Below are 576,716 nucleotides of genomic sequence, written 5' to 3'. Positions count from 1 at the left end.
TCCAAAATGGGGTCACTTGTGGGGGAGCTCCAATGTTTAGGCACACAGGGGCTCTCCAAACGCGACATGGTGTCCGCTAACAAATTGAATGGAAAATCGGCTCAAATTGTTAGCGGACACCATGTTTTGTTTGGAGAGCCCCTGTGTGCCTAAACATTGGAGCTCCCCCACAAGTGACCCCATTTTGGAAACTAGACCCCCCAGAGAACTTATCTAGGTGGGTGGTGAGCATTTTGAACCCCCAGGTGACTCGCAAATTAATCCGTAAAAATAAAAAATTTTGTGGATTTTTTTTATTTTTACGGATTAATTTGTGAAGCACCCGGGGGTTCAAAATGCTCACCACCCATCTAGTTAAGTTCCCTGGGGGGGTCTAGTTTCCAAAATGGGGTCACTTGTGGGGGAGCTCCAATGTTTAGGCACACAGGGGCTCTCCAAACATAACATGGTGTCCACTAACAAATTGGAACCATGTCGCGTTTGGAGAGCTCCTGTGTGTCTAAACATTGGAGCTCCCCCACAAGTGACCCCATTGAAGAAACTAGACCCCCCAGGGAACTTATCTAGATGCATAGTGAGCACCCCCAGGTGCTTCACAAATTGTGTAGTGTATGTCAGGTTGGTGTGCGGTGTGGTATAGTGTAGTGTATACACCACACACAAACAACCTCACATACACTACAACACACACACCAACCTGACATAGGTTGGTGTGTGTGTTGTAGTGTACGTGAGGTTGTTGTGTGTGTGTGTGTGATGTTGTGTATGTCATGCTAGTGTGGGTGAGTTCTGTAGGGAAGGTCAGGATGTTTAGTCCGGGGACGTGTGATGAATTTTGAAGCATTCATTCAAACACAGTCCCAGTTTGTCAGGACATGTTTCACATTGGAAACGGGTGACCTTTCTTGTCCCCCTTTTATAGCAGACCCGGCACCTTTTTCTTACTGTGACCTCACCGGGAAAATGTTGCCCTGGTACCACACGGGAGACTCAAGTTCCAGGGGTGCTGGGGCCCGCTTCTTCTTCACCTCTAAAAATCAGGGCCTTTATCACCGCCTCCTGCAAGTGGAGGAAGGTGTTGGTGGTCTGGTCTGCACATCGTGATAGCACGTATGCGTTATACAGTGCCATTTGAACGATGTGCACGGCCAGTTTTTTGTACCAAACCTTCGCCTTCCGAATGGCACTGTAGGGCTGGAGGACTTGATCAGAAAGATCAACTCCCCCCATGTGCTTGTTGTACCCCAGGGCACAGTCCGGTTTGTGGACCGGTGCTGGGGTACCTCTAACGGTGGTGGCCGTGGTGCCGGGACCATGGATTGTGGTCAAGAAAAAGACGTCGCTTTTGTCTTTGAACTTTACCACAACCATGTTGCCGCTACATTGGGCTCGGCTCTCACCCTTTGGGAGAGGCTGCTCAATTAGCGTCAAAGGGAGACCCCTCCGGGCTCTGCGCACAGTACCGCAAGCGGCGGTAGTTCTGGCAGAGAGGGACTGAAATAGTGGAATGCTTGTGTAAAAGTTATCAACGTATAGATGGTAACCTTCATCAAGCAGTGGGCGGATCAAATCCCACACTATTTTCCCACTCACCTTCAGAGCAGGTGGACATTCTGGGGGCTGGATCCTCGAATCCTTTCCTTCATACACTCTAAAGCGGTGAGTGTACCCTGAGGCACTCTCGCACAGCTTGTAGAGTTTTATTCCATACCTGGCCCTCTTACTGGGCAGGTATTGTCGGAATTGAAGCCTCCCTTTGAAGTGGATGAGGGATTCATCCACAGAAATTTCCCAATGGGGAACATACACTTCTGCAAACTTGTTGCTGAAGTGTTCGATGACCGGACGAATTTTGAACAGTCTGTCAAAATTCGGGTCATCACGGGGAAGGCTGTCCGCGTTATCCCGGAAATGTAAGAACTTGTGAATGACCTCAAATCTTTTGCGGGTCATCACCATTCCGAACACTGGAGTTTGATATAAAATATCGGTACTCCAGTATTGGTGGATTTCTGGTTTCTTCACAATCCCCATGTGAAGTACCAGTCCCCAATATTTCAACATTTCTACTGAGTCAACGGGACTCCAAGTAGAAAACATTGAATTTGGGTTTGCAGTCAAAAACTGTTGGGCGTAGATGTTGGTCTGCTCCACCATGAGACTCACAATGGCCTCAGAGAAATAGACTTTGAAAAAGTCTATTTCCCTGAGGTTTGCTGTTTCGAACTGGATTCCTGATGGGGGAAGGAAATCAGGAATCCGTGAAGTGTAATTTTCAGGGACGGGGGTCCACACGGGGGCCCTGGTGCTAGGTTGGGCGTGACTAGCACCAGGTTGAGGGTTACTCACAGATGGCTGTGGGTCTTCTTCCACGGCCTCCGGACGATGTCTTGACATGCGACGTCGTCTTGGTGCCGAGTCGGTGTCACTGGAGGAGGAAGAATGGGAGGAATAGAGGAACGTGGGGTCCTCTCCCTCACTATCAGCTTCAGAGGCAATAATGGAATATGCCTCCTCAGCTGAGTACGCCCTAGACTGGGATGAGCGGGACGGGCGGGACATTTTGTGTGCTGTGTGCGTGTGTAAAAAAATCGAAACTTTATTATAGTGTGAGTGTACGTGTGTGTGAGTGCTTGGTGTAACCTTTTGCAGTCACGTATGGGGGCGGTCAGATGTAGGGGACGGTCAGATGTAGGGGACGGTCAGGAGTAGGGGACGCTCAGGCACACGGGGCGCGCTCAGGCACACGGGGCGCAGGAGGGGGCGCGCTCAGGCACACGGGGCGCAGGAGGGGGCGCACTCAGGCAGAGGGGGCGCGCTCAGGCACACGGGACACGCTCAGGTACACGGGGCGTTCTCAGGCACACGGGGCGCAGGAGGGGGCGCACTCAGGCACACGGGGCACGCTCAGGCACACGGGGCGCAGGAGGGGGCGGTCAGGCGTAGGAGGAGGCTGAGGAGATGGAGGAGCCAGCAGCAGCAAGGGGGGTGATCACTGGGGCAGAAAGGGGGGCAGGAGCCGGCAGCAGCAAGGGGGGTAGGAGGCCGACAGCAGCAGGGGGGGTGATCACTGGGGCAGAAAGGGGAGCAGGAGCCGGCAGCAGCAGGGGGGTGATCACTGGGTTGGGGGGGGGGGATGATCACTGGGACGGGGGGGGTGATCACTAGGATGGGGGGGGATGATCACTGGGAGGGATGGTGGGTGATCACAGGCGCAGGGGATTTACAGTGAGCCTGCCCTGCTGCTGCTGCCTGTGATCACCGTACACCAGCTGGCAGAAGGAGAGCACCAGCCGGTGGATGCAGACGTGGGAGATAGAGCGGAAGCAGCGGAGGTCGGGGTGGAGGTATGAAATTGGACTGGGGTGGAGATGGGGGGTCAGGGGGGAGTGGGGGCTGGAATCGGACAAGGAGGGAGCAGAGAAATATTACCAGCAGCGGCGGATCGGTGGAGCCGGATTGGTGGAGGCGGCGAATCAGTGGCGGCAGCAGATCGGCGGGGTGACCGAGCTCCTCAGCTTCAACAGACGGGATGAAGCTGGGGAGCTTGGTCAGCCATTGTAAACAACCTCCTCCACATCTGATTGGAGGGCTAGCGTCACATGGACACTAGCCCCAATCAGATCTGGGGGGGCGGGGGGGCAGAGCTGACACTCCCCCCAGCCAATGGCTGATGCTATATGCATCAGGCCATGCCCAGATCGTAAATATTTCACCAATTTCCATTGGTGGAATATTTAATTCATTCCGATTGGCAGTTTCACTTTCACTTTAACGAAACTGCCAATCGGAGGGGTCCTAGGCATGGGGGGGGTTAATCCACCCCCCGTGGGGTCAACTACAGGTTGTCCAGTTGCAGCAGCAACTGTGACACCTGAGTGACCCCGCTCGCACGCGCTGCAGACTCTGTGACATGGGTCGGGAACGCACCGGTTTCCATGTCACAGACGCTGTGACATGGGTCGGGAAGGGGTTAAAGATGATCAGATCTTGTGGAATGCGTGGGCAATATTAACCCCGAAAATCATATGGTCATGTTAGAGAAGGTTCTTTTTCCAATGTTGTTAGGTGGGTTGCTTAACAAAACATCCACTGTCTCCATTAACCACTTCGCACCAGAGCCTGTTTTTGCCTTCGTGACCGGGCCAATTTTTTCAATTCTGACCACTGTCACTTTATGAGGTAAGTACTCTGGAACGCTTCAACGGATTCCCCTGATTCTGAGATTCTGTTTTTTGTGACATATTGTACTTCATGATAGTGGTAAAATTTCTTCGATATCACTTGCGTTTATTTGTGAAAAAATCGGAAATTTGGTGAAAATTTTGCAATTTTCAAACTTTGAATTTTCATGCCCTTTAATCAGAGAGATATGTCACACAAAATAGTTAATAAATAACATTTCCCACATGTCTACTTCACATCAGCACAATTTTGGAACCAAAATTTTTTTTTGTTATGAAGCTATAACTGTTAAAAGTTGACCAGCGATTTTTCATTTTTACAACAAAATTTACAAAAACATTTTTTTTAGGGACCACATCTTATTTGAAGTGACTTTGAGGAGCCTTTATGACAGAAAATACCCAAAAGTGATACCATTCTAAAAATTGCACCCCTCAAGGTGCTCAAAACCACATTCAAGAAGTTTATTAACCCTTCAGGTGCTTCACAGGAATTTTTGGAATGTGGAAGAAAACAATGAACATTTAACTTTTTTTCACAAAACTGCTGCTTTAACCTCAAATTTTTAATTGTCACAAGGGCAGCCAGAAAAAATGGACCCCAAAATGTGTTGTGCAATTTCTCCTGAGCACGCTAATACCCCATATGTGGTGCAAAGCCACTGTTTGGGCGCACGGCATGGCTTGGAAGGTAAGGAGCGCCATTTGACATTTGGAATGGAAATTTGACTGGAATCGATAGCGGACGCCATGTTGCATTTGGAGAGCCCCTGAGGTGCCTAAACAGAGGAAACCCCCAACAAGTGACCCCATTTTGGAAACTAGACCCCCCAAGGAACTTATCTAGATGTGTGGTGAGCACCTTGAACCCCCAGGGGCTTCACAGAATTTTATAATGTTGAAGTGTGAAAATAAAAAAACACATTTTTAACACAAAACTGCTACTTTAGCCGCAAATTTTTAATTTTCACAAGGGCAGCCAGAAAAAATGGACCCCAAAATGTGTTGTGCAATTTCTCCTGAGCACGCTGATACCCCATATGTGGTGCAAAGCCACTGTTTGGGCGCACGGCATGGCTCGGAAGGTAAGGAGCGCCATTTGACTTTTGGAATGGAAATTTGACTGGAATGGATAGCGGACGCCATGTTGCATTTGGAGAGCCCCTGAGGTGCCTAAACAGGAAACCCACAACAAGTGACCGAATTTTACAATCTACTCCTCTGTATAAATTAATCTAGTGGTGGGAAAATAAGTAGATAGGTAAATGGTCACTAAACCCATAGATGAATTCCCACAGAGGTGTCATTTCCATAATGGGGTCACTTCAGGGGGGATTATGCTGTTCTGGCACTTTTCAGAGTACCAGAGCTAAAGAATCCCCCCTGAAGTGACCCCATTTTGGAAATGACACCCCTCTGGGAATTCATCTATGGGTTTAGTGACCATTTTAACTCAATGGATGATTTCCAGAAACAAGCACGCAATGGAAGGTTTAGATTCTGGAGAACCCCCCCTGGAAATTAAGTGAGCTCTACTCGAATGTGTCATTCACTAAATGAACCAAATGTTTGAATGACAAATTGGGATACATTTTTACAGTTTAAAAACGTGGTTCTGTGTGGAAGATTTTAAAGCAGTCAGTGACGCATAAGACTGGCAATGATGGGCATTGTGGGCAATAGTAGCGGGTATCACGCCTCATTCCTCTCTTAGTACATACACGACATCTTTTCTGGGGGTTCCTTCTTGTTTCCGTTGCTGGAATAAGTGCAATAAAATGTCGCTCAGTGAGTCTTTTCACATCTTTTTCACACTTTGAAAGACAAGATTTTCAATTACCTTTTCTTGATAATCAAGAAAAGGATCTGAATTTCCTGCTTTTTTGTACAACACAAAAGAATTGTATGTGGCCACGTGAAACAAATAAATAACCAACTTTTTATACCAGGTATAGGACTTTCTTGATACCTGGTATGGCTGTAGAACCTGGTCTGCAAGGTCCACACCCCGCATGTTTTTGTTGTAGTCAATGACTGACACAGGTTTTTGCTTCGGAGTGGTGGATCCTAGTTCTACAGTGGCCCTTGTAGCATCTGTGTGGATCGAGCTGAGGACAAAAATATCCCTCTTATCCCTATATTTCAGGGCAAGCAGCTCTCCGTTGCGTACAGCCCCTGACTGCCCCTTTTGAAACTTTTGGTTGACCAATGGTTGTGGAAACCCCTGACGGTTTTTACGGATGGTCCCACAAGCCCCGATGTTGTGTTCAACCAGACTTTTAAATAGGGGTATGCTGGTGTAATAATTGTCCACATATAGATTGTAGCCTTTTTGAAAAAATGGACTTATCAGCTCCCAAACAATTTTTCCAGATGTCCCCAGATAAGTAGGGCATCCTGGTGGGTTTAGTTGGCTATCTTTCCCCTCATATATGCAAAAAGTGGATGTGTATCCGGTTGAACTTTCGCACATTTTATAGAGCTTTATTCCAAACCTTGCCCTTTTAGATGGGATAAATTGCTTGAGGTGCAGTCTTCCTTTGAATTTTACAAGGGACTCATCTATAGAAATATTTTGTGTTGGGGTGTAGAGGCTTAAGAATTTTTCTGACAAATTTTCAATGATGGGTCTAATTTTATATAACCTGTCATGTTCTGGGGCATTTCTGGGCAGGCATTGACTATTGTTGTTAAAATGCCAAAACCGCATGAGCATTTCATAACGGGTCCTAGGCAGAACGACTGAAAACAGAGGGGTGGCTTGAACAGGGTGGTTGGACCAGTAGGATCGAATGCTCGGTTTTTTAACAAGCCCCATGGCAAATGTAAGTCCTAAAAATTTTTTTATTTCCGGGACATTAGTTGGTGTCCATAAATTTGCCCTAGCATAGTAACATCGGGGATTCTGGCTTATGAATTGGGATGCATATAAATTTGTTTGCACGACAATATGCTCTAGCAAGCTGTCTGTAAAAAACAAATTAAAAAAATGAATTGGTCCAAAATCTTCCACCTCCACATTTATACCAGGAATGGCGTTGAAATCAGGGCTGAATGGAGCAGCCGAATCCGAAGCCTCCCATCTGGGAAATGCTAGATCATGTGGCAAAGCCCCTTGTACACTGGCGTGTGCCAATTCACTAGTAGCAGGGACAGCGCTTGTACTGGGCAGTGTTCCCTGATTTGGAGACGTTTCTCCAGTAGCGCTATTTGCCCCTATTGCTGTACTGGTCCTTGGGCTTGAGGATGGAACAGAATCACTGCTCATTTCTGAGCTCTGTGTCGCCGCTACTAAAGCCCTCAAAATCCATATCTCCATCTGAGATTGCACTGTCATCAGTGTCAGAACATAGCAGGGCATACACCTCTTCTGCGGTATAAGTCTGACAGGCCATTTTATTTTTATATTTTTTGACCGGACTGAACGGACCGGACTGAACGGACCGGACCGGACTGGACTGACTGACCTGACAGGACTGACTGACTGATCTGACAGGACTGACTGACTGATCTGACAGGACTGACTGACTGATCTGACAGGACTGACTGACTGATCTGACAGGACTGACTGATCTGACAGGACTGACTGCCTGACGGGGACTCCCAGTGTTCAATAAGCAGCACAGGGAGACAGACACGCTGTCCTCCTCCCCTATATGAACGGCCATACCTGGGACCACAGCACCAAATGGAGACGCAGGAGCACTGTACCACACCATAAGCGAAGGTATTTACCTTATAGGGGTTTGTCTTACTTCCCTTTGCATAGCACTGATTAACTGGGACTTCCTCTGTTTTCAGTCCCCTATAGGCCGATAAGCACAAGGCATACAAACGAGGTACTGGTCTTCAAAATTCCCCCTCCTACATGGGACCCTGACATGTCTCTAATATACATCCCTTGCCATTACAGTGTTACTCAGGATTTCCCATAATAATCCCTTCTGGCACATATTTGCATCTCAACCTATACAAGGTAACCTTACTGTGTACTCCATGATACTTAGCGATTGTAACCCTTTGTATATATGTATATATGTATATTTGTTATTTTACTTCTTGCTCCCTATCCACCTCCCTTCCCCCCCCCCTTCCCCCCCATTCCCACCCCTATCCCCCACCTCCCCTCCCTCTCCCCCCCCCCCACTTCTCCCCCCCCCCTCCCTTCTTTGGCCTTTTTCTCGTCCGTCAATATCACTTTATATGGAGTTGTATACCACTATTGCTTCCCTCACATGTATGTATCCTAAACATCTTACCTCTCTTTTAAAGTAGCGCGACTTAATGAATAAGGCCTGGATTAGGCCAAAACGTCTACTACTACTGTCGCCATTTATTGTCGCCACTACATGATACTGGTTTGATGTTATGCCTATACTAAAATAAATGAACACTGCAACTAATCTTATGAGTGTGCGATGATATAATTTCTTTGTACGTACTGGGCACCACGCGCCCCTTCATCAGCACCTCTAACTTACCGACAGAGTGCACGCTAATTATCTATTTTAACGATGCCTGACAGGACTGACTGATCTGACAGGACTGACTGACTGACTGATCTGACAGGACTGACTGACTGACTGATCTGACAGGACTGACTGACTGATCTGACAGGACTGACTAACCCTAACTCTTAATTTCTTTTTTATTTTATTTTTTTCACTTTTACTTTGGCAAGGCTGACAGCTCTTGTCACAGTGTTTCTCCTCTGCTCTCTCACTGAGATCGGAGGAGAAACAGTGTATTTATCAGGCAGATCGCCTGGGAAAGTTTGTTGCTAAAACAAACTTCCCTGGTGATCTCTCTGATTGGCTGGTGTGACGCTGACATCATCGAGACCTGCGCCAATCAGGTCTCGATGATGTCAGAGGTCACAGCTCCGGGATCCCCGCCGCTGGCAGGTGTGTGGGGGGTCCCAATCGCCGAACACCGGCTGTCACTATCTTTTAAATGCCGCGATCGCTATGGATCGCGGCATCTAGAAGATAGGAACAGGTTAACATCATGGGGACCTGATCCAATCAGGTCCCCATGATGCCACATGTCAGAGCTATCGCTCTGAACCGGTACCGCAACGCTAGCAGGACCCTGGGGGTCCTGAGCGCTGCGGGACCACCCACCGTTTTTAAACGTCGGCGCTGCACAGAGCCCAGGCAGCGCTGACGTTTATGTACAGTGGGCGGTCGGGAACCGGTTAAACATAGTGCTTCTTGACATACTGCTAAAAAAGATTCAAGATTGTCAGGGATCCGTAAGATTCCAAGGACCATTTAGGTTAAGTTCACACTGTGTGTTTTTTCTGCATTTTCGTGGCTTTTGTTCCGTGCGGAAATGCATTAAAAACGCTATGAAAACCGTCTGGCAGCTAATGCAATGGCAATCCTGATGTGCTGTGCCCATGATGCGGAATTTTCCGCTCAGGATTGTCATTGCGGTAAAAAGTGCAGCATGTCCATTGTTCATAGCGTAAATGCAACGTTTCCCGCCCATTGACTTCAATTGAACTGCCGAAAACCCGCAGGTATAAATATATTTGCGGATTTGCTGCGGTTGTTTGCTGCGTATTCGACTGACTCAATTGAAGTCAATGGGTCAGATACATTGCCAAACGCTGCAAGAATGGTACCCAGGGTGGGTGAAGAACACTACTTCTCCCATCATCCGACCACCGCTCCCGCTGATAACAGCAAGAGCGGCGCGATTGAGGGGAGAAGTAGTCTCCTCAGCCGAGCCAGGGCTGTGCGCGGTGTCAAAAAAAAAGAAGTAAAAATCAATATCAAAATAAAAAACACCTTTTATCCTCACCTGTCTGGCGTCCCACCGTTCTCCCGATATCCCCTGGCGACGCGATCATACTGGCGGTACAATGACGGGAGTGCGCTCGCTCCCGGCAGTGTACATTGCTGCTGCCGGCTGAGGTCAAGTGAGTTCATCAGCTGAAGATCAGCTGACGAGCTTCGGGACCTCAGTTTCTGGCACCGGTGCTCTGTGGGAATATGCTCACGAATGTTGCCATGCAGTACTGATGCAGTATGAGGTCACCGGGGCTGATCTTCAGCTGATGTACTCACATGACCTCAGCCTCCAGCACAGCGATGTGCACTGACAGGAGTTATTACACTCCTGTCAGGGTATAGTGTTGTCTTCTACATCAGTCACATCAGTGATTGATGTGGCTGCTGTAGAAGTGACCCGGATTGCCATGGGACAATCTGGATTACGTCATGACGGCGTACAGAAATACCATCCACTATGCTGTAACATCTGGGCGTTGCGGGTTTGACGCTGCATAAATACGCAGCTTCAAACCCGCAGTGGCTCTTGATCGTGGGCACGTACCCAAACTCACCCGCAGCATGTCAATTTCTATAGCGGAGACACAAGTCTACGCTGCAGATTTTGACAGATTGAAGTATCATTACATGCAGTGGATCAGCAAGTATTGCCAACAAAAGTAAGGCATTAGTACACAGCGTTTTGGAATCAGCTAAAATACACTGCGTCCAAAGCGCTGCTTGTTACTGATCAGGGGGACATAGTGACTAACGAAAAAGCTGTGAGCTATTATTAATAGCCAGGGAACATGTGTGCCTAATGGCACCTTCCTTGGCTAAAAATAGCAGCTCCCAGCTGCCCCATAAATTACTTAAATGGAAATGCTAATGAAGATTGGGTTTATGGGATTAATTGACACCTAGCCCTTTTGTTAGGTGATGACAAGGTGTCAATCAGCCCCTTTCATTACCACACCTAATTAAAGTAAACTAAAGAGTTAAATAAACAAACACACACACACACAGAGTAAACACTTTATTTAAAATACAACAGACACATTCTTTAATCATTTAAATTAACCAATATACTCACCCCAGATCTAACGGTAATCCAAGGGTTAAAGCAATGTCCCACATTTCTTTTTTAAAATATCTTTATGTAGGTTCAAAAAGCATTCATTCATGTTCGAAAACGCATCTAAAAATGCATTAAGAACCGCATTAAAAATGCATCAAAATCACGGCAAAATTCACGTTTTTTCTGCAGCATTTTCTGCAGATGCGGATAGAGTGCACCTAAAAAGAAAGGAGAGTAACAGAGGGTGGTAGTAAATTTGGGTGTAGTAGCAGTTATCTGACAGGAGAAAACCAACTCCTCTATCATGCTTGTTGCTGGGGCAGGGTGTGAGAAAGATAGAATCCACCATAAGAAAGTGAAACTGGAGAGGCTGTGTCAGAGGGGGTGAGCCAGGTTTCAGTGATGCCGAGGAAGGAAAGCTTCTTAGTAATGAAAAGATCATGGATGTATGAGAGTTTATTGCAGACAAAGCAAACATTTCATATAGCTCCAGTTAGAAGGAGTGGGGAAGCGGGGGCTGGGTGAATGGGTATAAGGTTAGAAAGGTTGTGGAAATTTGTGATAGATCGTGGATGGGAGTTAGAAGGACTGTGGGGATGCAGTGAGGAGGGCCAGGCTTTGGCGAGATATCATCGGCAGTGAGGAAGAGCAGGGATAGTGTTAGGAGGTGGAAGCAGAAGAGGACATGAGGTGTCTGTGTTTATAGACAAAGGATTTGTGAAGGAACAGATCTGAGGAGGAGGTGAGATGGATGGGGAGCACAGAGGGAGAGATGACTAGTTCATTACTAGGTGTGGTGATTAGGGGGGTTAGTAGGAAGTGGAGGACTATGAGGGTGATAGTGGAAACAAACAGAAACATTGTTTATAGTGACTATGTGTTGAGTTACCTTCAGTTCCTTTCTGGTTAAAATTTGGTCTAATTCATTGCAGTACACCTACAGGTGTATCTCACTAAATTTGAATATCGTCAAAAAGTTAATTTATTCCAGTTCTTCAATACAAAAAGTGAAACTCCTATATTATATAAAGTCATTACAAACAGAGTGATCTATTTCAAGTGTTTATTTCTGTTAATGTTGATAATTATGGCTTACAGCCAATGAAAACACAAAAGTCTTTATCTCAGTAAATGAGAATAATTAACAAAAAACACCTGCAAAGGCTTCCCATGTGTTTAAAAAGGTCCCTTAGTCTGTTTCAATAGGCTTCATGATCATGGGGAAGACTGCTGACTTGACAGATGCCCAGAAGGCAGTCATTGACACACTAAGTAAATACTAAGTAAATTTTGCATTTTATTTGGAAATCAAGGTCCCAGAGTCTGGAGGAAGAGTGGAGAGGCCAAAATCCAAGCTGCTTGAGGTCTAGTGTTAAGTTTCCACAATCAGTGATGGTTTGGGGAGCCATGTCATCTGCTGGTGTAGGTCCACTGTGTTTTATCAAGACCAAAGTCAGCGCAGCCGTTTACCAGGAAATTTTATAGCACTTCATGCTTCCCTCTGCCGACAAGCTTTTTGGAGATGGAAATGTCATTCTCCAGCAGGACTTGGCACCTGTCCACACTGCCAAAAGTACCAATACCTGGTTTAGAAACATCACTGTGCTTGATTGGCCAGCAAACTCGCCTGACCATAACCCCATAGAGTATCTATGGGGTATTGTCAAGAGGAAGATGAGAGACACCAGACCCAACAATGCAGACGAGCTGAAGGCTACTATCAAAGCAACCTGGGCTTCCATAACACCTCAGCAGTGGAGCAGGCTGATCGCCTCCATGCCACGCCACATTGATGCAGTAATTGATGCAAAAGGAGCCCCGACCAGGTATTGAGGGCATTTACTGAACATACATTTCAGTAGGACATTTCGGATTTTAAAGTCATTTTTCAAGCTGTTGTTATTAAGTATTCTAATTTACTGAGATAATGACTTTTGTGTTTTTATTGGCCATAATCATCAACATTAACAGAAATAAACACTTGTAATAGATCACTCTGTGTGTAATGACTCTATATAATATGAGTTTCACTTTTTGTATTGAAGAACTGAAATAAATTAACTTTTTGATGATATTCTAATTTATTGAGATGCACCTGTATATGGGATGATGCACTGTGAAGACTAAAGTCTCTCAGCTATGATCTGAGCTGCAGTAACCAAGAATGGCCTCATTACAGTATATGGAGATCTGGGGTTCCAGCTCCACCCACTGTGGGCTTCTGGTGGCCGAGGCTCCAGGTATAAGCTGAGCAAAGAGGATGTTGGGTTTGAGACACCTTGTTGCCATTTTTGGAAAACCCCTGTCCCACTGCTGCAATCTTTTTTGTTTTGTTTTTTTTAACTGTCATTTGCTCACCCTTCCCAGATCCAGCACTGAGGTTCCTCCACTGCTCCGATGCATGTTAATGTCTGCAGTGTTAAAATCATGGTGTCAGCGCTGCAGTCAATCAATGAGCTTAGCGGCTCTGAGGGGAAACTCAGGCAGAACCACTGATTTCAGCTATTGGCTTCAACACTATCGATGTTATGTCAGTAGTGCAGACAATGACAGACATCAAGAGCAGCAGCCGAGACTGTGTGAAATCTACCTGCAAAAAATGGATATAATGCACAGCAAAGTCAAAATGACATTGCTGTTCACATGTACAGTCATTTGTTAACGTTTGTTAACCGCATCATGGTTAAAAGAAGTAACTGGTTTATTCTGTGAGCGACTTCGCTTAGAAGCCGCCAGTTCCCTTTAACAGAAGTTAGGGGAGCCACCTCCAATGTGACCACAAAACTGCGGGTGGGGCCTCTGAAAAAATAAAGCCTTCGACTTTTTCCTGAAGCAGCTTTGTAAAAGAAAGCTCCACCATTGGATTAAACACGTTATGTACAAATACCCCTAATGACCTCTCCTAGGGATAGAACAATCAATTACTTAGGGTATATTTACACTGGCTCTATTTTTTCGGTTATCAGCCGGTCTAATCAGGTCGCCGATCACCTTTGTTCTTCGTCAGGTGGAAAATGATTTTTACGTTTACAATGGTATTCTAGGCGCACAGAACAATTGAACTATCAATTGTGTGCATGCAAGTGCAGTCTGCCTGTCTAAATAGGCTTTGAAACAACCTTGAATTGGCTTATATGTAAGTGATCATTCGTTGTTTCACTGCCTCGCTCAGCTAATATAAATGCACACTCCATCCCAGGAAAACCCTTTAGGTGTTTCTGTACGAATTCTGCACCTTTTAAGTATGGTAAGTTAGGTTAATTGCGTTTTTTCATTGCACTTTTGAGTGCAGTTTTTTTACACGCATTTTCATTGCGTTTTTTACTTTTTTGTTGTCTCTTTCTCGTATGTCATGTTTTAAATAAAGGATTCTTGTTTCTGATACTTCTTTTATTGATATAGTCATATGTGGATTACATACATTTTTTATGTGTTTCCGCTGTGGAAACTCACTAAAAAAATGTGCTTTTTTTGCCTTTTTATGCATCTAATGCAAGTCTATGGAGAAAATTTGTACATAAAACTCAGCGTACCCACAAGAGAAATTGACGTCTTGTGGATTTGAAACCTGCACCACAGGTCAGTTTAGGCTGACTAAAAAAAAAAAAAGCTGTGGGCAAGAGATTTCTATAATTCCCATCCACTTTGCTGGAACTGCATGGGCAGCATGGTGGCTCACTTGGGTTCAAATCCCACCAAGGACAACATCTGCAAAAAGTTTGTATGTTCTATCCGTGTTTCTGTGGGCTTCTTCCGGGTTCTCCGGTTTCCTCCCACACTCCAATGACCCACTGATAGGGAATTTAGATTGTGAGCCCCAATGGGAACAGTGCGAAAAATGTCTGTAAAGCGCTGTGGAATTAATGGCGCTATATCAGTGAGTAAAATAATAATAATAACTGTAAGATGCAGCAAAAATATGCAGCATCATTAACTCAACAAAAACTCTTGGGCACACAGCCTCGGGTAAGAAAAAATGCTACAAAATTTGCAGCTGTCAAATTACTGCTTTGTCAGATTATAAAAAAACTAATATTTTTCAGATGCCAAATTATGCTATGTTCACATGTCTATAACCAGGCACCCATCAATTATATTAAAATATGACATTTTATTTATCAAATCTGATTAAAAACATTCCGATATGCAAAAACAACTACAAGAAAATGGTGTACATAAAATAATAATAGTAAATAATTAATCAAATAGCTATCAGTTTTTGTCAGGAGGACAAAAAAGTTGTGTCTGCACAAATTTTTTTGTCAATGGCAGGGCTGTGGTTTTAGAATCGGAGTCGTGGAGTCGGAGCCCATTTTGGAGGAGTCGGAGTCAGTATAAAATGGACTGACTCGGACTCCTAAAATATATTAGGTACAGTAGTTCAATGCAGTTTGTGGGGAATATTTTTTCATAAGAATTTGGGAAAGTTATGAAGTGTCCTATAAATGTCTGTCCTATTCCTGATCTAAGGGTCTAGACTTTTAGCTGAGATGAATCTGTGCTACAGTAAATTTATCACTTAAACATGAGCCATATATGAGGGAATTGGAGTCGGAGTCGTGGAGTTGGAGTCGGTGGCATGGAAATTGAGGAGTCGGAGGTTTGGCTTACCGACTCCACAGCCCTGGTCAACGGATTGCTGCAGGATCAGTTCTACAGAATGACCATTGGACATGTGAAGTTAGTCTTAAAGGAATTTCACTGTAAAGGTTTTATCTACTTGTGTTTTTAATAGTATGTATCACTACAAGATTGAAAAATAGATACTCAATAGTAAAGGTAAAGTTTCAGGTCATGTTTGGATACGGTATATATTAGTTCTGTGCTACAATTCACATGTCTTGGCTTTGCTGACATACACCCAGTCAGGCTCAGGAGGTTGCAAACCTCTAATTTCATACCCATGAAAATGTATAGGTCAGTTTCGTCCTAACAACGAATGAGACTACCACATGCTGCAATTTTATTTTTTTTAACACAGACTGTTGGTTCATTGGAAAAAACGTTCATTTGAACACATTAACATTGGTACCTGTGCTGTCAATATGTGGCCTGTCAGTTTTGTAACCAGTGCAAACAAATCATCCATTCCAGATAGTGAGATCTCAAGGACTGGAACTACATATGAGGGAAAAGGAGCTGGATGCACAATAATCTCTCTGGGAGAAACAGGGAGTAATAGTCATGATACATGAGTTAATTATTCACATGGATACACAAGGTAAGAGCGCAGTAAGATGTTCATATCATTTGTACGGAACGCAATACTCAGACTGGCCGGCTGGTCTCTCAAAGTGTGATGGCATCATATGTTTCTATCCAGCTGTCATGCTCAGGTCGGGAGAGCCGCCGGTCAGTCGGAGCATTGCTTTCAGATCACGGTCCGATTTATTAGACTGTATGAATGCGCCCTTAGGCCACGTTCACATGTTCAGTATTTAGTCAATATTTGACCTCCGTATTTGTTAGCCAAAACTAGGAATGGGTGAAAAATGCAGCAGTGGTGCACGTGTTTCTATGATACTTTCCCTGTGATTGTTCCACTCCTGATTTTGGCTTACAAATATTGATGTAAAATACTGACCAAATACTGAAAGTGTGATTGTGGCCTTAGAGAGTATAACCACAAGGGGACATCCTGCACAGGAGATCATCCTTCTGCGTGATCTAGTCATAAGCACAGCTGTCATGGGGGAATCTTCACCTGTAGCCCTGCCTTCTCCATCACTCAACAAATTCTGGTCAGCAGACTCAGGCTGGATTTCTTACATTAAGATGGTTTCTCCTAGTTAAGGCCCACAACCACTAAAGTCAAAAGGCAGGAAATATCGACTGATGTGTATGGGAGCCTCTAGCCACCAGGGAAGATAAAGATACAGCAAATGAAATTTAAAAACCCAATTGATTTGTTTTTAGTTAAGATAACAGTTTTGTATCCTATGCCCGTTGAAAACACATGGACTATTTGGGGACAGCTAGCTCATGTACAGTATATGGCAACTTAACAGTTTCCTCCTAATAGTTTTAAAGAGCCATCCCATACACATAATGCAGCATGCAGGGGCTCAGAGAAGGTGGCAGTGAAGGTGTGTAAGTGTCTGATGGGGTCACACAGCTCATAAAAGGACAACTTCCCGGCCTCATAATCCAGACATATCCTGAATCTATCACTGGTGATATTGTCAGGTAAATGGAACACTTTTCTGTCATGTATCACTGAACTCTGATTATTAAACCATGTCCTCCTCCTCAAACTCCAGGACTTGTTATTATTTCCAATGTATGACTGACCTCCCGTCCTGTCTATACTGGAATAACACATCCCCACACTCCAACTTCCTGATCTACTGCTCTCCACATCCCAGTAATGGCGCCCTGAGAAAAAGATCTCGCTGCTTATCACCTGATTATAATCCTGGAATCTTTCAGCTGTTTCTGGATAATTTTGGTTCTCTAGTGTCTTAGTTGCAGTCTTTAGGTTGTCAGATAAATGGAGATTATTAGCAGCTGTGTTTACATCCAGTAATATGTCTGCAGGATCCTCCACATTGATCTTGCTCCTTAAACCTATTATTATGTCACATACTGTGTATAATGTGTCTGAGATCACAGCCACATCCAGGTCATCTCCATCACGGAGCTGTTTATCATGTCCCCCTGTGTCCTCATCACCTCCCTCCTCCTCAGGATCACACAAGTCACCGGTGTCTGGTTCCTGTAAGACAGTCAGTGGATCCGTCATGTTACACAACTCCTCAATGAGTCTCATCTTCCTGGACAGCTCGTCCTTCTTTATCTCCAGCTGATGGATCAGAACTGAGAATGAGAGTGACACTTTCTTTTCCTGCCTGGAGATCTCACTCAGGACCTTCTTCTCCAGGTCGTCCACCCGTCTCCTGATGTCTGTACACAGGGCAGTGACTCTCTCGGCTTCTCCAGCTGCTTTTTCTTGAGCTTTTCTCCAGCGCTCCTCCAGACTCCGGACTCTTTCGTCAGTCTCCTCTCTCTTTGTGGTCAGTTTCTGGAGAAGATTTCTCAGTTTCTCCTTCTTCTTCTCAGAGGTCTCATCCAGCAGCTCCACACAGTGTCCCCGATGTTCTCCGGCCAAACTGCAGGACACACAGATACAAGCAGCGTCCTCAGTGCAGTAATATTCCAGGATCTTCTTATGAACAGAACATTTCCTTTTCTCCAGAGAAGTGCTGGGGTCAGATAAGACGTGTTCTGGTGATTTGCTGTGAACTCTCAGGTGGTTTTCACAGAGAGAAGCCTCACACAGCAGACAGGATTTCACAGCAGGTACAGGAGAGTGAATGCAGTAAGTACAGAAGATTCCGGTGATCTCCTCTTGACGTGGCTCAGAATGCAGGAAATTCCTCACAATGCTGCTTAGAGTAAAGTTCCTCATCAGCGCCGGCCGCTCCAGAAACTGTTCCCGACAGTCAGGGCAAAAATAAACCCCAGACTCGTCCTGGGTATCCAGCGCCTGATCTATACACATCCGGCAGAAGTTGTGTCCACATCTCAGCATTACAGGATCTGTATAAGTGCTCAGACAGATGGAGCAGTCCAGCTCCTCTCTGAGATCTGCAGACGCCATTGCTGATGGAGGAAAAGAGAGAAACAAAGCCAGAAGGGAGGGTTTACTGCAAACCAGAGGGCGGGATCACCAGTCTGCAGGGCAGGACTGAACAGCACAAGATCAGTCACAATTAACCTGTTAATGGACACTTGTCATAATCATCTAGTGTGCTGTATAGGTAGCGTCTACAATGTGTAGAGAGTTGGCTTCTTAACTATAGTAACGAATCTTAAAGCAACAAAGATTGTTTAGTACTAAAATAAAAGGTTATCATCACCATAAAAAAATCAACATGATGTACATGATATACACTTCTAAGTCCCATGTAATGTTTTTTTTTTTTTTAATGTAATTTATTCTGATCTATTAAAAATAACACATTTACATTAGAGCTGTATAGCTGTATGTGAATAGATTTGCAGATTTGGCTGGGGAAACCTGACACTTCAAAAGGTTTGGCAGATGATTAGCAAGTTGCAGCTACCATCATAAAAATGTCAATGAAAGTAAGCCCAAACAGCATTTTATATTCATGATCATTGCCTTGTGATTAATGATGCTGGAACACTATGTAAGATGCTTCAGGGAATTCCAGTACTAACTCTCAGGTCCAGGGCCGGCTCCAGGTTTTTGTGAGCCCTGGGTGAAAGAGTCTCAGTGGCCCCTTTAACACATACCACGATTCATGATGCACAAATACCGCAGAAAAATATATATATAGTACAATGCCGAAGATTTCACTTCTTACATTACATGAGCGATATCTATTGTAAATTCTATAAAAGCTCAGAAACCGGCGAATCTTCGCAGCGCACAGTGCAGACGGGACAGTACAGTCCTCCATACAGTATTATGGGCACCACATAGTCCTCCATACAGTATTATGGGCTCCACATAGTCCTCCATACAGTATTATGGCCCCATATATTGCTCCATACAGAATAATGGACCCCATATAACGCTCCATACAGGATACTGGCCCCATATAACACTCAATAGAGGATACTAGCCCCCATATAACGCTCCATAAAAGATACTGGCCCCCTTATAACGCTCCACACAGGATACTGGCCCCCATATAACGCTCCATACAGAATACTGGCCCCCATATAAAGCTCCATACAGAATACTGGCCCCCATATAATGCCCCATGCAAGATGTCACTGCTCCCCACATAAAATGCCCCATGCAGGATGTCAGTTCCCCCCCATATAATGCCCCATGCAGGATGTCACCTCTCCCCCCATATAGTGCCACATGCGGGATGTCACTCCCCCCGGGTCCCCATATAATGCCCCATGCAGGATGTCACCCCCCCCCCCCGTATAATGCCCCATCCAGGATGTCACCTCTCGCCCCCATATAATGCCCCATGCAGGACGTCACACCTCCCCCCCATATAATGCCCCATGCAGGATGTCATCCCCCCCCCATATAATACCCCATGCAGGATGTCACTTGTTCCCCCCCATATAATGCCCCATGCAGGATGTCACCCCCCATATAATGCCCCATGCAGGATGTCACCCCCCTATATAATGCCCCATGCAGGATGTCTCCCCCCCTCCCTTATAATGCCCCATGCATATAAAAAAAAATCAAATACTCACCTCACTTCTCACCTGCTGCCGCTTCTCTGGGCTCCAGCGTCACCGGCGTCTTCCCGCTTTAAGCTGCCAGTGACGGCTCAGGAGAGAGCGTGTTGTAAAGACGTCACCGCGCCCTCTGACCTGGGAAGTCACAGTGCAGCAGCCGCAGAAGAGACCGGAGCTGCTACAGAGGCACGAGGAGAGGTAAGTATTGTGCCGGCTGACAGGGCCCTGAGCAAGCGGGGGGATGGGGGGGGAGTGCAAGCGCTGGCACCGCACCGCTCACGGGTCCCATAGCGCAGCAGGGTTCCCGACGGTGAGTGGGCCCCCCCGCCTGCTCAGGGCCCCGGCACTTGCCCGGGTGTTGACGCCAGCCCTGCTCAGGTCAATTCTGTCTTGAGAACATTTTTTTAAAAGTAGGACTCCAGTGACTTTTTTTTTATTAACTACCCCTAAAGCTAGATTCACACATCTGTGTTTCGCAGTCCGAGTACAGACCGCGTCGCACAGTCAGGCTGCAGGTCTCTTTAACCGAACTTGACAGCCTAATATAAGCCTTCCTCTTTTTCGCAAGCCTCCATGTGTGTGGTGACACCGAATATATGTACTCGTACATGTGTATGGTGGCTGCAGGAGGCCACAGCTTATGTATATATTTTTCACTTTGATCATTGATCTCATACACTGCAGTACTTATGTACTGCATTGCCGGACACTGACACAGCCTGTGAGACCCTGCTTATACAGTAGCTGGATCTTACAGGCTACAATACAATAGGGGACACAGTGGCTTGCAGAGCAGAAGGGACACAGTGGCGCGCATAGCGTGCACGCTCACACGTCATATAGCCACTGACTCACAGCGGCTCTGGAGCATCTGATATGAAGCTTGGGCTGTACACCCAGAGTCAGTGTGCGCATGCCCGGGGAGCGGATGGGCAGTGCGCACATGCGGGATTTACTACGTGGTTGCCGTGACGTCAGGCCAGTCACTGCAAACAATCACATGTGGTGGGCGTGAATAATTTTGAACAGGACCATGAATAACAGTGTCTGAACCAGTAAAAAGCGCCACCCCTATTACAGAAACTAAAAGTCTGTGATGCAACCTGCTAATGATATAAAGTGTTTTTTACACATATCTACTGGGAGATTTTCTTTGAGAAAACATTGATAGTGACTGCACATTGCAGAATATGGCATGCAACACTACTTACATACAAACTTTAGTTACAGTAAAAATCATTGAGGTAGTACTGCATGGAGAACAGGTTTAAAGAGGTTGTCCACGACTTTCACATTGATGGCCTAGCCTTAAGATAGGTGATCAATGTCTGATCTGTGGTGGTACGACACTTGGCACACTCCCTGATCAGATGTTCTCAGTGTTGGCGGTGGCCAGAACTGACCAGTTACAGAGCTGCTACTGTATAGTGGCCGGGTACTGCACATCCGCCTGCTATTCAAATGCAATACCCGGCCAGTGCCACTATACAGTAGACTTAGCAGCTAAGTAAATGAGCCGTTCCGGTGGCGGTCAACACCAAACAGCTGATCAGGGAATGTGCCGGGTGTTGTACCACTACCGATCAGATATTGAAGACCTATCCTAAGGCTAAGCCATCAACATTAAAGTCATGGACAACCATCTAAAGCCAGCAAATGATGTGGACTTGGGTCAGTTTTTATTTTCTTACATATTACTGTAGTCTGAAATCCAAATTAACTTTCATCCTAAATCCCCATCTATTTGATACCATAATCAAAATGATTTTCTAATATACTTTCAAAATTAAAGCACCACTACAGCAGGGGGGGGGGGGTTCACCGCTGGAGTGATGCTTTAAACCCAAGTACCCTGCCCCCTGTCTTATACTCACCTTCCAGCATCTTCCCCGTTTTCCCGGTCCCACAGCTCCATCTTGTGAGCGCTGCTTTTGATTGGTCGGAAGTCAGAAGCTACGTCACAGCCTCTCATAGCGAGACTCCCATAGACTTACATTGAATAATGACCTCCGGCTCCTCCAGCAAACACTGGAGCAGTCTGCAGGTCACAAACTGCAGGAGACGGACTATCAGACAGGTGGCAGGGGAGTGAGGTGTAAAGCACCATTCCAGCGGTGAAATAAAAAAAAAACTGCTGGAGTGGTGCTGTAACTACACTAACAGCTTTTTTTGTGTTCAACTTCCTTTTGAGGACGCTTCATTTGAGAATCCTATTGCCTATAGGGATGCTCAAACGAAGCATCATCAGATAAAAATTGGAATCACTCCCACCTTTACCCTAGGTAACAATAAAGAAGTGTTCAAAAAAATAAAATCACATTTTGTATCAATGTGTCCACAAAAGTATGATCTTTTGAAATCTAAAATTAACCCAATCTGTTAAACCTACAAGGGCTCACTCACACGAGCGAATAAATTGGACAAGTGCAATCCGATAAAAAAATTGGATTGTACTTGGCCCAGTGTAAAGGCCCCGTCACACTTAGCGACGCTGCAATGATCCCGACAACGATACGACCTGTCAGGGATCGTTGCTGCGTCGCTATGTGGTCGCTGGTGAGCTGTCAAACAGGCAGGCTCACCAACGATCAGGGGAGCAGCGACATCGTGGAAAGAATCTTTCCACGATGTCCTGCTCCGGTTACCAGCCTGCTGAAGCAGGAGCAGGCTGGTAACCATGATAAACATCGGGTTACTAGGGGCACACGCGCACCTAGTAACCCGTTGTTTATCATGGTTACCACTCTGCTACGGTGAGCGGGAGGTTACCGCTCACTTTAGCAGGCTCCTAACCATGATAAACAACGGGTTACTAGGTGCGCGTGTGCCCCTAGTAACCCCATGTTTATCATGGTTACCAGCCTGATCGCTGCTCCCGCTGGTCACACACAGGGCAACGACCAAAAAATTGTCCAGGACACTTTGCAGCGATCAGCGACCTCACAGCAGGGGCCTGATCGCTGCAAAGTGTCACACATAGCGACATCGCTGGTGAGGTCGCTGTTGTGTCACCAAAACCGTGACACAGCAGCGATCTCGCTAGTGATCTCGCTATGTGAGACGGGGGCTTAACACTATGGGTCAGTGCACATCTGCCATTATTTTCTCACGCCGATTAGGCATGTGAAAACAATGGCAATGAGAATCGGATCGCACACACCCATATAGGTCTATGGGTGTGTGTGAAACATCGCACTGCACTCAGATATCACCTGATTAGTGTTGAGCATTCCGATACTGTAATATCGGGTATCGGCCGATATTCGCGGTACCGGAGTTCCGATACTGAGTTCCGATATTTTTACAATATCGGATACCGGAATCGGAAGTTCCCATAATGCCTGCGCTCTGCAGTGTCTCTGAAGGATGACAAGCTGGATGGCAGCGCTCAGCTGCGATCCAGCCTGTCATCCGAATGCCATCCCAGCGTGGGAGAATTCTCCTGATTGTTTAAAAGCCGGCGGCTTTTTACCGCCCGCCGGCTTTTAAACAATCACTCAGCCCCATATTCGCTTCCCCGCAGCCTCCCACCCCGATCCTCCGCTCCCCTCGCCACCTCCCATCCCGATCGTAAGTTAGGACGGGGCGGGCAGCACAGCACCAAGCAGCGGGGAGCAAAGGACCTGGGCGGGGAAGCCGGCAATGAAAAGACTTCACAGCCGGCTTTCCCGTACTGTGCTGCGCTTTCCCGCCGGTTATTTCAAATGAACAGCTGAGGTATCAGGTGATGCTGATTGTAGCACCCCGAGGACTCGGCTGCTACAGGGGTATTGCACCTCGATCCAGAGGTGTGGTATTCCACTCCCGGGTAAGGATGGAGCGTGGGACTGAGCTCAGCTAGCTGCATGCACTACACTCATCCCATTTCCGGGGGACAGAACTACGGTACTCCCACCAGATAGATGTGCAGGTACGACAGCGTCTGTCCCTGGCTGGAGTGGGAGGGGGGGAGGAACATCCCAGTAGTGTAGGGGCAGATAGGGGAGGGACTCTGGGCATAGAGGTAGGAGCCCATTGGGTGCTAGTCACCTGGGCTCACACATAGAGGGAGTATATATGGTGGGCACCATCTAGAGACAGGGAGAGCAGAGCTGAGAGAGTCAGAGGGAGAGTTCAGCCAGGAGGGCTGACGGGGAGCTGTGGCTCCGGCTGGGCCCAGCTCCAGGGCCAGGCCTGCAGTGGAGAGGAGGAGGAAGAGAGGCCCAGAGACGCAAGACAAGAGGGAACCCTGAGATCCCAGAAGTAAACCAAAAGGGTGAAGGGTTGGCAGAAAAGGGTACCGGAACCCAAACTGGTGGAGGCTAATGATCCTCAGCCAGGAACCGGAGGTCGTGGTCAAGTTTTGGCGCGACCCTCACCACATCCACCAGTAAGGCACACCACGAGTAGGGTCAGGAAAGCCAGAGAAGGTTTTACCACCAAGAGGCCCGAGGGAGCCGGACAAAGGTGGATCCCTGGTGGGAACGGCCAGTAGGAAGGAAGAGAGGGGAGCTCAGGACCACGCTCTGGACTGCCTGGGAGTTGGCCGAGTCCCACACCTGGTGGACGCAGCACGGCTCGGGTGGTCACTCAAGGCCGGAGTGACCGGAACAACACCTGTGAGTAAAAACCCTGAAACTGCATCGCATGCCTCTGAGCTTCCTTGCTGCACCATCACAACCACCATCTTCCACATCTGCTGCCCTGAGGCCATACCCCTCCCGTTGGGGGTTATACCATCCTTGCTGCTCAATCCTACCACCGGCCTCAGCGGTCTGCTCTGCAGCGGCGGCCTCCTAGCCGCAATCAACGGGTGGCGTAGTCGACACTTAAACAACATCTACAAAAGACTGCCACACACTTAGTTTGACCACCCTGGGCACGGACCGGGTCACCGCCACAAGGACTACTACCACTATCCAGATCCGGCTCCGGGTGTCCCTTGAACATGGCCCAGGGGGCGCGTCACTGATCAGCTGTTCATTTGAAGTCGCCGCGGTGCCCTCAGAGGGTTCATGTGAGTTCATGCTTCACTGCATTGCATAAACTCACATGAACTTTCCCACGGCCGCACAGGTCAGCCTCACCTCCCAGACCATCAGACCGGTCATGATTGGTGTGTGCAGGTGTCTGTGCGATGTCTGCGGGTGTGTGCGGGGTGTCTGTGCGATGTCTGCGGGATGTGTGCGTGCAGGCAGACATAGGCCGATGTGACACTACTACTCCCATCGGCCTATGTCTGTCCCCCGTCCACTCGTGCCAGCAGGATCAGCTCGATGGGAGCAGTAGTTCCCATCAGCCTGATCCTGCTATTTAAATTGCCCTACTGTGTCCCCAATAAATTTTAAATACATTTCATTGGTGGCCAGTGGTTACCTAAAATAAATTAGTTTATACATTACCTGTCCCCGCCGATCGCCACCTAAAATAAAGTAAAAAATAAAAAACTACACCTATACTCACCTAGACACCTAATTCCCCGAAGCCATCGATCTCCTGTAATAAAATATAAAATAATAAACCACAACCTTATCTTTACCCCTCCGTAGTAGTCCACGAGTGTCCCACGAAGATCTCCAGTTTAGAGCAGCCACATAGAATGTGACCGCTCTGAACCGCAGCCGCCGCTAGAATGACGGGGCCGTAAAGCAGCCCCGTCATTGCATAAGCGGGTTCGCCGGAGTTCAGGCAGCGCTGCTCCGGTCAGCTCCTTTACGGCCCTGCTGTACCGTGAGAAATTCCCACGGTACAGCAGTGCCGTAAAGGAGGTCTCCGGAGCTGCGCTGCCTGAATGCACTCCGGTGACCTCAGTCAGGGGCTCATTCTGCCGGGAGCGGACGTGTTCCCGGCAGTGTGAGCTTACAGCAGCCACGCACAGCTGTCACCATCTCCAGATGTGACAGCTGTGCATGGGAGATCAGCGCAGGAATGTGGACAGGTAACTATTTTTTTTTAGTAAACTAAGAATTAAATAAAATGGTGTGTTTTATTTCAAATTAATTTTTTTTTTCTGGGTGTAGTGTGTGTTTTTTCTTTTTAACACTTTGTAGGTTAGTAATGGGGGTGTCTTATAGACGCCCATGTGGCACCCCAGGGGTCTGGTTACCACAGTAATAGAAATATTACGTCTGAGAGCAAGTGGGAGGTTTCTCTGGTCAGGAGCCCTAAGCATGCAACACCGCCCGCCCAGACCTGGGAGGGGAGGAATCTGCCCTTATAAACTGGGTCTGGGGCGGGATTAAGTCAGTCAGAGCCTGAAGACAGTTCCAGACACAGGGAAAGTGTCAGCAAGGAGCTCTGTAGGAGCAGGAGCGAATGCCAGGGGCTGGAAGCTAGATAGCTCGCCCTGGCTGAAGACATTAAGACCGGACATGGAGTCCGAGGCTGTGGGGACATCCAGGTCCAGCAGCAGAATCCAACCGGCAGGGGATTCCATGTCCTCTGGCCAGAGAAGCCCGGAGGCACGGTCACAAGCAAGGGACCAGCACCGCCATCGTGAAGCGGAGGCTAACAGAAGGCCCCAAGTCACCGGCCGTACGGGTGAGCACCACACGGTATACTCAGGGACGTGGGCTACTTCTACCCGCACACAGCAAGGTAGCCAGGAAAGAGTACAGATAGACGGGGAGGCCTACAACTCCACCTGGCCAGGGGAGATCCTGCTAGCTCTCAGACTGACCAGGCCTCTACTGCTAGCCAGTACTCCCGGGAGGGTCTGCTTTATAACATCAGTAAAGACCCTGAACTGCACTGCACGGACTCTGAGTTATTCCTGCTGCGCTCGTGCACCATCACTCCCATCATCCACACTAACTGCCCTGAGGCTATACTCCTCCCGTGGGGAGTCATCCCGTTCTTAGCTGCACACACAACACCGGCCTCAGCGGTCTGCCTTGCAGCGGCGGTCCCCACTGACCACAATCCACGGGTGGCGTAGTCGGACTATTATCTCACTAATAAGACTGCCACTGAATTGACCACCCTGGGCACGGACCGGGTCAGCGCCACGGAGACTACAACCCCCAGCGATCCAGCTCCGGGTATTCCCTGCACAACACAGGCCCAGGGGACGCGTTACCCATCATTACTAACCTGGGCTTCATGGCATCTGGCGCTGACATGAACCCCAACCCTATTACCCCCTGCCACCGCACCAGGGCAGCGTGGAAGAGCGAGGCTAAATGCCAGAATTGGCGCATCCTATGGATGCGCCATTTCTGGAGCGGCTGACGGCTGGTCTTTCTAGCCTGGGAGGGGGCCAATATTCATGGCACCCTTCCTGGGCTATTAATATCAGCCCCCAGCTGTCTGCTTAGCCTTTGCTAGCTATTAAAATAGGGGGGACCCCACGTCATTTTTTTGGGGGGTCTCCCATTTTAATAGCTAGTAAAGGCTAGGTATTCAGCTGGGGGCTGATATTAGTAGCCTGGGAAGCTCCGTGGGTATTACCCCCTTCCCAGGCTTCAAATATCTGCCCCAGCTGTCTGCTTAACCTCCGCTAGAGACTAAAATTATGGGGGATCCCACGCCAATTTTTTTTTTAATAAATCCTTTATTTTAACACTAAATGACACTTGAGGGGTTAATAAAGATGCAGTCCCTAAATTATTATTTATTTTTTAATTAATTTTTACAAAAAATTTTGACGTGGGCTTTGCCATATTTTTGTATGCCAGCCAGGTACAGCATCCAGGAACGGGCTGCCCCCAACTCCCAGCTGCCTATTTGTACCTGGCCGGACACAACAATATAGGGAAGCCCTTTTTTTTTAATTATTTCATGAATTTCATTAAATAAGTTTAAAAAAAAAAAATACGTGGGGCTTCGCCCTATTTTTGTGTCCAGCCAGGTACAACTAAGCTGCTGGGGGCTGGAATCCACAGCGCAGGGTGGCCCAAGCTTTGTGGGCCCCCCCTGCTGCGAACTGCAGTCCGCAGCCACCCTAGAAAATGTTGCGTTCATAGAAGCGCCATCTTCTGGCGCTGTATCCAGCTCATCCAGGGCCCTGGTGCGGTGGCTCACTGGGTAATAAAGGGGTTAGGGCCAACTTTGTATTATCCGCTTGCCCTAAGCCCGAAATTCATGGGGTCACGCCAATATTAGACATGACCGCCATGAATTTCTAGTAAAGTATTTAAAAAAAACACAACGCCCAGAATAAAGTCCTTTAATTGAAATAAACACACAATTCTTTATTGTTCTAAATTAAACTCTACTTACCGTCACGCCCATTCCAGCTGAAGCCAACGATCTCCTGCAATAAAAGTAAAATAATAAAGCAACATCATCCTTACCTTTCCATGGTTCCCAGGATAGCTTCAGCTCTGCTACATTCACATGACAGGCTGGATCGCAGCAGAAAGCTGCCATCCAGCCTGTCATCCCGCAGACACTGAGAAGCGCAGGCATGCTTGCGCTCCTCAGTGTCTGGCTGTGACGGCATCCCGATGAGCCGACAATGAACTCAGCTCACCTCATGCACGTCACTGACAGTTTGGGAGAATTCTCCTGCGCATGCGGTGAGCGTGAGAGACTTGGCTCATCTGGATGCCGTCACAGCCTGACACTGAGGAGCGCAAGCATGCCTGCGCTTCTCAGTGTCTGCGGGATGACAGGCTGGATGGCAGCTTTCTACTGCGATCCAGCCTGTCATGTGAATGTAGCAGAGCTGGAGCTGTCCTGGGAACCATCGAAAGGTAAGGATGATGTTGCTTTATTATTTTTCTTTTATTGCAGGAGATCGTTGGCTTCAGCTGGAATGGGCGTGATGGTAAGTATGGTTTAATTTAGAACAATAAAGAATTGTGTCTTTATTTCAATTAAAGGACTTTATTCTGGGTGTTTGTGTTCTTTTTTTAACTTTGACTATGGGGTTAGTAATGGGGGTGTCTTATAGACGCCTCTCCATTACTAACCTGGGCTTGATGTCAGCTGGCATTATAAGCTGACATCAACCCCAACCCTATTACCCCACTGCCACCGCTACAGGGCAGTGGGAAGAGCGAGGCTAAGTGCCAGAATTGGCACATCCTATGGATGCGCCATTTCTGGGGCGGCTGACGGCTGGTCTTTCTAGCCTGGGAGGGGGCCAATATTCATGGCACCCTTCCTGGACTATTAATATCAGCCCCCAGCTGTCTGCTTAGCCTTTGCTAGCTATTAAAATAGCGGGGACCCCACGTCATTTTTTTGGGGGGGTCCCCCATTTTAATAGCTAGTAAAGGCTAGGTATTCAGCTGGGGGCTGATATTAGTAGCCTGGGGAGCTCCGTGGGTATTACCCCCTTCCCAGGCTTCAAACATCTGCCCCAGCTGTCTGCTTAACCTCCGCTAGAGACTAAAATTACGGGGAACCCCACGCCAATTTTTTTTTAATAAATCCTTTATTTTAACACTAAATGACAAGTACAGTAACCAACACTATCACTTTACTTATTATATATGTGACTGACATGTTTCTATCTATCTAATCTATGTGTGATGCTCTGTTATTTCTGTTGTAAATTGTCGGGTACCGCTGCTGAATTGCCGGCCAGCTTTTTTAAAGAGACGGTGCATGAAAACACTAATATTTTTTTAAATAAATCCTTTACACTAAATGACAAGTACAGTAACCAACACTGTCACTGTACTTATTATATATGTGACTGACATGTTTCTATGTATCTAATCTATGTGTGATGCTCTATCTTTCTGTTATAAATTGTCGGGTACCGCTGCTGAATTGCCGGACGGCTTTTTTAAAGAGACGGTGCATGAAAACACTAATATTTTTTTAAATAAATCCTTTACACTAAATGACAAGTACAGTAAGCAACACTGTCACTGTACTTCATATATATGTGACTGACATGTTTCTATCTATCTAATCTATGTGTGAAGCTCTATTCTTTCTGTTCTAAATTGTCGGGTACCGGTGTATGCCGCTGCTGAATTGCCGGCTTTTCATGTTTCACTGTGAGCACTGTTCCCATCGATTTGGGCAACCACCTCCCCCAATACATTCTACATTATTGTTAGTTGTTTTCCTTCATGTAGAATTATCCTACAAGGAAAGAAAGGGTTTATTTTCATTCCGATATTTGTGTCCCATTGACTTGCATTGGTTTCCGGTATCGGAATCGGCGATATCCGATACTTTTTGGGTATCGCCCCGATCCAATCCGATCCGATATTTCCTGATATCGGAAGGTCTCGCTCAACACTACACCTGATGACACCGGCAATAGAGGAGATGGAGAAATTACGGTATTTTTCGGACTATAAGACGCACTTTTTTCCTCCAAAATTTTGGAGGAAAGTGGGGGGGGTGCGTCTTATAGTCCGAATACTATATTATTGTATGGCCGCATGGTGGTGGGTGTGGGGGAGAGGCAGCGGGGGATCAGCGGGGCACAGGAGGCAGCAGCCGCCTGCTGCAGCCTAGCTGTGCCCGCTACTAAAGAAAATTAATATTCCCTGCTCCCCACGCCCATGGGCGTGGAGAGCAATGAATATTCATTTCTCTTAATAGCCGGCACACTGGAGCCGCAGCGCGGCTCCTGCTGCCACTCTGCGGTCAGTGTGCCCGCTATTAAAGCTCATGAATATTCGCTACAACCCACTCCCATGGGTTGTAGTGAATATCCATGGTCTTTAATAGCAGGCACACTGACCACAGAGCGGCAGCAAGAGCCATGCTGCGGTACAGTGTGACGGCTATTAAACAGACTGAATGGTCACTGCTCCCAACGCTAGAGTCCCGGCGTGGGGAGCAGTGACTATTCCAGCACAGCGTCTCACACTGTGTGAGGGCGCATGGCAGGGACGCCATGCGTTACCTGTTATGCACCGCTCACACAGTGAGAGTGTCAGCAGCAGAGCGGGACTGCGCTGGAGGAGAGAGGAGGTGAGTATGATTGTTCTTTTTCTTTGTAGGCAGCGTGATGGGGGCTCAGAGGGTGCCATATATACCAGGATGGGGCCCAGAGGGTGCCATACATACCAGGATGGGGGCTCAGAGGGGTGCCATGCATACAAGGATGGGGGCTCAGAAGGTGCCATACATACCAGGATGGGGGCTCAGAAGGTGCCATATATACCAGGATGGGGGCTCAGAAGGTGCCATACATACCAGGATAGGGGCTCAGAAGGTGCCATACATACCAGGATGGGGGCTCAGAAGGTGCCATACATACCAGGATGGGGGCTCAGAAGGTGCCATGCATACCAGGATGGGGGCTCAGAGGGGTGCCATGCATACCAGGATGTGGGCTCAGAAGGTGCCATACATACCAGGATGGGGGCTCAGAAGGTGCCATACATACCAGGATGGGGGCTCAGAGGGTGCCATGCATACCAGGATGGGGCCTCAGAATGTGCCATACATACCAGGGGGCCACTTATACCAGGAAGGAGGAGCCATACCAGGATGGAGGATATTAACAGAATTGGGGGACATTACCCCAATACTAGAGTCAGCAGCAGACCCCCTCCCCCATAACAGGGCATCATGACCACATTTTTTGCTTACATTTTTTTTTCCTATTTTCCTCCTTTAAAACCTAGGTGCGTCTTATGGTCCGGTGCGTCTTATAGTCCTAAAAATACGGCACTTTTTCCGTCTACTCTGCAGCTGTGCTGCGATTCTGTCATGCGAGAGGATCGGAGCACAGAGCACTGACACTCGGCTCACACTCGCAGCAGAGCAGGAGCCAAGTGTCAGTAGCATATCGCATCCAATGCCATACACTCTTGTGACTCTGGCCTAAAAGAGAAAAAAAAATCAGAATTGTGGGTTTTTGGTCACCACAATTCCACAAAAAAATGTATTAAGAAGCAATGAAAGCATCGTATGTTCCTAAAATAGTATAAATTTAAACAAAAAAAATTAAAAAATCCCTCACACAGCTCCGTTGACCTAAACTGAAAGATGTTCTGAGTTTTGGAAAAATGCAGCTCAAGTAATTATTTTTGTTATTTCTCAATTTTATTTCCATCACAAAAGATTAAATAAAAGGAAATTTAGTATCATCGTGAGCGTACGACCCTGAACAATCATATTTTCAGGTCATTTTTACTGCAGAATGAATGCTGGAAAAACAATGCCCCAAAAACAATTGTGGAATTGTTTTTTTTTTTCTTATTTTTAATGCACATTTTTTAGTAAACCATATAAAAAAGATGGCCGAGCTTTTAACCCCTTAAGCAGTGTGGAATCATGCAATGTTATTTTTTGTCTTTTTAATTTTTGCGCTTTGATCTTTCCATCCCCTTCTTCCAAGCGCTGTAACTTTATATTTTCCCGCTGACAAAGCCATGTGTGTGTTTGTTTTTCTTTTGTGGAACCAGGTGTAGTTTTGATTGACACCATCTGTACAGTGTCCATTTTAGGACATGATCAGATATCAAAATCAAACATCAGAATGATGTCAATTTGAGGCTAAATACCCTGTCTGACAAGTGATTCTGACAAGTGATCCTGACAAGTGATTTTCACTTGTCAGAATCACTTGTCAGGATTACTTGTCAAAATCACTTGTCAGGATTACTTGTCAGGATCACTTGTCAGAAACAGTTCTCAGACAGGGTATTTAGCCTCAAACTGACATTCTTTTGTTTGATTTTGATATCTGATCATATCCTAAAATGGACACTGTACAGATGGTGTCAATCAAAACTACACCTGGTTCCACAAAAGAAAAACAAACACACACATGGCTTTGTCAGCGGGAAAATATAAAGTTACAGCGCTTGGAAGAAGGGGATGGAAAGATCAAAGCGCAAAAATTAAAAAGACAAAAAATAACATTGCATGATTCCACACTGCTTAAGGGGTTAAAAGCTCGGCCATGTCAGGTAGGGGCCACTTGTGGCACTCAGTGCTGATTTATTATACTCTATTTTAGATAAACCTACTGTATACAGTTGTTGTCGGCCTCACACACTGTAGACAGCAGCAACAACAGAAATTAATAGGAGGTAGAAATCGTCCATTTATTACCCTAATCCGCTGCCTCATCTCCTGCCGCAGCCGCACATCCCCCCGTCCTGTCTGACTGTGAAATAGGACTATAACACTGTGTTGTCAGTGATTCCAGTCTCCTGTACCTTATATATTATGTCAGCAATTTCAGCAAATTTACCTAAGGGCCTTAATAATGTCACTGATCATGTGTGCAGTAAGCAGCCAATCACAATCAATGTAAGCGATCATTTGGGAGGAGCCCAGTCACAAGGCATTGCCAATCATTGCACATGGCCACAGGCTCAGGGAGTATAACACAGGGTTCATTACCTCACAGAACTGGGCAATTTCACTTATCACATCATGTACTAGTGTAGTGTCACCTACATCACATACAAAGGAAAGTTTTACCTCAGACATTGTGCTCCTCCATTATCTACCTCATGTACTAGTGTAATGTCATCTACATCACATACAAAGGGAAGTTTTACCTCAGACATTGTGCTCCTCCATTATCTCCCTCATGTACTAGTGTAGTGTCATCTACATCACATACAAAGGGAAGTTTTACCTCAGACATTGTGCTCCTCCATTATCTCCCTCATGTACTAGTGTAGTGTCATCTACATCACATACAGAGGGAAGTTTTACCTCAGACATTGTGCCCCTCCATTATCTACCTCATGTACTAGTATAGTGTCATCTACCTCACATACAGAGGGAAGTTTTACCTCAGACATTGTGCTCCTCCATTATCTACCTCATGTACTAGTGTAGTGTTATCTACATCACATCCAGAGGGAAGTTTTACCTCAAACATTGTGCTCCTCCATTATCTACCTCATGTACTAGTGTAATGTCATCTACATCACATCCAGAGGGAAGTTTTACCTCAGACATTGTGTTCCTCCATTATCTACCTCATGTACTAGTGTAATGTCATCTACATCACATCCAGAGGGAAGTTTTACCTCAGACATTGTGCTCCTCCATTATCTCCCTCATGTACTAGTGTAATGTCATCTACATCACATCCAGAGGGAAGTTTTACCTCAGACATTGTGCTCCTCCATTATCTCCCTCATGTACTAGTGTAGTGTCATCTACATCACATACAGAGGGAAGTTTTACCTCAGACATTGTGCCCCTCCATTATCTACCTCATGTACTAGTGTAGTGTCATCTACATCACATACAAAGGGAAGTTTTACCTCAGACATTGTGCCCCTCCATTATCTACCTCATGTACTAGTGTAATGTCATCTACATCATATACAGAGGGAAGTTTTACCTCAGACATTGTGCCCCTCCATTATCTACCTCATGTACTAGTATAGTGTCATCTACCTCACATACAGAGGGAAGTTTTACCTCAGACATTGTGCTCCTCCATTATCTACCTCATGTACTAGTGTAGTGTTATCTACATCACATCCAGAGGGAAGTTTTACCTCAGACATTGTGCTCCTCCATTATCTACCTCATGTACTAGTGTAATGTCATCTACATCACATCCAGAGGGAAGTTTTACCTCAGACATTGTGTTCCTCCATTATCTACCTCATGTACTAGTGTAATGTCATCTACATCACATCCAGAGGGAAGTTTTACCTCAGACATTGTGCTCCTCCATTATCTCCCTCATGTACTAGTGTAGTGTCATCTACATCACATACAAAGGGAAGTTTTACCTCAGACATTGTGCTCCTCCATTATCTCCCTCATGTACTAGTGTAATGTCATCTACATCACATACAGAGGGAAGTTTTACCTCAAACATTGTGCTCCTCCATTATCTACCTCATGTACTAGTGTAGTGTCATCTACATCACATACAAAGGGAAGTTTTACCTCAGACATTGTGCCCCTCCATTATCTACCTCATGTACTAGTGTAGTGTTATCTACATCACATCCAGAGGGAAGTTTTACCTCAAACATTGTGCTCCTCCATTATCTACCTCATGTACTAGTGTAGTGTCATCTACATCACATACAAAGGGAAGTTTTACCTCAGACATTGTGCCCCTCCATTATCTACCTCATGTACTAGTGTAATGTCATCTACATCACATCCAGAGGGAAGTTTTACCTCAGACATTGTGTTCCTCCATTATCTACCTCATGTACTAGTGTAATGTCATCTACATCACATCCAGAGGGAAGTTTTACCTCAGACATTGTGCTCCTCCATTATCTCCCTCATGTACTAGTGTAGTGTCATCTACATCACATACAGAGGGAAGTTTTACCTCAGACATTGTGCCCCTCCATTATCTACCTCATGTACTAGTGTAGTGTCATCTACATCACATACAAAGGGAAGTTTTACCTCAGACATTGTGCCCCTCCATTATCTACCTCATGTACTAGTGTAATGTCATCTACATCACATACAAAGGGAAGTTTTACCTCAGACATTGTGCCCCTCCATTATCTACCTCATGTACTAGTGTAATGTCATCTACATCATATACAGAGGGAAGTTTTACCTCAGACATTGTGCCCCTCCATTATCTACCTCATGTACTAGTATAGTGTCATCTACCTCACATACAGAGGGAAGTTTTACCTCAGACATTGTGCTCCTCCATTATCTACCTCATGTACTAGTGTAGTGTTATCTACATCACATCCAGAGGGAAGTTTTACCTCAAACATTGTGCTCCTCCATTATCTACCTCATGTACTAGTGTAATGTCATCTACATCACATCCAGAGGGAAGTTTTACCTCAGACATTGTGTTCCTCCATTATCTACCTCATGTACTAGTGTAATGTCATCTACATCACATCCAGAGGGAAGTTTTACCTCAGACATTGTGCTCCTCCATTATCTCCCTCATGTACTAGTGTAGTGTCATCTACATCACATACAAAGGGAAGTTTTACCTCAGACATTGTGCTCCTCCATTATCTCCCTCATGTACTAGTGTAATGTCATCTACATCACATACAGAGGGAAGTTTTACCTCAGACATTGTGCCCCTCCATTATCTACCTCATGTACTAGTGTAGTGTCATCTACATCACATACAGAGGGAAGTTTTACCTCAGACATTGTGCCCCTCCATTATCTACCTCATGTACTAGTGTAGTGTCATCTACCTCACATACAAAGGGAAGTTTTACCTCAGACATTGTGCTCCTCCATTATCTCCCTCATGTACTAGTGTAATGTCATCTACATCACATACAAAGGGAAGTTTTACCTCAGGCATTCTGCTCCTCCATTATCTACCTCATGTACTAGTGTAATGTCATCTACATCACATACAAAGGGAAGTTTTACCTTAGGCATTGTGCTCCTCCATTATCTCCCTCATGTACTAGTGTAGTGTCATCTACATCACATACAAAGGGAAGTTTTACCTCAGACATTGTGCTCCTCCATTATCTACCTCATGTACTAGTGTAGTGTCATCTACATCACATACAAAGAGAAGTTTTACCTCAGACATTGTGCTCCTCCATTATCTACCTCATGTACTAGTGTAGTGTCATCTACATCACATACAGAGGGAAGTTTTACCTCAGACATTGTGCTCCTCCATTATCTACCTCATGTACTAGTATAGTGTCATCTACCTCACATACAGAGGGAAGTTTTACCTCAGACATTGTGTTCCTCCATTATCTATCTCATGTACTAGTGTAGTGTCATCTACAACACATTCAGAGGGAAGTTTTACCTCAGACATTGTGTTCCTCCATTATCTACCTCATGTACTAGTGTAATGTCATCTACATCACATACAGAGGGAAGTTTTACCTCAGACATTGTGCTCCTCCATTATCTACCTCATGTACTAGTGTAATGTCATCTACATCACATACAAAGGGAAGTTTTACCTCAGGCATTGTGCTCCTCCATTATCTCCCTCATGTACTAGTGTAGTGTCATCTACATCACATACAAAGGGAAGTTTTACCTCAGACATTGTGCTCCTCCATTATCTCCCTCATGTACTAGTGTAATGTCATCTACATCACATACAGAGGGAAGTTTTACCTCAGACATTGTGCTCCTCCATTATCTACCTCATGTATTAGTATAGTGTCATCTACCTCACATACAGAGGGAAGTTTTACCTCAGACATTGTGTTCCTCCATTATCTACCTCATGTACTAGTGTAATGTCATCTACATCACATCCAGAGGGAAGTTTTACCTCAGACATTGTGCTCCTCCATTATCATAGAATCATAGAATGGTAGAGTTGGAAGGGACCTCCTGGGTCATCTGGTCCAACCCCCTGCTCAAAGCAGGATTCACTAGATCATCTCAGACAGATGTCTGTCCAGCCTCTGTTTGAAGACGTCCATTGAAGGGGAACTCACAACCTCTCGTGGCAGCCTGTTCCACTCATTAATCACCCTAACTGTCAAAAAGTTTTTTCTAATATCTAATCTGTGTCTCCTCCCATTTAGTTTCATCCCATTGCTTCTAGTCTTTCCTTGTGCAAATGAGAATAAAGATGATCCTTCTACAATGTGACAGCCCTTGACATATTTGTAGACAGCTATTAAGTCTCCTCTCAGTCTTCTTTTTTGCAAGCTAAACATTCCCAAATCCTGCAACCGTTCCTCATAGGACATGGTTTGCAGACCAGTCACCATTCTGGTCGCTCGTCTCTGAACTTGCTCCAGTTTGTCTATGTCTTTTTTAAAATGTGGTGCCCAAAACTGGACGCAGTATTCCAGATGAGGTCTGACCAAAGAGGAGTAAAGACCGATAATGACTTCACGTGATCTAGACTGTATGCTTCTGTTAATACATCCCAGAATTGTATTTGCCTTTTTTGCTGGTGCATCACACTGTTGACTCATGTTCAGTCTATGATCTATTAGTATACCTAAGTCTTTTTCACATGTACTGTTGCTTAGCTCTATTCCTCCCATCCTGTATATGCTTTTTTCATTTTTATTGCCCAGATGTAGTACTTTGCATTTTTCCCTGTTAAAAACCATTCTGTTGGTTGCTGCCCACTGCTCCAGTTTATTTAGGTCTTTTTGAATCCTCTCTCTCTCTTCTCTAGTATTAGCTATCCCTCCTAGCTTTGTGTCATCAGCAAATTTAATCAGTTTACCCTCAATTCCTTCATCTAAATCATTGATAAAGATCTACCTCATGTACTAGTGTAATGTCATCTACATCACATACAAAGGGAAGTTTTACCTTAGGCATTGTGCTCCTCCATTATCTCCCTCATGTACTAGTGTAGTGTCATCTACATCACATACAAAGGGAAGTTTTACCTCAGAGATTGTGCTCCTCCATTATCTACCTCATGTACTAGTGTAGTGTCATCTACATCACATACAAAGGGAAGTTTTACCTCAGACATTGTGCTCCTCCATTATCTACCTCATGTACTAGTGTAGTGTCATCTACATCACATACAGAGAGAAGTTTTACCTCAGACATTGTGCTCCTCCATTATCTACCTCATGTACTAGTATAGTGTCATCTACCTCACATACAGAGGGAAGTTTTACCTCAGACATTGTGTTCCTCCATTATCTACCTCATGTACTAGTGTAGTGTCATCTACAACACATTCAGAGGGAAGTTTTACCTCAGACATTGTGCTCCTCCATTATCTACCTCATGTACTAGTGTAATGTCATCTACATCACATACAGAGGGAAGTTTTACCTCAGACATTGTGCTCCTCCATTATCTACCTCATGTACTAGTGTAATGTCATCTACATCACATACAAAGGGAAGTTTTACCTTAGGCATTGTGCTCCTCCATTAGCTCCCTCATGTACTAGTGTAGTGTCATCTACATCACATACAAAGGGAAGTTTTACCTCAGACATTGTGCTCCTCCATTATCTCCCTCATGTACCAGTGTAGTGTCATCTACATCACATACAAAGGGAAGTTTTACCTCAGACATTGTGCTCCTCCATTATCTACCTCATGTACTAGTGTAATGTCATCTACATTGTAACGGGTCTGGGAGGCGGAACCTCTGAGCTACTATACAAGGGGGCGGTCCTTGTAAGGGAGCGGGTGGCGACCAGGCATGCAGTCACAGCAGGTGACCGGGACAGTCTCTAGAAGAACGGGCAGGAGGTCCCGGCAAGTGACCGGGGCAGTCTCTGGATGAACGGGCAGATGGTCACGGCAAGTGACCGGGGCAGTCTCTGGGTGAACGGGCAGATGGTCACGGCAAGTGACCGGGGCAGTCTCTGGGTAAAGGGTTGGTACGACCTGTGGCGGCTGATGGTAGACGTGAGCTCCCAGGTGAGCAGGCGAGAGTCTCTGGATAAACGGGTGGTCACAGCATGTGACGGCGGAGCCTCCAGGAAGACCAACAGACAGGCGGCAGATGAGCGCTCCCAGGTGAGCGGGCAGAAGTCTCTGGACAGGCGGGTGGTCACAGCACGTGACGGCAGAGCCTCCAGGTAGGCTAGCAGACAGGCAGCAGATGAGCGCTCCCAGGTGAGCGGGCAGGAGTCACTGGACAGGCAGATGGTCACAGCACGTGACGGCAGAGCCTCCAGGTAGGCTAGCAGGCAGGTAGCAGATGTGCGCTCCCAGGTGAGCGGGCAAGCTGGTCCATAGACAGACTGACAAGAGTTGGAAGGCAGACCGTCGGACCTCAGGCAAGCAGGCAGGTAGTTGATGTGCGCTCCCAGGTGAGCGAGCAAGCTGGTCCTTAGACAGACTGACAGGAGTAGTAAGGCAGACCGTCGGACCTCAGGCTAGCAGGCAGGTAGCAGAATATCAGGCAGGAATAAGACAGCAAGCTGGCAGGAATCTGGCAGGTAACTGGCAACGGGACCTGAGGGCTGAAGCAGAGTAGTGAACAGTGCAACAACATTGCTCGGGCACCTCCATTTTGGAAGAGGTGCCTTATATATGGTGAAGTCCTCCGGCCATTGGCCGGGGACTCCTTAGGACGGCGCGCGCGGCCCCTTTAAGAGGGAGGGAGAGCGTGCGCGCCCTAAGCACAGTGGCCGGGAAGGAGCGCGCGCTGCCAGCAGAGCGGGAGGAGGACGCCGGGCACGGAGCAGAGAGGTGAGGGGAACAGCGTCCCTGCCTAGCAGAGGGCAGGGACGCCGGCGCTACATACATCACATACAAAGGGAAGTTTTACCTCAGACATTGTGCTCCTCCCATTATCTCCCTCATGTACTAGTGTAGTGTCATCTACATCACATACAAAGGGAAGTTTTACCTCAGACATTGTGCCCCTCCATTATCTACCTCATGTACTAGTGTAGTGTCATCTACATCACATACAAAGGGAAGTTTTACCTCAGACATTGTGCTCCTCCATTATCTCCCTCATGTACTAGTGTAATGTCATCTACATCACATACAGAGGGAAGTTTTACCTCAGACATTGTGCCCCTCCATTATCTACCTCATGTACTAGTGTAGTGTCATCTACATCACATACAGAGGGAAGTTTTACCTCAGACATTGTGCCCCTCCATTATCTACCTCATGTACTAGTATAGTGTCATCTACCTCACATACAGAGGGAAGTTTTGCCTCAGACATTGTGCTCCTCCATTATCTACCTCATGTACTAGTGTAGTGTCATCTACATCACATACAGAGGGAAGTTTTACCTCAGACATTGTGCTCCTCCATTATCTCCCTCATGTACTAGTGTAATGCCATGTACTAGTGTAATGCCATCTACATCACATACAGAGGGAAGTTTTACCTCAGACATTGTGCTCCTCCATTATCTACCTCATGTACTAGTGTAGTGTTATCTACATCACATCCAGAGGGAAGTTTTACCTCAAACATTGTGCTCCTCCATTATCTACCTCATGTACTAGTGTAATGTCATCTACATCACATACAAAGGGAAGTTTTATCTCAGGCATTGTGCTCCTCCATTATCTACCTCATGTACTAGTGTAATGTCATCTACATCACATCCAGAGGGAAGTTTTACCTCAGACATTGTGCCCCTCCATTATCTACCTCATGTACTAGTATAGTGTCATCTACCTCACATACAGAGGGAAGTTTTACCTCAGACATTGTGCTCCTCCATTATCTACCTCATGTACTAGTGTAGTGTTATCTACATCACATCCAGAGGGAAGTTTTACCTCAAACATTGTGCTCCTCCATTATCTACCTCATGTACTAGTGTAATGTCATCTACATCACATACAAAGGGAAGTTTTACCTCAGGCATTGTGCTCCTCCATTATCTCCCTCATGTACTAGTGTAGTGTCATCTACATCACATACAGAGGGAAGTTTTACCTCAGACATTGTGCTCCTCCATTATCTCCCTCATGTACTAGTGTAATGTCATCTACATCACATACAAAGGGAAGTTTTACCTCAGACATTGTGCTCCTCCATTATCTACCTCATGTACTAGTGTAATGTCATCTACATCACATACAAAGGGAAGTTTTACCTCAGACATTGTGCTCCTCCATTATCTCCCTCATGTACTAGTGTAGTGTCATCTACATCACATACAGAGGGAAGTTTTACCTCAGACATTGTGCTCCTCCATTATCTACCTCATGTACTAGTGTAGTGTCATCTACATCACATACAGAGGGAAGTTTTACCTCAGACATTGTGCTCCTCCATTATCTACCTCATGTACTAGTGTAGTGTCATCTACATCACATACAGAGGGAAGTTTTACCTCAGACATTGTGCTCCTCCATTATCTACCTCATGTACTAGTGTAGTGTCATCTACATCACATACAGAGGGAAGTTTTACCTCCGACATTGTGCTCCTCCATTCTCTACCTCATGTACTAGTGACTCGTCCCCTGGGCCGCGGGGTACCCGGACCCGGGCTTCTATGCGATGCTCGGGGGGGGGGGGGGGGGGTAGTAGTGGCAACCCGATCCCGTGGCTCAGGGTGGTCAGACCAAATGCTGTGGCAGTCTATTTATCAGTGTTTTGAATGTCCGACTACGCCACCCGTGGATTGCGGTCAGAGATGACCGCCGCTGCAAGGCAGACCGCTGAGGCTGATGTTGGTGTGCAGCACAGGGATAGGATAACTCCCTACGGGAAGAGTGTAGCCTCAGGGCAATGTAGGTGGATGCTGGGGGTGATGGTGCAGGCGCAGCATAAATCACACAGAGTCCAATGGTGCAGTTCAGGCCTTTTACTCACAGTTGTTATCCAAGTCACTTCCGTCGGCAAGGACTGCCTGAGCCGTGCTGCGTCCACCAGGTGCTGCGTCCTTCTCCTCTTTCTCCCTTCTTCTCTCTGGCCCCGGCCTTCTCTCTAGGCCTGCCTCGTGGAGCTGAGCTCAGGCCAAGCCTGTCAGCTCTCTCTCCCTTTCTGCTTTCCCTCTCTGAACTCAACTCCCTCCTAAGATGGCCCCCACCTTTTATCTGCTTCTCTGTGTCTGAGCTCATGTGACCTGCACCCAATGAGCTCCTTCCTATGCTCCAGAAACCGTCCCCTACTGCTCCTACATCACTGGGTTCTCCCCCCCCCCTCCCCACTCCAGCCAGGGACATGGTCAGTTGTGCCTGCATAAATGGGAGCACCGTCGAGCCTAGTCAGTTGTGCCTGCATAAATGGGAGCACCGTCGAGCCGTCCCCCGGAAATGGGGTAAGTGTGTGTATGCAGCTAACTGAGCCCTGGTCCACACTCCATCCTTACCTGGGAGTGAAATATCACACCTCTGGGTGAGGTGCAATACCCCTGTAGCAACCGAGCCCTCGGGGCACTACATTCCCCCCTGGTAAACCACAGCACGTCCTCGGGCTGGAGCAAAGCAAAAGACCATTCAGAAACATGCAAGTTTTTAGAATGCATTCACATATAAGATTACAAACCGTTATAACTCATCCCTTTATGGGAGGCACTTCTTCTCTTTTAACGTTACTGGCACATTTTCTAGCAGTTATTTTAAGACTCTCTTCACATATATAAAACAGTATAAAACTCTTTTCACTTTTACAATCACATCTATCACATATAAAACACTTTTCTTGTAAACATTTTTCATGTAAAACTTTTGTTAACTGGTCACAGTGCGTTTTGCAACCAGGTGTCCATCTTTCTACAAAATGCAAACTTATAAACACAAACATGAGGGACCCGTTCATAAACCCCCAACGTAGGCCCTGGGGTGGCGGCAGGGCGTAGCTGATTCAGCTGCTGGACCTCGTCTTCTGCCACCTCTAACGGGTTTTTGTTCTGAGGTCAGTTGTTGTAGTTTCTCATAAAACCAGTAGGGGGCACTTTAAGAAGTGCAATTATGTACAAGATTGACCGCTCCCAGTCCTCGGCCGGATAGTTCAATAATTTGGCTGCTCCCAGTCCTCAGCCGGTTCTAACTGACCCGATACCGGGTAACTCTCTGTAACAGTTCCTTCACCCTGACGGGCAACTATGTACATTGGTACGCTGCCATTCCTTAGTAGCGGTGTCCTCCCTGCGCACCTTCTTCCTCCTCGCCATATTCTTCAGACCCATCCGGGTCCTCTGGATAACCGGGTTCGGTGAGCTGGCTGTACAGGTCAGTCCCAAGGGGTGGTGGCTTCGGGACCGGGGGCGCACGCAGTTGGGAGGCGCCTGGGGAGATCAGGCCTTGCGACCGGGCCTGGAGAGGGCCGCTGTTGATGACGCCCGGGATCGGCGGCTCCACCAGGGGGCCCGGGAGCAGGCTGACGCTGGCAGCGTCCGGGACAGGGAGACTCCTCTTACCTGCTCCCGCGACCGCTCCTGCATCACGCGTCTTCTCCTGGCGCTGGTCGGGACCCGCGACGGCTGAGGCACCGCCGATGTTGGGCAGTTTAGTCTGCTGCCGGTCCGACATCTTGCCCTCCATTCCTGATGTCTTCCTCCCCCCTAGTTAACCGTGGCCTACCTTCCAGCGATCCTCTTCTGTAGGCCGCGGCTCCGCTGACGATGGTCTGTGTTGAGGACCTGGCGTCGCGCGCTGCTGACGTCAGCGCTCGCTGGGCTCCTTCCCTTGTACATCACATACAAAGGGAAGTTTTACCTCAGACATTGTGCCCCTCCATTATCTACCTCATGTACTAGTGTAGTGTCATCTACATCACATACAGAGGGAAGTTTTACCTCAGATGTTGTGCTCCTCCATTATCTCCCTCATGTACTAGTGTAGTGTCATCTACATCACATCCAGAGGGAAGTTTTACCTCAGACATTGTGCTCTTCCATTATCTACCTCATGTAACAGCCTCGCACATTACCCCAGTATTCACACTGCAGGCATGGCTGACATCTCATATAGTGATGGCATTATACACGCATGTTAGTGATGTGTCGGTCGAGAACGATCCGACACAAAGAGTCGGCTCCATGCTGTGACTGACGGGAGCTGACACCCCAGTGAGAGCCATTAAATTCTCTTAATGGCTCTCACTGGGCGTAAAATCCCGGTGTTTGGGGGCCGTAACTCCACCCACCCGATCCAAACTCCGCCCACTCTTTAATTTAATTGGCTACTTGTGAGTGGGCGGAGTTTCAACCATGGGTGGGTGGAGTTTCACGTTCACCTATGGTGAACACATATTTAATAGGGATATTTAATAGGGATCCATTTAGGATCCAAAAGAGCCGGCTCTTTTTGGTGAGCAGAGCCAGATCACCAAAAAGAGCCTGACTGCCCATCACTACCGCATGTGATGTCTGCAGCTTCTCATAGTCCTGGTGTGATGGTGACTGGGGGGAGTGTGTGACAGGAGGAGCAGACCGAGGACAGTCATTTTATTCTGGTCAAGACTGAGTAGCAGGGAGGAGGACAGACACTGGTGGGAGAGAAGCATAATGTCTAGCGTCCTGCACACAGGTTATTAGTTACCCTACATGTATATAGCCTACATGCTGTATATGGATAAGGCTGTATATTGATAAATGATCCCATGTTATCAGTGCTATATACAGATACTATGTAAGGTGATCCAGTGAGGTAGTCGTGGGTGAGCTGTGGCCCCTGTTTGCCATGGCACCCTACAGACAAGGTGTGTCCTCCCTCTGATGTGCTGCCGTGTATGTGGTGCTTTCCACTTACTTCAGACCAGCCGGTCCCATCTGTCTCCAGGCATTTCTCTTCTGGAACCAGGGCAGCAATAAATTCAGAGGACACGAGATTCATAACCTTAACTGGGACTTTATTTGGGGAAGAAGAATATGTACAATATTTACAGGCAGATATAATGGATAAGGCCCAACGGGTTGTCATCTTTCCCACAGGTACTTGATACAACTTCAGCCCTGGTTCCATCTTTAAGTGAAGCATCTCTGTTGCTCTATTTTCTAGCCCTAGAGAATCTTCCTCACCAGTGACAGTATATCCGGACCTTAGTTCTCCCCATGTCCTAGACTTGAGTCCTAGCTTCTTCTGCAGCCTGCAGACAGAATGTGCCCATGGGTCATCAATAGCTCTCTTGAGTTTCTCTGGCCGGCTAAGGGGACTCTTGTGGAGGGAATCTTCACTCTGGTGATCCTACTGTCTGGGGCTCACGTTTACCCTTGTAGCCAGGGTCCTGTCCCAGGTACTACACACTACTGGCCTGCCCTTCCTACTTCTGGAAACTAAGCAGAGATTTTCCTAAGGAGCCCACCCTCTATGGGCTGTTCTCCCACACAGTTAACTCCTTCACTGTTCTAAATGTCTGCAATACTACCAGCAGACTCAACTTGTCATCTGCACCCGAAACAGTGGCATCTTGTGGCTGGTTACCAATACTACAGCCCACAAGGAAGCATCTTAGCAATAAGGCATTTATTCACATCTTATGCCTAACCAAAGCTCTTGGTTCCCCTTTACTCTACTGGGTTGGATTATCACAGCTAACCCCTTAACTGGACCTAACTGCAACCCAGAGAGATCTAACTATTGGGAACATTCTCTTTTAACTCTTTCAGTGCCAGAGGGAAGCTACGCCCTTCCCCACTACTACAACTGCTGTGTGCAGTTTATTAGTCCCCCTCCATGTGTATAGCCTACATGCTGTATACAGATAATGATCTATGATCTTTCTGGTATCAGATACCATATTATCAGTGCTGTATGCAGATGCTGCTGTGTGCAGGTTATTAGCCCTCCTCCATGTTTACCGCCTACATCATATCTGCCAACGTTTGAAGAACAGAAAGAGGGACAAAGTATGCGGTGCTCGTAGTGCGTCATGGCATATTTTGTCCACACCCTAATCCACGCCCATTTACCATTTATTTCTCCCCTGGCAGGAGGAGATGTCAGAGGGGCGCTGGCAGTGAGTGAAATTCAGCAGACACTCAAGACTGCAGGCTGTAGACCCAAATTCAGGACTGTTCGCTGTATTCGGGACTGTTGAGACTAGAGATGAGCAGATCGATTCACGGGACTCCGGTCCAGGTCAGTGCTACCTGGCAGCTGGATGGGAAGACTCTGAATCTCTATCCATCCGGCATCCCCGGTGCAGCTTTTGATCACCCAGAGCTGGCCAATGTCATCTGTGCGTCCTGCTCATCTGTAGTTGAGACCTGTGGATTTAATTTTTGTTTTTGTTACTTCATTCACAGTCTGAGCCGCCAGAACTTTCTCATCTTTATGTAGCTTCACTATACAACATCTGGCTTCTTTATGTCTGTAAGGCCGTGTTCACACGGAGAATAAATACTGTGGGTTTTTTTTCTGCAGGTGTCCGCACCAAACTATGCAATAACAATCTTCTCTGGTTATTACATATTTTCTGCATTTGTTTTAGGCCTTTTCCCCCTTATTTGATGCAGATGTTAAGCCGCGTTTTTATTGTGTTTTTATAGTACAGAAAAGCTTTGATTCTGCCCTTAAAAAGTAACTGCAGTTTTTTACCACATAGTGTACTGGAAAACGGGGAAAAAATCCAAGTGCGTTAAATTGTAGAAAAAGGGCAATTCCACAATTGTTTTTTGATTTTTTTATTTACCATGTTCCCTATATGGTAAAAATGACCTGGCAATATAATTCCTCAGGTCAGTACGAGTACACAGATACCAAACATGTATAGTTTTTTTTTATTTAACCCCTCCACCCCCGGGCCATTTTCCGCTTTTGAACTTTCATTTTTCGCTCATCTTCCCAGAGCCATAACTTTGCAGATACCAAACATGTATAGGTTCTTTTTTATTTAAGTGGCGAAAAAAAATACAAAGTTTGTGAAAAAAAAAAAATAGTCGCCACTGCCCGAGACCTGTAGCGTTTCCATTTTTCGGGATCTTGGGCCAGTTGAGGGCTTATTTTTTGTGCGCCGAGCTGACATTTTTATTGATACCTTTTTGGGGTAGATACAATGTTTTGATCGCCCGTTATTGCATTTTACTGCAATGTTGCGGCGACCAAAAAAACGTGCTGGCAGTTTGATTTTTTTCTCGTTACGCTGTTTACCGATCCGATTCTTTTTATATATTGATAGATCGGGCGATTCTGAATGCGGTAATACCAAATATGTGAATATTGATTTTTTTTGTATTGTTTTATTTTGAATGGGCGAAAGGAAGGTTCTATTTTTTAATATTTAAAAACATTTTTTTTACTTTTCACATGCTTCAATAGTCTCCATGGGAGAATAGAAACTGTGATTCTCTGTTCAACCGGGGTGTAGCAAAAATGCTCACTTGCTCATAGCATCCCAGCAATGACAATCGCAGGGGTCTCCTGCAGACCCCGGGTTTGTCATGCCAACCCATCGGCGACGCGCGTTCATGTGACACGGGCGCCGATGGACGAGACTTATGACGTCCTTCTGTCAGTGATTGACAGCGGCATTTAACATGTTAACAGTCGCAGGTGGATTGCTGTACAGATCAGCTGTCATGTCCCCGGAAAGGTGCGGGCTCATCGCCAGAGCCCGCGCCAAAGGGGGAGACACAACATGTGCCATACATGTCGGAAAGGGATTAAGTGGTGAAAAAAATATCGTAAATTTTGTAAAAAAAAAAAAACACAAAAAAACATTTTGCTTTTGTGATCATTTTCTGAGACCCTAACATTTTCATTTTTCGGAATCTGGGGCTGGGTGAGGGCTTATTTTTTGCGCCCTAAGCTGATATTTTTATTGATACCATCTTGGGATACATACGATATTTGATCACCTCCTTTTGAATTTTACTGCAATGTTGCAGTGGCCAAAAAAATGTAATTCTGGCTTTCTTATTTTTTTTCTTGTGATGCCCTTTACCGATCAGATTCATTTACTTTATATTTTGATAGATCTGACATTTCTGAACGCAACGATACCAAATATTTCCTATTTTTTTGTTATTGTTTTATTTTTAATGTTGTAAAAGGGGGTGATTTGAACTTTTGTGTTTTTTTTATTGTTTTCATATTTCTAAAAACTTTTTTTTACTTTTTACTGTATTTAATAGTCCCCTAAGGGGACTTGAAGCTGCAATCGTCCGATCGTTTGTGTTATACATAGCAGTGTATCAGGTCACAGGTGCCCCGATGGGTGGGAGGAATAATACGCTCCCTAGTGACGCTTGTTAAATGCCGCTGTCAGAGACACTTGATGGCTGATTACATCAGCAATCATGTGTGGGGAAAGATGAGGGCTCAACGTGCCAGCCCAGATCAAAAGCAGAGACACGACATATGATGTAAGTTTACGTCATAAGTTGTGAATTGGTTACATTTTTTTTTTAAATTAAGCTTATTTCTTATTTTGTTTTTCCTTTTCGTTTTCCTAATCAAGCATGCATGCTGTGGTGGGTTCTTGGTGACAAGAAGGGGTTTAATTACCGTATTTTGCAGATTATAAGACGTACCCCAAATTTTGTGGCAGAAAATCATTTTTTTAACGGTAGCTTACCTGGGGGCGGCGGCAATAGATTGGGATCTCAGGAGGCAACGTCGCTGCTGCGGGAAGCTGGCAGCGGCAGCAAGAGTGGGACGATGCTGCGGGCCCCAGGCTGGGAGAAGGGGGTGTTTGGCGGTGCGAGGATGTGGCGGGCTCCAGGCTTTCACTAAATGTCGCTGGACACCCGATGCCTTCGGTGACCATTTTCCCAGAGTCCACCGCATTGAAAACCATGGAAGTGTGGGGGCTCTGGCGACATTTTGTGAAAGTCTGGGGCCCACCGCATCCTCGCACCACTGAATACCCCCTCCTGGCAATCTGGAGCCCACAGCATCGCCCTACTTCTGCCGTCGCCAGCTTCCAGCAGCAGCGACCCTGCCTTCTGAGACCCCGATCCACCACAGCCGCCCCCTCTGTAAGTTACATTTGAATTATAATATGCACCCCAATTTTGCCCTCAAATTTGGGGGGAAAAAGTCCATTTTATAATCCAAAAAATACTGTACATATAGGTTTCACTTACCATACTGGTTGGTTGATCAACCAATGGTTATCTCCTCTAAGGGACAGACACTGGGGAGTGATGGCTGTTGTTTTTGTGAGAGTTGTTTACACCACTGTAGCTGGTTGGAGGTTTTAGAGGCTGGTGGTGGAGGCTAACGCTACATGTATTTGTGCACACGGGTATATGCGTGTGTGACGCCCAGCTGCGCTTGGTATCACAGATCCTGGAAGAGTGCATTGATGGATTCCTCCACAAGAGGCCCCCATAAACATTCACACATCTCCACCTTCCACCACAGACCAGCAGAGAGAGCCCGTTAGGGATATAAATAGGGAAGGTGGAGCCAGGCAGTTCAGTTCCTCTGGAGAGTTCAGCACGTGTAGGTCTGAATACAGAGTTGAGCTCAGTTGAGTTGTAGCTCAGAATAGTGAGCTTTAGGTGTGCCGGCGCCATAAGATTGGTGAAGCGCGGCAAGCTGCCGTTAGTGTGAGTAGCCTAGTGAGGGCCCGAGTAGGCCGAAGGCGAGTGGAGAGTTAGTACATAGGGGGCAGAGGAGCTTAACTAGCTCAACCCGAAGCATTTACCGGACTCCGGGTTCGAGCTTACCGGGATCTCTATGACCCAGTAAGGGACAACCGGAATCCCTGGAGCACTACAGGTCCCAGGATCGCTAAAGTGCTGATACGTAACAGAGCCAGGAGACACATAGGCCCCGCAAGCTGAGGAGCGTGTACTCCAAGAAAAGGCCCTACTACAAGGTCAGCAAGCGCAGGACAGAGACAAAGTTAGGCCTAGCTCCAGGCAGGTCAGAAACTTACTACGCAGAGGCAAGAAACAGGAGGCCCTACTCCCGCTCATTGGGGAGGATCCTGATATGCACCCTTCACCCTACAGTGCTCCGGGACGTGCCTGAATTTCCACCAGTAAAAGGTACTGAAGTGACTATCGTGTCTGTCCCTGTTCTTGCTCTGACCCGGCTGGGTCTCGCCTGTCCTGCATCCCCCTGCATACGCTGCCCTGTGGGGAGCTATACCATCGAGCTGCCTTATCACCGGCCTAAGTGGACTGCCGCAGCGCTGGTGCTTCTCACCAGATACCACAGGTGGCGTCACGAACTTTCATAAAATTAACAAACCAGGGTACGGGCCCGGGAGCCGACCACCGCGACATCCCCAAGGCCAGGCAAAGGCCCGGGTACCGAGTCATCCCCATCCCCTGGGCTTGTCACGTGGGGACGTATCTCTAATTTTAGCAGTTTAATGATGGAGCCACTGCTGCCAAGGACCCTGAGTAGGTTGAGCTTTGGTGGCCAGCCTGATGGATGTGATAATGGTAACGTCATCCTGGGGGGCTTAGCTGTCAAGCACAGGAATGAGGGTCTTTGGTTGGGTCATTGGAGCCCTTGAAGTGAACTGGCTTTAATACTCTGACAGGTCAGAGCGTGCCGCCCCTGGATTGCTGCCTGCCGATTGATGTATGAAGGCAGCTTGGGGATCTCAGAATATACTTGCCTGGCATTTCACCTGGCTCCTGCTAGACTCATGTGATTTTAAATAAAAGCTGTGGCCTTTTTGACACCAAAATAACATGTTGTGTATTTTATTTGATTGGGCTATGTAGTTTGGGTGCTAATAAATGAGGATCCATCCCATGTCGAAAGTCATCATATGTACTATTGTTCTGATATCTATCTTCCTCTCTGAAAAGACATTTTGCATATTTCATTTCTCAGCTAGGCATGCATGGCTTATAAATCTCCTCACTCTGACATGCCAGGCTTTGCTTGTCACGCTCCACAAGGAGAAACCTTACCCCTTAGACTCTAGTCCAGAGCCTCTCACCTAACCAAGTCAGATCTAATGCTTTGCACTGATGAGGGGCAATACCCAAAAACATCATGTCTGCAAATTGAAATTCTGGTTTGGCTTTTATCCTAAGTTAAATAGTTGATATTGACTTTTCGGATAGCTGCTTCCAATAGGTGGCACTAGAGGTCTAATCCTCTTCCTCTTTTTGCATATCCTCCTCATCAGTATTCATATTAGGTGATGCACTTGTTGTCTCTTGTTGCCCTCGGGTGGCTGATGGGTTTCCCATGTGTTTTTCTGAATCTCTGTGATCTGATGTTTATTCTGATTGATGATTAATTCTTTTTTATCATATATTTATCTGATTTTAGTGTATTAAATGGGTTTTGCACTACTTGACAACCCCTCTTTGATGCCTCTAGTGTGCATTCTTACCTCCCTGACTGGCGCCACTCTGATTGCTCTGTCCCCCAGCGATCTTGAGACATTATCTCAGTGATCACGTGACGTAAACAATGTCATGGGACTGCCGGGGGACAAAGCGATGGAGAAGTGGCGCTAGTCAGCGAGGTAAAATGAAAGCTGCATGGTCAACCAAGACCCATATGTCAAGTCTATGCATATGGTGACCTATGGTGTGGGTGTTGGGAAGTCCTCTTATCAAATTTGTGTTGTTCCGAGTTCCTGGGGGGCTTTGGTCCACCTTCGGGTATATCTATCCTCTTTCTCCCTTGTTGGTGGCCGTGGAGAAGGTTTCGCCACAGTCTGTCAGGCCGCAGTCAAAGGGAGCAGGGGGAAGAGCTAGAGGTAAGGGGATAAAACGTTGGTTTGTGACGCTTTGCTGCCCCTGAGGTGATTTGTGGCAGAAGTGGCATTTTATCCTTATCAGCCGCCATGTTTGTGATACCAGAGTTACAGAACATGGCCTATTTGGTGAGTATTTTCCATCAGTATTTGTAAGTCAAAATCAGGACTGAAACAATTGGAGGAAAAGTTTAATAGAAACACGTCACCACTTGTGCATTGTTCACCCACTCTTGATTTTGGCTTATAAATACTGATGTAAAATACTGACCAAATACTGAACGAGTGAACGTAGCCTAAACCTATGGTAACAGACCATGATGTGCACCCAAGTGTTCCCATAGGAAGCAACGGTGACTGAACAGCCGAGCCGAACTGTTCATTATGCGGCCGCGGGGACTCCAACATGTCACCCGAGCACCCGCGATACTCTGTGTATACCCGAGCACCCTCGGCAAACTTGAATAATGAGCACGTGCGCTCATCACTAGTCGTCACCCATTAAATCTTTGAACCAGTATATTAAACAGGCAGCAATCCCAGTATTATACCGCCGGAGGCTTCAGTCGTGTTTCTGCCATATTTGGTGTTGGAAGCCAACATGGACATGTCTTCACAGCTTGTAACTAGAAGGTTAAATATTAAAGACCCCCATACACGGTAGACAACTGTCGACACAACGATCGCCATCTCCCCCATAGACGCTCTTGTGTTCTATATGAGAGAGACTCTGGCAGCAACTTGTACCCCGGAAAACAAAACAGACTGTCTCTTGTAAATCAAATAGACCCTATCCTTCTCTCTCTAGACATCATCTGTCAGGGAAGAGTCTGAAGATTCCCTATGTATTAGTCCAGATATGGGAAAAGTGAGGCACCTTGTGACTGCTCACCCCGACTCCCCATCATCTTGACTTCACCGGTATCGGCTTTCTTACGATACATATGCCAGTGAATACAACGGGGTAATGGGGAGTAGTTCTATTTATTTTTTTTTTATGCGAGTCAGCAGTTGGGGAAACTATGGGGACCATCACACTTGTGTGGAGGTCTACGGGGGCATTATAATTGTGTGGAGGATTGTGGGGTCCATCATACAGTGTGTAGGGAGCTATGGGGTGTCATACTGTGTGTGAGGGAGATGTAGTCAATCATATTGTTTTATGGTGGCTGTGGAGCTTACCATACTGTTTGTGAGGTCCATCATACTGTGTGGGGAGCTGTGGAATTCATCCTACTGTATGTGTGGAGGGGCTGTGGACTTCATCATACAGTCTGTGAGGTCCATCATGCTGTGTATGTAGGATGATGTGGATTCCATCATACTGCGTGTGTCGGGGTATGTGGACTACATCATACTGTGTGTAGGGTCCAACATACTGTGTGTGGAAGATTGTAGAGTCTACCATACTGTTTGTAGAGTCCATCATACTGTTTGCGGGGGTGACTGGGGACATCATACTGTGCATGAGCTGTGGGTTCATCATACTGTGTGTGTTGGGGGGGGGTTACTGCAGACATCATATTGTGCAAGGGGAGCTGTGGGTTCATCATACTGTGGGGGGTTATTGCAAACATCATACAGTGCATGGGGAGCTGCAGGTTCATTATACTGTGTGTTTGGGGGGATGAAGAGTTTATCATATTGTGTGTTGGGTCCATCGTACTGTTTGTGGGGGTGACTGGGGACATCATACTGTGCGGGGGGAGCTGTGGGTTCATCATACTGTGTGTGTGTGTCTGCAGACATCATACTGTGCGTGGGCAGCTGCGGGTTCATCATAAGGTGTGTGGGGGTGACTGGGATCATAATGTTCATGGTGGAAGCTTTTCATCTAGGTACAAGGTCTGTATAACAGGAGCAGTATGATTTATAAACTTTATAAAAAGCAGTATATGGTATAGGTTTGATAATTTGTTACTGATAATACAGGTTACAATAAGCCCTATGGTAACATATATTGCCAGTAGCAGTGGGTCCTCATACTTACGGTAATTCTGCTCATTTTTAAGTGATACAAATTATTATAAAATAATATTAATAATGAGCAAGAATTAAGTTTGGTCTGTTGGTTCGGCCCTCCACAAAAGTCACCCTCCCTCATGTGGCTCCTTGGAAAAATTAATTGCCCACCCCTGCATTAGACTGTCCTGCTGATACCCTTCCTTTGATGCAAGGGCTGACCTCATTATCTTGGAAGGGCATCTGGATATTTACATATTAAACAACCCTGTGTCTCCTGAGGAACAAAGCTGGTGGTCCTCAGTGTCAACCGATTGTGATTGCTGGACAATTGCAGGGCCTTGGCTGTTTTATGGCCCTTCCAAGGAAGCTATGATATGACCTTCTAAATGACCCTTGAACCTTTAATACATTGTGGATCTAAGAGCGCCAACTTCAGGAGAAGGGTTGTCATCAGCAGCAATGTGCATGTTCCTGGAGAACTTAAAGACAGTATGTGGAGATGCAGCAAGGACTTGCAACCTTACTCCAGATGGGTGGGATTTCGACCTCATCAGAATTTTACCCTACGTGTAAACTGGTATTTAAGAAAGTGCAATTTGGGGTCCAGCTCTTTTCGGTGAGTTGATCCAGATCACCAAAAAATAGTCGTAATGCCCATCACTGTTGTCTAAGCAAGAAGAGTCGCCACCAGCAGATCGATGCGGCCACCGGTTGACTGTATTTACCGAAGAAAATCCATTGTGACTTCCGTAAGAACCTTCTCGCGTGACGTGATGTCAAGATACTGCTCTCTGCTGGGAGAATGAAATATATATATTTTTTCTCATTAGTCGAGCCGATAAAGACCTCACACTATCACGAGGGTCTTCACACCAGCCTCCGTTGTGTGTAGGTGACAGTTCGCCCCTATAAGATTGCACAGGTCCATGCCCATTTATACTATATAATAATGCACCATTTTTTATGCTGCTACTTTTTTATTGAGTTTTTCCATTTTATAAAAAAAATTATGATACCAAAAAAAAAAAAAAGCATAAAACAAAATGAGAAACAGAAATGTACCCCCTGCCTCTTAGTGCCATGTTCTAGATGCCTGTGCCATTTTCTGTACCAAGACTGAATATTAAGAAGCCAAAACGGATCACGGCTGGCCGACGGATCAGGTTTCTCGACTATGGCCCCGCTAACGTAAATCATTGCTCGTTCATTGGATACTGTGGTTTTCGGGGGGAGTCCAGCAACGAGGGATAGACCTGATTGTTATAGGGGGGGCAGAGAAGACCCCAATACCAGATATCACTATTAATAATAATATCAGGCAGTGATTAGAAACTTCATCAATTCCAAGATTTGAGAATATCACGGGAGCTTTAAAGGGTCAGGATTAGGGTTAGCTTCCCGCGACGTCCAGGTCGTGCACCTCACTCATCTGATTGTACACGGGGTTGCTCTATTCACGCCAGGTGGGGATCCTATTGGTTCCCTGCACCATCCGGTCATTTTTAGGAGTCATCTAAGCCGAGGCCAGGGTCACAGCGCACGCACCAGAACTTTCAAAGTCCGGATTGCGCATGCGCCGGCAGAGTACTGAATATAGGGGGTTATTAATGATCACAGGGCAAATAAAACTAATAAATACTATTTACAACAGCAGGAGGGACAGCTTTGTGGCAGTAGGGCGAGCAACACAATCCCGTGTGATAGTTCGGGATACACACCGAGCAGTGGAGAAGACAATGATGGGGATTTTAAGGAATATAAACTCGGTATATAAGGCACTGACTGATACAAGGATGAGGGGCATGGAATTAGGAATATCTTGGGCAGTTTATAGCACGAGAGGAACTATAAATCCCAGCCAGGCTCTTAATGGCAGTGTCCAATTATAACAGTAATTACTGGGGTGGAATGTAATCCTTTCCATCTTGGATTTTTAAGGGTTAACAACCTCATTATATAAATATTAAGTCCAGTCGCAGCGATGGACTGCGGCGGAGGTTTTTTCCATCACATTTCAGATCTGTGAATCATCGTTCTCCCGCGGTCTCGTCAGACGTGTAGGAAGTTGTGCGGGTTGGGGGGGGGGTGTCCCTTAGGGTTTCGCTTTGCTTTTTATCATCCGCCAGTGTCAAGTCTTCAGTCCCGGCCTCCACCGCCTGACAGGAGAGGCGTAAAGTCCGAGGGGCCGGCTCGGTGTGGACCGAACTTGAGGGGTGACTGCGTCAGTTAGAGAAGCAGGAGAGGAGAAGGAGGAGAGGAGAGCGGATATTAGGACGTTGTGTTTACTCTTCTGCCCAGTTCTATTATTTTCGTCATTTTATTTTGGCCAAAATCCGAATGGATCCTGAAAAACAAGAAAAAAAATCATCAGCAAACAAAAGTTATACCAGCCCCCCCTCCATAGCCATACTGCACCCTTACTATTCTGCTGAATATCGTGTCCCCTGCTCCCTCATATCTCAGGCTTCTTCCCAGTATACCCCCATACTCTGCTACCCACTAAATTCCCCCATATTCCGACCCCTCCTGATCTACACCCTGGTGTACCGCCATCCTCTGCGCTCATCTGTGTTGCACTGCTCCCCACTAAATTCTAGCCCTGGCTTCCCCGTTCTCTGCTCTGGTGTACCGCCATCCTCTGATCTCACAATGTTGCACTGCTCCCCACTATATTCTAGCCTTGGTTACCTCGTTCTCTGCTCTGGTGTACCGCCATCCTCTGCTCTCAGAGTGTTGCATTGCCCTCCACTATATTCTAGCCCCGGCTCCCCCGTTCTCCGCTCTGGTGTACTGCCACCCTCTGCCCCCACTATATTCTGGCCCTGGCTTCTATAGTCTCCACTCTGGTGTACCGCTATCCTCTGTTATCACCTGTGTGGCACTGCTCCCCACTATATTCTAGCCCCGGCTCCCCGAATCTCCGCCTCGTATACCGCCATCCTCTGTGCTCACCTGTGTTGCACTGCTCCCCACTATATTCTGGCCCCGGCTCCCCCAATCTTCATGCTGGTGTACCGCCATCCTCTGCCCCCTACTATATTCTGGCCCCGGCTCCCCCGTTCTCTGTTCTGGTGTACCGCCATCCTCTGCCCTCAAAATGTTGCACTGCCCCCACTATATTCTGGCCCCGGCTCCCCCAATCTCCGCTCTGCTGCACTCATCTATGTTGCACTGCTCCTCGCAATATTCTGGTATGGACTCCCCCAATCTCCGCCATGGTGTACCGCCATCCTCTGCCCCCCACTATATTCTGGCCCTGGCTCATACAGTCTCCACTCTGGTCTACCGCTATCCTCTGTGCTCACCTGTGTTGCACCCCCCCCCCCCCCCCACACTATATTCTGGTCCTGGCTCCCCCGTTCTCCGCTCCGGTGTACCGCCATCCTCTGCGCTCACCGGTGTTGCGCTGCTCCCCACTATATTCTGGCATGGGCTCCCCCAATCTCTGCCTGGTGTACCGCCATCCTCTGTGCTCACCTATGCTGCACTACCCCCTACTATATTCTGGCCCTGGCTCCCCCATTCCCCTCTCTGGTGTACCACCATCCTCTGTGCTCACCTGTGTTGCACTGCCCCCCACTATATTCTGGCCCCGGCTCCCCCGTTCTCTGCTCTGGTGTACCGCCATCCTCTGCGCACACCGGTGTTGCACTGCTCCTCACTATATTCTGGCCCCGGTTCCCTCGTTCTCCGCTCTGGTGTACCGCCATCCTCTGCGCTCACCGGTGTTGCACTGCCCCCCACAATATTCTGGCCCTGGCTCCCCCATTCCCCGCTCTGGTGTACCGCCATCCTCTGCGCTCACCGGTGTTGCACTGCTCCCCACTATATTCTGGCCCCGGTTCCCCCGTTCTCCGCTCTGGTGTACCGCCATCCTCTGCGCTCACCTGTGCTGCACGGCCGGCTCCCGGCTGCTGTCATTAGACAGTGTGTATTGAGTCTCCGGTGACAGGCGCAGCTCCTCCAGGGCGGCCGTGTGATGCTGAGAGATAATTTCTTTGCTTCTGTCCCAGGAATTGGGAGAATCCACTGTGACTGCGGAGCTGTATAATTCCTCCCAGCCGTGATGCTCCTCGAAGGAGAGGATGTTCCTAGACCTCACTAGGAGAGAATCATTCATGGTCACCGAGTCCCACAGGAGTAACAGAGACGTCACAAGAGACCGACACACGAAAACAACACTCACCTATCGACGCCGCGTACGACTCCTGTGCTGAATTCACACTGGGTTCTGGTAATGTCTTGGTGGCTGATGGGTAAGGGTCAAAGGTCTGTGTGAAACTGCCGAATATGACTGCAAAGCACAAGACAACCACCTGAGGGCATACAAAATGATAGAAAGGGTAAGGAAAGGGAACTGTGAGTGCAGCTCCGGAGTATAATACAGGATGTAACTCAGGATCAGTAATGTAATGTATGTACACAGTGACTACACCAGCAGAATAGTGAGTACAGCTCTGGAGTATAATACAGGATGTAACTCAGGATCAGTAATGTAATGTATGTACACAGTGACTACACCAGCAGAATAGTGAGTTCAGCTCCGGAGTATAGTACAGGATGTAACTCAGGATCAGTACAGGATCAGTAATGTAATGTATGTACACAGTGACTGCACCAGCAGAATAGTGAGTGCAGCTCTGGAGTATAATACAGGATGTAACTCAGGATCAGTAATGTAATGTATGTACACAGTGACTGCACCAGCTGAATAGCGAGTTCAGCTCTGGAGTACAATACAGCATCAGTACAGCATAGGCCATCAGTATTATAGTCACACACGTTCTCCTCCCTGTTGGCTGCATTTCTCCACAATCCATCGTCGGTTTCCATCGTCTTTACTTGTCAGTAGAACAGCACGGACATGTAAATTATATCTGGAGCCGCGGCCCGGACTGATCAAGTTACGATATAATTAGAACGATGCAGATAAGCAATGTAATGGAAACCGGAGTCCGAAGAGGGAGACTGTCAGCAAATGAAATGTTAGAAAGACGCCCGTGTTCTTCTAGGAATCATCCGCCATTTGCAGGTGAGCAGGAAAGATAACAGCCCGGTGCGGACTCTCTGGCACGGGGCTATCCACACTAAAGGCAATAATGTCGCCCTTTATTGAGACTCAAGAGATGAAAGTAATGTGGTGTAGAAGATCGGGACTCACCATGAGGCAGGTACTGGTTTGGGTGCCGGCGGCTTTATACGAGCGGGACACCTTGCCGGCCACCATTGCCTGTAGACGCTGGAGCTGTTGTAAGAGGGTCCTGAGGGACAAGACACAAGTGAGGGGTGAGTTCAGCAGATCCTCCCTATGGAAGGGGCTGGACCCCCACCCAAAATAACGCAGGAGAATACTGATGCCTGCACTGATCACTGAGGCGATGGTCTCACCTGTTCGTGGTTTCTAAGACCTCCACCTTCTTGCGCAGGTCGCCGTTTTCAGAGGAGCAGTTCTCAACCCTATCGGAAAAAAGTCAAGGGTGAGATTGGGTGGTGGTCTAAGGACCAACTCCCTAAAAATGGATATCAGGAGGACCCCCATTATAGCCCTGGATACATAGACAGCAAATGTATCACTCGTGAGGTCTGACACTCAGGAAAGTTATACATTTACTGATTTCTGACCAAGTGAGACTCCACTGGAATAACGGCCATATTGGTCGTCCATATTTGTTGTCATAAACTGCCGGACTGATGCTATAGTGAAATCTGAGCCTCCGTGTAGTTACCTTTTCTCCAGGCTGTCCATATATTCTTTCTTTTTCCTGCGACTTTCCTGGGCAGAGATCTAAAAAAGACACAATTAATTACATTACTGGCACTGATAACGGGGGCACTCTAGCTGTCATTATGGGGCATGCTACATCCTTTAAAGAGATTTTTCGGTTTTAGACAACCCCTGAGTTCATCGATTGGCTGCAGTGCTGTTGGCTGCAGTAAATCGCAAACACAGTGGCTAAGACTCAACAATAGACCAGGGGAGGATGTGTAAAGCACAGTATGATTTATTAAAAAAAAAATGCAGCCGAAAGACACTGAGGCTCTTTACACCAGGACAAGTTCAGTACCTTGTTTTTTATCTTCCTGCGGATTTTTTTCAGCGCCTTCTCTTCGGCCTTAGTGAGCGGCAGTTTCGTGGGGATGGGGTATCCCTCTGCCACTAGGGTTCTTTTTTCTTCTTCGGTGAGGATGAGGGGTCCGGTGCCCTGCAGCTTCTACAAATCAAACATTAAACTTTAAGGATCGGCCAATTAAAATAACTACTTCACACCAAGTGCAGTGCCTACTCATTACCTGTAGGGGGCACTGCTTGCCTATTTCTACACTGAGGTGTATGGGAACAGTCTGTAGGATGAGTGGCGTTATCTACCCTCACATATCTTCAGAGGAGACTTTGGACTTCATGACCAGACTCAGGAGAGCTGCGTCACGCCTTCACTATCATATACATGTGTGCATCAGTCAACCATAACGAGATGCCTAATTATGTGTAAATCCCCCTAGTGCTGCCAAATTATCTCTGCCCCAACAAGGCATGGACTCCACACCACCTCTGAAGGAGAGTCCTGAGTTATGTAGTAGCAGATCATGTAAGAGTGCGGCCTCCATGGATTGGATTTGTTTTCCCACCACATCCTATAGGCTCCCGATTACCGGGACCCCTCACTATACCTATATTATACCAGAACACCCCACAAGACCCGCTGTCTGCCCGGAGCATCTCCCCCAAGACCCGCCGTCTACCGGGATCACCCCCCCCAAGACCCGCCGTCTACCAGGATCACCCCCCCCCCCCCAAGACGCGCCGTCTACCGGGATCACCCCCCCAAGACCCGCCGTCTACCGGGATCACCCCCCAAGACCCGCCATCCACCGGGAACACCCCCCCCCAGACCCACCGTCTAGCGGGAACACCCCACAAGACTCGCCGTCTACCGGGAACACCCCACAAGACTCGCCGTCTACCGGGAACACCCCACAAGACCCGCCGTATAAAGGGAACAATCCATACGACCTGAGGTTTTGGAGATAATATGAAATAAGTGCTATCCAGTGACAACCTCAGCACTGCTACATCTGTAGTTCTGCCCTTACATTGGACTTACATGGGGAGCAGTCAGGAGAGGAGAATTAGAGAGCGCTGATGGACTGCGAGCTGCGCCTTTGTTTCCGGACTGTGACTGCACAGGGCTGGAGGGAGGAAGGGATCGGCTGGGGCTTTGACCTCCTTCAGAGTCACTTCCATGGCTGCTGGGGGGAGTTGGGGGCAGCTGCAGACTATCAGATGAGGCGGCTGCAGGAAGGAGGAAAATGTCACTAAAGTAAAGAGTCGAACCTGCATCAGCGAGGAGACATGGAGAGGAGCCCACCTTCTTTAGGACACAGGTTCAGGAACTGATCCACCTCATGGGGCTCCAGCTTAATCTGTGGCAAGGACTTCGGGATCAGAGGCTTGTGCTGCAATGATATAATAGGACAGATATTAGGATAGGCTCAAAGCAAAGCTCAGCAGTGAGGTAGGCCATCATGGACACAAGAATCTCTAGACAACTGGAGATTAGATTGCATTTTCTAATGCTGAGGATCTGGATTAGAGGATATCCCAAACATTGCCATTACTTACATACTACCAACACCTAATTTTGGAAAGGTAATTTAGGGCAGATGCATAGTGGCAATGCTTTACAGGGGTAACATATGGCCACAGATTTCCTTTACTGGCAATACAGAGTGTATTGTAACATCCAAGAATATTGTGCTACGTAAACTGTAACCACCAAGCATATTGTGCTACGTGAACTGTAACCACCAAGCATATTGTGCTATGTGAACTGCAACTACCAAGCACTTTAAGTTTTAGAAGTTAACTGTAACCAGCAAGCATATTTTGCTTTCTATGGGACCTATCACCAGCAAGCTTATTGTGTCTATTATCTGTAACCACCAAGTATATTGTGCTACGTGAACTGTATTTACTAAGCATATTGTACTTTATAGGCAAATTATAACCAACAGGCATAATATATTTTTTTATTTGAGCTGTAACCACCAGGCATACAATGTTTGCTATGTGAACTGTAACCACCAAGTGCCTTCGATGTGAACTATAACCACCAAGCATATTATGCCTTGCATGTGAACTGTAACCACAAAGCATATTGGTCTTTTTATGTGAACTGTAACCACCACGCATATTATGCCTTCTCTTTGAACTGCAACCACTAAGCATAGTGATTTTTATGTGAACTGTAATGAACAAGTATATAGTGCTACATGAACTGTAACTACCAAGCACATTGTGTTTTAAAGGTGAACTGTCACCAGCAAGCATATTTTGCTTTCTATGTGATCTATAACCAGCAAGTTTATTGTGTCTACTATGATCTGTAACCGCTAAGCATATTGTGCTATTTGAACTGTATTTACCAAGCATATTGTGCGTTATAGGCAAACTGTAGCCAGCCAGCAAGTTTTTTTATTTGAGCTGTAACCACCAAGCATACAATGTTTGCTATCTGAACTGTAACCACCAAGTATATTGTGCCTTCTATGAACTGTAACCACGAAGCACATTGTGGTGTTTTATCTAGGTCAACTATAACCAGCAACCATATTGTGCTTTTTATGTGAACTGTAACCACGAGGCATACAATGTTTTCTATGTGAACTGTAACCAGCAAGTATATTGTGCTTTCTGTGTGAACTGTAACCAACCATTGTGCTATGTGAACTGCAACTACCAAGCATATTGTGCTTTGTAACCAGGAAGCATATTGTGATTGCTATGTGAACTGTAACTGCCAAGAATATTTTGTTAGGTGAACTGTAGCTACCAAGCGCATTGCGTTTTAGAGGTAAACCGTCACCAGCAAGCATATTTTGCTTTCTATGTGATCTCTAATTAGCAAGCAGATTGTGCCTTCTATGCTCTGTATCCACCAAGCATATTACGACTTCTATGATTAGTAACCACCGAGTATATTGTGCTATGTGTGTTGTAACCATCAAGAATATTGTGCTTTATAGGTGAACCGTAACCAGCAAGCATAGTGTTTTTCTATTTGAGCTGTAAACACCAGGCATTAATTGTTTGCTATGTGAACTGTAACCACGAAGCATATGGTCCCTTTTATGATCTGTAACCACCAAGAATATTGTGCCTTCTATGTGAACGGTAACCACCAAGCATATTGTGCTGTGATTTGTAACTACCAAGCAGAGTGTGCCAAGATCTGTAACCACCAAGTATATTGTGATTTCTAGATGAACTGTAACCACTAAGTGCACCGCACTAGTGTTATGTACAGGAAATGCAATATGTTCTATCAACACTTTCAATTATTGTTACTTTAAAGTGGAACCCTCAAACCCTGATTGGTTGAATGCTCATTCATCTTACAGGTACTTTGGGCAAATTAAGAGATGCCAATCGGTGAGGCATGACAATTACCTGGTCTGGCTCTGGCAGTTGTGGCAGTGCTTCCACCTCCAGAGGTATAGTCACCATTGGGTTGGTGGTAAGGGTAACAGATGGAGCCAAGCCTGGGATTTCTTCCACTGGGACTTCCATCTTAATTTTGGTTGGAGTAATCTGTCCTCCAAAGCACCAGTCCTCACCCGTGAGATCTCCTGCAGAGGGAAAGATGAGAACTTAAAGGGATATTCCCATTTTAGTTAACATGCGAGTTCCCTATTAACCTCGAAACTTCCTTGCTAAGAATTCGAGTAGCAATGTTCCTATGATATTCCTTCGGGAAATATGTGAATACATTTGCAAAGTTCTGTCCAGAGATTGTCCCGAAACAAGAGGATAAGAGTTTGTTTTTTTATACAGGGCATATAGTGTTTATTGATGGTAATACATTTTGCATCCTCATTCAGTGAATAATGGGGCGATAATGTGAAATTCTGGACATTGACACATTTCTAGATGACCCACATACTCTCACAAGCCTCAGGACAAAGCACCGAGGACTGTCAGCCACCCAGCAAGGAAGGAATTAAGACATTTGCTGGGTGCAGATTGACGTCAGCCGGAGAACAGGACACCTCATGGCTTCCGGGTGTCAGACTTTAACCCTTGCCTGGACCTTGAATGCCTACGCCGTCTATAAAGCTGACTGGGACCAGTAACACTATACGCACTGCACAGGAGGAAGCAATGAAAGTGTCAGGTTATCCAAGCAATAAAAGACTGGCTACACCTATAAGTTCCTCCTGTCGCTACCTGACTACCCGGCCGCCTTCACCTCGGGTAAATAAATACTTGACTTTTCTTTTTCACTCGCAAACATCAGGGCGGATTACATTTTCTAGTCACGCTCACTGTAAAAATAATTTTTTTGTTCTACTCGTGAAAAGGGCCCGACTAAGATTTTTGATATTTGGTTGGCTGGCATGAGCCTTTTGGACTCTTTTTATGCCCGAGCCTTGTGCCCATCACAATAATCGCAACTTAGGCCCGTCCGGTTGTTGGAGTAATTGAGCTGCCGAGGCTGGGGCCCGCCAGACCCAAACACAATCGAGGTCGGGGCCCGCCGGACCCAAAACACAATCGAGGTCGGGGCCCGCCGGACCCACACACAGTCGAAGCCGGGGCCCGTCGGACCCACACACAGTCGAAGCCGGGGCCCGTCGGACCCACACACAGTCGAAGCCGGGGCCCGTCGGACCCACACACAGTCGAAGCCGGGGCCCGTCGGACCCACACACAGTCGAAGCCGGGGCCCGTCGGACCCACACACAGTCGAAGCCGGGGCCCGTCGGACCCACACACAGTCGAAGCCGGGGCCCGTCGGACCCACACACAGTCGAAGCCGGGGCCCGTCGGACCCACACACAGTCGAAGCCGGGGCCCGTCGGACCCACACACAGTCGAAGCCGGGGCCCGTCGGACCCACACACAGTCGAAGCCGGGGCCCGTCGGACCCACACACAGTCGAAGCCGGGGCCCGTCGGACCCACACACAGTCGAAGCCGGGGCCCGTCGGACCCACACACAGTCGAAGCCGGGGCCCGTCGGACCCACACACAGTCGAAGCCGGGGCCCGTCGGACCCACACACAGTCGAAGCCGGGGCCCGTCGGACCCACACACAGTCGAAGCCGGGGCCCGTCGGACCCACACACAATCGAAGCCGGGGCCCGTCGGACCCACACACAATCGAAGCCGGGGCCCGTCGGACCCACACACAATCGAAGCCGGGGCCCGTCGGACCCACACACAGTCGAAGCCGGGGCCCGTCGGACCCACACACAATCGAAGCCGGGGCCCGTCGGACCCACACACAATCGAAGCCGGGGCCCGTCGGACCCAAACACAGTTGAGGCCGGGGCCCGCCGGACGCAGACACAATCGAGGCCAGGGCTCGCCGGACGCAAACACAATCAAGGCCAGGGTCCGCCGGACGAAACACTACGCCTGTCCTGTCTGGGTGAGCCCCAGAGGCCTGTCCTGTCTGGGTAAGCCCCAGAGGCCCGTCATGTTGGAGCGATTGAGCCCAGAGACCGCCCGTTGAAATACTAAAGCCCAAGGCCCATCCTGCAGGAATAATCAATCCCAAGGCCCGTCCCGACACACCAGTCCCGCCCTACCAAACTCAGTACTCAAAGGTGCACTCATCAAGAATCTACTTTCCCCCCATACACAAAACCCGTCATTTATACCATCACTGAAGTTGTCATCTGAAGATCCGTGAGTGAAGGGCGACTGCGGGCGTGAATCCCCACACAGGGAGTAACTATGTTCTGCCTTAATCATGGGAGAGGGAGAGCTGGGATTCTCCACTTCCATCATTTCATATTTCTCAGTCAGGAACGGGTCTCCGATGAGCTGTCCGAGGGCGTCCAACAGGGCGGTGTCATCGAGGAGCTCCGAGAAGGGCTGGAAAAGGAAAAAAGATGTCGAGTGAAACCTTATGTTACCACAGAGTAACTAACATAACAGCATAACTACCAATATAACAGCACCATCAGGACAAGGGACACATGTCGATTTCTCCCTTTGTTTTCTTCCCCGGAGTTACCCTCTAACTCCTCTGAATCACATTGAGGAAACTGCTATTTTCAGCAGCCGCCACCGTCCGACTTCCTGAAAGGGTCTGGACAGTTTGTGAAATATTGCGGATGGAAGTGAAGCTGTAGTTTTGATGGCCAAGATGGCCGCCAATACGATCCCCGCCATATTGGTAGTCAGTCAGCTGTCCCAGGATCAGATGTATGATGGCACAGTGATGTTATAGCTATACAGTGGTGGCCGGTCAGGACAGGATACCACCGCCCCTCCTTACAATGTACACACAGCAGCCCCCCCCCGGCCTCTGCCCACATCCCTATACAAACGGCCATTGTGTGTACACAGGAGTGTGAACCCGTCATGGCCGCCCATCAGTGTGAAAAGCCTCAGCAAACACACATGTTCATACTGTACAGGGTACAGACATCTCACAGCGGCCTCTCGGGTGGGAAAAGTTTATTCTGAATGTAACAAGTGTACAATCCAGCTACTACATGGCGGAGAAAAGGGAGAAGGCCGAGGGGGCAACTCCACCGAAATATCCTGGAGACTTCGGTGTGTATTCAGGGGTCGGGTCTGGGATTCATTATGGAGTCTGGTTTTGGGTTTATTTAAATTAGGGGGTCTTTTCTGTATTCCATATTTATATTAAAAGGGTAGTCCCATCTCCAAGATCCTATCCCAATATGTATTAGTGGTAATAATATAAGCAAATACCTCCAACTAGAAATGTAGAATAGTTCTTCTGATTCGCTAGATATCTTATCCCATGTGCAGGGCACTGCAGTAGCTTAGGTATCCATAGTTACGACCTCTCATATAGTGACAGTTAGTTAGCTAGCTGTTAGTGGTCGCAACCATGGATACCTAAGCTACTGCAATGCCCTGCACATGGGGTAAGAAACATGGCAAATCAGAAGAACTATTCTACATTTCTAATTGGAGATATTTGCTGATATTAGTATTATTACTACACCTACTAAATTTTGGGATAGGATCTTGGAGATGGGAATACCCCTTTAAGTCTATTTGTTTGATGAATCTGGTGTGAAGATTGGATTCACTTAGGGGGTCGATATATTCATTTGGTGGGCCTGTAAGGTCTGGGATCTGTATTTATAAACGGAGTTGGTCTGGGATATATATTTATTTAGGGGGTATGGTCTGGGTTCTACATTTGTTTAGGAGGCCTGGCCTGGGGGCTACATTTGCTTTAGGGGTCTGGTCTGGGATTTATCAGGGGTCTTGTGTTGGGTCTACTAAATTAGAGAATCTATTCTAAGTTATATATTTATTTTGGGGTCTCTATTACTTAGATGAGCGTGGCTTGGAGTCTGTTTTTATTCATGGGGTCTATATATTTGTTTAGTGGGGCTTTTGAATACCTGGCCCAGGGGTTGGTATTAGCTATGGGGGTCTGGCCCGGGGGTTCGTATTAGCTATGGGGGCCTGGCCCGGGGGCCCGTATTAGCTATGGGGGCCTGGCCCGGGGGTCCGTATTAGCTACGGGGGCCTGGCCCAGGGGTCCGTATTAGCTATGGGGGGTCTGGCCCGGGGGTCAATATTAGCTATGGGGGCCTGGCCCGGGAGCCCGTATTAGCTAAGGGGGCCTGGCCCGGGGGTCCGTATTAGCTAAGGGGGCCTGGCCCGGGGGTCCGTATTAGCTAAGGGGCGCTGTCTGGTGTTCTTAATAGTTCAGGGGGTTTGGCTTGGGGTCTAAATGCAAGATAGATAGATAGATAGATAGAATAGATAGAGAGAGCTTCCATTATAAGCTGCCAACTTACTGTCTACTATCCCTTTAACTTTTAAAGGTTCCCTTTAAATCCGAGTAGAAGTGGGAGGGGGATGAGTGATCTGGCACCTTGTCAGCCTGACTCTTAACCCCTTGTGAGTCAGCCACCCTGAAGGAAAAGTAATAAAAGCTACAGACATCTGTGGCAGCGACGGCGTTAAGAGGCCAAATCCACAAACGAAAAGTAAAATCCAGACAGTTACGTGGAGGAACCACAAATCCAGACAAACACCCAGAGTCTGAAACCTGATCAGTTTTCCATGAGTCACAGCACATTTTTCGACAAAAAATAAAAAATAAAAAAATTGGAAATGTGGGAAAGGCGGAAAATAATACTGTGAGGATAGATCCTCGGAAGCAGCTGGCGCTATCTTATCACGGGGGGCCGCTAGACGATAAGGGTCCATACGGGATGGGAGCGGGAAGGAAATGGCGATAGGAGCAAAAATTCTGCAAATTTTCATTATATTTTAGTTCGTGTCTTTGACAATTTTTGACATAAATAGTGCAAAAAAAAAAGTTCTACAAATGGGCAACGTGCAGAGGACAGGACGAGGAGGAGAGACTGGGACCAGATGTTTGAGGCTGCACACACTTTCCGCAGCCCCGATTACACAGAGTCCGGCCACATTGCATCATCCATACATAAAGCCCCCCACCCTCTCGACTCAAGCAGAAACAGACCGTGATTTATTTTCCTACTGGGGGTCCCTTGATCACATCCACATTCTCATCCTGGACGTGGACCAAAGGGAGCCCCAGGCTCAATGTTGACTCGAGCAACGGGAATGACGACATGGAAAAGTAAGCGTCCACTGGTGGGAAGCTGTCACTCAAAACACTAAAATCCCATTGTCTTGGAAATCTCTGCAAAAACAATAATTTACTGAGTCCGGGAGTTCAAAACAATTTAGACGAAAGATATTGCACAAGAGATGTTTTTCCTACAAGTATTCTCTTTGTGATTTGTGGACTTGTTCAATTAAGTAACCTTTTATGTCACCTTTAAAAATGGCCGCCTTTTAATTTCTGACCTGTGATATTAAGAATGTCAGATATATATATGACGAGTCTATAAAACGTCAATACTTACTTTAATATAGATATCTAATGTTCTGACATAACAATACTGGACACAAAGCCCCGCCCTCCTGACTTTTTATAAACAGGTCTACATGAAAGTGTCATGTAAACCAACTTTTTTTTCCGTTGCCATCCAGACATTTTTTAAGAAGCGGTTTCAAACCTATCAAGATTAGAATTAATAGGGCAGGTAAAAAAAGAAGTCCCAATACCGACCAGTAGGTGGGTCCCTTTAAGAAAATGTATTCAGCTTACATCATTTTTTTATTACGTTTTTTGCGTTTTTAATATATTAATTTATAGGACGAGAAGGGAGGTAACCACTAAAACCTCTCTGGTCAAATAGCAGTTATAGTCTTCTACAGCACCCCGCTATGGAAGGCTGCAATTTTTTTTAATTTTTCTTTATATCCCAAATTCCAAAAATGTTATTAAATAACAATGTATTGAAATGTAAAAGTTTATGCCCCCTTGTTAACATGTTCAGACAGGCATGAAGGATAGGGGTTAAGCTAGCCCCTGCCTGGTCATATCCCTGAACTACACTTGTATATTCCAAGCCTTAAGGTAAGCCGACAAGTCCCGGCTTTATCCCAACTCGCTGAATGCAGAAATGTGAGCCCAGGTGTTACCTGGAAGAAAAAAAAAAAAGTACAAAGAATCTCTTCATGAGACAGACATCCATCGTCCAGCTGAGGAGAAGACATTCCTGCAGATGACTGCAGATACCTGGAGGCTCAAGCTCTCACTTCTCGGAATGTTGATGGAATTCCCTCTCTCTAGAAATTTCTTGGGACACAAAGCACCTCGAGTCTAAAAATTTTACTGGTGTGTATGCGCCTTCAAACAACTATGACTGACTCCGTTATCTTACCATTTGCAAAGTTGTGCAGGCTGATATTATAATAGGTAATCACCAAATATGTAAGTGTGGGTTCACCATATATTGGTTAATGGCAGCTCCTCATAATGCGAAATATTTGCCTTAATGCCTTTTTAAGCAGGCCGATAATCTTCTGAATAAGCATTTTATAAGAACTCTTGCAGTCCTTTCGGCTGACCGGAAGTCCTTTCGGCCCTTTAAGTAATCTGCAATTAAATTGGCAGTCCTTCAGGTAATCTGCAATGTAATTGGCAATACTTTAAATAACCGGCAGTCCTTCAGGCTACCAGTAGTGCTTTAGGCAACAAGCAATCTCATTGTCAGTCCTTCGGGCGATCAGCAGTCCTTCAGGCGACCTGCAATATAATTTGCAGTCCTTTAGGCTACCAGCAATCCTTTAGGCAACCTGAAATCTAATTTGCAGTCCTTTAGGCTACCAGCAGTCCTTTAGGCAACCTGAAATCTAACTGGCAGTCCTTCAGGCAACCTGAAATCTAACCAGCAGTCCTTTAGGCAACCTGAAATCTAACCAGCAGTCCTTTAGGCAACCGACAGTCCTCTAGGCTACCAGCAGTCCTTTAGGCAACGGACAGTCCTCTAGGCTACCAGCAGTCCTTTAGGCAACATGCAATCTCATCGACAGTCCTTTAAGTGACCGGCAGTCCTTTAGGTATCCTGCAATTTAATCGCTAATCTTCAAGGCGACAGAACAGAGAATTGTCTTTAATGGCCGTTCTAGCAAGGGTTAATATGGCAAGGCGAGTGCAGACATCGCCATATGTGAAAAAAAACATACATCTCCTTATCTGTCATCTAAACAGTAGGTTTCCTGTTAATAAACTTTTCATATGTGAAACCCCCTATCACCAAACCTCAAAACCAAACCTCGCAAATCTATGGCATTTCTTTAAAAGGGGTATTCCAATTTTATGCATCTATTCCATATCCACAAGGATTGAGAGTCTGTTCACCGTTATGTTGCGGTTCTCTGCTCGGAGAGGAGTGCCAGAAATGTGGCAATTATTGGGGCTCTAGGACCGCGCTGGGCACAGATGTGCAGGATTCTATCCGAGGTCCGGAAATCGGTCTCTTGTGTATAGAGGCTGCCAGGTCCAGCCGGCATTAACATCTGGAGTCCATCACAGGAGAACCCCTCCCAGCGAGCAGCAATCACGCCGCTATGGCCAGAGGTGCGACATTCAAATATAACAATCAGTGTACGGACTGCAGACCCGAGGAGCACACCGTCAGTGAAAACCACGTAATTTGCAGGAGTTTCCCTTTAAAGCCGCCCTCTCCATGACCTACTGTATGATATATATATACACATACCGGGTGGTCCAAAAGTAGGCGGACAGAAAGTGTAATAAGGTTATGAAGGGGGAGATTTATCAAACACCAAATGGCAGCCGCCTGTCTGGATCATCCTCCAATAACCCATGACTTAGACGTGGACGATAAGCTTTCCACCCAATAGATTTCAGGATTCGCATGATAGAAGCTCGTGAAATTCCCAATTCCAGAGAGGCTCTTCTGGTAACTTTTTTGGACTCTGAATAAATGTTTCAGCAACAAGTTGTTTATTATCTTCTGTACAGACTGTTTTGGGTCGACCAGTTTTTGGAGCATTAAGGATTGAGCCAGGGGCATTGAATTTGTCACGATTGAGGTAAATGGTTTGTCTCTTTGGGGCTTGAGTACCAAATGTTTCAACCCAATTTGCTCTAACGGTTTCAGCATTTTGAGATTTCCAATACTCTGTTAAAATCCATTTTCTTTGATCGGTATTTAAATTATTTGCCATTATGTGTTATCTGAATTATCTGAAAAGAAAACAGATTTGGGGGAGATCTATCTGTGAAAACTAGATCTGTGAAACTGGCTCAGTTGCTCTTAGCAACCAATCAGATTTCACCTTTCATTTTCCAAAGAGTCTGTGAGGAATGAAAAGTGGAATCTGACTGGTTGCTAAGGGCAACTGAGCCAGTTTCACTTTACACCATGTCTGATAAATCTCCCCCTTCATTACCTTATTACACTTTCTGTCCATCTACTTTTGGACCACCCTGTAATATATATATATATATATATATATATATATATATACATACATACACACACATACATACACATATACACAGTACAGACCAAAAGTTTGGACACACCTTCTCATTTAAAGATTTTTCTGTATTTTCTTGACTATGAAAATTGTACATTCACACTGAAGGCATCAAAACTATGAATTAACACATGTGGAATTATATACTTAACAAAAAAGTGTGAAACAACTGAAAATATGTCTTATATTCTAGGTTCTTCAAAGTAGCCACCTTTTGCTTTGATGACTGCTTTGTACACTCTTGGCATTCTCTTGATGAGCTTCAAGAGGTAGTCACCGGAAATGGTCTTCCAACAATCTTGAAGGAGTTCCCAGAGATGCTTAGCACTTGTTGGCCCTTTTGCCTTCACTCTGCGGTCCAGCTCACCCCAAACCATCTCGATTGGGTTCAGGTCTGGTGACTGTGGAGGCCAGGTCATCTGGCGTAGCCCCCCATCACTCTCCTTCTTGGTCAAATAGCCCTTACACAGCCTGGAGGTGTGTTTGGGGTCATTGTCCTGTTGAAAAATAAATGATGGTCCAACTAAACGCAAACCGGATGGAATAGCATGCCGCTGCAAGATGCTGTGGTAGCCATGCTGGTTCAGTATGCCTTCAATTTTGAATAAATCCCCAACAGTGTCACCAGCAAAGCACCCCCACACCATCACACCTCCTCCTCCATGCTTCACGGTGGGAACCAGGCATGTAGAGTCCATCCGTTCACCATTTCTGCGTCGCACAAAGACATGGTGGTTAGAACCAAAGATCTCAAATTTGGACTCATCAGACCATAGCACAGATTTCCACTGGTCTAATGTCCATTCCTTGTGTTCTTTAGCCCAAACAAGTCTCTTCTGCTTGTTGCCTGTCCTTAGCAGTGGTTTCCTAGCAGCTATTTTACCATGAAGGCCTGCTGCACAAAGTCTCCTCTTAACAGTTGTTGTAGAGATGTGTCTGCTGCTAGAACTCTGTGTGGCATTGACCTGGTCTCTAATCTGAGCTGCTGCTAACCTGCGATTTCTGAGGCTGGTGACTCGGATAAACTTATCCGCAGAAGCAGAGGTGACTCTTGGTCTTCCTTTCCTGGGGCGGTCCTCATGTGAGCCAGTTTCTTTGTAGAGCTTGATGGTTTTTGCAACTGCACTTGGGAACACTTTCAAAGTTTGCCCAATTTTTCGGACTGACTGACCTTCATTTCTTAAAGTAATGATGGCCACTCGTTTTTCTTATTTAGAATTAGTATTATGGCAAGAAAAAAGCAGCTAACAGTCTATTCAGTAGGACTATCAGCTGTGTATCTACCAGACTTCTGCACAACACAACTGATGGTCCCAACCCCATTTATAAGCCAAGAAATCCCACTTATTAAACCTGACAGGGCACACCTGTGAAGTGAAAACTATTTCCCGTGACTACCTCTTGAAGCTCATCAAGAGAATGCCAAGAGTGTGCAAAGCAGTCATCAAAGCAAAAGGTGGCTACTTTGAAGAACCTAGAATATAAGACATATTTCAGGTGTTTCACACTTTTTGTTAAGTATATAATTCCACATGTGTTAATTCATAGTTTTGATGCCTTCAGTGTGAATGTACAATTTTCAAAGTCATGAAAATACAGAAAAATCTTTAAATGGGAAGGTGTGTCTAAACTTTTGGTCTGTACTGATATATATATATGTACACCCATATATGCACACATAGATAAGGAGTCAATGGTGGCATGTTGGGGTTAAAAAGACCACCAATCATAATGGTGACTATATAGCAGTTGTATTTAAACAATGTATTGCACCTTTATGTATGGAACCATTTACGTTGCACGAGAATCTTGTTATCTAACCAGAATGACGATCATCTGATGATAAAGCAAAACGCTCATAGATCGGGTGAAATTATATTTTGCGCTGGACAAAATTTGATCATCGTTCTTGGCAACACATTGTCCTGTGTGTAAACAGGATTTGAGCTGCCAAGAACAATGGTAGCCTATAAGTGATCTGCTACAGATCATTCAGTGCGCATCTAAAGCTGGGTCTTCCTGTGTAACCTGACTATTAAACGTCCACTGACCAGCAAGCAAGTAGCTGATTGGCGGTTGTTTAGTGCCACAAGTTGACCCATGTATGCAGACCCTTCTTTAGTCACTGTATTAGAGTATCACGAGAAGAGCGCCGCAGGGAGGAATCAAAAGGGAGGAGCGCCATAGGGAGAGATCCTGGCAGGAGCACCATAGGGTAGCCTTGCACCGTAGGACGGAATCAAAAGGGAGGCGAGCAGCAGGGAGGAATCAAAAGGGAGGAGCGCCATAGGGAGGGAGCCCGGCAGGAGAGCCATAGGGAGGGAGCCCGGCAGCAGCGCCATAGGGAGGGAGCCCGGCAGCAGCGCCATAGGGAGGGAGCCCGGCAGCAGCGCCATAGGGAGGGAGCCCGGCAGCAGCGCCATAGGGAGGGAGCCCGGCAGCAGCGCCATAGGGAGGGAGCCCGGCAGCAGCGCCATAGGGCAGACTTGCATCGTAAGGAGGAATCAGGGGGTGCATGGTAGAAAGGAATGGGAAAACTGTGTGGCAGTACAATTTGAGCACAGTAACTATTAGTTTAGCACACTATGGTGGTATTTGCCTAGGAATTGTGTGTTCCTGTTACTTCGGTTGTTATTTGGCTACTATATAGTACCTAGACACTACATGTATACTGTACTGACACCTATAATTAGGTACTTTATGGTACGAGTATTTCTACACCAGGGACCAACAGAAGATACCGTGCAGGGTCCATGATGAAGTAGTAAATCCCTTTTTCAGTATAAGGTCATATACTGTATAGATCAGCATTGTCTCGGGGGTTAACGTGCAGATCTGTGGCCAGTATACGAGGTCCATCATTATATGCTCCACCAGTAACAGTAGAGGGAATGTGCTGCTTCACAGGGGAGTAAAATGTTAATTACGCCTGGAATCAATAGACCAACTGAAAGGCTTCTTCCAAGAACTTTACTCATAGATGAGGTATCATCTTCCACAGGCAGAGAAGGATTAATTGACGACATTTGTAATCCCAGGACACGATGTTTTCAGTGCACAGCGGGGGTCCGGAGGTATGAATGGTGGCAGTAATAAGTGAAAATCTGAACTCCGCCATCAATAATTTATTTCATTGTTACATGTAATCACTTCTGAGAAATCTGGGTGACGACCAGTGTGGCCCCTACAGAGACGATGTCGCCCCGCAAGACTGAGCTGCTGAAGGTCACATCTGGTTCGTCACAAACGGGATATAGCATGATCTATTCATCGCTGCCTTTCGTGGGCACTCTATACTGGTACCAGTTGAACACTGGTGGCACTGTGTGAGCACTCTACGGCGGCACCATTTCAGCACTCTACGGCGGCACCATTTCAGCACTCTATGGTGGTAGTATTTGCTGATTGCCACAGAGGTTTTTCCTGCAACAGTAATCTTAAGGAAGAGAATGACTTTTTCTTTAATATTTTTTAGGGAGACTCAGACAGATGTGATATTGGACATATAATTATCCCATTCTTGTGGGACGTCTCTATTAGAATAGGCAATGACCCAGTACACCAGTAACAGGAGACGCTGCCCTGGGTTAAAGTGACCGGTTACATTACACAGTGTTCTTTCTAGGAAACCGCCCTGGATACCATTATTGCCATTTCTGAGCTGTACTTTATATACACACACATACACAACTATATACAGTCATATCTGTAAGTGACGTAAGCAGCTGATTTCACTTTATGTCTTTAATAACGATCTGAACTTTTGGATTCCATGTGGATGCAATTAACAAAGTCCACGTATGGTCAGGGTGCAAAGAAAAACTAACGAGAAGCAGATCTACTCTGAAAAGTGCTACACGGTGAAAAAGGACACAAGCTCTCGGGCCCCGATGCAAATTCTGTGCCAGGAACCCCACCAGCACATCACGGTGCTTTTTACAATACTGGGGTCTCTTTATGAGACAATCTGGCCTAAACGGCCTGGGTATGAATGTAATATCTGTGCAAAAGACTACTAAATCTAATTCTTTCTTCATAAATTTTTTTTTATGATATCATAATGGTGATATCATCAGGCAGATCCTTAAAGGGGGCTGTCCACTTTGAACAACCTCTTTTTAGGTGGGGATCACAGGTGATCAGCAGTAAGGAAGCCTGGCAGCAAGTGTTTAGTTTCCCTGCAGCACCACCGCAGGGGAAAAGTAGTATTACACGATTGCTGCGAAAACCCAAGGGTTGTCTATGTAATGTATGGTCATGCTGGGTCCTCAAAGGGGTAAAACCTTTCTGTGAGGTTAATAGTATAGGATCCTAAACTCGGGTCCTTCATTTTTAGTTTAAAAGTTCTCATAAGTTTCTAAAAAACAGGTTTTCCAAAGACAATTCCTTTAAGAAGTAACAGAGATCAGATATAAAGAGTTTCATCTATAGGGGGTAGTATTGTAATAGATAGCTGACAACTATTCGGATCCAGAGCCGTTGTCACATCCCTTTCCCCATCGCAGTTCATTCACTCAGCAGGGGGCGACAACAACGATCACAAAAGGAATAGCCCCACCCATGCGGAAGAGAATATGAAATTCGGGGCCTATCCTGAGGTATGATGGGAAAAAAAATTTGCTTTCAAAATGTTATTCCTTAAAGTGCCATTTTTCCTGGATCGTAGATGGTTTATACCACCTGTGACCGGGGTTGCCCTTTAAATAAGGATGTCAGGCACACGTTATCTAGTTATTTACTGTTGGAGAGTCTGAGCCAAATCCAACACGGTTCAGGATGACCTGAATATCCGATATCAGAGTCCATAGTGGAGGCGCGGGAGTTACACAATGATCCCTTACCAGGAATTCTAGATCGAAAACAGTTCAGGGCAGGTATAATGGATCATCAGCACTGTAGCATTGGAAGTTTTTAAAGGAGAAATGAAGCAGAGGTCTTAAAAGGAGGACCTGTTACTTGCTTTAAAAAAATAGTGTTAAATACCTTGTAAAAATCCCCGAGCTCCCGATTCAGCACCTCTTTTCCGTTTTGTGCTGCGTTTCTCCTTTGCAGAGATATTCACATTTGTTTATTTGGAAGCGCAATATGTGAAATCTCTGTTTTTCAGTCATTGCGTTTCTTCAAAGTCTTCTCTGGGGCCGTGTGCTTTCACCCCTCCCTCCCAGATGCTGCCAATCACAGCTCAGAGTTGATCTAGCAGTCATAAGCTGCTGAGCTGTGATTGGCAACATCTGGGAGGGAGGAGTGAAAGTGCACGCCCACAGAGACTACTGGAGAAACGCCCAGTTGAACTGCAAGCAGAGACTTCACATACTGCGCTCCAGAAGAAACAAATGTGAATATCCCTGCAATGGAGCGACGCAGCGCAAAACGGAAAAGAGCGCCAGAATCAGAAGAGCTCAGGGATTTTTATAAGGGATCTAACTCAGGTTTTTTGGAGGGAGAAAGTGACAGGTCCTCTTTGAAAAGGTATACAAGATGCCCACAGGTTCATGATTTATGCTTTAAGGGTCTTTATCACTGAACCCATGTTTGTCCCAACAGAAGATCTAATTTTTGTCTTCATGTAGGGCATCTTTGGACCATCTGGTCTTGGACTGCAAGGTTTTGTAATGTTTTCCAAAACTTTTGTAACCAAAAAAAAATAAAATAAATGTACAGCATAATATCAGAGAGAGGACAATAGCGGCAGTGTCTTCAGAAGGGAGTTTTCTTCAGCCACAGCATCATTTTTCTTGGCATCGATCTACCACGGAGCTGTCCAGTTCATAGGCCCTTAGAGACAGACCTCAGGAACTGGCCGAGTTTTGAAAAGGGCTTACAGAACTGGCATTAACTTTGCATATCTCTGGCCGAGTACAGTATGAGGTTTCCAGAAAGTCGAGCGTCCTGTGGGCCAAGCTGAATGACTTAACCAGAAAAATAAACTATGGTGGGGCCTGGATACCATCAAAAAATTTAGCTTTGTAAAGATTTAACTCCTTACGGGCTCAAGAGGATGTGACAGGGGCTTTTTCTTGAGAAGCAATACCAACGAAAGCATTGGGTGATTTCCACACACGATCTATGTATTTGGTGTCCATGTCTTGGTTTTCTCCTGGGGACTCTTTCACTGATGCTTCAAATGCACAGATTCCCAACAGTGTCAACTCTCCCATTCACATTGGGTTTCGAGGGGGATCAGCCGACCACCTGTGGGGGCTGAATATTAATTTGTATGAGGGGGAGATAGCTGCCAGTTGACAGATATATAAGGGGGCGCCTTTCGAAGGCCACCAACAAGAGACATACTGGTTGACTTCTTGATGTACTTATTGTTGCCATCAACAAATATGGCACTTTCGAGTCCCCTATTAGTAGACTTTGGGATGCTGTACGCTCTCCATGGCCAATTTTGATACTACACATCTATACTAGAGCTAGATATCGAGAAATGGAAATTAACATTGAACGTAGAAGGAAACCAGTATGAACAACGTTGGAACATTTACTCTTCTGTGAGGCTGCATTGAGTGGATGTGAACCAATGGGTGTCGGTATTATTCCACCGCCATCTACAGAACCCATAGGAAGAAGTATTTCAATTATTACTATAATGTCACTATTATCTACAGAGCCCATGGGCTACATTATTTTTTATTAGTAAAGGGTCACTGAAATCATGAGCGGCAGTATATATTATTACTATAGTGCTATTACCATCCACAGGATCCAAGGGCAGTAGTATATACTATTTTATACTATTACTATAGTGTCATTACAACCCACAGAGCCTATGGGCAGGAATATTTATTTCTATAGTGTCATTACCTTTCACAGAGCCCATGGGCGGTAGTATTTATTACTATAGTGCTGCCACCATCCACAGAACCCATGGGCGGTAGTATTTATTATTACTATAGTGCCAGTACCATCCACAGAACCCATGGGCGGTAGTATTTATTATTACTATAGTGCCATTACCATCCACAGAACCCAAGGGCGGTAGTGTTCATTATTATTATAGTGTCATTAGCATTCACAGAACCCATAGGCAGTACTATTGATTATTACTAGAGTGCCTCCACCATCCACAGAACCCATGGGCGGTAGTATTTATTATTACTACAATGCCATTACCATCCTGAGAACCCAAGGGCGGTAGTGTTTATTATTACTATATTGTCATTACAACCCACGGAGACCATGGGAGGGAATATGTATTATTACTATAGTGACATTACCATGCACAAAACCCATAGGCCGTAGTATCTATTATTACTAGAGTGCCATTTCCATCCACAGAGCCCAAGGGCAGTAATATTTATTATTACTATAGTGCCATTACAATCTACAGCATACTATGCCATAGTGCCGCCACCATCCACATATAATGCAAGTATAAAAAGTGCATGAATATAACAAGGGGGGTATTCTCAGCCCCGGGCGTCTACAGTACAATGGAGGTAGTAGGCGTTGATGTATAATTTTTACAATATGAGCATTTCTGCAGAAGCGTTATGAAGATGGCTGGCTCACAAGAAAAAGGATTGCATTGCAGACGAAAAGACGACATTCCTCAGGGAGGAGGTAAAGAGACGTTCACATAGCCAATTACACCTCGTCTATTGTATGCCACAAAGCCTGCTGGATTCCACAATGTTATCTTAAAGGCTCCACTTCCCAATTTAAAATAAAAAATATACCATTTATTTACAACTGTTGCAAACCGAAATTTTCAAAAAGTTACATTTCAAAAGTTATGCACAATTTTTTTGACATTTTTGTGTTTTTTTAATGGCCTGCAGTAAGTTTAAATGGCCTGAAGGAGTCACTGTTACTGATCTAGTAGAGAGCAACCTATATACTGCCAGACAATGCGGTGTCGATTTACTGTACAATGCCAAGTCACTAATTAACCCACCAGGTACATCGCTAATCACCCTAGGGGGGGAACTGACATTTCAATTGTCTGTCACTGAATTAATCCCATTCAGTACGCCGGAGTGTCTGTACACATGGATCATGTCAATTAAAGGGAATGCATGTGCAGACTTGCAGGTGAATCTACAGTTAGCGCCAACATGGTGCATGAAATACAAAAGACACCACTTCGTTTTGAATGTCTCTCTGAGCAGAAGCAAAGTTACAATGGAGTCCCCCTTTAAGTCTTCAATAACTTTATTGAAAACCGCAATATTAACAAAAAAAAAATACCATAGACGAGTTATGGAGGTCTAGTGACTTACTGTAAAGCGGGAAACTACAGATTCGATCTATCGATATGTCTTTCACCATCTTATTTCTTCAGTGCTGAGACGTTCTTGAGATGATTCCCTTACTGGGTCGTCTCTGGAAATAATTATAGAGCAGAAAGATGCCACTACCTACTTACAACAGCATCCAAAAGGGAGAAAGTACAGGGTGACAAAACTGAGGCCTCCAGATTTTTGGTATGTAAATGACCAATATTTCGCAAATCCGAATCAGCCGTGGTGTAGAAGATCTACTGGAGGTTGCTAAGTAAAGCCCGCCATAGACACTTGATGGCGGTCGGTCAATTGATACCAGCCATCTCTCCCATAAACAGGAGTGCTCGTTTGGCCGAATTCCCCTGTGCCCGCTTTGAGACAGCCGCCAGCATTCATGCCTCATCTTCTGGAGAACAATGTCCGAATCCTTAATTTGCCCATCAATCAATTGTCCAAGGCCTATATTAGACTGTCAGCCAACCCGTCCATTTTGGTCGACAGTCTAATGTGTATGTGGAGGAGCACTAATATAGAACATGCAGATGGTCTGGAGAATCCTTAAACCTAGAATTGAGCCTTTTGACACACCAAGAGTCAAGGTTGAGCGTTTGTATACAGAAGTCAGGGTCAGGCATTGAGAGATTGTGATGAGACATGAGTGTTTAGTCTTCTATTAAGGAAGATCTATCTTAAGATAGGACATCAATGTTTGATCGGTGGGGGTCTGAACTCCAAGAGACCTCATTGATCATTACTACAAAGGCACCAAGCAGCCCGTCTGTCTGAATAAGTCCTTTAGTCTCTGTAAAACAATGAAGATGCTGATTGGAGAGGGGGGTCTTGAAGGTTGGACCATCACCAACCAAATATCATCATAACCACCAAATATAGACCTAGATAGATTATACTCACGTATAACTAAATTAGAATCTTCTCAAAACTAACAAAAACCCAAGCACTCTAAAAGGAGAAAAAAACTTCCAAGACGATCATTAAAATCCAGATCTGACCCGGAAATACAAAAAATATAAAGAAGTGACAGGTCCTCTTGAGAAGACTGTTCACCACCACGGTTTTGTTTTCTTCAAGGGCCGTCAGTAGCAAAGTGACAACACTCTTCCCCACCCAACCTCCCCCTCCCCTAGTCTGTGGACCTTATGGTCACATCTTGCAGCCATTAGCGATCAGCCCCATCCTATAATTCTTGAACATCTGTATTTGGTTTGGCTGTTCTTCAACGTTCTTCCCATCCTCCACCAGAAACGGAGGCTCAAAAAGAGTGAAAAAGTTTTACGAGAAGGAAAATACAGATGTCTTCAACTAAACTGTCCATCAAGGGGGGCGGTCGAGAAGACGTGAAGAGTAAACACCTAGGTTCACGAGGAGAGAACGCAACATCCGGACAATTTACACTGTAGTCAACCAATGAAATGGCTAAAACAAAAAGTTGCACCAATCTAAAAGAAGAAAAAAAGGGAAAAAAAAATATATTTTTATTATACTTGGATTTATGTAAAATTTGGGCTTTTACGATTATTAGTCGAATCTTACATCTTGGACCATCCGGACATCTTTCGAACTCAAAAAATTGAGACAATTTTTAGGAAACGTTTTCATGAATGCCAATTCCCTCTACCCTGTGCAAATTCGGTTTGATGCAGTCCGTATTTAGCTCCGTCATAACAGGGCTTTCTGTTCTAAGGGAAAGTCTATTTGTCTCACAGGGAGAGCGGATTATTTCTGTACATAGAGTAATATTTGTAGGATTAGATCATAGATCTGATAGGAGTAATGAGCGAATAGCGATCTTTACACTCCGGTACAACAAGACAGACAAGAAAAACATGGAGCAAAATCCAACGGCTGGTTCAAAATAAGCCTTGATATATATATATATATATATATATAAAAAAAAATTCTCTAAAATGTAACACGAACCAGAGAAAAAGAGCACTGTACAGAAATTCTGCAACTCTCAATGACTCTTTGTAATCTGAATTGCCCTTTTACTTTAGCTCAGCCCCAAATATGAGGAAGCTTGCACCCGCAGAACACTGGCCGTGCTGTACGGGGGGACAACAGGGTCTTTGATGGTGGATTAAGGAAAAGTGGAAACCAACTAAGCAGATCTGTTTAAGGGCTGGTGGCTACTTTTACATGCATGTCTTTTAGTCCTACAGAGAATTCCCTGAAATGATCTCCTACACAGCTGAAGGGTGACAGCCACTGATGGCAGCCATGACAGTGCGTATAGAGATCAATGGGGAGTCTGAGCAGGTAAAAGAATGTACATCCCTTTAATGCAACACAGGGGATTTTAGATTGCGATGATGCCGATTCACTGGGCAATTACTTGATTGCAAACTCGACTTTAAACCCTTTAAGAGCGGTCACCCAACTTTACACTGATTCCACGGCGGTTTGTATGCATGTCATATCACTAGTTGACCAAAAAGATTTGTCTTCGTGTAAAGAGATGGACACACTGCCCACGTTCACCCTTGAAGAACACATGTATTGTTGTATTGTGTAAAGTGAACTGTGTTGTATTGTGTTCTGCTCAACAATAGGGAGAATTAAGAGTTAATATTTGGGACTAGCCCATAGTGGGAGGGATAAGGTGAAGGGACAGAGACAGTTTCCCGTCAGGACATCAGATAGGGCCCAGTATGCATGAAAGCAGAATTAAGGTCTGGACAGTAAGCAGTGCCGTATGAAGTGGGTGTCCCAAAGTGAGAGGAGACCAAGACAGTGGTAAGCGTGATCCTGAGTAAAGAGAGAGAGGAAAAGAGACGTTACCGAAGGACAGAGTGATGCAACGGCTGCTGGGACAGAACGCCTTGCAGTATGGCCCCCGAGTTTATAACTCAGAAAGGTAATGGACTAGGATGGGACAGAGAACTTGAGAAATAGAGGGTGCCCCGGGCGTCAGTAGCAGAGAAGGTAAGTACTGGTCATATTAGCAAACTAATTCCCTTAAGGAGAAAGAAGACGTGGAACCGCGGGCTGAGAATAAGACTCTCACTAACTGGACTGTAGTACTAAGTTGAGTTGTGGTGAAGGAAAGTGAAACGGTGGAGATAGAGACCAAGTTAGTTTTAAGAGAAAGGAACGGAGACAGTGTGAAAATGCTCTGTATTGTGAAAGAAACATTTATCAAGCCGTGAACCTGCTATCTCCTGTATATAATCCCCAGCAAGTTATCGTTTAGTAAAGAGTTTATGTTTGACTGGTGGTCTCCTTCATTGAACTGTTCAACATCTGGTCCTGGCCAACCCAAGACATCAGTAACATGCAGCCTGCAAGGGCATAGCACAAGTCCATACACCCAGCTAGGACCCTCACCTTCATGTAACGTGCCGGGGCGTAAGAGACGAGTACCTCACCCATGGCTACAGCCACGAGCCACGTTCTGTTCACTTTTGTGGCCGGCATCTTGAACACGTCTTCTGCTTATTAGGCCCCACAATGTAATGTTGTTGTAACAAAAACATCATGATATTGCGTAAAGCTTAGTCACTAGGCCTCAATTGATGTCATGTCGTATCGGAACCTAGATGCGCCCAGAATGCCGGACACAAAAGTGAAGACTTCTCTGGTCTGATTACTCGGAGGACCGGACTAGATACCATTCCAGGGCAGAGCAAAGCTTTTAATGATGCAAATGGAGGCCTCATCACGACGAGTGCTCCATCATGACATACTGACTTCGCAAGGCCTAGTAAGAACAAGAAGAGCCCAAGATGACTGGGCCGAGAACGATCTGATCCGGCAAAAAAAGGACTAAAAAAGAAAAAAAAAAAAAGAAAAAGATGGTGAAACCATATCATAGAACCATATTGGTTACTATCAGTCATCGAAAAGCACATCGAAAACAGGCAACAGCTGACTCTTCTCCAAGGCTACGAAGAAAGCTGCAGACATTTTTACGCATTCCAGGGAAATTTAAGGCGAAGGAAAGAAATGCAGAAACAAAAAACAGAAAGGAAGGTTCCCATAATGGAAGGAGGGGGGGGGGGCGGGATGTCCAGCCCAACCCATGAGTCAGATGGAAGGATTCTCTGGCAGAGCGAGGTCATGGTTTCCCGTGAACGGAATAATTGTCGGATGCAAACACTTTGGGATCTTCTAAAAGGGACGCGGTTGAATACAAGCTAGTGTTCCCTATTATCAGCCATTTTAGGCCCCAAATGATCTTTAATTTATGTAACGTATCTCCATATGTTACGCAGAGTGCCAAGTCAGATTACTTTCCACTATTTTACTTATATCGGATCCTAGGAAAGATCGGTGACTACCAAAATTGGCCACCACATCCCCTCCCTCACGAAGGATGTTTACATGGCTTTCTAAGAGTCCTGACTCTTATCACCACCATGACCCCGACTGACTCGAAGTGATAAAACAATGATAAAACAAGTCCGGGCCAGACCCATAGCTGGCAAGTAAATACTCGTCATGGCCATAAAATCCTTTTTTTTTTTTTGGCCAGAGGGAAAGCGACCATCATAACAGAAATCCTTCATAACTGCACACTGCTGTAGAAATGCCTTGGATAAGCTGAGATTGCCGGCAGTCTGCAGCTGGAAAGTCACTTGAGGTAAAAGAAGGGGGAGAGGAATGTGCGGCCATATAGAAAGCCAAGCACATCTTAGGCCCGGAGAAGGAGCCACAACAGTCGCACATAGCAACCAATCAGATAACTTGTCTCATTTTCTAACCAGCAGTTGAAAGATGTAAGCCGGAAGACGATTGGTTGCTATTAGCAGCTGATGAAATCTACCCTGGAGCAGCATTTATACATGAGGCCTATGGGCGCACATTTACGGGAGTTACAGTAGTCACCTCCCTATGAAAAAGGGGAGACGAAAAAAATATTCCCACCTCTACATATAACTATAGTTCTTTTCTCTTCTGGGTGCAGTCACAGAATACATCTGGTGTTTGCATTTAGAGGGCCTGGTCTGAGATCTGTATTCATTTAGGGGGTCTGGTCTGGGGGCCTGTATTCATTCAGGTGGCCTGGTATTAGGGAGTCTGGTTTGAAGTCTCAAGTTTCAGGGGGTCTGGTCTGGGGTCTGTTTGTCTAAAGGGTCTGGCTTGAAGTCTGTATTCATTTAGGTGGTCTTCATTACTTTCAGGGGGCTTGGTCTGGGGTCTGTGTTAGTCTAAAGGATCCGGCTTGAAGTCTGTATTCATTTAGGTGGTCTTCATTACTTTCAGGGGGTCTGGTCTGGGGTCTGTGTTTGTCTAAAAGGTCTGGCTTGAAGTCTGTATTCATTTAGGTGGTCTTCATTACTTTCAGGGGGTCTGGTCTGGGGTCTGTGTTTGTCTAAAGGGTCTGGCTTGAAGTCTGTATTCATTCAGGTGGTCTTTATTATTTTCAGGGGGTCTACTCTAGGATCTGAGGTAGGTGTAGTGGACAGCATTCGTTTAGGGGTCTGTATATATTTAGTAAGCCTGGTTTGGGGTCTGCAGTGATTTAGGTGAGGGGTTTGTATTATTTTATTTATTTATTTTTTAGGTGGGGGTGCTGGTCTGGGGTCTGTATTCGTTCAGGGCGTCTGATCTGGGATCTGCAGAGGGTCTATTCTAGGGAATGTATTAGTTTTATGGAGGGTCTGGTCTAAGGTCTATATATATAGTGGGCCCGGTTTGGGGATCTTCATTTACTTATATTAGTTTTTTTGAGGGGGGAAGTGGGGTGTAGAGGGGCCTGGCCTGGGATCTGTATTCATTCAGTGGGTCTCGTCTGTGTTCTCCTAATTTAGGGGCCTGGTCTGGGGATTTTATTATTTTAGAGGTCTGGTCTGGGGGTCTTCATTAATTCAGTCATTTGGTCAATGGACAGTGTTGGTTTCGGAGGTCAGATCTGATCACACATGACGGCCATACTGCCTGGCACCCAGCTTTCCCAGAAACAGAAATCTCTAAAATAACTGATTATAAGAAGAGAATGACTGAAACTCTTGCACCTAGTGAAGGAGGGCACTAACATACGGCACGGCGCACATCTCGTCATATCACTATAACAATACATTCACTAGAGGAACAGTGGCCGGGTGTGAAGGGGCCCTTTGTCCGCTATCCGCCCCCTTCCCCCACACCCCGATTCAGCCTATGCTGATATATATATATTTAGCCGTGTTATTACAGGGCTCTTGTTCCGCCTGGCACCAGCGCTGCAGACACTGTTATACGCACACTGCTCTTTGTGGTGCAAGTAACCCGCAATTAAAAAGGCTGGTATTTGTGTGCATAAAAAAAAAAAAAAATGTGAAAAATATAATATATTTAAAGTGAAAAAAAAAATATAAAACAAAGTGAAAAAAAAAAGTGAAAAATATTAAATATTTAAAGTGAAATAAACAAAAAAAAAGATGAAAAATATAAAATAATTAAAGTGAAAAAAAAAAAGTGAAAAATATAAAATATTTAAAGAGAAACAACCGTTATTTGGCCACTTGTTACGTGCAGGTGGACATTTTTTGCACAAAAAAATAAATAAAAAATCATTACTTTATGCATATTAGCCTTGGGGGTAAAACTGCAAATCCAGGTGTTGGGGTCCTTTTAAGACGTGCCCTCCAACCATCATGTGGCAGGACCATCTGGTCCAGTGATATATTCAGTCATCTGCAAGCGGAACCGTCCGGGATCAGATTTCAAAGGGTCGGCCCATCCATGACTGTGCCCCCATATAGTCAGCCAGACTGCGGGCAGAGGGGTGCGGGGACGTTTATCCTAAAAAGTTGCAACAGCAGATTTAACCACCATTGTTCGGGATAAGCGGCGCCAAATATGCAGGCAGCCGCTTATCCTTTTTTTTATTTTTTTATTTTTATGTAGATTCTGTCAGTTATCAAAACTGTAGAGGGACTACAATTCCCAGCATACCTTGACAGCCAAAGCATGCTGGGAGTTGTAGTTTCATCCTAGCCAATAATTATATGGCGATATACAACGGTATCCAGCGTGTTATAATAACTCATGTGATTACAGGTCTTAGAAAAAAAGTACAATGGTGTCGTTCCTCCGACCCTGGCGGAGGGGCCGGGGGGCTCCTGGTACCAGGATGATCCTTTCCAGACATTCTGTAAGGAGGCCAAGAATTCCGCAAGTCTAGGAGGCGAGCGGCGGGCGAGCCACGGCCTGCAGGGCTAAAAAAAGAAGCAAATATATCATGTATCTGGTAATCCGGAATACCTGGTAAATCTGAAATGAAAAGAAAAAAAAAAAAGATGGAGCCGCTTTGCAAAGTTTTAATTGAAACTGTTTTGCGTATACAGCTCCTATGCAGACCAATGCGTTTCCACGGTAACAGACTACAGTGTGTAGTCAGATCTCGCAGTCTCTTCTAACCACTTTTTTGCTAATCTTTCAGCAGCAGGGGAGAGACGTCACCGGGCCCTTGTGTGCGGAGTGTAAGTCACATAAGTCTGCAGAGGAGCTGCATACACAAAATAATCAGTGCTGTCTGTCCGGCTGCTAACAACAAGTCACGTGTTTCCATATGTAAATGACATAGGGGGCGCTGTTTGCGGTAAGGTCACTGTTTCATCTAGGACCTTCTTTAGCAAACAGTCCTCCGGACTCCAATTGGTTCAATGAATGCGCAAGGTGTTAAATAGTAATGTCCCCTGCCCCTCCAGGTCCAACTAATCATGTAAATAAGCTGATCACATAGCGTCCTGCTGCTGAAACCCCCAGTGATCAGTTCTAATCTGTGGGGGGATCTGGTTATGAAGTGTTGGATTTCCCTGCAGCTCCCCCACAGGAGAAATGAGGTACTGCATAATTCTCATTGAAATCAATGGGTTGTCTGCTAACGCCTGGACATGCCAGGTCCTCCAGACCGAGAGACACTCTTTGTAGCCACTCTCTACTCCAGCTAATAGATGAGGGGTCCCCCCTCCATTAAAGGGGTTGTCCCAGGATAGGAAGGAAATAGGTCTCCTTTCTTCCAAAAAGAGCGCCACACTTGTCTACAGGTTATTTGCAGCTGAACCGCCTCTTTCACATCAATGAAGATCAGCTGCAATACCACACACAACCTGTAGACTAATATGGCGCCATTTTTTTTTAAGAAAGATTTTTTTTCTTTATCTCCTTTAATTACAAATATTCTGATTCGGATTCACAACTTTTTCTGGTTTTCAATCAATAACGCAAACTCATCAGATAAAAAAGGTGAAAAGTTCTGCAACTTTCTTGCCAAGATCTCTGCTTTCATGGAAACACTTCTGAAGCGGAAAAACTGTACAGATCCGAGAGAAGGAAACGACACGGATTTTATGTACAGATTTGAGCGCGGATTTTACGTGCAGATTTGAGCACGGATTTTACATGCAGATTTGAGCGCGGATCTTACCCCTTCTAAAATAAAGAGGTGAATTCTGATGCAATTCTTAAGCTAGAAGACCCCTTTAAATACATATGAACAATGACAGAACTGAATATGTCAGGAGCTAGTCCCGTAAACTGTCATGGTTGCTAGGTTACCTGCTGGCAACAAATTTTAGGACCCCCTTTGTCTTATATTAGTTCACAAATGCTGGAAATTTATATACAATCATTCAGCTCAACTTGTACAGAGTCCGAAACTGACTTTATTACACATCTGTAGAGCTCCCCTTTAATTTCTTAAAGTGACAGCTACATCAGCTGTACCTACACCAAAGCTTCTATATAGCCTCCGGCACATCTGCTCACAAGTGGCTGCAATTTAGGAACGAATATAAAAAGGGACGCCTACAAAATTGATCAGCAAAGCAATAGAAAAAGCGAAGATAACTTTATAGATTTTTTTTTAATTATAATTATATTATAAAATAATGTATTTTTTTATTATTTATTTAAATAATTTTTATAGTAAAAAAAAAAAAAAAAAAAAAAAAATTGAAAAATTTCCAAAAACAGCAACTGAAAAAGTTTTACAGTTTCACATCACCCATATGTTGGCCCCTATCCAGGTGTGGAGCGGAAACACATCTGCATTCAACGCGTCTTCCCCTTTAAATATTGGGATGTGAAAAATACAGACCCTCGAAAGCCCAAAAAAATGGGTTTCATAATTAAAGGTAATAACTGACGGGGAGAATAAAATAAGTTTACGGACAATTTAGCGTTCTTACCGTATTGTAGAGCGAGTCGCTCTCGGCCCCCTCGGACAGCTCGCTCAGCTTACGGTCCCATTGTATGACGGGGTCTCCGCTCTCCAGTATCTCCATAATCAACACAAAGGGTTAATTGCAACTGGATCCTGATAATTCTGCACTGATCAGAGGCGATCAGCTGATCAGAACAGTTTAAAGGGACAGGAGGGGGTAATAAGTCAGGATTTTTTTGGTAATGGAGGAGTCTCCTGTAGGTGAAGGCAGGGGCAGTGTTGCTATGGAGAATAATGGGAGTACAGTGGCTTCAGTCCAGTGTGAGGGTCTGTACGGTCCAGTGGGAGGTCAAGGTAGTAATAGTCAGTGCACAGAAGAGAGACCCTCCCTCTACAAAGTCCAGGCTCAGACTGACAGCCTTACTCAGCCCACGCCCGGCCTCCTGAACACAAAACACGCCCCGTCTCAATCCCGTCCAATCACCGTCCGCTATTCTCCTAACGGCTTTATCTTCAGCCAATCAGCGCACGTTCCATGCCCCGATGTTAGAACCAGCTGTAGTTCCCTGGAATGTGGGCGGGGCTGCTTCTGTTTTGATAACTCCGCCAGCCAATCACGAGGCGCGGCGAGAGTGTCAGGGAGTTGACTGACGTTTCTAAAGACCAATGAGCGGCAGAGAGAAGATGGCGCGACCAATGAGATAAGGACAAGAATATCTGGGCAGCCAAACACAGAGCAGGCTCCGCCCCCGTGTGTACTTTGAGCAGTTTATTCTGAGGATGCTCCTTATAATGTGTTTATTATAGGAGAGAACAAATCTATTATCACCTGCTGCTGATAGAGGCAATCAGACTCCTGCCTGTTAACCCCTTAATGACTTTTTTATTATTATTATTTTTCCTTCGCCATAACTCTTTTATTTTTCCATCACCATATTACGGCTTGATCAGTTGTAGGTTTGAATGACGCCAATTGTTTTACCCTATAATGTACTGAAAAAAAAATTCCAAGTGGGCTAAAATGGTAAAAAAAAACCCGTAATTCCGTCATTGTTGTTCGGGTTTTGTTTTTACTGTGTTTATTGCGCTCTAAAAATGACCAGGAAACTCGATTCTACAAGTCGGTGCTATAACGGCGACACCAAACCTACATTATATAAACTACAGGTTCAAACAATCCAAAAACGTATAAACAAAAAAAATACGTCGCCATTTTATTCTTTCCATTGGTGCAGCTGTGCGAGGGCTTGTTGTTTTTTGCATGCGGAGCTGACAGCTTTATTGTTATCATTTTTTGGTAAATATGATATTGTAATGGCTTTTTATTGTATTTTTAGGGAAAAGTGAGGTGCCTCCCCCCGCAAAAAAAGCAATATATATATATTTTATTTATTTATTTTACTCGCTTATATAACGCCATTAATTCCACAGCACTTTATAGACATTATCAGCAATGTTCCCATTGGGGCTTACAATGTAAATTCCCTATCAGAATGTCTTTGGAATATACAGTACAGACCAAAAGTTTGGACACACCTTCTCATTTAAAGATTTTTCTGTATTTTCATGACTATGAAAATTGTACATTCACACTGAAGGCATCAAAACTATGAATTAACACATGTGGAATTATATACTTAACAAAAAAGAGTGAAACAACTGAAAATATGTCTTATATTCTAGGTTCTTCAAAGTAGCCACCTTTTGCTTTGATGACTGCTTTGCACACTCTTGGCATTCTCTTGTAGGAGAAGATCAGGGAGGTGGTGACATTTTTACACTTCTTAATTCAGGTGTGAAGCACGTATCCAGGTCATGATTAGCATCTGTTCATTTACATCCATATTAAAAGGCGGCCATCTTGTGGCTTACTGATTAGTAACCTGATGAGATTCATCCTGCCCTTTTTAGAGTGGTGGTACACCTTAGATAACTGATGGTTGAATGATCATTCGGCCAACAGCTAGTACACCCCCTCCCAAAAATCCTTCACAAATATGCACTTTCAGTTTAGCTGAGTGTACGTGTGTTCTTCCAGGGCAAGGAAGACCTCCAGTGGCGTAATCTAGTCCTTGACAAAATAGGATCGGGCATGTTGAAACCGAACTACCCAATCCTTTTTGCCCTGACATCTGGGGCAGTCAGGATCGATTAGCCAGCCTCCCCAAATCATAGGGTGCAACGATCAGCGATATAATAAGTTTTGCCCCAACCCGGCTGGACATATGGCCCCCTGATAGAGAAGAGACCCCAATTATATAATAGACAGGTTGTTTAAAGGGGTATTCCATAATTGTCATCTCTCCTGGAATGTCAAGGAAGCTCAAAAAAAGAGGGGAGAGTGGTGTAGATTAATAATCTAATACTGCTTTGTCTACAGCTCAAATTAAAAACTAGGTGTCTCCATGGTAACAGACTACAAACAATCCCTGTGTAGTCAGGTCCTATATTCATGCCCCCTTCACACGTTCTGGTGATTCCGGTACTTGGTCCGTATCTGTGTGCCATCTGTGTGTACGTATGTGACATCCATGTGTCTGTTTGCTGTCCGTACCCGTGTGTCCGTGTGCTGTCAGTGTGACAAGTATGGAATGAAATGCAGCATAGAAATTAAAGAGTGTTATGTATTAAAGAAATTAATTTAGAAATAGATAGCAATGAGGAACATAGATAGAAATATGTCAGTGTGATATATAATCAGTGCTTTGCGAGTGTAGTTTTCTGTACTTGTATTTCTTGAATAAATAAGAAAAAAATGGCGTGGGGCCCCCCTTATTTTTATTAACCAGCTGAGGAAAAGCATACAGCTAGGGGCTGGTGTTATTATTCTGGGAAGGGGTCAATATCCATAAAGGTTCCCAGCCTATTAATAACAGCTCACAACTGTCTGCGTAGCCTTTACTGGTTATTAAAAAGGGAGGACCCCATAAAAAACTGACGTGGCGTCCCCCCTATTTTTAACAACCAGCGAAGGCTAAACAGACAGCTTTGGACTGATCTTAATAGGCTTGGAAGGGGCCCCTTCCCAGAATACTAACACCAGCCCTCTGCTGGTTAGTAAAAATTAGGGGGACCGCATACCAATTTTTTTTTATTTATTAAAGTCTACATGCCCTATAAATCATTAAAGTCAATTAGCCGGGACTCCAAGGTGTGTTGACTCTCTCCGGGAGAATGCAGCAAGGCGTGAACAGCCCAAAATTACATAAACACACTATGTAAAAGCGAGTGATAGTGAAATGAGCAGCACAATAGGAATGTAAATGTCTCTGCCCCATGGGAGCCCAGGATTTGAACAGCTGGGACTGGAGCGCCTGTGATATAATGACCTGAAAGGCAATGAGGCAGCATGCCGCAGCACCCCGAAAACCTGTGTCCCAGGTCAGATGAGAGGGTTGGGTCTATTTTTGGATACACCGTGATGGAATTCTCAGGAATTTGTCCTGGAATTTATAGAGGAAGATAGGAATCAGGTTAATTCAGGTGACATCCCTAGAATTCAGATTTAAAGGGGCTTTCCATAAACATCAGCGGGATCCACCAACAAGTGAATACTTGTCAGTGTCATTATCCTGTACCCCCAGTGTCAGTATCATTATCCTGTACCCCCAGTGTCATTATCCCGTACCCTCAGCATCAGTGTCATTATCCTGTACCCGAGTGTCAGTGTCATTATCCTGTACCCCAAGTGTCATTATCCTGTACCCAGAGTGTCAGTGTCATTATCCTGTACCTTCAGTGTCATTATCCTGTACCCCGAGTGTCATTATCCTGTATCCTCAGTGTCATTATCCTGTACCCCCAGTGTCAGTGTCATTATCCTGTACCCTGAGTGTCATTATCCTGTATCCTCACTGTCATTATCCTGTACCCAAGCGTCAGTGTCATTATCCTGTACCCCGAGTGTCATTATCCTGTATCCTCAGAGTCATTATCCTGTACCCGAGTGTCAGCGCCATTATCCTGTACCCTCAGTGTCATTATCCTGTACCCCAAGTGTCATTAACCTGTAGCCTCAGTGTCATTAGCATGTACCCCAGTGTCAATGTCAGGCTAATCTTGCTACATGTTACCTATAAAAATTAGAGGGGTCAGACCCTTCCAGTATTTGGGTGACTAGAAGGTGTCTCCTGATTATCTCTTCCTCCATAATCAGTTTATGCCCAGCACTGCACACAAACCAATGGCTGATTTACTTTTTACATTGTCTGATAAAACAGAGATCTTATCTCTGGAGAGAATGGAAATAGTCTTGAGGTTACCTATATCACATAGAGGGACAGCCACGGCTTGGGGGCTGTTCTCTGACCTCTGAATATTTACTTTTGGGGTGAGGGTACATCAATTTGTGATAAGCGGTGCCCCACATGACCGGTGGCCACTTATCTCCTGTCTATAGATTACAGATAATCGGCTCATTCCCATCTTCTTGCCTTATTGTTTACAATTTTATGTCAAGATCTCTGCTTGCTGTCAGTGAATGTGTTCACATCTAGGAAGGGGTTAAGAACTGTCATTGATGGCTGGAGGTTCGGTGAGTAAAGTTTTTGCCTCTAATTAAATCTGAAATCACTGTCTGTCGCCATCTCCTACCATTTTATCACCATGTTTCATAAAAAAAATAAAATAATAATCGAAGGTGACAGCCAATCTGATAGCACTTCCTGTTGTCCTTTTTCCAAAATGGCTGCCACAACAAAGCAGAAAAATGCCAATATGTTTGTACGTAAAAGACACAGAATGGCCAAACTTTAGCCGCTTCCCTAACTCCTGATTTACCCCGCTTTGGCTATTTTTTTTTTGTGTGAGTGAAAAATCCCCTTTAAGAAAATTTTTCAGGGACGCTTTTCCCTAATGATATTTGCATTATTTTGATTTGTTCATTATTCGAGGCCACAAAGCACAAACGGGTAAATGTAGTAAAGCTGTAGTCATCACAGACAGGGCCTCCTTGTCAGCGGCCCGGCTGGTATTATTTCATGGATGTGATGGGATCTCACCCCCCCCCGGTGTAGTGCCGAGCGCCTGGTATAAATAGACCCCTGTGCTGCGAAGGTTTCGTACATAATTGTGAATACCTCTGACAACTATGGTCCTCTGTACAGCCGCCCTCCCCGCCGCTCTTCCTGTTAACACCCCACCTCAGACCTTCTTCAGGTGGAGGAGACCTCAGTGACCCCCGATCCTTGAGTACACAAGACACAGAAACACTGACCTCCTATTCTGCTCCCCGCACAGCCGGGGCCTAGCACAATGGCTCCTGTGTTGTTCCTTACCTGCCGTCTGACATTTCCCCCCTCAGTACCAGCAACCAGAAATTCTCTCATTTTCATTATTTTATGGAATTTAAAGGGCCACGCACCTTAAAGGAATTCTCCATCCAAGATTACTCTTTCAGAAAAATCAGATTAATACATAGGGTAGAATGATACGCTGAGGCTGCTGCTCTATCCCTTTAAGAATAATGGCTGATTTTCTTTGTGACTGACTGGTTGCTATGGACAAACAGCCTTAACTAGTGTGGCCTTTTAGAGAGGCTTTGACTCGTTGATATTAATAAACCCTATAAAATGTGTAAAAAAAATTATGGCGGAGACGTAACAGAATCGGCACCGAGGAAAATTGAAGCAGTAACCATAACAACCAGTCATATAACAGCGCCTAATCCCAGCAACCATGTGCTTTACTGGGAGCGGGTCTACACCGGCCTTTAGGTGACAAATGATCAAAGGCGGTCTAACCAAAAAGATCCTCATCGATCTCAAAAACAGTAATGCGCAGGTGTGACACCTCTCCTTTTACTTCTATGGGAGCGGTAATGCGCATGTGTGACATCTTTCAGATTACCTCTATGGGAATAGTAATGCGCATGTGTCACATCTCTCCATTTAATTGTATGGGAATGATAATGCGCATGCATAACACCTCTCCTTTTATATCTATGGGAGCAGTAATGCACATGCGTGACATCTCTCCATTTCCTTCTATTGGAACGGTAATACGCATGTGTGACATCTCTCCATTAACTTTTATGGGAACAGCAATGCACATACGTGACACCTCTCCATTTACGTCTATGGGAATGGTAATGCGCATGCATGACACCTCTCCATTTACATCTACGGGAGCAGTAATACGCATGCGTGACATCTTTCCATTTACTTCTATTGGACCGGTAATGCACATGTATGACATCTCTACATTAACTTCTATGGGAACAGCAATGCGCATGCGTGACACCTCTCAATTTACTTTTATGGGAACGGTAATGTGCATGTGTGACACCTCTCCATTTACATCTATGGGCGCAGTAATATGCATGCGTGACATCTCTCCATTTACTTCTATGGGAGGAGTAATGTGTGACACTTCTATAGTTGCGCATGTCTTTCATCCCTCCATTCACTTCTATGGGAGCAGTAATGCGCATGCGTGACACCTTTCAGTTTCTTTTTACTTCCTATTAATGACCATCCCCTTCCAAAGACAAGAAATGGAATGATGGTCACTTTTGGTCCCCTCACATCGAGGACACAGGACCCCCATTCTCAGAAACACTCGATAAACCCGTTTAACCAGATCATGTTTGCCTAGATTGGATGCAACAGTAGCAAACTCTCAGCTGTGAGAAGAACTAAGTCTGTTCAGGTTACTACAAGTCATAAAGATTTCTTTCATTCAATCTTTCAGTTTGCTCCCCTCCCCGTGTCAGAGCACTGTTTTTGCCCCCCCCATGTTTTGATTCACTGACAAGCAGAGATTTTTTTTAAAATTGATAAATTGAAACATGTAAACCTTTATTCAGGTACGGATTAAAGAGACATTTCCAATCCCTGCCTCCTCTCCCATCCAGCTGTATAATCCCAGTGTAACAGCCGCCATTACATTTTCTTCCCGGCTTTCCAGCAGCAGACTGACACTAGGACTTTCAATTGCAATTAATTGAATATTTCGCCGATGCGTCTGTGCCTAATTGAGGAGGTAATTATGGAGGGTGTAGCGGGCGAGACGTGTGTAATGGCATCACCCTTCATATTAATTTTAGTTTTTTTCCCGCTCTGCATATATTGTGCCACTATTATCATATTTTAGATTAGGACTAATCCGGGCAATGACAAAGAGACAATGTCGTAACTTCCTTGATACGCCCGGGACCGTCCTGGGCAAACATTCTGCAAAAATAAAATTAAAAATCTCTGGAATATATATTCATTTATTTGTAATTTTTCAAATTTTGCTTAAAGGAAACCATCAGCAAGTTTCTGTTGACAGATCCCATAATTATTATGTCTTTAGTTAGGTTTTTTCAAGTACAGTAAAAAGGAGCTTGCTGTGGTGATTTTCAACAAAGACAGAAAATTATGTATCCAAGGAGTGTCCTGTCAATTGGATCTGGTCAACTTGGTTGTACAATCAATTGCAGATCAATACAGACCCATTGAAATCTATGTTCTTTCTACTGTACATCACTCCACCTTCCATTATTTTTGACTCCTAATTAGCTTGTTTCACTCCCCCCCTCGGTTAAAAAATAGTTTAAGTGGAAACCATCAGCAAGCTGCCGTTGATAGTTCTTTTATACTTATTACTAGATGGTGGCACGATTCTAATGCATCGGGTATTCTAGAATAGGTATGCGGCCGACCGGGCGCAATCAGCAGAGCTGTGTTTAAATTTAGCGCCAAAATCGCTGATTGGTCGAGGCCGGCAACCGTGACCAATCAGCAAAGCGGTGTTAAAATTTGGCGCCTATATCGCAGATTGGTCACGGCCGGCGGTCGCGACTAATCAGCAGAGCGGGGTTTAAATTTGGCGCCAATAATGCTGATTGGTCACGCTCACTGGCCGCGAACAATCAGCAGAGCGGTATTTAAATTTGGCGCCAATAATGGCGATTGGTCGCGGCCGTGACCAATCAGCAGAGCGGTGTTTAAATTTGGCACTAATAATGCTGATTATTCGAGACCGGTAACCGCGACCAATCAGCAGAGCGGTGTTTAAATTTGGCGCCAATTTCGCTGCTTGGTCGCGGCCGGCCACCGCGACCAATCAGCAGAGCGGGGTTTAAATTTGGCCCCAAAATCGCAGATTAGTCGCGGCTGATGACCGCGACCAATCAGCAGGGCGTTGTTTAAATTTGGCGCCAATCTCGCTGATTGGTCGCGGCCGACGCCGCGACCAATCAGCAAACCGTGTTAGTGAGGACTGGAGAGCGTGTTTAAATTTGGCACCAAAATCGTTGATTAGTCGCGACCGGGAGGTGTTTAAATTTGGCGACAATACTGCTGATTGGTCGCGGCTGGCGACCGCGACCAATCAGCAGAAAGATGCAGAGCGGGGTTTAAATTTGGCGCCAAAATCGCTGATTAGTCGCGGCTGGCGGCCTCAACCAATCAGCAGAGCGTTGTTTAAATTTGGCACAAAAAACGCAGATTGGTCGCGGCCGGTGGTTGCGACCAATCAGCAGAGTGAGGTTTAAATTTGGCGGCAATACTGCTGATTGGTCACGGCCGACAACCGCGACCAATCAGCAGAGCGGTGTTTAAATTTTGCGCCAATACTGCTGATTGAACGCATCTGCCGTCCGCGACCAATCAGCAGAGCGTTGTTTAAGTTTGGCGCCAAGCTCGCTGATTGGTCGCGGCTGGCGTCCGCGACCAATTAGCACAGCAGTGTTTAAATGTGGCGGTAAGATCGGTGATTGGTCGCGGCCGCTATTTAAATGTGGCGCCCAAATCGGTGATTGGTCGCGGGCAGCGTCCGCGACCAATCAGCAGAGCGATGTTTAACTTTAGTGCCAAGATCACGGATTGGTCGGGTGTGGAGAGCGCGACCAATCAGCGAATCATATTGGTGAGGAGCGGGGAGCGGAATCGTATTAGTGAGGAGCGGGGAGCGCCGCTGCCTGTGCGGGTACTTCCGCTCTGAGAACCCGGGACATGAGCGGGCGGTCGCAGCAGAAGTATCCTGACCTGCAGCGCCGCTCCCCGGTCCTCCCTTGACTCCCTAGCCGCTGATGTCCCCACAGTATCCGCCTGGTGTTACAAAGGTCCGGACATTTGTGTTAAAAATCGCTGATTGGTCGCTGACGCTGCCAGCGACCAATCACCGATTTGGGCGCCAAATTTAAATATCGGCCGCGACCAATCACCGATCTTGGCTCCACCTTTAAACACTGCTGTGCTGATTGGTCGCCGACGCTGTGCGCGACCAATCACCGATTTTGGCGGCACATTTAAATAGCGTTCGCGACCAATCAGCACAGCGGTGTTTAAATGTGGAGCCAAGATCGGTGATTGGTCGCGGTCGATAATTAAATTTGGCGCCCAAATCGGTGATTGGTCGCGGGCAGCGCCTGCGACCAATCAGCGATTTTTAACACAAATGTCCGGACCTTTGTAACACCATGCTGATACTGTGGGGACATCAGCGGCTAGGGTGTGAAGGGGGGACCGGGGAGCGGCGCTGCGGGTCGGGATACTTCTGCTGCGAGCGCCCGCTCATGTCCCGGGTTCTCGGAGCGGAAGTATCCGCACAGGCAGCGCCGCTGACATCCATGCGGCTAGGGCGTGAAGGGAGGACCGGGGAGCGGCGCTGACATCCAATTGGTCGCGGGCGCTATTTAAATGTGCCGCACAAATCAGTGATTGGTCGCGGACTTGGCCCGCGACCAATCACTGATCTTGCGGCGAAAGTTAAACACTACTGTGCTGATTGGTCGCGCCCGCTATTTAAATGTGGCGCCCAAATCGGTGATTGGTCGCGGGCAGCGTCGGCGACCAATCAGCACAGCGGTGTTTAACTTTTGCGCTAAGATCAGTGATGGGTCGGGTCCGAAGACAGCGACCAATCATCGAATCGTCTTGGTGAGGACCGGGGAGCGGCGCTGCCTGTGCGGGTACTTACGCTGTGAGAACCCGGGACATAGCGGGCGCTCGCAGCAGAAGTATCCCGACCCGCAGCGCCGCTCCCCGGTCCTCCTTTCCGCATGGAGGTCAGCGGCGCCGGCGGTCCTTCCGCTGCTACCGGCCGGGAGATGAGCGCCTCGCGCCGCTCATCTCCCGGCTGCATCTCCGTCCCGCAGATGGGTCCGGCGGTCGGGTTCCTTCTGCTGTTGCCGGCCGGGAGATGAGCGCCTCGCGGCGCTCATCTCCCGGCTGCATCGCCGCTCAGCTCCGTCCCACAGATGAGCCGCTAACGGCCACCATCTTTTTTCAGAAATCCCGCGGCGCTGATTGGCCGCTGCCGGACCAATGAGCGACGCGGGATTTCCTGGACAGACAGACAGACGGGACAAGACGATTATATATATATATATAGATGTGTATATAGTCTTTTGCAAGTAGATTGCACCAAAGACACAAGAAAGAAATCTACCCGAGAAGAAATATCACGTCTTACCCACTGGATAATAAAAAGTCTGATTGATCGGGTACGATCGAGGAATTATCAATAGATCTGTGGAAAGGGACGCTTCACTTTTGATATATTTTGGATTTACATTTACCAAATGTAAACTCAAGAAAATCCCAAACTATTATTCATACATTCACTTTTTTTTTTTTCAAGTTTGTTCTTATTTTGACAAATGGAAACCATCAGCAAACTGCTGTTGACAGATCTTTTATCTTTATTATGGGTCTTTAGTTAGTTCATTCCAACCACAGTAAAAGACTGGATTGCAACATAGACGAAAATAATATATCCAGGTCAAACCGGTCTTAGCAGCCATGTCAACATGGTCTGATCAATCAGGTTGTACAATCAATTGCAATTTCACTTATATTGCTCTGGGATCAATTATTTTGGGCTCGAGTGAAAAAACCCCCCAGTAATTTCTAAAATATATCCCTAATTAAATTATATATATATTTTTTTATTATACACACACTTTTATAATATATATACATATATATATATTATACACACATTTATAATAAAATCTCTCTCTCTCTCTCTCTATATATATATATATATAATAAATATAATATATATATTTATGTTTTTCTTATAATTTTGCCCAGTGGAAACCATCAGCAAGATGCCATTGATGAATCTTTTATAATTATTATTTATATATCTTTATTACCGTATATTTGTATATCGTCATTATTTGTATATAGTTGGTTATCTTCGCCAATACAGTAAATTCAGCATCTGATAATCCGAAAAGAATAGAATTGCAATATAATGTGGTATTTCATTTAAAAACAACAACACAAAATGGGGCTAAAGAAAATAAAAAATAAATCAAATAAATCACTTTTATTAAGAGTTTTAAGTGCCTGAAGATTTTCTACTGTTATTACAAGTGAGTTTTATTTACATCTGATAATCTGGAATATCTGATAATCCGGCTCCTGCTCCGTCTCAGATAAAAAAAAAAAAGATTTTTACTGCATTTATCAGGATGTTAATGCGTCACTAAAGCCAATAAAGGTTACAGAGCACAAACAATCATCAAAAAAAGCATACAAATAAAGACTCCGCTATCCTGCATGTTGATGGTTTCCAGATAGTTATCACCATGTGCAGTTAAAAAAAAAAATTAAGTGACAACAATAAAAAAAGATAATGACAGTAAATGACAATGATGTCATAATTGACGTCTCCCAGCTATAAAGCCATGAAGTCAAAGGTCGACCTTCACTGACCTGAAAAAAGGGATTGCAAAAAATAATCACAAATAAAAATATAGTAATTTATTAGTAATAATATTTTACTATTTTATGTATTTTTTTTTTACTATTTTATTTTTTTGTTCTTTTTTTTTTTTACTACCATTGTACTCGTGTATTTATTTTTATTATTTGTATTAATAGAAATAAAAATACGAGTAAAACAGTAAAAACAGAATAAAAAAATTACATAAATGTAAAAAAAATAAAAATAAAAAAGGCAAATAGTAAAAAAAAAAAATAATAATATGAGTAAAATAATAATAGCTGTAAAAAAAGAATAAAAAATAAAAATAACAAAAAATGAGAAAACTAAAAAAATAGTAAAAAAAAAAAAAATACATAAAACAGTAAAATAATAATCGTAAAAAAAGAATTAAAAAAAAAGAGGAAAATAGTAAAAAAATTAAAAAAAAGGAAAATAGTAAAAAAGAATAAAAAATAAAAATAACAAAAAATTTGTAAAATAAAATAGTAAAAAATCTAAAATAAAAACACACAAGAGTATAATTTATGTAAAGCGCTGCAAAATATGTTGGCGCTATATAAAAATATTATTAAGAGTAAAATAATAGTTGTAAAATAATAGTAAAAAAAACAAAAATAAAAGAAAAAATAGTAATAATAAAAAGAATAAAAAATGAATAATAAAAAAAATAAATGAATAAAAAAAAGTAATAAAGAATTGGCGGTCTCTGAACAATGGGGTGTTACAGATATATATGTGTATGTTGAATACCTTTTCTACTATACTCTGTTTCAATTCCTCACCATTTCCAGATCTCGGCTTGCTGTCAGCGAATGGCAAAATTCTTATTTCTATCTTGAAACTTCCATCTGCCACCACAGCTACACTGAAACGAGCACTGCATCTGTGTGAACAGCACCCAATCAGGAATGTTTCCATTCACTGACCTCAAGCTAACATCGCCCCCCCTGTCCACAGGTTGTGTCCAGTACTGCAGCTCTCCATTGACGTGAATGGAGCGGCGTTGCGATGCCACACACAACCTGCGGACAGATGTGAGGCTGGAAGACGGCAGCAGCCGGGGAGGTATTGGGAATATGGAGTTCCCCTTTAAGTCCAGCCCTGGACTAATGCCAGTCTGTGGATCAGCAGCATTTACATAAGGGCGTTTTAATAAAGTGTAATCGTCCTGGTCGAGCGGTGGAGGATGTTTGTCTTGTGTGATCGTCATTAAAGATGATTAAAATGTCAGCGCTGCCTGTTTACACAGGAGAAAGTGCCCAGCCAGCGGGGACTACAACTCCCAGCATGTCCTGACAGCCACAGGCTGGAGAGAAGAAGCTTCCCAGCAGCTATAGATCGAAGACCACTGCCTTACAGAACGCAGCCAAAAGTATGTGCCCCCCTCCAATTACATCTAGTAATGATGGGAGTTGTAGTTTCCCAACAGCTGGAGATCCAGATACAAAAGTATGTGTCCCCCTCTAATCATAGGGTAGCCATATGAGATATCAGGGCATGCTGGGAGTTATAGTGGCCCACCAGTAGGAGAGGCACTGACCGATATATGGTTAAAAGTATGGTTTATATGGTTAAAAGTATGTGCCCCCCCTCCCTCCCTCCAACAAGGGGGTTTTCTCTTATCTGTGCATTCTGGGAGTTGTAGTCCCACAGTCGGCGAGCCACGGACCTGCACTGTACAATGAAAAGTTTATGCCCCCTCTCCCCAATTAGAGGGTCACTGTCAGAGTTTGGAAACCATTGACCTACAATCAAAAGTATGTGACCCCCTTACATTAGAGTCAGGGCATGCTGGGAGTTATAGTTCCCAGGAATTATGTGTATGATCATATCTAGGGACAATTCTCTTATCTGTTCACAGGAAAGTTGGGTGACAGCCCAAGGGGCGGGCACAGACCTTTCCTAGGGTCCTGAATGCCACAATGTGGAAGAGGAGGATTTATCTCCAGACAGTCTGGGAAAGATGGGTGACAGTCAGCGGTAATGGCGGTTCCACGGACTGTCACCCAGCTTTCCCAGAAACAGATAGAACAAAAACATAAAGGGGACTCGCTCCTTTTCAAGTAAGAGTAGGGACAGCAGATACGGAGGGCGAGTGCCGCTTTAAGATCCTCTTCTGCCAGCGCCCGCTCCTCTGCGCCAAAGCAAATGTTTATAGACCGGACTCTGACGTCTCGCTCTGGTGGAAACCTCGCTATAAAAAGGACTGCAAGTGTAATATCCAGTCAGGTCCCCTCCCAAGACGGGCGATCACCCAGCTTTCTACAGACTCTTAGGGGCTTATACAGTTACGTCGTTACATCCCTCCCCCCTCGCTCCTATTCCTCTGTCAGTCTCCACTGTCACTCTAGGATTCCAGAACCAGGAGGCTCAGGATGAAAAGCGCAACAGACCCAGATAAGACGGGGTCGTATTTGAAACTCAGGGCTGCTGGGAGTTGTAGTTTTGCAACCAAACAGCTGTCGATTGCTTACAACGGTCACGTGTCATCCGAGCGGACAGAGAAGGCTCAGACGACATGTGACTGCTGCTGCCAATCAGTGACTGCTGACTGGCAGCAGCGGTCACATGAAGTTCCTACCAGAAGAGAAAGCAAGAAGCTAGTAGGGGACCTAGGAATGTCAGGAATCCGGTATCTTAAGATCACCCACCATAGTTAAAAAATAGTGGACTATCCCTTTAAGGAGGGCTGTCTGGCGAGTGGTGCTGATGATATCACATCTGCTGATTGTGATACTCACTTCTCGGTGTGGAAGTGAACGGAACCAGACAACCCCTTTAAGTCACATGTGCCTGTGTCAGATTTTACTGTTGCTCTTGCATTCTGTTCATGAATCAGGCAGCTCAGGATGTGCAATGTGACTGGTAGCAGACTACAGCGCAGGGAGGATGTAGGATAGCCGCAGCTATATACATTCATTTCTATTTGAACTTCCGAAAACCGCAAAACTCCTATAGAAGTGACTGATGAGGCACGCGGCAAACAAGGAGAGGCGCGCGGCAAACAAGGAGAGGCGCGCGGCAAACAAGGAGAGGCGCGCGGCAAACAAGGAGAGGCGCGCGGCAAACAAGGAGAGGCGCGCGGCAAACAAGGAGAGGCGCGCGGCAAACAAGGAGAGGCGCGCGGCAAACAAGGAGAGGCGCGCGGCAAACAAGGAGAGGCGCGCGGCAAACAAGGAGAGGCGCGCGGCAAACAGGAGAGGCGCGCGGCAAACAGGAGAGGCGCGCGGCAAACAGGAGAGGCACGCGGCAAACAGGAGAGGAATCAGGACTCGTACTTCTTAGAAAATCTTTTATTTCCTTAGGAATTTACAAAGAAAAAGACACCATCCTAATAACTCTATATACACGGCGCCCCCTGGAGGACGAGGCGATATCAAAGCCGGTCACGCATGTCACTGAGGAAAATGATGTTGTCTGCAAGAGAAGAAGGGAGAAGGTAAGATTATGACAGAGATTCAGCTTTCCCAGATCATTGAACGGCCAATTGACCCAGACAAGGATCGATACACCCCGGGTTTTCAGCTATTTGGGAAAGCTGGGTGATAACCAACATGGCCGCCACTACAGATAACACAAGTGTTTCCACTCAGATTTTCAAGACTCCTGAATGGCAAACCAGTTATCTACAGCTTGTGTTACCACTTCTGTGCATGGTACACTGGAGTCTGAGAAAGCTGGGTGATGACCAATATTAAAACTCCCTCGAGGCAGTCACTCAACTTTCCTAGTCTCCTGAATGTCAAATCAACCTAACCAATAAGAAAAGAAACAAAAACTTGTGCTTCTATCCAGTCTGGAGTCAGGAAAAGTTGGATAATTACCAATATGGCTGCCATTGTCGACTTATAAAGAGTTGTTATTCAGCTTACCCAAGCTCCTGAGCGCTTACGTAAGATTTGCTGTTCCGTAGTCTTGGAAAGTTTGGTTATAACAACTATGGAGACTATGACAACTCGAACAGCAGTTTTAACTCCGCTTTCTCAGACTCCTGAATGTCAAAATCAGCTGAAAATCTGTGGAAATGCCCTTTCCATAAAATATTCTGCTATGGAGTCTGGAAAAGCTGGGTGACAACCTAAAAAAACCACAATGAAAATGACCCAGCTTTCCTAGAAACAACCAAGAAAATGCATGTCGCAGTATGCTGGGAGTTGTAGTCTCACTCGGTTCCGAAAAGTTTCACCACTCGTCTCTCTAACTCTTCATCCAGTTTATCTGGCCCGGCTCGTCCTGCTCCCGGCTGCTAATTATCCTGTCAGCATTTGTCACGGCCGGACCCGGAGATTTATCATAAAAGCAAATAATATTCTCCCTGCTGCATTAAGGGTGAACAGAACGTCCTGAGGAGCAGAGCAGGGAGGACGGGGCCCTTGATCCAAATCCTGCAGAACACGTCCGCCCAGTAATACATTAATAATGATCAACCGCTAAAGACAGATTATATATAGATACAATCTACATAAAAAGCAGCACCACATTACTGATCCTGAACTGTCCTCCAGAGCTGCACTCACTATTCTGCTGGTGCAGTCACTGCGTACATACATTATACATACATTACTGATCCTGAGTTACATCCTGTATTATACTCCAGAGCTGCACTCACTATTCTGCTGGTGCAGTCACTGTGTACATACATTACATTACTGATCCTGAGTTACATCCTGTATTATACTCCAGAGCTGCACTCACTATTCTGCTGGTGCAGTCACTGCGTACATACATTACATTACTGATCCTGAGTTACATCCTGTATTATACTCCAGAGCTGCACTCACTATTCTGCTGGTGCAGTCACTGTGTACATACAGTCATGGCCAAAAGTTTTGAGAATGACATCAAAATTATATTTTCACATGATCTGCTGGCCTCTGGTTTTTATTAGTGTTTGTCTGATGTTTATATCACATACAGAAATATAATTGCAATCATATTATGAGTACCAATAGGTTATATTGACAGTTAGAATGAGTTAATGCAGCAAGTCAATATTTGCAGTGTTGCCCCTTCTTCTTCAAGACCTCTGTAATTCTCCCTGGCATGCTCTCAATCAACTTTTGGACCAAATCCTGACTGATAGCAGTCCATTCTTGCATAATCAATGCTTGCATTTTGCCAGAATTTGTTGGTTTTTGTTTGTGCACCCGTCTCTTGATGATTGACCACAAGTTCTCAATGGGATTAAGATCTGGGGAGTTTCCAGGCCATGGACCCAAAATCTCTATGTTTTGTTCCATGAGGCATTTAGTTATCACCTTTGCTTTATGGCAAGGTGCTCCATCATGCTGGAAAAGGCATTGTTGGGCGCCAAACTGCTCTTGGACGGTTGGGAGAAGTCGCTCTTGGAGGACATTCTGGTACCATTCTTTATTCATGGCTGTGTTTTTAGGCAAGACTGTGAGTGAGCCGATTCCCTTGGCTGAGAAGCAACCCCACACATGAATGGTTTCAGGATGCTTTACAGTTGGCATGAGACAAGACTGTGGTAGCGCTCACCTCTTCTTCTCCGAATAAGCTGTTTTCCAGATGTCCCAAACAATCGAAAAGGGGATTCATCAGAGAAAATGACTTTGCCCCAGTCCTCAGCAGTCCACTCCCTGTACCTTTTGCAGAATATCAGTCGGTCCCTGATGTTTTTTCTGGAGAGAAGTGGCTTCTTTGCTGCCCTCCTTGAAACCAGCCCTTGCTCAAAGAGTCTCCGCCTCACAGTGCGTGCAGAAGCACTCACACCAGCCTGCTGCCATTCCTGAGCAAGCTCGGCACTGCTGGTAGTCCGATCCCGCAGCTGAAACAGTTTTAAGATAGGGTCCTGGCGCTTGCTGGTCTTTCTTGGGCGCCCTGGAGCCTTTTTGACAACAATGGTAGCTCTCTCCTTGAAGTTCTTGATGATGCGGTAGATTGTTGACTGAGGTGCAATCTTTGTAGCTGCGATACTCTTCCCTGTTAGGCCATTTTTGTGCAGTGCAATGATGGCTGCACGTGTTTCTTTAGAGATAACCATGATTAACTGAAGAGAAACAATGATACCAAGAACCAGCCTCCTTTTAAAGTGTCCAGTGATGTCATTCTTACTTAATCATGACTGATTGATCGCCAGCCCTGTCCTCATCAACACCCACACCTGTGTTAATGGATCAATCACTAAAACGATGTTAGCTGCTCCTTTTAAGGCAGGACTGCAATGATGTTGAAATGTGTTTTGGGGGTTAAAGTTCATTTTCTGGGCAAATATTGACTTTGCAAGTACAGTAATTGCTGTTAAGCTGATCACTCTTTGACATTCAGGAGTATATGCAAATTGCCATTACAAAAAATGAAGCAGTAAACTTTGGAAAAATTACTATTTGTCTCATTCTCAATACTTTTGGCCATGACTGTACATTACATTAGTGATCCGGAGTTACATCCTGTATTATACTCCAGAGCTGCACTCACTATTCTGCTGGTGAGGTCACTGCGTGCATACATTACATTACTGATCCTGAGTTACATTCTGTATTATACCCCAGAGCTGCACTCCCTATTCTGCTGGTGCAGTCACTGTGTACATACATTACATTACTGATCCTGAGTTACATTCTGTATTATATTCCAGAGCTGCACTCACTATTCTGCTGGTGCAGTCACTGTGTACATACATTACATTACTGATCTTGTACTGATCCGGAGTTACCTCCTGTATTATACCCCAGAGTTGCGCTCACTATTCTGCTGGTGCAGTCACTGTGTACATACATTACATTACTGATCCTGAGTTACCTCCTGTATTATACTCCAGAGCTGCACTCACTATTCTGCTGGTGCAGTCACTGTGTACATACATTACATTACTGATCCTGAGTTACCTCCTGTATTATACTCCAGAGCTGCACTCACTATTCTGCTGGTGCAGTCACTGTGTACATACATTACTGATCCTGTACTGATCCTGAGTTACATCCTGTATTATACTCCAGAGCTGCACTCACTATTCAGCTGGTGCAGTCACTGTGTACATACATTACATTACTGATCCTGTACTGATCCTGAGTTACATCCTGTATTATACTCCAGAGCTGTGCTCACTATTCTGCTGGTGCAGTCACTGTGTACATACATTACTGATCCTGAGTTACATACTGTATTATACCCCAGAGCTGCACTCACTATTCTGCTGGTGCAGTCACTGTGTACATTACATTACTGATCCTGTACTGATCCTGAGTTACATCCTGTATTATACTCCAGAGCTGCACTCACTATTCTGCTGGTGCAGTCACTATGTACATGCATTACATTACTGATCCTGAGTTACATCTTGTATTATACTCCAGAGCTGCACTCACTATTCTGCTGGTGCAGTCACTGTGTACATACATTACATTACTGATCCTGAGTTACCTCCTGTATTATACTCCAGAGCTGCACTCACTATTCTGCTGGTGCAGTCACTGTGTACATACATTACTGATCCTGTACTGATCCTGAGTTACATCCTGTATTATACTCCAGAGCTGCACTCACTATTCTGCTGGTGCAGTCACTATGTACATGCATTACATTACTGATCCTGAGTTACATCTTGTATTATACTCCAGAGCTGCACTCACTATTCTGCTGGTGCAGTCACTGTGTGCATACATTACATTACTGATCCTGAGTTACATCCTGTATTATACTCCAGAGCTGCACTCACTATTCTGCTGGTGCAGTCACTGTGTACATACATTACATTACTGATCCTGAGTTACCTCCTGTATTATACTCCAGGGCTGTGCTCGCTATTCTGCTGGTGCAGTCACTGTGTGCATACATTACATTACTGATCCTGAGTTACATCCTGTATTATACTCCAGAGCTGCCCTCACTATTCTGCTGGTGCAGTCACTGTGTACATACATTACATTACTGATCCTGAGTTACATCCTGTATTATACTCCAGAGCTGCACTCACTATTCTGCTGGTGCAGTCAGTGTGTACATACATTACATTACTGATCCTGAGTTACATCCTGTATTATTCTCCAGAGCTGCACTCACTATTCAGCTGGTGCAGTCACTGTGTACATACATTACTGATCCTGAGTTACCTCCTGTATTATACTCCAGAGCTGCACTCACTATTCTGCTGGTGAAGTCACTGTGTACATACATTACATTACTGATCCTGAGTTACATCCTGTATTATACTCCAGAGCTGCGCTCACTATTCTATGTCTATGACATAACTCTACTAATATACAAAGTGCCGCAGACCTCGCATATAATAATCCTACACAACTTCTGCCTGTGGCAACTGCTCCTCCGAATAGTAACAAAGGGTCACGCAGGGCGCGGGGCGAACCTTAGCCTGAAGGCCTGGGAGTGAAAGTCAAAGTGTTACCATGAGGGAAACCTTTTATGTGGAGGCCTCAGGGAAGCAGTGGGGGAGGGGAGGTCACCGTACTGGAGATAAGTGAACCATCAACAGGTTTTAGAAAGTCTGAGCCGGAGCTCAAAATCCAAGGCTTCGTAGATGGGTAAAAGGAAATGTTCAGGCCACCACTAGGGGGAGCTCACTGCATACAGAGTTATACAGAGTTATTATTGAGCTCAATGAGAGCTGTGTGTGTCAGTGAGCTCCCCCTAGTGGAGGAGAAGACTTCAAAATACAATAATATGGATAATGGAATGAGCTGTACAAATTAAAGAGGTTGTCCACTACCCCCTATACTATTTTCCAGGTCACCCACCTGCGATGATGGTGGTCGCTTGCCTGCGGACATTGTTCTTGTCAACGTACTCGCCGTAGTCGATTTTCCCTTCCACGTAGACGCGAGCCCTGAGGACGCAATAATGCAAGGTCAGTGGAATTGCCATATAAGCAGTTTCCCTCTCTAGTCTACAATCCAGCATGCTGGGAGTTGTAGTGCTTTCACAGTACTACTCACCCTTTCTTGATGTGCTGATACGCTACGTCTCGGAGTCCGGGGCGGAAAACGGAGATCCGGTGCCAGGTCGTCTTCTGGTTGATGTCTCCCGCTGAGATAACAAAAGAACAAGAAAAGATAATTTGAGAAATTAAATCCTGCTCCACCTGAAACTACAGCAGGAGCAGACTGCGGTGCAGCTTCTGACCCAAAGAGATAACACCCATCATGCAAAGGGGTCACCAGAGAAAACACCATCATTTCATAGAAGTCAATGGGACAGAGCTGCAGTACCGGCAGCAGCCACATTAACTGATCTGGCGCTGTTTCAAAAACACAGAGGTGGTCTTAAAGGGACGAGGGGCCTATAAAAAATGTTTTGTTTTTTTTCCAGCTCACTTGTCTGGTACACCTCGCTCTCGCCCGACCTCCATAGTTCATTCGTGGCCACCGAGAAGATGGTCACTGGGTTCTTGCCCTCGGCTTGTCTCATTACCGGGTCCTGGCCGACTCTCCCCAGTATCTGCACCCGATTCAGCGCTGAAACAGAAAAATTATTTATTACTTTTTTTTATTTTGGTAAAAAAAAATATTCCGACACATTATGTGATGCCATCTTTTACACATTAAAGGGGGTGTCCAGGACGGTTGGGGGTCTGATCAGATGATCCAAAGTCATACGATCGCCGGATGTACATAGCGTACAGAACAGCGCCACGCAATGTGTACTGGCCATGTTCAGGTACTGCAACGCAAATCCTATTGATATGAATGGAAGCGGAGCTGCAGTACCGAGAACAGCCACCGGCTAACAGCTAATTGGAGGGGATGCCCAGTGTCGGACCTCCACTGATCTGATACTGGTGACCTGTTCTAAAGGAGCCTAACATGGCCTCGACCCCCGTCCTCTCCCCCGCCTATCATGGCTTTGCCCCACCCCCTGCCGCATAGCATGGCCTTGACCCCCCTCCACAGCATAGCATGGCCTCGACCCCCCTCCCCCCTCCGCTGTGCATGGTGTCGCCACGACCCCCTACCGCCTAGCACGGCCTCGACCCCCAACATGAACTCGCCCCCCGCTGCCTAAAATGGCTTAGAACCCCCCTGCAGCATAGCATGGCCTCAACCCCCTCCCCTGCCGGATAGCATAGCCTTGACACATCCCCCGCGGCATACCATGGTCTCGACCCTCCCACCACCTAGCATGGCCTCAAACCCCACCCGCCGGATAGCATGGCCTCGACCCTCCCCCCGCTGCACAGCATGGCCTTGCCCCCCCCCCCCGCTGGTTACCATGGACTCAACCCTCCCCCCGCCGCATAGCATGGCCTCGACCCCCTCCCCTGCTGGATAGCATGGCCTTGACACCCCCCTTCCCCACTGCATACCATAGTCTCGACCTTCCCACCACCTAGCATGGCCTCAATCCCCCCCCCCGCCGCATAGCATGGCCTTGACACCCCCCCTCCTGCATGGTCTCGCTTCGACCCCCTACTGCCTAGCATGGTCTCAAACCCCCCCCCCGCCGCCTAACATGGCCTCGACCCCCCCACCCCACAGCATGGCCTCGACTCCCACCCCACAGCCTCACACCCCCCCATAGCCTTGACTCCCCCGCATAGCATGGCCTTGACCCCCCATAGCCTCACTCCCCCCCCCCCAAGCCTAGCATGGTCTCGACCCCCACCGCTTAACATACCTTTGCTCCCCCCTACCGCCTAACATGAACCCCCCCCCCGCCGCATAGCATGGCGTCGACGACCTCTCCGCCGCATAGCATGGCGTCGACGACCCCCCACACAACATAGCATGACCTCGACCCCCCCCCCCCCGCCATGTAGCATGGCCCCGGCCCCCCAGCCTAACATTGCCTCGACCCCCCGGCCGCATAGCATGGCCCTGACCCCCCCCACAGATAGCATGGCCCCGACCCCCCCCTTGGGTGCATAGCATGGCCCCGACCCACTCCCCACGCCGCATAGCATGGCACCGAACCAACCCCCCCAACATGGCCTTGACCACCCCCCCCTGCATAGCATGGCCCCTCGAACCCCCCCCCCGCCACACAGCATGGCCCCGTGCTCCCCCAGCCGCATAGCGTGGCCTCGACCCACCGCCGCTCAAGACGGCCGCCTAACATGGCTTCAACCCTCCCACCTAGAATGGCCTTGACCCCCCACCTCACCGCATAGCATGGCCTCGACCCCCCACCCCACAGCCTCACACCCCCCATAGCCTCGACTCCCCCGCATAGCATGGCCTTGACCCCCCCATAGCCTCACTCCCCCCCTCTAAGCCTAGCATGGTCTCGACCCCCACCGCTTAACATAGCTTTGCCCCCCCTACCGCCTAACATGAACCCCCGCCGCATAGCATGGCATCGACGACCTCTCCGCCGCATAGCATGGCATTGACGACCCCCCACACAACATAGCATGGCCCTGACCCACCCCCCCGCCGCATAGCATGGCCCTGACCCCCCCCCCCGCATAGCACGGCCCCGACCCACTTCCCCCGCCCCATAGCATGGCACCGAACCAACTCCCCTCGACCCACTCCCCCCGCTGCATAGCATGGCCTCGACCCACCCCCGCCGCCTAGCATGACCCCGACCACCCCCCCGCCACGTAGCATGGCCCAGGCCCCCCCCCCCCCAAAATGGCCTCGACCACCCCCGCCGCATAGCATGGCCCCGACCCACTACCCCCGCCGCATAGCATGGCACCGACCCACTACCCCCGCCGCCTAGCAGGACCCCGACTACCCCCTGCCACATAGCATGGCCCCTACCCCCCCCCAGCCACATAGCATGGCCCCTACCCCCCCCCCGCCGCATAGCATGGCCCCTACCCCCCTCCCCCAGCCACATAGCATGGCCCCTACCCCCCTCCCCCAGCCACATAGCATGGCCCCTACCCCCCCCCCCCAGCCACATAGCATGGCCCCTACCCCCCCCCCAGCCACATAGCATGGCCCCTACCCCCCTCCCCCCAGCCACATAGCATGGCCCCTACCCCCCTCCCCCCAGCCACATAGCATGGCCCCTACCCCCCTCCCCCCAGCCACATAGCATGGCCCCTACCCCCCTCCCCCCAGCCACATAGCATGGCCCCTACCCCCCTCCCCCCAGCCACATAGCATGGCCCCTACCCCCCTCCCCCCAGCCACATAGCATGGCCCCTACCCCCCTCCCCCCAGCCGCATAGCATGGCCCCTACCCCCCCCAGCCGCATAGCATGGCCCCGACTCACCCCCCCCCGCCACACAAACCCCACCAGACCACATACTATAAGGGTTCGTGCACACGCTTGGCAGCGCTTCAAACGCTGTATACTTGATGCTGCGTACAAAGCGCTGCACGCAGGTGAATCCGCACGTGATTATTGAACCATTCACCGCATCCTATATATTACAGTGGTATAATTTCTCTTGCTAGCGTCTCTGTGAGAGAAATTGACAAGCTGCGGTCTGGAAAGACGCGCCACATACCCGTATACGCAGCTGATCCGCAGGTGCACGGAAACCCATAGTGGACATGGAATTTCTACAAATCCCATCCACTATGCTGTAACATCTGGCCGCTGCTTACAGTCCGCAGCAATTACTGATCGTGTGCACGCACCCTCACACTCATTACCCCCGATCGGTGAATTTTGCTTTACTTTGTCATGCCCCTCACTCTCCTAAAAAGAGTTATTTTAAGAGCCGCATGTGAATGGCGCCACAGTGCGTATGATCGGCCACAGCTCCATTTACATGGTGGTCTACAGAGCTCCGATTCTTGGGATCATGGGGGTCCCAACAGTCGAATTTCCAGCGATTGGACAATTATCCCCTATCCAGAGGAGAGGGCATTACTTAGGATAATCCATTTAAACAGGTTTTCCAATATTTAATTTTATTTGGCCATAGTAATATTGAAAATACTAAACCAATATTGACACCTCTCCGACAACAGGACAGGAGGAGTGGTACTGTGCAGCATGTGTGTATATACACAGGACAGGAGGAGTGGCACTGTGCAGCATGTGTGTATATACACAGGACAGGAGGAGTGGCACTGTGCAGCATGTGTGTATATACACAGGACAGGAGGAGTGGCACTGTGCAGCATGTGTGTATATACACAGGACAGGAGAAGTGGCACTGTGCAGCATGTGTGTATATACACAGGACAGGAGGAGTGGCACTGTGCAGCATGTGTGTATATACACAGGACAGGAGGAGTGGTACTGTGCAGCATGTGTGTATATACACAGGACAGGAGGAGTGGCACTGTGCAGCATGTGTGTATATACACAGGACAGGAGGAGTGGCACTGTGCAGCATGTGTGTATATACACAGGACAGGAGGAGTGGCACTGTGCAGCATGTGTGTATATACACAGGACAGGAGGAGTGGCACTGTGCAGCATGTGTGTATATACACAGGACAGGAGGAGTGGCACTGTGCAGCATGTGTGTATATACACAGGACAGGAGGAGTGGCACTGTGCAGCATGTGTGTATATACACAGGACAGGAGGAGTGGCACTGTGCAGCATGTGTGTATATACACAGGACAGGAGGAGTGGCACTGTGCAGCATGTGTGTATATACACAGGACAGGAGGAGTGGCACTGTGCAGCATGTGTGTATATATACAGGACAGGAGGAGTGGCACTGTGCAGCGTGTGTAGATACACAGGACAGGAGGAGTGGCACTGTGCAGCGTGTGTAGATACACAAGACAGGAGGAGTGGCACTGTGCAGCGTGTGTAGATACACAGGACAGGAGGAGTGGCACTGTGCAGCGTGTGTAGATACACAAGACAGGAGGAGTGGCACTGTGCAGCGTGTGTAGATACACAGGACAGGAGGAGTGGCACTGTGCAGCGTGTGTTTATACACAGGACAGGAGGAGTGGTACTGTGCAGTGTATTTACACAGGGCAGGAGGAGTGGTACTGTGGAGTGTATATACACAGGACAGGAGGAGTGGCACTGTGCAGTGTATATATACAGGACTAGAGGAGTGGCACTGTGCAGTGTATATGTACAGGACAGGAGAAGTGGTATTGTGCAGCGTGTGTATATACAGGACAGAAGGAGTGGTACTGTGCAGCTTGTGTATATACAGGACAGGAGGAGTGGTACTGTGCAGCTTGTGTATATACAGGACAGGAGGAGTGGTACTGTGCAATGTGTGTATATACAAGATAGGAGAAGTGGTACTGTGCAGTGTGTATATACAGGATAGGAGATGTGGTACTGTGCAGTGTGTGTATATACAGAATAGAAGTGGTACTGTGCAGTGTGTGTATATACAGTAGAAGTGGTACTGTGCAGTGTGTGTATATACAGGACAGGAGGAGTGGTACTGTGCAGTTTATATATACAGGACAGGAGGAGTGGTACTGTGCAGTGTATATATACAGGACAGGAGAAGGGACTGTTCTGACAATGACAAACTCTTCAAAGCAAACTCTGCAGTTAGAGGCATTAGCTATTAATTAGTGCACAGTATACAAGACCAGCTTTTCAAAGTAAAATCTGTGTCTGGATTGCCCATCCTAAACTCTTAGAACTGTTGTCCAGTCTGTTTGTTTATTTACCTACCATAAAGATAAGTAGATGAACAGATAACCCCAGACTCAACACAGAATGCATGACTCACTGATATACAATGGTACGCTGACAACAGTAGCCAGGCAGCCCTTTTTATGACCTAACAGACCAGCCCACCGGGCATCTGCCCCATAAGGCAGATTAGCAGTCAGGGCCTGACCTCGGCCCTCTTCCCCCCTCCTCCACTGTACATGGTCTCGCCTGGATCCCCTACTGCCTAGCATGGCCTCGACCCCCCCTTAACATGAACTCGCCGCCCCACTGCCTAAAATGGCTTCGGACCAACCCCCCCCCTGCCTCCTAGCATGGCCCCGACCCCCCATCCCAGCCTAACATGGCCTCGACCTTGCATAAAATAGGCAACCATATAACACGAAGTTGTCTCATTAGTACAACTACTCCATCTACAGGTTATAATGAGCAATTACACCCAGGAGCTGATGCTTATCTTATGGGCAGTAGAAGAATTGCTCACCCTCATCCTGCCTTAAAAAATGTAAAAAAATGTTAAAAATCAGGAGACAAATGAAATCTTACTTACATCGTTCCAAAACCCCCGACTCTGTACTCTGAAACCGGACCGACTGCTGGAAAATCTGTAAAAAAAAAAAAAAAAAAAAAAAAAAAGGATCGACTCTCGTAATCCAGCATCAGGTGGATGCAACAACCAATCACATCGCAGCTTTCATTTTTCAAGTATTTTTGTAGCAGAAAGCAGGAATCTGATTGGCTGTCAGTGACCACTACCCCGACCTCTTTACACCCACCTGTGTGGCGACTCTGCGAAACATTTTGATTATTTGCGTTTTTGGCTTCTCAGGAAATATTTATCACCTGCAGAACAAAAATCCATATTATTTACATCATCTACAATCCGTGTCATGGACTTTTACCAATTTTATAAATATGGAAACAGTCAGCAAGCTGCAGCTGACAGATCTGATAGTAAGATAACCTCGCCCATTGTGTAGTATGTGAGCGGACTGTGTGTCTTAAGGCCCCGTCACACTAAGCGATATCGCTAGCGAGATCGCTGCTGTGTCACGGTTTTGGTGACTCACCAGCGACCTCGCTATGTGTGACACTTTGCAGCGATCAGGCCCCTGCTGTGAGGTCGCTGATCGTTGCAAAGTGTCCTGGACAATTTTTTGGTCGTTGGCCTCCCGCTGGCCAGCACACATCGCTGTGTGTGACCAGCGGGACCAACGATCTGGCTGGTAACCATGGTAAATATCGGGTTACTAGGGGCACGCGCGCACTTAGTAACCCGCTGTTTACCATAGATACCACTCTGCTACGGTGAGCGGAGGCTCCAGCGCACCGTAGCAGAGTGGTATCCATGGTAAACAGCGGGTTACTAGGGGCACACGCGCACTTAGTAACCCGATATTTACCATAGTTACCAGCCTGCTCCTGCTTAAGCAGCAGGCTGGGAACGGGAGAAGGACATCGTGGAACGATTCTTTCCACGATATCGCTGGTCCCCTGATCGCTGGTGAGCCTGCCTGTTTGACAGCTCACCAGCGATGTATTAGCGATGCAGCAACGATCCCTGACAGGTCGTATCGTTGTCGGGATCGCTGCTGCATCGCTTAGTGTGACAGGGCCTTAATTGTGTAGAAGAGAAAAATAACGTGTTTGTTTTAAAACATTTTTTAGGAAACAGTCATCAGGAAGCTGTTGATGGATCCTGGGTGTTTAATGTTCCTAGAATGACACCCCAGGACCCGATAGTGGACAGATGATTAATATACTCCGGATACCAGAAGGACGTCCGCGGTCTGCTCCTCACAGACGTCTTCTCAGGAGTCACTTTTGTAAGAAATCAGAGTCTATTATCGGAGGAAAACATTTCATCACATTTTTATGTCAACCGACCCCAGAAATGTTAATCACATCATGTGCTCGTCTTATCATAAAAAATGGTTCGTCAACAACAACTTACTGATGGTTTCCACTTTGAAAAAAGTTTAATTTTTTTTATACTCAAACTGACAGTAAAATGTCAAGATGAGAGATGATACTGTTCCTATGTGAAAGCCAGGGTGACGCCCCAGGAGGGGGCACGGGGTGCAGTGGCTGATGCCCCCTAAGGGGGCACAGGGTACAGCGGCTGACATCCTCTGAGGGGCATGGGGTACAGCAGCTGATGCCCCCCCCTCAGGGGGCACGGGGTACAGCGGCTGACATCCTCTGAGGGGCATGGGGTACAGCAGCTGATGCCCCCCCCCCCCAGGGGGCACGGGGTACAGCGGCTGACATCCTCTGAGGGGCATGGGGTACAGCAGCTGACGCCCCCCCCCCCCCCCCCAGGGGGCACGGGGTACAGCGGCTGACATCCTCTGAGGGGCACGGGGTACAGCAGCTGATGCCCCCAGGGGGCACGGGGTACAGCGGCAGACATCCTCTGAGGGGCATGGGGTACAGCAGCTGATGCCCCCAGGGGGCACAGCAGCTGACATCCTCTGAGGGGCACGGGGTACAGCGGCTGACATCCTCTGAGGGGCATGGGGTACAGCGGCTGACGCCCCCAGGGGGCACAGGGTACAGTGGCTGATGCCCCCTAAGGGGGCACAGGGTACAGCGGCTGACATCCTCTGAGGGGCATGGGGTACAGCAGCTGATGCCCCCAGGGGGCACGGGCACAAGACTGGATGCCTCAGAGGCTACAGACAGAGCCGCAGATGACGCATGGGAACAATGCCCGACACTCCTGGTGGTTTTTGCACAGCAGATGACGCCTCTGGGATGCTCGGCCGCACTACCGGACGCTCTTACGGACACGGGCACATCATCTGCCGATCTTAGAGACACGGGCGCAGCACCCACTGATGGTAGTTTGCAACTGGCGACCAAAAACCAAGTGGGTCTGGATTTTTGGCGACTATTGTGTCTCATCTCTCCATAGGGATCACATTAATAATCATTTCAGCCAACCTAAGCAGATACCCAGGCTGCCTGCATCAATGTAGCACCACAAGTCCCAGCAGGCCGTGCTGTCCTGTACCCGCCACTGCCAGTCAGGCAGAACCGAGCTGTAAACCCATCAGCCGCCCCCATGTGGCATCACTCACCTCACCAGGGTCAGTGTCTCCTAGACATGTGAGCAACAGCAGGGGGAAGAGAGATCCTGTGACACACGTCCTCACTTCCGGCGCAGACAGGTCACTTCCGCCCCACTTCCGGCAGCTCGGTGTAGCTCATTTCCTGTGAAAATCTCTGACAGAGATTTTTCTTCGAGGTGACGGAGAGATCACCGGCCACATTAAGCGTTTCTGTAAGTGTTAGATAATCGGTATTGCCGCATTTTCCCATTTTTGCTCTCGCTCTGCTGCAATTCCAAAAGCGATCACCAGGTAGCGCTGCTACCACATGGCTTTATATAGCTGCAGTAAGATGGAAAATTCCTAGAATCCCCAGCAGGTGGCGCTGCTTCCACTTTTTTTTTATACCTTCGGAGGGATGGAAAATTCCTGGAGTCGCCAGCAGGTGGCGCTGCTTCCACTTGGTTTATACATGCAGTGGGATGGAAAATTCCTGAAGTCGCCAGCAGGTGGCACTGGTTCCACTTGGTTTATAGCTGCAGAGGGATGAAAAATTCCTGGAGTCGCCAGCAGGTGGCGCTGCTTCCACTTGGTTTATACCTGCAGTGGGATGGAAAATTCCTGGAGTCGCCAGCAGGTGGCGCTGCTTCCACTTGGTTTATACCTGCGGTGGGATGGAAAATTCCTGAAGTCGCCAGCAGGTGGCGCTGCTTCCACTTGGTTTATACCTGCAGTGGGATGGAAAATTCCCGGAGTCGCCAGCAGGTGGCGCTGCTTCCACTTGGTTTATACCTGCAGTGGGATGGAAAATTCCCGGAGTCGCCAGCAGGTGGCGCTGCTTCCACTTTTTTTTTTATACCTGCAGGGAAGGAAAAAAAAAAATCCCTGGAGTGGCCAGCAGGTGGCGCTTTATACTCAACTTTAGGATGCAGTGGGGAGTTAATGTGAAGTGTGGCCCCTTGTGACGACTGATGACATTAATAAAGACCCCAGGGATGGCAATAGGATAGCTATAGAAGGCGCCAGATCCACAGGGCGGTATTATGGCTGCTTTCTTGCACCTATTGGCTTTGCAGCAAACGCCACCTTAGACAAACCCAATGTAGATCCCATGGAGTCCAGTCCTATATCTATAGGTCCCATCCTGTAGCAGGCAGGCCAGAGACACCATTTTTGAGCCCAGGCTTCAATAACCACCTCATAGATGGTGTCATCATTGCTTTATTGGACCAGATATAAGAAACAAGTGTAAGAGAAGCTGCACCAGATGTTCGCAGACACCACTTCTCTCCACCTTGAGCAAAAAGGAAAATAATGCATTATAGTCAGGGTTGATTGGTCCAGAAAATCCCCCCTGCTAGTCCCATTGATCCTGTATACAAAAACCCCATTAGGGCAACTTCTGTCTATTTTCTGTAAAAGAGCATCAAATTCTATATTTATTGGTCTTATTTTATGTAAAGTGATTAGTGTAATTTCATACAACCACCACTAGAGGGAATTCATGCAGTTACAGAATAGCCACCACTAGAGGGAGCCAAATGCATAAATTCCATGAAACAGGGCTCCCTCTAGTGGTTGTATGAAATGACACTAATCACTTTAATATTTAATTTAAGTGATTAGTTTGATTTCGTACAACTACCACTAGAGGGAGCCCTGTTTTATGGAATTTGTGCATTTTGCTCCCTCTACTGGTGGTTATACTGGAACTGCATGAATTCCATAAAGCAGAACTCCCCCTAATGGTGGCTGTAGGAAGCTTTATTTTATTTTTTATTCAATGGATTTAGACTATCAGGGACTTCTATAGGGAGGGTATAATAGCATTACTCTTGCCTGTGGCCATTTGAGTATCATACTGGACCGCCCAGAGCATGGCACCTTTCCACAGCTGATATATTGGGTGGGAGAATATACCGGCACAACCCTCAAGCGTAGGGACCAAATAAATATATGCAGCCTTCTAGACTTGGACACCATCCCAGTACTTAGACCACCCCCCCTTCCCAGTTACACTTATGATCCATTTCATTCAGTCATGGAAAATTTTTGCAAAAATAACAAAATCAAAGTTAAAATTTTATTAAAATTAAGACATTTAAAAAAAATAAAATTAAATCAATCCACATCTAGAGGGAATGGTGCAGGGGGTAGAGGAAGCCATACTGACACGGGCAGAGGAGACGTTTACAACGCAGGTCTGGTTTATTGTATTGACCGGATGGAGCAGATTATTATTTTTTTGTAACTGTTTTAGAGGTGAAACGTCGTCACTTGAAGTTGCGGAGCCATGCTGGTATTTGCAGTCCTTCACTTAATGGCCGCGCCACAAGTGAAACTTAATGACCGGGTGTTTTTGCCCCCCACTAGCCTCTTCCTGCTTTTGCACATAAATTCAGACTTTGAGGGGAGGTCTGTGCACTCGTCCTTTCCAGAATTTTGGGCTTGTTTGGCAGCTTTAAGTTCCCTGTGGAATAAGAAAAGAAAAAAATTACATTTTCAGCTTTTTCTTATCTTGTGGGTGGAAGCAAGCTGCTATGATGTCTCTCATACACAGACAGAATTGAGGGATTCCTGCCCTTCTATGTAGCACACGTTCAGATGCAGCAGCAGCATGCAAGACATTGTACAGCACTACCGAGCAGTGTAGCTGTGAATGCTGCTCTGTAGGGCATTGTACAGCAGTACTGAGCAGTGTAGCTGTGAATGCTGCTCTGTAGGGCATTATACAGAAGACTGAGCAGTGTAGCTGTAACTCCTGCTCTGTAGGACATTATACAGCAGTACTGAGCAGTGTAGCTGTGACTCCTGCTCTGTAGTGCATTGTACAGCAGTACTGAGCAGTGTAGCTGTGACTCCTGCTCTGTAGGGCATTGTACAGCAGTACTGAGCAGTGTAGCTGTGACTCCTGCTCTGTAGGGCATTGTACAGCAGTACTGAGCAGTGTAGCTGTGACTCCTGCTCTGTAGGGCATTGTACAGCAGTACTGAGCAGTGTAGCTGTGAATGCTGCTCTGTAGGGCATTATACAGAAGACTGAGCAGTGTAGCTGTAACTCCTGCTCTGTAGGGCATTATACAGCAGTACTGAGCAGTGTAGCTGTGAATCTAGCACTGGGGCGAGATGAAACACCTAATAGAAAGCAGCAGGAGTCTTTACATAAACAGAATTTCTAGTCATTATATGCCTTGTATAACGCATTTTTCACCAGTTTTTCCCTCTCCAGCCTGTATTTCTCAGTTGTCAGATTAGCTATGATGAGGATTCCCAATACACTGACATGAGGGATTCATGCCCTAATGTCTCTACATAGCAGATGTTCAGAAGCAGCACTAACATTTGGGACATTATACAATAGCATTGAGCAGTATAGCAGTGAATCCAGCTCTGTATGGCAGTACTGAGCAGTGTAGCTGTGAATCCAGATCTGGAGTGAAGTTAACACTTACTAAAAAGCAGAGTCCTTTGTGCATCTTAATAAGCAGCTGCAATCAGATCCCTCAGTGAGCTGAGGGAAATCCCTTAGCAAAAACAACCTACCCAACCCTGAAACATCTTTCAGATGTATATACACCCAAAGAGAAGCTTTTATATGGGAGATATCTACCAAGAAGCCCTTCTAACCAGTTTGGGAGCGGTCACCTACCTCTCCAGCATGGCAGTCTTAAACTTCTCTACATTGAGCTGTTTCTGGAGCAGAGCCGCCTTTCCCAGAGATCTCCTCAGGACAGGATGCTTTACCAGGGCAGCGGCTGAGAGTCTGGCTGCAGGGTCTGGATGAATCAACACCTGTAAGGGGGTCCGGAAGGTAAAAAACTGATGAACGGTCAAAGTTTTTGACGAGGGCGACTCAAAAACATATGGCATCTGGTTCATTGTGGATATAGTAACTAAATACCACCTGTTCCCCAAACTGCCATGTGCCTGGCTTAATTCTAGTGGTCATAATAGCCATTAGGGATCTTCACCCAAGTGACATTTCTACACTCAAGGTTTTTCCTTTAATATGTCACCTAGATGTCGTGGAATTCCATAGATTCATGGAAGGTGAAGTTACATTCTGACTGCCTGCAGCCACCACCAGGGGGAGCTCCGCTCTATGTAGATATATAACCATTAGGCAGCAAGCTCCCTCTAGTGGTCACTACAAGCAAATGCCAGACCCAAACCTTAAACCTACACCAGTGGAGATAGTCAGAGCTGACCTCACTAACGAAACCTGTGCATGTTTTGCCCGACTTTACCAAGTGACATACCTTAAGCAGGTCAAGAAAAGCAGAAGAGAGCGGCTGGGGGATCTCTGGCAGGTTGCCCTTTCTGATGTAGTGCCAGCCATCGTCGTTGCATGGTAGAGGACTCGCACCAGCTGCCTCAGTGATGGTGAGGCCAAGAGCAAAGAGGTCAGCCTTGGGTAGTTGGCTGTAATCCTGGAAGAAAACAATTACAAAATGTCTGGAAAGTCACATAGGTATGAACCATCTTGCAAGTTTTCTGGGCTGCATTCTTGTCCTTAAAGGGAAGTTCCAAGCAATAAGCCAACGATACATGCAAGATCAGACTACCCCCCCATTGATTTACAGAATGAACGGCCATACATCCCTTTGGCAAAGTTTAGAGATTTCCATGGCCTCTTACATTATAAGCAGTGTTCAAGCTTCAATCGTTCCGTAGAGCCCCCACTATTCTGGACTTCAGTGGTGGTCCATGACCACATTTAATTAAGTGACAACCAAAGGTTGGTGACCCAATGAGTCAGAAGCCCAGCTGGCATGTCACTTCTGCAATGTACAGTTTAGTATGCCACTGATGGCAACAATTTTTTTTTGAGCTCGTGTACAGGAACATTTCTGGGGGTTAAATTTAGAGTTTCACCCACCCTAAAAAAATAAATAAAATATAGATGATTAAAGAGGCATGGCTTAACGCCCACTTATTTGGTGTATAGTGTATTAATGAAGCTTATGTCAGTATTCCTGGTTGTCTAGGGGAAAAGTGGGTGAGGGCAAATGTCCATGTCCCTGGTGGTATGAGCCAAGAAAGGGAGTTAAAGAAGGCATCCTCAGTGGTGTCATCATTATGCCTAGTGATCCAAGAGGGTGTGTGTTGGGGTTGACATCCATATCCCTAGTGATCTAGAGCTGGAAAGGGGTCTGGTTAACATCAACCTGGTGGCCTAGCCCTGGAAAGAACAGGGTGTGGGAATCTGATACTCTCCCTGGTTTAGTGCCAGAGAGGGCATCAATTTCTGCATCGCAGGTGGTCTAGGGTAGAGAAGAGAATGGTGGGGAGGTAATCACTATGCCTAGTGCAGAAGGTCAATTAAGGCATTGAGCGTCATTAGACCATTTGGTCTAGGCATGGAAAGGAGGGGGATGTGGGTCAATATCAATATCCCCATCCCTGGTGGCCTAGGGCAGAAAAAGGTGTCAGCCCTTAAGAAAGCAAGCATGTCAGCATGCCTAGTGGTTTACAAGGAGGAAAAACAAAGCCTGCTGTCTAGTGTGAACCTGTAAGGGATGGCTATGTGTGATGTTCAGCTTCCAGTTACCTCCCTGTACAGATGACCATACTGAGCAGGATTGGTAAGTAGTGCAGGGCACCATTTCAGGAGCACAAATGACTACATGATCGCAGAAAGGGGAGAGTTCACCAAATGAACCAATTCTCCCCACCTTGTGGGCAAACACAGCATTGACTCCAAATCAGGTTATAGAACAGACTGGTCAGTTACCGGCTGGGTCACAACTCAACGGTTTTGAACACCAACATAGAAGAGTTAGAATCCACAATTCTGACCATGTAACCTAGGTTTTGCACTTGCCTCCTGTAGGACCTCATTGGCCAGGAACCGACTGTCTCCTTCCTCCACTTGTGGATTTGTAATGGAAGTGACGTGACCAAGGTCCCCTGAAACCAAGACGAGAAGGTAAAATGACTCTGTACCCAGAGACTTTTCCTAGACCCACAAGGACACTTCATCACCAGCCATGATACACACCGATCTTATACAGAACACTGGTGGAGGAAATCTCATCTTCTCCATCGCTGTCCTCCTGACGCACTTCAGTCAGCTTCCGGCAGATGAAGATATTACCTGGAACAAGGATGGTAGTGAATGGATTATGGTTATGACCTACTTTATATCTGACCTTAAAGGGGTTGGTCCAAGACTAGGAAAACACAGCTGCTTTCAACCAAAACTGCACCATCCTTGTCCATATGGTGTTTGTGGTACTGCAATTCAGCTCTATTCAAGTCAATAGGCTCAAGCTGCAGTTCCACATACATTTAAGTGTCTCGCTGTTTCTAGAAAAAGAAATTCTAGTTGTGGACAGTCTAAATGTTGTGCAAAATGAGCTGGTACCAACTTGGCTTGATGTCCATGTGCACCAGGCCCGAGCTGTGGATGTACTTCAGACCCATGGACACCTGCAGAAGAATCTCCTTCAGCTCTTGTTCCTGCACCAGCTGTCCGTTCTTCATGTTCTCCATGATCAGGTCCTGCAGGCTTCCACCTGATGCCAACATGATAGGAAAGACGATGAAAGGTTGGAGGAGGACCAAGAGGTCGGCGATGGGAGCCAGTCATAGGCAATGATAGCCCATCGGCACCCCACCCGTTTACAGAAGCAATGAAGTGGTCCAAACATGTATAGGCAAGATGGCCTTGGCCTTACCATTGCAGTATTCATTCTGTATGATCATGTGGTCATCTTCAGCCCATGCAGAGTAATATCGCACCACATGTGGGTGATGGCCCAGCACCGCATGGGCATAGACCTCTCTTAATGCCAGTTGCCTGTGTACAGAAATAGACAACATTGTTTTGTGTGCAAACCATATTAGTGGCCAGTTTAAAACAGATAGTAATGCCACCTTATGGTGGAGAACCATATAGAATCCATAATAGGTGGTAAAAAAAAGTAAACCAATAGGACACATGGCAACACAGATTATGCCCAGAGAAGTAATAGAGAAGTTCAGATTACTCACTCATTTGTGGATCCTGCCACCGGTTTCTTCGATCGCTTTATGGCGTAGACACAGCCGTCCAATCTCTTCACACATTTGTAAACTGCTCCGAACTCTCCAGCCCCGATTTTCTCAATCTCCAGGAATTCCGTCTTGTATCGGGACACCATGTTTGATTCACGCAACACAAACCTCTAAGGAAGAAAAAAAGTTGGAAAACTGTCAGCAGCAGCCATGTGTGTAAGTATCCAACTATTCTGCAATGACCGGGAGACTTGTGGAAAAATGGGAGATCTAGGCTGGAAATCTCCCCGGCTTGGCCGAAGACACCCAAGACCTCTTACAATCTAGCAATTCTGAAAGGTATTTGTGTACTGACATCTCTGGGGAAAGCTTTGTGAACAATGCATGGAGAGGAATTGGCTTAAAAAACATGGCACATTAAAACCCAAACTTTCACTCCACCAATCTTCAGGATACTGACCTAATTTTGGCAAATGTGTATAGCTCAAAGTTACAATGGGCATCTCACACTGGAGGACGTGTCATACTTAGTCAATCCATTGATTTGAATGTGGACTATGTCATTTTCAATTTCCCCTATGGTGGTGCAGTGGGAATATGGGAGTGCTATGACTCACCACAGATCTGATCACTTGGGATGGTGTCATATAAACACTTAATGATCAGGGACCAGAGAACCTCTTGCCAAAAACTTAAGGAATTGCCTTACCAAGACAAACCTTTCCTCATGGCAAGTGACCTCCTGAGGACTTTCCATGGACAAGAGTCCATGTACAGATCAGCCGTGGGTCCCTGGACCCGATTCTGCAGCTTCATATATGCCTATGAGGCTGCAGCATTCAGGTTCAGAGACCAGAGGTTGGTCTGTACACAGATGTCTGAATTTGGCCCAAGTCAGATGACTTTTGGAGACCTGCACAAATCATCAAAAATCTATTGGGTATCAAAGGGAGTAGCCAAATGCAAAGATAATGCTAAACGGCTCAAGATATATATTTTAGAATGTCACGCACCTTAGAAGGGAGTCTGGCTGAAGTTTCACCCTCTCTGTATTTCAATGGTGGATCAGTGCTAAGGAGGAGAGAAAAAAAAATACAAGATTAAACTTCATGGCTGGGTTACCCCCTATGAACTGCAGGAATAGCACGTGTTTCAGACTTTACCAATAAGGGTCAGCAAAAACTTTTTACTAAGCTCAATATCAGGATCACCTCTGCAACTGACCCCAGAGAAACCAGACGACTCCATATTAGGGTGATACAAAGATTGTAGGGAGCAAGATGCCCAGTACTTCAAATCATTTATGTCAGTGAAGGGGGGGCGTGCGTTCATTGGATTAAAGGCAAAATTGTGGTACCTGATCTAATGCCCAAGTATCACATCCCTGAAAAACCATAACTCATTCAGGAGGACCTCAAGTATCACAAAAAGGATATTTGGTCACCTGCTTGAATCTGCCTTCCTCTTCCCATTTGAGTTCAGTTGTATCTGTTGATACGTTTCAGGGGTGAAAGGGTTAATGTTGACCAACGCTGGGTCCTCTAGTTCGGCACCAGTGCAGCCTGCAAGCCTTAAAAGCTGATGCCCCCTATGAGGCACCCGTGTGCTGGGAGATGGGAAGTTCCTGTACAGCAAACTCTGAGGGTAGAAGGCAAGATTAGTTGTTAGGTCTCAGGTCTGCTCTTCAGTGGTTGCACAACTACAACTCCCAGCATGCCTTAAGCCTTTAACTTTCATAGTATGCTGGAATTTGTAGCAGACAAGTTGTAGGTGGGTTCCTCTTACCATTGGCGTGTAGGGCGTATCGCAGAGTTTTAGCTTCTTCCATGTGCTGCAGTGGAGTGGGGTCCCAGGATATTCCACCTCAGAATATGGTGTGGATGGAGGAGAGAAGTCACTATCAGGGCTGGCTTCCGGATATGGAGAGAACCCCCTCTCGTTCCTCTGGGGGGTGACGGGAAAAGGGCTCTTATGGGTTCTCCACATCAGGTTTTCATGAGCTTCTTGTGAACATTGAAAGTCTTTCACGTGCTCGTGGCTCACACAGTCATTTTCCTCACTGCTGGAGAAGTCCAACTTCTGCACAATTCCAGATTCATGTGACATTGTGCCCCTCATCAGACCTGCGGGTGACAGATTGACCCCACAATATTGACAAGTACATACTTGCCAACTGTTCTGGAACAGAATACCCCACTAAAACCATCCAGAAATTGGGGGAGCTGGCATAGCCAGGGCCAAAGAAACATTTATGGAAGCATGTGCCACAAGACTTATCCTCTCCCAAATATGCTCATCTGCTGATGTGCTAGATGTTTCACGGCTCCCTCTCTGGAATCAAACACTGACTTACTAGTGGTCCCCATAGAAGGCACAGAAAGTACCAGTGACAGATCAGATACCTAAATTATATTTTTGTCACTACCTCACCAGGTCAGTATTGGGTAATCGGAGCGCCTGCTGCCTTCCTCGTATGTGGTGGCCATTTAACAGGCTCCCATTTTTGGCTTATGACCAGGGACATAATACAGGGTTATACTTTCCATAATTATAGCAGAAAGCCTCCTATAGACCCCACAAAAGGGAACACAAGAATGGTGCATAGACTCAGATTCTTGGCCATTACTGCCCAAGTCCAAACATGTACATTACCTAGGATAACACCTGGGGTGGAAATGTAGAAGGTTACCCCTTACACACACAGCATATTTGGACCATTTCTGATGTGACCCTTTAATTAAACCAACAGGCATCATGAACTAGTGCGACACACTTAAAATCCCTCACAACCTCAGCTTACCAGCTACTCCCATCCTCTGCTGGATTAAAAAAAAAAAGTTTGAAAAGACAGAAGTAGTTTAGGACCCCTCTTATATAAATTTCTGCTGTGATCCTCCCAACACCTGGCAATCAGTGACTACTCCTACCAGTACCTGGACAACACTCCCTCTTAACCTCTTCCTTTCTGGAATTCTTCTACCTATTGAGTAATAGGAAGAGCAGAAAGGCTGCGATCTTGCACACAGAGTGTTTTTGGTGAGTTTTTGGAGCAGAAACTGAGCGGAAATTCTCCAAATCCTACTCAAAAATTCAAAACTCCTCAAAAACTTGGAGGCTTTGTTTAGTTTTTGCTCTGAAAACTCTGCAAAATGACTCTGCGTGCATATAGACTTGTGTACTGTTCACACTGAGTTGTTTTTTTTCGCTGACTTTTTGGAGCGAATACTCTCCAACTGTAAGTGCAGGCAACGTCTTTTCAACTCAGGCGAAACCGCCAAGTTTTTCTAGCAGAAGACGCTTCAGGAAACTCTGGCGTTTGTTTTTCCTTTTGCGTTGTTTTTTTTCAATAGTTTTTATAAGGAAAAGGCCAGAAGAATGGTCAGGTCACTTCTTTCAACTACTTGCTGTTTTTTTTAGAAGCCCGAAACCATTAAAAGACGGTCAAAAAAACATGCACAGTTGTTTTTAGGGTTTTTTTTTTTCAGGCGGATTCCGAGACGTTGTGTGCACATACCCCAACTCTACAATCAAAACGCATGGTTTTTTAACTCCTCGGAGACTTTCTGTTCTAAAAAATCAGCAAAAAAAAAAAACAACTCAGTGTGAGCACACCCTAAGGCCACGTGCATAGGTTGAGTATTTGGTGAGGTTTTTATCTCATTATTTGTAAGCCAAAATCAAGAGTGGGTGAAAAACACAGAAGTGGTGAAATGTTTCTGTTATACTTTTCCTCTGATTGTTCCACTCCTGGTTTTTACTTACAAATACTGATGTAAAATACTGAACGTGTGAACGTGGCCTTAGGAGCTCCATGCACAATAGATAGCTGTCGGCTGAACCATGATTCTGTCTCTCATGACTCCTCTGTATACAGTAGTGCCCTCTCGGCTGAACGCTCCTGTGTTCTTTGTAAGAGCGCCGCTGACTCCTCTTATGGTTGACAGTCCGAAATCAAATGTGGCGGATCCTTATCTACGCCAACATTATCTGTTGGAAAGTATCCATACGCATTAGACTGTCAGCCAATATCGGCGGGTTCGGTCTAATGTGAATGTGGGCATTAAGAGTTAATATGTGAGTCGACCCTTTCTGTCTGGAAGATGGCAAATGACCAAACAATTTATTTTTATCTATTAATTTTTTAGTTTTAGTTTTTGTTGCTGTTTTTTCCTCCCCTTTTTCCAAGAGTCTTCATTTTTTTAAATTTTTCAACCTTCCCCATAACCGTATGAGAGCTTGTTTTCTTTTGTAGGAAAAGTTGAAGTTTTAAATGACCCCATCCATTTTTCCTTATATAATATACTGAAAAAAAAACAGAAAATAAATTCAAGTGGGATGAAATAGTGAAGAAAATGGAATTTTTCTTTTTTTTTTTTTATTAAATTATTTTTCCATTCATTGTCTAGTAAGAATGACCTGTTAACATGATTCTCCCTGTTAGAACAATTACAGTGATACAAAACTTTAATAATTTTGTTTTATATTTTAGTGATTATAAAAAAATTCAGAGTTTTGAAGAAAAAAAATATATTTTAGTTTTTGTTGTCATTTTCTGCAATCCTTTTTTTTTTTTCATTTTTTGGGAATGGAGCTGTGTGAGGGCTTGCTTTTCTTCGTGGCAAGCTGATGTTTTTATTGATACCACTTTGGGGTACATAAGACATGTTGATCGCTTTTTATTGATTTTCTTAAGAATGTGTGGCCGATCCAAAAACAATGGCAATTCTAACGTTGCGATTTTTTTTCCTCTCTTTACATTTGATTACCATTTTAATTCAAATTGCCCCGATCATTATCTCCTCAATATCACTTGATCATCTGCCAGGAGGCCCCCCATAAACATTAGATGGTCAGAAGAACTTTTAACTAATGTGATCGAGGGCCTTACGTTTCTCTTTGGTCATTTTGAACTGTCCCTGAAACTTGGGAGGTGGGGTCTTTTATATATGAGGGTTCCTGAGCTATGTGCCGGACCTCAGAGCAGATTCACTAGACCAGTTCCTGACCACAGTTGGCTCTGACAGGATGACCATTAATTCTTGAAGTAGTGAGAAGCTTATATCATCTAATCCACACGCCTGGAACAGGATGTGACGGGGCCCTTTTGGTCCTCCGGGGTCGGTTACAGAAGCAATCCCAATTTTGAGTTTAGTATATTCAGTTTATTTGCTGCCCCTAGTGGTAAAGTCACATACATGCTAGATTTTTTTACGGGTCATAGGATATATTGGGATGACACAGCCATAAAGTCTAATCTTGTATCTTTTTTCCCCACTTTTCTTCACTGATCCACCTCTAAAATAGAGCGCGCGAGAAACTTAAGCAAAAATTCCTTCTAAGGTTTGTGAGACTTAAAAAATATTCTAAAAAGATTGTAAAAAAAATCTCAAGCCATTTAGCCTTGTCCTTATTCATGGAGTCCATTCATTTTCCAAATCTATTTGATGCTCGATGGATATTGCAAATACCCCAACCAGTCAAATGATGGTCTCGAATATGTCTCTTTGACTTATAGAAAGAGAATCCTTAGACACTTGTCTTGTCTTGGTAAGGTTACGGCCCCACTATTAGTATTTGGTCAGTATTCGGTCAGTATTTTTCCTCAACATTTTTTCTTCCCACTCCTGAGAAAAAATTCTGACCGAATACTGACCAAATACTGATAGTGGGGCCGTAGCTTAAGGCAAATCCTTAAATACTGTAGTTCTCAGTAGGTAAGGGTTCTCTGGTCTTTTGACAAGAATTGATCGTGGCTCTGGCCTGCTGAACTATGAGATTGTTCTGGAGGAGGATCTTCTAGAAACGTTGTCCTAGACACAGCGGGTAGCTACATTCCACTCCTTGATGATCTCCTACCTGTGTGACACTTTTAGAAGTAAATAAAAGCCCTGAGCGAAAATATTAACCCTCGGTGTGATGCCCTAAAGTGATCTGCAGTAATTGAGTGCTCAAGCCTACCAGCCCAGCAACCATCTGTGGCGAGAAGAGAATGGTCTGATGTTTTCCACAGGTTGCAGTTGCAGCGAGTCCTCCAACTAAAGAGCGATTTTTAGGCTATGGTCACACGAGCGATGATTCTCTTTCTTCCAAGAGAATCCGATCAATTATGTAAATTAAACTCGGCTCAAACTCTGTCAGAGTTTGAGCCGAGTGTCAGCTTATTGTGATCCAATTCACTTGCATTAGAGAATCGCAGCACAGGTGCAGATAAGATGGAGAACTTAATCTCTTCATCTTCTCCATTGTCTTTGTCCCAGTAAATCAGACATCCAAGTGCAGTCCGAACCCATAGACTTGAATGGGTGTGCTTGATCCGAATTCCGGATCCACTAGCAGCATGCTGTGGTTTTTTTCTCATTATGAATTGCTATGAGAAAAAAATGCAGATCTACACTGCCCCATAGTATAATATTGGTCCAAGTGCTAAATGATAAAGCATCCGATAGCACTCGTCCGAGTTATACACTTGTGTGAGCGAGCACTTAAAGTGACTCTTCATTCTGGCAAGCATATGGAAGTTCAGGTAGTTCATATGTTCATATTTTCCTAATAGAGAGTATGAACAGTATGGCAGAGTCTCGAGAAGGCACCATAATTCTACTCATGGCGAATCTATTTATGTAAGATTTTACAAGTTGAAACACCCATCATCCAAAAAAAATTTCTCACTCTTGGTGGAGGTTATTTTTAAGGGGTTAGATAATTTTGGAAGCCTCCTATCTATAACATTCCCTACTGCTGAGGGCCCCATAGATCGTGAAAACTAGGGCTCTGAAGACCATGTGCACTGGAGCACCATTCTAATGGGACCATCGGAGATAGCTGAGCACTGTGTTTGGCAATCTTTTGGCACTCCCATTAGAATGAAGGGGCGGATGTACACACGATCGACCATTGCTACAGTCACAAGATTCTCTTCAGAGCCCCGTTTTCAAGATCAGTGCGAAGTCGAACCCCTGGTGATCAGGAAGTCATCCATGGATAGTGGATAATTTCCGAACTTGCTTATTTTCACAGCACCCCATATAGGGCTCATGCACATAGGCATACTATGGCCATATACTTTGGGCCTTATTCTAATACATTGGATCCCAGTTGGTAAAACTCTAAACAACTATAACATTTCAAATAGTTTTTGGGTAGCCTCAGGGGCCTACCGGGATGTAACATGTCCCCTCCCACAGATCACTGCTTATTACATGACTTTGGAGTGTTTCTTATAAATGACTCATCACATACAGAATGTAAAGACAGCTGAGAAATCTATATTGAATTTATTAATAGAGATTTATTGGTCATTTCTAAACAACAGAAAATTTAGAGAGTGCGTAATTATGGGTCTGTAAAAGGAACTGATCTTGATCAGTGACATGTAGGCGGTAAAGTGGAATCAATGTGACACCAGAGGAGCTGGAACAAAAATGTTCTGCATGAAAATAATTTGACATTGAAGTAACTTGTGAATTTAAAGGGAAGAAACCTTCTTCTCCTCTTCCCTGCACACACTGGTATATTAGAAGACTGAGAGAGGTCTGACGTGGCTTGTCCCCACCCCACTCCTCTAGACTTAAAGGTTTCTCCATAAACACAAACTTAGGGAGAGACCTGTCAGTCAGAGCAGGGTGGGGAGAAGCAGTAGACAACTTTTTAAAGTGCATCTTCTTTGAAATGCAGCAGCATTTAGGAGTAAAACATGGCCGGAATAACACAGCCTGTGTCTGATTCATGCTGCCCGAACCTCTGTCAGGTTCCTTTTAACATCGTATTTCAACCTCATATATGACAAGTAAGAAAACACGGATTAGATGGAAGATTTTAAAACATGTTATTTAAAAATCGTGTGACCTAATACATTACCAGTCTTCACATATTGTCACACAACCTTCATATAGATATAATGCAGCAAGAAGGGGCTCGGTGAAGGCGGCAGTGGAGGTGTGTAAGTGTCTGATAGGGTCACACAGCTCATAAACGGACAGCTGCCCGGCCTCATAAACCAGACATATCCTGACTCTATCACTGGAGATCTTCTCAGGTAACCGGATCTCTTTCTTCTCATGTTTCACTGAATACTGATTATTACATCTCCACAAACTCCAGGACTTGTTATTATCTCCAATCAGTGACTGACCTCCCCTCCTGTCTATACTGGGATAACACATCCCCACCCTCCAGTTTCCTGATCTTCTGCTCTCCACATCCCAGTAATGTCGTCCTGAGGTAAATCCCCTCCTGCTCATCACCTGATTATACTGGAATCTCTCTGCTGTTTCTGGATGATTCTACTTCTCTCGTGTCCTGGTTGCAGTTTTCAGGTCGTCTGATATAAGGAGATTATCAGAAATTGTTTTCTACATTCAGGACAGGAATAAACTCCAGACTATGCAAAATCATCTTTGTAAGCTTTACATTGCCTCGAGTAAACAGAGGTGGTGATGCAGACAATATGCATGGTATAAGTGGATAGAACAATAAAATGATTTTATTAATTGGGTTGTCCACTACCGGACAATCACCTTCTATATACTGTAGCCCCCAATGCACAGAACAATGTAAAGGGTTATTCCCATCTTTGGCCTGGGACAGATCATAGAGTCTCACAGCTTAAAGTATCACCTCTATGCTGATGAGACACAGATCTACCTCTCTGGACCCGATATCTCCTCCCTACTAACCAAAATCCCACAATGTCTGTCCTCTATCTCATCCTTCTTCTCTGCTAGATTTCTAAAACTTAACATGAATAAAACTGAACTCATCATCTTTCCACCATCTCATTCATCCCTCCCACCTGACCTATCTATCAACGTCAATGGCTGTTCACTCTACCCAGTCCCTCAAGCTCCCTGCCTTGGGGTAACCCTGGATTCTGATCTCTCCTTCATACCATATATACAAGCTCTTTCCACTTCCTGCCAACTCCAACTCAAAAATATCTCCCGGATCCGCACTTTCCTCAACCACGAATCTGCAAAAACACTAGTGCACGCCCTCATCATCTCCCGCCTTGACTACTGCAACCTCCTGCTCTGTGGCCTTCATTCCAACACTCTCGCACCCTTCCAATCTATCCTAAACTCTGCTGCCTGACTAATCCACCTGTCCCCCTGCTATTCCCCAGCCTCTCCTCTCTGTCCATCCCTTCACTGGCTCCCCATTGCCCAGAGACTCCAGTTAAAAACCCTAACCACGGCATACAAAGCCATCCACAACCTATCTCCTCCATATATCTGTGACCTAGTCTCCCGGTACTTACCTGCACGCAACCTCCGATCCTCAAAAGATCTCCTGCTCTACTCCCCTCTTATCTCCTCTTCCCACAATCGCATACAAGATTTATCCCATGCATCCCCCCTACTCTGGAACTCTCTACCCCAACATATCAGACTCTCGCCTACTGTGGAAACCTTCAAAAGGAACCTGAAGACCCACCTCTTCCAACAAGCCTACAACCTGCATTAACCATCGCTCCACCATACCGCTGCATCACTAGCTCTACCCCCAACTACTGTATCCTCACCACTTCCTTGTCGACTGTGAGCCCTCGCAGTCAGGGTCCTCACTCCTCCTGTACCAGTCACCATCATGTTTTGTTCAAGATTATTGTAACTGTTTTTGTATGTATACCACTTTTTCACATGTAAAGCACCATGGAATATATGGCGCTATAACAATAAATAATAATAATCTTCATAAATGGGTATTGTTGGATAGTGCTTGTAAGTACATGCACTTGTGTAATGTTCTCCTTATCAAACTTTGAAGCTGTTCTTCAGATATTAACACGTTTCCTTTCTTTTCTTTACCGCAGAACAATGAACAAGCATTGATCATCCTCTTCTGTCATGTTGATAAACATTCCTCTGAGTAATTTCTAAAGCCAGAAAAGAAAAGACGACATCAGAGAATAGTATTACCTGAAGTACAACGAGTGCACTGGCCAGACGCCAAACTGGAGGCTCACTTGTTGGAACTATCCGAACATGGACACGACTCTTAACAATAAGGTCAGATTCATATGTCTGTGTTTTACCATATGGAAATACATATATTTCTCATAGTGCCAATAAAAAACGTTAGTGCAGGATGCTCACATTGCAGGAAGGAATCTTCATAGTACTTTGCAGTTTGCTGGCTGGAAGGGAATGGTAGAGAGCAAGGGCATACCATCTGTAGCAGCAGCTCACGCAGCCGTTATGGGGCCCGAGAGTTGGGGGTCTGGTGGGGGTCAATCATATTGAATGGGTGGCTGGTGGGGGCTAATCATACTGTATTAGTTTTGGTGGGAGCCATCATACTGAATGGGGGACAGGTGGGACCAATCATAGTGAATTGTTGGCCGGTGGGGACCATCATACTGAATGGGGGTTTGGCGATGGCCATAATACTGAGTGAGGGGCTGGTGGGGACCATTATACTGAATGGGAAATGTGTGTGAGGGCCCCCATATTGAGTTGGGAACTGTGAGGGCCCCAAAACTGAGTTGGGGACTGTGGTGGTTGTCATTCTGTGTGGGGGCAGTGGTGGCCCTAATAATGTGTGAGAGACTGTGGCCATCCTTATGCTGAGTGGTGGGCTGTGAGGAATATCATACTGAGTGGAGAGTTGTGGGGGCCATTATACTGTGTGAGAGACTGTGGGGGCCATGATACTGAGTGGAGGACTGTGGGAACCATCATACAGAGTGGGTGGCAGTGGTGGCCCTCATTCTCTGGAGTTCTCATACTGTGCGATGGGTTGTGGGGGCCCTTATACTGAGTAGCGGGCTGTAGGGGCCCTCATACTTAGTAGGGGGCTGAGGGGGCTATCAGACTGTGTCAGGGTCATGATATCGTGTGTGTGTGGGCCAGAGACTAGGGATATTATAATATAGCGGGGCACTTTAGAGGCATCATGCTGTATGCTGCAGGGGTATTATACTGTGTTGGTGGCATTATGGAGATATCATACTTTGCTGAAGGCGCTGTGTAGTCATCGTGTTTTAAACTGTATGTGTGGTGTAAAACTGTGTGGGGGAGAGGAGGAGTCGCTGTGTGGGTACTAAACTTAGGCCACGGCCCCACTATCAGTATTTGGTCAGTATATGGTCAGTATTTTTTCTCAGGAGTGGGAGCCAAAACCAGGTGAGGAACAATCAGAGAAAAGGTATAGAAGAAACAAGTCATCAATTCTGCATTTATCACTCACTCCTGGTTTTGGCTCCCACTCCTGAGAAAAAATACTGACCGAATACAGACCGAATACTGATAGTGGGGCCGTGGCCTTAGTGTGTATGTGGGTGGGGGCATTTTTGGAAGCATCACACTCTATAAAGTTAGTAAAAGGGATATCACTGGTGAGAACACTAAGGGGCTTCAATAGGGGCATAATTACTGTGGACGTGCTACAATACATGTCCTACTTTTGGTTTATATAAGTTGGGAGATTTGACTCCGCCAAATATACTGTATATGTGTGTGTGTGTATATATATATATATTTACATATTCTGGGGAAAGGGGCAATTAGAATTGTTGCTATAGATTGTGTCACAAGTGTCCCTGACTGGAGTCCTGACTGACGTGTCCTGTTTTCACCTGACTAACTCGACTCCCTATTCTGCCTAGTAACAGGTGATAACATTAGTAACATCACAGCTTCTGATTGGATGCTAGCTCCAATACCGGTATGGACAGGCTCGTCCTTTTACGGCATTCATTGTGAGGTAAAAATGACATGGCAGCATGATTCTCCAGATCAGTATGGTAACAGCAAGTTGTTAAGTTTCTTTATTTTTTCTTTAATTGGAATAAAGTGAGTTAATATATATATATATATATATATATATATATATATATATATAAATATATACAGTATATTGCAGCACCAAGAAAGAAAAGTAATCGAATGATGGAAATCACAGGATGGATAGATATGTAAATGATAAAAAAATGGAAAAAAAATTCTCATTAATAGCATTGGGGGTACACAGGACTGTGGGTTTACCCCCTGCCTCGAGGAGGTGAAACGCTAGGTGAAAAATGCATTGGCTCTTCCTGGTGGACTGTGCTCTCTCCTCAGATACAAGACAGCAGTATTAGTCTTCTTAGGCAGACACAACCTATATCAGGTCTTCTGCATATGTATTTCGTTTTTAATTTTTATTTTTTAGACCCTTTTCACACTGCGTTTTCTCCCAAGTTCAGTGGCACTTTCGGGGCTTACGTGTGAACCCCTCGCAAAATGGGATTCGGGTGCATGCGCCGACAGGGCCATTGACTGTAATGGTGCAGACGGAGTTGCCGTGCGCTCTGTCGTGCATAATTTTTGGCCGTATACGTCAACTGGAGGTGGACAGCTAGACGTAGTAGTCTACGTCTTGATTTCCGCCTCCAGTAGGCATGCACGGCCGAAAATGATGCACGTCAGAGCGCTCGGTGACTCCGGCTGCACCATTATAGTCAATGGCCCTGTCAGTGCATATGCCCAAATACCGTTTTGTGGAGGGTTCGAACGTAAGCTCCGACAGGGACACTGAACGTAGGAGAAAATGCAGGTTACAACAGGCTTAAGGGTTCTTTCCCAGTTGGTGTGAATTTCCTTGATCTTAGGTCACCATCCAGGGAGGACATCACCGAGCACTCCACTGTAGTGTACCTCCCTGCAGACTCCATTCACTGCCTGCCACCAGTCCCCACAGCGGAGTGCCGGTGTCCCAACAATAGTGAGGGCCACTGCCATAGCAGGAAAAAAAGCAGCAAAACTACAATTCAGTTGTAACCAATCCTCAGCAGAAACATGTGAATAATTTGCAGCTTCTCCACTTGATAATGTCGAGTTATGAGCAGATTCTACTTAGGAATATCACTTCTTTTATTCCATGATGAAGTGTCGGAAAAATATGGTCAAAAATACTTGTTGCATAAACAACGAAGTGGTTTATCCATTGAAATCAACAGAAAGAGTATTTAAAGCGCCTTTAATGTGAGTTTTTGATGCTTCAAAATCCTCATCAAATACTCTGTGTGAGCATACCCTTAGGTTATTGACGCGCCCCCTGGAGCCGTGGAGTACTCGGCGCTGGGCCGGTCGATTCTTTTGGATAGTCATGGTGGCGTGACCCGGTCCGTAGCCCCGGTCGGTGAATAACGGAGGGGAATAAAGTTTTGGGGATAAAGTTTCGTGTCCTTATGATGTTCCAGGTTACAACTGCCAGCAGGTTATAACAGCCCACCGAGTCCTGTGTCCTCCGGGGAAGTGATCCAACTCTCAGATAACTTGGGTGCACTTGATCGGGACCCCCTTCTTGTGAACCTTTCCCGGGTCGTCTCTCTCTGCGCTGGCTCTCGCCCTCCTGCCCTGTGCCTCACACACAGTGTCCCGAGCCAGTGGCCGCGGGCCTTGTCGGGCGACGTCCTCTCTGTCCCCTTGGTCCTAAATGGCCACCTTTTCAGCGAATGTGTATGATTTTGGCTACGGCACTTAGAGATACCGCAGCCTCCGGTTTGCTAGCTGAGTCTTGCAGTCCTCCACTAGTCTGGGGCCGGTCCTCTACTGCGACCTGATCCATTCTCCCGACTACAGTCGGCATGAATTCGGGCGCACGGGTGAACTCCGTACTTCCCATGCCCCTAGGATCCCTTCTCTGTCTCTGGAACCTTTCTCTGACTCCCTCGCTCCTCTCGTTCTCTCTCCTACTGGGCCCCTCTGACTGAGCCCTCACTCTGTCTGGACCCTACTCCTCAACGGTCCTCACTCACTGAGCCCTTCTAGATGTTTCTACCTGTCTTTCTATACTGTCTGTCATGTGACCCACGTCACTAACTGTCACTCTACGTGGTCCCCTCTACCTTTAGTCCTTCCTTGTGTGCTCCCCTAAATTACTTCCTCCACCCACCTCCTCTACCTAGTTCCCTCCTCCAGACAGGGACAGGGACTGTGCTCTGCCTTAGGAACAATCTCGCCCTTCCCTACTGGAGTGATGTGGTGTTGGATGTGGGTGTGTGGGTCCCGGGTAGTGCTCCCCCCTTACCCAAGAGTGGGTTACCACACTTCTGGCTGAGATGCAGTACCTCTGTGACGACTGGACCCGCAGGGGCGCCACGTTATGTTTAAACTTAGATTTTTTTGGCTGAGTTTTTGGAGCAGAAACTCTCCAACTCTGCAATCAAAACTTGTAGTTTTTGAACTCCTTTGTGTTTTTTGGAGAGTTTCTGCTCCAAAAACTTAACAAAAAAACCTCAGTGTGAACACACCCTTAGGAGCCCCATACACAATAGATAGCTGTCAGCTGAACAATGATTCAGTCTCTCCTGACTCCTCCATACACAGGAGCGCTCAGTCTGATTAGTGCTTCTGTGTTCCTTATAAGAAAGCCTCCTTTAATGGCGGCTTTTTTCATTGGGAGTAAAAGGATCAGCAACCCGAAATAATGAGACATGCCAAAACCTGTGTGAGGGTTTGTATTTTCCATGGCAAGCTGATGTTTTTATTGATGTCATTTTGGGGTTCATATGGCCAGTTGTTTATTTTATTGCATTTTTGGGGGGATTTATGGCATTTACATTTGATAAGCGTTCAAATTCATACTGGCTGATCCTTATCTCCCTAATATCACTTAATCATCTGTCAGGAGGCCTCCATAAATATTAGGTGGTCAGGCTATCTTACCGAAAACGACAACCTCAGTTGATTTTTAACTAATGTGAATGAGGACCTTAGGCCATGGCCCACTATCAGTATTTGGTCAGTATTCGGTCAGTATTTTTTCTCAGGAGTCGGAGACAAAACCAGGTGAGGAACAATCAGAGAAAAGGTATAATAAAAACAAGTCACCAATTCTGCATTTATCACCCACTCCTGGTTTTGGCTCCCAATCCTGAGAAAAAATACTGACCGAATACTGACCAAATACTGATAGTGGGGCCGTGGCCTTAGGGTTTTACTTTGTAATTTTGAACTGTCCCTGAAACTTTCATTTATATCTATATACGAGATGTTGCAATGCCGCTTTAGGGGTGTTCCAGAATTCAGAGAACTGGTAGATCTGCAGCAGAAAAAAACAGTTTTTAATCAAAACTGCAGGACCCAGTAAAGTAAGTGATACATTGCTGGTATCAGGGTCTCTGCCCTGGCATCATGCTGCTCTCAGAGTAACAAAAACCTAGTAACAGAAATAGCGAAAGAGACAAAGACTCCCTGCCACTTTCTTTAATGATTCCTGACGTTTCTGCTGTTGTAGATGGATTATAGCTAACAACAGGAAGTGAACAGAAAGTCAGACGAAAGGTTAAAAAAACAGTGAAAAGTGATTTTTTGGGGGGATAAAACAACCTGGGGGACAATACTGTTTTTTTTCACCATGCAAAAGAGTGAACAGCATCCAATCCAGGGTGATGAATTCCAACGGTATAATTTTATTCCACCATAAAGCAACAATGTTTCAACCTATTGTAGGTCTTTATCAACCTATTGTAGGTTGATTTTCATTGTTTAAATCCCACGCTTGCGCAGGGTGTATTGGCCAGCCGCAGCTCCCCGCGTGTGCGCAGTGAAGCTGTATGTAGTTCCACAGCTTTACTGACTGTGCGTACAGGTTCCCTTTAACTCTTAGGCTGAGTTCACACGATGCGTTTTTCATGCGTTTCCGCGGCGTTTTTGCAGTTGCGTAAACGCCGCGGAAACGCATGAAAAACGCATGGTAGAAGGGCAGCAATGTTCCCCAATTGAAATCCGCATGTGCTGTGCCCATGATGCGGATTTTTCCGCAGCGTAAACGCTGCGGTCAAAAATCCGCAGCATGTCAATTAATTTTGCGGAAACGCTGCTCTTTTGCCGCCATTGCCTTGCATTAGACCGCATGGAATCCGCATCACTGTATATGTTGATGCGCTTTTCATGCGGTCTAATGTGCGGATGGTACCCGGGTGTGGAGGAGAGGACTCTCATCCAGACCCAGGTACCATTAAATAAAAAAGAATAAAATAAAAAATATATATATACTCACCTTCTGACGGCCCGCGCTGCGTCCTGCTGGCTTCCCGGGCACTTCGCGGTTGAATGAAGAAGGATCTTCGCTGACGTCAGAGTCATGTGACGGGTCACGTGACGCTGACGTCGGAAGGTCCTAAAGTCTTCACTGCCGGCAGCCGGGACCGAGCGAAGCAGGACACCGGGGGCCATCAGAGGGTAAAGTATATATTTATTTTTTATTTTTTGACATTCACACACTATATAAATCCATGCCGGCTGCATGGATTTATATAGTGTGAAGTTGACAAGCACTTTCCAAGTGATGCTAAAATCGCTTGGGAAGCGCTTGTCAACCCGCATGCGGAAATGAAAGTGAAGACCGCTTCATTTCCGCATGTCCCTGGCAGGAAACCGCATGTACAATCCGCATGCATTTTTTCCTGCCAGAGAGATGCAGAAACGCTCAGGAAAAAATCCTGAGCATTTCTGCATCGTGTGCACATACCCTTAGAACCACACTCATCGCCAAATGCCCTGTTGTGCATTCACAGGAAAGTCAGCCAACGAGCCGTAACATATCAGTTGTGACCTTTCTTTCCATTTAACTGCCGCTGTGACTTGCAAATCTAGGAAAAATAACAGATTTAATAACGATCATATAAAAGGAGAGACCACCTCCAGGACCCGAACAGGAGAATAGGAGGAGACTGGCTCCGTGCCATCTCTTAAACCAACGGGAAGGGGCTGTACTAGCCAGATAGACTTGCTATTGGTCAAACAGGGGAACATATTAAAACCTCCCTGACTATAGGGGTGGGAAGGAAGGCACCGACAATATCCCAGAACACGGCAATGCGGTAGGGCACTGCAGTCAGAGGCACTTTCTTTATATAGTGCAATGCCTACAAGACTGCAGAGACCCCCCCATGTAATGCACCAAGGCGCTTTCCTTTCCACCACCAGGCTTGGACTGGGCCACAGGAGAACAGGAGAATCCTCCGGTGGCCCCTGTGCAAGAGTGGGCCGCCACCCTCTTATATGAGCAGTACTTAGCTCAATATTCTTAAATCACTATATACAGACGAAGACAGCATCTTATTCATTTAACAATCTACCCAGTTCATTGTTATATAAATTTGTGATTGAGGATAATGTCACATTTCCAGTGGGACCCTGGAGTTGGTTACTGGTAAGTCTTTAGCAGTCCGACGCTGCCCATCACTACTGTATAATAATAAAATAGGGAACAGACACAACTTGATGGGGGAAGGTCGGTCACAGCTTTAATATTTGTTTTAACAATCAGAAAGGCACCTAACTCTTAGAACCAAGCTTATCGCCAAAATGCCCTGTTATACATTCACAGGAAAGTCAGCCAACGAGCCATAACCTATCAATTGTGACCTTTCTTTCCATTTAACTTGATACTTGATGATTGCATTTAAACACACTGGCTGATGACCGGATCATGCAGCTGTACATGAAAACCCATTGTGAAGAATATTGGAGATATAATCCCATGTTAATCATTGTATCCTATTTGTGGTGCAATGTCAGTGACTGAGTGGGCCACCTCTTCTCACTCCTGGTACCTTCCTGAACCCGTGTGAACAGGGGGTGTCTGTGTACAACTGTACCAATCTGTACCAATCTGACCTTAGGTGTCCCCGAGGGGGTGCGGAACGTCACGTTGGTGCAAAGTGCGGATCCGTATCACGTGATCCATCTGACGTAATATTGATGTCAGGCGGGTGGCGAGGTGGGGATTCTTCACATGTGGTGGTAGCACGATGCGATCGAGATAATAGCGTGTATGAGTGTAGAACGCATACTCACATACACTAAAGACTGGCAGTAGTAGCTTTTGCTGCTGGAGTCTTAAGATCAGCTCAGCACTAGACAGTCCGAGTGCAAATACTGTAAGGTGTGTGGGTGCTTCAGGTTGCAGTTCTGTGTCAGTGACCATAGAGTGCAAGGATGGGCAGTGGCACCAGGGACAGAACCAAGGAAGTGGCCAATGCTACGGATTGTGGGGAGGAGGTGGAAGACGATGTCACTCTAGGAGAGAAGGAGTCCAGTCCAGGCTCCCCAAGGAGACAGTCGCTGGCGGATGGTCCCACAGTGAGCCATCCACCACCTGCCCATCCTCCCAGCCAGGCAAGCTCAGATGACCTCATGCAATCATGCAAGCTGCCCTGGCAAGTCTCAAGGCTTGGGACAAGGCCACCTACGATACCCTCATGGCGGAACGTCAGCGGGAGCGCGAGCACCAGCAACAAATACTTCAGCTCCTACTCCAGCAGCAGACCCCAGCCAGTCGCTTGTCCCCTGAGATCCGGGTCCCGAAGCTACGGGCGAAGGACTTCCCTCTGCTGGACAAAGGAGGGGACTTGGACACTTTCTTACTGGCATTTGAAAAAACCTGCCATCAGTACCATCTGCCTGAGGACCAATGGGTCCGTTTCTTAACCCCTCGCCTCAGGGATAAAGGTCTGGAAATCTTTGGGTACCTGCCCAGTGAGACCACCCTGAGCTATGAGGACATAAAGCAGGCTCTGGTCCGGCAGTACAACTTGACCCCTGAGACGTTCCAGAATTCCAGAAGAAGTTCCGGAGTATCAGAGGGGGCCTGGAGACAGTTGGGTCGATCACTGAGAGCAGTTGACCAATGGACCACAGGAATGGAGCTCACCACCTTCCAGCAGCTGAAGGAGCTCATCGCGACTGAGCAGTTTCTGTGGAACTGCCTGGAGGACCTCCAACAGTACCTCCTTGACCGGAAGCCAAAGGGGGCCTCTGCAACAGCGAAACTTGCCGATGAGTACTCCAACAACAGGACTCCAGAGGCCAAGAAACTTGCCGGCTGGAGAGGGAGTAAGACAAACGCGTTGCCTGCTGTCCCTGCCCCCAAGTCCAAGGGGGCACCTTCCCATGCTTTCCTCTCCATGCCGGTAGGGCAACCCTGACTGTGTCACCTTTGCAGACAGCTGGGCCACTTCAAAGCCATGAGTCCCCATTGCCAGAAGGGTCCGTCCCCATCCCAGAAACCGTCCACTGTTTTGTGTGTGAGTGGGGGTGGTGGGAGGTCCCTTGACAACCTTCAGACCATCACCATAGGCCATGCCAGGGCCATGGAACTAAAAGATATCGGCGCTGAGATGACTCTTGTGCGACTTGAGCTGGTGTCGCCCCAGGATTTAATACCTGGGAAAACTTTCGCCGTCTCTGGGATTGGAGGCGTTGAGTCGGCGCTGTCCGTCGCCAAGGTGTATTTGGACTGGGGCGCCAGGAGGGGAGTGCGGGAGGTGGGGGTAAGTCCGAATATTCCTGCGAGTGTTTAGCTTGGGAGAGACTTGGGGAGGCTAGTGTCCCACTATGTGGCCACTGTACTCCCAAGGCCTGACCCTTAAGACAACGTCATGTCCACCCCTGTTGATGTCAATGTAATTAACATGCCTACTGATGGGGATGCGGGGGTGGGTTATGTACTGAGTCTCTCTCCCCTCAGGGGGGAGGAGATCAATCAAGTCAGCTATGATAAGGTCTTAGAGTGTGGCCAGCTGGCATGCTGAAACAGTTTGTCCTGTGAGGTTGTCACAGAGGGGACAGACAGGGGGCAGACAGCTGCGGAGGGGGAGCATACCATGGAGGGCGGGGCAGTCCCAGGAAAGGTAGAGCTCCCAGGTAAGGCCGCATGGCAGAGTTCCTCCACAACCAGGATGTCAGAGGGCCCGGGTAGTCCGTTTAGACCGGTGATTTGGTCAGAAGCAGAGGAGATGCGGGCGCTACCAGCGGTCGCAGCAGCCGTGGCCGCTGTCACGTGCAGTGGTGGTACCCGAGCCCCAGTGTCCCCTCGGGAGTCCGACGGCTTCTCCCCTTCCAACCAAGTGGCTGCCGAGTCAGACGGAGGCCAGGAGACAGGTCCCGGGGAACTGACAGAAGATGTGGCAGTCTCGTCTATTCTGGCCACGTCCAGTCAGGGGTTTGAGGTGGCGTTGGAGACTGAAGAGAGCCTGAAAGCTCTTAAGGAGCAGGTGGCACGGCCTCCCTCGGACTCAGACCTTGAGTAGGTGGTCTGGGACCAAGGATGGCTGTACCGGGTAACGGTCCAGCAAGGTTCACCGGAGGTGTGGCCCAGGGACCGACAGTTAGTGGTACCCTATCCGTTCAGGGCAGAGTTTTTGCGGATGGAGCACAAGATTCCGATGGCCGGACATCTAGGGATCACTAAGACCAAGGCCAGGCTAGCACAGCATTTCTACTGGCCAAAGATGGGGGCTGAGGCGACTGCCTACTGCCTGTCGTGTGACACCTGTCAGAGGCTGGGGAAGGCAGGGCGGGGCCCCAAAGCCCCACTGGTAACACTGCCCATCATTGAAGAGCCTTTCAGGAAGGTGGCTGTGGACTTGATTGGCCTGATGGCCTTTCCCAGCAGCTTCGGGAAACGCTTGATACTGACAGTGGTAGACTATGCCACTCGGTACCAGGAAGCGGTAGCCTTGTCATCCATTCGGGATGACAAGGTGACCACTGCCTTACTGGAGATTTTCTCCCAAGTGGGTTTTCCCCAGGAAATGCTCACCGACCGGGGGCCCAGTTTATGTCGCAGCTGATGGAGTCCCTCTGTATCCAAATACAGGTGCAACATCTGGTGACCAGCCCGTACCACCCACAGACCAACGACCTGTGCAAACGGTTCAATGGCACCCTGAACCAGATGCTTAAGATGTTGGTCGACTCACACGGGTGCGACTTGGAGCTCCCACACCTGCTATTTGCCTACCGGGAGGTTCCACAGGCCTCAACGGGGTTCTCCCCCTTTTGAGCTCCTGTACGGCTGACGTGCATGTGGCCCCCTGGCTCTGGTGAAGGAGGTCTGGGAATGGAACTTGGCCACCCCTGGAGTGTTGGTCAACGAATATGTCATGCGCTTCCGTCACAAAATGCAGGCCTTGGCGCAGCTGGTGCACGATACTATGACGCGAGCCCAGGCCGATCAGAAGCGATGGTATGGCCAGAATGCTTGTGAGAGGACCTACCAGGTGGGTCAAAAGTTGTGGGTACTGGTCCGCGTACCCCAGGACAAACTTCAGGCGGCCTGGGAAGGCCCATACCTCGTGCACCAGCAGCTCAACGCCGTAACGTACCTGGTCACCCTTGACCACGCCCGGGGAAGGTGGAAGGCCTTCCATGTAAACATGATGAAGACCCATCATGAGCGGGAGGCCTGCGCCCTCCCCGTATACAACCTGCCAGAGGAGGGAGAGGTAGAGACCCGACCAGACATGCTCGCCTAGGCTAGGGTGGGTGGGACCAGCTGGTGGAGGTTTGCCACCAGCTGTTGTCAGACCAATGGTCCCATCTGTGGGCAACCCTACACCCCTTCCGGGATTTGTTCAGCAACAAGCCCAGAAAGACAGACTCGGCTGTCCATCAGGTGGACACCGGGGATCACCCTCTAATGCGGCATTCAGCGTATCGGGTCTCCCTAGAGGTACAGCAGCAAATGCACCAGGAGACTGAAGAGATGCAGAAGCTCGGGGTCATCCAACCATCCAGCAGCGCTTGGGCCTCACCTGTCCCAAAGAAGGACCGGACAACTCGGTTCTGCGTGGACTACAGGAGGCTCAATGCTGTCATGGTCACCGATGCGTACCCAATGCCGCGCATCAGTGACCTGCTCGATCAGTTGGCCGGGGCCAAGTACCTCACCATCATGGATCTGAGCCGGGGATAATGGCAGATTCCCCTGACCCCCGAGGCCCGGGAGCGCTCTTCCTTTATCACCCCATTCGGACTGTACGAGTCCACTGTGATGCCGTTCGGCATGAAGAATGCCCCTGCCACTTTTCAGCGGATGGTCAACATGCTGCTCTAGGGACTCGTAAGGTACGCGGCCGTGTACCTGGATGACATTGCCATCTTCAGCCCCACCAGGGTGGATCACCTGGAGCATCTGGTGCAGGTGCTCTGGTGGATGCAACAGGCAGGCTTGACCATTAAGCCAGAAAAGTGTCAGCTGGGTATGAGTGGGACACCGGGTAGGTGGGGGAGCTCTAAAGCCAGAGCCCGGGAAGGTGGATACCATTGCATCCTGGCCCATCCCCAGGACCAAGAAACAGGTGATGTCCTTCCTGGGCACCGCCGGATACTATAGGAGGTTCGTCCCTCACTATAGTAGCCTGGTGAAGCCCCTGACGGTCCACAGCCCTCCGCAGTCAATTGGACAAACAACTCTGAGATGGCCTTCCAGGCACTGAAGACCTCCCTTTCTAGCTCCCTGGTACTACAGGCAACCGACTTTACACGGCCGTTTGTAGTGCAGATCGACGCCAGTGACTTTGGCATCGGTGCTGTGCTCAGCCAGGTTGACACTACGAGCCATGAACACCAATTTGTACCTGAGCCGGAAGCTCCTGCCGAGGGAGGTGGCCTACTCCACAATGGAGAAGAAATGTCTGGCAATTGTGTGGGCCCTGCAGCATCTGCAGCCATACTTGTAGGGACACCAATTCACTGTGGAAACAGACCATAACCCCCTCAGCTGATTACACGCATCCAGAGCGAATGGAAGGTTTCTACACTGGAGCCTCGCGCTCCAGCAGTACCACTTCGCCATTCGCCACAAGAAGGGCCGCGACCATGGTAATGCCGACGGTTTATCCCGACAAGGGGAAGTTGCGGACGGGCGCGCGGGGGAACACCGGGAGGGGCTGCCCTCTAGCGCCCTCTAAAGGGGGGAGGTGTGAAGAATATTAGAGATATAATCACATGTCAATCATTGTATCCTACTTGGCAGGGGATTATAAAAATTTACAGCATATAGTTGTAACTGGACACTTCTGCAACCTAGGAGGAGGGAGGGGGCAAGAGACAGTGAGTGACAAAAATCTCACCTAGCAGCTCCAAGCCAAGGAGTTACACCCCCACCAGCTAGCTGGTGGGCTACAGCAGGAAGACCCCCTGTGTATCCAAGCCATGCGGCCTTTCCTTTGTGTCAGACAATTATAATTCAATATCGAGTTATGGAAATACTGTATGTCCTAGTTATTCATAAAATAGATTTTCCAGATCCCAAGAAAATGGGGAATGTCAGCTTGGCTCCCAGCCCAGTCTAGCACGTAGGAATGGGGAGATACCCGGCACAGCCTTTCAGAAACTCCTAGGGCCACTGTATTTGGTCTCCATGCGTAGCAGGGGCCTGGCTGGATCCGATGACACCAGAACCGGCTCCCTAGGAGCGTCCATTAAGGAATTATAACCCATTTTAGTTTCTAGAGTTATAGCTGATGGAGGCCAGGGTGGAGATTTAGGTCCAGCCCAGGGAGCAGGAGGGGGATGACCCAGTGGGGTTAAATGCTCCTGCCGCTGTGGCCTAGTGCTTTTTCTCCGGGAAGTTGCGACAACACATCTTGTGAGGGAAGTCAGCCCACAGAGGGACCCACAAACCTCCCATGTGGCAGCCCCTCCCCCGCAAGCCAGGCCTTCCATCTGACTGGTAACTGACTCTTAATATCTGCATACTTTTGTACCACTACTATTGTGTTTGCCTGTCTGACCATTATGTATGTATAACCCTTATGTACAGTACAGACCAAAAGTTTGGACACGCCTTCTCATATAAAGATTTTCCTGTGTTTTCATGACTATGAAAATTGTACATTCACACTGAAGGCATCAAAACTATGAATTAACACATGTGGAATTATATACTTAAAAAAAAAGTGTGAAACAACTGAAAATAAGTCTTATATTCTAGGTTCTTCAAAGTAGCCACCTTTTGCTTTGATGACTGCTTTGCACACTCTTGGCATTCTCTTGATGAGCTTCAAGAGGTAGTCACCGGAAATGGTCTTCCAACAATCTTGAAGGAGTTCCCAGAGATGCTTAGCACTTGTTGGCCCTTTTGCCTTCACTCTGCGGTCCAGCTCTCCCCAAACCATCTTGATTGGGTTCAGGTCTGGTGACTGTGGAAGCCAGGTCATCTGGCATAGCACCCCATCACTCTCCATCTTGGTCAAATAGCCCTTACACAGCCTGGAGGTGTGTTTGGGGTCATTGTCCTGTTGAAAAATAAATGATGGTCCAACTAAACGCAAACCGGATAGAATAGCATGCCGCTGCAAGATGCTGTGGTAGCCATGCTGGTTCAGTATGCCTTCAATTTTGAATAAATCCCCAACAGTGTCACCAGCAAAGCACCCCACACCATCACACCTCCTCCTCCATGCTTCACGGTGGGAACCAGACATGTAGAGTCCATCCGTTCACCTTTTCTGCGTCGCACAAAGACACGGTGGTTGGAACCAAAGATCTCAAATTTGGACTCATCAGAACAAAGCACAGATTTCCACTGGTCTAATGTCCATTCCTTGTGTTCTTTAGCCCAAACAAGTCCCTTCTGCTTGTTGCCTGTCCTTAGCAGTGGTTTCCTAGCAGCTATTTTACCATGAAGGCCTGCTGCACAAAGTCTCCTCTTAACAGTTGTTGAAGAGATGTGTCTGCTGCTAGAACTCTGTGTGGCATTGACCTGGTCTCTAATCTGAGCTGCTGTTAACCTACGATTTCTGAGCCTGGTGACTCGGATAAACTTATCCTCAGAAGCAGAGGTGACTCTTGGTCTTCCTTTCCTGGGGCGGTCCTCATGTGAGCCAGTATGTTTGTAGCGCTTGATGGTTTTTGCAACTGCACTTGGGGACACTTTCAAAGTTTGCCCAATTTTTCGGACTGACTGACCTTCATTTCTTAAAGTAATGATGGGCACTCGTTTTTCTTTACTTAGCTGCTTTTTTCTTGCCATAATACAAATTCTAACAGTCTATTCAGTAGGACTATCAGCTGTGCATCCACCAGACTTCTGCACAACACAACTGATGGTCCCAACCCCATTTAAAAGGCAAGAAATCCCACTTATTAAACCTGACAGGGCACACCTGTGAAGTGAAAACCATTTCCGGTGACTACCTCTTGAAGCTCATCAAGAGAATGCCAAGAGTGTGCAAAGCAGTCATCAAAGCAAAAGGTGGCTACTTTGAAGAACCTAGAATATAAGACATATTTTCAGTTGTTTCACACTTTTTTGTTAAGTATATAATTCCACATGTGTTAACTCATAGTTTTGATGCCTTCAGTGTGAATGTACAATTTTCATAGTCATGAAAACACAGGAAAATCTTTATATGAGAAGGTGTGTCCAAACTTTTGGTCTGTACTGTATATAGTGTATTGTCTAGTGTGCCCTTAAGGCGATTAAATATATAATTTAACCTTGGGCTGCTCTTTTCTCTCAATCCACGAATCCACATGTCCGTTGTTCTGCTTAATCCTCACGCTACCGAGGCTGGTTTCTGGCCCGATATAATCCCCCAGTCTGCAAGCGGGAATTATATATAATAGGAACTGGTAGAAGCTCTACCAGGCTGACAGGGTTCTGTTTCACTGGAGTCAGTGAGAGAGGCCTCTCAGCCTTTCAGGGGTGTGAGCAAGTGTGGTGCAACGTCAGTGACTGAGTGGGCCACCTCTTCTCACTCCTGGTACCTTCCTGTACCCGTGTGAACAGGGGGTGTCTGTGTAGAACTGTACCAATCTGACCTTACGTGTCCCCGAGGGGGTGCGGAACATTACGTTGGTGCAAAGTGTGGATCCGTATCACGTGATCCGTCTGACATAATAGTGACGTCAGGCGGGTGGCGAGGTGGGGATCCTTCACACCCATATTTATTATAATTGCTAGACCAGAAATAACAAGCACTTTTCACCTATTGTGTCCACCCTATTTCTTTGTAGATTGTAAGCTTGCGTGCAGGGACCTCACTCCTAATGTAACTGTTTAAACTGTCTTACCTTATATGGAATTTATTGTCTGTATATGTCACCACTTATTGTAAAGTGCTGTGGAATATGTTGGCACTGTATAAATAAAAATTATTATTATTATAACTGCCATGGAGGATCATGTGTACACCTACACAGGTATAGGTCATCTCCCGGCTGATAGCAGCAGAACTACCCAGACCGGCGGCGCCGCTGACCTACATGCGGCTACCGTCGGGAGATCAGCGGCTAGGACCGCTGATCTCCTGACGGTAAGTGTGAAGGGAGGACCGGGGAGCGGCGCCACCGGTCAGGATGCTTCTGCTGCGAGCAGGCGGTCATCTCCCAGCTGCTCGCAGCAGAAGTTCCCGCACAAGCAGCGCCGCTCAGGGATACTTCTGCTGCGAGCAGCCGGTTATCTCCCGCAGCACTGCTCCCCGGTCCTCACTAATACAATTCGCTGATTGGTCGCGGCCATCTGAAACACACTGCTTCTTTGTGTAGCATAATGGGAAAGTCTAAACAAATCAGCCAAGATACCAGGAAGAGAATTGTGGACTTGCAAAAGTCTGGCTCATCCTTGGGTACAATTTCAAGATACCTGAAAGTTCCTCGTTCACCTGTACAAACAATTATACGCAAGTACAAACAAGATGGCAATGTCCAGCCATCATATTGCTAAGAAAGGCGGCGGGTTCTGTGTCCCAGAAATGAACGTGCTTTGGTCCGACATGTGCATATCAACCCAAGGACAAAAGCAAAAGACATTGTGAAGATGATGGAGGAAGCTGGTAAGATTGTGTCAATAACCACTGTGAAATGAGTACTGTATCAACATGGGCTGAAAGGCCACTCTGCCAGGAAGAAGCCGTTACTCCAAAAGAAACATAAAAAAAGCCAGATTAATGTTTGCAAATGTACACAAGAACAAAATCCTTAATTTTTGGAGACATGTCCTGTGGTCTGATGAAACTAAAATTGAACTTTTTGGGCATAATGACCATTGTTACGTTTGGAGGAAAAAGGGAGAAGCTTGAAAACCTAAGAACACCATCCCAACTGTGAAACACGGGGATGGCAGGATCATGTTGTGGGGTTGTTTTGCTGCAGGAGGGCCTGGTGCACTTCACAAAATAGATGGCATCATGAGAAAAGAAGATTATGTGGCAATACTGAAGCAACATCTCAAAACATCAGCCAGGAAGTTAAAGCTTGGGCGGAAATGGGTCTTCAACATGGACAATGACCTGAAGCATACTGCCAAAATGATAACAAAGTGACTTATGGATAGTAAAGTCAATGTTTTGGAGAGGTCATCACAAAGCCCTGATCTCAATCCTACTGAAAATGTATGGGCAAAGCTGAAAAGGCAGGTGCGAGCAAGGCAACCTACAAATCTGGATCTGTTACACCAGCTTTGTCAGGAGGAATGGGCCCAAATTCAGACCAATTATTGTGAGAAGCTTGTGGAAAGATATCCCAAACGTTTGACCCAAGTCATTCAGTTTTAGGGCAATGGTACCAAATACTAATGAAATGTATGTAAACTTTTGACTTTGCAGTAAGTAATAAAAATGCCTTAAAACATTCTCTCTCTCTCATTATTCTGGCATTTGTCAAATATTAAAAATTATGGTAATTATGGTAATTATAATTGACCTAAAACGGGAAAGGTTTATTCTGATTTTATGTCAGATATTGAGAAAAACATGCAGATGTGTCTTTTTATATAGTGTATGTAAACTTCTGGTTTCAACTGTATGTAAGATTTTACAGATTGGAACACCCATCATCCAAAAACTACTTTTCACTTTTGTTTAAAGCAGTTATCTCAAATTTGGAAGTCCCCCATCTATAAATTTCTTGTTCGCTGGGGGTTCGACCAGCCATGAATGGGTTGGATGTCATCTTTTACGATCAAGCATGTTTGTTTCAAAGATTACTTTTTTTCACAGCACCCTTTAGAGGGCTCATGCACGTAGACATAAATTGGCCATACACTTGGGGCTTTAATCTAATACATGGAATCCCAGTTGGTAAAACTCTAAACCACTATGACCTGGATGTAACATGTCCTCCCACTGGTCAGTGCTCATCGCTCAGCATTGGATCTTTGCTTGTAAATGACACATCACATACAGTTTGTAAGACAGAGATGAGAAATCTATAGTCAATTTATCAATAGAGATTTATTGGTTGTTTCCAAACAGAGAATTTAGAAAGTGAGGAATTATGGTTCATTAGAAGGAACTGATCTTACATAGTGACATGTAGAGGTAAGGTACAATTAATGTGACACCAGAAGAGCAAGAACAAAAAAATTCTATATGAAAAGAACTTGGCGTTGAAGCAACCTTTGGGTTAAAGGGAAATAACTTTCTTCTCCTCTTCCCTGAACATGCTGGGATGTTAATCACGTTGTCATAAGACTAGTCCAAGGCAGGTCCCTTGCTGCTTCTCCCCACCCCACTCCCCGAGACTGACAGATCTCTCCATATACACAACCATAGGGAGAGACCGGTCAGTCTATAAGAGGGTGGAAAGAAGCCATGAGGGCCTTACCTTGCACAAGTCATCCAATACTTGTATTCAACCTCACATATGACAAGTAAGAAAACAGAGTACCTGGCAGATTTTCAAAAATGTTATTTAAAAATGTTGTGGCCATTACATAACCAGTCTTCAGATATTGTCAAACAACCGTCATATACATATATTGCAGCATGAAGGGGTTCGGTGAAGGTGACAGTGAAGGTGTGTAAGTGTCTGATGGGGTCACACATCTCATAAAAGGACAGCTGACCGGCCTCATAATCCAGAAATATCCTGACTCTATTACTGGAGATCTTCTCAGGTAACTCAATCTCTTCACTGTCTTCACTGTCTTCACTTCTCTTCACTGTCATGTATCACTGAATACTGATTATCATATCTTCACAAACTCCAGGACTTGTTATTATATCCAATGTAGGACTGACGCTCCCTCCTGTCTATACTGGGATAACACATCCAATCTCCTGATCTACTGCTCTCCACCACATCCCAGTAATGTGGTCCTGAGGTAAATCCCCTCCTGCTCATCACCTGATTATACTGGAATCTCTCTGCTGTTTCTGGACGTTTCTCCTTTGTTTCTGTCCAGGTTGCAGTTTTCAGGTCGTCTGATATAAGGAGATTATTAGCAGCTGTGTTTACATCCAGTAATATGTTTGCAGGACCCTCCATATAGATCCCGCTCCTTATACCTGATATTACATCACATAATGTGTGTAATGTGTGTGAGATCACAGCCACATCCAGGTCATCTCCATCATGGGGTTGTTTATCATGTCCCCCTGTGTCCTCATCACCTCCCTCCTCCTCAGGATCACACAAGTCACCGGTGTCTGGTTCCTGTAAGACAGTCAGTGGATCCGTCATGTTACACAGCTCCTCAATGTGTCTCATCTTCCTGGACAGCTCGTCCTTCTTTATCTCCAGCTGATGGATCAGAGCAGACAGTGACAGTGACTCTTCCTTTTCCTGCCTGGAGATCTCACTCAGGACCTTCTTCTCCAGGTCGTCCACCCGTCTCCTGATGTCTGTACACAGGGCAGTGACTCTCTTGGCTTCTCTAGCTACTTTTTACTGAAATTTTCTCCAACGCTCCTCATGACTCCGAACTCTTTCCTCAGTCTCTTTGCTCTGTGTGGTCATCTTCTGAAGAACATTTCTTAGTTTCTTCTTCTTGTTCTCTGAGACCTCATTTAGCATCTCCACTCGATGTCCCCGATGTTCTCCGGCCAAACTGCAGGACACACAGATACAGATGGCATCCTGAGTACAATAGTATTTTAAAAGTTCCTTATGGACAGAACATTTCCTTTTCTCCAGAGAAGTGCTGGGATCAGATAAGACGTGTTCTGGTGATTTGCTGTGAGACCTCAGGTGTTTATCACACAGAGAAGCCTCACATTGTAGACAGGATCTAACAGCAGGTACAGGAGAGTCCACACAGTAAGTGCAGCAGATCCCGGTGATCTTCTCCAGGCGAGACTCAGTATGCCGGAAATTCTCAATTATTTTACGCAGAGCTATGTTTCTCATCAGTGCCGGCTGCTCCTTAAACTTTTCTCTGCAATCAGGACACGAATAAACTCCAGACTCGTCCTGTGTATCCAGCACACGATCAATACAGACCCGGCAGAAGTTGTGTCCACATCTCAGATTTACAGGATCTGTATAAGTGCTCAGACAGATGGAGCAGAGCAGCTCGTCTCTCAGATCAGCAGACGCCATGGCTGAGGAAGAGAGAAACAAAAATACAGTACAATGCTCACGCACCTAGAAACTAAAGGGTGGTTCTAACTGTTTATTTAATAGAAGGTGTTGGTATCTTGAGTAGATATGAAGCTGGAACAGGTTTAAAAACCCGGATATGATCTTATGTTATGGTATGTTAACTATTGCAATGAAATCAGGGTGTGAGACATCTTTGGGGTATGTTCACATTTTTAAAGCTGATAATCTGCGAATGCACATTCTTAAATGTCACTTAAAAAGGTACGTTCACAAAGGCCAATAATCTGGAATGCACGTTTATAAACATGTGACTGGAATTAAAAAACAACAAGACTCAGAGCACCAAAGAGTTGGATGGTTTGAAGTGTAGGGACTGTGGTGGCCAGAAAAGAAACAGGGTGCTCATGTGATGAAGTTGTCCAAATGTCGACATAACTTTAGTGGTAAGGATGAACTGAGCAGCAAAACCATAGCGCCGAGTGCAATGGCCGTGCGGTTTTATAGGTGAAACAGAATTTTCCCCGAATAATCAAAGTAAAAGTTTTATATTTAAAGTTGGTCTATGATTGAGGATAACATGGAAACCAGAGGCCTGATTGTGTGTTGTGGTGTTGGTAGGACAGGTAAGCAGCAAAGTGAGTTGTAATTTCTCTTTTTAGGGAGCAGACAGACGGACGTATTTCTCATGCGAGGATCACTTGGCAATCCTCGGACTAATCTTAGGCTCTCCTGACCTGAGTGTGATAGATTAGATTGATGTATTTCTGTGCAGATGTCAGGCTCAGGTCTAAGCCTATGTAAGCTCAATGGGTCCACCAACATCTGAAACACATATCCTAAGGGTGTGTCCAGAAGGAGCATTTTTGAAGGAGGACAAAACTAACAAGGTTTTCAAGCAGACACCATGTGAAGACCCGGGGTCTTCCATGGGCGTAATGCTACTCAGATAACACAGGGTGAGGGTAAAACAGTACAACAGAGTGGCAATACTTTATTGAACCAAAAAGCGGACAATAAACACACAGAACAGTCCCAGCAACTACCCAAGATGGTACAACATTACACACTCTCACCCTTCCTTCTCCGCCTGCCTGGGATAGAACAGCTGCGACTTTGGAGACTTACAGGGCCGACTACCTCAACCAGTGGCCCCCCGCTTCTGGTGGGCACTCACAGAGAAAAGGTAGCGGAAAGCACAGGAAGCTAGCAGTCCATTGAGGTACAAAGCCAGGAGACCCGAGGGTCCCAACCTGGCCTTTCCGAGTGTTTTCATGGGGCCAGGCGACCGGTGGGCCCCTCCTGGCAACTCCAAATGTCTCCATGGGTTCTAGGCAACCGGTGGGTCCCTCATAGCAACCCCAAAACAACATATCCATGGGGCCAGGTGACTTCTTCGTCCTCTCCTGGACTCCACAAAAGTATCCATGGTCTCTCTGATGGTTAAATGGAGCAGATCCAAATCTTTCCAGTCAGGGTCGGTACCCTTAGACTAGAATCATGTAGAATACAAATCCGTGTCTCTTTGGATGCCATGCAATCCATCTACTTTCCTGAAGGATGTTTTTCATTCTCTTTCTAAAGTCTTTCTGAATCTCTGTTCCAAGACTTCTCTGCTACAGAAAAAACATGTCCCTTCTTAAATACACATCCACAGGTTAAGAATTAGGGATGATATAATTCCACAGGGATTGAGTATCCACAGCTCATCCCCCAAGATTGACTGGCAAACACCCTACAATGGTATTTAACATATCTAGCAAGCATTCATTGTTCTAGCTAATCTATTTACATAGTTTGTATCACAGGGGCTCTTGTAAATACACATCATTGTTTCAGAATCAAAGAGCCGATAACATTCAGGTTATCATACATAAAGGTATGCTGCTCTTGCCATCAGAAAGTATGTCTGGCATAATTAAGATTTTATGCTGTATAGTCACACACCACTTTAGAGAACACACCTTTACTCTATGATTTCCTGAAGCTCTTTTTTCCCCCTTGCGTTGTTTTGGAGGAGGTTTTGAAGAACATTTGAAGCTTTAATTTTTTCTTGAAGTTATTGTTTGCAGAGCTTTCATTTGACAGTGATTACTTTGGAGAGTGTAAGACACGGGGTCTTCCGTTGGCATAATACTACTCAAGATAACACAGGGTGATGGTTAAAGGTCACCTGTCAGCAGGATTGTGCTTAGTAAACCAGATACATTGTCAGGTGGGCGCCATTACACTGAGTAAAATTACACCTTTGTTGATAAAATCCGTCCAGTGGTTCTTTTATAATCTTTATTTTCATTTCTGCCATAATGACATGCTCGTGCTTTGGGGCGGGCCTTTGGGGAGGGGCTGTAACTGGTGCTCTGCTTATGCATTCATCTCTGCCTTCTGACAGGTCACTGTGCTTTCAGTTATGTGCCTACTATTTAAAATCCTCCTGTGTAATTTCTGTGCCAAACATGAAATTTACATGTACCAAAATGGCCCCCGCATGCGCAGTAGCATCTTTCGGTTGCCGAGAGATGCTACTGTGCATGCGTGGGTGCCATTTTGCTAGAGGAAAAGGAATTTGCAAATTCTTTTTCCTCCAGCAAAATGGCGCCCGCGCGTGCTCAGTAGCATCTCTCGGCAACCGAAAGATGCAAAAGGATGGTCCCAATCTGGCGTTTTAGAACATATCCATGGGACCAGGTGACCAGAGGGTCACAATCCTGGTTTCCCCATATGTCTCCATAGGGTCAGTGATGGTCAATGGAGCAGGTCTGTATCCTTCCAGACATGGCTGTGTTCTCTTAGGCTGGCATCCTGTAGAATCCAAATCTGTGTCCCTCTGGATGGAGCCATGCTACCAAGCTGCTGTCCTGAAGAGTCTCTCTGATTCTGCTTGCAGCATGATAGAAATCCCTTTTTATATTTATATCTGTGGCTCAGGTCATCATTCACAGGTCAAGGTGGAAGGTGCCGGGCTCATGTCTCATTATTTGAGCATTTAATCAATTTGCATAACTTATATTCCTCTGCTCTGCGAGTCAACAAGCCACAGGGTCCACACAATGGATAATCAACATATTTATTATTATCATTTATTCCATGGCGCTTTACATGTGAAAAAGGGGTATACATACAAGACCAATTACAATAATCTTAAAGAAAATGTGATGGCGACTGGTACAGGAGGAGCAAGGACCCTGCCCGCAAGGGCTTACAGTCTACAAGGAATGGGTGAGGATACAGTAGGTGAGGGCAGAGCTGGTCGTGCAGCGGTATGGTGGAGCGAGGGTTACTGCAGGTTGTAATCTTTTCGGAAAAGGTGGGTCTTCAGGTTCCTTCTGAAGGTTTCCTCGGTAGGCGAGAGCCTGATATGTTGGGGTAGAGAGTTCCAGAGTAGGGGGGATGCACGGGAGAAATCTTGTATATGATTGTGGGAAGAGGAGATATTTAGATATTTAGCAAACATTCATTGCTCACAGACCAAGAGAAATCATTCACTGGTCCGGGTGAAGGTGCAGGGCTCATGTCTCATTGTTTGAGCATTTAATCAATTTGCATAACTTATACTTCTCTGCTTTGTGAGTCAACAAGCCACAGGGTCCACACAAGGGATAATCAACCTATTTAGCAAACATTCATTTTTCACAGACCGAGAAGTCAACATTCAGACTTATGATAAAAGTCCATGTTTATTGTTCCACCCGAAGAAAGAAAAACACATAAATTCAAAAGTCAACATAAACATAATATTATTATTATTTATTATTATAGCGCCATTTATTCCATGGCGCTTTACATATGAAAAAGGGGTATAGATAGCAAAAACAATTACAATAATCTTGAACAAAATGTGACTAGGGTGGGAAATGCAGCAACTACTGGTAAATGTCCCCATCCTGGTATGTATGGCACTCTCCATCCCCCAATCCTGGTACATATGGCACCCCCCATCCCCCAATCCTAGTACGTATGGGACCCCTCACCCCCCAATCTTGGTACTTATGGCACCCCTCATCCCCTAATCCTGGTATGTGTGGCCCCCTCATCCCCCAATGCTGGTATATGTGCCCCCCTCATCCCCCAATCCTGGTATGTATGGCACCCCTCATGTCCAAATCCTGGTATGTGTGGACCCCTCATCCCCCAATCCTGGTATATGTTGCCCCCTCATCCCCCAAGCCTGATATGTATGGCACCCCTCATCTCCTAATCCTGGTATGTGTGGCCCCCTCATCCTCCAATCCTGGCATGTATGGCCCCACTCATCCTCCAATCCTGGTATGTGTGGCCTCCTCATCCCCTAATTCTGGTATGTGTGGCCTCCTCATCCCCCAATCCTGGTATGTGTGGTCCCCTCATCACCCAATCCTGGTATGTATAGCACCCCTCATCCCCCAATCCTGGTATGTGTGGCCTCCTCAACCCCCAATCCTGGTATGTGTGGCCCCCTCATCACCCAATCCTGGTATGTATGGCACCCCTCATCCCTCATTCCTGGTATGTGTGGCCTCCTCATCCCCCAATCCTGGTATGTGTAGCCTCCTCATCACCCAATCCTGGTATGTATGGCACCCCTCATCCCCCAATCCGGGTATGTGTGGCCTCCTCATCTCCCAATTCTGGTATGTGTGGCCTCCTCATCCCCCAATCCTGGTATGTGTGACCCCCTCATCCCCCAATCCTGGTATGTATGGCACGCCTCATCCCCCAATGCTGGTATGTATGGCACCCCTCATCCCCCAATTCTGGTATGCGTGGCCTCCTCATCCCCTATCCTAGTATGTATGTCTTCCTCATCCCCCAATCCTGGTATGCATGTCCCGCTCATCCCCCAAACCTGGTATATGTGGCCTCCTCATCCCCCAATAGGCCCCTGGGCCCCCCGGCTCACGGGCCCCATAGCAGTGGCGTGGCCTGCCACCAATGGCAGTACGCCACTGGAGCTGGGCCACAGTAGTGAGTACGACATGTTCCCATTAGAAAGGAGAGGGTCTGCTATACAGTTATAGGGTATGCAGTGAGTCCAACAGCTGCCAAAATTTAGGAAAAACTCCACTAACAATTTAAAGACACATAGAGCTGGGCCACAGTAACAAGTACGACATGTTTCCATTAAAAAGGAGTGTGTCTCCCATACTGTTTGTCTATGGAGTGAATGCAACGGCTGCCAAAAATATGGAGGATCTCGAATGTCCCTTCCAAGAGACGGAGAGGTCAGAGGGCCTCCTGAAAAAAATGCCCCCATTATTAGGAAGTGGGTCTCCCATACTGTTTTCCTATGCAGTGAGTGCAACAGCTGCCAAAAATTTGGAGGCACTCCAATGCCCCTTGCAAGAGACGTATAGGTCAGAGGGCCTCCTGAAAACAATATTCCCATTATTAGGAAGTGTGTCTCCCATACTGTTTGCCTATGCCAATGTCCCTTGCAAGAGACGTAGATATGGTGAAATGGTAGATATGGTGATGATATGGTGGTGGAGAAGGAGGAGGACAAGAGCCAATAGACAAAATCAGGAAGCGTATACCCATGTCTGGGTATGAAGACAGAGGTGTGTGGGAAAAGAGTTAGACCTCTCAAAAAAAAAGACACTGTATTTGAGTTTATGATACGCTGCTATCATTCGTTGGTGTTGAGAAGTCTGGCCCAATCCATCCCTTGTTCATTTTTATAAGTGTCAGCCTGTCAGCATTTTCAGTTGACAGGTGGATGCGCCTATCGGTTATAATTCCACCAGCGGCACTAAAAACCCACTCTGACAAAACGCTAGCGGCAGGGCAGGCCAGGAGTTCCAAGGTGTAGAGAGATAGTTCATGCCATGTGTCCAACTTGGATACCCAATAATTCTAAGGCACAGAGGAATCACGGAGGACGTTGGTACATTCGGCAAGGTTCTCCTTCAGCATCTTCCGAAACTTGTCTCTCCTTGTGAGAGTACCCCGCGCATCAGGGCCTGAGAAAACTGTCCCAGAACTTTGACAGTGTTCACTTGCCTCTACTGGTCTGGATTTGTGTCTCTCTCGCCTCTACTCCTTGGTTGTCCAACGAACTGTGACCTCTGCCACCAGCGTTTTCAGATGGAATTTTTTTTAATAATTCCGCAACAAGGGCCCCATTTTATTAGGCCTGTCCGGCATGGGAATAGGAGACAGAAAGTTCCCCTTGTAGCGTGGGTCTAGAAGTGTCACCAGTAATGACTGTCACCCAAAATTTGGACAACACGAGGGTCACAAGAAAGGCAGCGTAACATAAACTCAGCCATGTGTGCCAGAATGCTAACAGGTAAGACTTCCGTGTCCTCACCAAGAGGACGACTGACCATGCTCTCTTCCTCCTCCTCCCTGTCCTCAGGCCATCTACGCTGAACAGATGGTATGACAGTTGTGCAGGTAGTGCATCTATAGCGCAGGAAACTAGCTCCTGTTCTTCCTCCTCCTCATTGTTACCCAATCCACGTTGGGATAAGATGAGGCTGGGCTGTGTGGAATCACCCTGTATGGTTCTTTGCTCCATATCATCGTGCTCCGCCTGCAATGCATCCTCTTTAATTGCGAGCAGAGAGCATTTCAGAAGACAGAGAAGCAGGATGGTGACGCTAATTATGCCATCATCACCGCTCACCATCTTGGTGGAGTCCTCAAAGTTTCTTGGGATGGTACAAATGTCTGGCATCCATGTCCACTCCTGAGGTCTTATATGAGGAGTCTGACCTTAATACCGATGACCTTGTTGATGTTGGTAGTCAACAACTGCGCTGTTCTGCTCACAAATCCTTCCCAACATCTGCAACGTAGAGTTCCAATGCGTGGGGACATCGCACACCAGTCGGTGAGCTGGAAGCTGCAAACGATGCTGAAGCATGGCAAGGGCGGCGGAAGCTGTAGCTGACTTTCTAAAATGGGCACACAGGCGGCGTACTTTGACAAGTAGATCTGTCAGATCCGGGTAGGTTTTGAGAAACCGCTGAACCACGAGGTTAAGCACATGGGTCAGGCATGGTACGTGTGTGAGCTCGCCTCGCTTCAGAGCCGCCACCAGGTTCCGGCCATTGTCATACACGACCATGCCTGGCTGGGTCAGCGGTGTCAACCACAGATCTGTCTGCTCTTTCAGCTGTCCACAACTCTTCAGCATTGTGCGGTTTGTCACCTAAGCATATTAGCTTCAGCACAGCCTGTTGCCACTTGGCCGAGCAAGTGCTGCAGTGCTACCAACTTGTGACTGATGTGGTCATTTCGGAGATAGAGACTCAAGAAGAGGAGGTGCAGGAGCTGTAGAATGTGGGGGCAACCCAGATTGACCCAGGGCCCGTAATCCTCGGCGTCTGGAGGACTTGTTCCGTCCCAAGGTCCAACTGCTTCCCGGCTTCCACTATATTAACCCAGTGTGCCATCAGCGAGATGTACCGTCCCTGCCCGCAAGCACTTGTCCATGTGTCTGTGGTTAGGTGGACTTTCCCAGTAACTGCGTTGTTGAGGGCACGGCTAATGTGTCACGGGTGTGTTGCCACGAAGATCGTCACGAGTACACAGCCTGACTTCTCGCAGCTGACTTGTTGGTGCTTTGTGTTTTTTCGGCAGTGAAGGAGTTAATTCTCTCTCTCTCTGGGCTAGCTGAGGTCCAGCCTCGCCCAGCTGCAATCAATGCTTCTTTAGTGAGACTCCTTCATATTCCTGCAGGTCTGTTTGGGAGGTGTCGGTGAAAGCTTTTCATTCAGACTTACAGAGCGGATCGTGGTGTTTGGAGTTGCTGAGATAAGTGTATTTGGAAGTGTTTTTTCCCTTTCCTCGCTTTATCATTTATCTCCTTTCCCTTTGGTGTTCCCTCTGTTGTAGTTGTGTAGAAGTTGTATGCAAGGTGGTTTTGGTTTTTCCCTTGTACTGTCTCGTTCGTCTAAATACTGTGTGTGGGCATATTATTTCTGGTTCCCAATTGTTGTGATCGGGGTCCTTCTCAGGACTAGATTACTGAGGTGCAGGGATCCTCAGGAGGTAGGGGTTACGCTGGCGGCCTGGACCTCTGTACCTTTAACAGTACCTCCAGGTTGAGGGATTAGTCAGGGCCCCAGCTTAGGGTCAGCTTAGGCCCCCTACCTCCAGTATTCTGTGACAGTGTGACATTTTCACCGACCAACTTAGTTTTTCTCCAGCTACCATGGATCCAGTAGCCGGTCTAGCTCGGCAGTTGCAGAGTTTGTCCATGGGGCTGGCGGACGTTAGGTCCAAGGTTTTGCATCCTCTGGAGCAAGCCGGACCAGAACCTAAAGTAGCTCTCCCTGACAGGTTCACTGGGGGGCGGGACAAGTTTTTTGTTTTCCGGGAGGCATGCAAATTGTACTTTCGGCTGCGGCCTCGGTTATCGGGCAGCGAAGAACAAAGGGTGGGAATTGTCATCTCGCTCCTACAAGGGGACCCACAATCTTGGGCGTTCTCTCTTCCCCCAAGCTCCCCGGTTCTCCAGTCAGTGGATAGGTTTTTCGCTGCTCTGGGACTCGTATATGATGACCCAGATCGGATCTCCCTTGCTGAGTCTAAGTTACGTAGGATTCAGCAGGGAGATCGTCCGGCGGAGGAATTCTGTTCGGAGTTCCGTAGGTGGGCCACGGACACCCAGTGGAATGACCCGGCTCTTAGGAGCCAGTTTTGTCATGGTTTATCCGACAAATTACAGGATGTGTTGGCACAGTATGACTCTCCCGCGTCACTGGAAGCCGCTATGGCCCTTGCCATTCGCGTTGACAGACGGCTTCGGGAGAGGTGCGGGATAACTCTACCCCCTGTAATGTCTCCACCTCCTACAAGGTCCCCTCATATGGTGGTTCCCCTGGTCAGTCCGGAGGAGCCTATGCAATTAGGAGGGACATCATTTCGGGGAAGGGGACCGGTGGAGCGCCATAAGACAGAAAGGTGTTTCCTCTGCGGGAAAAAGGGACATTTTATTGGGGGGTGTCCATCCCGTCCCTTGCAGAGTAAAGAGTCGTCGAAAAAACTGTTGATCCCAGGTTGTGTGGTGGACGGCAATCTGGGAGTAGGTATTTCGTCCCTAGGTTCGTCTCAGTTTCTCGTACCGGCGGAGGTGGTGGTGGGTGCGAGAACTGAGAGGATATCTGTTCTTCTGGATAGTGGGGCCGGGGCTAATCTGGTTGATGCTCGGTTTGCCCGGGTTCAAGGTATGCGATTGAGTGAGTTGGCTAAACCCATCCCCATATTCTCGATCGATGCCAGGCCTCTCGGTCAGGGAAGTTTTTTGCAAGCTGTGCATGGCGTAAAACTTCAAGTGGGGGCAATACATAAAGAACTGTTGTCTTGCTACGTGTTGGAGGGTCTTCCCACTCCTATAGTGTTGGGCCTTCCTTGGTTAGCTAAGCATAACCCGGTTATTAATTGGCAAACCAGAGAGATAAGCCAATGGAGTAAATTCTGTAATAAAAACTGCATGAACACGGTCATCGGTGCGGTTACTCCTTGGGTCTTACCTCCATTTCTGGCGGACTTTGAGGATGTATTCTCGGAGAATGGGTGTCAGGAACTACCTCCTCATCGCGAGTATGACTGTTCTGTAAAACTGCTCCCTGAGGCCAAGTTACCTAAAGCTAGGTTGTATAACCTTTCTGGTCCTGAGAGGCAGGCCATGAAGGATTATATTTCTGAAAGTCTGGCTAAGGGGCATATTAGACCTTCATCTTCACCGGTGGCCGCGGGGTTCTTCTTTGTTAAGAAGAAAGATGGAGGCCTACGCCCTTGCCTGGATTTCCGTGAACTTAATCGGATTACGGTCCGAGATCCGTATCCGCTCCCACTTATTCCCGATCTCTTTAATCAGATCGTGGGCGCCAAATGGTTCTCTAAGTTGGATCTCAGGGGGGCGTACAATCTGATTAGGATGAAGGAGGGGGATGAGTGGAAGACGGCTTTTAACACTCCGGAGGGGCATTATGAGAACCTTGTCATGCCATTCGGTCGGACTAATGCCCCGGCGGTGTTTCAACACTTTGTTAATGATATTTTTCGCCACCTGGTGGGACAGTTTGTTGTCATATATCTGGATGATATCTTAATTTACTCGCCGGATCTGGTGTCTCATCAGGAGCACGTTAGACAGGTGTTACAGATCTTGCGGGATAATAAACTGTATGCCAAGTGGGAAAAGTGTGTGTTCGCCGTACAGGAACTCCAGTTTTTAGGCTTCCTGGTTTCAGCGTCCGGTTTTCGTATGGACCCTGGGAAAGTGCGGGCAGTTCTTGAGTGGGATCGGCCGGAGAATCTTAAGGCACTACAACGTTTCCTGGGGTTTGCTAACTATTACCGGAAGTTCATTCGTAATTTCTCGTCCATGGTTAAGCCTCTCACAGACATGACTAAAAAGGGGACGGATTTTTCTAGGTGGTCTGACAAGGCTTGTCAAGCATTCTCCTCCTTGAAAAAATGTTTTGCCTCGGCACCCATACTCATTCAACCTGATGCGTCTCAGCCATTCTTTGTAGAGGTAGACGCTTCCGAGGTAGGGGTGGGAGCAGTATTGTCACAGGGTTCGTCCCCTGGTAAGTGGCATCCGTGCGCCTTTTTCTCTAAAAAATTGTCGTCCGCTGAGAGGAATTACGATGTCGGCAATAGGGAACTCTTGGCCATTAAGTTAGCTTTTGAGGAGTGGCGCCATTTTTTGGAGGGGGCAGTTCATCCGGTCACCGTCATCACCGATCACAAGAACCTGCTATATCTGGAGTCCGCTAAACGTCTGAATCCCAGACAAGCTAGGTGGTCATTGTTTTTTACCAGGTTTAATTTCGTCGTTACATATCGTCCTGGGTCTAAAAATGTAAAGGCGGATGCCTTATCTCGTAGTTTCCCTGGGGCCGGGAATACGGACGACCCGATTCCTATTCTTCAGGAGGGGGTGGTGGTTTCGGCAGTATGCTCTGAGCTGGAGGAGGAGATATTGGAGGCTCAGGGGGACGCCCCTGTTGGACCTCCGGGGAGACTGTTCGTTCCAGATCAGTTGCGACAAAAGGTGATCGAGGCACACCATAACTCAGTTTTTGCAGGACACCCGGGGAGTAAAGCAACTGTGGATCTCCTCTCGCGTCGGTTTTGGTGGCCTAACTTACATAAAGAGGTGGTAACTTTTGTCGCGTCCTGTGGGGTTTGTGCGCGCTCTAAGACCTCACATACCCGTCCGTCTGGGGCCCTTTTACCTTTGAAGATCCCGGAGCGTCCTTGGACTCATCTGTCTATGGACTTTATTACGGACCTCCCTCCGTCTTCGGGTAAAACGGTCATACTCGTTGTAGTGGACAGGTTCAGCAAGATGGCACATTTTATCGCTCTTCCGGCTCTCCCTAATGCTAAAACTCTTGCGCAGGTGTTCATTGGGGAGATTGTGAGGCTTCACGGGGTACCCTCCGAGGTGGTGTCTGATCGGGGGTCTCAGTTTGTGTCCAAGTTCTGGAAGGCGTTTTGTGCACGGCGGGGGATGCATTTGTCATTCTCGTCGGCTTTTCATCCTCAGACCAATGGTCAGACGGAACGTATGAACCAGAGCTTGGAGACATATCTTCGGTGTTTTGTGTCAGAGAACCAGGAGGACTGGGCTTCTTTCCTACCTCTGGCAGAGTTTGCTCTCAATAATAGGCGGAGCGAGTCCACTGGTAAGTCCCCGTTTTTTGGGGCATATGGTTTTCACCCCCAGTTTTGTACTTTCAGTAGGGGGGGCTCTTCGGGGGTTCCGGAGGAGGAACGATTTTCCTCATCTCTCGCTTCAGTATGGAGAGGGGTGCTGAAGAATCTGAATACTATGGGGAACCGATACAAACGTATGGCTGATAGGAGGAGAGTGTCTGGTCCGGACCTAAGTGTGAACGATCAGGTATGGTTGTCTACCAGGAATATTAAACTTAAGGTTCCCTCCTGGAAACTGGGTCCCAGGTTCATCGGGCCGTACAGAATCAGTTCTGTTATTAATCCGGTGGCATTCCGTCTTGACCTCCCCCCTACGTTTAAAATTCACAACGTGTTTCACAGATCATTGCTTAAGAGGTATGTGGCGCCGGTGGTACCGTCACCTTTACCTCCCCCTCCTGTGGTTGTCAATGGTAACTTGGAGTTCCAGGTATCGAGGGTCATTGATTCACGCTTTAATCGCCGGTCCCTTCAGTACTTGGTTCATTGGAAGGGGTATGGTCCTGAGGAGAGGATGTGGGTTCCTGCGTCGGATATTAACGCAGACCGATTAGTTCGGGCCTTCCACACGACTCACCCGAATAAACCTGGCCCTGAGGGTCCGGAGGCCCCTCGTAGAAGGGGGGGTACTGTCACGGGTGTGTTGCCACGAAGATCGTCACGAGTACACAGCCTGACTTCTCGCAGCTGACTTGTTGGTGCTTTGTGTTTTTTCGGCAGTGAAGGAGTTAATTCTCTCTCTCTCTGGGCTAGCTGAGGTCCAGCCTCGCCCAGCTGCAATCAATGCTTCTTTAGTGAGACTCCTTCATATTCCTGCAGGTCTGTTTGGGAGGTGTCGGTGAAAGCTTTTCATTCAGACTTACAGAGCGGATCGTGGTGTTTGGAGTTGCTGAGATAAGTGTATTTGGAAGTGTTTTTTCCCTTTCCTCGCTTTATCATTTATCTCCTTTCCCTTTGGTGTTCCCTCTGTTGTAGTTGTGTAGAAGTTGTATGCAAGGTGGTTTTGGTTTTTCCCTTGTACTGTCTCGTTCGTCTAAATACTGTGTGTGGGCATATTATTTCTGGTTCCCAATTGTTGTGATCGGGGTCCTTCTCAGGACTAGATTACTGAGGTGCAGGGATCCTCAGGAGGTAGGGGTTACGCTGGCGGCCTGGACCTCTGTACCTTTAACAGTACCTCCAGGTTGAGGGATTAGTCAGGGCCCCAGCTTAGGGTCAGCTTAGGCCCCCTACCTCCAGTATTCTGTGACAGTGTGACATAATGTTGCTGGGACATGTATTCTTGTAATGTGGGGACAGCACAACGGAAGAAATAGTGGCGGCTGGGGACCGAGTACCGAGGGACGGTCGTCACCATCAGGTTGTAGAAAGCTTCCGTCTCCACAAGCCTAAAAGGCAACATTTCAAGCTCAAGCATTCGTGAATTGTGTGAATTTAGTAGTGTTGCCTGTGGGGCGTTGGCAGCATATTTGCACTTGGGTTCCAAGGACTGGGGTAGGGACAACTGAACGCTGCACTGTGCTTGCTGATGGTGCTAGTTGAGAGTGTGCAACGACATGTGCAGGGCGGGAGGCATCTTCACATGATCCATGCACAGGGGTTTGGCGTGCACGCACAACAGCAGAAGAATCAGTTGTGTCACCCGCAGACACTGTTGCTGAACCCTGGTGTTTGGCCCACATAGTTGGGTGCTTTGCTGCCATGTGCCTGATCATGCTGGTGGTGGTCAGGCTGCTGATGCTTCCTCATTTCGGCTGTTTTTTGCTCTTCTCCTTATCCTCAGCCTCCACCACCACTAGACCACCAGGGTGACCGTGGTACGTGTTGCCAGCAATGCAAGTTCCTCCGTCCTAATTTTTGGCAGCTTTTGCTTGGAAGGCATAAAAAAAGACTATGGGAGACCCACTACCCAATAATGGGAATAATGTTTTTAATATGCTGTACTGCATGGCTCTTGTAGGGGGCATTAAAACCGTCTTGTTAAGCTACTGTGACCTCCATGTCTCTTCCAAGGGGCATTAAAACCGTCTTGTTAAACCACTCTGAACTCCATGTCTCATCCAAGGGACCTTAAAACCGTCTTGTTAAGCTACTGTGACCTCCACGTCTCTTCCAAGGGGCATTAAAACCATCTTATTAAACCACTCTGACCTCCATATCTCTTCCAAGGGGCATTAAAACCGTCTTCTTAAGCGACTGTGACCTCCACGTCTCTTCCAAGGGGCATTAAAACCATCTTGTTAAGCTACTATGACCTCCACGTCTCTTCCAAGGGGCAATAAAACCATCTTGTTAAACCACTCTGAACCCCACGTCTCTTCCAAGGGGCATTAAAACCGTCTTGTTAAGCTACTGTGACCTCCACGTCTCTTCCAAGGGGCATTAAAACCATCTTGTTAAAACACTCTGACCTCCACGTCTCTTCCAAGGGGTATTAAAACCGTCTTGTTAAGCTACTGTGACCACCATGTCTCTTCCAAGGGGCATTAAAACAGTCTTGTTAAACTACTCTGACCTCCACGTCTCTTCCAAGGGGCATTAAAACCATCTTCTTAAGCTACTGTGACCTCCACGTCTCTTCCAAGGGGCATTAAAACCGTCTTGTTAAGCTACTGTGACCTCCACGTCTCTTCCAAGGGGCATTAAACCCGTCTAGTTATACCACTCTGAACTCCACGTCTCTTCCAAGGGGCATTACAACCATCTTCTTAAGCTACTGTGACCTCCACGTCTCTTCCAAGGGGCATTAAAACCGTCTTGTTAAACCACTCTGAACTCCATGTCTCTTCTAAGGGGCATTAAAACCGTCTTGTTAAGCTACTGTGACCGCCACGTCTCTTCCAAGGGGCATTAAAACCATCTTGTTAAACCACTCTGACCTCCACGTCTCTTCCCAGGGGCAATAAAACCGTCTTGTTAAGCTACTGTGACCTCCATGTCTCTTCCAAGGGGCATTAAAATCGTCTTGTTAAACCACTCTGACCTCCACGTCTCTTCCAAGGCGCATTAATACTGTCTTGTTAAGCTACTTTGACCGCCACGTCTCTTCCAAGGGGCATTAAAACCGTCTTGTTAAGCTACTGTGACCTCCACGTCTCTTCCAAGGGGCATTAAAACCGTCTTGTTAAACCACTCTGAACTCCATGTCTCTTCCAAGGGGCATTAAAACCGTCTTGTTAAGCTACTGTGACTGCCACGTCTCTTCCAAGGGGCATTAAAACCGTCTTGTTAAACCACTCTGACCTCCACGTCTCTTCCAAGGCGCATTAATACTGTCTTGTTAAGCTACTTTGACCACCACGTCTCTTCCAAGGGGCATTAAAACCGTCTTGTTAAGCTACTGTGACCTCCACGTCTCTTCCAAGGAGCATTAAAACCGTATTGTTAAACCACTCTAAACTCCACGTCTTTTCCAAGGGGCATTAAAACCATCTTGTTAAGCTACTGTGACCTCCATGTCTCTTCCAAGGGGCATTAAAACCATCTTGTTAAACCACTCTGACCTCCACATCTCTTCCAAGGGGCATTAAAACCGCCTTGTTAAGCTACTGTGACCTCCACGTCTCTTCCAAGGGGCATTAAAACCATCTTGTTAAGCTACTGTGACCCCCACGTCTCTTACAAGGGGCATTAAACCCGTCTTGTTAAACCACTCTGAACTCCACGTCTCTTCTAAGGGGCATTACAACCGTCTTGTTAAGCTACTGTGACCTCCACGTCTCTTCCAAGGGGCATTAAAACCGTCTTGTTAAACCACTCTGAACTCCATGTCTCTTCCAAGGGGCATTAAAACCGTCTTGTTAAGCTACTGTGACCTCCATGTCTCTTCCAAGGGGCATTAAAACCATCTTGTTAAGCTACTGTGACCTCCACGTCTCTTCCAAGGGGCATTAAAACCATCTTGTTAAACCACTCTGACCTCCACATCTCTTCCAAGGGGCATTAAAACCATCTTGCTAAGCTACTGTGACCTCCACGTCTCTTCCAAGAGGCATTAAAACCGTCTTGTTAAACCACTCTGACCTCCATGTCTCTTCCAAAGGGCATTAAACCGTCTTGATAAATCACTCTGACCTCCACGTCTCTTCCAAGGGGCATGAAAACCGTCTTGTTAAGCTACTGTGACCTCCACGTCTCTTCCAAGGGGCGTTAAAACCGTCTTGTTAAACCACTCTGACCTCCATGTCTCTTCCAAGGGACATTAAAACCATCTTGTTAAACCACCCTGAACTTCAAGTCTCTTCCAAGGGGCATTAAAACCATCTTGTTAAGCTACTGTGACCTCAACGTCTCTTCCAAGGGGCATTAAAACCGTCTTGTTAAGCTACTGTGACCGCCACGTCTCTTCCAAGGGGCATTAAAACTGTCTTGTTAAACCACTCTGACCTCCACGTCTCTTCCAAGGGGCATTAAAACCGTCTTGTTAAGCTACTGTGACCTCCATGTCTCTTCCAAGGGGCATTAAAACCGTCTTGTTAAACCACTCTGACCTCCACGTCTCTTCCAAGGGGCATTAAATCTGTCTTGTTAAGCTACTGTGACCGCCACGTCTCTTCCATGGGGCATTAAAACCGTCTTGTTAAGATACTGTGACCTCCACGTCTCTTCCAAGGGGCATTAAAACCGTCTTGTTAAACCACTCTGACCTCCATGACTCTTCCAAGGGGCATTAAAACCATCTTGTTAAGCTACTGTGACCTCCACGTCTCTTCCAAGGGGCATTAAAACCATCTTGTTAAACCACTCTGACCTCCATGCCTCTCCCAAAGGGCATTAAAACTGTCTTGTTAAATCACTCTGACCTTCAAGTCTCTTCCAAGGGGCATGAAAACCGTCTTGTTTAGCTACTGTGACCCACACGTCTCTTCCAAGGGGCGTTAAAATCGTCTTGTTAAACCACACTGACCTCCACGTCTCTTCCAAGGGACATTAAAACCGTCTTATTAAACCACCCTGAACTTCACGTCTCTTCTAAATGGCATTAAAACCGTATTGTTAAACCACTCTGACCTCCACGTCTCTTCAAAGGGGCATTAAAACCGTCTTGTTAAGCTACTGTGACCTCCACGTCTCTTCCAAGGGGCATTAAAACCATCTTGTTAAACCACTCTGAACTCCACGTCTCTTCCAAGGGGCATTAAAACCATCTTGTTAAGCTACTGTGACCTCCACGTCTCCTCCAAGGGGCATTAAAACCATCTTGTTAAACCATTCTGACCTCCACGTCTCTTCCAAGAGGCATTAAAACCTTCTTGTTAAGCTACTGTGACCTCCATGTCTCTTCCAAGGGGCATTAAAACCGTCTTGTTAAACCACTCTGACCTCCACGTCTCTTCCAGGGGGCATTAAAACTGTCTTGTTAAGCTACTGTGACCGCCACGTCTCTTCCAAGGGGCATTAAAACCGTCTTGTTAAGCTACTGTGACCTCCACGTCTCTTCCAAGGGGCATTAAAACCGTCTTGTTAAACCACTCTGAACTCCACGTCTTTTCCAAGGGACATTAAAGCCATCTTGTTAAGTTACTGTGACCTCCATGTCTCTTCCAAGGGGCATTAAAACCATCTTGTTAAGCTACTGTGACCTCCACGTCTCTTCCAAGGGGCATTAAAACCATCTTGTTAAACCACTCTGACCTCCACATCTCTTCCAAGGGGCATTAAAACCATGTTGTTAAGCTACTGTAACCTCCACGTCTCTTCCAAGGGGCATTAAAACCATCTTGTTAAACCACTCTGACCTCCACGTCTCTTCCAAGGGGCATTTAAACCGTCTTGTGAATCTACTTTGACCTCCACGTCTCTTCCAAGGGGCATTAAAACCGTCTTGTTAAGCTACTGTGACCTCCACGTCTCTTCCAAGGGGCATTTAACCCGTCTTGTTAAACCACTCTGAACTCCATGTCTCTTCCAAGGGGCATTACAACCGTCTTGTTAAGTTACTGTGACCACCACGTCTCTTCCAAGGTGCATTAAAACCGTCTTGTTAAACCACTCTGAACTCCACGTCTCTTCCAAGGGGCATAAAAACCGTCTTGCTAAGCTACTGTGACCGCCACATCTCTTCCAAGGGGCATTAAAACCGTCTTGTTAAACCACTCTGACCTCCACGTCTCTTCCAAAGGGCATTAAAACCGTCTTGTTAAGCTACTGTGACCTCCATGTATCTTCCAAGGGGCATTAAAACTGTCTTGTTTAACCACTCTGACCTCCATGTCTCTTCCAAGGGGCAGTAAAACTGTCTTGTTAAGCTACTGTGACCGCCACGTCTCTTCCAAGGGGCATTAAAACCGTCTTGTTAAGCTACTGTGACCTCCACGTCTCTTCCAAGGGGCATTAAAACCGTCTTGTTAAACCACTCTGAACTCCACGTCTTTTCCAAGGGGCATTAAAACCATCTTGTTAAGCTACTGTGACCTCCATGTCTCTTCCAAGGGGCACTAAAACCATCATGTTAAGCTACTGTGACCTCCATGTCTCTTCCAAGGGGCATTAAAACCGTCTTGTTTAACCACTCTGACCGCCACGTCTCTTCCAAGGGGCATTTAAACCGTCTTGTTAAGCTACTGTGACCTCCACGTCTCTTCCAAGGGGCATTAAAACTGTCTTGTTAAACCACTCTGAACTCCACGTCTTTTCCAAGTGGCTTTATAACCATCTTGTTAAGCTACTGTGACCTCCATGTCTCTTCCAAGGGGCATTAAAACCATCTTGTTAAACCACTCTGACCTCAACATCTCTTCCAAGGGGCATTAAAACCGTCTTGTTAAGCTACTGTGACCTCCACGTCTCTTCCAAGGGGCATTAAAACCATCTTGTTAAACCACTCTGACCTCCATGTCTCTTCCAAGGGGCACTAAAACCATCTTGTTAAGCTACTGTGACCTCCATGTCTCTTGCAAGGGGCATTAAAACAGTCTTGTTTAACTACTCTGACTTCCACGTCTCTTCCAAGGGGCATTAAAATCATCTTGTTAAGCTACTGTGACCTCCACGTCTCTTCCAAGGGGCATTAAAACCATCTTGCTAAGCTACTGTGACCCCCACATCTCTTCCAAGGGGCATTAAACCCGTCTTGTTAAACCACTCTGAACTCCACGTCTCTTCCAAGGGGCATTAAAACCGTCTTGTTAAACCACTCTGAACTCCACGTCTCTTCCAAGGGGCATTAAAACCGTCTTGTTAAGCTACTGTGACCTCCATGTCTCTTCCAAGGGGCATTAAAACCGTCTTGTTAAACCACTCTGACCTCCACGTCTCTTCCAAGGGGCATTAAAACTGTCTTGTTAAGCTCACTGTGACCGCCACGTCTCTTCCATGGGGCATTAAAACCGTCTTGTTAAGATACTGTGACCTCCACGTCTCTTCCAAGGGGCATTAAAACCGTCTTGTTAAACCACTCTGACCTCCATGTCTCTTCCAAGGGGCATTAAAACCATCTTGTTAAGCTACTGTGACCTCCACGTCTCTTCCAAGGGGCATTAAAACCATCTTGTTAAACCACTCTGACCTCCATGCCTCTCCCAAAGGGCATTAAAACCGTCTTGTTAAATCACTCTGACTTTCAAGTCTCTTCCAAGGGGCATGAAAACCGTCTTGTTTAGCTACTGTGACCCACACGTCTCTTCCAAGGGGCGTTAAAATCGTCTTGTTAAACCACACTGACCTCCACGTCTCTTCCAAGGGACATTAAAACCGTCTTGTTAAACCACCCTGAACTTCACGTCTCTTCTAAATGGCATTAAAGCCGTATTGTTAAACCACTCTGACCTCCACGTCTCTTCAAAGGGGCATTAAAACCGTATTGTTAAGCTACTGTGACCTCCATGTCTCTTCCAAGGGGCATTAAAACCATCTTGTTAAGCCACTCTGAACTCCACGTCTCTTCCAAGGGGCATTAAAACCGTCTTGTTAAGCTACTGTGACCTCCACGTCTCCTCCAATGGGCATTAAAACCGTCTTGTTAAAGCACTCTGACCTCCACGTCTCTTCCAAGAGGCATTAAAACCTTCTTGTTAAGCTACTGTGACCTCCATGTCTCTTCCAAGGGGCATTAAAACCGTCTTGTTAAACCACTCTGACCTCCACGTCTCTTCCAAGGGGCATTTAAACCGTCTTGTTAATCTACTGTGACCTCCATGTCTCTTCCAAGGGGCATTAAAACCTTCTTGTTAAGCTACTGTGACCTCCATGTCTCTTCCAAGGGGCATTAAAACCTTCTTGTTAAGCTACTGTGACCTCCATGTCTCTTCCAAGGGGCATTAAAACCGTCTTGTTAAACCACTCTCACCTCCACGTCTCTTCCAAGGGGCATTAAAACCATCTTGTTAAACCACTCTGACCTCCACATCTCTTCCAAGGGGCATTAAAACCGTCTTGTTAAGCTACTGTGACCTCCACGTCTCTTCCAAGGGGCATTAAAACCATCTTGTTAAACCACTCTGACCTCCATGTCTCTTCCAAGGGGCACTAAAAGCATCTTGTTAAGCTACTGTGACCTCCATGTCTCTTCCAAGGGGCAATAAAACCGTCTTGTTTAACCACTCTGACCTCCACGTCTCTTCCTAGGGGCATTAAAACTGTCTTGTTAAGCTACTGTGACCGCCACGTCTCTTCCAAGGGGCATTAAAACCGTCTTGTTAAGCTACTGTGACCTCCATGTCTCTTCCAAGGGGCATTAAAACCTTCTTGTTAAGCTACTGTGACCTCCATGTCTCTTCCAAGGGGCATTAAAACCGTCTTGTTAAACCACTCTGACCTCCACGTCTCTTCCAAGGGGCATTAAAACTGTCTTGTTAAGCTACTGTGACCGCCACGTCTCTTCCAAGGGGCATTAAAACCGTCTTGTTAAGCTACTGTGACCTCCACGTCTCTTCCAAGGGGCATTAAAACCGTCTTGTTAAACCACTCTGACCTCCACATCTCTTCCAAGGGGCATTAAAACCATGTTGTTAAGCTACTGTGACCTCCACGTCTCTTCCAAGGGGCATTAAAACCATCTTGTTAAACCACTCTGACCTCCACGTCTCTTCCAAGGGGCATTTAAACCGTCTTGTTAATCTACTGTGACCTCCATGTCTCTTCCAAGGGGCATTAAAACAGCCTTGTTAAACTACTGTGACCTCGACGTCTCTTCCAAGGGGCATTAAAACCATCTTGTTAAGCTACTGTGACATCCACTTCTCTTCCAAGGGGCATTAAAACCGTCTTGTTAAGCTACTGTGACCTCCACGTCTCTTCCAAGGGGCATTTAACCCGTCTTGTTAAACCACTCTGAACTCCACGTCTCTTCCAAGGGGCATTACAACCGTCTTGTTAAGCTACTGTGACCACCACGTCTCTTCCAAGGGGCATTAAAACCGTCTTGCTAAGCTACTGTGACCGCCACGTCTCTTCCAAGGGTCATTAAAACCGTCTTGTTAAACCACTGTGACCTCCATGTCTCTTCCAAGGGGCATTAAAACCGTCTTGTTAAGCTACTGTGACCTCCATGTATCTTCCAAGGGGCATTAAAACAGTCTTGTTTAACCACTGTGACCTCCATGTCTCTTCCAAGGGGCATTAAAACTGTCTTGTTAAGCTACTGTGACCGCCACGTCTCTTCCAAGGGGCATTAAAACCATCTTGTTAAGCTACTGTGACCTCCACGTCTCTTCCAAGGGGCATTAAAACCGTCTTGTTAAACCACTCTGAACTCCACGTCTTTTCCAAGGGGCATTAAAACCATCTTGTTAAGCTACTGTGACCTCCACGTCTCTTCCAAGGGGCATTAAAACCATCTTGTTAAACCACTCTCACCTCCACGTCTCTTCCAAGGGGCATTAAAACCATCTTGTTAAACCACTCTGACCTCCACATCTCTTCCAAGGGGCATTAAAACCGTCTTGTTAAGCTACTGTGACCTCCACGTCTCTTCCAAGGGGCATTAAAACCATCTTGTTAAACCACTCTGACCTCCATGTCTCTTCCAAGGGGCACTAAAACCATCTTGTTAAGCTACTGTGACCTCCATGTCTCTTCCAAGGGGCAATAAAACCGTCTTGTTTAACCACTCTGACCTCCACGTCTCTTCCTAGGGGCATTAAAACTGTCTTGTTAAGCTACTGTGACCGCCACGTCTCTTCCAAGGGGCATTAAAACCGTCTTGTTAAGCTACTGTGACCTCCACGTCTCTTCCAAGGGGCATTAAAACTGTCTTGTTAAACCACTCTGAACTCCACGTCTTTTCCAAGGGGCATTAAAACCATCTTGTTAAGCTACTGTGACCTCCATGTCTCTTCCAAGGGGCATTAAAACTATCTTGTTAAACCACTCTGACCTCCACGTCTCTTCCAAGGGGCATTAAAACCATCTTGTTAAACCACTCTGACCTCAACATCTCTTCCAAGGGGCATTAAAACCGTCTTGTTAAGCTACTGTGACCTCCACGTCTCTTCCAAGGGGCATTAAAACCATCTTGTTAAACCACTCTGACCTCCATGTCTCTTCCAAGGGGCACTAAAACCATCTTGTTAAGCTACTGTGACCTCCATGTCTCTTCCAAGGGGCATTAAAACAGTCTTGTTAAACTATTCTGACTTCCACGTCTCTTCCAAGGGGCATTAAAATCATCTTGTTAAGCTACTGTGACCTCCACGTCTCTTCCAAGTGGCATTAAAACCATCTTGCTAAGCTACTGTGACCCCCACATCTCTTCCAAGGGGCATTAAACCCGTCTTGTTAAACCACTCTGAACTCCACGTCTCTTCCAAGGGGCATTAAAACCGTCTTGTTAAACCACTCTGAACTTCATGTCTCTTCCAAGGGGCATTAAAACCGTCTTGCTAAGCTACTGTGACCTCCATGTCTCTTCTAAGGGGCATTAAAACCATCTTGTTAAGCTACTGTGACCTCCACGTCTCTTTCAAGGGGCATTAAAACCATCTTGTTAAACCACTCTGACCTCCATATCTCTTCCAAGGGGCATTAAAACCGTCTTGCTAAGCTACTGTGACCTCCACGTCTCTTCCAAGAGGCATTAAAACCATCTTATTAAACCACTCTAACCTCCATGTCTCTTCCAAGGGGCATTAAAACCATCTTGTTAAGCTACTGTGACCTCCACGTCTCTTCCAAGGGGCATAAAAACCGTCTTGTTAAACCACCATGAACTTTACGTCTCTTCTAAGTGGCATTAAAACCGTATTGTTAAACCACTCTGACCTCCACGTCTCTTCCAAGGGGCATTAAAACTGTCTTGTTAAGCTACTGTGACCGCCACGTCTCTTCCATGGGGCATGAAAACCGTCTTGTTAAGCTACTGTGACCCCCACATCTCTTCCAAGGGGCATTAAACCCGTCTTGTTAAACCACTCTGAACTCCACGTCTCTTCCAAGGGGCGTTAAAACCGTCTTGTTAAACCACTCTGACCTCCACGTCTCTTCCAAGGGGCATTAAAACTGTCTTGTTAAGCTAATGTGACCGCCTCGTCTCTTCCAAAGGGCATTAAAACCGTCTTGTTAAGCTACTGTGACCTCCACGTCTCTTCCAAGGGGCATTAAAACGGTCTTGTTAAACCACTCTGAACTCCACGTCTTTTCCAAGGGGCTTTAAAACCATCTTGTTAAGCTACTGTGACCTCCATGTCTCTTACAAGGGGCATTAAAACCATCTTGTTAAGCTACTGTGACCTCCACGTCTCTTCCAAGGGGCATTAAAACCATCTTGTTAAACCACTCTGACCTCCACGTCTCTTCCAAGGGGCATTAAAACCATCTTGTTAAACCACTCTGACCTCCACATCTCTTCCAAGGGGCATTAAAACCGTCTTTTTAAGCTACTGTGACCTCCACGTCTCTTCCAAGGGGCATTAAAACCATCTTGTTAAACCACTCTGACCTCCATGTCTCTTCCAAGGGGCAGTAAAACCAAATTGTTAAGCTACTGTGACCTCCATGTCTCTTCCAAGGGGCATTAAAACAGTATTGTTAAACTACTCTGACTTCCACGTCTCTTCCAAGGGGCATTAAAACCATCTTGTTAAGCTACTGTGACCTCCACGTCTCTTCCAAGGGGCATTAAAACAATCTTGCTAAGCTACTTTGACCCCTACATCTCTTCCAAGGGGCATTAAACCCGTCTTGTTAAACCACTCTGAACTCCACGTCTCTTCCAAGGGGCTTTAAAACCGTCTTGTTAAACCACTCTGAACTCCATGTCTCTTCCAAGGGGCATTAAAACCGTCTTGCTAAGCTACTGTGACCTCCATGTCTCTTCCATGAGGCATTAAAACCACCTTGTTAAGCTACTGTGACCTCCACGTCTCTTCCAAGGGGCATTAAAACCATCTTTTTAAATCACTCTGACCTCCATATCTCTTCCAAGGGGCATTAAAACCGTCTTGCTAAGCTACTGTGACCTCCACGTCTCTTCCAAGAGGCATTAAAACCATCTTGTTAAACCACTCTAACCTCCATGTCTCTTCCAAGGGGCATTAAAACCATCTTGTTAAGCTACTGTGACCTCCACGTCTCTTCCAAGGGGCATAAAAACCGTCTTGTTAAACCACTCTGACCTCCATGTCTCTTCCAAAGGGCATTAAAACCGTCTTGTTAAATCACTCTGACCTCCACGTCTCTTCCAAGGGGCATGAAAACCGTCTTGTCAAGCTACTGTGACCTCCACGTCTCTTCCAAGGGGCATTTAACCCGTCTTGTTAAACCACTCTGAACTCCACGTCTCTTCCAAGGGGCATTACAACCGTCTTGTTAAGCTACTGTGACCACCACGTCTCTTCCAAGGAGCATTAAAACCGTCTTGTTTATCCACTCTGACCTCCACGTCTCTTCCAAGGGGCATTAAAACTGTCTTGTTAAGCTACTGTGACCGCCACGTCTCTTCCAAGTGGCATTAAAACCGTCTTGTTAAGCTACTGTGACCTCCACGTCTCTTCCAAGGGGCATTAAAACCGTCTTGTTAAACCACTCTGAACTCCACGTCTTTTCCAAGGGGCATTAAAACCATCTTTTTAAGCTACTGTGACCTCCATGTCTCTTCCAAGGGGCATTAAAACCATATTGTTAAGCTACTGTGACCTTCACGTCTCTTCCAAGGGGCATTAAAACCATCTTGTTAAACCACTCTGACCTCCACGTCTCTTCCAAGAGGCATTAAAACCTTCTTGTTAAGCTACTGTGACCTCCATGTCTCTTCCGAGGGGCATTAAAACCGTCTTGTTAAACCACTCTGACCTCCACGTCTCTTCCAAGGGGCATTTAAACCGTCTTGTTAATCTACTGTGACCTCCATGTCTCTTCCAAGGGGCATTAAAACCTTCTTGTTAAGCTACTGTGACCTCCATGTCTCTTCCAAGGGGCATTAAAACCTTCTTGTTAAGCTACTGTGACCTCCATGTCTCTTCCAAGGGGCATTAAAACCGTCTTGTTAAACCACTCTCACCTCCACGTCTCTTCCAAGGGGCATTAAAACCATCTTGTTAAACCACTCTGACCTCCACATCTCTTCCAAGGGGCATTAAAACCGTCTTGTTAAGCTACTGTGACCTCCACGTCTCTTCCAAGGGGCATTAAAACCATCTTGTTAAACCACTCTGACCTCCATGTCTCTTCCAAGGGGCACTAAAAGCATCTTGTTAAGCTACTGTGACCTCCATGTCTCTTCCAAGGGGCAATAAAACCGTCTTGTTTAACCACTCTGACCTCCACGTCTCTTCCTAGGGGCATTAAAACTGTCTTGTTAAGCTACTGTGACTGCCACGTCTCTTCCAAGGGGCATTAAAACCGTCTTGTTAAGCTACTGTGACCTCCATGTCTCTTCCAAGGGGCATTAAAACCTTCTTGTTAAGCTACTGTGACCTCCATGTCTCTTCCAAGGGGCATTAAAACCGTCTTGTTAAACCACTCTGACCTCCACGTCTCTTCCAAGGGGCATTAAAACTGTCTTGTTAAGCTACTGTGACCGCCACGTCTCTTCCAAGGGGCATTAAAACCGTCTTGTTAAGCTACTGTGACCTCCACGTCTCTTCCAAGGGGCATTAAAACCGTCTTGTTAAACCACTCTGACCTCCACATCTCTTCCAAGGGGCATTAAAACCATGTTGTTAAGCTACTGTGACCTCCACGTCTCTTCCAAGGGGCATTAAAACCATCTTGTTAAACCACTCTGACCTCCACGTCTCTTCCAAGGGGCATTTAAACCGTCTTGTTAATCTACTGTGACCTCCATGTCTCTTCCAAGGGGCATTAAAACAGCCTTGTTAAACTACTGTGACCTCGACGTCTCTTCCAAGGGGCATTAAAACCATCTTGTTAAGCTACTGTGACATCCACTTCTCTTCCAAGGGGCATTAAAACCGTCTTGTTAAGCTACTGTGACCTCCACGTCTCTTCCAAGGGGCATTTAACCCGTCTTGTTAAACCACTCTGAACTCCACGTCTCTTCCAAGGGGCATTACAACCGTCTTGTTAAGCTACTGTGACCACCACGTCTCTTCCAAGGGGCATTAAAACCGTCTTGCTAAGCTACTGTGACCGCCACGTCTCTTCCAAGGGTCATTAAAACCGTCTTGTTAAACCACTGTGACCTCCATGTCTCTTCCAAGGGGCATTAAAACTGTCTTGTTAAGCTACTGTGACCTCCATGTATCTTCCAAGGGGCATTAAAACAGTCTTGTTTAACCACTCTGACCTCCATGTCTCTTCCAAGGGGCATTAAAACTGTCTTGTTAAGCTACTGTGACCGCCACGTCTCTTCCAAGGGGCATTAAAACCGTCTTGTTAAGCTACTGTGACCTCCACGTCTCTTCCAAGGGGCATTAAAACCGTCTTGTTAAACCACTCTGAACTCCACGTCTTTTCCAAGGGGCATTAAAACCATCTTGTTAAGCTACTGTGACCTCCACGACTCTTCCAAGAGGCATTAAAACCATCTTGTTAAACCACTCTCACCTCCACGTCTCTTCCAAGGGGCATTAAAACCATCTTGTTAAACCACTCTGACCTCCACATCTCTTCCAAGGGGCATTAAAACCGTCTTGTTAAGCTACTGTGACCTCCACGTCTCTTCCAAGGGGCATTAAAACCATCTTGTTAAACCACTCTGACCTCCATGTCTCTTCCAAGGGGCACTAAAACCATCTTGTTAAGCTACTGTGACCTCCATGTCTCTTCCAAGGGGCAATAAAACCGTCTTGTTTAACCACTCTGACCTCCACGTCTCTTCCTAGGGGCATTAAAACTGTCTTGTTAAGCTACTGTGACCGCCACGTCTCTTCCAAGGGGCATTAAAACCGTCTTGTTAAGCTACTGTGACCTCCACGTCTCTTCCAAGGGGCATTAAAACTGTCTTGTTAAACCACTCTGAACTCCACGTCTTTTCCAAGGGGCATTAAAACCATCTTGTTAAGCTACTGTGACCTCCATGTCTCTTCCAAGGGGCATTAAAACTATCTTGTTAAACCACTCTGACCTCCACGTCTCTTCCAAGGGGCATTAAAACCATCTTGTTAAACCACTCTGACCTCAACATCTCTTCCAAGGGGCATTAAAACCGTCTTGTTAAGCTACTGTGACCTCCACGTCTCTTCCAAGGGGCATTAAAACCATCTTGTTAAACCACTCTGACCTCCATGTCTCTTCCAAGGGGCACTAAAACCATCTTGTTAAGCTACTGTGACCTCCATGTCTCTTCCAAGGGGCATTAAAACAGTCTTGTTAAACTATTCTGACTTCCACGTCTCTTCCAAGGGGCATTAAAATCATCTTGTTAAGCTACTGTGACCTCCACGTCTCTTCCAAGTGGCATTAAAACCATCTTGCTAAGCTACTGTGACCCCCACATCTCTTCCAAGGGGCATTAAACCCGTCTTGTTAAACCACTCTGAACTCCACGTCTCTTCCAAGGGGCATTAAAACCGTCTTGTTAAACCACTCTGAACTTCATGTCTCTTCCAAGGGGCATTAAAACCGTCTTGCTAAGCTACTGTGACCTCCATGTCTCTTCTAAGGGGCATTAAAACCATCTTGTTAAGCTACTGTGACCTCCACGTCTCTTTCAAGGGGCATTAAAACCATCTTGTTAAACCACTCTGACCTCCATATCTCTTCCAAGGGGCATTAAAACCGTCTTGCTAAGCTACTGTGACCTCCACGTCTCTTCCAAGAGGCATTAAAACCATCTTATTAAACCACTCTAACCTCCATGTCTCTTCCAAGGGGCATTAAAACCATCTTGTTAAGCTACTGTGACCTCCACGTCTCTTCCAAGGGGCATAAAAACCGTCTTGTTAAACCACCATGAACTTTACGTCTCTTCTAAGTGGCATTAAAACCGTATTGTTAAACCACTCTGACCTCCACGTCTCTTCCAAGGGGCATTAAAACTGTCTTGTTAAGCTACTGTGACCCCCACATCTCTTCCAAGGGGCATTAAACCCGTCTTGTTAAACCACTCTGAACTCCACGTCTCTTCCAAGGGGCGTTAAAACCGTCTTGTTAAACCACTCTGACCTCCACGTCTCTTCCAAGGGGCATTAAAACGGTCTTGTTAAGCTAATGTGACCGCCTCGTCTCTTCCAAAGGGCATTAAAACCGTCTTGTTAAGCTACTGTGACCTCCACGTCTCTTCCAAGGGGCATTAAAACGGTCTTGTTAAACCACTCTGAACTCCACGTCTTTTCCAAGGGGCTTTAAAACCATCTTGTTAAGCTACTGTGACCTCCATGTCTCTTACAAGGGGCATTAAAACCATCTTGTTAAGCTACTGTGACCTCCACGTCTCTTCCAAGGGGCATTAAAACCATCTTGTTAAACCACTCTGACCTCCACGTCTCTTCCAAGGGGCATTAAAACCATCTTGTTAAACCACTCTGACCTCCACATCTCTTCCAAGGGGCATTAAAACCGTCTTTTTAAGCTACTGTGACCTCCACGTCTCTTCCAAGGGGCATTAAAACCATCTTGTTAAACCACTCTGACCTCCATGTCTCTTCCAAGGGGCAGTAAAACCAAATTGTTAAGCTACTGTGACCTCCATGTCTCTTCCAAGGGGCATTAAAACAGTATTGTTAAACTACTCTGACTTCCACGTCTCTTCCAAGGGGCATTAAAACCATCTTGTTAAGCTACTGTGACCTCCACGTCTCTTCCAAGGGGCATTAAAACAATCTTGCTAAGCTACTGTGACCCCCACATCTCTTCCAAGGGGCATTAAACCCGTCTTGTTAAACCACTCTGAACTCCACGTCTCTTCCAAGGGGCTTTAAAACCGTCTTGTTAAACCACTCTGAACTCCATGTCTCTTCCAAGGGGCATTAAAACCGTCTTGCTAAGCTACTGTGACCTCCATGTCTCTTCCATGAGGCATTAAAACCACCTTGTTAAGCTACTGTGACCTCCACGTCTCTTCCAAGGGGCATTAAAACCATCTTTTTAAATCACTCTGACCTCCATATCTCTTCCAAGGGGCATTAAAACCGTCTTGCTAAGCTACTGTGACCTCCACGTCTCTTCCAAGAGGCATTAAAACCATCTTGTTAAACCACTCTAACCTCCATGTCTCTTCCAAGGGGCATTAAAACCATCTTGTTAAGCTACTGTGACCTCCACGTCTCTTCCAAGGGGCATAAAAACCGTCTTGTTAAACCACTCTGACCTCCATGTCTCTTCCAAAGTTCATTAAAACCGTCTTGTTAAATCACTCTGACCTCCACGTCTCTTCCAAGGGGCATGAAAACCGTCTTGTCAAGCTACTGTGACCTCCACGTCTCTTCCAAGGGGCATTTAACCCGTCTTGTTAAACCACTCTGAACTCCACGTCTCTTCCAAGGGGCATTACAACGGTCTTGTTAAGCTACTGTGACCACCACGTCTCTTCCAAGGAGCATTAAAACCGTCTTGTTTATCCACTCTGACCTCCACGTCTCTTCCAACGGGCATTAAAACTGTCTTGTTAAGCTACTGTGACCGCCACGTCTCTTCCAAGTGGCATTAAAACCGTCTTGTTAAGCTACTGTGACCTCCACGTCTCTTCCAAGGGGCATTAAAACCGTCTTGTTAAACCACTCTGAACTCCACGTCTTTTCCAAGGGGCATTAAAACCATCTTTTTAAGCTACTGTGACCTCCATGTCTCTTCCAAGGGGCATTAAAACCATATTGTTAAGCTACTGTGACCTTCACGTCTCTTCCAAGGGGCATTAAAACCATCTTGTTAAACCACTCTGACCTCCACGTCTCTTCCAAGGGGCATTAAAACCATCTTGTTAAACCACTCTGACCTCCACATCTCTTGCAAGGGGCATTAAAACCGTCTTATTAAGCTACTGTGACCTCCACGTCTCTTCCAATGGGCATTAAAACCATCTTGTTAAACCACTCTGACCTCCATGTCTCTTCCAAGGGGCATTAAAACCATCTTGTTAAGCTACTGTGACCTCCACGTCTCTTCCAAGGGGCATTAAAACCGTCTTGTTACACCACTCTGACCTTCATGTCTCTTCCAAAGGGCACTAAAACCGTCTTGTTAAATCACTCTGACCTCCACGTCTCTTCCAAGGGGAGTTAAAACCGTCTTGTTAAACCACTCGGAGCTCCACGTCTCTTCCAAGGGACTTTAAAACCGTCTTGTTAAACCACCCTGAACTTCACGTCTCTTCCAAGTGGCATTAAAACCGTATTGTTAAACCACTCTGACCTCCACGTCTCTTCAAAGGAGCATTAAAACCATCTTGTTAAGCTACTGTGACCTCCACGTCTCTTCCAAGGGGCATTAAAACCATCTTGTTAAACTACTCTGAACTCCACGTCTCTTGCAAGGGGCACTAAAACCGTCTTGTTAAGCTATTGTGACCTCCACGTCTCTTCCAAGGGGCATTAAAGCCGTCTTGTTAAGCTACTGTGACCTCCATATCTCTTCCAAGGGGCATTAAAACAGTCTTGTTAAAGCACTCTGACCTCCACGTCTCTTCCAAGGGGCATTAAAACCATCTTGTTAAGCTACTGTGACCCCCACGTCTCTTCCAAGGGGCATTAAAACCGTCTTGTTAAACCACTCTGAACTCCACGTCTCTTCCAAGGGGCATTAAAACCGTATTGCTAAGATACTGTGACCGCCATGTCTTTTCCAAGGGGCATTAAAACCGTCTTGTTAAACCACTCTGATCTCCACGTCTCTTCCAAGGGGCATTAAAACCGTCTTGTTAAGCTACTGTGACCTCCATGTATCTTCCAAGGGGCATTAAAACCATCTTGTTTATCCACTCTGACCTCCACGTCTCTTCCTAGGGGCATTAAAACTGTCTTGTTAAGCTACTGTGACCGCCACGTCTCTTCCAAGGGGCATTAAAACCGTCTTGTTAAGCTACTGTGACCTCCACGTCTCTTCCAAGGGGCATTAAAACCGTCTTGTTAAACCACTCTGACCTCCACATCTCTTCCAAGGGGCATTAAAACCGTCCTGTTAAGCTACTGTGACCTCCACGTCTCTTCCAAGGGGCATTAAAACCATCTTTTTAAACCACTCTGACCTCCATGTCTCTTCCAAGGGGCATTAAAACCATCTTGTTAAGCTACTTTGACCTCCACGTCTCTTCCAAGTGGCATTAAAACCGTCTTGTTACACCACTCTGACCTCCATGTCTCTTCCAAAGGGCGTTAAAACCGTCTTGTTAAACCACTCTAACCTCCACGTCTCTTCCATCGGACATTAAAACCGTCTTGTTAAACCACCCTGAACTTCACGTCTATTCCAAGTGGCATTAAAACCGTATTGTTAAACCACTCTGACCTCCACGTCTCTTCAAAGGAGCATTAAAACCATCTTGTTAAGCTACTGTGAGCTCCACTTCTCTTCCAAGGGGCATTAAAACCAACTTGTTAAACTACTCTGAACTCCACGTCTCTTGCAAGGGGCATTAAAACCGTCTTGTTAAGCTACTGTGACCTCCATGTCTCTTCCAAGGGGCATTAAAACCGTCTTGTTAAGCTACTGTGACCTCCATGTCTCTTCCAAGGGGCATTAAAACAGTCTTGTTAAAGCACTCTGACCTCCACGTCTCTTCCAAGGGGCATTAAAACCATCTTGTTAAGCTACTGTGACCGCCACGTCTCCTCCAAGGGGCATTAAAACCGTCTTGTTAAGCTACTGTGACCTCCACGTCTCTTCCAAGGTGCATTAAAATCATCTTGTTAAGCTACTGTGACCTCCACGTCTCTTCCAAGGGGCATTAAAACCGTCTTGTTAAACCACTGTGAACTCCACGTCTCTTCCAAGGGGCATTAAAACCATCTTGTTAAACCACTCTGACCTCCATATCTCTTCCAAGGGGCATTAAAACCGTCTTGCTAAGCTACTGTGACCTCCACGTCTCTTCCAAGAGGCATTAAAACCATCTTGTTAAGCTACTGTGACCTCCACGACTCTTCCAAGGGGCATAAAAACCGTCTTGTTAAACCAGTCTGACCTCCATGTCTCTTCCAAAGGGCATTAAAACCGTCTTGTTAAATCACTCTGACCTCCATGTCTCTTCCAAGGGGCATGAAAACTGTCTTGTTAAGCTACTGTGACCTCCACGTCTCTTCCAAGGGGCGTTAAAACCGTCTTGTTAAGCTACTGTGACCGCCACTTCTCTTCCATGGGGCATTAAAACCATCTTGTTAAGATACTGTGACCTCCATGTCTCTTCCAAGGGGCATTAAAACCGTCTTGTTAAACGACTGTGACCTCCATGTCTCTTCCAGTGGGCATTAAAACCATCTTGTGAAGCTACTGTGACCTCCACGTCTCTTCCAAGGGGCATTAAAACTATCTTGTTAAACCACTCTGAACTCCACGTCTCTTCCAAGGGGCATTAAAACCATCTTGTTAAACAACTCTGACCTCCACATCTCTTCCAAGGGGCATTAAAACCATCTTGTTAAGCTACTGTGACCTCCACGTCTCTTCCAAGGGGCATTAAAACCATCTTGTTAAACCACTCTGACCTCCATATCTCTTCCAAGGGGCATTAAAACCGTCTTGCTAAGCCACTGTGACCTCCACGTCTCTTCCAAGAGGCATTAAAACCATCTTGTTAAACCACTCTAACCTCCATGTCTCATCCAAGGGGCATTAAAACCATCTTGTTAAGCTACTGTGACCTCCACGACTCTTCCAAGGGGCATAAAAACAGTGTTGTTAAACCAGTCTGACCTCCATGTCTCTTCCAAAGGGCATTAAAACCGTCTTGTTAAATCACTCTGACCTCCATGTCTCTTCCAAGGGGCATGAAAACCGTCTTGTTAAGCTACTGTGACCTCCACGTCTCTTCCAAGGGGCATTAAAACCGTCTTGTTAAGCTACTGTGATCGCCACTTCTCTTCCATGGGGCATTAAAACCGTCTTGTTAAGATACTGTGACCTCCATGTGTCTTCCAAGGGGCATTAAAACCGTCTTGTTAAACGACTGTGACCTCCATGTCTCTTCCAAGGGGCATTAAAACCATCTTGTGAAGCTACTGTGACCTCCACGTCTCTTCCAAGGGGCATTAAAACTATCTTGTTAAACCACTCTGAACTCCACGTCTCTTCCAAGGGGCATTAAAACCGTCTTGTTAATCTACTGTGACCTCCACGTCTCTTCCAAGCGGCATTAAAACCGTCTTGTTAAACCACTCTGACCTCTACATCTCTTCCAAGAGGCATTAAAACCTTCTTGTTAAGCTACTGTGACCTCCATGTCTCTTCCAAGGGGCATTAAAACGGTCTTGTTAAACCACTCTGACCTCCACGTCTCTTCCAAGGGGCATTAAAACCATCTTGTTAAACAACTCTGACCCCCACATCTCTTCCAAGGGGCATTAAAACCGTCTTGTTAAGCTACTGTGACCTCCACGTCTCTTCCAAGGGGCATTAAAACCATCTTGTTAAACCACTCTGACCTCCATGTCTCTTCCAAGGGGCACTAAAACCATCTTGTTAAGCTACTGTGACCTCCATGTCTCTTCCAAGGGGCATTAAAACAGTCTTGTTAAACTACTCTGACTTCCACGTCTCTTCCAAGGGGCATTAAAACCATCTTTTTAAGCTACTTTGACCTCCACGTCTCTTCCAAGGGGCATTAAAACCATGTTGTTAAGCTACTGTGACCCCCACATCTCTTCCAAGGGGCATTAAACCCGTCTTGTTAAACCACTCTGAACTCCACGTCTCTTCCAAGGGGCACTAAAACTGTCTTGTTAAACCACTCTGAACTCCACGTCTTTTCCAAGGGGCATTAAAACCATCTTGTTAAGCTACTGTGACCTCCATGTCTCTTCCAAGGGGCATTAAAACCATCTTGTTAAGCTACTGTGACCTCCACGTCTCTTCCAAGGGGCATTAAAACCATCTTGTTAAACCACGCTGACCTCCACGTCTCTTCCAAGGGGCATTAAAACCATCTTGTTAAACCACTCTGACCTCCACATCTCTTCCAAGGGGCATTAAAACCGTCTTGTTAAGCTACTGTGACCTCCACGTCTCTTCCAAGGGGCATTAAAACCATCTTGTTAAACCACTCTGACCTCCATGTCTCTTCCAAGGGGCACTAAAACCATCTTGTTAAGCTACTGTGATCTCCATGTCTCTTCCAAGGGGCATTAAAACAGTCTTGTTAAACTACTGTGACCTCCACGTCTCTTCCAAGGGGCATTAAAACCATCTTGTTAAGCTACTGTGATCTCCACGTCTCTTCCAAGGGGCATTAAAACCATCTTGCTAAGCTACTGTGACCTCCACGTCTCTTCCAAGTGGCATTAAAACCATCTTTCTAAGCTACTGTGACCCCCACATCTCTTCCAAGGGGCATTAAACCCATCTTGTTAAACCACTCTGAACTCCACGTCTCTTCCAAGGGGCATTAAAACCGTCTTGTTAAACCACTCTGAACTCCATGTCTCTTCCAAGGGGCATTAAAACCGTCTTGCTAAGCTACTGTGACCTCCATGTCTATTCCAAGGGGCATTAAAACCATCTTGTTAAGCTACTGTGACCTCCACGTCTCTTCCAAGGGGCATTAAAACCATCTTGTTAAACTACTCTGACCTCCATATCCCTTCCAAGGGGCATTAAAACCATCTTGCTAAGCTACTGTGACCTCCACGTCTCTTCCAAGAGGCATTAAAACCAGCTTGTTAAACCACTCTAACCTCCATGTCTCTTCCTAGGGGCATTAAAACCATCTTGTTAAGCTACTGTGACCTCCACGTCTCTTCCAAGGGGCATAAAAACCGTCTTGTTAAACCACTCTGACCTCCATGTGTCTTCCAAAGGGCATTAAAACCGTCTTGTTAAGCTACTGTGACCTCGACGTCTCTTCTAAGGGGCATTAAAACCATCTTGTTAAACCACTCTGACCTCCATGTCTCTTCCAAGGGGCACTAAAACCATCTTGTTAAGCTACTGTGATCTCCATGTCTCTTCCAAGGGGCATTAAAACAGTCTTGTTAAACTACTCTGACTTCCACGTCTCTTCCAAGGGGCATTAAAACCATCTTGTTAAGCTACTGTGACCTCCACGTCTCTTCCAAGGGGCATTAAAACCATCTTTCTAAGCTACTGTGACCCCCAAATCTCTTCCAAGAGGCATTAAAACCATCTTGTTAAACCACTCTAACCTCCATGTCTCCTCCAAGGGACATTAAAACCATCTTGTTAAGCTACAGTGACCTCCACGTGTCTTCCAAGGGGCATAAAAACCATCTTGTTAAACCACTCTGACCTCCATGTCTCTTCCAAAGGGCATTAAAACCGTCTTGTTAAATCACTCTGACCTCCAGGTCTCTTCCAAGGGGCATGAAAACCATCTTGTTAAGCTACTGTGACCTCCACGTCTCTTCCAAGGGGCATTAAAACCGTCTTATTAAACCACTCTGACCTCCACGTCTCTTCCAAGGGGCATTAAAACTGTCTTGTTAAGCTACTGTGAGTGCCACGTCTCTTCTATGGGGCATTAAAGCCGTCTTGTTAAGATACTGTGACCTCCATGTCTCTTCCAAGGGCCATTAAAACCGTCTTGTTAAACCACTCTGACCTCCATGTCTCTTCCAAGGGGCATTAAAACCATCTTCTTAAGCTACTGTGACCTCCACGTCTCTTCCAAGGGGCATTAAAACCATCTTGTTAAACCACTCTCACCTCCATGTCTCTCCCAAAGGGCATTAAAACCGTCTTGTTAAATCAATCGGACCTCCACGTCTCTTCCAAAGGGCACGAAAACCGTCTTGTTAAGCTACTGTGACCCACATGTCTCTTCCAAGGGGCGTTAAAACCGTCTTGTTAAACCACTCTGACCTCCACTTCTCTTCCAAGGGACATTAAAACCGTCTTGTTAATCTACTGTGACCTCCACGTCTCTTCCAAGCGGCATTAAAACCGTCTTGTTAAACCACTCTGACCTCCACATCTCTTCCAAGAGGCATTAAAACCTTCTTGTTAAGCTACTGTGACCTCCATGTCTCTTCCAAGGGGCATTAAAACGGTCTTGTTAAACCACTCTGACCTCCACGTCTCTTCCAAGGGGCATTAAAACCATCTTGTTAAACAACTCTGACCTCCACATCTCTTCCAAGGGGCATTAAAACCGTCTTGTTAAGCTACTGTGACCTCCACGTCTCTTCCAAGGGGCATTAAAACCATCTTGTTAAACCACTCTGACCTCCATGTCTCTTCCAAGGGGCACTAAAACCATCTTGTTAAGCTACTGTGACCTCCATGTCTCTTCCAAGGGGCATTAAAACAGTCTTGTTAAACTACTCTGACTTCCACGTCTCTTCCAAGGGGCATTAAAACCATCTTTTTAAGCTACTGTGACCTCCACGTCTCTTCCAAGGGGCATTAAAACCATGTTGTTAAGCTACTGTGACCCCCACATCTCTTCCAAGGGGCATTAAACCCGTCTTGTTAAACCACTCTGAACTCCACGTCTCTTCCAAGGGGCACTAAAACTGTCTTGTTAAACCACTCTGAACTCCACGTCTTTTCCAAGGGGCATTAAAACCATCTTGTTAAGCTACTGTGACCTCCATGTCTCTTCCAAGGGGCATTAAAACCATCTTGTTAAGCTACTGTGACCTCCACGTCTCTTCCAAGGGGCATTAAAACCATCTTGTTAAACCACGCTGACCTCCACGTCTCTTCCAAGGGGCATTAAAACCATCTTGTTAAACCACTCTGACCTCCACATCTCTTCCAAGGGGCATTAAAACGGTCTTGTTAAGCTACTGTGACCTCCACGTCTCTTCCAAGGGGCATTAAAACCATCTTGTTAAACCACTCTGACCTCCATGTCTCTTCCAAGGGGCACTAAAACCATCTTGTTAAGCTACTGTGATCTCCATGTCTCTTCCAAGGGGCATTAAAACAGTCTTGTTAAACTACTGTGACCTCCACGTCTCTTCCAAGGGGCATTAAAACCATCTTGTTAAGCTACTGTGATCTCCACGTCTCTTCCAAGGGGCATTAAAACCATCTTGCTAAGCTACTGTGACCTCCACGTCTCTTCCAAGTGGCATTAAAACCATCTTTCTAAGCTACTGTGACCCCCACATCTCTTCCAAGGGGCATTAAACCCATCTTGTTAAACCACTCTGAACTCCACGTCTCTTCCAAGGGGCATTAAAACCGTCTTGTTAAACCACTCTGAACTCCATGTCTCTTCCAAGGGGCATTAAAACCGTCTTGCTAAGCTACTGTGACCTCCATGTCTATTCCAAGGGGCATTAAAACCATCTTGTTAAGCTACTGTGACCTCCACGTCTCTTCCAAGGGGCATTAAAACCATCTTGTTAAACTACTCTGACCTCCATATCCCTTCCAAGGGGCATTAAAACCGTCTTGCTAAGCTACTGTGACCTCCACGTCTCTTCCAAGAGGCATTAAAACCAGCTTGTTAAACCACTCTAACCTCCATGTCTCTTCCTAGGGGCATTAAAACCATCTTGTTAAGCTACTGTGACCTCCACGTCTCTTCCAAGGGGCATAAAAACCGTCTTGTTAAACCACTCTGACCTCCATGTGTCTTCCAAAGGGCATTAAAACCGTCTTGTTAAGCTACTGTGACCTCGACGTCTCTTCTAAGGGGCATTAAAACCATCTTGTTAAACCACTCTGACCTCCATGTCTCTTCCAAGGGGCACTAAAACCATCTTGTTAAGCTACTGTGATCTCCATGTCTCTTCCAAGGGGCATTAAAACAGTCTTGTTAAACTACTCTGACTTCCACGTCTCTTCCAAGGGGCATTAAAACCATCTTGTTAAGCTACTGTGACCTCCACGTCTCTTCCAAGGGGCATTAAAACCATCTTTCTAAGCTACTGTGACCCCCAAATCTCTTCCAAGAGGCATTAAAACCATCTTGTTAAACCACTCTAACCTCCATGTCTCCTCCAAGGGACATTAAAACCATCTTGTTAAGCTACAGTGACCTCCACGTGTCTTCCAAGGGGCATAAAAACCATCTTGTTAAACCACTCTGACCTCCATGTCTCTTCCAAAGGGCATTAAAACCGTCTTGTTAAATCACTCTGACCTCCAGGTCTCTTCCAAGGGGCATGAAAACCATCTTGTTAAGCTACTGTGACCTCCACGTCTCTTCCAAGGGGCATTAAAACCGTCTTATTAAACCACTCTGACCTCTACGTCTCTTCCAAGGGGCATTAAAACTGTCTTGTTAAGCTACTGTGAGTGCCACGTCTCTTCCATGGGGCATTAAAGCCGTCTTGTTAAGATACTGTGACCTCCATGTCTCTTCCAAGGGCCATTAAAACCGTCTTGTTAAACCACTCTGACCTCCATGTCTCTTCCAAGGGGCATTAAAACCATCTTCTTAAGCTACTGTGACCTCCACGTCTCTTCCAAGGGGCATTAAAACCATCTTGTTAAACCACTCTGACCTCCATGTCTCTCCCAAAGGGCATTAAAACCGTCTTGTTAAATCACTCGGACCTCCACGTCTCTTCCAAAGGGCACGAAAACCGTCTTGTTAAGCTACTGTGACCCACATGTCTCTTCCAAGGGGCGTTAAAACCGTCTTGTTAAACCACTCTGACCTCCACTTCTCTTCCAAGGGACATTAAAACCGTCTTGTTAAACCACCCTGAACTTCACTTCTCTTCTAAGTGGCATTAAAACCGTATTGTTAAACCACTCTGACCTCCACGTCTCTTCAAAGGGGCATTAAAACTGTCTTGTTAAGCTACTGTGACCTCCACGTCTCTTCCAAGGGGCATTAACACCATCTTGTTAAACCACTCTGACCTCCATGTCTCTTCCAAGGGGCATTAAAACCATCTTGTTAAGCTACTGTGACCTCCACGTCTCTTCCAAGGGGCATTAAAACCGTCTTGTTAAACCACTCTGACCTCCATGTCTCTTCCAAGGGGCATTAAAACCGTCTTGTTAAGCTACTGTGACCTCCACGTCTCTTCCAAGGGGCATTAAAACCATCTTGTTAAACCACTCTGACCTCCACGTCTCTTCCAAGAGGCATTAAAACCTTCTTGTTAAGCTACTGTGACCTCCACGTCTCTTCCAAGGGGCATTAAAACGGTCTTTTTAAACCACTCTGAACTCCACGTCTTTTCCAAGGGGCATTAAAACCATCTTGTTAAGCTACTGTGACCTCCATGTCTCTTCCAAGGGGCATTAAAACCATCTTGTTTAGCTACTGTGACCTCCACGTCTCTTCCAAGGGGCATTAAAACCATCTTGTTAAACAACTCTGACCTCCACATCTCTTCCAAGGGGCATTAAAACCGTCTTGTTAAGCTACTGTGACCTCCATGTCTCTTCCAAGGGGCATTAAAACCGTTTTGTTAAACCACTCTGACCTGCAAGTCTCTTCCAAGGGGCATTAAAACCGTCTTGTTAAGCTACTGTGACCTCCACGTCTCTTCCAAGGGGCATTAAAACCGTCTTGTTAAGCTACTGTGACCTCCACGTCTCTTCCAAGGGGCATTAAAACCGTCTTGTTAAACCACTCTGAACTCCACGCCTCTTCCAAGGGGCATTAAAATCGTCTTGTTAAGCTACTGTGACCTCCACGTCTCTTCCAAGGGGCATTAAAACCGTCTTGTTAAACCACTCTGACCTCCACGTCTTTTCCAAGGGGCATTAAAACCATCTTGCTAAGCTACTGTGACCTCCACATCTCTTCCAAGGGGCATTAAAACTGTCTTGTTACACCACTCTGAACTCCACCTCTCTTCCAAAGGGCATTAAAACCGTCTTGTTAAACTACTGTGACCTCCACGTCTCTTCCAAGGGGCATTAAAATCGTCTTGTTAAGCTACTGTGACCTCCACGTCTCTTCCAAGGGGCATTAAAACCATCTTGTTAAGCTACTGTGACCTCCACGTCTCTTCCAATGGGCATTAAAACCATCTTTCTAAGCTACTGTGACCCCCAAATCTCTTCCAAGGGGCATTAAACCCATCTTGTTAAACCACTCTGAACTCCACGTCTCTTCCAAGGGGCATTAAAACCGTCTTGTTAAACCACTCTGAACTCCATGTCTCTTCCAAGGGGCATTAAAACCGTCTTGCTAAGCTACTGTGACCTCCATGTCTCTTCCAAGGGGCATTAAAACCATCTTGTTAAGCTACTGTGACCTCCACGTCTCTTTCAAGGGGCATTAAAACCATCTTGTTAAACCACTCCGACCTCCATATCTCTTCCAAGGGGCATTAAAACCGTCTTGCTAAGCTACTGTGACCTCCACGTCTCTTCCAAGAGGCATTAAAACCATCTTGTTAAACCACTCTAACCTCCATGTCTCTTCCAAGGGGCATTAAAACCATCTTGTTAAGCTACTGTGACCTCCACCTCTCTTCCAAGGGGCATAAAAACCATCTTGTTAAACCACTCTGACCTCCACGTCTCTTCCAAGGGGCATTAAAACCGTCTTGTTAAACCACTCTGACCTCCACGTCTCTTCCAAGAGGCATTAAAACCTTCTTGTTAATCTACTGTGACCTCCACGTCTCTTCCAAGGGGCATTAAAACGGTCTTGTTAAACCACTCTGAACTCCACGTCTTTTCCGAGGGGCATTAAAACCATCTTGTTAAGCTACTGTGACCTCCATGTCTCTTCCAAGGGGCATTAAAACCATCTTGTTTAGCTACTGTGACCTCCACGTCTCTTCCAAGGGGCATTAAAACCATCTTGTTAAACAACTCTGACCTCCACATCTCTTCCAAGGGGCATTAAAACCGTCTTGTTAAGCTACTGTGACCTCCACGTCTCTTCCAAGGGGCATTAAAACCATCTTGTTAAACCACTCTGACCTCCATGTCTCTTCCAAGTGGCATTACAACCGTCTTGTTAAGCTACTGTGACCTCCACGTCTCTTCCAAGGGGCATTAAAACCGTCTTGTTAAACCACTCTGAACTCCATGTCTCTTCCAAGGGGTATTAAAACAGTCTTGTTAAGCTACTGTGACCGCCACGTCTATTCCAAGGGGCATTAAAACCGTTTTGTTAAACCACTCTGACCTCCACGTCTCTTCCAAGGGGCATTAAAACTGTCTTGTTAAGCTACTTTGACTTCCACGTCTCTTCCAAGGGGCATAAAACCATCTTGTTAAGCTACTGTGACCTCCACATCTCTTCCAAGGGGCATTAAAACCATCTTGTTAAACCACCCTGAACTTCACGTCTGTTCTAAGTGGCATTAAAACCGTATTGTTAAACCACTCTGACCTCCACGTCTCTTCAAAGGGGCATTAAAACCGTCTTGTTAAGCTACTGTGACCTCCATGTCTCTTCCAAGGGGCATTAAAACCGTTTTGTTAAACCACTCTGACCTCCACGTCTCTTCCAAGGGGCATTAAAACTGTCTTGTTAAGCTACTGTGACCTCCACGTCTCTTCCAAGGGGCATTAAAACCGTCTTGTTAAGCTACTGTGACCTCCACGTCTCTTCCAAGGGGCATTAAAACCGTCTTGTTAAACCACTCTGAACTCCACACCTCTTCCAAGGGGCATTAAAATCGTCTTGTTAAGCTACTGTGACCTCCACGTCTCTTCCAAGGGGCATTAAAACCGTCTTGTTAAACCACTCTGACCTCCACGTCTTTTCCAAGGGGCATTAAAACCATCTTGCTAAGCTACTGTGACCTCCACATCTCTTCCAAGGGGCATTAAAACCGTCTTGTTACACCACTCTGAACTCCACCTCTCTTCCAAAGGGCATTAAAACCGTCTTGTTAAACTACTGTGACCTCCACGTCTCTTCCAAGGGGCATTTAAATCGTCTTGTTAAGCTACTGTGACCTCCACGTCTCTTCCAAGGGGCATTAAAACCATCTTGTTAAGCTACTGTGACCTCCACGTCTCTTCCAAGGGGCATTAAAACCATCTTTCTAAGCTACTGTGACCCCCAAATCTCTTCCAAGGGGCATTAAACCCATCTTGTTAAACCACTCTGAACTCCACGTCTCTTCCAAGGTGCATTAAAACCGTCTTGTTAAACCACTCTGAACTCCATGTCTCTTCCAAGGGGCATTAAAACAGTCTTGCTAAGCTACTGTGACCTCCATGTCTCTTCCAAGGAGCATTAAAACCATCTTGTTAAGCTACTGTGACCTCCATGTCTCTTCCAAGTGGCATTACAATCGTCTTGTTAAGCTACTGTGACCTCCACGTCTCTTCCAAGGGGCATTAAAACCGTCTTGTTAAACCACTCTGAACTCCATGTCTCTTCCAAGTGGTATTAAAACAGTCTTGTTAAGCTACTGTGACCGCCACGTCTATTCCAAGGGGCATTAAAACCGTTTTGTTAAACCACTCTGACCTCCACGTCTCTTCCAAGGGGCATTAAAACTGTCTTGTTAAGCTACTTTGACCTCCACGTCTCTTCCAAGGGGCATAAAACCATCTTGTTAAGCTACTGTGACCTCCACATCTCTTCCAAGGGGCATTAAAACCATCTTGTTAAACCACCCTGAACTTCACGTCTGTTCTAAGTGGCATTAAAACCGTATTGTTAAGCTACTGTGACCTCCATGTCTCTTCCAAGGGGCATTAAAACCGTTTTGTTAAACCACTCTGACCTGCAAGTCTCTTCCAAGGGGCATTAAAACTGTCTTGTTAAGCTACTGTGACCTCCACGTCTCTTCCAAGGGGCATTAAAACCGTCTTGTTAAGCTACTGTGACCTCCACGTCTCTTCCAAGGGGCATTAAAACCGTCTTGTTAAACCACTCTGAACTCCACGCCTCTTCCAAGGGGCATTAAAATCGTCTTGTTAAGCTACTGTGACCTCCACGTCTATTCCAAGGGGCATTAAAACCGTCTTGTTAAACCACTCTGACCTCCACGTCTTTTCCAAGGGGCATTAAAACCATCTTGCTACGCTACTGTGACCTCCACATCTCTTCCAAGGGGCATTAAAACAGTCTTGTTACACCACTCTGAACTCCACCTCTCTTCCAAAGGGCATTAAAACCGTCTTGTTAAACTACTGTGACCTCCACGTCTCTTCCAAGGGGCATTAAAATCGTCTTGTTAAGCTACTGTGACCTCCACGTCTCTTCCAAGGGGCATTAAAACCATCTTGTTAAGCTACTGTGACCTCCACGTCTCTTCCAATGGGCATTAAAACCATCTTTCTAAGCTACTGTGACCCCCAAATCTCTTCCAAGGGGCATTAAACCCATCTTGTTAAACCACTCTGAACTCCACGTCTCTTCCAAGGGGCATTAAAACCGTCTTGTTAAACCACTCTGAACTCCATGTCTCTTCCAAGGGGCATTAAAACCGTCTTGCTAAGCTACTGTGACCTCCATGTCTCTTCCAAGGGGCATTAAAACCATCTTGTTAAGCTACTGTGACCTCCACGTCTCTTTCAAGGGGCATTAAAACCATCTTGCTAAACCACTCCGACCTCCATATCTCTTCCAAGGGGCATTAAAACCGTCTTGCTAACCTACTGTGACCTCCACGTCTCTTCCAAGAGGCATTAAAACCATCTTGTTAAACCACTCTAACCTCCATGTCTCTTCCAAGGGGCATTAAAACCATCTTGTTAAGCTACTGTGACCTCCACGTCTCTTCCAAGGGGCATAAAAACCATCTTGTTAAACCACTCTGACCTCCACGTCTCTTCCAAGGGGCATTAAAACCGTCTTGTTAAACCACTCTGACCTCCACGTCTCTTCCAACAGGCATTAAAACCTTCTTGTTAATCTACTGTGACCTCCACGGCTCTTCCAAGGGGCATTAAAACGGTCTTGTTAAACCACTCTGAACTCCACGTCTTTTCCAAGGGGCATTAAAACCATCTTGTTAAGCTACTGTGACCTCCATGTCTCTTCCAAGGGGCATTAAAACCATCTTGTTTAGCTACTGTGACCTCCACGTCTCTTCCAAGGGGCATTAAATCCATCTTGTTAAACAACTCTGACCTCCACATCTCTTCCAAGGGGCATTAAAACCGTCTTGTTAAGCTACTGTGACCTCCACGTCTCTTCCAAGGGGCATTAAAACCATCTTGTTAAACCACTCTGACCTCCATTTCTCTTCCAAGTGGCATTACAACCGTCTTGTTAAGCTACTGTGACCTCCACGTCTCTTCCAAGGGGCATTAAAACCGTCTTGTTAAACCACTCTGACCTCCACGTCTCTTCCAAGGGGCATTAAAACTGTCTTGTTAAGCTACTTTGACCTCCACGTCTCTTCCAAGGGGCATAAAACCATCTTGTTAAGCTACTGTGACCTCCACATCTCTTCCAAGGGGCATTAAAACCATCTTGTTAAACCACCCTGAACTTCACGTCTGTTCTAAGAGGCATTAAAACCGTATTGTTAAACCACTCTGACCTCCACGTCTCTTCAAAGGGGCATTAAAACCGTCTTGTTAAGCTACTGTGACCTCCATGTCTCTTCCAAGGGGAATTAAAACCGTTTTGTTAAACCACTCTGACCTCCACGTCTCTTCCAAGGGGCATTAAAACTGTCTTGTTAAGCTACTGTGACCTCCATGTCTCTTCCAAGGGGCATTAAAACCGTCTTGTTAAGCTACTGTGACCTCCACGTCTCTTCCAAGGGGCATTAAAACCGTCTTGTTAAACCACTCTGAACTCCACACCTCTTCCAAGGGGCATTAAAATCGTCTTGTTAAGCTACTGTGACCTCCACGTCTCTTCCAACGGGCATTAAAACCATGTTGTTAAACCACTCTGACCTCCACGTCTTTTCCAAGGGGCATTAAAACCATCTTGCTAAGCTACTGTGACCTCCACATCTCTTCCAAGGGGCATTAAAACCGTCTTGTTACACCACTCTGAACTCCACCTCTCTTCCAAAGGGCATTAAAACCGTCTTGTTAAACTACTGTGACCTCCACGTCTCTTCCAAGGGGCATTAAAATCGTCTTGTTAAGCTACTGTGACCTCCACGTCTCTTCCAAGGGGCATTAAAACCATCTTGTTAAGCTACTGTGACCTCCACGTCTCTTCCAAGGGGCATTAAAACCATCTTTCTAAGCTACTGTGACCCCCAAATCTCTTCCAAGGGGCATTAAACCCATCTTGTTAAACCACTCTGAACTCCACGTCTCTTCCAAGGGGCATTAAAACCGTCTTGTTAAACCAATCTGAACTCCATGTCTCTTCCAAGGGGCATTAAAACAGTCTTGCTAAGCTACTGTGACCTCCATGTCTCTTCCAAGGGGCATTAAAACCATCTTGTTAAGCTACTGTGACCTCCACGTCTCTTTCAAGGGGCATTAAAACCATCTTGTTAAACCACTCCGACCTCCATATCTCTTCCAAGGGGCATTAAAACCGTCTTGCTAAGCTACTGTGACCTCCACGTCTCTTCCAAGAGGCATTAAAACCATCTTGTTAAACCACTCTAACCTCCATGTCTCTTCCAAGGGGCATTAAAACCATCTTGTTAAGCTACTGTGACCTCCACGTCTCTTCCAAGGGGCATAAAAACCATCTTGTTAAACCACTCTGACCTCCATGTCTCTTCCAAAGGGCATTAAAACCGTCTTGTTAAATCACTCTGACCTCCAGGTCTCTTCCAAGGGGCGTTAAAACCGTCTTATTAAACCACTCTGACCTCCACGTCTCTTCCAAGGGGCATTAAAACTGTCTTGTTAAGCTACTGTGAGCGCCACGTCTCTTCCATGGGGCATTAAAACCGTCTTGTTAAGATACTGTGACCTCCATGTCTCTTCCAAGGGCCATTAAAACCATCTTGTTAAACCACTCTGACCTCCATGTCTCTTCCAAGGGGCATTAAAACCATCTTCTTAAGCTACTGTGACCTCCACATCTCTTCCAAGGGGCATTAAAACCATCTTGTTAAACCACTCTGACCTCCATGTCTCTCCCAAAGGGCATTAAAACCGTCTTGTTAAATCACTCGGACCTCCACGTCTCTTCCAAAGGGCATGAAAACCGTCTTGTTAAGCTACTGTGACCCACACGTCTCTTCCAAAGGGCGTTAAAACCGTCTTGTTAAACCACTCTGACCTCCACTTCTCTTCCAAGGGACATTAAAACCGTCTTGTTAAACCACCCTGAACTTCACTTCTCTTCTAAGTGGCATTAAAACCGTATTGTTAAACCACTCTGACCTCCACGTCTCTTCAAAGGGGCATTAAAACTGTCTTGTTAAGCTACTGTGACCTCCACGTCTCTTCCAAGGGGCATTAACACCATCTTGTTAAACCACTCTGACCTCCATGTCTCTTCCAAGGGGCATTAAAACCATCTTGTTAAGCTACTGTGACCTCCATGTCTCTTCCAAGGGGCATTAAAACCGTCTTGTTAAACCACTCTGACCTCCATGTCTCTTCCAAGGGGCATTAAAACCGTCTTGTTAAGCTACTGTGACCTCCACGTCTCTTCCAAGGGGCATTAAAACCGTCTTGTTAAACCACTCTGACCTCCACGTCTCTTCCAAGAGGCATTAAAACCTTCTTGTTAAGCTACTGTGACCTCCACGTCTCTTCCAAGGGGCATTAAAACGGTCTTGTTAAACCACTCTGAACTCCACGTCTTTTCCAAGGGGCATTAAAACCATCTTGTTAAGCTACTGTGACCTCCATGTCTCTTCCAAGGGGCATTAAAACCATCTTGTTTAGCTACTGTGACCTCCACGTCTCTTCCAAGGGGCATTAAAACCATCTTGTTAAACAACTCTGACCTCCACATCTCTTCCAAGGGGCATTAAAACCGTCTTGTTAAGCTACTGTGACCTCCACGTCTCTTCCAAGGGGCATTAAAACCATCTTGTTAAACCACTCTGACCTCCATGTCTCTTCCAAGTGGCATTACAACCGTCTTGTTAAGCTACTGTGACCTCCACGTCTCTTCCAAGGGGCATTAAAACCGTCTTGTTAAACCACTCTGAACTCCATGTCTCTTCCAAGGGGTATTAAAACAGTCTTGTTAAGCTACTGTGACCGCCACGTCTATTCCAAGGGGCATTAAAACCGTTTTGTTAAACCACTCTGACCTCCACGTCTCTTCCAAGGGGCATTAAAACTGTCTTGTTAAGCTACTTTGACCTCCACGTCTCTTCCAAGGGGCATAAAACCATCTTGTTAAGCTACTGTGACCTCCACATCTCTTCCAAGGGGCATTAAAACCATCTTGTTAAACCACCCTGAACTTCACGTCTGTTCTAAGTGGCATTAAAACCGTATTGTTAAACCACTCTGACCTCCACGTCTCTTCAAAGGGGCATTAAAACCGTCTTGTTAAGCTACTGTGACCTCCATGTCTCTTCCAAGGGGCATTAAAACCGTTTTGTTAAACCACTCTGACCTCCACGTCTCTTCCAAGGGGCATTAAAACTGTCTTGTTAAGCTACTGTGACCTCCACGTCTCTTCCAAGGGGCATTAAAACCGTCTTGTTAAGCTACTGTGACCTCCACGTCTCTTCCAAGGGGCATTAAAACCGTCTTGTTAAACCACTCTGAACTCCACGCCTCTTCCAAGGGGCATTAAAATCGTCTTGTTAAGCTACTGTGACCTCCACGTCTCTTCCAAGGGGCATTAAAACCGTCTTGTTAAACCAATCTGACCTCCACGTCTTTTCCAAGGGGCATTAAAACCATCTTGCTAAGCTACTGTGAACTCCACGTCTCTTCCAAGGGGCATTAAAACCGTCTTGTTAAACCACTCTGAACTCCATGTCTCTTCCAAGGGGCATTAAAACCGTCTTGTTAAGCTACTGTGACCTCCATGTCTCTTCCAAGGGGCATTAAAACCATCTTGTTAAGCTACTGTGACATCCACGTCTCTTCCAAGGGGCATTAAAACCATCTTGTTAAACCACTCTGACCTCCATATCTCTTCCAAGGGGCATTAAAACCGTCTTGCTAAGCTACTGTGACCTCCACGTCTCTTCCAAGAGGCATTAAAACCATCTTGTTAAACCACTCTAACCTCCATGTCTCATCCAAGGGGCATTAAAACCATCTTGTTAAGCTACTGTGACCTCCACGACTCTTCCAAGGGGCATAAAAACCGTCTTGTTAAACCAGTCTGACCTCCATGTCTCTACCAAAGGGCATTAAAACCGTCTTGTTAAATCACTCTGACCTCCATGTCTCTTCCAAGGGGCATGAAAACCGTCTTGTTAAGCTACTGTAACCTCCACGTCTCTTCCAAGGGGCGTTAAAACCGTCTTGTTAAGCTACTGTGATCGCCACTTCTCTTCCATGGGGCATTAAAACCGTCTTGTTAAGATACTGTGACCTCCATGTCTCTTCCAAGGGGCATTAAAACCGTCTTGTTAAACGACTGTGACCTCCATGTCTCTTCCAAGGGGCATTAAAACCATCTTGTGAAGCTACTGTGACCTCCACGTCTCTTCCAAGGGGCATTAAAACTATCTTGTTAAACCACTCTGAACTCCACGTCTCTTCCAAGGGGCATTAAAACCGTCTTGTTAATCTACTGTGACCTCCACGTCTCTTCCAAGCAGCATTAAAACCGTCTTGTTAAACCACTCTGACCTCCACATCTCTTCCAAGAGGCATTAAAACCTTCTTGTTAAGCTACTGTGACCTCCATGTCTCTTCCAAGGGGCATTAAAACGGTCTTGTTAAACCACTCTGACCTCCACGTCTCTTCCAAGGGGCATTAAAACCATCTTGTTAAACAACTCTGACCTCCACATCTCTTCCAAGGGGCATTAAAACCGTCTTGTTAAGCTACTGTGACCTCCACGTCTCTTCCAAGGGGCATTAAAACCATCTTGTTAAACCACTCTGACCTCCATGTCTCTTCCAAGGGGCACTAAAACCATCTTGTTAAGCTACTGTGACCTCCATGTCTCTTCCAAGGGGCATTAAAACAGTCTTGTTAAACTACTCTGACTTCCACGTCTTTTCCAAGGGGCATTAAAACCATCTTGTTAAGCTACTGTGACCTCCACGTCTCTTCCAAGGGGCATTAAAACCATCTTGTTAAGCTACTGTCACCCCCACATCTCTTCCAAGGGGCATTAAACCCGTCTTGTTAAACCACTCTGAACTCCACGTCTCTTCCAAGGGGCATTAAAACCGTCTTGTTAAACCACTCTGAACTCCACGTCTTTTCCAAGGGGCATTAAAACCATCTTGTTAAGCTACTGTGACCTCCATGTCTCTTCCAAGGGGCATTAAAACCATCTTGTTAAGCTACTGTGACCTCCACGTCTCTTCCAAGGGGCATTAAAACCATCTTGTTAAACCACTCTGACCTCCACGTATCTTCCAAGGGGCATTAAAACCATCTTGTTAAACCACTCTGACCTCCACATCTCTTCCAAGGGGCATTAAAACTGTCTTGTTAAGCTACTGTGACCTCCACGTCTCTTCCAAGGGGCATTAAAACCATCTTGTTAAACCACTCTGACCTCCATGTCTCTTCCAAGGGGCACTAAAACCATCTTGTTAAGCTACTGTGATCTCCATGTCTCTTCCAAGGGGCATTAAAACAGTCTTGTTAAACTACTCTGACTTCCACGTCTCTTCCAAGGGGCATTAAAACCATCTTGTTAAGCTACTGTGACCTCCACGTCTCTTCCAAGGGGCATTAAAACCATCTTTCTAAGCTACTGTGACCCCCCACATCTCTTCCAAGGGGCATTAAACCCATCTTGTTAAACCACTCTGACCTCCACATCTCTTCCAAGGGGCATTAAAACCGTCTTGTTAAACCACTCTGAACTCCATGTCTCTTCCAAGGGGCATTAAAACCGTCTTGCTAAGCTACTGTGACCTCCATGTCTATTCCAAGGGGCATTAAAACCATCTTGTTAAGCTACTGTGACCTCCACGTCTCTTCCAAGGGGCATTAAAACCATCTTGTTCAACTACTCTGACCTCCATATCCCTTCCAAGGGGCATTAAAACCGTCTTGCTAAGCTACTGTGACCTCCACGTCTCTTCCAAGAGGCATTAATACCAGCTTGTTAAACCACTCTAACCTCCATGTCTCTTCCAAGGGGCATTAAAACCATCTTGTTAAGCTACTGTGACCTCCACGTCTCTTCCAAGGGGCATAAAAACCGTCTTGTTAAACCACTCTGACCTCCATGTCTCTTCCAAAGGGCATTAAAACCGTCTTGTTAAGCTACTGTGACCTCGACGTCTCTTCTAAGGGGCATTAAAACCATCTTGTTAAACCACTCTGACCTCCATGTCTCTTCCAAGGGGCACTAAAACCATCTTGTTAAGCTACTGTGATCTCCATGTCTCTTCCAAGGGGCATTAAAACAGTCTTGTTAAACTACTCTGACTTCCACGTCTCTTCCAAGGGGCATTAAAACCATCTTGTTAAGCTACTGTGACCTCCACGTCTCTTCCAAGGGGCATTAAAACCATCTTGTTAAACCACTCTGAACTCCACGTCTCTTCCAAGGGGCATTAAAACCGTCTTGTTAAACCACTCTGAACTCCATGTCTCTTCCAAGGGGCATTAAAACCGTCTTGCTAAGCTACTGTGACCTCCATGTCTCTTCCAAGGGGCATTAAAACCATCTTGTTAAGCTACTGTGACCTCCACGTCTCTTTCAAGGGGCATTAAAACCATCTTGTTAAACCACTCCGACCTCCATATCTCTTCCAAGGGGCATTAAAACCGTCTTGCTAAGCTACTGTGACCTCCACGTCTCTTCCAAGAGGCATTAAAACCATCTTGTTAAACCACTCTAACCTCCATGTCTCTTCCAAGGGGCATTAAAACCATCTTGTTAAGCTACTGTGACCTCCACGTCTCTTCCAAGGGGCATAAAAACCATCTTGTTAAACCACTCTGACCTCCATGTCTCTTCCAAAGGGCATTAAAACCGTCTTGTTAAATCACTCTGACCTCCAGGTCTCTTCCAAGGGGCATGAAAACCGTCTTGTTAAGCTACTGTGACCTCCACGTCTCTTCCAAGGGGCGTTAAAACCGTCTTATTAAACCACTCTGACCTCCACGTCTCTTTCAAGGGGCATTAAAACTGTCTTGTTAAGCTACTGTGAGCGCCATGTCTCTTCCATGGGGCATTAAAACCGTCTTGTTAAGATACTGTGACCTCCATGTCTCTTCCAAGGGCCATTAAAACCGTCTTGTTAAACCACTCTGACCTCCATGTCTCTTCCAAGGGGCATTAAAACCATCTTCTTAAGCTACTGTGACCTCCACGTCTCTTCCAAGGGGCATTAAAACCATCTTGTTAAACCACTGTGACCTCCATGTCTCTCCCAAAGGGCATTAAAACTGTCTTGTTAAATCACTCGGACCTCCACGTCTCTTCCAAAGGGCATGAAAACCGTCTTGTTAAGCTACTGTGACCCACACGTCTCTTCCAAGGGGCGTTAAAACCGTCTTGTTAAACAACTCTGACCTCCACTTCTCCTCCAAGGGACATTAAAACCGTCTTGTTAAACCACCCTGAACTTCACTTCTCTTCTAAGTGGCATTAAAACCGTATTGTTAAACCACTCTGACCTCCACGTCTCTTCAAAGGGGCATTAAAACTGTCTTGTTAAGCTACTGTGACCTCCACGTCTCTTCCAAGGGGCATTAACACTATCTTGTTAAACCACTCTGACCTCCATGTCTCTTCCAAGGGGCATTAAAACCATCTTGTTAAGCTACTGTGACCTCCACGTCTCTTCCAAGGGGCATTAAAACCGTCTTGTTAAACCACTCTGACCTCCATGTCTCTTCCAAGGGGCATTAAAACCGTCTTGTTAAACCACTCTGACCTCCACGTCTCTTCCAAGAGGCATTAAAACCTTCTTGTTAAGCTACTGTGACCTCCACGTCTCTTCCAAGGGGCATTAAAACGGTCTTGTTAAACCACTCTGACCTCCACGTCTCTTCCAAGAGGCATTAAAACCTTCTTGTTAAGCTGCTGTGACCTCCACGTCTCTTCCAAGGGGCATTAAAACGGTCTTGTTAAACCACTCTGAACTCCACGTCTTTTCCAAGGGGCATTAAAACCATCTTGTTAAGCTACTGTGACCTCCATGTCTCTTCCAAGGGGCATTAAAACCATCTTGTTTAGCTACTGTGACCTCCACGTCTCTTCCAAGGGGCATTAAAACCATCTTGTTAACCCCTTAATAACATCTGACGTACTAATACGCGTCTGTGCCCTGGGACTTAAGAGCCAGACCCGTATTAGTACGTCATCGCGATCGCGCGCGCACACAGGCTGTGCGGGCGCAATCGCCGCCGGGTGTCAGCTGATTGTCACAGCTGACACCCGGTACTATGTGAAGGGAGCGGTCCTGCACCGCTCCCAGCACATTAACCCCCGAGATGCTGCGATCGAAGTCGATCAAAGTCGATCGCGGCATTGCGGGGGCAAGGGGAGGTGATCGGCGATACTCACCTCCTCTTCCGGCTTCCAGCGCAGTCTGCAAAGGCTTCCCGGTTGTTGCCATGACGACCCGATGTCGTCATGACAACATCCGGGTCACCAGATTGCAGGAAGATTGCTTGGACATGCGCAGTGCATCTCCAAGCAATCTTCACACTGTGCACTTCTGACAGCCTTCATGGCATAGGGATGGTGCTCCATTCCTGTGCCATGCAGGCGATCAGAAAAAAAAAAGTGAAAGTCCCAGAGTGGGACAAAGTAATAAAGTGTATAAACTGTGTGAAAGTGGAAAAAAAAAAAAATGTGCAAAAATATTATAAAAAAATAAAAAAAATAATACACCAAAAATAAAAATATAATGTACCCATCAATAAATATTATTATAAAAAAAATAAAAAAAAAACAATAAAAGTACACATATTTGGTATCGCCGCGTCCGGAACAACCTGACCTATAAAACTGTCCCACTAGTTAACCCCTTCAGTGAACACGGTAAAAAAAAAAAAACGAAGCAAAAAACAATGCTTTATCACCATACCGCCAAACAAAAAGTGGAATAACACGCGATCAAAAAGACGCATATAAATAAAAATGATACCTCTGAAAACGTCATCTCGTCCCGCAAAAAACAAGCCGCCATACATCTCCATCAGCCGAAAAATAAAAAAGTTATAGCTCTCAGAATAAAGCGATACTAAAAAATATTTTTTTCTATAAAATAGCTTTTATTGTGTATAAGCGCCAAAACATAGAAAAATGATACAAATGTGGTACCGCTGTAAACGTACTGACCCGAAGAATAAAGCTACCTCATCAATTTTACCACACGCGGAACGGAATAAAAAAAAACAAAAAAACAATTCCTGAATTGTTGGTTTTTGTTTATTCTGCCTCCCAAAAATCGGAATAGAAAGCGATCAAAAAATGTCACGTGCCTGAAAATGGGACCAATAACAACGTCAAGTCATCCCGCAAAAAACGAGCCGTCACATGACTGTCTGCCAAAATCTGGAAAAATTATAGCTCTCAAAATATGGCGATGCAAAAACTAGATTTTACAAAAAATGCGTCTTTTAGTGTGTGACAGCTGTCAGTCATAAAAACCCCATATGATTCTGGCATTGCTGTAATCACACCGACCCGAAGAATAAAGTCGTCTAATCACTTATACCGCACAAGGAACGGCGTCAAAAATAAACTCTTGGGTTAGGATTGGGCTAGGGTTAGGGCTGGGTTTGGGGCTAGGGTTGTGCTGGGGCTAGGGTTGTGCTGGGGCTAGGGTTGTGCTGGGGCTAGGGTTGTGCTAGGGTTAGGGCTGGGGTTGGGATTTTTTTCAAAAGTAAGAGAAAAAGATGACGATATGGCGACTAGTGTTGAGAGCAAGTGCTCGCTACTTGAGTTTGCATCGGGTGCTCTGGTATGCATTGAGTATCGCGGGTATTTGAGTGACATGCTCGAGTCTCTGCCCCATATGCTTCGCGGCCAAAAAACTTTACGGGGATTGCCTGCCATGCACGAGCGATCCCCGCATGTTTTTTTTTGGGTGTCTAATAACCGTGAAACATGCGGAGCAGGGACTCGAGCATGTCACTCGAGCACACGCTGTACATGGTGCATACCTGAGTACCCGATGCAAACTCAAGTAGCGAGCACTTGCGCTCAAGAATAATGACAACTTATTCAATATGATGACCTAATGTAAACAAATAATGTGCCGTACCTCTGGGTTCAAAATGTTCACTATACACCTTAATAAAATCCTTGAGGGGTATAGTTTCCAAAATGGGGAAACTTGTGGGGGAGCTCCACTGTTTAGGCACATCACGGGCTCTCCAAACGCGACATGGTGTCCGCTAACAAATTGAATGGAAAATCGATCAAATTGTTAGCGGACGCCATGTTGCGTTTGGAGAGCCCCTGTGTGCCCAAACATTGGAGCTCCCCCACAAGTGACCCCATTTTGGAAACTAGACCCCCCAAGGCACCTTTCTAGATGCATAGTGAGCACTTGGAACCCTCAGGTGCTTCACAAATTGATTCGTAAAAATGAAAAAGTGAAAAAAAAAACACTTTTTCATTTTTATGAATCAATTTGTGAAGCACCTGGGGTTCCAAGTGCTCACTGTGAATCTAGATAGGTGCCTTGGGGGGTCTAGTTTCCAAAATGGGGTCACTTGTGGGGGAGCTCCAATGTTTGGGCACACAGGGACTCTCCAAATGCAACATGATATCCGCTAACAAATTGTCGGCTCAAATTGTTAGTGGATATCATGTTGCATTTGGAGAGTCCCTGTGTGCCCAAACATTGGAGCTCCCCCACAAGTGACCCCATTTTAGAAACTAGACCCAGCAAGGCACCTATCTAGATGCATAGTGAGCACTTGGAACCCCAGGTGCTTCACAAATTGATTCATAAAAATGAAAAAGTGTTTTTTTTTTCACTTTTTCATTTTTACGAATCAATTTGTGAAGCACCTGGGGGTTCCAAGTGCTCACTATGCATCTAGAAAGGTGCCTTGGGGGGTCTAGTTTCCAAAATGGGGTCACTTGTGGAGGAGCTCCAAAGTTTGGGCACAGAGGGGCTCTCCAAACGCAATGTGGCGTCCGCTAACAATTTGAGCCGATTTTCCATTCAATTTGTTAGCGGATACCATGTTGCATTTAGAGAGTCCCTGTGTGCCCAAACATTGGAGCTCCCCCACAAGTGACCCCATTTTGGAAACTAGACCCCCCAAGGCACCTATCTAGATGCATAGTGAGCACTTGGAACCCCTAGGTGGTTCACAAATTGATTCGTAAAAATGAAAAAGTGTTTTTTTTTTCACTTTTTCATTATTACGAATCAATTTGTGAAGCACCTGGGGGTTCCAAGTGCTCACTATGCATCTAGAAAGGTGCCTTGGGGGGTCTAGTTTCCAAAATGGGGTTACTTGTGGGGGAGCTCCAAAGTTTGGGCACAGAGGGGCTCTCCAAACGCAATCTGGTGTCCGCTAACAATTTGAGCCGATTTTCCATTCAATTTGTTAGCGGATACCATGTTGCATTTAGAGAGTCCCTGTGTGCCCAAACATTGGAGCTCCCCCACAAGTGACCCCATTTTGGAAACTAGACCCCCCAAGGCACCTATCTAGATGCATAGTGAGCAGTTGGAACCCCCAGGTGCTTCACAAATTGATTCATAAAAATTAAAAAGTGTTTTTTTTTTCACTTTTTCATTGTTACGAATCAATTTGTGAAGCACCTGGGGGTTCCAAGTGCTCACTATGCATCTAGATAGGTGCCTTGGGGGGTCTAGTTTCCAAAATGGGGTCACTTGTGGGGGAGCTCCAATGTTTGGGCACACAGCGGCTCTCCAAACGCAACATGGTGTCGCTAACAATTTGAGCCAATTTTGCGTTAAATTTGTTAGCGGACACCATGTTGCATTTAGAGAGCCGCTGTGTGCCCAAATATTGGAGCTCCCCCACAAGTGACCCCATTTTGGAAACTAGACCACCCAAGGCACCTATCTATATGCATAGTGAGCACTTGGAACCCCAGGTGCTTCACAAATTGATTCATAAAAATGAAAAAGTGTTTTTTTTTTCACTTTTTCATTGTTACGAATCAATTTGTGAAGCACCTGGGGGTTCCAAGTGCTCACTATGCATCTAGATAGGTGCCTTGGGGGTGTAGTTTCCAAAATGGGGTCACTTGTGGGGGAGCTCCAATGTTTGGGCACACAGGAACTCTCTAAATGCAACATGGTGTCCTCTAACAAATTTAACGGAAAATCTGCTCAAATTGTTAGCGACACCATGTTGCGTTTGGAGAGCCGCTGTGTGCCCAAACATTGGAGCTCCCCCACAAGTGACCCCATTTTGGAAACTAGACCCCCCAAGGCACCTATCTAGATGCATTGTGAGCACTTGGAACCCTCAGGTGCTTCACAAATTGATTCATAAAAATGAAAAAGTGTCTTTTTTTTCACTTTTTCATTGTTACGAATCAATTTGTGAAGCACCTGGGGGTTCCAAGTGCTTACTATGCATCTAGAAAGGTGCCTTGGGGGGTCTAGTTTCCAAAATGCGGTCACTTGTGGGGGAGCTCCAAAGTTTGGGCACACATGGGCTCTCCAAACACAACATGGCGTCCGCTAATTATTCAAGCAAATTTTACAATCAAAAAGTCAAATGGCGCTCCTGCCCTTCCGAGCCCTGCCGTGCGCCCAAACAGTGTTTTTTCCCCAAATATTGGGTATCTGCGTGCCCAGGGGAAATTTCACAACAAATTTTGGGGTCCATTTTTTCTTGTTACCCCTGTGAAAATAAAAAAAATTGGGTCTAAAGTAACATTTTTGTGAAAAAAGTTAAATGTTCATTTTTTTCTTCCACATTCAAAAAATTCCTGTGAAGCACCTGAAGGGTTAATAAAGTTCTTGAATGTGGTTTTGAGCACCTTGAGGGGTGCAGTTTTTAGAATGGTGTCACTTTTGGGTATTTTCTGTCATAAAGACCTCTCAAAGTGACTTCAAATGTGATGTGGTCCCTAAAAAAATGATTTTGTAAATTTTGTTGGAAAAATGAGAAATCGCTGGTCAACTTTTAACCCTTATAGCTCCCTAACAAAAAAAAATTTTGGTTCCAAAATTGTGCTGATGTAAAGTATACATGTGGGAAATGTTATTTATTAACTCTTTTGTGTGACATATCGCTCTGATTTCAGGGCTTAAAAATTCAAATTTTGAAAATTGCAAAATTTTCAAAATTTTCGCCAAATTTCCGTTTTTTTCACAAATAAACGCAAGTGATATCGAAGAAATTTTTCCACAATCATGAAGTACAGTATGTCACGAAAAAACAGTCTCAGAATCAGGGGGATCCGTTGAAGCGTTCCAGAGTAATTACCTCATAAAGTGACAGTGGTCAGAATTGTAAAAATTGGCCCGGTCATTAACGTGCAAACCACCCGCGGGGCTTAAGGGGTTAAACAACTCTGACCTCCACATCTCTTCCAAGGGGCATTAAAACCGTCTTGTTAAGCTACTGTGACCTCCACGTCTCTTCCAAGGGGCATTAAAACCATCTTGTTAAACCACTCTGACCTCCATGTCTCTTCCAAGTGGCATTACAACCGTCTTGTTAAGCTACTGTGATCTCCACGTCTCTTCCAAGGGGCATTAAAATCGTCTTGTTAAACCACTCTGAACTCCATGTCTCTTCCAAGGGGTATTAAAACAGTCTTGTTAAGCTACGGTGACCGCCACGTCTATTCCAAGGGGCATTAAAACCGTTTTGTTAAACCACTCTGACCTCCACGTCTCTTCCAAGGGGCATTTAAACTGTCTTGTTAAGCTACTTTGACCTCCACGTCTCTTCCAAGGGGCATAAAACCATCTTGTTAAGCTACTGTGACCTCCACATCTCTTCCAAGGGGCATTAAAACCATCTTGTTAAACCACCCTGAACTTCACGTCTGTTCTAAGTGGCATTAAAACCGTATTGTTAAACCACTCTGACCTCCACGTCTCTTCAAAGGGGCATTAAAACCGTCTTGTTAAGCTACTGTGACCTCCATGTCTCTTCCAAGGGGCATTAAAACCGTTTTGTTAAACCACTCTGACCTCCACGTCTCTTCCAAGGGGCATTAAAACTGTCTTGTTAAGCTACTGTGACCTCCACGTCTCTTCCAAGGGGCATTAAAACCGTCTTGTTAAGCTACTGTGACCTCCACGTCTCTTCCAAGGGGCATTAAAACCGTCTTGTTAAACCACTCTGAACTCCACACCTCTTCCAAGGGGCATTAAAATCGTCTTGTTAAGCTACTGTGACCTCCACGTTTCTTCCAAGGGGCATTAAAACCGTCTTGTTAAACCACTCTGACCTCCACGTCTTTTCCAAGGGGCATTAAAACCATCTTGCTAAGCTACTGTGACCTCCACATCTCTTCCAAGGGGCATTAAAACCGTCTTGTTACACCACTCTGAACTCCACCTCTCTTCCAAAGGGCATTAAAACCGTCTTGTTAAACTACTGTGACCTCCACGTCTCTTCCAATGGGCATTAAAATCGTCTTGTTAAGCTACTGTGACCTCCACGTCTCTTCCAAGGGGCATTAAAACCGTCTTGTTAAACCACTGTGAACTCCACGTCTCTTCCAAGGGGCATTAAAACCGTCTTGTTAAACCACTCTGAACTCCATGTCTCTTCCAATGGGCATTAAAACCTTCTTGTTAAGCTACTGCGACCTCCATGTCTCTTCCAAGGGGCATTAAAACCGTCTTGTTAAGCTACTGTGACCTCCACGTCTCTTCCAAGGGGCATTAAAACCATCTTGTTAAACCACTCTGACCTCCACGTCTCTTCCAAGGGGCATTAAAACCATCTTGTTAAATCACTCGGACCTCCACGTCTCTTCCAAAGGGCATGAAAACCGTCTTGTTAAGCTACTGTGACCCACACGTCTCTTCCAAGGGGCGTTAAAACCGTCTTGTTAAACCACTCTGACCTCCACTTCTCTTCCAAGGGACATTAAAACCGTCTTGTTAAACCACCCTGAACTTCACTTCTCTTCTAAGTGGCATTAAAACCATATTGTTAAACCACTCTGACCTCCACGTCTCTTCCAAGGGGCATTAAAACGGTCTTGTTAAACCACTCTGAACTCCACGTCTTTTCCAAGGGGCATTAAAACCATCTTGTTAAGCTACTGTGACCTCCATGTCTCTTCCAAGGGGCATTAAAACCATCTTGTTTAGCTACTGTGACCTCCACGTCTCTTCCAAGGGGCATTAAAACCATCTTGTTAAACAACTCTGACCTCCACATCTCTTCCAAGGGGCATTAAAACCGTCTTGTTAAGCTACTGTGACCTCCACGTCTCTTCCAAGGGGCATTAAAACCATCTTGTTAAACCACTCTGACCTCCATGTCTCTTCCAAGTGGCATTACAACCGTCTTGTTAAGCTACTGTGACCTCCACGTCTCTTCCAAGGGGCATTAAAACCGTCTTGTTAAACCACTCTGAACACCATGTCTCTTCCAAGGGGTATTAAAACCGTCTTGTTAAATCACTCTGACCTCCAGGTCTCTTCCAAGGTGCATGAAAACCGTCTTGTTAAGCTACTGTGACCTCCACGTCTCTTCCAAGGGGCGTTAAAACCGTCTTATTAAACCACTCTGACCTCCACGTCTCTTCCAAGGGGCATTAAAGCTGTCTTGTTAAGCTACTGTGAGCGCCACGTCTCTTCCATGGGGCATTAAAACCGTCTTGTTAAGATACTGTGACCTCCATGTCTCTTCCAAGGGCCATTAAAACGGTCTTGTTAAACCACTCTGACCTCCATGTCTCTTCCAAGGGGCATTAAAACCATCTTCTTAAGCTACTGTGACCTCCACATCTCTTCCAAGGGGCATTAAAACCATCTTGTTAAACCACTGTGACCTCCATGTCTCTCCCAAAGGGCATTAAAACCGTCTTGTTAAATCACTCGGACCTCCACGTCTCTTCCAAAGGGCATGAAAACCGTCTTGTTAAGCTACTGTGACCCACACGTCTCTTCCAAGGGGCGTTAAAACTGTCTTGTTAAGCTACTGTGACCTCTATGTCTCTTCCAAGGGGCATTAAAACCGTTTTGTTAAACCACTCTGACCTCCACGTCTCTTCCAAGGGGCATTAAAACTGTCTTGTTAAGCTACTGTGACCTCCACGTCTCTTCCAAGGGGCATTAAAACCGTCTTGTTAAGCTACTGTGACCTCCACGTCTCTTCCAAGGGGCATTAAAACCGTCTTGTTAAACCACTCTGAACTCCACACCTCTTCCAAGGGGCATTAAAATCGTCTTGTTAAGCTACTGTGACCTCCACGTCTCTTCCAAGGGGCATTAAAACCGTCTTGTTAAACCACTCTGACCTCCACGTCTTTTCCAAGGGGCATTAAAACCATCTTGCTAAGCTACTGTGACCTCCACATCTCTTCCAAGGGGCATTAAAACCGTCTTGTTACACCACTCTGAACTCCACCTCTCTTCCAAAGGGCATTAAAACCGTCTTGTTAAACTACTGTAACCTCCACGTCTCTTCCAAGGGGCATTAAAATCGTCTTGTTAAGCTACTGTGACCTCCACGTCTCTTCCAAGGGGCATTAAAACCGTCTTGTTAAACCACTGTGAACTCCACGTCTCTTCCAAGGGGCATTAAAACCGTCTTGTTAAACCACTCTGAACTCCATGTCTCTTCCAATGGGCATTAAAACCTTCTTGTTAAGCTACTGCGACCTCCATGTCTCTTCCAAGGGGCATTAAAACCGTCTTGTTAAGCTACTGTGACCTCCACGTCTCTTCCAAGGGGCATTAAAACCATCTTGTTAAACCACTCTGACCTCCATGTCTCTTCCAAGGGGCACTAAAACCATCTTGTTAAGCTACTGTGACCTCCATGTCTCTTCCAAGGGGCATTAAAACAGTCTTGTTAAACTACTCTGACTTCCACGTCTCTTCCAAGGGGCATTAAAACCATCTTGTTAAGCTACTGTGACCTCCACGTCTCTTCCAAGGGGCATTAAAACCATCTTGTTAAGCTACTGTGACCCCCACATCTCTTCCAAGGGGCATTAAACCCGTCTTGTTAAACCACTCTGAACTCCACGTCTCTTCCAAGGGACATTAAAACCGTCTTCTTAAACCACTCTGAACTCCACGTCTTTTCCAAGGGGCATTAAAACCATCTTGTTAAGCTACTGTGACCTCCATGTCTCTTCCAAGGGGCATTAAAACCATCTTGTTAAGCTACTGTGACCTCCACGTCTCTTCCAAGGGGCATTAAAACCATCTTGTTAAACCACTCTGACCTCCACGTCTCTTCCAAGGGGCATTAAAACCATCTTGTTAAACCACTCTGACCTCCACATCTCTTCCAAGGGGCATTAAAACCGTCTTGTTAAGCTACTGTGACCTCCACGTCTCTTCCAAGGGGCATTAAAACCATCTTTCTAAGCTACTGTGACCCCCAAATCTCTTCCAAGGGGCATTAAACCCATCTTGTTAAACCACTCTGAACTCCACGTCTCTTCCAAGGGGCATTAAAATCGTCTTGTTAAACCACTCTGAACTCCATGTCTCTTCCAAGGGGTATTAAAACCGTCTTGTTAAATCACTCTGACCTCCAGGTCTCTTCCAAGGTGCATGAAAACCGTCTTGTTAAGCTACTGTGACCTCCACGTCTCTTCCAAGGGGCGTTAAAACCGTCTTATTAAACCACTCTGACCTCCACGTCTCTTCCAAGGGGCATTAAAGCTGTCTTGTTAAGCTACTGTGAGCGCCACGTCTCTTCCATGGGGCATTAAAACCGTCTTGTTAAGATACTGTGACCTCCATGTCTCTTCCAAGGGCCATTAAAACGGTCTTGTTAAACCACTCTGACCTCCATGTCTCTTCCAAGGGGCATTAAAACCATCTTCTTAAGCTACTGTGACCTCCACATCTCTTCCAAGGGGCATTAAAACCATCTTGTTAAACCACTCTGACCTCAATGTCTCTCCCAAAGGGCATTAAAACCGTCTTGTTAAATCACTCGGACCTCCACGTCTCTTCCAAAGGGCATGAAAACCGTCTTGTTAAGCTACTGTGACCCACACGTCTCTTCCAAGGGGCGTTAAAACTGTCTTGTTAAGCTACTGTGACCTCTATGTCTCTTCCAAGGGGCATTAAAACCGTTTTGTTAAACCACTCTGACCTCCACGTCTCTTCCAAGGGGCATTAAAACTGTCTTGTTAAGCTACTGTGACCTCCACGTCTCTTCCAAGGGGCATTAAAACCGTCTTGTTAAGCTACTGTGACCTCCACGTCTCTTCCAAGGGGCATTAAAACCGTCTTGTTAAACCACTCTGAACTCCACACCTCTTCCAAGGGGCATTAAAATCGTCTTGTTAAGCTACTGTGACCTCCACGTCTCTTCCAAGGGGCATTAAAACCGTCTTGTTAAACCACTCTGACCTCCACGTCTTTTCCAAGGGGCATTAAAACCATCTTGCTAAGCTACTGTGACCTCCACATCTCTTCCAAGGGGCATTAAAACCGTCTTGTTACACCACTCTGAACTCCACCTCTCTTCCAAAGGGCATTAAAACCGTCTTGTTAAACTACTGTGACCTCCACGTCTCTTCCAAGGGGCATTAAAATCGTCTTGTTAAGCTACTGTGACCTCCACGTCTCTTCCAAGGGGCATTAAAACCGTCTTGTTAAACCACTGTGAACTCCACGTCTCTTCCAAGAGGCATTAAAACCATCTTGTTAAACCACTCTAACCTCCATGTCTCTTCCAAGGGGCATTAAAACCATCTTGTTAAGCTACTGTGACCTCCACGTCTCTTCCAAGGGGCATAAAAACCATCTTGTTAAACCACTCTGACCTCCATGTCTCTTCCAAAGGGCATTAAAACCGTCTTGTTAAATCACTCTGACCTCCAGGTCTCTTCCAAGGTGCATGAAAACCGTCTTGTTAAGCTACTGTGACCTCCACGTCTCTTCCAAGGGGCGTTAAAACCGTCTTATTAAACCACTCTGACCTCCACGTCTCTTCCAAGGGGCATTAAAGCTGTCTTGTTAAGCTACTGTGAGCGCCACGTCTCTTCCATGGGGCATTAAAACCGTCTTGTTAAGATACTGTGACCTCCATGTCTCTTCCAAGGGCCATTAAAACGGTCTTGTTAAACCACTCTGACCTCCATGTCTCTTCCAAGGGGCATTAAAACCATCTTCTTAAGCTACTGTGACCTCCACATCTCTTCCAAGGGGCATTAAAACCATCTTGTTAAACCACTCTGACCTCCATGTCTCTCCCAAAGGGCATTAAAACCGTCTTGTTAAATCACTCGGACCTCCACGTCTCTTCCAAAGGGCATGAAAACCGTCTTGTTAAGCTACTGTGACCCACACGTCTCTTCCAAGGGGCGTTAAAACCGTCTTGTTAAACCACTCTGACCTCCACTTCTCTTCGAAGGGACATTAAAACTGTCTTGTTAAACCACCCTGAACTTCACTTCTCTTCTAAGTGGCATTAAAACCATATTGTTAAACCACTCTGACCTCCACGTCTCTTCCAAGGGGCATTAAAACGGTCTTGTTAAACCACTCTGAACTCCACGTCTTTTCCAAGGGGCATTAAAACCATCTTGTTAAGCTAATGTGACCTCCATGTCTCTTCCAAGGGGCATTAAAACCATCTTGTTTAGCTACTGTGACCTCCACGTCTCTTCCAAGGGGCATTAAAACCATCTTGTTAAACAACTCTGACCTCCACATCTCTTCCAAGGGGCATTAAAACCGTCTTGTTAAGCTACTGTGACCTCCACGTCTCTTCCAAGGGGCATTAAAACCATCTTGTTAAACCACTCTGACCTCCATGTCTCTTCCAAGTGGCATTACAACCGTCTTGTTAAGCTACTGTGACCTCCACGTCTCTTCCAAGGGGCATTAAAACCGTCTTATTAAACCACTCTGAACTCCATGTCTCTTCCAAGGGGTATTAAAACAGTCTTGTTAAGCTACTGTGACCGCCACGTCTATTCCAAGGGGCATTAAAACCGTTTTGTTAAACCACTCTGACCTCCACGTCTCTTCCAAGGGGCATTAAAACTGTCTTGTTAAGCTACTTTGACCTCCACGTCTCTTCCAAGGGGCATAAAACCATCTTGTTAAGCTACTGTGACCTCCACATCTCTTCCAAGGGGCATTAAAACCATCTTGTTAAACCACCCTGAACTTCACGTCTGTTCTAAGTGGCATTAAAACTGTATTGTTAAACCACTCTGACCTCCACGTCTCTTCAAAGGGGCATTAAAACCGTCTTGTTAAGCTACTGTGACCTCCATGTCTCTTCCAAGGGGCATTAAAACCGTTTTGTTAAACCACTCTGACCTCCACGTCTCTTCCAAGGGGCATTAAAACTGTCTTGTTAAGCTACTGTGACCTCCACGTCTCTTCCAAGGGGCATTAAAACCGTCTTGTTAAGCTACTGTGACCTCCACGTCTCTTCCAAGGGGCATTAAAACCGTCTTGTTAAACCACTCTGAACTCCACGCCTCTTCCAAGGGACATTAAAATCGTATTGTTAAGCTACTGTGACCTCCACGTCTCTTCCAAGGGGCATTAAAACCGTCTTGTTAAACCACTCTGACCTCCACGTCTTTTCCAAGGGGCATTAAAACCATCTTGCTAAGCTACTGTGACCTCCACATCTCTTCCAAGGGGCATTAAAACCGTCTTGTTACACCACTCTGAACTCCACCTCTCTTCCAAAGGGCATTAAAACCGTCTTGTTAAACTACTGTGACCTCCATGTCTCTTCCAAGGGGCATTAAAATCGTCTTGTTAAGCTACTGTGACCTTCACTTCTCTTCCAAGGGGCATTAAAACCGTCTTGTTAAACCACTGTGAACTCCACGTCTCTTCCAAGGGGCATTAAAACCGTCTTGTTAAACCACTCTGAACTCCATGTCTCTTCCAAGGGGCATTAAAACCGTCTTGCTAAGCTACTGTGACCTCCATGTCTCTTCCAAGGGGCATTAAAACCATCTTGTTAAGCTACTGTGACATCCACGTCTCTTCCAAGGGGCATTAAAACCATCTTGTTAAACCACTCTGACCTCCATATCTCTTCCAAGGGGCATTAAAACCGTCTTGCTAAGCTACTGTGACCTCCACGTCTCTTCCAAGAGGCATTAAAACCATCTTGTTAAACCACTCTAACCTCCATGTCTCATCCAAGGGGCATTAAAACCATCTTGTTAAGCTACTGTGACCTCCACGACTCTTCTAAGGGGCATAAAAACCGTCTTGTTAAACCAGTCTGACCTCCATGTCTCTTCCAAAGGGCATTAAAACCGTCTTGTTAAATCACTCTGACCTCCATGTCTCTTCCAAGGGGCATGAAAACCGTCTTGTTAAGCTACTGTGACCTCCACGTCTCTTCCAAGGGGCGTTAAAACCGTCTTGTTAAGCTACTGTGATCGCCACTTCTCTTCCATGGGGCATTAAAACCGTCTTGTTAAGATACTGTGACCTCCATGTCTCTTCCAAGGGGCATTAAAACCGTCTTGTTAAACGACTGTGACCTCCATGTCTCTTCCAAGGGGCATTAAAACCATCTTGTGAAGCTACTGTGACCTCCACGTCTCTTCCAAGGGGCATTAAAACTATCTTGTTAAACGACTCTGAACTCCACGTCTCTTCCAAGGGGCATTAAAACCGTCTTGTTAATCTACTGTGACCTCCACGTCTCTTCCAAGCGGCATTAAAACCGTCATGTTAAACCACTCTGACCTCCACATCTCTTCCAAGAGGCATTAAAACCTTCTTGTTAAGCTACTGTGACCTCCATGTCTCTTCCAAGGGGCATTAAAACGGTCTTGTTAAACCACTCTGACCTCCACGTCTCTTCCAAGGGGCATTAAAACCATCTTGTTAAACAACTCTGACCTCCACATCTCTTCCAAGGCGCATTAAAACCGTCTTGTTAAGCTACTGTGACCTCCACGTCTCTTCCAAGGGGCATTAAAACCATCTTGTTAAACCACTCTGACCTCCATGTCTCTTCCAAGGGGCACTAAAACCATCTTGTTAAGCTACTGTGACCTCCATGTCTCTTCCAAGGGGCATTAAAACAGTCTTGTTAAACTACTCTGACTTCCACGTCTCTTCCAAGGGGCATTAAAACCATCTTGTTAAGCTACTGTGACCTCCACGTCTCTTCCAAAGGGCATTAAAACCATCTTGTTAAGCTACTGTGACCCCCACATCTCTTCCAAGAGGCATTAAACCCGTCTTGTTAAACCACTCTGAACTCCACGTCTCTTCCAAGGGGCATTAAAACCGTCTTGTTAAACCACTCTGAACTCCACGTCTTTTCCAAGGGGCATTAAAACCATCTTGTTAAACCACTCTGACCTCCACGTCTCTTCCAAGGGGCATTAAAACCATCTTGTTAAACCACTCTGACCTCCACATCTCTTCCAAAGGGCATTAAAACCGTCTTGTTAAGCTACTGTGACCTCGACGTCTCTTCTAAGGGGCATTAAAACCATCTTGTTATACCACTCTGACCTCCATGTCTCTTCCAAGGGGCACTAAAACCATCTTGTTAAGCTACTGTGATCTCCATGTCTCTTCCAAGGGGCATTAAAACAGTCTTGTTAAACTACTCTGACTTCCACGTCTCTTCCAAGGGGCATTAAAACCATCTTGTTAAGCTACTGTGACCTCCACGTCTCTTCCAAGGGGCATTAAAACCATCTTTCTAAGCTACTGTGACCCCCAAATCTCTTCCAAGGGGCATTAAACCCATCTTGTTAAACCACTCTGAACTCCACGTCTCTTCCAAGGGGCATTAAAACCGTCTTGTTAAACCACTCTGAACTCCATGTCTCTTCCAAGGGGCATTAAAACCGTCTTGCTAAGCTACTGTGACCTCCATGTCTCTTCCAAGGGGCATTAAAACCATCTTGTTAAGCTACTGTGACCTCCACGTCTCTTTCAAGGGGCATTAAAACCATCTTGTTAAACCACTCCGACCTCCATATCTCTTCCAAGGGGCATTAAAACCGTCTTGCTAAGCTACTGTGACCTCCACGTCTCTTCCAAGAGGCATTAAAACCATCTTGTTAAACCACTCTAATCTCCATGTCTCTTCCAAGGGGCATTAAAACCATCTTGTTAAGCTACTGTGACCTCCACGTCTCTTCCAAGGGTCATAAAAACCATCTTGTTAAACCACTCTGACCTCCAGGTCTCTTCCAAGGGGCATGACAACCGTCTTGTTAAGCTACTGTGACCTCCACGTCTCTTCCAAGGGGCGTTAAAACCGTCTTATTAAACCACTCTGACCTCCACGTCTCTTCCAAGGGGCATTAAAACTGTCTTGTTAAGCTACTGTGAGCGCCACGTCTCTTCCATGGGGCATTAAAACCGTCTTGTTAAGATACTGTGACCGCCATGTCTCTTCCAAGGGCCATTAAAACCGTCTTGTTAAACCACTCTGACCTCCATGTCTCTTCCAAGGGGCATTAAAACCATCTTCTTAAGCTACTGTGACCTCCACGTCTCTTCCAAGGGGCATTAAAACCATCTTGTTAAACCACTCTGACCTCCATGTCTCTCCCAAAGGGCATTAAAACCGTCTTGTTAAATCACTCGGACCTCCACGTCTCTTCCAAAGGGCATGAAAACCGTCTTGTTAAGCTACTGTGACCCACACGTCTCTTCCAAGGGGCGTTAAAACCGTCTTGTTAAACAACTCTGACCTCCACTTCTCTTCCAAGGGACATTAAAACCGTCTTGTTAAACCACCCTGAACTTCACTTCTCTTCTAAGTGGCATTAAAACCGTATTGTTAAACCACTCTGACCTCCACGTCTCTTCAAAGGGGCATTAAAACTGTCTTGTTAAGCTACTGTGACCTCCACGTCTCTTCCAAGGGGCATTAACACCATCTTGTTAAACCACTCTGACCTCCATGTCTCTTCCAAGGGGCATTAAAACCATCTTGTTAAGCTACTGTGACCTCCACGTCTCTTCCAAGGGGCATTAAAACCGTCTTGTTAAACCACTCTGACCTCCATGTCTCTTCCAAGGGGCATTAAAACCGTCTTGTTAAGCTACTGTGACCTCCACGTCTCTTCCAAGGGGCATTAAAACCGTCTTGTTAAACCACTCTGACCTCCACGTCTCTTCCAAGAGGCATTAAAACCTTCTTGTTAAGCTACTGTGACCTCCACGTCTCTTCCAAGGGGCATTAAAACGGTCTTGTTAAACCACTCTGAACTCCACGTCTTTTCCAAGGGGCAATAAAATATCTTGTTAAGCTACTGTGACCTCCATGTCTCTTCCAAGGGGCATTAAAACCATCTTGTTTAGCTACTGTGACCTCCACGTCTCTTCCAAGGGGCATTAAAACCATCTTGTTAAACAACTCTGACCTCCACATCTCTTCCAAGGGGCATTAAAACCGTCTTGTTAAGCTACTGTGACCTCCACGTCTCTTCCAAGGGGCATTAAAACCATCTTGTTAAACCACTCTGACCTCCATGTCTCTTCCAAGTGGCATTACAACCGTCTTGTTAAGCTACTGTGATCTCCACGTCTCTTCCAAGGGGCATTAAAACCGTCTTGTTAAACCACTCTGAACTCCATGTCTCTTCCAAGGGGTATTAAAACAGTCTTGTTAAGCTACGGTGACCGCCACGTCTATTCCAAGGGGCATTAAAACCGTTTTGTTAAACCACTCTGACCTCCACGTCTCTTCCAAGGGGCATTAAAACTGTCTTGTTAAGCTACTTTGACCTCCACGTCTCTTCCAAGGGGCATAAAACCATCTTGTTAAGCTACTGTGACCTCCTCATCTCTTCCAAGGGGCATTAAAACCATCTTGTTAAACCACCCTGAACTTCACGTCTGTTCTAAGTGGCATTAAAACCGTATTGTTAAACCACTCTGACCTCCACGTCTCTTCAAATGGGCATTAAAACCGTCTTGTTAAGCTACTGTGACCTCCATGTCTCTTCCAAGGGGCATTAAAACCGTTTTGTTAAACCACTCTGACCTCCACGTCACTTCCAAGGGGCATTAAAACTGTCTTGTTAAGCTACTGTGACCTCCACGTCTCTTCCAAGGGGCATTAAAACCGTCTTGTTAAGCTACTGTGACCTCCACGTCTCTTCCAAGGGGCATTAAAACCATCTTGTTAAACCACTCTGACCTCCACGTCTCTTCCAAGGGGCATTAAAACCATCTTGTTAAATCACTCGGACCTCCACGTCTCTTCCAAAGGGCATGAAAACCGTCTTGTTAAGCTACTGTGACCCACACGTCTCTTCCAAGGGGCGTTAAAACCGTCTTGTTAAACCACTCTGACCTCCACTTCTCTTCCAAGGGACATTAAAACCGTCTTGTTAAACCACCCTGAACTTCACTTCTCTTCTAAGTGGCATTAAAACCATATTGTTAAACCACTCTGACCTCCACGTCTCTTCCAAGGGGCATTAAAACGGTCTTGTTAAACCACTCTGAACTCCACGTCTTTTCCAAGGGGCATTAAAACCATCTTGTTAAGCTACTGTGACCTCCATGTCTCTTCCAAGGGGCATTAAAACCATCTTGTTTAGCTACTGTGACCTCCACGTCTCTTCCAAGGGGCATTAAAACCATCTTGTTAAACAACTCTGACCTCCACATCTCTTCCAAGGGGCATTAAAACCGTCTTGTTAAGCTACTGTGACCTCCACGTCTCTTCCAAGGGGCATTAAAACCATCTTGTTAAACCACTCTGACCTCCATGTCTCTTCCAAGTGGCATTACAACCGTCTTGTTAAGCTACTGTGACCTCCACGTCTCTTCCAAGGGGCATTAAAACCGTCTTGTTAAACCACTCTGAACACCATGTCTCTTCCAAGGGGTATTAAAACCGTCTTGTTAAATCACTCTGACCTCCAGGTCTCTTCCAAGGTGCATGAAAACCGTCTTGTTAAGCTACTGTGACCTCCACGTCTCTTCCAAGGGGCGTTAAAACCGTCTTATTAAACCACTCTGACCTCCACGTCTCTTCCAAGGGGCATTAAAGCTGTCTTGTTAAGCTACTGTGAGCGCCACGTCTCTTCCATGGGGCATTAAAACCGTCTTGTTAAGATACTGTGACCTCCATGTCTCTTCCAAGGGCCATTAAAACGGTCTTGTTAAACCACTCTGACCTCCATGTCTCTTCCAAGGGGCATTAAAACCATCTTCTTAAGCTACTGTGACCTCCACATCTCTTCCAAGCGGCATTAAAACCATCTTGTTAAACCACTCTGACCTCCATGTCTCTCCCAAAGGGCATTAAAACCGTCTTGTTAAATCACTCGGACCTCCACGTCTCTTCCAAAGGGCATGAAAACCGTCTTGTTAAGCTACTGTGACCCACACGTCTCTTCCAAGGGGCGTTAAAACTGTCTTGTTAAGCTACTGTGACCTCTATGTCTCTTCCAAGGGGCATTAAAACCATTTTGTTAAACCACTCTGACCTCCACGTCTCTTCCAAGGGGCATTAAAACTGTCTTGTTAAGCTACTGTGACCTCCACGTCTCTTCCAAGGGGCATTAAAACCGTCTTGTTAAGCTACTGTGACCTCCACGTCTCTTCCAAGGGGCATTAAAACCGTCTTGTTAAACCACTCTGAACTCCACACCTCTTCCAAGGGGCATTAAAATCGTCTTGTTAAGCTACTGTGACCTCCACGTCTCTTCCAAGGGGCATTAAAACCGTCTTGTTAAACCACTCTGACCTCCACGTCTTTTCCAAGGGGCATTAAAACCATCTTGCTAAGCTACTGTGACCTCCACATCTCTTCCAAGGGGCATTAAAACCGTCTTGTTACACCACTCTGAACTCCACCTCTCTTCCAAAGGGCATTAAAACCGTCTTGTTAAACTACTGTGACCTCCACGTCTCTTCCAAGGGGCATTAAAATCGTCTTGTTAAGCTACTGTGACCTCCACGTCTCTTCCAAGGGGCATTAAAACCGTCTTGTTAAACCACTGTGAACTCCACGTCTCTTCCAAGGGGCATTAAAACCGTCTTGTTAAACCACTCTGAACTCCATGTCTCTTCCAATGGGCATTAAAACCGTCTTGTTAAACCACTCTGAACTCCACGTCTTTTCCAAGGGGCATTAAAACCATCTTGTTAAACCACTCTGACCTCCACGTCTCTTCCAAGGGGCATTAAAACCATCTTGTTAAACCACTCTGACCTCCACATCTCTTCCAAAGGGCATTAAAACCGTCTTGTTAAGCTACTGTGACCTCGACGTCTCTTCTAAGGGGCATTAAAACCATCTTGTTATACCACTCTGACCTCCATGTCTCTTCCAAGGGGCACTAAAACCATCTTGTTAAGCTACTGTGATCTCCATGTCTCTTCCAAGGGGCATTAAAACAGTCTTGTTAAACTACTCTGACTTCCACGTCTCTTCCAAGGGGCATTAAAACCATCTTGTTAAGCTACTGTGACCTCCACGTCTCTTCCAAGGGGCATTAAAACCATCTTTCTAAGCTACTGTGACCCCCAAATCTCTTCCAAGGGGCATTAAACCCATCTTGTTAAACCACTCTGAACTCCACGTCTCTTCCAAGGGGCATTAAAACCGTCTTGTTAAACCACTCTGAACTCCATGTCTCTTCCAAGGGGCATTAAAACCGTCTTGCTAAGCTACTGTGACCTCCATGTCTCTTCCAAGGGGCATTAAAACCATCTTGTTAAGCTACTGTGACCTCCACGTCTCTTTCAAGGGGCATTAAAACCATCTTGTTAAACCACTCCGACCTCCATATCTCTTCCAAGGGGCATTAAAACCGTCTTGCTAAGCTACTGTGACCTCCACGTCTCTTCCAAGAGGCATTAAAACCATCTTGTTAAACCACTCTAATCTCCATGTCTCTTCCAAGGGGCATTAAAACCATCTTGTTAAGCTACTGTGACCTCCACGTCTCTTCCAAGGGTCATAAAAACCATCTTGTTAAACCACTCTGACCTCCAGGTCTCTTCCAAGGGGCATGACAACCGTCTTGTTAAGCTACTGTGACCTCCACGTCTCTTCCAAGGGGCGTTAAAACCGTCTTATTAAACCACTCTGACCTCCACGTCTCTTCCAAGGGGCATTAAAACTGTCTTGTTAAGCTACTGTGAGCGCCACGTCTCTTCCATGGGGCATTAAAACCGTCTTGTTAAGATACTGTGACCGCCATGTCTCTTCCAAGGGCCATTAAAACCGTCTTGTTAAACCACTCTGACCTCCATGTCTCTTCCAAGGGGCATTAAAACCATCTTCTTAAGCTACTGTGACCTCCACGTCTCTTCCAAGGGGCATTAAAACCATCTTGTTAAACCACTCTGACCTCCATGTCTCTCCCAAAGGGCATTAAAACCGTCTTGTTAAATCACTCGGACCTCCACGTCTCTTCCAAAGGGCATGAAAACCGTCTTGTTAAGCTACTGTGACCCACACGTCTCTTCCAAGGGGCGTTAAAACCGTCTTGTTAAACAACTCTGACCTCCACTTCTCTTCCAAGGGACATTAAAACCGTCTTGTTAAACCACCCTGAACTTCACTTCTCTTCTAAGTGGCATTAAAACCGTATTGTTAAACCACTCTGACCTCCACGTCTCTTCAAAGGGGCATTAAAACTGTCTTGTTAAGCTACTGTGACCTCCACGTCTCTTCCAAGGGGCATTAACACCATCTTGTTAAACCACTCTGACCTCCATGTCTCTTCCAAGGGGCATTAAAACCATCTTGTTAAGCTACTGTGACCTCCACGTCTCTTCCAAGGGGCATTAAAACCGTCTTGTTAAACCACTCTGACCTCCATGTCTCTTCCAAGGGGCATTAAAACCGTCTTGTTAAGCTACTGTGACCTCCACGTCTCTTCCAAGGGGCATTAAAACCGTCTTGTTAAACCACTCTGACCTCCACGTCTCTTCCAAGAGGCATTAAAACCTTCTTGTTAAGCTACTGTGACCTCCACGTCTCTTCCAAGGGACATTAAAACTGTCTTGTTAAACCACCCTGAACTTCACTTCTCTTCTAAGTGGCATTAAAACCATATTGTTAAACCACTCTGACCTCCACGTCTCTTCCAAGGGGCATTAAAACGGTCTTGTTAAACCACTCTGAACTCCACGTCTTTTCCAAGGGGCATTAAAACCATCTTGTTAAGCTAATGTGACCTCCATGTCTCTTCCAAGGGGCATTAAAACCATCTTGTTTAGCTACTGTGACCTCCACGTCTCTTCCAAGGGGCATTAAAACCATCTTGTTAAACAACTCTGACCTCCACATCTCTTCCAAGGGGCATTAAAACCGTCTTGTTAAGCTACTGTGACCTCCACGTCTCTTCCAAGGGGCATTAAAACCATCTTGTTAAACCACTCTGACCTCCATGTCTCTTCCAAGTGGCATTACAACCGTCTTGTTAAGCTACTGTGACCTCCACGTCTCTTCCAAGGGGCATTAAAACCGTCTTATTAAACCACTCTGAACTCCATGTCTCTTCCAAGGGGTATTAAAACAGTCTTGTTAAGCTACTGTGACCGCCACGTCTATTCCAAGGGGCATTAAAACCGTTTTGTTAAACCACTCTGACCTCCACGTCTCTTCCAAGGGGCATTAAAACTGTCTTGTTAAGCTACTTTGACCTCCACGTCTCTTCCAAGGGGCATAAAACCATCTTGTTAAGCTACTGTGACCTCCACATCTCTTCCAAGGGGCATTAAAACCATCTTGTTAAACCACCCTGAACTTCACGTCTGTTCTAAGTGGCATTAAAACTGTATTGTTAAACCACTCTGACCTCCACGTCTCTTCAAAGGGGCATTAAAACCGTCTTGTTAAGCTACTGTGACCTCCATGTCTCTTCCAAGGGGCATTAAAACCGTTTTGTTAAACCACTCTGACCTCCACGTCTCTTCCAAGGGGCATTAAAACTGTCTTGTTAAGCTACTGTGACCTCCACGTCTCTTCCAAGGGGCATTAAAACCGTCTTGTTAAGCTACTGTGACCTCCACGTCTCTTCCAAGGGGCATTAAAACCGTCTTGTTAAACCACTCTGAACTCCACGCCTCTTCCAAGGGACATTAAAATCGTATTGTTAAGCTACTGTGACCTCCACGTCTCTTCCAAGGGGCATTAAAACCGTCTTGTTAAACCACTCTGACCTCCACGTCTTTTCCAAGGGGCATTAAAACCATCTTGCTAAGCTACTGTGACCTCCACATCTCTTCCAAGGGGCATTAAAACCGTCTTGTTACACCACTCTGAACTCCACCTCTCTTCCAAAGGGCATTAAAACCGTCTTGTTAAACTACTGTGACCTCCATGTCTCTTCCAAGGGGCATTAAAATCGTCTTGTTAAGCTACTGTGACCTTCACTTCTCTTCCAAGGGGCATTAAAACCGTCTTGTTAAACCACTGTGAACTCCACGTCTCTTCCAAGGGGCATTAAAACCGTCTTGTTAAACCACTCTGAACTCCATGTCTCTTCCAAGGGGCATTAAAACCGTCTTGCTAAGCTACTGTGACCTCCATGTCTCTTCCAAGGGGCATTAAAACCATCTTGTTAAGCTACTGTGACATCCACGTCTCTTCCAAGGGGCATTAAAACCATCTTGTTAAACCACTCTGACCTCCATATCTCTTCCAAGGGGCATTAAAACCGTCTTGCTAAGCTACTGTGACCTCCACGTCTCTTCCAAGAGGCATTAAAACCATCTTGTTAAACCACTCTAACCTCCATGTCTCATCCAAGGGGCATTAAAACCATCTTGTTAAGCTACTGTGACCTCCACGACTCTTCTAAGGGGCATAAAAACCGTCTTGTTAAACCAGTCTGACCTCCATGTCTCTTCCAAAGGGCATTAAAACCGTCTTGTTAAATCACTCTGACCTCCATGTCTCTTCCAAGGGGCATGAAAACCGTCTTGTTAAGCTACTGTGACCTCCACGTCTCTTCCAAGGGGCGTTAAAACCGTCTTGTTAAGCTACTGTGATCGCCACTTCTCTTCCATGGGGCATTAAAACCGTCTTGTTAAGATACTGTGACCTCCATGTCTCTTCCAAGGGGCATTAAAACCGTCTTGTTAAACGACTGTGACCTCCATGTCTCTTCCAAGGGGCATTAAAACCATCTTGTGAAGCTACTGTGACCTCCACGTCTCTTCCAAGGGGCATTAAAACTATCTTGTTAAACGACTCTGAACTCCACGTCTCTTCCAAGGGGCATTAAAACCGTCTTGTTAATCTACTGTGACCTCCACGTCTCTTCCAAGCGGCATTAAAACCGTCATGTTAAACCACTCTGACCTCCACATCTCTTCCAAGAGGCATTAAAACCTTCTTGTTAAGCTACTGTGACCTCCATGTCTCTTCCAAGGGGCATTAAAACGGTCTTGTTAAACCACTCTGACCTCCACGTCTCTTCCAAGGGGCATTAAAACCATCTTGTTAAACAACTCTGACCTCCACATCTCTTCCAAGGCGCATTAAAACCGTCTTGTTAAGCTACTGTGACCTCCACGTCTCTTCCAAGGGGCATTAAAACCATCTTGTTAAACCACTCTGACCTCCATGTCTCTTCCAAGGGGCACTAAAACCATCTTGTTAAGCTACTGTGACCTCCATGTCTCTTCCAAGGGGCATTAAAACAGTCTTGTTAAACTACTCTGACTTCCACGTCTCTTCCAAGGGGCATTAAAACCATCTTGTTAAGCTACTGTGACCTCCACGTCTCTTCCAAAGGGCATTAAAACCATCTTGTTAAGCTACTGTGACCCCCACATCTCTTCCAAGAGGCATTAAACCCGTCTTGTTAAACCACTCTGAACTCCACGTCTCTTCCAAGGGGCATTAAAACCGTCTTGTTAAACCACTCTGAACTCCACGTCTTTTCCAAGGGGCATTAAAACCATCTTGTTAAACCACTCTGACCTCCACGTCTCTTCCAAGGGGCATTAAAACCATCTTGTTAAACCACTCTGACCTCCACATCTCTTCCAAAGGGCATTAAAACCGTCTTGTTAAGCTACTGTGACCTCGACGTCTCTTCTAAGGGGCATTAAAACCATCTTGTTATACCACTCTGACCTCCATGTCTCTTCCAAGGGGCACTAAAACCATCTTGTTAAGCTACTGTGATCTCCATGTCTCTTCCAAGGGGCATTAAAACAGTCTTGTTAAACTACTCTGACTTCCACGTCTCTTCCAAGGGGCATTAAAACCATCTTGTTAAGCTACTGTGACCTCCACGTCTCTTCCAAGGGGCATTAAAACCATCTTTCTAAGCTACTGTGACCCCCAAATCTCTTCCAAGGGGCATTAAACCCATCTTGTTAAACCACTCTGAACTCCACGTCTCTTCCAAGGGGCATTAAAACCGTCTTGTTAAACCACTCTGAACTCCATGTCTCTTCCAAGGGGCATTAAAACCGTCTTGCTAAGCTACTGTGACCTCCATGTCTCTTCCAAGGGGCATTAAAACCATCTTGTTAAGCTACTGTGACCTCCACGTCTCTTTCAAGGGGCATTAAAACCATCTTGTTAAACCACTCCGACCTCCATATCTCTTCCAAGGGGCATTAAAACCGTCTTGCTAAGCTACTGTGACCTCCACGTCTCTTCCAAGAGGCATTAAAACCATCTTGTTAAACCACTCTAATCTCCATGTCTCTTCCAAGGGGCATTAAAACCATCTTGTTAAGCTACTGTGACCTCCACGTCTCTTCCAAGGGTCATAAAAACCATCTTGTTAAACCACTCTGACCTCCAGGTCTCTTCCAAGGGGCATGACAACCGTCTTGTTAAGCTACTGTGACCTCCACGTCTCTTCCAAGGGGCGTTAAAACCGTCTTATTAAACCACTCTGACCTCCACGTCTCTTCCAAGGGGCATTAAAACTGTCTTGTTAAGCTACTGTGAGCGCCACGTCTCTTCCATGGGGCATTAAAACCGTCTTGTTAAGATACTGTGACCGCCATGTCTCTTCCAAGGGCCATTAAAACCGTCTTGTTAAACCACTCTGACCTCCATGTCTCTTCCAAGGGGCATTAAAACCATCTTCTTAAGCTACTGTGACCTCCACGTCTCTTCCAAGGGGCATTAAAACCATCTTGTTAAACCACTCTGACCTCCATGTCTCTCCCAAAGGGCATTAAAACCGTCTTGTTAAATCACTCGGACCTCCACGTCTCTTCCAAAGGGCATGAAAACCGTCTTGTTAAGCTACTGTGACCCACACGTCTCTTCCAAGGGGCGTTAAAACCGTCTTGTTAAACAACTCTGACCTCCACTTCTCTTCCAAGGGACATTAAAACCGTCTTGTTAAACCACCCTGAACTTCACTTCTCTTCTAAGTGGCATTAAAACCGTATTGTTAAACCACTCTGACCTCCACGTCTCTTCAAAGGGGCATTAAAACTGTCTTGTTAAGCTACTGTGACCTCCACGTCTCTTCCAAGGGGCATTAACACCATCTTGTTAAACCACTCTGACCTCCATGTCTCTTCCAAGGGGCATTAAAACCATCTTGTTAAGCTACTGTGACCTCCACGTCTCTTCCAAGGGGCATTAAAACCGTCTTGTTAAACCACTCTGACCTCCATGTCTCTTCCAAGGGGCATTAAAACCGTCTTGTTAAGCTACTGTGACCTCCACGTCTCTTCCAAGGGGCATTAAAACCGTCTTGTTAAACCACTCTGACCTCCACGTCTCTTCCAAGAGGCATTAAAACCTTCTTGTTAAGCTACTGTGACCTCCACGTCTCTTCCAAGGGGCATTAAAACGGTCTTGTTAAACCACTCTGAACTCCACGTCTTTTCCAAGGGGCAATAAAATATCTTGTTAAGCTACTGTGACCTCCATGTCTCTTCCAAGGGGCATTAAAACCATCTTGTTTAGCTACTGTGACCTCCACGTCTCTTCCAAGGGGCATTAAAACCATCTTGTTAAACAACTCTGACCTCCACATCTCTTCCAAGGGGCATTAAAACCGTCTTGTTAAGCTACTGTGACCTCCACGTCTCTTCCAAGGGGCATTAAAACCATCTTGTTAAACCACTCTGACCTCCATGTCTCTTCCAAGTGGCATTACAACCGTCTTGTTAAGCTACTGTGATCTCCACGTCTCTTCCAAGGGGCATTAAAACCGTCTTGTTAAACCACTCTGAACTCCATGTCTCTTCCAAGGGGTATTAAAACAGTCTTGTTAAGCTACGGTGACCGCCACGTCTATTCCAAGGGGCATTAAAACCGTTTTGTTAAACCACTCTGACCTCCACGTCTCTTCCAAGGGGCATTAAAACTGTCTTGTTAAGCTACTTTGACCTCCACGTCTCTTCCAAGGGGCATAAAACCATCTTGTTAAGCTACTGTGACCTCCTCATCTCTTCCAAGGGGCATTAAAACCATCTTGTTAAACCACCCTGAACTTCACGTCTGTTCTAAGTGGCATTAAAACCGTATTGTTAAACCACTCTGACCTCCACGTCTCTTCAAATGGGCATTAAAACCGTCTTGTTAAGCTACTGTGACCTCCATGTCTCTTCCAAGGGGCATTAAAACCGTTTTGTTAAACCACTCTGACCTCCACGTCACTTCCAAGGGGCATTAAAACTGTCTTGTTAAGCTACTGTGACCTCCACGTCTCTTCCAAGGGGCATTAAAACCGTCTTGTTAAGCTACTGTGACCTCCACGTCTCTTCCAAGGGGCATTAAAACCATCTTGTTAAACCACTCTGACCTCCACGTCTCTTCCAAGGGGCATTAAAACCATCTTGTTAAATCACTCGGACCTCCACGTCTCTTCCAAAGGGCATGAAAACCGTCTTGTTAAGCTACTGTGACCCACACGTCTCTTCCAAGGGGCGTTAAAACCGTCTTGTTAAACCACTCTGACCTCCACTTCTCTTCCAAGGGACATTAAAACCGTCTTGTTAAACCACCCTGAACTTCACTTCTCTTCTAAGTGGCATTAAAACCATATTGTTAAACCACTCTGACCTCCACGTCTCTTCCAAGGGGCATTAAAACGGTCTTGTTAAACCACTCTGAACTCCACGTCTTTTCCAAGGGGCATTAAAACCATCTTGTTAAGCTACTGTGACCTCCATGTCTCTTCCAAGGGGCATTAAAACCATCTTGTTTAGCTACTGTGACCTCCACGTCTCTTCCAAGGGGCATTAAAACCATCTTGTTAAACAACTCTGACCTCCACATCTCTTCCAAGGGGCATTAAAACCGTCTTGTTAAGCTACTGTGACCTCCACGTCTCTTCCAAGGGGCATTAAAACCATCTTGTTAAACCACTCTGACCTCCATGTCTCTTCCAAGTGGCATTACAACCGTCTTGTTAAGCTACTGTGACCTCCACGTCTCTTCCAAGGGGCATTAAAACCGTCTTGTTAAACCACTCTGAACACCATGTCTCTTCCAAGGGGTATTAAAACCGTCTTGTTAAATCACTCTGACCTCCAGGTCTCTTCCAAGGTGCATGAAAACCGTCTTGTTAAGCTACTGTGACCTCCACGTCTCTTCCAAGGGGCGTTAAAACCGTCTTATTAAACCACTCTGACCTCCACGTCTCTTCCAAGGGGCATTAAAGCTGTCTTGTTAAGCTACTGTGAGCGCCACGTCTCTTCCATGGGGCATTAAAACCGTCTTGTTAAGATACTGTGACCTCCATGTCTCTTCCAAGGGCCATTAAAACGGTCTTGTTAAACCACTCTGACCTCCATGTCTCTTCCAAGGGGCATTAAAACCATCTTCTTAAGCTACTGTGACCTCCACATCTCTTCCAAGCGGCATTAAAACCATCTTGTTAAACCACTCTGACCTCCATGTCTCTCCCAAAGGGCATTAAAACCGTCTTGTTAAATCACTCGGACCTCCACGTCTCTTCCAAAGGGCATGAAAACCGTCTTGTTAAGCTACTGTGACCCACACGTCTCTTCCAAGGGGCGTTAAAACTGTCTTGTTAAGCTACTGTGACCTCTATGTCTCTTCCAAGGGGCATTAAAACCATTTTGTTAAACCACTCTGACCTCCACGTCTCTTCCAAGGGGCATTAAAACTGTCTTGTTAAGCTACTGTGACCTCCACGTCTCTTCCAAGGGGCATTAAAACCGTCTTGTTAAGCTACTGTGACCTCCACGTCTCTTCCAAGGGGCATTAAAACCGTCTTGTTAAACCACTCTGAACTCCACACCTCTTCCAAGGGGCATTAAAATCGTCTTGTTAAGCTACTGTGACCTCCACGTCTCTTCCAAGGGGCATTAAAACCGTCTTGTTAAACCACTCTGACCTCCACGTCTTTTCCAAGGGGCATTAAAACCATCTTGCTAAGCTACTGTGACCTCCACATCTCTTCCAAGGGGCATTAAAACCGTCTTGTTACACCACTCTGAACTCCACCTCTCTTCCAAAGGGCATTAAAACCGTCTTGTTAAACTACTGTGACCTCCACGTCTCTTCCAAGGGGCATTAAAATCGTCTTGTTAAGCTACTGTGACCTCCACGTCTCTTCCAAGGGGCATTAAAACCGTCTTGTTAAACCACTGTGAACTCCACGTCTCTTCCAAGGGGCATTAAAACCGTCTTGTTAAACCACTCTGAACTCCATGTCTCTTCCAATGGGCATTAAAACCGTCTTGTTAAACCACTCTGAACTCCACGTCTTTTCCAAGGGGCATTAAAACCATCTTGTTAAACCACTCTGACCTCCACGTCTCTTCCAAGGGGCATTAAAACCATCTTGTTAAACCACTCTGACCTCCACATCTCTTCCAAAGGGCATTAAAACCGTCTTGTTAAGCTACTGTGACCTCGACGTCTCTTCTAAGGGGCATTAAAACCATCTTGTTATACCACTCTGACCTCCATGTCTCTTCCAAGGGGCACTAAAACCATCTTGTTAAGCTACTGTGATCTCCATGTCTCTTCCAAGGGGCATTAAAACAGTCTTGTTAAACTACTCTGACTTCCACGTCTCTTCCAAGGGGCATTAAAACCATCTTGTTAAGCTACTGTGACCTCCACGTCTCTTCCAAGGGGCATTAAAACCATCTTTCTAAGCTACTGTGACCCCCAAATCTCTTCCAAGGGGCATTAAACCCATCTTGTTAAACCACTCTGAACTCCACGTCTCTTCCAAGGGGCATTAAAACCGTCTTGTTAAACCACTCTGAACTCCATGTCTCTTCCAAGGGGCATTAAAACCGTCTTGCTAAGCTACTGTGACCTCCATGTCTCTTCCAAGGGGCATTAAAACCATCTTGTTAAGCTACTGTGACCTCCACGTCTCTTTCAAGGGGCATTAAAACCATCTTGTTAAACCACTCCGACCTCCATATCTCTTCCAAGGGGCATTAAAACCGTCTTGCTAAGCTACTGTGACCTCCACGTCTCTTCCAAGAGGCATTAAAACCATCTTGTTAAACCACTCTAATCTCCATGTCTCTTCCAAGGGGCATTAAAACCATCTTGTTAAGCTACTGTGACCTCCACGTCTCTTCCAAGGGTCATAAAAACCATCTTGTTAAACCACTCTGACCTCCAGGTCTCTTCCAAGGGGCATGACAACCGTCTTGTTAAGCTACTGTGACCTCCACGTCTCTTCCAAGGGGCGTTAAAACCGTCTTATTAAACCACTCTGACCTCCACGTCTCTTCCAAGGGGCATTAAAACTGTCTTGTTAAGCTACTGTGAGCGCCACGTCTCTTCCATGGGGCATTAAAACCGTCTTGTTAAGATACTGTGACCGCCATGTCTCTTCCAAGGGCCATTAAAACCGTCTTGTTAAACCACTCTGACCTCCATGTCTCTTCCAAGGGGCATTAAAACCATCTTCTTAAGCTACTGTGACCTCCACGTCTCTTCCAAGGGGCATTAAAACCATCTTGTTAAACCACTCTGACCTCCATGTCTCTCCCAAAGGGCATTAAAACCGTCTTGTTAAATCACTCGGACCTCCACGTCTCTTCCAAAGGGCATGAAAACCGTCTTGTTAAGCTACTGTGACCCACACGTCTCTTCCAAGGGGCGTTAAAACCGTCTTGTTAAACAACTCTGACCTCCACTTCTCTTCCAAGGGACATTAAAACCGTCTTGTTAAACCACCCTGAACTTCACTTCTCTTCTAAGTGGCATTAAAACCGTATTGTTAAACCACTCTGACCTCCACGTCTCTTCAAAGGGGCATTAAAACTGTCTTGTTAAGCTACTGTGACCTCCACGTCTCTTCCAAGGGGCATTAACACCATCTTGTTAAACCACTCTGACCTCCATGTCTCTTCCAAGGGGCATTAAAACCATCTTGTTAAGCTACTGTGACCTCCACGTCTCTTCCAAGGGGCATTAAAACCGTCTTGTTAAACCACTCTGACCTCCATGTCTCTTCCAAGGGGCATTAAAACCGTCTTGTTAAGCTACTGTGACCTCCACGTCTCTTCCAAGGGGCATTAAAACCGTCTTGTTAAACCACTCTGACCTCCACGTCTCTTCCAAGAGGCATTAAAACCTTCTTGTTAAGCTACTGTGACCTCCACGTCTCTTCCAAGGGGCATTAAAACGGTCTTGTTAAACCACTCTGAACTCCACGTCTTTTCCAAGGGGCAATAAAATATCTTGTTAAGCTACTGTGACCTCCATGTCTCTTCCAAGGGGCATTAAAACCATCTTGTTTAGCTACTGTGACCTCCACGTCTCTTCCAAGGGGCATTAAAACCATCTTGTTAAACAACTCTGACCTCCACATCTCTTCCAAGGGGCATTAAAACCGTCTTGTTAAGCTACTGTGACCTCCACGTCTCTTCCAAGGGGCATTAAAACCATCTTGTTAAACCACTCTGACCTCCATGTCTCTTCCAAGTGGCATTACAACCGTCTTGTTAAGCTACTGTGATCTCCACGTCTCTTCCAAGGGGCATTAAAACCGTCTTGTTAAACCACTCTGAACTCCATGTCTCTTCCAAGGGGTATTAAAACAGTCTTGTTAAGCTACGGTGACCGCCACGTCTATTCCAAGGGGCATTAAAACCGTTTTGTTAAACCACTCTGACCTCCACGTCTCTTCCAAGGGGCATTAAAACTGTCTTGTTAAGCTACTTTGACCTCCACGTCTCTTCCAAGGGGCATAAAACCATCTTGTTAAGCTACTGTGACCTCCTCATCTCTTCCAAGGGGCATTAAAACCATCTTGTTAAACCACCCTGAACTTCACGTCTGTTCTAAGTGGCATTAAAACCGTATTGTTAAACCACTCTGACCTCCACGTCTCTTCAAATGGGCATTAAAACCGTCTTGTTAAGCTACTGTGACCTCCATGTCTCTTCCAAGGGGCATTAAAACCGTTTTGTTAAACCACTCTGACCTCCACGTCACTTCCAAGGGGCATTAAAACTGTCTTGTTAAGCTACTGTGACCTCCACGTCTCTTCCAAGGGGCATTAAAACCGTCTTGTTAAGCTACTGTGACCTCCACGTCTCTTCCAAGGGGCATTAAAACCATCTTGTTAAACCACTCTGACCTCCACGTCTCTTCCAAGGGGCATTAAAACCATCTTGTTAAATCACTCGGACCTCCACGTCTCTTCCAAAGGGCATGAAAACCGTCTTGTTAAGCTACTGTGACCCACACGTCTCTTCCAAGGGGCGTTAAAACCGTCTTGTTAAACCACTCTGACCTCCACTTCTCTTCCAAGGGACATTAAAACCGTCTTGTTAAACCACCCTGAACTTCACTTCTCTTCTAAGTGGCATTAAAACCATATTGTTAAACCACTCTGACCTCCACGTCTCTTCCAAGGGGCATTAAAACGGTCTTGTTAAACCACTCTGAACTCCACGTCTTTTCCAAGGGGCATTAAAACCATCTTGTTAAGCTACTGTGACCTCCATGTCTCTTCCAAGGGGCATTAAAACCATCTTGTTTAGCTACTGTGACCTCCACGTCTCTTCCAAGGGGCATTAAAACCATCTTGTTAAACAACTCTGACCTCCACATCTCTTCCAAGGGGCATTAAAACCGTCTTGTTAAGCTACTGTGACCTCCACGTCTCTTCCAAGGGGCATTAAAACCATCTTGTTAAACCACTCTGACCTCCATGTCTCTTCCAAGTGGCATTACAACCGTCTTGTTAAGCTACTGTGACCTCCACGTCTCTTCCAAGGGGCATTAAAACCGTCTTGTTAAACCACTCTGAACACCATGTCTCTTCCAAGGGGTATTAAAACCGTCTTGTTAAATCACTCTGACCTCCAGGTCTCTTCCAAGGTGCATGAAAACCGTCTTGTTAAGCTACTGTGACCTCCACGTCTCTTCCAAGGGGCGTTAAAACCGTCTTATTAAACCACTCTGACCTCCACGTCTCTTCCAAGGGGCATTAAAGCTGTCTTGTTAAGCTACTGTGAGCGCCACGTCTCTTCCATGGGGCATTAAAACCGTCTTGTTAAGATACTGTGACCTCCATGTCTCTTCCAAGGGCCATTAAAACGGTCTTGTTAAACCACTCTGACCTCCATGTCTCTTCCAAGGGGCATTAAAACCATCTTCTTAAGCTACTGTGACCTCCACATCTCTTCCAAGCGGCATTAAAACCATCTTGTTAAACCACTCTGACCTCCATGTCTCTCCCAAACGGCATTAAAACCGTCTTGTTAAATCACTCGGACCTCCACGTCTCTTCCAAAGGGCATGAAAACCGTCTTGTTAAGCTACTGTGACCCACACGTCTCTTCCAAGGGGCGTTAAAACTGTCTTGTTAAGCTACTGTGACCTCTATGTCTCTTCCAAGGGGCATTAAAACCATTTTGTTAAACCACTCTGACCTCCACGTCTCTTCCAAGGGGCATTAAAACTGTCTTGTTAAGCTACTGTGACCTCCACGTCTCTTCCAAGGGGCATTAAAACTGTCTTGTTAAGCTACTGTGACCTCCACGTCTCTTCCAAGGGGCATTAAAACCGTCTTGTTAAGCTACTGTGACCTCCACGTCTCTTCCAAGGGGCATTAAAACCGTCTTGTTAAACCACTCTGAACTCCACACCTCTTCCAAGGGGCATTAAAATCGTCTTGTTAAGCTACTGTGACCTCCACGTCTCTTCCAAGGGGCATTAAAACCGTCTTGTTAAACCACTCTGACCTCCACGTCTTTTCCAAGGGGCATTAAAACCATCTTGCTAAGCTACTGTGACCTCCACATCTCTTCCAAGGGGCATTAAAACCGTCTTGTTACACCACTCTGAACTCCACCTCTCTTCCAAAGGGCATTAAAACCGTCTTGTTAAACTACTGTGACCTCCACGTCTCTTCCAAGGGGCATTAAAATCGTCTTGTTAAGCTACTGTGACCTCCACGTCTCTTCCAAGGGGCATTAAAACCGTCTTGTTAAACCACTGTGAACTCCACGTCTCTTCCAAGGGGCATTAAAACCGTCTTGTTAAACCACTCTGAACTCCATGTCTCTTCCAATGGGCATTAAAACCTTCTTGTTAAGCTACTGCGACCTCCATGTCTCTTCCAAGGGGCATTAAAACCGTCTTGTTAAGCTACTGTGACCTCCACGTCTCTTCCAAGGGGCATTAAAACCATCTTGTTAAACCACTCTGACCTCCATGTCTCTTCCAAGGGGCACTAAAACCATCTTGTTAAGCTACTGTGACCTCCATGTCTCTTCCAAGGGGCATTAAAACAGTCTTGTTAAACTACTCTGACTTCCACGTCTCTTCCAAGGGGCATTAAAACCATCTTGTTAAGCTACTGTGACCTCCACGTCTCTTCCAAGGGGCATTAAAACCATCTTGTTAAGCTACTGTGACCCCCACATCTCTTCCAAGGGGCATTAAACCCGTCTTGTTAAACCACTCTGAACTCCACGTCTCTTCCAAGGGACATTAAAACCGTCTTCTTAAACCACTCTGAACTCCACGTCTTTTCCAAGGGGCATTAAAACCATCTTGTTAAGCTACTGTGACCTCCATGTCTCTTCCAAGGGGCATTAAAACCATCTTGTTAAGCTACTGTGACCTCCACGTCTCTTCCAAGGGGCATTAAAACCATCTTGTTAAACCACTCTGACCTCCACGTCTCTTCCAAGGGGCATTAAAACCATCTTGTTAAACCACTCTGACCTCCACATCTCTTCCAAGGGGCATTAAAACCGTCTTGTTAAGCTACTGTGACCTCCACGTCTCTTCCAAGGGGCATTAAAACCATCTTTCTAAGCTACTGTGACCCCCAAATCTCTTCCAAGGGGCATTAAACCCATCTTGTTAAACCACTCTGAACTCCACGTCTCTTCCAAGGGGCATTAAAACCGTCTTGTTAAACCACTCTGAACTCCATGTCTCTTCCAAGGGGTATTAAAACCGTCTTGTTAAATCACTCTGACCTCCAGGTCTCTTCCAAGGTGCATGAAAACCGTCTTGTTAAGCTACTGTGACCTCCACGTCTCTTCCAAGGGGCGTTAAAACCGTCTTATTAAACCACTCTGACCTCCACGTCTCTTCCAAGGGGCATTAAAGCTGTCTTGTTAAGCTACTGTGAGCGCCACGTCTCTTCCATGGGGCATTAAAACCGTCTTGTTAAGATACTGTGACCTCCATGTCTCTTCCAAGGGCCATTAAAACGGTCTTGTTAAACCACTCTGACCTCCATGTCTCTTCCAAGGGGCATTAAAACCATCTTCTTAAGCTACTGTGACCTCCACATCTCTTCCAAGGGGCATTAAAACCATCTTTTAAACCACTCTGACCTCAATGTCTCTCCCAAAGGGCATTAAAACCGTCTTGTTAAATCACTCGGACCTCCACGTCTCTTCCAAAGGGCATGAAAACCGTCTTGTTAAGCTACTGTGACCCACACGTCTCTTCCAAGGGGCGTTAAAACTGTCTTGTTAAGCTACTGTGACCTCTATGTCTCTTCCAAGGGGCATTAAAACCGTTTTGTTAAACCACTCTGAACTCCACGTCTCTTCCAAGGGGCATTAAAACTGTCTTGTTAAGCTACTGTGACCTCCACGTCTCTTCCAAGGGGCATTAAAACCGTCTTGTTAAGCTACTGTGACCTCCACGTCTCTTCCAAGGGGCATTAAAACCGTCTTGTTAAACCACTCTGAACTCCACACCTCTTCCAAGGGGCATTAAAATCGTCTTGTTAAGCTACTGTGACCTCCACGTCTCTTCCAAGGGGCATTAAAACCGTCTTGTTAAACCACTCTGACCTCCACGTCTTTTCCAAGGGGCATTAAAACCATCTTGCTAAGCTACTGTGACCTCCACATCTCTTCCAAGGGGCATTAAAACCGTCTTGTTACACCACTCTGAACTCCACCTCTCTTCCAAAGGGCATTAAAACCGTCTTGTTAAACTACTGTGACCTCCACGTCTCTTCCAAGGGGCATTAAAATCGTCTTGTTAAGCTACTGTGACCTCCACGTCTCTTCCAAGGGGCATTAAAACCGTCTTGTTAAACCACTGTGAACTCCACGTCTCTTCCAAGAGGCATTAAAACCATCTTGTTAAACCACTCTAACCTCCATGTCTCTTCCAAGGGGCATTAAAACCATCTTGTTAAGCTACTGTGACCTCCACGTCTCTTCCAAGGGGCATAAAAACCATCTTGTTAAACCACTCTGACCTCCATGTCTCTTCCAAAGGGCATTAAAACCGTCTTGTTAAATCACTCTGACCTCCAGGTCTCTTCCAAGGTGCATGAAAACCGTCTTGTTAAGCTACTGTGACCTCCACGTCTCTTCCAAGGGGCGTTAAAACCGTCTTATTAAACCACTCTGACCTCCACGTCTCTTCCAAGGGGCATTAAAGCTGTCTTGTTAAGCTACTGTGAGCGCCACGTCTCTTCCATGGGGCATTAAAACCGTCTTGTTAAGATACTGTGACCTCCATGTCTCTTCCAAGGGCCATTAAAACGGTCTTGTTAAACCACTCTGACCTCCATGTCTCTTCCAAGGGGCATTAAAACCATCTTCTTAAGCTACTGTGACCTCCACATCTCTTCCAAGGGGCATTAAAACCATCTTGTTAAACCACTCTGACCTCCATGTCTCTCCCAAAGGGCATTAAAACCGTCTTGTTAAATCACTCGGACCTCCACGTCTCTTCCAAAGGGCATGAAAACCGTCTTGTTAAGCTACTGTGACCCACACGTCTCTTCCAAGGGGCGTTAAAACCGTCTTGTTAAACCACTCTGACCTCCACTTCTCTTCCAAGGGACATTAAAACTGTCTTGTTAAACCACCCTGAACTTCACTTCTCTTCTAAGTGGCATTAAAACCATATTGTTAAACCACTCTGACCTCCACGTCTCTTCCAAGGGGCATTAAAACGGTCTTGTTAAACCACTCTGAACTCCACGTCTTTTCCAAGGGGCATTAAAACCATCTTGTTAAGCTAATGTGACCTCCATGTCTCTTCCAAGGGGCATTAAAACCATCTTGTTTAGCTACTGTGACCTCCACGTCTCTTCCAAGGGGCATTAAAACCATCTTGTTAAACAACTCTGACCTCCACATCTCTTCCAAGGGGCATTAAAACCGTCTTGTTAAGCTACTGTGACCTCCACGTCTCTTCCAAGGGGCATTAAAACCATCTTGTTAAACCACTCTGACCTCCATGTCTCTTCCAAGTGGCATTACAACCGTCTTGTTAAGCTACTGTGACCTCCACGTCTCTTCCAAGGGGCATTAAAACCGTCTTGTTAAACCACTCTGAACTCCATGTCTCTTCCAAGGGGTATTAAAACAGTCTTGTTAAGCTACTGTGACCGCCACGTCTATTCCAAGGGGCATTAAAACCGTTTTGTTAAACCACTCTGACCTCCACGTCTCTTCCAAGGGGCATTAAAACTGTCTTGTTAAGCTACTTTGACCTCCACGTCTCTTCCAAGGGGCATAAAACCATCTTGTTAAGCTACTGTGACCTCCACATCTCTTCCAAGGGGCATTAAAACCATCTTGTTAAACCACCCTGAACTTCACGTCTGTTCTAAGTGGCATTAAAACTGTATTGTTAAACCACTCTGACCTCCACGTCTCTTCAAAGGGGCATTAAAACCGTCTTGTTAAGCTACTGTGACCTCCATGTCTCTTCCAAGGGGCATTAAAACCGTTTTGTTAAACCACTCTGACCTCCACGTCTCTTCCAAGGGGCATTAAAACTGTCTTGTTAAGCTACTGTGACCTCCACGTCTCTTCCAAGGGGCATTAAAACCGTCTTGTTAAGCTACTGTGACCTCCACGTCTCTTCCAAGGGGCATTAAAACCGTCTTGTTAAACCACTCTGAACTCCACGCCTCTTCCAAGGGGCATTAAAATCGTATTGTTAAGCTACTGTGACCTCCACGTCTCTTCCAAGGGGCATTAAAACCGTCTTGTTAAACCACTCTGACCTCCACGTCTTTTCCAAGGGGCATTAAAACCATCTTGCTAAGCTACTGTGACCTCCACATCTCTTCCAAGGGGCATTAAAACCGTCTTGTTACACCACTCTGAACTCCACCTCTCTTCCAAAGGGCATTAAAACCGTCTTGTTAAACTACTGTGACCTCCATGTCTCTTCCAAGGGGCATTAAAATCGTCTTGTTAAGCTACTGTGACCTTCACTTCTCTTCCAAGGGGCATTAAAACCGTCTTGTTAAACCACTGTGAACTCCACGTCTCTTCCAAGGGGCATTAAAACCGTCTTGTTAAACCACTCTGAACTCCATGTCTCTTCCAAGGGGCATTAAAACCGTCTTGCTAAGCTACTGTGACCTCCATGTCTCTTCCAAGGGGCATTAAAACCATCTTGTTAAGCTACTGTGACATCCACGTCTCTTCCAAGGGGCATTAAAACCATCTTGTTAAACCACTCTGACCTCCATATCTCTTCCAAGGGGCATTAAAACCGTCTTGCTAAGCTACTGTGACCTCCACGTCTCTTCCAAGAGGCATTAAAACCATCTTGTTAAACCACTCTAACCTCCATGTCTCATCCAAGGGGCATTAAAACCATCTTGTTAAGCTACTGTGACCTCCACGACTCTTCCAAGGGGCATAAAAACCGTCTTGTTAAACCAGTCTGACCTCCATGTCTCTTCCAAAGGGCATTAAAACCGTCTTGTTAAATCACTCTGACCTCCATGTCTCTTCCAAGGGGCATGAAAACCGTCTTGTTAAGCTACTGTGACCTCCACGTCTCTTCCAAGGGGCGTTAAAACCGTCTTGTTAAGCTACTGTGATCGCCACTTCTCTTCCATGGGGCATTAAAACCGTCTTGTTAAGATACTGTGACCTCCATGTCTCTTCCAAGGGGCATTAAAACCGTCTTGTTAAACGACTGTGACCTCCATGTCTCTTCCAAGGGGCATTAAAACCATCTTGTGAAGCTACTGTGACCTCCACGTCTCTTCCAAGGGGCATTAAAACTATCTTGTTAAACGACTCTGAACTCCACGTCTCTTCCAAGGGGCATTAAAACCGTCTTGTTAATCTACTGTGACCTCCACGTCTCTTCCAAGCGGCATTAAAACCGTCATGTTAAACCACTCTGACCTCCACATCTCTTCCAAGAGGCATTAAAACCTTCTTGTTAAGCTACTGTGACCTCCATGTCTCTTCCAAGGGGCATTAAAACGGTCTTGTTAAACCACTCTGACCTCCACGTCTCTTCCAAGGGGCATTAAAACCATCTTGTTAAACAACTCTGACCTCCACATCTCTTCCAAGGCGCATTAAAACCGTCTTGTTAAGCTACTGTGATCTCCACGTCTCTTCCAAGGGGCATTAAAACCATCTTGTTAAACCACTCTGACCTCCATGTCTCTTCCAAGGGGCACTAAAACCATCTTGTTAAGCTACTGTGACCTCCATGTTTCTTCCAAGGGGCATTAAAACAGTCTTGTTAAACTACTCTGACTTCCACGTCTCTTCCAAGGGGCATTAAAACCATCTTGTTAAGCTACTGTGACCTCCACGTCTCTTCCAAAGGGCATTAAAACCATCTTGTTAAGCTACTGTGACCCCCACATCTCTTCCAAGAGGCATTAAACCCGTCTTGTTAAACCACTCTGACCTCCACGTCTCTTCCAAGGGGCATTAAAGCTGTCTTGTTAAGCTACTGTGAGCGCCACGTCTCTTCCATGGGGCATTAAAACCGTCTTGTTAAGATACTGTGACCTCCATGTCTCTTCCAAGGGCCATTAAAACGGTCTTGTTAAACCACTCTGACCTCCATGTCTCTTCCAAGGGGCATTAAAACCATCTTCTTAAGCTACTGTGACCTCCACATCTCTTCCAAGCGGCATTAAAACCATCTTGTTAAACCACTCTGACCTCCATGTCTCTCCCAAAGGGCATTAAAACCGTCTTGTTAAATCACTCGGACCTCCACGTCTCTTCCAAAGGGCATGAAAACCGTCTTGTTAAGCTACTGTGACCCACACGTCTCTTCCAAGGGGCGTTAAAACTGTCTTGTTAAGCTACTGTGACCTCTATGTCTCTTCCAAGGGGCATTAAAACCATTTTGTTAAACCACTCTGACCTCCACGTCTCTTCCAAGGGGCATTAAAACTGTCTTGTTAAGCTACTGTGACCTCCACGTCTCTTCCAAGGGGCATTAAAACCGTCTTGTTAAGCTACTGTGACCTCCACGTCTCTTCCAAGGGGCATTAAAACCGTCTTGTTAAACCACTCTGAACTCCACACCTCTTCCAAGGGGCATTAAAATCGTCTTGTTAAGCTACTGTGACCTCCACGTCTCTTCCAAGGGGCATTAAAACCGTCTTGTTAAACCACTCTGACCTCCACGTCTTTTCCAAGGGGCATTAAAACCATCTTGCTAAGCTACTGTGACCTCCACATCTCTTCCAAGGTGCATTAAAACCGTCTTGTTAAGCTACTGTGACCTCCAAGTCTCTTCCAAGGGGCATTAAAACCGTCTTGTTAAACCACTGTGAACTCCACGTCTCTTCCAAGGGGCATTAAAACCGTCTTGTTAAACCACTCTGAACTCCATGTCTCTTCCAATGGGCATTAAAACCTTCTTGTTAAGCTACTGCGACCTCCATGTCTCTTCCAAGGGGCATTAAAACCGTCTTGTTAAGCTACTGTGACCTCCACGTCTCTTCCAAGGGGCATTAAAACCATCTTGTTAAACCACTCTGACCTCCATGTCTCTTCCAAGGGGCACTAAAACCATCTTGTTAAGCTACTGTGACCTCCATGTCTCTTCCAAGGGGCATTAAAACAGTCTTGTTAAACTACTCTGACTTCCACGTCTCTTCCAAGGGGCATTAAAACCATCTTGTTAAGCTACTGTGACCTCCACGTCTCTTCCAAGGGGCATTAAAACCATCTTGTTAAGCTACTGTGACCCCCACATCTCTTCCAAGGGGCATTAAACCCGTCTTGTTAAACCACTCTGAACTCCACGTCTCTTCCAAGGGACATTAAAACCGTCTTCTTAAACCACTCTGAACTCCACGTCTTTTCCAAGGGGCATTAAAACCATCTTGTTAAGCTACTGTGACCTCCATGTCTCTTCCAAGGGGCATTAAAACCATCTTGTTAAGCTACTGTGACCTCCACGTCTCTTCCAAGGGGCATTAAAACCATCTTGTTAAACCACTCTGACCTCCACGTCTCTTCCAAGGGGCATTAAAACCATCTTGTTAAACCACTCTGACCTCCACATCTCTTCCAAGGGGCATTAAAACCGTCTTGTTAAGCTACTGTGACCTCCACGTCTCTTCCAAGGGGCATTAAAACCATCTTTCTAAGCTACTGTGACCCCCAAATCTCTTCCAAGGGGCATTAAACCCATCTTGTTAAACCACTCTGAACTCCACGTCTCTTCCAAGGGGCATTAAAACCGTCTTGTTAAACCACTCTGAACTCCATGTCTCTTCCAAGGGGTATTAAAACCGTCTTGTTAAATCACTCTGACCTCCAGGTCTCTTCCAAGGTGCATGAAAACCGTCTTGTTAAGCTACTGTGACCTCCACGTCTCTTCCAAGGGGCGTTAAAACCGTCTTATTAAACCACTCTGACCTCCACGTCTCTTCCAAGGGGCATTAAAGCTGTCTTGTTAAGCTACTGTGAGCGCCACGTCTCTTCCATGGGGCATTAAAACCGTCTTGTTAAGATACTGTGACCTCCATGTCTCTTCCAAGGGCCATTAAAACGGTCTTGTTAAACCACTCTGACCTCCATGTCTCTTCCAAGGGGCATTAAAACCATCTTCTTAAGCTACTGTGACCTCCACATCTCTTCCAAGGGGCATTAAAACCATCTTGTTAAACCACTCTGACCTCAATGTCTCTCCCAAAGGGCATTAAAACCGTCTTGTTAAATCACTCGGACCTCCACGTCTCTTCCAAAGGGCATGAAAACCGTCTTGTTAAGCTACTGTGACCCACACGTCTCTTCCAAGGGGCGTTAAAACTGTCTTGTTAAGCTACTGTGACCTCTATGTCTCTTCCAAGGGGCATTAAAACCGTTTTGTTAAACCACTCTGAACTCCACGTCTCTTCCAAGGGGCATTAAAACTGTCTTGTTAAGCTACTGTGACCTCCACGTCTCTTCCAAGGGGCATTAAAACCGTCTTGTTAAGCTACTGTGACCTCCACGTCTCTTCCAAGGGGCATTAAAACCGTCTTGTTAAACCACTCTGAACTCCACACCTCTTCCAAGGGGCATTAAAATCGTCTTGTTAAGCTACTGTGACCTCCACGTCTCTTCCAAGGGGCATTAAAACCGTCTTGTTAAACCACTCTGACCTCCACGTCTTTTCCAAGGGGCATTAAAACCATCTTGCTAAGCTACTGTGACCTCCACATCTCTTCCAAGGGGCATTAAAACCGTCTTGTTACACCACTCTGAACTCCACCTCTCTTCCAAAGGGCATTAAAACCGTCTTGTTAAACTACTGTGACCTCCACGTCTCTTCCAAGGGGCATTAAAATCGTCTTGTTAAGCTACTGTGACCTCCACGTCTCTTCCAAGGGGCATTAAAACCGTCTTGTTAAACCACTGTGAACTCCACGTCTCTTCCAAGAGGCATTAAAACCATCTTGTTAAACCACTCTAACCTCCATGTCTCTTCCAAGGGGCATTAAAACCATCTTGTTAAGCTACTGTGACCTCCACGTCTCTTCCAAGGGGCATAAAAACCATCTTGTTAAACCACTCTGACCTCCATGTCTCTTCCAAAGGGCATTAAAACCGTCTTGTTAAATCACTCTGACCTCCAGGTCTCTTCCAAGGTGCATGAAAACCGTCTTGTTAAGCTACTGTGACCTCCACGTCTCTTCCAAGGGGCGTTAAAACCGTCTTATTAAACCACTCTGACCTCCACGTCTCTTCCAAGGGGCATTAAAGCTGTCTTGTTAAGCTACTGTGAGCGCCACGTCTCTTCCATGGGGCATTAAAACCGTCTTGTTAAGATACTGTGACCTCCATGTCTCTTCCAAGGGCCATTAAAACGGTCTTGTTAAACCACTCTGACCTCCATGTCTCTTCCAAGGGGCATTAAAACCATCTTCTTAAGCTACTGTGACCTCCACATCTCTTCCAAGGGGCATTAAAACCATCTTGTTAAACCACTCTGACCTCCATGTCTCTCCCAAAGGGCATTAAAACCGTCTTGTTAAATCACTCGGACCTCCACGTCTCTTCCAAAGGGCATGAAAACCGTCTTGTTAAGCTACTGTGACCCACACGTCTCTTCCAAGGGGCGTTAAAACCGTCTTGTTAAACCACTCTGACCTCCACTTCTCTTCCAAGGGACATTAAAACTGTCTTGTTAAACCACCCTGAACTTCACTTCTCTTCTAAGTGGCATTAAAACCATATTGTTAAACCACTCTGACCTCCACGTCTCTTCCAAGGGGCATTAAAACGGTCTTGTTAAACCACTCTGAACTCCACGTCTTTTCCAAGGGGCATTAAAACCATCTTGTTAAGCTAATGTGACCTCCATGTCTCTTCCAAGGGGCATTAAAACCATCTTGTTTAGCTACTGTGACCTCCACGTCTCTTCCAAGGGGCATTAAAACCATCTTGTTAAACAACTCTGACCTCCACATCTCTTCCAAGGGGCATTAAAACCGTCTTGTTAAGCTACTGTGACCTCCACGTCTCTTCCAAGGGGCATTAAAACCATCTTGTTAAACCACTCTGACCTCCATGTCTCTTCCAAGTGGCATTACAACCGTCTTGTTAAGCTACTGTGACCTCCACGTCTCTTCCAAGGGGCATTAAAACCGTCTTGTTAAACCACTCTGAACTCCATGTCTCTTCCAAGGGGTATTAAAACAGTCTTGTTAAGCTACTGTGACCGCCACGTCTATTCCAAGGGGCATTAAAACCGTTTTGTTAAACCACTCTGACCTCCACGTCTCTTCCAAGGGGCATTAAAACTGTCTTGTTAAGCTACTTTGACCTCCACGTCTCTTCCAAGGGGCATAAAACCATCTTGTTAAGCTACTGTGACCTCCACATCTCTTCCAAGGGGCATTAAAACCATCTTGTTAAACCACCCTGAACTTCACGTCTGTTCTAAGTGGCATTAAAACTGTATTGTTAAACCACTCTGACCTCCACGTCTCTTCAAAGGGGCATTAAAACCGTCTTGTTAAGCTACTGTGACCTCCATGTCTCTTCCAAGGGGCATTAAAACCGTTTTGTTAAACCACTCTGACCTCCACGTCTCTTCCAAGGGGCATTAAAACTGTCTTGTTAAGCTACTGTGACCTCCACGTCTCTTCCAAGGGGCATTAAAACCGTCTTGTTAAGCTACTGTGACCTCCACGTCTCTTCCAAGGGGCATTAAAACCGTCTTGTTAAACCACTCTGAACTCCACGCCTCTTCCAAGGGGCATTAAAATCGTATTGTTAAGCTACTGTGACCTCCACGTCTCTTCCAAGGGGCATTAAAACCGTCTTGTTAAACCACTCTGACCTCCACGTCTTTTCCAAGGGGCATTAAAACCATCTTGCTAAGCTACTGTGACCTCCACATCTCTTCCAAGGGGCATTAAAACCGTCTTGTTACACCACTCTGAACTCCACCTCTCTTCCAAAGGGCATTAAAACCGTCTTGTTAAACTACTGTGACCTCCATGTCTCTTCCAAGGGGCATTAAAATCGTCTTGTTAAGCTACTGTGACCTTCACTTCTCTTCCAAGGGGCATTAAAACCGTCTTTTTAAACCACTGTGAACTCCACGTCTCTTCCAAGGGGCATTAAAACCGTCTTGTTAAACCACTCTGAACTCCATGTCTCTTCCAAGGGGCATTAAAACCGTCTTGCTAAGCTACTGTGACCTCCATGTCTCTTCCAAGGGGCATTAAAACCATCTTGTTAAGCTACTGTGACATCCACGTCTCTTCCAAGGGGCATTAAAACCATCTTGTTAAACCACTCTGACCTCCATATCTCTTCCAAGGGGCATTAAAACCGTCTTGCTAAGCTACTGTGACCTCCACGTCTCTTCCAAGAGGCATTAAAACCATCTTGTTAAACCACTCTAACCTCCATGTCTCATCCAAGGGGCATTAAAACCATCTTGTTAAGCTACTGTGACCTCCACGACTCTTCCAAGGGGCATAAAAACCGTCTTGTTAAACCAGTCTGACCTCCATGTCTCTTCCAAAGGGCATTAAAACCGTCTTGTTAAATCACTCTGACCTCCATGTCTCTTCCAAGGGGCATGAAAACCGTCTTGTTAAGCTACTGTGACCTCCACGTCTCTTCCAAGGGGCGTTAAAACCGTCTTGTTAAGCTACTGTGATCGCCACTTCTCTTCCATGGGGCATTAAAACCGTCTTGTTAAGATACTGTGACCTCCATGTCTCTTCCAAGGGGCATTAAAACCGTCTTGTTAAACGACTGTGACCTCCATGTCTCTTCCAAGGGGCATTAAAACCATCTTGTGAAGCTACTGTGACCTCCACGTCTCTTCCAAGGGGCATTAAAACTATCTTGTTAAACGACTCTGAACTCCACGTCTCTTCCAAGGGGCATTAAAACCGTCTTGTTAATCTACTGTGACCTCCACGTCTCTTCCAAGCGGCATTAAAACCGTCATGTTAAACCACTCTGACCTCCACATCTCTTCCAAGAGGCATTAAAACCTTCTTGTTAAGCTACTGTGACCTCCATGTCTCTTCCAAGGGGCATTAAAACGGTCTTGTTAAACCACTCTGACCTCCACGTCTCTTCCAAGGGGCATTAAAACCATCTTGTTAAACAACTCTGACCTCCACATCTCTTCCAAGGCGCATTAAAACCGTCTTGTTAAGCTACTGTGACCTCCACGTCTCTTCCAAGGGGCATTAAAACCATCTTGTTAAACCACTCTGACCTCCATGTCTCTTCCAAGGGGCACTAAAACCATCTTGTTAAGCTACTGTGACCTCCATGTTTCTTCCAAGGGGCATTAAAACAGTCTTGTTAAACTACTCTGACTTCCACGTCTCTTCCAAGGGGCATTAAAACCATCTTGTTAAGCTACTGTGACCTCCACGTCTCTTCCAAAGGGCATTAAAACCATCTTGTTAAGCTACTGTGACCCCCACATCTCTTCCAAGAGGCATTAAACCCGTCTTGTTAAACCACTCTGAACTCCACGTCTCTTCCAAGGGGCATTAAAACCGTCTTGTTAAACCACTCTGAACTCCACGTCTTTTCCAAGGGGCATTAAAACCATCTTGTTAAGCTACTGTGACCTCCATGTCTCTTCCAAGGGGCATTAAAACCATCTTGTTAAGCTACTGTGACCTCCACGTCTCTTCCAAGGGGCATTAAAACCATCTTGTTAAACCACTCTGACCTCCACGTCTCTTCCAAGGGGCATTAAAACCATCTTGTTAAACCACTCTGACCTCCACATCTCTTCCAAAGGGCATTAAAACCGTCTTGTTAAGCTACTGTGACCTCGACGTCTCTTCTAAGGGGCATTAAAACCATCTTGTTATACCACTCTGACCTCCATGTCTCTTCCAAGGGGCACTAAAACCATCTTGTTAAGCTACTGTGATCTCCATGTCTCTTCCAAGGGGCATTAAAACAGTCTTGTTAAACTACTCTGACTTCCACGTCTCTTCCAAGGGGCATTAAAACCATCTTGTTAAGCTACTGTGACCTCCACGTCTCTTCCAAGGGGCATTAAAACCATCTTTCTAAGCTACTGTGACCCCCAAATCTCTTCCAAGGGGCATTAAACCCATCTTGTTAAACCACTCTGAACTCCACGTCTCTTCCAAGGGGCATTAAAACGGTCTTGTTAAACCACTCTGAACTCCATGTCTCTTCCAAGGGGCATTAAAACCATCTTGCTAAGCTACTGTGACCTCCATGTCTCTTCCAAGGGGCATTAAAACCATCTTGTTAAGCTACTGTGACCTCCACGTCTCTTTCAAGGGGCATTAAAACCATCTTGTTAAACCACTCCGACCTCCATATCTCTTCCAAGGGGCATTAAAACCGTCTTGCTAAGCTACTGTGACCTCCACGTCTCTTCCAAGAGGCATTAAAACCATCTTGTTAAACCACTCTAATCTCCATGTCTCTTCCAAGGGGCATTAAAACCATCTTGTTAAGCTACTGTGACCTCCACGTCTCTTCCAAGGGTCATAAAAACCATCTTGTTAAACCACTCTGACCTCCAGGTCTCTTCCAAGGGGCATGAAAACCGTCTTGTTAAGCTACTGTGACCTCCACGTCTCTTCCAAGGGGCGTTAAAACCGTCTTATTAAACCACTCTGACCTCCACGTCTCTTCCAAGGGGCATTAAAACTGTCTTGTTAAGCTACTGTGAGCGCCACGTCTCTTCCATGGGGCATTAAAACCGTCTTGTTAAGATACTGTGACCGCCATGTCTCTTCCAAGGGCCATTAAAACCGTCTTGTTAAACCACTCTGACCTCCATGTCTCTTCCAAGGGGCATTAAAACCATCTTCTTAAGCTACTGTGACCTCCACGTCTCTTCCAAGGGGCATTAAAACCATCTTGTTAAACCACTCTGACCTCCATGTCTCTCCCAAAGGGCATTAAAACCGTCTTGTTAAATCACTCGGACCTCCACGTCTCTTCCAAAGGGCATGAAAACCGTCTTGTTAAGCTACTGTGACCCACACGTCTCTTCCAAGGGGCGTTAAAACCGTCTTGTTAAACAACTCTGACCTCCACTTCTCTTCCAAGGGACATTAAAACCGTCTTGTTAAACCTCCCTGAACTTCACTTCTCTTCTAAGTGGCATTAAAACCGTATTGTTAAACCACTCTGACCTCCACGTCTCTTCAAAGGGGCATTAAAACTGTCTTGTTAAGCTAGTGTGACCTACACGTCTCTTCCAAGGGGCATTAACACCATCTTGTTAAACCACTCTGACCTCCATGTCTCTTCCAAGGGGCATTAAAACCATCTTGTTAAGCTACTGTGACCTCCACGTCTCTTCCAAGGGGCATTAAAACCGTCTTGTTAAACCACTCTGACCTCCATGTCTCTTCCAAGGGGCATTAAAACCGTCTTGTTAAGCTACTGTGACCTCCACGTCTCTTCCAAGGGGCATTAAAACCGTCTTGTTAAACCACTCTGACCTCCACGTCTCTTCCAAGAGGCATTAAAACCTTCTTGTTAAGCTACTGTGACCTCCACGTCTCTTCCAAGGGGCATTAAAACGGTCTTGTTAAACCACTCTGAACTCCACGTCTTTTCCAAGGGGCAATAAAATATCTTGTTAAGCTACTGTGACCTCCATGTCTCTTCCAAGGGGCATTAAAACCATCTTGTTTAGCTACTGTGACCTCCACGTCTCTTCCAAGGGGCATTAAAATCATCTTGTTAAACAACTCTGACCTCCACATCTCTTCCAAGGGGCATTAAAACCGTCTTGTTAAGCTACTGTGACCTCCACGTCTCTTCCAAGGGGCATTAAAACCATCTTGTTAAACCACTCTGACCTCCATGTCTCTTCCAAGTGGCATTACAACCGTCTTGTTAAGCTACTGTGATCTCCACGTCTCTTCCAAGGGGCATTAAAACCGTCTTGTTAAACCACTCTGAACTCCATGTCTCTTCCAAGGGGTATTAAAACAGTCTTGTTAAGCTACGGTGACCGCCACGTCTATTCCAAGGGGCATTAAAACCGTTTTGTTAAACCACTCTGACCTCCACGTCTCTTCCAAGGGGCATTAAAACTGTCTTGTTAAGCTACTTTGACCTCCACGTCTCTTCCAAGGGGCATAAAACCATCTTGTTAAGCTACTGTGACCTCCTCATCTCTTCCAAGGGGCATTAAAACCATCTTGTTAAACCACCCTGAACTTCACGTCTGTTCTAAGTGGCATTAAAACCGTATTGTTAAACCACTCTGACCTCCACGTCTCTTCAAATGGGCATTAAAACCGTCTTGTTAAGCTACTGTGACCTCCATGTCTCTTCCAAGGGGCATTAAAACCGTTTTGTTAAACCACTCTGACCTCCACGTCACTTCCAAGGGGCATTAAAACTGTCTTGTTAAGCTACTGTGACCTCCACGTCTCTTCCAAGGGGCATTAAAACCGTCTTGTTAAGCTACTGTGACCTCCACGTCTCTTCCAAGGGGCATTAAAACCGTCTTGTTAAACCACTCTGAACTCCACGCCTCTTCCAAGGGGCATTAAAATCGTCTTGTTAAGCTACTGTGACCTCCACGTCTCTTCCAAGGGGCATTAAAACCGTCTTGTTAAACCACTCTGACCTCCACGTCTTTTCCAAGGGGCATTAAAACCATCTTGCTAAGCTATTGTGACCTCCACATCTCTTCCAAGCGGCATTAAAACCGTCTTGTTACACCACTCTGAACTCCACCTCTCTTCCAAAGGGCATTAAAACCGTCTTGTTAAACTACTGTGACCTCCACGTCTCTTCCAAGGGGCATTAAAATCGTCTTGTTAAGCTACTGTGACCTCCACGTCTCTTCCAAGGGGCATTAAAACCGTCTTGTTAAACCACTGTGAACTCCACGTCTCTTCCAAGGGGCATGAAAACCGTCTTGTTAAACCACTCTGAACTCCATGTCTCTTCCAAGGGGCATTAAAACCTTCTTGTTAAGCTACTGCGACCTCCATGTCTCTTCCAAGGGGCATTAAAATGGTCTTGTTAAGCTACTGTGACCTCCACGTCTCTTCCAAGGGGCATTAAAACCATATTGTTAAACAACTCTGACCTCCATGTCTCTTCCAAGGGGCACTAAAACCATCTTGTTAAGCTACTGTGACCTCCATGTCTCTTCCAAGGGGCATTAAAACAGTCTTGTTAAACTACTCTGACTTCCACGTCTCTTCCAAGGGGCATTAAAACCATCTTGTTAAGCTACTGTGACCTCCACGTCTCTTCCAAGGGGCATTAAAACCATCTTGTTAAGCTACTGTGACCCCCACATCTCTTCCAAGGGGCATTAAACCCGTCTTGTTAAACCACTCTGAACTCTACGTCTCTTCCAAGGGGCATTAAAACCGTCTTGTTAAACCACTCTGAACTCCACGTCTTTTCCAAGGGGCATTAAAACCATCTTGTTAAGCTACTGTGACCTCCATGTCTCTTCCAAGGGGCATTAAAACCATCTTGTTAAGCTACTGTGACCTCCACGTCTCTTCCAAAGGGCATTAAAACCATCTTGTTAAACCACTCTGACCTCCACGTCTCTTCCAAGGGGCATTAAAACCATCTTGTTAAACCACTCTGACCTCCACATCTCTTCCAAGGGGTATTAAAACCGTCTTGTTAAGCTACTGTGACCTCCACGTCTCTTCCAAGGGGCATTAAAACCATCTTGTTAAACCACTCTGACCTCCATGTCTCTTCCAAGGGGCACTAAAACCATCTTGTCAAGCTACTGTGATCTCCATGTCTCTTCCAAGGGGCATTAAAACAGTCTTGTTAAACTACTCTGACTTCCACGTCTCTTCCAAGGGGCATTAAAACCATCTTGTTAAGCTACTGTGACCTCCACGTCTCTTCCAAGGGGCATTAAAACCATCTTTCTAAGCTACTGTGACCCCCACATCTCTTCCAAGGGGCATTAAACCCATCTTGTTAAACCACTATGAACTCCACGTCTCTTCCAAAGGGCATTAAAACCGTCTTGTTAAACCACTCTGAACTCCATGTCTCTTCCAAGGGGCATTAAAACCGTCTTGCTAAGCTACTGTGACCTCCATGTCTATTCCAAGGGGCATTAAAACCATCTTGTTAAACTACTCTGACCGCCATATCCCTTCCAAGGGGCATTAAAACCGTCTTGCTAAGCTACTGTGACCTCCACGTCTCTTCCAAGAGGCATTAAAACCAGCTTGTTAAACCACTCTAACCTCCATGTCTCTTCCAAGGGGCATTAAAACCATCTTGTTAAGCTACTGTGACCTCCACGTCTCTTCCAAGGGGCATAAAAACCGTCTTGTTAAACCACTCTGACCTCCATGTCTCTTCCAAAGGGCATTAAAACCGTCTTGTTAAGCTACTGTGACCTCGACGTCTCTTCTAAGGGGCATTAAAACCATCTTGTTAAACCACTCTGACCTCCATGTCTCTTCCAAGGGGCACTAAAACCATCTTGTTAAGCTACTGTGATCTCCATGTCTCTTCCAAGGGGCATTAAAACAGTCTTGTTAAACTACTCTGACTTCCACGTCTCTTCCAAGGGGCATTAAAACCATCTTGTTAAGCTACTGTGACCTCCACGTCTCTTCCAAGGGGCATTAAAACCATCTTTCTAAGCTACTGTGACCCCCAAATCTCTTCCAAGGGGCATTAAACCCATCTTGTTAAACCACTCTGAACTGCACGTCTCTTCCAAGGGGCATTAAAACCGTCTTGTTAAACCACTCTGAACTCCATGTCTCTTCCAAGGGGCATTAAAACCGTCTTGCTAAGCTACTGTGACCTCCATGTCTCTTCCAAGGGGCATTAAAACCATCTTGTTAAGCTACTGTGACCTCCACGTCTCTTTCAAGGGGCATTAAAACCATCTTGTTAAACCACTCCGACCTCCATATCTCTTCCAAGGGGCATTAAAACCGTCTTGCTAAGCTACTGTGACCTCCACGTCTCTTCCAAGAGGCATTAAAACCATCTTGTTAAACCACTCTAACCTCCATGTCTCTTCCAAGGGGCATTAAAACCATCTTGTTAAGCTACTGTGACCTCCACGTCTCTTCCAAGGGGCATAAAAACCATCTTGTTAAACCACTCTGACCTCCAGGTCTCTTCCAAGGGGCATGAAAACCGTCTTGTTAAGCTACTGTGACCTCCACGTCTCTTCCAAGGGGCGTTAAAACCGTCTTATTAAACCACTCTGACCTCCACGTCTCTTCCAAGGGGCATTAAAACTGTCTTGTTAAGCTACTGTGAGCGCCACGTCTCTTCCATGGGGCATTAAAACCGTCTTGTTAAGATACTGTGACCTCCATGTCTCTTCCAAGGGCCATTAAAACCGTCTTGTTAAACCACTCTGACCTCCATGTCTCTTCCAAGGGGCATTAAAACCATCTTCTTAAGCTACTGTGACCTCCACGTCTCTTCCAAGGGGCATTAAAACCATCTTGTTAAACCACTCTGACCTCCATGTCTCTCCCAAAGGGCATTAAAACCGTCTTGTTAAAACACTCGGACCTCCACGTCTCTTCCAAAGGGCATGAAAACCGTCTTGTTAAGCTACTGTGACCCACACGTCTCTTCCAAGGGGCGTTAAAACCGTCTTGTTAAACCACTCTGACCTCCACGTCTCTTCCAAGGGGCATTAAAACCGTCTTGTTAAACCACTCTGAACTCCATGTCTCTTCCAAGGGACATTAAAACCGTCTTGCTAAGCTACTGTGACCTCCATGTCTCTTCCAAGGGGCATTAAAACCATCTTGTTAAGCTACTGTGACCTCCACGTCTCTTCCAAGGGGCATTAAAACCGTCTTGTTAAACCACTCTGACCTCCATGTCTCTTCCAAGGGGCATTAAAACCGTCTTGTTAAGCTACTGTGACCTCCACGTCTCTTCCAAGGGGCATTATAACCGTCTTGTTAAACCACTCTGACCTCCACGTCTCTTCCAAGAGGCATTAAAACCTTCTTGTTAAGCTACTGTGACCTCCACGTCTCTTCCAAGGGGCATTAAAACGGTCTTGTTAAACCACTCTGAACTCCACGTCTTTTCCAAGGGGCATTAAAACCATCTTGTTAAGCTACTGTGACCTCCATGTCTCTTCCAAGGGGCATTAAAACCATCTTGTTTAGCTACTGTGACCTCCATGTCTCTTCCAAGGGGCATTAAAACCATCTTGTTAAACAACTCTGACCTCCACATCTCTTCCAAGGGGCATTAAAACCGTCTTGTTAAGCTACTGTGACCTCCACGTCTCTTCCAAGGGGCATTAAAACCATCTTGTTAAACCACTCTGACCTCCATGTCTCTTCCAAGTGGCATTACAACCGTCTTTTTAAGCTACTGTGACCTCCACGTCTCTTCCAAGGGGCATTAAAACCGTCTTGTTAAACCACTCTGAACTCCATGTCTCTTCCAAGGGGTATTAAATCAGTCTTGTTAAGCTACGGTGACCGCCACGTCTATTCCAAGGGGCATTAAAACCGTTTTGTTAAACCACTCTGACCTCCACGTCTCTTCCAAGGGGCATTAAAACTGTCTTGTTAAGCTACTTTGACCTCCACGTCTCTTCCAAGGGGCATAAAACCATCTTGTTAAGCTACTGTGACCTCCACATCTCTTCCAAGGGGCATTAAAACCATCTTGTTAAACCACCCTGAACTTCACGTCTGTTCTAAGTGGCATTAAAACCGTATTGTTAAACCACTCTGACCTCCACGTCTCTTCAAAGGGGCATTAAAACCGTCTTGTTAAGCTACTGTGACCTCCATGTCTCTTCCAAGGGGCATTAAAACCATTTTGTTAAACCACTCTGACCTCCACGTCTCTTCCAAGGGGCATTAAAACTGTCTTGTTAAGCTACTGTGACCTCCACGTCTCTTCCAAGGGGCATTAAAACCGTCTTGTTAAGCTACTGTGACCTCCACGTCTCTTCCAAGGGGCATTAAAACCGTCTTGTTAAACCACTCTGAACTCCACGCCTCTTCCAAGGGGCATTAAAATCGTCTTGTTAAGCTACTGTGACCTCCACGTCTCTTCCAAGGGGCATTAAAACCGTCTTGTTAAACCACTCTGACCTCCACGTCTTTTCCAAGGGGCATTAAAACCATCTTGCTAAGCTACTGTGACCTCCACATCTCTTCCAAGGGGCATTAAAACCGTCTTGTTACACCACTCTGAACTCCACCTCTCTTCCAAAGGGCATTAAAACCGTCTTGTTAAACTACTGTGACCTCCATGTCTCTTCCAAGGGGCATTAAAATCGTCTTGTTAAGCTACTGTGACCTTCACTTCTCTTCCAAGGGGCATTAAAACCGTCTTGTTAAACCACTGTGAACTCCACGTCTCTTCCAAGGGGCATTAAAACCGTCTTGTTAAACCACTCTGAACTCCATGTCTCTTCCAAGGGGCATTAAAACCGTCTTGCTAAGCTACTGTGACCTCCATGTCTCTTCCAAGGGGCATTAAAACCATCTTGTTAAGCTACTGTGACATCCACGTCTCTTCCAAGGGGCATTAAAACCATCTTGTTAAACCACTCTGACCTCCATATCTCTTCCAAGGGGCATTAAAACCGTCTTGCTAAGCTACTGTGACCTCCACGTCTCTTCCAAGAGGCATTAAAACCATCTTGTTAAACCACTCTAACCTCCATGTCTCATCCAAGGGGCATTAAAACCATCTTGTTAAGCTACTGTGACCTCCACGACTCTTCCAAGGGGCATAAAAACCGTCTTGTTAAACCAGTCTGACCTCCATGTCTCTTCCAAAGGGCATTAAAACCGTCTTGTTAAATCACTCTGACCTCCATGTCTCTTCCAAGGGGCATGAAAACCGTCTTGTTAAGCTACTGTGACCTCCACGTCTCTTCCAAGGGGCGTTAAAACCGTCTTGTTAAGCTACTGTGATCGCCACTTCTCTTCCATGGGGCATTAAAACCGTCTTGTTAAGATACTGTGACCTCCATGTCTCTTCCAAGGGGCATTAAAACGGTCTTGTTAAACCACTCTGACCTCCACGTCTCTTCCAAGGGGCATTAAAACCATCTTGTTAAACAACTCTGACCTCCACATCTCTTCCAAGGGGCATTAAAACCGTCTTGTTAAGCTACTGTGACCTCCACGTCTCTTCCAAGGGGCATTAAAACCATCTTGTTAAACCACTCTGACCTCCATGTCTCTTCCAAGGGGCACTAAAACCATCTTGTTAAGCTACTGTGACCTCCCAGTCTCTTCCATGTGGCATTAAAACAGTCTTGTTAAACTACTCTGACTTCCACGTCTCTTCCAAGGGGCATTAAAACCATCTTGTTAAGCTACTGTGACCTCCACGTCTCTTCCAAAGGGCATTAAAACCATCTTGTTAAGCTACTGTGACCCCCACATCTCTTCCAAGAGGCATTAAACCCGTCTTGTTAAACCACTCTGAACTCCACGTCTCTTCCAAGGGGCATTAAAACCGTCTTGTTAAACCACTCTGAACTCCACGTCTTTTCCAAGGGGCATTAAAACCATCTTGTTAAGCTACTGTGACCTCCATGTCTCTTCCAAGGGGCATTAAAACCATCTTGTTAAGCTACTGTGACCTCCACGTCTCTTCCAAGGGGCATTAAAACCATCTTGTTAAACCACTCTGACCTCCACGTCTCTTCCAAGGGGCATTAAAACCATCTTGTTAAACCACTCTGACCTCCACATCTCTTCCAAAGGGCATTAAAACCGTCTTGTTAAGCTACTGTGACCTCGACGTCTCTTCTAAGGGGCATTAAAACCATCTTGTTATACCACTCTGACCTCCATGTCTCTTCCAAGGGGCACTAAAACCATCTTGTTAAGCTACTGTGATCTCCATGTCTCTTCCAAGGGGCATTAAAACAGTCTTGTTAAACTACTCTGACTTCCACGTCTCTTCCAAGGGGCATTAAAACCATCTTGTTAAGCTACTGTGACCTCCACGTCTCTTCCAAGGGGCATTAAAACCATCTTTCTAAGCTACTGTGACCCCCAAATCTCTTCCAAGGGGCATTAAACTCATCTTGATAAACCACTCTGAACTCCACGTCTCTTCCAAGGGGCATTAAAACCGTCTTGTTAAACCACTCTGAACTCCATGTCTCTTCCAAGGGGCATTAAAACCGTCTTGCTAAGCTACTGTGACCTCCATGTCTCTTCCAAGGGGCATTAAAACCATCTTGTTAAGCTACTGTGACCTCCACGTCTCTTTCAAGGGGCATTAAAACCATCTTGTTAAACCACTCCGACCTCCATATCTCTTCCAAGGGGCATTAAAACCGTCTTGCTAAGCTACTGTGACCTCCACGTCTCTTCCAAGAGGCATTAAAACCATCTTGTTAAACCACTCTAATCTCCATGTCTCTTCCAAGGGGCATTAAAACCATCTTGTTAAGCTACTGTGACCTCCACGTCTCTTCCAAGGGTCATAAAAACCATCTTGTTAAACCACTCTGACCTCCAGGTCTCTTCCAAGGGGCATGAAAACCGTCTTGTTAAGCTACTGTGACCTCCACGTCTCTTCCAAGGGGCGTTAAAACCGTCTTATTAAACCACTCTGACCTCCACGTCTCTTCCAAGGGGCATTAAAACTGTCTTGTTAAGCTACTGTGAGCGCCACGTCTCTTCCATGGGGCATTAAAACCGTCTTGTTAAGATACTGTGACCGCCATGTCTCTTCCAAGGGCCATTAAAACCGTCTTGTTAAACCACTCTGACCTCCATGTCTCTTCCAAGGGGCATTAAAACCATCTTCTTAAGCTACTGTGACCTCCACGTCTCTTCCAAGGGGCATTAAAACCATCTTGTTAAACCACTCTGACCTCCATGTCTCTCCCAAAGGGCATTAAAACCGTCTTGTTAAATCACTCGGACCTCCACGTCTCTTCCAAAGGGCATGAAAACCGTCTTGTTGAGCTACTGTGACCCACACGTCTCTTCCAAGGGGCGTTAAAACCGTCTTGTTAAACAACTCTGACCTCCACTTCTCTTCCAAGGGACATTAAAACCGTCTTGTTAAACCACCCTGAACTTCACTTCTCTTCTAAGTGGCATTAAAACCGTATTGTTAAACCACTCTGACCTCCACGTCTCTTCAAAGGGGCATTAAAACTGTCTTGTTAAGCTACTGTGACCTCCACGTCTCTTCCAAGGGGCATTAACACCATCTTGTTAAACCACTCTGACCTCCATGTCTCTTCCAAGGGGCATTAAAACCATCTTGTTAAGCTACTGTGACCTCCACGTCTCTTCCAAGGGGCATTAAAACCGTCTTGTTAAACCACTCTGACCTCCATGTCTCTTCCAAGGGGCATTAAAACCGTCTTGTTAAGCTACTGTGACCTCCACGTCTCTTCCAAGGGGCATTAAAACCGTCTTGTTAAACCATTCTGACCTCCACGTCACTTCCAAGGGGCATTAAAACTGTCTTGTTAAGCTACTGTGACCTCCACGTCTCTTCCAAGGGGCATTAAAACCGTCTTGTTAAGCTACTGTGACCTCCACGTCTCTTCCAAGGGGCATTAAAACCGTCTTGTTAAACCACTCTGAACTCCACGCCTCTTCCAAGGGGCATTAAAATCGTCTTGTTAAGCTACTGTGACCTCCACGTCTCTTCCAAGGGGCATTAAAACCGTCTTGTTAAACCACTCTGACCTCCACGCCTTTTCCAAGGGGCATTAAAACCATCTTGCTAAGCTATTGTGACCTCCACATCTCTTCCAAGCGGCATTAAAACCGTCTTGTTACACCACTCTGAACTCCACCTCTCTTCCAAAGGGCATTAAAACCGTCTTGTTAAACTACTGTGACCTCCACGTCTCTTCCAAGGGGCATTAAAATCGTCTTGTTAAGCTACTGTGACCTCCACGTCTCTTCCAAGGGGCATTAAAACCGTCTTGTTAAACCACTGTGAACTCCACGTCTCTTCCAAGGGGCATGAAAACCGTCTTGTTAAACCACTCTGAACTCCATGTCTCTTCCAAGGGGCATTAAAACCTTCTTGTTAAGCTACTGCGACCTCCATGTCTCTTCCAAGGGGCATTAAAATGGTCTTGTTAAGCTACTGTGACCTCCACGTCTCTTCCAAGGGGCATTAAAACCATCTTGTTAAACCACTCTGACCTCCATGTCTCTTCCAAGGGGCACTAAAACCATCTTGTTAAGCTACTGTGACCTCCATGTCTCTTCCAAGGGGCATTAAAACAGTCTTGTTAAACTACTCTGACTTCCACGTCTCTTCCAAGGGGCATTAAAACCATCTTGTTAAGCTACTGTGACCTCCACGTCTCTTCCAAGGGGCATTAAAACCATCTTGTTAAGCTACTGTGACCCCCACATCTCTTCCAAGGGGCATTAAACCCGTCTTGTTAAACCACTCTGAACTCTACGTCTCTTCCAAGGGGCATTAAAACCGTCTTGTTAAACCACTCTGAACTCCACGTCTTTTCCAAGGGGCATTAAAACCATCTTGTTAAGCTACTGTGACCTCCATGTCTCTTCCAAGGGGCATTAAAACCATCTTGTTAAGCTACTGTGACCTCCACGTCTCTTCCAAAGGGCATTAAAACCATCTTGTTAAACCACTCTGACCTCCACGTCTCTTCCAAGGGGCATTAAAACCATCTTGTTAAACCACTCTGACCACCACATCTCTTCCAAGGGGTATTAAAACCGTCTTGTTAATCTACTGTGACCTCCACGTCTCTTCCAAGGGGCATTAAAACCATCTTGTTAAACCACTCTGACCTCCATGTCTCTTCCAAGGGGCACTAAAACCATCTTGTCAAGCTACTGTGACCTCCATGTCTATTCCAAGGGGCATTAAAACCATCTTGTTAAACTACTCTGACCGCCATATCCCTTCCAAGGGGCATTAAAACCGTCTTGCTAAGCTACTGTGACCCCCACATCTCTTCCAAGGGGCATTAAACCCGTCTTGTTAAACCACTCTGAACTCTACGTCTCTTCCAAGGGGCATTAAAACCGTCTTGTTAAACCACTCTGAACTCCACGTCTTTTCCAAGGGGCATTAAAACCATCTTGTTAAGCTACTGTGACCTCCATGTCTCTTCCAAGGGGCATTAAAACCATCTTGTCAAGCTACTGTGATCTCCATGTCTCTTCCAAGGGGCATTAAAACAGTCTTGTTAAACTACTCTGACTTCCACGTCTCTTCCAAGGGGCATTAAAACCATCTTTCTAAGCTACTGTGACCCCCACATCTCTTCCAAGGGGCATTAAACCCATCTTGTTAAACCACTATGAACTCCACGTCTCTTCCAAAGGGCATTAAAACCGTCTTGTTAAACCACTCTGAACTCCATGTCTCTTCCAAGGGGCATTAAAACCGTCTTGCTAAGCTACTGTGACCTCCATGTCTATTCCAAGGGGCATTAAAACCATCTTGTTAAACTACTCTGACCGCCATATCCCTTCCAAGGGGCATTAAAACCGTCTTGCTAAGCTACTGTGACCTCCACGTCTCTTCCAAGAGGCATTAAAACCAGCTTGTTAAACCACTCTAACCTCCATGTCTCTTCCAAGGGGCATTAAAACCATCTTGTTAAGCTACTGTGACCTCCACGTCTCTTCCAAGGGGCATAAAAACCGTCTTGTTAAACCACTCTGACCTCCATGTCTCTTCCAAAGGGCATTAAAACCGTCTTGTTAAGCTACTGTGACCTCGACGTCTCTTCTAAGGGGCATTAAAACCATCTTGTTAAACCACTCTGACCTCCATGTCTCTTCCAAGGGGCACTAAAACCATCTTGTTAAGCTACTGTGATCTCCATGTCTCTTCCAAGGGGCATTAAAACAGTCTTGTTAAACTACTCTGACTTCCACGTCTCTTCCAAGGGGCATTAAAACCATCTTGTTAAGCTACTGTGACCTCCACGTCTCTTCCAAGGGGCATTAAAACCATCTTTCTAAGCTACTGTGACCCCCAAATCTCTTCCAAGGGGCATTAAACCCATCTTGTTAAACCACTCTGAACTGCACGTCTCTTCCAAGGGGCATTAAAACCGTCTTGTTAAACCACTCTGAACTCCATGTCTCTTCCAAGGGGCATTAAAACCGTCTTGCTAAGCTACTGTGACCTCCATGTCTCTTCCAAGGGGCATTAAAACCATCTTGTTAAGCTACTGTGACCTCCACGTCTCTTTCAAGGGGCATTAAAACCATCTTGTTAAACCACTCCGACCTCCATATCTCTTCCAAGGGGCATTAAAACCGTCTTGCTAAGCTACTGTGACCTCCACGTCTCTTCCAAGAGGCATTAAAACCATCTTGTTAAACCACTCTAACCTCCATGTCTCTTCCAAGGGGCATTAAAACCATCTTGTTAAGCTACTGTGACCTCCACGTCTCTTCCAAGGGGCATAAAAACCATCTTGTTAAACCACTCTGACCTCCAGGTCTCTTCCAAGGGGCATGAAAACCGTCTTGTTAAGCTACTGTGACCTCCACGTCTCTTCCAAGGGGCGTTAAAACCGTCTTATTAAACCACTCTGACCTCCACGTCTCTTCCAAGGGGCATTAAAACTGTCTTGTTAAGCTACTGTGAGCGCCACGTCTCTTCCATGGGGCATTAAAACCGTCTTGTTAAGATACTGTGACCTCCATGTCTCTTCCAAGGGCCATTAAAACCGTCTTGTTAAACCACTCTGACCTCCATGTCTCTTCCAAGGGGCATTAAAACCATCTTCTTAAGCTACTGTGACCTCCACGTCTCTTCCAAGGGGCATTAAAACCATCTTGTTAAACCACTCTGACCTCCATGTCTCTCCCAAAGGGCATTAAAACCGTCTTGTTAAATCACTCGGACCTCCACGTCTCTTCCAAAGGGCATGAAAACCGTCTTGTTAAGCTACTGTGACCCACACGTCTCTTCCAAGGGGCGTTAAAACCGTCTTGTTAAACCACTCTGACCTCCACGTCTCTTCCAAGGGGCATTAAAACCGTCTTGTTAAACCACTCTGAACTCCATGTCTCTTCCAAGGGACATTAAAACCGTCTTGCTAAGCTACTGTGACCTCCATGTCTCTTCCAAGGGGCATTAAAACCATCTTGTTAAGCTACTGTGACCTCCACGTCTCTTCCAAGGGGCATTAAAACCGTCTTGTTAAACCACTCTGACCTCCATGTCTCTTCCAAGGGGCATTAAAACCGTCTTGTTAAGCTACTGTGACCTCCACGTCTCTTCCAAGGGGCATTATAACCGTCTTGTTAAACCACTCTGACCTCCACGTCTCTTCCAAGAGGCATTAAAACCTTCTTGTTAAGCTACTGTGACCTCCACGTCTCTTCCAAGGGGCATTAAAACGGTCTTGTTAAACCACTCTGAACTCCACGTCTTTTCCAAGGGGCATTAAAACCATCTTGTTAAGCTACTGTGACCTCCATGTCTTTTCCAAGGGGCATTAAAACCATCTTGTTTAGCTACTGTGACCTCCATGTCTCTTCCAAGGGGCATTAAAACCATCTTGTTAAACAACTCTGACCTCCACATCTCTTCCAAGGGGCATTAAAACCGTCTTGTTAAGCTACTGTGACCTCCACGTCTCTTCCAAGGGGCATTAAAACCATCTTGTTAAACCACTCTGACCTCCATGTCTCTTCCAAGTGGCATTACAACCGTCTTTTTAAGCTACTGTGACCTCCACGTCTCTTCCAAGGGGCATTAAAACCGTCTTGTTAAACCACTCTGAACTCCATGTCTCTTCCAAGGGGTATTAAATCAGTCTTGTTAAGCTACGGTGACCGCCACGTCTATTCCAAGGGGCATTAAAACCGTTTTGTTAAACCACTCTGACCTCCACGTCTCTTCCAAGGGGCATTAAAACTGTCTTGTTAAGCTACTTTGACCTCCACGTCTCTTCCAAGGGGCATAAAACCATCTTGTTAAGCTACTGTGACCTCCACATCTCTTCCAAGGGGCATTAAAACCATCTTGTTAAACCACCCTGAACTTCACGTCTGTTCTAAGTGGCATTAAAACCGTATTGTTAAACCACTCTGACCTCCACGTCTCTTCAAAGGGGCATTAAAACCGTCTTGTTAAGCTACTGTGACCTCCATGTCTCTTCCAAGGGGCATTAAAACCATTTTGTTAAACCACTCTGACCTCCACGTCTCTTCCAAGGGGCATTAAAACTGTCTTGTTAAGCTACTGTGACCTCCACGTCTCTTCCAAGGGGCATTAAAACCGTCTTGTTAAGCTACTGTGACCTCCACGTCTCTTCCAAGGGGCATTAAAACCGTCTTGTTAAACCACTCTGAACTCCACGCCTCTTCCAAGGGGCATTAAAATCGTCTTGTTAAGCTACTGTGACCTCCACGTCTCTTCCAAGGGGCATTAAAACCGTCTTGTTAAACCACTCTGACCTCCACGTCTTTTCCAAGGGGCATTAAAACCATCTTGCTAAGCTACTGTGACCTCCACATCTCTTCCAAGGGGCATTAAAACCGTCTTGTTACACCACTCTGAACTCCACCTCTCTTCCAAAGGGCATTGAAACCGTCTTGTTAAACTACTGTAACCTCCATGTCTCTTCCAAGGGGCATTAAAATCGTCTTGTTAAGCTACTGTGACCTTCACTTCTCTTCCAAGGGGCATTAAAACCGTCTTGTTAAACCACTGTGAACTCCACGTCTCTTCCAAGGGGCATTAAAACCGTCTTGTTAAACCACTCTGAACTCCATGTCTCTTCCAAGGGGCATTAAAACCGTCTTGCTAAGCTACTGTGACCTCCATGTCTCTTCCAAGGGGCATTAAAACCATCTTGTTAAGCTACTGTGACATCCACGTCTCTTCCAAGGGGCATTAAAACCATCTTGTTAAACCACTCTGACCTCCATATCTCTTCCAAGGGGCATTAAAACCGTCTTGCTAAGCTACTGTGACCTCCACGTCTCTTCCAAGAGGCATTAAAACCATCTTGTTAAACCACTCTAACCTCCATGTCTCATCCAAGGGGCATTAAAACCATCTTGTTAAGCTACTGTGACCTCCACGACTCTTCCAAGGGGCATAAAAACCGTCTTGTTAAACCAGTCTGACCTCCATGTCTCTTCCAAAGGGCATTAAAACCGTCTTGTTAAATCACTCTGACCTCCATGTCTCTTCCAAGGGGCATGAAAACCGTCTTGTTAAGCTACTGTGACCTCCACGTCTCTTCCAAGGGGCGTTAAAACCGTCTTGTTAAGCTACTGTGATCGCCACTTCTCTTCCATGGGGCATTAAAACCGTCTTGTTAAGATACTGTGACCTCCATGTCTCTTCCAAGGGGCATTAAAACGGTCTTGTTAAACCACTCTGACCTCGACGTCTCTTCCAAGGGGCATTAAAACCATCTTGTTAAACAACTCTGACCTCCACATCTCTTCCAAGGGGCATTAAAACCGTCTTGTTAAGCTACTGTGACCTCCACGTCTCTTCCAAGGGGCATTAAAACCATCTTGTTAAACCACTCTGACCTCCATGTCTCTTCCAAGGGGCACTAAAACCATCTTGTTAAGCTACTGTGACCTCCATGTCTCTTCCAAGTGGCATTAAAACAGTCTTGTTAAACTACTCTGACTTCCACGTCTCTTCCAAGGGGCATTAAAACCATCTTGTTAAGCTACTGTGACCTCCACGTCTCTTCCAAAGGGCATTAAAACCATCTTGTTAAGCTACTGTGACCCCCACATCTCTTCCAAGAGGCATTAAACCCGTCTTGTTAAACCACTCTGAACTCCACGTCTCTTCCAAGGGGCATTAAAACCGTCTTGTTAAACCACTCTGAACTCCACGTCTTTTCCAAGGGGCATTAAAACCATCTTGTTAAGCTACTGTGACCTCCATGTCTCTTCCAAGGGGCATTAAAACCATCTTGTTAAGCTACTGTGACCTCCACGTCTCTTCCAAGGGGCATTAAAACCATCTTGTTAAACCACTCTGACCTCCACGTCTCTTCCAAGGGGCATTAAAACCATCTTGTTAAACCACTCTGACCTCCACATCTCTTCCAAAGGGCATTAAAACCGTCTTGTTAAGCTACTGTGACCTCGACGTCTCTTCTAAGGGGCATTAAAACCATCTTGTTATACCACTCTGACCTCCATATCTCTTCCAAGGGGCACTAAAACCATCTTGTTAAGCTACTGTGATCTCCATGTCTCTTCCAAGGGGCATTAAAACAGTCTTGTTAAACTACTCTGACTTCCACGTCTCTTCCAAGGGGCATTAAAACCATCTTGTTAAGCTACTGTGACCTCCACGTCTCTTCCAAGGGGCATTAAAACCATCTTTCTAAGCTACTGTGACCCCCAAATCTCTTCCAAGGGGCATTAAACCCATCTTGTTAAACCACTCTGAACTCCACGTCTCTTCCAAGGGGCATTAAAACCGTCTTGTTAAACCACTCTGAACTCCATGTCTCTTCCAAGGGGCATTAAAACCGTCTTGCTAAGCTACTGTGACCTCCATGTCTCTTCCAAGGGGCATTAAAACCATCTTGTTAAGCTACTGTGACCTCCACGTCTCTTTCAAGGGGCATTAAAACCATCTTGTTAAACCACTCCGACCTCCATATCTCTTCCAAGGGGCATTAAAACCGTCTTGCTAAGCTACTGTGACCTCCACGTCTCTTCCAAGAGGCATTAAAACCATCTTGTTAAACCACTCTAATCTCCATGTCTCTTCCAAGGGGCATTAAAACCATCTTGTTAAGCTACTGTGACCTCCACGTCTCTTCCAAGGGTCATAAAAACCATCTTGTTAAACCACTCTGACCTCCAGGTCTCTTCCAAGGGGCATGAAAACCGTCTTGTTAAGCTACTGTGACCTCCACGTCTCTTCCAAGGGGCGTTAAAACCGTCTTATTAAACCACTCTGACCTCCACGTCTCTTCCAAGGGGCATTAAAACTGTCTTGTTAAGCTACTGTGAGCGCCACGTCTCTTCCATGGGGCATTAAAACCGTCTTGTTAAGATACTGTGACCGCCATGTCTCTTCCAAGGGCCATTAAAACCGTCTTGTTAAACCACTCTGACCTCCATGTCTCTTCCAAGGGGCATTAAAACCATCTTCTTAAGCTACTGTGACCTCCACGTCTCTTCCAAGGGGCATTAAAACCATCTTGTTAAACCACTCGGACCGCCACGTCTCTTCCAAAGGGCATGAAAACCGTCTTGTTAAGCTACTGTGACCCACACGTCTCTTCCAAGGGGCGTTAAAACCGTCTTGTTAAACAACTCTGACCTCCACTTGTCTTCCAAGGGACATTAAAACCGTCTTGTTAAACCACCCTGAACTTCACTTCTCTTCTAAGTGGCATTAAAACCGTATTGTTAAACCACTCTGACCTCCACGTCTCTTCAAAGGGGCATTAAAACTGTCTTGTTAAGCTACTGTGACCTCCACGTCTCTTCCAAGGGGCATTAACACCATCTTGTTAAACCACTCTGACCTCCATGTCTCTTCCAAGGGGCATTAAAACCATCTTGTTAAGCTACTGTGACCTCCACGTCTCTTCCAAGGGGCATTAAAACCGTCTTGTTAAACCACTCTGACCTCCATGTCTCTTCCAAGGGGCATTAAAACCGTCTTGTTAAGCTACTGTGACCTCCACGTCTCTTCCAAGGGGCATTAAAACCGTCTTGTTAAACCACTCTGACCTCCACGTCTCTTCCAAGAGGCATTAAAACCTTCTTGTTAAGCTACTGTGACCTCCACGTCTCTTCCAAGGGGCATTAAAACGGTCTTGTTAAACCACTCTGAACTCCACGTCTTTTCCAAGGGGCAATAAAATATCTTGTTAAGCTACTGTGACCTCCATGTCTCTTCCAAGGGGCATTAAAACCATCTTGTTTAGCTACTGTGACCTCCACGTCTCTTCCAAGGGGCATTAAAACCATCTTGTTAAACAACTCTGACCTCCACATCTCTTCCAAGGGGCATTAAAACCGTCTTGTTAAGCTACTGTGACCTCCACGTCTCTTCCAAGGGGCATTAAAACCATCTTGTTAAACCACTCTGACCTCCATGTCTCTTCCAAGTGGCATTACAACCGTCTTGTTAAGCTACTGTGATCTCCACGTCTCTTCCAAGGGGCATTAAAACCGTCTTGTTAAACCACTCTGAACTCCATGTCTCTTCCAAGGGGTATTAAAACAGTCTTGTTAAGCTACGGTGACCGCCACGTCTATTCCAAGGGGCATTAAAACCGTTTTGTTAAACCACTCTGACCTCCACGTCTCTTCCAAGGGGCATTAAAACTGTCTTGTTAAGCTACTTTGACCTCCACGTCTCTTCCAAGGGGCATAAAACCATCTTGTTAAGCTACTGTGACCTCCTCATCTCTTCCAAGGGGCATTAAAACCATCTTGTTAAACCACCCTGAACTTCACGTCTGTTCTAAGTGGCATTAAAACCGTATTGTTAAACCACTCTGACCTCCACGTGTCTTCAAATGGGCATTAAAACCGTCTTGTTAAGCTACTGTGACCTCCATGTCTCTTCCAAGGGGCATTAAAACCGTTTTGTTAAACCACTCTGACCTCCACGTCACTTCCAAGGGGCATTAAAACTGTCTTGTTAAGCTACTGTGACCTCCACGTCTCTTCCAAGGGGCATTAAAACCGTCTTGTTAAGCTACTGTGGCCTCCACGTCTCTTCCAAGGGGCATTAAAACCGTCTTGTTAAACCACTCTGAACTCCACGCCTCTTCCAAGGGGCATTAAAATCGTCTTGTTAAGCTACTGTGACCTCCACGTCTCTTCCAAGGGGCATTAAAACCGTCTTGTTAAACCACTCTGACCTCCACGTCTTTTCCAAGGGGCATTAAAACCATCTTGCTAAGCTATTGTGACCTCCACATCTCTTCCAAGCGGCATTAAAACCGTCTTGTTACACCACTCTGAACTCCACCTCTCTTCCAAAGGGCATTAAAACCGTCTTGTTAAACTACTGTGACCTCCACGTCTCTTCCAAGGGGCATTAAAATCGTCTTGTTAAGCTACTGTGACCTCCACGTCTCTTCCAAGGGGCATTAAAACCGTCTTGTTAAACCACTGTGAACTCCACGTCTCTTCCAAGGGGCATGAAAACCGTCTTGTTAAACCACTCTGAACTCCATGTCTCTTCCAAGGGGCATTAAAACCTTCTTGTTAAGCTACTGCGACCTCCATGTCTCTTCCAAGGGGCATTAAAATGGTCTTGTTAAGCTACTGTGACCTCCACGTCTCTTCCAAGGGGCATTAAAACCATCTTGTTAAACCACTCTGACCTCCATGTCTCTTCCAAGGGGCACTAAAACCATCTTGTTAAGCTACTGTGACCTCCATGTCTCTTCCAAGGGGCATTAAAACAGTCTTGTTAAACTACTCTGACTTCCACGTCTCTTCCAAGGGGCATTAAAACCATCTTGTTAAGCTACTGTGACCTCCACGTCTCTTCCAAGGGGCATTAAAACCATCTTGTTAAGCTACTGTGACCCCCACATCTCTTCCAAGGGGCATTAAACCCGTCTTGTTAAACCACTCTGAACTCTACGTCTCTTCCAAGGGGCATTAAAACCGTCTTGTTAAACCACTCTGAACTCCACGTCTTTTCCAAGGGGCATTAAAACCATCTTGTTAAGCTACTGTGACCTCCATGTCTCTTCCAAGGGGCATTAAAACCATCTTGTTAAGCTACTGTGACCTCCACGTCTCTTCCAAAGGGCATTAAAACCATCTTGTTAAACCACTCTGACCTCCACGTCTCTTCCAAGGGGCATTAAAACCATCTTGTTAAACCACTCTGACCTCCACATCTCTTCCAAGGGGTATTAAAACCGTCTTGTTAAGCTACTGTGACCTCCACGTCTCTTCCAAGGGGCATTAAAACCATCTTGTTAAACCACTCTGACCTCCATGTCTCTTCCAAGGGGCACTAAAACCATCTTGTCAAGCTACTGTGATCTCCATGTCTCTTCCAAGGGGCATTAAAACAGTCTTGTTAAACTACTCTGACTTCCACGTCTCTTCCAAGGGGCATTAAAACCATCTTGTTAAGCTACTGTGACCTCCACGTCTCTTCCAAGGGGCATTAAAACCATCTTTCTAAGCTACTGTGACCCCCAAATCTCTTCCAAGGGGCATTAAACCCATCTTGTTAAACCACTCTGAACTGCACGTCTCTTCCAAGGGGCATTAAAACCGTCTTGTTAAACCACTCTGAACTCCATGTCTCTTCCAAGGGGCATTAAAACCGTCTTGCTAAGCTACTGTGACCTCCATGTCTCTTCCAAGGGGCATTAAAACCATCTTGTTAAGCTACTGTGACCTCCACGTCTCTTTCAAGGGGCATTAAAACCATCTTGTTAAACCACTCCGACCTCCATATCTCTTCCAAGGGGCATTAAAACCGTCTTGCTAAGCTACTGTGACCTCCATGTCTCTTCCAAGAGGCATTAAAACCATCTTGTTAAACCACTCTAACCTCCATGTCTCTTCCAAGGGGCATTAAAACCATCTTGTTAAGCTACTGTGACCTCCACGTCTCTTCCAAGGGGCATAAAAACCATCTTGTTAAACCACTCTGACCTCCAGGTCTCTTCCAAGGGGCATGAAAACCGTCTTGTTAAGCTACTGTGACCTCCACGTCTCTTCCAAGGGGCGTTAAAACCGTCTTATTAAACCACTCTGACCTCCACGTCTCTTCCAAGGGGCATTAAAACTGTCTTGTTAAGCTACTGTGAGCGCCACGTCTCTTCCATGGGGCATTAAAACCGTCTTGTTAAGATACTGTGACCTCCATGTCTCTTCCAAGGGCCATTAAAACCGTCTTGTTAAACCACTCTGACCTCCATGTCTCTTCCAAGGGGCATTAAAACCATCTTCTTAAGCTACTGTGACCTCCACGTCTCTTCCAAGGGGCATAAAAACCGTCTTGTTAAACCAGTCTGACCTCCATGTCTCTTCCAAAGGGCATTAAAACCGTCTTGTTAAATCACTCTGACCTCCATGTCTCTTCCAAGGGGCATGAAAACCGTCTTGTTAAGCTACTGTGACCTCCACGTCTCTTCCAAGGGGCGTTAAAACCGTCTTGTTAAGCTACTGTGATCGCCACTTCTCTTCCATGGGGCATTAAAACCGTCTTGTTAAGATACTGTGACCTCCATGTCTCTTCCAAGGGGCATTAAAACGGTCTTGTTAAACCACTCTGACCTCCACGTCTCTTCCAAGGGGCATTAAAACCATCTTGTTAAACAACTCTGACCTCCACATCTCTTCCAAGGGGCATTAAAACCGTCTTGTTAAGCTACTGTGACCTCCACGTCTCTTCCAAGGGGCATTAAAACCATCTTGTTAAACCACTCTGACCTCCATGTCTCTTCCAAGGGGCACTAAAACCATCTTGTTAAGCTACTGTGACCTCCATGTCTCTTCCAAGTGGCATTAAAACAGTCTTGTTAAACTACTCTGACTTCCACGTCTCTTCCAAGGGGCATTAAAACCATCTTGTTAAGCTACTGTGACCTCCACGTCTCTTCCAAAGGGCATTAAAACCATCTTGTTAAGCTACTGTGACCCCCACATCTCTTCCAAGAGGCATTAAACCCGTCTTGTTAAACCACTCTGAACTCCACGTCTCTTCCAAGGGGCATTAAAACCGTCTTGTTAAACCACTCTGAACTCCACGTCTTTTCCAAGGGGCATTAAAACCATCTTGTTAAGCTACTGTGACCTCCATGTCTCTTCCAAGGGGCATTAAAACCATCTTGTTAAGCTACTGTGACCTCCACGTCTCTTCCAAGGGGCATTAAAACCATCTTGTTAAACCACTCTGACCTCCACGTCTCTTCCAAGGGGCATTAAAACCATCTTGTTAAACCACTCTGACCTCCACATCTCTTCCAAAGGGCATTAAAACCGTCTTGTTAAGCTACTGTGACCTCGACGTCTCTTCTAAGGGGCATTAAAACCATCTTGTTATACCACTCTGACCTCCATGTCTCTTCCAAGGGGCACTAAAACCATCTTGTTAAGCTACTGTGATCTCCATGTCTCTTCCAAGGGGCATTAAAACAGTCTTGTTAAACTACTCTGACTTCCACGTCTCTTCCAAGGGGCATTAAAACCATCTTGTTAAGCTACTGTGACCTCCACGTCTCTTCCAAGGGGCATTAAAACCATCTTTCTAAGCTACTGTGACCCCCAAATCTCTTCCAAGGGGCATTAAACCCATCTTGTTAAACCACTCTGAACTCCACGTCTCTTCCAAGGGGCATTAAAACCGTCTTGTTAAACCACTCTGAACTCCATGTCTCTTCCAAGGGGCATTAAAACCGTCTTGCTAAGCTACTGTGACCTCCATGTCTCTTCCAAGGGGCATTAAAACCATCTTGTTAAGCTACTGTGACCTCCACGTCTCTTTCAAGGGGCATTAAAACCATCTTGTTAAACCACTCCGACCTCCATATCTCTTCCAAGGGGCATTAAAACCGTCTTGCTAAGCTACTGTGACCTCCACGTCTCTTCCAAGAGGCATTAAAACCATCTTGTTAAACCACTCTAATCTCCATGTCTCTTCCAAGGGGCATTAAAACCATCTTGTTAAGCTACTGTGACCTCCACGTCTCTTCCAAGGGTCAATAAAACCATCTTGTTAAACCACTCTGACCTCCAGGTCTCTTCCAAGGGGCATGAAAACCGTCTTGTTAAGCTACTGTGACCTCCACGTCTCTTCCAAGGGGCGTTAAAACCGTCTTATTAAACCACTCTGACCTCCACGTCTCTTCCAAGGGGCATTAAAACTGTCTTGTTAAGCTACTGTGAGCGCCACGTCTCTTCCATGGGGCATTAAAACCGTCTTGTTAAGATACTGTGACCGCCATGTCTCTTCCAAGGGCCATTAAAACCGTCTTGTTAAACCACTCTGACCTCCATGTCTCTTCCAAGGGGCATTAAAACCATCTTCTTAAGCTACTGTGACCTCCACGTCTCTTCCAAGGGGCATTAAAACCATCTTGTTAAACCACTCTGACCTCCATGTCTCTCCCAAAGGGCATTAAAACCGTCTTGTTAAATCACTCGGACCTCCACGTCTCTTCCAAAGGGCATGAAAACCGTCTTGTTAAGCTACTGTGACCCACACGTCTCTTCCAAGGGGCGTTAAAACCGTCTTGTTAAACAACTCTGACCTCCACTTCTCTTCCAAGGGACATTAAAACCGTCTTGTTAAACCACCCTGAACTTCACTTCTCTTCTAAGTGGCATTAAAACCGTATTGTTAAACCACTCTGACCTCCACGTCTCTTCAAAGGGGCATTAAAACTGTCTTGTTAAGCTACTGTGACCTCCACGTCTCTTCCAAGGGGCATTAACACCATCTTGTTAAACCACTCTGACCTCCATGTCTCTTCCAAGGGGCATTAAAACCATCTTGTTAAGCTACTGTGACCTCCACGTCTCTTCCAAGGGGCATTAAAACCGTCTTGTTAAACCACTCTGACCTCCATGTCTCTTCCAAGGGGCATTAAAACCGTCTTGTTAAGCTACTGTGACCTCCACGTCTCTTCCAAGGGGCATTAAAACCGTCTTGTTAAACCACTCTGACCTCCACGTCTCTTCCAAGAGGCATTAAAACCTTCTTGTTAAGCTACTGTGACCTCCACGTCTCTTCCAAGGGGCATTAAAACGGTCTTGTTAAACCACTCTGAACTCCACGTCTTTTCCAAGGGGCAATAAAATATCTTGTTAAGCTACTGTGACCTCCATGTCTCTTCCAAGGGGCATTAAAACCATCTTGTTTAGCTACTGTGACCTCCACGTCTCTTCCAAGGGGCATTAAAACCATCTTGTTAAACAACTCTGACCTCCACATCTCTTCCAAGGGGCATTAAAACCGTCTTGTTAAGCTACTGTGACCTCCACGTCTCTTCCAAGGGGCATTAAAACCATCTTGTTAAACCACTCTGACCTCCATGTCTCTTCCAAGTGGCATTACAACCGTCTTGTTAAGCTACTGTGATCTCCACGTCTCTTCCAAGGGGCATTAAAACCGTCTTGTTAAACCACTCTGAACTCCATGTCTCTTCCAAGGGGTATTAAAACAGTCTTGTTAAGCTACGGTGACCGCCACGTCTATTCCAAGGGGCATTAAAACCGTTTTGTTAAACCACTCTGACCTCCACGTCTCTTCCAAGGGGCATTAAAACTGTCTTGTTAAGCTACTTTGACCTCCACGTCTCTTCCAAGGGGCATAAAACCATCTTGTTAAGCTACTGTGACCTCCTCATCTCTTCCAAGGGGCATTAAAACCATCTTGTTAAACCACCCTGAACTTCACGTCTGTTCTAAGTGGCATTAAAACCGTATTGTTAAACCACTCTGACCTCCACGTGTCTTCAAATGGGCATTAAAACCGTCTTGTTAAGCTACTGTGACCTCCATGTCTCTTCCAAGGGGCATTAAAACCGTTTTGTTAAACCACTCTGACCTCCACGTCACTTCCAAGGGGCATTAAAACTGTCTTGTTAAGCTACTGTGACCTCCACGTCTCTTCCAAGGGGCATTAAAACCGTCTTGTTAAGCTACTGTGACCTCCACGTCTCTTCCAAGGGGCATTAAAACCGTCTTGTTAAACCACTCTGAACTCCACGCCTCTTCCAAGGGGCATTAAAATCGTCTTGTTAAGCTACTGTGACCTCCACGTCTCTTCCAAGGGGCATTAAAACCGTCTTGTTAAACCACTCTGACCTCCACGTCTTTTCCAAGGGGCATTAAAACCATCTTGCTAAGCTATTGTGACCTCCACATCTCTTCCAAGCGGCATTAAAACCGTCTTGTTACACCACTCTGAACTCCACCTCTCTTCCAAAGGGCATTAAAACCGTCTTGTTAAACTACTGTGACCTCCACGTCTCTTCCAAGGGGCATTAAAATCGTCTTGTTAAGCTACTGTGACCTCCACGTCTCTTCCAAGGGGCATTAAAACCGTCTTGTTAAACCACTGTGAACTCCACGTCTCTTCCAAGGGGCATGAAAACCGTCTTGTTAAACCACTCTGAACTCCATGTCTCTTCCAAGGGGCATTAAAACCTTCTTGTTAAGCTACTGCGACCTCCATGTCTCTTCCAAGGGGCATTAAAATGGTCTTGTTAAGCTACTGTGACCTCCACGTCTCTTCCAAGGGGCATTAAAACCATCTTGTTAAACCACTCTGACCTCCATGTCTCTTCCAAGGGGCACTAAAACCATCTTGTTAAGCTACTGTGACCTCCACGTCTCTTCCAAGGGGCATTAAAACCATCTTGTTAAGCTACTGTGACCCCCACATCTCTTCCAAGGGGCATTAAACCCGTCTTGTTAAACCACTCTGAACTCTACGTCTCTTCCAAGGGGCATTAAAACCGTCTTGTTAAACCACTCTGAACTCCACGTCTTTTCCAAGGGGCATTAAAACCATCTTGTTAAGCTACTGTGACCTCCATGTCTCTTCCAAGGGGCATTAAAACCATCTTGTTAAGCTACTGTGACCTCCACGTCTCTTCCAAAGGGCATTAAAACCATCTTGTTAAACCACTCTGACCTCCACGTCTCTTCCAAGGGGCATTAAAACCATCTTGTTAAACCACTCTGACCTCCACATCTCTTCCAAGGGGTATTAAAACCGTCTTGTTAAGCTACTGTGACCTCCACGTCTCTTCCAAGGGGCATTAAAACCATCTTGTTAAACCACTCTGACCTCCATGTCTCTTCCAAGGGGCACTAAAACCATCTTGTCAAGCTACTGTGATCTCCATGTCTCTTCCAAGGGGCATTAAAACAGTCTTGTTAAACTACTCTGACTTCCACGTCTCTTCCAAGGGGCATTAAAACCATCTTGTTAAGCTACTGTGACCTCCACGTCTCTTCCAAGGGGCATTAAAACCATCTTTCTAAGCTACTGTGACCCCCAAATCTCTTCCAAGGGGCATTAAACCCATCTTGTTAAACCACTCTGAACTGCACGTCTCTTCCAAGGGGCATTAAAACCGTCTTGTTAAACCACTCTGAACTCCATGTCTCTTCCAAGGGGCATTAAAACCGTCTTGCTAAGCTACTGTGACCTCCATGTCTCTTCCAAGGGGCATTAAAACCATCTTGTTAAGCTACTGTGACCTCCACGTCTCTTTCAAGGGGCATTAAAACCATCTTGTTAAACCACTCCGACCTCCATATCTCTTCCAAGGGGCATTAAAACCGTCTTGCTAAGCTACTGTGACCTCCACGTCTCTTCCAAGAGGCATTAAAACCATCTTGTTAAACCACTCTAACCTCCATGTCTCTTCCAAGGGGCATTAAAACCATCTTGTTAAGCTACTGTGACCTCCACGTCTCTTCCAAGGGGCATAAAAACCATCTTGTTAAACCACTCTGACCTCCAGGTCTCTTCCAAGGGGCATGAAAACCGTCTTGTTAAGCTACTGTGACCTCCACGTCTCTTCCAAGGGGCGTTAAAACCGTCTTATTAAACCACTCTGACCTTCACGTCTCTTCCAAGGGGCATTAAAACTGTCTTGTTAAGCTACTGTGAGCGCCACGTCTCTTCCATGGGGCATTAAAACCGTCTTGTTAAGATACTGTGACCTCCATGTCTCTTCCAAGGGCCATTAAAACCGTCTTGTTAAACCACTCTGACCTCCATGTCTCTTCCAAGGGGCATTAAAACCATCTTCTTAAGCTACTGTGACCTCCACGTCTCTTCCAAGGGGCATTAAAACCATCTTGTTAAACCACTCTGACCTCCATGTCTCTCCCAAAGGGCATTAAAACCGTCTTGTTAAATCACTCGGACCTCCACGTCTCTTCCAAAGGGCATGAAAACCGTCTTGTTAAGCTACTGTGACCCACACGTCTCTTCCAAGGGGCATTAAAACGGTCTTGTTAAACCACTCTGACCTCCATGTCTCTTCCAAGTGGCATTACAACCGTCTTGTTAAACCACTCTGACCTCCATGTCTCTTCCAAGTGGCATTACAACCGTCTTGTTTAGCTACTGTGACCTCCATGTCTCTCCCAAAGGGCATTAAAACCGTCTTGTTAAATCACTCGGACCTCCACGTCTCTTCCAAGGGGCATTAAAACCGTCTTGTTAAGCTACTGTGACCTCCACGTCTCTTCCAAGGGGCATTAAAACCATCTTGTTAAACCACTCTGACCTCCATGTCTCTTCCAAGTGGCATTACAACCGTCTTTTTAAGCTACTGTGACCTCCACGTCTCTTCCAAGGGGCATTAAAACCGTCTTGTTAAACCACTCTGAACTCCATGTCTCTTCCAAGGGGTATTAAAACAGTCTTGTTAAGCTACGGTGACCGCCACGTCTATTCCAAGGGGCATTAAAACCGTTTTGTTAAACCACTCTGACCTCCACGTCTCTTCCAAGGGGCATTAAAACTGTCTTGTTAAGCTACTTTGACCTCCACGTCTCTTCCAAGGGGCATAAAACCATCTTGTTAAGCTACTGTGACCTCCACATCTCTTCAAAGGGGCATTAAAACCATCTTGTTAAACCACCCTGAACTTCACGTCTGTTCTAAGTGGCATTAAAACCGTATTGTTAAACCACTCTGACCTCCACGTCTCTTCAAAGGGGCATTAAAACCGTCTTGTTAAGCTACTGTGACCTCCATGTCTCTTCCAAGGGGCATTAAAACCGTTTTGTTAAACCACTCTGACCTCCACGTCTCTTCCAAGGGGCATTAAAACTGTCTTGTTAAGCTACTGTGACCTCCACGTCTCTTCCAAGGGGCATTAAAACCGTCTTGTTAAGCTACTGTGACCTCCACGTCTCTTCCAAGGGGCATTAAAACCGTCTTGTTAAACCACTCTGAACTCCACGCCTCTTCCAAGGGGCATTAAAATCGTCTTGTTAAGCTACTGTGACCTCCACGTCTCTTCCAAGGGGCATTAAAACCGTCTTGTTAAACCACTCTGACCTCCACGTCTTTTCCAAGGGGCATTAAAACCATCTTGCTAAGCTACTGTGACCTCCACATCTCTTCCAAGGGGCATTAAAACCGTCTTGTTACACCACTCTGAACTCCACCTCTCTTCCAAAGGGCATTAAAACCGTCTTGTTAAACTACTGTGACCTCCATGTCTCTTCCAAGGGGCATTAAAATCGTCTTGTTAAGCTACTGTGACCTTCACTTCTCTTCCAAGGGGCATTAAAACCGTCTTGTTAAACCACTGTGAACTCCACGTCTCTTCCAAGGGGCATTAAAACCGTCTTGTTAAACCACTCTGAACTCCATGTCTCTTCCAAGGGGCATTAAAACCGTCTTGCTAAGCTACTGTGACCTCCATATCTCTTCCAAGGGGCATTAAAACCATCTTGTTAAGCTACTGTGACATCCACGTCTCTTCCAAGGGGCATTAAAACCATCTTGTTAAACCACTCTGACCTCCATATCTCTTCCAAGGGGCATTAAAACCGTCTTGCTAAGCTACTGTGACCTCCATGTCTCTTCCAAGGGGCATTAAAACCATCTTGTTAAGCTACTGTGACATCCACGTCTCTTCCAAGGGGCATTAAAACCATCTTGTTAAACCACTCTGACCTCCATATCTCTTCCAAGGGGCATTAAAACCGTCTTGCTAAGCTACTGTGACCTCCACGTCTCTTCCAAGAGGCATTAAAACCATCTTGTTAAACCACTCTAACCTCCATGTCTCATCCAAGGGGCATTAAAACCATCTTGTTAAGCTACTGTGACCTCCACGACTCTTCCAAGGGGCATAAAAACCGTCTTGTTAAACCAGTCTGACCTCCATGTCTCTTCCAAAGGGCATTAAAACCGTCTTGTTAAATCACACTGACCTCCATGTCTCTTCCAAGGGGCATGAAAACCGTCTTGTTAAGCTACTGTGACCTCCACGTCTCTTCCAAGGGGCGTTAAAACCGTCTTGTTAAGCTACTGTGATCGCCACTTCTCTTCCATGGGGCATTAAAACCGTCTTGTTAAGATACTGTGACCTCCATGTCTCTTCCAAGGGGCATTAAAACCGTCTTGTTAAACGACTGTGACCTCCATGTCTCTTCCAAGGGGCATTAAAACCATCTTGTGAAGCTACTGTGACCTCCACGTCTCTTCCAAGGGGCATTAAAACTATCTTGTTAAACGACTCTGAACTCCACGTCTCTTCCAAGCGGCATTAAAACCGTCATGTTAAACCACTCTGACCTCCACATCTCTTCCAAGAGGCATTAAAACCTTCTTGTTAAGCTACTGTGACCTCCATGTCTCTTCCAAGGGGCATTAAAACGGTCTTGTTAAACCACTCTGACCTCCACGTCTCTTCCAAGGGGCATTAAAACCATCTTGTTAAACAACTCTGACCTCCACATCTCTTCCAAGGGGCATTAAAACCGTCTTGTTAAGCTACTGTGACCTCCACGTCTCTTCCAAGGGGCATTAAAACCATCTTGTTAAACCACTCTGACCTCCATGTCTCTTCCAAGGGGCACTAAAACCATCTTGTTAAGCTACTGTGACCTCCATGTCTCTTCCAAGTGGCATTAAAACAGTCTTGTTAAACTACTCTGACTTCCACGTCTCTTCCAAGGGGCATTAAAACCATCTTGTTAAGCTACTGTGACCTCCACGTCTCTTCCAAAGGGCATTAAAACCATCTTGTTAAGCTACTGTGACCCCCACATCTCTTCCAAGAGGCATTAAACCCGTCTTGTTAAACCACTCTGAACTCCACGTCTCTTCCAAGGGGCATTAAAACCGTCTTGTTAAACCACTCTGAACTCCACGTCTTTTCCAAGGGGCATTAAAACCATCTTGTTAAGCTACTGTGACCTCCATGTCTCTTCCAAGGGGCATTAAAACCATCTTGTTAAGCTACTGTGACCTCCACGTCTCTTCCAAGGGGCATTAAAACCATCTTGTTAAACCACTCTGACCTCCACGTCTCTTCCAAGGGGCATTAAAACCATCTTGTTAAACCACTCTGACCTCCACATCTCTTCCAAAGGGCATTAAAACCGTCTTGTTAAGCTACTGTGACCTCGACGTCTCTTCTAAGGGGCATTAAAACCATCTTGTTATACCACTCTGACCTCCATGTCTCTTCCAAGGGGCACTAAAACCATCTTGTTAAGCTACTGTGATCTCCATGTCTCTTCCAAGTGGCATTAAAACAGTCTTGTTAAACTACTCTGACTTCCACGTCTCTTCCAAGGGGCATTAAAATCATCTTGTTAAGCTACTGTGACCTCCACGTCTCTTCCAAGGGGCATTAAAACCATCTTTCTAAGCTACTGTGACCCCCAAATCTCTTCCAAGGGGCATTAAACCCATCTTGTTAAACCACTCTGAACTCCACGTCTCTTCCAAGGGGCATTAAAACCGTCTTGTTAAACCACTCTGAACTCCATGTCTCTTCCAAGGGGCATTAAAACCGTCTTGCTAAGCTACTGTGACCTCCATGTCTCTTCCAAGGGGCATTAAAACCATCTTGTTAAGCTACTGTGACCTCCACGTCTCTTTCAAGGGGCATTAAAACCATCTTGTTAAACCACTCCGACCTCCATATCTCTTCCAAGGGGCATTAAAACCGTCTTGCTAAGCTACTGTGACCTCCACGTCTCTTCCAAGAGGCATTAAAACCATCTTGTTAAACCACTCTAATCTCCATGTCTCTTCCAAGGGGCATTAAAACCATCTTGTTAAGCTGCTGTGACCTCCACGTCTCTTCCAAGGGTCATAAAAACCATCTTGTTAAACCACTCTGACCTCCAGGTCTCTTCCAAGGGGCATGACAACCGTCTTGTTAAGCTACTGTGACCTCCACGTCTCTTCCAAGGGGCGTTAAAACCGTCTTATTAAACCACTCTGACCTCCACGTCTCTTCCAAGGGGCATTAAAACTGTCTTGTTAAGCTACTGTGAGCGCCACGTCTCTTCCATGGGGCATTAAAACCGTCTTGTTAAGATACTGTGACCGCCATGTCTCTTCCAAGGGCCATTAAAACCGTCTTGTTAAACCACTCTGACCTCCATGTCTCTTCCAAGGGGCATTAAAACCATCTTCTTAAGCTACTGTGACCTCCACGTCTCTTCCAAGGGGCATTAAAACCATCTTGTTAAACCACTCTGACCTCCATGTCTCTCCCAAAGGGCATTAAAACCGTCTTGTTAAATCACTCGGACCTCCACGTCTCTTCCAAAGGGCATGAAAACCGTCTTGTTAAGCTACTGTGACCCACACGTCTCTTCCAAGGGGCGTTAAAACCGTCTTGTTAAACAACTCTGACCTCCACTTCTCTTCCAAGGGACATTAAAACCGTCTTGTTAAACCACCCTGAACTTCACTTCTCTTCTAAGTGGCATTAAAACCGTATTGTTAAACCACTCTGACCTCCACGTCTCTTCAAAGGGGCATTAAAACTGTCTTGTTAAGCTACTGTGACCTCCACGTCTCTTCCAAGGGGCATTAACACCATCTTGTTAAACCACTCTGACCTCCATGTCTCTTCCAAGGGGCATTAAAACCATCTTGTTAAGCTACTGTGACCTCCACGTCTCTTCCAAGGGGCATTAAAACCGTCTTGTTAAACCACTCTGACCTCCATGTCTCTTCCAAGGGGCATTAAAACCGTCTTGTTAAGCTACTGTGACCTCCACGTCTCTTCCAAGGGGCATTAAAACCGTCTTGTTAAACCACTCTGACCTCCACGTCTCTTCCAAGAGGCATTAAAACCTTCTTGTTAAGCTACTGTGACCTCCACGTCTCTTCCAAGGGGCATTAAAACGGTCTTGTTAAACCACTCTGAACTCCACGTCTTTTCCAAGGGGCAATAAAATATCTTGTTAAGCTACTGTGACCTCCATGTCTCTTCCAAGGGGCATTAAAACCATCTTGTTTAGCTACTGTGACCTCCACGTCTCTTCCAAGGGGCATTAAAACCATCTTGTTAAACAACTCTGACCTCCACATCTCTTCCAAGGGGCATTAAAACCGTCTTGTTAAGCTACTGTGACCTCCACGTCTCTTCCAAGGGGCATTAAAACCATCTTGTTAAACCACTCTGACCTCCATGTCTCTTCCAAGTGGCATTACAACCGTCTTGTTAAGCTACTGTGATCTCCACGTCTCTTCCAAGGGGCATTAAAACCGTCTTGTTAAACCACTCTGAACTCCATGTCTCTTCCAAGGGGTATTAAAACAGTCTTGTTAAGCTACGGTGACCGCCACGTCTATTCCAAGGGGCATTAAAACCGTTTTGTTAAACCACTCTGACCTCCACGTCTCTTCCAAGGGGCATTAAAACTGTCTTGTTAAGCTACTTTGACCTCCACGTCTCTTCCAAGGGGCATAAAACCATCTTGTTAAGCTACTGTGACCTCCTCATCTCTTCCAAGGGGCATTAAAACCATCTTGTTAAACCACCCTGAACTTCACGTCTGTTCTAAGTGGCATTAAAACCGTATTGTTAAACCACTCTGACCTCCACGTCTCTTCAAATGGGCATTAAAACCGTCTTGTTAAGCTACTGTGACCTCCATGTCTCTTCCAAGGGGCATTAAAACCGTTTTGTTAAACCACTCTGACCTCCACGTCACTTCCAAGGGGCATTAAAACTGTCTTGTTAAGCTACTGTGACCTCCACGTCTCTTCCAAGGGGCATTAAAACCGTCTTGTTAAGCTACTGTGACCTCCACGTCTCTTCCAAGGGGCATTAAAACCATCTTGTTAAACCACTCTGACCTCCACGTCTCTTCCAAGGGGCATTAAAACCATCTTGTTAAATCACTCGGACCTCCACGTCTCTTCCAAAGGGCATGAAAACCGTCTTGTTAAGCTACTGTGACCCACACGTCTCTTCCAAGGGGCGTTAAAACCGTCTTGTTAAACCACTCTGACCTCCACTTCTCTTCCAAGGGACATTAAAACCGTCTTGTTAAACCACCCTGAACTTCACTTCTCTTCTAAGTGGCATTAAAACCATATTGTTAAACCACTCTGACCTCCACGTCTCTTCCAAGGGGCATTAAAACGGTCTTGTTAAACCACTCTGAACTCCACGTCTTTTCCAAGGGGCATTAAAACCATCTTGTTAAGCTACTGTGACCTCCATGTCTCTTCCAAGGGGCATTAAAACCATCTTGTTTAGCTACTGTGACCTCCACGTCTCTTCCAAGGGGCATTAAAACCATCTTGTTAAACAACTCTGACCTCCACATCTCTTCCAAGGGGCATTAAAACCGTCTTGTTAAGCTACTGTGACCTCCACGTCTCTTCCAAGGGGCATTAAAACCATCTTGTTAAACCACTCTGACCTCCATGTCTCTTCCAAGTGGCATTACAACCGTCTTGTTAAGCTACTGTGACCTCCACGTCTCTTCCAAGGGGCATTAAAACCGTCTTGTTAAACCACTCTGAACACCATGTCTCTTCCAAGGGGTATTAAAACCGTCTTGTTAAATCACTCTGACCTCCAGGTCTCTTCCAAGGTGCATGAAAACCGTCTTGTTAAGCTACTGTGACCTCCACGTCTCTTCCAAGGGGCGTTAAAACCGTCTTATTAAACCACTCTGACCTCCACGTCTCTTCCAAGGGGCATTAAAGCTGTCTTGTTAAGCTACTGTGAGCGCCACGTCTCTTCCATGGGGCATTAAAACCGTCTTGTTAAGATACTGTGACCTCCATGTCTCTTCCAAGGGCCATTAAAACGGTCTTGTTAAACCACTCTGACCTCCATGTCTCTTCCAAGGGGCATTAAAACCATCTTCTTAAGCTACTGTGACCTCCACATCTCTTCCAAGCGGCATTAAAACCATCTTGTTAAACCACTCTGACCTCCATGTCTCTCCCAAAGGGCATTAAAACCGTCTTGTTAAATCACTCGGACCTCCACGTCTCTTCCAAAGGGCATGAAAACCGTCTTGTTAAGCTACTGTGACCCACACGTCTCTTCCAAGGGGCGTTAAAACTGTCTTGTTAAGCTACTGTGACCTCTATGTCTCTTCCAAGGGGCATTAAAACCATTTTGTTAAACCACTCTGACCTCCACGTCTCTTCCAAGGGGCATTAAAACTGTCTTGTTAAGCTACTGTGACCTCCACGTCTCTTCCAAGGGGCATTAAAACCGTCTTGTTAAGCTACTGTGACCTCCACGTCTCTTCCAAGGGGCATTAAAACCGTCTTGTTAAACCACTCTGAACTCCACACCTCTTCCAAGGGGCATTAAAATCGTCTTGTTAAGCTACTGTGACCTCCACGTCTCTTCCAAGGGGCATTAAAACCGTCTTGTTAAACCACTCTGACCTCCACGTCTTTTCCAAGGGGCATTAAAACCATCTTGCTAAGCTACTGTGACCTCCACATCTCTTCCAAGGGGCATTAAAACCGTCTTGTTACACCACTCTGAACTCCACCTCTCTTCCAAAGGGCATTAAAACCGTCTTGTTAAACTACTGTGACCTCCACGTCTCTTCCAAGGGGCATTAAAATCGTCTTGTTAAGCTACTGTGACCTCCACGTCTCTTCCAAGGGGCATTAAAACCGTCTTGTTAAACCACTGTGAACTCCACGTCTCTTCCAAGGGGCATTAAAACCGTCTTGTTAAACCACTCTGAACTCCATGTCTCTTCCAATGGGCATTAAAACCTTCTTGTTAAGCTACTGCGACCTCCATGTCTCTTCCAAGGGGCATTAAAACCGTCTTGTTAAGCTACTGTGACCTCCACGTCTCTTCCAAGGGGCATTAAAACCATCTTGTTAAACCACTCTGACCTCCATGTCTCTTCCAAGGGGCACTAAAACCATCTTGTTAAGCTACTGTGACCTCCATGTCTCTTCCAAGGGGCATTAAAACAGTCTTGTTAAACTACTCTGACTTCCACGTCTCTTCCAAGGGGCATTAAAACCATCTTGTTAAGCTACTGTGACCTCCACGTCTCTTCCAAGGGGCATTAAAACCATCTTGTTAAGCTACTGTGACCCCCACATCTCTTCCAAGGGGCATTAAACCCGTCTTGTTAAACCACTCTGAACTCCACGTCTCTTCCAAGGGACATTAAAACCGTCTTCTTAAACCACTCTGAACTCCACGTCTTTTCCAAGGGGCATTAAAACCATCTTGTTAAGCTACTGTGACCTCCATGTCTCTTCCAAGGGGCATTAAAACCATCTTGTTAAGCTACTGTGACCTCCACGTCTCTTCCAAGGGGCATTAAAACCATCTTGTTAAACCACTCTGACCTCCACGTCTCTTCCAAGGGGCATTAAAACCATCTTGTTAAACCACTCTGACCTCCACATCTCTTCCAAGGGGCATTAAAACCGTCTTGTTAAGCTACTGTGACCTCCACGTCTCTTCCAAGGGGCATTAAAACCATCTTTCTAAGCTACTGTGACCCCCAAATCTCTTCCAAGGGGCATTAAACCCATCTTGTTAAACCACTCTGAACTCCACGTCTCTTCCAAGGGGCATTAAAACCGTCTTGTTAAACCACTCTGAACTCCATGTCTCTTCCAAGGGGTATTAAAACCGTCTTGTTAAATCACTCTGACCTCCAGGTCTCTTCCAAGGTGCATGAAAACCGTCTTGTTAAGCTACTGTGACCTCCACGTCTCTTCCAAGGGGCGTTAAAACCGTCTTATTAAACCACTCTGACCTCCACGTCTCTTCCAAGGGGCATTAAAGCTGTCTTGTTAAGCTACTGTGAGCGCCACGTCTCTTCCATGGGGCATTAAAACCGTCTTGTTAAGATACTGTGACCTCCATGTCTCTTCCAAGGGCCATTAAAACGGTCTTGTTAAACCACTCTGACCTCCATGTCTCTTCCAAGGGGCATTAAAACCATCTTCTTAAGCTACTGTGACCTCCACATCTCTTCCAAGGGGCATTAAAACCATCTTTTAAACCACTCTGACCTCAATGTCTCTCCCAAAGGGCATTAAAACCGTCTTGTTAAATCACTCGGACCTCCACGTCTCTTCCAAAGGGCATGAAAACCGTCTTGTTAAGCTACTGTGACCCACACGTCTCTTCCAAGGGGCGTTAAAACTGTCTTGTTAAGCTACTGTGACCTCTATGTCTCTTCCAAGGGGCATTAAAACCGTTTTGTTAAACCACTCTGAACTCCACGTCTCTTCCAAGGGGCATTAAAACTGTCTTGTTAAGCTACTGTGACCTCCACGTCTCTTCCAAGGGGCATTAAAACCGTCTTGTTAAGCTACTGTGACCTCCACGTCTCTTCCAAGGGGCATTAAAACCGTCTTGTTAAACCACTCTGAACTCCACACCTCTTCCAAGGGGCATTAAAATCGTCTTGTTAAGCTACTGTGACCTCCACGTCTCTTCCAAGGGGCATTAAAACCGTCTTGTTAAACCACTCTGACCTCCACGTCTTTTCCAAGGGGCATTAAAACCATCTTGCTAAGCTACTGTGACCTCCACATCTCTTCCAAGGGGCATTAAAACCGTCTTGTTACACCACTCTGAACTCCACCTCTCTTCCAAAGGGCATTAAAACCGTCTTGTTAAACTACTGTGACCTCCACGTCTCTTCCAAGGGGCATTAAAATCGTCTTGTTAAGCTACTGTGACCTCCACGTCTCTTCCAAGGGGCATTAAAACCGTCTTGTTAAACCACTGTGAACTCCACGTCTCTTCCAAGAGGCATTAAAACCATCTTGTTAAACCACTCTAACCTCCATGTCTCTTCCAAGGGGCATTAAAACCATCTTGTTAAGCTACTGTGACCTCCACGTCTCTTCCAAGGGGCATAAAAACCATCTTGTTAAACCACTCTGACCTCCATGTCTCTTCCAAAGGGCATTAAAACCGTCTTGTTAAATCACTCTGACCTCCAGGTCTCTTCCAAGGTGCATGAAAACCGTCTTGTTAAGCTACTGTGACCTCCACGTCTCTTCCAAGGGGCGTTAAAACCGTCTTATTAAACCACTCTGACCTCCACGTCTCTTCCAAGGGGCATTAAAGCTGTCTTGTTAAGCTACTGTGAGCGCCACGTCTCTTCCATGGGGCATTAAAACCGTCTTGTTAAGATACTGTGACCTCCATGTCTCTTCCAAGGGCCATTAAAACGGTCTTGTTAAACCACTCTGACCTCCATGTCTCTTCCAAGGGGCATTAAAACCATCTTCTTAAGCTACTGTGACCTCCACATCTCTTCCAAGGGGCATTAAAACCATCTTGTTAAACCACTCTGACCTCCATGTCTCTCCCAAAGGGCATTAAAACCGTCTTGTTAAATCACTCGGACCTCCACGTCTCTTCCAAAGGGCATGAAAACCGTCTTGTTAAGCTACTGTGACCCACACGTCTCTTCCAAGGGGCGTTAAAACCGTCTTGTTAAACCACTCTGACCTCCACTTCTCTTCCAAGGGACATTAAAACTGTCTTGTTAAACCACCCTGAACTTCACTTCTCTTCTAAGTGGCATTAAAACCATATTGTTAAACCACTCTGACCTCCACGTCTCTTCCAAGGGGCATTAAAACGGTCTTGTTAAACCACTCTGAACTCCACGTCTTTTCCAAGGGGCATTAAAACCATCTTGTTAAGCTAATGTGACCTCCATGTCTCTTCCAAGGGGCATTAAAACCATCTTGTTTAGCTACTGTGACCTCCACGTCTCTTCCAAGGGGCATTAAAACCATCTTGTTAAACAACTCTGACCTCCACATCTCTTCCAAGGGGCATTAAAACCGTCTTGTTAAGCTACTGTGACCTCCACGTCTCTTCCAAGGGGCATTAAAACCATCTTGTTAAACCACTCTGACCTCCATGTCTCTTCCAAGTGGCATTACAACCGTCTTGTTAAGCTACTGTGACCTCCACGTCTCTTCCAAGGGGCATTAAAACCGTCTTGTTAAACCACTCTGAACTCCATGTCTCTTCCAAGGGGTATTAAAACAGTCTTGTTAAGCTACTGTGACCGCCACGTCTATTCCAAGGGGCATTAAAACCGTTTTGTTAAACCACTCTGACCTCCACGTCTCTTCCAAGGGGCATTAAAACTGTCTTGTTAAGCTACTTTGACCTCCACGTCTCTTCCAAGGGGCATAAAACCATCTTGTTAAGCTACTGTGACCTCCACATCTCTTCCAAGGGGCATTAAAACCATCTTGTTAAACCACCCTGAACTTCACGTCTGTTCTAAGTGGCATTAAAACTGTATTGTTAAACCACTCTGACCTCCACGTCTCTTCAAAGGGGCATTAAAACCGTCTTGTTAAGCTACTGTGACCTCCATGTCTCTTCCAAGGGGCATTAAAACCGTTTTGTTAAACCACTCTGACCTCCACGTCTCTTCCAAGGGGCATTAAAACTGTCTTGTTAAGCTACTGTGACCTCCACGTCTCTTCCAAGGGGCATTAAAACCGTCTTGTTAAGCTACTGTGACCTCCACGTCTCTTCCAAGGGGCATTAAAACCGTCTTGTTAAACCACTCTGAACTCCACGCCTCTTCCAAGGGGCATTAAAATCGTATTGTTAAGCTACTGTGACCTCCACGTCTCTTCCAAGGGGCATTAAAACCGTCTTGTTAAACCACTCTGACCTCCACGTCTTTTCCAAGGGGCATTAAAACCATCTTGCTAAGCTACTGTGACCTCCACATCTCTTCCAAGGGGCATTAAAACCGTCTTGTTACACCACTCTGAACTCCACCTCTCTTCCAAAGGGCATTAAAACCGTCTTGTTAAACTACTGTGACCTCCATGTCTCTTCCAAGGGGCATTAAAATCGTCTTGTTAAGCTACTGTGACCTTCACTTCTCTTCCAAGGGGCATTAAAACCGTCTTGTTAAACCACTGTGAACTCCACGTCTCTTCCAAGGGGCATTAAAACCGTCTTGTTAAACCACTCTGAACTCCATGTCTCTTCCAAGGGGCATTAAAACCGTCTTGCTAAGCTACTGTGACCTCCATGTCTCTTCCAAGGGGCATTAAAACCATCTTGTTAAGCTACTGTGACATCCACGTCTCTTCCAAGGGGCATTAAAACCATCTTGTTAAACCACTCTGACCTCCATATCTCTTCCAAGGGGCATTAAAACCGTCTTGCTAAGCTACTGTGACCTCCACGTCTCTTCCAAGAGGCATTAAAACCATCTTGTTAAACCACTCTAACCTCCATGTCTCATCCAAGGGGCATTAAAACCATCTTGTTAAGCTACTGTGACCTCCACGACTCTTCCAAGGGGCATAAAAACCGTCTTGTTAAACCAGTCTGACCTCCATGTCTCTTCCAAAGGGCATTAAAACCGTCTTGTTAAATCACTCTGACCTCCATGTCTCTTCCAAGGGGCATGAAAACCGTCTTGTTAAGCTACTGTGACCTCCACGTCTCTTCCAAGGGGCGTTAAAACCGTCTTGTTAAGCTACTGTGATCGCCACTTCTCTTCCATGGGGCATTAAAACCGTCTTGTTAAGATACTGTGACCTCCATGTCTCTTCCAAGGGGCATTAAAACCGTCTTGTTAAACGACTGTGACCTCCATGTCTCTTCCAAGGGGCATTAAAACCATCTTGTGAAGCTACTGTGACCTCCACGTCTCTTCCAAGGGGCATTAAAACTATCTTGTTAAACGACTCTGAACTCCACGTCTCTTCCAAGGGGCATTAAAACCGTCTTGTTAATCTACTGTGACCTCCACGTCTCTTCCAAGCGGCATTAAAACCGTCATGTTAAACCACTCTGACCTCCACATCTCTTCCAAGAGGCATTAAAACCTTCTTGTTAAGCTACTGTGACCTCCATGTCTCTTCCAAGGGGCATTAAAACGGTCTTGTTAAACCACTCTGACCTCCACGTCTCTTCCAAGGGGCATTAAAACCATCTTGTTAAACAACTCTGACCTCCACATCTCTTCCAAGGCGCATTAAAACCGTCTTGTTAAGCTACTGTGACCTCCACGTCTCTTCCAAGGGGCATTAAAACCATCTTGTTAAACCACTCTGACCTCCATGTCTCTTCCAAGGGGCACTAAAACCATCTTGTTAAGCTACTGTGACCTCCATGTTTCTTCCAAGGGGCATTAAAACAGTCTTGTTAAACTACTCTGACTTCCACGTCTCTTCCAAGGGGCATTAAAACCATCTTGTTAAGCTACTGTGACCTCCACGTCTCTTCCAAAGGGCATTAAAACCATCTTGTTAAGCTACTGTGACCCCCACATCTCTTCCAAGAGGCATTAAACCCGTCTTGTTAAACCACTCTGACCTCCACGTCTCTTCCAAGGGGCATTAAAGCTGTCTTGTTAAGCTACTGTGAGCGCCACGTCTCTTCCATGGGGCATTAAAACCGTCTTGTTAAGATACTGTGACCTCCATGTCTCTTCCAAGGGCCATTAAAACGGTCTTGTTAAACCACTCTGACCTCCATGTCTCTTCCAAGGGGCATTAAAACCATCTTCTTAAGCTACTGTGACCTCCACATCTCTTCCAAGCGGCATTAAAACCATCTTGTTAAACCACTCTGACCTCCATGTCTCTCCCAAAGGGCATTAAAACCGTCTTGTTAAATCACTCGGACCTCCACGTCTCTTCCAAAGGGCATGAAAACCGTCTTGTTAAGCTACTGTGACCCACACGTCTCTTCCAAGGGGCGTTAAAACTGTCTTGTTAAGCTACTGTGACCTCTATGTCTCTTCCAAGGGGCATTAAAACCATTTTGTTAAACCACTCTGACCTCCACGTCTCTTCCAAGGGGCATTAAAACTGTCTTGTTAAGCTACTGTGACCTCCACGTCTCTTCCAAGGGGCATTAAAACCGTCTTGTTAAGCTACTGTGACCTCCACGTCTCTTCCAAGGGGCATTAAAACCGTCTTGTTAAACCACTCTGAACTCCACACCTCTTCCAAGGGGCATTAAAATCGTCTTGTTAAGCTACTGTGACCTCCACGTCTCTTCCAAGGGGCATTAAAACCGTCTTGTTAAACCACTCTGACCTCCACGTCTTTTCCAAGGGGCATTAAAACCATCTTGCTAAGCTACTGTGACCTCCACATCTCTTCCAAGGGGCATTAAAACCGTCTTGTTAAGCTACTGTGACCTCCACGTCTCTTCCAAGGGGCATTAAAACCGTCTTGTTAAACCACTGTGAACTCCACGTCTCTTCCAAGGGGCATTAAAACCGTCTTGTTAAACCACTCTGAACTCCATGTCTCTTCCAATGGGCATTAAAACCTTCTTGTTAAGCTACTGCGACCTCCATGTCTCTTCCAAGGGGCATTAAAACCGTCTTGTTAAGCTACTGTGACCTCCACGTCTCTTCCAAGGGGCATTAAAACCATCTTGTTAAACCACTCTGACCTCCATGTCTCTTCCAAGGGGCACTAAAACCATCTTGTTAAGCTACTGTGACCTCCATGTCTCTTCCAAGGGGCATTAAAACAGTCTTGTTAAACTACTCTGACTTCCACGTCTCTTCCAAGGGGCATTAAAACCATCTTGTTAAGCTACTGTGACCTCCACGTCTCTTCCAAGGGGCATTAAAACCATCTTGTTAAGCTACTGTGACCCCCACATCTCTTCCAAGGGGCATTAAACCCGTCTTGTTAAACCACTCTGAACTCCACGTCTCTTCCAAGGGACATTAAAACCGTCTTCTTAAACCACTCTGAACTCCACGTCTTTTCCAAGGGGCATTAAAACCATCTTGTTAAGCTACTGTGACCTCCATGTCTCTTCCAAGGGGCATTAAAACCATCTTGTTAAGCTACTGTGACCTCCACGTCTCTTCCAAGGGGCATTAAAACCATCTTGTTAAACCACTCTGACCTCCACGTCTCTTCCAAGGGGCATTAAAACCATCTTGTTAAACCACTCTGACCTCCACATCTCTTCCAAGGGGCATTAAAACCGTCTTGTTAAGCTACTGTGACCTCCACGTCTCTTCCAAGGGGCATTAAAACCATCTTTCTAAGCTACTGTGACCCCCAAATCTCTTCCAAGGGGCATTAAACCCATCTTGTTAAACCACTCTGAACTCCACGTCTCTTCCAAGGGGCATTAAAACCGTCTTGTTAAACCACTCTGAACTCCATGTCTCTTCCAAGGGGTATTAAAACCGTCTTGTTAAATCACTCTGACCTCCAGGTCTCTTCCAAGGTGCATGAAAACCGTCTTGTTAAGCTACTGTGACCTCCACGTCTCTTCCAAGGGGCGTTAAAACCGTCTTATTAAACCACTCTGACCTCCACGTCTCTTCCAAGGGGCATTAAAGCTGTCTTGTTAAGCTACTGTGAGCGCCACGTCTCTTCCATGGGGCATTAAAACCGTCTTGTTAAGATACTGTGACCTCCATGTCTCTTCCAAGGGCCATTAAAACGGTCTTGTTAAACCACTCTGACCTCCATGTCTCTTCCAAGGGGCATTAAAACCATCTTCTTAAGCTACTGTGACCTCCACATCTCTTCCAAGGGGCATTAAAACCATCTTGTTAAACCACTCTGACCTCAATGTCTCTCCCAAAGGGCATTAAAACCGTCTTGTTAAATCACTCGGACCTCCACGTCTCTTCCAAAGGGCATGAAAACCGTCTTGTTAAGCTACTGTGACCCACACGTCTCTTCCAAGGGGCGTTAAAACTGTCTTGTTAAGCTACTGTGACCTCTATGTCTCTTCCAAGGGGCATTAAAACCGTTTTGTTAAACCACTCTGAACTCCACGTCTCTTCCAAGGGGCATTAAAACTGTCTTGTTAAGCTACTGTGACCTCCACGTCTCTTCCAAGGGGCATTAAAACCGTCTTGTTAAGCTACTGTGACCTCCACGTCTCTTCCAAGGGGCATTAAAACCGTCTTGTTAAACCACTCTGAACTCCACACCTCTTCCAAGGGGCATTAAAATCGTCTTGTTAAGCTACTGTGACCTCCACGTCTCTTCCAAGGGGCATTAAAACCGTCTTGTTAAACCACTCTGACCTCCACGTCTTTTCCAAGGGGCATTAAAACCATCTTGCTAAGCTACTGTGACCTCCACATCTCTTCCAAGGGGCATTAAAACCGTCTTGTTACACCACTCTGAACTCCACCTCTCTTCCAAAGGGCATTAAAACCGTCTTGTTAAACTACTGTGACCTCCACGTCTCTTCCAAGGGGCATTAAAATCGTCTTGTTAAGCTACTGTGACCTCCACGTCTCTTCCAAGGGGCATTAAAACCGTCTTGTTAAACCACTGTGAACTCCACGTCTCTTCCAAGAGGCATTAAAACCATCTTGTTAAACCACTCTAACCTCCATGTCTCTTCCAAGGGGCATTAAAACCATCTTGTTAAGCTACTGTGACCTCCACGTCTCTTCCAAGGGGCATAAAAACCATCTTGTTAAACCACTCTGACCTCCATGTCTCTTCCAAAGGGCATTAAAACCGTCTTGTTAAATCACTCTGACCTCCAGGTCTCTTCCAAGGTGCATGAAAACCGTCTTGTTAAGCTACTGTGACCTCCACGTCTCTTCCAAGGGGCGTTAAAACCGTCTTATTAAACCACTCTGACCTCCACGTCTCTTCCAAGGGGCATTAAAGCTGTCTTGTTAAGCTACTGTGAGCGCCACGTCTCTTCCATGGGGCATTAAAACCGTCTTGTTAAGATACTGTGACCTCCATGTCTCTTCCAAGGGCCATTAAAACGGTCTTGTTAAACCACTCTGACCTCCATGTCTCTTCCAAGGGGCATTAAAACCATCTTCTTAAGCTACTGTGACCTCCACATCTCTTCCAAGGGGCATTAAAACCATCTTGTTAAACCACTCTGACCTCCATGTCTCTCCCAAAGGGCATTAAAACCGTCTTGTTAAATCACTCGGACCTCCACGTCTCTTCCAAAGGGCATGAAAACCGTCTTGTTAAGCTACTGTGACCCACACGTCTCTTCCAAGGGGCGTTAAAACCGTCTTGTTAAACCACTCTGACCTCCACTTCTCTTCCAAGGGACATTAAAACTGTCTTGTTAAACCACCCTGAACTTCACTTCTCTTCTAAGTGGCATTAAAACCATATTGTTAAACCACTCTGACCTCCACGTCTCTTCCAAGGGGCATTAAAACGGTCTTGTTAAACCACTCTGAACTCCACGTCTTTTCCAAGGGGCATTAAAACCATCTTGTTAAGCTAATGTGACCTCCATGTCTCTTCCAAGGGGCATTAAAACCATCTTGTTTAGCTACTGTGACCTCCACGTCTCTTCCAAGGGGCATTAAAACCATCTTGTTAAACAACTCTGACCTCCACATCTCTTCCAAGGGGCATTAAAACCGTCTTGTTAAGCTACTGTGACCTCCACGTCTCTTCCAAGGGGCATTAAAACCATCTTGTTAAACCACTCTGACCTCCATGTCTCTTCCAAGTGGCATTACAACCGTCTTGTTAAGCTACTGTGACCTCCACGTCTCTTCCAAGGGGCATTAAAACCGTCTTGTTAAACCACTCTGAACTCCATGTCTCTTCCAAGGGGTATTAAAACAGTCTTGTTAAGCTACTGTGACCGCCACGTCTATTCCAAGGGGCATTAAAACCGTTTTGTTAAACCACTCTGACCTCCACGTCTCTTCCAAGGGGCATTAAAACTGTCTTGTTAAGCTACTTTGACCTCCACGTCTCTTCCAAGGGGCATAAAACCATCTTGTTAAGCTACTGTGACCTCCACATCTCTTCCAAGGGGCATTAAAACCATCTTGTTAAACCACCCTGAACTTCACGTCTGTTCTAAGTGGCATTAAAACTGTATTGTTAAACCACTCTGACCTCCACGTCTCTTCAAAGGGGCATTAAAACCGTCTTGTTAAGCTACTGTGACCTCCATGTCTCTTCCAAGGGGCATTAAAACCGTTTTGTTAAACCACTCTGACCTCCACGTCTCTTCCAAGGGGCATTAAAACTGTCTTGTTAAGCTACTGTGACCTCCACGTCTCTTCCAAGGGGCATTAAAACCGTCTTGTTAAGCTACTGTGACCTCCACGTCTCTTCCAAGGGGCATTAAAACCGTCTTGTTAAACCACTCTGAACTCCACGCCTCTTCCAAGGGGCATTAAAATCGTATTGTTAAGCTACTGTGACCTCCACGTCTCTTCCAAGGGGCATTAAAACCGTCTTGTTAAACCACTCTGACCTCCACGTCTTTTCCAAGGGGCATTAAAACCATCTTGCTAAGCTACTGTGACCTCCACATCTCTTCCAAGGGGCATTAAAACCGTCTTGTTACACCACTCTGAACTCCACCTCTCTTCCAAAGGGCATTAAAACCGTCTTGTTAAACTACTGTGACCTCCATGTCTCTTCCAAGGGGCATTAAAATCGTCTTGTTAAGCTACTGTGACCTTCACTTCTCTTCCAAGGGGCATTAAAACCGTCTTTTTAAACCACTGTGAACTCCACGTCTCTTCCAAGGGGCATTAAAACCGTCTTGTTAAACCACTCTGAACTCCATGTCTCTTCCAAGGGGCATTAAAACCGTCTTGCTAAGCTACTGTGACCTCCATGTCTCTTCCAAGGGGCATTAAAACCATCTTGTTAAGCTACTGTGACATCCACGTCTCTTCCAAGGGGCATTAAAACCATCTTGTTAAACCACTCTGACCTCCATATCTCTTCCAAGGGGCATTAAAACCGTCTTGCTAAGCTACTGTGACCTCCACGTCTCTTCCAAGAGGCATTAAAACCATCTTGTTAAACCACTCTAACCTCCATGTCTCATCCAAGGGGCATTAAAACCATCTTGTTAAGCTACTGTGACCTCCACGACTCTTCCAAGGGGCATAAAAACCGTCTTGTTAAACCAGTCTGACCTCCATGTCTCTTCCAAAGGGCATTAAAACCGTCTTGTTAAATCACTCTGACCTCCATGTCTCTTCCAAGGGGCATGAAAACCGTCTTGTTAAGCTACTGTGACCTCCACGTCTCTTCCAAGGGGCGTTAAAACCGTCTTGTTAAGCTACTGTGATCGCCACTTCTCTTCCATGGGGCATTAAAACCGTCTTGTTAAGATACTGTGACCTCCATGTCTCTTCCAAGGGGCATTAAAACCGTCTTGTTAAACGACTGTGACCTCCATGTCTCTTCCAAGGGGCATTAAAACCATCTTGTGAAGCTACTGTGACCTCCACGTCTCTTCCAAGGGGCATTAAAACTATCTTGTTAAACGACTCTGAACTCCACGTCTCTTCCAAGGGGCATTAAAACCGTCTTGTTAATCTACTGTGACCTCCACGTCTCTTCCAAGCGGCATTAAAACCGTCATGTTAAACCACTCTGACCTCCACATCTCTTCCAAGAGGCATTAAAACCTTCTTGTTAAGCTACTGTGACCTCCATGTCTCTTCCAAGGGGCATTAAAACGGTCTTGTTAAACCACTCTGACCTCCACGTCTCTTCCAAGGGGCATTAAAACCATCTTGTTAAACAACTCTGACCTCCACATCTCTTCCAAGGCGCATTAAAACCGTCTTGTTAAGCTACTGTGACCTCCACGTCTCTTCCAAGGGGCATTAAAACCATCTTGTTAAACCACTCTGACCTCCATGTCTCTTCCAAGGGGCACTAAAACCATCTTGTTAAGCTACTGTGACCTCCATGTTTCTTCCAAGGGGCATTAAAACAGTCTTGTTAAACTACTCTGACTTCCACGTCTCTTCCAAGGGGCATTAAAACCATCTTGTTAAGCTACTGTGACCTCCACGTCTCTTCCAAAGGGCATTAAAACCATCTTGTTAAGCTACTGTGACCCCCACATCTCTTCCAAGAGGCATTAAACCCGTCTTGTTAAACCACTCTGAACTCCACGTCTCTTCCAAGGGGCATTAAAACCGTCTTGTTAAACCACTCTGAACTCCACGTCTTTTCCAAGGGGCATTAAAACCATCTTGTTAAGCTACTGTGACCTCCATGTCTCTTCCAAGGGGCATTAAAACCATCTTGTTAAGCTACTGTGACCTCCACGTCTCTTCCAAGGGGCATTAAAACCATCTTGTTAAACCACTCTGACCTCCACGTCTCTTCCAAGGGGCATTAAAACCATCTTGTTAAACCACTCTGACCTCCACATCTCTTCCAAAGGGCATTAAAACCGTCTTGTTAAGCTACTGTGACCTCGACGTCTCTTCTAAGGGGCATTAAAACCATCTTGTTATACCACTCTGACCTCCATGTCTCTTCCAAGGGGCACTAAAACCATCTTGTTAAGCTACTGTGATCTCCATGTCTCTTCCAAGGGGCATTAAAACAGTCTTGTTAAACTACTCTGACTTCCACGTCTCTTCCAAGGGGCATTAAAACCATCTTGTTAAGCTACTGTGACCTCCACGTCTCTTCCAAGGGGCATTAAAACCATCTTTCTAAGCTACTGTGACCCCCAAATCTCTTCCAAGGGGCATTAAACCCATCTTGTTAAACCACTCTGAACTCCACGTCTCTTCCAAGGGGCATTAAAACGGTCTTGTTAAACCACTCTGAACTCCATGTCTCTTCCAAGGGGCATTAAAACCATCTTGCTAAGCTACTGTGACCTCCATGTCTCTTCCAAGGGGCATTAAAACCATCTTGTTAAGCTACTGTGACCTCCACGTCTCTTTCAAGGGGCATTAAAACCATCTTGTTAAACCACTCCGACCTCCATATCTCTTCCAAGGGGCATTAAAACCGTCTTGCTAAGCTACTGTGACCTCCACGTCTCTTCCAAGAGGCATTAAAACCATCTTGTTAAACCACTCTAATCTCCATGTCTCTTCCAAGGGGCATTAAAACCATCTTGTTAAGCTACTGTGACCTCCACGTCTCTTCCAAGGGTCATAAAAACCATCTTGTTAAACCACTCTGACCTCCAGGTCTCTTCCAAGGGGCATGAAAACCGTCTTGTTAAGCTACTGTGACCTCCACGTCTCTTCCAAGGGGCGTTAAAACCGTCTTATTAAACCACTCTGACCTCCACGTCTCTTCCAAGGGGCATTAAAACTGTCTTGTTAAGCTACTGTGAGCGCCACGTCTCTTCCATGGGGCATTAAAACCGTCTTGTTAAGATACTGTGACCGCCATGTCTCTTCCAAGGGCCATTAAAACCGTCTTGTTAAACCACTCTGACCTCCATGTCTCTTCCAAGGGGCATTAAAACCATCTTCTTAAGCTACTGTGACCTCCACGTCTCTTCCAAGGGGCATTAAAACCATCTTGTTAAACCACTCTGACCTCCATGTCTCTCCCAAAGGGCATTAAAACCGTCTTGTTAAATCACTCGGACCTCCACGTCTCTTCCAAAGGGCATGAAAACCGTCTTGTTAAGCTACTGTGACCCACACGTCTCTTCCAAGGGGCGTTAAAACCGTCTTGTTAAACAACTCTGACCTCCACTTCTCTTCCAAGGGACATTAAAACCGTCTTGTTAAACCTCCCTGAACTTCACTTCTCTTCTAAGTGGCATTAAAACCGTATTGTTAAACCACTCTGACCTCCACGTCTCTTCAAAGGGGCATTAAAACTGTCTTGTTAAGCTAGTGTGACCTACACGTCTCTTCCAAGGGGCATTAACACCATCTTGTTAAACCACTCTGACCTCCATGTCTCTTCCAAGGGGCATTAAAACCATCTTGTTAAGCTACTGTGACCTCCACGTCTCTTCCAAGGGGCATTAAAACCGTCTTGTTAAACCACTCTGACCTCCATGTCTCTTCCAAGGGGCATTAAAACCGTCTTGTTAAGCTACTGTGACCTCCACGTCTCTTCCAAGGGGCATTAAAACCGTCTTGTTAAACCACTCTGACCTCCACGTCTCTTCCAAGAGGCATTAAAACCTTCTTGTTAAGCTACTGTGACCTCCACGTCTCTTCCAAGGGGCATTAAAACGGTCTTGTTAAACCACTCTGAACTCCACGTCTTTTCCAAGGGGCAATAAAATATCTTGTTAAGCTACTGTGACCTCCATGTCTCTTCCAAGGGGCATTAAAACCATCTTGTTTAGCTACTGTGACCTCCACGTCTCTTCCAAGGGGCATTAAAATCATCTTGTTAAACAACTCTGACCTCCACATCTCTTCCAAGGGGCATTAAAACCGTCTTGTTAAGCTACTGTGACCTCCACGTCTCTTCCAAGGGGCATTAAAACCATCTTGTTAAACCACTCTGACCTCCATGTCTCTTCCAAGTGGCATTACAACCGTCTTGTTAAGCTACTGTGATCTCCACGTCTCTTCCAAGGGGCATTAAAACCGTCTTGTTAAACCACTCTGAACTCCATGTCTCTTCCAAGGGGTATTAAAACAGTCTTGTTAAGCTACGGTGACCGCCACGTCTATTCCAAGGGGCATTAAAACCGTTTTGTTAAACCACTCTGACCTCCACGTCTCTTCCAAGGGGCATTAAAACTGTCTTGTTAAGCTACTTTGACCTCCACGTCTCTTCCAAGGGGCATAAAACCATCTTGTTAAGCTACTGTGACCTCCTCATCTCTTCCAAGGGGCATTAAAACCATCTTGTTAAACCACCCTGAACTTCACGTCTGTTCTAAGTGGCATTAAAACCGTATTGTTAAACCACTCTGACCTCCACGTCTCTTCAAATGGGCATTAAAACCGTCTTGTTAAGCTACTGTGACCTCCATGTCTCTTCCAAGGGGCATTAAAACCGTTTTGTTAAACCACTCTGACCTCCACGTCACTTCCAAGGGGCATTAAAACTGTCTTGTTAAGCTACTGTGACCTCCACGTCTCTTCCAAGGGGCATTAAAACCGTCTTGTTAAGCTACTGTGACCTCCACGTCTCTTCCAAGGGGCATTAAAACCGTCTTGTTAAACCACTCTGAACTCCACGCCTCTTCCAAGGGGCATTAAAATCGTCTTGTTAAGCTACTGTGACCTCCACGTCTCTTCCAAGGGGCATTAAAACCGTCTTGTTAAACCACTCTGACCTCCACGTCTTTTCCAAGGGGCATTAAAACCATCTTGCTAAGCTATTGTGACCTCCACATCTCTTCCAAGCGGCATTAAAACCGTCTTGTTACACCACTCTGAACTCCACCTCTCTTCCAAAGGGCATTAAAACCGTCTTGTTAAACTACTGTGACCTCCACGTCTCTTCCAAGGGGCATTAAAATCGTCTTGTTAAGCTACTGTGACCTCCACGTCTCTTCCAAGGGGCATTAAAACCGTCTTGTTAAACCACTGTGAACTCCACGTCTCTTCCAAGGGGCATGAAAACCGTCTTGTTAAACCACTCTGAACTCCATGTCTCTTCCAAGGGGCATTAAAACCTTCTTGTTAAGCTACTGCGACCTCCATGTCTCTTCCAAGGGGCATTAAAATGGTCTTGTTAAGCTACTGTGACCTCCACGTCTCTTCCAAGGGGCATTAAAACCATATTGTTAAACAACTCTGACCTCCATGTCTCTTCCAAGGGGCACTAAAACCATCTTGTTAAGCTACTGTGACCTCCATGTCTCTTCCAAGGGGCATTAAAACAGTCTTGTTAAACTACTCTGACTTCCACGTCTCTTCCAAGGGGCATTAAAACCATCTTGTTAAGCTACTGTGACCTCCACGTCTCTTCCAAGGGGCATTAAAACCATCTTGTTAAGCTACTGTGACCCCCACATCTCTTCCAAGGGGCATTAAACCCGTCTTGTTAAACCACTCTGAACTCTACGTCTCTTCCAAGGGGCATTAAAACCGTCTTGTTAAGCTACTGTGACCTCCACGTCTCTTCCAAGGGGCATTAAAACCATCTTGTTAAACCACTCTGACCTCCATGTCTCTTCCAAGGGGCACTAAAACCATCTTGTCAAGCTACTGTGATCTCCATGTCTCTTCCAAGGGGCATTAAAACAGTCTTGTTAAACTACTCTGACTTCCACGTCTCTTCCAAGGGGCATTAAAACCATCTTGTTAAGCTACTGTGACCTCCACGTCTCTTCCAAGGGGCATTAAAACCATCTTTCTAAGCTACTGTGACCCCCACATCTCTTCCAAGGGGCATTAAACCCATCTTGTTAAACCACTATGAACTCCACGTCTCTTCCAAAGGGCATTAAAACCGTCTTGTTAAACCACTCTGAACTCCATGTCTCTTCCAAGGGGCATTAAAACCGTCTTGCTAAGCTACTGTGACCTCCATGTCTATTCCAAGGGGCATTAAAACCATCTTGTTAAACTACTCTGACCGCCATATCCCTTCCAAGGGGCATTAAAACCGTCTTGCTAAGCTACTGTGACCTCCACGTCTCTTCCAAGAGGCATTAAAACCAGCTTGTTAAACCACTCTAACCTCCATGTCTCTTCCAAGGGGCATTAAAACCATCTTGTTAAGCTACTGTGACCTCCACGTCTCTTCCAAGGGGCATAAAAACCGTCTTGTTAAACCACTCTGACCTCCATGTCTCTTCCAAAGGGCATTAAAACCGTCTTGTTAAGCTACTGTGACCTCGACGTCTCTTCTAAGGGGCATTAAAACCATCTTGTTAAACCACTCTGACCTCCATGTCTCTTCCAAGGGGCACTAAAACCATCTTGTTAAGCTACTGTGATCTCCATGTCTCTTCCAAGGGGCATTAAAACAGTCTTGTTAAACTACTCTGACTTCCACGTCTCTTCCAAGGGGCATTAAAACCATCTTGTTAAGCTACTGTGACCTCCACGTCTCTTCCAAGGGGCATTAAAACCATCTTTCTAAGCTACTGTGACCCCCAAATCTCTTCCAAGGGGCATTAAACCCATCTTGTTAAACCACTCTGAACTGCACGTCTCTTCCAAGGGGCATTAAAACCGTCTTGTTAAACCACTCTGAACTCCATGTCTCTTCCAAGGGGCATTAAAACCGTCTTGCTAAGCTACTGTGACCTCCATGTCTCTTCCAAGGGGCATTAAAACCATCTTGTTAAGCTACTGTGACCTCCACGTCTCTTTCAAGGGGCATTAAAACCATCTTGTTAAACCACTCCGACCTCCATATCTCTTCCAAGGGGCATTAAAACCGTCTTGCTAAGCTACTGTGACCTCCACGTCTCTTCCAAGAGGCATTAAAACCATCTTGTTAAACCACTCTAACCTCCATGTCTCTTCCAAGGGGCATTAAAACCATCTTGTTAAGCTACTGTGACCTCCACGTCTCTTCCAAGGGGCATAAAAACCATCTTGTTAAACCACTCTGACCTCCAGGTCTCTTCCAAGGGGCATGAAAACCGTCTTGTTAAGCTACTGTGACCTCCACGTCTCTTCCAAGGGGCGTTAAAACCGTCTTATTAAACCACTCTGACCTCCACGTCTCTTCCAAGGGGCATTAAAACTGTCTTGTTAAGCTACTGTGAGCGCCACGTCTCTTCCATGGGGCATTAAAACCGTCTTGTTAAGATACTGTGACCTCCATGTCTCTTCCAAGGGCCATTAAAACCGTCTTGTTAAACCACTCTGACCTCCATGTCTCTTCCAAGGGGCATTAAAACCATCTTCTTAAGCTACTGTGACCTCCACGTCTCTTCCAAGGGGCATTAAAACCATCTTGTTAAACCACTCTGACCTCCATGTCTCTCCCAAAGGGCATTAAAACCGTCTTGTTAAAACACTCGGACCTCCACGTCTCTTCCAAAGGGCATGAAAACCGTCTTGTTAAGCTACTGTGACCCACACGTCTCTTCCAAGGGGCGTTAAAACCGTCTTGTTAAACCACTCTGACCTCCACGTCTCTTCCAAGGGGCATTAAAACCGTCTTGTTAAACCACTCTGAACTCCATGTCTCTTCCAAGGGACATTAAAACCGTCTTGCTAAGCTACTGTGACCTCCATGTCTCTTCCAAGGGGCATTAAAACCATCTTGTTAAGCTACTGTGACCTCCACGTCTCTTCCAAGGGGCATTAAAACCGTCTTGTTAAACCACTCTGACCTCCATGTCTCTTCCAAGGGGCATTAAAACCGTCTTGTTAAGCTACTGTGACCTCCACGTCTCTTCCAAGGGGCATTATAACCGTCTTGTTAAACCACTCTGACCTCCACGTCTCTTCCAAGAGGCATTAAAACCTTCTTGTTAAGCTACTGTGACCTCCACGTCTCTTCCAAGGGGCATTAAAACGGTCTTGTTAAACCACTCTGAACTCCACGTCTTTTCCAAGGGGCATTAAAACCATCTTGTTAAGCTACTGTGACCTCCATGTCTCTTCCAAGGGGCATTAAAACCATCTTGTTTAGCTACTGTGACCTCCATGTCTCTTCCAAGGGGCATTAAAACCATCTTGTTAAACAACTCTGACCTCCACATCTCTTCCAAGGGGCATTAAAACCGTCTTGTTAAGCTACTGTGACCTCCACGTCTCTTCCAAGGGGCATTAAAACCATCTTGTTAAACCACTCTGACCTCCATGTCTCTTCCAAGTGGCATTACAACCGTCTTTTTAAGCTACTGTGACCTCCACGTCTCTTCCAAGGGGCATTAAAACCGTCTTGTTAAACCACTCTGAACTCCATGTCTCTTCCAAGGGGTATTAAATCAGTCTTGTTAAGCTACGGTGACCGCCACGTCTATTCCAAGGGGCATTAAAACCGTTTTGTTAAACCACTCTGACCTCCACGTCTCTTCCAAGGGGCATTAAAACTGTCTTGTTAAGCTACTTTGACCTCCACGTCTCTTCCAAGGGGCATAAAACCATCTTGTTAAGCTACTGTGACCTCCACATCTCTTCCAAGGGGCATTAAAACCATCTTGTTAAACCACCCTGAACTTCACGTCTGTTCTAAGTGGCATTAAAACCGTATTGTTAAACCACTCTGACCTCCACGTCTCTTCAAAGGGGCATTAAAACCGTCTTGTTAAGCTACTGTGACCTCCATGTCTCTTCCAAGGGGCATTAAAACCATTTTGTTAAACCACTCTGACCTCCACGTCTCTTCCAAGGGGCATTAAAACTGTCTTGTTAAGCTACTGTGACCTCCACGTCTCTTCCAAGGGGCATTAAAACCGTCTTGTTAAGCTACTGTGACCTCCACGTCTCTTCCAAGGGGCATTAAAACCGTCTTGTTAAACCACTCTGAACTCCACGCCTCTTCCAAGGGGCATTAAAATCGTCTTGTTAAGCTACTGTGACCTCCACGTCTCTTCCAAGGGGCATTAAAACCGTCTTGTTAAACCACTCTGACCTCCACGTCTTTTCCAAGGGGCATTAAAACCATCTTGCTAAGCTACTGTGACCTCCACATCTCTTCCAAGGGGCATTAAAACCGTCTTGTTACACCACTCTGAACTCCACCTCTCTTCCAAAGGGCATTAAAACCGTCTTGTTAAACTACTGTGACCTCCATGTCTCTTCCAAGGGGCATTAAAATCGTCTTGTTAAGCTACTGTGACCTTCACTTCTCTTCCAAGGGGCATTAAAACCGTCTTGTTAAACCACTGTGAACTCCACGTCTCTTCCAAGGGGCATTAAAACCGTCTTGTTAAACCACTCTGAACTCCATGTCTCTTCCAAGGGGCATTAAAACCGTCTTGCTAAGCTACTGTGACCTCCATGTCTCTTCCAAGGGGCATTAAAACCATCTTGTTAAGCTACTGTGACATCCACGTCTCTTCCAAGGGGCATTAAAACCATCTTGTTAAACCACTCTGACCTCCATATCTCTTCCAAGGGGCATTAAAACCGTCTTGCTAAGCTACTGTGACCTCCACGTCTCTTCCAAGAGGCATTAAAACCATCTTGTTAAACCACTCTAACCTCCATGTCTCATCCAAGGGGCATTAAAACCATCTTGTTAAGCTACTGTGACCTCCACGACTCTTCCAAGGGGCATAAAAACCGTCTTGTTAAACCAGTCTGACCTCCATGTCTCTTCCAAAGGGCATTAAAACCGTCTTGTTAAATCACTCTGACCTCCATGTCTCTTCCAAGGGGCATGAAAACCGTCTTGTTAAGCTACTGTGACCTCCACGTCTCTTCCAAGGGGCGTTAAAACCGTCTTGTTAAGCTACTGTGATCGCCACTTCTCTTCCATGGGGCATTAAAACCGTCTTGTTAAGATACTGTGACCTCCATGTCTCTTCCAAGGGGCATTAAAACGGTCTTGTTAAACCACTCTGACCTCCACGTCTCTTCCAAGGGGCATTAAAACCATCTTGTTAAACAACTCTGACCTCCACATCTCTTCCAAGGGGCATTAAAACCGTCTTGTTAAGCTACTGTGACCTCCACGTCTCTTCCAAGGGGCATTAAAACCATCTTGTTAAACCACTCTGACCTCCATGTCTCTTCCAAGGGGCACTAAAACCATCTTGTTAAGCTACTGTGACCTCCATGTCTCTTCCATGTGGCATTAAAACAGTCTTGTTAAACTACTCTGACTTCCACGTCTCTTCCAAGGGGCATTAAAACCATCTTGTTAAGCTACTGTGACCTCCACGTCTCTTCCAAAGGGCATTAAAACCATCTTGTTAAGCTACTGTGACCCCCACATCTCTTCCAAGAGGCATTAAACCCGTCTTGTTAAACCACTCTGAACTCCACGTCTCTTCCAAGGGGCATTAAAACCGTCTTGTTAAACCACTCTGAACTCCACGTCTTTTCCAAGGGGCATTAAAACCATCTTGTTAAGCTACTGTGACCTCCATGTCTCTTCCAAGGGGCATTAAAACCATCTTGTTAAGCTACTGTGACCTCCACGTCTCTTCCAAGGGGCATTAAAACCATCTTGTTAAACCACTCTGACCTCCACGTCTCTTCCAAGGGGCATTAAAACCATCTTGTTAAACCACTCTGACCTCCACATCTCTTCCAAAGGGCATTAAAACCGTCTTGTTAAGCTACTGTGACCTCGACGTCTCTTCTAAGGGGCATTAAAACCATCTTGTTATACCACTCTGACCTCCATGTCTCTTCCAAGGGGCACTAAAACCATCTTGTTAAGCTACTGTGATCTCCATGTCTCTTCCAAGGGGCATTAAAACAGTCTTGTTAAACTACTCTGACTTCCACGTCTCTTCCAAGGGGCATTAAAACCATCTTGTTAAGCTACTGTGACCTCCACGTCTCTTCCAAGGGGCATTAAAACCATCTTTCTAAGCTACTGTGACCCCCAAATCTCTTCCAAGGGGCATTAAACTCATCTTGATAAACCACTCTGAACTCCACGTCTCTTCCAAGGGGCATTAAAACCGTCTTGTTAAACCACTCTGAACTCCATGTCTCTTCCAAGGGGCATTAAAACCGTCTTGCTAAGCTACTGTGACCTCCATGTCTCTTCCAAGGGGCATTAAAACCATCTTGTTAAGCTACTGTGACCTCCACGTCTCTTTCAAGGGGCATTAAAACCATCTTGTTAAACCACTCCGACCTCCATATCTCTTCCAAGGGGCATTAAAACCGTCTTGCTAAGCTACTGTGACCTCCACGTCTCTTCCAAGAGGCATTAAAACCATCTTGTTAAACCACTCTAATCTCCATGTCTCTTCCAAGGGGCATTAAAACCATCTTGTTAAGCTACTGTGACCTCCACGTCTCTTCCAAGGGTCATAAAAACCATCTTGTTAAACCACTCTGACCTCCAGGTCTCTTCCAAGGGGCATGAAAACCGTCTTGTTAAGCTACTGTGACCTCCACGTCTCTTCCAAGGGGCGTTAAAACCGTCTTATTAAACCACTCTGACCTCCACGTCTCTTCCAAGGGGCATTAAAACTGTCTTGTTAAGCTACTGTGAGCGCCACGTCTCTTCCATGGGGCATTAAAACCGTCTTGTTAAGATACTGTGACCGCCATGTCTCTTCCAAGGGCCATTAAAACCGTCTTGTTAAACCACTCTGACCTCCATGTCTCTTCCAAGGGGCATTAAAACCATCTTCTTAAGCTACTGTGACCTCCACGTCTCTTCCAAGGGGCATTAAAACCATCTTGTTAAACCACTCTGACCTCCATGTCTCTCCCAAAGGGCATTAAAACCGTCTTGTTAAATCACTCGGACCTCCACGTCTCTTCCAAAGGGCATGAAAACCGTCTTGTTGAGCTACTGTGACCCACACGTCTCTTCCAAGGGGCGTTAAAACCGTCTTGTTAAACAACTCTGACCTCCACTTCTCTTCCAAGGGACATTAAAACCGTCTTGTTAAACCACCCTGAACTTCACTTCTCTTCTAAGTGGCATTAAAACCGTATTGTTAAACCACTCTGACCTCCACGTCTCTTCAAAGGGGCATTAAAACTGTCTTGTTAAGCTACTGTGACCTCCACGTCTCTTCCAAGGGGCATTAACACCATCTTGTTAAACCACTCTGACCTCCATGTCTCTTCCAAGGGGCATTAAAACCATCTTGTTAAGCTACTGTGACCTCCACGTCTCTTCCAAGGGGCATTAAAACCGTCTTGTTAAACCACTCTGACCTCCATGTCTCTTCCAAGGGGCATTAAAACCGTCTTGTTAAGCTACTGTGACCTCCACGTCTCTTCCAAGGGGCATTAAAACCGTCTTGTTAAACCATTCTGACCTCCACGTCACTTCCAAGGGGCATTAAAACTGTCTTGTTAAGCTACTGTGACCTCCACGTCTCTTCCAAGGGGCATTAAAACCGTCTTGTTAAGCTACTGTGACCTCCACGTCTCTTCCAAGGGGCATTAAAACCGTCTTGTTAAACCACTCTGAACTCCACGCCTCTTCCAAGGGGCATTAAAATCGTCTTGTTAAGCTACTGTGACCTCCACGTCTCTTCCAAGGGGCATTAAAACCGTCTTGTTAAACCACTCTGACCTCCACGCCTTTTCCAAGGGGCATTAAAACCATCTTGCTAAGCTATTGTGACCTCCACATCTCTTCCAAGCGGCATTAAAACCGTCTTGTTACACCACTCTGAACTCCACCTCTCTTCCAAAGGGCATTAAAACCGTCTTGTTAAACTACTGTGACCTCCACGTCTCTTCCAAGGGGCATTAAAATCGTCTTGTTAAGCTACTGTGACCTCCACGTCTCTTCCAAGGGGCATTAAAACCGTCTTGTTAAACCACTGTGAACTCCACGTCTCTTCCAAGGGGCATGAAAACCGTCTTGTTAAACCACTCTGAACTCCATGTCTCTTCCAAGGGGCATTAAAACCTTCTTGTTAAGCTACTGCGACCTCCATGTCTCTTCCAAGGGGCATTAAAATGGTCTTGTTAAGCTACTGTGACCTCCACGTCTCTTCCAAGGGGCATTAAAACCATCTTGTTAAACCACTCTGACCTCCATGTCTCTTCCAAGGGGCACTAAAACCATCTTGTTAAGCTACTGTGACCTCCATGTCTCTTCCAAGGGGCATTAAAACAGTCTTGTTAAACTACTCTGACTTCCACGTCTCTTCCAAGGGGCATTAAAACCATCTTGTTAAGCTACTGTGACCTCCACGTCTCTTCCAAGGGGCATTAAAACCATCTTGTTAAGCTACTGTGACCCCCACATCTCTTCCAAGGGGCATTAAACCCGTCTTGTTAAACCACTCTGAACTCTACGTCTCTTCCAAGGGGCATTAAAACCGTCTTGTTAAACCACTCTGAACTCCACGTCTTTTCCAAGGGGCATTAAAACCATCTTGTTAAGCTACTGTGACCTCCATGTCTCTTCCAAGGGGCATTAAAACCATCTTGTTAAGCTACTGTGACCTCCACGTCTCTTCCAAAGGGCATTAAAACCATCTTGTTAAACCACTCTGACCTCCACGTCTCTTCCAAGGGGCATTAAAACCATCTTGTTAAACCACTCTGACCACCACATCTCTTCCAAGGGGTATTAAAACCGTCTTGTTAATCTACTGTGACCTCCACGTCTCTTCCAAGGGGCATTAAAACCATCTTGTTAAACCACTCTGACCTCCATGTCTCTTCCAAGGGGCACTAAAACCATCTTGTCAAGCTACTGTGACCTCCATGTCTATTCCAAGGGGCATTAAAACCATCTTGTTAAACTACTCTGACCGCCATATCCCTTCCAAGGGGCATTAAAACCGTCTTGCTAAGCTACTGTGACCCCCACATCTCTTCCAAGGGGCATTAAACCCGTCTTGTTAAACCACTCTGAACTCTACGTCTCTTCCAAGGGGCATTAAAACCGTCTTGTTAAACCACTCTGAACTCCACGTCTTTTCCAAGGGGCATTAAAACCATCTTGTTAAGCTACTGTGACCTCCATGTCTCTTCCAAGGGGCATTAAAACCATCTTGTCAAGCTACTGTGATCTCCATGTCTCTTCCAAGGGGCATTAAAACAGTCTTGTTAAACTACTCTGACTTCCACGTCTCTTCCAAGGGGCATTAAAACCATCTTTCTAAGCTACTGTGACCCCCACATCTCTTCCAAGGGGCATTAAACCCATCTTGTTAAACCACTATGAACTCCACGTCTCTTCCAAAGGGCATTAAAACCGTCTTGTTAAACCACTCTGAACTCCATGTCTCTTCCAAGGGGCATTAAAACCGTCTTGCTAAGCTACTGTGACCTCCATGTCTATTCCAAGGGGCATTAAAACCATCTTGTTAAACTACTCTGACCGCCATATCCCTTCCAAGGGGCATTAAAACCGTCTTGCTAAGCTACTGTGACCTCCACGTCTCTTCCAAGAGGCATTAAAACCAGCTTGTTAAACCACTCTAACCTCCATGTCTCTTCCAAGGGGCATTAAAACCATCTTGTTAAGCTACTGTGACCTCCACGTCTCTTCCAAGGGGCATAAAAACCGTCTTGTTAAACCACTCTGACCTCCATGTCTCTTCCAAAGGGCATTAAAACCGTCTTGTTAAGCTACTGTGACCTCGACGTCTCTTCTAAGGGGCATTAAAACCATCTTGTTAAACCACTCTGACCTCCATGTCTCTTCCAAGGGGCACTAAAACCATCTTGTTAAGCTACTGTGATCTCCATGTCTCTTCCAAGGGGCATTAAAACAGTCTTGTTAAACTACTCTGACTTCCACGTCTCTTCCAAGGGGCATTAAAACCATCTTGTTAAGCTACTGTGACCTCCACGTCTCTTCCAAGGGGCATTAAAACCATCTTTCTAAGCTACTGTGACCCCCAAATCTCTTCCAAGGGGCATTAAACCCATCTTGTTAAACCACTCTGAACTGCACGTCTCTTCCAAGGGGCATTAAAACCGTCTTGTTAAACCACTCTGAACTCCATGTCTCTTCCAAGGGGCATTAAAACCGTCTTGCTAAGCTACTGTGACCTCCATGTCTCTTCCAAGGGGCATTAAAACCATCTTGTTAAGCTACTGTGACCTCCACGTCTCTTTCAAGGGGCATTAAAACCATCTTGTTAAACCACTCCGACCTCCATATCTCTTCCAAGGGGCATTAAAACCGTCTTGCTAAGCTACTGTGACCTCCACGTCTCTTCCAAGAGGCATTAAAACCATCTTGTTAAACCACTCTAACCTCCATGTCTCTTCCAAGGGGCATTAAAACCATCTTGTTAAGCTACTGTGACCTCCACGTCTCTTCCAAGGGGCATAAAAACCATCTTGTTAAACCACTCTGACCTCCAGGTCTCTTCCAAGGGGCATGAAAACCGTCTTGTTAAGCTACTGTGACCTCCACGTCTCTTCCAAGGGGCGTTAAAACCGTCTTATTAAACCACTCTGACCTCCACGTCTCTTCCAAGGGGCATTAAAACTGTCTTGTTAAGCTACTGTGAGCGCCACGTCTCTTCCATGGGGCATTAAAACCGTCTTGTTAAGATACTGTGACCTCCATGTCTCTTCCAAGGGCCATTAAAACCGTCTTGTTAAACCACTCTGACCTCCATGTCTCTTCCAAGGGGCATTAAAACCATCTTCTTAAGCTACTGTGACCTCCACGTCTCTTCCAAGGGGCATTAAAACCATCTTGTTAAACCACTCTGACCTCCATGTCTCTCCCAAAGGGCATTAAAACCGTCTTGTTAAATCACTCGGACCTCCACGTCTCTTCCAAAGGGCATGAAAACCGTCTTGTTAAGCTACTGTGACCCACACGTCTCTTCCAAGGGGCGTTAAAACCGTCTTGTTAAACCACTCTGACCTCCACGTCTCTTCCAAGGGGCATTAAAACCGTCTTGTTAAACCACTCTGAACTCCATGTCTCTTCCAAGGGACATTAAAACCGTCTTGCTAAGCTACTGTGACCTCCATGTCTCTTCCAAGGGGCATTAAAACCATCTTGTTAAGCTACTGTGACCTCCACGTCTCTTCCAAGGGGCATTAAAACCATCTTGTTAAACCACTCTGACCTCCATGTCTCTTCCAAGGGGCATTAAAACCGTCTTGTTAAGCTACTGTGACCTCCACGTCTCTTCCAAGGGGCATTATAACCGTCTTGTTAAACCACTCTGACCTCCACGTCTCTTCCAAGAGGCATTAAAACCTTCTTGTTAAGCTACTGTGACCTCCACGTCTCTTCCAAGGGGCATTAAAACGGTCTTGTTAAACCACTCTGAACTCCACGTCTTTTCCAAGGGGCATTAAAACCATCTTGTTAAGCTACTGTGACCTCCATGTCTTTTCCAAGGGGCATTAAAACCATCTTGTTTAGCTACTGTGACCTCCATGTCTCTTCCAAGGGGCATTAAAACCATCTTGTTAAACAACTCTGACCTCCACATCTCTTCCAAGGGGCATTAAAACCGTCTTGTTAAGCTACTGTGACCTCCACGTCTCTTCCAAGGGGCATTAAAACCATCTTGTTAAACCACTCTGACCTCCATGTCTCTTCCAAGTGGCATTACAACCGTCTTTTTAAGCTACTGTGACCTCCACGTCTCTTCCAAGGGGCATTAAAACCGTCTTGTTAAACCACTCTGAACTCCATGTCTCTTCCAAGGGGTATTAAATCAGTCTTGTTAAGCTACGGTGACCGCCACGTCTATTCCAAGGGGCATTAAAACCGTTTTGTTAAACCACTCTGACCTCCACGTCTCTTCCAAGGGGCATTAAAACTGTCTTGTTAAGCTACTTTGACCTCCACGTCTCTTCCAAGGGGCATAAAACCATCTTGTTAAGCTACTGTGACCTCCACATCTCTTCCAAGGGGCATTAAAACCATCTTGTTAAACCACCCTGAACTTCACGTCTGTTCTAAGTGGCATTAAAACCGTATTGTTAAACCACTCTGACCTCCACGTCTCTTCAAAGGGGCATTAAAACCGTCTTGTTAAGCTACTGTGACCTCCATGTCTCTTCCAAGGGGCATTAAAACCATTTTGTTAAACCACTCTGACCTCCACGTCTCTTCCAAGGGGCATTAAAACTGTCTTGTTAAGCTACTGTGACCTCCACGTCTCTTCCAAGGGGCATTAAAACCGTCTTGTTAAGCTACTGTGACCTCCACGTCTCTTCCAAGGGGCATTAAAACCGTCTTGTTAAACCACTCTGAACTCCACGCCTCTTCCAAGGGGCATTAAAATCGTCTTGTTAAGCTACTGTGACCTCCACGTCTCTTCCAAGGGGCATTAAAACCGTCTTGTTAAACCACTCTGACCTCCACGTCTTTTCCAAGGGGCATTAAAACCATCTTGCTAAGCTACTGTGACCTCCACATCTCTTCCAAGGGGCATTAAAACCGTCTTGTTACACCACTCTGAACTCCACCTCTCTTCCAAAGGGCATTGAAACCGTCTTGTTAAACTACTGTGACCTCCATGTCTCTTCCAAGGGGCATTAAAATCGTCTTGTTAAGCTACTGTGACCTTCACTTCTCTTCCAAGGGGCATTAAAACCGTCTTGTTAAACCACTGTGAACTCCACGTCTCTTCCAAGGGGCATTAAAACCGTCTTGTTAAACCACTCTGAACTCCATGTCTCTTCCAAGGGGCATTAAAACCGTCTTGCTAAGCTACTGTGACCTCCATGTCTCTTCCAAGGGGCATTAAAACCATCTTGTTAAGCTACTGTGACATCCACGTCTCTTCCAAGGGGCATTAAAACCATCTTGTTAAACCACTCTGACCTCCATATCTCTTCCAAGGGGCATTAAAACCGTCTTGCTAAGCTACTGTGACCTCCACGTCTCTTCCAAGAGGCATTAAAACCATCTTGTTAAACCACTCTAACCTCCATGTCTCATCCAAGGGGCATTAAAACCATCTTGTTAAGCTACTGTGATCTCCACGACTCTTCCAAGGGGCATAAAAACCGTCTTGTTAAACCAGTCTGACCTCCATGTCTCTTCCAAAGGGCATTAAAACCGTCTTGTTAAATCACTCTGACCTCCATGTCTCTTCCAAGGGGCATGAAAACCGTCTTGTTAAGCTACTGTGACCTCCACGTCTCTTCCAAGGGGCGTTAAAACCGTCTTGTTAAGCTACTGTGATCGCCACTTCTCTTCCATGGGGCATTAAAACCGTCTTGTTAAGATACTGTGACCTCCATGTCTCTTCCAAGGGGCATTAAAACGGTCTTGTTAAACCACTCTGACCTCGACGTCTCTTCCAAGGGGCATTAAAACCATCTTGTTAAACAACTCTGACCTCCACATCTCTTCCAAGGGGCATTAAAACCGTCTTGTTAAGCTACTGTGACCTCCACGTCTCTTCCAAGGGGCATTAAAACCATCTTGTTAAACCACTCTGACCTCCATGTCTCTTCCAAGGGGCACTAAAACCATCTTGTTAAGCTACTGTGACCTCCATGTCTCTTCCAAGTGGCATTAAAACAGTCTTGTTAAACTACTCTGACTTCCACGTCTCTTCCAAGGGGCATTAAAACCATCTTGTTAAGCTACTGTGACCTCCACGTCTCTTCCAAAGGGCATTAAAACCATCTTGTTAAGCTACTGTGACCCCCACATCTCTTCCAAGAGGCATTAAACCCGTCTTGTTAAACCACTCTGAACTCCACGTCTCTTCCAAGGGGCATTAAAACCGTCTTGTTAAACCACTCTGAACTCCACGTCTTTTCCAAGGGGCATTAAAACCATCTTGTTAAGCTACTGTGACCTCCATGTCTCTTCCAAGGGGCATTAAAACCATCTTGTTAAGCTACTGTGACCTCCACGTCTCTTCCAAGGGGCATTAAAACCATCTTGTTAAACCACTCTGACCTCCACGTCTCTTCCAAGGGGCATTAAAACCATCTTGTTAAACCACTCTGACCTCCACATCTCTTCCAAAGGGCATTAAAACCGTCTTGTTAAGCTACTGTGACCTCGACGTCTCTTCTAAGGGGCATTAAAACCATCTTGTTATACCACTCTGACCTCCATATCTCTTCCAAGGGGCACTAAAACCATCTTGTTAAGCTACTGTGATCTCCATGTCTCTTCCAAGGGGCATTAAAACAGTCTTGTTAAACTACTCTGACTTCCACGTCTCTTCCAAGGGGCATTAAAACCATCTTGTTAAGCTACTGTGACTTCCACGTCTCTTCCAAGGGGCATTAAAACCATCTTTCTAAGCTACTGTGACCCCCAAATCTCTTCCAAGGGGCATTAAACCCATCTTGTTAAACCACTCTGAACTCCACGTCTCTTCCAAGGGGCATTAAAACCGTCTTGTTAAACCACTCTGAACTCCATGTCTCTTCCAAGGGGCATTAAAACCGTCTTGCTAAGCTACTGTGACCTCCATGTCTCTTCCAAGGGGCATTAAAACCATCTTGTTAAGCTACTGTGACCTCCACGTCTCTTTCAAGGGGCATTAAAACCATCTTGTTAAACCACTCCGACCTCCATATCTCTTCCAAGGGGCATTAAAACCGTCTTGCTAAGCTACTGTGACCTCCACGTCTCTTCCAAGAGGCATTAAAACCATCTTGTTAAACCACTCTAATCTCCATGTCTCTTCCAAGGGGCATTAAAACCATCTTGTTAAGCTACTGTGACCTCCACGTCTCTTCCAAGGGTCATAAAAACCATCTTGTTAAACCACTCTGACCTCCAGGTCTCTTCCAAGGGGCATGAAAACCGTCTTGTTAAGCTACTGTGACCTCCACGTCTCTTCCAAGGGGCGTTAAAACCGTCTTATTAAACCACTCTGACCTCCACGTCTCTTCCAAGGGGCATTAAAACTGTCTTGTTAAGCTACTGTGAGCGCCACGTCTCTTCCATGGGGCATTAAAACCGTCTTGTTAAGATACTGTGACCGCCATGTCTCTTCCAAGGGCCATTAAAACCGTCTTGTTAAACCACTCTGACCTCCATGTCTCTTCCAAGGGGCATTAAAACCATCTTCTTAAGCTACTGTGACCTCCACGTCTCTTCCAAGGGGCATTAAAACCATCTTGTTAAACCACTCGGACCTCCACGTCTCTTCCAAAGGGCATGAAAACCGTCTTGTTAAGCTACTGTGACCCACACGTCTCTTCCAAGGGGCGTTAAAACCGTCTTGTTAAACAACTCTGACCTCCACTTGTCTTCCAAGGGACATTAAAACCGTCTTGTTAAACCACCCTGAACTTCACTTCTCTTCTAAGTGGCATTAAAACCGTATTGTTAAACCACTCTGACCTCCACGTCTCTTCAAAGGGGCATTAAAACTGTCTTGTTAAGCTACTGTGACCTCCACGTCTCTTCCAAGGGGCATTAACACCATCTTGTTAAACCACTCTGACCTCCATGTCTCTTCCAAGGGGCATTAAAACCATCTTGTTAAGCTACTGTGACCTCCACGTCTCTTCCAAGGGGCATTAAAACCGTCTTGTTAAACCACTCTGACCTCCATGTCTCTTCCAAGGGGCATTAAAACCGTCTTGTTAAGCTACTGTGACCTCCACGTCTCTTCCAAGGGGCATTAAAACCGTCTTGTTAAACCACTCTGACCTCCACGTCTCTTCCAAGAGGCATTAAAACCTTCTTGTTAAGCTACTGTGACCTCCACGTCTCTTCCAAGGGGCATTAAAACGGTCTTGTTAAACCACTCTGAACTCCACGTCTTTTCCAAGGGGCAATAAAATATCTTGTTAAGCTACTGTGACCTCCATGTCTCTTCCAAGGGGCATTAAAACCATCTTGTTTAGCTACTGTGACCTCCACGTCTCTTCCAAGGGGCATTAAAACCATCTTGTTAAACAACTCTGACCTCCACATCTCTTCCAAGGGGCATTAAAACCGTCTTGTTAAGCTACTGTGACCTCCACGTCTCTTCCAAGGGGCATTAAAACCATCTTGTTAAACCACTCTGACCTCCATGTCTCTTCCAAGTGGCATTACAACCGTCTTGTTAAGCTACTGTGATCTCCACGTCTCTTCCAAGGGGCATTAAAACCGTCTTGTTAAACCACTCTGAACTCCATGTCTCTTCCAAGGGGTATTAAAACAGTCTTGTTAAGCTACGGTGACCGCCACGTCTATTCCAAGGGGCATTAAAACCGTTTTGTTAAACCACTCTGACCTCCACGTCTCTTCCAAGGGGCATTAAAACTGTCTTGTTAAGCTACTTTGACCTCCACGTCTCTTCCAAGGGGCATAAAACCATCTTGTTAAGCTACTGTGACCTCCTCATCTCTTCCAAGGGGCATTAAAACCATCTTGTTAAACCACCCTGAACTTCACGTCTGTTCTAAGTGGCATTAAAACCGTATTGTTAAACCACTCTGACCTCCACGTGTCTTCAAATGGGCATTAAAACCGTCTTGTTAAGCTACTGTGACCTCCATGTCTCTTCCAAGGGGCATTAAAACCGTTTTGTTAAACCACTCTGACCTCCACGTCACTTCCAAGGGGCATTAAAACTGTCTTGTTAAGCTACTGTGACCTCCACGTCTCTTCCAAGGGGCATTAAAACCGTCTTGTTAAGCTACTGTGGCCTCCACGTCTCTTCCAAGGGGCATTAAAACCGTCTTGTTAAACCACTCTGAACTCCACGCCTCTTCCAAGGGGCATTAAAATCGTCTTGTTAAGCTACTGTGACCTCCACGTCTCTTCCAAGGGGCATTAAAACCGTCTTGTTAAACCACTCTGACCTCCACGTCTTTTCCAAGGGGCATTAAAACCATCTTGCTAAGCTATTGTGACCTCCACATCTCTTCCAAGCGGCATTAAAACCGTCTTGTTACACCACTCTGAACTCCACCTCTCTTCCAAAGGGCATTAAAACCGTCTTGTTAAACTACTGTGACCTCCACGTCTCTTCCAAGGGGCATTAAAATCGTCTTGTTAAGCTACTGTGACCTCCACGTCTCTTCCAAGGGGCATTAAAACCGTCTTGTTAAACCACTGTGAACTCCACGTCTCTTCCAAGGGGCATGAAAACCGTCTTGTTAAACCACTCTGAACTCCATGTCTCTTCCAAGGGGCATTAAAACCTTCTTGTTAAGCTACTGCGACCTCCATGTCTCTTCCAAGGGGCATTAAAATGGTCTTGTTAAGCTACTGTGACCTCCACGTCTCTTCCAAGGGGCATTAAAACCATCTTGTTAAACCACTCTGACCTCCATGTCTCTTCCAAGGGGCACTAAAACCATCTTGTTAAGCTACTGTGACCTCCATGTCTCTTCCAAGGGGCATTAAAACAGTCTTGTTAAACTACTCTGACTTCCACGTCTCTTCCAAGGGGCATTAAAACCATCTTGTTAAGCTACTGTGACCTCCACGTCTCTTCCAAGGGGCATTAAAATCATCTTGTTAAGCTACTGTGACCCCCACATCTCTTCCAAGGGGCATTAAACCCGTCTTGTTAAACCACTCTGAACTCTACGTCTCTTCCAAGGGGCATTAAAACCGTCTTGTTAAACCACTCTGAACTCCACGTCTTTTCCAAGGGGCATTAAAACCATCTTGTTAAGCTACTGTGACCTCCATGTCTCTTCCAAGGGGCATTAAAACCATCTTGTTAAGCTACTGTGACCTCCACGTCTCTTCCAAAGGGCATTAAAACCATCTTGTTAAACCACTCTGACCTCCACGTCTCTTCCAAGGGGCATTAAAACCATCTTGTTAAACCACTCTGACCTCCACATCTCTTCCAAGGGGTATTAAAACCGTCTTGTTAAGCTACTGTGACCTCCACGTCTCTTCCAAGGGGCATTAAAACCATCTTGTTAAACCACTCTGACCTCCATGTCTCTTCCAAGGGGCACTAAAACCATCTTGTCAAGCTACTGTGATCTCCATGTCTCTTCCAAGGGGCATTAAAACAGTCTTGTTAAACTACTCTGACTTCCACGTCTCTTCCAAGGGGCATTAAAACCATCTTGTTAAGCTACTGTGACCTCCACGTCTCTTCCAAGGGGCATTAAAACCATCTTTCTAAGCTACTGTGACCCCCAAATCTCTTCCAAGGGGCATTAAACCCATCTTGTTAAACCACTCTGAACTGCACGTCTCTTCCAAGGGGCATTAAAACCGTCTTGTTAAACCACTCTGAACTCCATGTCTCTTCCAAGGGGCATTAAAACCGTCTTGCTAAGCTACTGTGACCTCCATGTCTCTTCCAAGGGGCATTAAAACCATCTTGTTAAGCTACTGTGACCTCCACGTCTCTTTCAAGGGGCATTAAAACCATCTTGTTAAACCACTCCGACCTCCATATCTCTTCCAAGGGGCATTAAAACCGTCTTGCTAAGCTACTGTGACCTCCATGTCTCTTCCAAGAGGCATTAAAACCATCTTGTTAAACCACTCTAACCTCCATGTCTCTTCCAAGGGGCATTAAAACCATCTTGTTAAGCTACTGTGACCTCCACGTCTCTTCCAAGGGGCATAAAAACCATCTTGTTAAACCACTCTGACCTCCAGGTCTCTTCCAAGGGGCATGAAAACCGTCTTGTTAAGCTACTGTGACCTCCACGTCTCTTCCAAGGGGCGTTAAAACCGTCTTATTAAACCACTCTGACCTCCACGTCTCTTCCAAGGGGCATTAAAACTGTCTTGTTAAGCTACTGTGAGCGCCACGTCTCTTCCATGGGGCATTAAAACCGTCTTGTTAAGATACTGTGACCTCCATGTCTCTTCCAAGGGCCATTAAAACCGTCTTGTTAAACCACTCTGACCTCCATGTCTCTTCCAAGGGGCATTAAAACCATCTTCTTAAGCTACTGTGACCTCTACGTCTCTTCCAAGGGGCATAAAAACCGTCTTGTTAAACCAGTCTGACCTCCATGTCTCTTCCAAAGGGCATTAAAACCGTCTTGTTAAATCACTCTGACCTCCATGTCTCTTCCAAGGGGCATGAAAACCGTCTTGTTAAGCTACTGTGACCTCCACGTCTCTTCCAAGGGGCGTTAAAACCGTCTTGTTAAGCTACTGTGATCGCCACTTCTCTTCCATGGGGCATTAAAACCGTCTTGTTAAGATACTGTGACCTCCATGTCTCTTCCAAGGGGCATTAAAACGGTCTTGTTAAACCACTCTGACCTCCACGTCTCTTCCAAGGGGCATTAAAACCATCTTGTTAAACAACTCTGACCTCCACATCTCTTCCAAGGGGCATTAAAACCGTCTTGTTAAGCTACTGTGACCTCCACGTCTCTTCCAAGGGGCATTAAAACCATCTTGTTAAACCACTCTGACCTCCATGTCTCTTCCAAGGGGCACTAAAACCATCTTGTTAAGCTACTGTGACCTCCATGTCTCTTCCAAGTGGCATTAAAACAGTCTTGTTAAACTACTCTGACTTCCACGTCTCTTCCAAGGGGCATTAAAACCATCTTGTTAAGCTACTGTGACCTCCACGTCTCTTCCAAAGGGCATTAAAACCATCTTGTTAAGCTACTGTGACCCCCACATCTCTTCCAAGAGGCATTAAACCCGTCTTGTTAAACCACTCTGAACTCCACGTCTCTTCCAAGGGGCATTAAAACCGTCTTGTTAAACCACTCTGAACTCCACGTCTTTTCCAAGGGGCATTAAAACCATCTTGTTAAGCTACTGTGACCTCCATGTCTCTTCCAAGGGGCATTAAAACCATCTTGTTAAGCTACTGTGACCTCCACGTCTCTTCCAAGGGGCATTAAAACCATCTTGTTAAACCACTCTGACCTCCACGTCTCTTCCAAGGGGCATTAAAACCATCTTGTTAAACCACTCTGACCTCCACATCTCTTCCAAAGGGCATTAAAACCGTCTTGTTAAGCTACTGTGACCTCGACGTCTCTTCTAAGGGGCATTAAAACCATCTTGTTATACCACTCTGACCTCCATGTCTCTTCCAAGGGGCACTAAAACCATCTTGTTAAGCTACTGTGATCTCCATGTCTCTTCCAAGGGGCATTAAAACAGTCTTGTTAAACTACTCTGACTTCCACGTCTCTTCCAAGGGGCATTAAAACCATCTTGTTAAGCTACTGTGACCTCCACGTCTCTTCCAAGGGGCATTAAAACCATCTTTCTAAGCTACTGTGACCCCCAAATCTCTTCCAAGGGGCATTAAACCCATCTTGTTAAACCACTCTGAACTCCACGTCTCTTCCAAGGGGCATTAAAACCGTCTTGTTAAACCACTCTGAACTCCATGTCTCTTCCAAGGGGCATTAAAACCGTCTTGCTAAGCTACTGTGACCTCCATGTCTCTTCCAAGGGGCATTAAAACCATCTTGTTAAGCTACTGTGACCTCCACGTCTCTTTCAAGGGGCATTAAAACCATCTTGTTAAACCACTCCGACCTCCATATCTCTTCCAAGGGGCATTAAAACCGTCTTGCTAAGCTACTGTGACCTCCACGTCTCTTCCAAGAGGCATTAAAACCATCTTGTTAAACCACTCTAATCTCCATGTCTCTTCCAAGGGGCATTAAAACCATCTTGTTAAGCTACTGTGACCTCCACGTCTCTTCCAAGGGTCAATAAAACCATCTTGTTAAACCACTCTGACCTCCAGGTCTCTTCCAAGGGGCATGAAAACCGTCTTGTTAAGCTACTGTGACCTCCACGTCTCTTCCAAGGGGCGTTAAAACCGTCTTATTAAACCACTCTGACCTCCACGTCTCTTCCAAGGGGCATTAAAACTGTCTTGTTAAGCTACTGTGAGCGCCACGTCTCTTCCATGGGGCATTAAAACCGTCTTGTTAAGATACTGTGACCGCCATGTCTCTTCCAAGGGCCATTAAAACCGTCTTGTTAAACCACTCTGACCTCCATGTCTCTTCCAAGGGGCATTAAAACCATCTTCTTAAGCTACTGTGACCTCCACGTCTCTTCCAAGGGGCATTAAAACCATCTTGTTAAACCACTCTGACCTCCATGTCTCTCCCAAAGGGCATTAAAACCGTCTTGTTAAATCACTCGGACCTCCACGTCTCTTCCAAAGGGCATGAAAACCGTCTTGTTAAGCTACTGTGACCCACACGTCTCTTCCAAGGGGCGTTAAAACCGTCTTGTTAAACAACTCTGACCTCCACTTCTCTTCCAAGGGACATTAAAACCGTCTTGTTAAACCACCCTGAACTTCACTTCTCTTCTAAGTGGCATTAAAACCGTATTGTTAAACCACTCTGACCTCCACGTCTCTTCAAAGGGGCATTAAAACTGTCTTGTTAAGCTACTGTGACCTCCACGTCTCTTCCAAGGGGCATTAACACCATCTTGTTAAACCACTCTGACCTCCATGTCTCTTCCAAGGGGCATTAAAACCATCTTGTTAAGCTACTGTGACCTCCACGTCTCTTCCAAGGGGCATTAAAACCGTCTTGTTAAACCACTCTGACCTCCATGTCTCTTCCAAGGGGCATTAAAACCGTCTTGTTAAGCTACTGTGACCTCCACGTCTCTTCCAAGGGGCATTAAAACCGTCTTGTTAAACCACTCTGACCTCCACGTCTCTTCCAAGAGGCATTAAAACCTTCTTGTTAAGCTACTGTGACCTCCACGTCTCTTCCAAGGGGCATTAAAACGGTCTTGTTAAACCACTCTGAACTCCACGTCTTTTCCAAGGGGCAATAAAATATCTTGTTAAGCTACTGTGACCTCCATGTCTCTTCCAAGGGGCATTAAAACCATCTTGTTTAGCTACTGTGACCTCCACGTCTCTTCCAAGGGGCATTAAAACCATCTTGTTAAACAACTCTGACCTCCACATCTCTTCCAAGGGGCATTAAAACCGTCTTGTTAAGCTACTGTGACCTCCACGTCTCTTCCAAGGGGCATTAAAACCATCTTGTTAAACCACTCTGACCTCCATGTCTCTTCCAAGTGGCATTACAACCTTCTTGTTAAGCTACTGTGATCTCCACGTCTCTTCCAAGGGGCATTAAAACCGTCTTGTTAAACCACTCTGAACTCCATGTCTCTTCCAAGGGGTATTAAAACAGTCTTGTTAAGCTACGGTGACCGCCACGTCTATTCCAAGGGGCATTAAAACCGTTTTGTTAAACCACTCTGACCTCCACGTCTCTTCCAAGGGGCATTAAAACTGTCTTGTTAAGCTACTTTGACCTCCACGTCTCTTCCAAGGGGCATAAAACCATCTTGTTAAGCTACTGTGACCTCCTCATCTCTTCCAAGGGGCATTAAAACCATCTTGTTAAACCACCCTGAACTTCACGTCTGTTCTAAGTGGCATTAAAACCGTATTGTTAAACCACTCTGACCTCCACGTGTCTTCAAATGGGCATTAAAACCGTCTTGTTAAGCTACTGTGACCTCCATGTCTCTTCCAAGGGGCATTAAAACCGTTTTGTTAAACCACTCTGACCTCCACGTCACTTCCAAGGGGCATTAAAACTGTCTTGTTAAGCTACTGTGACCTCCACGTCTCTTCCAAGGGGCATTAAAACCGTCTTGTTAAGCTACTGTGACCTCCACGTCTCTTCCAAGGGGCATTAAAACCGTCTTGTTAAACCACTCTGAACTCCACGCCTCTTCCAAGGGGCATTAAAATCGTCTTGTTAAGCTACTGTGACCTCCACGTCTCTTCCAAGGGGCATTAAAACCGTCTTGTTAAACCACTCTGACCTCCACGTCTTTTCCAAGGGGCATTAAAACCATCTTGCTAAGCTATTGTGACCTCCACATCTCTTCCAAGCGGCATTAAAACCGTCTTGTTACACCACTCTGAACTCCACCTCTCTTCCAAAGGGCATTAAAACCGTCTTGTTAAACTACTGTGACCTCCACGTCTCTTCCAAGGGGCATTAAAACCATCTTGTTAAACAACTCTGACCTCCACATCTCTTCCAAGGGGCATTAAAACCGTCTTGTTAAGCTACTGTGACCTCCACGTCTCTTCCAAGGGGCATTAAAACCATCTTGTTAAACCACTCTGACCTCCATGTCTCTTCCAAGTGGCATTACAACCGTCTTGTTAAGCTACTGTGATCTCCACGTCTCTTCCAAGGGGCATTAAAACCGTCTTGTTAAACCACTCTGAACTCCATGTCTCTTCCAAGGGGTATTAAAACAGTCTTGTTAAGCTACGGTGACCGCCACGTCTATTCCAAGGGGCATTAAAACCGTTTTGTTAAACCACTCTGACCTCCACGTCTCTTCCAAGGGGCATTAAAACCATCTTGTTAAACCACTCTGACCTCCATGTCTCTTCCAAGTGGCATTACAACCGTCTTGTTAAGCTACTGTGATCTCCACGTCTCTTCCAAGGGGCATTAAAACCGTCTTGTTAAACCACTCTGAACTCCATGTCTCTTCCAAGGGGTATTAAAACAGTCTTGTTAAGCTACGGTGACCGCCACGTCTATTCCAAGGGGCATTAAAACCGTTTTGTTAAACCACTCTGACCTCCACGTCTCTTCCAAGGGGCATTAAAACTGTCTTGTTAAGCTACTTTGACCTCCACGTCTCTTCCAAGGGGCATAAAACCATCTTGTTAAGCTACTGTGACCTCCTCATCTCTTCCAAGGGGCATTAAAACCATCTTGTTAAACCACCCTGAACTTCACGTCTGTTCTAAGTGGCATTAAAACCGTATTGTTAAACCACTCTGACCTCCACGTGTCTTCAAATGGGCATTAAAACCGTCTTGTTAAGCTACTGTGACCTCCATGTCTCTTCCAAGGGGCATTAAAACCGTTTTGTTAAACCACTCTGACCTCCACGTCACTTCCAAGGGGCATTAAAACTGTCTTGTTAAGCTACTGTGACCTCCACGTCTCTTCCAAGGGGCATTAAAACCGTCTTGTTAAGCTACTGTGACCTCCACGTCTCTTCCAAGGGGCATTAAAACCGTCTTGTTAAACCACTCTGAACTCCACGCCTCTTCCAAGGGGCATTAAAATCGTCTTGTTAAGCTACTGTGACCTCCACGTCTCTTCCAAGGGGCATTAAAACCGTCTTGTTAAACCACTCTGACCTCCACGTCTTTTCCAAGGGGCATTAAAACCATCTTGCTAAGCTATTGTGACCTCCACATCTCTTCCAAGCGGCATTAAAACCGTCTTGTTACACCACTCTGAACTCCACCTCTCTTCCAAAGGGCATTAAAACCGTCTTGTTAAACTACTGTGACCTCCACGTCTCTTCCAAGGGGCATTAAAATCGTCTTGTTAAGCTACTGTGACCTCCACGTCTCTTCCAAGGGGCATTAAAACCGTCTTGTTAAACCACTGTGAACTCCACGTCTCTTCCAAGGGGCATGAAAACCGTCTTGTTAAACCACTCTGAACTCCATGTCTCTTCCAAGGGGCATTAAAACCTTCTTGTTAAGCTACTGCGACCTCCATGTCTCTTCCAAGGGGCATTAAAATGGTCTTGTTAAGCTACTGTGACCTCCACGTCTCTTCCAAGGGGCATTAAAACCATCTTGTTAAACCACTCTGACCTCCATGTCTCTTCCAAGGGGCACTAAAACCATCTTGTTAAGCTACTGTGACCTCCACGTCTCTTCCAAGGGGCATTAAAACCATCTTGTTAAGCTACTGTGACCCCCACATCTCTTCCAAGGGGCATTAAACCCGTCTTGTTAAACCACTCTGAACTCTACGTCTCTTCCAAGGGGCATTAAAACCGTCTTGTTAAACCACTCTGAACTCCACGTCTTTTCCAAGGGGCATTAAAACCATCTTGTTAAGCTACTGTGACCTCCATGTCTCTTCCAAGGGGCATTAAAACCATCTTGTTAAGCTACTGTGACCTCCACGTCTCTTCCAAAGGGCATTAAAACCATCTTGTTAAACCACTCTGACCTCCACGTCTCTTCCAAGGGGCATTAAAACCATCTTGTTAAACCACTCTGACCTCCACATCTCTTCCAAGGGGTATTAAAACCGTCTTGTTAAGCTACTGTGACCTCCACGTCTCTTCCAAGGGGCATTAAAACCATCTTGTTAAACCACTCTGACCTCCATGTCTCTTCCAAGGGGCACTAAAACCATCTTGTCAAGCTACTGTGATCTCCATGTCTCTTCCAAGGGGCATTAAAACAGTCTTGTTAAACTACTCTGACTTCCACGTCTCTTCCAAGGGGCATTAAAACCATCTTGTTAAGCTACTGTGACCTCCACGTCTCTTCCAAGGGGCATTAAAACCATCTTTCTAAGCTACTGTGACCCCCAAATCTCTTCCAAGGGGCATTAAACCCATCTTGTTAAACCACTCTGAACTGCACGTCTCTTCCAAGGGGCATTAAAACCGTCTTGTTAAACCACTCTGAACTCCATGTCTCTTCCAAGGGGCATTAAAACCGTCTTGCTAAGCTACTGTGACCTCCATGTCTCTTCCAAGGGGCATTAAAACCATCTTGTTAAGCTACTGTGACCTCCACGTCTCTTTCAAGGGGCATTAAAACCATCTTGTTAAACCACTCCGACCTCCATATCTCTTCCAAGGGGCATTAAAACCGTCTTGCTAAGCTACTGTGACCTCCACGTCTCTTCCAAGAGGCATTAAAACCATCTTGTTAAACCACTCTAACCTCCATGTCTCTTCCAAGGGGCATTAAAACCATCTTGTTAAGCTACTGTGACCTCCACGTCTCTTCCAAGGGGCATAAAAACCATCTTGTTAAACCACTCTGACCTCCAGGTCTCTTCCAAGGGGCATGAAAACCGTCTTGTTAAGCTACTGTGACCTCCACGTCTCTTCCAAGGGGCGTTAAAACCGTCTTATTAAACCACTCTGACCTTCACGTCTCTTCCAAGGGGCATTAAAACTGTCTTGTTAAGCTACTGTGAGCGCCACGTCTCTTCCATGGGGCATTAAAACCGTCTTGTTAAGATACTGTGACCTCCATGTCTCTTCCAAGGGCCATTAAAACCGTCTTGTTAAACCACTCTGACCTCCATGTCTCTTCCAAGGGGCATTAAAACCATCTTCTTAAGCTACTGTGACCTCCACGTCTCTTCCAAGGGGCATTAAAACCATCTTGTTAAACCACTCTGACCTCCATGTCTCTCCCAAAGGGCATTAAAACCGTCTTGTTAAATCACTCGGACCTCCACGTCTCTTCCAAAGGGCATGAAAACCGTCTTGTTAAGCTACTGTGACCCACACGTCTCTTCCAAGGGGCATTAAAACGGTCTTGTTAAACCACTCTGAACTCCACGTCTTTTCCAAGGGGCATTAAAACCATCTTGTTAAGCTACTGTGACCTCCATGTCTCTTCCAAGGGGCATTAAAACCATCTTGTTTAGCTACTGTGACCTCCATGTCTCTCCCAAAGGGCATTAAAACCGTCTTGTTAAATCACTCGGACCTCCACGTCTCTTCCAAGGGGCATTAAAACCGTCTTGTTAAGCTACTGTGACCTCCACGTCTCTTCCAAGGGGCATTAAAACCATCTTGTTAAACCACTCTGACCTCCATGTCTCTTCCAAGTGGCATTACAACCGTCTTTTTAAGCTACTGTGACCTCCACGTCTCTTCCAAGGGGCATTAAAACCGTCTTGTTAAACCACTCTGAACTCCATGTCTCTTCCAAGGGGTATTAAAACAGTCTTGTTAAGCTACGGTGACCGCCACGTCTATTCCAAGGGGCATTAAAACCGTTTTGTTAAACCACTCTGACCTCCACGTCTCTTCCAAGGGGCATTAAAACTGTCTTGTTAAGCTACTTTGACCTCCACGTCTCTTCCAAGGGGCATAAAACCATCTTGTTAAGCTACTGTGACCTCCACATCTCTTCAAAGGGGCATTAAAACCATCTTGTTAAACCACCCTGAACTTCACGTCTGTTCTAAGTGGCATTAAAACCGTATTGTTAAACCACTCTGACCTCCACGTCTCTTCAAAGGGGCATTAAAACCGTCTTGTTAAGCTACTGTGACCTCCATGTCTCTTCCAAGGGGCATTAAAACCGTTTTGTTAAACCACTCTGACCTCCACGTCTCTTCCAAGGGGCATTAAAACTGTCTTGTTAAGCTACTGTGACCTCCACGTCTCTTCCAAGGGGCATTAAAACCGTCTTGTTAAGCTACTGTGACCTCCACGTCTCTTCCAAGGGGCATTAAAACCGTCTTGTTAAACCACTCTGAACTCCACGCCTCTTCCAAGGGGCATTAAAATCGTCTTGTTAAGCTACTGTGACCTCCACGTCTCTTCCAAGGGGCATTAAAACCGTCTTGTTAAACCACTCTGACCTCCACGTCTTTTCCAAGGGGCATTAAAACCATCTTGCTAAGCTACTGTGACCTCCACATCTCTTCCAAGGGGCATTAAAACCGTCTTGTTACACCACTCTGAACTCCACCTCTCTTCCAAAGGGCATTAAAACCGTCTTGTTAAACTACTGTGACCTCCATGTCTCTTCCAAGGGGCATTAAAATCGTCTTGTTAAGCTACTGTGACCTTCACTTCTCTTCCAAGGGGCATTAAAACCGTCTTGTTAAACCACTGTGAACTCCACGTCTCTTCCAAGGGGCATTAAAACCGTCTTGTTAAACCACTCTGAACTCCATGTCTCTTCCAAGGGGCATTAAAACCGTCTTGCTAAGCTACTGTGACCTCCATGTCTCTTCCAAGGGGCATTAAAACCATCTTGTTAAGCTACTGTGACATCCACGTCTCTTCCAAGGGGCATTAAAACCATCTTGTTAAACCACTCTGACCTCCATATCTCTTCCAAGGGGCATTAAAACCGTCTTGCTAAGCTACTGTGACCTCCATGTCTCTTCCAAGGGGCATTAAAACCATCTTGTTAAGCTACTGTGACATCCACGTCTCTTCCAAGGGGCATTAAAACCATCTTGTTAAACCACTCTGACCTCCATATCTCTTCCAAGGGGCATTAAAACCGTCTTGCTAAGCTACTGTGACCTCCACGTCTCTTCCAAGAGGCATTAAAACCATCTTGTTAAACCACTCTAACCTCCATGTCTCATCCAAGGGGCATTAAAACCATCTTGTTAAGCTACTGTGACCTCCACGACTCTTCCAAGGGGCATAAAAACCGTCTTGTTAAACCAGTCTGACCTCCATGTCTCTTCCAAAGGGCATTAAAACCGTCTTGTTAAATCACACTGACCTCCATGTCTCTTCCAAGGGGCATGAAAACCGTCTTGTTAAGCTACTGTGACCTCCACGTCTCTTCCAAGGGGCGTTAAAACCGTCTTGTTAAGCTACTGTGATCGCCACTTCTCTTCCATGGGGCATTAAAACCGTCTTGTTAAGATACTGTGACCTCCATGTCTCTTCCAAGGGGCATTAAAACCGTCTTGTTAAACGACTGTGACCTCCATGTCTCTTCCAAGGGGCATTAAAACCATCTTGTGAAGCTACTGTGACCTCCACGTCTCTTCCAAGGGGCATTAAAACTATCTTGTTAAACGACTCTGAACTCCACGTCTCTTCCAAGCGGCATTAAAACCGTCATGTTAAACCACTCTGACCTCCACATCTCTTCCAAGAGGCATTAAAACCTTCTTGTTAAGCTACTGTGACCTCCATGTCTCTTCCAAGGGGCATTAAAACGGTCTTGTTAAACCACTCTGACCTCCACGTCTCTTCCAAGGGGCATTAAAACCATCTTGTTAAACAACTCTGACCTCCACATCTCTTCCAAGGGGCATTAAAACCGTCTTGTTAAGCTACTGTGACCTCCACGTCTCTTCCAAGGGGCATTAAAACCATCTTGTTAAACCACTCTGACCTCCATGTCTCTTCCAAGGGGCACTAAAACCATCTTGTTAAGCTACTGTGACCTCCATGTCTCTTCCAAGTGGCATTAAAACAGTCTTGTTAAACTACTCTGACTTCCACGTCTCTTCCAAGGGGCATTAAAACCATCTTGTTAAGCTACTGTGACCTCCACGTCTCTTCCAAAGGGCATTAAAACCATCTTGTTAAGGTACTGTGACCCCCACATCTCTTCCAAGAGGCATTAAACCCGTCTTGTTAAACCACTCTGAACTCCACGTCTCTTCCAAGGGGCATTAAAACCGTCTTGTTAAACCACTCTGAACTCCACGTCTTTTCCAAGGGGCATTAAAACCATCTTGTTAAGCTACTGTGACCTCCATGTCTCTTCCAAGGGGCATTAAAACCATCTTGTTAAGCTACTGTGACCTCCACGTCTCTTCCAAGGGGCATTAAAACCATCTTGTTAAACCACTCTGACCTCCACGTCTCTTCCAAGGGGCATTAAAACCATCTTGTTAAACCACTCTGACCTCCACATCTCTTCCAAAAGGCATTAAAACCGTCTTGTTAAGCTACTGTGACCTCGACGTCTCTTCTAAGGGGCATTAAAACCATCTTGTTATACCACTCTGACCTCCATGTCTCTTCCAAGGGGCACTAAAACCATCTTGTTAAGCTACTGTGATCTCCATGTCTCTTCCAAGTGGCATTAAAACAGTCTTGTTAAACTACTCTGACTTCCACGTCTCTTCCAAGGGGCATTAAAATCATCTTGTTAAGCTACTGTGACCTCCACGTCTCTTCCAAGGGGCATTAAAACCATCTTTCTAAGCTACTGTGACCCCCAAATCTCTTCCAAGGGGCATTAAACCCATCTTGTTAAACCACTCTGAACTCCACGTCTCTTCCAAGGGGCATTAAAACCGTCTTGTTAAACCACTCTGAACTCCATGTCTCTTCCAAGGGGCATTAAAACCGTCTTGCTAAGCTACTGTGACCTCCATGTCTCTTCCAAGGGGCATTAAAACCATCTTGTTAAGCTACTGTGACCTCCACGTCTCTTTCAAGGGGCATTAAAACCATCTTGTTAAACCACTCCGACCTCCATATCTCTTCCAAGGGGCATTAAAACCGTCTTGCTAAGCTACTGTGACCTCCACGTCTCTTCCAAGAGGCATTAAAACCATCTTGTTAAACCACTCTAATCTCCATGTCTCTTCCAAGGGGCATTAAAACCATCTTGTTAAGCTACTGTCACCTCCACGTCTCTTCCAAGGGTCATAAAAACCATCTTGTTAAACCACTCTGACCTCCAGGTCTCTTCCAAGGGGCATGAAAACCGTCTTGTTAAGCTACTGTGACCTCCACGTCTCTTCCAAGGGGCGTTAAAACCGTCTTATTAAACCACTCTGACCTCCACGTCTCTTCCAAGGGGCATTAAAACTGTCTTGTTAAGCTACTGTGAGCGCCACGTCTCTTCCATGGGGCATTAAAAGCGTCTTGTTAAGATACTGTGACCGCCATGTCTCTTCCAAGGGCCATTAAAACCGTCTTGTTAAACCACTCTGACCTCCATGTCTCTTCCAAGGGGCATTAAAACCATCTTCTTAAGCTACTGTGACCTCCACGTCTCTTCCAAGGGGCATTAAAACCATCTTGTTAAACCACTCTGACCTCCATGTCTCTCCCAAAGGGCATTAAAACCGTCTTGTTAAATCACTCGGACCTCCACGTCTCTTCCAAAGGGCATGACAACCGTCTTGTTAAGCTACTGTGACCCACACGTCTCTTCCAAGGGGCGTTAAAACCGTCTTGTTAAACAACTCTGACCTCCACTTCTCTTCCAAGGGACATTAAAACCGTCTTGTTAAACCACCCTGAACTTCACTTCTCTTCTAAGTGGCATTAAAACCGTATTGTTAAACCACTCTGACCTCCACGTCTCTTCAAAGGGGCATTAAAACTGTCTTGTTAAGCTACTGTGACCTCCACGTCTCTTCCAAGGGGCATTAACACCATCTTGTTAAACCACTCTGACCTCCATGTCTCTTCCAAGGGGCATTAAAACCATCTTGTTAAGCTACTGTGACCTCCACGTCTCTTCCAAGGGGCATTAAAACCGTCTTGTTAAACCACTCTGACCTCCATGTCTCTTCCAAGGGGCATTAAAACCGTCTTGTTAAGCTACTGTGACCTCCACGTCTCTTCCAAGGGGCATTAAAACCGTCTTGTTAAACCACTCTGACCTCCACGTCTCTTCCAAGAGGCATTAAAACCTTCTTGTTAAGCTACTGTGACCTCCACGTCTCTTCCAAGGGGCATTAAAACGGTCTTGTTAAACCACTCTGAACTCCACGTCTTTTCCAAGGGGCAATAAAATATCTTGTTAAGCTACTGTGACCTCCATGTCTCTTCCAAGGGGCATTAAAACCATCTTGTTTAGCTACTGTGACCTCCACGTCTCTTCCAAGGGGCATTAAAACCATCTTGTTAAACAACTCTGACCTCCACATCTCTTCCAAGGGGCATTAAAACCGTCTTGTTAAGCTACTGTGACCTCCACGTCTCTTCCAAGGGGCATTAAAACCATCTTGTTAAACCACTCTGACCTCCATGTCTCTTCCAAGTGGCATTACAACCGTCTTGTTAAGCTACTGTGATCTCCACGTCTCTTCCAAGGGGCATTAAAACCGTCTTGTTAAACCACTCTGAACTCCATGTCTCTTCCAAGGGGTATTAAAACAGTCTTGTTAAGCTACGGTGACCGCCACGTCTATTCCAAGGGGCATTAAAACCGTTTTGTTAAACCACTCTGACCTCCACGTCTCTTCCAAGGGGCATTAAAACTGTCTTGTTAAGCTACTGTGACCTCCTCATCTCTTCCAAGGGGCATTAAAACCATCTTGTTAAACCACCCTGAACTTCACGTCTGTTCTAAGTGGCATTAAAACCGTATTGTTAAACCACTCTGACCTCCACGTGTCTTCAAATGGGCATTAAAACCGTCTTGTTAAGCTACTGTGACCTCCATGTCTCTTCCAAGGGGCATTAAAACCGTTTTGTTAAACCACTCTGACCTCCACGTCACTTCCAAGGGGCATTAAAACTGTCTTGTTAAGCTACTGTGACCTCCACGTCTCTTCCAAGGGGCATTAAAACCGTCTTGTTAAGCTACTGTGACCTCCACGTCTCTTCCAAGGGGCATTAAAACCGTCTTGTTAAACCACTCTGAACTCCACGCCTCTTCCAAGGGGCATTAAAATCGTCTTGTTAAGCTACTGTGACCTCCACGTCTCTTCCAAGGGGCATTAAAACCGTCTTGTTAAACCACTCTGACCTCCACGTCTTTTCCAAGGGGCATTAAAACCATCTTGCTAAGCTATTGTGACCTCGACATCTCTTCCAAGCGGCATTAAAACCGTCTTGTTACACCACTCTGAACTCCACCTCTCTTCCAAAGGGCATTAAAACCGTCTTGTTAAACTACTGTGACCTCCACGTCTCTTCCAAGGGGCATTAAAATCGTCTTGTTAAGCTACTGTGACCTCCACGTCTCTTCCAAGGGGCATTAAAACCGTCTTGTTAAACCACTGTGAACTCCACGTCTCTTCCAAGGGGCATGAAAACCGTCTTGTTAAACCACTCTGAACTCCATGTCTCTTCCAAGGGGCATTAAAACCTTCTTGTTAAGCTACTGCGACCTCCATGTCTCTTCCAAGGGGCATTAAAATGGTCTTGTTAAGCTACTGTGACCTCCACGTCTCTTCCAAGGGGCATTAAAACCATCTTGTTAAACCACTCTGACCTCCATGTCTCTTCCAAGGGGCACTAAAACCATCTTGTTAAGCTACTGTGACCTCCATGTCTCTTCCAAGGGGCATTAAAACAGTCTTGTTAAACTACTCTGACTTCCACGTCTCTTCCAAGGGGCATTAAAACCATCTTGTTAAGCTACTGTGACCTCCACGTCTCTTCCAAGGGGCATTAAAACCATCTTGTTAAGCTACTGTGACCCCCACATCTCTTCCAAGGGGCATTAAACCCGTCTTGTTAAACCACTCTGAACTCTACGTCTCTTCCAAGGGGCATTAAAACCGCCTTGTTAAACCACTCTGAACTCCACGTCTTTTCCAAGGGGCATTAAAACCATCTTGTTAAGCTACTGTGACCTCCATGTCTCTTCCAAGGGGCATTAAAACCATCTTGTTAAGCTACTGTGACCTCCACGTCTCTTCCAAAGGGCATTAAAACCATCTTGTTAAACCACTCTGACCTCCACGTCTCTTCCAAGGGGCATTAAAACCATCTTGTTAAACCACTCTGACCTCCACATCTCTTCCAAGGGGTATTAAAACCGTCTTGTTAATCTACTGTGACCTCCACGTCTCTTCCAAGGGGCATTAAAACCATCTTGTTAAACCACTCTGACCTCCATGTCTCTTCCAAGGGGCACTAAAACCATCTTGTCAAGCTACTGTGATCTCCATGTCTCTTCCAAGGGGCATTAAAACAGTCTTGTTAAACTACTCTGACTTCCACGTCTCTTCCAAGGGGCATTAAAACCATCTTGTTAAGCTACTGTGACCTCCACGTCTCTTCCAAGGGGCATTAAAACCATCTTTCTAAGCTACTGTGACCCCCACATCTCTTCCAAGGGGCATTAAACCCATCTTGTTAAACCACTATGAACTCCACGTCTCTTCCAAAGGGCATTAAAACCGTCTTGTTAAACCACTCTGAACTCCATGTCTCTTCCAAGGGGCATTAAAACCGTCTTGCTAAGCTACTGTGACCTCCATGTCTATTCCAAGGGGCATTAAAACCATCTTGTTAAACTACTCTGACCGCCATATCCCTTCCAAGGGGCATTAAAACCGTCTTGCTAAGCTACTGTGACCTCCACGTCTCTTCCAAAAGGCATTAAAACCAGCTTGTTAAACCACTCTAACCTCCATGTCTCTTCCAAGGGGCATTAAAACCATCTTGTTAAGCTACTGTGACCTCCACGTCTCTTCCAAGGGGCATAAAAACCGTCTTGTTAAACCACTCTGACCTCCATGTCTCTTCCAAAGGGCATTAAAACCGTCTTGTTAAGCTACTGTGACCTCGACGTCTCTTCTAAGGGGCATTAAAACCATCTTGTTAAACCACTCTGACCTCCATGTCTCTTCCAAGGGGCACTAAAACCATCTTGTTAAGCTACTGTGATCTCCATGTCTCTTCCAAGGGGCATTAAAACAGTCTTGTTAAACTACTCTGACTTCCACGTCTCTTCCAAGGGGCATTAAAACCATCTTGTTAAGCTACTGTGACCTCCACGTCTCTTCCAAGGGGCATTAAAACCATCTTTCTAAGCTACTGTGACCCCCAAATCTCTTCCAAGGGGCATTAAACCCATCTTGTTAAACCACTCTGAACTGCACGTCTCTTCCAAGGGGCATTAAAACCGTCTTGTTAAACCACTCTGAACTCCATGTCTCTTCCAAGGGGCATTAAAACCGTCTTGCTAAGCTACTGTGACCTCCATGTCTCTTCCAAGGGGCATTAAAACCATCTTGTTAAGCTACTGTGACCTCCACGTCTCTTTCAAGGGGCATTAAAACCATCTTGTTAAACCACTCCGACCTCCATATCTCTTCCAAGGGGCATTAAAACCGTCATGCTAAGCTACTGTGACCTCCACGTCTCTTCCAAGAGGCATTAAAACCATCTTGTTAAACCACTCTAACCTCCATGTCTCTTCCAAGGGGCATTAAAACCATCTTGTTAAGCTACTGTGACCTCCACGTCTCTTCCAAGGGGCATAAAAACCATCTTGTTAAACCACTCTGACCTCCAGGTCTCTTCCAAGGGGCATGAAAACCGTCTTGTTAAGCTACTGTGACCTCCACGTCTCTTCCAAGGGGCGTTAAAACCGTCTTATTAAACCACTCTGACCTCCACGTCTCTTCCAAGGGGCATTAAAACTGTCTTGTTAAGCTACTGTGAGCGCCACGTCTCTTCCATGGGGCATTAAAACCGTCTTGTTAAGATACTGTGACCTCCATGTCTCTTCCAAGGGCCATTAAAACCGTCTTGTTAAACCACTCTGACCTCCATGTCTCTTCCAAGGGGCATTAAAACCATCTTCTTAAGCTACTGTGACCTCCACGTCTCTTCCAAGGGGCATTAAAACCATCTTGTTAAACCACTCTGACCTCCATGTCTCTCCCAAAGGGCATTAAAACCGTCTTGTTAAATCACTCGGACCTCCACGTCTCTTCCAAAGGGCATGAAAACCGTCTTGTTAAGCTACTGTGACCCACACGTCTCTTCCAAGGGGCGTTAAAACCGTCTTGTTAAACCACTCTGACCTCCACGTCTCTTCCAAGGGGCATTAAAACCGTCTTGTTAAACCACTCTGAACTCCATGTCTCTTCCAAGGGACATTAAAACCGTCTTGCTAAGCTACTGTGACCTCCATGTCTCTTCCAAGGGGCATTAAAACCATCTTGTTAAGCTACTGTGACCTCCACGTCTCTTCCAAGGGGCATTAAAACCGTCTTGTTAAACCACTCTGACCTCCATGTCTCTTCCAAGGGGCATTAAAACCGTCTTGTTAAGCTACTGTGACCTCCACGTCTCTTCCAAGGGGCATTATAACCGTCTTGTTAAACCACTCTGACCTCCACGTCTCTTCCAAGAGGCATTAAAACCTTCTTGTTAAGCTACTGTGACCTCCACGTCTCTTCCAAGGGGCATTAAAACGGTCTTGTTAAACCACTCTGAACTCCACGTCTTTTCCAAGGGGCATTAAAACCATCTTGTTAAGCTACTGTGACCTCCATGTCTTTTCCAAGGGGCATTAAAACCATCTTGTTTAGCTACTGTGACCTCCATGTCTCTTCCAAGGGGCATTAAAACCATCTTGTTAAACAACTCTGACCTCCACATCTCTTCCAAGGGGCATTAAAACCGTCTTGTTAAGCTACTGTGACCTCCACGTCTCTTCCAAGGGGCATTAAAACCATCTTGTTAAACCACTCTGACCTCCATGTCTCTTCCAAGTGGCATTACAACCGTCTTTTTAAGCTACTGTGACCTCCACGTCTCTTCCAAGGGGCATTAAAACCGTCTTGTTAAACCACTCTGAACTCCATGTCTCTTCCAAGGGGTATTAAATCAGTCTTGTTAAGCTACGGTGACCGCCACGTCTATTCCAAGGGGCATTAAAACCGTTTTGTTAAACCACTCTGACCTCCACGTCTCTTCCAAGGGGCATTAAAACTGTCTTGTTAAGCTACTTTGACCTCCACGTCTCTTCCAAGGGGCATAAAACCATCTTGTTAAGCTACTGTGACCTCCACATCTCTTCCAAGGGGCATTAAAACCATCTTGTTAAACCACCCTGAACTTCACGTCTGTTCTAAGTGGCATTAAAACCGTATTGTTAAACCACTCTGACCTCCACGTCTCTTCAAAGGGGCATTAAAACCGTCTTGTTAAGCTACTGTGACCTCCATGTCTCTTCCAAGGGGCATTAAAACCATTTTGTTAAACCACTCTGACCTCCACGTCTCTTCCAAGGGGCATTAAAACTGTCTTGTTAAGCTACTGTGACCTCCACGTCTCTTCCAAGGGGCATTAAAACCGTCTTGTTAAGCTACTGTGACCTCCACGTCTCTTCCAAGGGGCATTAAAACCGTCTTGTTAAACCACTCTGAACTCCACGCCTCTTCCAAGGGGCATTAAAATCGTCTTGTTAAGCTACTGTGACCTCCACGTCTCTTCCAAGGGGCATTAAAACCGTCTTGTTAAACCACTCTGACCTCCACGTCTTTTCCAAGGGGCATTAAAACCATCTTGCTAAGCTACTGTGACCTCCACATCTCTTCCAAGGGGCATTAAAACCGTCTTGTTACACCACTCTGAACTCCACCTCTCTTCCAAAGGGCATTAAAACCGTCTTGTTAAACTACTGTGACCTCCATGTCTCTTCCAAGGGGCATTAAAATCGTCTTGTTAAGCTACTGTGACCTTCACTTCTCTTCCAAGGGGCATTAAAACCGTCTTGTTAAACCACTGTGAACTCCACGTCTCTTCCAAGGGGCATTAAAACCGTCTTGTTAAACCACTCTGAACTCCATGTCTCTTCCAAGGGGCATTAAAACCGTCTTGCTAAGCTACTGTGACCTCCATGTCTCTTCCAAGGGGCATTAAAACCATCTTGTTAAGCTACTGTGACATCCACGTCTCTTCCAAGGGGCATTAAAACCATCTTGTTAAACCACTCTGACCTCCATATCTCTTCCAAGGGGCATTAAAACCGTCTTGTTAAGCTACTGTGACCTCCACGTCTCTTCCAAGGGGCATTAAAACCGTCTTGTTAAACCACTCTGACCTCCACGTCTTTTCCAAGGGGCATTAAAACCATCTTGCTAAGCTACTGTGACCTCCACATCTCTTCCAAGGGGCATTAAAACCGTCTTGTTACACCACTCTGAACTCCACGTCTCTTCCAAGGGGCATTAAAACCGTCTTGTTAAACCACTCTGAACTCCATGTCTCTTCCAAGGGGCATTAAAACCGTCTTGCTAAGCTACTGTGACCTCCATGTCTCTTCCAAGGGGCATTAAAACCGTCTTGTTAAGCTACTGTGACCTCCACGTCTCTTCCAAGGGGCATTAAAACCATCTTGTTAAACCACTCTGACCTCCATGTCTCTTCCAAGTGGCATTACAACCGTCTTTTTAAGCTACTGTGACCTCCACGTCTCTTCCAAGGGGCATTAAAACCGTCTTGTTAAACCACTCTGAACTCCATGTCTCTTCCAAGGGGTATTAAATCAGTCTTGTTAAGCTACGGTGACCGCCACGTCTATTCCAAGGGGCATTAAAACCGTTTTGTTAAACCACTCTGACCTCCACGTCTCTTCCAAGGGGCATTAAAACTGTCTTGTTAAGCTACTTTGACCTCCACGTCTCTTCCAAGGGGCATAAAACCATCTTGTTAAGCTACTGTGACCTCCACATCTCTTCCAAGGGGCATTAAAACCATCTTGTTAAACCACCCTGAACTTCACGTCTGTTCTAAGTGGCATTAAAACCGTATTGTTAAACCACTCTGACCTCCACGTCTCTTCAAAGGGGCATTAAAACCGTCTTGTTAAGCTACTGTGACCTCCATGTCTCTTCCAAGGGGCATTAAAACCATTTTGTTAAACCACTCTGACCTCCACGTCTCTTCCAAGGGGCATTAAAACTGTCTTGTTAAGCTACTGTGACCTCCACGTCTCTTCCAAGGGGCATTAAAACCGTCTTGTTAAGCTACTGTGACCTCCACGTCTCTTCCAAGGGGCATTAAAACCGTCTTGTTAAACCACTCTGAACTCCACGCCTCTTCCAAGGGGCATTAAAATCGTCTTGTTAAGCTACTGTGACCTCCACGTCTCTTCCAAGGGGCATTAAAACCGTCTTGTTAAACCACTCTGACCTCCACGTCTTTTCCAAGGGGCATTAAAACCATCTTGCTAAGCTACTGTGACCTCCACATCTCTTCCAAGGGGCATTAAAACCGTCTTGTTACACCACTCTGAACTCCACCTCTCTTCCAAAGGGCATTAAAACCGTCTTGTTAAACTACTGTGACCTCCATGTCTCTTCCAAGGGGCATTAAAATCGTCTTGTTAAGCTACTGTGACCTTCACTTCTCTTCCAAGGGGCATTAAAACCGTCTTGTTAAACCACTGTGAACTCCACGTCTCTTCCAAGGGGCATTAAAACCGTCTTGTTAAACCACTCTGAACTCCATGTCTCTTCCAAGGGGCATTAAAACCGTCTTGCTAAGCTACTGTGACCTCCATGTCTCTTCCAAGGGGCATTAAAACCATCTTGTTAAGCTACTGTGACATCCACGTCTCTTCCAAGGGGCATTAAAACCATCTTGTTAAACCACTCTGACCTCCATATCTCTTCCAAGGGGCATTAAAACCGTCTTGTTAAACCACTCTGAACTCCACGCCTCTTCCAAGGGGCATTAAAATCGTCTTGTTAAGCTACTGTGACCTCCACGTCTCTTCCAAGGGGCATTAAAACCGTCTTGTTAAACCACTCTGACCTCCACGTCTTTTCCAAGGGGCATTAAAACCATCTTGCTAAGCTACTGTGACCTCCACATCTCTTCCAAGGGGCATTAAAACCGTCTTGTTACACCACTCTGAACTCCACCTCTCTTCCAAAGGGCATTAAAACCGTCTTGTTAAACTACTGTGACCTCCATGTCTCTTCCAAGGGGCATTAAAATCGTCTTGTTAAGCTACTGTGACCTTCACTTCTCTTCCAAGGGGCATTAAAACCGTCTTGTTAAACCACTGTGAACTCCACGTCTCTTCCAAGGGGCATTAAAACCGTCTTGTTAAACCACTCTGAACTCCATGTCTCTTCCAAGGGGCATTAAAACCGTCTTGCTAAGCTACTGTGACCTCCATGTCTCTTCCAAGGGGCATTAAAACCATCTTGTTAAGCTACTGTGACATCCACGTCTCTTCCAAGGGGCATTAAAACCATCTTGTTAAACCACTCTGACCTCCATATCTCTTCCAAGGGGCATTAAAACCGTCTTGCTAAGCTACTGTGACCTCCACGTCTCTTCCAAGAGGCATTAAAACCATCTTGTTAAACCACTCTAACCTCCATGTCTCATCCAAGGGGCATTAAAACCATCTTGTTAAGCTACTGTGACCTCCACGACTCTTCCAAGGGGCATAAAAACCGTCTTGTTAAACCAGTCTGACCTCCATGTCTCTTCCAAAGGGCATTAAAACCGTCTTGTTAAATCACTCTGACCTCCATGTCTCTTCCAAGGGGCATGAAAACCGTCTTGTTAAGCTACTGTGACCTCCACGTCTCTTCCAAGGGGCGTTAAAACCGTCTTGTTAAGCTACTGTGATCGCCACTTCTCTTCCATGGGGCATTAAAACCGTCTTGTTAAGATACTGTGACCTCCATGTCTCTTCCAAGGGGCATTAAAACGGTCTTGTTAAACCACTCTGACCTCCACGTCTCTTCCAAGGGGCATTAAAACCATCTTGTTAAACAACTCTGACCTCCACATCTCTTCCAAGGGGCATTAAAACCGTCTTGTTAAGCTACTGTGACCTCCACGTCTCTTCCAAGGGGCATTAAAACCATCTTGTTAAACCACTCTGACCTCCATGTCTCTTCCAAGGGGCACTAAAACCATCTTGTTAAGCTACTGTGACCTCCATGTCTCTTCCAAGTGGCATTAAAACAGTCTTGTTAAACTACTCTGACTTCCGCGTCTCTTCCAAGGGGCATTAAAACCATCTTGTTAAGCTACTGTGACCTCCACGTCTCTTCCAAAGGGCATTAAAACCATCTTGTTAAGCTACTGTGACCCCCACATCTCTTCCAAGAGGCATTAAACCCGTCTTGTTAAACCACTCTGAACTCCACGTCTCTTCCAAGGGGCATTAAAACCGTCTTGTTAAACCACTCTGAACTCCACGTCTTTTCCAAGGGGCATTAAAACCATCTTGTTAAGCTACTGTGACCTCCATGTCTCTTCCAAGGGGCATTAAAACCATCTTGTTAAGCTACTGTGACCTCCACGTCTCTTCCAAGGGGCATTAAAACCATCTTGTTAAACCACTCTGACCTCCACGTCTCTTCCAAGGGGCATTAAAACCATCTTGTTAAACCACTCTGACCTCCACATCTCTTCCAAAGGGCATTAAAACCGTCTTGTTAAGCTACTGTGACCTCGACGTCTCTTCTAAGGGGCATTAAAACCATCTTGTTATACCACTCTGACCTCCATGTCTCTTCCAAGGGGCACTAAAACCATCTTGTTAAGCTACTGTGATCTCCATGTCTCTTCCAAGGGGCATTAAAACAGTCTTGTTAAACTACTCTGACTTCCACGTCTCTTCCAAGGGGCATTAAAACCATCTTGTTAAGCTACTGTGACCTCCACGTCTCTTCCAAGGGGCATTAAAACCATCTTTCTAAGCTACTGTGACCCCCAAATCTCTTCCAAGGGGCATTAAACCCATCTTGTTAAACCACTCTGAACTCCACGTCTCTTCCAAGGGGCATTAAAACCGTCTTGTTAAACCACTCTGAACTCCATGTCTCTTCCAAGGGGCATTAAAACCGTCTTGCTAAGCTACTGTGACCTCCATGTCTCTTCCAAGGGGCATTAAAACCATCTTGTTAAGCTACTGTGACCTCCACGTCTCTTTCAAGGGGCATTAAAACCATCTTGTTAAACCACTCCGACCTCCATATCTCTTCCAAGGGGCATTAAAACCGTCTTGCTAAGCTACTGTGACCTCCACGTCTCTTCCAAGAGGCATTAAAACCATCTTGTTAAACCACTCTAATCTCCATGTCTCTTCCAAGGGGCATTAAAACCATCTTGTTAAGCTACTGTGACCTCCACGTCTCTTCCAAGGGTCATAAAAACCATCTTGTTAAACCACTCTGACCTCCAGGTCTCTTCCAAGGGGCATGAAAACCGTCTTGTTAAGCTACTGTGACCTCCACGTCTCTTCCAAGGGGCGTTAAAACCGTCTTATTAAACCACTCTGACCTCCACGTCTCTTCCAAGGGGCATTAAAACTGTCTTGTTAAGCTACTGTGAGCGCCACGTCTCTTCCATGGGGCATTAAAACCGTCTTGTTAAGATACTGTGACCGCCATGTCTCTTCCAAGGGCCATTAAAACCGTCTTGTTAAACCACTCTGACCTCCATGTCTCTTCCAAGGGGCATTAAAACCATCTTCTTAAGCTACTGTGACCTCCACGTCTCTTCCAAGGGGCATTAAAACCATCTTGTTAAACCACTCTGACCTCCATGTCTCTCCCAAAGGGCATTAAAACCGTCTTGTTAAATCACTCGGACCTCCACGTCTCTTCCAAAGGGCATGAAAACCGTCTTGTTAAGCTACTGTGACCCACACGTCTCTTCCAAGGGGCGTTAAAACCGTCTTGTTAAACAACTCTGACCTCCACTTCTCTTCCAAGGGACATTAAAACCGTCTTGTTAAACCACCCTGAACTTCACTTCTCTTCTAAGTGGCATTAAAACCGTATTGTTAAACCACTCTGACCTCCACGTCTCTTCAAAGGGGCATTAAAACTGTCTTGTTAAGCTACTGTGACCTCCACGTCTCTTCCAAGGGGCATTAACACCATCTTGTTAAACCACTCTGACCTCCATGTCTCTTCCAAGGGGCATTAAAACCATCTTGTTAAGCTACTGTGACCTCCACGTCTCTTCCAAGGGGCATTAAAACCGTCTTGTTAAACCACTCTGACCTCCATGTCTCTTCCAAGGGGCATTAAAACCATCTTGTTAAGCTACTGTGACCTCCACGTCTCTTCCAAGGGGCATTAAAACCGTCTTGTTAAACCACTCTGACCTCCACGTCTCTTCCAAGAGGCATTAAAACCTTCTTGTTAAGCTACTGTGACCTCCACGTCTCTTCCAAGGGGCATTAAAACGGTCTTGTTAAACCACTCTGAACTCCACGTCTTTTCCAAGGGGCAATAAAATATCTTGTTAAGCTACTGTGACCTCCATGTCTCTTCCAAGGGGCATTAAAACCATCTTGTTTAGCTACTGTGACCTCCACGTCTCTTCCAAGGGGCATTAAAACCATCTTGTTAAACAACTCTGACCTCCACATCTCTTCCAAGGGGCATTAAAACCGTCTTGTTAAGCTACTGTGACCTCCACGTCTCTTCCAAGGGGCATTAAAACCATCTTGTTAAACCACTCTGACCTCCATGTCTCTTCCAAGTGGCATTACAACCGTCTTGTTAAGCTACTGTGATCTCCACGTCTCTTCCAAGGGGCATTAAAACCGTCTTGTTAAACCACTCTGAACTCCATGTCTCTTCCAAGGGGTATTAAAACAGTCTTGTTAAGCTACGGTGACCGCCACGTCTATTCCAAGGGGCATTAAAACCGTTTTGTTAAACCACTCTGACCTCCACGTCTCTTCCAAGGGGCATTAAAACTGTCTTGTTAAGCTACTTTGACCTCCACGTCTCTTCCAAGGGGCATAAAACCATCTTGTTAAGCTACTGTGACCTCCTCATCTCTTCCAAGGGGCATTAAAACCATCTTGTTAAACCACCCTGAACTTCACGTCTGTTCTAAGTGGCATTAAAACCGTATTGTTAAACCACTCTGACCTCCACGTGTCTTCAAATGGGCATTAAAACCGTCTTGTTAAGCTACTGTGACCTCCATGTCTCTTCCAAGGGGCATTAAAACCATCTTGTTAAGCTACTGTGACCTCCACGTCTCTTCCAAGGGGCATTAAAACCATCTTGTTAAACCACTCTGACCTCCACGTCTCTTCCAAGGGGCATTAAAACCATCTTGTTAAACCACTCTGACCTCCACATCTCTTCCAAAGGGCATTAAAACCGTCTTGTTAAGCTACTGTGACCTCGACGTCTCTTCTAAGGGGCATTAAAACCATCTTGTTATACCACTCTGACCTCCATGTCTCTTCCAAGGGGCACTAAAACCATCTTGTTAAGCTACTGTGATCTCCATGTCTCTTCCAAGGGGCATTAAAACAGTCTTGTTAAACTACTCTGACTTCCACGTCTCTTCCAAGGGGCATTAAAACCATCTTGTTAAGCTACTGTGACCTCCACGTCTCTTCCAAGGGGCATTAAAACCATCTTTCTAAGCTACTGTGACCCCCAAATCTTTTCCAAGGGGCATTAAACCCATCTTGTTAAACCACTCTGAACTCCACGTCTCTTCCAAGGGGCATTAAAACCGTCTTGTTAAACCACTCTGAACTCCATGTCTCTTCCAAGGGGCATTAAAACCGTCTTGCTAAGCTACTGTGACCTCCATGTCTCTTCCAAGGGGCATTAAAACCATCTTGTTAAGCTACTGTGACCTCCACGTCTCTTTCAAGGGGCATTAAAACCATCTTGTTAAACCACTCCGACCTCCATATCTCTTCCAAGGGGCATTAAAACCGTCTTGCTAAGCTACTGTGACCTCCACGTCTCTTCCAAGAGGCATTAAAACCATCTTGTTAAACCACTCTAATCTCCATGTCTCTTCCAAGGGGCATTAAAACCATCTTGTTAAGCTACTGTGACCTCCACGTCTCTTCCAAGGGTCATAAAAACCATCTTGTTAAACCACTCTGACCTCCAGGTCTCTTCCAAGGGGCATGAAAACCGTCTTGTTAAGCTACTGTGACCTCCACGTCTCTTCCAAGGGGCGTTAAAACCGTCTTATTAAACCACTCTGACCTCCACGTCTCTTCCAAGGGGCATTAAAACTGTCTTGTTAAGCTACTGTGAGCGCCACGTCTCTTCCATGGGGCATTAAAACCGTCTTGTTAAGATACTGTGACCGCCATGTCTCTTCCAAGGGCCATTAAAACCGTCTTGTTAAACCACTCTGACCTCCATGTCTCTTCCAAGGGGCATTAAAACCATCTTCTTAAGCTACTGTGACCTCCACGTCTCTTCCAAGGGGCATTAAAACCATCTTGTTAAACCACTCTGACCTCCATGTCTCTCCCAAAGGGCATTAAAACCGTCTTGTTAAATCACTCGGACCTCCACGTCTCTTCCAAAGGGCATGAAAACCGTCTTGTTAAGCTACTGTGACCCACACGTCTCTTCCAAGGGGCGTTAAAACCGTCTTGTTAAACAACTCTGACCTCCACTTCTCTTCCAAGGGACATTAAAACCGTCTTGTTAAACCACCCTGAACTTCACTTCTCTTCTAAGTGGCATTAAAACCGTATTGTTAAACCACTCTGACCTCCACGTCTCTTCAAAGGGGCATTAAAACTGTCTTGTTAAGCTACTGTGACCTCCACGTCTCTTCCAAGGGGCATTAACACCATCTTGTTAAACCACTCTGACCTCCATGTCTCTTCCAAGGGGCATTAAAACCATCTTGTTAAGCTACTGTGACCTCCACGTCTCTTCCAAGGGGCATTAAAACCGTCTTGTTAAACCACTCTGACCTCCATGTCTCTTCCAAGGGGCATTAAAACCATCTTGTTAAGCTACTGTGACCTCCACGTCTCTTCCAAGGGGCATTAAAACCGTCTTGTTAAACCACTCTGACCTCCACGTCTCTTCCAAGAGGCATTAAAACCTTCTTGTTAAGCTACTGTGACCTCCACGTCTCTTCCAAGGGGCATTAAAACGGTCTTGTTAAACCACTCTGAACTCCACGTCTTTTCCAAGGGGCAATAAAATATCTTGTTAAGCTACTGTGACCTCCATGTCTCTTCCAAGGGGCATTAAAACCATCTTGTTTAGCTACTGTGACCTCCACGTCTCTTCCAAGGGGCATTAAAACCATCTTGTTAAACAACTCTGATCTCCACATCTCTTCCAAGGGGCATTAAAACCGTCTTGTTAAGCTACTGTGACCTCCACGTCTCTTCCAAGGGGCATTAAAACCATCTTGTTAAACCACTCTGACCTCCATGTCTCTTCCAAGTGGCATTACAACCGTCTTGTTAAGCTACTGTGATCTCCACGTCTCTTCCAAGGGGCATTAAAACCGTCTTGTTAAACCACTCTGAACTCCATGTCTCTTCCAAGGGGTATTAAAACAGTCTTGTTAAGCTACGGTGACCGCCACGTCTATTCCAAGGGGCATTAAAACCGTTTTGTTAAACCACTCTGACCTCCACGTCTCTTCCAAGGGGCATTAAAACTGTCTTGTTAAGCTACTTTGACCTCCACGTCTCTTCCAAGGGGCATAAAACCATCTTGTTAAGCTACTGTGACCTCCTCATCTCTTCCAAGGGGCATTAAAACCATCTTGTTAAACCACCCTGAACTTCACGTCTGTTCTAAGTGGCATTAAAACCGTATTGTTAAACCACTCTGACCTCCACGTGTCTTCAAATGGGCATTAAAACCGTCTTGTTAAGCTACTGTGACCTCCATGTCTCTTCCAAGGGGCATTAAAACCGTTTTGTTAAACCACTCTGACCTCCACGTCACTTCCAAGGGGCATTAAAACTGTCTTGTTAAGCTACTGTGACCTCCACGTCTCTTCCAAGGGGCATTAAAACCGTCTTGTTAAGCTACTGTGACCTCCACGTCTCTTCCAAGGGGCATTAAAACCGTCTTGTTAAACCACTCTGAACTCCACGCCTCTTCCAAGGGGCATTAAAATCGTCTTGTTAAGCTACTGTGACCTCCACGTCTCTTCCAAGGGGCATTAAAACCGTCTTGTTAAACCACTCTGACCTCCACGTCTTTTCCAAGGGGCATTAAAACCATCTTGCTAAGCTATTGTGACCTCCACATCTCTTCCAAGCGGCATTAAAACCGTCTTGTTACACCACTGTGAACTCCACCTCTCTTCCAAAGGGCATTAAAACCGTCTTGTTAAACTACTGTGACCTCCACGTCTCTTCCAAGGGGCATTAAAATCGTCTTGTTAAGCTACTGTGACCTCCACGTCTCTTCCAAGGGGCATTAAAACCGTCTTGTTAAACCACTGTGAACTCCACGTCTCTTCCAAGGGGCATGAAAACCGTCTTGTTAAACCACTCTGAACTCCATGTCTCTTCCAAGGGGCATTAAAACCTTCTTGTTAAGCTACTGCGACCTCCATGTCTCTTCCAAGGGGCATTAAAATGGTCTTGTTAAGCTACTGTGACCTCCACGTCTCTTCCAAGGGGCATTAAAACCATCTTGTTAAACCACTCTGACCTCCATGTCTCTTCCAAGGGGCACTAAAACCATCTTGTTAAGCTACTGTGACCTCCATGTCTCTTCCAAGGGGCATTAAAACAGTCTTGTTAAACTACTCTGACTTCCACGTCTCTTCCAAGGGGCATTAAAACCATCTTGTTAAGCTACTGTGACCTCCACGTCTCTTCCAAGGGGCATTAAAACCATCTTGTTAAGCTACTGTGACCCCCACATCTCTTCCAAGGGGCATTAAACCCGTCTTGTTAAACCACTCTGAACTCTACGTCTCTTCCAAGGGGCATTAAAACCGTCTTGTTAAACCACTCTGAACTCCACGTCTTTTCCAAGGGGCATTAAAACCATCTTGTTAAGCTACTGTGACCTCCATGTCTCTTCCAAGGGGCATTAAAACCATCTTGTTAAGCTACTGTGACCTCCACGTCTCTTCCAAAGGGCATTAAAACCATCTTGTTAAACCACTCTGACCTCCACGTCTCTTCCAAGGGGCATTAAAACCATCTTGTTAAACCACTCTGACCTCCACATCTCTTCCAAGGGGTATTAAAACCGTCTTGTTAAGCTACTGTGACCTCCACGTCTCTTCCAAGGGGCATTAAAACCATCTTGTTAAACCATTCTGACCTCCATGTCTCTTCCAAGGGGCACTAAAACCATCTTGTCAAGCTACTGTGATCTCCATGTCTCTTCCAAGGGGCATTAAAACAGTCTTGTTAAACTACTCTGACTTCCACGTCTCTTCCAAGGGGCATTAAAACCATCTTGTTAAGCTACTGTGACCTCCACGTCTCTTCCAAGGGGCATTAAAACCATCTTTCTAAGCTACTGTGACCCCCAAATCTCTTCCAAGGGGCATTAAACCCATCTTGTTAAACCACTCTGAACTCCATGTCTCTTCCAAGGGGCATTAAAACCGTCTTGCTAAGCTACTGTGACCTCCATGTCTCTTCCAAGGGGCATTAAAACCATCTTGTTAAGCTACTGTGACCTCCACGTCTCTTTCAAGGGGCATTAAAACCATCTTGTTAAACCACTCCGACCTCCATATCTCTTCCAAGGGGCATTAAAACCGTCTTGCTAAGCTACTGTGACCTCCACGTCTCTTCCAAGAGGCATTAAAACCATCTTGTTAAACCACTCTAATCTCCATGTCTCTTCCAAGGGGCATTAAAACCATCTTGTTAAGCTACTGTGACCTCCACGTCTCTTCCAAGGGTCATAAAAACCATCTTGTTAAACCACTCTGACCTCCAGGTCTCTTCCAAGGGGCATGAAAACCGTCTTGTTAAGCTACTGTGACCTCCACGTCTCTTCCAAGGGGCGTTAAAACCGTCTTATTAAACCACTCTGACCTCCACGTCTCTTCCAAGGGGCATTAAAACTGTCTTGTTAAGCTACTGTGAGCGCCACGTCTCTTCCATGGGGCATTAAAACCGTCTTGTTAAGATACTGTGACCGCCATGTCTCTTCCAAGGGCCATTAAAACCGTCTTGTTAAACCACTCTGACCTCCATGTCTCTTCCAAGGGGCATTAAAACCATCTTCTTAAGCTACTGTGACCTCCACGTCTCTTCCAAGGGGCATTAAAACCATCTTGTTAAACCACTCTGACCTCCATGTCTCTCCCAAAGGGCATTAAAACCGTCTTGTTAAATCACTCGGACCTCCACGTCTCTTCCAAAGGGCATGAAAACCGTCTTGTTAAGCTACTGTGACCCACACGTCTCTTCCAAGGGGCGTTAAAACCGTCTTGTTAAACAACTCTGACCTCCACTTCTCTTCCAAGGGACATTAAAACCGTCTTGTTAAACCACCCTGAACTTCACTTCTCTTCTAAGTGGCATTAAAACCGTATTGTTAAACCACTCTGACCTCCACGTCTCTTCAAAGGGGCATTAAAACTGTCTTGTTAAGCTACTGTGACCTCCACGTCTCTTCCAAGGGGCATTAACACCATCTTGTTAAACCACTCTGACCTCCATGTCTCTTCCAAGGGGCATTAAAACCATCTTGTTAAGCTACTGTGACCTCCACGTCTCTTCCAAGGGGCATTAAAACCGTCTTGTTAAACCACTCTGACCTCCATGTCTCTTCCAAGGGGCATTAAAACCGTCTTGTTAAGCTACTGTGACCTCCACGTCTCTTCCAAGGGGCATTAAAACCGTCTTGTTAAACCACTCTGACCTCCACGTCTCTTCCAAGAGGCATTAAAACCTTCTTGTTAAGCTACTGTGACCTCCACGTCTCTTCCAAGGGGCATTAAAACGGTCTTGTTAAACCACTCTGAACTCCACGTCTTTTCCAAGGGGCAATAAAATATCTTGTTAAGCTACTGTGACCTCCATGTCTCTTCCAAGGGGCATTAAAACCATCTTGTTTAGCTACTGTGACCTCCACGTCTCTTCCAAGGGGCATTAAAACCATCTTGTTAAACAACTCTGACCTCCACATCTCTTCCAAGGGGCATTAAAACCGTCTTGTTAAGCTACTGTGACCTCCACGTCTCTTCCAAGGGGCATTAAAACCATCTTGTTAAACCACTCTGACCTCCATGTCTCTTCCAAGTGGCATTACAACCGTCTTGTTAAGCTACTGTGATCTCCACGTCTCTTCCAAGGGGCATTAAAACCGTCTTGTTAAACCACTCTGAACTCCATGTCTCTTCCAAGGGGTATTAAAACAGTCTTGTTAAGCTACGGTGACCGCCACGTCTATTCCAAGGGGCATTAAAACCGTTTTGTTAAACCACTCTGACCTCCACGTCTCTTCCAAGGGGCATTAAAACTGTCTTGTTAAGCTACTTTGACCTCCACGTCTCTTCCAAGGGGCATAAAACCATCTTGTTAAGCTACTGTGACCTCCTCATCTCTTCCAAGGGGCATTAAAACCATCTTGTTAAACCACCCTGAACTTCACGTCTGTTCTAAGTGGCATTAAAACCGTATTGTTAAACCACTCTGACCTCCACGTGTCTTCAAATGGGCATTAAAACCGTCTTGTTAAGCTACTGTGACCTCCATGTCTCTTCCAAGGGGCATTAAAACCGTTTTGTTAAACCACTCTGACCTCCACGTCACTTCCAAGGGGCATTAAAACTGTCTTGTTAAGCTACTGTGACCTCCACGTCTCTTCCAAGGGGCATTAAAACCGTCTTGTTAAGCTACTGTGACCTCCACGTCTCTTCCAAGGGGCATTAAAACCGTCTTGTTAAACCACTCTGAACTCCACGCCTCTTCCAAGGGGCATTAAAATCGTCTTGTTAAGCTACTGTGACCTCCACGTCTCTTCCAAGGGGCATTAAAACCGTCTTGTTAAACCACTCTGACCTCCACGTCTTTTCCAAGGGGCATTAAAACCATCTTGCTAAGCTATTGTGACCTCCACATCTCTTCCAAGCGGCATTAAAACCGTCTTGTTACACCACTCTGAACTCCACCTCTCTTCCAAAGGGCATTAAAACCGTCTTGTTAAACTACTGTGACCTCCACGTCTCTTCCAAGGGGCATTAAAATCGTCTTGTTAAGCTACTGTGACCTCCACGTCTCTTCCAAGGGGCATTAAAACCGTCTTGTTAAACCACTGTGAACTCCACGTCTCTTCCAAGGGGCATGAAAACCGTCTTGTTAAACCACTCTGAACTCCATGTCTCTTCCAAGGGGCATTAAAACCTTCTTGTTAAGCTACTGCGACCTCCATGTCTCTTCCAAGGGGCATTAAAATGGTCTTGTTAAGCTACTGTGACCTCCACGTCTCTTCCAAGGGGCATTAAAACCATCTTGTTAAACCACTCTGACCTCCATGTCTCTTCCAAGGGGCACTAAAACCATCTTGTTAAGCTACTGTGACCTCCATGTCTCTTCCAAGGGGCATTAAAACAGTCTTGTTAAACTACTCTGACTTCCACGTCTCTTCCAAGGGGCATTAAAACCATCTTGTTAAGCTACTGTGACCTCCACGTCTCTTCCAAGGGGCATTAAAACCATCTTGTTAAGCTACTGTGACCCCCACATCTCTTCCAAGGGGCATTAAACCCGTCTTGTTAAACCACTCTGAACTCTACGTCTCTTCCAAGGGGCATTAAAACCGTCTTGTTAAACCACTCTGAACTCCACGTCTTTTCCAAGGGGCATTAAAACCATCTTGTTAAGCTACTGTGACCTCCATGTCTCTTCCAAGGGGCATTAAAACCATCTTGTTAAGCTACTGTGACCTCCACGTCTCTTCCAAAGGGCATTAAAACCATCTTGTTAAACCACTCTGACCTCCACGTCTCTTCCAAGGGGCATTAAAACCATCTTGTTAAACCACTCTGACCTCCACATCTCTTCCAAGGGGTATTAAAACCGTCTTGTTAAGCTACTGTGACCTCCACGTCTCTTCCAAGGGGCATTAAAACCATCTTGTTAAACCACTCTGACCTCCATGTCTCTTCCAAGGGGCACTAAAACCATCTTGTCAAGCTACTGTGATCTCCATGTCTCTTCCAAGGGGCATTAAAACAGTCTTGTTAAACTACTCTGACTTCCACGTCTCTTCCAAGGGGCATTAAAACCATCTTGTTAAGCTACTGTGACCTCCACGTCTCTTCCAAGGGGCATTAAAACCATCTTTCTAAGCTACTGTGACCCCCAAATCTCTTCCAAGGGGCATTAAACCCATCTTGTTAAACCACTCTGAACTGCACGTCTCTTCCAAGGGGCATTAAAACCGTCTTGTTAAACCACTCTGAACTCCATGTCTCTTCCAAGGGGCATTAAAACCGTCTTGCTAAGCTACTGTGACCTCCATGTCTCTTCCAAGGGGCATTAAAACCATCTTGTTAAGCTACTGTGACCTCCACGTCTCTTTCAAGGGGCATTAAAACCATCTTGTTAAACCACTCCGACCTCCATATCTCTTCCAAGGGGCATTAAAACCGTCTTGCTAAGCTACTGTGACCTCCACGTCTCTTCCAAGAGGCATTAAAACCATCTTGTTAAACCACTCTAACCTCCATGTCTCTTCCAAGGGGCATTAAAACCATCTTGTTAAGCTACTGTGACCTCCACGTCTCTTCCAAGGGGCATAAAAACCATCTTGTTAAACCACTCTGACCTCCAGGTCTCTTCCAAGGGGCATGAAAACCGTCTTGTTAAGCTACTGTGACCTCCACGTCTCTTCCAAGGGGCGTTAAAACCGTCTTATTAAACCACTCTGACCTCCACGTCTCTTCCAAGGGGCATTAAAACTGTCTTGTTAAGCTACTGTGAGCGCCACGTCTCTTCCATGGGGCATTAAAACCGTCTTGTTAAGATACTGTGACCTCCATGTCTCTTCCAAGGGCCATTAAAACCGTCTTGTTAAACCACTCTGACCTCCATGTCTCTTCCAAGGGGCATTAAAACCATCTTCTTAAGCTACTGTGACCTCCACGTCTCTTCCAAGGGGCATTAAAACCATCTTGTTAAACCACTCTGACCTCCATGTCTCTCCCAAAGGGCATTAAAACCGTCTTGTTAAATCACTCGGACCTCCACGTCTCTTCCAAAGGGCATGAAAACCGTCTTGTTAAGCTACTGTGACCCACACGTCTCTTCCAAGGGGCGTTAAAACCGTCTTGTTAAACCACTCTGACCTCCACGTCTCTTCCAAGGGGCATTAAAACCGTCTTGTTAAACCACTCTGAACTCCATGTCTCTTCCAAGGGACATTAAAACCGTCTTGCTAAGCTACTGTGACCTCCATGTCTCTTCCAAGGGGCATTAAAACCATCTTGTTAAGCTACTGTGACCTCCACGTCTCTTCCAAGGGGCATTAAAACCGTCTTGTTAAACCACTCTGACCTCCATGTCTCTTCCAAGGGGCATTAAAACCGTCTTGTTAAGCTACTGTGACCTCCACGTCTCTTCCAAGGGGCATTATAACCGTCTTGTTAAACCACTCTGACCTCCACGTCTCTTCCAAGAGGCATTAAAACCTTCTTGTTAAGCTACTGTGACCTCCACGTCTCTTCCAAGGGGCATTAAAACGGTCTTGTTAAACCACTCTGAACTCCACGTCTTTTCCAAGGGGCATTAAAACCATCTTGTTAAGCTACTGTGACCTCCATGTCTCTTCCAAGGGGCATTAAAACCATCTTGTTTAGCTACTGTGACCTCCATGTCTCTTCCAAGGGGCATTAAAACCATCTTGTTAAACAACTCTGACCTCCACATCTCTTCCAAGGGGCATTAAAACCGTCTTGTTAAGCTACTGTGACCTCCACGTCTCTTCCAAGGGGCATTAAAACCATCTTGTTAAACCACTCTGACCTCCATGTCTCTTCCAAGTGGCATTACAACCGTCTTTTTAAGCTACTGTGACCTCCACGTCTCTTCCAAGGGGCATTAAAACCGTCTTGTTAAACCACTCTGAACTCCATGTCTCTTCCAAGGGGTATTAAAACAGTCTTGTTAAGCTACGGTGACCGCCACGTCTATTCCAAGGGGCATTAAAACCGTTTTGTTAAACCACTCTGACCTCCACGTCTCTTCCAAGGGGCATTAAAACTGTCTTGTTAAGCTACTTTGACCTCCACGTCTCTTCCAAGGGGCATAAAACCATCTTGTTAAGCTACTGTGACCTCCACATCTCTTCCAAGGGGCATTAAAACCATCTTGTTAAACCACCCTGAACTTCACGTCTGTTCTAAGTGGCATTAAAACCGTATTGTTAAACCACTCTGACCTCCACGTCTCTTCAAAGGGGCATTAAAACCGTCTTGTTAAGCTACTGTGACCTCCATGTCTCTTCCAAGGGGCATTAAAACCGTTTTGTTAAACCACTCTGACCTCCACGTCTCTTCCAAGGGGCATTAAAACTGTCTTGTTAAGCTACTGTGACCTCCACGTCTCTTCCAAGGGGCATTAAAACCGTCTTGTTAAGCTACTGTGACCTCCACGTCTCTTCCAAGGGGCATTAAAACCGTCTTGTTAAACCACTCTGAACTCCACGCCTCTTCCAAGGGGCATTAAAATCGTCTTGTTAAGCTACTGTGACCTCCACGTCTCTTCCAAGGGGCATTAAAACCGTCTTGTTAAACCACTCTGACCTCCACGTCTTTTCCAAGGGGCATTAAAACCATCTTGCTAAGCTACTGTGACCTCCACATCTCTTCCAAGGGGCATTAAAACCGTCTTGTTACACCACTCTGAACTCCACCTCTCTTCCAAAGGGCATTAAAACCGTCTTGTTAAACTACTGTGACCTCCATGTCTCTTCCAAGGGGCATTAAAATCGTCTTGTTAAGCTACTGTGACCTTCACTTCTCTTCCAAGGGGCATTAAAACCGTCTTGTTAAACCACTGTGAACTCCACGTCTCTTCCAAGGGGCATTAAAACCGTCTTGTTAAACCACTCTGAACTCCATGTCTCTTCCAAGGGGCATTAAAACCGTCTTGCTAAGCTACTGTGACCTCCATGTCTCTTCCAAGGGGCATTAAAACCATCTTGTTAAGCTACTGTGACATCCACGTCTCTTTCAAGGGGCATTAAAACCATCTTGTTAAACCACTCTGACCTCCATATCTCTTCCAAGGGGCATTAAAACCGTCTTGCTAAGCTACTGTGACCTCCATGTCTCTTCCAAGGGGCATTAAAACCATCTTGTTAAGCTACTGTGACATCCACGTCTCTTCCAAGGGGCATTAAAACCATCTTGTTAAACCACTCTGACCTCCATATCTCTTCCAAGGGGCATTAAAACCGTCTTGCTAAGCTACTGTGACCTCCACGTCTCTTCCAAGAGGCATTAAAACCATCTTGTTAAACCACTCTAACCTCCATGTCTCATCCAAGGGGCATTAAAACCATCTTGTTAAGCTACTGTGACCTCCACGACTCTTCCAAGGGGCATAAAAACCGTCTTGTTAAACCAGTCTGACCTCCATGTCTCTTCCAAAGGGCATTAAAACCGTCTTGTTAAATCACACTGACCTCCATGTCTCTTCCAAGGGGCAAGAAAACCGTCTTGTTAAGCTACTGTGACCTCCACGTCTCTTCCAAGGGGCGTTAAAACCGTCTTGTTAAGCTACTGTGATCGCCACTTCTCTTCCATGGGGCATTAAAACCGTCTTGTTAAGATACTGTGACCTCCATGTCTCTTCCAAGGGGCATTAAAACCGTCTTGTTAAACGACTGTGACCTCCATGTCTCTTCCAAGGGGCATTAAAACCATCTTGTGAAGCTACTGTGACCTCCACGTCTCTTCCAAGGGGCATTAAAACTATCTTGTTAAACGACTCTGAACTCCACGTCTCTTCCAAGCGGCATTAAAACCGTCATGTTAAACCACTCTGACCTCCACATCTCTTCCAAGAGGCATTAAAACCTTCTTGTTAAGCTACTGTGACCTCCACATCTCTTCCAAGGGGCATTAAAACCGTCTTGTTAAGCTACTGTGACCTCCACGTCTCTTCCAAGGGGCATTAAAACGGTCTTGTTAAACCACTCTGACCTCCACGTCTCTTCCAAGGGGCATTAAAACCATCTTGTTAAACAACTCTGACCTCCACATCTCTTCCAAGGGGCATTAAAACCGTCTTGTTAAGCTACTGTGACCTCCACGTCTCTTCCAAGGGGCATTAAAACCATCTTGTTAAACCACTCTGACCTCCATGTCTCTTCCAAGGGGCACTAAAACCATCTTGTTAAGCTACTGTGACCTCCATGTCTCTTCCAAGTGGCATTAAAACAGTCTTGTTAAACTACTCTGACTTCCACGTCTCTTCCAAGGGGCATTAAAACCATCTTGTTAAGCTACTGTGACCTCCACGTCTCTTCCAAAGGGCATTAAAACCATCTTGTTAAGCTACTGTGACCCCCACATCTCTTCCAAGAGGCATTAAACCCGTCTTGTTAAACCACTCTGAACTCCACGTCTCTTCCAAGGGGCATTAAAACCGTCTTGTTAAACCACTCTGAACTCCACGTCTTTTCCAAGGGGCATTAAAACCATCTTGTTAAGCTACTGTGACCTCCATGTCTCTTCCAAGGGGCATTAAAACCATCTTGTTAAGCTACTGTGACCTCCACGTCTCTTCCAAGGGGCATTAAAACCATCTTGTTAAACCACTCTGACCTCCACGTCTCTTCCAAGGGGCATTAAAACCATCTTGTTAAACCACTCTGACCTCCACATCTCTTCCAAAGGGCATTAAAACCGTCTTGTTAAGCTACTGTGACCTCGACGTCTCTTCTAAGGGGCATTAAAACCATCTTGTTATACCACTCTGACCTCCATGTCTCTTCCAAGGGGCACTAAAACCATCTTGTTAAGCTACTGTGATCTCCATGTCTCTTCCAAGTGGCATTAAAACAGTCTTGTTAAACTACTCTGACTTCCACGTCTCTTCCAAGGGGCATTAAAATCATCTTGTTAAGCTACTGTGACCTCCACGTCTCTTCCAAGGGGCATTAAAACCATCTTTCTAAGCTACTGTGACCCCCAAATCTCTTCCAAGGGGCATTAAACCCATCTTGTTAAACCACTCTGAACTGCACGTCTCTTCCAAGGGGCATTAAAACCGTCTTGTTAAACCACTCTGAACTCCATGTCTCTTCCAAGGGGCATTAAAACCATCTTGCTAAGCTACTGTGACCTCCATGTCTCTTCCAAGGGGCATTAAAACCATCTTGTTAAGCTACTGTGACCTCCACGTCTCTTTCAAGGGGCATTAAAACCATCTTGTTAAACCACTCCGACCTCCATATCTCTTCCAAGGGGCATTAAAACCGTCTTGCTAAGATACTGTGACCTCCACGTCTCTTCCAAGAGGCATTAAAACCATCTTGTTAAACCACTCTAACCTCCATGTCTCTTCCAAGGGGCATTAAAACCATCTTGTTAAGCTACTGTGACCTCCACGTCTCTTCCAAGGGGCATAAAAACCATCTTGTTAAACCACTCTGACCTCCAGGTCTCTTCCAAGGGGCATGAAAACCGTCTTGTTAAGCTACTGTGACCTCCACGTCTCTTCCAAGGGGCGTTAAAACCGTCTTATTAAACCACTCTGACCTCCACGTCTCTTCCAAGGGGCATTAAAACTGTCTTGTTAAGCTACTGTGAGCGCCACGTCTCTTCCATGGGGCATTAAAACCGTCTTGTTAAGATACTGTGACCTCCATGTCTCTTCCAAGGGCCATTAAAACCGTCTTGTTAAACCACTCTGACCTCCATGTCTCTTCCAAGGGGCATTAAAACCATCTTCTTAAGCTACTGTGACCTCCACGTCTCTTCCAAGGGGCATTAAAACCATCTTGTTAAACCACTCTGACCTCCATGTCTCTCCCAAAGGGCATTAAAACCGTCTTGTTAAATCACTCGGACCTCCACGTCTCTTCCAAAGGGCATTAAAACCGTCTTGTTAAGCTACTGTGACCCACACGTCTCTTCCAAGGGGCGTTAAAACCGTCTTGTTAAACCACTCTGACCTCCACGTCTCTTCCAAGGGGCATTAAAACCGTCTTGTTAAACCACTCTGAACTCCATGTCTCTTCCAAGGGACATTAAAACCGTCTTGCTAAGCTACTGTGACCTCCATGTCTCTTCCAAGGGGCATTAAAACCATCTTGTTAAGCTACTGTGACCTCCACGTCTCTTCCAAGGGGCATTAAAACCGTCTTGTTAAACCACTCTGACCTCCATGTCTCTTCCAAGGGGCATTAAAACCGTCTTGTTAAGCTACTGTGACCTCCACGTCTCTTCCAAGGGGCATTATAACCGTCTTGTTAAACCACTCTGACCTCCACGTCTCTTCCAAGAGGCATTAAAACCTTCTTGTTAAGCTACTGTGACCTCCACGTCTCTTCCAAGGGGCATTAAAACGGTCTTGTTAAACCACTCTGAACTCCACGTCTTTTCCAAGGGGCATTAAAACCATCTTGTTAAGCTACTGTGACCTCCATGTCTCTTCCAAGGGGCATTAAAACCATCTTGTTTAGCTACTGTGACCTCCATGTCTCTTCCAAGGGGCATTAAAACCATCTTGTTAAACAACTCTGACCTCCACATCTCTTCCAAGGGGCATTAAAACCGTCTTGTTAAGCTACTGTGACCTCCACGTCTCTTCCAAGGGGCATTAAAACCATCTTGTTAAACCACTCTGACCTCCATGTCTCTTCCAAGTGGCATTACAACCGTCTTTTTAAGCTACTGTGACCTCCACGTCTCTTCCAAGGGGCATTAAAACCGTCTTGTTAAACCACTCTGAACTCCATGTCTCTTCCAAGGGGTATTAAAACAGTCTTGTTAAGCTACGGTGACCGCCACGTCTATTCCAAGGGGCATTAAAACCGTTTTGTTAAACCACTCTGACCTCCACGTCTCTTCCAAGGGGCATTAAAACTGTCTTGTTAAGCTACTTTGACCTCCACGTCTCTTCCAAGGGGCATAAAACCATCTTGTTAAGCTACTGTGACCTCCACATCTCTTCCAAGGGGCATTAAAACCATCTTGTTAAACCACCCTGAACTTCACGTCTGTTCTAAGTGGCATTAAAACCGTATTGTTAAACCACTCTGACCTCCACGTCTCTTCAAAGGGGCATTAAAACCGTCTTGTTAAGCTACTGTGACCTCCATGTCTCTTCCAAGGGGCATTAAAACCGTTTTGTTAAACCACTCTGACCTCCACGTCTCTTCCAAGGGGCATTAAAACTGTCTTGTTAAGCTACTGTGACCTCCACGTCTCTTCCAAGGGGCATTAAAACCGTCTTGTTAAGCTACTGTGACCTCCACGTCTCTTCCAAGGGGCATTAAAACCGTCTTGTTAAACCACTCTGAACTCCACGCCTCTTCCAAGGGGCATTAAAATCGTCTTGTTAAGCTACTGTGACCTCCACGTCTCTTCCAAGGGGCATTAAAACCGTCTTGTTAAACCACTCTGACCTCCACGTCTTTTCCAAGGGGCATTAAAACCATCTTGCTAAGCTACTGTGACCTCCACATCTCTTCCAAGGGGCATTAAAACCGTCTTGTTACACCACTCTGAACTCCACCTCTCTTCCAAAGGGCATTAAAACCGTCTTGTTAAACTACTGTGACCTCCATGTCTCTTCCAAGGGGCATTAAAATCGTCTTGTTAAGCTACTGTGACCTTCACTTCTCTTCCAAGGGGCATTAAAACCGTCTTGTTAAACCACTGTGAACTCCACGTCTCTTCCAAGGGGCATTAAAACCGTCTTGTTAAACCACTCTGAACTCCATGTCTCTTCCAAGGGGCATTAAAACCGTCTTGCTAAGCTACTGTGACCTCCATGTCTCTTCCAAGGGGCATTAAAACCATCTTGTTAAGCTACTGTGACATCCACGTCTCTTTCAAGGGGCATTAAAACCATCTTGTTAAACCACTCTGACCTCCATATCTCTTCCAAGGGGCATTAAAACCGTCTTGCTAAGCTACTGTGACCTCCATGTCTCTTCCAAGGGGCATTAAAACCATCTTGTTAAGCTACTGTGACATCCACGTCTCTTCCAAGGGGCATTAAAACCATCTTGTTAAACCACTCTGACCTCCATATCTCTTCCAAGGGGCATTAAAACCGTCTTGCTAAGCTACTGTGACCTCCACGTCTCTTCCAAGAGGCATTAAAACCATCTTGTTAAACCACTCTAACCTCCATGTCTCATCCAAGGGGCATTAAAACCATCTTGTTAAGCTACTGTGACCTCCACGACTCTTCCAAGGGGCATAAAAACCGTCTTGTTAAACCAGTCTGACCTCCATGTCTCTTCCAAAGGGCATTAAAACCGTCTTGTTAAATCACACTGACCTCCATGTCTCTTCCAAGGGGCAAGAAAACCGTCTTGTTAAGCTACTGTGACCTCCACGTCTCTTCCAAGGGGCGTTAAAACCGTCTTGTTAAGCTACTGTGATCGCCACTTCTCTTCCATGGGGCATTAAAACCGTCTTGTTAAGATACTGTGACCTCCATGTCTCTTCCAAGGGGCATTAAAACCGTCTTGTTAAACGACTGTGACCTCCATGTCTCTTCCAAGGGGCATTAAAACCATCTTGTGAAGCTACTGTGACCTCCACGTCTCTTCCAAGGGGCATTAAAACTATCTTGTTAAACGACTCTGAACTCCACGTCTCTTCCAAGCGGCATTAAAACCGTCATGTTAAACCACTCTGACCTCCACATCTCTTCCAAGAGGCATTAAAACCTTCTTGTTAAGCTACTGTGACCTCCATGTCTCTTCCAAGGGGCATTAAAACGGTCTTGTTAAACCACTCTGACCTCCACGTCTCTTCCAAGGGGCATTAAAACCATCTTGTTAAACAACTCTGACCTCCACATCTCTTCCAAGGGGCATTAAAACCGTCTTGTTAAGCTACTGTGACCTCCACGTCTCTTCCAAGGGGCATTAAAACCATCTTGTTAAACCACTCTGACCTCCATGTCTCTTCCAAGGGGCACTAAAACCATCTTGTTAAGCTACTGTGACCTCCATGTCTCTTCCAAGTGGCATTAAAACAGTCTTGTTAAACTACTCTGACTTCCACGTCTCTTCCAAGGGGCATTAAAACCATCTTGTTAAGCTACTGTGACCTCCACGTCTCTTCCAAAGGGCATTAAAACCATCTTGTTAAGCTACTGTGACCCCCACATCTCTTCCAAGAGGCATTAAACCCGTCTTGTTAAACCACTCTGAACTCCACGTCTCTTCCAAGGGGCATTAAAACCGTCTTGTTAAACCACTCTGAACTCCACGTCTTTTCCAAGGGGCATTAAAACCATCTTGTTAAGCTACTGTGACCTCCATGTCTCTTCCAAGGGGCATTAAAACCATCTTGTTAAGCTACTGTGACCTCCACGTCTCTTCCAAGGGGCATTAAAACCATCTTGTTAAACCACTCTGACCTCCACGTCTCTTCCAAGGGGCATTAAAACCATCTTGTTAAACCACTCTGACCTCCACATCTCTTCCAAAGGGCATTAAAACCGTCTTGTTAAGCTACTGTGACCTCGACGTCTCTTCTAAGGGGCATTAAAACCATCTTGTTATACCACTCTGACCTCCATGTCTCTTCCAAGGGGCACTAAAACCATCTTGTTAAGCTACTGTGATCTCCATGTCTCTTCCAAGTGGCATTAAAACAGTCTTGTTAAACTACTCTGACTTCCACGTCTCTTCCAAGGGGCATTAAAATCATCTTGTTAAGCTACTGTGACCTCCACGTCTCTTCCAAGGGGCATTAAAACCATCTTTCTAAGCTACTGTGACCCCCAAATCTCTTCCAAGGGGCATTAAACCCATCTTGTTAAACCACTCTGAACTGCACGTCTCTTCCAAGGGGCATTAAAACCGTCTTGTTAAACCACTCTGAACTCCATGTCTCTTCCAAGGGGCATTAAAACCATCTTGCTAAGCTACTGTGACCTCCATGTCTCTTCCAAGGGGCATTAAAACCATCTTGTTAAGCTACTGTGACCTCCACGTCTCTTTCAAGGGGCATTAAAACCATCTTGTTAAACCACTCCGACCTCCATATCTCTTCCAAGGGGCATTAAAACCGTCTTGCTAAGATACTGTGACCTCCACGTCTCTTCCAAGAGGCATTAAAACCATCTTGTTAAACCACTCTAACCTCCATGTCTCTTCCAAGGGGCATTAAAACCATCTTGTTAAGCTACTGTGACCTCCACGTCTCTTCCAAGGGGCATAAAAACCATCTTGTTAAACCACTCTGACCTCCAGGTCTCTTCCAAGGGGCATGAAAACCGTCTTGTTAAGCTACTGTGACCTCCACGTCTCTTCCAAGGGGCGTTAAAACCGTCTTATTAAACCACTCTGACCTCCACGTCTCTTCCAAGGGGCATTAAAACTGTCTTGTTAAGCTACTGTGAGCGCCACGTCTCTTCCATGGGGCATTAAAACCGTCTTGTTAAGATACTGTGACCTCCATGTCTCTTCCAAGGGCCATTAAAACCGTCTTGTTAAACCACTCTGACCTCCATGTCTCTTCCAAGGGGCATTAAAACCATCTTCTTAAGCTACTGTGACCTCCACGTCTCTTCCAAGGGGCATTAAAACCATCTTGTTAAACCACTCTGACCTCCATGTCTCTCCCAAAGGGCATTAAAACCGTCTTGTTAAATCACTCGGACCTCCACGTCTCTTCCAAAGGGCATGAAAACCGTCTTGTTAAGCTACTGTGACCCACACGTCTCTTCCAAGGGGCGTTAAAACCGTCTTGTTAAACCACTCTGACCTCCACGTCTCTTCCAAGGGGCATTAAAACCGTCTTGTTAAACCACTCTGAACTCCATGTCTCTTCCAAGGGACATTAAAACCGTCTTGCTAAGCTACTGTGACCTCCATGTCTCTTCCAAGGGGCATTAAAACCATCTTGTTAAGCTACTGTGACCTCCACGTCTCTTCCAAGGGGCATTAAAACCGTCTTGTTAAACCACTCTGACCTCCATGTCTCTTCCAAGGGGCATTAAAACCGTCTTGTTAAGCTACTGTGACCTCCACGTCTCTTCCAAGGGGCATTATAACCGTCTTGTTAAACCACTCTGACCTCCACGTCTCTTCCAAGAGGCATTAAAACCTTCTTGTTAAGCTACTGTGACCTCCACGTCTCTTCCAAGGGGCATTAAAACGGTCTTGTTAAACCACTCTGAACTCCACGTCTTTTCCAAGGGGCATTAAAACCATCTTGTTAAGCTACTGTGACCTCCATGTCTCTTCCAAGGGGCATTAAAACCATCTTGTTTAGCTACTGTGACCTCCATGTCTCTTCCAAGGGGCATTAAAACCATCTTGTTAAACAACTCTGACCTCCACATCTCTTCCAAGGGGCATTAAAACCGTCTTGTTAAGCTACTGTGACCTCCACGTCTCTTCCAAGGGGCATTAAAACCATCTTGTTAAACCACTCTGACCTCCATGTCTCTTCCAAGTGGCATTACAACCGTCTTTTTAAGCTACTGTGACCTCCACGTCTCTTCCAAGGGGCATTAAAACCGTCTTGTTAAACCACTCTGAACTCCATGTCTCTTCCAAGGGGTATTAAAACAGTCTTGTTAAGCTACGGTGACCGCCACGTCTATTCCAAGGGGCATTAAAACCGTTTTGTTAAACCACTCTGACCTCCACGTCTCTTCCAAGGGGCATTAAAACTGTCTTGTTAAGCTACTTTGACCTCCACGTCTCTTCCAAGGGGAATAAAACCATCTTGTTAAGCTACTGTGACCTCCACATCTCTTCCAAGGGGCATTAAAACCATCTTGTTAAACCACCCTGAACTTCACGTCTGTTCTAAGTGGCATTAAAACCGTATTGTTAAACCACTCTGACCTCCACGTCTCTTCAAAGGGGCATTAAAACCGTCTTGTTAAGCTACTGTGACCTCCATGTCTCTTCCAAGGGGCATTAAAACCGTTTTGTTAAACCACTCTGACCTCCACGTCTCTTCCAAGGGGCATTAAAACTGTCTTGTTAAGCTACTGTGACCTCCACGTCTCTTCCAAGGGGCATTAAAACCGTCTTGTTAAGCTACTGTGACCTCCACGTCTCTTCCAAGGGGCATTAAAACCGTCTTGTTAAACCACTCTGAACTCCACGCCTCTTCCAAGGGGCATTAAAATCGTCTTGTTAAGCTACTGTGACCTCCACGTCTCTTCCAAGGGGCATTAAAACCGTCTTGTTAAACCACTCTGACCTCCACGTCTTTTCCAAGGGGCATTAAAACCATCTTGCTAAGCTACTGTGACCTCCACATCTCTTCCAAGGGGCATTAAAACCGTCTTGTTACACCACTCTGAACTCCACCTCTCTTCCAAAGGGCATTAAAACCGTCTTGTTAAACTACTGTGACCTCCATGTCTCTTCCAAGGGGCATTAAAATCGTCTTGTTAAGCTACTGTGACCTTCACTTCTCTTCCAAGGGGCATTAAAACCGTCTTGTTAAACCACTGTGAACTCCACGTCTCTTCCAAGGGGCATTAAAACCGTCTTGTTAAACCACTCTGAACTCCATGTCTCTTCCAAGGGGCATTAAAACCGTCTTGCTAAGCTACTGTGACCTCCATGTCTCTTCCAAGGGGCATTAAAACCATCTTGTTAAGCTACTGTGACATCCACGTCTCTTCCAAGGGGCATTAAAACCATCTTGTTAAACCACTCTGACCTCCATATCTCTTCCAAGGGGCATTAAAACCGTCTTGCTAAGCTACTGTGACCTCCATGTCTCTTCCAAGGGGCATTAAAACCATCTTGTTAAGCTACTGTGACATCCACGTCTCTTCCAAGGGGCATTAAAACCATCTTGTTAAACCACTCTGACCTCCATATCTCTTCCAAGGGGCATTAAAACCGTCTTGCTAAGCTACTGTGACCTCCACGTCTCTTCCAAGAGGCATTAAAACCATCTTGTTAAACCACTCTAACCTCCATGTCTCATCCAAGGGGCATTAAAACCATCTTGTTAAGCTACTGTGACCTCCACGACTCTTCCAAGGGGCATAAAAACCGTCTTGTTAAACCAGTCTGACCTCCATGTCTCTTCCAAAGGGCATTAAAACCGTCTTGTTAAATCACACTGACCTCCATGTCTCTTCCAAGGGGCATGAAAACCGTCTTGTTAAGCTACTGTGACCTCCACGTCTCTTCCAAGGGGCGTTAAAACCGTCTTGTTAAGCTACTGTGATCGCCACTTCTCTTCCATGGGGCATTAAAACCGTCTTGTTAAGATACTGTGACCTCCATGTCTCTTCCAAGGGGCATTAAAACCGTCTTGTTAAACGACTGTGACCTCCATGTCTCTTCCAAGGGGCATTAAAACCGTCTTGTTAAGCTACTGTGACCTCCATGTCTCTTCCAAGGGGCATTAAAACCGTTTTGTTAAACCACTCTGACCTCCACGTCTCTTCCAAGGGGCATTAAAACTGTCTTGTTAAGCTACTGTGACCTCCACGTCTCTTCCAAGGGGCATTAAAACCGTCTTGTTAAGCTACTGTGACCTCCACGTCTCTTCCAAGGGGCATTAAAACCGTCTTGTTAAACCACTCTGAACTCCACGCCTCTTCCAAGGGGCATTAAAATCGTCTTGTTAAGCTACTGTGACCTCCACGTCTCTTCCAAGGGGCATTAAAACCGTCTTGTTAAACCACTCTGACCTCCACGTCTTTTCCAAGGGGCATTAAAACCATCTTGCTAAGCTACTGTGACCTCCACATCTCTTCCAAGGGGCATTAAAACCGTCTTGTTACACCACTCTGAACTCCACCTCTCTTCCAAAGGGCATTAAAACCGTCTTGTTAAACTACTGTGACCTCCATGTCTCTTCCAAGGGGCATTAAAATCGTCTTGTTAAGCTACTGTGACCTTCACTTCTCTTCCAAGGGGCATTAAAACCGTCTTGTTAAACCACTGTGAACTCCACGTCTCTTCCAAGGGGCATTAAAACCGTCTTGTTAAACCACTCTGAACTCCATGTCTCTTCCAAGGGGCATTAAAACCGTCTTGCTAAGCTACTGTGACCTCCATGTCTCTTCCAAGGGGCATTAAAACCATCTTGTTAAGCTACTGTGACATCCACGTCTCTTCCAAGGGGCATTAAAACCATCTTGTTAAACCACTCTGACCTCCATATCTCTTCCAAGGGGCATTAAAACCGTCTTGCTAAGCTACTGTGACCTCCATGTCTCTTCCAAGGGGCATTAAAACCATCTTGTTAAGCTACTGTGACATCCACGTCTCTTCCAAGGGGCATTAAAACCATCTTGTTAAACCACTCTGACCTCCATATCTCTTCCAAGGGGCATTAAAACCGTCTTGCTAAGCTACTGTGACCTCCACGTCTCTTCCAAGAGGCATTAAAACCATCTTGTTAAACCACTCTAACCTCCATGTCTCATCCAAGGGGCATTAAAACCATCTTGTTAAGCTACTGTGACCTCCACGACTCTTCCAAGGGGCATAAAAACCGTCTTGTTAAACCAGTCTGACCTCCATGTCTCTTCCAAAGGGCATTAAAACCGTCTTGTTAAATCACACTGACCTCCATGTCTCTTCCAAGGGGCATGAAAACCATCTTGTTAAGCTACTGTGACCTCCACGTCTCTTCCAAGGGGCGTTAAAACCGTCTTGTTAAGCTACTGTGATCGCCACTTCTCTTCCATGGGGCATTAAAACCGTCTTGTTAAGATACTGTGACCTCCATGTCTCTTCCAAGGGGCATTAAAACCGTCTTGTTAAACGACTGTGACCTCCATGTCTCTTCCAAGGGGCATTAAAACCATCTTGTGAAGCTACTGTGACCTCCACGTCTCTTCCAAGGGGCATTAAAACTATCTTGTTAAACGACTCTGAACTCCACGTCTCTTCCAAGTGGCATTAAAACCGTCATGTTAAACCACTCTGACCTCCACATCTCTTCCAAGAGGCATTAAAACCTTCTTGTTAAGCTACTGTGACCTCCATGTCTCTTCCAAGGGGCATTAAAACGGTCTTGTTAAACCACTCTGACCTCCACGTCTCTTCCAAGGGGCATTAAAACCATCTTGTTAAACAACTCTGACCTCCACATCTCTTCCAAGGGGCATTAAAACCATCTTGTTAAACCACTCTGACCTCCATGTCTCTTCCAAGGGGCACTAAAACCATCTTGTTAAGCTACTGTGACCTCCATGTCTCTTCCAAGTGGCATTAAAACAGTCTTGTTAAACTACTCTGACTTCCACGTCTCTTCCAAGGGGCATTAAAACCATCTTGTTAAGCTACTGTGACCTCCACGTCTCTTCCAAAGGGCATTAAAACCATCTTGTTAAGCTACTGTGACCCCCACATCTCTTCCAAGAGGCATTAAACCCGTCTTGTTAAACCACTCTGAACTCCACGTCTCTTCCAAGGGGCATTAAAACCGTCTTGTTAAACCACTCTGAACTCCACGTCTTTTCCAAGGGGCATTAAAACCATCTTGTTAAGCTACTGTGACCTCCATGTCTCTTCCAAGGGGCATTAAAACCATCTTGTTAAGCTACTGTGACCTCCACGTCTCTTCCAAGGGGCATTAAAACCATCTTGTTAAACCACTCTGACCTCCACGTCTCTTCCAAGGGGCATTAAAACCATCTTGTTAAACCACTCTGACCTCCACATCTCTTCCAAAGGGCATTAAAACCGTCTTGTTAAGCTACTGTGACCTCGACGTCTCTTCTAAGGGGCATTAAAACCATCTTGTTATACCACTCTGACCTCCATGTCTCTTCCAAGGGGCACTAAAACCATCTTGTTAAGCTACTGTGATCTCCATGTCTCTTCCAAGTGGCATTAAAACAGTCTTGTTAAACTACTCTGACTTCCACGTCTCTTCCAAGGGGCATTAAAATCATCTTGTTAAGCTACTGTGACCTCCACGTCTCTTCCAAGGGGCATTAAAACCATCTTTCTAAGCTACTGTGACCCCCAAATCTCTTCCAAGGGGCATTAAACCCATCTTGTTAAACCACTCTGAACTCCACGTCTCTTCCAAGGGGCATTAAAACCGTCTTGTTAAACCACTCTGAACTCCATGTCTCTTCCAAGGGGCATTAAAACCGTCTTGCTAAGCTACTGTGACCTCCATGTCTCTTCCAAGGGGCATTAAAACCATCTTGTTAAGCTACTGTGACCTCCACGTCTCTTTCAAGGGGCATTAAAACCATCTTGTTAAACCACTCCGACCTCCATATCTCTTCCAAGGGGCATTAAAACCGTCTTGCTAAGCTACTGTGACCTCCACGTCTCTTCCAAGAGGCATTAAAACCATCTTGTTAAACCACTCTAATCTCCATGTCTCTTCCAAGGGGCATTAAAACCATCTTGTTAAGCTACTGTGACCTCCACGTCTCTTCCAAGGGTCATAAAAACCATCTTGTTAAACCACTCTGACCTCCAGGTCTCTTCCAAGGGGCATGAAAACCGTCTTGTTAAGCTACTGTGACCTCCACGTCTCTTCCAAGGGGCGTTAAAACCGTCTTATTAAACCACTCTGACCTCCACGTCTCTTCCAAGGGGCATTAAAACTGTCTTGTTAAGCTACTGTGAGCGCCACGTCTCTTCCATGGGGCATTAAAACCGTCTTGTTAAGATACTGTGACCGCCATGTCTCTTCCAAGGGCCATTAAAACCGTCTTGTTAAACCACTCTGACCTCCATGTCTCTTCCAAGGGGCATTAAAACCATCTTCTTAAGCTACTGTGACCTCCACGTCTCTTCCAAGGGGCATTAAAACCATCTTGTTAAACCACTCTGACCTCCATGTCTCTCCCAAAGGGCATTAAAACCGTCTTGTTAAATCACTCGGACCTCCACGTCTCTTCCAAAGGGCATGACAACCGTCTTGTTAAGCTACTGTGACCCACACGTCTCTTCCAAGGGGCGTTAAAACCGTCTTGTTAAACAACTCTGACCTCCACTTCTCTTCCAAGGGACATTAAAACCGTCTTGTTAAACCACCCTGAACTTCACTTCTCTTCTAAGTGGCATTAAAACCGTATTGTTAAACCACTCTGACCTCCACGTCTCTTCAAAGGGGCATTAAAACTGTCTTGTTAAGCTACTGTGACCTCCACGTCTCTTCCAAGGGGCATTAACACCATCTTGTTAAACCACTCTGACCTCCATGTCTCTTCCAAGGGGCATTAAAACCATCTTGTTAAGCTACTGTGACCTCCACGTCTCTTCCAAGGGGCATTAAAACCGTCTTGTTAAACCACTCTGACCTCCATGTCTCTTCCAAGGGGCATTAAAACCGTCTTGTTAAGCTACTGTGACCTCCACGTCTCTTCCAAGGGGCATTAAAACCGTCTTGTTAAACCACTCTGACCTCCACGTCTCTTCCAAGAGGCATTAAAACCTTCTTGTTAAGCTACTGTGACCTCCACGTCTCTTCCAAGGGGCATTAAAACGGTCTTGTTAAACCACTCTGAACTCCACGTCTTTTCCAAGGGGCAATAAAATATCTTGTTAAGCTACTGTGACCTCCATGTCTCTTCCAAGGGGCATTAAAACCATCTTGTTTAGCTACTGTGACCTCCACGTCTCTTCCAAGGGGCATTAAAACCATCTTGTTAAACAACTCTGACCTCCACATCTCTTCCAAGGGGCATTAAAACCGTCTTGTTAAGCTACTGTGACCTCCACGTCTCTTCCAAGGGGCATTAAAACCATCTTGTTAAACCACTCTGACCTCCATGTCTCTTCCAAGTGGCATTACAACCGTCTTGTTAAGCTACTGTGATCTCCACGTCTCTTCCAAGGGGCATTAAAACCGTCTTGTTAAACCACTCTGAACTCCATGTCTCTTCCATGGGGTATTAAAACAGTCTTGTTAAGCTACGATGACCGCCACGTCTATTCCAAGGGGCATTAAAACCGTTTTGTTAAACCACTCTGACCTCCACGTCTCTTCCAAGGGGCATTAAAACTGTCTTGTTAAGCTACTTTGACCTCCACGTCTCTTCCAAGGGGCATAAAACCATCTTGTTAAGCTACTGTGACCTCCTCATCTCTTCCAAGGGGCATTAAAACCATCTTGTTAAACCACCCTGAACTTCACGTCTGTTCTAAGTGGCATTAAAACCGTATTGTTAAACCACTCTGACCTCCACGTGTCTTCAAATGGGCATTAAAACCGTCTTGTTAAGCTACTGTGACCTCCATGTCTCTTCCAAGGGGCATTAAAACCGTTTTGTTAAACCACTCTGACCTCCACGTCACTTCCAAGGGGCATTAAAACTGTCTTGTTAAGCTACTGTGACCTCCACGTCTCTTCCAAGGGGCATTAAAACCGTCTTGTTAAGCTACTGTGACCTCCACGTCTCTTCCAAGGGGCATTAAAACCGTCTTGTTAAACCACTCTGAACTCCACGCCTCTTCCAAGGGGCATTAAAATCGTCTTGTTAAGCTACTGTGACCTCCACGTCTCTTCCAAGGGGCATTAAAACCGTCTTGTTAAACCACTCTGACCTCCACGTCTTTTCCAAGGGGCATTAAAACCATCTTGCTAAGCTATTGTGACCTCCACATCTCTTCCAAGCGGCATTAAAACCGTCTTGTTACACCACTCTGAACTCCACCTCTCTTCCAAAGGGCATTAAAACCGTCTTGTTAAACTACTGTGACCTCCACGTCTCTTCCAAGGGGCATTAAAATCGTCTTGTTAAGCTACTGTGACCTCCACGTCTCTTCCAAGGGGCATTAAAACCGTCTTGTTAAACCACTGTGAACTCCACGTCTCTTCCAAGGGGCATGAAAACCGTCTTGTTAAACCACTCTGAACTCCATGTCTCTTCCAAGGGGCATTAAAACCTTCTTGTTAAGCTACTGCGACCTCCATGTCTCTTCCAAGGGGCATTAAAATGGTCTTGTTAAGCTACTGTGACCTCCACGTCTCTTCCAAGGGGCATTAAAACCATCTTGTTAAACCACTCTGACCTCCATGTCTCTTCCAAGGGGCACTAAAACCATCTTGTTAAGCTACTGTGACCTCCATGTCTCTTCCAAGGGGCATTAAAACAGTCTTGTTAAACTACTCTGACTTCCACGTCTCTTCCAAGGGGCATTAAAACCATCTTGTTAAGCTACTGTGACCTCCACGTCTCTTCCAAGGGGCATTAAAACCATCTTGTTAAGCTACTGTGACCCCCACATCTCTTCCAAGGGGCATTAAACCCGTCTTGTTAAACCACTCTGAACTCTACGTCTCTTCCAAGGGGCATTAAAACCGTCTTGTTAAACCACTCTGAACTCCACGTCTTTTCCAAGGGGCATTAAAACCATCTTGTTAAGCTACTGTGACCTCCATGTCTCTTCCAAGGGGCATTAAAACCATCTTGTTAAGCTACTGTGACCTCCACGTCTCTTCCAAAGGGCATTCAAACCATCTTGTTAAACCACTCTGACCTCCACGTCTCTTCCAAGGGGCATTAAAACCATCTTGTTAAACCACTCTGACCTCCACATCTCTTCCAAGGGGTATTAAAACCGTCTTGTTAAGCTACTGTGACCTCCACGTCTCTTCCAAGGGGCATTAAAACCATCTTGTTAAACCACTCTGACCTCCATGTCTCTTCCAAGGGGCACTAAAACCATCTTGTCAAGCTACTGTGATCTCCATGTCTCTTCCAAGGGGCATTAAAACAGTCTTGTTAAACTACTCTGACTTCCACGTCTCTTCCAAGGGGCATTAAAACCATCTTGTTAAGCTACTGTGACCTCCACGTCTCTTCCAAGGGGCATTAAAACCATCTTTCTAAGCTACTGTGACCCCCAAATCTCTTCCAAGGGGCATTAAACCCATCTTGTTAAACCACTCTGAACTGCACGTCTCTTCCAAGGGGCATTAAAACCGTCTTGTTAAACCACTCTGAACTCCATGTCTCTTCCAAGGGGCATTAAAACCGTCTTGCTAAGCTACTGTGACCTCCATGTCTCTTCCAAGGGGCATTAAAACCATCTTGTTAAGCTACTGTGACCTCCACGTCTCTTTCAAGGGGCATTAAAACCATCTTGTTAAACCACTCCGACCTCCATATCTCTTCCAAGGGGCATTAAAACCGTCTTGCTAAGCTACTGTGACCTCCACGTCTCTTCCAAGAGGCATTAAAACCATCTTGTTAAACCACTCTAACCTCCATGTCTCTTCCAAGGGGCATTAAAACCATCTTGTTAAGCTACTGTGACCTCCACGTCTCTTCCAAGGGGCATAAAAACCATCTTGTTAAACCACTCTGACCTCCAGGTCTCTTCCAAGGGGCATGAAAACCGTCTTGTTAAGCTACTGTGACCTCCACGTCTCTTCCAAGGGGCGTTAAAACCGTCTTATTAAACCACTCTGACCTCCACGTCTCTTCCAAGGGGAATTAAAACTGTCTTGTTAAGCTACTGTGAGCGCCACGTCTCTTCCATGGGGCATTAAAACCGTCTTGTTAAGATACTGTGACCTCCATGTCTCTTCCAAGGGCCATTAAAACCGTCTTGTTAAACCACTCTGACCTCCATGTCTCTTCCAAGGGGCATTAAAACCATCTTCTTAAGCTACTGTGACCTCCACGTCTCTTCCAAGGGGCATTAAAACCATCTTGTTAAACCACTCTGACCTCCATGTCTCTCCCAAAGGGCATTAAAACCGTCTTGTTAAATCACTCGGACCTCCACGTCTCTTCCAAAGGGCATGAAAACCGTCTTGTTAAGCTACTGTGACCCACACGTCTCTTCCAAGGGGCGTTAAAACCGTCTTGTTAAACCACTCTGACCTCCACGTCTCTTCCAAGGGGCATTAAAACCGTCTTGTTAAACCACTCTGAACTCCATGTCTCTTCCAAGGGACATTAAAACCGTCTTGCTAAGCTACTGTGACCTCCATGTCTCTTCCAAGGGGCATTAAAACCATCTCGTTAAGCTACTGTGACCTCCACGTCTCTTCCAAGGGGCATTAAAACCGTCTTGTTAAACCACTCTGACCTCCATGTCTCTTCCAAGGGGCATTAAAACCGTCTTGTTAAGCTACTGTGACCTCCACGTCTCTTCCAAGGGGCATTATAACCGTCTTGTTAAACCACTCTGACCTCCACGTCTCTTCCAAGAGGCATTAAAACCTTCTTGTTAAGCTACTGTGACCTCCACGTCTCTTCCAAGGGGCATTAAAACGGTCTTGTTAAACCACTCTGAACTCCACGTCTTTTCCAAGGGGCATTAAAACCATCTTGTTAAGCTACTGTGACCTCCATGTCTCTTCCAAGGGGCATTAAAACCATCTTGTTTAGCTACTGTGACCTCCATGTCTCTTCCAAGGGGCATTAAAACCATCTTGTTAAACAACTCTGACCTCCACATCTCTTCCAAGGGGCATTAAAACCGTCTTGTTAAGCTACTGTGACCTCCACGTCTCTTCCAAGGGGCATTAAAACCATCTTGTTAAACCACTCTGACCTCCATGTCTCTTCCAAGTGGCATTACAACCGTCTTTTTAAGCTACTGTGACCTCCACGTCTCTTCCAAGGGGCATTAAAACCGTCTTGTTAAACCACTCTGAACTCCATGTCTCTTCCAAGGGGTATTAAAACAGTCTTGTTAAGCTACGGTGACCGCCACGTCTATTCCAAGGGGCATTAAAACCGTTTTGTTAAACCACTCTGACCTCCACGTCTCTTCCAAGGGGCATTAAAACTGTCTTGTTAAACCACTCTGACCTCCACGTCTCTTCCAAGGGGCATTAAAACTGTCTTGTTAAGCTACTGTGACCTCCACGTCTCTTCCAAGGGGCATTAAAACCGTCTTGTTAAGCTACTGTGACCTCCACGTCTCTTCCAAGGGGCATTAAAACCGTCTTGTTAAACCACTCTGAACTCCACGCCTCTTCCAAGGGGCATTAAAATCGTCTTGTTAAGCTACTGTGACCTCCACGTCTCTTCCAAGGGGCATTAAAACCGTCTTGTTAAACCACTCTGACCTCCACGTCTTTTCCAAGGGGCATTAAAACCATCTTGCTAAGCTACTGTGACCTCCACATCTCTTCCAAGGGGCATTAAAACCGTCTTGTTACACCACTCTGAACTCCACCTCTCTTCCAAAGGGCATTAAAACCGTCTTGTTAAACTACTGTGACCTCCATGTCTCTTCCAAGGGGCATTAAAATCGTCTTGTTAAGCTACTGTGACCTTCACTTCTCTTCCAAGGGGCATTAAAACCGTCTTGTTAAACCACTGTGAACTCCACGTCTCTTCCAAGGGGCATTAAAACCGTCTTGTTAAACCACTCTGAACTCCATGTCTCTTCCAAGGGGCATTAAAACCGTCTTGCTAAGCTACTGTGACCTCCATGTCTCTTCCAAGGGGCATTAAAACCATCTTGTTAAGCTACTGTGACATCCACGTCTCTTCCAAGGGGCATTAAAACCATCTTGTTAAACCACTCTGACCTCCATATCTCTTCCAAGGGGCATTAAAACCGTCTTGCTAAGCTACTGTGACCTCCATGTCTCTTCCAAGGGGCATTAAAACCATCTTGTTAAGCTACTGTGACATCCACGTCTCTTCCAAGGGGCATTAAAACCATCTTGTTAAACCACTCTGACCTCCATATCTCTTCCAAGGGGCATTAAAACCGTCTTGCTAAGCTACTGTGACCTCCACGTCTCTTCCAAGAGGCATTAAAACCATCTTGTTAAACCACTCTAACCTCCATGTCTCATCCAAGGGGCATTAAAACCATCTTGTTAAGCTACTGTGACCTCCACGACTCTTCCAAGGGGCATAAAAACCGTCTTGTTAAACCAGTCTGACCTCCATGTCTCTTCCAAAGGGCATTAAAACCGTCTTGTTAAATCACACTGACCTCCATGTCTCTTCCAAGGGGCATGAAAACCGTCTTGTTAATCTACTGTGACCTCCACGTCTCTTCCAAGGGGCGTTAAAACCGTCTTGTTAAGCTACTGTGATCGCCACTTCTCTTCCATGGGGCATTAAAACCGTCTTGTTAAGATACTGTGACCTCCATGTCTCTTCCAAGGGGCATTAAAACCGTCTTGTTAAACGACTGTGACCTCCATGTCTCTTCCAAGGGGCATTAAAACCATCTTGTGAAGCTACTGTGACCTCCACGTCTCTTCCAAGGGGCATTAAAACTATCTTGTTAAACGACTCTGAACTCCACGTCTCTTCCAAGTGGCATTAAAACCGTCATGTTAAACCACTCTGACCTCCACATCTCTTCCAAGAGGCATTAAAACCTTCTTGTTAAGCTACTGTGACCTCCATGTCTCTTCCAAGGGGCATTAAAACGGTCTTGTTAAACCACTCTGACCTCCACGTCTCTTCCAAGGGGCATTAAAACCATCTTGTTAAACAACTCTGACCTCCACATCTCTTCCAAGGGGCATTAAAACCGTCTTGTTAAGCTACTGTGACCTCCAGGTCTCTTCCAAGGGGCATTAAAACCATCTTGTTAAACCACTCTGACCTCCATGTCTCTTCCAAGGGGCACTAAAACCATCTTGTTAAGCTACTGTGACCTCCATGTCTCTTCCAAGTGGCATTAAAACAGTCTTGTTAAACTACTCTGACTTCCACGTCTCTTCCAAGGGGCATTAAAACCATCTTGTTAAGCTACTGTGACCTCCACGTCTCTTCCAAAGGGCATTAAAACCATCTTGTTAAGCTACTGTGACCCCCACATCTCTTCCAAGAGGCATTAAACCCGTCTTGTTAAACCACTCTGAACTCCACGTCTCTTCCAAGGGGCATTAAAACCGTCTTGTTAAACCACTCTGAACTCCACGTCTTTTCCAAGGGGCATTAAAACCATCTTGTTAAGCTACTGTGACCTCCATGTCTCTTCCAAGGGGCATTAAAACCATCTTGTTAAGCTACTGTGACCTCCACGTCTCTTCCAAGGGGCATTAAAACCATCTTGTTAAACCACTCTGACCTCCACGTCTCTTCCAAGGGGCATTAAAACCATCTTGTTAAACCACTCTGACCTCCACATCTCTTCCAAAGGGCATTAAAACCGTCTTGTTAAGCTACTGTGACCTCGACGTCTCTTCTAAGGGGCATTAAAACCATCTTGTTATACCACTCTGACCTCCATGTCTCTTCCAAGGGGCACTAAAACCATCTTGTTAAGCTACTGTGATCTCCATGTCTCTTCCAAGTGGCATTAAAACAGTCTTGTTAAACTACTCTGACTTCCACGTCTCTTCCAAGGGGCATTAAAATCATCTTGTTAAGCTACTGTGACCTCCACGTCTCTTCCAAGGGGCATTAAAACCATCTTTCTAAGCTACTGTGACCCCCAAATCTCTTCCAAGGGGCATTAAACCCATCTTGTTAAACCACTCTGAACTCCACGTCTCTTCCAAGGGGCATTAAAACCGTCTTGTTAAACCACTCTGAACTCCATGTCTCTTCCAAGGGGCATTAAAACCGTCTTGCTAAGCTACTGTGACCTCCATGTCTCTTCCAAGGGGCATTAAAACCATCTTGTTAAGCTACTGTGACCTCCACGTCTCTTTCAAGGGGCATTAAAACCATCTTGTTAAACCACTCCGACCTCCATATCTCTTCCAAGGGGCATTAAAACCGTCTTGCTAAGCTACTGTGACCTCCACGTCTCTTCCAAGAGGCATTAAAACCATCTTGTTAAACCACTCTAATCTCCATGTCTCTTCCAAGGGGCATTAAAACCATCTTGTTAAGCTACTGTGACCTCCACGTCTCTTCCAAGGGTCATAAAAACCATCTTGTTAAACCACTCTGACCTCCAGGTCTCTTCCAAGGGGCATGAAAACCGTCTTGTTAAGCTACTGTGACCTCCACGTCTCTTCCAAGGGGCGTTAAAACCGTCTTATTAAACCACTCTGACCTCCACGTCTCTTCCAAGGGGCATTAAAACTGTCTTGTTAAGCTACTGTGAGCGCCACGTCTCTTCCATGGGGCATTAAAACCGTCTTGTTAAGATACTGTGACCGCCATGTCTCTTCCAAGGGCCATTAAAACCGTCTTGTTAAACCACTCTGACCTCCATGTCTCTTCCAAGGGGCATTAAAACCATCTTCTTAAGCTACTGTGACCTCCACGTCTCTTCCAAGGGGCATTAAAACCATCTTGTTAAACCACTCTGACCTCCATGTCTCTCCCAAAGGGCATTAAAACCGTCTTGTTAAATCACTCGGACCTCCACGTCTCTTCCAAAGGGCATGACAACCGTCTTGTTAAGCTACTGTGACCCACACGTCTCTTCCAAGGGGCGTTAAAACCGTCTTGTTAAACAACTCTGACCTCCACTTCTCTTCCAAGGGACATTAAAACCGTCTTGTTAAACCACCCTGAACTTCACTTCTCTTCTAAGTGGCATTAAAACCGTATTGTTAAACCACTCTGACCTCCACGTCTCTTCAAAGGGGCATTAAAACTGTCTTGTTAAGCTACTGTGACCTCCACGTCTCTTCCAAGGGGCATTAACACCATCTTGTTAAACCACTCTGACCTCCATGTCTCTTCCAAGGGGCATTAAAACCATCTTGTTAAGCTACTGTGACCTCCACGTCTCTTCCAAGGGGCATTAAAACCGTCTTGTTAAACCACTCTGACCTCCATGTCTCTTCCAAGGGGCATTAAAACCGTCTTGTTAAGCTACTGTGACCTCCACGTCTCTTCCAAGGGGCATTAAAACCGTCTTGTTAAACCACTCTGACCTCCACGTCTCTTCCAAGAGGCATTAAAACCTTCTTGTTAAGCTACTGTGACCTCCACGTCTCTTCCAAGGGGCATTAAAACGGTCTTGTTAAACCACTCTGAACTCCACGTCTTTTCCAAGGGGCAATAAAATATCTTGTTAAGCTACTGTGACCTCCATGTCTCTTCCAAGGGGCATTAAAACCATCTTGTTTAGCTACTGTGACCTCCACGTCTCTTCCAAGGGGCATTAAAACCATCTTGTTAAACAACTCTGACCTCCACATCTCTTCCAAGGGGCATTAAAACCGTCTTGTTAAGCTACTGTGACCTCCACGTCTCTTCCAAGGGGCATTAAAACCATCTTGTTAAACCACTCTGACCTCCATGTCTCTTCCAAGTGGCATTACAACCGTCTTGTTAAGCTACTGTGATCTCCACGTCTCTTCCAAGGGGCAATAAAACCGTCTTGTTAAACCACTCTGAACTCCATGTCTCTTCCATGGGGTATTAAAACAGTCTTGTTAAGCTACGGTGACCGCCACGTCTATTCCAAGGGGCATTAAAACCGTTTTGTTAAACCACTCTGACCTCCACGTCTCTTCCAAGGGGCATTAAAACTGTCTTGTTAAGCTACTTTGACCTCCACGTCTCTTCCAAGGGGCATAAAACCATCTTGTTAAGCTACTGTGACCTCCTCATCTCTTCCAAGGGGCATTAAAACCATCTTGTTAAACCACCCTGAACTTCACGTCTGTTCTAAGTGGCATTAAAACCGTATTGTTAAACCACTCTGACCTCCACGTGTCTTCAAATGGGCATTAAAACCGTCTTGTTAAGCTACTGTGACCTCCATGTCTCTTCCAAGGGGCATTAAAACCGTTTTGTTAAACCACTCTGACCTCCACGTCACTTCCAAGGGGCATTAAAACTGTCTTGTTAAGCTACTGTGACCTCCACGTCTCTTCCAAGGGGCATTAAAACCGTCTTGTTAAGCTACTGTGACCTCCACGTCTCTTCCAAGGGGCATTAAAACCGTCTTGTTAAACCACTCTGAACTCCACGCCTCTTCCAAGGGGCATTAAAATCGTCTTGTTAAGCTACTGTGACCTCCACGTCTCTTCCAAGGGGCATTAAAACCGTCTTGTTAAACCACTCTGACCTCCACGTCTTTTCCAAGGGGCATTAAAACCATCTTGCTAAGCTATTGTGACCTCCACATCTCTTCCAAGCGGCATTAAAACCGTCTTGTTACACCACTCTGAACTCCACCTCTCTTCCAAAGGGCATTAAAACCGTCTTGTTAAACTACTGTGACCTCCACGTCTCTTCCAAGGGGCATTAAAATCGTCTTGTTAAGCTACTGTGACCTCCACGTCTCTTCCAAGGGGCATTAAAACCTTCTTGTTAAGCTACTGCGACCTCCATGTCTCTTCCAAGGGGCATTAAAATGGTCTTGTTAAGCTACTGTGACCTCCACGTCTCTTCCAAGGGGCATTAAAACCATCTTGTTAAACCACTCTGACCTCCATGTCTCTTCCAAGGGGCACTAAAACCATCTTGTTAAGCTACTGTGACCTCCATGTCTCTTCCAAGGGGCATTAAAACAGTCTTGTTAAACTACTCTGACTTCCACGTCTCTTCCAAGGGGCATTAAAACCATCTTGTTAAGCTACTGTGACCTCCACGTCTCTTCCAAGGGGCATTAAAACCATCTTGTTAAGCTACTGTGACCCCCACATCTCTTCCAAGGGGCATTAAACCCGTCTTGTTAAACCACTCTGAACTCTACGTCTCTTCCAAGGGGCATTAAAACCGTCTTGTTAAACCACTCTGAACTCCACGTCTTTTCCAAGGGGCATTAAAACCATCTTGTTAAGCTACTGTGACCTCCATGTCTCTTCCAAGGGGCATTAAAACCATCTTGTTAAGCTACTGTGACCTCCACGTCTCTTCCAAAGGGCATTCAAACCATCTTGTTAAACCACTCTGACCTCCACGTCTCTTCCAAGGGGCATTAAAACCATCTTGTTAAACCACTCTGACCTCCACATCTCTTCCAAGGGGTATTAAAACCGTCTTGTTAAGCTACTGTGACCTCCACGTCTCTTCCAAGGGGCATTAAAACCATCTTGTTAAACCACTCTGACCTCCATGTCTCTTCCAAGGGGCACTAAAACCATCTTGTCAAGCTACTGTGATCTCCATGTCTCTTCCAAGGGGCATTAAAACAGTCTTGTTAAACTACTCTGACTTCCACGTCTCTTCCAAGGGGCATTAAAACCATCTTGTTAAGCTACTGTGACCTCCACGTCTCTTCCAAGGGGCATTAAAACCATCTTTCTAAGCTACTGTGACCCCCAAATCTCTTCCAAGGGGCATTAAACCCATCTTGTTAAACCACTCTGAACTGCACGTCTCTTCCAAGGGGCATTAAAACCGTCTTGTTAAACCACTCTGAACTCCATGTCTCTTCCAAGGGGCATTAAAACCGTCTTGCTAAGCTACTGTGACCTCCATGTCTCTTCCAAGGGGCATTAAAACCATCTTGTTAAGCTACTGTGACCTCCACGTCTCTTTCAAGGGGCATTAAAACCATCTTGTTAAACCACTCCGACCTCCATATCTCTTCCAAGGGGCATTAAAACCGTCTTGCTAAGCTACTGTGACCTCCACGTCTCTTCCAAGAGGCATTAAAACCATCTTGTTAAACCACTCTAACCTCCATGTCTCTTCCAAGGGGCATTAAAACCATCTTGTTAAGCTACTGTGACCTCCACGTCTCTTCCAAGGGGCATAAAAACCATCTTGTTAAACCACTCTGACCTCCAGGTCTCTTCCAAGGGGCATGAAAACCGTCTTGTTAAGCTACTGTGACCTCCACGTCTCTTCCAAGGGGCGTTAAAACCGTCTTATTAAACCACTCTGACCTCCACGTCTCTTCCAAGGGGAATTAAAACTGTCTTGTTAAGCTACTGTGAGCGCCACGTCTCTTCCATGGGGCATTAAAACCGTCTTGTTAAGATACTGTGACCTCCATGTCTCTTCCAAGGGCCATTAAAACCGTCTTGTTAAACCACTCTGACCTCCATGTCTCTTCCAAGGGGCATTAAAACCATCTTCTTAAGCTACTGTGACCTCCACGTCTCTTCCAAGGGGCATTAAAACCATCTTGTTAAACCACTCTGACCTCCATGTCTCTCCCAAAGGGCATTAAAACCGTCTTGTTAAATCACTCGGACCTCCACGTCTCTTCCAAAGGGCATGAAAACCGTCTTGTTAAGCTACTGTGACCCACACGTCTCTTCCAAGGGGCGTTAAAACCGTCTTGTTAAACCACTCTGACCTCCACGTCTCTTCCAAGGGGCATTAAAACCGTCTTGTTAAACCACTCTGAACTCCATGTCTCTTCCAAGGGACATTAAAACCGTCTTGCTAAGCTACTGTGACCTCCATGTCTCTTCCAAGGGGCATTAAAACCATCTTGTTAAGCTACTGTGACCTCCACGTCTCTTCCAAGGGGCATTAAAACCGTCTTGTTAAACCACTCTGACCTCCATGTCTCTTCCAAGGGGCATTAAAACCGTCTTGTTAAGCTACTGTGACCTCCACGTCTCTTCCAAGGGGCATTATAACCGTCTTGTTAAACCACTCTGACCTCCACGTCTCTTCCAAGAGGCATTAAAACCTTCTTGTTAAGCTACTGTGACCTCCACGTCTCTTCCAAGGGGCATTAAAACGGTCTTGTTAAACCACTCTGAACTCCACGTCTTTTCCAAGGGGCATTAAAACCATCTTGTTAAGCTACTGTGACCTCCATGTCTCTTCCAAGGGGCATTAAAACCATCTTGTTTAGCTACTGTGACCTCCATGTCTCTTCCAAGGGGCATTAAAACCATCTTGTTAAACAACTCTGACCTCCACATCTCTTCCAAGGGGCATTAAAACCGTCTTGTTAAGCTACTGTGACCTCCACGTCTCTTCCAAGGGGCATTAAAACCATCTTGTTAAACCACTCTGACCTCCATGTCTCTTCCAAGTGGCATTACAACCGTCTTTTTAAGCTACTGTGACCTCCACGTCTCTTCCAAGGGGCATTAAAACCGTCTTGTTAAACCACTCTGAACTCCATGTCTCTTCCAAGGGGTATTAAAACAGTCTTGTTAAGCTACGGTGACCGCCACGTCTATTCCAAGGGGCATTAAAACCGTTTTGTTAAACCACTCTGACCTCCACGTCTCTTCCAAGGGGCATTAAAACTGTCTTGTTAAACCACTCTGACCTCCACGTCTCTTCCAAGGGGCATTAAAACTGTCTTGTTAAGCTACTGTGACCTCCACGTCTCTTCCAAGGGGCATTAAAACCGTCTTGTTAAGCTACTGTGACCTCCACGTCTCTTCCAAGGGGCATTAAAACCGTCTTGTTAAACCACTCTGAACTCCACGCCTCTTCCAAGGGGCATTAAAATCGTCTTGTTAAGCTACTGTGACCTCCACGTCTCTTCCAAGGGGCATTAAAACCGTCTTGTTAAACCACTCTGACCTCCACGTCTTTTCCAAGGGGCATTAAAACCATCTTGCTAAGCTACTGTGACCTCCACATCTCTTCCAAGGGGCATTAAAACCGTCTTGTTACACCACTCTGAACTCCACCTCTCTTCCAAAGGGCATTAAAACCGTCTTGTTAAACTACTGTGACCTCCATGTCTCTTCCAAGGGGCATTAAAATCGTCTTGTTAAGCTACTGTGACCTTCACTTCTCTTCCAAGGGGCATTAAAACCGTCTTGTTAAACCACTGTGAACTCCACGTCTCTTCCAAGGGGCATTAAAACCGTCTTGTTAAACCACTCTGAACTCCATGTCTCTTCCAAGGGGCATTAAAACCGTCTTGCTAAGCTACTGTGACCTCCATGTCTCTTCCAAGGGGCATTAAAACCATCTTGTTAAGCTACTGTGACATCCACGTCTCTTCCAAGGGGCATTAAAACCATCTTGTTAAACCACTCTGACCTCCATATCTCTTCCAAGGGGCATTAAAACCGTCTTGCTAAGCTACTGTGACCTCCATGTCTCTTCCAAGGGGCATTAAAACCATCTTGTTAAGCTACTGTGACATCCACGTCTCTTCCAAGGGGCATTAAAACCATCTTGTTAAACCACTCTGACCTCCATATCTCTTCCAAGGGGCATTAAAACCGTCTTGCTAAGCTACTGTGACCTCCACGTCTCTTCCAAGAGGCATTAAAACCATCTTGTTAAACCACTCTAACCTCCATGTCTCATCCAAGGGGCATTAAAACCATCTTGTTAAGCTACTGTGACCTCCACGACTCTTCCAAGGGGCATAAAAACCGTCTTGTTAAACCAGTCTGACCTCCATGTCTCTTCCAAAGGGCATTAAAACCGTCTTGTTAAATCACACTGACCTCCATGTCTCTTCCAAGGGGCATGAAAACCGTCTTGTTAAGCTACTGTGACCTCCACGTCTCTTCCAAGGGGCGTTAAAACCGTCTTGTTAAGCTACTGTGATCGCCACTTCTCTTCCATGGGGCATTAAAACCGTCTTGTTAAGATACTGTGACCTCCATGTCTCTTCCAAGGGGCATTAAAACCGTCTTGTTAAACGACTGTGACCTCCATGTCTCTTCCAAGGGGCATTAAAACCATCTTGTGAAGCTACTGTGACCTCCACGTCTCTTCCAAGGGGCATTAAAACTATCTTGTTAAACGACTCTGAACTCCACGTCTCTTCCAAGTGGCATTAAAACCGTCATGTTAAACCACTCTGACCTCCACATCTCTTCCAAGAGGCATTAAAACCTTCTTGTTAAGCTACTGTGACCTCCATGTCTCTTCCAAGGGGCATTAAAACGGTCTTGTTAAACCACTCTGACCTCCACGTCTCTTCCAAGGGGCATTAAAACCATCTTGTTAAACAACTCTGACCTCCACATCTCTTCCAAGGGGCATTAAAACCGTCTTGTTAAGCTACTGTGACCTCCAGGTCTCTTCCAAGGGGCATTAAAACCATCTTGTTAAACCACTCTGACCTCCATGTCTCTTCCAAGGGGCACTAAAACCATCTTGTTAAGCTACTGTGACCTCCATGTCTCTTCCAAGTGGCATTAAAACAGTCTTGTTAAACTACTCTGACTTCCACGTCTCTTCCAAGGGGCATTAAAACCATCTTGTTAAGCTACTGTGACCTCCACGTCTCTTCCAAAGGGCATTAAAACCATCTTGTTAAGCTACTGTGACCCCCACATCTCTTCCAAGAGGCATTAAACCCGTCTTGTTAAACCACTCTGAACTCCACGTCTCTTCCAAGGGGCATTAAAACCGTCTTGTTAAACCACTCTGAACTCCACGTCTTTTCCAAGGGGCATTAAAACCATCTTGTTAAGCTACTGTGACCTCCATGTCTCTTCCAAGGGGCATTAAAACCATCTTGTTAAGCTACTGTGACCTCCACGTCTCTTCCAAGGGGCATTAAAACCATCTTGTTAAACCACTCTGACCTCCACGTCTCTTCCAAGGGGCATTAAAACCATCTTGTTAAACCACTCTGACCTCCACATCTCTTCCAAAGGGCATTAAAACCGTCTTGTTAAGCTACTGTGACCTCGACGTCTCTTCTAAGGGGCATTAAAACCATCTTGTTATACCACTCTGACCTCCATGTCTCTTCCAAGGGGCACTAAAACCATCTTGTTAAGCTACTGTGATCTCCATGTCTCTTCCAAGTGGCATTAAAACAGTCTTGTTAAACTACTCTGACTTCCACGTCTCTTCCAAGGGGCATTAAAATCATCTTGTTAAGCTACTGTGACCTCCACGTCTCTTCCAAGGGGCATTAAAACCATCTTTCTAAGCTACTGTGACCCCCAAATCTCTTCCAAGGGGCATTAAACCCATCTTGTTAAACCACTCTGAACTCCACGTCTCTTCCAAGGGGCATTAAAACCGTCTTGTTAAACCACTCTGAACTCCATGTCTCTTCCAAGGGGCATTAAAACCGTCTTGCTAAGCTACTGTGACCTCCATGTCTCTTCCAAGGGGCATTAAAACCATCTTGTTAAGCTACTGTGACCTCCACGTCTCTTTCAAGGGGCATTAAAACCATCTTGTTAAACCACTCCGACCTCCATATCTCTTCCAAGGGGCATTAAAACCGTCTTGCTAAGCTACTGTGACCTCCACGTCTCTTCCAAGAGGCATTAAAACCATCTTGTTAAACCACTCTAATCTCCATGTCTCTTCCAAGGGGCATTAAAACCATCTTGTTAAGCTACTGTGACCTCCACGTCTCTTCCAAGGGTCATAAAAACCATCTTGTTAAACCACTCTGACCTCCAGGTCTCTTCCAAGGGGCATGAAAACCGTCTTGTTAAGCTACTGTGACCTCCACGTCTCTTCCAAGGGGCGTTAAAACCGTCTTATTAAACCACTCTGACCTCCACGTCTCTTCCAAGGGGCATTAAAACTGTCTTGTTAAGCTACTGTGAGCGCCACGTCTCTTCCATGGGGCATTAAAACCGTCTTGTTAAGATACTGTGACCGCCATGTCTCTTCCAAGGGCCATTAAAACCGTCTTGTTAAACCACTCTGACCTCCATGTCTCTTCCAAGGGGCATTAAAACCATCTTCTTAAGCTACTGTGACCTCCACGTCTCTTCCAAGGGGCATTAAAACCATCTTGTTAAACCACTCTGACCTCCATGTCTCTCCCAAAGGGCATTAAAACCGTCTTGTTAAATCACTCGGACCTCCACGTCTCTTCCAAAGGGCATGACAACCGTCTTGTTAAGCTACTGTGACCCACACGTCTCTTCCAAGGGGCGTTAAAACCGTCTTGTTAAACAACTCTGACCTCCACTTCTCTTCCAAGGGACATTAAAACCGTCTTGTTAAACCACCCTGAACTTCACTTCTCTTCTAAGTGGCATTAAAACCGTATTGTTAAACCACTCTGACCTCCACGTCTCTTCAAAGGGGCATTAAAACTGTCTTGTTAAGCTACTGTGACCTCCACGTCTCTTCCAAGGGGCATTAACACCATCTTGTTAAACCACTCTGACCTCCATGTCTCTTCCAAGGGGCATTAAAACCATCTTGTTAAGCTACTGTGACCTCCACGTCTCTTCCAAGGGGCATTAAAACCGTCTTGTTAAACCACTCTGACCTCCATGTCTCTTCCAAGGGGCATTAAAACCGTCTTGTTAAGCTACTGTGACCTCCACGTCTCTTCCAAGGGGCATTAAAACCGTCTTGTTAAACCACTCTGACCTCCACGTCTCTTCCAAGAGGCATTAAAACCTTCTTGTTAAGCTACTGTGACCTCCACGTCTCTTCCAAGGGGCATTAAAACGGTCTTGTTAAACCACTCTGAACTCCACGTCTTTTCCAAGGGGCAATAAAATATCTTGTTAAGCTACTGTGACCTCCATGTCTCTTCCAAGGGGCATTAAAACCATCTTGTTTAGCTACTGTGACCTCCACGTCTCTTCCAAGGGGCATTAAAACCATCTTGTTAAACAACTCTGACCTCCACATCTCTTCCAAGGGGCATTAAAACCGTCTTGTTAAGCTACTGTGACCTCCACGTCTCTTCCAAGGGGCATTAAAACCATCTTGTTAAACCACTCTGACCTCCATGTCTCTTCCAAGTGGCATTACAACCGTCTTGTTAAGCTACTGTGATCTCCACGTCTCTTCCAAGGGGCATTAAAACCGTCTTGTTAAACCACTCTGAACTCCATGTCTCTTCCATGGGGTATTAAAACAGTCTTGTTAAGCTACGGTGACCGCCACGTCTATTCCAAGGGGCATTAAAACCGTTTTGTTAAACCACTCTGACCTCCACGTCTCTTCCAAGGGGCATTAAAACTGTCTTGTTAAGCTACTTTGACCTCCACGTCTCTTCCAAGGGGCATAAAACCATCTTGTTAAGCTACTGTGACCTCCTCATCTCTTCCAAGGGGCATTAAAACCATCTTGTTAAACCACCCTGAACTTCACGTCTGTTCTAAGTGGCATTAAAACCGTATTGTTAAACCACTCTGACCTCCACGTGTCTTCAAATGGGCATTAAAACCGTCTTGTTAAGCTACTGTGACCTCCATGTCTCTTCCAAGGGGCATTAAAACCGTTTTGTTAAACCACTCTGACCTCCACGTCACTTCCAAGGGGCATTAAAACTGTCTTGTTAAGCTACTGTGACCTCCACGTCTCTTCCAAGGGGCATTAAAACCGTCTTGTTAAGCTACTGTGACCTCCACGTCTCTTCCAAGGGGCATTAAAACCGTCTTGTTAAACCACTCTGAACTCCACGCCTCTTCCAAGGGGCATTAAAATCGTCTTGTTAAGCTACTGTGACCTCCACGTCTCTTCCAAGGGGCATTAAAACCGTCTTGTTAAACCACTCTGACCTCCACGTCTTTTCCAAGGGGCATTAAAACCATCTTGCTAAGCTATTGTGACCTCCACATCTCTTCCAAGCGGCATTAAAACCGTCTTGTTACACCACTCTGAACTCCACCTCTCTTCCAAAGGGCATTAAAACCGTCTTGTTAAACTACTGTGACCTCCACGTCTCTTCCAAGGGGCATTAAAATCGTCTTGTTAAGCTACTGTGACCTCCACGTCTCTTCCAAGGGGCATTAAAACCGTCTTGTTAAACCACTGTGAACTCCACGTCTCTTCCAAGGGGCATGAAAACCGTCTTGTTAAACCACTCTGAACTCCATGTCTCTTCCAAGGGGCATTAAAACCTTCTTGTTAAGCTACTGCGACCTCCATGTCTCTTCCAAGGGGCATTAAAATGGTCTTGTTAAGCTACTGTGACCTCCACGTCTCTTCCAAGGGGCATTAAAACCATCTTGTTAAACCACTCTGACCTCCATGTCTCTTCCAAGGGGCACTAAAACCATCTTGTTAAGCTACTGTGACCTCCATGTCTCTTCCAAGGGGCATTAAAACAGTCTTGTTAAACTACTCTGACTTCCACGTCTCTTCCAAGGGGCATTAAAACCATCTTGTTAAGCTACTGTGACCTCCACGTCTCTTCCAAGGGGCATTAAAACCATCTTGTTAAGCTACTGTGACCCCCACATCTCTTCCAAGGGGCATTAAACCCGTCTTGTTAAACCACTCTGAACTCTACGTCTCTTCCAAGGGGCATTAAAACCGTCTTGTTAAACCACTCTGAACTCCACGTCTTTTCCAAGGGGCATTAAAACCATCTTGTTAAGCTACTGTGACCTCCATGTCTCTTCCAAGGGGCATTAAAACCATCTTGTTAAGCTACTGTGACCTCCACGTCTCTTCCAAAGGGCATTCAAACCATCTTGTTAAACCACTCTGACCTCCACGTCTCTTCCAAGGGGCATTAAAACCATCTTGTTAAACCACTCTGACCTCCACATCTCTTCCAAGGGGTATTAAAACCGTCTTGTTAAGCTACTGTGACCTCCACGTCTCTTCCAAGGGGCATTAAAACCATCTTGTTAAACCACTCTGACCTCCATGTCTCTTCCAAGGGGCACTAAAACCATCTTGTCAAGCTACTGTGATCTCCATGTCTCTTCCAAGGGGCATTAAAACAGTCTTGTTAAACTACTCTGACTTCCACGTCTCTTCCAAGGGGCATTAAAACCATCTTGTTAAGCTACTGTGACCTCCACGTCTCTTCCAAGGGGCATTAAAACCATCTTTCTAAGCTACTGTGACCCCCAAATCTCTTCCAAGGGGCATTAAACCCATCTTGTTAAACCACTCTGAACTGCACGTCTCTTCCAAGGGGCATTAAAACCGTCTTGTTAAACCACTCTGAACTCCATGTCTCTTCCAAGGGGCATTAAAACCGTCTTGCTAAGCTACTGTGACCTCCATGTCTCTTCCAAGGGGCATTAAAACCATCTTGTTAAGCTACTGTGACCTCCACGTCTCTTTCAAGGGGCATTAAAACCATCTTGTTAAACCACTCCGACCTCCATATCTCTTCCAAGGGGCATTAAAACCGTCTTGCTAAGCTACTGTGACCTCCACGTCTCTTCCAAGAGGCATTAAAACCATCTTGTTAAACCACTCTAACCTCCATGTCTCTTCCAAGGGGCATTAAAACCATCTTGTTAAGCTACTGTGACCTCCACGTCTCTTCCAAGGGGCATAAAAACCATCTTGTTAAACCACTCTGACCTCCAGGTCTCTTCCAAGGGGCATGAAAACCGTCTTGTTAAGCTACTGTGACCTCCACGTCTCTTCCAAGGGGCGTTAAAACCGTCTTATTAAACCACTCTGACCTCCACGTCTCTTCCAAGGGGAATTAAAACTGTCTTGTTAAGCTACTGTGAGCGCCACGTCTCTTCCATGGGGCATTAAAACCGTCTTGTTAAGATACTGTGACCTCCATGTCTCTTCCAAGGGCCATTAAAACCGTCTTGTTAAACCACTCTGACCTCCATGTCTCTTCCAAGGGGCATTAAAACCATCTTCTTAAGCTACTGTGACCTCCACGTCTCTTCCAAGGGGCATTAAAACCATCTTGTTAAACCACTCTGACCTCCATGTCTCTCCCAAAGGGCATTAAAACCGTCTTGTTAAATCACTCGGACCTCCACGTCTCTTCCAAAGGGCATGAAAACCGTCTTGTTAAGCTACTGTGACCCACACGTCTCTTCCAAGGGGCGTTAAAACCGTCTTGTTAAACCACTCTGACCTCCACGTCTCTTCCAAGGGGCATTAAAACCGTCTTGTTAAACCACTCTGAACTCCATGTCTCTTCCAAGGGACATTAAAACCGTCTTGCTAAGCTACTGTGACCTCCATGTCTCTTCCAAGGGGCATTAAAACCATCTTGTTAAGCTACTGTGACCTCCACGTCTCTTCCAAGGGGCATTAAAACCGTCTTGTTAAACCACTCTGACCTCCATGTCTCTTCCAAGGGGCATTAAAACCGTCTTGTTAAGCTACTGTGACCTCCACGTCTCTTCCAAGGGGCATTATAACCGTCTTGTTAAACCACTCTGACCTCCACGTCTCTTCCAAGAGGCATTAAAACCTTCTTGTTAAGCTACTGTGACCTCCACGTCTCTTCCAAGGGGCATTAAAACGGTCTTGTTAAACCACTCTGAACTCCACGTCTTTTCCAAGGGGCATTAAAACCATCTTGTTAAGCTACTGTGACCTCCATGTCTCTTCCAAGGGGCATTAAAACCATCTTGTTTAGCTACTGTGACCTCCATGTCTCTTCCAAGGGGCATTAAAACCATCTTGTTAAACAACTCTGACCTCCACATCTCTTCCAAGGGGCATTAAAACCGTCTTGTTAAGCTACTGTGACCTCCACGTCTCTTCCAAGGGGCATTAAAACCATCTTGTTAAACCACTCTGACCTCCATGTCTCTTCCAAGTGGCATTACAACCGTCTTTTTAAGCTACTGTGACCTCCACGTCTCTTCCAAGGGGCATTAAAACCGTCTTGTTAAACCACTCTGAACTCCATGTCTCTTCCAAGGGGTATTAAAACAGTCTTGTTAAGCTACGGTGACCGCCACGTCTATTCCAAGGGGCATTAAAACCGTTTTGTTAAACCACTCTGACCTCCACGTCTCTTCCAAGGGGCATTAAAACTGTCTTGTTAAGCTACTTTGACCTCCACGTCTCTTCCAAGGGGCATAAAACCATCTTGTTAAGCTACTGTGACCTCCACATCTCTTCCAAGGGGCATTAAAACCATCTTGTTAAACCACCCTGAACTTCACGTCTGTTCTAAGTGGCATTAAAACCGTATTGTTAAACCACTCTGACCTCCACGTCTCTTCAAAGGGGCATTAAAACCGTCTTGTTAAGCTACTGTGACCTCCATGTCTCTTCCAAGGGGCATTAAAACCGTTTTGTTAAACCACTCTGACCTCCACGTCTCTTCCAAGGGGCATTAAAACTGTCTTGTTAAGCTACTGTGACCTCCACGTCTCTTCCAAGGGGCATTAAAACCGTCTTGTTAAGCTACTGTGACCTCCACGTCTCTTCCAAGGGGCATTAAAACCGTCTTGTTAAACCACTCTGAACTCCACGCCTCTTCCAAGGGGCATTAAAATCGTCTTGTTAAGCTACTGTGACCTCCACGTCTCTTCCAAGGGGCATTAAAACCGTCTTGTTAAACCACTCTGACCTCCACGTCTTTTCCAAGGGGCATTAAAACCATCTTGCTAAGCTACTGTGACCTCCACATCTCTTCCAAGGGGCATTAAAACCGTCTTGTTACACCACTCTGAACTCCACCTCTCTTCCAAAGGGCATTAAAACCGTCTTGTTAAACTACTGTGACCTCCATGTCTCTTCCAAGGGGCATTAAAATCGTCTTGTTAAGCTACTGTGACCTTCACTTCTCTTCCAAGGGGCATTAAAACCGTCTTGTTAAACCACTGTGAACTCCACGTCTCTTCCAAGGGGCATTAAAACCGTCTTGTTAAACCACTCTGAACTCCATGTCTCTTCCAAGGGGCATTAAAACCGTCTTGCTAAGCTACTGTGACCTCCATGTCTCTTCCAAGGGGCATTAAAACCATCTTGTTAAGCTACTGTGACATCCACGTCTCTTCCAAGGGGCATTAAAACCATCTTGTTAAACCACTCTGACCTCCATATCTCTTCCAAGGGGCATTAAAACCGTCTTGCTAAGCTACTGTGACCTCCATGTCTCTTCCAAGGGGCATTAAAACCATCTTGTTAAGCTACTGTGACATCCACGTCTCTTCCAAGGGGCATTAAAACCATCTTGTTAAACCACTCTGACCTCCATATCTCTTCCAAGGGGCATTAAAACCGTCTTGCTAAGCTACTGTGACCTCCACGTCTCTTCCAAGAGGCATTAAAACCATCTTGTTAAACCACTCTAACCTCCATGTCTCATCCAAGGGGCATTAAAACCATCTTGTTAAGCTACTGTGACCTCCACGACTCTTCCAAGGGGCATAAAAACCGTCTTGTTAAACCAGTCTGACCTCCATGTCTCTTCCAAAGGGCATTAAAACCGTCTTGTTAAATCACAATGACCTCCATGTCTCTTCCAAGGGGCATGAAAACCGTCTTGTTAAGCTACTGTGACCTCCACGTCTCTTCCAAGGGGCGTTAAAACCGTCTTGTTAAGCTACTGTGATCGCCACTTCTCTTCCATGGGGCATTAAAACCGTCTTGTTAAGATACTGTGACCTCCATGTCTCTTCCAAGGGGCATTAAAACCATCTTGTTAAACCACTCCGACCTCCATATCTCTTCCAAGGGGCATTAAAACCGTCTTGCTAAGATACTGTGACCTCCACGTCTCTTCCAAGAGGCATTAAAACCATCTTGTTAAACCACTCTAACCTCCATGTCTCTTCCAAGGGGCATTAAAACCATCTTGTTAAGCTACTGTGACCTCCACGTCTCTTCCAAGGGGCATAAAAACCATCTTGTTAAACCACTCTGACCTCCAGGTCTCTTCCAAGGGGCATGAAAACCGTCTTGTTAAGCTACTGTGACCTCCACGTCTCTTCCAAGGGGCGTTAAAACCGTCTTATTAAACCACTCTGACCTCCACGTCTCTTCCAAGGGGCATTAAAACTGTCTTGTTAAGCTACTGTGAGCGCCACGTCTCTTCCATGGGGCATTAAAACCGTCTTGTTAAGATACTGTGACCTCCATGTCTCTTCCAAGGGCCATTAAAACCGTCTTGTTAAACCACTCTGACCTCCATGTCTCTTCCAAGGGGCATTAAAACCATCTTCTTAAGCTACTGTGACCTCCACGTCTCTTCCAAGGGGCATTAAAACCATCTTGTTAAACCACTCTGACCTCCATGTCTCTCCCAAAGGGCATTAAAACCGTCTTGTTAAATCACTCGGACCTCCACGTCTCTTCCAAAGGGCATGAAAACCGTCTTGTTAAGCTACTGTGACCCACACGTCTCTTCCAAGGGGCGTTAAAACCGTCTTGTTAAACCACTCTGACCTCCACGTCTCTTCCAAGGGGCATTAAAACCGTCTTGTTAAACCACTCTGAACTCCATGTCTCTTCCAAGGGACATTAAAACCGTCTTGCTAAGCTACTGTGACCTCCATGTCTCTTCCAAGGGGCATTAAAACCATCTTGTTAAGCTACTGTGACCTCCACGTCTCTTCCAAGGGGCATTAAAACCGTCTTGTTAAACCACTCTGACCTCCATGTCTCTTCCAAGGGGCATTAAAACCGTCTTGTTAAGCTACTGTGACCTCCACGTCTCTTCCAAGGGGCATTATAACCGTCTTGTTAAACCACTCTGACCTCCACGTCTCTTCCAAGAGGCATTAAAACCTTCTTGTTAAGCTACTGTGACCTCCACGTCTCTTCCAAGGGGCATTAAAACGGTCTTGTTAAACCACTCTGAACTCCACGTCTTTTCCAAGGGGCATTAAAACCATCTTGTTAAGCTACTGTGACCTCCATGTCTCTTCCAAGGGGCATTAAAACCATCTTGTTTAGCTACTGTGACCTCCATGTCTCTTCCAAGGGGCATTAAAACCATCTTGTTAAACAACTCTGACCTCCACATCTCTTCCAAGGGGCATTAAAACCGTCTTGTTAAGCTACTGTGACCTCCACGTCTCTTCCAAGGGGCATTAAAACCATCTTGTTAAACCACTCTGACCTCCATGTCTCTTCCAAGTGGCATTACAACCGTCTTTTTAAGCTACTGTGACCTCCACGTCTCTTCCAAGGGGCATTAAAACCGTCTTGTTAAACCACTCTGAACTCCATGTCTCTTCCAAGGGGTATTAAAACAGTCTTGTTAAGCTACGGTGACCGCCACGTCTATTCCAAGGGGCATTAAAACCGTTTTGTTAAACCACTCTGACCTCCACGTCTCTTCCAAGGGGCATTAAAACTGTCTTGTTAAGCTACTTTGACCTCCACGTCTCTTCCAAGGGGAATAAAACCATCTTGTTAAGCTACTGTGACCTCCACATCTCTTCCAAGGGGCATTAAAACCATCTTGTTAAACCACCCTGAACTTCACGTCTGTTCTAAGTGGCATTAAAACCGTATTGTTAAACCACTCTGACCTCCACGTCTCTTCAAAGGGGCATTAAAACCGTCTTGTTAAGCTACTGTGACCTCCATGTCTCTTCCAAGGGGCATTAAAACCGTTTTGTTAAACCACTCTGACCTCCACGTCTCTTCCAAGGGGCATTAAAACTGTCTTGTTAAGCTACTGTGACCTCCACGTCTCTTCCAAGGGGCATTAAAACCGTCTTGTTAAACCACTCTGAACTCCACGCCTCTTCCAAGGGGCATTAAAATCGTCTTGTTAAGCTACTGTGACCTCCACGTCTCTTCCAAGGGGCATTAAAACCGTCTTGTTAAACCACTCTGACCTCCACGTCTTTTCCAAGGGGCATTAAAACCATCTTGCTAAGCTACTGTGACCTCCACATCTCTTCCAAGGGGCATTAAAACCGTCTTGTTACACCACTCTGAACTCCACCTCTCTTCCAAAGGGCATTAAAACCGTCTTGTTAAACTACTGTGACCTCCATGTCTCTTCCAAGGGGCATTAAAATCGTCTTGTTAAGCTACTGTGACCTTCACTTCTCTTCCAAGGGGCATTAAAACCGTCTTGTTAAACCACTGTGAACTCCACGTCTCTTCCAAGGGGCATTAAAACCGTCTTGTTAAACCACTCTGAACTCCATGTCTCTTCCAAGGGGCATTAAAACCGTCTTGCTAAGCTACTGTGACCTCCATGTCTCTTCCAAGGGGCATTAAAACCATCTTGTTAAGCTACTGTGACATCCACGTCTCTTCCAAGGGGCATTAAAACCATCTTGTTAAACCACTCTGACCTCCATATCTCTTCCAAGGGGCATTAAAACCGTCTTGCTAAGCTACTGTGACCTCCATGTCTCTTCCAAGGGGCATTAAAACCATCTTGTTAAGCTACTGTGACATCCACGTCTCTTCCAAGGGGCATTAAAACCATCTTGTTAAACCACTCTGACCTCCATATCTCTTCCAAGGGGCATTAAAACCGTCTTGCTAAGCTACTGTGACCTCCACGTCTCTTCCAAGAGGCATTAAAACCATCTTGTTAAACCACTCTAACCTCCATGTCTCATCCAAGGGGCATTAAAACCATCTTGTTAAGCTACTGTGACCTCCACGACTCTTCCAAGGGGCATAAAAACCGTCTTGTTAAACCAGTCTGACCTCCATGTCTCTTCCAAAGGGCATTAAAACCGTCTTGTTAAATCACACTGACCTCCATGTCTCTTCCAAGGGGCATGAAAACCATCTTGTTAAGCTACTGTGACCTCCACGTCTCTTCCAAGGGGCGTTAAAACCGTCTTGTTAAGCTACTGTGATCGCCACTTCTCTTCCATGGGGCATTAAAACCGTCTTGTTAAGATACTGTGACCTCCATGTCTCTTCCAAGGGGCATTAAAACCGTCTTGTTAAACGACTGTGACCTCCATGTCTCTTCCAAGGGGCATTAAAACCATCTTGTGAAGCTACTGTGACCTCCACGTCTCTTCCAAGGGGCATTAAAACTATCTTGTTAAACGACTCTGAACTCCACGTCTCTTCCAAGTGGCATTAAAACCGTCATGTTAAACCACTCTGACCTCCACATCTCTTCCAAGAGGCATTAAAACCTTCTTGTTAAGCTACTGTGACCTCCATGTCTCTTCCAAGGGGCATTAAAACGGTCTTGTTAAACCACTCTGACCTCCACGTCTCTTCCAAGGGGCATTAAAACCATCTTGTTAAACAACTCTGACCTCCACATCTCTTCCAAGGGGCATTAAAACCGTCTTGTTAAGCTACTGTGACCTCCAGGTCTCTTCCAAGGGGCATTAAAACCATCTTGTTAAACCACTCTGACCTCCATGTCTCTTCCAAGGGGCACTAAAACCATCTTGTTAAGCTACTGTGACCTCCATGTCTCTTCCAAGTGGCATTAAAACAGTCTTGTTAAACTACTCTGACTTCCACGTCTCTTCCAAGGGGCATTAAAACCATCTTGTTAAGCTACTGTGACCTCCACGTCTCTTCCAAAGGGCATTAAAACCATCTTGTTAAGCTACTGTGACCCCCACATCTCTTCCAAGAGGCATTAAACCCGTCTTGTTAAACCACTCTGAACTCCACGTCTCTTCCAAGGGGCATTAAAACCGTCTTGTTAAACCACTCTGAACTCCACGTCTTTTCCAAGGGGCATTAAAACCATCTTGTTAAGCTACTGTGACCTCCATGTCTCTTCCAAGGGGCATTAAAACCATCTTGTTAAGCTACTGTGACCTCCACGTCTCTTCCAAGGGGCATTAAAACCATCTTGTTAAACCACTCTGACCTCCACGTCTCTTCCAAGGGGCATTAAAACCATCTTGTTAAACCACTCTGACCTCCACATCTCTTCCAAAGGGCATTAAAACCGTCTTGTTAAGCTACTGTGACCTCGACGTCTCTTCTAAGGGGCATTAAAACCATCTTGTTATACCACTCTGACCTCCATGTCTCTTCCAAGGGGCACTAAAACCATCTTGTTAAGCTACTGTGATCTCCATGTCTCTTCCAAGTGGCATTAAAACAGTCTTGTTAAACTACTCTGACTTCCACGTCTCTTCCAAGGGGCATTAAAATCATCTTGTTAAGCTACTGTGACCTCCACGTCTCTTCCAAGGGGCATTAAAACCATCTTTCTAAGCTACTGTGACCCCCAAATCTCTTCCAAGGGGCATTAAACCCATCTTGTTAAACCACTCTGAACTCCACGTCTCTTCCAAGGGGCATTAAAACCGTCTTGTTAAACCACTCTGAACTCCATGTCTCTTCCAAGGGGCATTAAAACCGTCTTGTTAAACCACTCTGAACTCCATGTCTCTTCCAAGGGGCATTAAAACCGTCTTGCTAAGCTACTGTGACCTCCATGTCTCTTCCAAGGGGCATTAAAACCATCTTGTTAAGCTACTGTGACATCCACGTCTCTTCCAAGGGGCATTAAAACCATCTTGTTAAACCACTCTGACCTCCATATCTCTTCCAAGGGGCATTAAAACCGTCTTGCTAAGCTACTGTGACCTCCATGTCTCTTCCAAGGGGCATTAAAACCATCTTGTTAAGCTACTGTGACATCCACGTCTCTTCCAAGGGGCATTAAAACCATCTTGTTAAACCACTCTGACCTCCATATCTCTTCCAAGGGGCATTAAAACCGTCTTGCTAAGCTACTGTGACCTCCACGTCTCTTCCAAGAGGCATTAAAACCATCTTGTTAAACCACTCTAACCTCCATGTCTCATCCAAGGGGCATTAAAACCATCTTGTTAAGCTACTGTGACCTCCACGACTCTTCCAAGGGGCATAAAAACCGTCTTGTTAAACCAGTCTGACCTCCATGTCTCTTCCAAAGGGCATTAAAACCGTCTTGTTAAATCACACTGACCTCCATGTCTCTTCCAAGGGGCATGAAAACCGTCTTGTTAAGCTACTGTGACCTCCACGTCTCTTCCAAGGGGCGTTAAAACCGTCTTGTTAAGCTACTGTGATCGCCACTTCTCTTCCATGGGGCATTAAAACCGTCTTGTTAAGATACTGTGACCTCCATGTCTCTTCCAAGGGGCATTAAAACCGTCTTGTTAAACGACTGTGACCTCCATGTCTCTTCCAAGGGGCATTAAAACCGTCTTGTTAAGCTACTGTGACCTCCATGTCTCTTCCAAGGGGCATTAAAACCGTTTTGTTAAACCACTCTGACCTCCACGTCTCTTCCAAGGGGCATTAAAACTGTCTTGTTAAGCTACTGTGACCTCCACGTCTCTTCCAAGGGGCATTAAAACCGTCTTGTTAAGCTACTGTGACCTCCACGTCTCTTCCAAGGGGCATTAAAACCGTCTTGTTAAACCACTCTGAACTCCACGCCTCTTCCAAGGGGCATTAAAATCGTCTTGTTAAGCTACTGTGACCTCCACGTCTCTTCCAAGGGGCATTAAAACCGTCTTGTTAAACCACTCTGACCTCCACGTCTTTTCCAAGGGGCATTAAAACCATCTTGCTAAGCTACTGTGACCTCCACATCTCTTCCAAGGGGCATTAAAACCGTCTTGTTACACCACTCTGAACTCCACCTCTCTTCCAAAGGGCATTAAAACCGTCTTGTTAAACTACTGTGACCTCCATGTCTCTTCCAAGGGGCATTAAAATCGTCTTGTTAAGCTACTGTGACCTTCACTTCTCTTCCAAGGGGCATTAAAACCGTCTTGTTAAACCACTGTGAACTCCACGTCTCTTCCAAGGGGCATTAAAACCGTCTTGTTAAACCACTCTGAACTCCATGTCTCTTCCAAGGGGCATTAAAACCGTCTTGCTAAGCTACTGTGACCTCCATGTCTCTTCCAAGGGGCATTAAAACCATCTTGTTAAGCTACTGTGACATCCACGTCTCTTCCAAGGGGCATTAAAACCATCTTGTTAAACCACTCTGACCTCCATATCTCTTCCAAGGGGCATTAAAACCGTCTTGCTAAGCTACTGTGACCTCCATGTCTCTTCCAAGGGGCATTAAAACCATCTTGTTAAGCTACTGTGACATCCACGTCTCTTCCAAGGGGCATTAAAACCATCTTGTTAAACCACTCTGACCTCCATATCTCTTCCAAGGGGCATTAAAACCGTCTTGCTAAGCTACTGTGACCTCCACGTCTCTTCCAAGAGGCATTAAAACCATCTTGTTAAACCACTCTAACCTCCATGTCTCATCCAAGGGGCATTAAAACCATCTTGTTAAGCTACTGTGACCTCCACGACTCTTCCAAGGGGCATAAAAACCGTCTTGTTAAACCAGTCTGACCTCCATGTCTCTTCCAAAGGGCATTAAAACCGTCTTGTTAAATCACACTGACCTCCATGTCTCTTCCAAGGGGCATGAAAACCATCTTGTTAAGCTACTGTGACCTCCACGTCTCTTCCAAGGGGCGTTAAAACCGTCTTGTTAAGCTACTGTGATCGCCACTTCTCTTCCATGGGGCATTAAAACCGTCTTGTTAAGATACTGTGACCTCCATGTCTGTTCCAAGGGGCATTAAAACCGTCTTGTTAAACGACTGTGACCTCCATGTCTCTTCCAAGGGGCATTAAAACCATCTTGTGAAGCTACTGTGACCTCCACGTCTCTTCCAAGGGGCATTAAAACTATCTTGTTAAACGACTCTGAACTCCACGTCTCTTCCAAGTGGCATTAAAACCGTCATGTTAAACCACTCTGACCTCCACATCTCTTCCAAGAGGCATTAAAACCTTCTTGTTAAGCTACTGTGACCTCCATGTCTCTTCCAAGGGGCATTAAAACGGTCTTGTTAAACCACTCTGACCTCCACGTCTCTTCCAAGGGGCATTAAAACCATCTTGTTAAACAACTCTGACCTCCACATCTCTTCCAAGGGGCATTAAAACCGTCTTGTTAAGCTACTGTGACCTCCAGGTCTCTTCCAAGGGGCATTAAAACCATCTTGTTAAACCACTCTGACCTCCATGTCTCTTCCAAGGGGCACTAAAACCATCTTGTTAAGCTACTGTGACCTCCATGTCTCTTCCAAGTGGCATTAAAACAGTCTTGTTAAACTACTCTGACTTCCACGTCTCTTCCAAGGGGCATTAAAACCATCTTGTTAAGCTACTGTGACCTCCACGTCTCTTCCAAAGGGCATTAAAACCATCTTGTTAAGCTACTGTGACCCCCACATCTCTTCCAAGAGGCATTAAACCCGTCTTGTTAAACCACTCTGAACTCCACGTCTCTTCCAAGGGGCATTAAAACCGTCTTGTTAAACCACTCTGAACTCCACGTCTTTTCCAAGGGGCATTAAAACCATCTTGTTAAGCTACTGTGACCTCCATGTCTCTTCCAAGGGGCATTAAAACCATCTTGTTAAGCTACTGTGACCTCCACGTCTCTTCCAAGGGGCATTAAAACCATCTTGTTAAACCACTCTGACCTCCACGTCTCTTCCAAGGGGCATTAAAACCATCTTGTTAAACCACTCTGACCTCCACATCTCTTCCAAAGGGCATTAAAACCGTCTTGTTAAGCTACTGTGACCTCGACGTCTCTTCTAAGGGGCATTAAAACCATCTTGTTATACCACTCTGACCTCCATGTCTCTTCCAAGGGGCACTAAAACCATCTTGTTAAGCTACTGTGATCTCCATGTCTCTTCCAAGTGGCATTAAAACAGTCTTGTTAAACTACTCTGACTTCCACGTCTCTTCCAAGGGGCATTAAAATCATCTTGTTAAGCTACTGTGACCTCCACGTCTCTTCCAAGGGGCATTAAAACCATCTTTCTAAGCTACTGTGACCCCCAAATCTCTTCCAAGGGGCATTAAACCCATCTTGTTAAACCACTCTGAACTCCACGTCTCTTCCAAGGGGCATTAAAACCGTCTTGTTAAACCACTCTGAACTCCATGTCTCTTCCAAGGGGCATTAAAACCGTCTTGCTAAGCTACTGTGACCTCCATGTCTCTTCCAAGGGGCATTAAAACCATCTTGTTAAGCTACTGTGACCTCCACGTCTCTTTCAAGGGGCATTAAAACCATCTTGTTAAACCACTCCGACCTCCATATCTCTTCCAAGGGGCATTAAAACCGTCTTGCTAAGCTACTGTGACCTCCACGTCTCTTCCAAGAGGCATTAAAACCATCTTGTTAAACCACTCTAATCTCCATGTCTCTTCCAAGGGGCATTAAAACCATCTTGTTAAGCTACTGTGACCTCCACGTCTCTTCCAAGGGTCATAAAAACCATCTTGTTAAACCACTCTGACCTCCAGGTCTCTTCCAAGGGGCATGAAAACCGTCTTGTTAAGCTACTGTGACCTCCACGTCTCTTCCAAGGGGCGTTAAAACCGTCTTATTAAACCACTCTGACCTCCACGTCTCTTCCAAGGGGCATTAAAACTGTCTTGTTAAGCTACTGTGAGCGCCACGTCTCTTCCATGGGGCATTAAAACCGTCTTGTTAAGATACTGTGACCGCCATGTCTCTTCCAAGGGCCATTAAAACCGTCTTGTTAAACCACTCTGACCTCCATGTCTCTTCCAAGGGGCATTAAAACCATCTTCTTAAGCTACTGTGACCTCCACGTCTCTTCCAAGGGGCATTAAAACCATCTTGTTAAACCACTCTGACCTCCATGTCTCTCCCAAAGGGCATTAAAACCGTCTTGTTAAATCACTCGGACCTCCACGTCTCTTCCAAAGGGCATGACAACCGTCTTGTTAAGCTACTGTGACCCACACGTCTCTTCCAAGGGGCGTTAAAACCGTCTTGTTAAACAACTCTGACCTCCACTTCTCTTCCAAGGGACATTAAAACCGTCTTGTTAAACCACCCTGAACTTCACTTCTCTTCTAAGTGGCATTAAAACCGTATTGTTAAACCACTCTGACCTCCACGTCTCTTCAAAGGGGCATTAAAACTGTCTTGTTAAGCTACTGTGACCTCCACGTCTCTTCCAAGGGGCATTAACACCATCTTGTTAAACCACTCTGACCTCCATGTCTCTTCCAAGGGGCATTAAAACCATCTTGTTAAGCTACTGTGACCTCCACGTCTCTTCCAAGGGGCATTAAAACCGTCTTGTTAAACCACTCTGACCTCCATGTCTCTTCCAAGGGGCATTAAAACCGTCTTGTTAAGCTACTGTGACCTCCACGTCTCTTCCAAGGGGCATTAAAACCGTCTTGTTAAACCACTCTGACCTCCACGTCTCTTCCAAGAGGCATTAAAACCTTCTTGTTAAGCTACTGTGACCTCCACGTCTCTTCCAAGGGGCATTAAAACGGTCTTGTTAAACCACTCTGAACTCCACGTCTTTTCCAAGGGGCAATAAAATATCTTGTTAAGCTACTGTGACCTCCATGTCTCTTCCAAGGGGCATTAAAACCATCTTGTTTAGCTACTGTGACCTCCACGTCTCTTCCAAGGGGCATTAAAACCATCTTGTTAAACAACTCTGACCTCCACATCTCTTCCAAGGGGCATTAAAACCGTCTTGTTAAGCTACTGTGACCTCCACGTCTCTTCCAAGGGGCATTAAAACCATCTTGTTAAACCACTCTGACCTCCATGTCTCTTCCAAGTGGCATTACAACCGTCTTGTTAAGCTACTGTGATCTCCACGTCTCTTCCAAGGGGCATTAAAACCGTCTTGTTAAACCACTCTGAACTCCATGTCTCTTCCATGGGGTATTAAAACAGTCTTGTTAAGCTACGATGACCGCCACGTCTATTCCAAGGGGCATTAAAACCGTTTTGTTAAACCACTCTGACCTCCACGTCTCTTCCAAGGGGCATTAAAACTGTCTTGTTAAGCTACTTTGACCTCCACGTCTCTTCCAAGGGGCATAAAACCATCTTGTTAAGCTACTGTGACCTCCTCATCTCTTCCAAGGGGCATTAAAACCATCTTGTTAAACCACCCTGAACTTCACGTCTGTTCTAAGTGGCATTAAAACCGTATTGTTAAACCACTCTGACCTCCACGTGTCTTCAAATGGGCATTAAAACCGTCTTGTTAAGCTACTGTGACCTCCATGTCTCTTCCAAGGGGCATTAAAACCGTTTTGTTAAACCACTCTGACCTCCACGTCACTTCCAAGGGGCATTAAAACTGTCTTGTTAAGCTACTGTGACCTCCACGTCTCTTCCAAGGGGCATTAAAACCGTCTTGTTAAGCTACTGTGACCTCCACGTCTCTTCCAAGGGGCATTAAAACCGTCTTGTTAAACCACTCTGAACTCCACGCCTCTTCCAAGGGGCATTAAAATCGTCTTGTTAAGCTACTGTGACCTCCACGTCTCTTCCAAGGGGCATTAAAACCGTCTTGTTAAACCACTCTGACCTCCACGTCTTTTCCAAGGGGCATTAAAACCATCTTGCTAAGCTATTGTGACCTCCACATCTCTTCCAAGCGGCATTAAAACCGTCTTGTTACACCACTCTGAACTCCACCTCTCTTCCAAAGGGCATTAAAACCGTCTTGTTAAACTACTGTGACCTCCACGTCTCTTCCAAGGGGCATTAAAATCGTCTTGTTAAGCTACTGTGACCTCCACGTCTCTTCCAAGGGGCATTAAAACCGTCTTGTTAAACCACTGTGAACTCCACGTCTCTTCCAAGGGGCATGAAAACCGTCTTGTTAAACCACTCTGAACTCCATGTCTCTTCCAAGGGGCATTAAAACCTTCTTGTTAAGCTACTGCGACCTCCATGTCTCTTCCAAGGGGCATTAAAATGGTCTTGTTAAGCTACTGTGACCTCCACGTCTCTTCCAAGGGGCATTAAAACCATCTTGTTAAACCACTCTGACCTCCATGTCTCTTCCAAGGGGCACTAAAACCATCTTGTTAAGCTACTGTGACCTCCACGTCTCTTCCAAGGGGCATTAAAACAGTCTTGTTAAACTACTCTGACTTCCACGTCTCTTCCAAGGGGCATTAAAACCATCTTGTTAAGCTACTGTGACCTCCACGTCTCTTCCAAGGGGCATTAAAACCATCTTGTTAAGCTACTGTGACCCCCACATCTCTTCCAAGGGGCATTAAACCCGTCTTGTTAAACCACTCTGAACTCTACGTCTCTTCCAAGGGGCATTAAAACCGTCTTGTTAAACCACTCTGAACTCCACGTCTTTTCCAAGGGGCATTAAAACCATCTTGTTAAGCTACTGTGACCTCCATGTCTCTTCCAAGGGGCATTAAAACCATCTTGTTAAGCTACTGTGACCTCCACGTCTCTTCCAAAGGGCATTCAAACCATCTTGTTAAACCACTCTGACCTCCACGTCTCTTCCAAGGGGCATTAAAACCATCTTGTTAAACCACTCTGACCTCCACATCTCTTCCAAGGGGTATTAAAACCGTCTTGTTAAGCTACTGTGACCTCCACGTCTCTTCCAAGGGGCATTAAAACCATCTTGTTAAACCACTCTGACCTCCATGTCTCTTCCAAGGGGCACTAAAACCATCTTGTCAAGCTACTGTGATCTCCATGTCTCTTCCAAGGGGCATTAAAACAGTCTTGTTAAACTACTCTGACTTCCACGTCTCTTCCAAGGGGCATTAAAACCATCTTGTTAAGCTACTGTGACCTCCACGTCTCTTCCAAGGGGCATTAAAACCATCTTTCTAAGCTACTGTGACCCCCAAATCTCTTCCAAGGGGCATTAAACCCATCTTGTTAAACCACTCTGAACTGCACGTCTCTTCCAAGGGGCATTAAAACCGTCTTGTTAAACCACTCTGAACTCCATGTCTCTTCCAAGGGGCATTAAAACCGTCTTGCTAAGCTACTGTGACCTCCATGTCTCTTCCAAGGGGCATTAAAACCATCTTGTTAAGCTACTGTGACCTCCACGTCTCTTTCAAGGGGCATTAAAACCATCTTGTTAAACCACTCCGACCTCCATATCTCTTCCAAGGGGCATTAAAACCGTCTTGCTAAGCTACTGTGACCTCCACGTCTCTTCCAAGAGGCATTAAAACCATCTTGTTAAACCACTCTAACCTCCATGTCTCTTCCAAGGGGCATTAAAACCATCTTGTTAAGCTACTGTGACCTCCACGTCTCTTCCAAGGGGCATAAAAACCATCTTGTTAAACCACTCTGACCTCCAGGTCTCTTCCAAGGGGCATGAAAACCGTCTTGTTAAGCTACTGTGACCTCCACGTCTCTTCCAAGGGGCGTTAAAACCGTCTTATTAAACCACTCTGACCTCCACGTCTCTTCCAAGGGGAATTAAAACTGTCTTGTTAAGCTACTGTGAGCGCCACGTCTCTTCCATGGGGCATTAAAACCGTCTTGTTAAGATACTGTGACCTCCATGTCTCTTCCAAGGGCCATTAAAACCGTCTTGTTAAACCACTCTGACCTCCATGTCTCTTCCAAGGGGCATTAAAACCATCTTCTTAAGCTACTGTGACCTCCACGTCTCTTCCAAGGGGCATTAAAACCATCTTGTTAAACCACTCTGACCTCCATGTCTCTCCCAAAGGGCATTAAAACCGTCTTGTTAAATCACTCGGACCTCCACGTCTCTTCCAAAGGGCATGAAAACCGTCTTGTTAAGCTACTGTGACCCACACGTCTCTTCCAAGGGGCGTTAAAACCGTCTTGTTAAACCACTCTGACCTCCACGTCTCTTCCAAGGGGCATTAAAACCGTCTTGTTAAACCACTCTGAACTCCATGTCTCTTCCAAGGGACATTAAAACCGTCTTGCTAAGCTACTGTGACCTCCATGTCTCTTCCAAGGGGCATTAAAACCATCTTGTTAAGCTACTGTGACCTCCACGTCTCTTCCAAGGGGCATTAAAACCGTCTTGTTAAACCACTCTGACCTCCATGTCTCTTCCAAGGGGCATTAAAACCGTCTTGTTAAGCTACTGTGACCTCCACGTCTCTTCCAAGGGGCATTATAACCGTCTTGTTAAACCACTCTGACCTCCACGTCTCTTCCAAGAGGCATTAAAACCTTCTTGTTAAGCTACTGTGACCTCCACGTCTCTTCCAAGGGGCATTAAAACGGTCTTGTTAAACCACTCTGAACTCCACGTCTTTTCCAAGGGGCATTAAAACCATCTTGTTAAGCTACTGTGACCTCCATGTCTCTTCCAAGGGGCATTAAAACCATCTTGTTTAGCTACTGTGACCTCCATGTCTCTTCCAAGGGGCATTAAAACCATCTTGTTAAACAACTCTGACCTCCACATCTCTTCCAAGGGGCATTAAAACCGTCTTGTTAAGCTACTGTGACCTCCACGTCTCTTCCAAGGGGCATTAAAACCATCTTGTTAAACCACTCTGACCTCCATGTCTCTTCCAAGTGGCATTACAACCGTCTTTTTAAGCTACTGTGACCTCCACGTCTCTTCCAAGGGGCATTAAAACCGTCTTGTTAAACCACTCTGAACTCCATGTCTCTTCCAAGGGGTATTAAAACAGTCTTGTTAAGCTACGGTGACCGCCACGTCTATTCCAAGGGGCATTAAAACCGTTTTGTTAAACCACTCTGACCTCCACGTCTCTTCCAAGGGGCATTAAAACTGTCTTGTTAAACCACTCTGACCTCCACGTCTCTTCCAAGGGGCATTAAAACTGTCTTGTTAAGCTACTGTGACCTCCACGTCTCTTCCAAGGGGCATTAAAACCGTCTTGTTAAGCTACTGTGACCTCCACGTCTCTTCCAAGGGGCATTAAAACCGTCTTGTTAAACCACTCTGAACTCCACGCCTCTTCCAAGGGGCATTAAAATCGTCTTGTTAAGCTACTGTGACCTCCACGTCTCTTCCAAGGGGCATTAAAACCGTCTTGTTAAACCACTCTGACCTCCACGTCTTTTCCAAGGGGCATTAAAACCATCTTGCTAAGCTACTGTGACCTCCACATCTCTTCCAAGGGGCATTAAAACCGTCTTGTTACACCACTCTGAACTCCACCTCTCTTCCAAAGGGCATTAAAACCGTCTTGTTAAACTACTGTGACCTCCATGTCTCTTCCAAGGGGCATTAAAATCGTCTTGTTAAGCTACTGTGACCTTCACTTCTCTTCCAAGGGGCATTAAAACCGTCTTGTTAAACCACTGTGAACTCCACGTCTCTTCCAAGGGGCATTAAAACCGTCTTGTTAAACCACTCTGAACTCCATGTCTCTTCCAAGGGGCATTAAAACCGTCTTGCTAAGCTACTGTGACCTCCATGTCTCTTCCAAGGGGCATTAAAACCATCTTGTTAAGCTACTGTGACATCCACGTCTCTTCCAAGGGGCATTAAAACCATCTTGTTAAACCACTCTGACCTCCATATCTCTTCCAAGGGGCATTAAAACCGTCTTGCTAAGCTACTGTGACCTCCATGTCTCTTCCAAGGGGCATTAAAACCATCTTGTTAAGCTACTGTGACATCCACGTCTCTTCCAAGGGGCATTAAAACCATCTTGTTAAACCACTCTGACCTCCATATCTCTTCCAAGGGGCATTAAAACCGTCTTGCTAAGCTACTGTGACCTCCACGTCTCTTCCAAGAGGCATTAAAACCATCTTGTTAAACCACTCTAACCTCCATGTCTCATCCAAGGGGCATTAAAACCATCTTGTTAAGCTACTGTGACCTCCACGACTCTTCCAAGGGGCATAAAAACCGTCTTGTTAAACCAGTCTGACCTCCATGTCTCTTCCAAAGGGCATTAAAACCGTCTTGTTAAATCACACTGACCTCCATGTCTCTTCCAAGGGGCATGAAAACCGTCTTGTTAAGCTACTGTGACCTCCACGTCTCTTCCAAGGGGCGTTAAAACCGTCTTGTTAAGCTACTGTGATCGCCACTTCTCTTCCATGGGGCATTAAAACCGTCTTGTTAAGATACTGTGACCTCCATGTCTCTTCCAAGGGGCATTAAAACCGTCTTGTTAAACGACTGTGACCTCCATGTCTCTTCCAAGGGGCATTAAAACCATCTTGTGAAGCTACTGTGACCTCCACGTCTCTTCCAAGGGGCATTAAAACTATCTTGTTAAACGACTCTGAACTCCACGTCTCTTCCAAGTGGCATTAAAACCGTCATGTTAAACCACTCTGACCTCCACATCTCTTCCAAGAGGCATTAAAACCTTCTTGTTAAGCTACTGTGACCTCCATGTCTCTTCCAAGGGGCATTAAAACGGTCTTGTTAAACCACTCTGACCTCCACGTCTCTTCCAAGGGGCATTAAAACCATCTTGTTAAACAACTCTGACCTCCACATCTCTTCCAAGGGGCATTAAAACCGTCTTGTTAAGCTACTGTGACCTCCAGGTCTCTTCCAAGGGGCATTAAAACCATCTTGTTAAACCACTCTGACCTCCATGTCTCTTCCAAGGGGCACTAAAACCATCTTGTTAAGCTACTGTGACCTCCATGTCTCTTCCAAGTGGCATTAAAACAGTCTTGTTAAACTACTCTGACTTCCACGTCTCTTCCAAGGGGCATTAAAACCATCTTGTTAAGCTACTGTGACCTCCACGTCTCTTCCAAAGGGCATTAAAACCATCTTGTTAAGCTACTGTGACCCCCACATCTCTTCCAAGAGGCATTAAACCCGTCTTGTTAAACCACTCTGAACTCCACGTCTCTTCCAAGGGGCATTAAAACCGTCTTGTTAAACCACTCTGAACTCCACGTCTTTTCCAAGGGGCATTAAAACCATCTTGTTAAGCTACTGTGACCTCCATGTCTCTTCCAAGGGGCATTAAAACCATCTTGTTAAGCTACTGTGACCTCCACGTCTCTTCCAAGGGGCATTAAAACCATCTTGTTAAACCACTCTGACCTCCACGTCTCTTCCAAGGGGCATTAAAACCATCTTGTTAAACCACTCTGACCTCCACATCTCTTCCAAAGGGCATTAAAACCGTCTTGTTAAGCTACTGTGACCTCGACGTCTCTTCTAAGGGGCATTAAAACCATCTTGTTATACCACTCTGACCTCCATGTCTCTTCCAAGGGGCACTAAAACCATCTTGTTAAGCTACTGTGATCTCCATGTCTCTTCCAAGTGGCATTAAAACAGTCTTGTTAAACTACTCTGACTTCCACGTCTCTTCCAAGGGGCATTAAAATCATCTTGTTAAGCTACTGTGACCTCCACGTCTCTTCCAAGGGGCATTAAAACCATCTTTCTAAGCTACTGTGACCCCCAAATCTCTTCCAAGGGGCATTAAACCCATCTTGTTAAACCACTCTGAACTCCACGTCTCTTCCAAGGGGCATTAAAACCGTCTTGTTAAACCACTCTGAACTCCATGTCTCTTCCAAGGGGCATTAAAACCGTCTTGCTAAGCTACTGTGACCTCCATGTCTCTTCCAAGGGGCATTAAAACCATCTTGTTAAGCTACTGTGACCTCCACGTCTCTTTCAAGGGGCATTAAAACCATCTTGTTAAACCACTCCGACCTCCATATCTCTTCCAAGGGGCATTAAAACCGTCTTGCTAAGCTACTGTGACCTCCACGTCTCTTCCAAGAGGCATTAAAACCATCTTGTTAAACCACTCTAATCTCCATGTCTCTTCCAAGGGGCATTAAAACCATCTTGTTAAGCTACTGTGACCTCCACGTCTCTTCCAAGGGTCATAAAAACCATCTTGTTAAACCACTCTGACCTCCAGGTCTCTTCCAAGGGGCATGAAAACCGTCTTGTTAAGCTACTGTGACCTCCACGTCTCTTCCAAGGGGCGTTAAAACCGTCTTATTAAACCACTCTGACCTCCACGTCTCTTCCAAGGGGCATTAAAACTGTCTTGTTAAGCTACTGTGAGCGCCACGTCTCTTCCATGGGGCATTAAAACCGTCTTGTTAAGATACTGTGACCGCCATGTCTCTTCCAAGGGCCATTAAAACCGTCTTGTTAAACCACTCTGACCTCCATGTCTCTTCCAAGGGGCATTAAAACCATCTTCTTAAGCTACTGTGACCTCCACGTCTCTTCCAAGGGGCATTAAAACCATCTTGTTAAACCACTCTGACCTCCATGTCTCTCCCAAAGGGCATTAAAACCGTCTTGTTAAATCACTCGGACCTCCACGTCTCTTCCAAAGGGCATGACAACCGTCTTGTTAAGCTACTGTGACCCACACGTCTCTTCCAAGGGGCGTTAAAACCGTCTTGTTAAACAACTCTGACCTCCACTTCTCTTCCAAGGGACATTAAAACCGTCTTGTTAAACCACCCTGAACTTCACTTCTCTTCTAAGTGGCATTAAAACCGTATTGTTAAACCACTCTGACCTCCACGTCTCTTCAAAGGGGCATTAAAACTGTCTTGTTAAGCTACTGTGACCTCCACGTCTCTTCCAAGGGGCATTAACACCATCTTGTTAAACCACTCTGACCTCCATGTCTCTTCCAAGGGGCATTAAAACCATCTTGTTAAGCTACTGTGACCTCCACGTCTCTTCCAAGGGGCATTAAAACCGTCTTGTTAAACCACTCTGACCTCCATGTCTCTTCCAAGGGGCATTAAAACCGTCTTGTTAAGCTACTGTGACCTCCACGTCTCTTCCAAGGGGCATTAAAACCGTCTTGTTAAACCACTCTGACCTCCACGTCTCTTCCAAGAGGCATTAAAACCTTCTTGTTAAGCTACTATGACCTCCACGTCTCTTCCAAGGGGCATTAAAACGGTCTTGTTAAACCACTCTGAACTCCACGTCTTTTCCAAGGGGCAATAAAATATCTTGTTAAGCTACTGTGACCTCCATGTCTCTTCCAAGGGGCATTAAAACCATCTTGTTTAGCTACTGTGACCTCCACATCTCTTCCAAGGGGCATTAAAACCATCTTGTTAAACAACTCTGACCTCCACATCTCTTCCAAGGGGCATTAAAACCGTCTTGTTAAGCTACTGTGACCTCCACGTCTCTTCCAAGGGGCATTAAAACCATCTTGTTAAACCACTCTGACCTCCATGTCTCTTCCAAGTGGCATTACAACCGTCTTGTTAAGCTACTGTGATCTCCACGTCTCTTCCAAGGGGCATTAAAACCGTCTTGTTAAACCACTCTGAACTCCATGTCTCTTCCATGGGGTATTAAAACAGTCTTGTTAAGCTACGGTGACCGCCACGTCTATTCCAAGGGGCATTAAAACCGTTTTGTTAAACCACTCTGACCTCCACGTCTCTTCCAAGGGGCATTAAAACTGTCTTGTTAAGCTACTTTGACCTCCACGTCTCTTCCAAGGGGCATAAAACCATCTTGTTAAGCTACTGTGACCTCCTCATCTCTTCCAAGGGGCATTAAAACCATCTTGTTAAACCACCCTGAACTTCACGTCTGTTCTAAGTGGCATTAAAACCGTATTGTTAAACCACTCTGACCTCCACGTGTCTTCAAATGGGCATTAAAACCGTCTTGTTAAGCTACTGTGACCTCCATGTCTCTTCCAAGGGGCATTAAAACCGTTTTGTTAAACCACTCTGACCTCCACGTCACTTCCAAGGGGCATTAAAACTGTCTTGTTAAGCTACTGTGACCTCCACGTCTCTTCCAAGGGGCATTAAAACCGTCTTGTTAAGCTACTGTGACCTCCACGTCTCTTCCAAGGGGCATTAAAACCGTCTTGTTAAACCACTCTGAACTCCACGCCTCTTCCAAGGGGCATTAAAATCGTCTTGTTAAGCTACTGTGACCTCCACGTCTCTTCCAAGGGGCATTAAAACCGTCTTGTTAAACCACTCTGACCTCCACGTCTTTTCCAAGGGGCATTAAAACCATCTTGCTAAGCTATTGTGACCTCCACATCTCTTCCAAGCGGCATTAAAACCGTCTTGTTACACCACTCTGAACTCCACCTCTCTTCCAAAGGGCATTAAAACCGTCTTGTTAAACTACTGTGACCTCCACGTCTCTTCCAAGGGGCATTAAAATCGTCTTGTTAAGCTACTGTGACCTCCACGTCTCTTCCAAGGGGCATTAAAACCTTCTTGTTAAGCTACTGCGACCTCCATGTCTCTTCCAAGGGGCATTAAAATGGTCTTGTTAAGCTACTGTGACCTCCACGTCTCTTCCAAGGGGCATTAAAACCATCTTGTTAAACCACTCTGACCTCCATGTCTCTTCCAAGGGGCACTAAAACCATCTTGTTAAGCTACTGTGACCTCCATGTCTCTTCCAAGGGGCATTAAAACAGTCTTGTTAAACTACTCTGACTTCCACGTCTCTTCCAAGGGGCATTAAAACCATCTTGTTAAGCTACTGTGACCTCCACGTCTCTTCCAAGGGGCATTAAAACCATCTTGTTAAGCTACTGTGACCCCCACATCTCTTCCAAGGGGCATTAAACCCGTCTTGTTAAACCACTCTGAACTCTACGTCTCTTCCAAGGGGCATTAAAACCGTCTTGTTAAACCACTCTGAACTCCACGTCTTTTCCAAGGGGCATTAAAACCATCTTGTTAAGCTACTGTGACCTCCATGTCTCTTCCAAGGGGCATTAAAACCATCTTGTTAAGCTACTGTGACCTCCACGTCTCTTCCAAAGGGCATTCAAACCATCTTGTTAAACCACTCTGACCTCCACGTCTCTTCCAAGGGGCATTAAAACCATCTTGTTAAACCACTCTGACCTCCACATCTCTTCCAAGGGGTATTAAAACCGTCTTGTTAAGCTACTGTGACCTCCACGTCTCTTCCAAGGGGCATTAAAACCATCTTGTTAAACCACTCTGACCTCCATGTCTCTTCCAAGGGGCACTAAAACCATCTTGTCAAGCTACTGTGATCTCCATGTCTCTTCCAAGGGGCATTAAAACAGTCTTGTTAAACTACTCTGACTTCCACGTCTCTTCCAAGGGGCATTAAAACCATCTTGTTAAGCTACTGTGACCTCCACGTCTCTTCCAAGGGGCATTAAAACCATCTTTCTAAGCTACTGTGACCCCCAAATCTCTTCCAAGGGGCATTAAACCCATCTTGTTAAACCACTCTGAACTGCACGTCTCTTCCAAGGGGCATTAAAACCGTCTTGTTAAACCACTCTGAACTCCATGTCTCTTCCAAGGGGCATTAAAACCGTCTTGCTAAGCTACTGTGACCTCCATGTCTCTTCCAAGGGGCATTAAAACCATCTTGTTAAGCTACTGTGACCTCCACGTCTCTTTCAAGGGGCATTAAAACCATCTTGTTAAACCACTCCGACCTCCATATCTCTTCCAAGGGGCATTAAAACCGTCTTGCTAAGCTACTGTGACCTCCACGTCTCTTCCAAGAGGCATTAAAACCATCTTGTTAAACCACTCTAACCTCCATGTCTCTTCCAAGGGGCATTAAAACCATCTTGTTAAGCTACTGTGACCTCCACGTCTCTTCCAAGGGGCATAAAAACCATCTTGTTAAACCACTCTGACCTCCAGGTCTCTTCCAAGGGGCATGAAAACCGTCTTGTTAAGCTACTGTGACCTCCACGTCTCTTCCAAGGGGCGTTAAAACCGTCTTATTAAACCACTCTGACCTCCACGTCTCTTCCAAGGGGAATTAAAACTGTCTTGTTAAGCTACTGTGAGCGCCACGTCTCTTCCATGGGGCATTAAAACCGTCTTGTTAAGATACTGTGACCTCCATGTCTCTTCCAAGGGCCATTAAAACCGTCTTGCTAAACCACTCTGACCTCCATGTCTCTTCCAAGGGGCATTAAAACCATCTTCTTAAGCTACTGTGACCTCCACGTCTCTTCCAAGGGGCATTAAAACCATCTTGTTAAACCACTCTGACCTCCATGTCTCTCCCAAAGGGCATTAAAACCGTCTTGTTAAATCACTCGGACCTCCACGTCTCTTCCAAAGGCCATGAAAACCGTCTTGTTAAGCTACTGTGACCCACACGTCTCTTCCAAGGGGCGTTAAAACCGTCTTGTTAAACCACTCTGACCTCCACGTCTCTTCCAAGGGGCATTAAAACCGTCTTGTTAAACCACTCTGAACTCCATGTCTCTTCCAAGGGACATTAAAACCGTCTTGCTAAGCTACTGTGACCTCCATGTCTCTTCCAAGGGGCATTAAAACCATCTTGTTAAGCTACTGTGACCTCCACGTCTCTTCCAAGGGGCATTAAAACCGTCTTGTTAAACCACTCTGACCTCCATGTCTCTTCCAAGGGGCATTAAAACCGTCTTGTTAAGCTACTGTGACCTCCACGTCTCTTCCAAGGGGCATTATAACCGTCTTGTTAAACCACTCTGACCTCCACGTCTCTTCCAAGAGGCATTAAAACCTTCTTGTTAAGCTACTGTGACCTCCACGTCTCTTCCAAGGGGCATTAAAACGGTCTTGTTAAACCACTCTGAACTCCACGTCTTTTCCAAGGGGCATTAAAACCATCTTGTTAAGCTACTGTGACCTCCATGTCTCTTCCAAGGGGCATTAAAACCATCTTGTTTAGCTACTGTGACCTCCATGTCTCTTCCAAGGGGCATTAAAACCATCTTGTTAAACAACTCTGACCTCCACATCTCTTCCAAGGGGCATTAAAACCGTCTTGTTAAGCTACTGTGACCTCCACGTCTCTTCCAAGGGGCATTAAAACCATCTTGTTAAACCACTCTGACCTCCATGTCTCTTCCAAGTGGCATTACAACCGTCTTTTTAAGCTACTGTGACCTCCACGTCTCTTCCAAGGGGCATTAAAACCGTCTTGTTAAACCACTCTGAACTCCATGTCTCTTCCAAGGGGTATTAAAACAGTCTTGTTAAGCTACGGTGACCGCCACGTCTATTCCAAGGGGCATTAAAACCGTTTTGTTAAACCACTCTGACCTCCACGTCTCTTCCAAGGGGCATTAAAACTGTCTTGTTAAACCACTCTGACCTCCACGTCTCTTCCAAGGGGCATTAAAACTGTCTTGTTAAGCTACTGTGACCTCCACGTCTCTTCCAAGGGGCATTAAAACCGTCTTGTTAAGCTACTGTGACCTCCACGTCTCTTCCAAGGGGCATTAAAACCGTCTTGTTAAACCACTCTGAACTCCACGCCTCTTCCAAGGGGCATTAAAATCGTCTTGTTAAGCTACTGTGACCTCCACGTCTCTTCCAAGGGGCATTAAAACCGTCTTGTTAAACCACTCTGACCTCCACGTCTTTTCCAAGGGGCATTAAAACCATCTTGCTAAGCTACTGTGACCTCCACATCTCTTCCAAGGGGCATTAAAACCGTCTTGTTACACCACTCTGAACTCCACCTCTCTTCCAAAGGGCATTAAAACCGTCTTGTTAAACTACTGTGACCTCCATGTCTCTTCCAAGGGGCATTAAAATCGTCTTGTTAAGCTACTGTGACCTTCACTTCTCTTCCAAGGGGCATTAAAACCGTCTTGTTAAACCACTGTGAACTCCACGTCTCTTCCAAGGGGCATTAAAACCGTCTTGTTAAACCACTCTGAACTCCATGTCTCTTCCAAGGGGCATTAAAACCGTCTTGCTAAGCTACTGTGACCTCCATGTCTCTTCCAAGGGGCATTAAAACCATCTTGTTAAGCTACTGTGACATCCACGTCTCTTCCAAGGGGCATTAAAACCATCTTGTTAAACCACTCTGACCTCCATATCTCTTCCAAGGGGCATTAAAACCGTCTTGCTAAGCTACTGTGACCTCCATGTCTCTTCCAAGGGGCATTAAAACCATCTTGTTAAGCTACTGTGACATCCACGTCTCTTCCAAGGGGCATTAAAACCATCTTGTTAAACCACTCTGACCTCCATATCTCTTCCAAGGGGCATTAAAACCGTCTTGCTAAGCTACTGTGACCTCCACGTCTCTTCCAAGAGGCATTAAAACCATCTTGTTAAACCACTCTAACCTCCATGTCTCATCCAAGGGGCATTAAAACCATCTTGTTAAGCTACTGTGACCTCCACGACTCTTCCAAGGGGCATAAAAACCGTCTTGTTAAACCAGTCTGACCTCCATGTCTCTTCCAAAGGGCATTAAAACCGTCTTGTTAAATCACACTGACCTCCATGTCTCTTCCAAGGGGCATGAAAACCGTCTTGTTAAGCTACTGTGACCTCCACGTCTCTTCCAAGGGGCGTTAAAACCGTCTTGTTAAGCTACTGTGATCGCCACTTCTCTTCCATGGGGCATTAAAACCGTCTTGTTAAGATACTGTGACCTCCATGTCTCTTCCAAGGGGCATTAAAACCGTCTTGTTAAACGACTGTGACCTCCATGTCTCTTCCAAGGGGCATTAAAACCATCTTGTGAAGCTACTGTGACCTCCACGTCTCTTCCAAGGGGCATTAAAACTATCTTGTTAAACGACTCTGAACTCCACGTCTCTTCCAAGTGGCATTAAAACCGTCATGTTAAACCACTCTGACCTCCACATCTCTTCCAAGAGGCATTAAAACCTTCTTGTTAAGCTACTGTGACCTCCATGTCTCTTCCAAGGGGCATTAAAACGGTCTTGTTAAACCACTCTGACCTCCACGTCTCTTCCAAGGGGCATTAAAACCATCTTGTTAAACAACTCTGACCTCCACATCTCTTCCAAGGGGCATTAAAACCGTCTTGTTAAGCTACTGTGACCTCCAGGTCTCTTCCAAGGGGCATTAAAACCATCTTGTTAAACCACTCTGACCTCCATGTCTCTTCCAAGGGGCACTAAAACCATCTTGTTAAGCTACTGTGACCTCCATGTCTCTTCCAAGTGGCATTAAAACAGTCTTGTTAAACTACTCTGACTTCCACGTCTCTTCCAAGGGGCATTAAAACCATCTTGTTAAGCTACTGTGACCTCCACGTCTCTTCCAAAGGGCATTAAAACCATCTTGTTAAGCTACTGTGACCCCCACATCTCTTCCAAGAGGCATTAAACCCGTCTTGTTAAACCACTCTGAACTCCACGTCTCTTCCAAGGGGCATTAAAACCGTCTTGTTAAACCACTCTGAACTCCACGTCTTTTCCAAGGGGCATTAAAACCATCTTGTTAAGCTACTGTGACCTCCATGTCTCTTCCAAGGGGCATTAAAACCATCTTGTTAAGCTACTGTGACCTCCACGTCTCTTCCAAGGGGCATTAAAACCATCTTGTTAAACCACTCTGACCTCCACGTCTCTTCCAAGGGGCATTAAAACCATCTTGTTAAACCACTCTGACCTCCACATCTCTTCCAAAGGGCATTAAAACCGTCTTGTTAAGCTACTGTGACCTCGACGTCTCTTCTAAGGGGCATTAAAACCATCTTGTTATACCACTCTGACCTCCATGTCTCTTCCAAGGGGCACTAAAACCATCTTGTTAAGCTACTGTGATCTCCATGTCTCTTCCAAGTGGCATTAAAACAGTCTTGTTAAACTACTCTGACTTCCACGTCTCTTCCAAGGGGCATTAAAATCATCTTGTTAAGCTACTGTGACCTCCACGTCTCTTCCAAGGGGCATTAAAACCATCTTTCTAAGCTACTGTGACCCCCAAATCTCTTCCAAGGGGCATTAAACCCATCTTGTTAAACCACTCTGAACTCCACGTCTCTTCCAAGGGGCATTAAAACCGTCTTGTTAAACCACTCTGAACTCCATGTCTCTTCCAAGGGGCATTAAAACCATCTTGCTAAGCTACTGTGACCTCCATGTCTCTTCCAAGGGGCATTAAAACCATCTTGTTAAGCTACTGTGACCTCCACGTCTCTTTCAAGGGGCATTAAAACCATCTTGTTAAACCACTCCGACCTCCATATCTCTTCCAAGGGGCATTAAAACCGTCTTGCTAAGCTACTGTGACCTCCACGTCTCTTCCAAGAGGCATTAAAACCATCTTGTTAAACCACTCTAATCTCCATGTCTCTTCCAAGGGGCATTAAAACCATCTTGTTAAGCTACTGTGACCTCCACGTCTCTTCCAAGGGTCATAAAAACCATCTTGTTAAACCACTCTGACCTCCAGGTCTCTTCCAAGGGGCATGAAAACCGTCTTGTTAAGCTACTGTGACCTCCACGTCTCTTCCAAGGGGCGTTAAAACCGTCTTATTAAACCACTCTGACCTCCACGTCTCTTCCAAGGGGCATTAAAACTGTCTTGTTAAGCTACTGTGAGCGCCACGTCTCTTCCATGGGGCATTAAAACCGTCTTGTTAAGATACTGTGACCGCCATGTCTCTTCCAAGGGCCATTAAAACCGTCTTGTTAAACCACTCTGACCTCCATGTCTCTTCCAAGGGGCATTAAAACCATCTTCTTAAGCTACTGTGACCTCCACGTCTCTTCCAAGGGGCATTAAAACCATCTTGTTAAACCACTCTGACCTCCATGTCTCTCCCAAAGGGCATTAAAACCGTCTTGTTAAATCACTCGGACCTCCACGTCTCTTCCAAAGGGCATGACAACCGTCTTGTTAAGCTACTGTGACCCACACGTCTCTTCCAAGGGGCGTTAAAACCGTCTTGTTAAACAACTCTGACCTCCACTTCTCTTCCAAGGGACATTAAAACCGTCTTGTTAAACCACCCTGAACTTCACTTCTCTTCTAAGTGGCATTAAAACCGTATTGTTAAACCACTCTGACCTCCACGTCTCTTCAAAGGGGCATTAAAACTGTCTTGTTAAGCTACTGTGACCTCCACGTCTCTTCCAAGGGGCATTAACACCATCTTGTTAAACCACTCTGACCTCCATGTCTCTTCCAAGGGGCATTAAAACCATCTTGTTAAGCTACTGTGACCTCCACGTCTCTTCCAAGGGGCATTAAAACCGTCTTGTTAAACCACTCTGACCTCCATGTCTCTTCCAAGGGGCATTAAAACCGTCTTGTTAAGCTACTGTGACCTCCACGTCTCTTCCAAGGGGCATTAAAACCGTCTTGTTAAACCACTCTGACCTCCACGTCTCTTCCAAGAGGCATTAAAACCTTCTTGTTAAGCTACTGTGACCTCCACGTCTCTTCCAAGGGGCATTAAAACGGTCTTGTTAAACCACTCTGAACTCCACGTCTTTTCCAAGGGGCAATAAAATATCTTGTTAAGCTACTGTGACCTCCATGTCTCTTCCAAGGGGCATTAAAACCATCTTGTTTAGCTACTGTGACCTCCACGTCTCTTCCAAGGGGCATTAAAACCATCTTGTTAAACAACTCTGACCTCCACATCTCTTCCAAGGGGCATTAAAACCGTCTTGTTAAGCTACTGTGACCTCCACGTCTCTTCCAAGGGGCATTAAAACCATCTTGTTAAACCACTCTGACCTCCATGTCTCTTCCAAGTGGCATTACAACCGTCTTGTTAAGCTACTGTGATCTCCACGTCTCTTCCAAGGGGCATTAAAACCGTCTTGTTAAACCACTCTGAACTCCATGTCTCTTCCATGGGGTATTAAAACAGTCTTGTTAAGCTACGGTGACCGCCACGTCTATTCCAAGGGGCATTAAAACCGTTTTGTTAAACCACTCTGACCTCCACGTCTCTTCCAAGGGGCATTAAAACTGTCTTGTTAAGCTACTTTGACCTCCACGTCTCTTCCAAGGGGCATAAAACCATCTTGTTAAGCTACTGTGACCTCCTCATCTCTTCCAAGGGGCATTAAAACCATCTTGTTAAACCACCCTGAACTTCACGTCTGTTCTAAGTGGCATTAAAACCGTATTGTTAAACCACTCTGACCTCCACGTGTCTTCAAATGGGCATTAAAACCGTCTTGTTAAGCTACTGTGACCTCCATGTCTCTTCCAAGGGGCATTAAAACCGTTTTGTTAAACCACTCTGACCTCCACGTCACTTCCAAGGGGCATTAAAACTGTCTTGTTAAGCTACTGTGACCTCCACGTCTCTTCCAAGGGGCATTAAAACCGTCTTGTTAAGCTACTGTGACCTCCACGTCTCTTCCAAGGGGCATTAAAACCGTCTTGTTAAACCACTCTGAACTCCACGCCTCTTCCAAGGGGCATTAAAATCGTCTTGTTAAGCTACTGTGACCTCCACGTCTCTTCCAAGGGGCATTAAAACCGTCTTGTTAAACCACTCTGACCTCCACGTCTTTTCCAAGGGGCATTAAAACCATCTTGCTAAGCTATTGTGACCTCCACATCTCTTCCAAGCGGCATTAAAACCGTCTTGTTACACCACTCTGAACTCCACCTCTCTTCCAAAGGGCATTAAAACCGTCTTGTTAAACTACTGTGACCTCCACGTCTCTTCCAAGGGGCATTAAAATCGTCTTGTTAAGCTACTGTGACCTCCACGTCTCTTCCAAGGGGCATTAAAACCGTCTTGTTAAACCACTGTGAACTCCACGTCTCTTCCAAGGGGCATGAAAACCGTCTTGTTAAACCACTCTGAACTCCATGTCTCTTCCAAGGGGCATTAAAACCTTCTTGTTAAGCTACTGCGACCTCCATGTCTCTTCCAAGGGGCATTAAAATGGTCTTGTTAAGCTACTGTGACCTCCACGTCTCTTCCAAGGGGCATTAAAACCATCTTGTTAAACCACTCTGACCTCCATGTCTCTTCCAAGGGGCACTAAAACCATCTTGTTAAGCTACTGTGACCTCCATGTCTCTTCCAAGGGGCATTAAAACAGTCTTGTTAAACTACTCTGACTTCCACGTCTCTTCCAAGGGGCATTAAAACCATCTTGTTAAGCTACTGTGACCTCCACGTCTCTTCCAAGGGGCATTAAAACCATCTTGTTAAGCTACTGTGACCCCCACATCTCTTCCAAGGGGCATTAAACCCGTCTTGTTAAACCACTCTGAACTCTACGTCTCTTCCAAGGGGCATTAAAACCGTCTTGTTAAACCACTCTGAACTCCACGTCTTTTCCAAGGGGCATTAAAACCATCTTGTTAAGCTACTGTGACCTCCATGTCTCTTCCAAGGGGCATTAAAACCATCTTGTTAAGCTACTGTGACCTCCACGTCTCTTCCAAAGGGCATTCAAACCATCTTGTTAAACCACTCTGACCTCCACGTCTCTTCCAAGGGGCATTAAAACCATCTTGTTAAACCACTCTGACCTCCACATCTCTTCCAAGGGGTATTAAAACCGTCTTGTTAAGCTACTGTGACCTCCACGTCTCTTCCAAGGGGCATTAAAACCATCTTGTTAAACCACTCTGACCTCCATGTCTCTTCCAAGGGGCACTAAAACCATCTTGTCAAGCTACTGTGATCTCCATGTCTCTTCCAAGGGGCATTAAAACAGTCTTGTTAAACTACTCTGACTTCCACGTCTCTTCCAAGGGGCATTAAAACCATCTTGTTAAGCTACTGTGACCTCCACGTCTCTTCCAAGGGGCATTAAAACCATCTTTCTAAGCTACTGTGACCCCCAAATCTCTTCCAAGGGGCATTAAACCCATCTTGTTAAACCACTCTGAACTGCACGTCTCTTCCAAGGGGCATTAAAACCGTCTTGTTAAACCACTCTGAACTCCATGTCTCTTCCAAGGGGCATTAAAACCGTCTTGCTAAGCTACTGTGACCTCCATGTCTCTTCCAAGGGGCATTAAAACCATCTTGTTAAGCTACTGTGACCTCCACGTCTCTTTCAAGGGGCATTAAAACCATCTTGTTAAACCACTCCGACCTCCATATCTCTTCCAAGGGGCATTAAAACCGTCTTGCTAAGCTACTGTGACCTCCACGTCTCTTCCAAGAGGCATTAAAACCATCTTGTTAAACCACTCTAACCTCCATGTCTCTTCCAAGGGGCATTAAAACCATCTTGTTAAGCTACTGTGACCTCCACGTCTCTTCCAAGGGGCATAAAAACCATCTTGTTAAACCACTCTGACCTCCAGGTCTCTTCCAAGGGGCATGAAAACCGTCTTGTTAAGCTACTGTGACCTCCACGTCTCTTCCAAGGGGCGTTAAAACCGTCTTATTAAACCACTCTGACCTCCACGTCTCTTCCAAGGGGAATTAAAACTGTCTTGTTAAGCTACTGTGAGCGCCACGTCTCTTCCATGGGGCATTAAAACCGTCTTGTTAAGATACTGTGACCTCCATGTCTCTTCCAAGGGCCATTAAAACCGTCTTGTTAAACCACTCTGACCTCCATGTCTCTTCCAAGGGGCATTAAAACCATCTTCTTAAGCTACTGTGACCTCCACGTCTCTTCCAAGGGGCATTAAAACCATCTTGTTAAACCACTCTGACCTCCATGTCTCTCCCAAAGGGCATTAAAACCGTCTTGTTAAATCACTCGGACCTCCACGTCTCTTCCAAAGGGCATGAAAACCGTCTTGTTAAGCTACTGTGACCCACACGTCTCTTCCAAGGGGCGTTAAAACCGTCTTGTTAAACCACTCTGACCTCCACGTCTCTTCCAAGGGGCATTAAAACCGTCTTGTTAAACCACTCTGAACTCCATGTCTCTTCCAAGGGACATTAAAACCGTCTTGCTAAGCTACTGTGACCTCCATGTCTCTTCCAAGGGGCATTAAAACCATCTTGTTAAGCTACTGTGACCTCCACGTCTCTTCCAAGGGGCATTAAAACCGTCTTGTTAAACCACTCTGACCTCCATGTCTCTTCCAAGGGGCATTAAAACCGTCTTGTTAAGCTACTGTGACCTCCACGTCTCTTCCAAGGGGCATTATAACCGTCTTGTTAAACCACTCTGACCTCCACGTCTCTTCCAAGAGGCATTAAAACCTTCTTGTTAAGCTACTGTGACCTCCACGTCTCTTCCAAGGGGCATTAAAACGGTCTTGTTAAACCACTCTGAACTCCACGTCTTTTCCAAAGGGCATTAAAACCATCTTGTTAAGCTACTGTGACCTCCATGTCTCTTCCAAGGGGCATTAAAACCATCTTGTTTAGCTACTGTGACCTCCATGTCTCTTCCAAGGGGCATTAAAACCATCTTGTTAAACAACTCTGACCTCCACATCTCTTCCAAGGGGCATTAAAACCGTCTTGTTAAGCTACTGTGACCTCCACGTCTCTTCCAAGGGGCATTAAAACCATCTTGTTAAACCACTCTGACCTCCATGTCTCTTCCAAGTGGCATTACAACCGTCTTTTTAAGCTACTGTGACCTCCACGTCTCTTCCAAGGGGCATTAAAACCGTCTTGTTAAACCACTCTGAACTCCATGTCTCTTCCAAGGGGTATTAAAACAGTCTTGTTAAGCTACGGTGACCGCCACGTCTATTCCAAGGGGCATTAAAACCGTTTTGTTAAACCACTCTGACCTCCACGTCTCTTCCAAGGGGCATTAAAACTGTCTTGTTAAGCTACTTTGACCTCCACGTCTCTTCCAAGGGGCATAAAACCATCTTGTTAAGCTACTGTGACCTCCACATCTCTTCCAAGGGGCATTAAAACCATCTTGTTAAACCACCCTGAACTTCACGTCTGTTCTAAGTGGCATTAAAACCGTATTGTTAAACCACTCTGACCTCCACGTCTCTTCAAAGGGGCATTAAAACCGTCTTGTTAAGCTACTGTGACCTCCATGTCTCTTCCAAGGGGCATTAAAACCGTTTTGTTAAACCACTCTGACCTCCACGTCTCTTCCAAGGGGCATTAAAACTGTCTTGTTAAGCTACTGTGACCTCCACGTCTCTTCCAAGGGGCATTAAAACCGTCTTGTTAAGCTACTGTGACCTCCACGTCTCTTCCAAGGGGCATTAAAACCGTCTTGTTAAACCACTCTGAACTCCACGCCTCTTCCAAGGGGCATTAAAATCGTCTTGTTAAGCTACTGTGACCTCCACGTCTCTTCCAAGGGGCATTAAAACCGTCTTGTTAAACCACTCTGACCTCCACGTCTTTTCCAAGGGGCATTAAAACCATCTTGCTAAGCTACTGTGACCTCCACATCTCTTCCAAGGGGCATTAAAACCGTCTTGTTACACCACTCTGAACTCCACCTCTCTTCCAAAGGGCATTAAAACCGTCTTGTTAAACTACTGTGACCTCCATGTCTCTTCCAAGGGGCATTAAAATCGTCTTGTTAAGCTACTGTGACCTTCACTTCTCTTCCAAGGGGCATTAAAACCGTCTTGTTAAACCACTGTGAACTCCACGTCTCTTCCAAGGGGCATTAAAACCGTCTTGTTAAACCACTCTGAACTCCATGTCTCTTCCAAGGGGCATTAAAACCGTCTTGCTAAGCTACTGTGACCTCCATGTCTCTTCCAAGGGGCATTAAAACCATCTTGTTAAGCTACTGTGACATCCACGTCTCTTCCAAGGGGCATTAAAACCATCTTGTTAAACCACTCTGACCTCCATATCTCTTCCAAGGGGCATTAAAACCGTCTTGCTAAGCTACTGTGACCTCCATGTCTCTTCCAAGGGGCATTAAAACCATCTTGTTAAGCTACTGTGACATCCACGTCTCTTCCAAGGGGCATTAAAACCATCTTGTTAAACCACTCTGACCTCCATATCTCTTCCAAGGGGCATTAAAACCGTCTTGCTAAGCTACTGTGACCTCCACGTCTCTTCCAAGAGGCATTAAAACCATCTTGTTAAACCACTCTAACCTCCATGTCTCATCCAAGGGGCATTAAAACCATCTTGTTAAGCTACTGTGACCTCCACGACTCTTCCAAGGGGCATAAAAACCGTCTTGTTAAACCAGTCTGACCTCCATGTCTCTTCCAAAGGGCATTAAAACCGTCTTGTTAAATCACAATGACCTCCATGTCTCTTCCAAGGGGCATGAAAACCGTCTTGTTAAGCTACTGTGACCTCCACGTCTCTTCCAAGGGGCGTTAAAACCGTCTTGTTAAGCTACTGTGATCGCCACTTCTCTTCCATGGGGCATTAAAACCGTCTTGTTAAGATACTGTGACCTCCATGTCTCTTCCAAGGGGCATTAAAACCGTCTTGTTAAACGACTGTGACCTCCATGTCTCTTCCAAGGGGCATTAAAACCATCTTGTGAAGCTACTGTGACCTCCACGTCTCTTCCAAGGGGCATTAAAACTATCTTGTTAAACGACTCTGAACTCCACGTCTCTTCCAAGCGGCATTAAAACCGTCATGTTAAACCACTCTGACCTCCACATCTCTTCCAAGAGGCATTAAAACCTTCTTGTTAAGCTACTGTGACCTCCATGTCTCTTCCAAGGGGCATTAAAACGGTCTTGTTAAACCACTCTGACCTCCACGTCTCTTCCAAGGGGCATTAAAACCATCTTGTTAAACAACTCTGACCTCCACATCTCTTCCAAGGGGCATTAAAACCGTCTTGTTAAGCTACTGTGACCTCCACGTCTCTTCCAAGGGGCATTAAAACCATCTTGTTAAACCACTCTGACCTCCATGTCTCTTCCAAGGGGCACTAAAACCATCTTGTTAAGCTACTGTGACCTCCATGTCTCTTCCAAGTGGCATTAAAACAGTCTTGTTAAACTACTCTGACTTCCATGTCTCTTCCAAGGGGCATTAAAACCATCTTGTTAAGCTACTGTGACCTCCACGTCTCTTCCAAAGGGCATTAAAACCATCTTGTTAAGCTACTGTGACCCCCACATCTCTTCCAAGAGGCATTAAACCCGTCTTGTTAAACCACTCTGAACTCCACGTCTCTTCCAAGGGGCATTAAAACCGTCTTGTTAAACCACTCTGAACTCCACGTCTTTTCCAAGGGGCATTAAAACCATCTTGTTAAGCTACTGTGACCTCCATGTCTCTTCCAAGGGGCATTAAAACCATCTTGTTAAGCTACTGTGACCTCCACGTCTCTTCCAAGGGGCATTAAAACCATCTTGTTAAACCACTCTGACCTCCACGTCTCTTCCAAGGGGCATTAAAACCATCTTGTTAAACCACTCTGACCTCCACATCTCTTCCAAAGGGCATTAAAACCGTCTTGTTAAGCTACTGTGACCTCGACGTCTCTTCTAAGGGGCATTAAAACCATCTTGTTATACCACTCTGACCTCCATGTCTCTTCCAAGGGGCACTAAAACCATCTTGTTAAGCTACTGTGATCTCCATGTCTCTTCCAAGTGGCATTAAAACAGTCTTGTTAAACTACTCTGACTTCCACGTCTCTTCCAAGGGGCATTAAAATCATCTTGTTAAGCTACTGTGACCTCCACGTCTCTTCCAAGGGGCATTAAAACCATCTTTCTAAGCTACTGTGACCCCCAAATCTCTTCCAAGGGGCATTAAACCCATCTTGTTAAACCACTCTGAACTCCACGTCTCTTCCAAGGGGCATTAAAACCGTCTTGTTAAACCACTCTGAACTCCATGTCTCTTCCAAGGGGCATTAAAACCATCTTGCTAAGCTACTGTGACCTCCATGTCTCTTCCAAGGGGCATTAAAACCATCTTGTTAAGCTACTGTGACCTCCACGTCTCTTTCAAGGGGCATTAAAACCATCTTGTTAAACCACTCCGACCTCCATATCTCTTCCAAGGGGCATTAAAACCGTCTTGCTAAGCTACTGTGACCTCCACGTCTCTTCCAAGAGGCATTAAAACCATCTTGTTAAACCACTCTAATCTCCATGTCTCTTCCAAGGGGCATTAAAACCATCTTGTTAAGCTACTGTGACCTCCACGTCTCTTCCAAGGGTCATAAAAACCATCTTGTTAAACCACTCTGACCTCCAGGTCTCTTCCAAGGGGCATGAAAACCGTCTTGTTAAGCTACTGTGACCTCCATGTCTTTTCCAAGGGGCGTTAAAACCGTCTTATTAAACCACTCTGACCTCCACGTCTCTTCCAAGGGGCATTAAAACTGTCTTGTTAAGCTACTGTGAGCGCCACGTCTCTTCCATGGGGCATTAAAACCGTCTTGTTAAGATACTGTGACCGCCATGTCTCTTCCAAGGGCCATTAAAACCGTCTTGTTAAACCACTCTGACCTCCATGTCTCTTCCAAGGGGCATTAAAACCATCTTCTTAAGCTACTGTGACCTCCACGTCTCTTCCAAGGGGCATTAAAACCATCTTGTTAAACCACTCTGACCTCCATGTCTCTCCCAAAGGGCATTAAAACCGTCTTGTTAAATCACTCGGACCTCCACGTCTCTTCCAAAGGGCATGAAAACCGTCTTGTTAAGCTACTGTGACCCACACGTCTCTTCCAAGGGGCGTTAAAACCGTCTTGTTAAACAACTCTGACCTCCACTTCTCTTCCAAGGGACATTAAAACCGTCTTGTTAAACCACCCTGAACTTCACTTCTCTTCTAAGTGGCATTAAAACCGTATTGTTAAACCACTCTGACCTCCACGTCTCTTCAAAGGGGCATTAAAACTGTCTTGTTAAGCTACTGTGACCTCCACGTCTCTTCCAAGGGGCATTAACACCATCTTGTTAAACCACTCTGACCTCCATGTCTCTTCCAAGGGGCATTAAAACCATCTTGTTAAGCTACTGTGACCTCCACGTCTCTTCCAAGGGGCATTAAAACCGTCTTGTTAAACCACTCTGACCTCCATGTCTCTTCCAAGGGGCATTAAAACCGTCTTGTTAAGCTACTGTGACCTCCACGTCTCTTCCAAGGGGCATTAAAACCGTCTTGTTAAACCACTCTGACCTCCACGTCTCTTCCAAGAGGCATTAAAACCTTCTTGTTAAGCTACTGTGACCTCCACGTCTCTTCCAAGGGGCATAAAACCATCTTGTTAAGCTACTGTGACCTCCTCATCTCTTCCAAGGGGCATTAAAACCATCTTGTTAAACCACCCTGAACTTCACGTCTGTTCTAAGTGGCATTAAAACCGTATTGTTAAACCACTCTGACCTCCACGTGTCTTCAAATGGGCATTAAAACCGTCTTGTTAAGCTACTGTGACCTCCATGTCTCTTCCAAGGGGCATTAAAACCGTTTTGTTAAACCACTCTGACCTCCACGTCACTTCCAAGGGGCATTAAAACTGTCTTGTTAAGCTACTGTGACCTCCACGTCTCTTCCAAGGGGCATTAAAACCGTCTTGTTAAGCTACTGTGACCTCCACGTCTCTTCCAAGGGGCATTAAAACCGTCTTGTTAAACCACTCTGAACTCCACGCCTCTTCCAAGGGGCATTAAAATCGTCTTGTTAAGCTACTGTGACCTCCACGTCTCTTCCAAGGGGCATTAAAACCGTCTTGTTAAACCACTCTGACCTCCACGTCTTTTCCAAGGGGCATTAAAACCATCTTGCTAAGCTATTGTGACCTCCACATCTCTTCCAAGCGGCATTAAAACCGTCTTGTTACACCACTCTGAACTCCACCTCTCTTCCAAAGGGCATTAAAACCGTCTTGTTAAACTACTGTGACCTCCACGTCTCTTCCAAGGGGCATTAAAATCGTCTTGTTAAGCTACTGTGACCTCCACGTCTCTTCCAAGGGGCATTAAAACCTTCTTGTTAAGCTACTGCGACCTCCATGTCTCTTCCAAGGGGCATTAAAATGGTCTTGTTAAGCTACTGTGACCTCCACGTCTCTTCCAAGGGGCATTAAAACCATCTTGTTAAACCACTCTGACCTCCATGTCTCTTCCAAGGGGCACTAAAACCATCTTGTTAAGCTACTGTGACCTCCATGTCTCTTCCAAGGGGCATTAAAACAGTCTTGTTAAACTACTCTGACTTCCACGTCTCTTCCAAGGGGCATTAAAACCATCTTGTTAAGCTACTGTGACCTCCACGTCTCTTCCAAGGGGCATTAAAACCATCTTGTTAAGCTACTGTGACCCCCACATCTCTTCCAAGGGGCATTAAACCCGTCTTGTTAAACCACTCTGAACTCTACGTCTCTTCCAAGGGGCATTAAAACCGTCTTGTTAAACCACTCTGAACTCCACGTCTTTTCCAAGGGGCATTAAAACCATCTTGTTAAGCTACTGTGACCTCCATGTCTCTTCCAAGGGGCATTAAAACCATCTTGTTAAGCTACTGTGACCTCCACGTCTCTTCCAAAGGGCATTCAAACCATCTTGTTAAACCACTCTGACCTCCACGTCTCTTCCAAGGGGCATTAAAACCATCTTGTTAAACCACTCTGACCTCCACATCTCTTCCAAGGGGTATTAAAACCGTCTTGTTAAGCTACTGTGACCTCCACGTCTCTTCCAAGGGGCATTAAAACCATCTTGTTAAACCACTCTGACCTCCATGTCTCTTCCAAGGGGCACTAAAACCATCTTGTCAAGCTACTGTGATCTCCATGTCTCTTCCAAGGGGCATTAAAACAGTCTTGTTAAACTACTCTGACTTCCACGTCTCTTCCAAGGGGCATTAAAACCATCTTGTTAAGCTACTGTGACCTCCACGTCTCTTCCAAGGGGCATTAAAACCATCTTTCTAAGCTACTGTGACCCCCAAATCTCTTCCAAGGGGCATTAAACCCATCTTGTTAAACCACTCTGAACTGCACGTCTCTTCCAAGGGGCATTAAAACCGTCTTGTTAAACCACTCTGAACTCCATGTCTCTTCCAAGGGGCATTAAAACCGTCTTGCTAAGCTACTGTGACCTCCATGTCTCTTCCAAGGGGCATTAAAACCATCTTGTTAAGCTACTGTGACCTCCACGTCTCTTTCAAGGGGCATTAAAACCATCTTGTTAAACCACTCCGACCTCCATATCTCTTCCAAGGGGCATTAAAACCGTCTTGCTAAGCTACTGTGACCTCCACGTCTCTTCCAAGAGGCATTAAAACCATCTTGTTAAACCACTCTAACCTCCATGTCTCTTCCAAGGGGCATTAAAACCATCTTGTTAAGCTACTGTGACCTCCACGTCTCTTCCAAGGGGCATAAAAACCATCTTGTTAAACCACTCTGACCTCCAGGTCTCTTCCAAGGGGCATGAAAACCGTCTTGTTAAGCTACTGTGACCTCCACGTCTCTTCCAAGGGGCGTTAAAACCGTCTTATTAAACCACTCTGACCTCCACGTCTCTTCCAAGGGGAATTAAAACTGTCTTGTTAAGCTACTGTGAGCGCCACGTCTCTTCCATGGGGCATTAAAACCGTCTTGTTAAGATACTGTGACCTCCATGTCTCTTCCAAGGGCCATTAAAACCGTCTTGTTAAACCACTCTGACCTCCATGTCTCTTCCAAGGGGCATTAAAACCATCTTCTTAAGCTACTGTGACCTCCACGTCTCTTCCAAGGGGCATTAAAACCATCTTGTTAAACCACTCTGACCTCCATGTCTCTCCCAAAGGGCATTAAAACCGTCTTGTTAAATCACTCGGACCTCCACGTCTCTTCCAAAGGGCATGAAAACCGTCTTGTTAAGCTACTGTGACCCACACGTCTCTTCCAAGGGGCGTTAAAACCGTCTTGTTAAACCACTCTGACCTCCACGTCTCTTCCAAGGGGCATTAAAACCGTCTTGTTAAACCACTCTGAACTCCATGTCTCTTCCAAGGGACATTAAAACCGTCTTGCTAAGCTACTGTGACCTCCATGTCTCTTCCAAGGGGCATTAAAACCATCTTGTTAAGCTACTGTGACCTCCACGTCTCTTCCAAGGGGCATTAAAACCGTCTTGTTAAACCACTCTGACCTCCATGTCTCTTCCAAGGGGCATTAAAACCGTCTTGTTAAGCTACTGTGACCTCCACGTCTCTTCCAAGGGGCATTATAACCGTCTTGTTAAACCACTCTGACCTCCACGTCTCTTCCAAGAGGCATTAAAACCTTCTTGTTAAGCTACTGTGACCTCCACGTCTCTTCCAAGGGGCATTAAAACGGTCTTGTTAAACCACTCTGAACTCCACGTCTTTTCCAAGGGGCATTAAAACCATCTTGTTAAGCTACTGTGACCTCCATGTCTCTTCCAAGGGGCATTAAAACCATCTTGTTTAGCTACTGTGACCTCCATGTCTCTTCCAAGGGGCATTAAAACCATCTTGTTAAACAACTCTGACCTCCACATCTCTTCCAAGGGGCATTAAAACCGTCTTGTTAAGCTACTGTGACCTCCACGTCTCTTCCAAGGGGCATTAAAACCATCTTGTTAAACCACTCTGACCTCCATGTCTCTTCCAAGTGGCATTACAACCGTCTTTTTAAGCTACTGTGACCTCCACGTCTCTTCCAAGGGGCATTAAAACCGTCTTGTTAAACCACTCTGAACTCCATGTCTCTTCCAAGGGGTATTAAAACAGTCTTGTTAAGCTACGGTGACCGCCACGTCTATTCCAAGGGGCATTAAAACCGTTTTGTTAAACCACTCTGACCTCCACGTCTCTTCCAAGGGGCATTAAAACTGTCTTGTTAAACCACTCTGACCTCCACGTCTCTTCCAAGGGGCATTAAAACTGTCTTGTTAAGCTACTGTGACCTCCACGTCTCTTCCAAGGGGCATTAAAACCGTCTTGTTAAGCTACTGTGACCTCCACGTCTCTTCCAAGGGGCATTAAAACCGTCTTGTTAAACCACTCTGAACTCCACGCCTCTTCCAAGGGGCATTAAAATCGTCTTGTTAAGCTACTGTGACCTCCACGTCTCTTCCAAGGGGCATTAAAACCGTCTTGTTAAACCACTCTGACCTCCACGTCTTTTCCAAGGGGCATTAAAACCATCTTGCTAAGCTACTGTGACCTCCACATCTCTTCCAAGGGGCATTAAAACCGTCTTGTTACACCACTCTGAACTCCACCTCTCTTCCAAAGGGCATTAAAACCGTCTTGTTAAACTACTGTGACCTCCATGTCTCTTCCAAGGGGCATTAAAATCGTCTTGTTAAGCTACTGTGACCTTCACTTCTCTTCCAAGGGGCATTAAAACCGTCTTGTTAAACCACTCTGAACTCCATGTCTCTTCCAAGGGGCATTAAAACCGTCTTGCTAAGCTACTGTGACCTCCATGTCTCTTCCAAGGGGCATTAAAACCATCTTGTTAAGCTACTGTGACATCCACGTCTCTTCCAAGGGGCATTAAAACCATCTTGTTAAACCACTCTGACCTCCATATCTCTTCCAAGGGGCATTAAAACCGTCTTGCTAAGCTACTGTGACCTCCATGTCTCTTCCAAGGGGCATTAAAACCATCTTGTTAAGCTACTGTGACATCCACGTCTCTTCCAAGGGGCATTAAAACCATCTTGTTAAACCACTCTGACCTCCATATCTCTTCCAAGGGGCATTAAAACCGTCTTGCTAAGCTACTGTGACCTCCACGTCTCTTCCAAGAGGCATTAAAACCATCTTGTTAAACCACTCTAACCTCCATGTCTCATCCAAGGGGCATTAAAACCATCTTGTTAAGCTACTGTGACCTCCACGACTCTTCCAAGGGGCATAAAAACCGTCTTGTTAAACCAGTCTGACCTCCATGTCTCTTCCAAAGGGCATTAAAACCGTCTTGTTAAATCACACTGACCTCCATGTCTCTTCCAAGGGGCATGAAAACCGTCTTGTTAAGCTACTGTGACCTCCACGTCTCTTCCAAGGGGCGTTAAAACCGTCTTGTTAAGCTACTGTGATCGCCACTTCTCTTCCATGGGGCATTAAAACCGTCTTGTTAAGATACTGTGACCTCCATGTCTCTTCCAAGGGGCATTAAAACCGTCTTGTTAAACGACTGTGACCTCCATGTCTCTTCCAAGGGGCATTAAAACCATCTTGTGAAGCTACTGTGACCTCCACGTCTCTTCCAAGGGGCATTAAAACTATCTTGTTAAACGACTCTGAACTCCACGTCTCTTCCAAGTGGCATTAAAACCGTCATGTTAAACCACTCTGACCTCCACATCTCTTCCAAGAGGCATTAAAACCTTCTTGTTAAGCTACTGTGACCTCCATGTCTCTTCCAAGGGGCATTAAAACGGTCTTGTTAAACCACTCTGACCTCCACGTCTCTTCCAAGGGGCATTAAAACCATCTTGTTAAACAACTCTGACCTCCACATCTCTTCCAAGGGGCATTAAAACCGTCTTGTTAAGCTACTGTGACCTCCAGGTCTCTTCCAAGGGGCATTAAAACCATCTTGTTAAACCACTCTGACCTCCATGTCTCTTCCAAGGGGCACTAAAACCATCTTGTTAAGCTACTGTGACCTCCATGTCTCTTCCAAGTGGCATTAAAACAGTCTTGTTAAACTACTCTGACTTCCACGTCTCTTCCAAGGGGCATTAAAACCATCTTGTTAAGCTACTGTGACCTCCACGTCTCTTCCAAAGGGCATTAAAACCATCTTGTTAAGCTACTGTGACCCCCACATCTCTTCCAAGAGGCATTAAACCCGTCTTGTTAAACCACTCTGAACTCCACGTCTCTTCCAAGGGGCATTAAAACCGTCTTGTTAAACCACTCTGAACTCCACGTCTTTTCCAAGGGGCATTAAAACCATCTTGTTAAGCTACTGTGACCTCCATGTCTCTTCCAAGGGGCATTAAAACCATCTTGTTAAGCTACTGTGACCTCCACGTCTCTTCCAAGGGGCATTAAAACCATCTTGTTAAACCACTCTGACCTCCACGTCTCTTCCAAGGGGCATTAAAACCATCTTGTTAAACCACTCTGACCTCCACATCTCTTCCAAAGGGCATTAAAACCGTCTTGTTAAGCTACTGTGACCTCGACGTCTCTTCTAAGGGGCATTAAAACCATCTTGTTATACCACTCTGACCTCCATGTCTCTTCCAAGGGGCACTAAAACCATCTTGTTAAGCTACTGTGATCTCCATGTCTCTTCCAAGTGGCATTAAAACAGTCTTGTTAAACTACTCTGACTTCCACGTCTCTTCCAAGGGGCATTAAAATCATCTTGTTAAGCTACTGTGACCTCCACGTCTCTTCCAAGGGGCATTAAAACCATCTTTCTAAGCTACTGTGACCCCCAAATCTCTTCCAAGGGGCATTAAACCCATCTTGTTAAACCACTCTGAACTCCACGTCTCTTCCAAGGGGCATTAAAACCGTCTTGTTAAACCACTCTGAACTCCATGTCTCTTCCAAGGGGCATTAAAACCGTCTTGCTAAGCTACTGTGACCTCCATGTCTCTTCCAAGGGGCATTAAAACCATCTTGTTAAGCTACTGTGACCTCCACGTCTCTTTCAAGGGGCATTAAAACCATCTTGTTAAACCACTCCGACCTCCATATCTCTTCCAAGGGGCATTAAAACCGTCTTGCTAAGCTACTGTGACCTCCACGTCTCTTCCAAGAGGCATTAAAACCATCTTGTTAAACCACTCTAATCTCCATGTCTCTTCCAAGGGGCATTAAAACCATCTTGTTAAGCTACTGTGACCTCCACGTCTCTTCCAAGGGTCATAAAAACCATCTTGTTAAACCACTCTGACCTCCAGGTCTCTTCCAAGGGGCATGAAAACCGTCTTGTTAAGCTACTGTGACCTCCACGTCTCTTCCAAGGGGCGTTAAAACCGTCTTATTAAACCACTCTGACCTCCACGTCTCTTCCAAGGGGCATTAAAACTGTCTTGTTAAGCTACTGTGAGCGCCACGTCTCTTCCATGGGGCATTAAAACCGTCTTGTTAAGATACTGTGACCGCCATGTCTCTTCCAAGGGCCATTAAAACCGTCTTGTTAAACCACTCTGACCTCCATGTCTCTTCCAAGGGGCATTAAAACCATCTTCTTAAGCTACTGTGACCTCCACGTCTCTTCCAAGGGGCATTAAAACCATCTTGTTAAACCACTCTGACCTCCATGTCTCTCCCAAAGGGCATTAAAACCGTCTTGTTAAATCACTCGGACCTCCACGTCTCTTCCAAAGGGCATGACAACCGTCTTGTTAAGCTACTGTGACCCACACGTCTCTTCCAAGGGGCGTTAAAACCGTCTTGTTAAACAACTCTGACCTCCACTTCTCTTCCAAGGGACATTAAAACCGTCTTGTTAAACCACCCTGAACTTCACTTCTCTTCTAAGTGGCATTAAAACCGTATTGTTAAACCACTCTGACCTCCACGTCTCTTCAAAGGGGCATTAAAACTGTCTTGTTAAGCTACTGTGACCTCCACGTCTCTTCCAAGGGGCATTAACACCATCTTGTTAAACCACTCTGACCTCCATGTCTCTTCCAAGGGGCATTAAAACCATCTTGTTAAGCTACTGTGACCTCCACGTCTCTTCCAAGGGGCATTAAAACCGTCTTGTTAAACCACTCTGACCTCCATGTCTCTTCCAAGGGGCATTAAAACCGTCTTGTTAAGCTACTGTGACCTCCACGTCTCTTCCAAGGGGCATTAAAACCGTCTTGTTAAACCACTCTGACCTCCACGTCTCTTCCAAGAGGCATTAAAACCTTCTTGTTAAGCTACTGTGACCTCCACGTCTCTTCCAAGGGGCATTAAAACGGTCTTGTTAAACCACTCTGAACTCCACGTCTTTTCCAAGGGGCAATAAAATATCTTGTTAAGCTACTGTGACCTCCATGTCTCTTCCAAGGGGCATTAAAACCATCTTGTTTAGCTACTGTGACCTCCACGTCTCTTCCAAGGGGCATTAAAACCATCTTGTTAAACAACTCTGACCTCCACATCTCTTCCAAGGGGCATTAAAACCGTCTTGTTAAGCTACTGTGACCTCCACGTCTCTTCCAAGGGGCATTAAAACCATCTTGTTAAACCACTCTGACCTCCATGTCTCTTCCAAGTGGCATTACAACCGTCTTGTTAAGCTACTGTGATCTCCACGTCTCTTCCAAGGGGCATTAAAACCGTCTTGTTAAACCACTCTGAACTCCATGTCTCTTCCATGGGGTATTAAAACAGTCTTGTTAAGCTACGGTGACCGCCACGTCTATTCCAAGGGGCATTAAAACCGTTTTGTTAAACCACTCTGACCTCCACGTCTCTTCCAAGGGGCATTAAAACTGTCTTGTTAAGCTACTTTGACCTCCACGTCTCTTCCAAGGGGCATAAAACCATCTTGTTAAGCTACTGTGACCTCCTCATCTCTTCCAAGGGGCATTAAAACCATCTTGTTAAACCACCCTGAACTTCACGTCTGTTCTAAGTGGCATTAAAACCGTATTGTTAAACCACTCTGACCTCCACGTGTCTTCAAATGGGCATTAAAACCGTCTTGTTAAGCTACTGTGACCTCCATGTCTCTTCCAAGGGGCATTAAAACCGTTTTGTTAAACCACTCTGACCTCCACGTCACTTCCAAGGGGCATTAAAACTGTCTTGTTAAGCTACTGTGACCTCCACGTCTCTTCCAAGGGGCATTAAAACCGTCTTGTTAAGCTACTGTGACCTCCACGTCTCTTCCAAGGGGCATTAAAACCGTCTTGTTAAACCACTCTGAACTCCACGCCTCTTCCAAGGGGCATTAAAATCGTCTTGTTAAGCTACTGTGACCTCCACGTCTCTTCCAAGGGGCATTAAAACCGTCTTGTTAAACCACTCTGACCTCCACGTCTTTTCCAAGGGGCATTAAAACCATCTTGCTAAGCTATTGTGACCTCCACATCTCTTCCAAGCGGCATTAAAACCGTCTTGTTACACCACTCTGAACTCCACCTCTCTTCCAAAGGGCATTAAAACCGTCTTGTTAAACTACTGTGACCTCCACGTCTCTTCCAAGGGGCATTAAAATCGTCTTGTTAAGCTACTGTGACCTCCACGTCTCTTCCAAGGGGCATTAAAACCGTCTTGTTAAACCACTGTGAACTCCACGTCTCTTCCAAGGGGCATGAAAACCGTCTTGTTAAACCACTCTGAACTCCATGTCTCTTCCAAGGGGCATTAAAACCTTCTTGTTAAGCTACTGCGACCTCCATGTCTCTTCCAAGGGGCATTAAAATGGTCTTGTTAAGCTACTGTGACCTCCACGTCTCTTCCAAGGGGCATTAAAACCATCTTGTTAAACCACTCTGACCTCCATGTCTCTTCCAAGGGGCACTAAAACCATCTTGTTAAGCTACTGTGACCTCCATGTCTCTTCCAAGGGGCATTAAAACAGTCTTGTTAAACTACTCTGACTTCCACGTCTCTTCCAAGGGGCATTAAAACCATCTTGTTAAGCTACTGTGACCTCCACGTCTCTTCCAAGGGGCATTAAAACCATCTTGTTAAGCTACTGTGACCCCCACATCTCTTCCAAGGGGCATTAAACCCGTCTTGTTAAACCACTCTGAACTCTACGTCTCTTCCAAGGGGCATTAAAACCGTCTTGTTAAACCACTCTGAACTCCACGTCTTTTCCAAGGGGCATTAAAACCATCTTGTTAAGCTACTGTGACCTCCATGTCTCTTCCAAGGGGCATTAAAACCATCTTGTTAAGCTACTGTGACCTCCACGTCTCTTCCAAAGGGCATTCAAACCATCTTGTTAAACCACTCTGACCTCCACGTCTCTTCCAAGGGGCATTAAAACCATCTTGTTAAACCACTCTGACCTCCACATCTCTTCCAAGGGGTATTAAAACCGTCTTGTTAAGCTACTGTGACCTCCACGTCTCTTCCAAGGGGCATTAAAACCATCTTGTTAAACCACTCTGACCTCCATGTCTCTTCCAAGGGGCACTAAAACCATCTTGTCAAGCTACTGTGATCTCCATGTCTCTTCCAAGGGGCATTAAAACAGTCTTGTTAAACTACTCTGACTTCCACGTCTCTTCCAAGGGGCATTAAAACCATCTTGTTAAGCTACTGTGACCTCCACGTCTCTTCCAAGGGGCATTAAAACCATCTTTCTAAGCTACTGTGACCCCCAAATCTCTTCCAAGGGGCATTAAACCCATCTTGTTAAACCACTCTGAACTGCACGTCTCTTCCAAGGGGCATTAAAACCGTCTTGTTAAACCACTCTGAACTCCATGTCTCTTCCAAGGGGCATTAAAACCGTCTTGCTAAGCTACTGTGACCTCCATGTCTCTTCCAAGGGGCATTAAAACCATCTTGTTAAGCTACTGTGACCTCCACGTCTCTTTCAAGGGGCATTAAAACCATCTTGTTAAACCACTCCGACCTCCATATCTCTTCCAAGGGGCATTAAAACCGTCTTGCTAAGCTACTGTGACCTCCACGTCTCTTCCAAGAGGCATTAAAACCATCTTGTTAAACCACTCTAACCTCCATGTCTCTTCCAAGGGGCATTAAAACCATCTTGTTAAGCTACTGTGACCTCCACGTCTCTTCCAAGGGGCATAAAAACCATCTTGTTAAACCACTCTGACCTCCAGGTCTCTTCCAAGGGGCATGAAAACCGTCTTGTTAAGCTACTGTGACCTCCACGTCTCTTCCAAGGGGCGTTAAAACCGTCTTATTAAACCACTCTGACCTCCACGTCTCTTCCAAGGGGAATTAAAACTGTCTTGTTAAGCTACTGTGAGCGCCACGTCTCTTCCATGGGGCATTAAAACCGTCTTGTTAAGATACTGTGACCTCCATGTCTCTTCCAAGGGCCATTAAAACCGTCTTGTTAAACCACTCTGACCTCCATGTCTCTTCCAAGGGGCATTAAAACCATCTTCTTAAGCTACTGTGACCTCCACGTCTCTTCCAAGGGGCATTAAAACCATCTTGTTAAACCACTCTGACCTCCATGTCTCTCCCAAAGGGCATTAAAACCGTCTTGTTAAATCACTCGGACCTCCACGTCTCTTCCAAAGGGCATGAAAACCGTCTTGTTAAGCTACTGTGACCCACACGTCTCTTCCAAGGGGCGTTAAAACCGTCTTGTTAAACCACTCTGACCTCCACGTCTCTTCCAAGGGGCATTAAAACCGTCTTGTTAAACCACTCTGAACTCCATGTCTCTTCCAAGGGACATTAAAACCGTCTTGCTAAGCTACTGTGACCTCCATGTCTCTTCCAAGGGGCATTAAAACCATCTTGTTAAGCTACTGTGACCTCCACGTCTCTTCCAAGGGGCATTAAAACCGTCTTGTTAAACCACTCTGACCTCCATGTCTCTTCCAAGGGGCATTAAAACCGTCTTGTTAAGCTACTGTGACCTCCACGTCTCTTCCAAGGGGCATTATAACCGTCTTGTTAAACCACTCTGACCTCCACGTCTCTTCCAAGAGGCATTAAAACCTTCTTGTTAAGCTACTGTGACCTCCACGTCTCTTCCAAGGGGCATTAAAACGGTCTTGTTAAACCACTCTGAACTCCACGTCTTTTCCAAGGGGCATTAAAACCATCTTGTTAAGCTACTGTGACCTCCATGTCTCTTCCAAGGGGCATTAAAACCATCTTGTTTAGCTACTGTGACCTCCATGTCTCTTCCAAGGGGCATTAAAACCATCTTGTTAAACAACTCTGACCTCCACATCTCTTCCAAGGGGCATTAAAACCGTCTTGTTAAGCTACTGTGACCTCCACGTCTCTTCCAAGGGGCATTAAAACCATCTTGTTAAACCACTCTGACCTCCATGTCTCTTCCAAGTGGCATTACAACCGTCTTTTTAAGCTACTGTGACCTCCACGTCTCTTCCAAGGGGCATTAAAACCGTCTTGTTAAACCACTCTGAACTCCATGTCTCTTCCAAGGGGTATTAAAACAGTCTTGTTAAGCTACGGTGACCGCCACGTCTATTCCAAGGGGCATTAAAACCGTTTTGTTAAACCACTCTGACCTCCACGTCTCTTCCAAGGGGCATTAAAACTGTCTTGTTAAGCTACTTTGACCTCCACGTCTCTTCCAAGGGGCATAAAACCATCTTGTTAAGCTACTGTGACCTCCATGTCTCTTCCAAGGGGCATTAAAACCGTCTTGTTAAACGACTGTGACCTCCATGTCTCTTCCAAGGGGCATTAAAACCATCTTGTGAAGCTACTGTGACCTCCACGTCTCTTCCAAGGGGCATTAAAACTATCTTGTTAAACGACTCTGAACTCCACGTCTCTTCCAAGTGGCATTAAAACCGTCATGTTAAACCACTCTGACCTCCACATCTCTTCCAAGAGGCATTAAAACCTTCTTGTTAAGCTACTGTGACCTCCATGTCTCTTCCAAGGGGCATTAAAACGGTCTTGTTAAACCACTCTGACCTCCACGTCTCTTCCAAGGGGCATTAAAACCATCTTGTTAAACAACTCTGACCTCCACATCTCTTCCAAGGGGCATTAAAACCGTCTTGTTAAGCTACTGTGACCTCCAGGTCTCTTCCAAGGGGCATTAAAACCATCTTGTTAAACCACTCTGACCTCCATGTCTCTTCCAAGGGGCACTAAAACCATCTTGTTAAGCTACTGTGACCTCCATGTCTCTTCCAAGTGGCATTAAAACAGTCTTGTTAAACTACTCTGACTTCCACGTCTCTTCCAAGGGGCATTAAAACCATCTTGTTAAGCTACTGTGACCTCCACGTCTCTTCCAAAGGGCATTAAAACCATCTTGTTAAGCTACTGTGACCCCCACATCTCTTCCAAGAGGCATTAAACCCGTCTTGTTAAACCACTCTGAACTCCACGTCTCTTCCAAGGGGCATTAAAACCGTCTTGTTAAACCACTCTGAACTCCACGTCTTTTCCAAGGGGCATTAAAACCATCTTGTTAAGCTACTGTGACCTCCATGTCTCTTCCAAGGGGCATTAAAACCATCTTGTTAAGCTACTGTGACCTCCACGTCTCTTCCAAGGGGCATTAAAACCATCTTGTTAAACCACTCTGACCTCCACGTCTCTTCCAAGGGGCATTAAAACCATCTTGTTAAACCACTCTGACCTCCACATCTCTTCCAAAGGGCATTAAAACCGTCTTGTTAAGCTACTGTGACCTCGACGTCTCTTCTAAGGGGCATTAAAACCATCTTGTTATACCACTCTGACCTCCATGTCTCTTCCAAGGGGCACTAAAACCATCTTGTTAAGCTACTGTGATCTCCATGTCTCTTCCAAGTGGCATTAAAACAGTCTTGTTAAACTACTCTGACTTCCACGTCTCTTCCAAGGGGCATTAAAATCATCTTGTTAAGCTACTGTGACCTCCACGTCTCTTCCAAGGGGCATTAAAACCATCTTTCTAAGCTACTGTGACCCCCAAATCTCTTCCAAGGGGCATTAAACCCATCTTGTTAAACCACTCTGAACTCCACGTCTCTTCCAAGGGGCATTAAAACCGTCTTGTTAAACCACTCTGAACTCCATGTCTCTTCCAAGGGGCATTAAAACCGTCTTGCTAAGCTACTGTGACCTCCATGTCTCTTCCAAGGGGCATTAAAACCATCTTGTTAAGCTACTGTGACCTCCACGTCTCTTTCAAGGGGCATTAAAACCATCTTGTTAAACCACTCCGACCTCCATATCTCTTCCAAGGGGCATTAAAACCGTCTTGCTAAGCTACTGTGACCTCCACGTCTCTTCCAAGAGGCATTAAAACCATCTTGTTAAACCACTCTAATCTCCATGTCTCTTCCAAGGGGCATTAAAACCATCTTGTTAAGCTACTGTGACCTCCACGTCTCTTCCAAGGGTCATAAAAACCATCTTGTTAAACCACTCTGACCTCCAGGTCTCTTCCAAGGGGCATGAAAACCGTCTTGTTAAGCTACTGTGACCTCCACGTCTCTTCCAAGGGGCGTTAAAACCGTCTTATTAAACCACTCTGACCTCCACGTCTCTTCCAAGGGGCATTAAAACTGTCTTGTTAAGCTACTGTGAGCGCCACGTCTCTTCCATGGGGCATTAAAACCGTCTTGTTAAGATACTGTGACCGCCATGTCTCTTCCAAGGGCCATTAAAACCGTCTTGTTAAACCACTCTGACCTCCATGTCTCTTCCAAGGGGCATTAAAACCATCTTCTTAAGCTACTGTGACCTCCACGTCTCTTCCAAGGGGCATTAAAACCATCTTGTTAAACCACTCTGACCTCCATGTCTCTCCCAAAGGGCATTAAAACCGTCTTGTTAAATCACTCGGACCTCCACGTCTCTTCCAAAGGGCATGACAACCGTCTTGTTAAGCTACTGTGACCCACACGTCTCTTCCAAGGGGCGTTAAAACCGTCTTGTTAAACAACTCTGACCTCCACTTCTCTTCCAAGGGACATTAAAACCGTCTTGTTAAACCACCCTGAACTTCACTTCTCTTCTAAGTGGCATTAAAACCGTATTGTTAAACCACTCTGACCTCCACGTCTCTTCAAAGGGGCATTAAAACTGTCTTGTTAAGCTACTGTGACCTCCACGTCTCTTCCAAGGGGCATTAACACCATCTTGTTAAACCACTCTGACCTCCATGTCTCTTCCAAGGGGCATTAAAACCATCTTGTTAAGCTACTGTGACCTCCACGTCTCTTCCAAGGGGCATTAAAACCGTCTTGTTAAACCACTCTGACCTCCATGTCTCTTCCAAGGGGCATTAAAACCGTCTTGTTAAGCTACTGTGACCTCCACGTCTCTTCCAAGGGGCATTAAAACCGTCTTGTTAAACCACTCTGACCTCCACGTCTCTTCCAAGAGGCATTAAAACCTTCTTGTTAAGCTACTGTGACCTCCACGTCTCTTCCAAGGGGCATTAAAACGGTCTTGTTAAACCACTCTGAACTCCACGTCTTTTCCAAGGGGCAATAAAATATCTTGTTAAGCTACTGTGACCTCCATGTCTCTTCCAAGGGGCATTAAAACCATCTTGTTTAGCTACTGTGACCTCCACGTCTCTTCCAAGGGGCATTAAAACCATCTTGTTAAACAACTCTGACCTCCACATCTCTTCCAAGGGGCATTAAAACCGTCTTGTTAAGCTACTGTGACCTCCACGTCTCTTCCAAGGGGCATTAAAACCATCTTGTTAAACCACTCTGACCTCCATGTCTCTTCCAAGTGGCATTACAACCGTCTTGTTAAGCTACTGTGATCTCCACGTCTCTTCCAAGGGGCATTAAAACCGTCTTGTTAAACCACTCTGAACTCCATGTCTCTTCCATGGGGTATTAAAACAGTCTTGTTAAGCTACGGTGACCGCCACGTCTATTCCAAGGGGCATTAAAACCGTTTTGTTAAACCACTCTGACCTCCACGTCTCTTCCAAGGGGCATTAAAACTGTCTTGTTAAGCTACTTTGACCTCCACGTCTCTTCCAAGGGGCATAAAACCATCTTGTTAAGCTACTGTGACCTCCTCATCTCTTCCAAGGGGCATTAAAACCATCTTGTTAAACCACCCTGAACTTCACGTCTGTTCTAAGTGGCATTAAAACCGTATTGTTAAACCACTCTGACCTCCACGTGTCTTCAAATGGGCATTAAAACCGTCTTGTTAAGCTACTGTGACCTCCATGTCTCTTCCAAGGGGCATTAAAACCGTTTTGTTAAACCACTCTGACCTCCACGTCACTTCCAAGGGGCATTAAAACTGTCTTGTTAAGCTACTGTGACCTCCACGTCTCTTCCAAGGGGCATTAAAACCGTCTTGTTAAGCTACTGTGACCTCCACGTCTCTTCCAAGGGGCATTAAAACCGTCTTGTTAAACCACTCTGAACTCCACGCCTCTTCCAAGGGGCATTAAAATCGTCTTGTTAAGCTACTGTGACCTCCACGTCTCTTCCAAGGGGCATTAAAACCGTCTTGTTAAACCACTCTGACCTCCACGTCTTTTCCAAGGGGCATTAAAACCATCTTGCTAAGCTATTGTGACCTCCACATCTCTTCCAAGCGGCATTAAAACCGTCTTGTTACACCACTCTGAACTCCACCTCTCTTCCAAAGGGCATTAAAACCGTCTTGTTAAACTACTGTGACCTCCACGTCTCTTCCAAGGGGCATTAAAATCGTCTTGTTAAGCTACTGTGACCTCCACGTCTCTTCCAAGGGGCATTAAAACCGTCTTGTTAAACCACTGTGAACTCCACGTCTCTTCCAAGGGGCATGAAAACCGTCTTGTTAAACCACTCTGAACTCCATGTCTCTTCCAAGGGGCATTAAAACCTTCTTGTTAAGCTACTGCGACCTCCATGTCTCTTCCAAGGGGCATTAAAATGGTCTTGTTAAGCTACTGTGACCTCCACGTCTCTTCCAAGGGGCATTAAAACCATCTTGTTAAACCACTCTGACCTCCATGTCTCTTCCAAGGGGCACTAAAACCATCTTGTTAAGCTACTGTGACCTCCATGTCTCTTCCAAGGGGCATTAAAACAGTCTTGTTAAACTACTCTGACTTCCACGTCTCTTCCAAGGGGCATTAAAACCATCTTGTTAAGCTACTGTGACCTCCACGTCTCTTCCAAGGGGCATTAAAACCATCTTGTTAAGCTACTGTGACCCCCACATCTCTTCCAAGGGGCATTAAACCCGTCTTGTTAAACCACTCTGAACTCTACGTCTCTTCCAAGGGGCATTAAAACCGTCTTGTTAAACCACTCTGAACTCCACGTCTTTTCCAAGGGGCATTAAAACCATCTTGTTAAGCTACTGTGACCTCCATGTCTCTTCCAAGGGGCATTAAAACCATCTTGTTAAGCTACTGTGACCTCCACGTCTCTTCCAAAGGGCATTCAAACCATCTTGTTAAACCACTCTGACCTCCACGTCTCTTCCAAGGGGCATTAAAACCATCTTGTTAAACCACTCTGACCTCCACATCTCTTCCAAGGGGTATTAAAACCGTCTTGTTAAGCTACTGTGACCTCCACGTCTCTTCCAAGGGGCATTAAAACCATCTTGTTAAACCACTCTGACCTCCATGTCTCTTCCAAGGGGCACTAAAACCATCTTGTCAAGCTACTGTGATCTCCATGTCTCTTCCAAGGGGCATTAAAACAGTCTTGTTAAACTACTCTGACTTCCACGTCTCTTCCAAGGGGCATTAAAACCATCTTGTTAAGCTACTGTGACCTCCACGTCTCTTCCAAGGGGCATTAAAACCATCTTTCTAAGCTACTGTGACCCCCAAATCTCTTCCAAGGGGCATTAAACCCATCTTGTTAAACCACTCTGAACTGCACGTCTCTTCCAAGGGGCATTAAAACCGTCTTGTTAAACCACTCTGAACTCCATGTCTCTTCCAAGGGGCATTAAAACCGTCTTGCTAAGCTACTGTGACCTCCATGTCTCTTCCAAGGGGCATTAAAACCATCTTGTTAAGCTACTGTGACCTCCACGTCTCTTTCAAGGGGCATTAAAACCATCTTGTTAAACCACTCCGACCTCCATATCTCTTCCAAGGGGCATTAAAACCGTCTTGCTAAGCTACTGTGACCTCCACGTCTCTTCCAAGAGGCATTAAAACCATCTTGTTAAACCACTCTAACCTCCATGTCTCTTCCAAGGGGCATTAAAACCATCTTGTTAAGCTACTGTGACCTCCACGTCTCTTCCAAGGGGCATAAAAACCATCTTGTTAAACCACTCTGACCTCCAGGTCTCTTCCAAGGGGCATGAAAACCGTCTTGTTAAGCTACTGTGACCTCCACGTCTCTTCCAAGGGGCGTTAAAACCGTCTTATTAAACCACTCTGACCTCCACGTCTCTTCCAAGGGGAATTAAAACTGTCTTGTTAAGCTACTGTGAGCGCCACGTCTCTTCCATGGGGCATTAAAACCGTCTTGTTAAGATACTGTGACCTCCATGTCTCTTCCAAGGGCCATTAAAACCGTCTTGTTAAACCACTCTGACCTCCATGTCTCTTCCAAGGGGCATTAAAACCATCTTCTTAAGCTACTGTGACCTCCACGTCTCTTCCAAGGGGCATTAAAACCATCTTGTTAAACCACTCTGACCTCCATGTCTCTCCCAAAGGGCATTAAAACCGTCTTGTTAAATCACTCGGACCTCCACGTCTCTTCCAAAGGGCATGAAAACCGTCTTGTTAAGCTACTGTGACCCACACGTCTCTTCCAAGGGGCGTTAAAACCGTCTTGTTAAACCACTCTGACCTCCACGTCTCTTCCAAGGGGCATTAAAACCGTCTTGTTAAACCACTCTGAACTCCATGTCTCTTCCAAGGGACATTAAAACCGTCTTGCTAAGCTACTGTGACCTCCATGTCTCTTCCAAGGGGCATTAAAACCATCTTGTTAAGCTACTGTGACCTCCACGTCTCTTCCAAGGGGCATTAAAACCGTCTTGTTAAACCACTCTGACCTCCATGTCTCTTCCAAGGGGCATTAAAACCGTCTTGTTAAGCTACTGTGACCTCCACGTCTCTTCCAAGGGGCATTATAACCGTCTTGTTAAACCACTCTGACCTCCACGTCTCTTCCAAGAGGCATTAAAACCTTCTTGTTAAGCTACTGTGACCTCCACGTCTCTTCCAAGGGGCATTAAAACGGTCTTGTTAAACCACTCTGAACTCCACGTCTTTTCCAAGGGGCATTAAAACCATCTTGTTAAGCTACTGTGACCTCCATGTCTCTTCCAAGGGGCATTAAAACCATCTTGTTTAGCTACTGTGACCTCCATGTCTCTTCCAAGGGGCATTAAAACCATCTTGTTAAACAACTCTGACCTCCACATCTCTTCCAAGGGGCATTAAAACCGTCTTGTTAAGCTACTGTGACCTCCACGTCTCTTCCAAGGGGCATTAAAACCATCTTGTTAAACCACTCTGACCTCCATGTCTCTTCCAAGTGGCATTACAACCGTCTTTTTAAGCTACTGTGACCTCCACGTCTCTTCCAAGGGGCATTAAAACCGTCTTGTTAAACCACTCTGAACTCCATGTCTCTTCCAAGGGGTATTAAAACAGTCTTGTTAAGCTACGGTGACCGCCACGTCTATTCCAAGGGGCATTAAAACCGTTTTGTTAAACCACTCTGACCTCCACGTCTCTTCCAAGGGGCATTAAAACTGTCTTGTTAAGCTACTTTGACCTCCACGTCTCTTCCAAGGGGCATAAAACCATCTTGTTAAGCTACTGTGACCTCCACATCTCTTCCAAGGGGCATTAAAACCATCTTGTTAAACCACCCTGAACTTCACGTCTGTTCTAAGTGGCATTAAAACCGTATTGTTAAACCACTCTGACCTCCACGTCTCTTCAAAGGGGCATTAAAACCGTCTTGTTAAGCTACTGTGACCTCCATGTCTCTTCCAAGGGGCATTAAAACCGTTTTGTTAAACCACTCTGACCTCCACGTCTCTTCCAAGGGGCATTAAAACTGTCTTGTTAAGCTACTGTGACCTCCACGTCTCTTCCAAGGGGCATTAAAACCGTCTTGTTAAGCTACTGTGACCTCCACGTCTCTTCCAAGGGGCATTAAAACCGTCTTGTTAAACCACTCTGAACTCCACGCCTCTTCCAAGGGGCATTAAAATCGTCTTGTTAAGCTACTGTGACCTCCACGTCTCTTCCAAGGGGCATTAAAACCGTCTTGTTAAACCACTCTGACCTCCACGTCTTTTCCAAGGGGCATTAAAACCATCTTGCTAAGCTACTGTGACCTCCACATCTCTTCCAAGGGGCATTAAAACCGTCTTGTTACACCACTCTGAACTCCACCTCTCTTCCAAAGGGCATTAAAACCGTCTTGTTAAACTACTGTGACCTCCATGTCTCTTCCAAGGGGCATTAAAATCGTCTTGTTAAGCTACTGTGACCTTCACTTCTCTTCCAAGGGGCATTAAAACCGTCTTGTTAAACCACTGTGAACTCCACGTCTCTTCCAAGGGGCATTAAAACCGTCTTGTTAAACCACTCTGAACTCCATGTCTCTTCCAAGGGGCATTAAAACCGTCTTGCTAAGCTACTGTGACCTCCATGTCTCTTCCAAGGGGCATTAAAACCATCTTGTTAAGCTACTGTGACATCCACGTCTCTTCCAAGGGGCATTAAAACCATCTTGTTAAACCACTCTGACCTCCATATCTCTTCCAAGGGGCATTAAAACCGTCTTGCTAAGCTACTGTGACCTCCATGTCTCTTCCAAGGGGCATTAAAACCATCTTGTTAAGCTACTGTGACATCCACGTCTCTTCCAAGGGGCATTAAAACCATCTTGTTAAACCACTCTGACCTCCATATCTCTTCCAAGGGGCATTAAAACCGTCTTGCTAAGCTACTGTGACCTCCACGTCTCTTCCAAGAGGCATTAAAACCATCTTGTTAAACCACTCTAACCTCCATGTCTCATCCAAGGGGCATTAAAACCATCTTGTTAAGCTACTGTGACCTCCACGACTCTTCCAAGGGGCATAAAAACCGTCTTGTTAAACCAGTCTGACCTCCATGTCTCTTCCAAAGGGCATTAAAACCGTCTTGTTAAATCACAATGACCTCCATGTCTCTTCCAAGGGGCATGAAAACCGTCTTGTTAAGCTACTGTGACCTCCACGTCTCTTCCAAGGGGCGTTAAAACCGTCTTGTTAAGCTACTGTGATCGCCACTTCTCTTCCATGGGGCATTAAAACCGTCTTGTTAAGATACTGTGACCTCCATGTCTCTTCCAAGGGGCATTAAAACCGTCTTGTTAAACGACTGTGACCTCCATGTCTCTTCCAAGGGGCATTAAAACCATCTTGTGAAGCTACTGTGACCTCCACGTCTCTTCCAAGGGGCATTAAAACTATCTTGTTAAACGACTCTGAACTCCACGTCTCTTCCAAGCGGCATTAAAACCGTCATGTTAAACCACTCTGACCTCCACATCTCTTCCAAGAGGCATTAAAACCTTCTTGTTAAGCTACTGTGACCTCCATGTCTCTTCCAAGGGGCATTAAAACGGTCTTGTTAAACCACTCTGACCTCCACGTCTCTTCCAAGGGGCATTAAAACCATCTTGTTAAACAACTCTGACCTCCACATCTCTTCCAAGGGGCATTAAAACCGTCTTGTTAAGCTACTGTGACCTCCACGTCTCTTCCAAGGGGCATTAAAACCATCTTGTTAAACCACTCTGACCTCCATGTCTCTTCCAAGGGGCACTAAAACCATCTTGTTAAGCTACTGTGACCTCCATGTCTCTTCCAAGTGGCATTAAAACAGTCTTGTTAAACTACTCTGACTTCCACGTCTCTTCCAAGGGGCATTAAAACCATCTTGTTAAGCTACTGTGACCTCCACGTCTCTTCCAAAGGGCATTAAAACCATCTTGTTAAGCTACTGTGACCCCCACATCTCTTCCAAGAGGCATTAAACCCGTCTTGTTAAACCACTCTGAACTCCACGTCTCTTCCAAGGGGCATTAAAACCGTCTTGTTAAACCACTCTGAACTCCACGTCTTTTCCAAGGGGCATTAAAACCATCTTGTTAAGCTACTGTGACCTCCATGTCTCTTCCAAGGGGCATTAAAACCATCTTGTTAAGCTACTGTGACCTCCACGTCTCTTCCAAGGGGCATTAAAACCATCTTGTTAAACCACTCTGACCTCCACGTCTCTTCCAAGGGGCATTAAAACCATCTTGTTAAACCACTCTGACCTCCACATCTCTTCCAAAGGGCATTAAAACCGTCTTGTTAAGCTACTGTGACCTCGACGTCTCTTCTAAGGGGCATTAAAACCATCTTGTTATACCACTCTGACCTCCATGTCTCTTCCAAGGGGCACTAAAACCATCTTGTTAAGCTACTGTGATCTCCATGTCTCTTCCAAGTGGCATTAAAACAGTCTTGTTAAACTACTCTGACTTCCACGTCTCTTCCAAGGGGCATTAAAATCATCTTGTTAAGCTACTGTGACCTCCACGTCTCTTCCAAGGGGCATTAAAACCATCTTTCTAAGCTACTGTGACCCCCAAATCTCTTCCAAGGGGCATTAAACCCATCTTGTTAAACCACTCTGAACTCCACGTCTCTTCCAAGGGGCATTAAAACCGTCTTGTTAAACCACTCTGAACTCCATGTCTCTTCCAAGGGGCATTAAAACCATCTTGCTAAGCTACTGTGACCTCCATGTCTCTTCCAAGGGGCATTAAAACCATCTTGTTAAGCTACTGTGACCTCCACGTCTCTTTCAAGGGGCATTAAAACCATCTTGTTAAACCACTCCGACCTCCATATCTCTTCCAAGGGGCATTAAAACCGTCTTGCTAAGCTACTGTGACCTCCACGTCTCTTCCAAGAGGCATTAAAACCATCTTGTTAAACCACTCTAATCTCCATGTCTCTTCCAAGGGGCATTAAAACCATCTTGTTAAGCTACTGTGACCTCCACGTCTCTTCCAAGGGTCATAAAAACCATCTTGTTAAACCACTCTGACCTCCAGGTCTCTTCCAAGGGGCATGAAAACCGTCTTGTTAAGCTACTGTGACCTCCATGTCTTTTCCAAGGGGCGTTAAAACCGTCTTATTAAACCACTCTGACCTCCACGTCTCTTCCAAGGGGCATTAAAACTGTCTTGTTAAGCTACTGTGAGCGCCACGTCTCTTCCATGGGGCATTAAAACCGTCTTGTTAAGATACTGTGACCGCCATGTCTCTTCCAAGGGCCATTAAAACCGTCTTGTTAAACCACTCTGACCTCCATGTCTCTTCCAAGGGGCATTAAAACCATCTTCTTAAGCTACTGTGACCTCCACGTCTCTTCCAAGGGGCATTAAAACCATCTTGTTAAACCACTCTGACCTCCATGTCTCTCCCAAAGGGCATTAAAACCGTCTTGTTAAATCACTCGGACCTCCACGTCTCTTCCAAAGGGCATGAAAACCGTCTTGTTAAGCTACTGTGACCCACACGTCTCTTCCAAGGGGCGTTAAAACCGTCTTGTTAAACAACTCTGACCTCCACTTCTCTTCCAAGGGACATTAAAACCGTCTTGTTAAACCACCCTGAACTTCACTTCTCTTCTAAGTGGCATTAAAACCGTATTGTTAAACCACTCTGACCTCCACGTCTCTTCAAAGGGGCATTAAAACTGTCTTGTTAAGCTACTGTGACCTCCACGTCTCTTCCAAGGGGCATTAACACCATCTTGTTAAACCACTCTGACCTCCATGTCTCTTCCAAGGGGCATTAAAACCATCTTGTTAAGCTACTGTGACCTCCACGTCTCTTCCAAGGGGCATTAAAACCGTCTTGTTAAACCACTCTGACCTCCATGTCTCTTCCAAGGGGCATTAAAACCGTCTTGTTAAGCTACTGTGACCTCCACGTCTCTTCCAAGGGGCATTAAAACCGTCTTGTTAAACCACTCTGACCTCCACGTCTCTTCCAAGAGGCATTAAAACCTTCTTGTTAAGCTACTGTGACCTCCACGTCTCTTCCAAGGGGCATTAAAACGGTCTTGTTAAACCACTCTGAACTCCACGTCTTTTCCAAGGGGCAATAAAATATCTTGTTAAGCTACTGTGACCTCCATGTCTCTTCCAAGGGGCATTAAAACCATCTTGTTTAGCTACTGTGACCTCCACGTCTCTTCCAAGGGGCATTAAAACCATCTTGTTAAACAACTCTGACCTCCACATCTCTTCCAAGGGGCATTAAAACCGTCTTGTTAAGCTACTGTGACCTCCACGTCTCTTCCAAGGGGCATTAAAACCATCTTGTTAAACCACTCTGACCTCCATGTCTCTTCCAAGTGGCATTACAACCGTCTTGTTAAGCTACTGTGATCTCCACGTCTCTTCCAAGGGGCATTAAAACCGTCTTGTTAAACCACTCTGAACTCCATGTCTCTTCCAAGGGGTATTAAAACAGTCTTGTTAAGCTACGGTGACCGCCACGTCTATTCCAAGGGGCATTAAAACCGTTTTGTTAAACCATTCTGACCTCCACGTCTCTTCCAAGGGGCATTAAAACTGTCTTGTTAAGCTACTTTGACCTCCACGTCTCTTCCAAGGGGCATAAAACCATCTTGTTAAGCTACTGTGACCTCCTCATCTCTTCCAAGGGGCATTAAAACCATCTTGTTAAACCACCCTGAACTTCACGTCTGTTCTAAGTGGCATTAAAACCGTATTGTTAAACCACTCTGACCTCCACGTCTCTTCAAATGGGCATTAAAACCGTCTTGTTAAGCTACTGTGACCTCCATGTCTCTTCCAAGGGGCATTAAAACCGTTTTGTTAAACCACTCTGACCTCCACGTCACTTCCAAGGGGCATTAAAACTGTCTTGTTAAGCTACTGTGACCTCCACGTCTCTTCCAAGGGGCATTAAAACCGTCTTGTTAAGCTACTGTGACCTCCACGTCTCTTCCAAGGGGCATTAAAACCGTCTTGTTAAACCACTCTGAACTCCACGCCTCTTCCAAGGGGCATTAAAATCGTCTTGTTAAGCTACTGTGACCTCCACGTCTCTTCCAAGGGGCATTAAAACCGTCTTGTTAAACCACTCTGACCTCCACGTCTTTTCCAAGGGGCATTAAAACCATCTTGCTAAGCTATTGTGACCTCCACATCTCTTCCAAGCGGCATTAAAACCGTCTTGTTACACCACTCTGAACTCCACCTCTCTTCCAAAGGGCATTAAAACCGTCTTGTTAAACTACTGTGACCTCCACGTCTCTTCCAAGGGGCATTAAAATCGTCTTGTTAAGCTACTGTGACCTCCACGTCTCTTCCAAGGGGCATTAAAACCGTCTTGTTAAACCACTGTGAACTCCACGTCTCTTCCAAGGGGCATGAATACCGTCTTGTTAAACCACTCTGAACTCCATGTCTCTTCCAAGGGGCATTAAAACCTTCTTGTTAAGCTACTGCGACCTCCATGTCTCTTCCAAGGGGCATTAAAATGGTCTTGTTAAGCTACTGTGACCTCCACGTCTCTTCCAAGGGGCATTAAAACCATCTTGTTAAACCACTCTGACCTCCATGTCTCTTCCAAGGGGCACTAAAACCATCTTGTTAAGCTACTGTGACCTCCATGTCTCTTCCAAGGGGCATTAAAACAGTCTTGTTAAACTACTCTGACTTCCACGTCTCTTCCAAGGGGCATTAAAACCATCTTGTTAAGCTACTGTGACCTCCACGTCTCTTCCAAGGGGCATTAAAACCATCTTGTTAAGCTACTGTGACCCCCACATCTCTTCCAAGGGGCATTAAAACAGTCTTGTTAAACCACTCTGAACTCTACGTCTCTTCCAAGGGGCATTAAAACCGTCTTGTTAAACCACTCTGAACTCCACGTCTTTTCCAAGGGGAATTAAAACCATCTTGTTAAGCTACTGTGACCTCCATGTCTCTTCCAAGGGGCATTAAAACCATCTTGTTAAGCTACTGTGACCTCCACGTCTCTTCCAAAGGGCATTAAAACCATCTTGTTAAACCACTCTGACCTCCACGTCTCTTCCAAGGGGCATTAAAACCATCTTGTTAAACCACTCTGACCTCCACATCTCTTCCAAGGGGTATTAAAACCGTCTTGTTAAGCTACTGTGACCTCCACGTCTCTTCCAAGGGGCATTAAAACCATCTTGTTAAACCACTCTGACCTCCATGTCTCTTCCAAGGGGCACTAAAACCATCTTGTCAAGCTACTGTGATCTCCATGTCTCTTCCAAGGGGCATTAAAACAGTCTTGTTAAACTACTCTGACTTCCACGTCTCTTCCAAGGGGCATTAAAACCATCTTGTTAAGCTACTGTGACCTCCACGTCTCTTCCAAGGGGCATTAAAACCATCTTTCTAAGCTACTGTGACCCCCACATCTCTTCCAAGGGGCATTAAACCCATCTTGTTAAACCACTATGAACTCCACGTCTCTTCCAAAGGGCATTAAAACCGTCTTGTTAAACCACTCTGAACTCCATGTCTCTTCCAAGGGGCATTAAAACCGTCTTGCTAAGCTACTGTGACCTCCATGTCTATTCCAAGGGGCATTAAAACCATCTTGTTAAACTACTCTGACCGCCATATCCCTTCCAAGGGGCATTAAAACCGTCTTGCTAAGCTACTGTGACCTCCACGTCTCTTCCAAGAGGCATTAAAACCAGCTTGTTAAACCACTCTAACCTCCATGTCTCTTCCAAGGGGCATTAAAACCATCTTGTTAAGCTACTGTGACCTCCACGTCTCTTCCAAGGGGCATAAAAACCGTCTTGTTAAACCACTCTGACCTCCATGTCTCTTCCAAAGGGCATTAAAACCGTCTTGTTAAGCTACTGTGACCTCGACGTCTCTTCTAAGGGGCATTAAAACCATCTTGTTAAACCACTCTGACCTCCATGTCTCTTCCAAGGGGCACTAAAACCATCTTGTTAAGCTACTGTGATCTCCATGTCTCTTCCAAGGGGCATTAAAACAGTCTTGTTAAACTACTCTGACTTCCACGTCTCTTCCATGGGGCATTAAAACCATCTTGTTAAGCTACTGTGACCTCCACGTCTCTTCCAAGGGGCATTAAAACCATCTTTCTAAGCTACTGTGACCCCCAAATCTCTTCCAAGGGGCATTAAACCCATCTTGTTAAACCACTCTGAACTGCACGTCTCTTCCAAGGGGCATTAAAACCGTCTTGTTAAACCACTCTGAACTCCATGTCTCTTCCAAGGGGCATTAAAACCGTCTTGCTAAGCTACTGTGACCTCCATGTCTCTTCCAAGGGGCATTAAAACCATCTTGTTAAGCTACTGTGACCTCCACGTCTCTTTCAAGGGGCATTAAAACCATCTTGTTAAACCACTCCGACCTCCATATCTCTTCCAAGGGGCATTAAAACCGTCTTGCTAAGCTACTGTGACCTCCACGTCTCTTCCAAGAGGCATTAAAACCATCTTGTTAAACCACTCTAACCTCCATGTCTCTTCCAAGGGGCATTAAAACCATCTTGTTAAGCTACTGTGACCTCCACGTCTCTTCCAAGGGGCATAAAAACCATCTTGTTAAACCACTCTGACCTCCAGGTCTCTTCCAAGGGGCATGAAAACCGTCTTGTTAAGCTACTGTGACCTCCACGTCTCTTCCAAGGGGCGTTAAAACCGTCTTATTAAACCACTCTGACCTCCACGTCTCTTCCAAGGGGCATTAAAACTGTCTTGTTAAGCTACTGTGAGCGCCACGTCTCTTCCATGGGGCATTAAAACCATCTTGTTAAGATTCTGTGACCTCCATGTCTCTTCCAAGGGCCATTAAAACCGTCTTGTTAAACCACTCTGACCTCCATGTCTCTTCCAAGGGGCATTAAAACCATCTTCTTAAGCTACTGTGACCTACATGTCTCTCCCAAAGGGCATTAAAACCGTCTTGTTAAATCACTCGGACCTCCACGTCTCTTCCAAAGGGCATGAAAACCGTCTTGTTAAGCTACTGTGACCCACACGTCTCTTCCAAGGGGCGTTAAAACCGTCTTGTTAAACCACTCTGACCTCCACGTCTCTTCCAAGGGGCATTAAAACCGTCTTGTTAAACCACTCTGAACTCCATGTCTCTTCCAAGGGACATTAAAACCGTCTTGCTAAGCTACTGTGACCTCCATGTCTCTTCCAAGGGGCATTAAAACCATCTTGTTAAGCTACTGTGACCTCCACGTCTCTTCCAACGGGCATTAAAACCGTCTTGTTAAACCACTCTGACCTCCATGTCTCTTCCAAGGGGCATTAAAACCGTCTTGTTAAGCTACTGTGACCTCCACGTCTCTTCCAAGGGGCATTATAACCGTCTTGTTAAACCACTCTGACCTCCACGTCTCTTCCAAGAGGCATTAAAACCTTCTTGTTAAGCTACTGTGACCTCCACGTCTCTTCCAAGGGGCATTAAAACGGTCTTGTTAAACCACTCTGAACTCCACGTCTTTTCCAAGGGGCATTAAAACCATCTTGTTAAGCTACTGTGACCTCCATGTCTCTTCCAAGGGGCATTAAAACCATCTTGTTTAGCTACTGTGACCTCCATGTCTCTTCCAAGGGGCATTAAAACCATCTTGTTAAACAACTCTGACCTCCACATCTCTTCCAAGGGGCATTAAAACCGTCTTGTTAAGCTACTGTGACCTCCACGTCTCTTCCAAGGGGCATTAAAACCATCTTGTTAAACCACTCTGACCTCCATGTCTCTTCCAAGTGGCATTACAACCGTCTTTTTAAGCTACTGTGACCTCCACGTCTCTTCCAAGGGGCATTAAAACCGTCTTGTTAAACCACTCTGAACTCCATGTCTCTTCCAAGGGGTATTAAAACAGTCTTGTTAAGCTACGGTGACCGCCACGTCTATTCCAAGGGGCATTAAAACCGTTTTGTTAAACCACTCTGACCTCCACGTCTCTTCCAAGGGGCATTAAAACTGTCTTGTTAAGCTACTTTGACCTCCACGTCTCTTCCAAGGGGCATAAAACCATCTTGTTAAGCTACTGTGACCTCCACATCTCTTCCAAGGGGCATTAAAACCATCTTGTTAAACCACCCTGAACTTCACATCTGTTCTAATTGGCATTAAAACCGTATTGTTAAACCACTCTGACCTCCACGTCTCTTCAAAGGGGCATTAAAACCGTCTTGTTAAGCTACTGTGACCTCCATGTCTCTTCCAAGGGGCATTAAAACCGTTTTGTTAAACCACTCTGACCTCCACGTGTCTTCCAAGGGGCATTAAAACTGTCTTGTTAAGCTACTGTGACCTCCACGTCTCTTCCAAGGGGCATTAAAACCGTCTTGTTAAGCTACTGTGACCTCCACGTCTCTTCCAAGGGGCATTAAAACCGTCTTGTTAAACCACTCTGAACTCCACGCCTCTTCCAAGGGGCATTAAAATCGTCTTGTTAAGCTACTGTGACCTCCACGTCTCTTCCAAGGGGCATTAAAACCGTCTTGTTAAACCACTCTGACCTCCACGTCTTTTCCAAGGGGCATTAAAACCATCTTGCTAAGCTACTGTGACCTCCACATCTCTTCCAAGGGGCATTAAAACCGTCTTGTTACACCACTCTGAACTCCACCTCTCTTCCAAAGGGCATTAAAACCGTCTTGTTAAACTACTGTGACCTCCACGTCTCTTCCAAGGGGCATTAAAATCGTCTTGTTAAGCTACTGTGACCTCCACGTCTCTTCCAAGGGGCATTAAAACCGTCTTGTTAAACCACTGTGAACTCCACGTCTCTTCCAAGGGGCATTAAAACCGTCTTGTTAAACCACTCTGAACTCCATGTCTCTTCCAAGGGGCATTAAAACCGTCTTGCTAAGCTACTGTGACCTCCATGTCTCTTCCAAGGGGCATTAAAACCATCTTGTTTAGCTACTGTGACCTCCATGTCTCTTCCAAGGGGCATTAAAACCATCTTGTTAAACAACTCTGACCTCCACATCTCTTCCAAGGGGCATTAAAACCGTCTTGTTAAGCTACTGTGACCTCCACGTCTCTTCCAAGGGGCATTAAAACCATCTTGTTAAACCACTCTGACCTCCATGTCTCTCCCAAAGGGCATTAAAACCGTCTTGTTAAATCACTCGGACCTCCACGTCTCTTCCAAAGGGCATGAAAACCGTCTTGTTAAGCTACTGTGACCCACACGTCTCTTCCAAGGGGCGTTAAAACCGTCTTGTTAAACAACTCTGACCTCCACTTCTCTTCCAAGGGACATTAAAACCGTCTTGTTAAACCACCCTGAACTTCACTTCTCTTCTAAGTGGCATTAAAACCGTATTGTTAAACCACTCTGACCTCCACGTCTCTTCAAAGGGGCATTAAAACTGTCTTGTTAAGCTACTGTGACCTCCACGTCTCTTCCAAGGGGCATTAACACCATCTTGTTAAACCACTCTGACCTCCATGTTTCTTCCAAGGGGCATTAAAACCATCTTGTTAAGCTACTGTGACCTCCACGTCTCTTCCAAGGGGCATTAAAACCGTCTTGTTAAACCACTCTGACCTCCATGTCTCTTCCAAGGGGCATTAAAACCGTCTTGTTAAGCTACTGTGACCTCCACGTCTCTTCCAAGGGGCATTAAAACCGTCTTGTTAAACCACTCTGACCTCCACGTCTCTTCCAAGAGGCATTAAAACCTTCTTGTTAAGCTACTGTGACCTCCACGTCTCTTCCAAGGGGCATTAAAACGGTCTTGTTAAACCACTCTGAACTCCACGTCTTTTCCAAGGGGCAATAAAATATCTTGTTAAGCTACTGTGACCTCCATGTCTCTTCCAAGGGGCATTAAAACCATCTTGTTTAGCTACTGTGACCTCCACGTCTCTTCCAAGGGGCATTAAAACCATCTTGTTAAACAACTCTGACCTCCACATCTCTTCCAAGGGGCATTAAAACCGTCTTGTTAAGCTACTGTGACCTCCCCGTCTCTTCCAAGGGGCATTAAAACCATCTTGTTAAACCACTCTGACCTCCATGTCTCTTCCAAGTGGCATTACAACCGTCTTGTTAAGCTACTGTGATCTCCACGTCTCTTCCAAGGGGCATTAAAACTGTCTTGTTAAACCACTCTGAACTCCATGTCTCTTCCAAGGGGTATTAAAACAGTCTTGTTAAGCTACGGTGACCGCCACGTCTATTCCAAGGGGCATTAAAACCGTTTTGTTAAACCACTCTGACCTCCACGTCTCTTCCAAGGGGCATTAAAACTGTCTTGTTAAGCTACTTTGACTTCCACGTCTCTTCCAAGGGGCATAAAACCATCTTGTTAAGCTACTGTGACCTCCTCATCTCTTCCAAGGGGCATTAAAACCATCTTGTTAAACCACCCTGAACTTCACGTCTGTTCTAAGTGGCATTAAAACCGTATTGTTAAACCACTCTGACCTCCACGTCTCTTCAAATGGGCATTAAAACCGTCTTGTTAAGCTACTGTGACCTCCATGTCTCTTCCAAGGGGCATTAAAACCGTTTTGTTAAACCACTCTGACCTCCACGTCACTTCCAAGGGGCATTAAAACTGTCTTGTTAAGCTACTGTGACCTCCACGTCTCTTCCAAGGGGCATTAAAACCGTCTTGTTAAACCACTCTGAACTCCACGCCTCTTCCAAGGGGCATTAAAATCGTCTTGTTAAGCTACTGTGACCTCCACGTCTCTTCCAAGGGGCATTAAAACCGTCTTGTTAAACCACTCTGACCTCCACGTCTTTTCCAAGGGGCATTAAAACCATCTTGCTAAGCTATTGTGACCTCCACATCTCTTCCAAGCGGCATTAAAACCGTCTTGTTACACCACTCTGAACTCCACCTCTCTTCCAAAGGGCATTAAAACCGTCTTGTTAAACTACTGTGACCTCCACGTCTCTTTCAAGGGGCATTAAAATCGTCTTGTTAAGCTACTGTGACCTCCACGTCTCTTCCAAGGGGCATTAAAACCGTCTTGTTAAACCACTGTGAACTCCACGTCTCTTCCAAGGGGCATGAAAACCGTCTTGTTAAATCACTCTGAACTCCATGTCTCTTCCAAGGGGCATTAAAACCTTCTTGTTAAGCTACTGCGACCTCCATGTCTCTTCCAAGGGGCATTAAAATGGTCTTGTTAAGCTACTGTGACCTCCACGTCTCTTCCAAGGGGCATTAAAACCATCTTGTTAAACCACTCTGACCTCCATGTCTCTTCCAAGGGGCACTAAAACCATCTTGTTAAGCTACTGTGACCTCCATGTCTCTTCCAAGGGGCATTAAAACAGTCTTGTTAAACTACTCTGACTTCCACGTCTCTTCCAAGGGGCATTAAAACCATCTTGTTAAGCTACTGTGACCTCCACGTCTCTTCCAAGGGGCATTAAAACCATCTTGTTAAGCTACTGTGACCCCCACATCTCTTCCAAGGGGCATTAAACCCGTCTTGTTAAACCACTCTGAACTCTACGTCTCTTCCAAGGGGCATTAAAACCGTCTTGTTAAACCACTCTGAACTCCACGTCTTTTCCAAGGGGCATTAAAACCATCTTGTTAAGCTACTGTGACCTCCATGTCTCTTCCAAGGGGCATTAAAACCATCTTGTTAAGCTACTGTGACCTCCACGTCTCTTCCAAAGGGCATTAAAACCATCTTGTTAAACCACTCTGACCTCCACGTCTCTTCCAAGGGGCATTAAAACCATCTTGTTAAACCACTCTGACCTCCACATCTCTTCCAAGGGGTATTAAAACCGTCTTGTTAAGCTACTGTGACCTCCACGTCTCTTCCAAGGGGCATTAAAACCATCTTGTTAAACCACTCTGACCTCCATGTCTCTTCCAAGGGGCACTAAAACCATCTTGTCAAGCTACTGTGATCTCCATGTCTCTTCCAAGGGGCATTAAAACAGTCTTGTTAAACTACTCTGACTTCCACGTCTCTTCCAAGGGGCATTAAAACCATCTTGTTAAGCTACTGTGACCTCCACGTCTCTTCCAAGGGGCATTAAAACCATCTTTCTAAGCTACTGTGATCCCCACATCTCTTCCAAGGGGCATTAAACCCATCTTGTTAAACCACTATGAACTCCACGTCTCTTCCAAAGGGCATTAAAACCGTCTTGTTAAACCACTCTGAACTCCTTGTCTCTTCCAAGGGGCATTAAAACCGTCTTGCTAAGCTACTGTGACCTCCATGTCTATTCCAAGGGGCATTAAAACCATCTTGTTAAACTACTCTGACCGCCATATCCCTTCCAAGGGGCATTAAAACCGTCTTGCTAAGCTACTGTGACCTCCACGTCTCTTCCAAGAGGCATTAAAACCAGCTTGTTAAACCACTCTAACCTCCATGTCTCTTCCAAGGGGCATTAAAACCATCTTGTTAAGCTACTGTGACCTCCACGTCTCTTCCAAGGGGCATAAAAACCGTCTTGTTAAACCACTCTGACCTCCATGTCTCTTCCAAAGGGCATTAAAACCGTCTTGTTAAGCTACTGTGACCTCGACGTCTCTTCTAAGGGGCATTAAAACCATCTTGTTAAACCACTCTGACCTCCATGTCTCTTCCAAGGGGCACTAAAACCATCTTGTTAAGCTACTGTGATCTCCATGTCTCTTCCAAGGGGCATTAAAACAGTCTTGTTAAACTACTCTGACTTCCACGTCTCTTCCAAGGGGCATTAAAACCATCTTGTTAAGCTACTGTGACCTCCACGTCTCTTCCAAGGGGCATTAAAACCATCTTTCTAAGCTACTGTGACCCCCAAATCTCTTCCAAGGGGCATTAAACCCATCTTGTTAAACCACTCTGAACTGCACGTCTCTTCCAAGGGGCATTAAAACCGTCTTGTTAAACCACTCTGAACTCCATGTCTCTTCCAAGGGGCATTAAAACCGTCTTGCTAAGCTACTGTGACCTCCATGTCTCTTCCAAGGGGCATTAAAACCATCTTGTTAAGCTACTGTGACCTCCACGTCTCTTTCAAGGGGCATTAAAACCATCTTGTTAAACCACTCCGACCTCCATATCTCTTCCAAGGGGCATTAAAACCGTCTTGCTAAGCTACTGTGACCTCCACGTCTCTTCCAAGAGGCATTAAAACCATCTTGTTAAACCACTCTAACCTCCATGTCTCTTCCAAGGGGCATTAAAACCATCTTGTTAAGCTACTGTGACCTCCACGTCTCTTCCAAGGGGCATAAAAACCATCTTGTTAAACCACTCTGACCTCCAGGTCTCTTCCAAGGGGCATGAAAACCGTCTTGTTAAGCTACTGTGACCTCCACGTCTCTTCCAAGGGGCGTTAAAACCGTCTTATTAAACCACTCTGACCTCCACGTCTCTTCCAAGGGGCATTAAAACTGTCTTGTTAAGCTACTGTGAGCGCCACGTCTCTTCCATGGGGCATTAAAACCGTCTTGTTAAGATACTGTGACCTCCATGTCTCTTCCAAGGGCCATTAAAACCGTCTTGTTAAACCACTCTGACCTCCATGTCTCTTCCAAGGGGCATTAAAACCATCTTCTTAAGCTACTGTGACCTACATGTCTCTCCCAAAGGGCATTAAAACCGTCTTGTTAAATCACTCGGACCTCCACGTCTCTTCCAAAGGGCATGAAAACCGTCTTGTTAAGCTACTGTGACCCACACGTCTCTTCCAAGGGGCGTTAAAACCGTCTTGTTAAACCACTCTGACCTCCACGTCTCTTCCAAGGGGCATTAAAACCGTCTTGTTAAACCACTCTGAACTCCATGTCTCTTCCAAGGGACATTAAAACCGTCTTGCTAAGCTACTGTGACCTCCATGTCTCTTCCAAGGGGCATTAAAACCATCTTGTTAAGCTACTGTGACCTCCACGTCTCTTCCAAGGGGCATTAAAACCGTCTTGTTAAACCACTCTGACCTCCATGTCTCTTCCAAGGGGCATTAAAACCGTCTTGTTAAGCTACTGTGACCTCCACGTCTCTTCCAAGGGGCATTATAACCGTCTTGTTAAACCACTCTGACCTCCACGTCTCTTCCAAGAGGCATTAAAACCTTCTTGTTAAGCTACTGTGACCTCCACGTCTCTTCCAAGGGGCATTAAAACGGTCTTGTTAAACCACTCTGAACTCCACGTCTTTTCCAAGGGGCATTAAAACCATCTTGTTAAGCTACTGTGACCTCCATGTCTCTTCCAAGGGGCATTAAAACCATCTTGTTTAGCTACTGTGACCTCCATGTCTCTTCCAAGGGGCATTAAAACCATCTTGTTAAACAACTCTGACCTCCACATCTCTTCCAAGGGGCATTAAAACCGTCTTGTTAAGCTACTGTGACCTCCACGTCTCTTCCAAGGGGCATTAAAACCATCTTGTTAAACCACTCTGACCTCCATGTCTCTTCCAAGTGGCATTACAACCGTCTTTTTAAGCTACTGTGACCTCCACGTCTCTTCCAAGGGGCATTAAAACCGTTTTGTTAAACCACTCTGAACTCCATGTCTCTTCCAAGGGGTATTAAAACAGTCTTGTTAAGCTACGGTGACCGCCACGTCTATTCCAAGGGGCATTAAAACCGTTTTGTTAAACCACTCTGACCTCCACGTCTCTTCCAAGGGGCATTAAAACTGTCTTGTTAAGCTACTTTGACCTCCACGTCTCTTCCAAGGGGCATAAAACCATCTTGTTAAGCTACTGTGACCTCCACATCTCTTCCAAGGGGCATTAAAACCATCTTGTTAAACCACCCTGAACTTCACATCTGTTCTAATTGGCATTAAAACCGTATTGTTAAACCACTCTGACCTCCACGTCTCTTCAAAGGGGCATTAAAACCGTCTTGTTAAGCTACTGTGACCTCCATGTCTCTTCCAAGGGGCATTAAAACCGTTTTGTTAAACCACTCTGACCTCCACGTGTCTTCCAAGGGGCATTAAAACTGTCTTGTTAAGCTACTGTGACCTCCACGTCTCTTCGAAGGGGCATTAAAACCATCTTGTTAAACCACTCTGACCTCCATGTCTCTTCCAAGTGGCATTACAACCGTCTTTTTAAGCTACTGTGACCTCCACGTCTCTTCCAAGGGGCATTAAAACCGTCTTGTTAAACCACTCTGAACTCCATGTCTCTTCCAAGGGGTATTAAAACAGTCTTGTTAAGCTACGGTGACCGCCACGTCTATTCCAAGGGGCATTAAAACCGTTTTGTTAAACCACTCTGACCTCCACGTCTCTTCCAAGGGGCATTAAAACTGTCTTGTTAAGCTACTTTGACCTCCACGTCTCTTCCAAGGGGCATAAAACCATCTTGTTAAGCTACTGTGACCTCCACATCTCTTCCAAGGGGCATTAAAACCATCTTGTTAAACCACCCTGAACTTCACATCTGTTCTAATTGGCATTAAAACCGTATTGTTAAACCACTCTGACCTCCACGTCTCTTCAAAGGGGCATTAAAACCGTCTTGTTAAGCTACTGTGACCTCCATGTCTCTTCCAAGGGGCATTAAAACCGTTTTGTTAAACCACTCTGACCTCCACGTGTCTTCCAAGGGGCATTAAAACTGTCTTGTTAAGCTACTGTGACCTCCACGTCTCTTCCAAGGGGCATTAAAACCGTCTTGTTAAGCTACTGTGACCTCCACGTCTCTTCCAAGGGGCATTAAAACCGTCTTGTTAAACCACTCTGAACTCCACGCCTCTTCCAAGGGGCATTAAAATCGTCTTGTTAAGCTACTGTGACCTCCACGTCTCTTCCAAGGGGCATTAAAACCGTCTTGTTAAACCACTCTGACCTCCACGTCTTTTCCAAGGGGCATTAAAACCATCTTGCTAAGCTACTGTGACCTCCACATCTCTTCCAAGGGGCATTAAAACCGTCTTGTTACACCACTCTGAACTCCACCTCTCTTCCAAAGGGCATTAAAACCGTCTTGTTAAACTACTGTGACCTCCACGTCTCTTCCAAGGGGCATTAAAATCGTCTTGTTAAGCTACTGTGACCTCCACGTCTCTTCCAAGGGGCATTAAAACCGTCTTGTTAAACCACTGTGAACTCCACGTCTCTTCCAAGGGGCATTAAAACCGTCTTGTTAAACCACTCTGAACTCCATGTCTCTTCCAAGGGGCATTAAAACCGTCTTGCTAAGCTACTGTGACCTCCATGTCTCTTCCAAGGGGCATTAAAACCATCTTGTTTAGCTACTGTGACCTCCATGTCTCTTCCAAGGGGCATTAAAACCATCTTGTTAAACAACTCTGACCTCCACATCTCTTCCAAGGGGCATTAAAACCGTCTTGTTAAGCTACTGTGACCTCCACGTCTCTTCCAAGGGGCATTAAAACCATCTTGTTAAACCACTCTGACCTCCATGTCTCTCCCAAAGGGCATTAAAACCGTCTTGTTAAATCACTCGGACCTCCACGTCTCTTCCAAAGGGCATGAAAACCGTCTTGTTAAGCTACTGTGACCCACACGTCTCTTCCAAGGGGCGTTAAAACCGTCTTGTTAAACAACTCTGACCTCCACTTCTCTTCCAAGGGACATTAAAACCGTCTTGTTAAACCACCCTGAACTTCACTTCTCTTCTAAGTGGCATTAAAACCGTATTGTTAAACCACTCTGACCTCCACGTCTCTTCAAAGGGGCATTAAAACTGTCTTGTTAAGCTACTGTGACCTCCACGTCTCTTCCAAGGGGCATTAACACCATCTTGTTAAACCACTCTGACCTCCATGTTTCTTCCAAGGGGCATTAAAACCATCTTGTTAAGCTACTGTGACCTCCACGTCTCTTCCAAGGGGCATTAAAACCGTCTTGTTAAACCACTCTGACCTCCATGTCTCTTCCAAGGGGCATTAAAACCGTCTTGTTAAGCTACTGTGACCTCCACGTCTCTTCCAAGGGGCATTAAAACCGTCTTGTTAAACCACTCTGACCTCCACGTCTCTTCCAAGAGGCATTAAAACCTTCTTGTTAAGCTACTGTGACCTCCACGTCTCTTCCAAGGGGCATTAAAACGGTCTTGTTAAACCACTCTGAACTCCACGTCTTTTCCAAGGGGCAATAAAATATCTTGTTAAGCTACTGTGACCTCCATGTCTCTTCCAAGGGGCATTAAAACCATCTTGTTTAGCTACTGTGACCTCCACGTCTTTTCCAAGGGGCATTAAAACCATCTTGTTAAACAACTCTGACCTCCACATCTCTTCCAAGGGGCATTAAAACCGTCTTGTTAAGCTACTGTGACCTCCACGTCTCTTCCAAGGGGCATTAAAACCATCTTGTTAAACCACTCTGACCTCCATGTCTCTTCCAAGTGGCATTACAACCGTCTTGTTAAGCTACTGTGATCTCCACGTCTCTTCCAAGGGGCATTAAAACTGTCTTGTTAAACCACTCTGAACTCCATGTCTCTTCCAAGGGGTATTAAAACAGTCTTGTTAAGCTACGGTGACCGCCACGTCTATTCCAAGGGGCATTAAAACCGTTTTGTTAAACCACTCTGACCTCCACGTCTCTTCCAAGGGGCATTAAAACTGTCTTGTTAAGCTACTTTGACCTCCACGTCTCTTCCAAGGGGCATAAAACCATCTTGTTAAGCTACTGTGACCTCCTCATCTCTTCCAAGGGGCATTAAAACCATCTTGTTAAACCACCCTGAACTTCACGTCTGTTCTAAGTGGCATTAAAACCGTATTGTTAAACCACTCTGACCTCCACGTCTCTTCAAATGGGCATTAAAACCGTCTTGTTAAGCTACTGTGACCTCCATGTCTCTTCCAAGGGGCATTAAAACCGTTTTGTTAAACCACTCTGACCTCCACGTCACTTCCAAGGGGCATTAAAACTGTCTTGTTAAGCTACTGTGACCTCCACGTCTCTTCCAAGGGGCATTAAAACCGTCTTGTTAAGCTACTGTGACCTCCACGTCTCTTCCAAGGGGCATTAAAACCGTCTTGTTAAACCACTCTGAACTCCACGCCTCTTCCAAGGGGCATTAAAATCGTCTTGTTAAGCTACTGTGACCTCCACGTCTCTTCCAAGGGGCATTAAAACCGTCTTGTTAAACCACTCTGACCTCCACGTCTTTTCCAAGGGGCATTAAAACCATCTTGCTAAGCTATTGTGACCTCCACATCTCTTCCAAGCGGCATTAAAACCGTCTTGTTACACCACTCTGAACTCCACCTCTCTTCCAAAGGGCATTAAAACCGTCTTGTTAAACTACTGTGACCTCCACGTCTCTTCCAAGGGGCATTAAAATCGTCTTGTTAAGCTACTGTGACCTCCACGTCTCTTCCAAGGGGCATTAAAACCGTCTTGTTAAACCACTGTGAACTCCACGTCTCTTCCAAGGGGCATGAATACCGTCTTGTTAAACCACTCTGAACTCCATGTCTCTTCCAAGGGGCATTAAAACCTTCTTGTTAAGCTACTGCGACCTCCATGTCTCTTCCAAGGGGCATTAAAATGGTCTTGTTAAGCTACTGTGACCTCCACGTCTCTTCCAAGGGGCATTAAAACCATCTTGTTAAACCACTCTGACCTCCATGTCTCTTCCAAGGGGCACTAAAACCATCTTGTTAAGCTACTGTGACCTCCATGTCTCTTCCAAGGGGCATTAAAACAGTCTTGTTAAACTACTCTGACTTCCACGTCTCTTCCAAGGGGCATTAAAACCATCTTGTTAAGCTACTGTGACCTCCACGTCTCTTCCAAGGGGCATTAAAACCATCTTGTTAAGCTACTGTGACCCCCACATCTCTTCCAAGGGGCATTAAACCCGTCTTGTTAAACCACTCTGAACTCTACGTCTCTTCCAAGGGGCATTAAAACCGTCTTGTTAAACCACTCTGAACTCCACGTCTTTTCCAAGGGGCATTAAAACCATCTTGTTAAGCTACTGTGACCTCCATGTCTCTTCCAAGGGGCATTAAAACCATCTTGTTAAGCTACTGTGACCTCCACGTCTCTTCCAAAGGACATTAAAACCATCTTGTTAAACCACTCTGACCTCCACGTCTCTTCCAAGGGGCATTAAAACCATCTTGTTAAACCACTCTGACCTCCACATCTCTTCCAAGGGGTATTAAAACCGTCTTGTTAAGCTACTGTGACCTCCACGTCTCTTCCAAGGGGCATTAAAACCATCTTGTTAAACCACTCTGACCTCCATGTCTCTTCCAAGGGGCACTAAAACCATCTTGTCAAGCTACTGTGATCTCCATGTCTCTTCCAAGGGGCATTAAAACAGTCTTGTTAAACTACTCTGACTTCCACGTCTCTTCCAAGGGGCATTAAAACCATCTTTCTAAGCTACTGTGACCCCCACATCTCTTCCAAGGGGCATTAAACCCATCTTGTTAAACCACTCTGAACTCCATGTCTCTTCCAAGGGGCATTAAAACCGTCTTGCTAAGCTACTGTGACCTCCATGTCTATTCCAAGGGGCATTAAAACCATCTTGTTAAACTACTCTGACCGCCATATCCCTTCCAAGGGGCATTAAAACCGTCTTGCTAAGCTACTGTGACCTCCACGTCTCTTCCAAGAGGCATTAAAACCAGCTTGTTAAACCACTCTAACCTCCATGTCTCTTCCAAGGGGCATTAAAACCATCTTGTTAAGCTACTGTGACCTCCACGTCTCTTCCAAGGGGCATAAAAACCGTCTTGTTAAACCACTCTGACCTCCATGTCTCTTCCAAAGGGCATTAAAACCGTCTTGTTAAGCTACTGTGACCTCGACGTCTCTTCTAAGGGGCATTAAAACCATCTTGTTAAACCACTCTGACCTCCATGTCTCTTCCAAGGGGCACTAAAACCATCTTGTTAAGCTACTGTGATCTCCATGTCTCTTCCAAGGGGCATTAAAACAGTCTTGTTAAACTACTCTGACTTCCACGTCTCTTCCAAGGGGCATTAAAACCATCTTGTTAAGCTACTGTGACCTCCACGTCTCTTCCAAGGGGCATTAAAACCATCTTTCTAAGCTACTGTGACCCCCAAATCTCTTCCAAGGGGCATTAAACCCATCTTGTTAAACCACTCTGAACTGCACGTCTCTTCCAAGGGGCATTAAAACCGTCTTGTTAAACCACTCTGAACTCCATGTCTCTTCCAAGGGGCATTAAAACCGTCTTGCTAAGCTACTGTGACCTCCATGTCTCTTCCAAGGGGCATTAAAACCATCTTGTTAAGCTACTGTGACCTCCACGTCTCTTTCAAGGGGCATTAAAACCATCTTGTTAAACCACTCCGACCTCCATATCTCTTCCAAGGGGCATTAAAACCGTCTTGCTAAGCTACTGTGACCTCCACGTCTCTTCCAAGAGGCATTAAAACCATCTTGTTAAACCACTCTAACCTCCATGTCTCTTCCAAGGGGCATTAAAACCATCTTGTTAAGCTACTGTGACCTCCACGTCTCTTCTAAGGGGCATAAAAACCATCTTGTTAAACCACTCTGACCTCCAGGTCTCTTCCAAGGGGCATGAAAACCGTCTTGTTAAGCTACTGTGACCTCCACGTCTCTTCCAAGGGGCGTTAAAACCGTCTTATTAAACCACTCTGACCTCCACGTCTCTTCCAAGGGGCATTAAAACTGTCTTGTTAAGCTACTGTGAGCGCCACGTCTCTTCCATGGGGCATTAAAACCGTCTTGTTAAGATACTGTGACCTCCATGTCTCTTCCAAGGGCCATTAAAACCGTCTTGTTAAACCACTCTGACCTCCATGTCTCTTCCAAGGGGCATTAAAACCATCTTCTTAAGCTACTGTGACCTACATGTCTCTCCCAAAGGGCATTAAAACCGTCTTGTTAAATCACTCGGACCTCCACGTCTCTTCCAAAGGGCATGAAAACCGTCTTGTTAAGCTACTGTGACCCACACGTCTCTTCCAAGGGGCGTTAAAACCGTCTTGTTAAACCACTCTGACCTCCACGTCTCTTCCAAGGGGCATTAAAACCGTCTTGTTAAACCACTCTGAACTCCATGTCTCTTCCAAGGGACATTAAAACCGTCTTGCTAAGCTACTGTGACCTCCATGTCTCTTCCAAGGGGCATTAAAACCATCTTGTTAAGCTACTGTGACCTCCACGTCTCTTCCAAGGGGCATTAAAACCGTCTTGTTAAACCACTCTGACCTCCATGTCTCTTCCAAGGGGCATTAAAACCGTCTTGTTAAGCTACTGTGACCTCCACGTCTCTTCCAAGGGGCATTAAAACCATCTTGTTAAGCTACTGTGACCTCCACGTCTCTTCCAAGGGGCATTAAAACCATCTTGTTAAGCTACTGTGACCCCCACATCTCTTCCAAGGGGCATTAAACCCGTCTTGTTAAACCACTCTGAACTCTACGTCTCTTCCAAGGGGCATTAAAACCGTCTTGTTAAACCACTCTGAACTCCACGTCTTTTCCAAGGGGCATTAAAACCATCTTGTTAAGCTACTGTGACCTCCATGTCTCTTCCAAGGGGCATTAAAACCATCTTGTTAAGCTACTGTGACCTCCACGTCTCTTCCAAAGGGCATTAAAACCATCTTGTTAAACCACTCTGACCTCCACGTCTCTTCCAAGGGGCATTAAAACCATCTTGTTAAACCACTCTGACCTCCACATCTCTTCCAAGGGGTATTAAAACCGTCTTGTTAAGCTACTGTGACCTCCACGTCTCTTCCAAGGGGCATTAAAACCATCTTGTTAAACCACTCTGACCTCCATGTCTCTTCCAAGGGGCACTAAAACCATCTTGTCAAGCTACTGTGATCTCCATGTCTCTTCCAAGGGGCATTAAAACAGTCTTGTTAAACTACTCTGACTTCCACGTCTCTTCCAAGGGGCATTAAAACCATCTTGTTAAGCTACTGTGACCTCCACGTCTCTTCCAAGGGGCATTAAAACCATCTTTCTAAGCTACTGTGACCCCCACATCTCTTCCAAGGGGCATTAAACCCATCTTGTTAAACCACTATGAACTCCACGTCTCTTCCAAAGGGCATTAAAACCGTCTTGTTAAACCACTCTGACCTCCATGTCTCTTCCAAGGGGCATTAAAACCGTCTTGCTAAGCTACTGTGACCTCCATGTCTATTCCAAGGGGCATTAAAACCATCTTGTTAAACTACTCTGACCGCCATATCCCTTCCAAGGGGCATTAAAACCGTCTTGCTAAGCTACTGTGACCTCCACGTCTCTTCCAAGAGGCATTAAAACCAGCTTGTTAAACCACTCTAACCTCCATGTCTCTTCCAAGGGGCATTAAAACCATCTTGTTAAGCTACTGTGACCTCCACGTCTCTTCCAAGGGGCATAAAAACCGTCTTGTTAAACCACTCTGACCTCCATGTCTCTTCCAAAGGGCATTAAAACCGTCTTGTTAAGCTACTGTGACCTCGACGTCTCTTCTAAGGGGCATTAAAACCATCTTGTTAAACCACTCTGACCTCCATGTCTCTTCCAAGGGGCACTAAAACCATCTTGTTAAGCTACTGTGATCTCCATGTCTCTTCCAAGGGGCATTAAAACAGTCTTGTTAAACTACTCTGACTTCCACGTCTCTTCCAAGGGGCATTAAAACCATCTTGTTAAGCTACTGTGACCTCCACGTCTCTTCCAAGGGGCATTAAAACCATCTTTCTAAGCTACTGTGACCCCCAAATCTCTTCCAAGGGGCATTAAACCCATCTTGTTAAACCACTCTGAACTGCACGTCTCTTCCAAGGGGCATTAAAACCGTCTTGTTAAACCACTCTGAACTCCATGTCTCTTCCAAGGGGCATTAAAACCGTCTTGCTAAGCTACTGTGACCTCCATGTCTCTTCCAAGGGGCATTAAAACCATCTTGTTAAGCTACTGTGACCTCCACGTCTCTTTCAAGGGGCATTAAAACCATCTTGTTAAACCACTCCGACCTCCATATCTCTTCCAAGGGGCATTAAAACCGTCTTGCTAAGCTACTGTGACCTCCACGTCTCTTCCAAGAGGCATTAAAACCATCTTGTTAAACCACTCTAACCTCCATGTCTCTTCCAAGGGGCATTAAAACCATCTTGTTAAGCTACTGTGACCTCCACGTCTCTTCCAAGGGGCATAAAAACCATCTTGTTAAACCACTCTGACCTCCAGGTCTCTTCCAAGGGGCATGAAAACCGTCTTGTTAAGCTACTGTGACCTCCACGTCTCTTCCAAGGGGCGTTAAAACCGTCTTATTAAACCACTCTGACCTCCACGTCTCTTCCAAGGGGCATTAAAACTGTCTTGTTAAGCTACTGTGAGCGCCACGTCTCTTCCATGGGGCATTAAAACCGTCTTGTTAAGATACTGTGACCTCCATGTCTCTTCCAAGGGCCATTAAAACCGTCTTGTTAAACCACTCTGACCTCCATGTCTCTTCCAAGGGGCATTAAAACCATCTTCTTAAGCTACTGTGACCTACATGTCTCTCCCAAAGGGCATTAAAACCGTCTTGTTAAATCACTCGGACCTCCACGTCTCTTCCAAAGGGCATGAAAACCGTCTTGTTAAGCTACTGTGACCCACACGTCTCTTCCAAGGGGCGTTAAAACCGTCTTGTTAAACCACTCTGACCTCCACGTCTCTTCCAAGGGGCATTAAAACCGTCTTGTTAAACCACTCTGAACTCCATGTCTCTTCCAAGGGACATTAAAACCGTCTTGCTAAGCTACTGTGACCTCCATGTCTCTTCCAAGGGGCATTAAAACCATCTTGTTAAGCTACTGTGACCTCCACGTCTCTTCCAAGGGGCATTAAAACCGTCTTGTTAAACCACTCTGACCTCCATGTCTCTTCCAAGGGGCATTAAAACCGTCTTGTTAAGCTACTGTGACCTCCACGTCTCTTCCAAGGGGCATTATAACCGTCTTGTTAAACCACTCTGACCTCCACGTCTCTTCCAAGAGGCATTAAAACCTTCTTGTTAAGCTACTGTGACCTCCACGTCTCTTCCAAGGGGCATTAAAACGGTCTTGTTAAACCACTCTGAACTCCACGTCTTTTCCAAGGGGCATTAAAACCATCTTGTTAAGCTACTGTGACCTCCATGTCTCTTCCAAGGGGCATTAAAACCATCTTGTTTAGCTACTGTGACCTCCATGTCTCTTCCAAGGGGCATTAAAACCATCTTGTTAAACAACTCTGACCTCCACATCTCTTCCAAGGGGCATTAAAACCGTCTTGTTAAGCTACTGTGACCTCCACGTCTCTTCCAAGGGGCATTAAAACCATCTTGTTAAACCACTCTGACCTCCATGTCTCTTCCAAGTGGCATTACAACCGTCTTTTTAAGCTACTGTGACCTCCACGTCTCTTCCAAGGGGCATTAAAACCGTCTTGTTAAACCACTCTGAACTCCATGTCTCTTCCAAGGGGTATTAAAACAGTCTTGTTAAGCTACGGTGACCGCCACGTCTATTCCAAGGGGCATTAAAACCGTTTTGTTAAACCACTCTGACCTCCACGTCTCTTCCAAGGGGCATTAAAACTGTCTTGTTAAGCTACTTTGACCTCCACGTCTCTTCCAAGGGGCATAAAACCATCTTGTTAAGCTACTGTGACCTCCACATCTCTTCCAAGGGGCATTAAAACCATCTTGTTAAACCACCCTGAACTTCACATCTGTTCTAATTGGCATTAAAACCGTATTGTTAAACCACTCTGACCTCCACGTCTCTTCAAAGGGGCATTAAAACCGTCTTGTTAAGCTACTGTGACCTCCATGTCTCTTCCAAGGGGCATTAAAACCGTTTTGTTAAACCACTCTGACCTCCACGTGTCTTCCAAGGGACATTAAAACTGTCTTGTTAAGCTACTGTGACCTCCACGTCTCTTCCAAGGGGCATTAAAACCATCTTGTTAAACCACTCTGACCTCCATGTCTCTTCCAAGGGGCACTAAAACCATCTTGTCAAGCTACTGTGATCTCCATGTCTCTTCCAAGGGGCATTAAAACAGTCTTGTTAAACTACTCTGACTTCCACGTCTCTTCCAAGGGGCATTAAAACCATCTTTCTAAGCTACTGTGACCCCCACATCTCTTCCAAGGGGCATTAAACCCATCTTGTTAAACCACTCTGAACTCCATGTCTCTTCCAAGGGGCATTAAAACCGTCTTGCTAAGCTACTGTGACCTCCATGTCTATTCCAAGGGGCATTAAAACCATCTTGTTAAACTACTCTGACCGCCATATCCCTTCCAAGGGGCATTAAAACCGTCTTGCTAAGCTACTGTGACCTCCACGTCTCTTCCAAGAGGCATTAAAACCAGCTTGTTAAACCACTCTAACCTCCATGTCTCTTCCAAGGGGCATTAAAACCATCTTGTTAAGCTACTGTGACCTCCACGTCTCTTCCAAGGGGCATAAAAACCGTCTTGTTAAACCACTCTGACCTCCATGTCTCTTCCAAAGGGCATTAAAACCGTCTTGTTAAGCTACTGTGACCTCGACGTCTCTTCTAAGGGGCATTAAAACCATCTTGTTAAACCACTCTGACCTCCATGTCTCTTCCAAGGGGCACTAAAACCATCTTGTTAAGCTACTGTGATCTCCATGTCTCTTCCAAGGGGCATTAAAACAGTCTTGTTAAACTACTCTGACTTCCACGTCTCTTCCAAGGGGCATTAAAACCATCTTGTTAAGCTACTGTGACCTCCACGTCTCTTCCAAGGGGCATTAAAACCATCTTTCTAAGCTACTGTGACCCCCAAATCTCTTCCAAGGGGCATTAAACCCATCTTGTTAAACCACTCTGAACTGCACGTCTCTTCCAAGGGGCATTAAAACCGTCTTGTTAAACCACTCTGAACTCCATGTCTCTTCCAAGGGGCATTAAAACCGTCTTGCTAAGCTACTGTGACCTCCATGTCTCTTCCAAGGGGCATTAAAACCATCTTGTTAAGCTACTGTGACCTCCACGTCTCTTTCAAGGGGCATTAAAACCATCTTGTTAAACCACTCCGACCTCCATATCTCTTCCAAGGGGCATTAAAACCGTCTTGCTAAGCTACTGTGACCTCCACGTCTCTTCCAAGAGGCATTAAAACCATCTTGTTAAACCACTCTAACCTCCATGTCTCTTCCAAGGGGCATTAAAACCATCTTGTTAAGCTACTGTGACCTCCACGTCTCTTCTAAGGGGCATAAAAACCATCTTGTTAAACCACTCTGACCTCCAGGTCTCTTCCAAGGGGCATGAAAACCGTCTTGTTAAGCTACTGTGACCTCCACGTCTCTTCCAAGGGGCGTTAAAACCGTCTTATTAAACCACTCTGACCTCCACGTCTCTTCCAAGGGGCATTAAAACTGTCTTGTTAAGCTACTGTGAGCGCCACGTCTCTTCCATGGGGCATTAAAACCGTCTTGTTAAGATACTGTGACCTCCATGTCTCTTCCAAGGGCCATTAAAACCGTCTTGTTAAACCACTCTGACCTCCATGTCTCTTCCAAGGGGCATTAAAACCATCTTCTTAAGCTACTGTGACCTACTTGTCTCTCCCAAAGGGCATTAAAACCGTCTTGTTAAATCACTCGGACCTCCACGTCTCTTCCAAAGGGCATGAAAACCGTCTTGTTAAGCTACTGTGACCCACACGTCTCTTCCAAGGGGCGTTAAAACCGTCTTGTTAAACCACTCTGACCTCCACGTCTCTTCCAAGGGGCATTAAAACCGTCTTGTTAAACCACTCTGAACTCCATGTCTCTTCCAAGGGACATTAAAACCGTCTTGCTAAGCTACTGTGACCTCCATGTCTCTTCCAAGGGGCATTAAAACCATCTTGTTAAGCTACTGTGACCTCCACGTCTCTTCCAAGGGGCATTAAAACCGTCTTGTTAAACCACTCTGACCTCCATGTCTCTTCCAAGGGGCATTAAAACCGTCTTGTTAAGCTACTGTGACCTCCACGTCTCTTCCAAGGGGCATTAAAACCATCTTGTTAAGCTACTGTGACCTCCACGTCTCTTCCAAGGGGCATTAAAACCATCTTGTTAAGCTACTGTGACCCCCACATCTCTTCCAAGGGGCATTAAACCCGTCTTGTTAAACCACTCTGAACTCTACGTCTCTTCCAAGGGGCATTAAAACCGTCTTGTTAAACCACTCTGAACTCCACGTCTTTTCCAAGGGGCATTAAAACCATCTTGTTAAGCTACTGTGACCTCCATGTCTCTTCCAAGGGGCATTAAAACCATCTTGTTAAGCTACTGTGACCTCCACGTCTCTTCCAAAGGGCATTAAAACCATCTTGTTAAACCACTCTGACCTCCACGTCTCTTCCAAGGGGCATTAAAACCATCTTGTTAAACCACTCTGACCTCCACATCTCTTCCAAGGGGTATTAAAACCGTCTTGTTAAGCTACTGTGACCTCCACGTCTCTTCCAAGGGGCATTAAAACCATCTTGTTAAACCACTCTGACCTCCATGTCTCTTCCAAGGGGCACTAAAACCATCTTGTCAAGCTACTGTGATCTCCATGTCTCTTCCAAGGGGCATTAAAACAGTCTTGTTAAACTACTCTGACTTCCACGTCTCTTCCAAGGGGCATTAAAACCATCTTGTTAAGCTACTGTGACCTCCACGTCTCTTCCAAGGGGCATTAAAACCATCTTTCTAAGCTACTGTGACCCCCACATCTCTTCCAAGGGGCATTAAACCCATCTTGTTAAACCACTATGAACTCCACGTCTCTTCCAAAGGGCATTAAAACCGTCTTGTTAAACCACTCTGACCTCCATGTCTCTTCCAAGGGGCATTAAAACCGTCTTGCTAAGCTACTGTGACCTCCATGTCTATTCCAAGGGGCATTAAAACCATCTTGTTAAACTACTCTGACCGCCATATCCCTTCCAAGGGGCATTAAAACCGTCTTGCTAAGCTACTGTGACCTCCACGTCTCTTCCAAGAGGCATTAAAACCAGCTTGTTAAACCACTCTAACCTCCATGTCTCTTCCAAGGGGCATTAAAACCATCTTGTTAAGCTACTGTGACCTCCACGTCTCTTCCAAGGGGCATAAAAACCGTCTTGTTAAACCACTCTGACCTCCATGTCTCTTCCAAAGGGCATTAAAACCGTCTTGTTAAGCTACTGTGACCTCGACGTCTCTTCTAAGGGGCATTAAAACCATCTTGTTAAACCACTCTGACCTCCATGTCTCTTCCAAGGGGCACTAAAACCATCTTGTTAAGCTACTGTGATCTCCATGTCTCTTCCAAGGGGCATTAAAACAGTCTTGTTAAACTACTCTGACTTCCACGTCTCTTCCAAGGGGCATTAAAACCATCTTGTTAAGCTACTGTGACCTCCACGTCTCTTCCAAGGGGCATTAAAACCATCTTTCTAAGCTACTGTGACCCCCAAATCTCTTCCAAGGGGCATTAAACCCATCTTGTTAAACCACTCTGAACTGCACGTCTCTTCCAAGGGGCATTAAAACCGTCTTGTTAAACCACTCTGAACTCCATGTCTCTTCCAAGGGGCATTAAAACCGTCTTGCTAAGCTACTGTGACCTCCATGTCTCTTCCAAGGGGCATTAAAACCATCTTGTTAAGCTACTGTGACCTCCACGTCTCTTTCAAGGGGCATTAAAACCATCTTGTTAAACCACTCCGACCTCCATATCTCTTCCAAGGGGCATTAAAACCGTCTTGCTAAGCTACTGTGACCTCCACGTCTCTTCCAAGAGGCATTAAAACCATCTTGTTAAACCACTCTAACCTCCATGTCTCTTCCAAGGGGCATTAAAACCATCTTGTTAAGCTACTGTGACCTCCACGTCTCTTCCAAGGGGCATAAAAACCATCTTGTTAAACCACTCTGACCTCCAGGTCTCTTCCAAGGGGCATGAAAACCGTCTTGTTAAGCTACTGTGACCTCCACGTCTCTTCCAAGGGGCGTTAAAACCGTCTTATTAAACCACTCTGACCTCCACGTCTCTTCCAAGGGGCATTAAAACTGTCTTGTTAAGCTACTGTGAGCGCCACGTCTCTTCCATGGGGCATTAAAACCGTCTTGTTAAGATACTGTGACCTCCATGTCTCTTCCAAGGGCCATTAAAACCGTCTTGTTAAACCACTCTGACCTCCATGTCTCTTCCAAGGGGCATTAAAACCATCTTCTTAAGCTACTGTGACCTACATGTCTCTCCCAAAGGGCATTAAAACCGTCTTGTTAAATCACTCGGACCTCCACGTCTCTTCCAAAGGGCATGAAAACCGTCTTGTTAAGCTACTGTGACCCACACGTCTCTTCCAAGGGGCGTTAAAACCGTCTTGTTAAACCACTCTGACCTCCACGTCTCTTCCAAGGGGCATTAAAACCGTCTTGTTAAACCACTCTGAACTCCATGTCTCTTCCAAGGGACATTAAAACCGTCTTGCTAAGCTACTGTGACCTCCATGTCTCTTCCAAGGGGCATTAAAACCATCTTGTTAAGCTACTGTGACCTCCACGTCTCTTCCAAGGGGCATTAAAACCGTCTTGTTAAACCACTCTGACCTCCATGTCTCTTCCAAGGGGCATTAAAACCGTCTTGTTAAGCTACTGTGACCTCCACGTCTCTTCCAAGGGGCATTATAACCGTCTTGTTAAACCACTCTGACCTCCACGTCTCTTCCAAGAGGCATTAAAACCTTCTTGTTAAGCTACTGTGACCTCCACGTCTCTTCCAAGGGGCATTAAAACGGTCTTGTTAAACCACTCTGAACTCCACGTCTTTTCCAAGGGGCATTAAAACCATCTTGTTAAGCTACTGTGACCTCCATGTCTCTTCCAAGGGGCATTAAAACCATCTTGTTTAGCTACTGTGACCTCCATGTCTCTTCCAAGGGGCATTAAAACCATCTTGTTAAACAACTCTGACCTCCACATCTCTTCCAAGGGGCATTAAAACCGTCTTGTTAAGCTACTGTGACCTCCACGTCTCTTCCAAGGGGCATTAAAACCATCTTGTTAAACCACTCTGACCTCCATGTCTCTTCCAAGTGGCATTACAACCGTCTTTTTAAGCTACTGTGACCTCCACGTCTCTTCCAAGGGGCATTAAAACCGTCTTGTTAAACCACTCTGAACTCCATGTCTCTTCCAAGGGGTATTAAAACAGTCTTGTTAAGCTACGGTGACCGCCACGTCTATTCCAAGGGGCATTAAAACCGTTTTGTTAAACCACTCTGACCTCCACGTCTCTTCCAAGGGGCATTAAAACTGTCTTGTTAAGCTACTTTGACCTCCACGTCTCTTCCAAGGGGCATAAAACCATCTTGTTAAGCTACTGTGACCTCCACATCTCTTCCAAGGGGCATTAAAACCATCTTGTTAAACCACCCTGAACTTCACATCTGTTCTAATTGGCATTAAAACCGTATTGTTAAACCACTCTGACCTCCACGTCTCTTCAAAGGGGCATTAAAACCGTCTTGTTAAGCTACTGTGACCTCCATGTCTCTTCCAAGGGGCATTAAAACCGTTTTGTTAAACCACTCTGACCTCCACGTGTCTTCCAAGGGACATTAAAACTGTCTTGTTAAGCTACTGTGACCTCCACGTCTCTTCCAAGGGGCATTAAAACCGTCTTGTTAAGCTACTGTGACCTCCACGTCTCTTCCAAGGGGCATTAAAACCGTCTTGTTAAACCACTCTGAACTCCACGCCTCTTCCAAGGGGCATTAAAATCGTCTTGTTAAGCTACTGTGACCTCCACGTCTCTTCCAAGGGGCATTAAAACCGTCTTGTTAAACCACTCTGACCTCCACGTCTTTTCCAAGGGGCATTAAAACCATCTTGCTAAGCTACTGTGACCTCCACATCTCTTCCAAGGGGCATTAAAACCGTCTTGTTACACCACTCTGAACTCCACCTCTCTTCCAAAGGGCATTAAAACCGTCTTGTTAAACTACTGTGACCTCCACGTCTCTTCCAAGGGGCATTAAAATCGTCTTGTTAAGCTACTGTGACCTCCACGTCTCTTCCAAGGGGCATTAAAACCGTCTTGTTAAACCACTGTGAACTCCACGTCTCTTCCAAGGGGCATTAAAACCATCTTGTTAAACCACTCTGAACTCCATGTCTCTTCCAAGGGGCATTAAAACCGTCTTGCTAAGCTACTGTGACCTCCATGTCTCTTCCAAGGGGCATTAAAACCATCTTGTTTAGCTACTGTGACCTCCATGTCTCTTCCAAGGGGCATTAAAACCATCTTGTTAAACAACTCTGACCTCCACATCTCTTCCAAGGGGCATTAAAACCGTCTTGTTAAGCTACTGTGACCTCCACGTCTCTTCCAAGGGGCATTAAAACCATCTTGTTAAACCACTCTGACCTCCATGTCTCTCCCAAAGGGCATTAAAACCGTCTTGTTAAATCACTCGGACCTCCACGTCTCTTCCAAAGGGCATGAAAACCGTCTTGTTAAGCTACTGTGACCCACACGTCTCTTCCAAGGGGCGTTAAAACCGTCTTGTTAAACAACTCTGACCTCCACTTCTCTTCCAAGGGACATTAAAACCGTCTTGTTAAACCACCCTGAACTTCACTTCTCTTCTAAGTGGCATTAAAACCGTATTGTTAAACCACTCTGACCTCCACGTCTCTTCAAAGGGGCATTAAAACTGTCTTGTTAAGCTACTGTGACCTCCACGTCTCTTCCAAGGGGCATTAACACCATCTTGTTAAACCACTCTGACCTCCATGTCTCTTCCAAGGGGCATTAAAACCATCTTGTTAAGCTACTGTGACCTCCACGTCTCTTCCAAGGGGCATTAAAACCGTCTTGTTAAACCACTCTGACCTCCATGTCTCTTCCAAGGGGCATTAAAACCGTCTTGTTAAGCTACTGTGACCTCCACGTCTCTTCCAAGGGGCATTAAAACCGTCTTGTTAAACCACTCTGACCTCCACGTCTCTTCCAAGAGGCATTAAAACCTTCTTGTTAAGCTACTGTGACCTCCACGTCTCTTCCAAGGGGCATTAAAACGGTCTTGTTAAACCACTCTGAACTCCACGTCTTTTCCAAGGGGCAATAAAATATCTTGTTAAGCTACTGTGACCTCCATGTCTCTTCCAAGGGGCATTAAAACCATCTTGTTTAGCTACTGTGACCTCCACGTCTCTTCCAAGGGGCATTAAAACCATCTTGTTAAACAACTCTGACCTCCACATCTCTTCCAAGGGGCATTAAAACCATCTTGTTAAGCTACTGTGACCTCCACGTCTCTTCCAAGGGGCATTAAAACCATCTTGTTAAACCACTCTGACCTCCATGTCTCTTCCAAGTGGCATTACAACCGTCTTGTTAAGCTACTGTGATCTCCACGTCTCTTCCAAGGGGCATTAAAACTGTCTTGTTAAACCACTCTGAACTCCATGTCTCTTCCAAGGGGTATTAAAACAGTCTTGTTAAGCTACGGTGACCGCCACGTCTATTCCAAGGGGCATTAAAACCGTTTTGTTAAACCACTCTGACCTCCACGTCTCTTCCAAGGGGCATTAAAACTGTCTTGTTAAGCTACTTTGACCTCCACGTCTCTTCCAAGGGGCATAAAACCATCTTTTTAAGCTACTGTGACCTCCTCATCTCTTCCAAGGGGCATTAAAACCATCTTGTTAAACCACCCTGAACTTCACGTCTGTTCTAAGTGGCATTAAAACCGTATTGTTAAACCACTCTGACCTCCACGTCTCTTCAAATGGGCATTAAAACCGTCTTGTTAAGCTACTGTGACCTCCATGTCTCTTCCAAGGGGCATTAAAACCGTTTTGTTAAACCACTCTGACCTCCACGTCACTTCCAAGGGGCATTAAAACTGTCTTGTTAAGCTACTGTGACCTCCACGTCTCTTCCAAGGGGCATTAAAACCGTCTTGTTAAGCTACTGTGACCTCCACGTCTCTTCCAAGGGGCATTAAAACCGTCTTGTTAAACCACTCTGAACTCCACGCCTCTTCCAAGGGGCATTAAAATCGTCTTGTTAAGCTACTGTGACCTCCACGTCTCTTCCAAGGGGCATTAAAACCGTCTTGTTAAACCACTCTGACCTCCACGTCTTTTCCAAGGGGCATTAAAACCATCTTGCTAAGCTATTGTGACCTCCACATCTCTTCCAAGCGGCATTAAAACCGTCTTGTTACACCACTCTGAACTCCACGTCTCTTTCAAGGGGCATTAAAATCGTCTTGTTAAGCTACTGTGACCTCCACGTCTCTTCCAAGGGGCATTAAAACAGTCTTGTTAAACCACTGTGAACTCCACGTCTCTTCCAAGGGGCATGAAAACCGTCTTGTTAAACCACTCTGAACTCCATGTCTCTTCCAAGGGGCATTAAAACCTTCTTGTTAAGCTACTGCGACCTCCATGTCTCTTCCAAGGGGCATTAAAATGGTCTTGTTAAGCTACTGTGACCTCCACGTCTCTTCCAAGGGGCATTAAAACCATCTTGTTAAACCACTCTGACCTCCATGTCTCTTCCAAGGGGCACTAAAACCATCTTGTTAAGCTACTGTGACCTCCATGTCTCTTCCAAGGGGCATTAAAACAGTCTTGTTAAACTACTCTGACTTCCACGTCTCTTCCAAGGGGCATTAAAACCATCTTGTTAAGCTACTGTGACCTCCACGTCTCTTCCAAGGGGCATTAAAACCATCTTGTTAAGCTACTGTGACCCCCACATCTCTTCCAAGGGGCATTAAACCCGTCTTGTTAAACCACTCTGAACTCTACGTCTCTTCCAAGGGGCATTAAAACCGTCTTGTTAAACCACTCTGAACTCCACGTCTTTTCCAAGGGGCATTAAAACCATCTTGTTAAGCTACTGTGACCTCCATGTCTCTTCCAAGGGGCATTAAAACCATCTTGTTAAGCTACTGTGACCTCCACGTCTCTTCCAAAGGGCATTAAAACCATCTTGTTAAACCACTCTGACCTCCACGTCTCTTCCAAGGGGCATTAAAACCATCTTGTTAAACCACTCTGACCTCCACATCTCTTCCAAGGGGTATTAAAACCGTCTTGTTAAGCTACTGTGACCTCCACGTCTCTTCCAAGGGGCATTAAAACCATCTTGTTAAACCACTCTGACCTCCATGTCTCTTCCAAGGGGCACTAAAACCATCTTGTCAAGCTACTGTGATCTCCATGTCTCTTCCAAGGGGCATTAAAACAGTCTTGTTAAACTACTCTGACTTCCACGTCTCTTCCAAGGGGCATTAAAACCATCTTGTTAAGCTACTGTGACCTCCACGTCTCTTCCAAGGGGCATTAAAACCATCTTTCTAAGCTACTGTGACCCCCACATCTCTTCCAAGGGGCATTAAACCCATCTTGTTAAACCACTATGAACTCCACGTCTCTTCCAAAGGGCATTAAAACCGTCTTGTTAAACCACTCTGAACTCCATGTCTCTTCCAAGGGGCATTAAAACCGTCTTGCTAAGCTACTGTGACCTCCATGTCTATTCCAAGGGGCATTAAAACCATCTTGTTAAACTACTCTGACCGCCATATCCCTTCCAAGGGGCATTAAAACCGTCTTGCTAAGCTACTGTGACCTCCACGTCTCTTCCAAGAGGCATTAAAACCAGCTTGTTAAACCACTCTAACCTCCATGTCTCTTCCAAGGGGCATTAAAACCATCTTGTTAAGCTACTGTGACCTCCACGTCTCTTCCAAGGGGCATTAAAACCATCTTTCTAAGCTACTGTGACCCCCAAATCTCTTCCAAGGGGCATTAAACCCATCTTGTTAAACCACTCTGAACTGCACGTCTCTTCCAAGGGGCATTAAAACCGTCTTGTTAAACCACTCTGAACTCCATGTCTCTTCCAAGGGGCATTAAAACCGTCTTGCTAAGCTACTGTGACCTCCATGTCTCTTCCAAGGGGCATTAAAACCATCTTGTTAAGCTACTGTGACCTCCACGTCTCTTTCAAGGGGCATTAAAACCATCTTGTTAAACCACTCCGACCTCCATGTCTCTTCCAAGGGGCATTAAAATCATCTTGTTAAGCTACTGTGACCTCCACGTCTCTTCCAAGGGGCATAAAAACCATCTTGTTAAACCACTCTGACCTCCAGGTCTCTTCCAAGGGGCATGAAAACCGTCTTGTTAAGCTACTGTGACCTCCACGTCTCTTCCAAGGGGCGTTAAAACCGTCTTATTAAACCACTCTGACCTCCACGTCTCTTCCAAGGGGCATTAAAACTGTCTTGTTAAGCTACTGTGAGCGCCACGTCTCTTCCATGGGGCATTAAAACCGTCTTGTTAAGATACTGTGACCTCCATGTCTCTTCCAAGGGCCATTAAAACCGTCTTGTTAAACCACTCTGACCTCCATGTCTCTTCCAAGGGGCATTAAAACCATCTTCTTAAGCTACTGTGACCTACATGTCTCTCCCAAAGGGCATTAAAACCGTCTTGTTAAATCACTCGGACCTCCACGTCTCTTCCAAAGGGCATGAAAACCGTCTTGTTAAGCTACTGTGACCCACACGTCTCTTCCAAGGGGCGTTAAAACCGTCTTGTTAAACCACTCTGACCTCCACGTCTCTTCCAAGGGGCATTAAAACCGTCTTGTTAAACCACTCTGAACTCCATGTCTCTTCCAAGGGACATTAAAACCGTCTTGCTAAGCTACTGTGACCTCCATGTCTCTTCCAAGGGGCATTAAAACCATCTTGTTAAGCTACTGTGACCTCCACGTCTCTTCCAAGGGGCATTAAAACCGTCTTGTTAAACCACTCTGACCTCCATGTCTCTTCCAAGGGGCATTAAAACCGTCTTGTTAAGCTACTGTGACCTCCACGTCTCTTCCAAGGGGCATTATAACCGTCTTGTTAAACCACTCTGACCTCCACGTCTCTTCCAAGAGGCATTAAAACCTTCTTGTTAAGCTACTGTGACCTCCACGTCTCTTCCAAGGGGCATTAAAACGGTCTTGTTAAACCACTCTGAACTCCACGTCTTTTCCAAGGGGCATTAAAACCATCTTGTTAAGCTACTGTGACCTCCATGTCTCTTCCAAGGGGCATTAAAACCATCTTGTTTAGCTACTGTGACCTCCATGTCTCTTCCAAGGGGCATTAAAACCATCTTGTTAAACAACTCTGACCTCCACATCTCTTCCAAGGGGCATTAAAACCGTCTTGTTAAGCTACTGTGACCTCCACGTCTCTTCCAAGGGGCATTAAAACCATCTTGTTAAACCACTCTGACCTCCATGTCTCTTCCAAGTGGCATTACAACCGTCTTTTTAAGCTACTGTGACCTCCACGTCTCTTCCAAGGGGCATTAAAACCGTCTTGTTAAACCACTCTGAACTCCATGTCTCTTCCAAGGGGTATTAAAACAGTCTTGTTAAGCTACGGTGACCGCCACGTCTATTCCAAGGGGCATTAAAACCGTTTTGTTAAACCACTCTGACCTCCACGTCTCTTCCAAGGGGCATTAAAACTGTCTTGTTAAGCTACTTTGACCTCCACGTCTCTTCCAAGGGGCATAAAACCATCTTGTTAAGCTACTGTGACCTCCACATCTCTTCCAAGGGGCATTAAAACCATCTTGTTAAACCACCCTGAACTTCACATCTGTTCTAATTGGCATTAAAACCGTATTGTTAAACCACTCTGACCTCCACGTCTCTTCAAAGGGGCATTAAAACCGTCTTGTTAAGCTACTGTGACCTCCATGTGTCTTCCAAGGGGCATTAAAACCGTTTTGTTAAACCACTCTGACCTCCACGTGTCTTCCAAGGGGCATTAAAACTGTCTTGTTAAGCTACTGTGACCTCCACGTCTCTTCGAAGGGGCATTAAAACCATCTTGTTAAACCACTCTGACCTCCATGTCTCTTCCAAGTGGCATTACAACCGTCTTTTTAAGCTACTGTGACCTCCACGTCTCTTCCAAGGGGCATTAAAACCGTCTTGTTAAACCACTCTGAACTCCATGTCTCTTCCAAGGGGTATTAAAACAGTCTTGTTAAGCTACGGTGACCGCCACGTCTATTCCAAGGGGCATTAAAACCGTTTTGTTAAACCACTCTGACCTCCACGTCTCTTCCAAGGGGCATTAAAACTGTCTTGTTAAGCTACTTTGACCTCCACGTCTCTTCCAAGGGGCATAAAACCATCTTGTTAAGCTACTGTGACCTCCACATCTCTTCCAAGGGGCATTAAAACCATCTTGTTAAACCACCCTGAACTTCACATCTGTTCTAATTGGCATTAAAACCGTATTGTTAAACCACTCTGACCTCCACGTCTCTTCAAAGGGGCATTAAAACCGTCTTGTTAAGCTACTGTGACCTCCATGTCTCTTCCAAGGGGCATTAAAACCGTTTTGTTAAACCACTCTGACCTCCACGTGTCTTCCAAGGGGCATTAAAACTGTCTTGTTAAGCTACTGTGACCTCCACGTCTCTTCCAAGGGGCATTAAAACCGTCTTGTTAAGCTACTGTGACCTCCACGTCTCTTCCAAGGGGCATTAAAACCGTCTTGTTAAACCACTCTGAACTCCACGCCTCTTCCAAGGGGCATTAAAATCGTCTTGTTAAGCTACTGTGACCTCCACGTCTCTTCCAAGGGGCATTAAAACCGTCTTGTTAAACCACTCTGACCTCCACGTCTTTTCCAAGGGGCATTAAAACCATCTTGCTAAGCTACTGTGACCTCCACATCTCTTCCAAGGGGCATTAAAACCGTCTTGTTACACCACTCTGAACTCCACCTCTCTTCCAAAGGGCATTAAAACCGTCTTGTTAAACTACTGTGACCTCCACGTCTCTTCCAAGGGGCATTAAAATCGTCTTGTTAAGCTACTGTGACCTCCACGTCTCTTCCAAGGGGCATTAAAACCGTCTTGTTAAACCACTGTGAACTCCACGTCTCTTCCAAGGGGCATTAAAACCGTCTTGTTAAACCACTCTGAACTCCATGTCTCTTCCAAGGGGCATTAAAACCGTCTTGCTAAGCTACTGTGACCTCTATGTCTCTTCCAAGGGGCATTAAAACCATCTTGTTTAGCTACTGTGACCTCCATGTCTCTTCCAAGGGGCATTAAAACCATCTTGTTAAACAACTCTGACCTCCACATCTCTTCCAAGGGGCATTAAAACCGTCTTGTTAAGCTACTGTGACCTCCACGTCTCTTCCAAGGGGCATTAAAACCATCTTGTTAAACCACTCTGACCTCCATGTCTCTCCCAAAGGGCATTAAAACCGTCTTGTTAAATCACTCGGACCTCCACGTCTCTTCCAAAGGGCATGAAAACCGTCTTGTTAAGCTACTGTGACCCACACGTCTCTTCCAAGGGGCGTTAAAACCGTCTTGTTAAACAACTCTGACCTCCACTTCTCTTCCAAGGGACATTAAAACCGTCTTGTTAAACCACCCTGAACTTCACTTCTCTTCTAAGTGGCATTAAAACCGTATTGTTAAACCACTCTGACCTCCACGTCTCTTCAAAGGGGCATTAAAACTGTCTTGTTAAGCTACTGTGACCTCCACGTCTCTTCCAAGGGGCATTAACACCATCTTGTTAAACCACTCTGACCTCCATGTTTCTTCCAAGGGGCATTAAAACCATCTTGTTAAGCTACTGTGACCTCCACGTCTCTTCCAAGGGGCATTAAAACCGTCTTGTTAAACCACTCTGACCTCCATGTCTCTTCCAAGGGGCATTAAAACCGTCTTGTTAAGCTACTGTGACCTCCACGTCTCTTCCAAGGGGCATTAAAACCGTCTTGTTAAACCACTCTGACCTCCACGTCTCTTCCAAGAGGCATTAAAACCTTCTTGTTAAGCTACTGTGACCTCCACGTCTCTTCCAAGGGGCATTAAAACGGTCTTGTTAAACCACTCTGAACTCCACGTCTTTTCCAAGGGGCAATAAAATATCTTGTTAAGCTACTGTGACCTCCATGTCTCTTCCAAGGGGCATTAAAACCATCTTGTTTAGCTACTGTGACCTCCACGTCTTTTCCAAGGGGCATTAAAACCATCTTGTTAAACAACTCTGACCTCCACATCTCTTCCAAGGGGCATTAAAACCGTCTTGTTAAGCTACTGTGACCTCCACGTCTCTTCCAAGGGGCATTAAAACCATCTTGTTAAACCACTCTGACCTCCATGTCTCTTCCAAGTGGCATTACAACCGTCTTGTTAAGCTACTGTGATCTCCACGTCTCTTCCAAGGGGCATTAAAACTGTCTTGTTAAACCACTCTGAACTCCATGTCTCTTCCAAGGGGTATTAAAACAGTCTTGTTAAGCTACGGTGACCGCCACGTCTATTCCAAGGGGCATTAAAACCGTTTTGTTAAACAACTCTGACCTCCACGTCTCTTCCAAGGGGCATTAAAACTGTCTTGTTAAGCTACTTTGACCTCCACGTCTCTTCCAAGGGGCATAAAACCATCTTGTTAAGCTACTGTGACCTCCTCATCTCTTCCAAGGGGCATTAAAACCATCTTGTTAAACCACCCTGAACTTCACGTCTGTTCTAAGTGGCATTAAAACCGTATTGTTAAACCACTCTGACCTCCACGTCTCTTCAAATGGGCATTAAAACCGTCTTGTTAAGCTACTGTGACCTCCATGTCTCTTCCAAGGGGCATTAAAACCGTTTTGTTAAACCACTCTGACCTCCACGTCACTTCCAAGGGGCATTAAAACTGTCTTGTTAAGCTACTGTGACCTCCACGTCTCTTCCAAGGGGCATTAAAACCGTCTTGTTAAGCTACTGTGACCTCCACGTCTCTTCCAAGGGGCATTAAAACCGTCTTGTTAAACCACTCTGAACTCCACGCCTCTTCCAAGGGGCATTAAAATCGTCTTGTTAAGCTACTGTGACCTCCACGTCTCTTCCAAGGGGCATTAAAACCGTCTTGTTAAACCACTCTGACCTCCACGTCTTTTCCAAGGGGCATTAAAACCATCTTGCTAAGCTATTGTGACCTCCACATCTCTTCCAAGCGGCATTAAAACCGTCTTGTTACACCACTCTGAACTCCACCTCTCTTCCAAAGGGCATTAAAACCGTCTTGTTAAACTACTGTGACCTCCACGTCTCTTTCAAGGGGCATTAAAATCGTCTTGTTAAGCTACTGTGACCTCCACGTCTCTTCCAAGGGGCATTAAAACCGTCTTGTTAAACCACCCTGAACTTCACTTCTCTTCTAAGTGGCATTAAAACCGTATTGTTAAACCACTCTGACCTCCACGTCTCTTCAAAGGGGCATTAAAACTGTCTTGTTAAGCTACTGTGACCTCCACGTCTCTTCCAAGGGGCATTAACACCATCTTGTTAAACCACTCTGACCTCCATGTTTCTTCCAAGGGGCATTAAAACCATCTTGTTAAGCTACTGTGACCTCCACGTCTCTTCCAAGGGGCATTAAAACCGTCTTGTTAAACCACTCTGACCTCCATGTCTCTTCCAAGGGGCATTAAAACCGTCTTGTTAAGCTACTGTGACCTCCACGTCTCTTCCAAGGGGCATTAAAACCGTCTTGTTAAACCACTCTGACCTCCACGTCTCTTCCAAGAGGCATTAAAACCTTCTTGTTAAGCTACTGTGACCTCCACGTCTCTTCCAAGGGGCATTAAAACGGTCTTGTTAAACCACTCTGAACTCCACGTCTTTTCCAAGGGGCAATAAAATATCTTGTTAAGCTACTGTGACCTCCATGTCTCTTCCAAGGGGCATTAAAACCATCTTGTTTAGCTACTGTGACCTCCACGTCTTTTCCAAGGGGCATTAAAACCATCTTGTTAAACAACTCTGACCTCCACATCTCTTCCAAGGGGCATTAAAACCGTCTTGTTAAGCTACTGTGACCTCCACGTCTCTTCCAAGGGGCATTAAAACCATCTTGTTAAACCACTCTGACCTCCATGTCTCTTCCAAGTGGCATTACAACCGTCTTGTTAAGCTACTGTGATCTCCACGTCTCTTCCAAGGGGCATTAAAACTGTCTTGTTAAACCACTCTGAACTCCATGTCTCTTCCAAGGGGTATTAAAACAGTCTTGTTAAGCTACGGTGACCGCCACGTCTATTCCAAGGGGCATTAAAACCGTTTTGTTAAACCACTCTGACCTCCACGTCTCTTCCAAGGGGCATTAAAACTGTCTTGTTAAGCTACTTTGACCTCCACGTCTCTTCCAAGGGGCATAAAACCATCTTGTTAAGCTACTGTGACCTCCTCATCTCTTCCAAGGGGCATTAAAACCATCTTGTTAAACCACCCTGAACTTCACGTCTGTTCTAAGTGGCATTAAAACCGTATTGTTAAACCACTCTGACCTCCACGTCTCTTCAAATGGGCATTAAAACCGTCTTGTTAAGCTACTGTGACCTCCATGTCTCTTCCAAGGGGCATTAAAACCGTTTTGTTAAACCACTCTGACCTCCACGTCACTTCCAAGGGGCATTAAAACTGTCTTGTTAAGCTACTGTGACCTCCACGTCTCTTCCAAGGGGCATTAAAACCGTCTTGTTAAGCTACTGTGACCTCCACGTCTCTTCCAAGGGGCATTAAAACCGTCTTGTTAAACCACTCTGAACTCCACGCCTCTTCCAAGGGGCATTAAAATCGTCTTGTTAAGCTACTGTGACCTCCACGTCTCTTCCAAGGGGCATTAAAACCGTCTTGTTAAACCACTCTGACCTCCACGTCTTTTCCAAGGGGCATTAAAACCATCTTGCTAAGCTATTGTGACCTCCACATCTCTTCCAAGCGGCATTAAAACCGTCTTGTTACACCACTCTGAACTCCACCTCTCTTCCAAAGGGCATTAAAACCGTCTTGTTAAACTACTGTGACCTCCACGTCTCTTTCAAGGGGCATTAAAATCGTCTTGTTAAGCTACTGTGACCTCCACGTCTCTTCCAAGGGGCATTAAAACCGTCTTGTTAAACCACTGTGAACTCCACGTCTCTTCCAAGGGGCATGAAAACCGTCTTGTTAAACCACTCTGAACTCCATGTCTCTTCCAAGGGGCATTAAAACCTTCTTGTTAAGCTACTGCGACCTCCATGTCTCTTCCAAGGGGCATTAAAATGGTCTTGTTAAGCTACTGTGACCTCCACGTCTCTTCCAAGGGGCATTAAAACCATCTTGTTAAACCACTCTGACCTCCATGTCTCTTCCAAGGGGCACTAAAACCATCTTGTTAAGCTACTGTGACCTCCATGTCTCTTCCAAGGGGCATTAAAACAGTCTTGTTAAACTACTCTGACTTCCACGTCTCTTCCAAGGGGCATTAAAACCATCTTGTTAAGCTACTGTGACCTCCACGTCTCTTCCAAGGGGCATTAAAACCATCTTGTTAAGCTACTGTGACCCCCACATCTCTTCCAAGGGGCATTAAACCCGTCTTGTTAAACCACTCTGAACTCTACGTCTCTTCCAAGGGGCATTAAAACCGTCTTGTTAAACCACTCTGAACTCCACGTCTTTTCCAAGGGGCATTAAAACCATCTTGTTAAGCTACTGTGACCTCCATGTCTCTTCCAAGGGGCATTAAAACCATCTTGTTAAGCTACTGTGACCTCCACGTCTCTTCCAAAGGGCATTAAAACCATCTTGTTAAACCACTCTGACCTCCACGTCTCTTCCAAGGGGCATTAAAACCATCTTGTTAAACCACTCTGACCTCCACATCTCTTCCAAGGGGTATTAAAACCGTCTTGTTAAGCTACTGTGACCTCCACGTCTCTTCCAAGGGGCATTAAAACCATCTTGTTAAACCACTCTGACCTCCATGTCTCTTCCAAGGGGCACTAAAACCATCTTGTCAAGCTACTGTGATCTCCATGTCTCTTCCAAGGGGCATTAAAACAGTCTTGTTAAACTACTCTGACTTGCACGTCTCTTCCAAGGGGCATTAAAACCATCTTGTTAAGCTACTGTGACCTCCACGTCTCTTCCAAGGGGCATTAAAACCATCTTTCTAAGCTACTGTGACCCCCACATCTCTTCCAAGGGGCATTAAACCCATCTTGTTAAACCACTATGAACTCCACGTCTCTTCCAAAGGGCATTAAAACCGTCTTGTTAAACCACTCTGAACTCCATGTCTCTTCCAAGGGGCATTAAAACCGTCTTGCTAAGCTACTGTGACCTCCATGTCTATTCCAAGGGGCATTAAAACCATCTTGTTAAACTACTCTGACCGCCATATCCCTTCCAAGGGGCATTAAAACCGTCTTGCTAAGCTACTGTGACCTCCACGTCTCTTCCAAGGGGCATTAAAACCATCTTTCTAAGCTACTGTGACCCCCAAATCTCTTCCAAGGGGCATTAAACCCATCTTGTTAAACCACTCTGAACTGCACGTCTCTTCCAAGGGGCATTAAAACCGTCTTGTTAAACCACTCTGAACTCCATGTCTCTTCCAAGGGGCATTAAAACCGTCTTGCTAAGCTACTGTGACCTCCATGTCTCTTCCAAGGGGCATTAAAACCATCTTGTTAAGCTACTGTGACCTCCACGTCTCTTTCAAGGGGCATTAAAACCATCTTGTTAAACCACTCCGACCTCCATATCTCTTCCAAGGGGCATTAAAACCGTCTTGCTAAGCTACTGTGACCTCCACGTCTCTTCCAAGAGGCATTAAAACCATCTTGTTAAACCACTCTAACCTCCAGGTCTCTTCCAAGGGGCATTAAAACCATCTTGTTAAGCTACTGTGACCTCCACGTCTCTTCCAAGGGGCATAAAAACCATCTTGTTAAACCACTCTGACCTCCAGGTCTCTTCCAAGGGGCATGAAAACCGTCTTATTAAGCTACTGTGACCTCCACGTCTCTTCCAAGGGGCGTTAAAACCGTCTTATTAAACCACTCTGACCTCCACGTCTCTTCCAAGGGGCATTAAAACTGTCTTGTTAAGCTACTGTGAGCGCCACGTCTCTTCCATGGGGCATTAAAACCGTCTTGTTAAGATACTGTGACCTCCATGTCTCTTCCAAGGGCCATTAAAACCGTCTTGTTAAACCACTCTGACCTCCATGTCTCTTCCAAGGGGCATTAAAACCATCTTCTTAAGCTACTGTGACCTACATGTCTCTCCCAAAGGGCATTAAAACCGTCTTGTTAAATCACTCGGACCTCCACGTCTCTTCCAAAGGGCATGAAAACCGTCTTGTTAAGCTACTGTGACCCACACGTCTCTTCCAAGGGGCGTTAAAACCGTCTTGTTAAACCACTCTGACCTCCACGTCTCTTCCAAGGGGCATTAAAACCGTCTTGTTAAACCACTCTGAACTCCATGTCTCTTCCAAGGGACATTAAAACCGTCTTGCTAAGCTACTGTGACCTCCATGTCTCTTCCAAGGGGCATTAAAACCATCTTGTTAAGCTACTGTGACCTCCATGTCTCTTCCAAGGGGCATTAAAACCGTCTTGTTAAACCACTCTGACCTCCATGTCTCTTCCAAGGGGCATTAAAACCGTCTTGTTAAGCTACTGTGACCTCCACGTCTCTTCCAAGGGGCATTATAACCGTCTTGTTAAACCACTCTGACCTCCACGTCTCTTCCAAGAGGCATTAAAACCTTCTTGTTAAGCTACTGTGACCTCCACGTCTCTTCCAAGGGGCATTAAAACGGTCTTGTTAAACCACTCTGAACTCCACGTCTTTTCCAAGGGGCATTAAAACCATCTTGTTAAGCTACTGTGACCTCCATGTCTCTTCCAAGGGGCATTAAAACCATCTTGTTTAGCTACTGTGACCTCCATGTCTCTTCCAAGGGGCATTAAAACCATCTTGTTAAACAACTCTGACCTCCACATCTCTTCCAAGGGGCATTAAAACCGTCTTGTTAAGCTACTGTGACCTCCACTTCTCTTCCAAGGGGCATTAAAACCATCTTGTTAAACCACTCTGACCTCCATGTCTCTTCCAAGTGGCATTACAACCGTCTTTTTAAGCTACTGTGACCTCCACGTCTCTTCCAAGGGGCATTAAAACCGTCTTGTTAAACCACTCTGAACTCCATGTCTCTTCCAAGGGGTATTAAAACAGTCTTGTTAAGCTACGGTGACCGCCACGTCTATTCCAAGGGGCATTAAAACCGTTTTGTTAAACCACTCTGACCTCCACGTCTCTTCCAAGGGGCATTAAAACTGTCTTGTTAAGCTACTTTGACCTCCACGTCTCTTCCAAGGGGCATAAAACCATCTTGTTAAGCTACTGTGACCTCCACATCTCTTCCAAGGGGCATTAAAACCATCTTGTTAAACCACCCTGAACTTCACATCTGTTCTAATTGGCATTAAAACCGTATTGTTAAACCACTCTGACCTCCACGTCTCTTCAAAGGGGCATTAAAACCGTCTTGTTAAGCTACTGTGACCTCCATGTCTCTTCCAAGGGGCATTAAAACCGTTTTGTTAAACCACTCTGACCTCCACGTGTCTTCCAAGGGGCATTAAAACTGTCTTGTTAAGCTACTGTGACCTCCACGTCTCTTCCAAGGGGCATTAAAACCGTCTTGTTAAGCTACTGTGACCTCCACGTCTCTTCCAAGGGGCATTAAAACCGTCTTGTTAAACCACTCTGAACTCCACGCCTCTTCCAAGGGGCATTAAAATCGTCTTGTTAAGCTACTGTGACCTCCACGTCTCTTCCAAGGGGCATTAAAACCGTCTTGTTAAACCACTCTGACCTCCACGTCTTTTCCAAGGGGCATTAAAACCATCTTGCTAAGCTACTGTGACCTCCACATCTCTTCCAAGGGGCATTAAAACCGTCTTGTTACACCACTCTGAACTCCACCTCTCTTCCAAAGGGCATTAAAACCGTCTTGTTAAACTACTGTGACCTCCACGTCTCTTCCAAGGGGCATTAAAATCGTCTTGTTAAGCTACTGTGACCTCCACGTCTCTTCCAAGGGGCATTAAAACCGTCTTGTTAAACCACTGTGAACTCCACGTCTCTTCCAAGGGGCATTAAAACCGTCTTGTTAAACCACTCTGAACTCCATGTCTCTTCCAAGGGGCATTAAAACCGTCTTGCTAAGCTACTGTGACCTCCATGTCTCTTCCAAGGGGCATTAAAACCATCTTGTTTAGCTACTGTGACCTCCATGTCTCTTCCAAGGGGCATTAAAACCATCTTGTTAAACAACTCTGACCTCCACATCTCTTCCAAGGGGCATTAAAACCGTCTTGTTAAGCTACTGTGACCTCCACGTCTCTTCCAAGGGGCATTAAAACCATCTTGTTAAACCACTCTGACCTCCATGTCTCTTCCAAGTGGCATTACAACCGTCTTGTTAAGCTACTGTGACCTCCACGTCTCTTCCAAGGGGCATTAAAACCGTCTTGTTAAACCACTGTGAACTCCACGTCTCTTCCAAGGGGCATGAAAACCGTCTTGTTAAACCACTCTGAACTCCATGTCTCTTCCAAGGGGCATTAAAACCTTCTTGTTAAGCTACTGCGACCTCCATGTCTCTTCCAAGGGGCATTAAAATGGTCTTGTTAAGCTACTGTGACCTCCACGTCTCTTCCAAGGGGCATTAAAACCATCTTGTTAAACCACTCTGACCTCCATGTCTCTTCCAAGGGGCACTAAAACCATCTTGTTAAGCTACTGTGACCTCCATGTCTCTTCCAAGGGGCATTAAAACAGTCTTGTTAAACTACTCTGACTTCCACGTCTCTTCCAAGGGGCATTAAAACCATCTTGTTAAGCTACTGTGACCTCCACGTCTCTTCCAAGGGGCATTAAAACCATCTTGTTAAGCTACTGTGACCCCCACATCTCTTCCAAGGGGCATTAAACCCGTCTTGTTAAACCACTCTGAACTCTACGTCTCTTCCAAGGGGCATTAAAACCGTCTTGTTAAACCACTCTGAACTCCACGTCTTTTCCAAGGGGCATTAAAACCATCTTGTTAAGCTACTGTGACCTCCATGTCTCTTCCAAGGGGCATTAAAACCATCTTGTTAAGCTACTGTGACCTCCACGTCTCTTCCAAAGGGCATTAAAACCATCTTGTTAAACCACTCTGACCTCCACGTCTCTTCCAAGGGGCATTAAAACCATCTTGTTAAACCACTCTGACCTCCACATCTCTTCCAAGGGGTATTAAAACCGTCTTGTTAAGCTACTGGGACCTCCACGTCTCTTCCAAGGGGCATTAAAACCATCTTGTTAAACCACTCTGACCTCCATGTCTCTTCCAAGGGGCACTAAAACCATCTTGTCAAGCTACTGTGATCTCCATGTCTCTTCCAAGGGGCATTAAAACAGTCTTGTTAAACTACTCTGACTTCCACGTCTCTTCCAAGGGGCATTAAAACCATCTTGTTAAGCTACTGTGACCTCCACGTCTCTTCCAAGGGGCATTAAAACCATCTTTCTAAGCTACTGTGACCCCCACATCTCTTCCAAGGGGCATTAAACCCATCTTGTTAAACCACTATGAACTCCACGTCTCTTCCAAAGGGCATTAAAACCGTCTTGTTAAACCACTCTGAACTCCATGTCTCTTCCAAGGGGCATTAAAACCGTCTTGCTAAGCTACTGTGACCTCCATGTCTATTCCAAGGGGCATTAAAACCATCTTGTTAAACTACTCTGACCGCCATATCCCTTCCAAGGGGCATTAAAACCGTCTTGCTAAGCTACTGTGACCTCCACGTCTCTTCCAAGAGGCATTAAAACCAGCTTGTTAAACCACTCTAACCTCCATGTCTCTTCCAAGGGGCATTAAAACCATCTTGTTAAGCTACTGTGACCTCCACGTCTCTTCCAAGGGGCATAAAAACCGTCTTGTTAAACCACTCTGACCTCCATGTCTCTTCCAAAGGGCATTAAAACCGTCTTGTTAAGCTACTGTGACCTCGACGTCTCTTCTAAGGGGCATTAAAACCATCTTGTTAAACCACTCTGACCTCCATGTCTCTTCCAAGGGGCACTAAAACCATCTTGTTAAGCTACTGTGATCTCCATGTCTCTTCCAAGGGGCATTAAAACAGTCTTGTTAAACTACTCTGACTTCCACGTCTCTTCCAAGGGGCATTAAAACCATCTTGTTAAGCTACTGTGACCTCCACGTCTCTTCCAAGGGGCATTAAAACCATCTTTCTAAGCTACTGTGACCCCCAAATCTCTTCCAAGGGGCATTAAACCCATCTTGTTAAACCACTCTGAACTGCACGTCTCTTCCAAGGGGCATTAAAACCGTCTTGTTAAACCACTCTGAACTCCATGTCTCTTCCAAGGGGCATTAAAACCGTCTTGCTAAGCTACTGTGACCTCCATGTCTCTTCCAAGGGGCATTAATACCATCTTGTTAAGCTACTGTGACCTCCACGTCTCTTTCAAGGGGCATTAAAACCATCTTGTTAAACCACTCCGACCTCCATATCTCTTCCAAGGGGCATTAAAACCGTCTTGCTAAGCTACTGTGACCTCCACGTCTCTTCCAAGAGGCATTAAAACCATCTTGTTAAACCACTCTAACCTCCATGTCTCTTCCAAGGGGCATTAAAACCATCTTGTTAAGCTACTGTGACCTCCACGTCTCTTCCAAGGGGCATAAAAACCATCTTGTTAAACCACTCTGACCTCCAGGTCTCTTCCAAGGGGCATGAAAACCGTCTTGTTAAGCTACTGTGACCTCCACGTCTCTTCCAAGGGGCGTTAAAACCGTCTTATTAAACCACTCTGACCTCCACGTCTCTTCCAAGGGGCATTAAAACTGTCTTGTTAAGCTACTGTGAGCGCCACGTCTCTTCCATGGGGCATTAAAACCGTCTTGTTAAGATACTGTGACCTCCATGTCTCTTCCAAGGGCCATTAAAACCGTCTTGTTAAACCACTCTGACCTCCATGTCTCTTCCAAGGGGCATTAAAACCATCTTCTTAAGCTACTGTGACCTACATGTCTCTCCCAAAGGGCATTAAAACCGTCTTGTTAAATCACTCGGACCTCCACGTCTCTTCCAAAGGGCATGAAAACCGTCTTGTTAAGCTACTGTGACCCACACGTCTCTTCCAAGGGGCGTTAAAACCGTCTTGTTAAACCACTCTGACCTCCACGTCTCTTCCAAGGGGCATTAAAACCGTCTTGTTAAACCACTCTGAACTCCATGTCTCTTCCAAGGGACATTAAAACCGTCTTGCTAAGCTACTGTGACCTCCATGTCTCTTCCAAGGGGCATTAAAACCATCTTGTTAAGCTACTGTGACCTCCATGTCTCTTCCAAGGGGCATTAAAACCGTCTTGTTAAACCACTCTGACCTCCATGTCTCTTCCAAGGGGCATTAAAACCGTCTTGTTAAGCTACTGTGACCTCCACGTCTCTTCCAAGGGGCATTATAACCGTCTTGTTAAACCACTCTGACCTCCACGTCTCTTCCAAGAGGCATTAAAACCTTCTTGTTAAGCTACTGTGACCTCCACGTCTCTTCCAAGGGGCATTAAAACGGTCTTGTTAAACCACTCTGAACTCCACGTCTTTTCCAAGGGGCATTAAAACCATCTTGTTAAGCTACTGTGACCTCCATGTCTCTTCCAAGGGGCATTAAAACCATCTTGTTTAGCTACTGTGACCTCCATGTCTCTTCCAAGGGGCATTAAAACCATCTTGTTAAACAACTCTGACCTCCACATCTCTTCCAAGGGGCATTAAAACCGTCTTGTTAAGCTACTGTGACCTCCACTTCTCTTCCAAGGGGCATTAAAACCATCTTGTTAAACCACTCTGACCTCCATGTCTCTTCCAAGTGGCATTACAACCGTCTTTTTAAGCTACTGTGACCTCCACGTCTCTTCCAAGGGGCATTAAAACCGTCTTGTTAAACCACTCTGAACTCCATGTCTCTTCCAAGGGGTATTAAAACAGTCTTGTTAAGCTACGGTGACCGCCACGTCTATTCCAAGGGGCATTAAAACCGTTTTGTTAAACCACTCTGACCTCCACGTCTCTTCCAAGGGGCATTAAAACTGTCTTGTTAAGCTACTTTGACCTCCACGTCTCTTCCAAGGGGCATAAAACCATCTTGTTAAGCTACTGTGACCTCCACATCTCTTCCAAGGGGCATTAAAACCATCTTGTTAAACCACCCTGAACTTCACATCTGTTCTAATTGGCATTAAAACCGTATTGTTAAACCACTCTGACCTCCACGTCTCTTCAAAGGGGCATTAAAACCGTCTTGTTAAGCTACTGTGACCTCCATGTCTCTTCCAAGGGGCATTAAAACCGTTTTGTTAAACCACTCTGACCTCCACGTGTCTTCCAAGGGGCATTAAAACTGTCTTGTTAAGCTACTGTGACCTCCACGTCTCTTCCAAGGGGCATTAAAACCGTCTTGTTAAGCTACTGTGACCTCCACGTCTCTTCCAAGGGGCATTAAAACCGTCTTGTTAAACCACTCTGAACTCCACGCCTCTTCCAAGGGGCATTAAAATCGTCTTGTTAAGCTACTGTGACCTCCACGTCTCTTCCAAGGGGCATTAAAACCGTCTTGTTAAACCACTCTGACCTCCACGTCTTTTCCAAGGGGCATTAAAACCATCTTGCTAAGCTACTGTGACCTCCACATCTCTTCCAAGGGGCATTAAAACCGTCTTGTTACACCACTCTGAACTCCACCTCTCTTCCAAAGGGCATTAAAACCGTCTTGTTAAACTACTGTGACCTCCACGTCTCTTCCAAGGGGCATTAAAATCGTCTTGTTAAGCTACTGTGACCTCCACGTCTCTTCCAAGGGGCATTAAAACCGTCTTGTTAAACCACTGTGAACTCCACGTCTCTTCCAAGGGGCATTAAAACCGTCTTGTTAAACCACTCTGAACTCCATGTCTCTTCCAAGGGGCATTAAAACCGTCTTGCTAAGCTACTGTGACCTCCATGTCTCTTCCAAGGGGCATTAAAACCATCTTGTTTAGCTACTGTGACCTCCATGTCTCTTCCAAGGGGCATTAAAACCATCTTGTTAAACAACTCTGACCTCCACATCTCTTCCAAGGGGCATTAAAACCGTCTTGTTAAGCTACTGTGACCTCCACGTCTCTTCCAAGGGGCATTAAAACCATCTTGTTAAACCACTCTGACCTCCATGTCTCTTCCAAGTGGCATTACAACCGTCTTGTTAAGCTACTGTGACCTCCACGTCTCTTCCAAGGGGCATTAAAACCGTCTTGTTAAACCACTGTGAACTCCACGTCTCTTCCAAGGGGCATGAAAACCGTCTTGTTAAACCACTCTGAACTCCATGTCTCTTCCAAGGGGCATTAAAACCTTCTTGTTAAGCTACTGCGACCTCCATGTCTCTTCCAAGGGGCATTAAAATGGTCTTGTTAAGCTACTGTGACCTCCACGTCTCTTCCAAGGGGCATTAAAACCATCTTGTTAAACCACTCTGACCTCCATGTCTCTTCCAAGGGGCACTAAAACCATCTTGTTAAGCTACTGTGACCTCCATGTCTCTTCCAAGGGGCATTAAAACAGTCTTGTTAAACTACTTTGACTTCCACGTCTCTTCCAAGGGGCATTAAAACCATCTTGTTAAGCTACTGTGACCTCCACGTCTCTTCCAAGGGGCATTAAAACCATCTTGTTAAGCTACTGTGACCCCCACATCTCTTCCAAGGGGCATTAAACCCGTCTTGTTAAACCACTCTGAACTCTACGTCTCTTCCAAGGGGCATTAAAACCGTCTTGTTAAACCACTCTGAACTCCACGTCTTTTCCAAGGGGCATTAAAACCATCTTGTTAAGCTACTGTGACCTCCATGTCTCTTCCAAGGGGCATTAAAACCATCTTGTTAAGCTACTGTGACCTCCACGTCTCTTCCAAAGGGCATTAAAACCATCTTGTTAAACCACTCTGACCTCCACGTCTCTTCCAAGGGGCATTAAAACCATCTTGTTAAACCACTCTGACCTCCACATCTCTTCCAAGGGGTATTAAAACCGTCTTGTTAAGCTACTGGGACCTCCACGTCTCTTCCAAGGGGCATTAAAACCATCTTGTTAAACCACTCTGACCTCCATGTCTCTTCCAAGGGGCACTAAAACCATCTTGTCAAGCTACTGTGATCTCCATGTCTCTTCCAAGGGGCATTAAAACAGTCTTGTTAAACTACTCTGACTTCCACGTCTCTTCCAAGGGGCATTAAAACCATCTTGTTAAGCTACTGTGACCTCCACGTCTCTTCCAAGGGGCATTAAAACCATCTTTCTAAGCTACTGTGACCCCCACATCTCTTCCAAGGGGCATTAAACCCATCTTGTTAAACCACTATGAACTCCACGTCTCTTCCAAAGGGCATTAAAACCGTCTTGTTAAACCACTCTGAACTCCATGTCTCTTCCAAGGGGCATTAAAACCGTCTTGCTAAGCTACTGTGACCTCCATGTCTATTCCAAGGGGCATTAAAACCATCTTGTTAAACTACTCTGACCGCCATATCCCTTCCAAGGGGCATTAAAACCGTCTTGCTAAGCTACTGTGACCTCCACGTCTCTTCCAAGAGGCATTAAAACCAGCTTGTTAAACCACTCTAACCTCCATGTCTCTTCCAAGGGGCATTAAAACCATCTTGTTAAGCTACTGTGACCTCCACGTCTCTTCCAAGGGGCATAAAAACCGTCTTGTTAAACCACTCTGACCTCCATGTCTCTTCCAAAGGGCATTAAAACCGTCTTGTTAAGCTACTGTGACCTCGACGTCTCTTCTAAGGGGCATTAAAACCATCTTGTTAAACCACTCTGACCTCCATGTCTCTTCCAAGGGGCACTAAAACCATCTTGTTAAGCTACTGTGATCTCCATGTCTCTTCCAAGGGGCATTAAAACAGTCTTGTTAAACTACTCTGACTTCCACGTCTCTTCCAAGGGGCATTAAAACCATCTTGTTAAGCTACTGTGACCTCCACGTCTCTTCCAAGGGGCATTAAAACCATCTTTCTAAGCTACTGTGACCCCCAAATCTCTTCCAAGGGGCATTAAACCCATCTTGTTAAACCACTCTGAACTGCACGTCTCTTCCAAGGGGCATTAAAACCGTCTTGTTAAACCACTCTGAACTCCATGTCTCTTCCAAGGGGCATTAAAACCGTCTTGCTAAGCTACTGTGACCTCCATGTCTCTTCCAAGGGGCATTAATACCATCTTGTTAAGCTACTGTGACCTCCACGTCTCTTTCAAGGGGCATTAAAACCATCTTGTTAAACCACTCCGACCTCCATATCTCTTCCAAGGGGCATTAAAACCGTCTTGCTAAGCTACTGTGACCTCCACGTCTCTTCCAAGAGGCATTAAAACCATCTTGTTAAACCACTCTAACCTCCATGTCTCTTCCAAGGGGCATTAAAACCATCTTGTTAAGCTACTGTGACCTCCACGTCTCTTCCAAGGGGCATAAAAACCATCTTGTTAAACCACTCTGACCTCCAGGTCTCTTCCAAGGGGCATGAAAACCGTCTTGTTAAGCTACTGTGACCTCCACGTCTCTTCCAAGGGGCGTTAAAACCGTCTTATTAAACCACTCTGACCTCCACGTCTCTTCCAAGGGGCATTAAAACTGTCTTGTTAAGCTACTGTGAGCGCCACGTCTCTTCCATGGGGCATTAAAACCGTCTTGTTAAGATACTGTGACCTCCATGTCTCTTCCAAGGGCCATTAAAACCGTCTTGTTAAACCACTCTGACCTCCATGTCTCTTCCAAGGGGCATTAAAACCATCTTCTTAAGCTACTGTGACCTCCACGTCTCTTCCAAGGGGCATTAAAACCATCTTGTTAAACCACTCTGACCTCCATGTCTCTCCCAAAGGGCATTAAAACCGTCTTGTTAAATCACTCGGACCTCCACGTCTCTTCCAAAGGGCATGAAAACCGTCTTGTTAAGCTACTGTGACCCACACGTCTCTTCCAAGGGGCGTTAAAACCGTCTTGTTAAACCACTCTGACCTCCACGTCTCTTCCAAGGGGCATTAAAACCGTCTTGTTAAACCACTCTGAACTCCATGTCTCTTCCAAGGGACATTAAAACCGTCTTGCTAAGCTACTGTGACCTCCATGTCTCTTCCAAGGGGCATTAAAACCATCTTGTTAAGCTACTGTGACCTCCACGTCTCTTCCAAGGGGCATTAAAACCGTCTTGTTAAACCACTCTGACCTCCATGTCTCTTCCAAGGGGCATTTAAACCGTCTTGTTAAGCTACTGTGACCTCCACGTCTCTTCCAAGGGGCATTAAAACCATCTTGTTAAACCACTCTGACCTCCACGTCTCTTCCAAGAGGCATTAAAACCTTCTTGTTAAGCTACTGTGACCTCCACGTCTCTTCCAAGGGGCATTAAAACGGTCTTGTTAAACCACTCTGAACTCCACGTCTTTTCCAAGGGGCATTAAAACCATCTTGTTAAGCTACTGTGACCTCCATGTCTCTTCCAAGGGGCATTAAAACCATCTTGTTTAGCTACTGTGACCTCCATGTCTCTTCCAAGGGGCATTAAAACCATCTTGTTAAACAACTCTGACCTCCACATCTCTTCCAAGGGGCATTAAAACCGTCTTGTTAAGCTACTGTGACCTCCACGTCTCTTCCAAGGGGCATTAAAACCATCTTGTTAAACCACTCTGACCTCCATGTCTCTTCCAAGTGGCATTACAACCGTCTTTTTAAGCTACTGTGACCTCCACGTCTCTTCCAAGGGGCATTAAAACCGTCTTGTTAAACCACTCTGAACTCCATGTCTCTTCCAAGGGGTATTAAAACAGTCTTGTTAAGCTACGGTGACCGCCACGTCTATTCCAAGGGGCATTAAAACCGTTTTGTTAAACCACTCTGACCTCCACGTCTCTTCCAAGGGGCATTAAAACTGTCTTGTTAAGCTACTTTGACCTCCACGTCTCTTCCAAGGGGCATAAAACCATCTTGTTAAGCTACAGTGACCTCCACATCTCTTCCAAGGGGCATTAAAACCATCTTGTTAAACCACCCTGAACTTCACGTCTGTTCTAATTGGCATTAAAACCGTATTGTTAAACCACTCTGACCTCCACGTCTCTTCAAAGGGGCATTAAAACCGTCTTGTTAAGCTACTGTGACCTCCATGTCTCTTCCAAGGGGCATTAAAACCATTTTGTTAAACCACTCTGACCTCCACGTGTCTTCCAAGGGGCATTAAAACTGTCTTGTTAAGCTACTGTAACCTCCACGTCTCTTCCAAGGGGCATTAAAACCGTCTTGTTAAGCTACTGTGACCTCCACGTCTCTTCCAAGGGGCATTAAAACCGTCTTGTTAAACCACTCTGAACTCCACGCCTCTTCCAAGGGGCATTAAAATCGTCTTGTTAAGCTACTGTGACCTCCACGTCTCTTCCAAGGGGCATTAAAACCGTCTTGTTAAACCACTCTGACCTCCACGTCTTTTCCAAGGGGCATTAAAACCATCTTGCTAAGCTACTGTGACCTCCACATCTCTTCCAAGGGGCATTAAAACCGTCTTGTTACACCACTCTGAACTCCACCTCTCTTCCAAAGGGCATTAAAACCGTCTTGTTAAACTACTGTGACCTCCACGTCTCTTCCAAGGGGCATTAAAATCGTCTTGTTAAGCTACTGTGACCTCCACGTCTCTTCCAAGGGGCATTAAAACCGTCTTGTTAAACCACTGTGAACTCCACGTCTCTTCCAAGGGGCATTAAAACCGTCTTGTTAAACCACTCTGAACTCCATGTCTCTTCCAAGGGGCATTAAAACCGTCTTGCTAAGCTACTGTGACCTCCATGTCTCTTCCAAGGGGCATTAAAACCATCTTGTTAAGCTACTGTGACCTCCACGTCTCTTCCAAGGGGCATTAAAACCATCTTGTTAAACCACTCTGACCTCCATATCTCTTCTAAGGGGCATTAAAACCGTCTTGCTAAGCTACTGTGACCTCCACGTCTCTTCCAAGAGGCATTAAAACCATCTTGTTAAACCACTCTAACCTCCATGTCTCATCCAAGGGGCATTAAAACCATCTTGTTAAGCTATTGTGACCTCCACGACTCTTCCAAGGGGCATAAAAACCGTCTTGTTAAACCAGTCTGACCTCCATGTCTCTTCCAAAGGGCATTAAAACCGTCTTGTTAAATCACTCTGACCTCCATGTCTCTTCCAAGGGGCATGAAAACCGTCTTGTTAAGCTACTGTGACCTCCACGTCTCTTCCAAGGGGCGTTAAAACCGTCTTGTTAAGCTACTGTGATCGCCACTTCTCTTCCATGGGGCATTAAAACCGTCTTGTTAAGATACTGTGACCTCCATGTCTCTTCCAAGGGGCATTAAAACCGTCTTGTTAAACGACTGTGACCTCCATGTCTCTTCCAAGGGGCATTAAAACCATCTTGTGAATCTACTGTGACCTCCACGTCTCTTCCAAGGTGCATTAAAACTATCTTGTTAAACGACTCTGAACTCCACGTCTCTTCCAAGGGGCATTAAAACCGTCTTGTTAATCTACTGTGACCTCCACGTCTCTTCCAAGCGGCATTAAAACCGTCTTGTTAAACCACTCTGACCTCCACATCTCTTCCAAGAGGCATTAAAACCTTCTTGTTAAGCTACTGTGACCTCCATGTCTCTTCCAAGGGGCATTAAAACGGTCTTGTTAAACCACTCTGACCTCCACGTCTCTTCCAAGGGGCATTAAAACCATCTTGTTAAACAACTCTGACCTCCACATCTCTTCCAAGGGGCATTAAAACCGTCTTGTTAAGCTACTGTGACCTCCACGTCTCTTCCAAGGGGCATTAAAACCATCTTGTTAAACCACTCTGACCTCCATGTCTCTTCCAAGGGGCACTAAAACCATCTTGTTAAGCTACTGTGACCTCCATGTCTCTTCCAAGGGGCATTAAAACAGTCTTGTTAAACTACTCTGACTTCCACGTCTCTTCCAAGGGGCATTAAAACCATCTTGTTAAGCTATTGTGACCCCCACATCCCTTCTAAGGGGCATTAAACCCGTCTTGTTAAACCACTCTGAACTCCACGTCTCTTCCAAGGGGCATTAAAACCGTCTTGTTAAACCACTCTGAACTCCACGTCTTTTCCAAGGGGCATTAAAACCATCTTGTTAAGCTACTGTGACCTCCATGTCTCTTCCAAGGGGCATTAAAACCATCTTGTTAGGCTACTGTGACCTCCACGTCTCTTCCAAGGGGCATTAAAACCATCTTGTTAAACCACTCTGTCCTCCACGTCTCTTCCAAGGGGCATTAAAACCATCTTGTTAAACCACTCTGACCTCCACATCTCTTCCAAGGGGCATTAAAACCGTCTTGTTAAGCTACTGTGACCTCCACGTCTCTTCCAAGGGGCATTAAAACCATCTTGTTAAACCACTCTGACCTCCATGTCTCTTCCAAGGGGCACTAAAACCATCTTGTTAAGCTACTGTGATCTCCATGTCTCTTCCAAGGAGCATTAAAACAGTCTTGTTAAACTACTCTGACTTCCACGTCTCTTCCAAGGGGCATTAAAACCATCTTGTTAAGCTACTGCGACCTCCACGTCTCTTCCAAGGGGCATTAAAACCATCTTTCTAAGCTACTGTGACCCCCACATCTCTTCCAAGGGGCATTAAACCCATCTTGTTAAACCACTCTGAACTCCACGTCTCTTCCAAGGGGCATTAAAACCGTCTTGCTAAGCTACTGTGACCTCCACGTCTCTTCCAAGAGGCATTAAAACCATCTTGTTAAACCACTCTAACCTCCATGTCTCTTCCAAGGGGCATTAAAACCATCTTGTTAAGCTACTGTGACCTCCACGTCTCTTCCAAGGGGCATAAAAACCGTCTTGTTAAACCACTCTGACCTCCATGTCTCTTCCAAAGGGCATTAAAACCGTCTTGTTAAGCTACTGTGACCTCGACGTCTCTTCTAAGGGGCATTAAAACCATCTTGTTAAACCACTCTGACCTCCATGTCTCTTCCAAGGGGCACTAAAACCATCTTGTTAAGCTACTGTGATCTCCATGTCTCTTCCAAGGGGCATTAAAACAGTCTTGTTAAACTACTCTGACTTCCACGTCTCTTCCAAGGGGCATTAAAACCATCTTGTTAAGCTACTGTGACCTCCACGTCTCTTCCAAGGGGCATTAAAACCATCTTTCTAAGCTACTGTGACCCCCAAATCTCTTCCAAGGGGCATTAAACCCTTCTTGTTAAACCACTCTGAACTCCACGTCTCTTCCAAGGGGCATTAAAACCGTCTTGTTAAACCACTCTGAACTCCATGTCTCTTCCAAGGGGCATTAAAACCGTCTTGCTAAGCTACTGTGACCTCCATGTCTCTTCCAAGGGGCATTAAAACCATCTTGTTAAGCTACTGTGACCTCCACGTCTCTTTCAAGGGGCATTAAAACCATCTTGTTAAACCACTCCGACCTCCATATCTCTTCCAAGGGGCATTAAAACCGTCTTGCTAAGCTACTGTGACCTCCACGTCTCTTCCAAGAGGCATTAAAACCATCTTGTTAAACCACTCTAACCTCCATGTCTCTTCCAAGGGGCATTAAAACCATCTTGTTAAGCTACTGTGACCTCCATGTCTCTTCCAACTGGCATAAAAACCATCTTGTTAAACCACTGTGACCTCCATGTCTCTTCCAAAGGGCATTAAAACCGTCTTGTTAAATCACTCTGACCTCCAGGTCTCTTCCAAGGGGCATGAAAACCGTCTTGTTAAGCTACTGTGACCTCCACGTCTCTTCCAAGGGGCGTTAAAACCGTCTTATTAAACCACTCTGACCTCCACGTCTCTTCCAAGGGGCATTAAAACTGTCTTGTTAAGCTACTGTGAGCGCCATGTCTCTTCCATGGGGCATTAAAACCGTCTTGTTAAGATACTGTGACCTCCATGTCTTTTCCAAGGGCCATTAAAACCGTCTTGTTAAACCACTCTGACCTCCATGTCTCTCCCAAAGGGCATTAAAACCGTCTTGATAAATCACTCGGACCTCCACGTCTCTTCCAAAGGGCATGAAAACCGTCTTGTTAAACCACTCTGACCTCCACTTCTCTTCCAAGGGACATTAAAACCGTCTTGTTAAACCACCCTGAACTTCACTTCTCTTCTAAGTGGCATTAAAACCGTATTGTTAAACCACTCTGACCTCCACGTCTCTTCAAAGGGGCATTAAAACTGTCTTGTTAAGCTACTGTGACCTCCACGTCTCTTCCAAGGGGCATTAACACCATCTTGTTAAACCACTCTGACCTCCATGTCTCTTCCAAGGGGCATTAAAACCATCTTGTTAAGCTACTGTGACCTCCACGTCTCTTCCAAGGGGCATTAAAACCGTCTTGTTAAACCACTCTGACCTCCATGTCTCTTCCAAGGGGCATTAAAACCGTCTTGTTAAGCTACTGTGACCTCCACGTCTCTTCCAAGGGGCATTAAAACAGTCTTGTTAAACCACTCTGACCTCCACGTCTCTTCCAAGAGGCATTAAAACCTTCTTGTTAAGCTACTGTGACCTCCACGTCTCTTCCAAGGGGCATTAAAACGGTCTTGTTAAACCACTCTGAACTCCACGTCTTTTCCAAGGGGCATTAAAACCATCTTGTTAAGCTACTGTGACCTCCATGTCTCTTCCAAGGGGAATTAAAACCATCTTGTTTAGCTACTGTGACCTCCACGTCTCTTCCAAGGGGCATTAAAACCATCTTGTTAAACCACTCTGACCTCCACATCTCTTCCAAGGGGCATTAAAACCATCTTGTTAAGCTACTGTGACCTCCACGTCTCTTCCAAGGGGCATTAAAACCATCTTGTTAAACCACTCTGACCTTCACGTCTCTTCCAAGGGCATTTAAACCGTCTTTTTAATCTACTGTGACCTCCATGTTTCTTACAAGGGACATTAAAACAGTCTTGTTAAACTACTCTGACCTCCACGTCTCTTCCAAGGGGCATTAAAACCATCTTGTTAAGCTACTGTGACATCCACGTCTCTTCCAAGGGGCATTAAAACCGTCTTGTTAAGCTACTGTGACCTCCACGTCTCTTCCAAGGGGCATTTAACCCATCTTGTTAAACCACTCTGAACTCCACGTCTCTTCCAAGGGGCATTACAACCGTTTTGTTAAGCTACTGTGACCACCACGTCTCTTCCAAGGGGCATTAAAACCGTCTTGTTAAACCACTCTGAACTCCACGTCTCTTCCAAGGGGCATTAAAACCGTATTGCTTAGCTACTGTGACCGCCACGTCTCTTCCAAGGGGCATTAAAACCATCTTGTTAAACCACTCTGACCTCCACGTCTCTTCCAAGGGGCATTAAAACCGTCTTGTTAAGCTACGGTGACCTCCATGTATCTTCCAAGGGGCATGAAAACCGTCTTGTTTATCCACTCTGACCTCCACGTCTCTTCCAAGGGGCATTAAAACTGTCTTGTTAAGCTACTGTGACCGCCACGTCTCTTCCAAGGGGCATTAAAACCGTCTTGTTAAGCTACTGTGACCTCCACGTCTCTTCCAAGGGGCATTAAAACCGTCTTGTTAAACCACTTTGAACTCCACGTCTTTTCCAAGGGGCATTAAAACCATCTTTTTAAGCTACTGTGACCTCCATGTCTCTTCCAAGTGGCATTAAAACCATCTTGTTAAGCTACTGTGACCTTCACGTCTCTTCCAAGGGGCATTAAAACCATCTTGTTAAACCACTCTGACCTCCACGTCTCTTCCAAGGGGCATTAAAACCATCTTGTTAAACCACTCTGACCTCCACATCTCTTTCAAGGGGCATTAAAACCGTCTTGTTAAGCTACTGTGACCTCCACGTCTCTTCCAAGGAGCATTAAAACCATCTTGTTAAACCACTCTGACCTCCATGTCTCTTCCAAGGGGCATTAAAACCATCTTGTTAAGCTACTGTGACCTCCACGTCTCTTCCAAGGGGCATTAAAACCGTCTTGTTACACCACTCTGACCTCCATGTCTCTTCCAAAGGGCATTAAAACCATCTTGTTAAATCACTCTGACCTCCACGTCTTTTCCAAGGGGCGTTAAAACCGTCTTGTTAAACCACTCTGACCTCCACGTCTATTCCAAGGGACAATAAACCGTCTTGTTAAACCACCCTGAACTTCACGTCTCTTCCAAGTGGCATTAAAACCGTATTGTTAAACCACTCTGACCTCCACGTCTCTTCAAAGGAGCATTAAAACCGTCTTGTTAAGCTACTGTGACCTCCACGTCTCTTCCAAGGGGCATTAAAACCATCTTGTTAAACTACTCTGAACTCCACGTCTCTTCCAAGGGGCATTAAAACAGTCTTGTTAAAGCACTCTGACCTCTACGTCTCTTCCAAGGGGCATTAAAACCATCTTGTTAAGCTACTGTGACCGCCACGTCTCTTCCAATGGGCATTAAAACCATCTTGTTAAGCTACTGTGACCTCCACGTGTCTTACAAGGGGCACTAAACCCGTCTTGTTAAACCACTCTGAACTCCAAGTCTCTTCCAAGTGGGATTACAACCGTCTTGTTAAGCTACTGTGACCTTCACGTCTCTTCCAAGGGTCATTAAAACCGTCTTGTTAAACCACCCTGAACTTCATGTCTCTTCCAAGTGGCATTAAAACCGTATTGTTAAACCACTCTGACCTCCACGTCTCTTCAAAGGAGCATTAAAACCGTCTTGTTAAGCTACTGTGACCTCCACGTCTCTTCCAAGGGGCATTTAAACCATCTTGTTAAACTACTGTGACCTCCATGTCTCTTCCAAGGGGCATTAAAACAGTCTTGTTAAAGCACTCTGACCTCTACGTCTCTTCCAAGGGGCATTAAAACCATCTTGTTAAGCTACTGTGACCGCCACGTCTCTTCCAAGGGGCATTAAAACCATCTTGTTAAGCTACTGTGACCTCCACGTCTCTTACAAGGGGCACTAAACCCGTCTTGTTAAACCACTCTGAACTCCAAGTCTCTTCCAAGTGGGATTACAACCGTCTTGTTAAGCTACTGTGACCTTCACGTCTCTTCCAAGGGTCATTAAAACCGTCTTGTTAAACCACTCTGAACTCCATGTCTCTTCCAAGGGGTATTAAAACAGTCTTGTTAAGCTACTGTGACCGCCACGTCTCTTCCAAGGGGCATTAAAACCGTTTTGTTAAACCACTCTGACCTCCACGTCTCTTCCAAGGGGCATTAAAACTGTCTTGTTAAGCTACTTTGACCTCCACGTCTCTTCCAAGGGGCATTAAAACCATCTTGTTAAGCTACTGTGACCTCCACATCTCTTCCAAGGGGCATTAAAACCGTCTTGTTAAACCACTCTGAACTCCACGTCTTTTCAAAGGGGCATTAAAACCATCTTGTTAAGCTACTGTGACCTCCATGTGTCTTCCAAGGGGCATTAAATCGTCTTGTTAAACTTCCCTGAACTTCACGTCTGTTCTAAGTGGCATTAAAACCGTATTGTTAAACCACTCTGACCTCCACGTCTCTTCAAAGGGGCATTAAAACCGTCTTGTTAAGCTACTGTGACCTCCATGTCTCTTCCAAGGGGCATTAAAACCGTTTTGTTAAACCACTCTGACCTCCATGTCTCTCCCTAACGGCATTAAAACTGTCTTGTTAAATCACTCTGACCTCCAAGTCTCTTCCAAGGGGCATGAAATCCGTCTTGTTAAACCACCCTGAACTTCACGTCTGTTCTAAGTGGCATTAAAACCGTATTGTTAAACCACTCTGACCTCCACGTCTCTTCAAAGGGGCATTAAAACCATATTGTTAAGCTACTGTGACCTCCACGTCTCTTCCAAGTGGCATTAAAACCATCTTGTTAAACCACTCTGACCTCCATGTCTCTCCCAAAAGGCATTAAAACCGTCTTGTTAAATCACTCTGACCTCCAAGTCTCTTCCAAGGGGCATGAAAACAGTCTTGTTAAGCTACTTTGACCCACACGTCTCTTCCAAGGGGCGTTAAAACGTCTTGTTAAACCTCTCTGACCCACACGTCTCTTCCAAGGGACATTAAAACCGTCTTGTTAAACCACTCTGACCTCCACCTCTCTTCAAAGGGGCATTAAAACCGTCTTGTTAAGCTACTTTGACCTCCACGTCTCTTCCAAGGGGCATTAAAACCATCTTGTTAAGCTACTGTGACCTCCACATCTCTTCCAAGGGGCATTAAAACCGTCTTGTTAAACCACTCTGAACTCCACGTCTTTTCCAAGGGGCATTAAAACCATCTTGTTAAGCTACTGTGACCTCCATGTGTCTTCCAAGGGGCATTAAAACCGTCTTGTTAAACCACCTTGAACTTCACGTCTGTTCTAAGTGGCGTTAAAACCGTATTGTTAAACCACTCTGACCTCCACCTCTCTTCAAAGGGGCATTAACACCGTCTTGTTAAGCTACTGTGACCTCCATGTCTCTTCCAAGGGGCATTAAAACCATTTTGTTAAACCACTCTGACCTCCACGTCTCTTCCAAGGGGAATTAAAACTGTCTTGTTAAGCTACTGTGACCTCCACGTCTCTTCCAAGGGGCATTAAAACCGTCTTGTTAAGCTACTGTGACCTCCACGTCTCTTCCTAGGGGCATTAAAACCATCTTGTTAAACCACTCTGAACTCCACGTCTCTTCCAAGGGGCATTAAAACTGTCTTGTTAAGCTACTTTGACCTCCACGTCTCTTCCAAGGGGCATTAAAACCATCTTGTTAAGCTACTGTGACCTCCACATCTCTTCCAAGGGGCATTAAAACCGTCTTGTTAAACCACTCTGAACTCCACGTCTTTTCCAAGGGGCATTAAAACCATCTTGTTAAGCTACTGTGACCTCCATGTGTCTTCCAAGGGGCATTAAAACCGTCTTGTTAAACCACCCTGAACTTCACGTCTGTTCTAAGTGGCATTAAAACCGTATTGTTAAACCACTCTGACCTCCACCTCTCTTCAAAGGGGCATTAAAACCGTCTTGTTAAGCTACTGTGACCTCCATGTCTCTTCCAAGGGGCATTAAAACCGTTTTGTTAAACCACTCTGTCCTCCACGTCTCTTCCAAGGGGCATTAAAACTGTCTTGTTAAGCTACTGTGACCTCCACGTCTCTTCCAAGGGGCATTAAAACCGTCTTGTTAAGCTACTGTGACCTCCACGTCTCTTCCTAGGGGCATTAAAACCATCTTGTTAAACCACTCTGAACTCCACGTCTCTTCCAAGGGGCATTAAAACCATCTTGTTAAGCTACTGTGACCTCCACGTCTCTTCCAAGGGGCATTAAAACCGTCTTGTTAAACCACTCTGAACTCCACGCCTCTTCCAAGGGGCATTAAAACCGTCTTGTTTAGCTACTGTGACCTCCACGTCTCTTCCAAGGGGAATTAAAACCGTCTTGCTAAGCTACTGTGACCTCCACATCTCTTCCAAGGGGCATTAAAACCGTCTTGTTACACCACTCTGAACTCCACGTCTCTTCCAAAGGGCCTTAAAACCGTCTTGTTAAACTACTGTGACCTCCACGTCTCTTCCAAAGGGCATTAAAATCGTCTTGTTAAGCTACTGTGACCTCCACGTCTCTTCCAAGGGGCATTAAAACTGTGTTGTTAAGCTACTGTGACCTCCACGTCTCTTCCAAGGGGCATTAAAACCGTCTTGTTAAACCACTTTGACCTCCACGTCTCTTCCAATGGGCATTAAAACCATCTTGTTAAACCACTCTGACCTCCACGTCTCTTCCAAGGGGCATTAAATCCATCTTTTTAAGCTACTGTGACCTCCACGTCTCTTCCAAGGGGCATTAAAACCGTCTTGTTAAACCACTCTGACCTCCACGTCTCTTCCAAGGGGCATTAAAACCGTCTTGTTAAGCTGCTGTGACCTTCACGTCTCTTCCAAGGGGCATTAAAACCATCTTGTTAAACCACTCTAACCTCCACGTCTCTTCCAAGGGGCATTAAAACCATCTTGTTAAACCACTCTGACCTCCACATCTCTTCCAAGGGGCATTAAAACCGTCTTGTTAAGCTACTGTGACCTCAGCGTCTCTTCCAAGGGGCATTAAAACCATCTTGTTATACCACTCTGACCTCCATGTCTCTTCCAAGGGGCATTAAAACCATCTTGTTAAGCTACTGTGACCTCCACGTCTCTTCCAAGGGGCATTAAAACCGTCTTGTTACACCACTCTGACCTCCATGTCTCTTCCAAAGGGCATTAAAACCGTCTTGTTAAATCACTCTGACCTCCACGTCTCTTCCAAGGGACGTTAAAACCGTCTTGTTAAACCACTCTGACCTCCACGTCTCTTCCAAGGGACATTAAAACCGTCTTGTTAAACCACCCTGAACTTCACGTCTCTTCCAAGTGGCATTAAAACCGTATTGTTAAACCACGCTGACCTCCACGTCTCTTCAAAGGAGCATTAAAACTGTCTTGTTAAGCTACTGTGACCTCCACCTCTCTTCCAAGGGGCATTAAAACCATCTTGTTAAACTACTCTGAACTCCACGTCTCTTGCAAGGGGCATTAAAACAGTCTTGTTAAGCTACTGTGACCTCCACGTCTCTTCCAAGGGGCATTAAAACCGTCTTGTTAAGCTACTGTGACCTCCATGTCTCTTCCATGGGGCATTAAAACAGTCTTGTTAAAGCACTCTGACCTCCACGTCTCTTCCAAGGGGCATTAAAACCATCTTGTTAAGCTACTGTGACCTCCACATCTCTTCCAAGGGGCATTAAAACCGTCTTGTTAAACCACTCTGAACTCCACGTCTTTTCCAAGGGGCATTAAAACCATCTTGTTAAGCTACTGTGACCTCCATGTGTCTTCCAAGGGGCATTAAAACCGTCTTGTTAAACCACCCTGAACTTCACGTCTGTTCTAAGTGGCATTAAAACCGTATTGTTAAACCACTCTGACCTCCACCTCTCTTCAAAGGGGCATTAAAACCGTCTTGTTAAGCTACTGTGACCTCCATGTCTCTTCCAAGGGGCATTAAAACCGTTTTGTTAAACCACTCTGTCCTCCACGTCTCTTCCAAGGGGCATTAAAACTGTCTTGTTAAGCTACTGTGACCTCCACGTCTCTTCCAAGGGGCATTAAAACCGTCTTGTTAAGCTACTGTGACCTCCACGTCTCTTCCTAGGGGCATTAAAACCATCTTGTTAAACCACTCTGAACTCCACGTCTCTTCCAAGGGGCATTAAAACCATCTTGTTAAGCTACTGTGACCTCCACGTCTCTTCCAAGGGGCATTAAAACCGTCTTGTTAAACCACTCTGAACTCCACGCCTCTTCCAAGGGGCATTAAAACCGTCTTGTTTAGCTACTGTGACCTCCACGTCTCTTCCAAGGGGAATTAAAACCGTCTTGCTAAGCTACTGTGACCTCCACATCTCTTCCAAGGGGCATTAAAACCGTCTTGTTACACCACTCTGAACTCCACGTCTCTTACAAAGGGCCTTAAAACCGTCTTGTTAAACTACTGTGACCTCCACGTCTCTTCCAAGGGGCATTAAAATCGTCTTTTTAAGCTACTGTGACCTCCACGTCTCTTCCAAGGGGCATTAAAACCGTCTTGTTAAACCACTCTGACCTCCACGTCTCTTCCAAGGGGCATTAAAACCGTCTTGTTAAGCTGCTGTGACCTTCACGTCTCTTCCAAGGGGCATTAAAACCATCTTGTTAAACCACTCTAACCTCCACGTCTCTTCCAAGGGGCATTAAAACCATCTTGTTAAACCACTCTGACCTCCACATCTCTTCCAAGGGGCATTAAAACCGTCTTGTTAAGCTACTGTGACCTCAACGTCTCTTCCAAGGGGCATTAAAACCATCTTGTTATACCACTCTGACCTCCATGTCTCTTCCAAGGGGCATTAAAACCATCTTGTTAAGCTACTGTGACCTCCACGTCTCTTCCAAGGGGCATTAAAACCGTCTTGTTACACCACTCTGACCTCCATGTCTCTTCCAAAGGGCATTAAAACCGTCTTGTTAAATCACTCTGACCTCCACGTCTCTTCCAAGGGACGTTAAAACCGTCTTGTTAAACCACTCTGACCTCCACGTCTCTTCCAAGGGACATTAAAACCGTCTTGTTAAACCACCCTGAACTTCACGTCTCTTCCAAGTGGCATTAAAACCGTATTGTTAAACCACGCTGACCTCCACGTCTCTTCAAAGGAGCATTAAAACTGTCTTGTTAAGCTACTGTGACCTCCACCTCTCTTCCAAGGGGCATTAAAACCATCTTGTTAAGCTACTGTGACCGCCACGTCTCTTCCAAGGGGCATTAAAACCATCTTGTTAAGCTACTGTGACCTCCACGTCTCTTACAAGGGGCACTAAACCCGTCTTGTTAAACCACTCTGAACTCCAAGTCTCTTCCAAGTGGGATTACAACCGTCTTGTTAAGCTACTGTGACCTTCACGTCTCTTCCAAGGGTCATTAAAACCGTCTTGTTAAACCACTCTGAACTCCATGTCTCTTCCAAGGGGTATTAAAACAGTCTTGTTAAGCTACTGTGACCGCCACGTCTCTTCCAAGGGGCATTAAAACCGTTTTGTTAAACCACTCTGACCTCCACGTCTCTTCCAAGGGGCATTAAAACTGTCTTGTTAAGCTACTTTGACCTCCACGTCTCTTCCAAGGGGCATTAAAACCATCTTGTTAAGCTACTGTGACCTCCACATCTCTTCCAAGGGGCATTAAAACCGTCTTGTTAAACCACTCTGAACTCCACGTCTTTTCAAAGGGGCATTAAAACCATCTTGTTAAGCTACTGTGACCTCCATGTGTCTTCCAAGGGGCATTAAATCGTCTTGTTAAACTTCCCTGAACTTCACGTCTGTTCTAAGTGGCATTAAAACCGTATTGTTAAACCACTCTGACCTCCACGTCTCTTCAAAGGGGCATTAAAACCGTCTTGTTAAGCTACTGTGACCTCCATGTCTCTTCCAAGGGGCATTAAAACCGTTTTGTTAAACCACTCTGACCTCCATGTCTCTCCCTAACGGCATTAAAACTGTCTTGTTAAATCACTCTGACCTCCAAGTCTCTTCCAAGGGGCATGAAATCCGTCTTGTTAAACCACCCTGAACTTCACGTCTGTTCTAAGTGGCATTAAAACCGTATTGTTAAACCACTCTGACCTCCACGTCTCTTCAAAGGGGCATTAAAACCATATTGTTAAGCTACTGTGACCTCCACGTCTCTTCCAAGTGGCATTAAAACCATCTTGTTAAACCACTCTGACCTCCATGTCTCTCCCAAAAGGCATTAAAACCGTCTTGTTAAATCACTCTGACCTCCAAGTCTCTTCCAAGGGGCATGAAAACAGTCTTGTTAAGCTACTTTGACCCACACGTCTCTTCCAAGGGGCGTTAAAACGTCTTGTTAAACCTCTCTGACCCACACGTCTCTTCCAAGGGACATTAAAACCGTCTTGTTAAACCACTCTGACCTCCACCTCTCTTCAAAGGGGCATTAAAACCGTCTTGTTAAGCTACTTTGACCTCCACGTCTCTTCCAAGGGGCATTAAAACCATCTTGTTAAGCTACTGTGACCTCCACATCTCTTCCAAGGGGCATTAAAACCGTCTTGTTAAACCACTCTGAACTCCACGTCTTTTCCAAGGGGCATTAAAACCATCTTGTTAAGCTACTGTGACCTCCATGTGTCTTCCAAGGGGCATTAAAACCGTCTTGTTAAACCACCTTGAACTTCACGTCTGTTCTAAGTGGCGTTAAAACCGTATTGTTAAACCACTCTGACCTCCACCTCTCTTCAAAGGGGCATTAACACCGTCTTGTTAAGCTACTGTGACCTCCATGTCTCTTCCAAGGGGCATTAAAACCATTTTGTTAAACCACTCTGACCTCCACGTCTCTTCCAAGGGGAATTAAAACTGTCTTGTTAAGCTACTGTGACCTCCACGTCTCTTCCAAGGGGCATTAAAACCGTCTTGTTAAGCTACTGTGACCTCCACGTCTCTTCCTAGGGGCATTAAAACCATCTTGTTAAACCACTCTGAACTCCACGTCTCTTCCAAGGGGCATTAAAACTGTCTTGTTAAGCTACTTTGACCTCCACGTCTCTTCCAAGGGGCATTAAAACCATCTTGTTAAGCTACTGTGACCTCCACATCTCTTCCAAGGGGCATTAAAACCGTCTTGTTAAACCACTCTGAACTCCACGTCTTTTCCAAGGGGCATTAAAACCATCTTGTTAAGCTACTGTGACCTCCATGTGTCTTCCAAGGGGCATTAAAACCGTCTTGTTAAACCACCCTGAACTTCACGTCTGTTCTAAGTGGCATTAAAACCGTATTGTTAAACCACTCTGACCTCCACCTCTCTTCAAAGGGGCATTAAAACCGTCTTGTTAAGCTACTGTGACCTCCATGTCTCTTCCAAGGGGCATTAAAACCGTTTTGTTAAACCACTCTGTCCTCCACGTCTCTTCCAAGGGGCATTAAAACTGTCTTGTTAAGCTACTGTGACCTCCACGTCTCTTCCAAGGGGCATTAAAACCGTCTTGTTAAGCTACTGTGACCTCCACGTCTCTTCCTAGGGGCATTAAAACCATCTTGTTAAACCACTCTGAACTCCACGTCTCTTCCAAGGGGCATTAAAACCATCTTGTTAAGCTACTGTGACCTCCACGTCTCTTCCAAGGGGCATTAAAACCGTCTTGTTAAACCACTCTGAACTCCACGCCTCTTCCAAGGGGCATTAAAACCGTCTTGTTTAGCTACTGTGACCTCCACGTCTCTTCCAAGGGGAATTAAAACCGTCTTGCTAAGCTACTGTGACCTCCACATCTCTTCCAAGGGGCATTAAAACCGTCTTGTTACACCACTCTGAACTCCACGTCTCTTCCAAAGGGCCTTAAAACCGTCTTGTTAAACTACTGTGACCTCCACGTCTCTTCCAAAGGGCATTAAAATCGTCTTGTTAAGCTACTGTGACCTCCACGTCTCTTCCAAGGGGCATTAAAACTGTGTTGTTAAGCTACTGTGACCTCCACGTCTCTTCCAAGGGGCATTAAAACCGTCTTGTTAAACCACTTTGACCTCCACGTCTCTTCCAATGGGCATTAAAACCATCTTGTTAAACCACTCTGACCTCCACGTCTCTTCCAAGGGGCATTAAATCCATCTTTTTAAGCTACTGTGACCTCCACGTCTCTTCCAAGGGGCATTAAAACCGTCTTGTTAAACCACTCTGACCTCCACGTCTCTTCCAAGGGGCATTAAAACCGTCTTGTTAAGCTGCTGTGACCTTCACGTCTCTTCCAAGGGGCATTAAAACCATCTTGTTAAACCACTCTAACCTCCACGTCTCTTCCAAGGGGCATTAAAACCATCTTGTTAAACCACTCTGACCTCCACATCTCTTCCAAGGGGCATTAAACCGTCTTGTTAAGCTACTGTGACCTCAGCGTCTCTTCCAAGGGGCATTAAAACCATCTTGTTATACCACTCTGACCTCCATGTCTCTTCCAAGGGGCATTAAAACCATCTTGTTAAGCTACTGTGACCTCCACGTCTCTTCCAAGGGGCATTAAAACCGTCTTGTTACACCACTCTGACCTCCATGTCTCTTCCAAAGGGCATTAAAACCGTCTTGTTAAATCACTCTGACCTCCACGTCTCTTCCAAGGGACGTTAAAACCGTCTTGTTAAACCACTCTGACCTCCACGTCTCTTCCAAGGGACATTAAAACCGTCTTGTTAAACCACCCTGAACTTCACGTCTCTTCCAAGTGGCATTAAAACCGTATTGTTAAACCACGCTGACCTCCACGTCTCTTCAAAGGAGCATTAAAACTGTCTTGTTAAGCTACTGTGACCTCCACCTCTCTTCCAAGGGGCATTAAAACCATCTTGTTAAACTACTCTGAACTCCACGTCTCTTGCAAGGGGCATTAAAACAGTCTTGTTAAGCTACTGTGACCTCCACGTCTCTTCCAAGGGGCATTAAAACCGTCTTGTTAAGCTACTGTGACCTCCATGTCTCTTCCATGGGGCATTAAAACAGTCTTGTTAAAGCACTCTGACCTCCACGTCTCTTCCAAGGGGCATTAAAACCATCTTGTTAAGCTACTGTGACCTCCACATCTCTTCCAAGGGGCATTAAAACCGTCTTGTTAAACCACTCTGAACTCCACGTCTTTTCCAAGGGGCATTAAAACCATCTTGTTAAGCTACTGTGACCTCCATGTGTCTTCCAAGGGGCATTAAAACCGTCTTGTTAAACCACCCTGAACTTCACGTCTGTTCTAAGTGGCATTAAAACCGTATTGTTAAACCACTCTGACCTCCACCTCTCTTCAAAGGGGCATTAAAACCGTCTTGTTAAGCTACTGTGACCTCCATGTCTCTTCCAAGGGGCATTAAAACCGTTTTGTTAAACCACTCTGTCCTCCACGTCTCTTCCAAGGGGCATTAAAACTGTCTTGTTAAGCTACTGTGACCTCCACGTCTCTTCCAAGGGGCATTAAAACCGTCTTGTTAAGCTACTGTGACCTCCACGTCTCTTCCTAGGGGCATTAAAACCATCTTGTTAAACCACTCTGAACTCCACGTCTCTTCCAAGGGGCATTAAAACCATCTTGTTAAGCTACTGTGACCTCCACGTCTCTTCCAAGGGGCATTAAAACCGTCTTGTTAAACCACTCTGAACTCCACGCCTCTTCCAAGGGGCATTAAAACCGTCTTGTTTAGCTACTGTGACCTCCACGTCTCTTCCAAGGGGAATTAAAACCGTCTTGCTAAGCTACTGTGACCTCCACATCTCTTCCAAGGGGCATTAAAACCGTCTTGTTACACCACTCTGAACTCCACGTCTCTTACAAAGGGCCTTAAAACCGTCTTGTTAAACTACTGTGACCTCCACGTCTCTTCCAAGGGGCATTAAAATCGTCTTTTTAAGCTACTGTGACCTCCACGTCTCTTCCAAGGGGCATTAAAACCGTCTTGTTAAACCACTCTGACCTCCACGTCTCTTCCAAGGGGCATTAAAACCGTCTTGTTAAGCTGCTGTGACCTTCACGTCTCTTCCAAGGGGCATTAAAACCATCTTGTTAAACCACTCTAACCTCCACGTCTCTTCCAAGGGGCATTAAAACCATCTTGTTAAACCACTCTGACCTCCACATCTCTTCCAAGGGGCATTAAAACCGTCTTGTTAAGCTACTGTGACCTCAACGTCTCTTCCAAGGGGCATTAAAACCATCTTGTTATACCACTCTGACCTCCATGTCTCTTCCAAGGGGCATTAAAACCATCTTGTTAAGCTACTGTGACCTCCACGTCTCTTCCAAGGGGCATTAAAACCGTCTTGTTACACCACTCTGACCTCCATGTCTCTTCCAAAGGGCATTAAAACCGTCTTGTTAAATCACTCTGACCTCCACGTCTCTTCCAAGGGACGTTAAAACCGTCTTGTTAAACCACTCTGACCTCCACGTCTCTTCCAAGGGACATTAAAACCGTCTTGTTAAACCACCCTGAACTTCACGTCTCTTCCAAGTGGCATTAAAACCGTATTGTTAAACCACGCTGACCTCCACGTCTCTTCAAAGGAGCATTAAAACTGTCTTGTTAAGCTACTGTGACCTCCACCTCTCTTCCAAGGGGCATTAAAACCATCTTGTTAAACTACTCTGAACTCCACGTCTCTTGCAAGGGGCATTAAAACAGTCTTGTTAAGCTACTGTGACCTCCACGTCTCTTCCAAGGGGCATTAAAACCGTCTTGTTAAGCTACTGTGACCTCCATGTCTCTTCCATGGGGCATTAAAACAGTCTTGTTAAAGCACTCTGACCTCCACGTCTCTTCCAAGGGGCATTAAAACCATCTTGTTAAGCTACTGTGACCGCCACGTCTCTTCCAAGGGGCATTAAAACCGTCTTGTTAAGCTACTGTGACCTCCACGTCTCTTACAAGGGGCATTAAACCCGTCTTGTTAAGCCACTCTGAACTCCACGTCTCTTCCAAGTGGCATTACAACCGTCTTGTTAAGCTACTGTGACCTCCACGTCTCTTCCAAGGGGCATTAAAACCGTCTTGTTAAACCACTCTGAACTCCATGTCTCTTCCAAGGGGTATTAAAACAGTCTTGTTAAGCTACTGTGACCGCCACGTCTCTTCCAAGGGGCATTAAAACCGTTTTGTTAAACCACTCTGAACTCCATGTCTCTTCCAAGGGGCATTAAAACTGTCTTGTTAAGCTACTTTGACCTCCACGTCTCTTCCAAGGGGCATTAAAACCATCTTGTTAAGCTACTGTAACCTCCACATCTCTTCCAAGGGGCATGAAAACCGTCTTGTTAAACCACTCTGAACTCCACGTCTTTTCCAAGGGGCATTAAAACCATCTTGTTAAGCTACTGTGACCTCCATGTGTCTTCCAAGGGGCATTAAAACCGTCTTGTTAAACCACCCTGAACTTCACGTCTGTTCTAAGTGGCATTAAAACCGTATTGTTAAACCACTCTGACCTCCACCTCTCTTCAAAGGGGCATTAAAACCGTCTTGTTAAGCTACTGTGACCTCCATGTCTCTTCCAAGGGGCATTAAAACCGTTTTGTTAAACCACTCTGACCTCCACGTCTCTTCCAAGGGGCATTAAAACTGTCTTGTTAAGCTACTGTGACCTCCACGTCTCTTCCAAGGGGCATTAAAACCGTCTTGTTAAGCTACTGTGACCTCCACGTCTCTTCCTAGGGGCATTAAAACCATCTTGTTAAACCACTCTGAACTCCACGTCTCTTCCAAGGGGCATTAAAACTGTCTTGTTAAGCTACTTTGACCTCCACGTCTCTTCCATGGGGCATTAAAACCATCTTGTTAAGCTACTGTGACCTCCACATCTCTTCCAAGGGGCATTAAAACCGTCTTGTTAAACCACTCTGAACTCCACGTCTTTTCCAAGGGGCATTAAATCCGTCTTGTTAAGCTACTGTGACCTCCACGTCTCTTCCAAGGGGCATTAAAACCGTCTTGTTAAACCACTCTGACCTCCACGTCTCTTCCAAGGGGCATTAAAACCGTCTTGTTAAGCTGCTGTGACCTTCACATCTCTTGCAAGGGGCATTACAACTGTCTTGTTAAGCTACTGTTACCTCCACGTCTCTTCCAAAGGGCATTGAAACCATCTTGTTAAAAAACTCTGAACTCTACGTCTCTTCCAAGGGGCATTAAAACCGTCTTGTTAAGCTACTGTGACCTCCACTTCTCTTCCAAGGGGCATTAAAACCATCTTGTTAAACCACTCTGACCTCCACGTGTCTTCCAAGGGGCATTAAAACTGTCTTGTTAAGCTACTGTGACCTCCACTTCTCTTCCTAGGAGCATTAAAACCGTCTTGTTAAGCTACTGTGACCTCCACGTCTCTTCCAAGGGGCATTAAAACCGTCTTGTTAAACCACTCTGAACTCCACGTCTCTTCCAAGGGGCATTAAAACCGTCTTGTTAAGCTACTGTGACCTCCACGTCTCTTTCAAGGGGCATTAAAACCGTCTTGTTAAACCACTCTGAACTCCACGTCTCTTCCAAGGGGCATTAAAACCGTCTTGTTAAGCTACTGTGACCTCCACGTCTCTTCCAAGGGGCATTAAAACCGTCTTGTTAAACCACTCTGACCTCCACGTCTCTTCCAAGGGGCATTAAAACCATCTTGTTAAGCTACTGTGACCTCCACATCTCTTCCAAGGGGCATTAAAACCGTCTTGTTAAGCTACTGTGAACTCCACGTCTCTTCCAAGGGGCATTAAAACTGTCCCGTTAAACCACTCTGAGCTCCACAGCTCTTCCAAGGGGCATTGAAATGTTGTTTTTAATTACCTCTAACCTCACGACTCTTCCAACGGGCATTGCATTTCCTCCTAATTTTAGTCAGCTTTTGGTTTTCAATGCATAGGCGAACACTAAGGGAGACACACTCCCCAATAATGGGTAGAAGATTTTTAGTACGCTGTAATCCACGGCTGTTTCAAGGGGCATTGCAGTTCCTCATAATTCTTGGAAAGCCTTCCATTCACTGCTTAGGCCAACAGTGTACAGGAGACCCAGTTGCTATAAATGGAAAAAACGGTTTAGTTAAGGCCCTCTGACCTCCATGTCACTTCCAAGGGGCATTGGAGTGCCTCCAAATTTTTGGTAGGCATTGCACTCACTGTATGCCCTATAACTGTGTATCCAAACCGCTCCTTTTGGTACAGAAACATATCCTACAAGACATGTGTGGTTGACTGGCCTGATATTGATGTGAATAGTCCCTGTTCCTCCTGCTCTTTCTCCTTTGCCACCACCTCATCCATCATTCATCACCTGAAGATTTGTTTTAACGGGAGTCATAGAACTGGGATAGTAGCAGGAAAACATCCAGCAATCCTCGGAGGAGGTAGGATATGCACCAAAACGCTGACCACCTCAGGCCTAGCCGCTACTACATACATGCGCTTGCATTCCAAGGAACAGAAAGCTAAGGAGATGGATGGCCTCATGATCATGAATAATTTACTCGTTGTGTAGGAGGCTGACCACTGCTGCTGTCTACCTTCTGAACTTTGTGTTGAAGTCTGATTGACCCAGGACCCGCAATCCTTTATGTCTGGAGGACGTGTTGCATCCCAGTGTCCAACTGTGTCCCGGCTTCCACAATATTAACCCAGTGTGAAGGCGTCAGTGAGATGGACCATCTCTGGCCACATTCACTTGTCCACGTGTTTGTGGTTAGGCTGTCCTTCCCACTAAATGCTCTGGGGAGGGCTCAGGTAATGTTTTGGTATGCACGCTTGTGTATAAGGCGCATCGGGACAAATAGGGGCGCCTGGGGACCGTTTATGGACACCCGGCCGCCCCCAGGCGGCTGGGGACCGTGTGTGGGCACCCGGCCGCGGGGCGGCTTGGGACCGAGTATGGATACCAGGCCGCCGACGCAGCCATGACGTGGTGGCCAGATTCCGCCTCCACATGCCTAAAAGGCCCAATTTCAAGTGCAAGCAAGCAGTATGGTATTGCAGCCTGGGGGTGGGTGGGTGGCAGGCTGCATACTTGCGCTTGCATTGCAAGGAATGGGGGAGGTACAATTGAACACTGCCCTGGGACAAGGACTTGCACGGGGATAGTTGCAAGTCTGCATCTTCTGATGCGGCTAGGATCACTTCTGATGGCCACACTTTTAGGCAGTGACCTGGGTGTCAGAGATGCTTCCAGGGGTCTTCCCCATGCTGTTCCCATGTCTTTTCAGCACTATATGCATGTGTCACACAGCACATGGCCATATAAGGCTGTAAAATGTTAAAATGACATTTCCCGGTGAATGCATTTGTCACGGTTGAAAGCAATACAAAAGTGCAAAAACGCATAAAAATGCTACATGTGAACATAGCTCAAGGTGTGGAGGAGTATTTTTGTTTTTGGTTATTTATTTTACCTTATACACAAGTTTTTACCCTGGAAAGGATGTTCCTTAACATATTTCACAGGAAAACCATTTCAGTTTAGTTTTTGAACGTTTTATTGTGAGCCCGTAAAAGTGGCTTAATACCTCTGACCACGTTGTTGACAGCAGTGACCTGGGGGTCAGAAATGCTTCCTGGGGCGATCCCCATGTCATTTGAACACTGTCACTATCGTTTTGGGCACTATTTAGGCTTTCTACAGACTGCTGGGGGTGCCGCCGCAAAAATGCTCGGGTCTCCCATAGACTAACATTGGGCTCGTTGCTCGGGTCGAGCACCCGAGTATCACAGTGAGCTCGGCCCGAGCTTCGAGCACCCGAGCATTTGAGTGCTCGCTTAACACTAATAATGACCAAAAAATACAATATTTTGAAAAAAATATGCAATAAAGTATCACACTATATTTTGCAACAACGTATGGGCGGAACATGCATTAAAACAATCAAGGAATATATGCAAACATTTGTCAGAAATACATACCGTAATGTAAGTAAAAGATGCTCCTCTGGTAAAATGCACTTGCGCATATTTGTGTCAACAGGCCGAGTCTTGAGGAGGCGCCATCAATCTTATTCTTATGAATGTACATAGGTAAGAGTTTACAAGTTGAAACACCCTTCACCCTAAAGCTATTTCTCACTTTTGGTGTAGGTTTCCCTTAACGAACTTCTGTTACTTTCACTTTAATGGGGCCGCCAGAGATAGCTGAGCGCTGTGTTCGACAATCATTGACACTCCCATTAGAATGAATGGAATACATGTGCACATAATCAACCATTGCTCCATTCACATGGGGCCCTTCAGAGTTTTCAGGAATGCTGCGAGTTTGGACCCTCAGCGATCAAAATGCTATTTCCTAACAATGGATAGGTGTCACACTAGGTATGGGGAGAACCCAGCGTATAACGACGGGAAAAGGGGAGGGAGCCCTACAACTAGGGAAAGGGAGAGTGGAGACCCCTAAACAGATCTAACAACAAACACTGACTCCCCTATATACTCTAAATAGGTTCTGCACCTAGCGACAAGCAGGAAACATGGCCCGAGCTGACCATAAGGTTAGGTCCTAGGTAGGGAGCAGGAGGGGTGACTGTCTGTCAACCCTGGCACACCTGTGACAATAGGTAAAACTTCCAAACTTGGGAATTCCCTGTTACCTGGGTCCCATATAAAATGCTGTGTATCTAAAACCATGGATGGGTTGGATGTCATCATATTAGATCAAGAAAGTTTCTTTCAAAAATGACTTTCTTTTACAGCGTCTCCTATAGGGCTCATGCACATAATATGGTCATGTACTTGGGGCTTTATCCTAATACATCGGATACCAGTCAGTAAAACTCTGAACAACTATGAGACTCCTAATAGTTTTTGTGTAGTCTTAGGGTCTACCTGGATGTAACATGTCCCCCCACCGGTCACTGCTCATTGGAGTGTTGCTTCTATATCACACATCACATACAGAATGTAAAGGGTTCATGGTAAAAATAATTAAGGGACCAGAATGACAGAGCTGAGAAATTATAGTCAATTTATTAATAGAGATGTATTGGTAATCAACAGACAATGGGTTAATACAAGGAGCGGATTGTGAACATGTAGGAGGTAAGGTACAATCAATGTGACTCCAGAGGAGCAAGAACAAAAATATTTAATATGAAAAGAACTTGACATTGAAGCAATCTGTGGGGTGAAGGGATGGGACCTTCTTCACAGCACGACGCCATGGGGGCTCGTCATTGTATGCGCCAATCGAAGCCCCTGTGATGCGATCGCAGGGTGCCGATGGCTTGCTATGACATCCAGGGGTTGATTGAAGACCTACATGCCTGTCATCACAGAGGTCCTCTGACACCCTTCCTGTGGTCCGGCTCCAAAGGAGACTATGATTTTTACTATATGCAGCAATATTGTGGTTTAGTTGTATACAGCAGAAGAGATCAGACGATCACAGGTTAAAGTCCCATAAGGGGACTAATAAAAATATAAAAAAAAAACTATTTTCAAAAGTATGAAAAAAATAAAAAAAAAATAAAAAATTCAATCACTCCTCTTTTCCTATTAAAAATAAAGATAATAAAAAACCTAAAAAATACATAAACATACATGAGATATTGCCGCATCCTTAAAAGTCCAATCTATCAAAATATAAAAAGAATTAAACCAATCGGTAAACGCCGTCAACAGAAAAACATTAAACACACCAAAAAATGCTATAAGAAGCAATCAAAATTTCATATCTATCCCAAAATGGTATCAATAAAATTGTGTTGCCCCCCAAAAAATAAGCCCTCACACAGCTCCATCAACCTAAAAATGAAGGCATAATGGGTCTCAGAAAATGGCGAAACAATCAGAAAATGGCGACACAATCAGATTTTTTTTTTTTACATATTTCAGATTTTTTTCACCAATAAAATAATTAAAAAACTGTACAAGTTTGGTATTGCTGTAATCATACTGATGAGGTGAATCATATTACCAGGTCATTTTTTTACCATACAATGTACAGAATAAAAACAATCCCCAAAAAATGTCAATAGTTGCGTTTATGTCACAATTTCACTGCAGTTGGAATTTTTTTCCCCATTTTTCATTACACTATACAGTAAAATAAATGGTGTGATGCAAAATTACAACCCGTCCAGAAAACAAGCCCTCATTCATCTCTGTGGACAGAAAAAAATGAAAAAGTTATGGTTATTGGAAGAAGGGGAGGAAAAAACGAAAACACAAAATTGAAATTGGCCATTGAGGGGTTAAAAAACTTGTGACCCAAGGTCTCAGCAATTTCATACCCCGTCTTCAGATAATCATCACCTGTCACTGACACTCATTTTCTTTTTATTGTCAAACAACCATTATATACATATAATGCAGCATGAAGGGGCTCGGAGAAGGTGGCAGTGAAGGTGTGTAAGTGTCTGATGGGGTCACACAGCTCATAAAAGGACAGCTGCCCGGCCTCATAATCCAGACAAATCCTGACTCTATCACTGGAGATCTTGTCAGGTAACCAGATGTCTTTACTGTCATGTATCACTGAATACTGATTATTATATCTCCATAAACTCCAGGACTTGTTATTATCTCCAATCAGTGACTGCTGCCCCCTCCTGTCTATACTGGGATAACACATCCCCACCCTTCACTCCCCTGATCTACTGCTCTCCACATCCCAGTAATGTCGTCCTGAGGTAAATCCCCTCCTGCTCATCACCTGATTATACTGGAACCTCTCTGCTGTTTCTGGACGTTTCTGCTTCTCTTCTCTCCAGGTTGCAGTTTTCAGGTCGTCTGATATAAGGAGATTATTAGCAGCTGTGTTTACATCTAGTAATATGTCTGTAGGATCCTCCACATAGATCCCGCTCCTTATACCTGATATTACCTCACATAATGTGTGTAATGTGCCTGAGATCACAGCCACATCCAGGTCATCTCCATCATGGGGCTGTTTATCATGTCCCCCTGTGTCCTCATCACCTCCGTCCTCCTCAGGATCACACAAGTCACCGGTGTCTGGTTGCTGTAAGACAGTCAGTGGATCCCTCATGTTACACAGCTCCTCAATGTGTCTCATCTTCCTGGACAGCTCGTCCTTCTTTATCTCCAGCTGATGGATCAGAGCAGACAGTGACAGGGACTCTTCCTTTTCCTGCCTGGAGATCTCACTCAGGACCTTCTTCTCCAGGTCGTCCACCCGTCTCCTGATGTCTGTACACAGGGCAGTGACTCTCTCGGTTTCTCCAGCTGCTTTTTCTTGAGATTTTCTCCATTGTTGCTCCAGACCCTGGATTCTTTTCTCAGTTTTCTCTTTATTTGTGGTCAGTTTCTGAAAATGATTTCTCAGTTTTTCCTTCTTCTTCTCTGAGGCCTCATCCAGCATCTCCACTTGATGTCCCCGATGTTCTCCTGCTGAACAATAGACACAGATACAAGCCGCGTCCTCAGTGCAGTAATATTCCAGGATCTTCTTATGGACAGAACATTTCCTTTTCTCCAGAGAAGTGCTGGGATCAGATAAGACGTGTTCTGGTGATTTGCTGTGAGACCTCAGGTGTTTATCACACAGAGAAGCCTCACAGTGTAGACAGGAACTAACAGCAGGTACAGGAGAGTCCACACAGTAAGTGAAGCAGATCCCGGTGATCTTCTCCTGAGGCGACTTAATATGCCGGAAAGTCTTCACAATATTACACAAAGCAAAGTTCCTCATCAGTGTCGGCCGCTCCAGAAACTCTTCTCTGCATTCAGGACAGGAATAAACTCCAGACTCGTCCTGTGTATCCAGCACACGATCAATACAGACCCGGCAGAAGTTGTGTCCACATCTCAGCATTACAGGATCTGTATAAGTGCTCAGACAGATGGAGCAGAGCAGCTCGTCCCTCAGATCAGCAGACGCCATGGCTGACAGAGGAAGAGAGAAACGAAACTACAACTCTCACACACCCGGAAACCAAAGGTTGGTTTTAACTGTTTATGTGATGGAAGAGGTTGATAACTTCAATAGATATGGAGCTTAAGGAGGTAAAAAAAACAGAAATTATTTTATGTTATGATGTGTTCACTATTGCAGTGGAATCAGGGTGTGATAAGGTCTTTTCACCAAGGTCAATAATCTGTGAATGCACATCTACTATATAATCAGCTTATCCCTTCTGTCCGTCCAGGAAATCCCTCATCGCTGATTGGTCCGGCCGCGGCCAATCAGCGACGCTGGATTGCAGAACAAGATGGTGGCCGTTAGCGGCTCATCTGCCACACGGAGGTCAGCGGCGATGCAGCAGGGAGATGACCGGCGCTAGCCGGTCATCTCCCGGCTGCGTACAGCGGAAGTACCCACACAGGCAGCGCCGCTCCCCGGTCCTCACTAACACGGTTCGCTGATTGGTCGCATCAGCGATGTTGGCGCGAAATTTAAAACACTGCTGTCTTGATTGGTCGCGGCCGCCACCAATCAGCAACAAGCGCAGTCCGGACGCGAATTGGCGCCGGATTTGAAACACGCTTCTCTGATTGGTTGCACCCGCCCGGCCGCGACCAATCAGCGATATTGGCGCAAAATTTAAAACACCGCTTCTCTGATTGGTCGCGACTGGCGAGCCCGGCCGCGAGTTGGCGCCGGATTTGAAACACACAGGCCACCGTCGGGAGATCAGCGGCGACGCAGCCGGGAGATGACCGGTGCTAGCCGGTCATCTCCCAGCTGCTCGCAGCAAAAGTACCCCGACCAGCGGCCTCGCTCCCCGGTCCTCCCTTCACACTTGCCGTCGGGAGATCAGCGGCCCTAGACGCTGATCTCCCGGCGGTAGCCGCATGGAGGTCAGCGGCGATGCAGCCAGGAGAGTACTCGCACAGGCAACGCCGCTCCCCGGTCCTCACTAACACGGTTAGCTGATTGGTCGCGGCCGCCAGCCGCGCCCAATCAGCGATATTGGCGCCAAATTTAAACACTGCTCTGCTGATTGGTCGCGGCTGCGACCAATCAGCAATTTTGGCCCCAAATTTAAACACGCTCTCCGGCCAATTGGCGTCGGATTTAAAATAAGTACGCCACCGTCGGGAGATAGCAGGGCTGACTCCGCCCATGTGGTCATGTGACTCACCAACTGCCCATGACGTACTGAACATGTTTTGTCAGTCACAGTGTGTGATGTACTTCTGTTACGTTTAAGGAATACGTTCTGTCAGTCACAGTGCGACATAGTTCAGTCACGTTTACTAAACACGGTCAGATCTGCAGCATCTGCTACTAAAGTGTATGCAGATTTGTGCCTCTCCACGCACTTAGTCCCGGCGTGGAGAGAAGCGATTCTACAGACAGCAGCAACTCAGAGCAGTATCTGAGAGCGCGTGCTGTGCCCCGCCTTACGTACTGACGCTGCGCAACGTCCTGGAAGGAGCCCAGCGGACGTCGACGTCACCAGCGCGCGACGCAAGGTCCTCGACCCCGACGATCGCCTGCGGAGCCGCGGCCTACGGAGAAGAAGCAACGGAAGGTAGGCCACGGTTAACTAGGGGGGAGGAAGACACCAGTAATGGAGGGAGCTTCCACCGCCAGCGCGGCTGCTGCCGCAGTGATGCCGTTCACGATGCCTTATATCCCTGGAGCGGCATGGTTACCCCAGTACTCAGGGGAGTCGCATACCCTGAGCGACTTTAAAGAAAGACTGAATAGCCTATTCAAAGTATACCCCCTGTCCGAGGAACAAAAAGTGAGCAGCCTGATAGGTCAGTTAATCGGAGCAGCCCAAAGAGAAGTGAAGTCCTGGTCAGCCAGGGAAAAGGGGACTGTAAAGGACACTTTTGATACCCGCACCTCAGCAGAGATCAAGCTAAAATTTTATAGATGCAAACAGTGGGCACAAGACAGTATACGGGGCTATGCTTTGAATTTGCAGGAGGCCCTGAGAGCCATTAAGCAGGGAGACCCTGACAGCGTGCGGAATGAGGATAAGCTGTTGACTGAACAGTTCATTGAGGGTCTACAGTCCAGTGCCCACCGAACCCAGTTGCGTGTAATGGCCTTGCAGAACCCTGATTTGGACTTTGCGCAGTTTAAAGACAGGGCCATCCGGGTGCTCCGAGAACCGGCACCAGGTGGCGCTGTAACCCACAGGCGCCCCGCTATCACCTATCACCAGGAGGCGGCGCCCTTGTCTGCAGAGCCTGTGGGAGCTGATGCACAGGCTTTGGACAAAGCCCCGGCTGCAGACCTGCACCATCAGGTCCAAGAGCTGACCAAAAGCGTTGCCGCGCTAACCAGAACTGTGCAGTTTTTACAGGTGTCCCCCCCAGGAAAGATCCAGCTGGCTTCCAGTCCGGAGGACATCCCTTGGCGCCGACAGAGGAGGATCCCATCGTCCAGAGGAAGGCCCAGCGACCAGGACGGACAACCCATCTGCCGCCGCTGCAACCAACCAGGACATATGGCAAGGTACTGTTAGTTAAACGGGCGCAACCTGGGGCAGAGGGCCGACCCCCAGGCATAAGACCATCAGGCCCATCGAGCTGGCGTGATAAGTATGTAGGGGGACGACCGGTCTTGCCTGTGGTGCTGGATGGCACTCCTATGAGTGCACTACTGGACACCGGGTCACAGGTAACCACCATCCCCTATGTGCTTTTTAAGCGGTACTGGAATGACTCAGATATTACCCGATACCCAGATAACGATTTGAGCATCATCGCCAGCAATGGTCAACCCGTACCGCAGGTGGGATTCAAGGAGGTGACCATTAAAATTGGTAAAGTTGAACAGCCAGCGCAAGGACTGATTATTGTGGACATTGACCGTCGTGAAAGCCACCCTAAGATAACCTTGGGTACTAATGTTATTGAAAATTGTCTTGCAGAGATAATTGTCATATTACAGCAGGTTGCGGTGAACGCCAGCTCCAGCCAGCAGCGTGTCCTACAAAAAGAGATCAGAGCCCTGATGAAAAGGCAACAGGTAGAACTGTCTGGTGGTGAGATTGGTAGTGTTAGGATGAGTGACCCGTTCCCTATCACCATGCCCCCAAAAAGTGAGATGATGATCTGGTGCCGGACTGCAATCGGGTTAAGAGGAAGGGACTACCAAGCCATGGTAGAACCCGTCTACTCAGACAGTAGGCCCACCATTTTGACAGCACGGGGGGTGGTCGATGTATGCCATGGGAGGGTACCCGTCCACATCCTAAACATTGGGGAAAGAGAAGTATACTTGCCCCGGTATGCCACTCTAGCCAAATTGCTCACCGTTAACCAAAACTCTGTAAAGGCCGTGGAACCCTTGCCTCCATCTCAACCAGAGGAGGGTAACGGCTCCAAGAAACAAATGGAGGACTGGTGTCAGAAGCTGCATGTGGGGACCGACTCCACTCCCTCACAACAAAAACAGGGAGTCTACCGGGTGGTGCAGGAGTACGAAAGAGTCTTTAGCAAACACCCGCTAGACTTTGGGCAAGTAAAGGGGGTAGAACACCACATCCCCACAGGAGACCATCCACCCATAAAGGAAAGATACCGACCTGTACCCCCTGCACACTGTCAGAATGCCAAGGGAATGTTGCGAGAAATGAAGGAGGCTGGGGTAATCAGGGACAGCTGTAGCCCCTGGGCAGCTCCACTAGTTCTTGTGAAAAAGAAAGATGGCACCATGAGAATGTGTGTAGATTACAGAAACGTCAACCGTATCACACACAAAGATGCGTACCCGTTACCTAGGATAGAGGAATCTTTAGCTGCATTAAAGTCTGCTAACTTCTTCTTCACTTTGGATCTTACTAGCGGGTACTGGCAGGTTCTTTTAGCAGAGGCAGACAAGGAGAAGACCGCGTTCACCACCCCGATGGGTCTCAGCGAATTCAACTGTATGCCGTTCGGTCTCTGCAACGCACCAGGAACCTTCCAGCGGTTGATGGAGTACTGCCTGGGGCACAGGAATTTCTAGATGGTCCTGCTATACCTGGACGATGTCATCGTGTATACCAAAACATATGAGGACCATCTGAAACACCTGGCAGAGGTGTTTGACACCCTGGCAGGCTACGGCCTAAAGGTGAAACCCTCCAAGTGTCATCTACTGAAACCAAAGGTACAGTACCTGGGACACGTGGTGAGTGCTGATGGAGTAGCTCCAGGCCCTGATAAGATCACAGTGATTAAGGACTGGCCAAGACCCTCCAGCATAAAGGAAGTGCGATAGTTCCTCGGGTTGGTAGGCTACTACCGAAGATTCATCCCCGGGTTCACCAAAATGGCAGCCCCTATGCAAGACCTCCTGTTAGGTCAGTCAAAGACCAAGAATCAGAAGCCGCCCTTCAGGTGGGACAATCTGGAAGAGGAGTCTTTCCGCCAGCTGAAGATGGCCCTCACGGGGGATGAGGTCCTGGCTTACCCTGATTTCGGCCAGCCTTTCATCCTCCACACAGACGCCAGTAACGTGGGGCTGGGAGCCGTACTATCCCAGATCCAGCAGGGCAGAGAGCGGGTAATTGCTTACGCCAGCCGAAAACTACGGCCCACAGAGAGAAACCCTGAGAATTATAGCTCCTTCAAGCTAGAGTTCCTGGCAGTGATGTGGGCAGTGACGGAATGTTTCAAACATTACCTTGCCTCTGCCAAGGTCACTGTGTACACGGACTACAACCCGTTGACACACCTGGACACTGCAAGACTTGGTGCCCTGGAGCAAAGATGGATGGCCTGGCTGTCCAACTATGAGTTCACCATCAAATACCGGGCGGGATGCACAAATGCGAACGCAGACGCTCTGTCCAGGATGCAGAACTTGCCGGACGGAGGGGAAGATCCAGAACAACTGGAAGAGATTGAACTCCCTGCGTTCCACCGTCATGGGATTACCCAGTGTTCCCACTGTGTAAGGGACAAGCACTCTGCCACGTTCAATCCCTTACCCTACTACAGCTGGGCGGAGACTCAAGACAGTGACCTAGCCATCCGCCTGGTAAAAGAGATGCTGACACAGGCTGATGCCCGCCTTGACCCAGACGCTCCGGAAGAGACCAAGCAGTTGTGGAAAGAGAAGAATAAACTGGTTCTCTACAAGGGGAAGCTGTGCCGGAGAATTGTCAACTCCCGGACACATGAGCTGACCTGGCAGGTAGTGGTCCCGAGATGAGACGCGGCTATGGTCCTGGGGGCATACCACGACGGAGCAGGGCACTTTGGATGGAAGAAGTTGGAGTTCCTGTTGCGTGAACAGTTCTACTGGGTAGGCATGAGAGGGGCCATTGAGAGATGGTGCAGAGATTGCGGCCCGTGCAACCTGAGAAGAAAGGACCGTGCCAGCCAGAAGACTCCCCTGCAGCCCATCATCACTAAGCAGCCACTAGAACTGGTAGCCCTGGACCATGTGAAGCTGGCTCCAAGTAGGCCCTCACCATCGTAGACCATTACTCCCGGTTCCTGGTGGTGGTCCCTGTCAAGGACTTAACAGCTCAGACAGCAGCTAGAGCCTTCCAGCAGCACTTCTGCCATCCACACGGGTATCCGGAGCAAGTGTTGACTGACCAAGGTCCAGCCTTCGAAGCGGAGGTCTTCCAGGAGTTCTGCAACCTGTGTGGTTGCAAGAAGATAAGGACAACTCCCTATCACCCCCAAACCAACGGATTGTGCGAGAAGATGATCCAGGTGGTGATAGACTTGCTGAAAACGTTGCCCCTGGAAGAACGCAGTCTGTGGCCTGAAAAACTGCCTGATCTGGTGGACTTGTATAAACCCATCCCAGTAAATTCCACCAACTGCTCCCCTGCTTACCTAATGAGAGCAAGACCTGGTAAGCTGCCTATTGACCTAGATATGGGAGTCCTGACACCCGAGGACACCTCGCCAGAGGCAGACTGGGATACAGAACGGCAGCAGCAGTACCGGAAAGTGCAGGAGAGTGTTGAGAGAAGTCTGTCTCAAGCAAGAGAAAGGCAAGAGAGGACTTACAACCAGCGTGCTCCCGCTGTTCCCCTGGCACCTGGAGAGCAAGTCTTGAAGAGGAAGAGGCTGGTCCATAAGTTGGATGACCAGTGGGAGAAAGACCCGTACACAGTACTGCCCTCAAGTCATGAAAATCCGAAAGTATGCATTATCAGTAAGGATGGAGGAGAAACCACAGCCACTGTGTCCAGAGACCACCTGAAGAAGTGTCCCGAGCAGCTGCAAAGCACTGATGAAGACCAAGATAGCCCTCAACCCGCAGAGGAAAGGGAAGAAATGGTCAGTACAGTACTCGGAGAATTTCCCCGGTCCTGGACACAAATTAACAACGCTATTGTGGTACCCATCCTTACCTTTCTCCAGCCAGCCCCTCAAGGGCCTACAGAAGAGAAAGTTGTGTTGGGAGAGCAACCGGCCCCAGAGGCAGAAGATTCCATACCAGCAGCCCAGGAGAATCAACCCTCTGCTAGTAGTGAGCCTGCCATGCCCGTGGTAAGCCAGAGAGTACGCAGAAAGCTGCCCAACCTACCCGTAACATCTCCAAACACCTGTAGTGCAGACGCTAGCGAGCCCACTACACAAGGGGTGGAAACAGGGGACCCAGAAAGAACACCACCAGATAGTGTATTACGTAGGTCCACCAGGAGCACTAGAGGTCAGAAGCCCGCTCGCTGGAGAATCTAAAAAAAAATAAAAAAAAGATATATACCTGTATATTGCAAATGTTGAAATGTTTTATGTTTGTTGCATAAATAATAATTATGTTTCTCAAGTTACCCGACGGGGTTTATGGACTGACAGGTTATGGACAATGAATAACCGGAACTGTACCTTGTAAATAGTTGCACCTGTTAAGTGCCCCTTTTGTGCCAGACCACAGAACAAAAACCCGTGGAGGTGGCTGAAGACGTGGTCCAACGCCGGATCATCGATGCCCTGTAGCCACCCCAGGGCCTACGTGGAGGGTTTGAGACGGGTCCCTCAAAATACATCTTGGGTGACATGGACACCTGGTTATGGAAGCGCCAGGGGGACTCTTGTTCGCTCACAGACTGACCAGGCCTCTAATGTTAGCCAGTACTCCCGGCAGGGCCTTCTTCATTACCAACAGTAAAGACCCTGAACTGCACTGCACGGACTCTGAGTCATTTCTGCTGCGCCCATGCACCACAACGCTCACCATCTACACACGCTGCCCTGAGGCTATACTCCTCCCGTGGGGAGTTATACTACCCTCTGCTGCGCACACAACATCAGCCTCAGCGGTCTGCCCCGCAGCGGCAGTTCTCAGTGACCGCAATCCACAGGTGGCGTAGTCGGACATTTCAACATTAAAAACCAAGTAAACAGATCCGCCACTGGTTTGACCACCCTGAGCCACGGGACCAGGTCGCCGCCACAGAGACTACAACCCCTGACATTACACAGAGACCCGGCTCCGGGTATTCCTCCACTCACGGCCCAGGGGGCACATCACATAGAAGTTTGCTGCTAAGAGATCTAATCTATGCTGAATTATGCTAGTGAAGAGACTGTAATACTGTGCCTTGTGAAGAAACTACTGTATTGTTACTGGAGACGGTTGCTCAAGAAACTCAGACTGTACTGTAATGAAGATTGTTGCCGTAATATCCCTGAATTGCACTAGCCGTGCTTCAGATTAAATTCCACTGTTAAACTGTTGAAAAAAACTCTTTTCAGATGTGTCTGGTCAGCAATTGAATCTATCGTGTGCCTGAGAGACGCGGCCGCCTATGGTCACCCTGAGTAACGGTTCCCCCAGGATTCCAAAGAATTCATGAAACACATCTCACCCTATCTGAACCTAGCGGCGTGTGTGTAACAAATGGGTACCAAACTCTTTAGGAGGAAAGCCAAAAGGCAACAAGCATTTACGAAAAAGGGATTGGAACTGAAATATTGTCAGAGGAGAACCATCCTCATAGGAGAAAAAAGACTCCCCAGAATGACGAACAGATAAATAACCGTTAACAATGTTTAAATAGAACCAGGAATTTCAAACAGGGGAACCCATGGTCCAATATCCGACGGGTCAGTTTTTGATTTTCGAATATTGATACGGAGGCCTCCGTCACAGGAGGAGACATCATGATATCGAAGGCCTCCCAGAGTGTGCTTTGATGAGGAAACTAAGTCGCTAATGCGTAAAGCACCAAAAAATGCCAGGCCAAATGCGGCGGAAAAAAGAGCAGATTCGAAAGGAGATGAACAGACGGCAGTGGTGCAATGGATTAAATGAGTAAGCAAACTAAAAGAAATGGACCGTCTGCTCTCCTGACAAATTGGTCCCCTTTTCCCACCCTTGATGGCCTGTCATATGATAAAAGCCTTGGTAACATCGGTAGGCGAAAGTAAAAAGCCAAACCAGATATGTGGTTTTGAGCAACTACTGCTGATACGCCAACACTTTGAAGGTGGAGTAAATATTCAATAGTAATTTCCAAACGGGTGTCATCAGATGACGCTACCGGTCTATCCCCTACCAGGTTATACCACTCTCTCCACGCCTTTCCATAGGAACGCCATGTAGACGGGGCTACTGAAGCTCTCACCAGGTCCATCAATCATCCTCCACCACTTGGCACATGAGGGGCAGGCATGGGTGCCTCTCCGCTTTGGCCTAGGGTAAACATTCCTGGAATTTCTGCCAATCAAAACATGAAAGTGCATTAGCCATTACATTATTTGTACCTGGAATGTGGCGAGCCCGAAACCAGATGTTGAAACTTAAGCATTTCAATACTAAAAACCTATGTAGTTTAATAACTGGTGGGGAAGAGGGTGACAAGTAATTTATGGAGGGTACAACACTCATGTTGTCAGTCCAAATACAAATTTGTTTGTCCCCGAAAGACGAACCCCATATGGAAATGGCCGTGAGAATGGGAAATAAGGCTAACAAAGTAAGGTTTTGAACCCAGCTTGAGGTGTGCCAAGATTCCTTCCAATGTTCTGAACACCATTGATCTCCAAAAATAACACCAAAATCCGAGGACCCCCGCAGCATCGGAAAAAAGGGAAAGATCCTCATTAATCAATTCATGAGACTGGAAACACGTGTGACCATTATAGGATAACATAAACTCCTTCCAAACCAGCAAATCAGCTTTTAAAGTGGGTTTTATCTAAATTCTATGATGGGGAAGCTTGATACCTGTGGTTGATAGGGACAGAAGTCTGGAATAAATTCTTCCCATGGGCATCACCCGGCAAGCAAAAACCAGGAGACCTAACAAGCAGGGACGTACATAGGAATCATGGGGCCCCATATCAGAAGTTCTAATTGGCCCCCCACCCCCAAAAAAATGTAAATAATTGTCGGGTCACAGAAGAGCATATCTCACAATTTTCCTGCCTTTACATTGTAATTTTCCTCCTGCTAAAGTCCTAGATTCCTCATTCATTGCCCCATTAAGTATGATGCCAACAAAAGTGTCCCCCAAACACAGTATGATACCCCCATGGTGAATTCCTCCACATGCAAAGTATAATGACCCTACTTTACCCCACCTGCACTCCAAGGGCAAAGTATGGTGACCCCAACACAGTATAATCCTTGAACTGTGACCCCCACACAGCTCTCCATGCAGTATAATGGGCCTATATACAGTATAATGGCCCCCACACAAACCTTCACACTCCACAGAGTTTAATGCACTCGCCATGGTCCTCCACACAGTATAAGACACTCGTCATGGTCCTCCACACAGTATAAGACTTTCGCCATGGTCCTCCACACAGTATAAGACACTCGCCATGGTCGTTCACACAGTATAATGCACTCGCCATTGTCCTCCACACAGTATAAGACACTCACCATGGTCCTCCACACAGTATAATGCACTCGCCACGGTCCTCCACACAGTATAAGACACTCGCAACGGTCCTCCACACAGTATAATGCACTCTCCATGGTCCTCCACACAGTGTAATGCACTCCCCATGGTCCTCCACAAAGTATAAGACACTCTCCATGGTCCTCTACACAGTATAATGCACTCCCCATGGTCCTCCACACAGTGTAAGACACTCGCCATGGTCCTCCACACATTAGAAGACACTCGCCATGGTCCTCCACACAGTATAAGACACTCGCCATGGTCCTCCACACAGTATAATGCACTCCCTATGGTCCTCCACACAGTATAATGCACTCCCCATGGTCCTCAACACAGTATAATGCAGCCCCCACCATAGGGTAAAAATGCGGCCCCCACCATAGGGTAAAAATGCGTCCCTCACCATAGTGTAAAAATGCGGCCCCCACCACAGTGTAAAAATGCAGTATAATGGGCCTATATACAGTATAATGGCCCCCACACAAACCTTCACACTCCACAGAGTTTAATGCACTCGCCATGGTCCTCCACACAGTATAAGACACTCGTCATGGTCCTCCACACAGTATAAGACTTTCGCCATGGTCCTCCACACAGTATAAGACACTCGCCATGGTCGTTCACACAGTATAATGCACTCGCCATTGTCCTCCACACAGTATAAGACACTCGCCATGGTCCTCCACACAGTATAATGCACTCGCCACGGTCCTCCACACAGTATAAGACACTCGCAACGGTCCTCCACACAGTATAATGCACTCTCCATGGTCCTCCACACAGTGTAATGCACTCCCCATGGTCCTCCACACAGTATAAGACACTCTCCATGGTCCTCTACACAGTATAATGCACTCCCCATGGTCCTCCACACAGTGTAAGACACTCGCCATGGTCCTCCACACATTAGAAGACACTCGCCATGGTCCTCCACACAGTATAAGACACTCACCATGGTCCTTCACACAGTATAATGCACTCCCTATGGTCCTCCACACAGTATAATGCACTCCCCATGGTCCTCAACACAGTATAATGCAGCCCCCACCATAGGGTAAAAATGCGGCCCCCACCATAGGGTAAAAATGCGTCCCTCACCATAGTGTAAAAATGCGGCCCCCACCACAGTGTAAAAATGCGGTCCCCACAATAGGGTAAAAATGCAGCCCCAGTCCTCCAGTATTATCAGTACACACTGATTTAAAAATAAATAAATAAATACACAATTACCGCTCCTCGTTCCCCGCTGCTTCAGTCTCTGCTGCGCGTCTCTCTCATCACCTCAGCAGATGCCAGCTCCACTGTCTGACACAGCGTGGTGCGTCATCACACCGCTTCGTCAGACGCAGAGGAGGAATGATGGGAAAAGGAGTGTCAAATGACGCTGCCTCCTCCATCATTGCTTTCAACCAGGGCCGGCTCAAGGTTTTCGTGGGCCCTGGGCGAAAGAGTCTCAGTAGGCCCCTTTAACACATACCACCATTTGTGATGCACAGATATGGCAGAGAAATATAGGTATAGTACGCAGGGCTCAGGCTGCCCCCTCATCCTTCACATATGCAAACATGCACGCACACACACAGTACGCAGACATGCGCACACACACAGTACGCAGATATATGCACTCACCGTAGGCAGACATGCACACACACACAGTAGGTAGACATGCACACACACAGTAGGCAGACATGCACACACACTCACACAGTAGGCAGACATGCATGCGCACACGCACAGTAGGCAGACATGCACGCACACACACAGTAGGCAAACATGCGCGCACACACAGTAGACAGACATGCGCGCACACACAGTATGCAGACATGCGCGCACACAAATTGGATGCAGACATGCGCGCACACACAGTATGCAGACATGCGCACACACACAGTATGCAGGCATGCGCGCACACACAGTACGCAGACATGTGCACACACAGTATGCAGACATGCGTGCACACACAATAAGTAGACATGCGCGCACACACAGTAAGCAGACATGCGCGAACACAGTTTGCAGACATGCGCACACACACAGTAAGCAGACATGCGCACACACAGTACGCAGACATGCACACACAGTACGCAGCACACACGCACATGGTAAGCAGACATGCACACACAGTATGCAGACAAACACACACATGCACATGGTACACAGATATGAAAACATACAATACGCAGACACGCACATACACAAACAGATACACAGATACGTGCACATACAGGCATGCGTACATATTTGAACACATTCTTAAAAACACATAAAACAGACATAAATATACACAGTCATACACACTGACATACACACAAGACACATTAGAATTATTTTTAATATGGGGATTGGGGAAGCTGGCGACAAGCCTCACTCACCTTCCCCGGCCTGTGTCTCGTCCAGCTCCTCATGTGGCTGTGCAGGGCTGCCGGCGTGTCTGATGGCTGTCACAGATATGATCCTGGATAATCAGAGGGGCCCACTTGCCGTCGGGGCCCGGGCCGCTCCCCCAGCATCTCCGCAGGAACGTCGGCGCTGCTTGATTGCCAGCACTTCAGACATGGCTGCGTGCAGTGCGCGGTGCGGCTGTGTCTGCTAGTAATGACGCGACGGGGTGACACACAAGCACAATTAAAGGCGCAGTGTCGCCCATGCTGTGTCATTACTAGCAGACATAGCGCACTGCGCACGGCCATGTCTGAAGTGCCGGCAAGCAGCGTTGGCAGTTCTGCTTACATGCTGGGGAAGCGGCCCGGGCCCCGACGGCGAGTGGGCCCCCCTGATGGTCCAGGGCCCCGGCACTTGCCCAGGTATGCCGGGTGGGTGCTGACGCCGGCCCTGCTGTCAAGTGTATCGGCATCTGCTGATACAGTTGAATGCAGAGCGGGGGGTCCCATGCGGGGTGTGCACGGAGCAGGCGCTGACGCCGGGCCCCCCTGGCTCAAGGGCCCCATAGCAGTCGCGTAGCCTACCGCCATTGGCGGTGCGCCACTGCCAACAAGGACTGCATCTGACGTAGCACTACTTTGCAGACGGATCAGAAGCCTTCAATCAGGGACAGCATTGACATTTTATCAGAGGTAAATCGAAAAACCATGGGAGAGGAATCAATCTCAATCCCTAAAAAGGATAATGAAGTAGAAGGACCAAAAGTTTTCTCGCTGGATAAAGGAACAACGAAATGTGCCATGAAAAAGCGAAAAGTATCCAACAAAATGTGGCAGGACCTTGAATCCTTTGGACCTACAAAATGAAAATCGTCAAGGTAATGGATAATTGTGGTAGAACTGGTTTCGTATTTGACTACCCACTCTAAGAAAGACACACAAAAAATTGAGCCGACCAATATGGCAAAGAATTACAACCATAATTGGTAATCAATAAATGTGGGTACTCCTACTATATGTGCAACCTACAGAAGAACGGAGCCATGTGTGCCAGACTGCCAACAGCCAAGACTTCCCTGTCCTCCTGGTCCTCCTTCTCATTCTCCCTCTCCTCAGGCCATCCACGCTGAACAGACAGTATGAATGTTGTGCGGGTAGTACCATCTGTAGTGCAGGAAATCGGCTCCTGTTCCTCCTCCTCTTCTTCTTCCTTCTCCTCCTTATTACCACCCAATCCGTGTTGAGATGAGATGAGGCTGTGTAGTATCACTCTGTATAGTTCCTTGCTCCAAGTCATCGTGCTCCGCCTGCAATGCCTCCTCTTTAATTGTGATCAGCGAGGATTTCAGTAGACAGAGAAGTGGGATGGTGATGCTAATTATGGTGTCATTGCTAGTACTCACCATCTTGGTGGAGTTCTCAAAGTTTTGTAGGACGGCACAGATGTCAGACAGCCATGCCCACTCATCAGCTTTTATGTGCAGAGGCTGACCTGAATACCAATGGGGCTTGTTGAAGCTGGTACTCAACAACTGCCCTCTACTGCTCACAAATCCTTCCCAACATATGCAACGTTGAGTTCCAACATGTGGTCACATCGCACACCAGTCGGTGAGCTGGAAGCTGCAAATGCTACTGAAGCACAGCGAGGGCGGCAGAAGCTGTAGGTGACTTTTGAAAATGGGCACACACGTGGCATACTTTGACAAGCAGCTTAAGCAGATCTGGGTAGGTTTGGAGAAACCACTGAACCACTATGTTGAGCACATGGGCCAGACATGGTACGTGTGCGAGGTTGCCAAGCCTCAGAGTCGCCACCAGCTTCCGGCCATTGTCACACACAACCATGCCTGGCTGTAGGTTCAGCGGTGACAGCTACAGATCTGCCTGCTCTGTTACAGCTTTCAACAACTCTGCAGCGGTGTGTGCGGTTTGTCACCTAAGCATATTAGCTTCAGCACAGCCTGTTGCCGCTTGGCCGAGGCAGTGCTGCAGTGCTTCCAGCTTCCGACTGATATGGTCATTTTGGAGATGAAGGCTGAAGAGGAGGAGGAGGTGCAGGAGCTATAGAATGTTGGGGCAACCCTGATTGACTCAGGGCCCGCATTCGTATGCGTCGGTAGGTCATGTTCCGCCCCAGGGTCCGACTGGGTCCTGGCTTCCACAATATTAACCCAGTGTGCCGTCAGTAAGATGTACCATCCCTGGTCACAAGCACTTGTCCAAGTGTCCGTGGTTAGGTGGACCTTCCCAGTAACTGCATTGGAAGGGCACAAGTAATGTTCTGAGACACGTGCTTGTGTAAGGCGGGGATAGAACATTGGGAGAAAGAGTGGTGGTTGGGGACCAAGTACCGAGGGATGGCCACCGCCATGAGGTTGCGGAAAGCTCCTGTCTCCATGAGCCTAAAAGGTAACATTTCCAGTGCAAGCAGTCGAGAAATGTGGCAGTTTAGTATTGTGGACTGTGGGTGGTTGGCTGCGTATTTGCGCTAGCATTCAAAGGACTGGGGTAGGGACAACTGAACACTGCCCTGGGACAAGAACGTGGTTGCTGATAGTGAGGGTTGCAAGTGTGCAAGACAGGTGCAGGGAGGGAGGCATCTTTGCTTGCGCAATGGACAGGGGATTGGCGTGCATGCACAACAGCGGAACAGGCAGTGGTGTCACCCGCAGACACTATTTCTGGACCCTGGTATTCGGCACAGCTAGTCAGGCACTTTGCTGTCATGTGCCTGAGCATGGTGGTGGTGGTCAGGCTGGTAGTTTTGCTGCACCTGCTGATGCTGGCATGACAGATGTTACAAATGACTTTTTTTTGGGGTTAACTGGACAGTCTTTAAAAAAGAGCCAGACTCTGGAAGACCTAACAGTTGAACTGGCAACGTCCCTCGTTTTGGTGTTCTGGGGAACAGTTTCCCGCCTTGCGTCTATGGCCACCCCACTGCTTGTTCCTGCCTGTTGTGGTGCTACGCCTCCCTCCCTCTCTACGCTGCTGTCCTCACTATGCATGTCACCTTACCAGGTTGGGTCAGTAACTTCATCGTTCACCACCTTGTCTTCCACGTACGCACCCTGGGCCTCCTTCTAACTTGCTGGCAATCGTGTCTCATCAACATCCACCTCTTGCAACAGTAATTGCACTTTCCCACCTTCGCTTTCATGTGACCATGGCTGCTCAAATATTTGGGCATCACTACATGTGATTTCCTCTTGCCCCGCTTGAAGCGGACCAAGCGAGAGGCCAGGATTTATAAATGGAAATGTGAACAGGTCTTCGAAGAGTCCAAATGTGCGATCACTGGTCTCCGAACACTAGGCATGGTGGGAGGAAGGAGGAACAGGGTGCGGAATATGTGGTCCAGACCCACGGCTACTGAGACTGGACCGTGTGGAAGACAGGGTGGTGGTGGCAAACTGACTGAAAGCATAATCTGCTATCCAACCTTTTCACACTGCTCTGGCTTCAAGAGTGGTGTTCCACGGCCCCTTAGAAAGTGGGACAGGAAGGTAGAACGACATGATGTGAGTGCTTGCTGTGCTCCGTCAGCAGGCACAATTTCAGCTTGCCCATGGCCTTGGCCTCTGCTTCTACCATCACCATCACGTCCACTTCCCCGTCTCTTGCCACGCACCTTGCCCATTTTAAATGGCTTAGAATATTTGTCACGTTCCCAAAAATGTCAGGATTATTACCGCAGTAATATCGGACTATGTTTGATGACCACGGTTTTAGGCAGTGGCCTTATAGATATGGTATTGGTCAGCAAAAAAGTGTGAATAGATTTAAGCACACAACTGGCAGACTTTAAATGGAGTAGAATATTTGTCACCTTCCCAAAAATGTCAGGATTATTACCGCAGAAATATAGGATCACGTCTGATGATGGACAAGTTTCTCTGCTTCCACAATACAGCAATGCTATTAAAATCAACCAAATCTGGCTGTATGCTACTAACAAGCAAATGTAGCAGTAAAAATGGTGTATTATATTGCTTTTCACCAAAATAATCGTGATTAAGAGCAAATAGATTATTAGCCCTGATATCTAGGGCTATGAATATGAGTAACAGCAGCAGAAAGAACATGCAATGGACCCTATTCTGTTGTATACGCTCTCCACAAACTCCACACCTCTCCCTACTCTGCCTGTTTCCAGGGTAGACTGTGACGAGCATAGGGTCCCGGGTCTTATATAGACCCGATGATGCTATGCGACCAGGCAATCACTGTAATGGCACAACCAACATGGATGCGGCATTACAGTGACTGGCAGCCAATCTCCGCATGTTAATTCACTGTCTAAACAGCGCTCATGCGGGGCGGAGATCCGAGATGCTCGTGCAAGTACTGAATAGTGTCGAGCATGCTCATTCAACACTAATCATTATCCATTTGTAGAAGCCATCCTCTTTTCAATTTCTGTTTTTTTTACAGATGGTGTTATGTTTGCATCTAGAATTTGTTGAAATTGCATTTAATCCATTCTTCCCTCTACCAAAGAAATGTTTCCCATGCCATTGGCTGCAACACAACCCTAAAGCATGATTGATCCATCCCTAGGCTTAATGGTTGGCGAGATGTTCTTTTCCTGAAAGTTTCTGAAATTCTGTGTTCTTTTTTCTCCACAGATACCTTTGATCATTGTGGCCAAAGAGTTCTATTTTAACCTCATCGGTCCATAGCCAAAATGCATCATGCTTGAATGCAAGAGAGGTTTTCTTCTGATGACTCTTCCATGAAGGCCATATTTGTGCAGGTGTCCCTGAACAGTAGAACAATGTCCCACAACTCCAGAGTCTGCGTAATCTTTCTGAAGGTCGTTTGCAGTTAAACGGGGGTTCTGATTTGCCTATCTAGCAATCCTATGAGCAGCTCACTGAAATTTTGCTTGGTCTTCCAGACTTTATCTTGATCTCCACTGTTCCTGTTAACTGCCATTTCTTAATTACATTTCGAACTGAGGAAAGGACAACTTGAAAACGCTTTGCTATCTTCTTATAGTCTTCTGCTTTGCAGGCTCCACCATTTTCATTTTCAGATTGCTGGGCAGCTGCTTAGAAATACTCATGGCTGCTGTTTTTTGGCATAAGGTTAGAGGAGGCTGAGTTTTTATAAAGCTGTGAAATTTGCATCACCTGGCCTTTCTTAACGATGATTGTGAACAACCCATAACCATAACAGGCTAATTAAGGTCTGAAACCTTGGTCAAAGTTATCTGAGCACACAAATCTCCAAGGGTGCCCAAACTTTTGCTTCGACCATTTTCCTTTTTTGTAATTTTTAAAATGTAAAAGATGAAAAAATATATATTTTTTTGCCTAAAATGCAAAGGAAATGTGTCATCTTTAACTTTAGGCCTTTTAGAGACAATTTAATCTCCAACTTTCTTAACTATTCACAATAAAAGTAGTTTTGGCCAGGGGTGCCCAAACTTTTACATGCCAGTGTATAGCGATATGAAACTTGTCCAGTTTTTTTTATTATTTTAGTGGTGAAAAAAAAATCAAAAATGTGAAAAAATATGTTTTTTTAGATTTAAACTTTAGTATTTAATTTATTTTTCCAAATCTTTTATAACTTTATTCATTTTTTTACTATTCAGTGTATTTATTAGTCCCCTTAGGGGATTTGAACCTCTGATCATCTTATTACTTGTGCTATATACAGTAATTCCACAGTATTGCTGCATATAATGTAAATCACAGTCTCCTTTGTGAAGCTCGGCCACAGGGAGGGTTTCAAAGGAGCTCCTTGATGGTAGAGACAGAGGTCTTCAACAGACCCTCAGCTGTCATGACAACCCATTGGCGCCCTACGATTGCATCACGGGAGGGCCGATGGATACATAGAATGATGTTACCCATCGGTTTTAACAGTTCTGTGAAAGTTTGACAGCGGCATTTGACATGTTATTCTGCGTTTTTACAAATTTATCCCTCAGAAAGTTAAGCTTTCAATCCTCGGCAGTCCACCTGCATCTTAAAGACTCCATGTACACATATCTTAAGGGGGTGTTCAGAAGAAGTATTTTTGGAGGAGGACAAAACCGACAAGTTTTTCCAGTGGAAACCACTTTCGAAAACTCACCTTTACTCTATGATTTCCTGAAGCTCTTTTTACTTGTATTGTTTCTGAGGAGGGTTTGAAGAACCTTTGAAGCTTTTTTTTCCTGAAGTTATTTTTTTACAGCACTTTTATTTGACAGTGCTTAGTTTGGAGAGTAATCCATGAGGATTCGCTTCTAGTCAGTGACTCGTGGTATGCGGCCATATGGGGCTGCCGCTGCGGTGCAGATCCACTGGAGCTGATGGTGATGCAGCAGAGTTGGTTCAGCTCTCCACAGGCAGAGCTAAGCTCCAGGGCAGTATATGATGAATTGTGGACGTAGATGTTGTTGGTGCAGTGTAATGCAGGGCTGAGGGTGCAGATAATGACCAGACAACAAATTAATGGCGGTTTCCTCTATCTTTACTTGCGGTTTGTCAGAGCAGACTGGGGCACTGGTACTAGCTGGTGGTGGAGGTCTGGGCAGCCTAGAAGCAGTTTGGGAATCCACCTCGCCAAGTAGAGTTGTAGGCCTTCCCTCTGCGTTATTCTCTTTGGCCCTGCTGCTTAAAGCTATGCTCCGGCCCTCGTTCCTGAGCAAAACGTCTATTCCTCACCCGTAAGGCAGGCAGCTCGAGCCTTCTTCAAGTGTCGCTCCTTCATGGCGGCGCTGGGCCCTAGGATGCAGCTGATCCGCCGGCCTTCTGGTGGGGCCAGGAGACCTGCAGTCTCGTGCCCTCCGGATTTAGCTGCTGGGCCTTCAGTGCCCGTACAACCATGGACTCCACTGTCCGATTCCCTTGTGCTTCTCTCTGGGGCGAGCTTGTTCACAGCTCCTTTCCCCAGGTCCTTCCTCCTTGCTCTCCTATCTCGAACTCTCCTTCAACTGCCTTTTTCTAACCCCGCCTCCAGGTTCCCATCTAAAGGGGAGGAGCTCCCCTTTCTGGTCTGGAGTCAGGAAAGTGTTGGATGCTGGTACACCTGATCAGGGGACCCCTCCTTGCTTCTAAGCATGGCATCACCCCCTGTGAGGGAGGCAATGGGTTACGCTCGCGCCCGGACTGACTGGTGTGAGCGTGATTAGTGATCCCACTGTACCATGAACCGAGGAGTGCGTGGAGGGGCGTAACTAAGTATCTACCCGATCCGACCAAGGTCGCACGGTGGCTCAGTCGACTCCGTGAACCAAGGAGGAACCGAGCAGAGGGACCAGGTGCTACTCCAGGTCAGACCCCGATCACAGATGTTGACCCACACCGGGGAATGCAGGAACAGGCAGGTTAGACTGGCATACAGGCAGGTAGGTATTGGCAGGCACGGCTGGTATGCAGACAGGTGGATACTGGTAAGCACGGCTGGTGTGCAGACAGGTGGACACTGGCAAGCACGGCTGGTATGCAGACAGGTGGGCACTGGCAAGCACGGCTGGTATGCAGACAGGTGGGCACTGGCATGCACGGCTGGTATGCAGACAGGTGGGCACTGGCAAGCACGGCTGGTATGCAGACAGGTGGGTACTGGCAAGCACGGCTGGAGTGCAGACAGGGAGGTACTAGCAGGTTGGAGCGCAGGCTGGATAGGGTCCAGTACAGACTGGGAGACAGGAACAGAGCCGCAGATGCGGTAGACAAGCAGAGTAAAGCGAAACCGCCGGAGCAGAGGACAAGGCAGAGCAGAGAGGAACCACCGGTGCGGTGAGCAAGCAGAGCGGAGCGAAAACCGCAGGTGTGGTGGGCAAGGCAGAGCAGAGCAGAATCACTGGAGCGGTGGTCAAGACAGAGCAGAGAGGAACCGCCGGAGCTGTGGTCAAGGCAGAGCAGAGAGGAACAACCGGAGCGGTAGACAAGGCAGAGCAGAGCGAAACCGCAAGTGCAGTGGACAAGGCAGAGCAGAGCGAAACCACAAGTGCGGTGGACAAGGCTGAGCAGAGCGGAACCACCGGAGCGGTGGGCAAGGCAGAGCAGAGAGAAGCCGCCGGAGCGGTGGGCAAGTCAGAGCAGAGGGAAACCGCTGGCACGGTGAGCAAGCAGAGTAGAACAGGGCTGAAGGTGCAGGCGGAGAGGAGAGGACTCTGTTCACATGGAACAACACAGGAGGTAGATACAGAGGAAGGGAAAAGGGACAAGCAGAAACAGATACACACAAGGTACTTACTATGAAGTAGCGAGTGGACACAAAACTCACAAACTGAAGTACAGAGACAATGAGTAGGAGTTAGGTGCAGGTTCAGACACTGCAGGAAAAGGGAAGGTACGGACATAGAGACAAACAGGTAACAGGCAAGGATACAGTTCAGACAGGAACTGCTACTGCAACAATATACAAGAACGAGACTGGGTATACAGCCCCCAGAGTGGCAGAAACAGACTAGAAGTAAGAGATAACAGGTCTGGGTATGCATCCCCCAGAGTGGTGGAAACAGACTAGAAGTCAGAGATAACAGGTCTGGGTATGCAGCCCCCAGAGTAGCGGAAACAGACTAGAAGTCAGAGATAACAGGCCTGGGTATGCAACCCCCAGGGTGGCAGAAACAGACAAGATACAGGACAGGACCTGGCAATTCAGTTGCAAAGACAAACTGAGTAAAGCTGTTGCTCAGGCACCTCCTTCTGGGTGGAGGGGGTTTAAATATCCAGTGACTCACAGCAATAGGCTGGGGATGCATTAGGAGTGCGCCCACAGCAGCTATAACAATCAGGAAGTAACCGGGTCGCCGCCCTAAGCAATCAGACAAGAGACATGCACACAGCATGAACTGGAGCAAGGTTTGCAGGCTGGACTGACAGGTAAGATTGCGGTCTTGCATAGTGGGAGGTGGTGCACTATGCAAGCACGCCGCCAGGGATGTTACACAATGCCAATGTGGCATCCGGACTCCTGGGGTGCCACATTCCCCCCTAGTTAAATTCAGTACTCCCGGATTAAGGACACCTTTAGAGTTAAACAATTAACAACAATAACGATTTATATTCCAAAAAATTTACAAAGTCTCAAAAAGGCAAAAATTGCAGAACAAGAAAAACCAAACAAAAATTGGGAGCAGTCACTGCGACACGTAGTATTTACGCCACTATCCAGGAATTGTCTTTTTCCGGGTACTTGAAGGTTGGTTGGTGGTAACCGCCTCAACCCACTTCGTGTATCGTCCCTGGGCGTGGCTTAAGGGCATTCTGTCGGTGGGCCTGGTTTTCGGCCACGCCTGCGGTTTATTTTCAAGGCCAACAATTAACTTTACTCAACATTGTTCTGACCACATCTAGTTCTGTGGTCCATTTGTCCATAAATATAATAACTATATACACTCACGATTGCTTAAAAGTTCTTACAGGAAGTCTCTGTAGGTTCTCATACTTAATGGTTGCAACTATATACTATACACTATCTTATTACACCTTAGTCCCTATAACGGGCAGGGAGCTGAACTCTGGTACTACGGGTTGATCTACGCACTACAGTTGTTGCCAATGACCTACCCGGGTCTCTAGTGTCTACCGCTGGTGTGGTGGGCTCAGTGTGGACTACACTACGGTTAGTCTGAGGTAACACCGGTAGGCTTGGTAGTCTTCTATGACCTCTTTTACTCACCATGGGCATGACAGATTCGCTGCTAGCAGGGGGTAGATTCACTCATTCCACTGCGGTTGTGGCATCTGTTGCTGGGGCCGTCTGGTCTCTCAGCTGTTCTAGAGACACTGTGGCTTCTGGTGCTGCTACTTGGGAAAGGTCAGGACAGGTACCACGATTGCTTGGTTCACCTGCGTCCAAGACCGGGGAAATTCTCCAAAGATGGTTTGAACCACCTCTTCCACCTTTTCTGTGTGCTGGGGGCTGTTCTGGTCTTCCTCTTGGTGTCTCAAATGATCAGGGCATATCTTCAGGTGGTCTCTTGAGACGGCCGCCGAAGTCTCTCCTCCATCTTTACTGATGAGGCATACCTTAGTGTTGTCGAAATTTGAAAGTAAGACGGTGTATGACTCAACCTCCCACTGATGATATAATTTGTGAACTCGTCTCTTCCTTTTGAGTACCTGTTCTCCAGGTGACAATAGAACTGCAGATGCGTGCTGATTATAAGTTCTTTCCTGCCTCTGTCTCGCCTGGGACAAACGTCTCTCTACACATTCTTGCACCTTGCGGTATTGTTGCTACCGCTCCGTATCCCAGTCTGCATCTGGTGATGTCGTCTCAGGTGTTAAAACTCCCATGTCTAAGTCAATGGGTAACTTGCCAGGTCTTGCCCTCATCAGGTAGGCGGGTATACAGTTTGTGGAGTTCACCAGGATGTGGTTATATAGGTCTACCAAATCCGGTAACTTCTCTGGCCACAGGCTTCGCTCTTCAGGGGGCAACGTCTTCAACAGGTCTACTACCACATGGTTAATTTTCTCGCACAACCCGTTGGTCTGGGGATGATACGGCTTCATCCTTATTTTCTTGCAGCCGTACAAGTTACAGAATACCTGAAACACTTCTGCTTCAAAGGCTGGGCCTTGGTCGGTAAGCACTCGTTCAGGGTAATCATGTGGGCGACAAAAGTGCTGTTGAAATGCTTTGGGTGCCGTCTTAGCCGTTTGATCCTTCACTGGCACTATTACCTGGAACCCGGAGTAGTGGTCTACTATGGTGAGAGCGTAAACATAGCCTGGGGCTAACTTCACATGGTCCAAGGCTACCAGTTCAAGTGGTTGTTTGGTGACTATGGGCTGCAGGGGAGTCCTCTGGCTATTACGGTCTTTCCGTCTCAGGTTGCATGGACCACATTCTCGACCCCATCTCTCGATTGCTTTCCTCATGCCAGCCCAGTAGAATCGCTCATGTAGCAGGACTTCCAACTTCTTCCACCCGAAGTGTCCTGCTCCATCGTGGTACGCCACTAAGACCATTGGTGCATCCCACCTTGGGACTACCACCTGCCAGACCAGTTAGTGTGTCCGGGAGTTGATGCTTCTCCGACACAGTTTTCCCTCGTAGATGAACAGCTTGCCCTTCTCCTTCCACAACTGTCGGGTCTCCTTTTGAGTATCTGGACCAGGGTGCGAGTCAGCTTGTGTCAGCAACTCCTTTACTAGGTGGACAGCCGGGTCAGTATTCTGCATCTCTGCCCATTCATGGTGGGGCAATGGGTTAAACGTGGCCTCTCTGTTGGCCGAGCACTTATCCCTCACACAGTTGGAGCACTGGGTCACCCCGTGACGATGGAAAGCCGGTAGCTGTATCTCCTCCAGCTCTTCCGGGTCTTCTCCCCCATCTGGCAAGTTGGGCATCCTGGACAACGCATCAGCATTAGCGTTTCTATGCCCCGTCCGATACTTGATGGTAAACTCGTAGTTGGACAGCCGGGCCATCCATCGCTGCTCCAGCGCACCTAGCTTCGCCGTTTCAAGGTGGGTCAGTGGATTATTGTCTGTGAAAATTGGAAACTTCGCTGAAGCCAGGTAGTGTTTGAAGCGCTCTGGTACAGCCCAGACTATGGCTAAAAACTCCAACTTAAAGAAACTATAGTTGTCGGGGTTCCTTTCCGTGGGACGGAGCTTCCTATTGGTGTAGGCAATCACTCACTCTCTGCCCTGTTGTACCTGGGACAGCACCGCTCCCAATCCCACGTTGCTGGCATCCGTATAGAGTATAAAGGGTTGGCCATAGTCGGGGTAGGCCAGGACTTCGTCTCCTGTAAGAGCCACCTTCAGTGGTGTGAAGGATTCTTCTTCTTTTGTACTCCACTTGAACGAAGGTTTCGGATTCTTGGTCTTCTTGGACCGGCCCACTAAGAGGTCCTGCATGGGTGCCGCTATCTTTGTGAAACCATTGATGAATCTCCTGTAGTAGCCTACCAGCCCGAAGAACTGCCGCACTTCCTTGAGAGTGGAGTGTCTTGGCCAGTCCTTGATCACGGTGTCTTTTTCAGGGTCCGGTGCTACACCTTCGGTGCTTACCACATGACCTAGGTACTGCACCTTGGGCTTCAACAGGTGGCACTTGGACGGCTCTACTTTCAGGCCAAAACCAGATAGGGCTACGAACACCTCGGCCAGGTGCTCCAGTTGGTCTTCGTATGTCTTTGAGTAGACGATTATGTCGTCTAGGTACAGCAGAACTGTTTTGAAGTTTTTGTGTCCTAGGCAACAATCCATTAACCACTGGAATTTACCCGGGGCGTTGCAGAGCCCGAATGGCATGCAGTTGAACTCGCAGAGGCCCATTGTTGTCGGAAACGCGGTCTTCTCTCCGTCCGCCTCTGCCACAGGAACCTACCAGTACCCACTACTGAAATCTAAAGTGGAGAAATAGTTAGCGGATCTCAGTGTTGCTAATGATTCCTCAATTCTGAGTAATGGGTAGGCGTCCTCATGTGTAATGCGGTTAATCAGCCTATAATCAACATACATCCTCATTGTACCATCTTTCTTTCTAAGGAGGACTAATGTAGCTGCCCAGGGGCTACAACTATTTCTGATCACCCCAGCCTCCTTCATCTCCCGTAACATTCCCGTGGCACATTGATAGTAAGCTGGGGGTGCAGGTCGGTACCTCTCTTTAATGGGCGGATGATCTCCTGTGGAGATATGATGTTGGACCCCTTTTACCGGCCCAAAGTCTAGTGGGTGTTTGCTAAAGACTAGCTCATATTCTTGGACCACCTGGTACACCCCATGCTTTTGGTGCAAAGGGGTGGAGTCAGTGCCTACTTGTAGCTTCTGACACCAATCCTCCTTCTGCACCTTGGAGCCATTGTCCTCCGCCTGTTTGGATGGAGGCAAGGGTTCCACTGCCTTTATTGCGTTGTTAGTGACAGTGAACAGCTTAGCAAGGGTGGCATACCGGGGTAAATGGACCTCTTTCTCCCCACAATTCAGGATGCGTATCAGTACTCTCTCCTTGCGGACATCGACCAACCCCCTGGCCGTCAAGATGGTGGGTCTACTATCAGAGTACACGGGTTCTACCAGGGCCTGATAATCTTGACCCCTGAGACCTATTGCTGCCCGACACCATATTAACATTTCACTCCTAGGGGCCATTGCAATGGGGAATGGATCACTCACTCTGACACTGCCGACATCTCCACCAGACAGCTCTACCTGTTGTCTCTGCATCAGGGCTTTGAGCTCCTTCTGCAGAACTCGCTGTTGACTAGAACTGGCAGTCTCTGCGACCTGCTGCAACAAAAGCATAATTTCCCCAAGACAATTCTCTATCACATTGTTGCCTAAGGTTATCATAGGATGGCTTTCTCGGCAATCAATATCTACAATAATCAACCCTTGTGATAGCAATTCTACTCGGCCAACCTTTATGGTCACCTCTTTATACCCCACCTGAGGCACGGGCTGACCATTGCTTTCAAAGATGTTAATATGTTCATCTGGACTGCGGGTAATGTCTGAATCAGTCTAGTATCGTTTAAAAAGGATATACGGCATCGTTGTCACCTGGGAACCAGTGTCCAGTAACGCGTTCATCGGGATGCCATCAAGCACGACAGGCAGGACCAGTCGTCCTCCCACGTACTTGTCTCGTCAGCTTTGTAGGCCTGGTCGTCTTACTCCTGGGTGTTGGCCCTCTGCCCCAGGGGTTGCTCCTTTAAATCCAAGAATCTTGCGAGGTGCCCCACCTTTTGACAGAGGCGGCAGATGGGTTGTCTGTTCTGGTCGTAGCAATCGCTGTTTCTCCCTCTGCTCGGTGGAATTCTTTTCTGCCGTCACCACGGGACGTCATCTGGACTGGAAGCCAGCTGGATCCTTTCCTTTGAAGACATTTGCATGGCCTGCACAGTTGTGGTTAGTGTAGCCACACTTTTGGTCAGCTCCTGGACCTGAAGGTGTAGGTCTGCAGAGGGGTCATTATCTAGGGTCAGCCCGTCAGCCTCCACAGGTGCCGGGGAAAAGGACGCCACCTCCTGGTGGTATGTGATAGCTCGGCGCCGGAGGGGTGCAGTGCCACTTGGGGTTGATTCTCGCAGCACCCGGATGGCCCGGTCTTTAAATTGTGCAAAGTCCAGATCAGGGTTTTGCAGAGCCATAATGCGCAGCTGTGTCCGGTGAGCATTAGACAGGAGCGCCTCAATAAACTGTTCGGTTAGCAATCTGCCCTCATCTCGCACACTGTCGGGGTCTACCTGTTTAATGGCCTGCAGCGCCTCCTGCAGGTTTAGAGCATAGTCCCGTAAACTGTTCTGCACCCTTTGTTTGCACCCATAGAACTTCATTTTAATATCCGTTGCTGTGTGGGCGTCAAAGGTATCCTTCAACCTGGCCAGAATTTGCTTAACAGTGCTTTTGTCCCTGCTCGTCTTATGCTGCACATAACACATCTGCATCTCTGGCTGCTGTGGGCATAAAAGGGGACAAACTTATGGTGTGGCACCCATGCTCCCCTGACCTCAACCCCATTGAGAACCTCTGGAGCATCATCAAAAGGAGTGTCTATGATGGCGGGAGGCAGTTCACATCTAAGCAACAGCTCTGGGAGGGTATTCTGTCCTCATGCAAAACAATTGAAGCAGAAACCATCCAAAACCTGACGAATTCAATGGACGAGACAGTTCAGAAGCTCCTTTCGAACAAGGGGTCCTATGTGCAAATGTAACATCACCTAGAATAAAGTTTTGAGTTGAAAACTGTTTGATTTCAGTTTGTAATAACCTGCTAATGCTTATAATTTCAAAAATGACCATTTTTTTGTTCTTTATTAAAATGAAAAGGGTGAAAACTCTGCTGTGCATAATAATTTGGAACATGCATTTTGAGTGCAGTTTGAGTTTTTTATTTTTTTTAAATATACTGTTATCATAGGCAGTTTGTACAAAAACTTTTCAATTGTACTCGAATAGTTATTTGACTGGAAAATTACAATGACTGCAATTCATATAGGTAATTTGGGAAAATCTGAGAAAATATTATTTGCATAATAATTTGGAACACAGTGTATTCCTCACCCGTATGGCAGGCCGCTCAAACCTTCTTCAAGTGTCGCTCCTTCATGGCGGCGCTGGGGCCTAGGATGCAGCTGATCCGCCGGCCTTCTGGTGGGGCCAGGAGACCTGCAGTCTCCTGCCCTCCGGATTTAGCTGCTGTGCCTTCAGTGCCCGCACAACCATGGACTCCGGTGTCCGATTCTCTTGCTCTTCTCTCTGGGGCGAGCTTGTTCACAGCTCAATTCCCCAGGTCCTTCCTCATCGCTCTCCTGTCCCCAGCTCTCCTTCAACTGACTTTTTCTAACCCCGCCTCCAGGTTCCAATTTAAAGGGGAGGAGCTCCCCTCTCTGGTCTGGAGCCAGTAAAGTGTTGGATGCTGGTACACCTGATCAGGGGACCCCTCCTTGCTTTTAAGCATGGCATCGCCCGCTGTGAGGGAGGCAATGCCAATGTGGCATCCGGACTCCTGGGGTGCCACATATTGTCAGTATTCCGGGTTTTCTAGGTAACCTTGTGAATGATTTTGCCCTTTGTTAAAATGGAGTTTGGTGTTCTTGTGTGCCCTACTTCCTGCTCGTTTGTTTAAAACCCGGCCAGGTGCTGGCTTCCTTGCTGGAGTATTCTGCTTCCGTTTCCCTTCAGTCCAGCTTCTATGATCTCCCAGATCTCTTGTGTATTTATCAGGTCCATCTTTAAGTGTTTCTCAGCAGCAGTGAGCTCTACCCCTGGCTCTGGACATTCTCTGTGTATGTAAGCTACACTCACTGTGTTATCATTAACCTGTTGAATTTAACCCTTGGCTCACTCTACCTGGTAAGAACTGTGTTTTTGAACTGTGTTGCTGTTTAACCCTTCGTTCACTCCCTCCGGTGAGGGCTGCTGGAACTATTTACTGGAATAATACTTAAATGTGAACTTGTTTCTGGACTTCCCTGAATCTACGCCGCATCTGGGATTAACTTGTGAACTTGTTTTTGGACTTCCCTGTGGCGACTGCATACCTGGATCTGACTCTTACTACACCAGCAGTGTTTGAATCAAGCCACGTCACCAGTGTGTCAGACTTACCTTTTTGATCACATTTGTGTGAGGACTCCGTCGTAAGAACCTTGCCGACTTTGCTATATAGGTCCCAAGGACTTAATATCGCTGGACTTATTTCATTGCATGTCACTACGGGTTATCTGTATATTGTTTTGGGGTGTTATCGCTGTTGCACAAATACACTATTTTGCATTAAAGAAACCCGTCTCTGATTGTTCATTGCCCCACGCTACCAGAATCCTCGAGTTCCTACAATAGTATTACACATATATACATACTAACATATTATAACACTTTGGTGCATTTCAATCATTATGTAATGGTAGGCTTATTGTGGTATTATTGGTCTTTGTGTACTAAGTGTTGTTCTATAGCAGTAATATTATGTATTCTGTATGTAGTGGTCATTGTATATCTGTATTATTCAGGAATTGTATTGTGGTAATTTATTAATATTGGTCTTATAGTGTGTTTTTAGTATGTCAGTATTTTGCAGCAGCAACAGAGGCATACAATAATTATATATGTATCTGTGTCACCCTGGCCTGGATGCCACAAATGTTTAATAAAGCTGTGTCTGAGAGCAAGGGGGAGGTTCCCTGGTTAAGGACCATTAGCATGCAGCACCTCCTGTCCCAGGCCAGTAGGGGAAGCAGGCTGCCCCTATAAAGACTGGAACTGAGGGCAGGGTTAGAGAGAACTGGACGACCTGTCTCTGAGGTGAGAGGTGTCCTAGAGCAGGGACAGAAAGTCATGCTGTAGCCTAAGAGGCCGTGTGGCTGTAGGAGAGCCACGAGCCAGGGGCAAGAGGCGAAGTGAGCCTGTCCTGGCAGAGAGAAAAACTAATCTACCGGACTTTGGTGTCCGAGGCTGTTAGGATTCCAAGTCCTGCAGCAAATAACCAGTCCGCAGGGGACTGTATGTCCTTTGACCTAAGAAGCCCGGAGGTTCCGCCATAGCAGAAGGGACCGGTGAAGCCGCACCAGGCCAAGAGTGAAAAGGGACCCAAGTTGCCAGCCATACGGGCGAGAAGACACGGTGAGCTCAGGAACGTGGGCTATTACACCACAAGGAGGGAAATAGCCAGAAGGAGCGCAGAGAGTATGGTAGGCCTACACCCTCACCCTGACCAGGAGGGCTTCCCACTTGTTCTCAGACATCCAGGTCCCCCTCCTAGCCGGGACTGTTTATGGGTTGTTTCACCTGTTCAAATAAAGACCCTGCACTGTTAAAGAGGCCTCCGTTTCCTGGCTTTTGCGGTCGGAATCATCCCCTCCATCATCCACTTACACTGCCCAGGGGCTACACTCTTCCTGTGGGGAGTTATCCTACCCCTGTGCTGCACAACAACACCAGCCTCAGCGGTCTGCCTAGCAGCGGCGGTTATCCCTGACCGCAATCCACGGGTGGCATAGTCGGATATTGCAAAACATATAGAAGACTGCCACTGGTCTGACCACCCTGAGCCACGGATCGGGTTGCCACTACTACCCCCATTATTGCCCTGTTGCCTGGATCCGAGTGCCCCACGTCCCAGGGGGCGAGTCATATACTTTATGTTTCAGGGGGTATGGGGGAGACATACTGCGGGGGGTGGTATGAGGGAGACATTCTGTATACTTTGAAGCTTGGGTCTCTGATCTATTAAGACCCTAGAATTGCCCCTGGTATTAGCTTATTCTCATTCTTTGCCCGGCACAGGAGGATTATTATTAATATAAGGATATAGAATGGAGGGAATTATAGTAAAGAGGCAAAGTGGGGGGCAATATTATAGGAAGGTACAAAGGAAACATTATTATACGGCACATAATTGAGCATAATTTCAATAAAGAGGCACTGGGGACCATTATTATAAGGAGGCCCAATGAGGGATCAGTATCATTACATGGAAATCACATACATGCGATCACGTGACGACTGCTGGAAAAGGCAACCAGAGACAAGTCTTACTGCTGTGTAAATTACACACCGTTGGGATTCGGGAATTTGCACTACTACTTGCCAAAAATTCACTCAGAGCTGTACATGAGCTGTACACTTTAATGATCAGTATGCTGGCATTATGCTGTCACTATGTGGTGATATTATGCAGTCATGGTTTAGCGGTATTATTTAATCTTAGATAGCAGTATTATTGGTAATATACAGTACAGACCAAAAGTTTGGACACACCTCATTTAAAGATTTTTCTGTATTTTCATGACTTTGAAAATTGTACATTCACACTGAAGGCATCAAAACTATGAATTAACACATGTGGACTTAGTCTTCCTTCAACCTTAAAAACTATGTTACTATGTTATTCAGTAGGACTATCAGCTGTGTATCCACCTGACTTCTGCACAACACAACTGATGGTCCCAACCCCATTTATAAGGCAAGAAATCCCACTTATTAAACCTGACAGGGCACACCTGTTAAGTGAAAACCATTTCCGGTGACTACCTCTTGAAGCTCATCAAGAGAATGCCAAGAGTGTGCAAAGCAGTCATCAAAGCAAAATGTGGCTACTTTGAAGAACCTAGAATATAAGACATATTTTCAGTTGTTTCACACTTTTTTGTTAAGTATATAATTCCACACGTGTTAATTCATAGTTTTGATGCCTTCAGTGTGAATGTACAATTTTCATAGTCATGAAAATACAGAAAAATCTTTAAATGAGAAGGTGTGTCCAAACTTTTGGTCTGTACTGTAGGTCTTGTAGTAAATCTTGATTTCCCCGAGGCAGGGAGCATAGAGACCCCCTATCTGGAGAAAGTAGGTGGGGGGCATCAGGCCTCTGTGCTCTCAGAATGCCAGGGCTGAGTTTCAGTCGCAGTCCGGTCCTACAATATACATTAGATAGCTGCCAGCTAAAAGATGGTTCGGCAATTATTTCTTCTAGATGTCCCTCTACGACAACTCTGGCAGTGGCTTCTCCTCTGCGCCCAGTTACACGTGATCCTGATCATGAGTTCAGTAATGAGAACATTCAGTTTATTTGCTGCCCCTAGTGGTAAAGTCAGATAAATACTAGATATTCCTACAGGTCATAGGAGATACTGATGTGACGCAGTGACATCTTAGTTATTTCAGCGATATATAATAGGTAATGGACAATCTTATGCAGGTCATGGGGACTAAAAATTCTAGCAGCACATTTTTTAGGGACACAACATTTAGGTCTTGGCAGTACAGGCTCTGTAGGAATCAGCACTTACCTCCAGGATTTATGGTTTTGGTACGTTAGGGTGATATAGGTTAGAGAGAGACACAATACTATCACATTGTATGTAGCTACCAATATCACGTTTTTTGAGGGGTTTCATTGCTTTTTTATGTTGTGCTGTCCTGTAGAGTCGCCGTCTTACGTAAGCGTCGCCTGTCTTTTTTTTTGTGGGTTGTGCGCAGGGATCCAGTATATACACCGCCATCCTTTGATGCATATCTTTGATGGTGCATGTATAAGGACTGATCGTTACTCATGAATGTTACTTATTATGCTTGTACTTGCGCCCTTTATGCAGCTGCCACTTATTTATACCTCTTACATATCTATATATATAATTGTCTTATCCCGTCTGTCTGTCTGTCTGTCCAAGAAATCCCGCGTCGCTCATTGGTCCCCCAGCGGCCAATCAGCGCCACGGGATTTCTGAAAAAAGATGGCGGCCGTTAGCGGCTCATCTGCGGGACGGAGCTGAGCGGCGATGCAGCCGGGAGATGAGCGCCGCGAGGCGCTCATCTCCCGGCCGGCAACAGCAGAAGGAACCCGACCGCCGGACCCATCTGCGGGACGGAGATGCAGCCGGGAGATGAGCGGTGCGAGGCGCTCATCTCCCGGCCGGTAGCAGCGGAAGGACCGCCGGCGCCGTTGACCTCCATGCGGAAGGGAGGACTGGGGAGCGGCGCTGCGGGTCGGAATACTTCTGCTGCGAGCGCCCGCTCATGTCCCGGGTTCTCGCAGCGGAAGTAGCCGCACAGGCAGCGCCGCTCCCCGGTCCTCACCAAGACGATTCGATGATTGGTCGCGGTCTTCGGACCCGACCAATCACTCATCTTAGCGGAAAAGTTAAGCACCGCTGTGCTGATTGGTCGCGGACGCTGCCCGCGACCAATCACCGATTTGGGCGCCAAATTTAAATATCGGCCGCGACCAATCAGCACAGCGGAGTTTAAATTTGGACCCAAGATCGGAGATTGGTCGCGGCCGATATTTAAATTTGGCGCCCAAATCGGTGATTGGTCACGGGCAGCGCCAACGACCAATCAGCGATTTTTAACACAAATGGCCGGACCTTTGTAACACCATGCGGATACTGTGGGGACATCAGCGGCTAGGGTGTGAAGGGAGGACCGGGGAGCGGCGCTGCAGGTCGGGATACTTCTGCTCCGAGCGCCCGCTAATGTCCTGGGTTCTCGCAGCGGAACTACCCGCACAGGCAGCGGCGCTCCCCGGTCCTCACTAATACGATTCCGCTCCCCGCTCCTCACCAATACGATTCGCTGATTGGTCGCGCTCTCCGCACGCAACCAATCAGTGATCTTGGCACTAAAGTTAAACACCGCTCTGCTGATTGGTCGCAACCACCGGCCGTGACCAATCTGCGTTTTTTGTGCCAAATTTAAACAACGCTCTGCTGCCATCAGCATTATTGGCGCCAAATTTAAACCCCGCTCTGTTGATTGGTCGCAGCCGCCAGCCGCGACCAATCAGCGAGATTGGCGCCAAATTTAAGCAACGCTCTGCTGATTGATCGCGGTCGCTGGCCGAGATCAATCAGCAGTATTGACGCAAAATTTCAACACCGCTCTGCTGATTGGTCGCAACAACCGGCCACGACCAATCTGCGTTTTTTGTGTCAAATTTAAACAACGCTCTGCTGATTGGTCGTGGCCGGCGACCGCAACCAATCAGCAGAGCAGGGTTTACATTTGGCGCCAAAATTGCTGATTGGCGCGTACGCCGGGTGCGAACAATTAGCAGAGCGGGGTTTAAATTTGGCCCCAATACTGCTGATTTGTCGCGGCCGGCGACCGCGACCAATCAGCAGAGCGTTGTTTAAATTTGACACAAAAAACGTAGTCTAGTCTATATGTATATATAACTAGATGGTGGCCCGATTCTAATGCATCGGGTATTCTAGAATAGGTATGCGGCCAACCGGGCACAATCAGCAGAGCTGTGTTTAAATTTTGCGCCAAAATCGCTGATTGGTCGAGGCCGGCAACCGTGACCAATCAGCAAAGCGGTGTTAAAATTTGGCGCCTATATCGCAGATTGGTCGCGGCCGGCGGTCGCGACTAATCAGCGAAGCGGTGTTTAAATTTGGCGCCAAAATCACTGATTGGTCGAGGCCGCGCGACCAATCAGTGATTTTGGCGCAAAATTTAAACAACGATTTGCTGATTGGTCGCGGCCGTCAGCCACGACTAATCAGCGATTTTGGGGCCAAATTTAAACCCCGCTCTGCTGATTGGTCGAGGCCGGCGACCTCGAACAATCAGCAGAGCGTTGTTCAAATTTTGCCACAATACTGCTGATTGGTCGCGACCGTGACCAATCAGCAGAAAGATGCAGAGCGGGGTTTAAATTTGGCGCCAAAATCGCTGATTAATCGCGGCTGACGGCCGCGACCAATCAGCAGAGCATTGTTTAAATTTGGCGCCAATCTCGCTGATTGTTCGCGGCTGGCGGCCGCGACCAATCAGCAGAGTGTTGTTTAAATTTGGCAGAAAAAACGCAGATTGGTCGCGGCCGGTGGTTGCGACCAATCAGCAGAGCGTTGTTTAAATTTGGCGCCAAGCTTGCTGATTGGTCGCGGCTGGCATCCGCGACCAATTAGCACAGCAGTGTTTAAATGTGGCGGTAAGATCGGTGATTGGTCGCGGCCGCTATTTAAATGTGGCGCCCAAATCGGTGATTGGTCGCGGGCAGCGGCCGCGACCAATCAGCAGAGCGGTGTTTAACTTTAGCGCCAAGATCACTGATTGGTCGGGTGCGGAGAGCGCGACCAATCAGCGAATCGTATTGGTGAGGAGCGGGGAGCGGAATCGTATTAGTGAGGACCGGGGAGCGCCGCTGCCTGTGCGGGTACTTCTGCTGCGAGAACCCGGGACATGAGCGGGCGGTCGCAGCAGAAGTATCCCGACCCGCAGCGCCGCTCCCCGGTCCTCCCTTGACTACCTAGCCACTGATGTCCCCACAGTATCCGCATGGTGTTACAAAGGTCCGGACATTTGTGTTAAAAATCGCTGATTGGTCGCTGACGCTGCCGATTTGGGCGCCAAATTTAAATATCGGCCGCGACCAATCACCGATCTTGGCTCCACATTTAAACACCGCTGTGCTGATTGGTCGCGGATGCCGGACGCGTCCAATCAACGAGATTGGCGCCAAATTTAAGCAAAGCTCTGCTGATTGATCGCGGTCGCTGGCCGAGATCAATCAGCAGTATTGGCGCAAATTTTAAACACCGCTCTGCTGATTGGTCGCGGTCGCTGGCCGCGACCAATCAGCATTATTGGGGCCAAATTTAAACCCCGCTCTGCTGATTGGTCGCGGCCGGCGACCGCGACCAATCAGCAGAGCGTTGTTTAAATTTGGCACCAAAATCGCTGATTGGTGGCGGCCGCCACCAATCAGCGTCGTATTAGTGAGGACCGGGGAGCGGCGCTGCCTGTGCGGGTACTTCCGCTGCGAGCAGCCGGGAGATGAGCGACTGCGAGCAGCAGAAGCATCCCGACCGCCGATGCCGCTCCTCGATCCTCCTTTCACACTTGATCAGAGCGTTGTTTAAATTTGGCGCCAATCTCGCTGATTGGTCGCGGTCGGCTGGCAGCCGAGACTAATCAGCCGAGCGTTGTTTAAATTTGGCGCCAAGATCGGTGATTGGTCGCGGTCGGCTGGCGTCCGCGACCAATCAGCACAGCAGTGTTTAAATGTGTCGCCAAGATCGGTGATTGGTCGCGGCCGCTATTTAAATGTGGCACCCAAATCGGTGATTGGTCGAGGGCAGCGGCCGCGACCAATCAGCACAGCGATGTTTAACTTTTGCGCCAAGATCACTGATTGGTCGCGGGCGGAGACCGCGACCAATCAGCGAATCGTATTGGTGAGGACCGGGAAGCGGAATCGTATTGGTGAGGACCGGGGAGCGCCACTGCCTGTGCGGCTACTTCCGCTGCGAGAAGCCGGGAGATGAGCGTCTGCTCGCAGCAGAAGTATCCCGACCCGCAGCGCCACTCCCCGGTCCTCCCTTGACACCCTAGCCACATGGATGTCAGCGGCGCCGGCGGTCGGGGTCCTTCTGCTGCTAGCAGCCGGGAGATGTGCGCCTCGTGCCGGTCATCTCCCGGCTGCATCACCGCTGAGCTCCGTCCCGCAGATAAGCCGCTAACGGCCGCCATCTTTTTTCAAAAATCCCGCGTCGCTGATTAGCCGCTGCCGGACCAATGAGCGACACGGGATTTCACTGACTGACTGACTGACTTATATAGATACACCAAATAGTGTAATTCTGTCTCTTGATTACTGAACTATGAGATTGTTCTGGAGGAGGACCCTCTAGAGAAGTTGGGTAGACACAGCAGGTGAATACATTCTCCTCCTTGATGATCTCCTACCTGTGTGATGCCTTCAGAAGTGAATGAAAGCCCTGCCTGAAAATATTAACCCTGGGTGCGATCCCCTAAAGTCATCTTCAGTGATTGAGTGCTCAAGCCTACCAGCCCCGCAACCATCTGTAGTGAGAATAGCATGGTCTGATGGTTTCCATAATTAGCAGTTGTGGAAAGTCCTCCAACAAAAGAGCTACTGTTAAAGTGACTCCCCATTCCGTCAAATATATGGAAGTTCATGTTTTCCTAATAGAGAGTACGAGCAGGGTTTTTCTTTTGTGGACAGCCCCTTTTAAGATGTTTTGTAGCAACAGGCAGAGTTTTGAGGAGGCTCCATCATTCTTATCATTGCGAATGTACATATGTAAGATTTTACAGGTTGGAACACCCATCATCCCAAAGCTATTTCTCACTTTTGGTGTAGGTTTCCTTTAAAGGGGTATTCTCAAGTTTGGAAGTTATCCTCTATCCTATAACTTCCTGACCGCTGGGGTTCCCACCAATACCAAGAAAAGTGGCTCTCGAGAGCCTTGTGTGAATGAGACAGTGGTCGATCATGCGCACTGCTGCTCCATTCAATCTAATGGGACCGCCGGAGATAGCTGAGCGCTGCGTTCGACAATCTTTCACACTCCCATTACAATGAATGAAGCAGATGTGTGCATAATCAACCAGTGCTCCATTCACATGGGGTCTTTCAGAGTTTTCAGGATTGTTGGGAGTTTGGATCCTTGGCGATCAAAAAGTTATTTCCTAACAATGGATAGGGATAACTTCCAAACTTGGGAATTCCCTGTTACCTTGGTCCCATATAAACTGCTGTATATCTAAAACCATGGATGGGTTGGATGTCATCATATTAGATCAAGAAAGGTTCTATCAAAAATGACTTTCTTTTACTTTCTTTCACAGCACCCCCTATAGGGCTCATGCACATAATATGGCCATATACTTGGGGCTTTATCCTAATACATCGGATACCAGTCAACAAAACTCTGGACAACTATGAGGCTCCTAATAGTCTTTGTGTAGCCTTGGGGACTACCTGGATGTTATATGTCCCCCCCACCAGTCACTGCTCCTTGGAGTGTTGCTTATATATGACACATCACATACAGAATGTAAAGGGTTCATGGTAAAATGAATTAAGGGACCAGAGCTGAGAAATCTATAGTCAATTTATTAATAGAGATTTATTTCTAATCAACAGACTATGGGTTAATAGAAGGAGCGGATGTAGGAGGTAAGGTACAATCAATGTGACACCAGAGGAGCAAGAACAACATTTTTTGATTTGAAAAGAACTTGACATTGCAGCAATCTGTGGGGTGAAGGGATGGGACCTTCTTCACAGCACCGGCATGGGGGTCGTCATTGTGCGCACCAATCACTGCCACCGTGACGCGATCACAATGGGTTGCTATTACATCCGGAGGTCGATTAAAAAAACTCTGTGCCTGTCATTACAAAGGTCCTTTGACACCCTTCCTGTGGTCGTGCTTCAAAGAAGACCGTAATTTTTACTATATGCCGCAATACTGTGGGATTGCTGTATATAGCACAAGTGACCAGACGATCGCAGGTTCAAGTCCCCTATGGGGACTAATAAATACAGAAAGAAGTAAAAAAAAAAGTTTCAAGAATCTGAAAAAAAAAAAAAAAACAAAAGAAACCATAAAAATTCACCTCTTTCCCCCATTAAAGATAATACATTTTGTAAAAAAAAATACACATATGTGATGTTGCTGCATCCATAAAAGTCCAATCTATCAAGATATAAAAATAATTAAACCAATAAGATTTTACATAGCGACCTAAAAATAAAAATTATGATTTTTTTGGTATTTCTGTAATTGTACTGATGAGGAGAATCATATCGGCAGGTCATTTTTTATCATACATTGTACAGCATAAAAACAATTCCCAAAAAATGTCAGAATTGCATTTTTTTTGCAATTTCACCTCACTTGGAATATTTTTCCCGTTTTTAATTACACTACATGGTAAAATTAACGGTTTCATTCAAAAGTGCAACTCGTCCCACAATAAACAAGCCATCATACATCTATGTGGACAGAAAAAAATGAAAACTGAAAAAGTTCTGGTTCTTGGAAGAAGGGGAGGAAAAAACGAAAACACAAAAATGGAAATTGGCCATGTCTGGAAGGGGTTAATCTTCACATAATCCTTACTTGTCACTGACACTCATTTTTTATTGTCAAATAACCATTATAGACATATAACGTAGCATGAAGAGGCTCGGTGAAGGTGGCAGTGAAGGTGTGTAAGTGTCTGATGGGGTCACACAGCTCATAAAAGGACAACTGCCCGGCCTCATAATCCAGACATATTCGAAATCTAGAACTGGAGATCTTGTCAGGTAACTGGATCACTTCCTCGTCATGTGTCACTGAATACTGATTATTACATCTCCACAAACCCCAGGACTTGTTATTATATCCAATGTCTGACTGCTGCCCCCTCCTCTCTATACTGGGATAACACATCCCCACCACCCAGAATCCTGATCTACTGATCTCCACATCCCAGTAATGTCGTCCTGAGGTAAATCCCCTCCTGCTCATCACCTGATTATACTGGAATCTCTCTGCTGTTTCTGGACGTTTCTGCTCCTTTTCTGTCCCGGTTGCAGTTTTCAGGTCGTCTGATATAAGGAGATTATTATCAGCTGTGTTTACATCCAGTAATATGTCTGCAGGACCCTCCACATAGATCCCGCTCCTTATACCTGATATTACATCACATAATGTGTGTAATGTGTGTGAGATCACAGCCACATCCAGGTCATCTCCATCATGGGGCTGTTTATCATGTCCCCCTGTGTCCTCATCACCTCCCTCCTCCTCAGGATCACACAAGTCACCGGTGTCTGGTTCCTGTAAGACAGTCAGTGGATCCGTCATGTTACACAGCTCCTCAATGTGTCTCATCTTCCTGGACAGCTCGTCCTTCTTTATCTCCAGCTGATGGATCAGCGCAGACAGTGACAGGGACTCTTCCTTTTCCTGCCTGGAGATCTCACTCAGGACCTTCTTCTCCAGGTCGTCCACCCGTCTCCTGATCTCTGTACACAGGGCAGTGACTCTCTCGGCTTCTCCAGCTGCTTTTTCTTGAGCTTTTCTCTTGCGCTTCTCCAGACTCTGGACACTTTCTTCATTCTCATTTCTCTTTGTTGTCAGTTTCTGGAGAACATTCCTCAGTTTCTCCTTCTTCTTCTCTGAGGCCTCAACCAGTGAATCCACCCGATGTCCCCGATGTTTTCCTGCTGAACAATAGACACAGATACAAGCCGCGTCCTCAGTGCAGTAATATTCCAGGATCTTCTTATGGACAGAACATTTCCTTTTCTCCAGAGAAGTGCTGGGATCAGATAAGACGTGTTCTGGTGATTTGCTGTGAGACCTCAGGTGTTTATCACACAGAGAAGCCTCACAGTGTAGACAGGATCTAACAGCAGGTACAGGAGAGTCCACACAGTAAGTGCAGCAGATCTTCGTTTCCGTCTGTGTTGGTGGAGTAAGCAGGAAATTCTCCATTACTTTACGCAGAGCAAAGTTCCTCATCGGTGCCGGCCGCTCCGGAAACCTTTTTCTACATTCAGGACAGGAATAAACTCCAGACTCGTCCTGTGTATCCAGCGCACGATCAATACAGACCCGGCAGAAGTTGTGTCCACATCTCAGCGTTACAGGATCTGTATAAGTGCTCAGACAGATGGAGCAGAGCAGCTCGTCTCTCAGATCAGCTGCCGCCATGGCTGATGGAGGAAGAGAGAAACGAAACTACAATTCTCATAAACACCCGGAAACCAAAGCTTGGTTTTAACTGTTTATGTGATGGAAGAAGTTGACAACTTCAGTAGATATGAAGCTTAAGGAGGTAAAAAAAAATAGAAATGATGTTATGCTCTGCAGGGGCGGACACAGACTGTAGTGGGCCCCTGTGCAAGAAATTTTGGGGGGCCCCCCCTGCCCTTCATAAGGCAACAAAGTTATGTAAACATAACCCCCCATGTGCATCTCTCACCCCCCCATGTGCAGCTCTCATCCCACCCATGTGCAGCTCTCACCCCCCGTGCATCTCTCATCCCCCCCATGTGCATCTCTCATCCCCCCATGTGCATCTCTCATCCCCCCCATGTGCATCTCTCACCCCCCATGTGCATCTCTCACCCCCCCATGTGCATCTCTCACCCCCCCATGTGCATCTCTCACCCCCCCATGTGCATCTCTCACCCCCCCATGTGCATCTCTCACCCCCCCATGTGCATCTCTCACCCCCCTCATGTGCATCTCTCATCCCCCCGTGCATCTCTGATTCCCCCCACTCATAGTTAATTAATTGTATTTAAAAAAAATAAAACTTGTTATACTTACCCCCATGCAATCCCTGCAGAATCCTGGCGCTCGTCCACGTCGCTGCCACCAGGTTCTCCTGACGTTCGGCCATGTGACGGCGCCACATACATAGCCATCAGCTTTTGTTTTGGCCAAAAGATTTTTAAAGCCGCCACCACGATAAGGTAGACTCTTCTGGGCGGGCCCTACTCTAACCTATTATAATTTTCTTAAAATATCCAATACTCTTTTTAGATATATTTTTATTTAGTTTTCTTTAAGGGAATGTGTCATATACATTTTTTTTTTAAATGACCAATAATACCACATACAGGGAATACCGCCACACCATGACCAGACCACATATTACCACAACATAGTGACCGAATAATACCACACAGAAGGGAGAAAAACTGCCACACCATGACCAGACCACATATTACCACTACATTACTAATATTACCACCACATTACTAATATTACCATAAGTGTCATTATACACGGGAGCTCTATACATGGTATGTATAACGTAAGTGTCCAGGTAATCTAGTGATCACCAGTGAAATTATACACAGGAGCTCTGTATATAGTGTCAGTGTACAGGTAATACAGTGATCACCAGTGACATTATACACAGGAGCTCTGTATATAGTGTACAGGTAATACAGTGATCATCAGTGACATTATACACAGGAGCTCTGTATATAGTGTCAGTGTACAGGTAATACAGGGATCACCAGTGACATTATACACAGGAGCTCTGTATATAGTGTCAGTGTACAGGTAATACAGTGATCACCAGTGAAATTATACACAGGAGCTCTGTATATAGTGTCAGTGTACAGGTAATACAGTGATCATCAGTGACATTATACACAGGAGCTCTGTATATAGTGTCAGTGTACAGGTAATACAGTGATCACCAGTGACATTATACACAGTGTACATGTAATAGACTGACTCACCGGTGACGTCTCTAGGTGAAGTCCTTCATCTTCGCTTTTCTCCTTCATCCAGCACAGACCGCCATCACGTCTTCCAGCCAGGACTCGTCTCTGCATAAAATAACAGTTATCTAGAGCACATTCCCCAACTTCTACATTACGCAGCTGAATACAGACGTGCATCCACCATCAATATATGGTTAGTTATTATGCAACCTACCATTCCAAATATAAATTGTAATCCACCACTGTGCCCCCATTAACTGTAAATAGGCACTTAATATATAATTTAATTAGAACCTCTACTCTTTCCGCCAATTTGTTACCAGTCACACTCCTGCATTCAATATTTACATGCACCCCCTGCCCCAATTCATTATATCATGTCCGTGCTCTCCCCACCCCATCATCATTTATCATTTACTCTCCCCCACCCCACATTCGTTATGTGCAGCTCATTATCCCCCTACTCCCAATTCCCCCATGTGCAGCTCTCAAACCCCCCCATGTGCAGCTCTCATCCCCCCCCATGTGCACATCTCTCACCCCCTCCCCCACATGTGCCCCTCTCTCATCCCCCTCCCCCACATGTGCCCCTCTCTCATCCCCCTCCACCACATGTGCACCTCTCTCATCCCCCCCACATGTGCATCTCCCATCTCCCCCCCACACATGTGCATCTCCCATCTCCCCCCCCACACATGTGCATCTCCCATCTCCCCCCCCCACACATGTGCATCTCCCATCTCCCCCCCACACACATGTGCATCTCCCATCTCCCCCCCACACACATGTGCATCTCCCATCTCCCCCCCCACACACATGTGCATCTCCCATCCCCCCCACACACATGTGCATCTCCCATCTCCCCCCCCACACACACACACATGTGCATCTCCCATCTCCCCCCCACACACACACACATGTGCATCTCCCATCTCTCCACTCCTAGTTAATTGTATTTTAAAAAAAATAAAACTTGTTATACTTACCCCCATGCGATCCCTGCAGAATCCTGGCGCTCGTCCAAATCGCTGACAGCAGGTTCTCCTGACTTCCGGCCATGTGACGGCACCGTCACATGACCGGAAGTCAGGGGAATCATGAAGGCGCTGCTGCAACAGCGCAGCTCAGCGCTGAAAAGTCCCGGACCCGGCGCATAGCATGGGGCCGGGGGCCCCATGAGGAGAGAGACGCACAAGAGGGGGGCCCCCGAGGGGGCCCCTACCGGCCGGGCCCCATACTGGAGTCAGGGCAGTCATGCCCTGATGGCGGCCCTGCTGGAGGCTGGAGGGGCCCCCTCTCCCTCGGGGCCCCCGTTCAATGAACCGGCTGCACGGGCGGTAGTTCCGCCCCTGATGCTCTGATGTGTTCACTATTGCAGTGGAATCAGGGTGTGAAACATCTTTGGGGTATGATCATGTCCTTAAGGTCTTTTCACCAAGGCCAATAATCTGAGAATGCACATTTTTAAATATGTGTCTGGAATTAAAAAAAACAACAACACACAGAGAACCAAAGAGTAGGATGGTTTAAAGTGCAGGGACTGCAGTGACCAGAAGACAAACTGGGTGCTCATCTGATGGAGTTGTCCAAACTTAGACACAAGTCTAGTGGTAAAGAGAAATTTAGCAGCAAAACCATAGTGCCGAGTGTAATGGCCGCGCGGCTTTACAGGTGAAGTAGCTATTTCCCTGCAAAATTAAATGATTTTTTCAAAGTGGTTGTCCTCTACTTTATTTTATGTTTAAAGTTGGCCCATAATGGAGCAGGAGGCGGCACGGTCAGCTGCGGTGGTGGTGGGACAGTTGAGCGGCAAAGTGAGTTATAATTTTTCTTTTTAACTGTTCTGGCCTTCCACAATTCAGAGTGAAAAATTTTGTATTTATAAAGTAATGGATCATTAAAAAACTAAAGTGGCATCAGAAAATGACCCGTTTAAATAGTTACATAGTTACATAGTTTATAAGGCCGAAAAAAGACAAGCGTCCATCCAGTTCAGCCTATTTCTTGTGCACTGCAGCTATTCCGCAGCGTTGATCCAGGGGAAGGCAAAAAAAAAACATGCGGTATAGGCCAATTTACATCATTGAGGAAAAATTCACTTCCCGACTCCAATCTGGCAGTCAGATTAGATCCCTGGATTAATTAACTATCACTAAGCATAAAATGTAATTTTATTGTTCTCAAGAAAGGCGTCCAGGCCTCTCTTGAACTCATTAAGTGAGTTGGACATCACCACTTACTCTCCCAGAGAGTTACAGAGTCTCACGGCTCTGACCGTAAAGAATCCCCTTCTATGCTGGTGAAGGAACCTCCTTTCCTCCAGACGCATAGTGTGCCGCCTCGTCTTTGTCACCATCCTTGGTATAAACAGGTCATGGGAGAGATCTCTGTACTGCCCCCTAATGTATTTATACATGTTTACTAGATGGTGGCCCGATTCTAATGCATCGGGTATTCTAGAATAGGTAAGCGGCCGACCGGGTGCAATCAGCAGAGCTGTGTTTAAATTTTGCGCCAAAATCGCTGATTGGTCGAGGCCGGCAACCGTGATCAATCAGCAAAGTGGTGTTAAAATTTGGCGCCAATAATGTTGATTGGTCGCGGCCAGCGAACGTGACCAATCAGCAGAGCGGTGTTTAAATTTGGCACTAATAATGCTGATTATTCGCGACCGGTAACCGCAACCAATTAGCAGAGCGGTGTTTAAATTTGGCACCAAAATCGCTGATTGGTCGCGGTCGCCGGCCGCGACCAATCAGCAGAGCGGGGTTTAAATTTTGCGCCAATACTGCTGATTGGTCGCGGCCGGCGGACGCGCCAATCAGCAGAGCGGGGTTTAAATTTGGCCCCAATACTGCTGATAGGTAGCGGTCACCGGCCGCGACCAATCAGCAGAGCGTTGTTTAAATTTGGCACAAAAAACGCAGATTGGTCGCGGCCGGTGGTTGCGACCAATCAGCAGAGTGAGGTTTAAATTTGGCGCCATTACTGCTGATTGGTCACGGCCAACAACCGCAACCAATCAGCAGAGGGTTGTTTAAATTTGGTGCCAAGCTCGCTGATTGGCGGCCGCTTTTTAAATGTGGCGCCCAAATCGGTGATTGGTCGCGGGCAGCGTCGGCGACCAATCAGCAGAGCGGTGTTTAACTTTAGCGCCAAGATCACTAATTGGTCGAGTGCGGAGAGCGCGACCAATCAGCGAATCGTATTGGTGAGGAGCTTGGAGCGTAATCGTATTAGTGAGGACCAGGGAGCGCCGCTGCCTGTGCGGCTACTTCCGCTGCGAGAAGCCGGGACATGAGCGACTGCTCGCAGCAGAAGTATCCCGAGCCGCAGCGCCGCTCCCCGGTCCTCCCTTGACTCCCTAGCCGCTGATGTCCCCACTGTATCCGCATGGTGTTACAAACGTCCGGACATTTGTGTTAAAAATCGTTGATTGGTCGCTGGCGCTGCCCGCGACCAATCACCGATTTGGGCGCCAAATTTAAATATCAGCCGCGACCAATCACCGATCTTGGCTCCACATTTAAACACCGCTGTGCTGATTGGTCGCCGACGCTGGGCGCAACCAATCACCGATTTGGCGCCACATTTAAATAGCGTCCGCGACCAATCAGCGATTTTTAACACAAATGTCCGGACCTTTGTAACACCATGCGGATACTGTGGGGACATCAGCGGCTGGGGTGTCAAGGGAGGACCGGGGAGCGGCGCTGCAGGTCGGGATACTTCTGCTGCGAGAGCCCGCTCATGTCCCGTGTTCTCGCAGCG

General features: G+C 46.0%; 5 protein-coding genes, 1 long non-coding RNA gene and 2 pseudogenes across 6 annotated transcripts; 1 reads left to right on the top strand and 7 right to left on the bottom strand.

Annotated features, from left to right (window-relative positions):
- Positions 1–15,130: 15,130 nt before the first annotated feature.
- On the bottom strand, positions 15,131–18,684 carry LOC141164677 (E3 ubiquitin/ISG15 ligase TRIM25-like). The gene has a single exon (XM_073650165.1). It carries the CDS (start codon positions 18,637–18,639, stop codon positions 17,041–17,043), a length of 1,599 nt encoding a protein of 532 aa, XP_073506266.1. The 5' UTR covers positions 18,640–18,684; the 3' UTR covers positions 15,131–17,040.
- A 36,291-nt stretch (positions 18,685–54,975) lies between these two features.
- On the bottom strand, positions 54,976–89,651 carry CREB3L2 (cAMP responsive element binding protein 3 like 2). Its single transcript, XM_073650164.1, has 12 exons — positions 89,252–89,651; positions 65,658–65,874; positions 63,443–63,621; positions 61,362–61,449; positions 61,098–61,285; positions 60,060–60,206; positions 59,721–59,779; positions 59,383–59,451; positions 59,156–59,255; positions 58,181–58,310; positions 57,882–58,095; positions 54,976–56,338 (listed from the first exon to the last, which is right to left on the bottom strand). The coding sequence occupies exons 1-12, from the start codon at positions 89,345–89,347 to the stop codon at positions 56,263–56,265; spliced, it is 1,563 nt and encodes a 520-aa protein (XP_073506265.1). The 5' UTR covers positions 89,348–89,651; the 3' UTR covers positions 54,976–56,262.
- A 14,520-nt stretch (positions 89,652–104,171) lies between these two features.
- On the bottom strand, positions 104,172–118,602 carry SSBP1 (single stranded DNA binding protein 1). The gene is made up of 7 exons (XM_073650162.1): positions 118,465–118,602; positions 116,158–116,224; positions 115,932–115,986; positions 110,184–110,324; positions 109,806–109,896; positions 109,608–109,696; positions 104,172–104,310 (listed from the first exon to the last, which is right to left on the bottom strand). Exons 2-7 carry the CDS (start codon positions 116,179–116,181, stop codon positions 104,270–104,272), a joined length of 441 nt encoding a protein of 146 aa, XP_073506263.1. The 5' UTR covers positions 116,182–116,224; positions 118,465–118,602; the 3' UTR covers positions 104,172–104,269.
- LOC141164675 (uncharacterized) lies at positions 118,555–560,233 on the top strand. Its single transcript, XR_012250934.1, has 3 exons — positions 118,555–118,667; positions 135,244–135,439; positions 548,658–560,233. It is a non-coding gene; the product is annotated as an uncharacterized lncRNA (long non-coding RNA).
- On the bottom strand, positions 120,496–128,329 carry WEE2 (WEE2 oocyte meiosis inhibiting kinase). Its single transcript, XM_073650163.1, has 12 exons — positions 128,233–128,329; positions 127,218–127,555; positions 126,877–127,070; positions 126,446–126,503; positions 125,430–125,602; positions 125,114–125,235; positions 124,805–124,951; positions 124,435–124,530; positions 124,258–124,343; positions 122,693–122,863; positions 122,083–122,225; positions 120,496–120,904 (listed from the first exon to the last, which is right to left on the bottom strand). Exons 1-12 carry the CDS (start codon positions 128,243–128,245, stop codon positions 120,748–120,750), a joined length of 1,698 nt encoding a protein of 565 aa, XP_073506264.1. The 5' UTR covers positions 128,246–128,329; the 3' UTR covers positions 120,496–120,747.
- Positions 153,433–155,534, bottom strand: LOC141164214 (E3 ubiquitin/ISG15 ligase TRIM25-like; annotated as a pseudogene).
- On the bottom strand, positions 528,871–531,790 carry LOC141164670 (E3 ubiquitin/ISG15 ligase TRIM25-like; annotated as a pseudogene).
- An 8,564-nt stretch (positions 560,234–568,797) lies between the features above and the next one.
- LOC141164671 (E3 ubiquitin/ISG15 ligase TRIM25-like) lies at positions 568,798–571,443 on the bottom strand. The gene has a single exon (XM_073650159.1). The coding sequence runs from the start codon at positions 571,411–571,413 to the stop codon at positions 569,833–569,835; it is 1,581 nt and encodes a 526-aa protein (XP_073506260.1). The 5' UTR covers positions 571,414–571,443; the 3' UTR covers positions 568,798–569,832.
- Positions 571,444–576,716: the final 5,273 nt, after the last annotated feature.

Source organism: Phyllobates terribilis, unplaced genomic scaffold (assembly GCF_046119375.1).
Source record: "Phyllobates terribilis strain yellow unplaced genomic scaffold, ASM4611937v1 Scaffold_10__3_contigs__length_209671492, whole genome shotgun sequence".
NCBI classification, from domain to species: domain Eukaryota; kingdom Metazoa; phylum Chordata; class Amphibia; order Anura; family Dendrobatidae; genus Phyllobates; species Phyllobates terribilis.
Note: the sequence above shows the minus strand (reverse complement) of the source record. Positions and strands in the feature narration are given on the sequence as shown.

What these genes read in the sequence shown, in the direction of transcription:
- WEE2 (XM_073650163.1), bottom strand. An exon ending in CAGCCAGACTCCCTTCTAAG is followed by an intron (nt 125,603 to 126,445) that starts GTGCGTGACATT and finishes TTTCTTCCTTAG; the next exon opens with AGGTTTGTGTTGCGTGAATC. An exon ending in GTGGCAGGATCCACAAATGA is followed by an intron (nt 125,236 to 125,429) that starts GTGAGTAATCTG and finishes TTCTGTACACAG; the next exon opens with GCAACTGGCATTAAGAGAGG.
- SSBP1 (XM_073650162.1), bottom strand. Translation starts at nt 116,181, where the DNA reads ATGTTTCGCAGAGTCGCCACACAG. An exon ending in TTCGCAGAGTCGCCACACAG is followed by an intron (nt 115,987 to 116,157) that starts GTGGGTGTAAAG and finishes TTTTTTTTACAG; the next exon opens with ATTTTCCAGCAGTCGGTCCG. An exon ending in GAGCGAGGTGTACCAGACAA is followed by an intron (nt 109,897 to 110,183) that starts GTGAGCTGGAAA and finishes TTGTTATCTCAG; the next exon opens with CGGGAGACATCAACCAGAAG.
- LOC141164677 (XM_073650165.1), bottom strand. Translation starts at nt 18,639, where the DNA reads ATGGCGTCTGCAGATCTCAGAGAGGAGCTGGACTGCTCCATCTGTCTG.
- LOC141164671 (XM_073650159.1), bottom strand. Translation starts at nt 571,413, where the DNA reads ATGGCGGCAGCTGATCTGAGAGACGAGCTGCTCTGCTCCATCTGTCTG.
- CREB3L2 (XM_073650164.1), bottom strand. Translation starts at nt 89,347, where the DNA reads ATGGAGATACTGGAGAGCGGAGACCCCGTCATACAATGGGACCGTAAG. An exon ending in AACTGCCAGAGCCAGACCAG is followed by an intron (nt 61,450 to 63,442) that starts GTAATTGTCATG and finishes ATATCATTGCAG; the next exon opens with CACAAGCCTCTGATCCCGAA. An exon ending in GAGCCGGCCGTGCAGCACAG is followed by an intron (nt 56,339 to 57,881) that starts GTGAGCGCAGAG and finishes CTTGTTTTTCAG; the next exon opens with GATCCATTCGGATTTTGGCC.